General features: G+C 41.3%; 6 protein-coding genes, 2 long non-coding RNA genes and 3 pseudogenes across 14 annotated transcripts; 5 read left to right on the top strand and 6 right to left on the bottom strand.

The window, feature by feature from the left end:
* Positions 1-17470: 17470 nt before the first annotated feature.
* Positions 17471-23360, bottom strand: LOC131488747 (uncharacterized). Its single transcript, XR_009250280.1, has 4 exons — positions 21278-23360; positions 21045-21105; positions 18663-18769; positions 17471-17828 (listed from the first exon to the last, which is right to left on the bottom strand). It is a non-coding gene; the product is annotated as an uncharacterized LOC131488747 (long non-coding RNA).
* Positions 23361-23445: 85 nt separating this feature from the next.
* FBXO3 (F-box protein 3) lies at positions 23446-56423 on the top strand. The gene is made up of 11 exons (XM_058688592.1): positions 23446-23585; positions 28301-28390; positions 30493-30656; positions 40278-40392; positions 42167-42371; positions 43497-43542; positions 46264-46348; positions 47190-47312; positions 48849-48964; positions 49824-50014; positions 55226-56423. The coding sequence occupies exons 1-11, from the start codon at positions 23482-23484 to the stop codon at positions 55397-55399; spliced, it is 1413 nt and encodes a 470-aa protein (XP_058544575.1). The 5' UTR covers positions 23446-23481; the 3' UTR covers positions 55400-56423.
* Positions 56424-59384: 2961 nt separating this feature from the next.
* Positions 59385-79755, top strand: CD59 (CD59 molecule (CD59 blood group)). Of its 2 annotated transcripts, none has more exons than XM_058688593.1 (4): positions 59385-59527; positions 69920-70001; positions 71539-71643; positions 78235-79755. In XM_058688593.1, exons 2-4 carry the CDS (start codon positions 69929-69931, stop codon positions 78435-78437), a joined length of 381 nt encoding a protein of 126 aa, XP_058544576.1. In that variant the 5' UTR covers positions 59385-59527; positions 69920-69928; the 3' UTR covers positions 78438-79755. The 2 variants fall into 2 exon arrangements, with proteins under 2 accessions (XP_058544576.1, XP_058544577.1); XM_058688594.1 differs by lacking the exon at positions 59385-59527 and adding an exon at positions 62392-62558.
* Positions 79756-93945: 14190 nt separating this feature from the next.
* Positions 93946-96017, top strand: C10H11orf91 (chromosome 10 C11orf91 homolog). Its single transcript, XM_058688591.1, has 2 exons — positions 93946-94515; positions 95761-96017. Exons 1-2 carry the CDS (start codon positions 94050-94052, stop codon positions 95844-95846), a joined length of 552 nt encoding a protein of 183 aa, XP_058544574.1. The 5' UTR covers positions 93946-94049; the 3' UTR covers positions 95847-96017.
* A 14992-nt stretch (positions 96018-111009) lies between these two features.
* KIAA1549L (KIAA1549 like) lies at positions 111010-380444 on the bottom strand. 2 transcript variants are annotated; one of them, XM_058688590.1, is made up of 21 exons: positions 379573-380444; positions 230279-230623; positions 226290-226889; positions 224142-224257; positions 221011-221230; positions 220043-220176; positions 212282-212444; positions 210679-210738; positions 204156-204307; positions 198653-198824; positions 188399-188562; positions 181558-181748; positions 174132-174259; positions 168732-168910; positions 162471-162688; positions 155672-155801; positions 134869-135219; positions 123934-124031; positions 121368-121516; positions 119829-119980; positions 111010-114226 (listed from the first exon to the last, which is right to left on the bottom strand). In XM_058688590.1, exons 1-21 carry the CDS (start codon positions 379811-379813, stop codon positions 113945-113947), a joined length of 4245 nt encoding a protein of 1414 aa, XP_058544573.1. In that variant the 5' UTR covers positions 379814-380444; the 3' UTR covers positions 111010-113944. The 2 variants fall into 2 exon arrangements, with proteins under 2 accessions (XP_058544573.1, XP_058544572.1); XM_058688589.1 differs by having other exon boundaries at positions 226290-226892; positions 379573-380443.
* On the top strand, positions 174184-177125 carry LOC131487673 (uncharacterized). The gene is made up of 3 exons (XR_009249877.1): positions 174184-174288; positions 176359-176479; positions 176962-177125. It is a non-coding gene; the product is annotated as an uncharacterized LOC131487673 (long non-coding RNA).
* On the top strand, positions 325198-331799 carry LOC131488472 (small ribosomal subunit protein uS3-like; annotated as a pseudogene).
* Positions 380445-399641: 19197 nt separating the features above from the next.
* On the bottom strand, positions 399642-491967 carry HIPK3 (homeodomain interacting protein kinase 3). Of its 5 annotated transcripts, none has more exons than XM_058688583.1 (17): positions 491787-491967; positions 461216-462314; positions 424033-424156; positions 416814-416933; positions 416098-416184; positions 415411-415595; positions 413588-413747; positions 413075-413198; positions 408701-408822; positions 408320-408447; positions 408067-408228; positions 407848-407910; positions 407266-407562; positions 406838-406978; positions 404871-405106; positions 404443-404570; positions 399642-403616 (listed from the first exon to the last, which is right to left on the bottom strand). In XM_058688583.1, exons 2-17 carry the CDS (start codon positions 462310-462312, stop codon positions 403140-403142), a joined length of 3651 nt encoding a protein of 1216 aa, XP_058544566.1. In that variant the 5' UTR covers positions 462313-462314; positions 491787-491967; the 3' UTR covers positions 399642-403139. The 5 variants fall into 5 exon arrangements, with proteins under 5 accessions (XP_058544566.1, XP_058544568.1, XP_058544567.1 ...); XM_058688585.1 differs by having other exon boundaries at positions 408320-408444; XM_058688584.1 differs by lacking the exon at positions 491787-491967 and adding an exon at positions 490998-491190.
* A 40533-nt stretch (positions 491968-532500) lies between these two features.
* On the bottom strand, positions 532501-532593 carry LOC131489004 (U2 spliceosomal RNA; annotated as a pseudogene).
* A 26461-nt stretch (positions 532594-559054) lies between these two features.
* Positions 559055-559716, bottom strand: LOC131488746 (ATP synthase membrane subunit K, mitochondrial-like). Its single transcript, XM_058690586.1, has one exon. The coding sequence runs from the start codon at positions 559714-559716 to the stop codon at positions 559444-559446; it is 273 nt and encodes a 90-aa protein (XP_058546569.1). The 3' UTR covers positions 559055-559443.
* A 14561-nt stretch (positions 559717-574277) lies between these two features.
* LOC131488745 (protein BEX1-like) lies at positions 574278-575743 on the bottom strand (annotated as a pseudogene).
* Positions 575744-576716: the final 973 nt, after the last annotated feature.

The following is a 576716-nucleotide window of genomic DNA, read 5'->3' as shown; positions in this document are numbered from 1 at the left end:
CCACTTCAATTACAGTGCCAAAGTAGCACTACAAAATGATCTCTAGTCAATGTAGAGGCCAAGGGCAGCAATTAACCTCATACCATCCAATGCCTGGCAATAGGCATTCCTGGTCAGGATCGCAGGTAAGAATTGTGCTCATCTGCTTTCCACAGGTGGGGTAACTATCAGGACCATGCTGCTCAAAATATGGTCCCAAGACCAGCAATATTGGCATCACCTCAGAGCTTGTCAGAAATGCAGAGTCTCAGGGGCGCCTGGGTGGCTCAGTTGGTTAAGCATCTGACTTCGGCTCAGGTCATGATCTCGCAGTTCACCAGTTCAAGCCCGCGTGGGGCTCTGTGCTGATAGCTCAGAGCCTGGAGCCTGCTTCGGATTCTGTGTCTCCCTTTCACTGCCCCTCCTCTGCTCATATACTCTGTCTCTCTCTCTCTCTCTCTCAAAAATAAACATTAAAAAAAAATTTTTTTTAAAGAAATGCAGAATCTGTTTTCTCCCCAAACCAAAGAATAGAATATGTGTTTTAATAAGCTACCCTGATAATACACTCACATAAAAGTTTGAGAACTGCTCTTGTTGGCTGCAGGATTACCAAACTTCAAAGTTCATGGATCCTCTGAATAACACTGATTACTCGCAGATCTGGGTGTCGAAACACTTTCTCCCACAATTCTTCAAGAAATTAAATCTTAATTAAATCTGAAGAGGCTAAAAAAATTTGTCAATAATTTTCCAAGCTATTTTGACCAACAAAAGCGTACTGCTTACAAATCTTGCATTGGCCTTATTCTTCTGATGATACTCACTTCGCTTTATCTGCTTCGTGTTTACATCGCCTCAGCAAAGAGACACTGGGTCGGTCAGTGTCCCTGAGCTGTGGCCATGTTTAGAGGCTCATTCCTAGAAAAATCAATTAACTATCTATTGAAATTTAACTTTCACAGCAAAAAATACCTTTAAGCCTTGATGTGTCTGGCTAACACATGACATGAAGCCGTGGGAAACTAGATGGAGGATAAGGATGGGTAAGCACGAACATACTCTCCAGGTCCACGAAAATGAGTATTCATTCCTTACATGGCCAGTCAGCTCACAAGAGATTCTCATGTGATGAGAGCTGCTGGCTGAAATCAGCCCACTTTTGACGTTCTGATTCCTTCCTCCACAAGAAGCCATGTGAATTTTTTTAAAACATTTTTATTATTTTTTTAATGTTTATTTATTTTTGAGAGAGAGAGAAGGAGGGAGACAGAGGATCCAAAGTGGGCTCTGCTCAGACAGCAGAGAGCCCGATGCAGGGCTCGAACTCATGAACCATGAGATCATAACCGGAGCAGAAGTTGGACACTTAACCGACTGAGACACCCAGGCACCACACCTGCCCCCCTCTCCCTGCCCCCTGCCCCCTGCCCCGGCCATGTGAATTTTTTACGGTTGTTGTTAATGGTTTCCTCTTCTAGAGAAAAAGATAAATAACTAAACTGGGTTTCTTTTAATTAACAGTTTCAGGAGCACCTGGCTGGCTCAGCTGGTAGAGCATGCAACTCTTGATCTCAGGGTTGTAGGTTCGAGCCCCATATTGGGTGTAGAGATTTCTTAAAAAAAAGAAAATATCTTAAAAACAAACAACCACCACCACAAAACATTTTCAGATGAGCTTAGGTGTCAAAAGCCAGGTTTCTGAAGATCTGACCACTACTAAAGAAGGTGAAAAAGACTTTGTAGACGGATCCTGGAACGTAGACTTATAGGCAGAACATGAAGGCTACCCTTTCATACCCAGTCAAGCTAATTGTCCTCTGAACACCAAACAAGGCTCTACGGTTGGCAGAACTCTTTAAAGTATAAAAATCGAGTTTGACTATCATATTCGTTCAGATGATACTAAGACATTTGAATGACTTCTCTGAGATCACGGGAACATCTTGTTCCTAGCAAAGCAACAATTAGCATCTGGGTCTTCCGATTTGGAATCGAGTGCTATTACCATCTATACCAGCCTGCTTGTGAAACATAATGCCTCTCTTTATGGCACAAGAAGAGCAATGACAACAAAACAGAAAACTAAAACCACCTAAGGGCAGGGACTGTCTGCTTATCGCTTTACCCAGTATCTCATAACATCACGTATTCACTAGTACTCACTAAGTATTTGTTGAACGATTTGCAACAGATTATAACGTAATAAATATTTCTGAGTGACCTACAATTAACTAGGCAGCATAGAGGCAAATTTACATCATTCCCTTCATCTTGCACTACTCTTACCGCCACCATTAGTGTTATTACTAGAGTTGTATACAGTTAATACATAAGGTAAAGACATAAAAATATGGAGGATCACCATTTTCTCTCACTTGGAAGAGAAGAAAAGAAGGGTGTCATGGACGCCTGGGTGGCTTAGTTGATTAAGCGACCGACTTCAGCTCGGGGGTCATGATCTCCGGGGTTGTGAGTTTGAGTCCTGAGCTCTATGCTGACAGCTCAGAGTCTGGAGCCTGCCTCAGATTCTTGGCTCCCTCTCTCTTTGCCCCTCCCCCGTTTGCACTGTATCTCTCTCTCTCTCTCAAAAATAAATAAACATTAGGGGCGCCTGGGTGGCGCAGTCGGTTAAGCGTCCGACTTCAGCCAGGTCACGATCTCGCGGTCCGTGAGTTCGAGCCCCGTGTCAGGCTCTGGGCTGATGGCTCGGAGCCTGGAGCCCGTTTCAGATTCTGTGTCTCCCTCTCTCTCTGCCCCTCCCCCGTTCATGCTCTGTCTCTCTCTGTCCCAAAAATAAATAAAAAACGTTGAAAAAAAATTTTTTTAAATAAATAAACATTAAAAAACTTAAAAAAAAAAAAAGAAAGGTGGCAGAAATGGGTGAATAGTATTTCTTGGAACCTGTAGAAAGAAGGGAAAGAAGGGTTACCTTAGACATAACTTGAAAATTGGCAACGTCTAGAATTTATACATAATTGTCTTTTTTCACCAAACATATTTTCAGAAGGAATGCTATCCTTGAATTTTGCCCCAGTTTATGCAATTCCCAGAGAAATGTCACTATCACAGGCAAAAAGCAAAGGGACACAGTCCACGAATACTTTGATGGCTAGCGTTTCAGTCTTCGCCAGGAGCTCGTGCTTTGTAGTTCCTTTTCTCCCCCCTCCCTCTTTGCGTTGGACAATGTAGAAATATGTAAACATAGGAATCAATGATTTAGAAGACATAAAAAAAGAATAGCAATTATGTCTAAGGATCTGTGCTAAAGCTACCTGATCAACATCCTTCAAAAATAGCCTCTTTGGGAGAGGATGGTCTTTCATTGTAGCTCAGGCCTGTCCTAGGGAAGAAATCTAGAAAAAACTCCTACCATGTAAATTGCTTGATTTCTCGTGATATTTCATTTTTACCATCGAAGCCTTCTACCTGCCAAAACCCTAAGTGAAAGAGTGTGTAATACAGAGTGAGACAGAACTCCAGGGCAATTGTGGCCCCGCCCCCTACTGCTGGTTCAGTGGCCCCTGGCAGGTGGCCAACGGTACCTAAAGGCCAGCAATTATCATCACCACTGCTATTATCTCCACGTTACCATTGTGGTTGGTGTTCCAAGCCTCCTGCTCCATTTTTGAGGATTTTCCCAGTATCCACGTAGGTCCTCATGGATCTACCATACCAATTGCTTCTCCTGAGGTGCGGAAAAAGTCACTTCTGAACTTCTGCCCTCCAGCACTGAACTTTATCTAGATGATAAAGTAGCTGCTTGGTCTTCTCACTTCTAGTCGGATTACCAAGAATGATTTTCAAATTTTTCTCCTGAAAAAAAAATCAATACAAATACAACGCTAATAAATACTACAACTAACAATACAATAATACAATATTAATACATCAACACGGATGTTGGAGGTAAGGGCAAGAGACAGACATGGAGGGAGACAACGAGTGTTCCCAAGTGTGGGATACCGAATAGGGCTGCACTGATATTGACTCCAGTAGGGACCTAAAAGCGAGCCAAACTGGCGCCTGGGTGGCTCAGTCAGTTGAGCGTCCAACTTTGGCTCAGGTCATGCTCTCGCAGTTTGTGGGTTCGATCCCCGCACCGGCCTCTGTGCTGACAGCTGGGAGTCTGGAGCCTGCTTTGGATTCTGTGTCTCCCTCTCTCTCTGCTCCTCCCCTGCTTGCATTCTGTCCCTCTTTGTCGCTTAAAATAATAAAATAAAACGTTAAAAAAAATTTTTTTTTAACCAGCAAAACCAACCTTTTCAGAGGAACATTCCTCACTGAGTCTTTTTTTTTTTTTTTTTAAGTGTATTTACTTGTTTTGAGAGAGAAAGGGAGAGCACGAGCAGGGGTGGGGCAGAGAGAGAAGGAGGGAGAGAGAATCCCAAGAAGGCTCTGAGCTATCTGCACAGACCGGACCAACCCAAGATCATGACATGAGCAGAAGTGAAGAGTCAGACGCTTAACCGATTGAGCCACCCAGGCACTCCCCTCCACCCTTTTTTTTAAAAAGTTTATTTACTTATTTGGAGAGAGAGAGAGACTCAGTTACTGAGTCTAAGCTTGTGGACCATTTTGAGATAATCTTTGAAAGTTATTGACCCTCTCCACAGAGAAACATTCACAGACACACTACATTTTGAATGAATACTAGTGCTTGATGCATAAGGGTGATAACTGGACCTTCTTTGATTCCCTGAGCCTCATTTTAAGAAAGCCTAGTCTAAGATTAGCCCCTACCTTTGAAAATAAGAAGACAAAAGTGGGCATTCAGTCTCCTGGGATGGAAGAGGAAAACAAGAAGATCCCTGCGCTATCAAGAGATAAGAGCAAACCCTGCACTGAGGTACGGACAGTTGTAATACAAAAATTAAGGGGCCAGATCTTCCCGGGGAAAGGAAGAAATTATAATGCCCCTAAGAGAAGATGGTGTTGCCATGCACTGCAGAACTTTCCTAATACAGGATTCCTACAAATTGAGGGGTTTTTTTTTCCTTTAATAAGATGGGAAAAAATTAATGATTCATCCTAGCCAAGTTTTAGGAATACAGGTCATTCTTGGTGGTACCCTTGGCTCACTTCTTTTAGAAGTCACCTACAGTGGTCAACAAAAGAAAGCCAGAGTAGCCATACTTATATCAGACAATCTAGACTTTAAAATGAGGACTGTATCAAGAGATGCAGAAGGGCATTATATCATAATCAAGGGGTCTATCCACCAAGAAGACATGACAATTGTAAACATTTACGCACCAAATGTTGAAAGCACCCAAATATATAAATCAATTAATCACAAACATAAAGAAACTCATTAATAGTAATACCATAATAGGAGACTTCAACACCCCACTCACAGCAATGGACAGACCATCTAATCAAAAAATCAACAAGGCAATAATAGCTTTGAATGACACTCTGGACCAGATGGACTTAACACATATATTCAGAACATTTTATCCTAAAGCAGTGGAATATACATTTTTCTCCAGTGCACATGGAACGTTCTCCAGAATAGACCACACACTAGGACACAAAACAGCCCTCAACAAGTACAAAAAGATCAAGATCATACCGTGCATATTTTCAGATCACAGAGCTATGAAACTTGAAATCACAAGAAAAAATTTGGAAAGGTAACAAATACTTGGAGACTAAATAAAATCCTACTAAAGAATGAATGGGCTAAACAAGAAGTTAAAGAGGAAATTAAAAATTTCTTGGAAGCCAGTGAAAATGATAACACCACAACCCAAAACCTCTGGGACACAGGAAAGGCAGTCATAAGAGGAAAGTATATAGCAATCCAGGCCTTCCTAAAGAAGGAAGAAAGATCTCAGATACACAACCTGACCTTACACCTTAAAGAGCTGGAAAGAGAACAGCAAATAAAACCCCAAAACAGCAGAAGACAGGAAATAATAAAGACTAGAGGAGAAATTAATGCTATGGAAACCAAAAAAAAGAAAAAAAAAAAAAAAGAAACCAGTAGAACAGATCAATAAAACCAGAAGCCGGTTCTTTGAAAGAATTAACCAAATTGATAAACCACTAGCCAGTTTGATCAAAAAGAAAAAGGAAAGGACCCAAATAAATAAAATCAAGAATGAAAGAGGAGAGATCACAACCAATACAGAAGAAATAAAAACAATAATAAGAGAATATTATGAGCAATTATACGCCAATAAAATGGGCAATCTGGAAGAAATGGACAAATTCCTAGAAACATATACACTACCAAAACTAAAACAGGAAGAAATAGAAAATTTGAACAGACCCATAATCAGTAAAGAAATCGAATTAGTAATCAAAAAATCTCCCAAAAAACAAGAGTCCAGGGCCAGGTGGCTTTCCAGGGGAATTCTACCAAACATTTAAGGAAGAGTTAACACCTATTCTCTTGAAGCTGTTCCAAAAAATAGAAATGGAAGGAAAACTTCCAAACTCTTTCTATGAAGCCAGCATTACTTTGATTCCAAAACCAGAGACCCCACTAAAAAGGAGAACTATAGACCAATTTCCCTTGATGAACATGGATGCAAAAATCCTCAACAAGATATTAGCCAACTGGATCCAACAATACATTAAAAAAATTATTCACCATAACCAAGTGGGATTTATACCTGGGATGCAGGGCTGGTTCAATATCTGCAAAACAATCAATGTGATTCATCACATCAATAAAAGAAAGGGCAAGAACCATATGATCCTCTCAATAGATGCCGAGACAGCATTTGACAAAATACGGCATCTTTTCTTGATAAAAACCCTCAAGAAAGTAGGGACAGTAGAATCATACCTCGAGATCATAAAAGCCATATACAAAAGACCCAACGCTAATATCATCCTCAACGGGGAAAAACTGAGAGCTTTCCCCCTAAGGTCAGGAACAAGACAGGGATGTCCACTCTCACCACTGTTATTCAACATAGTATTGGAAGTCTTAGCCTCTGCAACCAGAGAAATAAAAGGCATCCAAATCAGCCAGGAGGAGGTCAAACTTTCACTCTTCGCAGATGACATGATACTCTACATGGAAAGCCCATAAGATTCCACCAAAAAACTGCTAGAACTGATTCATGAATTCAGCAAAGTTCAGGTTATAAAATCAGCGGACAGAAAGCGGTTGCATTCCTATACACCAACAATGAAGCCACAGAAACAGAAATCATGGAATTGATCCCATTTACAATTGCACCAAAACCCATAAAATACCTAGGAATAAATCTAACCAAAGAGGTGAAAAATCTACACACTGAAAACTATAGAAAGCTTATGAAATAAATTGAAGAAGACACACAAAAAAATATATAAAAAGATTCCATGCTCCAGGATAGGAAGAAAAATATTGTTAAAATGTCGATACTACCCAAAGCAATCTACATATTCAGTGCAATCCCTATCAAAATAACACCAGCATTCTTCACAGAGCTAGAACAAATAATCCTAAAATTTGTATGGAATCAGAAAAGACCCTGAATAGCCAAAGCAATTTTGAAAATAATACCAAAGCAGGAGGCATCACAATCCCGGACTTCAAGCTATATTACAAAGCTGTAATCATCAAGACAGTATGCTACTGCCATAAGAACAGACACTCAGATCAATGGAACAGAATAGAGAACTCAGAAATGGACCCACAAACGTATGACCAACTAATCTTTGACAAAGCAGGAAAGAATATCCAATGGAAAAAAAAGACAGTCTCTTCAGCAAGCGGTGCTGGGAAAACTGGACAGCAACATGCAGAAGAATGAGCCTGGACCACTTTCTTACACCATACACAAAAATAAACTCAAAATGGATGAAAGACCTAAACGTAAGACAGGAAGCCGTCAAAGTCCTCGAGGAGAAAGCAGGCAAAAACCTCTTTGATCTTGGCTGCAGCAACTTCTTACTCAACACGTCTCCGGAGGCAAGGGAAACAAAAGCAAAAATGAACTACTGGGATCCCATCAAAATAAAAACCTTCTGCACAGAGATGGAAACAAGCAGCAAAACTAAAAGGCAAGCAACAGAATGGAAGAAGATATTTGCAAACGACATATCAGATAAAGGGTTGGTATCCAAAATCTATAAAGAACTTATCAAACTCAACACCCAAAAAACAAATAATCCACTGAAGAAATAGATAAAAGACATAAATAGACACTTCTCCAAAGAAGATATCCAGATGGCCAACTGACACATGAAAAATGCTCAACATCACTCATCATCAGGGAAATACAAACCAAAACCACAATGAGATACCACCTCACATCTGTCAGAATGGCTAACATTAACAACTCAGGCAAAAACAGATACTGGCCAGGATGCAAAGAAAGAGGATCTCTTTTGCATTGTTGGTGGCAATGCAAGCTGGTGCAGCCACTCTGGAAAACAGTATGGAGGTTCCTCAAAAAATTTAAAATAGAACTACCCTACGACCCAGCAACTGCACTACTAGGCATTTATCCACGGGATACAGGTGTGCTGTTCCGAAGGGACGCTTGCACCCCCATGTTTATAGCAGCACTATCAACAATAGCCAAAGTATGGAAAGAGCCCAAATGTCCATCAATGGATGAATGGATAAAGAAAATGTGGTGTATATATACAATGGAGTATTACTCGGCAATCAAAAAGAATGAAATCTTGCCATTTGCAACTATGTGGATGGAACTAGAGGGTATTATGTTAAGCAAAATTAGTCAGAGAAAGACAAATATCATATGACTTCACTCATATGAGGACTTTAAGACACAGAACAGATGAACATAAGGGAAGGGAAGCAAAAATAATAATTAAAAAAAAAAACAGGGAAGGGGACAAAACATAGGAGACTCTTAAATATAGAGACCAAACAGAGGGTTACTGGAGGGGTTGTGGGGGGGGGGGGGAATGGGCTAAATGGGTAAGGGACATTAAGGAATCTACTCCTGAAATCAGTGTTGCACTATATGCTAATTAATTTGGATGTAAATTTAAAAAATAAAATAAAATAAAAAGATTTTAAGAACTTGGAAATATGAAAAAAAAGAAGTCACCTACAGGAGTCACTATCAGGGACATTCAAGGTCACAAGATCACACATAACAATTATACAAAGAACAGATCACTATTATTACCACTATTATTAGCCTCATAAGTTCTGGTCTCTACAAAATTCAGGAAATTTGGAGCCCTCTCTTGAGAGAAAGAGAGAGAGAGAGAGGTCAGGGAGTCAATCTCAGACCTAGCCCTGGTTCCTGCTGGTGTCATCTCTGTAATTTTCCTAGAGCCATTCCAGGTTTTCCCATTGACCCGGAAGTCTGGGAAGGGGGGGTGGTTTGCAGAGGAGGAGTGAAATCCACACCAGGTTTTTCTATCAGTCCATCTGCCTGGCTGCAGGTCTGACCGCCCCCTCAGTCTGTCCCCTCCAACCTCACTGTGTTTCTATCCTCTGCTTCAATAACCACCTCCTTTTTTTTTCTAGCAATAAGCAGCCTCACTACTGGGGTTTTGCCTCTGTAGTCAATCTATCTCTCTTTTAAATGGCACGCTTGCTTTTGAGCTTCAGGGACTGGCAGAGTCCCTGCTACCCTCCACTTCCCTCCCAAACCTCAGAGCACACCCCATGCAGTCTAGATTTTTAAACTGAGGCCACCTCACCCACTCCTGGGTTTGCAGACACCTGAGGCCCCGGTGCCTAGTCTTCAGCCCTTCCTAAGACCCGGCACAACCCCTAAGAAGCAATATTTCCCACCCCTAAGGTGGCACCGCTTGAAATGACCACTTCCAAAAATTAGAGACAAAGTGTGCCTTTGTGGTCAGAATAGTCATGCAAGAGGACAAGGATCCACATGTCACTGGGGCCAGTCACAAGTACAAATATGGTTCCCAGGACACCTAGGAGCAGTGGAGGCAGGACCTCCTCCCCGCCCCTCAGCTCATAACAGCGCATGTGTCTAAGCTGGGCACAGCTGGCCTGGCCATGGCAGTGGGAGATTGGCGGTGCTGTGCTCTCCCTAAGGGACGTGCAGTAGGCCAATGACAGCACAGTTTCTTGCCTGGAGAAATGGCCTTGTTAGAAAAGAGGCACCCCTAGACTCCAGCCTGTCCTTCCTCTGAGCTAACTCAGACCTGCTGAACCAGGGCCCCAATAAGCAATAAAGGCAGAGGACATGAACCTTCAGGTCAACCTGGTTGGTTCCTCCTTAATTAAAGTGTTGCCTTTCTTACCTCTAGGGACTTAAGAGCACAAGCAGCATTGTGTCAATCCTTGTAACCCCCTCAGTGCTGAGGAAGTAAAACACCAGACCTGCCATTCATCGGACTGGGGTAACAGACACAGGCAAAGACAGCTACAAAGTTCACAGCAAACATTACTTCTCCCAGGGACACACTGCAGCTGAAAAGTACCACAGGACCGCCTTCTAAGAGTGACTACCGCTTTCTTGCTCTCAGAAGACTTGTCTTCTAAAATCAGACTATCAGTAACGTCGCTATTTGAAATTATTTCCATAAGAACGAAATATCCCAGTCTTGCCTGAAGGAACTAAGACACTCCGAAGCAGAGAAGAAAACTTCACATAGAACCCAGGTGCAGAGGTTCAGATAAAGGTGTCTGGACACAAGAATCTACATTTACCTTAACTTAGTGGTTTCTGAGGAAATAGGACCTTGTGCCCATTTCACAGTCCAGACCTGGTGATGAGCCTTTTACACTCACCCTGCATTGTCTAAAGTGCATTGAAACACTACTTCATTTGAATTTCACCCAGATTCCATTCTTCCCCCAAACTCTACAATAACTCTACTTTTCCCTATTTGGAGAAGGTCCAGAGTAACTCTACTGTGTGGTTTTTCTCATTGCAATGAACCAATAAACCTGACTTTGGTCAGACTACAGGTTTATCCCTGGTAGTCCTAGCCTGACCGAGCCGTGACAGTAGCAAGTACAGAAACTTACGGACAATGGGAGACACTTCTGAAGAACCACTGAGCAGTCGCTGTGGACTGTAAAACAGACGAAGATATTGTGTAATTATCCAGAGGTAGGCAGTTTTCATTATACTGAGTGGCAGCATATTATCTCTCAAGCATTATCCAACTGTTTTCTCAAGACAATTATGTGAGAAAATGATGACTTTGTTTTTAAAGTGCACAGTTCAGTGGTTTTTAGTATAGTTACAGAATTGTATAATTATAATTCGTTTGCAAGCGTAAGAAAGTATAAGTCCAAAATACTTTCATCAACCCCAAAGAAACCTACTTGTTAGCAATTGGTCTCCACTCCCTCCCTCCCCACATTGTCTGGCAATCACTAATCTGCTTTCTGCCTCCGTGGAAGCAGTGGCCTATAGTGGACATTGTAGTATGTGGTCTTTTGTGATTGGCATCTTTCACTTAGCATATTGTTTTAAAGGTTCATCCACCTTACAGAACAGTCCTTCATTTCATTTTTTTTTCTTTTTCTCTTTTCTTTCTCTCTCTCTTTTTTTTTCTTGCTAAGTAATATTCCATTGTATGGATGTGCCACATTTTATTATCCAACAGTTGATGGAAATTTAGGTTGTTTCTACCTTTTGGCTATTATGCATAATGGCACTATGAACATCCAGGTGTACGTTTTCGTGTGAACATAGATTTTCAATTCTCTTGGGTATATACTTAGGAGTGGAATCGCTGGGTCACACCAAGATGATAACTCCATATTTAACTTTTGGAGGAATTGCCAAACTGTTTGAGAGGTCTTACAATGGAAGTTGGATCCACTTTTTTTGTTTTTGTTTTTTTTCCTGCAGTGAACTCTTGCTACTATGTCATATAAACCAGTGATTATCTGCTTGGTCCTTAACACTATTTTAATTTGGACAGATTTATTCTAGTTAAGCCTTAAGTGTCAACACGTGTTTTGGTTAAATAATTTCTTTCATCACAAAAAAGTGACTAACAATTTTACATTCCCACTAGCAATATATGGGGTTTTCAATTTCTTCACATATTCATCAACACTTGTGATTATCTATCTTTTTGATCATAGGCATCCTAGTGGACGGAAAGTGATATTATGTTTTGGGTTTTTTTAAGTCATCTCTACATCCAATGTGGAATTTGAACTCACAATCCTGAAATCAAGAATTGCATGATCTTCCAAATGAGCCAGATAACCCGTGACATTGTTTTTGATTTGCATTTTCCTAATGCCTAATGATGTTAAACACCTTTTAATGTGCTAATTGACCACTTATATATCTTCTTTGGAAAAATGTCTATTTACATATTTTACTCAGTTTTTACTTGGGCTGTCTTTTTATTATTGGCTAAGTGATAGATACATAGATGATAGACAGATAGATAGATAGATAACATATTTTGCAAATACTTTCTCCCATTATATGGGTTGTCTTTTCACTTTCTGGATAGAATCCATTAAAACACAAAAGCTTTTAATTTTGATGAACTCCAATTTATCTATGTTTTCTTTTGTTGTCCATGGGTTTGATTTCATCTCTGAGAATCCATTGCCAAAGTCATGATGATTTACCTGTACATTTTCTTCTAAAAGTTTTATGGTTTTAGCTCTAATATTTAAGTCATTGACCCATTCGGAATTAATTTTTATATAGGGTGTGAAGTAAGGATCCAACTTCTTCTTTTTTTTTTTTTTTTGCATTTTTTTTGCATCCGTCCCAGCACTGTTTGTTGAAAACATTATTCTTTCTTCATTGAACTGTCTTAACATCCTTGTCAAAACTCAATTGAATTAAATGTATGAGTTTATTTCTAGACTCCCAATTTTATTCCACTGATCTATATAATTCTCTTGCTAATACTGCACTTTCTTTTTTGCTGTAACTTTCTAGTAAATTTTGAAATCAGGGTATGGGAGTCCTCCAACTTTATTCTCCTTTTTCAAGATTGTGTTGGTATTCTGGATCCCTTTCATTTCATATGAATTTTAGGATCATCCTGCCAATTGCTCCAAAAAGCACTATCCAGGCTTTTGACAGAAATTGAATTGAATCTGTAGATCAGCTTGGGAAATGTTGTCATCTTAACAACAAATCTTCCAATTCATGAATATGGCATGCCTTTCCATTTATAACATCTTTAAAAATATCTATCAATGATGTTTTATAGTTTTCAAGGTACCTATCATGCCCTACTTCTGTTAAATTTATTCCTAAGTGTTTTTATTATTTTTGATGCTCTTTAAATGGAACTATTTTGTTATTTTTCACTTTTTGGGTTGTCCATCGCTAATGCATAGGAATACAGTAGATTTTTGTATATTGTCGTATCCCACCACTTCACTGAACATGTTTATTAGCTCTAATTTTGGGGTGTTTGGATTCCTTAGGATTTTCTCTATATAAGAGCATGTCATGTGCAAATATAGTTTTGCTTCTTCTTCTCCAATCCAGATGTCTTTTACTCCTTTTCTTGTTTAATTTCCCTGACTGGAGTCCCCACTGTAATATTGAAGAGCAGTGATAAGAGTAGTTATCTTTGTCTTGTTCCTGATCCTAGAGATGAAAACTTCCAGTCATTCACTATTAAGTGTGATTTTAGCTGTGGGATTTTCATTGATACCCCAGTCTAGTGGTTCAAATGTTAATCTTATCCAGAAACACACTGAACAGACACATTCAGAATAATAGCCAAATGTCCGGGCACTTCATGGTCTAGTCAAGTTTATACATACAATTAACCAGCACACGAGTTGTCGCTGTAACAAAACAATACAAATGTATAAATAAAAAGGAACAAACTAATCATCTCCTTTCATTCTTTCCCCTCACTCACCTTTTCCACAATATTCCCCTCTCCATCCCCAAAGAAACTTTATATATATCTATATATCTATATCTATATCTATATCTATATCTATATCTATATCTATATCTGTATCTATCTTTCCGCATCTTTCTCTATGCTTTAACAAACACTCATCACACACACACACACACACACACACACACACACACACACACGTTAACATTCTTTCCCTCCCAAAAGGAATAATACTAAATTCAGAAGTTTGCATTTTGAAAATACTCATAATAACAAGGACAATAAAAAGTTTCTGGAAATAACCTTTCTGGAAAAAGAAGTTCTGCATGCCTCATTCTTCCTATTACATACTTAGTAAATAAGATTCTATAACTGAGTCACGGGACATCCAACAGATACACTTCTAAAAATTTAAAATTAATGAAAAGATTTTCATATGGTTTTACAGACTCTCCTTTCCTTGAACACACATAGATCCATGCCACATATCCTTTCAATAGGATAAAGTAGATTTGGAATTTATCTTTGCATACTAACATCATTAGCTAATTACAGAAAAGAAATAAGACATTTAATTTCTATGAAGTTCATTTTCTGCCATAATTATTAATAATATAAGGCGGGATCTAAAAATAATCTACCTGAATCAAAAGAATCCTGCTCTAAAAGAAAACACACAATTAAAAATGATAAGACTGTATAGTTAATAGTCCCGTAGATGTCTAGAACTGATTAGGCATAGAAAAAAAAATACTAGTGCCTTGAAAACAATCCCCTATACCTAAATTTCACTTTCTCTCTACGAGCATTTTACTTGGCAAAATCCTACCCATTGCAAGATGCTCAATTCAGCTGTCACATTCTGTGGGATGCTTTCCTTCACTGACCCGCCCACCACTAAATTAGTCATTTCCACATTTGTGCTTTCATGGCACTCTACTGACTCTGACATTATCCCAGTTAATCCTACTGTGAATGTTGGTTGGGTTTGAGTTTGTCTTTTCTCCCAACCGTCAGCAAAATGTGGGAAGGTTCCATGTGGTCCCTGCTCCTTTGAGCACACATGAATACACACACATACACAAATGCAGACTTACACACACACAGAAAGCAAGACAGGGAACTTATTTGTCAATTCTATTTTCTATTTTCTATCCCCTATTCTTTCCATTGTCTTCCCTTAATTTATATATATCTGGCATCCCCTAAGTGTATTTGTTCTTTAGAACTTGAGCAGAATGTTTGATATGTCTTTTGGCTTCCTCGTTTAATACAGAAAATGTTTAAGGTTTTAAATTTGCTTCTTGGTAAAGTTTTCGCAGAAAAATAAAACACTTTTTTTGTAAGCCATTCTGACTGGTATTACTGTCAAACAATTCCATAATATCATTGTTCATTTCTTCTTTGACCAAACAGGTTTTTAGACAACACTTTTATTTATTTGCTTTTTGAGGTCAGGCTTTTGAGATGATTATTCATTTGTGATTTTACCGTATTTGGGTCAGAGAATGTGGTCTGTACTACTTCTATACCTAGAACTCAATGTTTTATCTGTAGCCTATTTTGAGAGCCATTTAGAAATAGGGGACAAGCTAAAAAAAAGTTTGCAAATTTGACCCAGCAGTTCCACACCTAAAATTTGTTCTATCAATGTGACTGAAACAATTCACAAAAATGAATGTACATGGGTATTTATCACACTGCTGTTTATTGTGATAAAATTGGAAATTTTCTAAATATCACACAATAGGAGACTGATTACCTAAAATATGGATGTATTCCTATTAAGGAACACACATGCAGTCATCAATAATGATGATGTAGTTGAGTATTTGCTAAGAAGAAAAAGAGTTTACAAATTCTTTAAAAAGTACCAGTTATACAACAATATAAGCATAACCTTTTAAAAATATTTATACATTTCTTTTTAAGTTGTATTAGCATTTTATTTATTTTTATTCTCTCTCTGATTTTAGTTTAATTATTTTATTTTTAAAGTAAGCTTCACGCCCAGCGCACAGCCCAATGTGGGGCTTGAACTCACGATCCTGAGATCAAGACCTGGGCTAAGATCAAGAATTGGACTCTTAATCGATTGAGCCACCCATGTGCCCCAATTTTTTTTTCAGCTTTATTGAGCTATAATTGACAAATAGAATTGTAATATATTTAAAGTGTCCAACATGACAATTTAATGTACATATACATTGTGCAAAGATTCTCACAATCAAGTTCATTAACACATCTGTCACCTCACATATTTGTCTTTTTGTGGGGGCTGAGACCACTTAAGTGGGGGCCGTCTTAGTAAATTCCAAGTATATAATGCAGAATTATCAGTTATAGTTATCATGTTATACATTGGATCCTCAGACCCATTCATTTTATAATTGAAAGTTTGTACTCTTTTGCCAGGCTCTTCCCATCCCCCCATCCCCAGGCAGCCACTATTCTACTCTGGTTCTATGAATTCAGCTTTTTTTTTTTTTTTTTTTTTTTTAAGATTCCACATGCGAGTGATACCATGCAGTACTTGTTTTTCTCTGTCTGGATTATTTCATTTAGCACAATTCCCTCAAGGCTGATCCATGTCTGGTACATATTTATACTAAAAAATTATTCATTCTTTATCTGAAATAAATTATAACTACATAAATTACCTACCTGTTTCTTTAATTATATTTCCTTGGTGATTTGGCCCTGCCTAATGTTTTCTTGTTTTGCAGAATTTGCTTACAAAAGTCCTTGCATTAAAGAAAGAAAGAAAGAAAGAAAGAAAGAAAGAAAGAAAGAAAGAAAAAGGCCTTGCATTTGCAATCTGTTTCATTTACATTGCAACAGTTTCTATAGTGGTCACACCCAACTTGTTTTGTTCTTTTGTCCAATGAACATTTATTAAAAAGAAAACATGCTCGGGGCGCCTGGGTGGCGCAGTCGGTTAAGCGTCCGACTTCAGCCAGGTCACGATCTCGCGGTCCGTGAGTTCGAGCCCCGCGTCAGGCTCTGGGCTGATGGCTCGGAGCCTGGAGCCTGTTTCCGATTCTGTGTCTCCCTCTCTCTCTGCCCCTCCCCCGTTCATGCTCTGTCTCTCTCTGTCCCAAAAATAAATAAAAAACGTTGAAAAAAAAATTAAAAAAAAAAGAAAACATGCTCAACAATTACATTGTGAGCTAGTATCCTGATTTGTACTGCCTGTCACTAACTGGCTCAATTTCAGAAGCTTGGGGCTATCAGACAGTTGAGGACTCAGTGCAAGATGGGACTGACAGGTGGCAGTCATTCAAAAAGAAAAGTCACTTCCTTTCAGTGACATTCTCTTTTCCCAGAACAGGCTAGGTTCAGGCTTGGCCACAGAAGGAAGTCCTTGTAGGCTTAGCTGACAAGAAAATCTCGTTTCCAAATTCTCCAATCTGCTGTGAGACTGAACACTGATGATACCTGTAATTCCGTGAGTCTGAAGGGGATAGGAATTTCCAGGACGAGGTTCGCTTTCCTGTATGACTGGATTGCTGTCAAGGCTTCTTGCCTTAGAAGGTGGTCCCTTTTCAAATGTGGATGCTTAGCTTGTATATAAAGGCTGTAGTAAAATTCCTAGGAATGAAGAGTCTTATTTCCAAAATAGGCCAACCAGAGGTTGGACCTCCATTACTATCAGTAGCTGGTAGCTGCACAGGAAGCCCCCAAGGGGTCCCATGAATAACGGAAGCATTTCTTCTCTTATTTTTCTCTTTTACAGCTTTATTGAGGCATAACTGGTACACAAAAATTGCATGTATTTAATGTATATGTTTTGATGAATTTGGATATATACACACACTCTTGTGATACCATCCCCACAATCAAGGTAGCAAACATATCTATACAGCCTTCAAAAGTTTCCAAGCCCATCCATCTTTGGTCAGCTTCTCCAAGATGGGACACAACAGAATGCACGTAGTATGTGCAGTGCTGTGCCATCAGTATATTGGCATGTTCGGCCCCAAGCAGCAGATCTCATTGTTCTGGCACCGTTCAGCTCACTGATAAGGTTCTCCTGGGGAGCTTATTACAGTACTCTTGCTGGGGTAAGTCAAATGACGTTAGGCAGGGTCCTATAAGGAAACAGACTTTTCAAAATGAAATAACTGAACAGAACTCAATGAGATTACTTGCGGAGATATGAGCAGGATGGAGGAATAAATATAGGGTGGTGAGGTGCCCAGAGATTAGTAAATGGAGGAGAGCTGTTTCCAACCCTGAAAGAACGATGGGAGGGACCAGGGGTACTGGACAGTATGAAGAGTTGAGAGAGGGCACCACAAGGAGTGTTCTTCACAGAGAAACACAGCTACTGCTAAAACCCCAGCTGGTGGACATTAAATAGCCCTACCTTCTCTTTTCTCCCCTCTTCCCCAGTCTCCTACCAATGCCTCCCAATGGCTGAACCCAACCAGAAGCCAGATGACAAGGGAGCCCAGGTGAAGAAGTTCATAGAGATCAGTCTCCAGGAACATAGAACAGAGCTTAGGTCAGAGGCTGATTTTTCCCTTCTTCCTGGGGAACATCCTCCCGCCACCAAAAAAAATTAAAAATTTAAAAAATTTAAAAAAATAAAATAATAAAAAAAAAAAGCACTAGCCCATCTAAGCCTGCCCACCAAGTGCATACTGGTTCAGCCTCTCTTATAATGTCTGTCAGGCACTACAGGAACAACAGTGGATAAACTGACCTGGTTAAGCCTCAAAAGGTCACAGTAAGACTCAAATTCTAGTGGCTACTAGTGGCTTCCCCAGCCCCACAAGCTATTAAATTGGTGGATGGTATTATTTGGCACCCTGGCCCATACTGTGTGAGAATACTGCATTTTCTTCGCCCCTGATAGGAGACATTGTTTCAATGATGCACTCTGGGCAAGCTTTGGGATTACAAACCATTCTTGGTCGCACCTTCAGTGTTCACTAGTTTAGAGTCCAGTGTTGGGGGCACTTCAAATGTATCCAGTCTGCAGGGTTCAGTCACCATGCATCCAGAAGGTTCCTATCAAGTACACAGGCTGCAGGAAAACAAGAAGCATGTACCAGACAAAACAAAAGACATTTATTGAGCAAATTCAGGGACACTTAAAATCTCACCTAAGGGAGGAGGAAGGGTGACCAGTCCCAGAACAAATTTATATGACTTCTGGAATTGTGCCTTTAAATCTCTTACAACCATTCCGGACTTCTCATTAGCCATCGGTTTGCGTTTTTGCTCCAGAGGAGCAGAGAAATCCATTCCAGATTTTTGCATCAACGCATCAGGCAGGTTGCCTTTCCGAGCTGCAGTGGTGGCCTCTCATTTCCACACATATCTGTAATTTTATCCTTCTCCCTGCTTTCAGCCGTAAAGCATAAGCATATTCCTGAATTTTTCTGGGCTCTGCAGAGGCAGGCCTCCTTTTGACCAATCACCAGCTGTCTTTTGGTCCAAGGTTTTTCTTTCAGGTGACGCACTTGTTTCAGGTGAGGCAGTAGGGGTCTGGCAGTTCCAACCCGGTCCTCCCGCCTCATCATCCCCTATACTCCCAGATGCCCAGGCTGCCTCACTACAACTAAGAGCGCTGACCCCAGAGGTGGCGGGGTCCACTCCCAGGCCTTCTCTGCTACCTGACAAGACCCCCTGAGAATCACCTGAGAATGTTTCCTGCCCCAGGAGGCCATTCCCAAAAACACTTAGCAAGGGACAAAGTGGAGTGTGACCTTCATGCAGCCGTCTTTCAAGGGCCCAGGACACACACACCCCCCAATGCCAGGCAGCATAAATGCAAAATGTTGGGGGGAGGGGTACAAGCAGAGAGGGAGGAGAGAGCACAGGATCCCTCTCCCTGTCTCAGCTCTCAGCTTTCATTATCCCACTGAGAGGTACATGAGGCTGGGCAAAGGAAGACTAGACACATCCCAGAAAGTGTTCGATAGAGAGCTAATAGAGACCCTAAACTATGGTGTTTTATATATGGGGGGCAGGGTACGGGTAAGGCCCCGTTTACCAGGAGCCTCTAGAACTCAGTATCTGGTGACTGCGGTCCTGCCTCTCAGCAAACTCACATCTGCTGAGGCAGCTAGTTGCTAAACCATGACAATAAGGGACTATGTGGATTGTCCCCCAAACAGGAGGGGGTGTATCTCTCACCTTCTGAAGAGTAGTGGCATCAAAGCTGGAACAGCACTGTGCTCATCTTAATTCCTTGCAGGCCAGAGCCCAGACCCTTGATCGTGATAAGATATGAATGAACGTCTGAGGGACTTACTGGAATAGCGGATGGGAACCTGGAAGCTGATGATACTACAACGTAATTATCTACAGGTAAGGCGTTGTGCTCTAAAAACCATACACCATAGGCCAAAGTGACACTGGGGTTCTCAAGAGAACACGTAAGCGTATTTATTTCTCAAGCATTATCACTCCCTGAGAGAGCAGAGAAACCTTTTTTAAAAACTTCCACATATGAACTCTTTTTTCAGAACCTTGTGCTTTCTGTGATTTACCACAGGAATATTAATGGCAAGCAAATACTATTTTAGTGAAATCCTTCTGTGCCCTTTAAAGAATAGCATCCAAAACAATTAGCAGACTTGGAAGAACTGTTTCTCCCACCCAGGCACACAGGCTCTGGAGCCCTTGCCCTCAGTCTTAGTCCACGGGACCCAAATAGTCAAGTCCTGCCTCCCTATTCCTACCCCTTCTCCAACCATTATTGTAGGTATTTGGGAGGGAGGTGGTAACAGAAAGCCACAGCCCAGGAACAGGCTCTCCTGGCCTCGCGCACCTCCACTGCTCCCCCAACCTCCTCTGACTTCATACCATGCCAGGGAGGAAATTGGGGCCCGGGTTGAAACCACCTCCCCAGAAGGCATAGGCTGTTGGACAAGAGGGCCGGCAACCTGATGGCAGTCTCCAAGATGCGACAGTGGCACAGCTCTGCAGCCTGAGATAGAGGGTCTAGGGGAGATAGCAGGAGTTCTGAACCCCACCACCTGGGAGAAGCTGGTCCTCCACCTAAGCGCCCCTTCTGACCTTCTGGGGGAAAAATAATCATTTAAAAAAGACATGAAAACATGTATTTAGCTGTACATTTTTTCCTTGCCTTTCGCTCCAACAGCACTGTGGGAATCCAGTTTTTACTTAAAATTTTGCTGTTTTGTTCATTATAGAGTTTTGCATTCATTTTGGGTTTTTTTAAAAAAAAATACTGCATTAAAATATGACTTATTTTGATTATTGAGGTTTTGGGGTTTTTTTTGGCACTCCCTTAAATTTTGTCTCCCAGGTGAGTACCTGTCTCATCTCACCTTCATCCCGACCATGGTAGTAAGGTAACATCATACTTCTGGTCTTCTCATTTGGTCATAACTGGAGCAAGTCCAAAGGAAAGGAAAGGAAAATACAATAGGGTAGCAGAAGCAAATGCATTGCACTTAAAACTCCCCACCCCAGCTTTTGGACTTAAAACAAGTTAAATTGCTTATCCGAGGGAGAAATAGAGACAAGCATGAATTAGAATCCAATCAAAATAAGCATGTACCTGTATCCACACGTAGGTATGGTTCCATGGCAAATAGCAATGATTGCTGTCTTCATCTGCTCAACCTAAATTTAAACTTTCTGCTTGTTGAATGTCATGCTAGGCCCTGGAGTTACAAGGATGAGAAAGACTGAGAGCTTACAGTCTGGTAAGAGAGACAAATAGGAAACAGCCGGCCTGAATCCAACTCTCGAAATGCCCTAAATGTGTGCATAAATAGTTTGAAAGTACAGAGAGGTGAGCAGAGTTTCCTTTGTTTTAGTTTTTGTGTTTTCTTCCTAAGTGAGGGTCTCATTTGTATCAGTGGGATTTTAATGTATGGAGGTGAGTGCCAACATGGCAAGGCCAATGCCATTGAAAGATTTTTACTACATCTCACTGGAGAAGGGGGCATACCACATCATGTAGGGCCACAGTGGAAGCATCTGGTTTACTCGGGATGCAGAAGCAGGAGCAAGGGGAAAGGTTAGGCCAGGGACTTTATTGGGGTTTCCAGGAAAGGCAGGGCAAGGAAGAGTAAGCAGCTTAGGACCGGCTAGTCTGAACAATACATGGTGGGCCTGGGCTCTAGTTGCCTGGTACCTGGCCCTCGGATGATTTAGGGCAGGGGAAATATTGGCTTGGTGTGTGAGAGTTAGGTAAAAGAGGGGTTGGTTTGCATATGAGAGGTGTGCTCCCAACGAAGTTATTTGCTCCCTGTAAGAACTAGCTAGCCCTAGGAGGACAGTCTGTCCTCTGACAGCAAGATTTTTAGGATCAAAACATCATAACATACAGAAAATTCAAAAACATGATTAATACACTGTGGATGGGGGAGAGGAGTTATAAATATTAGAAAAATCACAAATATAAAACATTAATGGTATGGTGAATTGAGGAAATGGAGTGGTTTGGGTTGAATGGTGGACTTATTTCTACTTTTCCATACAGCTAGGAGGAAACCTTCTCCAGGATATGGAAGAGTTTGGAAAACTTAGTAATGGATGTATGCATAGGCTTCGGAAATTAACATTTACTGACTATCTAGTCAGGCACTTAACACAAACAAAACTTCATTTCCATCCATAAACCACTTTAGGGGAGGGATAGATTTTAGAGATGAGTCCAGAAGCTCACAGAATTTAGGCATGGTTAGCTAGTCCACCAGCTCAATTCTAGTAAAGTAAATGACAGATTCGTGATCCCCAGGTCTCACTGGACTCCTCGAAGTCCCTTACACCATACTGCCTTTGGAAAAGCAAGGGAAAAGGAGGATTCAGGTAAGTGTATATTCACTTCTCCCCCCAGCACTTTTGTACCACTTTGGCCAAGCTAACAATGGGCAACCGCCATGCCTCAGTTACGCCCACTAGCGGTTTTGGCTCATCCCTTCACACCCAGGATACTTAACATTGCTGAGATTAAACCTTGGGGGGGGGAATCCATTTAGCACACACTTTGCATTGCCCTAATAGGCTGAATAACCTTGACGACCAAATTAAGTGAAAGCGTCTGACCTTTAGATCCAGTACCTGTGCATCTTTAACTTGGGGAGGTGGTTAAAATAATTCCTTCAAAAATCATTTCCCCAATTCGGGAGGAGCCTGGCACCTCTGGCTAATTTCTCAACTCTGCGCCTACTGAATGGACAAGGCTCAGAGCCGCCCTGTTGTGTGCTAAGGACACGCGGGGCGAGGGAGGCTGACCGGAAAAACAAGGTTTCTAGGTTGGAAGACTAAGAGGAGCGAAGGCTTTGGGGGTCAAGGGCGGAGAGGACTTAGGGTGAGATTTGGGGCCTGTCTCCGAGGATACCGGGTGTAAAATTTCACATACGGGGGCGGGAGGGCTAGAGAGAGCCAGGCAGACAAAAGTCTTTGGGAACAAAGGCTGAAAGGGGTCCGGGGTGGGCAAGTTTAGGGACTGGAGTGGGAGGAGAGAGTGCGGGAGATGTCACGGGGAATAGGAGACAGCCTGCAGAGCTCGCGCACGGTAGCGGAGCCGGGATCCGCGAAGCAGCGGGTCCTACTGCACTGGCCTGGGGCCCACGGGGCGGGGGTGGAGCCTTGCCGGAAGCCGCCCCTTCGATCCGCCCTGTGGGCGGGGCCGTCCTGGCGGTTACATAACAAACCTGTACCAGCGGCTGGGGAGCGGCTCGGGCGGTGGCGGCGGGGGGCGGGGCCTGGGCGGGACCGGGGCGGGGCCAGGCCTGCACCGGGCCAGGCAAGATGGCGGCGATGGAGACCCAGTCGGCACCGCTGACCCTAGAATCGCTGCCGACCGATCCCCTGCTCCTCATCTTATCCTTCTTGGACTACCGGGACCTAATCAAGTAATGGGACGACGCGCATGGCAGGGGTGGGGTCACGGGGCGGGGGAAGGCAGTGAGGCAGGAGGGACGGAGGCCCGGCCAGCCGACCGGACCTGGACTCCCGCGTCAGCCAGAAGGTGACGCCAGGGCAGCCCTGATCCTGCAGAGCCACCCCAGGGCCTGGGCGAGACGGGGGCGGAAAGGGCCCCGCCTTTAGATCTTCCTCCCGTCCAGGGCCCAGGCCTGAGGAGCGACGAGAGTCCTCTCTCCCAGGCCTCGGCGAGGCCCAGTTGTAAGATCGGAGAGGTATTTCTCCCCGCTGCTGCCCCGCCAACCCCAGTGCCCAGTACCCGCCTCCCGCCCCGCTGGTTTCGGCCCGATCTGGCCCAGCCCTGGATGCTTTGGAAAAGCCCCTGTCCAGGCCAAGTGCTCTTTTCTGCTTGGACCAGGGCCTGCGGACTGGGACGCAGTAGTGGGCAGGTGGGGCGCCGGAAAGAAGGAGCCAGGCGACCCTCTGACCCGCCCCCAGGTGCGACTTCCGTGGTACCATAATATCTAGCAGGGCTCACTTTCGGACATCTATGCTTGATAATTGTTTTGCTGCCAGCTTTCCTCCTCACGGTTGCATGTTGGATTTTGTGTTTTGGTAGTGACTTCCGGTGGTGCGATACAGGTGACCGTCTTCTCCCCTGTACGCTTTGGGTTTCCCACATTACCAGCATCCGTTCCAAAAATAAACACCGGTTGCTGGTAAGGGTGGTTAAGTGCCCAGTTCCTTCTGCGCTCGGGACTGTCTGGGATGGTGGAAGAAATGGCGTTGTTTACACCCTTGACAGCTGGTGGCATGGCTCTGGCTTTCTTGTGCCACCATATGTATTTGCAGAGGAGGCAAAATCGCCCTCTTAAGGATGGGTAGGCAAGATTCGTTTTGTTTTGTTTTGATTTGTTTTTTGTATTACCAACTGGATTATAACCATTTGATTATTGTGCCCTGTGTTAACAGAAATTCTTTTAGAAATACAGCATTCTTGGATTTATTAATAATTGTTGGCTTGCCTACCTATGTGGCGAGAGAGGGATAACTCCAGTTTCTGGCTGCTATCTATATTAGTGCCTGTAACTTTGTTTTTCAAGAAAATAAATTTTCTCTACCCAGGCTGGTACTTAAAGCAAAGAAATAACGTTTGTCTTTTCTTTGGAAAAGGCTGTTCCAGGAGCAAACTGTTTTCATCTGCAATATTTTGTTGCTATATAGCCTCTTAGAAATCTAAGACACACACACACACACACACACACACACACACACACACACACACATTGCTGCCAGAGTGATTTTTCTAAGACAGATCTGGCTGTCATTCTCCTTAACCTATGATACTTCTTGTTTATTTACAGACTATAACCTAAACTTCTGGGAGCATTTATGGTCCTTATCAATTTGGCACAGACCACTCTAGCCAAATCAGACCTCTGCCAGCATACTGCACACTTGTGTTTTTTTGTTCAGTGGCTTAAGCTCTTGACCCTGCCTGGAAGCCTTGCTTGCCTTTTCTCAACCTGGCAAGATGGAATTTCTTTAAGACCCTCTCTCCTGATTCCTCTACCTTCTTCTTTCTTTTGCAGAGTTTATTTGTCATACCAGATAGATTGTGTGCTTTTTTTTTTTTTAATTTAAATTTTATTTTTTTTAGAAAGAGGGAATGAGTGGGGGGAGGGCCAGAGGGGAAGAAAGAAAGAATCTCAAGCAGGCTCCATGCTCAGCATAGATCTAGCCTGTCGTGGGGCTCGATCCCACAACCCTGGGATCATGAGCATGACCCGAGCCGAAATCAAGAGTTGGACCCTCAACCCACTGAGCCCCCCAGGCACCCCTAGATCTGTGCACTTCTTAAAAGTAAAGACTGTCTTGGGGTGCCTGGGGAGCTCAGTCAGTTAAGCATCTGATTCTTGATTTCCACGCAGGTCATGATCTCACAGCCGTGAGTTCCAGTGGAGTTTGAGCCCAGGGTCAGGCTCTATGCTGACAGCTCCAAGCCCGCTTGGGATCCTCTCTGCCCCTCCCTCATGTTCTCTCTCTCTCTCTCACTGTCTCTCCTCAAAATAAATAAATAAACATTTTTAAAAATTCTCAAAAGGTAAAGACTGTTTGTTTATCTTAGTATTCTTCATTTATTCAGTAGATTCTTTTTCAGTGCCTGCTGTGTGCCAGCCAGTTAAATGTTGGGGATATAACAGTGAACAAGACAGAGAGGCCTCTCTTACGAAGTTTTACAGTTGTGTGGGCAAGATGGGAAAACAAAGTGCATAATTACAAGAGATGCTGTTTGCTATGAAGGAAATAAACCAGCTCCTCTGTAAAGGAATGGGAGGGAGGGATGATCAGTTCACATTGCAAGGAGTTGTCGTATATGAAGGATGGCATAGAGCAGTCCTGGCAGAGGGAACAGTGTGTTCAGAAGCTGATTGGACAATAACATAGCCTGTTGGAGGTGCTAGAATGGTGTTGTGGGAGTTAGGGAGTGACTCACAGGCAGAATGGCTTGAGAAGAGACTGGTGAGATCATGCAGGACCCTGTGAGCCAAGATGAGGGGATCAGATTTTATTTTAAATGCTTTAGAGAAGAACCTTTTTATTCTATTCAGGCCCTCAATGGATTAGATGATGCCCACCCACATTGTCCACCATTTCAAATGCTAATCCTTTCCAGAAACATCTATACACACACATACACACACACACAGAAATGTTTAACCAGCTATCTGGGTATCTATCCCTTGGCGCAGGCAAGTTGACACATAAAGTTAACTGTCACAAACATCACATTTTATTTACAAAAAAGTTTCCAGTGTACTACAACTTCTTTCCTGCACTATACAGCCCACTTTGCTAAGTGTCTTGCCTATTGCTGAGCTCCAAAGTTTTAGATACATATTTACTGAACTGGATGGTGTTGGATTGGGGTAGTCTGTTGGAATCATTGTGTAATATTAACTGCACAATGTGGATCTCTTCCCAATGATTTATTGTGTACTATTCATTCTTTTTTTTTTTTTTAATTTTTTTTTTAACGTTTATTTATTTTTGAGACAGAGAGAGACAGAGCATGAATGGGGGAGGGTCAGAGAGAGGGAGACACAGAATCCGAAACAGGCTCCAGGCTCTGAGCTGTCAGCACAGAGCCCGACGCGGGGCTCGAACTCACGGACTGCAAGATCATGACCTGAGCCGAAGTCGGCCGCTTAACCGACTGAGCCACCCAGGTGCCCCTGTGTACTATTCATTCTTAACCCTCACTGTGTCTCAGAATTATATGTGACACTTTTTTTTAAGTTTATTTATTTTGAGAGAGAGAGAGAGAGAGAGAGAGAGAGAGAGAACAAGCAGGGGAGGGGCAGAGAGATAGGGAGAGCGAGAATCCCAAGCAGGCTCCTATGCGGGCTTAATCTCACGTACTGTGAGATGATGAGCTGAGCCTAGATCAAGAGTCTGATGTTCAATGGACTAAGCCACCCAGGGGCCCCAACATGTGACACTTTTTAAACATACACATGCTTGAGATACAGATCTTACCCCAAGCCAACAGAGTCAGAATGTCTAGAACAGTATTTCTCATCCTTCACGTACATCAAAATCACCTTTGGTGCTTATTCCAGAGATTCTTTTATGTTGTTTACCTCTTGGGACAGTAGAGAGAGAAGGATCAAGAAAAGAAGGAATGAACTCCAAATTCACAAAACTGGAGGGATTCCTATGTTTGCAAATATTAGTTTGGGCACCTCCTGAGCTTGGAAGAAAAGGATCAGGATGATGTTTGTGTAAAATCTGAAAATTGAACAAAGGCTATTATATTATTTACCATCAGTTGGTTTCTCACATGCCCCAGTCATGGCTTTGACAAGCCCCATGTAATTTAAGATTCCCTTAATTGATTACCTATTGCGCAGCTGAGATCTTTGAATATCGGCTTTTCTACAACCTGTGATACATCTTCTGAAAGGACCGAAATCCATTTTCCTAATCCTAGGTTCATTCTTTTTGCAAATTAATTAAGTAGGGTAGGCTTTATAGGACTGGAGCACTATTGTATTAGAAGTCTCTATGTAATAAGAAAATTATTTATCTCTAATATTCCATGTTTTTGAGCAGCTGATACTAACTTGGATCACTATGGATACTGAATCAGAACTATAATGATTCTGACATATTTTAGAGATGGGCTTTCCAATAGTTGCTATAATTAAAATTGGTTTTGGCTGCAGTATTTCTTTCCTTTAAGAAAAAATTGGAACAAAAAAAGACAAAAGGCTTATGTATTTAATATCAAATGTCTTGCAGATCTTAACATTTCTTTTTTGTTTACATCTGAGTAACATTTCTTCCTGTATGTAGAAGTACTGTCCCAATAATAAGTGCATGAAAACTCTTTGATTTGAAATTAACAACTCCAAAAGTTTATGTGTCTTATAGACTTTCATACGAAAACTATAGTTGTAGAGGTTTGGGGGGTTTATTCGTGAACTCAAATAGTTAAGATTTCACCACTCACAAGGTAATTATAGTAGCTAACATGCTGAACAGGTTTTAGAAAATACTGTTTTGCAATTACAAGGGTGGAAAGTGGGAAATAAGAAACGTAAAAGGAATAAAATCAAACAACAATTGAGTATTTTTATCTTTATTTCTAAACTGTTTTCTTATTTTCTTTCATACTAACCTTGAATCTGGTTACTGCCAGTTGTTGCTATGTCAGTCGAAGGCTTAGCCAGCTATCAAGTCATGATCCGCTGTGGAGAAGACATTGCAAAAAATACTGGCTGATATCTGAGTGAGTATTCAGGAAATATGTATTTCTGAAATCCGTCCCTTGGCTTCTGTAACACTAGTCTGTCTGCATCCTCCTCTCTAACCCTTCTCTCTTTATCTCCTTTGATTGTTCTCCTTGTGCCTCCCAGTAAATGCTGGTGTTCTCTAAGCTTCTATCCTTGGGCCACTGTTCTTCTCCCTCTACGAATTCTGCACGCATGTTGCCGTTTGTAGTGGCTGCCTGTGTGCTCCTAACTCCCAAACCTGAATGTCCATCCCTGACATCCCCACAGAGATCACAACCGCCTGCTGGACCTTTTCCATTGGATGACCCACCAGGGTTTTCTGAGTTCAGTAAATGTTAATAAACTTGACAGAATGAAAGTGTAGTTGACAGTAGGTGGCGTTGGGAAAGACAAAAGAAAAGGTAGGGTTGTCAATATCTTTTTCTTAGATCGAGGGAATCAAGTCCTGGCAAGTTGGCAAAGCAAGAAGTAAAGGTCTAAGTATATTATTTAAAGCTGCAAGTTACTCAGTAGAACTAAAAATAATAGGCTATCAAACCCTGCGAGGAGGAAGAATGGGGAAGAGGAAATTTTAAGTATTGTCTGAACTGATCTTTTTCTTTGGGGTATCAGTAGATAGATATAAAATCGATAGATCAAGACTAGAGGCATAAATGTTTAGACTTATAACTTCCAGAAATAACTAAAGTTTCCTTTGAAGGGTTGGACTTAGAATAGGAGACTAGTTTTTCATAAGTTTGTTGGTACTGTATGGTTTTGATAATATGTATGTACATTATTTTCCTTCCAACCCCTGTCTCTCCCCACCCCCCAAACAACACCTGAATTGTTGTTTTCACCATCCCTAAACCCGATTCTCCTGCATTCCTCATCTTCATGGTGGTACCATCCACCTGGGCCTTCCAAGCCAGAAACAGGCATCATCCTAGATCTCCTCTCTTTCTGTCTCTACATTCATTCAATTACCAAGCCCTTTCTGATTTTAGCCTCTCTATATTTCTTGAATCTTTTTTCTCATTTCATCTAGCTACCCGTTTTAGGTCAGTTCATCATCTCTTACCAGAACTCCTCACAACCCTCCTGACTCATCTCTTGGGCCTCTAGTTTACACACCTCCCAAACCACAACCACAATTCTCTCTTTCAGCTCCCCTGTTAAAACCCTTCAGTAGCTCTCTGTTCCCTACAGGATAAGGTCCAACCTCGTTAGCATGATACCGGAAGGCCCTTTGTCGCTGCCTTATCCTGTGCCACTTCTGACTCTTAAGTTTACGCTTCATTCTTTCCCCCTGATTAGAATATACATTATTTGAGGGCAGAAAATAAGCCTCATTTTTTTTTTTTTTAAATTTTTTTTTCAACGTTTTTTATTTATTTTTGGGACAGAGAGAGACAGAGCATGAACGGGGGAGGGGCAGAGAGAGAGGGAGACACAGAATCGGAAACAGGCTCCAGGCTCCGAGCCATCAGCCCAGAGCCTGACGCGGGGCTCGAACTCACAGACCGCGAGATCGTGACCTGGCTGAAGTCGGATGCTTAACCGACTGCGCCACCCAGGCGCCCCAAGCCTCATTTTTTAATGTCCTCCATGGCTGAGTAGACACTCAATAAATGTATGTGGAATTGTACCAAATGAGAGATTGAATCATGTGATTACTTTGAATGCTACATGATTTTCTGGGTAACCCAGTGTAGATAAATTGTATTAGTATCGTTATATCATTAAATTCTAAATGTTTTCTAAAGTAAAACAACTACATATATGCTTTAAAACTTTATAATTGTGATGTTTTAAGGAGTAAGTTGAAATTCATACCTTATATACTATTCACATTGTGTTTCATTAAGGACATAGGGGAAAACTTAGGGGAAAGAATAAGTAGAAATAAGACAATAAGTGACTCATAATCCCACCCTGCCAGCAATAACTCCTGTAGAATTTTTGATGTATGTATCACTTTTGCCATCTAGTCTTCATTTGTAGCTAAAATAAATGAAAAGGAAGGGAGAGGTAAGCACAAATTCCCAATAAAGTATATTGGTAAGTGTTTAATTTCATTTCAAAAGATTTTTAATCTCATTTTTTAAAATCTGTTTAGGGAAGAGAAAACACAGAAGAATCAGTGTTGGAAATCTCTCTTCATAGATACTTACTCTGATGTAGGAAGATACATTGACCATTATGCTGCTATTAAAAAGGCCTGGGATGATCTCAAGAAATATTTGGAGCCCAGATGTCCTCGGATGGTTTTGTCTCTGAAAGGTACTGGGAATGCAGGGTCTCCCTTCTTCATCTAGTAACTGTAGTATAAATAGGTTAAATAACTTTGGTTTTCTTATCATCTATGCTACTCTGTAATTCACCAACATTATCTGTAATTCACCATTCATATTTGGCCAAGAAAATAGGAAGCCTATATTACTAAAAGGACTCTTGCTTTACTGCTTGTCCCATTTTTGAGTGCCTTGGGACCCATGTGATTATTTATTAGAAGGGAAAGCTGAACTCCTTGTATCCTTATATTTTATAATAAACTCACTAATAGGAAGAGTGCTTGAGGATAACTATTGTGATTTCTTTCAAAGGATTTGTTTTTTAATTGAAAAACTGCCTGCTGTATCAACCCTCTTTCTTATTTTTAGTGCAAGTAAATTGTTGTTTGATAGTCTAATGATTTAGAAAGATCAAGTATTAAAGACCTGGGTCTTTAAGAGTGTGAGAGGAGCATACTAAAATAAGGAAACCTTTCATCCCTATTTTGACATTTACAGAACAGTTAAAACTAAGATTTGAACTGAGGTCTATTTGACCCCAGAATTTGTGCTCTTTCTATTATTGTCCAACTCTGGGAAGAGATATTAACAAGCTCTTTCCCATTCATTTGATTTGCTAATTTATGCCCAGGAAAGTATATAAATAGGTTGCAGATATATTGCTACTTAGTCCCCAAGTTTTTTCAGATTTCTCCACTAAAAGGAATATAAAACATGTTTTGGCTTTGCTGAGCTGAGCTGTAATTGGAATCAGTTCTTCTCACATGTATTCCTTTTGAACCTAGGTCTCTTTGAAACAGCCTTCCTTTTACATTCCGTATTTTCACTGTAACTTCCCATGCAAACATGAATTTCGTACAAACCATGATTGTATGACCAGGTACTTCAAACTGAGTTGCTAGGAGCTAGAGGAAAGATTGATTTGGCAGGGAGAGTAGAGCTTTGAAGGAAAGTATCCTTGATTAATATCTTCAGTGGCTTTTTTGTCTTGGAAGAAAAGAACAATATGACCAATATCTACTTGGTATGTGGGGTTAAATAATTTCAAGAGGAAGGTCATTCTGAAAATAGGTATTTCAGAATATAAGTAAAATAGGTAAGGGTTTGTAATAGCTATTATTTTGTATTAAACACAAATCAAGGCACTAAGCTAATTGTTTTATATTATTCCATATTATCCAAATCTTATGAGATAGATAATTATTATATAGGTGAACTACCTAAGATATAAAAAGCCAAGTAAGTTGTTTGCTGTCACAAAACAAAAGGCCGCAGAGCCAGGATTTGAATATATAGAGCTGACCCCAGAGCCATGGTCTCAATAACTGATGGGAGAGAGGACCTATCCTATTTTGTCCAGAGTGTCTTAGGACTCTTAGAGAGCAAGTCCAATACTAGCATGTTCGGAACATGAGAATATAAGCATGGTTCTCCTTTTAGTCACAGAGCTACCAAGAAATGAAGAAACTAAAGATACAGAGCAGCTTCTTTTTTTGTTTTTCTTTTTTTTTCCTCCTTTTTTTGGGGGGTTGGGAGGACTCCCATTTGGCATTCCCAGGTTCGCTGCTCACTGTTCTGTACCTAATGGTTAGAGGTGAGGTTGTCAGAGACTTCCTTGATGGCCCCTGTTTCACTCCCAGGTGACAGTTGTCTGGGGTTTTGCCCTGAGGAATGGGGTAAAAGCTGTTTGATATCTGGAATGCTGGGGATTCTAGGGGTGCCAGGCCTATGAGTTGTAGGGCTGAATCGGGAACTAGCTACTCACCTCAGCAGCGACAGTCCCTGACTCAATCTCAAGGTTATGGAGATGGCAGATAGAAAGGAAACTTGGAAAGCAAATAGGCATCGGGCTTGGGGAAAGTTTTACAGAGTACCTTGAAATTATGGTATATTAATATATCTTGTACCAATCTATCTAATGGTATATAACATGTGTCTTCAGATTCCATATTTACCTTACATGTGGGCTTAGAACTTCAGATTTGAAAGCGGCCTTTGAGACCATTTAGACCAGAGGTTGGCAAACTTTTTCTTTAAATGACCAGATAGTAAATATTTTAGTCTTTGAGAGATAGATGGTCTCTGTCACAACTATTCAACTCTACTGTTATTGTGGGGAAGCAGCCATAGATAATACATAGACAAAGGGGCGAGGCAGTGTTCCAAGAAAACTTCATTTACAGAAACAGGCTGCAGGCTGGGATTTGGGCTGCAGGTTGTAATTTGTCAGTCCCCGATTTATACCAGTTCCCTTGTTTTACAGGTGCAGGGACAGGCTCAGAGAGTTTAGGTGATTTACACAAGGTCCCATAACTAGTAAGTGACAGAGGTAGAATTTCAGTGGAGGTTTCTTGGCTTCCAGTAACCTTTTCCCTGCTTTTTCACACAAGTAGTCTAAGGAGCAACGGAAGTACATGAACATTTATTGAGTGCCAGGAAAGCACTATATTAAACACAGGAAGCTTATTTAATCCTCACTATAATTCTCTCAGGCAGGTAGTATTATTCCCCATTTGGCAGATGAAATGGATTAAAGAGGTGAAATTACTTGCCAGAGATCACACAGCTCGTGGGTGGTAGAGCTGAGATTTGAGCCTGGTCTGGTTGTGGCCCAAATTCTACCATAGGAAGATGTCCCTCTCAACCTTGATTTTACTATATTGTAAACATGTATTTCCTTATTTTTCTCTCTTGTTGTCATTGTTTTACTTTTTTCCGTCCAGCTATCTCTTCTTCAAGAAATTCTTATTTTCTTAAGGTTATATGTTAAATGTCCAACATGTAGCACTAACTATACCAATATTAGTTTCCTTCCTCTCAATTTCTGGTTCAGGCAACTATTCATGTTTTCTTTTGTACTAAACTTTTTTTTTTTTTTAATAAACTTTTTATTTTGGAATAATTGTAGATTGCAGTAAGTTGCAAAGCTAGTACAGAGAGTTCTTGTACACACTTCACCCAGTTTCAGTTTCCCCTAGTGTATCTCCCTACGGGACATTTGTCAAAACTAAAGTCTTCATTGGTATGTAACTATTAACTAAACTCCAGGTTTCATTCGGATTTCACCACAGTTTCCATTAATATGGAATTTGATTCTGGAATTCAATCCAGAATACCACATTGCCTCTAATTGTCATGTCTCCTTAGTGTCTTCTGGTCTGTGGCAATTTCTCTGTCTTTCCTTGTCTTTCATGATCTTGATAGTCTGAAGGAGTATTGGTCAGGTATTTTGTAGAATGTTTCTCAAAACAGCTTTGTCTGAAGAATTACTTATGATTAGATTGGGGTAATGGGTGTTTAGAAAGATTATCATCCACACGCCATCACTGGTAATGTTAACTAACATACAGAAATGCGTGTGGATCATAAGTGTACAACTTGATAAATTATCACAACATAAACATGACCATTGTAACACCTTCCAGGTCAAGAAGTAGAATGATTTTCTGTACCTAGAGCCCCGCCCCCACCCCATCTTTCTCAGAGGTAATTGCTATCCTGATTGCTAGCACCACTGAATAGTTTTCTCTTTTTGAACTTTATATAAATTGCATGATTAAGTCTATATTTTATGTGAGTTATTTCTATTTTGTCTGTGTGATTCAACTGTATTGTGTGTAACAGTAGCTTGTTCATTTTTGTTGCACTATAGTCTGCCATTACATGGGTAGGCTCTAATTTATAGATTCATTCTACTGTCGATGGATATTGGGTTATTTCTAGTATGTTGCTATTATAAATAATGTTACAGATAATTTTTGGTGTACATATGAGCATATTTCTATCAAGTAAATATCGAGGATTGAGTTTCATGGCTTGTGGAGTATGCTTATGTTAAACTTTAGAAGATACTATTAATTTTCCAAAGTGGTTCTAAAACTTTACAGTCCTACCAGCACTTTAACATTGTCATTCTTTTTTTTTTTTTTTTTTGCCTTTCTAGTGGGTATGTAGTGGTGATTTTAATTTACATTTCCCTAAGGATATTGAATAATGACACTTTTACTTCTAGCTTTCCAGTCTTCACGTCATTCATTTCTTTTTCCTGTTTTACTGCACTGGCTAAGGCCTTCGGTGTGATGTTGGATAGAAATGCTGAGAGTGAGCATCCTTATCTTTCTGATCACAGAGGGAAAGCTTTCAACATTTCTCCTTTAAAGATGATGTTTGCTGTAGGTTTTTTGTGGCTATTCTTTATCACATTGAAGAAAGTCTCTTCTGATCCTAGTTTGTGGAGAGATTTTTTTTTTTTTTTTACTTTTGTCTTTGTGTTTCATTTTAAAGTTTATTTGTTTTTGAGGGGTGCCTGGGTGGCTCAGTTGGTTAAGTGTCTGACTTCAGCTCAGGTCATGATCTCACGGTTTGTGAGTTCAAGCCCCACAATGGGCTCTGTGCTGACAGCTCAGAGCCTGGAGCCTGCTTGGGATTCTGTGTCTTCCTCTCTGTCTGTCCTTCCCCCACTCTCACTCTGTCTCTCTCTCCCTCTCAAAAATAAATAAACATTTTTAATGTTTATTTATTTTTGAGAGAAAGAAAGAGGGAGACAGAGAATCCCAAGCAGACTCCACACTGTCAGTGTAGATCCTGACATGGGGCTTGAACTCACAAATCTTGAGATCATGACTTGAACCAAAATGAAGGGTCAGATGCTTAACCAAATGAGCCACCTGGGCGCCCCTATTTTTGTCTTCCTGCTTAAAAATTTTTTTTAATGTTTATTCATTTTTGAGAGAGAGACAGACAGACAGACAGACAGAGGATGAGCGGGGGAGAGGCAGAGAGAGAGACACACACAGAATACCAAGCTGGCTGCAGGCTCTGAGCTCTCAGCACAGAGCCCCATGTGGGGCTCAAACCCACGAACTGTGAGATCATGACCTGAGCCAAAGGCAGCTGCTTAACCAACCCAGGCCCCCCTGTCTTTGTGTGGATACTTGAGTTTTTGTCAAATGACTTTCCAGCCTTCTGATTATCACATGATTTTCCTATTTCATTCTGTTAATATGCTGAATTATATTCATTGATTTTCTGAATATTAAACCAACTTTGTATTTCTGGAATAAACATACTTTGGCTGTAATATCCTTTTCATATGTTGGATTTGATTTGCTAGTATTTGATTGGGGTTTTTACATCCATGTTCAAGAGAGACTGTGGCCTGTAATTTTTCCTTCTTGCAATGTTCTTGTCAGGTTTTGGTATCAAGATGATGCTGGCCTTATAAAAGGCCAGCCAAGTTGGAAAGTGTTGCTTCTTTTTCTGTTCTCTGGAAAAGTTTATATAAGCTTGGTAGTCTGTCTTGCTTAAATTGTTAGTGGAATGTACCAGCGAAGCCATTCAGTCCTGGAGTTTTCACTGTGGGAAGGTTTTAAGTTACAGATGCAATTTCTTTATTAGATAGAGTACTATTCAGATTTTCTACTTATTCTTATGTCAGTTTTGTGTATATTTCTAGGAAATTGTCCACTTCATTTACATGTTCTAATTTACTGCTGTAAAGGTTTTTATAATATCCTTTTACCTGTATGATGCTTGCTGTTGTATCTGTAGTGATTTCACCTTTCCGTTTTCTGATATTATTTGTGCTTTTTCTGTTATTCTTTTTTTTTTTTTCAACGTTTTTTATTTATTTTTGGGACAGAGAGAGACAGAGCATGAACGGGGGAGGGGCAGAGAGAGAGGGAGACTCAGAATCGGAAACAGGCTCCAGGCTCCGAGCCATCAGCCCAGAGCCTGACGCAGGGCTCGAACTCACGGACCGTGAGATCGTGACCTGGCTGAAGTCGGACGCTTAACCGACTGCGCCACCCAGGCGCCCCTGTTATTCTTGATCAGAGTTAACCTTAATAGTTTTTTCAAAGAACTGACTTTAGCCTTTGTCAATCCTCTCTATATTCATTTTCTATTATTTCATTAATTTCTCTGATTTCTTTCTGAGTTTACTGTGGCTTTTTCCTTTACCTGAGGTGATTAGATCATAAATTTTTAGGCTTTCTTGTTTTCTTCAGATGCATTTGCTACAGATTTCCCTTTAAGCATGGCTTTAGCTTCATCTCATAAGTTTTAATATGTTGTATTTTAATTTACGTGAGATTCAAAATATTTTCTGATTTCTTTTGATTTCTTCTTTGAGCCACAGATTATATAGAAATGTATTGCTTGGTTTCCAGATGTTTGAGTTTTTTTTTAAAGTAATCTTCTTAATATAATTTATATTTTAATTCCACTGGATCAGAGAATATACTATGATTTCAGTCATTTGAAATTTGTTGTGCTTTGTTCTCTGGTCCAGCATATACTCTGTCTTGGTAAATGTTCCATGTACTCTTGAAAAGAATGTATATTTTGCGATTGTTGGATTCAGTACTGTATATATAATTAGGCAAAAATTGTTAATTTTGTTTAAATCTTTTGCACTCTTACTGATTTTATTTTCTTTTTTCTTTTTGTCTACTTGTTCTATTAGTTACTGAGAGGGGTATGTTAAAATTTCTCAGTGTGGTAGGCAGAATTCTGAGAGAGCTCCAAAGATTCACCCCTGCTGTACATGCCTGGTATGATAATAGCCTCCCTTTGAGTGTGAGTGGTGCTGGAGATAATTGATTTCAGTCCTGTTTTTAGGTAATATGTGACAAAGGTGAATGGGCTTTGCAGATTTAATTAAGGTCCCAAATTAGTTGAATTTGAGTTAATTGTTAATCAAAATTAAAATTATCCGGAGCAGGCCTTACCTAATCAGGTGAGCCCTTGAAAGGAACCGGGCCCTTCCAGAAGGCAGAGAGATTTGAAGCATGGGTATTTCGTATTGGCTTTGAATAAGTAAACCAGCATGTTGTGATGAGGGCCATGTAATAGGGAATGGCAGGTGGCTTCTGGGAGCTGAGGGCCACAGTCCTGCAACTGCAAGGAAATGAATTCTAACCATAACCAGTGAAGTTGGAAGAGGACTTCAAGCATAAGATGCATAACCTAAGATGCATAGCAGCCGGAGTTGACACAGTGATTTCAGCCAGTGGGACCTGTGCGGAGGATCCAATTCAGTCATGCCCAGACTTCTTACCTACAGAAATTGTGGGACAGTAAATGAATGCGGTTTCAGCTGCTAATAGCACAGCAATAGAAAACTAATAACTGTGGTTGTGGATGTATCTTTTTTCAATTTTAGTTCTGTTATTTTAAAAAATACATTTTGAGGGGCGCCTGGGTGGCTCAGTCGGTTAAGCGGCCGACTTCGGCTCAGTTCATGATCTCGCGGCCTGTGGGTTCGAGCCCCGCGTCGGGCTCTGTGCTGACGGCTCAGAGCCTGGAGCCTGTTTCAGATTCTGTGTCTCCCTCTCTCTCTGACCCTCCCCCATTCATGCTCTGTCTCTCTCTGTCTCAAAAATAAATAAACGTTAAAAAAAAAAAAACAAAACATTTTGAAGCTGTGTTATTAGTTACACAAAATTAGCATTATAATATTTGTGTAGTCAATTTAACCTTTTTGCCATTACAAAAAGCCTTCTTTACTTCTGATAATGCTGTGTGCCTGAAAGTCTATTTTGTGTGATTTTGGTAGAGTTATTTTAACTTTCTTTTCTGTATCTACATCTCTTAAGATGTTTCTCTTGTATATGATTGTGTTTTGTTTTGTTTCTGTCATTCTTTTATTTATTAGGTTATTTAGTTTATTTATATTTAATGTAATTATTACTGTATTTGGATTTATATATATGCCATGTTCCTAATTGTTTTTTATTTGTGCTCCTGAACAGATGTTCCTTTTTTTCTATTCTTCTTAATTGTGTTTTATTCTGTACCTCCTTTTCTTATATAACTTTTTTAGCAATTACCCTAGAGATTAAAGTATGCACCTCTGATTTAATTAAAATCTATTGTAAATTAGTATTTTTACCTCTTCCTGGACAATACAAGAACCTTAGACTACTTTAACTCCAGTTATCTCCCTCCTGCCTCTTGTGTTACAGTTTTTGTGATTTTAATTTTGAACATATTTTCTATCCCTGGAAAGATTATTATTATTATTTTATATATTCAGTTCAATTTCATTTTAGACTTACCTCCATATCTACCTTTTCTCATTGCTCTTCATTTCTTCCTGCATCTTCATGCTTTCATTTGGGATCATTTTTCTTCTACCGGAAGAATTCCTTTAAGTGTTTTGTTTTAATTTTTAAAAATTTCTGTTTATTTATTTTAATATTTTTTTATTTTTGAGAGAGAGAGCCACGGAGCATGAATGGGGGAGGGGCAGAGAGAGAGGGAGGCACAGCTCTATGCTGAGCTATCAGCTCCAGGGCTCAAACTCATGAACTGACCAATTGTAAGATCGTGACCTGAGCCAAAGTCAGATGCCCAACGGACTGAGCCATTCAGGCACCCCATTTTTAGTAATTTTTTAAAGGAGAGACCCCTACTCCTGAATTTTTCAGATTGTTTTTCATCTAAAAATGTATTTCTCTCACCTACACATTTGAAATATATATATTCAGTGGGTATAGAATTTTAGTCAACAGTTATTTTTTTCAGCACTTTGAAGATACCATTCTTCTGGCTTCTATTGTTTCTGTTGAGAATGTAGCGGTCAGTCTGATTGTTATACCTTTGAAGGGGACTGCCTGACTTTCCCCCTTTGGCTGCTTTTTAAGATTTCTCTTTGTCTCTGATTTTCAGCAGTTTCCCAATAATGAGTCTAGATATGATTTTCTTTATAACTGTTCTCCACTGGCTAAAGTGCTTTTTGAATCTGTGGTTTGGTGTTTTCATCAATTTTGGAAAATTCTCTCAGTGTTGCTGCCAAAAGCCTTGCTCAGCTTCTCAGCCACATGTTTGCTTTTAGACTTGGCACTTGCCTCTAAGACAAGGTTGCTCCAACGGCCCTGCTGAGCTCTCAGTTTCCCTGTTCTTCTGATCTCCTCTCCCCCTGTCCTCACTGTCTTTGAGGTTCTGCAAAAGCCTTGAAACCAATTTTCGGTTGCATTTTCCTGGTTCTCAGCAAGAAGTTTGCTCCAACAACCTGGTGAGCCATTGCTGGAAGTGAATCCCTTCTCTTGGTATTTGTAATCACTTCCGGCTTTTTGAAGCTGGAATATATGGCAAGCTTACAAACATGCAATATTGGGTTTAAGTTAATGGCTTCCCCACAGCATGAACTTATACCCACCTATGCCCTGTATTTCTCATTGAGAGACTATGTTAAGACTCTTGAACAGCATCAGTTTGGAGAACTGGAGAGGCTTTTTTTAGTAGAGAAGTGTGAGTGTGTTAGATTAAGAAAAGTGAGATATATCCTAAAGTTTGCAGCATAATGCAAAAAAATTACTGTGGATCCCCCTGCTGCCTACCTTTCCATATTTTACTGAGCACCAGTGTTTTCCCTGTTGAGAGGAAACTGAGGAGTTTCTTTCTCAGTGCTTCAAATGTCAGAGTCAATCCAAAGTGTTATATTGTTGCTCTGAATTTTCCATCTAATTTCCCTATATTTCAGCAGTACAATTTGGACAGAATTCACTTGCTCTACGATTGTCCCACTGGCTAGCGGAAGGTTGTATTTGCCCTTAGATATAAGGATTATTGTTTCTTCATAATTTGCTTTTTTGTGTATTTGCAGAGGGCGCTCGAGAGGAAGACCTGGATGCAGTGGAAGCTCAGATTGGTTGCAAGCTTCCTGATGATTATCGATGTTCATATCGTATCCACAATGGTCAGAAGTTAGTGGTTCCTGGGTAAGATGTTTTCCATTTGGATTATTTTTAATGACACAAATGATTTCCCAGAATGAAAATAAAAACAATTTGTACTTACTCTTAACAGATTAAAGGTGTACAGGAATTCCCTCTTCTTTGTAAGAATCCAAAAGACAAAATCTCAGGGTGTCTGGGTGGCTCGGTCGGTTAAGCATCCGACTTCAGTTCAGGTCATGATCTCACAATTCGTGGGTTCGAGCCCCAAGTCCAGGTCTGTGCTGACAGCTCAGAGCCCAGAGCTTGCTTCAGATTCTGTGTCTCGCTCACAGACACATGCTCTCTCTCTCAAAAATAAATAAACCTTAAAAAAAATCTTAAAAAAAAAAACCCTATAGCTTGAATTTGATTTTACTAAAGTAAATATGTCTCATGCAAGCAATATTTCTATCAATGCATCTTTATGCTTCTAAAACAAAGTCTGATTGGGGTTGGGGTGGGTACTGTAGTACATAGGGTGGATGTGTGTGTGTGTGAGTATATTTTAACTAAAACTGTTCAGAACCCTTAAAGTCTTTGTCCCAGGTAAATTGTTTTGAAGAGCTTGATATAAATTCTGAGTACCATATATATAAAACGCAATAATTGGTTCAGAGCTACATACACCAAAGAAAGTATAGTTTTGTCCTATTTCAGGCATAGCCTATAATTAAACGGCCTATTTTTAAGAGGAAGTATTCATTATGGAACCTTTGGCAAAAGCAGGCCATGTAGTAGTAGCTGTCGAATTCATTCACAGTATTAAAAAGTATATACTTTGGGTCTAATCTTTTTGTTCTTTTGTGAAAATTAAGCTATTTGAGAGACGTTGCATTTAATGAAATGCTCCTAAGAGTTTAGGGAGAACTTTACATTGTTCTTAGTGGAAGGTGATGTGTCTTTGTGTATGAAGAATCATGAGACGCTGTTACCATTTTGATCAGGGTTGAGTGAGTACAGGGTGATCATACTGAGATTACAAGGTAGTATTCAGAAATCAAATATTGGGCAATTAGGACTAAATTAAGTGTAAATTACTGGCTGGTTTTTTCCTAGTCTTTTTTCCCTACTGAACCGAAACTTGACAAAAATTTAAAAATTGTCATAATTTAAGAGCAAATAGGAGAGAGCTTTAATAAAAGAGTTTCCCAGAATTGACACGACAAACAGGTCATAATTTCTACACAGGGATTTATATCTATCCTCAGTACAAATAGTGAAACTTAGGATAGGAATCCTATCATCAAGGATTCCTTCCATCAAGGTTCCATCAAGGACCAATACCTATGTTCTCATGTATATGCAGTGAGATCAGTTTAGACCCCATGCATCCAAAGTTTATGAAAATTTGGTCAAGGCTTAGGTTGGTTTACATTGATATTGTCTGGTAGGTTAGGGTAAGCTAAAGGTTGTAGTAAGATAAAACTATCAGAATTTACACCTTCAAACATTAAAATAGTCATACACGCATATATAGCAAAACACTAGCAAATCAGTATATTATGGCAAGATAGTCTTGAAAGCAATAAAATGATTTTTCTTTTAAAAAGGTCTTTAAGACGTTTTAGACACTTAAGCTTTTAATTTAGATCAGAATCTTTCCACTCAAGTGTTTGAATGTAAAGAAATTGCGGTGTTTTTGGTGTTCCCGCTTTAGAATGGACATATTCATCAGTTCTAATAAAGCTGTTGATGTAAACATCGTCCATCAAAAGGATGAAGCACAGCTGTTTGTTTGGCACTGCAATTGATTACATTTTTGAGTCTCTGTTCTTAGGTTGTTGGGAAGTATGGCGCTGTCCAATCACTATCGTTCTGAGGATTTGTTAGACGTCGATACGGCTGCTGGAGGCTTCCAGCAGAGACAGGGACTGAAATACTGTCTCCCTTTAACTTTTTGCATACATACTGGTTTGAGTCAGTACATAGCAGTGGAAGCTGCCGAGGGCCGAAACAAAAATGAAGTTTTCTACCAATGTCCAGTAAGTAGAGAGTGTTTTTAAATATGGCTGTAAGATGTGTTCTGATAAGTGTATAAATGTGTGCCTTAGGAATTTTCAGGACTGTAGAATGGTATAGAGCATTATACAACTTAATTATAGACCCATCTAATTAGAGGGCTAATATCTGGCTGTAATATTCTGACATAATGAAATGCCAGAAGACATTGGATAAACAATGCAAACCACTGTGCACACAGAGGGAGGGCTGTGATATGTGTTAAGGTAATTCAAATTTGAGGAAAACGAATGAGATTTTGTTGAAGTAATTGTAATATACATTTCCAACTTAAAAAATTTAGCTTTTGAACATCAATGGATTCAAGTTCTGAGTGCAATAGAAACTTTTTAAACACTTCATTAGATAGCTGAGTTGTTGAAAAATAATGACTTTTTTTGGGAGGCTTTTGTTATGATTTTAGTGTAAACACAGACAGTGTGGTATTTGGTTTCATTCTTACTTCTTCAGTTCTTTGTAATTTTGTAGTTGTAGATCTTCTGGCTTCATTTTTGCCAAGATGTGAACTTTTAACTTAAAAGAAGAATTTAAAGTAGAAAATCATAGGTATCTCAGAGACGTGACTCCATATAACATTTAAAATATTTAAAGAGCTTTCATAGCTTTTATTTCTTCCTAAGCATTTTCATGTCTTTTATCTCGTTTTTGACTTGCTACCTCTGTAAGGTTGTAGGATGATGGCTTGGTCTCTCCATTTACTGAGAGAAGTGACCAGTCTAGAATTGTTCAGGTCTCTTGACTCTGAATCCAGAGCCCCGTCTTAATAGGCTGTATATCTTCTTACCTTAACTTCTTAACTTAAAGGATAATTTTTTTAGTTCACTGTAACAGTAATAGCAGTACATAAGTGGTTTCACTGTTATTGAGAAGTGCCTGGCACTCTTTTAAGGACTTTCTAGAAAGGGCCTAAATATAGAAATCCTAATAAGAGCAGGACTGAAAAGTGTAAGGAATGTCCGAGTGTTGGTTAGAGCACTTGTTATTTTTATCAATTTTGCCTTGTCTCCAGGGAAAGATGCAGGTGACAAACAATGAGAAATTAAGTAAAATATATTTTTCTTGATTATAATATTCTTTTTCTTGCCTAGGACCAAATGGCTCGGAATCCAGCTGCTATTGACATGTTTATCATAGGTAGGACAAAAAACAGTCTTCCTTTTCCTTTCTCCTTCCTTGTCAAAAAAATGAAGTTGGTAAAAACTTTTCCAATTACTTGATCAGCTGACAGTTTACACTTGTCCTTCTTACAGCTTGCTGGTTTAGAAAGTACTGCATCTAGGCTCTCATTCGAGTAGCCCTTGTACTTTGAATTTCTTTTCTATTTGGGAAAAAGCCATGCCCTGTATAATCTTGTACTCCTGGGACTCTGCTGTAGTACAGTGAAATGAATAGAATTACTATGAGTATGTGTGTATGTATACACGCATGCACTTTCCATCAATCATATTAATACATAATTAGAGGTATCGATAGATAAAACAACTTTATACCTATAAAGTCTGTGGGGCCAATTACAGTAAAATACTGGTGAATCACACTAGAGATCTCCCAACAGCAGTCTTCAGAAACCAATGTAAACTCTGCTCGATGAACTCCTTGCCGCAACTAGTTTTTCTTGGCCTTCAAAGGTATTTCTCACAGGATTTTGAGAACAATACAGTTTGTATGCAGTTGCGGCTCACCTCTTTGCTATTCATCCAATCTTGTTTTGCTTAGATTTTCCTCCCTTAAGAGATGCTTCCTGACTATCCACTCTGCTTTTTAAAGGCACATATTACACATCCCCATATATTAATAGTAAAGGGGCCTTGGAGGCTAAGGTGTCTGCATTTAATTATATCTCCTAATTGGAACCTCAGACAGAGTATTAGTCTCCATTTGTTCCACACTGTGACACATTACGGATTTGTGGTATATGCTTCACAATATCAAGAAACTGTCACCCCTACGTGGTAAGTTACAAAAAAACTATTTAACTTAGCCTCTAGCTTTTAGTTCCCCCTGATTCCTGTAGTCGGTTGTTTCCAAGTTAAGTGCCCTCTGGGGAGTATGCCCCTTCTCACTGCCCTCTTTGGCATCTTTGCATAGCACATACCTTCAGAGGTGATCACCATGGCTCTAGGACAGTGGTGCTACTAATTTATAAACTAAAGGCTTCCTGAACTCTAAGGTAAGCTACCGGCTGAGCTCTGTGAGTTTCTTATTCTTAGTTTGGTGCTGGTCTGACATGGTGTGGAAGGCCCCACCGCTACAGCAGAGTACTAAGGTCTGATGAATAGTATTCTAGTAGCTGGGATGTCTCCCGGAATAAGAGAGCAGCAAAGCAAAAGATTTGAGATGAGGGAGGACAGATGGGGTGAGAAGTTAGTGCTGGGAGGAGAGATAAGAAAGTGGCTTCCTTTAAGCTGCCTTGATAAAACCCCAGTGCTATCAAAGAGATGCCAAGATATAGGCTTACTTTAAAAAGTAAACTACCTTGGAATATATAAATTACATCTTGATTCAACTAAGTTTGACTTTCTTGGAATTTTTGGTAAAACACAAGATGGAATCTCCTGGTGTTTGGTAAATTATTAACTGATATTTAAGAAAACGAGAAGCTGTTCAGATGAGTTGAGTAATGAAGACTACCTAGGAAATTTTGTCCTTATTTTAAAGAATACACTTGGGTGTGTATTGTAATAAATTAAGATATATTAAAGTACAACACCAATTTCTTTTTTAGGTAAACCATGAACAATTTGAGGTTTTCTCACCGTAACACTTTATTCCATGAATTATACAAAATGATGTTTTAAACTTTACAGGGAAATTACTAGTTCTAAAAACAAAATTGTAACTTCTTTGAATTTTAATGACATTATTCATGTGGCTCCTTAATATCTTGTTCAGAGTGGATAGATGGTAGGTGATCATTTGAATACAGTAACATTCAATAAATAAAGGGTCAGAATAGGTCATTCATTAGTAGACACTGAGAAAAGAGCCTACTATTGTGGTTTCCCTTCTCTCGGTTGATGCCCTTAAAATTTTAAAGCTAGACACAAGACCCAAGCTTAAATTGTATGTTCTATTATTCTCGGAATAGTAGAATAGTAAGTAAATGCTATAAATTTAGCTCCAGTGTTCAGCATGGCAGAATGTAAGAACTGGGTTACTAGAAACAAGATTACAGAGAAATAACAGAAAAACATTGATTAAGGGACTAATATTGCCAGGCACTGAGTTGTATTAATAATAGATAATGGGGGTCTTAGAAAGTTATGTTATATTACCTAGAAGGGGCAAACATAATTCATGTAAATACTTGTCATTGATCCGCTCAGTAGATCACGGATGTGTAGTCCGGTCTGGACAAGAAAATGGAGGTCGTTGAATATGGAGGACTGTAATGCAGTCCCTAGTCCCTAGGGTCTAGGGACGTGCATGAGTCAGGACGTACCTGGGCCAAGGGTATACCCTGATCATCTGAGGATAGGTGCTGATATTTTTCCTGTAGTTTCTTCTAAACATAGCTATATCTCTTTTGTTCCATATGTTCTAGAAATGATAGACAGAAGAAGGCTTTTTATTCTTGTACCAGCACAAAATAAAGTTTAAAAATTTATTATTGAATTATAAGCATAAAAATAGTTTGAAGGTAGATGGAAGATTCCCTAGCAGGGTAGTTGAGAATGAGATGAGAATTGAGAATGGAAATTGATCTATGAATGGTAAGTACAAGTGTATCTGTGTTTCTAGTTTTGACCTCATATCTTAAGCAGAGAGAAATTATCATTGTTTACTTGTTTCCTGTACAGATTTTGCAAAACTTATTTGTCCTTTTCTTCCTCCCCACCCCTTCCTGGTTTATAGGTGCTACTTTTACTGACTGGTTTACTTCTTATGTCAACAATGTTGTATCGGGTGGCTTCCCTATCATCAGAGACCAGATTTTCAGGTATTTCACTCAAGACTTTTCGAATAAAAATATTTGTAAATGAGAAGAAAACGTTAGTTACAGATCTTGAGATGAAGTTTGGAAGAAGGTTGATAATAGAACCTCTCGTTTTCTTAAACGCCACTACTTTATTCTCACTTTAAAGCCACATTCAGACACTTGGAGAGGCAATATTTTTCTTCTCTTGAAGGATCTAGAGAAAAAACTGATTTTGATTTAGAAGTTAGGGCTTTATAGTATAGTTTCTTTTTATACATAGTTTCCTTTGGGGTGGGGGAAGCTGTTTGCCAGTTAATGGATTTATTTTGAATAGGAAGTCAGTAACTACTAACTCCTGGCAAATACTATTTATTGTCTCTAAATGAACCCTCCAGGTGTGACAGATAGTGTAGAGGTAATATTGGTTCACAGTAGCCTGGTTGGCAGAAATGACAAATTAGTTAGAAATTAGAGGTCTCTAGAATAACTTGCTAACACATTTTATTGTCAGAGCCACTGTTGATAGGACTTTCAGGTGTCCCAAAAGTTTCCTGGCTCTGAAAACTGAGATAAGCTCTTTTCAGTTTCCAGTTTAATCAGTGAATCATTACTGGAACCACTGCTCATTGAGCCTTGGCTGCTGTCCTTACAGATCTAAAGTCTTCAAGGTTTTCTAGTTCATAATTTCTAGTTTTCTTCTCAGCTTAAAGGGACTATACCTTTACGTTCCCAAATATGGTTTAAATTTTTGATCCTAAAATGAAGTAAAAGCCATTTCACACAAGAAAGATCTTGAGATCTTTCATCTTAGAGACTTGAAGTTAGTTGATTAAAAAATGTTTAATGTTTTAAAATTATCTAGATATGTTCACGATCCAGAGTGTGTAGCAACAACTGGGGACATTACAGTGTCAGTTTCCACGTCGTTTCTGCCAGAACTTAGCTCTGTACATCCACCCCACTACTTCTTCACATACCGAATCAGGTGAGAACTGTAAGTGGGGTCGCCTTTCAGTTAATGGTGGGCTATATCCTGTGGTTGTGTTGTTCTCTCCCCTTTGACACGATACATGAAACGCATTTTGAAAGACAGCTTCTTGCTGAGGTGTGGAGGAACGTGGATAACAAAATTTTTTATAAGCTAGTGTCCGTAAGGGACTTGAGTTTACAGTAACCTCCAAGTTACTTAAGTTATTTCTTGCAGATGTACTGTGTTTAAAGAATTGTGCCAGGTTCCTTGAGGTGGACACTAAGTTGTAATCATCATGAAAGCTCTCTGGGAGAGTTGTAATGCATTCCAGAAGCTATCAAATTGCCCAGGATGAAACCGTGCATTTTAAATTTCAGTTAGCTTGCCTATATTCAGTTAAAAATCAAATATTTATTAGGTGCTGCCTAGTATCAGACACGGTGTTAAGCACTGGATTTGGTTAAATAAAAAACAAATATTAAATTCGCTTTAATTAGAAGTACTCTGTGCTGTGACATAAAGATAGCTCATTGCTTTAAGGGATTAAGGATACTTTGTTTATAGATTTATTTTTATATTTATTTTTTATGATGTGTTATATATATTTTAAAAGTACATATACGTGCATATATACACACTGGAAATATTTTTGCTGCCATATACTAACCAGGGAGCATCATAGGATTTTGGTATTATATGCAGCCTTTGATATATCCAGTTACATAGGTGCAGATGTTTGTGTTTTGGATTTTTTTTTAAGTTTATTTATCTTTGAGAGAGAGCCTGCACGTGTGAGGAAGAGAGGGGCAGAGAGAGAGGAGAGAGCATCCCAAGCAGGCTCCGCACTGTCAGCATAGAGTCCAATGTGGGGCTCAATCTCAAGGACTATGGGATCATGACCTGAGCTGAAATCAAAAGTTGGATGCTTAACTGACTGAGCCACCCAGGCGCCCTGATGTTTGTTATTTTAATTGTTTAATTCAAATCCTGCCTAGGCTTGAAACATGCTTAAAATAATAATACCGACACTTGCTTATAGGGTACTCAAAATAAGGGACAGCAGATTCCTAGAGAAAAGGGGGAAATAATAGTATTGGGAAACAGTCAAGGTATAATCCTAGTAACTGACTAGTGACATTTTGCTTTGAGCTTTCTAGAAGCAAAAGGGAAATGTCCTGTGAAAAAGAAACAGAAAGTTTTCATTGCACTAAATTCTAGTAAGCATTTCATACATTCATCTTTACTTGAACAGCAAAAGATTATTATCACCCAGTGTGTTTATAAATTTTTATGTTGCCCTTTCTATTGTTGATTCTTACGGAAAGTCAAGTGAGCAAATTGAGTGAAAGCATTTCTGTGGGAGAGTCAAGCTAATCAAGCCATTATCTTTGAGAGCTTATAGAAATAGATGGTTAACACAGACGTTGGGTTGGGTTTCTTAATTTCCTTTGGGAACTTTTTCATAGTCTTAGTCCAAATATTATAGCTCTTAAACAAAAGAAACAAAATCAGGCCAGATTTGTGTCTCTACCACCCCATTCCCTTCTCCAGGATTGAAATGTCAAAGGATGCACTTCCTGAGAAGGCTTGTCAGTTGGACAGTCGCTATTGGAGAATAACGAATGCTAAAGGTGATGTAGAAGAAGTTCAAGGACCTGGAGTAGTTGGTATGTAACTCAAGATTTGGGTTTACATATCAGTTGCCTCTAAGACATTTTGGAGAGCATCTATGTTGCATACAGCTTGGAAAATGCATGATGTAGTCAGTGGATAAGACTGATCTTTTAATAGCTGTGTTTACAATGTGAAAGATATCATAGATTTTGGGCTTTCTTTGACTCCAATATTTGCTTCATAAATATAATGTGTAAAGATCATTATTCTATTAGATTAGTACCTTAAACATGAACTTTTCTAAAATTATAGCAAACAATTATTCAGGGATTGATTTTCTGTTCTGTAGATCACCCGAGTTCTTTATTTGCTTCTTAAGTTCTTTATTTATTTTTTTTTCCGGTGGGATAATTATTTGTTATCATAGTCTGTGGTTACTGGGCATAGAGCAGAAGGAGAAAATAAATTTCATATTGGTCATCTCTTTGAAATTTGGGGGAAATGTTAAAATCAGTAACTCAGATTTTTGTTTGTGGATTTCAATCATCTTTAGCTCTGATTGTCATTGACATTCAGCTTTTTAAAAGATTATGATTATCATAAGTTTCTGAACCCTAATACCATCACTGTTAACATTTTGCTATGTTTCCTTTTAGTTGTTTTTTTTTTCCTAATCGTGCATTTACTTTAACATAGTTTGCATAATCCCACAGAGGGCATTATCTTATTTGCTGTGATGAAGAACTGAATTTTATACCTTGGTTTCTTTTTTTTTTTTTTTTTTTTTTTTCAACGTTTTTTATTTATTTTTGGGACAGAGAGAGACAGAGCATGAACGGGGGAGGGGCAGAGAGAGAGGGAGACACAGAATCGGAAACATACCTTGGTTTCTTATTACTGTCTTCTCTGCAGGTGAATTTCCAATCATCAGCCCAGGTCGGGTATATGAATACACAAGTTGTACCACATTTTCTACAACATCAGGATATATGGAAGGATATTATACCTTCCATTTTCTTTACTTTAAAGACAAGATCTTTAATGTTGCTATTCCCCGATTCCATATGGCTTGTCCAACATTCAGGGTGTCTATAGCCCGATTGGTGAGTTAAATTTTCCTCTGGGACTGATTTATGTGACTTTGTAGAATTAACTCCACAGAGGGATTTTGTTGATTAGCCAGACAAATGGTTTACAAATGGTGTTCCCAGAGAACCCTAGAGATTCTGAGGAAATATCATGGGGGGGCCATGTGAATATGTAGGGGTGGTGGATAATAAGTAAGCTAGACTGCATACACTTCAATCAGAGTAACTCTACTGTTAGCTGTTTGTTTGTTTTGTTTTTTGTTTTTCATAGACGTCACTTTTTTTGAGCAGTTTTAGATTCATAGAAAATTGAGCAGAAGGTACAGAAATTTCCCAAATACCCCCTGCCCCCATGCATGCACAGACTTCCCCATTATCAGTAGCTCCCACCAGAGTGGTATTTTTGTTAACAGTTGATGAACCTACATTAGCATATCAAAATCACCCAAAATCCATAGTCTACATTCGGGTTCACTCTTGGTGTTAGATATTCTGTGGGTTTGGACAAATGTATAATGACACGTATCCACCATCATAGTATCATGTAAAATAGTTACTGGTTTTAAAGGTTCAGTCTCTTTTCCACTGTTTCCAAAAACAATTCTGTGGCCTAATGAGAAGCACCACACTAGACCAGTTAGAACAGGCTTTATTTTATTTCATTAAGATTAGGAAAACAATTTCTTGCAGTGTTTTTGCTAAAAATCTCAATTTTGTAAAGTAATACAAATATCCTATAGAGAGACGACTAAAAGTACAAGTCTACCCATTAAACCCTCTTTGTAGTCGTCTCTCTTTGGGATCGTTTCCTAAATCAACTAGGTATAATTTTGAAATCTCATCTTTAGGATTACCTTATGATCGTGGCAGTACCCCAATCTTATGGGTTATAAAAGATTATGGATTAAAGAGAATTATGAGGCTCCAGCTATATAATAGGAATAAAATAAAATATAATATGACTTGTATACCCAGAATGTAACTGAGTCATAGGTGCTGAATGTTCAGAGAGGGCCCTCCGGCTCCTGGGATGACCCTGATGGGCGAGTCCAAGATAAGTGTGGGAAGATGGACATGATATTAATCAGGCCTAGAGCTGACACATTCCCCGTTTGGAAAGAGAAGGATAATGTTGAGACTGTAGGCCATTACGCTTGCATGTCTGGTGAAAAGGATCTACAGTCTGGGTTTGGAAGTGAAGTTTAGCTTCCCTCCCAGTGGAAGAATGCTTTCTACTGTATATTTCCAGCACCAGGAATTTGTTACTTCCTATAACATTCTCCTGTTTTTGACCAGTCCAGTTTCTGTATGAGATTGGTATCACCTATGAATGTTTGATACAGCTCATTAGTGAAGCCATCTGGCACTAGAGTTCTCTTGGTGGGAAAGTTTGAAATAGGAATTTAATTTCTATAATGTATTTTCTATTGCTTCTTGTTTCACTCTTGGTAATTTGTGTCTTTCAAGGAATTTGTCCGTTTTGTCTAAATGTTGAACTTACTGGCATAAAATTATTTACAATATTCCCTTGATATCCTTTTAATGGCCGCAAGAACTGTAGTCCTATGCCCTTTTTTGCTCTTAATATTGGTAATTTATATCTTTTGTTGATCAGTTCACCTAAGGGGTTATCCCTTTTACTGGTCATTTGAAAGAACAACTTTGGGTTTCACTGGTTTTCTCTATTGTTTGCTCATTTTCTATTTCATTGATTTCTGCAATTATATTTATTTATCTCCTCCTACCACTTTGGGGTTCGTTTGTTTTTTTACCAGCTTCTTAAGGTAGAAGTTTAGATTATTGACTTTAGGCCTTTCTTTTCGCTAAAGCACTGTTTTGGCTGTGTTTCATAAATTTCGATATTTTGTTTTCAATAACATTTAATTCGAAATATTCTCAAATTTCCCTTGTAATTTAATTTTGGTCTGTAACTTTTCTAAAAATGTGTTAATTTTCAAACATTTGGAGGTTTTCCAGTTAACTCTTGTTTAATAATTTCTAATTTTGTTATGGTTAGAGAACTCACTGTGTGTAGTTTCAACCCTTTTAAATGTTTTATGTCCCAGCATTATGGTCTATTTTGGTAACTAATCCCTGTGTATTTGAAAAGAATGTATATTCTGCTGTTCGTGGGAATATTATGCTATAAATGATAGTTTAGATTGGTTGACTGTTTTTCAAATATTCTATATATTAACTGATTTTTTTTTGTCCTTGTTCTCTGAAAGATGATTGTTGAAATCTCCAACCACAATTAGTTTCGTCCATTTCTCTTTTTAATTCTATCAGATATGCTTCACGTATTTTGAAGCTCTATAATTATATGCAAATATGCTTGGGATTCTTATGTTTTTTTAATGAAGTGCTTTCTTTTATTATTATGAAATCTCTCTCTCTGTCTCTGATAATATTTCTTGTCCTAAAGTTGCTAATATTCCAGACGTAAAGTGTAAAAGAATGTTGAGGTTTGTTTGGGCAGGCAGTTAAGTTACTGTGGGGTCAGCTTGCTCCTGTTGAGACTTGTTTTTAATGTTTGTTAGGGTGGGGTATAAAGTAGTCTTTAATTTAGGACAGTAGTTCTCAAACTTTTCGGTCTCATGGCTCCCTTAAACTTTTAAAAATTATTGAGGACTTCAAAGAACTCTTGTTTATATGGGTTATATCAATATTTATCATGTTAGAAATGAAAACTGAGAAGTTTTATAATATTTACATACTCTTTTTTTAAAGTTTACAATTTTTAAATTTCTAATTTTAAATTATAATAATAAACTCATTACATGTTCAACCCTCTTAACCATGTTCTTACTTATTTAGAGTTTTAATTTCCTCCCAACCACAAATAAGCATATAAAATTTTGACATGCCTTGTGGAAAATGTTTCTCTCTCTCAAGGATGAGAAATCAATAAAAGAAATGAGAATTCTGGACTTACTTCTAATCAACATGAAAGAGGCAGTGGGGATTGTATTTGTATTGTGTTGTACTTGTATTGTACCTTCCCTGTGGAAATACTTGTTTTCTTGATATGGAAATGAATGGAATTGTTCTCCTTTTTTGTGCCCTGACCGTATGATAATTATTGTACTTAATACTTGGCTTTTGCTTTATACTTTGAATGTCACTATAAAATATACTTTTGGTTGATCTTAAGCCTTTTCTTGCTCTAGGTGGGTTTGTTGTTTGCTTTTGGACACTTGAGAGGTTCCCGCTGCTTATTTATTTCCATCTTACCCCTGTGCGCCTCTTTCCGTCTGCTGCTTCTGTGTGTACACTTTTATCAGAGACCATCAGCAATCTCCCTCTTTAGCCGCGTTGATTTCTTTAACAGTTTTTTCTGTTCTCTTCTTCATTAAGATGACTGATGATCATGCTACCTGAATTTAATGTTTTAGAATTTCCTAAGCCTTCCCCGTCGCCCCTTTGGAACCTTCTACTGAATTTTAAAGTCTTCATTCCCTAGATTGAGAAAATAAAAAAAAATAAAAATAATGGAATATCATGTCATATTTATGTATATTTTCTCTGATTGCTGTTAATGTTGTTGTTATTAGTGTTATAATAAATCCTAAGTGACAATCCTTTGACAGCTCCTAAAGAACAATTTCTTTCTCCCACATTAATTAATTTGCTTGCTCAACAAATATTATTGAGTACCTGCTAGGTGCTGGGGGAAATGCGGTGAACAACACAGCCAAAATCTGCCTTCGGGGATGTAATGTACAGCACGGTGACCATAGTTAATACTGTATTGCCTATTTGAAAGTTGCTAAGAGAATAAATCTTAAAAGTTCTCATCACAAGAAAACATTCTGTAACTATGTATGGTGACGGATGTTAACTAGACTTACTGTGGTGATCATTTTGTAATATATACAAATATCAACTCATTATGTTGTACACCTGGAACTAATGTAATGTTGTATGTCAATTATACCTCAATAAAAAAAAAAAAGAAAGTTGAGGAAATTAAAAACAAAACAAAACAAAAAAAACCTCTGCCTTGGAATTTACATTCTAGCTGGAAGAGACAAGGGTAGCAAATAAACACTATCTAGTTATACCAAGTAGTAAAAAGTGCTCTGGAGAAAAATCAGAGTAAAGGATATAAGGAGTGTCTGTTGGGTTGTTCTCATATAAAGATATGTTGGGGAATGCCTCGGTGACATTTGATTTGAGACTTGAAAGAAGTAGAGGGAGAATGGTGTTCCACACAAAAGAACAGCAAGTGCAAAGGCCCTGAAGCACTCATGTTACATAAACATAATACTAATGCTTGGTATGTTTGAAGAATTGCAAGAAGGCCGATGTAGCTGGAGTGCAGTGACTGGGGGAGAGTGGTCAGAGATGAGATCAGAGGGGTAGTGAGTGCTGGATATGAAATGCCATAAAGGCCTCGGGGGAAGGGCTTTTGCTGACATCACATCTCACGTTTCCCAGTACTTCCTACATCACCACCTAGGTACTCCCTGCTGTTCAGAACTCTGTCCCATATAGCAACTCCTCTCATTGAGTCTTCAAATGTATGAAAGAGAAAAACTGACAGCAGAGTAAATCAAGACCTGATTAGAGACACGAAGTTTCCATGAGATGATCGGATATTGCGTGTTCAACCTCACTATTGCCCTATTCAGAGAGCCTTCAATGAGTTAATTTCAAAGTAGAGGCTACCCATGGTGGTTGGATTGAATCGATGTGTCTTTATAGTAGGAGCTCCATAGAAATCTAGTAAACCTCGTGACAGTACATAAAAGTTACCAGTAGAGGTCATACCTTATTAATATTTTTGCATCCTCTTTTCTACAAGCATATAGATTAATAAAGAATTGTTACTTAATCCACTGAAATAAATTCAGTAAAATTTTATCTTGGGTTGTTAGGAGTGGTCTGTTGGCTACCTTGTACAAATTATCAACTACCAGGTAAAAAATAAATACTGTATTAATGAAATATATCTACCATTAAAACCACATTGAGCATTCTAAAACGTGTGTGTTTGTATATATATATATAGATAGATATAGATATATAGATATATAGATATATAGATATATAGATAACATATATATTCTTGCATCAGCATATGCATTATGAAAATACATTGTTCAAGTCTATAGAAATTCATATATGGCGTGTCCAGTTGTTTATAGATAAGTGAGAACTTACATAAAATAAGTATAAAAAACTGATGGAAGTTCTTATCAAAAGATTGTCTTCTCTTTCAAGGAAATGGGTCCTGACGAATATGAAGAGATGGAAGAGGAAGAAGAAGAGGAGGAGGAGGAAGACGATGACGATTCGGCAGATATGGACGAATCTGATGAAGATGACGAGGAAGAGAGACGAAGGAGAGTCTTTGATGTTCCCATTCGCAGGCGCCGCTGCTCTCGCCTTTTCTAGCAAGGCTCTGCAGGCGGGAAGCACTGGCATGAATCCAGTTTGTTAAGTAGATTTCTCAATAATGTAAATAACTAAATTGTTCTCAGCACATAGCAGGAAAACTAGCATGAAATGTTGTTCCAGGCCCTGGGTTCTCTGCGACACTGCATTAGGAATTGGATTGTTTTGGTTTGCTTTGTGTTTCTGAGGTAGAGGAGGAAATGGGAATCTTTTTTTTTTCTTCTTTTTTTCCCCCTCTTCTAGAAGTCCATGGGTGAATAGTTCTCTAGCTAAAGAACCGACATTGCTTTGCTTTAAAAGATTTTATACTTCTACAGATAGGGAAATGAGAGGGAACTGTTTTGAATGAGGATTTTTAAATGTAGCAGAAATACCTACACAGGGATAGAGAGAAACTATGTGACTGAATGATTCTGTGAAAAGACTTCTTGCAGTTGTGAATTATTTAGAAATGAACAGAATTTGTAATTAGGCTAATCCATTTAGTGATTCCTATATATTTTGTACTCCCGGGGAACTAATTGACCTAATAGTTTGAATGCTAGTTGTTTGTCCTTTCTTAGACAATCTGTCCTTGAATTTAAAGTTTTCATCACTACAACCTCGAACTTAAAGTCTTTATCACTATGACCTTGGCCTTGCATTCAGTCTTAAACTCTACCAACCTTGAATTTAATTTAAAACCTTCAACATGACAACCTTGAATTTAATTTAAAGTCTTTAGTGCAATGACCTTTTTTCATAGTGTTCACAGATGCATCGTTTTCGAAATGTGTGTAAAACTATGTGTTGTGTTGTTTATTAACAGACGAATCTTCACGATGTCTCATGTAGTCTAAATCTGTAAATACTGCTTCTGTTTTGTTTCTCCTTTATACACTTGACTGTCTAACTTTGTGATAAGTGACATGAATTTTATGTTAAGTATAAACATGAATTTTTTTGTAATTATACAATTAAGAGTTTGGAATGACATCCTCCAAGTGGCAAAAACTCACATTTTAAAAACAAATTTTGGTTCTGATCCCGTATTTTGTGTAATTGCCTATTTTCCATAAACTAATATTAATCAGCCTTTGCACCTTTCCATCTTAAGATGGGAAATGAAATTGAAATCCATTGTCCTGTTGCCAGAGGCCCATTCAAAGTCATTTCCTGGCTTTGACTATACCCTGTCATATGCTCTACTTTCTGTTTTCTGCAAGAATAGTTCTTTTGTAGGGAAAACTGTAGGAAGAGGGAAGTATATGCCGGGTTAAGCAGCTGCCCCCAGGGACTATGAAGACCCTTTCATATTGTCTCGTGTCAAAATGTTCTGAAATGGAGTAAGTAGTTTTTCCTGCTTATTTTTTAATTTTATCATCAGTCTACCAAATCCTTCTATTATGCCTATCTCTCCCTTAAAAAAAAAAAAAAAAAAAAAAAAAAAAAGCCAACCTACTGAGCTTTAAAAAGAGAAAGTTTCCTAGTAAAGCAATAATTTAAAACTAGTTAACGTGGAAAGTTAAAGCTGGTCCCAGCATCCCTTGCCATTTTTGCTTCTTTGTCTTTTCTGGCTGACCTCTCCCCTCTATTCACAGAATACTCAGGATGCCCCACATCTCCCCTGCAACCCCATTCAATTCTTGCTTCTCAGAATACTTCAGGCTTATTTATCCTCTCATTTAAATTCACTTTCTCTTAGCGTGTTGAATGAATGACCTCTCATTCATACCAAGGTATGATTGATTGGTTGACAACATGCTCAAGTGTTGTATTTCATTGGCAAGAATGTGTATTCACACATAAAAGGGATCTAATGGTTGGCCAGCCTAAGCTTTTGTAGAGCGAAGCCCAGGTATAGTGAAGGTGGAGGTCCCTTGAGACCACTATCTTTCACTCATTTGTCTAAAGCTTGATGTATCAATTAGGATGAGACAGATACCTAAATGAACAGCAGCAAATGGTTTAGGGGTTATTTTTCTTTTGTGAAAAGTCAAGGGTGACTAGTTGAGGACTGATACAGTGGCCCAGTGGTGTCATCATTTGCAGATTCCTTCCAGGTTTCTGTTCTGCCATCCTTTGCACAAGGCTTTAATCATAAAGGTCACCTCGTGGTTGCAAGATGGCAGCTGCAGTCCTATTATAACCCAGGAAGGATGATGAGAAAAGGGACCAATTAAATGGAAAGTAAAGTCAAACATAAGGCTGGAGAGGTAAGCCAACGAGGTTTCCAACAGTCCTGTGGAGAACAGGTAGAAAAGTGTGTGTGTGGGGGGGGGGGTACACGTAAGGACAGTGATGCAGAAATTAACATGGGCAGCATGGAGACCTAGTGTGAAGGACTTGTAATACTCCAAGTAAGACATGCTACCGGCTTAAATTAGAACATTAGCGGTGGGAGTGGACTGAAAAGACAAAACCGATATCTACATGATTATGTAGGAGTTGGTGATTAGATGTGAAAGAGTGGAAGAAATCAAAGTTGATTCCCAGGTTTCTGGCTTCATTTATGAAAAACAAAGTTTGCAGGAAATGCAGTTGGACACTGGAGATGAAATTTGGACACATTTTGAATTCAAGAAGCCTGTAGGACACACTAGTTTCAGCAGTCAGGTATGAATATGAAAACTGAGGGAGAGTGGTCAGGAATGGAGAATATAGATTTGCAAATTACCTGCAAACACACATCCCCAAGGTAAAACCAAGCAGATGCAGTGTTCTCGCCCAAGGAGCACAGAGCAGTGGTTCTCAGTCCAACCTGGCAACACCAGATTTATGAGAGGTAGTGGAAAAGGCTCAAGACTGAAAGGATGGGGTGCCTGGATGGCTCAATGGGTAAAGTTTCTGACTCTTGATTTCTGCTCAGGTCATGATGTCACAGTTTGTGAGACTGAGCCCCGCATTGGGCCCTGTGTGACAGTGAAGAGAAGAGCCTGCTTGGGATTCTCTCTCCCTGCCTCTCCCCCACTCATTCTCTCTCTCAAAATAAATAAATAAATGTTTGAAAAAAAAAAAAAAGCCTGGAAGATCGAGAAACTGGAAGCAAAACCAGGAGAGGGTGGGATCTCAGAATCCAAGAGTTACAAGGAGGCAATAGCTAATAGGATGCCTATGAGATAATGCATGTGAAAGAGTTTAGTAAACAAGGAAATACATGTATTTGCTGTTTTTTTTTTAAGTTATTTATTTATTTTGAAAGAGAGTGCAAGGGGGGGGGGGGAGGGGCAGAGAAAGAGAGAGACACAGAGAGAGACTCAGAATCCGAAGCAGGCTCCAGGTTCTGAGCTGTCAGCACAGAGCTGGACCGGGGCCCAAACTCACAAACCGCGAGATCAAACCCTAGCTGATGTCAGCCATTTGACTGAGCCACTCAGGCGCCCCTGTATTTGCTGTTTTCAGCAGACACATTTTAAATATCAAAGTAAGTCTTGGTTTGATACTCCCATTTCTAGAGAGGAAAACCAAGATTTGGGCACCACCAACTGAAACTCATTCCCTGACATCCAAAAGCCATCAGGATCGTGGTAGAAAGCACATGTCATAATCAGTTATATGATTTCCCTACTTAAATGGTATCTCATGCATTTACGAAAAAGAAGGAGACTCAGGCTGCAGCAGGGTTGGAGAACCTGACAGCCAGGCCAAGTGGGGGCTTGGCATGGGCCCAATAAAGTTTTTTGAAACATTTTATTTTTTTTTAACGAACGGAAAATCTGAAGTCATGGACTTTTCATATATTTGTTTCCTAAAACAAATCAGAGGAGGACATAAACTTTCCGTTTCTGGGGTTTTAAAGATCTTAATCTATTCGTGGCCACGGTCTTTTTTCTGAATCTGGGCGGGTAGCCTGAGTCACCCTGCGCGCAGTGGCTGCCCCGTTGCCTGGCCAGGGCTGGTTGCGCGGCCGTCGCTCAGGTGGTCTGGGCGCGCGCGGTGAGCTCCAAGGGTCTACAGATCGCTCTAGGACCTGGGTGACCTTGGGCTCCCAGACTGCGGCGCGCGAGTGCCAGACCTAGCGGCCGCGGGGGTAGGGCCAGCGGCAGGGGGCGGAGCTTCCGGGCTTTCAGCGACCCAGGCTGAAAAGACCTGCGGGGCCAGAGCACACGGGCCGCGCGGCGCTGGAACAGACACCCTGGTTGCTGGCAGGTAAGGCCCGAGGCTGGGCTGGGCTGGGTCCGAGCCGCACCCGGAACCTGAGGCCGCAGTGAGCTAGATTCGGCGCGTGCCCTCACCTGCGGCGGGATCGGGGCGGGCGGAGACCCCAGGAGGAGTGGCGACTCTCGGCATCCTCCCCAGGCCCTTCTGCCCGCGGCCCGAGGCTTCCCGGCACCGGAGGCCCCTGGTGGCCTGCCTGGGGCTGCCCAGGAGAGCCCTGCACAACTCCTGCCCCCCCTTCTCTTCTTTTTGTTAACAAAAAGAAGAGAAGGGGGGGAGGAGTGGGCGCCCTTTCTGAAACAGCCCAAATCCTGCGCGCTGTGCCCTCCGTTGCCTAGGGAATATCTTCCTGGAACCCCGACCACCTGCCCTCGCCTCGCTCTGAAGGGAAGCTCTTGCACCTTAGGGAAGAGAAATCATGCCTCGAAAGGAGGTTAAACCCGCTCCGTGCCAGGTGGTAACAGACCTTCTCTAGCTGTACAAATTTGGAATTGGAAAAAGGGCGGGGCCGAAACGTAGACGTTTTGTTTTGAGGGGGCTACCCCCTTCCTGGAGTCTGGCAGCGGACTTGCAAAGTAATGTTAAATCGAGGTTTGTGTTGTTATTTAACGAGAAGCAGGCTCTCCATGGATCCTGGAAATGCGCCGCGTCACATATGCCATCTCTCGGCTAGCTAACTAACACACGTGGGCGGCGGCCGGGCAATGGAAATGGCTTCTGGAAGCTAGCCTGGAACGCACCCACAATGAGAGGAGCTGGAGTTAGTGACTCACCTTGGCAGAGACTTCTGAGATCAGGTTTCCTGCTTCTGTCCTGGGCAGGCCCGGGTTGTGAAATAGTGCGTTCATCTTGCACCTTGTGAAGGCACTAGCCCAGAGACTTTCTCATGCTTTCCTTTTGACGGTGCTTTCCTACTCTCTATAACCGCCTGTGGCCATGGTACCTCCTGTTGTGACCAGCTGATGCCTTTTTTTTTTTTAATGTTATTTATTTTGAGAGCGAGAGAGCACGCGCATGAGCGGAGACAGGGCAGAGAGAAAGGGAGAGAGAGGACCCCTAGCAGGCTTAGCCAGGAGCCGATCTGGGACTCAGTCCACATGAGATCATGACCTGAGCCAAAATCAAATGCTTACCCACTGAGTCACCCAAGCACCCACCAGCTGGTGCTTTTAAAAATCATGTTCTTACTTGGTGGTGACTTTCTTCAAGAGGTTAAGGGGCCCCAGTGGAGACCTGGCTGCCCACCTCTCTCAACTGCAATACTTCTACTTAATTCTAAACAAATTAGCCCGTACATTTTATAGATTTAGAGACATAACCTACATAGGGCCCCTGTCAAGGTTAGCTTGTGATAATAAACAATTTGTGAAATGGAGGTAAAGTCTTCAAACGTAGGAGACTTAACCCAGAGATGACTCTGTGTTCAATTCTCAGGAAAACACCTCTTTTCTACCACTTTTGCCCTACCTTACCTAGCTTAATCTGTCTCTCGGTGACCATGGCTCTGGAATCCACCTGGAATCAGGTAGAGTTTGAAGCTTGGTGTGCATGAATAGAAATGGTGAATTCACAACCACCAAGTTCATGTGTCACGGTGTAGCGGTCAAGGGCCTGGGCAGCACACCCGGGTTTGAATCTTGGCTCTGCTGTTTACTGGCTGGGTAATCTTGAGCGAGCTGTTTAACCTCACATTATTATCAGTAAAATAATAGGCCTTACTTCATAGGGTGTTAAAAGGACTGAGGTAATTCGTGGAAATCAGTTTGGCACCTGTTTGTGAGGCACAAATGGTGGCTATTAGTATTTTGGGTGTCCCCACAGCAATTGTTCCTGTTCCCCATAAGGGCATTTTATACCCACTTCTCCAAGGAAGATACATACAGCTCAGAATGTTCATTGTTAGGGGTGTTAACATTTCTCAAAATGTGGTTATTTATGGGGCGCCTGGGTGGCTCAGTTGGCTAACGATCTGACATCAGCTCAGGTCATGATCTCATGGTTCCTGAGTTGGAGCCTCGAGCAGGCTCTCTGCTGATACCTTGGAGCCCGCTTTGGATTCTCTCTCTCCCATTCTCTCTGCCCCTCCCCTGCTCATATTCTCTCTCTTTCTCCCTCAAAAATAAACATTAAAAAACATTTTTTTTAATGTGGTTATTTACTCTGGCGGTAGATTTGTAACCCCAAGGAAGATAAAGACTTGCCTCACGGAGAACCAAAAATGCCTACAACTTGTCACTTCTGTATTTTTAAAGCAGAAACAGGAAACCTTTTGCTGAACCTTGATATAAGGAAAACAGCCCATTATTACTGAGTGATTTGGAAAACCAAAGCCCAAATAAAGTGGGTTTTACAATGAGGAGAGCAGCTGTGTAATGGAATTCACCTTGACAGCTGCAGGTACAAGCTCCTGAAAAGAAGCACATTAAAAATTCTGGGTCAGCTCTCAAACTTCGGCCAGAATGCCAAAAAACAAAACCAAGCCCAGAGGTGCTTGAGGTTTTCCTCAAGGGGAATATGTACTTTTTATCTAAGCGCTGTATCTTTGTGAAATATCTTCACTAAACCATTGGCTGTGCATGTATAACCTCAAAGGGCAGGGCCATGAGTTGGCTCTCTAATAAGAGGCCCTCTTCGGAGACCTCTAGCTCTTGCAGTCCTGGAACAAATGGCAGAGAAGGCCCTTGTAGGGAAAGCTGCAGATTTATGTGGTTTAGAGAGTTTTGGGATGGTTGTCCCTGGCAGTGGGACCTCCCAGGTGGCTGGGAGGGGCTGTTCATTATGATGGTGGCTTTCTGGTTGTCTCTACCTTCTGATGTAATTACTTCTGTGAACTGAGTAACTGATTTTTATCTAGGTGTCTCTGTATACGTGGTTGCAGCAGGCACTGTATGTGTCCCGAGGTGATAAGGAGGCAAAGCTCCAAGCCTCTGACACTAAGCCACTTGTGAGTTACCAGCCCCTGGTGAATGGAAGCAGGACCCACCCAGTGTGGCTCTGCAACTAACGTGTTGCCTCGGGACAGGTAACTTCATTCCCTGGGGTTCCAGTAATTTTCTAGAACATGAGAACCCTAGATTTCATTTTTGAGGACACTTCTGGCCTTAAAGTTCATCAGCCTCTGAGGTGCCACGCTCCCAGGGGCAGAAACTAAACTGATGGGTATCTGTGAATCTCTTGGAACCAGCATCGATATAAAAGTCTCTTCTCTGGTGGCCTCAGCTTAATAATTTACTTCAGAAGCTGAATTCACGAGAAGTCTCCTCTCCAGAGAGTTTAACTGTGGGTAAAAGCTCAGAGCTGAGTTTAAATGCTGCTTTAACTATTTACCAGTTCTGGGGTTGGTGCATCCGTTTTCTATTGCTGCTGAAACAGATCATCACAAGTTTAGGGGCTTAACACAACACAGATTAATTAAATCTGTGGTTCCGTATGTCAGAAATCTTGCTGTGGGCATCACCAGGTTCATGTCAATGTGTTGGTAGCACTGTGTTCCTTTCTGGAGGCTCTGTGGGAAAAGCCATTCCTTGCTCATTCAGGTTATTGGCACAATAGAGTCCATTTGGTTAGAGGACTGAGGTCCCGTTTCCTGGTCAAGTGTCAGTTGAGGACTATTCTGGAGGCCACCTGTATGCCTCATCTGTGGCCCCCCCACCCCGCTTCATCAGTTCACAAAATCAGCAGTAGTAAGAGAGCTCCATCATCCTCCTTGAATCTCTTGCCTCTTCTTCTTCCTGTTTTTTTTTTTTTTTTAAGATTTTATTTTTAAGTAGGTCTGTAACGTGGGGCTCAGACTTAGGACCCTGATATCAAGAGTCACATGCTCTACCAGCTGTCAATGAGGCTCCCCCACTTGCTTCATTTTCTTTTCTTTTTTTTTTATGTTTATTTATTTTTGAGGTGGGGGGAGAGAGAGAAGGAATGAGTGGGGGAAGGGCAGAAAGAAAGAGAGAGAGAAGATCCGAAGAGAGCCCGATGTGGGGCTCGAACTCCCGAACTGATATCAGGACCTGAGCTGAAGTTGGACACTTAACCAACTGAGCCACCCAGGCGTCCCGCTTCTGTTTTCACATCTCTGACAGATCCTACTGCCTTCCTGTCCTCTTCAGTGTAATCACCCACACGATTATGGATAATCCAGAACAGGTTGTAACCTTAATCTCATCTACAAAGTCACTTGCCATCTAAGGTTGCCAGTATTCACAGGTACTGGGAATTAGGACGCGGACACCTTTGGGGAAGAGAGGGTTATTTATTCTGCCTACCACAGTTGCCTAAATTCATTCCCCTCCTTGATCCAGGTTCCTCTTTTGATAAATGGAGGCAGATTGAATTTACTTTACAACATTGTGTGAGGATTAAATACAGTTAATGCATTCAGTGACATTGGACCCAGTGTAATCACACAGGCCCTTAAAAGGAGAAGAAGCCTTTAATTATTTAATTAGAACCAACAGCTTCTCTCACAACATTGTTGGGAGAGACGCTTCCAGCCCTATCTAAGCTAGCCTCACCCTTGTCCCTGGTCACCCTCTAACCCAGTGGTTTTCAGTGTGTTCCTGGTTAGAAGTGCAAATTCTTGTCCCCCACACCCCAGACCCAAGACCCAGAACCTCTAGAGATGGGGCTCTGCATCTGTGCTTAATGGCCTTCCAGGTGACTCTTATGCCACTTGTGTTTCAGAACTGGTGCTGTTTCCTTATTTTGTTTTCTTTCTAGTCTTTAGCACTAGGTGATGTCTACCTCCACTAGATTATAAAGTTCTAGGCGGGGCCTTGCCTGGTTCACTGGTCACTAACACAGCGCCTAGCACAGTACCTGCCCACAGGGGGCTCATAAATAATTGTTGTGGGATGAATGGGGTGTAGGTGTTGAGAGTGAACCTACTTAATGGCAGTAAATATGCCCACTCACCAGTGAATTCCTTTCATTTGCTTAAGCTGTGTCATTAAATAGCGATGTGTTAAATGCTTCATGTTCAAGTTCTATGGATTGTTTAGATAGTTATTTGGAAGGACTGGTTGGAGTTTCTGGATGGACAGTAACATCCCTTTGTTTTCCTTTTAAAATAATGGAATATGGGGGGGGGGTGGAATGTGGGCTCACACTATCCATAAATTTGCTACCTAAAGCATTTTCAGGAACTTGATCAGGGATGTCTGTATTTGTAAATCACCTTGCAGCGTTTCAGCTTCCTCTTCCATCTCAGGTGGATGCAAATGAATAAATAATTATCAGGTTGGTTTTATTGTAAAATGAATCTTTTGTACTTCTGAGAACTTTGGTTTTAACCCCTTGCTGCCTTCTGCAGGAACCTTTTCTGCAATGTCTGTGATCCTTGATCTCTGCTCTCTGCTTGAGCATTGTCAAGTGATGAGAGGTTTTTTTACATTTTACCAAGGGAATTGCTTTCCAGATGTGCTGATACTCTGCGCATTGCCTCACACACAGCAGGAAGGTAGGAGGGATGGGGTGGAGGCAAATAGTTGTTCCTTAGGAAGTCCTGATGCTGCTTTTGGAAATTACACAGGATAACCTCTCCCTCCCTTTCTCAGTGACCCTCAGCATATCTGAAGACAGTAATTGTCTCTGACTATATTTTTTCAAATAGAAGAGTCCTGGTTTCTTCCTTCAACTATTTCTCCTGGGTTCTACACCTGTTTATTTTACTATCCTGATAAATGGGAAAGAATTCAGAAATTGGCCGCTAAGAAGTAAAAATACTATTTCTAGGTCGGGTCTGACTGAGCCCAAGACAGAGTAACTCCAGGATTGCATGTACGTTTGTCTGCTTGTTTGTTCCTTAAACTGCTACTTTTTAGTCCATATTAAGCTTTAAAACCCTCACATATTAATCTTATATTTTTTTCATTATATAGAATAATCCTTACCCCTTCACAAATGGAGGAACATGTCAGTTCTCATTTGACTGCTTTAAGGTTCTATGAATCGGCAGCAAAGTGGGATTAGAATATAGCTCTCTCTTGCAGGACTGCAAGAGAATCACCCAAGCCTCATATTTTACCAATACAGAGTGTGACTAAAATAATTGTCACCAGATAGACATAGGAGAGGATATGTACACAAAACATTTTTTTACCTCAAGCCAATTTTGAAAAGTGGTATATATTTTTATACCTAATCAGGTTGAGTAGTAGAAAAAAAACTTAAGCTGCAAGTAAAATGATTTGTAAGTACATTAACATATCCTGCTATCACGTTCAGAACTCTTTCTATAAAAATGTTTATTGTTAAGAAAATATATTTAAGCATGAACAAGCTGCTCATAATTCTACTGTTCTATCAACCACATGTTCCAAAAATGTTCAGGAAAGTTGATATAGTATTCCAAGCGTCACTTTCAACAAAAAGTAATAAGATTATAGCTATTTTTAAACTGGCTTTTTCCTTAATACATTGTGAACAGCCTTCCCTGTTTGTCCCTCTTCATGGCTGTGCAGTTCCCCACCATAGAATTGTATCCTAATTTACTCATAGCCATGTATGTTGCCAAATGTTTACTGTTTTAGACAGTGCTTATCTATCTTCTAGTGTTTACTTATTCCTGCGGATGAAAAGCCTATTTGGAGCACCCCTGAAGGAATCAGGTTCAGAGTCATCCAGAAAAACCTGTCCATACTTCCTAAGACTGGCTTCAAGTGTGTATTACAGCTCCAAAATGGTATTTTCCAGGAGGCTCACCCATCTTTAGTCTTTGGACTTTATTCAGAATGACTTTAGTCTGTTTCCAATAATTAAATCCACGGTTTAAATTTTTTTTTTAATTTTTTAATTTGTTTTTTTATTTTTGAGAGAGAGAAAGACATACACACACACACACACACACACACACACACACACACAGAGCGTGAGTGGGGGAGAGGCAGGGAGAGAGGGAGACGCAGAATCTGAAGCAGGCTCTAGGCTCTGAGTTGTCAGCACAGAGTCTGACGTGGGGCTCAAACCCTGGAACCGTGAGATTGTGACCTGAGCCGAAGTTGGACGCTTAACCAACTGAGCCACCCAGGTGCCCCTTAAATCCACTGTTTAAATGAGTTAATGTGTTTAGCAAAGAAGAGTGTTGGGGCCCTCTGGGTGCATTTTGCATGGAAGTGTTTGGCTTGGGTGGAGTGGGAAAGTCATGGCAGAGCATCTGATGTACACTTAACTTATGGGCATCATTTTAAAGTTTAAAGCAGAGGGTGTTTTAGACTAGGGGGTAAGAGTTTGAAATTATGAGGTTCAGTTTGTTTGTTTTTGTTTTAAGTCTGAAGAAAGATTTGCCAAAAGATGGGTGATATGTGACCACCAAAAGGGAAACATTTGTTATGTGTGGATTTTCCCAATATCTCTGATTATAAAAGTAACACCTGGTCCATTATAGAATAGCTGGGGAAAGTATGGCAAAAAGTAAAGGGTCAGGAAGAGAAATAAGAAATCATAAATAATCCGTCTTAGCATTAACTACTGTCAACATGTTGGGGGCATTTATAAAATAGCTTTAAAGCAATCAGGTATTTTCTTTCCTCCCTCTCCTGCCATGACAACATTTTGCCCTTGGAAATTGATATTTTAGTAGTGGTTAATGAAGACTTGGTCTCATTTCGATTTGAACAGCTTAACCTTGGTATCAGCACACTGGCCACTTCTTCCTCTGCCGTCTTTGCCCTCCCCTCCCACAGCCATGTCACGGAAGCAGCCACAGTGACTACCAGCCAGCAAAGTGATGTGTGATGTGTCAAAACCAAGACTTGACACTCTCCAACCCCAAAATCTGGGGGCTGCCTTAACGTTTGGTGCCCTCGGTGCCCCCGGCTCATCCATTCCAGGGCATTTGTCTGGCTTCCTCACCTAGCGCTACCTTCTGTCTACCCTCCACACCCCTCCCTCCCACCACCCCCTCCCTCCCCCGTTTCTTCCTCCTGGTAACCTCACAACTCTTCAGTAATACTATAGTGGCAACTGCTTTTGGAGTGCCTTCTTGAGTGCTGGGTGTTGTACCATGCAGTATGTGTATTTATCCCCATGCTGATGAATGGAGAGAGGAGTTCAGAGGTTGAGTTCACAGCACGTAGGTGGCAGAGCCAGAACTGTTCAAGGCCTTGTTCAGACCCTCCAGACCAGACAGGAAAGCCTGTCCCTTAAGCAGCTCATTGTTTCTTCCCTGCTTTTGTTAAGAGATGAGTGTTTCTTAGTAGGCAGGTTCTTTCCAATGCACTTCATCAGGGGACACCTCTGTGTATGGCCCCGTTTGTCAGGATGCTGTTACCATTCCAGGGGAAGCCTGGAAGTTCCTGCCAGCCTGACATCTTCCCAGTTCCTGACCCTGGCCTGGAGCTCCCTCCCTCCTCCTCCTCCAGGGGGGACACCTGATGTGGCAGCCGTTCTTATTTTGTAGCCCCTGCCCTGCTGTGAGGGACCTCAGATTAATACCTTCCTCTCCTTGTTCTTCACAGACCTGAGCCCTGTCTAACTTGAACGTGTCAGCTATCCTTTCTGCCCAGAAACTGGTGAACGTGAGAAGCCAGGCGGGGAGCTGGCAGTGTGCCCAGGCCCAGGTCACTCACTAGCAAGGGGAGAGTAGAAGGGGTTCTCACTCTTCTGGCTCCAGGCAGAGGGCATTGCAGGGCAGTCAGGATGCCAGCAGGAGGGGCCGAGGCCTCTTCCTCATCGCTTAGAGTACGGAGCCCTCAGGGCCCCCACCTCTCAGGGGAGGGGCCAGGAAGAAAGATGCGCGGACTCAGGTACTCAGAACAGGAGGTGTAGTAGACAAGCCTGTCTGAGTTAGGGCAAGAGGTCTGTGTGCATCCACACATCCACCACTTGTGTGTGCCTGGCTGTGTCAAGCACATACTCATTTAACTTGTTTTACCTCCATAAATCCTCACGGTGTTGGATCGCACCTCTGTACCCGCTGCTTGTTGTAGATGAAGTGAGTGAGGCCTGGTTGCAGCCGCATAATCTGCCCTACATCCAGATCTCTGCCACTCCGATATCTGAGCTCTAACCTCTGCCCTTGGGCACCTCCAATCCTCACTGTATGGGGTTGCTGTGGGTAGCTAACCCCCAGGAGGCTCAGCATGGGGGGGGGGGGTGGCCATTAGTAGGTTGTTGCAGATTTTGAAGAGGCCAGAAGGAAGTAGAGGTTATTCAACTTGTAAAGAAAGGCCAGGCCCTGTTTGGTTTTCTTCCTAGTTCCCCACACATCAGGAAAGCAACGTGTCTCTTTGATCCAGGCATGACTTACTCAGTGTTTTCTTTGAGCAATGCCAGAATCTGTTCTTTCTGGTTCTCAACCCTCCCCTGACCATCTTCAGCCCATTCCTGAGCAGAGGATGACCTTCAGAGGTGTGGAGATGCTGTTCCTAACTTAAAGAGGGGTGGGGGCTCACCTACCAAGAGACCCTGGGCCTGTCAGGCAGAAGTCCTGACCTGTGGGGCTGAGGGGCCTAGATTGTGGGGCATCTTGGTTTAGAGGCACTGTTGCCTCCTTGTTTCAGGAGGGGGTCGGGAAGGTAGGAGTGGGATTGGGAGACTTCTTAGAGATGACTTATACTTACTCAGTTAGAAATTCTCTGTGCTTTGCCTTCCTTATCGGGTGAAAAGGGTTTGAGCTATCTCAACCCTTCCCTCTCCTCCCCTGATGCTCACTGTACCCACGTAGGCATTACTGTAGTGGGACTGGTCGTCAAAGTCACCCAGACCCCTCTTTACCTCCCCAGAGGGGAGGAGGTGAACAAGGCGGTGTCTCCATCACACTTGCTAAGGTGGGGAGCTTCTGTGCATGCTAAACCTTTGCCTCCTGTTCTGCCACAGGAGGCACCGGCATCTGGAGGGCACCAGTGTCACCTGTCTGGTCTGACACACTTAGTGGCATGGCCTGGAAAGGTGACCCTTGCTAGGCCCCGGCTCAGCCAGCAGTTTTGGGTGGGGCCAGCAGAGTGGGAATTGTAGTTGCTGAATTAAGTATTTTTCTCGTATTCCTGTTTGACTAAACACCACTTATGGGGAAGAGAGTGCTATCCCCACTGCATGATCATGACGACTGTGGCTTGGAGTGGACGTTTATTCACGGCCACTGTAGGTGAGAGCTGGGGTTGGGGCCCGGGCACTGCTGACTCTTGGCCAGGTGCACTTTGACTCCCACAGCCACCCTTCTCCCAGGACCGGCAGCGTTTTTTTAGTAACCTGAGGTTTGGGGGCAAGAGGAGGGACCAGGAGAGCACCTTGGTTCGCGGCACCCCAGACCATTTCTAGACCATTTCTCGATCCGCTAACTCCTTCCCCATGCTTCCTGAAGGCTCCGGGCCCTCCAGCTGTTGGTCTCTGAGATAACCAGCACCCATTTGTTGGTTTGTGACCACCCTTTGTGTCCCTTCCTTGCAGAGTCTGTGGATGATCACGATGGGAAGCCAAGTATTCATCCTGCTGGTGCTCCTGCTCATCCTGGCTGTCCTCTGCCATTCAGGTGAGCGGTCCCCGGGGACATGGATCTGAACTGTGAGGTCATGCGCTCACTTTTTCTTCGACCTCAGCAAGACTGACCCAATGCTTAGCATGTGGGTACGTGGATATTTGCACACTGAATGAACATGGTAGCTATGAATATTTCTGCCCAACAGAATTTCCAAAGGTGAACTTTGGTGAACTGTTTAAAGGTTTGTCAAGAAGCCACATGAAGGGGCCCGTGGGTGACGTGGTTGGGCATCTGACTCTGCCGCTCAGGTCAGGACCTCATGGTTCACGGGTTTGAGCCCTGTGTCGGGCTCCGCGCTGGGAGCGGGGAGTCTACTTGGGATTCTCTGTCTCCCCCCCCCCCCCGCCCCTCCCCTGCTCACTGCTTTATCTCTTCCTCTCTCAAAAATAAATAAATAAACATTTAAAAAAGAGAAGAAGAAGAAACCAAGTGAACTCTGGCTCTAGCCAGGAGAAGATTCAGTCCTAGGAACAACCTTTCAAACGGCCGTCTCCAGGATCCGAGCTAGAACACACCCTCCCTCTTACATTCTCCCCTCTCATACGTGTGTACACGCATCCGGAACAGGGAGGGGACTGCAGAAACATTGCGTCTCTGTCCCTTCCGATTGAGGCTCCCCTCCCACACAGGGGCAACCAACGCCCTCAGGAAGGAAGAGGCAGAGTGGGCTAACCACCCCCCCACCACCACCTTCACCCTATGGGGGGGCGCCTGGCTCCAGGCATCTGTCTCATCATCTGCAAACAAAGTGGTAGGAGGGAGTTATTTGGGCTGACCTTTCAAAGGTTAATCTGGAACCTTCACAGATGGAGAGTCGTCTGCTAGGTGGGATTTCACACCAGGGAAGGCGAACATGGCCATTTAAGATGCTCTAGAGAGCTTGGCTCCTATATGCTCAGATAGTGAGGAGCCACTTTCTTCTGGCCTTCTGGAAAATTCCCTCCCCCCCCCCCCCCCCCGGGGATGGATATTTGCTTTGGCCTTAGAACTGCAAGTTAGCTCTTGGGTTCTAAAACCCACACTTGGTCTGGGTTTCACCATGACATTCTTCTATGAGATTTTACATATTTCATTTTCAAAAATGTCCTTTCACACAGACAGATACTGCCACATAACTGATTATCGATCTATGAGAATGTGGTCAGAGAGTATTCGTTGCCTGGAAGGCATTTATAGAATTCTGTTAGTTTATTCTCTTGATAGTTACCTTTTAATACATCGCTGCAAATTAATCACTTTTTAAAAATCACTTCTAGTTGAGGGTAAGAGGAAGCTTCTCATTTGCACAGTTCTAGGGATTTTGACACATGGAAATTCTTTTTGTACTTGTATCAGGGTCCAAAAATTGCTGCTGGGACTGCAGTTTGAGGTTGGAAAAATAGATCTGCTACGGATCTGTGTGGGAATGGAAGCGCGCTGTGAGCTGCGAGCCCCCGTCCCATCGAGTGCAGATGGTGGGCCTCCTTCTGCCAGGATGGCAAGTTAGTGCTGCTCTAACAAGTCCTGACGGGTTTCTTTCTGATTCTAGGTCATAGCCTGACATGCTACAGCTGTGTGGCACCAGTGAGTGGTAACTGCACTAAGACCTCCGTTTGTTCATCGAATTTTGACTCGTGTCTCTACGTTGAAGCCGGTAAGAGCCTGCCCCTTCCCTGCCTCCTAACTGTAAGGGGATGAGGAGGGCCTGGGAGAAAATGAGCGTCACATTAATTCTCATCAGGCTTGTATTCAACAAGCAGTAACTGTCATCTAAGAGAGAAAAATAAAAACACCCTTCAAGGGGCGCCTGGGTGGCGCAGTCGGTTAAGCGTCCGACTTCAGCCAGGTCACGATCTCGTGGTCCGTGAGTTTGAGCCCCACGTCAGGCTCTGGGCTGATGGCTCGGAGCCTGGAGCCTGCTTCCGATTCTGTGTCTCCCTCTCTCTCTGCCCCTCCCCCGTTCATGCTCTGTCTCTCTCTGTCCCAAAAATAAAAAAAAAACAAAAAAAACCACCCTTCAAGGTTATTCTCTTCTTCTGTACTCTACCACAAAGCCTTTCCAGAGTCAGCAACAAAGAATACTGAACATATCAGGTGAACTCCTAAAAGGCTCGGGAGACCCACAGGTTCAGAAAAACGCAATAGAAAGGAGAAGAAGATTAATTTGCCTAGAAATAAGAAATCCTTCAATAAGTAAGCACAAATCAGAATTATCCTGTCTGACTGGAGTGTCTGATAATTTTGATATAAATTCCTGGAATGTGGCTAAAATTCCAAGCCCTACAATGCAAGGTCCTTGATTGTGTAGGACAGGTCCTCTACCTCGATAGAGAGGCCCATAATAATTCATTGTTAATGTAGAAAGCACAATAAGGCCCCTGGAGAGAACATAGCCACTCACTCCACGAATATTTGAACACAGTTATGTATGAGCACATGCATCAAGTTAACCTGGATCATCTGTGTCTCTTCAACCACATCTCTCCCACCTCCCTCCACAAAAAGTATCATTTCCAAATAAGAGAAGAGAGGCAATATTTTTTTTATATTTAATTTAATTTTTTATTTTTTAAAATTTGTATCCAAATTAGTTAGCATATAGTGAAACAATGATTTCAGGAGTAGATTCCTTAATTCCCTTTACCCATTTAGCCCATCCCCACCTCCCACAACCCCTCCAGTAACCCTCAGTTTGTTCTCCATATTTCTGAGTCTCTGTTGTTTTGTCCCCCTCTCTGTTTTTATATTATTTTTGTTTCCCTTTCCTTATGTTAATCTGTTTTGTCTCTTAAAGTCTTCATATGAGTGAAGTCATGATTTTTGTCTTTCTCTGACTAATTTCACTTAGCAGAATACCCTCCAGTTCCATCCACATAGTTGTAAATGGCAAGATTTCATTCTTTTTGATTGCCGAGTAATACTCCATTATATACATACATATATATATATATATATGTATATATATACATACATACACACCACATTTTCTTTATCCATTCATCTATCGATGGACATTTGGGCTCTTTCCATACTTTGGCTATTGTTGATAGTGCTGCTATAAACTTGGGGGTGCATGTGTCCCTTCAAAACAGCACACCTGTATCCCGTGGATAAATGCCTAGTAGTGCAATTGCTGGGTCGTAGGGTAGTTCTATTTTTAGTTTTTCCAGGAACCTCCATACTGTTTTCCAGAGTGGCTGCACCAGCTTGCATTGCCACCAACAATGCAAAAGGGTTCCTCTTTCTCCGCATCCTCGCCAACATCTGTTGTTGCCTGAGTTGTTAATGTAAGCCATTCTGACAGGTGTAAGGTGATATCTCCTTATGGTTTTGATTTGTATTTCAAATGATGATGAGTGATGTTGAGCATTTTTTCATGTGTCGGGTGGCCATCTGGATGTCTTCTTTGGAGAAGTGTCTATTCATGTCTTTTGCCCATTTCTTCAGTGGATTATTTGTTTTTTGGGTGTTGAGTTTGAGAAGTTCTTTATAGATTTTGGATACTAACAGAATAAAGGCAATATTATGTGTAGAGTAAGAATTAGATTAGCAGTTAGGAGCTCCCATCTCCCATCTCTGTCCTGCCTCCATCCAGTAAGCTCCTTCTGCCTGTGTTTTTTCATTTATGAAATGTAATATGTGTATTGGATGGTAGAGGTGAAGAGGAGAGGGAAGGAGGGAAGTAGAGCCATATCTTCTTTCCAGCTCTCAAATCCCATTGTTTAACACTTTACTGAACAATAATTGATAGAGAAAAATCGTGTATGCTTGAGGTACACAGTGTAATGATTTGATATTTGTATGCATTGTGAAATGATTACCACAGTGATCTAATTAACACATCCAGCACCTCACACAGTTGCCTTTTTTGTGTGTGATGAGAACACTAAGATCTATCCTCTTAGCAAATTTCAAGCATACAATACAGTATTAGTAACTATTCTCACCATGCTATACGTGAGACATCCAAAACTTATCTTATAATGGATTGTTCCACTTTTAAAAGTGGTTTGTGTAGGGGCGCCTGGGTGGTTCAGTGAGTTAAACATCCGACTCTCGACTTCAGCTTAGGTCATGATCTCACTGTTTGTGAGTTCGAGCCCCACATCCAGCTCTGCTCTGACAGGATGGAGCCTGCTTGGGATTCTGTCTCCTCCTCTCTCTGCCCCTCCCCCTCTTGCTCTCTCTCTCTGTCTGTCTCTCTCTTAAAATAAATAAAAATAAACTTTGGGGAAGAAAAAGTGGTTCATATAAATAACAAAACCCACCTATTAATAGTGGCCAAAATCCAAAATGCTGACAACACCAAATGCTGACAAGGGTTCAGAGCAAAAGGAACTGTCGTTCGCTGCTCGTGGGAATGCAAAATGGTGCGGCTTGGCAGTTTCTTAAATAAGCTAAATATGCTCTCACTGTGTGATTCAGCACTCACTGAATATATACCCAAAGGGGTTGAAAACTTCTGTCCACACAAAAACCTGCACACAGATGTTTCTAGCAGCTTTATTCATGGTTGCCAAGATTTGGAAGCAACCAGATGCCCTTCAGTAAGTGAATGGGTAAATGAACTGTGCATTGTAGTACATCCAGACAATGGACTAAAAAGAAATGAGCTATCAAGCCATGAAAAGACATGAAGGAAAATTAAATGCCTATTACTGAGGGAAACAAGCCAATACGAAAAGGCTACGTAATGTATCATTCCATGGTAGGACATTTTGGAAAAGGCAAAAGGAGACCATAAAGAGGTCATTGGTTGCCAGGGGTTAGCAAGAAGGAGGGAGGGATGAAAAGGTGGAGCACAGGATTTTAGGGCAACAAAACTACTCTGTGTGATACTATATTGGTGGACATGTGCCACGTGTATGTCAAACTGCATGCAACACCCAGAGCGAACCGAAACGTAAATGATGGATTTTGGATGGTAATGATAAATCCATGTGGGTTCCTCAGTTGTAACAAGTGTACCACTGGGGGGGGGGGGCCGTGGGGGAGATGCTGATAAAGGGGAGGTTCTTTAGGGTGGGCACAGAGGTGTCAGGGGGCTGAGAACTCTACATCTGCCCAATTTTGCTGTGAATCTAAAGGTCCTCTAAAGAATAAAATCTGTTTTTTAAAAAGGGATAACATGAATCTTAAATATTTTTCTTCTTATGTACAGAAGTCCCCAAATTCGGCCAGACATGTAATAGCAGTTCTTGAACTAGAGCTGTTTTGACCTTGCGGTAAGACAGATACTAACAGAGCACCTAAATCCCCCTGCAGCTCGGATTGACGTCTCCTGGGAGAGGCAGGGCACACTGTCAAAAACATGAGTCAAAGGTCAGGTACTCATTGGAGAGATCATTCAACTACTCTAGCCACATTTCCCCAACTAGAAAGTGGGCATACTTCTCTTCTGGGGTCAGGGGGGCAGTTTGAAGAGAAAACGCACATGATGGTGCTGCACAGAGTGAGTCTAGAAGAGAAGTAGGCGTTGAGTGTGAATTCAGCTGATACTTCCTGGCATCCTGGCCATGTTCCAGCATTACAAACCACGTGCTTAGACTCTGGCAGAAGCCTCGTGACTGCGCCAAGCCATCATTGCCGTTATGACCTTCTGAACAAGGGGCACACTTAGAGGTGCCGAGGACAATTAGGGACTGTTGCTTGGTGACGTTAGACGCAAACTAAATCTTCAAAGAGAGCTGGGATGATGCGTCAAGCAGAGAGAGAACCTCTAACATCCCAGTGACTCTGATATAATCCGCTTTATTTGGGTGGTTCTGACGGAGGCTTTGGTGAGCTCACCACATCAGAGGTTGTTATGCAAATAAGATCATTGAAGTAGAGGGGCGCCTGGGTGGTTCAGTTGGTTAAGCATCCGACCTCAGCTCAGGTCGTGATCTCACAGTTCATGAGTTTGAGCCTGGTGTCAGGCTCCGTACTGACGGCTCAGAGCCTGGAACCTGCTTCAGATTCTGTCTCCCTCTCTCTCCTTGCCCCTCCCCTGCTCATGCTCTGTCTCTCTTTCCTTCAAAAATAAACATTAAAAAAAATTAAAAAGATCATTGAAGCAGATGCTTGGCTCACTGCAGGACACATAGTAAATGATTAATTGGTAGCAATTATTAATAAATTGCTATCTGCTCTCTCCAGGCTGTTAGGTTCCCCTAATTAAAATTCTGGTAGCTTTAATGTTTTTCCAGTTCCACTGCCTGGTTAGTATTATGGAAAGCAGTAACTTGCCCTATTCTACAGCATCCTCTATTGGAGGCATCTTCTTAAATACCAATGACCAAGAAAGTAAAGTCACTAGAACACTCTGTCTGGCCTCTGCCACTTGACCAAACTTCATTAAAATTCAGTCCAAACACACATTCCCTCTGAGGGGGAGGTGGGACAGTTACATTTGCAATTATGAATGTAGTTTTGAGGGCGCCTGGGTGGCTGAGTCAGTTAAATGTCCGACTCTTGATTTTGGCTCAGGTCATGATCTCAAGGTCGTGAGATCAAGCCCCAAGTTGGGCTCTGCGCTGATGGTGCGGAGCCTGCATGGGATTCTCTCTCTCCCTTTCTCCCTGACCCTCCCCTGCTTCTGTGCGCCTGTTCTCCCTTTCTCTCTCAAAATAAATAAAACTTTTTAAAAAATGTAGTTTTGTTCCCAGCTACGAATGAAATTTAGTTACAAGCCTTTAATAAGGAAATAGGTATCTGCATTTTTTTTTTCTTTTTTCCCAGCACAGAAGATAAGAAAGTGATTCCAGGGCAAGGACCATACCTTCTATGTCTGTATATCCCCAGTTTGTAGCACACAGTCTTGGCACATAGACGGTTATTTTGGAGAGGAAAATCTACCATAATTCCTCTCAACTAACACATTGCTTTTCCCTTAATTTTTCTGAATATTAAAAAAACCATGGGATAGTTGGCATATATGCTTTTGGCTTTTCTTTTTCTATGTGTGCAAAGATTGGGACCATAGTGGCATGTTTTCTTGGAAACTCTTCCTATATTACTGAATAGTCTAATGATTTTTAAATGAAGTTTAAAATATTTTAAAAAGTATCCAATGACTTAAAAAAAAAAAATCTCAGGCCATAAGCGATATATAAATGAGGGATAGTCTTCCATGAAGGTAACACTGTTAAATTCCTTGGGGATTTTTCCAGAAAAAAATTAATGCATTTACCTCCACACATACACTTTATTTACACAGATGGCTCTCATTCTACATACTGTCCTGCATCCATTCTATTGAGATACAATTCACATACAATTTAAAATAATACAATGCAGTGACTTTTAGTGTATTCACAAGGTTGCACGTCTGTCATCACTAACTGCAGAATATTTTTATCCCGAAAAGAAAATCCTTACCCATTAAGTAGTCACTTCCCATTCCTCCCTGCCACATAACCCAGAAGTTACTAATCTACCTGCTGTCCCCCTGGATTTGCCTGTTATGGACATTTCATATAAACGGAATCCTACAGTATTTGTGGCCTTTGTGACTGGTTTCTTTCACCAAGCATAATGTGTTTAAGGTTCACCCGTGTTATCGCACGTTATCAATACTTCCATTCATTTTTATGGCTGAATAATATTCCAGTGTATGGATAGACCACATTTTGTTTATTCACCAATTAATGGACATGTGGGTTTCCACTTCTTAGGTATTTTTTTAAATGTTTATTTTTGAGAGAGACAAAGTACGAGCAGGGAAGGGGCAGAGAGGGAGACACAGAATCTGAAACAGGCTCCAGGCTCTGGGCTGTCAGCACAGAGCCCGACGCGGGGCTCGAACCCACGAACCGTGAGATCATGACCTGAGCTGAAGTCGGATGCTTAACCCACTGAGCCACCCAGGCGCCCCCTGCAGTAACCATTCTTGAGGATCTCTCCTAATCTTTTTCACAAGGAACTTCATAGAGCAAATTCTAGAAGTAAGGTTGTTGGATCAATGGGAGTATGTGTTTAAAATCTTAGTAAACCCCTAAAACCTCAGTACGATCCCCTGTGGGCTCCCACCACACACAGCTGTGCAGGTTCTCATGAGACTTTGGTTTTAGCGAAAAGTTCCTTTTCGAGCCGCATCATCAGTCGCTCAATCGTTCCCCTTTATAGCCCGACTAGGATACGTATTCTTGCCCGGATGTCTCTACTTCCCTTCGGAGCTAGGTTCTAAGAAGTAGGATGAGGAGTTCGAAGGCAGGCACAGAACATTGCCCACTTCCTCACCCTTGTGTGTGTGTCTCCCCCACAGAGCCCAAATCCTATTACTACCAGTGCTGGAAGTTGGCGGGCTGCAGTTTCGAGCACATCTCAGCTTCCTTCGGGTTTCAGAAGCTCCGGTACCGCTGCTGCCAGCAGGACCTGTGTAACAGGAGCTTTGGCACCACTGTCTCTGGGAAGATGGCTCTGCTGGTGACCCCGCTGCTGGCAGCAGCCTGGAACCTTTGTCTCTAACTCAACACTGGGAGGCCCTTCTCCTAAACTTTGTTTCTGTATATTCCTTGTTTCCTCTGCTGCTGCATTCCCAAGGCTATTTTCACCTGGATCCTATTGGGAAGGATTAAAAGTAGCTTGAGCCACTTGGTAAAAAGAGAGACTCAGCGCCTTTGAAGACCGGTCGTGTTGGCAGCAAAGACCCGTCGGAGGGAAGAAACTGAAGAGGGAGACGCGGGCGATTTGAGCTAGGTCACGTGCTTGTCCCTCTGCTTGTTGCAAGACCAGCTTTGCGGTGGCCGCTGGAGTACATTAGACTCTGCATGTCTCCGTTCTTTCCCCTCTCATTCCTTGAATGTAGTTAAAGAGTATCATGAGTGCTTTTGGGGGCAGACCGGGGCAGGGGGTTCTTTTCAGCAGTCTCTCGGGGAATGCTTTCATCCTCTCCCTTTACGTGCCCTGTGCTGCCACGCAGGCACAAAGAACCTTCCACGTGTGGGCTGTCAGGGGCAGTGAAATTCCTAATGCAGAGCAATGGGAATGACCTTGGTCTTCGCAACTAGCAGGTGTCTGGCAAGGAAGAAGGTAAGCCCTCCACATGGCGGGGCACGGAAACCCCAGGTCTTCCGAGATCTGAGTTTTCCTCTGTCCCTAGATTGTGTATGGGCTACTCTGTCTTCCCTAGAAAAACTTAATAGGACATATTAATGATATGTTAAAACTACCCCTCCCACTTTTTTATTGGAATGGTGGGATATCTTGGCTTTGTCACACATAGTTAAAAGTCTGAACATTTGGACATCCTGTGTTAAAAATGACTTGCGGTATTAAGTGTGCTTGTTTTGCATAGTACTGGTAGCAAGTCTCTTCATACGTGTACTTATACTGTATGAACACGATGGGAAGAGCCTCTGAGTTGCAGGTGGGGACCTCCAAGTGTCCTCACGAACAGCAGCAACAGCAAGGGTGTGATTTGCCTGCCAACTTCCGGCCTAGCTGACTTAGCACAGATTGCGTAACATGCATGTGTAAGGGTTATTAACATAATCACAATTGTTAAGGCTTTGGGAAGCTCTTCTGGTTTCCTGAAAAGTGATCCACCTTTTCAAGAGGGCAACGTTTTGCCTTTTTCTAGTGGGTGATGGTGAATAATTCTTAAGATCCGGTAGACTTAAGGACATTTGTGTTCTTATAATCTTGATTGTACTTAGCAGCATAGCCTGATTTTTGCAGATGATGCTAGGCTTTCATGATTAACATTTTTTTAAGACCCCTTGATTATGTAATCTCAACAAACTGGGAGGAATGCCCTTCCAAAAATAAAATTTAACCAAATGCACGAGCGTGGTTATTGGCCCGGAAGGAAAACAACATGCAGGACACCCAGTGGTAGCAACTGAAAGAGAAGAGCGTGACCAGTGTCAGCTGTCTCGTGTTGATGCCCTTACTTGAACAGAGACGACTAGGACCTTCCTCAACAAAACCTAGCATTGCCTTGGTGGTCTGGGTTACTTACTGGCTCAGTGTTTTTCCTTACAGCGTCTTTAATTCCCTTGTCCAAGACAAAATACTACGTGTACCTCTTTCCTCACTAGGATCTTTCCCGCCCAAAGAAGTACTGAAGTGCGCACAGCTGCTGGCTGAGCAAAAAGCAGTTCCTTTCACACAGGCCTTTAGGAAACAGAACCAATTTTGACTCACTTACGTAGAAAATTAATCTAGGGGAACTTTGGAGGGAGAATTCAACCAGACTACAAAAAGCCAGGATTTGGGCAGTTCCAAAATGTTCTCTCTAAAGATTCAGATTCTAGCGTGTGACTGTCTGACTGCTGTCTTGGGTCACGTGCCCACTTTGGGGCCAGAGTGCGTCGAGAAAGGGATAATTGTCTAAAGCAGACTCTGAGTGCTGCTAAATAGGGAGATGGGGAGAGGGCTCCTGGGAGTTGAAATGACCAAGGGCCATAATAAACGGCCTTAAGCTTTGGGGTTTTTTTCTGCAAAAAGTTCCGACTCACACCATGGACTGGAGCATGGGGCGTCTTGACCCAAAGGCAATAGGCCAGGTGAGTGGAGAGTCAATAGCCTTTGCATGGTTTTTATAGGAATTTCCATACTGGGTTTAATATTGGGGGGTGATAACCCCATTGGATCCTCTCTCTTGGGGAGTGAGCTATGGATGCAAGATATACCCATTGCGTAGATAGTGGAACTCCTAGTATATCCCAAAGGACGCTGACCCATTGTCCAACTTAGTCCTGAAAGTCCTGAGCCTCAAGATATGAGTATATTCCCCTTGGGCCCCATGACTTAACATGTAGGGTGTGTCCTGATAAGATAAGAGCCTGCCTCACCCACATTTTTGGACTTGGAACTCCCTGAGCATGAACCATGCTTTATATGTTTGAGTCCTCTGGGGCCAGATGATTCATCTTGCACATTGTAAGTTCCTCATCAGTGTTCAACATCTGCTAGCTTACATTGGGTTTCTTTTCCTTGCAAACAGTCTGAACTAATGCTAACATTTCTAAGAGATTCTTGTGCTGAGAAGGCACAGCACTGGCTGGAAGCAGTACTTACCTGATATCCCCTCTAATGAGGGGAACTTGATGGTGCGGGGTTCTGTGCTCTGTTTTACATGTATTTTTTTCTGTACTATCATCTCACTGGATTAAGAAGAAAACTACGTTTGAAGAAATTTGAATTGCTGACTGTCACCAAGGTTAATATATTGTCAAGTCTAGGGTTCACACTCAGCTGCCCAGTCGGCCACTGTGCTGCCTTATGTCCTTTGCACCTGCCTTTAATGCATGCCAATTTGACTTTGGGACAAAACCTGGAGGAGATCCGGGTGCTTTTTTGCTTTGAAGAAATTGATTCCTGCCTCTTTTTAGAAATAAAAACATTAAGTACAGTTGTTTTTTCACTGAAAGTTTAGGTTATCCAACCGGGTGAGCTTTGTAGAACCCACTTAGGACTTTTAGGAAACATGATATAATTTCAAAACACTGTTTGCCACAGTCTGTTTCCAAGGCCCACTGCCTCTCATAATTATTTCATTTCAGGATAACAGCAGTTGAGTGCATGGATTTGGTAGTTGGGGGCCTGGGTTCAGATCCTGTCTCTTCCACTAATTGGCTATGTCTCTAGACAAGTTTTCTGGCCCTGTCTGAACTCCAGCTTCCTGCACCTACCTCAAGAAAAATTGTATGAGGCTTGTGGCCTCACATTTGTAAAGTGTCTGGCAGATAAGAAGTGGGCTGTAATGAAGACGCAGGTTACACAGAGTCCAGGGTTGTTAAAACTAAAGGGATCAGAGAATCGACAGTGAAACACATTGTATTCACTCCATTGGCTTTGTAGAAATTGACCAGAGATCTCCTATTCATATTGCCTATTATGGGATTGTTCACCACAAGATTTTTACTTGGGCTAAAACTTCCTGTTTATATATGCATTATTTTGGAGTAGATGGGTGCCTGCAAGGCTCTGTCGTAAGTAAGGATGTCTGTCTGTCCTCCTTTTCCCCAGCAGTCATGTAGGTCCACAGCCTCTGGGAGGCGAAGTGGTGAGACACCACACACCCTGCAGGGGGCAAGGGCACTGAACTGGGAAACAAGTCCTACACTGTGGAGTGAGGACCTTCATTTCCGTGATGGGCTTCCCTAAGGGTGCTTCTCTCTCCAGCCTCACTATTGTTGGCTCCATGCAAACCAGCCAACCACACCGTGTCACTCCTATATACAATCCGTGCCCACGCTGGCTCAGTTAACACCACCCCGTCTGGCTGTCAGTTTTATAAAAATCAGGCAAAACTTTGATGCGGATAAGATGGAGGCCTTACGGGAATGTAAACAGCGTTGTTTACCTTCTCATGTGTTTTCGTGACATGGTGTTATGGCCAGAACTGGAACTTAGTGTTTCAGTTCATAAACTCTCCTGATGTAGACAAAATGGGGCCTGACCCTGAATGTTAAACCCTGGAGTATACTGGTCCCAACTTGAGGGCTTACCATGTGCCAGGCACTATTCCAAACACTATAAATGTAGGGGTCCACTTAATTTTTCTCAGTAATCATGAATAGTATTTATCATCTATACCCAAATCCATCAGAGTGCTTACAAATTAGTTTCCTGTCCATTTCTGCCCTTGGATTCAGTCAGGTCTAATCATACTGTAACTCCTCCTGCCCTTTCCTGGTGCTTGAATGAGTGAGAAAGGTTGTGTTCTTTGCAACCAAATATCTCTAACCAAGACATCTAGTGAAAAGGGTTAACTGACAGTTGCTAACTAAACCACCTCCTTCCCGAGCTATGGGAAGCAGTTAAAGAACACTCAAGATTGGGATGGAAATAACGTGTATATGATATGAATAATGTAGCTTTGAGAATTTTTTTTTAAGATTTGGGTTTACAATGAAATCCCACGCCAGCAATCCTTCACTTAAATGCAATACATTTGCAGCAAGGTAAAATGCCAGGCCCCGTACGTGCCCATGCCGCAGAGGCTTCGGGCATACTATGTCGCCACCCTGAGACTCTGCGTGAGCCTCACGGCTGTAACCGTGACACCCATCTTAACGGACATTTGACTCTCAGCCTCTTGGCCTCTGTTCCCCCCACCTCTGGCAACGAGAGCATACTCACCTTTTGAGGAACCCCCCCACCCCACCCTTTAAGTGCCATATCGGCGGAACCGTTAACGAAGGTGGCCTACCCTCCTCCAGCCGAGAAAGTTGGGCGTGTTCTTCCCCAGAATTTAAGTCTTCGGTGGAGTTCTGCAAGGACTGGGGGGGGGGAACGGTTTTGGTTGAAGGTGTGAGCCTCTCAGGAAGCCTGCAAGTAACAGACAACCCAACTCAGAGTAGCTTAATCAGACAAAGTCTGATTTTCTCGCATAAACACTCTGCAGGTATGCAGCCGCTGGCATTGGTTCAACTGCTCCACAATGTCTGGGCTGGTGTGTCTGTTGGTGATAGTCTTGGTCTTTCCCTCCTGATCACAAAGGGACTGCAGAAGTTCCAGCATTGCAAGTTTTAAGGCAGAAAGAGATGAAGGGAAAGCTTCAGTTTTCATCACTCTTATCAGGAAAGTATAATCTTTCCCAGAAATTCCCAGCTATCCTCTGGTCATATCTTCTGACCGCAACTGTGTCCCATGGCCACCCCTACCTTAAAGGGGGACTGGCAAAGCTAGTATTTAATTTTTCCAACATCTGTAAGGGGAAGGTGGCAAGGGTAAAAGGATAAGGGAATAGTCATTAAGAATAGCCAGCCAATGAGGCGCCTGGGTGGCTCAGTCGGTTGAGCGGCCGGCTTCGGCTCAGGTCATGATCTCACAGTTCATGGGTTCCAGCCCCACGTCAGGCTCTGTGCTGACAGCTCGGAGCCTGGAGCCTGTTTCAGATTCTGTGTCTCCCTCTCTCTCTGTCCCTCCCCCCTCATGCTCTGTCTCTGTCTCAAGAATAAATAAACATTAAAAAAAAAAAAAGAAAGAAAGAAAGAAAGAATAGCCGGCCAACCAACAGCTGGCTACCACCCCCGGGACGGAACTGAACAGGTTATTGACTCCTTCCTGCTACCTGGATCCTGAAGCTACTCCGGTTTTCGTACCTCCTCCACCTAACTCTTAAGCTTTCACACCTATGAGCTGTCTCCTAGCCCTCTGTGTAAATTCTCAGTATCAATTTCTGTTGCTTGTGCCCAGAAAATTCTGACAGATGTATACACTGTGAGCGTTGCTATCCAGATAACATGAGAATGCACAATCGTAAGCCGTCAGGAGGTGCTCGCTGCAATTATTTTTACCCAAAGGCCGTACAGCTGGCTGATGCCGGTGGATCTTCCAAGGCCTGTTCGCTCCATTGCGCTCAACTGCCTCTCAGGCTTCCATTTATTAAAGGATTTGCTGACCCTGCCAGTACAGAGGAACACCCACTGAGGGAAATGAGATAAGGACTGAACTGTACTTCTCAGAAACTTTTATAAATGGAGGGTGTTGTGAAGTGTGAACGTCCCCTGGATCTGGTCCCCTAGATCCAGACCAACACAATGGTTAATTCAGATGAGTGATCAAGAAAAAGGCTGTTCCCAGAATAGCTGGGCACAAACAACTTCCAAGTAGAGCCAGCCCCCTGCCGGGAAGAGGACAGGAGGCCAAGTGCCCAGCTGTGGGCCTGCCCTGAGGGATGGGGGGCCTGTGGGGGGGCCGGAGGAGGGGCGGTGGAGCTCATCCACCTGTTAGGAATGCCAGCTCTGACGCTAACCAGTCACAGGACCTCGGGCAATTGCTTCACTTCACGTGCCTCAGTTTTCTCATCTGGAAAATTTGGATAACACCACCCGAGACCAGGGTTGTTAGGAAGATTAGCGGAGTTAAGACAAGTGCGTGGCACACGGTAGGTAGCCTCTCTTCACGTGTTTACTATCACTGTCCTCAGCACTACAGCAAGGAAGCAGTTTCCAGGGTATAGGGCTTGCTAAATTATCTGGAGTGGGTTTGGTTTTCTAGAAGTGACACGCCCCCCCCCCTTCCCCACTCCATTTTCCTAGTCAACTCACTAGGGCTTCATGGTGGACTAAAGAATCCACCTAAGACTGTATAATCATCACAGTCACACTTTATTGAGCACCCACTGTGTGTCCCAGGTACTGCTTGTACATATTTTCATCAACTACATCAACCCTGTGAAGTAGATATTGTCTTCATTTTATAGAAGATTGAAGTTCAGAGAGGTGATGCGATTTTCCCCAAGTCGCAGACTCCTGGGTTCAAACGTGCATTCAGGCTACTATAACAAAATGCCACAGACTAGGTGGCTTAAGCAACAAACATTTATTTCTCACAGACGTGGAAGCTGGAAAGTACAAGAGCAAGACTCTGGCATATCTTGTGTCTGGTGAAAACCCCTTCCTGGCTCACAGGTATCCATCATCTGGCTGTTTCCTCACATGGTGGAAAGGGCAAAGGAGCTCTCTGACCTCTCTTTTCTTCTTCTTCTTCTATTAATGTTTATTTGTGAGAGAGAGAGAGAGACAGAGCATGAGCAGGGGAGGGGCAGAGAGAGAGGGAGACATAGAATCCAAAGCAGGCTCCAGGCTCCGAGTTGTCAGCATAGAGCCCAATGCGGGGCTGGAACTCAGGAACCCTGAGATCATGACTGTTAGGATGTCCTTGGAACCACAGTAGAGGGGATGGCCATCTTGCCAGTGCAACCCAACGAAAAGCCCCTAGTAGCGTGCCAGAACCAGTTGGAAGTCAACCAATCACCAAGCGACAGCACGACCTGATGCGAAAAAGGCCCACCTGGACCTAAACCCTGAACCACTGCAGCTTAAAAACCCCACCCCACCCCCACCACACGTGGGTGCGACTCTCCCTCTCCCTCCCTGAGTCACAGAACCTCGCCGGAGACCTTAGTTCCCAAATAAAGCCTTTGACTGCTAAAATTTTTTAGCCTCTGACTCCTATCTTTACCCTGCCTTACGCCTGACCCTAATATTTGGTGCCGAAACCCGGGGGAGGTAGTAGCTCGCCTCCCTTGGCTGAGCTCCCTCCTTGCCAAGCCAGAGGCCAACCACCTACTCAAAAGCGCCTACAGGAGCCGGTAAGTAGGACAGACCCCTCCTTCCCTCCTCCAACTACGGCTGACACCTACGAGAGACGTCTCGCAAGTCAGCCTCCTTTCCTCCACAAGCCGCAAGGCCCGCACGCCAATAGGCCCCTTATTGCAGCATGAGGGACGCCTCGCCCTGCCATGCCAATGGGGAGTACCGAGTCTAAACCGCCTCGATCTCTTACCCCCCTCCAATGTCTGTTAAAGCTTCCGGCTCCTGGGCTTACAAGGCGAACTTCGTGTAACCGACTCATCTGCCTTCGCGCTGTAGTCTGGCCTCAGTACAAATTAGATAATGATCCTCGGCCACCCGAGGGGTCTTTACAATACCAAATCTTAACCGATCTGGGCAATTTCTGCCATTGGCTGGGAAAACAGGGAGAAATACCCTACGTCATGGCCTTTTGGGACCTCAGGTCTCGCCCCAACCAATGTTCCTCCTGCCCCTCTGCATGTATGCTCCTTGCCTGCCCACAATCCCCCGACGACCCCACCTCACCAACTTCCCCCATCTCCGACCCGTTAGAGGATCTAGCCACGCCGCCCACCGGCTCTCACCCCCACTCCATACTCCCAACCCCCAGCCGTCCCGCCCTCACCTCCCATATCATCCCCAACTGTGCTCAGGCCCCTCCCAGCGAACAGAACCCAGTGGCCATCTTACCTCTCCATGAGGTGGCAGGACCTGAAGGCCTGGTTCGCGTTCACGTCCCCTTCTCCCTCCAAGACTTATCCGCCATTGAAAAGTGGCTAGGGTCATTCTCGGCTGACCCCCACCCAATACATTAAGGAATTCCAATACCTTGCCCAAGCCTACAGTCTCACATGGCATGACATCCATGTAATCCTCACCTCTACCCTCACCCCTGAGGAGAGGGAGCGCATCCAGGCCACAGCCAGGGAATATGCAGACCAAACCCACATGACCGACCCCACTATGCCTGTCTGTAGGGGCCGATGCTGTCCTGGCGGCCGACCCCAACTGGAACTACCAACATGCAGGCAATGGTCACCGGTGCCGGGACCAGATGATCCAGTGCCTACTAGCAGGCATGAGGGCAACCTCAAATCAGTAAATTTTAACAAACTTCAAGAAATAATACAGGACCCCAATGAAAACCCCGCAGCCTTCCTTAGCCAGCTCACAGAGGCACTTACCCAGTATACCAGACTAGACCCTACCAACCCCGCTGGGGCCACAGTATTGGCCACCTACTTTATTTCCCAATCAGCCCCTGATATTCAAAAAAAAACTAAAAAAGGCCGAAGATGGTCCTCAAACCCCTATGGCCAACCTGGGAAAGATGGCTTTTAAAGTTTTTAATGGCCGAGAGGAAGCTCAAGAACAACGGCGATAGGCCCGTCTCCAACAAACGGTACAATTACAGACCCCAGCCTTGGTAGCTGCCCTGAGGCTAGCCACAATAAAGCCCTCTGGGCCATGGCCCCCTCCGGGGCCATGCTTTAAATGTGGCCAAGAAGGCCATTGGTCTCGTCAGTGTCCCCATCCCAAAAAGCCTACCAGTCCATGCCCATTGTGCCAGCAAATGGGCCATTGGGAATCCGATTGTCCTAACCCAGGGGAGGACAGACTCGCAACGCCCCCACATGGCGAGGTTTCACCCCGATTGGACTCTGCCTTCCAACTGCTGGAGATGGAGGATGACGACTGACAAGGTCCAGACTCAGTAACTCCGGTGACCCACACTGAGCCCAGGGTAAAACTCCAGGTAGCGGGTACGTCCATCTCCTTTCTGTTGGACACGGAGGCTACCTATTCTGTCCTGCCGAGCTATTCCGGCCCTACCACGCCGTCCTCCGTTTCGGTCATGGGCATAAATGGCACCCCCTCCATTCCCCCATGCACACCGGTACTCACCTGCTGCCTGGATGGCTTCCACTTCTCCCACTCCTTCCTAGTCATCCCCTCCTGCCCCGTCCCCTTGTTGGGCCAAGACATCCTCAATAAACTAGAAGCCTCAGCAACCTCCCTATCCGCCTTACAGAGGCAGATCAACTCCCTAGCACAGGTCACTCTACAAAACCGACGAGCCCTACATCTCCTGACAGCAAAAAAGGGGGAACATGCCTGTTCCTGAGGGAAGAATGTTGCTACTACCTCAATGAGTCAGGCTTAGTTGAAACCAATATAGAACACCTAAAGGAAATCCAAAAAACTCTATCCGCCCGCCCAGGATCCTCACACCCCCTAACCTCCTGGTGGCAATCACCCCTCCTAACTTGGCTCCTCACCATAGTCACCCCACTAGTTGCTATCTGTATAATACTTATGCTCTTACCTTGTTTTCTCCGTTTCGTACAAAAACAAATTTATGAAGTTTCCCAGGTTGCATTTCGCCAGATGGTGGTCCGGCCATATTCCCGCATTCCAACCTCAGACCCCACATACCATGACGTCGCCCTTACACCTGCAGGAAGCAGCCAGATCAGATCTGTCGCCCATTATCACCAATAAGAGGTTGGAATGTTAGGATGTCCTTGGAACCACAGTAGAGGGGACGGCCATCCTGCCAGTGCAACCCAACGAAAAGCCCCTAGTAGGGTGCCAGAACCAGTTGGAGGTCAACCAATCACCAAGCCACAGCACGACCTGATGCGAAAAAGGCCCACCTGGACCTAAACCTGGAACCACTGCAGCTTAAAAACCCCACCCCACCACACCTGGGTGAGACTTCCCTGACTTCTCTCTCTCTCTCTCTCTCTCTCTCTCTCTCTCTCTCTCTCTCTCTCTCTCCCTGAGTCACGGAACCTCACCAGAGACCTTAGTTCCCAAATAAAGCCTTTGACTGCTAAAATTTTTTAGCCTCTGACTCCTATCTTTACCCTGCCTTACACCTGACCCTAACAATGACCTGAGCGGAAGTCGGATGCTTAACTGAGCCACCCAGGCCCCCTGAGCTCTCTTTTCTAAGGGCACTAATCCCATTCACAAGGGCTCCACCTCCTGACCTAATCGCTTCCCAAAGGCCCCACCTCCTAATGGCCTCATATTGGGGGTTAGGATTTTAACATATAAATTTGGTGGTGGGGGGGTGACCACAAACATTCACTCCACAACCTCTCTGTTATATTCCAAACCACAAGCACTACATGGCCCTAAAAGCCATCTGGAGCCAAGGCAGACATGGCAAATCACGATGTGCCCTTCACGAGCCTGGGAACCTGGGGAGGCTGTGATCACCAGCAGCGTGTCTAGATGCAGAGCTGAGGTGCTGAGCTGTCTTACTCCTCCGGCAGGCCATGGCTGAGGAAATGAGGCAAACAGTAACCCGCGTAGTCCCGGCAGCTCCTGGCTGAAGAGGGCTTTGGCGATGGGAAATCATAACCCCCGACTCGTTAGAGAGTTTAAATCAGAGTGTTGGGAGGAACCCTCACCCCACTGTGCCATGTGTGTGTGTGTGTTTTTTTTTTAAGTTTAAGAGAGAGAGAGAGAGATGGAGGGAGCAGGGGAGGGACAGAGAGAGAGGGAGACACAGAATCCAAAGCAGGTTCCAGGTTCTGAGCGGTCAGCACAGAGCCCGATGTGGGGCTCGAACTCACGAACCGTGAGGTCATGACCTGAGCTGAAACCAAGAGCCTTAACGGACTGAGCCACCCAGGCATCCTGTGTCACGTGTCTTAAGGGTGACACTCGTGTGCCTCCTTCTCCTGAGAGTGGAAGAAGAACTGCCCTTTTGGGTGAGTTTGGAGAACGGACCAGGTCTGTCTTTGGCCTGCTCTTCGCTGTGCCAGTAAAGGCTCTTTCTCTGCGGACAAGGCCCTTTCCCACAGGGCCTTGCACCGGGTAGGTGAGCTCAGCTGAGGGATATAGTTCTAGTAATCCCACCTGGCTTCCAGACCTCAAGCCGTGTCCTCCAAAAGACCTTTAGTAGCAAAGAGGAACCCGTGTGAGCATCTCTCTCACTGGTTCCAAGTGCAGGCAGGGAGCTTGGGTCTTAGCAATTGAATCCCTCAGGGGTACCTGGGTTGCTCAGTCAGTTAAGCATCTGATTCTTGATTTCGGCTCAGGTCATGATCTTACATTTCATGAATTCGAGCCCCACATCAGGCTCCACACTGCCAGCACAGAGCCTCCTTAGGACTCTTCTCCCTCTTTCTATGCCCCTTCCCCTCTCACTCTCTCAATCTCTCTCTCTCTCTCAAAAAATAAACAAATCCAAAAAGAAAAAAAAAAAAAAAAAGAAAGAGATGGAATCCCTCAAGCCCCAACAGGATGGTTCTTAATGGGGAATTTGAAAGGCAAGACAGGTGACACTAGAGCTTCAGAGCCCAGGGAGGGGAATGTTCTGTTTAAAATAGATGAGGTAACTAGGGGTATCTAGGGGCACCTGGGTGACTCAGTTAAGCATCTGACTTCAGCTCGGGTCAGGATCTCACAGTTCCTGGGTTTGAGCCCCATGCTGGGTTCTGTGCTGACAGCTCAAAGCCTGGAGCCTGCTTCAGATTGTGTCTCCCTCTCTCTCTGCCCCTCCCCCGCTCGCTCTCTCTCAAAAATAAACATAAAAAAATGTTTTTAAAATAAACATAAACCTGTTCTGTTTTTTCATCACCAACTTGACTTTCCCAGATGTTTGCAGGAACAATTTGTGGGGTTTTGCCGTAACTACTGAGGTTATTACCCCATATAGACTTCGCTGGGATTTATCTCAGTGTTTGTTCACTGTGGCATCTGAGTTTTCTTGTTGTGTGGTTGTTAGAGGAAACCACCTTTCTTTTAACCTACCATTTGTAATGTTATGATTTTCTTATAATTAAGCCACCCAGTATAAAATCTGTTTAGATTACCATGGAGTTAAAATCTGTAAGCTTTTTCTCTTTGAATGGATACATAGGAGTAAAAATGTGATTGCATTGCATCATTTAAAGAACATAATGCAAAATCTAAGGATCTTCAACATAGAATAAAAGAGTTAACATTACTGAACATGTTCTATGGCAGAGTACTTGGATTGTCTCATTTAATCTTACCAATTCAAGGAGTAGGTATTGATGAGGTTTTAGGGGTGATAGCGGGGCTCATGGGGTCCAGAGCCAAGGACATCTTTGGTGCAAAAACCGTGACTTTATTAAACCACGAGGACAGGAACCATGGGCAGAAAGAGTTGCCCAGGGACATGAGGAGAGACTGGTTATATACTATGGGGCTGGGGGAGGTAAAATCCAGGGGAAGTTTCCAGTGAGATTTTCATAGGTTAAAGAAGACTCCCAAGATAGTGGAGGCCTAGCTATTGTCAAACTAAGGTGGTTTTCCCTCTAGCAAAGCATTAGCATTAAGACCATAGGGAGTTCCTGGAGAAACATTTTACTCTGCCAGTTTCAAGTATTTGTCAATGGGCTGCAGGTTATAAGGTAATTTAGTTCTATCTGCCATTTCCTTCTGCCTTTGTCCCCCACATCAATAGGAGGGGTGATGGAGATTTAGGTCCTGCAGGATTATGATCTCTATCAGTTAACAATTTGTTTTCCCCCTTTCCTTGGTTTTTGGGCAGCCAGGAGTGCCCGAGAAATATCACACATATTCCACCTGGGGTGGGGGTCAGGGAAGGGGGTGTGGCGGTGTTAGTGGCTGTCAGCTTGCCTTATGCTCCTTCATCTGGTACCATTATTATTCCCATTACATAGATAAAAAACTGAGGTTCAGAAAAGTTCATCCACACAGCTGAGTACACAGTAGGTCCAGGGCTTGGTCCCAGGTCTGAGTCCAAAACTCTGGTTCTCACCACTACTATGGTTCTGTAGAGGTGGGGGGGGGGGGGGCGGGGAGGAAGTTTCCTCTATTCTCTTAGGTTCAGTAGTTGGACCGTGTGAATTAAACTGGGAAAAAACAGATTAACAGAAAAGATTTATTATGCATGCACATGGGGCCTCACAGAAAAGATGTGAAAACCCAAAGAAACATTTAGGCTTGAGAGCTTATAAGCCATTTTAACAAAGGGTGACAAATTGTGGACAAGAGACAAGACAAAGGAAAAGGGGATTGGGCTTCTAGAAGTCATAAATTGTAGGAAGGTAGATATATGGGGGAAGTTTATCAAAGGTAAGGGTTGTGTAGTAAGATTTGTTTATGCAGGCTCAAGTCCGTGCCATCTCCAGTGATAAGAATCATCTCTTCTTCCTGATATGGGAAAGGGGAGGAGGATACCTTCACAAAGGGAAATTTATACCCTGCTTTTAGGCAGAAAGGGAGAGTACAGAGCTTCCCCTGTGTCTGCTGTTCCTCAATTGTCTTCAGTTCACAATAATCCTTATGCCAAAGTGGCATGTTTTAGGGTGCTATATTCTGGTCCCCTTCAGTTTCCCAAACATATAACACTGTTTCAAAAGTTCTCAAGTATTTATTAAGTCTATTATATGTTCAGTATTATAAGGCTGGATTCTTGCCCTCAAGGAGTTTACACTAAGTATAGGAAGACAAAGCTTTCAGCTTCAGATAGGTCTCTCAGTGGGGACAGCTGCTCCTTACACTTGGACAGTTTCTAAGCTTACAAGTGCTTCACACACACCATTCTGTCTTCTGTCGGATTGCCACAAGCAAGTGAGGCAGCCTGGTTCTCTTATTTCTGTTTTACAGAAAACTGTCTTAGAAGTCAAGCAACTTACCCAAAGATCTCCAGCCTGGACATCTGTCTCCACTGTTCTGCTACACACACACACACACACACACACCACACACACACACACACACCTATATACAGCATCTGTATATAGCCATTTTTGCTAATGGAGCTGGTACTGACTAGCCAATCTAAACTGGCCTCTACATACCAATAATCATTAGGTGGAGGCTTTGAAGGAAATTTATCCCCCCCCCCCCCCCCCCCGCCCAGTCTATGGCTAATACAAGTTACTCATGTATGTAAATGAGCTGGACAAGTCCCTTGGACAGTACAGGTCACTTTTTTTTTTAATTATTATCTTTTTTAAATGTTTATTTATTTTTGAGAGAGGGAGACAGAGGGTGAATGGGGGAGGAGCAGAGAAAGAGGGAGACACAGAATCCGACGCAGGCTCCAGGCTCTGAACTGTCAGCACAGACCCTGACACGGACTCAAACTCAAGAACCGTGAGATAATGACCTGAGCTGAAGTCAGGCACTTAACCCACTCAGCCACTCAGGCACCCCTACAGGTCACTCTTAAAGAGAGTGAGCTATTTGAGGTGGGATTTCCTATGGGCAGTTTGCTTCCTGTTAGCGTCTGGTAATGTGTCTGGAAAAGAACTAAAGTAAACTGCATTTCATTGAAGACCTACTGCCACTCTATTACAAGTCCATACCAGAGTCCCCTTTTCCAGAATCTTCCACAACCCTGGGAAGTTTGGCAGAAACATCGGTTGGTTTTAACAGCCATTCCCAGTCAACCATCTTCTCCTTTGCCTCCCGTAGGATAGATGTCAACTCATTTCCCCAGATACTTTGCAGAGAGGGTGGTAAGGGAAGTCTGCTGTCGCAGCGGGCAGGTTTCTAGGAAATATTATTTTTCTCCCTATGAAAGGAGAAGACTGAAAAATGTATTCTCTTGCAGTTCTGGCCAGCTCCCTGCTTCCTGTTTTTGTCTGAGTTTCTGATGACATGTGAGATGGGAGCTGGAGCCAGGGCCGCAATAGCGGCAAAGCCAGGTTTGCGGAACGTAGGGGCAGTGGGAAGAGTCGAGGGGCGGAACCGGAGGGGGCGAAAAAATTGGCTGGCGTCTGGTGGCCGCGGGGCGCAGCGGAAACCAGGGGACGGTAGGGCGGCGGATTAAGGCGCGCCTGCCGGTCACCGCTGCTAGTCAACCCACTCCTGCTCCAGGGGCGAGGCCAGTCCTCAGTGGGCGGGGCACGTTCTGGGGCGTGGCCAGCCTTCCCGCAGAACCCCGCCTATTCGGGGGCGGGGCTGGTCGAAGGGGTGGGGCCGCGCTCCGCCGGGGCGTGGCCTGTGGAACCTCAGAACCCGACTACTCGGGGTTGGGGCGCGCGTCTCCAGGCGCGGGGTTCCTCCCACGCAGCCTCCCATTCAAAAGATGCCGAAGGGGCGGCGAGGCGGCGAGAGCCCCACCATGAGCCAGCGGCCTGCTCCGCCCCTCTACTTCCCGTCCCTCTACGATCGCGGCGTCTCCTCGTCTCCGCTCAGCGACTTCAACATCTGGAAGAAGCTTTTCGTGCCGCTGAAACCTGGCGGGGCGGCGCCGGGGGGACGGTCCCTCCCTCAGGCGCCCCTGCCGCCGCCACCCGGCCTGGGGCCCCCGGGCGAGCGCCCCTGGCCCCCGCCCTGGCCTTCCGGCCTGGCCTCCATACCCTACGAGCCTCTGCGCTTCTTCTACTCGCCACCGCCAGGGCCCGAGGTGGCTGCCTCGCCCCTTGCTCCCTGCCCCGCGACTCCCCGGCTCGCCTCCGCCTCCCACCCCGAGGAGTTATGCGAGCTGGAGATCCGGATTAAGGAGCTGGAACTACTCACCATCACTGGGGACGGCTTCGACTCCCAGCGCTGTGCGTGACCTCCTTGGCCGGCCTTGACTCGCTCCCCCCTTGGCTCCATGCCTCCCAAAATCCCCTCCCCGACAATGTGGCCACCGGCTAAGACTTCAGTCCAGATCCCAGATCGACAATCCCCGCCCCCAGCACCCAGATTCACTCCTCCTGGATTTCAACCGACGCCCTCCCTCATCACTGTCAGGATTTCGTGAACACTCTTGTCCCAAACTTCACCCTCCCTCCATCCTGAGCCCTTTTGGTAATCTGGACTCTCAGCCTCCAAACCTCCATCCACCACCACCCCATCCTGCACTTGACACCCCCTGCACCATGACTGTCCCGTCCCCTGTGGTAGTAATATTACCATCACCCGCCACACACAAACCCCTTCCTTTAGAGACCTGAGCTTTAGTGTTTACCTCCAACTGTGGTCCTCCATGTGAGGAGGGGGAAGCGAATAGCAGTTGGAGTGTCCGTAAGTAGAGGTGGGAATTGTGCAAGACCCAGAAAGCCCAAGGACAGTTCACTGAGGGCCTCTGGGGCCCTCCACTTCTTAATGCTGGAAGGTAACCTCCCTGTGAACCCTAGCCCTGGCTCTGGTAGTCCTCTCACCAGGGTTTTGGACTCTAGATGTTAGATCTAAAGTCTTAGGGCTCTGGACGAGGGCAGACCAGGTGTGCTCTGATGTGGGCAGGATTCCTCTAGCATGCAAGCTGACTGATTGTTCTCCTTGAAGGGTAAAGTTAAATTTGATTCTACTCGGCACGAGGACCTCTCACACTGTAGAATATTCATTAGCCATAGGCTGTTCTGCAGACTGTCTTTCTATCACGTGTTCCGGCTAAGGCTTGCAGTTCAACACTGGAGGAGGGAAGATTGTTCTAGAAGGACTATCCCCGCTATTATAAACAACCACACAGGTTAAGTTGGCTCCCCTGCCACACACGGAAGGGGAGTATGAAATAACCTAAATGTTTAGGTTAATGTGGCCATGAGAATGGTCCCCAACTCGTCAGGCACCCTGTAAGGTCCTCTTCCCCAAAGGCATGGAAAAAATCCCTAGAAAACAGGCTGAGTCTTGGACCTCTTTACTACATTTTCTCCACTTAAACATGTTTTGGCTGTTAGGGGTTTTTTCCTACCCATGTTGGGTTCTGGGTTCATGCAGGGAGCACACAATTGCGTCCCACAAGCTTACTTTGGAAGTGTTAGAAGAGCCCTTATCTTTACTACAGCCATGTGTGTTTTGCTCTCCTGCAGATAAATTCTTGAAGGCACTGAAAGATGAAAAGTTACAAGGACTGAAGACAAGGCAGCCTGGAAAGAAGTCAGCCTCTCTCTCCTGAGGATCTGCATCCCAGAGCTAGGGCAGCTGCCTCCTTAGGTGTTAGTGCTTAGATAATGTGTCCCATTTGTTGTCGTGTCAAAGATCATTATTTTCTGTTCTGTATTTACTGCTGTTCCCATTGCTCCCAGCATGTACTCCATATACAGTGCCCACTTGTGTGGTAAATCTCTTGGTTTGCTCTCTGTGCTGCTGCTGGGGGAGCTCTCTCACAGGGTCTGGAAGCTGCTGCCCAGCTGGCATTCAGGGGACCCCCACCCCAACACCTCCAAGTGGAGGGAATTGGGAAAGCCAAGGGCAATATATATTTGGTTGCGGTGCCCCTACTCAGAAAGGCTCTTTGAGGACTGGAACAGATAGTTGGTGTTCAAACAGCTTTAGTCCTGGGAAGTGTTTTGTTGGATAGCTTTTGGACCACAACACTCTTTGATGATCTGATCAAAGCCATGGTCCTTCCTAGAAATTCACGTGCTTATTATGTACCAGGTACCCTCCTAGACTCTTGGGATTGGGAGCTGGGGAGACACAGACAATAAATATCACAATATGGTATCACAGATAACCTGCTAAGGGGGAAACAAAAATAGTAGGGCAAGGTTGGTCAGGAGGGTCAGAAGAAAACAGGGTGGCATTTCAAATAAGGTTTCTAGAAGAGGTAACATTTAAATAAGGTGTGAAGGAAGTTGAGGGTGATAGCCATGTGGCACGTGGGGGAATGTTCCAGGCACAAGGGCCAGTGCAAAGGCTGAGGCTGGGGGCATACTGGGATGTTTTAGGGTCAGCAAAGAGCCCAGATGGCTGGAGCGGGAGGACTGAAGGGAGCATGGTAGGGTTGAGTGCAGAGGGTCCTTCCACATGGGACTTTGCAGCCATGGCAATGACTCTGGTTTTACTCCCAGTGGAGGATGCAGTAGAGGTTTTTCAGCCAAGTGATAGTGTCTGACTTGTGCTTGTAAGAGTAGACTAAGGAAAGAAGCAGGGAAAGCAGGAAGAAGGCTGTCATAATAATCCAACTAAGCAAGAAGTGATGGTGCAGCACAGTGTGGCCCCGCCCCACCTGTCCTTTCCCCGCTGCTAGGGCAGAGGTGTCTATGGCTTGTGGCACCACCCGTGAGGCCAGGTGCTGTCTTAAGGCAAGGAGGAGCGAGAGCTCAGCGACACAAGCCCACAAATAAAGAATATTTTAGGAAACAAGTCTTCATCGAGTGTAACATTTTGATGCTTGGCATCTGGATTTCCTTGTGCCCTCACTATGCCTGCAGCCGCCGTGGAACATAGCCAAATATTTGTGACGTTTGGGCTTTGCGCAAAGAAAGGCATCTTAGAATCAAGTGAAGGAAGTGTCGAGGAGGGGGCGTGGCCAGCTCTTGACCAATAGCCCTGAGCCTGAGATTCACTCTTGGACTTGGCAACAAGGATTTAGTGTTGGTGATCTTGTCAAGAGCAGTTTCCGTTGAGTGATAGGGGTTTAACGCCCGACTCGAGTTGGTTTAAGAGAGAAGCGGGGGAGATGAATTGGAGACCATAGGTAGAGGAGACTCTTCCGAGGTCGTTAGCTGCCATGGAGAGCAGAGAACTAGAGCAGAAACTGGCAGGGCAAGCGGAGTGGAGAAGGCTTTCTTTATAAAGACGGGAGAAGTGACTGCCTGTGGTCGGGAGGGAGAAAAAGTGATGATGGAGGAGACGAGGAATTGCTGGAATTGTGCCTGGAGTGGACAGATAGGTGGGACCTATTTCTGTACGTGGAGCAGAGATGGTTCATCGGGAATCACACCAGGTCCGGTCTGTGGTGTGAGGATGCAGATGCGGGGAGATGGGGAAATGGCTGGTAGGAGCCAGGAAGCTGCATACACAGGCCCAAATGTTCCAGCAGTGACCAAGTGTCTGAGGACGCAAATGCGCATGCCTGCAAGGCCCAGCTGGGAACCGTGGAAGAGCGTGCAGGGAGCCCCGTGGAGACAAGCCAGCCGCGGTGCGTGCCGGGCAGCCGATCCCGAGTTCCAGCGGCGTGTTGCCCAGGCAAGAGCTGAGCACCGTGTCAGGTGAAAGTTCCTGGCTTCTAAATCTTAACAGCGAATTGAAATGGTTCGAAAACGCAGTTGCAGCCGAACAAAGGCTGGTGGGTCCCGCAGTTTGTAAGCTCTGATCCACCGGTAGGAGTCCTCTTAACCCTGGGCAGGGATTCCAGGCCCTACTCCCCTCCCCGGGAAGAAGGCAGATTTCTATTGCCCCAAGCCGGTTGTTGCTGGAGAAGCTCCCTTGTTCACCCTGGAAAAATTCAGGCTGGCAAAGCCAGTGAGAAGGGCTGGAGAATTTTAATGAGAGGGTGGGGAAAACCAAGGGCAATGTATCTAGTGGGGGCCTGTTTCCCATCCCCTCCCCCATCCCAGTAGCTCTCGCCCCCTGAGGACCCCTAACCACTCACCTCCTTCCCCACCACGCTCATAAGATTGGCCACCTATTTATTAATTGCATACCATGTGCCAAGCACAGAGAGACAATTGACATGAACAATTCAATCCTCACCATCGCCTTGTGGAGTAGGCACGACACTTGGCCGTGTTTTATAAGTGAGGGAAGAGAGGCTCCTCCAGAATAAAATGGAATGGAAGAGACCGTTCGCCAAAGAAGAGGATATTGGCAGATGAAAAGGACAGGAGTCCTGATTGAGAGGACAGCATATGCAAGGAATAATAGACGAAGGCGGTGGCGTGCTGCAGCCAGCTTGAAAAGCTTGTGAGAGCCAATTGTTAAAATTCAGGAATTTTGTAAGCTGGTTGTTAAAGACATCCGTTATTAAAAAGTAAACTGCATCAGGGCGCCTGGGTGGCTCAGGCGGTTAAGCGTCCAGCTCTTGATTTCCAGTCAGGTCATGATCTCATGGTTCTTGAGATCGAGCCCCGTGTCGGGCTGTATGCTGACAGTGCGGAGCCTGCTTGGGATTCTGTCTCTCGCAAAATAAACAAATGAACATTAAAAAAATTAAACTGTTTCAACTCACAAACTATATTTACAACTAAGTTTAATAGAGATTCAAAATCCATCACTTCCTAATTATTTTGCTACATTTTACAACTAGCTATGTTCTTCAGGTTATATCTATTTGCACCACTATAGTTGGTGGAAATACTCTATAACGGTGTAATAATGTGCATTACTTCCTGATAATGTCATGTTGGTATTTTGATATTGGCCATCATGAGAGTTTTTACACTGTGGAAACTGGTGAATGTAGAAATCAGGTTTGTTCCTACCCATCTCCACTCCCCCAAAGTGTTGGTTGTTGAACATTTACTAGCACACCACCAGATAAGAAACAGAAGTACCACTTTGTTCATAACTGAGCTAAATAAAGAGAAAGCTGCTCTGAAGCATTTGAAGTTGGGCTGAAGGTATAAACGAGGCTTCCTTCTTCCTCTGGCCTGATTGGCCCACTCCGTTGTAAACATGACAGAGGCAGGAAAGAAGCTCCTGGTCAGGCCTGGCCACAAAGGCTGTACCCTGAAATAAATAGGCTTTCATGGAGCACGTATGTGCTGACCTAAGATCTAGTAAGCCTACCCTCTGGTAACATGGGGCCCAAGGAATGTTCTGGACTCTGGTCAATCAGATTAGTGACTTCTACTTTCTGGTAATTAGGGTACAGGGAATCTCGAGGTAAAATACCCTGCAGGTGGGGGACTGAAGTCCCTCCTCTCCAGTGGTAACTGTTTTGAGCAAGATAGAACATGGAACTTTATTGAACATGAAACCAGCTGTATATACCGCACCCCCTTCATCACAGATCTGTTAGTCCTGAGGGAAATACAAAATTTAAGTGTAATGGGAAAACCTCCCACTTCTTTATGCAAGTGATTTGTTCCCCACTCTACGGCCAAAGGAGTCAGGCAGGATCTGGGCCCGCAAGAGCCTGACTTCTAGGAAGAGAAGGAAGAGAGAGCCTATCACCGCTTTGTTTTCGCGGGAAGCGAACATGGGTGCCTCCTGGCACACCCGCCTTTTCAACAGTGTCTTGATTTTGTCGCCAACCAGATCTGTGGCCTTGAGAAAGTCACCCAACCCCTCTGAACCTGTTTCCTCATCTGTAAAATAGAGACGTTGCTCTCACAGGATAGTTGGTGGGGGTCAAGAAATAAGGTGACAGATGTGAAGCTGCCCCCAGTTGGGAGGAAGGTGAGTCTTTTTTCTTGAGAGGGCCGACCACATTTCTTCCAGGCAGCACCCCATCGCCCACAGTGGACAAGCCAAGGGCTCAGCCTCTCTGCAGGTGGGTCCTCTGAGGGAGGGCTGTGGCCACCCACCACCCGGCGCCTTCACCTTCCACACCAGGGAGTCAGCTCACACAAAAGAGGCGTGCGCAGCGCCTGGAGGAAACAGAACTAGAGGGCAACCCGAAAAATGAATCCCTGAGCTGAGAATCCACCTATCTCAGGGTTTCTTTTGGTTGTGGGGTAGGGGGTGTGGGGGGAACAGAGTGGCTCTAACTAGCTTAAGTAACAAGAGGGGCTGACAGGGAGGTTCTCTGGTTGCAAGCAATAGAAACTAACATGAGAGAAATGTTAAGAAAGGAGGCATCCAGGTCTCTAGAAGGAAAGGAATGCAGTGCTGCCAGTGGAAGGCTGCACTGAAACTTTCCATCCTCAGAGAGGAAATGTGGTTGGGGCTCCACCCCGGCTCCAAGTCCATCTCTGTCCATGTTGGGGAGGGAGGGGTGGCCAGGCTCCTGTGACGGCAGCCCCCTCAAGCACTCAGAGTGGGGGGACAAGCTGCGTTCAAAGACACCACATGTCCCTCATGGGCCTCATGCTGATTGGTGCGTGGCCTCTTATCTCTTGCTCCACATTCCTGCCTCCTCGTAAAGTAACTCCCCAGTGACTCACACAGCCACACTGGGGTTCCTATTCACAACCCACAGCAAACAGTTTCCTAGTCCCAGTTCCTAGGAGTTATGTCACAAGCTGGGGGAGAGGGGAGCCAGAGCGGCGAAGGTCACACAGTCAGCAGGGTCCGGAAGGAGGATTCCTCCGGAGGGAGGAATCAATCAGTATCAGCGATTCCATCTGTCCATTCACAGACTCACCGAGGATTATTAATCTCATCTCAGAGTTGATCTGAATGCAGCTGGTTCTGTAACTCTGAACACTGCATATAAATTAAGCCTGCATTCATTTTACTCCTTTGTTCATTTATTCATCCAAGCGTTCTTCCAATGAAGCAGGTTCTTCACTTTCTCTGAGCCTCTTTTCTCATCTGGAAAACGTGCATGATAATACCCCCTGCTTGGGGTTGTTTCAAATGAAGTGAGATAACGTGTGTAAAGCGCTCAGCTCACGACCTGACACCACCATTTTGCTTGGTAGGGTTTGCTGGGCACATTTTGCACCCGGGTTTCTGGTCCTTAACACAAAACCCTCCTGTTTCTCTCTTGGTGGGACCCACTAGGTGGCAGCCCGAACTTAGAAGTGGGAGGGAAAAGACCCCCCGCCCCCCACCCCCCTTTGCTTTCTAGTCCTCTCCCATCCAGAGCTGACATGTATCAGCTTGTTCATTAGTATACAGGAAAAAATCTAGTTTCGAAACCTGTGAGGAGGAGGAGACATTCGGCCATTCACTGCAAAAATAAACACAGGTGCAGGCCGGGGCCTTTCTGAGACGCTGCAGGCGGCTGTCGGCTGAGAGGCACATTTTACTCGTGTGGGGTGGGGGTGGGGGTGGGGATCTCTTTTCAGAACCAGTTGCAAGGTGAAAAGTCCGGTTCACATGAATAGAAGAAGCTAGACTGAAAACTCATTAACACTTATTGTCTGTGTTGGTCTGCCAGGGCTGCTATACCCAAATTCTGCAGACTGTGGGGCTTAAGCAAGAGATGTTTACTTCTCACAGTTCTGTAGGCTGGGAAGCCCAAGCCCAAGGTGCAGGCCAGTTCTTGTTCCTGGTGAGAGCTCTCGTCCTGGCTTGCCGTTGGCTGCCTTCTTGCTGTGTCCTTACATGGCAGAGAGAGTTCTGGTGTCTCGTCCCCTTCTTATAAGCACACTGATCCTATCTTGGGGACCCCACCCTCATGATCTCATCCAAATATAATTACCTCCCAAAGTCTCCCTCTCCATGTACCAGCACATCGGGGATTAACATACAGGTTTGGGACGATGGGGGGGCGGGAGGGGGGGGGGGTTGGCACAAGTCAGTCTGTAGCATCATCTACAGTGTATTCCTAGTTATTCCTCCCTCCTGTCATTTATCTACCTAGTTCCTATTAGTCATATATATACATATATATATATATATATACACCATCCAACCATTAATGGATGACAATAATAAATAAATAGGCAGATAGACAACAGTCCCTAAGTAAGTACATATCTCTCTCTCTACTTACATATAAATAAACAAACATAAATATATAAAAATACAGATATTTATCTCTTGGCTGTTGTCTATCTGTCTATTATCTGTTATTATTGTTATCCATGAATGGATGGATGGTCTAGACCTATGCTGTCTAATAGAACTTTCTGCAATGATAGAAATGTTCTGAGTCTGTGCTGTTTAATATAGAAGCCATTAGCCACATGTGGCTGTTGAGACTTGATATGTGGCTAACGCAATCGAGGAACTGGATTTTAAATTTTATTTCATTCTAATTATCATATTTCTGTATATTTTATTTTTTATTATTTTATTTCAGAGAGAGAATGAGCCGGGGAGAGGGGTAGAAGGAGAGAGAGAATCTTAAGCAGGCTCCATGCTCAGTGCTGAGTCCAATGAGGGGCTCGATCCGATGACCCTGGGATCATGACTTGACTGAAATCAAGAGTCGGACATTCAACCAACTGAGCCACCCAGGTGCCCCATTATATTTCAGTTTAAATAGCCACATGGGTTACTGGCTACTGTGTTGGACAGCTCAGATCTAGACAGAGATATATAAATAGATAATAATCCATCATGCTCGTAGGGTGTCATGCAGGTATAAGCCAGGCACTTTCTCCTTTCAGCTCTATAGTCACATCATAAACTAGATCTTCTCTTCATTTCACAGATAAGGCTCAAAGAGGGGACATGACTTGTCCAAAGTAACTAGAGTGAGGTAAAAGTGAGGTTCAAATCCAGGTCTGAATGATTGCAAATCCTAAAATGGGGATCCCTATACCCATGTGGTAACAATGGTCATGGCATAGATTCAGAGCTACAGTAAAACCTTTAAAAAAGCTTTTAGTGTCCTCTTACTCCATATGTAGCTTAAAATGAAGACAATTCCCCCACTTCCTCCCCATGGCGACTACATTACTTTTTTTGCCCTAAATATCAAATGATATTTTAACATTCTCCATCTTCCCCCCAACCTCCCATTCATTTCCCTCCCCCTCATTTTGAGTACCTGCCTTGCTGAAGCCCTAATTCTGCTTAATCTTTGGCCGGGTAAGCCAACATCATGTATACAAGGTATGAGGTTTATCCTGTATTGATTGCAGGGTACAGAGCCAGGTAATTTCCCCACTAAATTCTCTTCCAACTCAGTAAGTCTGGGATTGTATAATTTCAGAAAAAAAAACAAGATACATCCTTTCATCACACGGCGATTTCTAATATTCTGAGAATTTGCAAATGCTTGTTAAAATCTTTTTCTTATGGGGAATGGAGAAATTAATTTTAAGTGACAGAAAAGACAAGATGTGAGCAGAATCGCCTCTAACACCTTGGAAAGAAAGTTATCACTAAGACAACGTGCTTTATTTCAAATGCAAATTTTGCCAAGAAAAAAAACAAACTCAATTTCAACTAAGCTCAACAGACAAATGCAGCAAAGAAATGGTATCCTTGCAAAGCTCTACCTGATTCACCTAGATTCGCTCCATCGAGCACTATATTTCAGAGGCTGAATAAAAACCAAAACCCATTCATTAATAACCCGGTGCATTCTGAATGGCACTTTATTGACATGAACAATGTAAAATGAAAGTATTCGGCGTACTGTGGTTTCATTTGTAAAATATGCGGTTCCTGAAATTTTCATTTGGATTGCAATTGTCCCCAATCGGTCCAATTGTTCCCAATTGGATTGGATTGTCCCCACATCGGTTATTCCTTTTCTTACAATTTGGGTGCCTGATTTCATTTGACAGCTCTGAAATTTGGGTTTATAACATTTGTTGATTCTTGGAAGATGGCAATTTGCTCTCTGTCCCCAAGGAGATATCGTGGGCATCCTCCTCACTAGTTAAAGATCACTGATAAGGAAAACTGTGTAACATCATTAGAAGATGCAACTGTAGACTCTGTCCTTTCTAAACCTAAATGTTTCCAGAAGGAAGGGGACTTTGGCTTTCATTTGGATGCATTTGTTTTTTATTTCATCTACCTCTTACAAGCTGGAAAATGCACTGAATGAAAGGTGGTCCTTCACATGTTGGGCTCTGTGTCTCAAGGATCAATCTTTCTTGATCGTAAGCTCTGCGAGGGGCAGCGCTGTGTCCTGTTCACTGTTGAATCCTCATCACTTAGCGTGGAGTCTGCTGCAGAGTAGGTACTTAGGAAATGTTTGCTCAGCCAATGAAGAGCTGGCTGGATGGCTATGTGGAAGGTTCTATCAGTGCTTCCTGTATAGTTCCAATGAGATGAAAGATTAATGATCCATAGGATAAAACTGTGCCCATAATGCATGGTCCTGGCAGAAAGGCAGCCCTGGAGCCTTTCTTCAGCCCTCATTTCTGCTCAGTTGTGGCATCTGATTTCTGGTCCTAGTCTTTGGTTCTCTTACCTGGGCCCATTCTAAGGAATTGGTCCCCCAAACACTGAAGGCTAGTATAGGACCTACCAGTTTTGGTGACAAAATCTTAAGGAGAAGTAAACTCTTAGTTTCCAAAGCACCTGGATATTAATATATGAAGCAATTCATACAACTTGGCAGCTCTGTGTTTTCACAGTCTTAAGACTTTCCAGGCCCTTTCTTTTGACATTACCAATTTTAATCTAGAAAATGGGTCTTCTCCAGGAGGATGCAAATAGCTTTTGACTTTGCCATCACAAATCCTAGCAGCGTAAGGTGAAGCAGGAATAAGCTAATCCAACATCTGGCTTACTTGTAGACTCTGTGCCCCAAATCCAACTGTTTCCAAATATCCTGTGGGCAAGACAGATCTATCTGGGTGGTAGCCTGATTTTTCATTAGGTTGTGTTGGTGTCACTAGAGATATGGCCTCAAGAGGTGTGGCCTCCACAGGCCCTTTGGGTCTCCCAAAGGCTGTAGCTACCAACTGTGATGGAGTTGGCACCAGGGGCAAATGCAAACTCTTTTTTTTTTTTTTTTTTAATTTTTTTTTTTTCAACGTTTTTTTTTAATTTATTTTTGGGACAGAGAGAGACAGAGCATGAACGGGGGAGGGGCAGAGAGAGAGGGAGACACAGAATTGGAAACAGGCTCCAGGCTCCGAGCCATCAGCCCAGAGCGTGACGCGGGGCTCGAACTCACGGACCGCGAGATCGTGACCTGGCTGAAGTCGGACGCTTAACCGACTGCGCCACCCAGGCGCCCCAAATGCAAACTCTTTTATATGTTCAGTGAAAGTCCATCAGAGTCCAGAGCAAGCTCATATAGCCCATTTAGAGACCAGGCAACCTGGAGGGCCTTTACCTTCAAGACTTTGCTAGAATTCTTTGGTTTGGAGGAGGGGTTGGTGGTGAAACTGTTAGGCTAATAAAACTTTATTTCAGTTCTAAGGAGTCAGATGGACTCTCTTTAAATATGAGTTATATGTTTATGTGAAAACAGGAACACTGCAAGGTTAAAATGAAGCACCCAACTGTGCAAACCAGTATTTTGCCACAACCACACCTGCAAGACATCATAGAGAGACTCCAAGCAATTATGTTTCCTGCTAACTGTCTGTGTACATTTTACAGGTAATTGACCATTGACCACTCCCTCACTAATGTTTCCATTATGTGGTTCCACACCCTTCCTTAGGTGCATTCTTTCCAGCTTCCAGTGGCCAGCAGAGCTCACGAACTGGATGCATGACAGTGACTCACAGAAGTCTAGAGATCATCCTTTGGAATAAGTTTGCTCTCCTTTTTCTGATGGGACCGCAGTAGGGAAAGGCTGGGATTGCCATGTGTCTTTTCCAGCTCCCTGCGTCTGTGTCTGTCTGCCATTCCTGGGATGAATGGCACTTCCCTATATTTGATCATTCCATTTGTCCTGAAGGTTCAGAGCAGCCAGGGTCCAGGAGGGAAGAAAAAGAAAATGGAGGCAGAGGGAACCCCTCTGTTCCTGGGCACACTGGCCCTATTCTCTGCAATGGTGAGTGAGCACCATAAAATTTTGTGGAGGCTCCAGGTTTAGTCCCCATCACCACAGCAAGACAGTGGCTTTGGGAGTGTTTTTTGTGCACATGTGAGCCCTCTTTACAGAGGGGCAGAGAGAGGGGTAAAAGTTGCTTCTTCAGTCTCTAAGTACTTCTGAGTACTTGCAGAGAGCTTCAGACTAGGCTCCAGTGAGAAACAACATGCAGTTACTGTCCAAGCTGAGTCTGAATGGAGCCACAAAAGCCCCCGGGTTGTGGCTCTCCGTTAGGACATAGGGACTCCTCCAAAACACTCAGAGTTGGTTTTCATTTGTCTATTTTTGTTACAGGAGATAGTTTTACTTACCTATATTTTAAGTGTCCTTGGCCTCAAGGCTACTTCTTACTCAATATTCTGTTTTCTTAGACCTTTGCTCTGAATACAGCCCATCATGGCCTCTGAGGCTTGACCATTGAGTTTCAGCATCTGTTGCTAATAGACTCTGTGTCTTGGTATTTCCTACAGAGAGAATCCAGTTGGCTTGGCCCCATGTGCTGAGCTACATTTCTTGTGGCTGGTCAGCCTATGAATTTGTGGCTCCTGGGTCAGAAGGGTCTCCTGTTCAATCAGCTTACATCAGAGGGCAGGGCATTGATACAACACACAAATAGGGCTGAACGTAAGGCAGACATCATGATTGCTGGGACTAGCAAAGGCAGGGAAAGGTAGGTGGTCTTGGAAGTTTGTGTCCCACACCAATGTCATCCTGGACTCCTTGGGAGCCACTGACCTGGATGGGACTTCTTTATGCTCTGAGAAGGGCATATGACAAGACATTGGCTTATTCTGCCCTGGGTGCCCTGGGAAGTCATTGGCTCCAAGATCACAGTCATGGGTGTGTTGACTGGATGGCCAGGGGTGAGTTCTTTTTGGCCAAGGAGCTCATGCCTCAGGCTGGGATGGCTTCTGAGACCACAATAGGTGCTCTTGTCCGATAACTCACTGTGCAGTTGGATTGTGAAGGGGATTCCACCTCACCATATAGAGGAAATAGAATGAGAAAGTAGGCAGGTTTGGGGGAATAAAAGCTTATACCTTTTATTTTAAAATAAAAAATTCTACCAGCATATGAACACTCTGTTCCTGCACAGGCCAAAGATGTACGAAGTTAATCAGAAAGCAAAGCATGAAGTGACAACAGCTAGAGTCCAAGTTCCTGTTCAGTACTTATCTTTGCCTCATGTGTATCTAATGTGGTTGGTGGGAATCGCCAGCCTAGGTTTTCCACCCTGAGTGAAAGCACAGGTACAAGTGCTTGTATTGCCTCTGAAATGTAAACAGTGACAACAGCAACAGCAAAATACAGCTCCACATGAGGCTAGCTTTTGTGGGCAGTTCCAGAGTTGGGAACATTTTCATTTTTTTATTTTATAGAATATATATTATTTTATTTTATAGAATTTGTGACCAATTAGTTCAGTAGATAGAAGGAGCTAAAATATTTCACCACACAAGACAGAATTATGAAGCTAATACTTTAGTAAGAATGCCTTCAAATATACTTCTCAAATCATTTTCAGATACAATATGCCATATGCTCCTCACAAACATCATGGGAGGTAGGATGTGTTATACTTACTGTTTCAAAAAAATTTTTTATGTTTATTTATTTTTGAAAAAGAGGGAGACACAGTATGGGTTGGGCAGGGGCAGAGAAGGGGAGACACAGAATCAGAAGCAGGCCCCAGGCTCTGAGCTGTCAGCACAGAGCCCGATGCGGGGCTCAAACCCATGAACCGCAAGATCATGACCTGAGCCGAAGTCGGACACTTAACCGACTGAGCCACCCAGGCACCCCATTATACTCAATTTAGAGATAAGAAGTCAGAAAATGGTTTAGAGTGAGTTGTCTAAGGTCTTGACTATTCATGGCTTCTTCAAGATTTCCAGACCAATGAATGATATATTCTGATTCTGTTTGGTACAAACCTTCTCTCAGTTAGTATGTGGGTGGGGTGAATTTAAATATAAGCAAGAGATGGGGGAAATAAGGTGAGGTCACAGTTAATTTATGTAATATACATTGACAGCCTCCCTCCATAATTTATAAAAGTCTGGCCAAGGTCAGAGAATGAAAATAATCAATTTCTAGATTTCATTATGTAATGGCTTTCACTAAAGTATGGATTTGACATATGGAGACAAATTCTGCCACCTTACAAATGTCCCTGTTTTTGAAACCTGCATAGTCAAAGCAACTTAACATTGTCTAAAAGGATTTGTTTCTGGCACTATTCTATTTCCTAAATTTTCCTTCCAGAAGCCCCCTACATTTTAGTACTTACCACAGGCTAGGACTCTAATCTGTAACCATTCACCTTGCGAAATCAAGAGACCTTTCAATTCTCAGGACACTAACTTATTATCTTTGGAAGGGCAGAGCCACAATAATATCAATTCCACTTGACACTAACTTTGCTTCAAAAGACTCTATAAAGAGACTCATCAATTTCCTCATCCATGCAGGTGTGTGGTGGTGAGCTACATTTAATGGCACCTGAGCTAAGATCATGCAATTCAATTTACAAGTATTTATTATCTGCTGAGCAAGATGTGGTGCTACCTGGGGCTTGACCACAAATCATTCTTAGACCCAGAAGTCGTATCAGTAGCACTGCTGCTGGGATGGCACGTGGTTGGGGCAAGGCCGGCCAGTCCACCAGGGTTTCAAATGCATGCATTTCCACCTGATGCGCAAGTCAAGGGGGACAGTCCTCTCTGTGGCAGTTTCCACAGGGATCACTCACTTGCTGTCTGGAGTGCTGATCAATTCCAGTGCCGAGGAGGTTCCTTTTGAAGGTTCTGCCCACCCACGCTCCTCCTCTGGTCTGGGAACTAGCCCCCAACAAAGGCTCTTACTGAAAGAGTCAGTCCAGGAGGCCACGCTTGTCTTACAGGATTCTACCTCCTTGGTTATAGCTGATTGCATAGGCACAGGACCCAAGGGTGGCTCCTCCACAGGCCGATGGACTGGACCGCTCAGAGTCTCAATATTTGGGAAGAGATGGTACCAGAAAGGGGTGGGTACAGGAAAGAAAAGGTGGTGCAGAGTGGGTCCTGGGATGGATTCTCGGCTGTGTACACAGTAAAGAGAAAACAGAGAATGCTAGAAGGCCAAGGGAAGCAAGAGAACTGAGCAAATACACAGAATATACAGAGAGAAACAGAGATGAAAGCACATACAGAGAGAAGATGTGAGAGAACGCAAGAGTGTCCCATGTGGGAGCTGTGTTTTGTTTCTATGAAATGGCCCTGTGTTCTCTCGGTCAACCCCCACACTTCTGAGCAAGTGTGAACTGTCCCTGCAAAGGTCTTTGACTAGAATACCTTCAAGGTGGGACTGACTATAGGGGAGAATTTAATTTCTAAAGCATGGATCTGAGTCAGTTACTACTCTAAGCTGGATCACTATAGTTCCCTAAGAGTGTTTAGCTGTATTTTGTAAGCAAAGTCCAAACTATTTTCTGGTGTGTGGTAGAAGGAACAGATCAAGTTTAAATTATTTTCTCAAACTTTAGAAATAATATGTTATTTTACTCATTAAACATTGAATGCATAGAAAAAGGTGGCCTAGGTACAAAAAAGAAGCTTATTTATCTATAATCAATATTTCAGTCTTTTGATCCATTTTCTCTAATTTCCATCTCTTCTAATTTCTGTTAGAAGAATTTTCTTTTCTTTCTTTCTTTCTTCTTTTGGTCAGGTATTTAAATTCCTGTCTTTCTCCATCTGTTCTCTGATATATATTTTTCCTATCCGTTCTTCCATCAAGATTATTCAGAAATTATATGTTCTACTACTGAATTCTTTTTTAAAAAAAAATTTTTTTTAACGTTTATTTATTTTTGAGACAGAGAGAGACAAAGCATGAACGGGGGAGGGTCAGAGAGAGGGAGACACAGAATCTGAAACAGGCTCCAGGCTCTGAGCTGTCAGCACAGAGCCTGACGCGGGGCTCGAACTCACGGACTGCAAGATCATGACCTGGGCCGAAGTCGGCCGCTTAACCGGCTGAGCCACCCAGGTGCCCCCTCTACTGCTGAATTCTTAAATTAAGTGCACAACATAACTTCCAGGACCAGAGAACTGATGCTTATATAATCCACTCTGTCTCAGTCAGCCCAGGCTGCCATAACAAAGTATGACAGACTGAGTGGCTTTTAAACAACAGAAATTTATTTCTCACACTTTTGGAGGCTGGAAGTCCAAGATCAGGGTGCCAGCAGGATCAGGGTCTGGTGAGAACCCTCTTCAGAGTTGCAAGACCGTTGACTTCTTAGTGTATCCTCACATTGCAAAAAAGAAGGCAAGAGGGCTCTCTGAGATCCCTTTTACAAGGGCACTAATCCCATTCATGAGGACTCCACCTTTATGACCTATTCAACCCCAAGGCCCCCACCTCCTAATAGCATCACATCAGGATTAGGATTTCAACATATGAAGGTGGGGGTGGGGTGTGGGGTGGGGGTTGAGACACAACATTAAGTCCATAGCACAACAGCACACCCTGAAAGAGGAAACTTGCTGTTGCATAGGTAACCACTGCCCTCTCAGATCATAGGTACCAGGGCACACAATAGACTTTCATGTTCTTGCACCATGGGACTGCCTCTCCTAATGCATAGCATAGAATCTGCTACCTCATAATGACAAGCTGTCATGGCCTCACTGCCTGCTTGTTTGGATACATGGCACTGAGAGAGGACTGCTCCCCTGCAGTCTTGAACAGCAGTTGAGAACACCGTTTCCTCAATGGCACTCTCTGGAAAAAGCCCAAATGCATTTCTTTTCATGAAGGCAGAAAACTCACATCAAAACAAGTTCCAAAAAGTGTTTATTATGCCACAAATGCATCGTCCTCTATACACTTTATCTGAAGTCCTTCACATATCCAATCATCTTTTTTTTCTTCACAAGAACATAGGGCGTCCCTCACATGACCCTTGTCTACTTTTTAAACTTCCTAGCACAGTTCAAGAAACGCATCACAGACAAGCGTGCAGGCAGCATGGTGAAATGGAAAGCAAGTTGAATCATGAATCAGCAGGCTTGGGGTGGAATCCTCCAGGAGGTCACTCCACTTTTCTGGACTTCTGATTCCTTCTCCGAGATTGCCAAGGTCCTCCGTGGCTTCTTCAACTGTCTGGAGGGTCATGAGGAACATAGAGCCCCTGGGCTCTCACGGGACTCTATTTTTGCCTCCATGAGGCACTTCTGCCTTTCCTCAGAGGCAGCTGTCCAGGCGTCTGTCCCCTCCATGACACCAGGAGACTCTTCAGAGAAGGGACCACATATTAATCACAGAAAATCTAGCAATGGCAGCTGTCTCCCCATTGGTGGAAAAAAACACGAACAGATTGATTTCTTTTCAACTTAAGGTTTTCCTTCCATATACTTTTCTTAAACCTGTGGTGTCTAGTTTATCAGAGTGTCTGATTTAGCACGCTATATTTTTAGTCGTCTCAGTTGATGAACTCAATATTTCATGGGGTTCTGCAAAGACTGCAATGATTTGTTTCTCCATCCTCTTAGCAAGCTGGGGCCACACCACTGCAGACTGTAGGCTCATTCTCTGTAAGTCACTGGAACATCCAAAGCTCAGACATTGTCTTTGAAGCATATATTTTAATTACACTAAGGTCTTGAAACTTCATTGTCACATACAGGATTTCCAGGCATTTACCAAGTAGACAAAGTACTGGGTTGATATCATTGCACTGATGAAATATTAATATTATTGATAAGGCGGGACAATGTGGCTGACTTTATCAGACTCATACCATTTGCATGAAAAGGCTGAGTTTCTTTGGCTCTTTGTTCATTCAAGTGCTTTGAATACCTATTTGGATAGACTTAGGCATTGTGTTAATCTGTCAATAAAATCTTGCACCATCCACAGTGTTTTGCAAGCTGATTTAGGTTTTGGACTACAACAACTGGCCATTGGTAGAAATATACCATATATACACATGGAAATTACAAAAATACATTTTATTTATAGCTGATTTTTTTTTTAAGTAACAAAAAACTAACACTATGAAAGATCAACCAGCGTACCAAAAGGACACTACCTAATATCATCTGAACAAGAGACTTGTCTGGGGATACCATGACACATCATCTCCGGAACTTTCCAGAAAGGGCAATTTGCCATTGGGAAATAAAAACAGCTTCTTTGAAAAGTCTGTGCTTTGACAGTTTGAATCTCCCATTCTAATCAGTTCCACTCCTACTCTTCTCTCAACTTTTAAATTTCTACCTTCTCTCAGTAAAGACCAAAGAAACTCATGAGGGAAATGGAAAGATGGGCTCAAGAAGGCATGGACACAGCTGAAGCTAGATGGGTCATGGGTGAAGGCAGGACAGGACCTTGTTCTCCAACAGACACCAGGTAAGCCCCAGCAGAGTTGGTGAGGGAACCAGAGTGTTCCCTCTCCTGGGCTACCTGAAGTTTTACTTTTGCACTGACAGTCAGCAGCCGATGCCCCAGGGCTGTGAGGCAGTGTCCACCCAGAGCTCTAGAAGCTGACTCACCATGCCAGGGAATGTCATTTACCACATCACGGTCACAAGGTCAGCAGCCCTGTCCTTTCAGCAAATGTCCTCCTGCATCCATTAACTACAGGGGCGTGGAGGGAGGGAACTGGCAAACTCCATACACTTAAAAAAAATGTTATTTACATTTAAATGTAAGTCAACAGATTTTCTACATTCAGAAGCTCCTATAAACAGAGGCTGCAGCCTGGGGAGACCGAGGAGTCCACTCTTTCTGCTTCAAACAGGCATCAATTGCTACTTCCTTCTGTATCCCTCAGCAGCACATGCTGGACATCGCTGTTGAAGAGACAGAGGTTTTCCTGTCAAAGTCCATGTATCCATTATCTCAAAAAAGAGAGAAGCTTGTTCTCAGGCCACCTTCATTGCAAGGCAAAGAAAAACCTCCACAAATGACTGTTTTTCTTTTGTAGGATCTTAAAAGCTCTTAGCACCAATTCTCTTTCAGTGAGATCCCAATGTGCGGGGTGTTCAAGTTCCAAAACAACAACACCTCTTCAGAAACTTGTCAACACGAATCCGCCATTCCCTCTCATCTGCTCTCTTTCTCAGCCTTTGTTTAGTTAATGGAAAGACAAAAGAGTCAGGACTATTTATAGGTACAGTCATCGACAGTCCTGATTTTGATCCACTTCATCCGAATATGAACCTTTGAAAGAAAAGGACTGAAGTTTCTTGGCTGGAGTCCGTGCCTCCTTTACAGAGCGGAGGAGATTTTAACAATTACAGTCATGGCTGAATGAGAGAGAGTACAGTCTGGTGCTTAATCAGATGCCTGCATTGCCTTTAACACAGAAACAGAGTTAACATGCAGAACTCACCGAAGACAGAGCAATGTTCTCCCCCTTCTGGTGATTTATTAAAATGTGGCATTGGATAGGGATCTGCAGATTAGTTAGTGTCTCTTGTGACTAAGGCTCCAAAGGGAAATACACCCACAGTTCAAACATTTAACTTCACAGATTATCAAACATATGGTCCCACACAGGGACTTCTTGACATACAATCAGTTGAATAAGCCAAGAATCAAGTTGTTCAAGAGTCTCCTCTGTTGCCCAGAAGCCCCACTGTTCACCTGTTCAGAGACTGAGGGTGAGAAAGACTCACACATGGTCTATGCCTCAAGTCCCAACACGTTAGGCTGAGAAAGCAGAAGACGGCTTCCTCAGAGTCTGGAAGTCCCACGGGGCTAAGGCATTAGACCTGGAACTCAAACATGTCTGTCTGTTTCTTGGCCAGCTTGGCCACCTCTTCCCGGATGGCCTTCACGAGGGCCGCCGTGGAGATGTTGGTCAGGGGCGTGTCAGACGGGTCGTTCTCGGTGAGGCTCTGCTGCGAGGCCGCCGCGGATGGCACCGGGGCCTGCTCCAGGCTGGGGTGCATGCCTGCTGGCTGGCTGTACTGGCGAGGGAGCCTGGAGGGAGAGTTTTGCTGATAACGTGACCGGGGGTAAGCCTCGATGTACCCTGGGAGGGGGACCTGCAGAGGGTGTCGGGAGAGAAGACAAGGGCCCGGGATTAGGAAGGGGTTCAAGTCACAGGACACGCTTGATACTGGACGCAGGAGGGGACTGAAGGCAACGAAAGAGATCCAGAAGAAAATGGGAGACCACCGTGCACATAAAAAACCTGGAGTCTGTTTAGAAAATAGGTAATTTGGACTCGCTGGATATGCTGGTTGGATGAATTAAGTAGGTGTTTTGAAGGTTGCTATAAACAGCTGGAACATGCCCGAGTCTCCACCTGAATCTATCTGCCTACCTTTTTAACATAAGCACAATCCAGCAAACAGAAGTACTGTTCTTTATGGACCTCAAAGGACTCAGGGATTTATTCCCAACGATAACCGCTAACACTGAAGGAGTCCTATGCTTAGGGCTTTCCACACATTATCTCACTTAATTCTCAAAGCAACAACCTAGGAGGTAGATGTTGTTATCCTTGTTTTACAGAAGAGGACACTGAAGGAAAGAGTGTCACGGTCTCAGGTGACATGGTTAACAAGCCACTCAGACATGCTTTGAGCAGGTCTGTCTGATGCCAAGGGCTGGGAGTTAATCACTGTACTGTCTCGGGTCTGGGATATGATCTTGGTTTCTTGAAAAATTTCTTCTTTTCATTAAAAGTGGAAGACACAGGGGCACCTGGGCGGCTCAGTCGGTTAAGCGTCCGACTTCGGCTCAGGTCATGATCTCGCGGTCTGTGAGTTCGAGCCCTGCGTCGGGCTCTGTGCTGACTGCTCAGAGCCTGGAGCCTGTTTCAGATTCTGTGTCTCCCTCTCTCTCTGACCCTCCCCCGTTCATGCTCTGTCTCTCTCTGTCTCAAAAATAAAATAAACGTTAAAAAGAAAAATTAAAAAAAAAGTGGAAGACACATACTTCTGTGCTTAAATATATGGACATATCTAGTAATAAGGACAAGTCAGTGATCTGCAATTCAGGATCAACTTTCCCACAGAAACAGTGCCACACATGGGGATGCTGTTCAAGGGCAACCCACAAAAGGCCTTTATATCCCATAATGCTAGTTGGAAGCCTGTGGGATGAATGCCTGTGGACAACGTAGGCACAGGGTGCTGTGAGGAATGGACACGTGTGGGGAGTCAGACGGCTTTTGGGGAGCAGCAGCTTAGCTGTGTCTGGAAGATGAATAGGCCCTTGCCAGGAAAACAAGTTGGGAGGGGCTTCCTAGCAGAGGAAAAGCAAAGGCAAAGGTTGGGTGTGCACGGGGATGCAGGGATGCTTTGGGAGTTTCGTCTGACCAGAGAGGATGTACAGCGTATGGAAGGAGCTCAGGAAAGACAGATGGGCAGGGCCAGATCAGAAAGCCACCAAGTGCCAGGTTACAGAGTCTAGTTTTCTATGGCACACTTCTGAGGAATACAGCATGTTTCCATTCTTTACAGAGATACTTGTCTGGGCTCTGGTGAGGATGGAGTAGGATGGGTTGGGTGAAGAGTCAGAAATTTTGGATGGGTGAATATTTAGCAGGAAAGTGGCCTCCTTCTACTCCCCGCCTGGGATGTTCTGACAAGCCCTCCTGGGAAGGCAGCTTTCTGAGATGGATGCCTGACACCTGGCCAGGGAGCCACCAGTGCGCATCGGGCAGAGGAGGGGCCTGTATTCTAGAAAGGACACTCTTGAGGTAGACCCACTGGAGGTCAAGAGGAGAGATGTGAGGCTACGTCAATGGCCTAGGTGAGGGCCTATGGGGACCGGAGTGAGGGAAGAAGTAATAGGATGGATGTCCCAAAGTTTGGGGCTTTAATTTCCCAAGACCTGATAAGAAAGACAAAGTGGCAAATGCGTACTAATGGTGGGTGAGGGCTGTGCATATTTCCCTTACACCTTAGAGGAAAACCAGAGTTGAGCTGTCCATGTCCTTGGGCCACAAGCACTAGGAATGTGCAGGAGGTGACTGGAGGGAAGCAGATCCAAAGCCAGGATAGGGGACTTGCCCATCACGTCTCAGCGCAAACGTTCGTTCTTCCAGGACACCTTCCCCTGCCCTACGTTAGCCAAGGGCTCCCTGTAAGGTGCTTCCGTGCAGTTTCTCTAGAGTAACAGCCATCACCCAAGATGCCAACACCTGTCTCAGGCCACCAACTTCGTCAAGGCAAAACTGTGTCTTGCTTGCTTATCACTGTGTACCAGTGCCCAGAATTATGCATGGTACACAGCAGGGAGTCTCATAGAACTCGGGGTTGTGAGGAACACAGTTGGAAAATCACTGGAGGATGACCCGCTGGTGCCATATGTTTGTGAGGGAAGCTGTCATATCTCCTTTCTCTGCATTCCAAATTTAGCTGGAGCTTAGAGTGAGCGTCCAACTCTTGAGATCCCTCAGTTCTACAGCATCAAGCATCTTGGTACCAATGGCTGGGACAGGCAAGGGATACCTGACTCCACTGGAGTGCCCTCAGGGTAATAGCCAGAAGCAGAGAAGACGAAGAGACGAGAAGCTCTTCCTCTCTTACAGTAGATTCAGGCTGGAGCCATCACATCTTGCTGGCCAAAATTCAGGACTGGCAAAAACCGCCCCTTTCCTAGGCAGTGCCCATGGCAGGCATCACCTGTTGATCACAGCACACCCCTCCCAATCCTTCTCCATCCAGCTCCAAGGATGAAACCTATTTGTCAAGCCAGGTTGAGGTGATTTTATCTGAGCTTGCTCCTGAAGTCTGGAGACCTGGGATCGGGAAGGCCAGACACCCAAATGATGGTGGGACCTTTCTCCTTCTCAGATGGATGTGGAAGCGGACACCATCCCTGTCCCAATTTCTCAAGCTGACAAGCTCAGTCTCTCTGAGCTTCCTGCACTTTCTTTCACATGTGAGAAATCACTTGTTCTCCTCCCCGGTGTGGTTCCTGCATGGGCACAACCTCTCTGCTTAACTGCAGGTGGTAACTGGGTCCCAGCAAAGACCCATTTAGGTTGTGGTGATCACATTCCTCTTAAAAACAACTAATAGAAAACTAACTCTCCCTAACACTGAGAGGATGGGCCCAGAATGATCAGATCATCCCATTAGGAAGGTTAGGTTTTGATTTGCTGGGTTCCTGTTCCTTCATCTTTAAGGCAATATGAACCCAAAGGCATCTGGAAGTCACCATTAGCCCAGCTAAGCTATCATCTGTGTCTTGAGAGCAAGAGGTTTTGGAAAACACTTCTGTTGACTCCTCCAGAGTACCCACTGGAACTTTCCATACAGAGGGTGAAACGACAAAGCTGTAGATTTACTGTTTAATTAGCACAAGTTAAGTATCATCTACTTTCTGAAAAGCACACATTATGTTTAGACTGTAAGTGGAATTATGGAGTCAAGTAAGCTCTGAATTGATCAACTCATACCCAGTGATTTTAGCTATTTAAAACAGCTGAGCACGACAAAGGAAGAAAAAAAAGCCCACAAACAACCAAACCAGATGCCATAAAGTCTCACATTAAGATTTGTAGACTTGGGGCACCTGGGTGGTTCAGGTGGTTAAGCATCCGACTTCAGCTCAGCTCATGATCTCACGGTTCGTGAGTTCAAGCCCTGTTTTTGGCTCTGTGCTGACAGCTCAGAGCCTGGAGCCTGCTTTGGATTCTGTGTCTCCTTCTCTCTCTGCCCCTCCCCAACTCTCTCACTCTCTTTCTCAAATAAACATTAAAAAAAAATAAAAAAAGATTTGTAGACTTAACAATAGGGAATCCTTACAAGTTACTCTTAAAGCTTATTTACTCCAATTTGACAAATAATTCTAATGAGCTCAGACATGCCCCATTTGCAGAAAATAGCCCATTAGGAAAAGCATATTTAAGGTGAGTATATCTGTGGAAGTGGGGACACTGACAGCAATATAAGCTCTGGTTGGGAGCAAGGTCAAAGAAAGAAAAATCATATTGAATGTTGTAATAACTCCAAAAATTATAGTATTTTGGAGATGTCTGATGTAGGGGCGATAATCCTACCATCAGAGCTCATCTTGCAAATGTCATTTTAGTATAGTAAGGCATCCTAATGATGCTGAATCATTTTTTAAAGACAATTCAAATTACATTCCTCTTTTAAAGGAGGGGAGGGGAGATATAATTCATTCCAGAATTTTTTTTTTTTTTTTTTTTTTAACGTTTATTTATTTTTGAGACAGAGAGAGACACAGCATGAACGGGGGAGGGGCAGAGAGAGAGGGAGACACAGAATCAGAAGCAAGCTCCAGGCTCTGAGCCATCAGCCCAGAGCCCGACGTGGGGCTCGAACTCGCGGACCGCGAGATCGTGACCTGAGCTGAAGTCGGACGCTCAACCGACTGAGCCACCCAGGCGCCCCCAGAATTTTTTAATGCAAGATAGTATGCATTTTTAAATATTTTGAAAATTAAAGGGATAAGCTTTGATCATCAGGAAAATTAATATATGTAGGATAGTTTTACCCCAATGATGTTGTTTAGACGTGGCATCACTACCCTAAGAATAGACACCAATGCTGAGGCTGAGTTGAACCCGTAGGGGTAGAAGGTATGAACCTCAGGGTTTTAGACAGAGAGAAAAGATGACCCAGGCCTTGGGCTAGATGTTTGATAAATCTAGGATATATTTCAAATGTTGAGACCAAACCCTAAAATGACACTCATCCCCAGGTGGCCCTCAAGTTAAGTCTGGGAGACAGCCTGTCTTTCTTATCCATGATGGATGACAACACAGAGGGGTTGGGGCAACCCACACCAGAGGCCAGCATTGTGCTGTTTTCATTTGCTTGGTTTTCTCACTTAGCAGCCCTTGACAGGTGACTCCGAGACAGGTCTGGGTGTGACTATCCAGGTTCATCTGGCTGCTGCCCTCTTTGGTCTAGGCCGGGCCAGGTCCACTGTGTCATATGCTCCTACTTATGATAGAGCATGGAACCAGGGGGTCACAACAACACAACCCTTTGCTGGAAGTCAGGCAGGATGCCTTAGGATCTATGTGCAAAGTAATTCAATCTTGAGTTTCTAAAACTATATCTTCTGATACTCCATCTAAAATTTTTTACAGAATTTTAAAACTAAAAGGAACAAATTTAATAAAGGCTTTGGAGCCAGACCAATGAAGGTTTGAATTTTGGCCTTAGCACCTTATGAAAGCTGTGTGGCTTTATTTTTATTATTATTATTATTATTGGTTTAAAGCTGTGTGGCTTTAGACAGTCATGTCACCTGACTAGGCCTCAGTTTCTTCATTTGCAAAATGGGACACATCATGGGAATAATAATACCTACCGGATAGGATTGTTGTGAAGAATAAGATAATATAAATAAAACATCTAACATGATGTCTGGCACATAGAAAATACTCAAAAAATGATGGTTACAATGAAAATTTATTTGACTAAGAAAGCCCTGCTAGAATGAGGTGGAATCCAGACCGGAAGGTGGGTCTCAAGTTTTCTCTCAAAAGACATCCCACTTGACTACACTGTCTCCACTAAAATGCTTGATGTCAGCCATCTGGTTGGTGGGAAGGGGGCAGAGATAACAAAACGCTGTCTCAACCTCTCATCTGTTTTCTCCCTAAAGTGTGTCCAGCAGGTAAGGCTGTGAGGGAATCAGCGAGGCTCTCACCGAATCGGCCCACTGGCTTGGGAGCTCATTCTCTCCTGCATAGGACATCCAGGCCTGGTTTCTGTAGGACGAGGGAGGCGTTGGGATGAAATAGCCGGTGAAGCCAGGTCTGTTGGCAGCTGGGATGGCGAACACTGCCGGCACCGTATTACCTGGCATGGAGGAGATGGATGGGGAGGATTAGGCCAGCATCCCACCTACCCGGCTGACATTCGCACAAAGCTGGGGGAAGCTGGCAAACGGCGAACTCTGGCATGGGGGGAGGGGAAAATGAGGTGTGGAGCAGACCTCTACCTGCAGCCCTAGCCTTGCCCACCTGCCCAGTCATCTGCTATGACTCAGACCTGGTTTTCTAGAGAAATGATGGCCCAACTCCCCTCACTGAACCCTCACCAACTCCCCCATCCCCATCCCAACACCCCTGACCTACTGGCAAGAAGAAGGGACACCTTAGTGTCCAGACACGTTTCTCCAGGGAGAATGGGTGTTTTAAAAAAATCCCAGAAAAGGAACCAAAAGGAATGGATTCCACTGATGGAATTTCCGGACACGGTGAATTCTTTAGTTAAGTGTTGACGATTAAGTGTTCTCAGTTTTAGTCTAAAAGGCATGCTTTGAATAGACGAAAAAAGCAATCAGGGCATGAAAAAACCTTGGGGTTAATTTCAGCATTGTTTCTAATAGCAAAAGACTGGAAACAACCAATATGTCCCTCATTAGGGGAAAGGTTAAACTGGCATGTCATATCATTCAATACCATGTGGCAGTTTAAACAAATCAACTAGACCAACATGTACCCATCCTGAAAACAATGCTGAGTCAAGAAAACAAATGCAGAAGGAAATGTATGGTTTGATATCACTCGTATACATGTAAAATAACAAAAGCATTTAATATGCACTATTGGATATGCACACATATGTAGCAAAAAGCACCCTCAATTTAAGAACTGGGATTACGTCTGGGAAGACGGGGAATGAGATAGAGCTGGAGGGTTCTGTCTGCAATGCTTTAAAGATACATAATAATTTAAAAAGAAACCCTTGGGGCGCCTGGGTGGCGCAGTCGGTTAAGCGTCCGACTTCAGCCAGGTCACGATCTCGCGGTCCGTGAGTTCGAGCCCCGCGTCAGGCTCTGGGCTGATGGCTCGGAGCCTGGAACCTGTTTCCGATTCTGTGTCTCCCTCTCTCTCTGCCCCTCCCCCGTTCATGCTCTGTCTCTCTCTGTCCCAAAAATAAATAAAAAACGTTGAAAAAAAAATTTTAAAAAGAAACCCTGAAGTCTGGCAAATGTTAGCATATACCCTTACTGTAGCATACCTTAATATTTTGTCATATTTCAGATTTTTTAAAGAAATAGAACAGTAGCTCTTCCAACCAGAGCTACTGAAGTCAGACACACAGTTGCCTGGATTGCTAAGGATGACAGGGAGCAGATGGCTTGTGTGGATTTGGGGGGTGCGGGAGTGCAAAGAGCATGGCACCGGGGTGGGGCTGGGGTACAGCACTGGCCTTTTTCAGCGTTTCTCCTCTTGCCCACCTGAGTAATTTAAAGCCGACTGGTCCAACTGCGCCACGGACACGGGGCCTCTGGACACCTGCGCGAAGGAGGGGCTGTCGTGCAGCTGGGCCGGTTCGGGCCCTGCGGACTCGGCCATCCTGGTCTTGCTGCCCACGTCCGAGGTGGACCTGGGGGGTGCAGAGGGGCTGCGTTAGCCGCTCCCACCCAAGGCGAGGTTCCCACCGCTTGCACCTCTGGGGGTCGCCTCAGGGGACCTTGGCGGTCTCCAAGCCCCACGAGGGTGGGGGTCCTCAGGCCTGGATGTGCCGCCCCCCCTCCCCTGAATAACAAAGAAGGCCAAGCGCGTCTGGAGTTGGAGCAGCGGTTGTGGTGGCCCGAACTTAAGTCATTTTTAGATATTCAAGGTCAGTGCTCCCCCGAGGGTGGCTCTTGTGTCTCTGGGGAGTAGCACACTTAATTTCCACATAAAATAAGCCAGACAATTAGCGCTGGGTATTAGCTGGGGATGGTCGACCTGGGGGGATGACATCATCAGCAGCCAATGAGAAGGCTCCGTCTGGAGTGCCTGGTCGCTCCCCCTCCAGACACCAGGGCTGGTGACCTGCGAGGGCCAGAGGACCACAGTTTCCTGCTGCTGGTGGTAGCAAGAAGCCCAAGGCTCTGAGAAGCTTGGACTGCTCCCGGAAGCAGGAGCCTAGCACTTTCTAGGCGTTATGAATGACAGAACACTTTTTGTCCCCCGATCCCACAGGCGAGCAGAGAATCCGGCCCATTAAACACATCATATTTCCACTTAGTGCTCAGAATGCCAGTGAGAAGAGGGCTGCCTGGGCTCCACGGGTGCCAGCTTCTCCCCTCTAATAAAGGGTGCTTTAGCCAGTCTCTAACCTCCTCTTCACAGAGGGATTTCAGGCTCCTAAAATTAAAATGGAAGGAGGCAAAGACAGCCACAGCAGGTGGCAGGCTGCCAGCTCTGAGCAGCCAAGTGTCTGTCACTGTAATAGCAGAACAGAGCCACAGCACCGCAGCCAGACCAGGAGGCGGGGGTGTGGGTTCTAGCTACCTCCCCTCACTCAGCCTCAGTTTCCTGGTCTGTGAAACAAAAGGGGTGGATGACCCCCTCTCCGAGGCTCCTCCGTGGTCTAATCGTCTGGGTCTATATGGAAAGCAGTGACCTGCTGATATTTGGCAAGATGGTAGACAGGGTGGAAGGGCAGGGGAAGAGACTGGTGGGTAAGAAATAAGAAACAGATACTGGCCTTCAGCAAATGGGCCACAAATGACTGATGTGAAGTTCCTGGCATTCAGAACCATCAGGAGTAATTGAGGCTTCCCAGTATTGCCCAGGGAGGGTTAAACACAGAGGCTGTGATGATTTGACCCTACATCAGGGTGGCTGCTGGAGGCTCAGTAATGTGGGGTCTCCCTTCCTTTCTTGATCCCTCCATCTTTCTCTTGGTTGATCTCTCCCACAGCCCTGACTTCCCAGATACTATTCCAGGCATCTGCTACTAGTTTAGAAAACCCTTCCGAGGAAAACTCCCATGTTCTGCCCCATACACTTAGCCCCCTTGGAGGAATCCTAGAATCTCTGCGATCAGTTAGGTCGTCTCCCTCATTTTACAGTAAGGAAACAGGGGCCAGAGAGTTGAGGCAACTTGCCCAGGGTTTTATACAGGGTTAGGATAGAACCCTGGTGTGCTGCTTCCCAACCCACTCTGAGCTCGACTGGAGTCAAGGGCTGGTGTCTACCCACAGCCTGGCATTCTAAACTGCGGGAAATGAGGGCAGGGACATTTTGGAGGAAAAACTCATTTTTCTTCACCATTTTCACAAAGTTCAGACCTGTGGTCCACAGATAAGGTGTGGCTAGCATGTTGGGGGAGGCTAGGGTAGGAGGGCCAGGGCAGGGGATCATACCTATCCCAGGGCACAGTTGTTTCTTTAACCCTGGACCTGATGCCTATTCCAGCATCTCCCAGCACTCATGGATTTTGTGTTTCTTGCCTATCTTTATTTAAAACATGTGCTTTTTATAAGATCACAAAGACAATATCTTTATCATATCTGAGTTATATCTTTATATCTGAGTTAATACGTTTATACATATCTGAGTTCATGTGCTCTCAGCCTCCCATCTTGGAAGTCATGAGTTAGGCTGGGTGCCCAGACATGCTGCTCCCTGGCCTCTTAGCCACCACCCCTAAACTACAAAGGGACTTCTGGGTACACACACGTGCCAGGAGGGGCCCAGACTGGAGGCAACCGTTGGAGTGGCCTGAGCTGGAATAATTTTTAGATGTTGAAGATAAGGGTATGGGGCTTCTATGGTATGGGTTGGTTGACCTTGAGTTTCTTCAGTTGTGGGTTCTAAAGGACTTCCCGTGTCAAATGATAAGAAAGTTGGTGAACCCTCTCTGTGCTCCCACTTCCTTCATGGTACTTGGAGCACCCCAGGCACGAGGTTGTTTGTACAGGTGATTGCACCCTCAGTGGGACGGCCATGAAGGAGATGTGTCAGGTCAGGGTACACAGGAACAAATCTCCAAACATTCCAAGCAAAGCAAAGAAAGGAATGTGTTACCGCCTGAGAGAAGCAACAGCCACAGGGCCAGTCCGGGGAGGTACAGGTGGAGGGGGAGAGCCCATGACCATTTCAGGAAGCTGGGAAAACCTGTATGCCTGTGAAATAGATGAGCAGTAGAGGAAGATCTGTTAAAATGCAGTGTCCATCAACACACAGGTTCTTCTTACTGAAAAGAAAAGCAGACTCCCAGGTCAGGTTTTCCTGCCTTCCTCAAAATCTCCCCTAATCTTCCTTATGTTCCCCAGTCCCCTCTTCCATCTCATCTCCAGCCAGGCTCCCCTTTGCTTGGGCCATTGTAGTCATGGAGTCCTTCGATTGATCTTAGAATAAGCCAAGTTCTTTCCTGCCTCCAGCTTTTGTATGTGCTGCTTCTTCCCCCTGGGACGCTTTTCTCCTAATCCTTCCCATGGTTCCTTCCTTCATCTCATTCAGCCAGCCCCATGTTCCCCTAGAGCCCCATTTACTCTCTCTCCATATTCTGCTTTATTTTTTGCCATAGCAATTGTCACCCTGTGGTATTATATCATTGCTTGTTTAGGTATTTCCTGCCACCAGCTGGACTGTAATGTGGGAAGGGCTTTGCTGTCAGCTATATCCTCATGGCTGCAACAGTGCCTGGTAGATCATGTATGATCAATAAATAAATGAATAAATGAATGAATGAAGGAATGAATGAATCACTGCGTTTTACTTTGTCACTCATGGAAAGCAGATTTAGTTGGGGGGGAAGGGATGGCTTTAGAATCAGGAAGTATGGGTGGAGGTCCTAGTTTGCTGACAAATAGACTGTATGTCCCTAAGCAAGTTGGGTGACCTCTCTGGGCCTTGCTGTCCTCTTCCAAAGTGGGGACAAGGATGCCTTGCTCAGAGGGCTGCTAAGAAGATCAGGCAAGTCGGTGTATGTTTAAGTATTTCACAATCTATAAAGCACTATTCAAAGATAAAGGATTGGAACTGTCACGAAAGTGAAGACTTTAATCAACACGTGAGGGGATAAAATGAAAACAGTCAGAGGATAGACAGGATCAGAGAGCCAGGCCACAGCCTCCTTTAGCGAGAGAAAATCTAGAAATGCTCTCTGGCAAGACAAAGCTTAACTTGTGCTTCTCATTCATCTTTTTCTTTAGGTATCATGCCTGCTAGATCTCTTGAGGAACAAGCTGACAAGACTTTAAGCCTGAAGGCTTCAGGACAAAAAGCAGCAGCAGAGGGAATCCATAAATAGGGTTCTTTGAACTGAATGAGGTCTTCTTCCCAGCGTTATGGCAGACTACATACTTTTAAGGGCTTAGATCCTAGATGAAACATGCTTCTTGATGCACTGTGGGAATTGCAAGATGTAAGGGAAAGCTCAAGGACCCTACCCACTACCCGTACCCCTGCCCCAGCACACACCTCAGCCAACTAAAACAAAACCATGTGCTGAAACCAGAGGTAGAAATAGTGAGTAGTAAGCAAATATGAAAGGTGAGGGGTGTTGCCTGGAAGACAAGTGCATGTTGGCAAATGATTAAGAGAGCAAGCTTCAGGACAGGGCAAGGGATGGGACAGGTGGAACTGAGACACTCACAATCAACCTGGAAGGAGCTGACATTGGTCCCTTCCACAGAGGGAGGCTGGTAGCACTCAGGCAGGAGCAATTCTAAGTCCTGTTTGGAGGAGATTTCCCTAAACCAGGCTCTCAGGATCGGCATAGATTAAGATGAGCAAATAATAGCTCATCATCAAAGACCAGAAAACATAGTTGAGAGTCAGGAGAAAAACAAACAAACAAACAAACAAACAAACAAACAAACGACATATTTAGAGCTTTAAGGACTTAAGAGTTAAAAATTTCCAGATACAAAACAGAAAACAGAAAGGTAAAAAATGTAAAAAAAAAAAAAAAAAAAGACCAGACAGAGAAACTATCAGGAATGATCTGGCAGATTTGAGAAAGAACAATTAGAACTTTTAGGAGTGAAGTGTAATTACTGAAAGAAAACACTCAACATAGGGGAATTAAGTAATCATGTGCCACAGATGAAGAGAATATTAATAAACTAGAAAACGGAATTGAGGAAATTACTAAGAATGAAGCACAAAGACATAAGGAGATAGGATATATAAAAGAGAAGTAAAAAAAAATATATATGGAGGACAGAGTAAGAAGGTCTAAAAGTCCCAAAGTCCCAGAGAGGAAGAGAGGCAATATTCAAAGAAGCAATGACTAAGAATTTTCCAGAATGGATAAAATCAGTAGATTAATAAGTTCAGGAAGTACGATGATCCCAAGCAGGACAAATAAAACACATGTAGATACATCATAATGAAATTGTAGAGTACCAGAGACATAGAGAACATCTTTAAAGCAGCCAGAGAGAAAAGGCATATTATCTACAATATGGGGACTTCTCAATGTCATCCAAAAGACCATGGAATGAATGCAAAGTGCTCAAAGAAACTGTTAGCCTAGGAGTGTAATAGCAATAATAATTTTCTAGGACAAGAATGAAAGAAAACATTTGCCCAGGTTTAGAGGTACTGGCTGAGTCAATATGGAAAGCTACATTACCGTGTTGCATTTCCTTTTTTTCTTTAAAGCATCAATAAACTATGTACGCTAAGGTAGGATTCTGGGAACCAAAATCTGAAGCTCTACTAGATCCTAAGCTAGGATGGGGTTCAGCAACCATGCTACCCCTACCTTACAAAGCAAAATGCTTTGCACAGAATGGTGCTAAATAAGTATTTGCTCAATGAATGTTGAGTGAACCAAACCCAAGAGACCAAATTCTCATCTTGATTCAGCCATTCACTTTCTGTAGACAGTCTCTCTGCACCTCATTTTTGTTGATGTTTTTCATTTTCCTTGTGAAATAAGGCATTGGAGTAACTCACAGGCTTCCAAACAAACTCTTCTATAGCCATGAAATAGCTTTGACACAACTTGAATACATAACTAGATCAAAGCAGGGCTTCTCTGGTTGAAGTTGGGGAGAGGGGCGGTGCCCTGGTGAATTTGGCCCTTCACTTACCTGCATGATGATAACCTGGGACCTCCCTGAACTCTAAGGTTTTGCAGAGAGTTTGAAAATCATTGTCTTGGGACATCCTTCCAGCTTATACTCCATTATTATCAAGAAACCATCAAGTAAGAACATGCCTTTCCCAAAATAGAGAAAGGGGTTTAGAGCCCCTCCTCTCTCTTCTGGCCTCTCACAATACTCAGTAGAGAGACAGACAACTTATTTTTATCCCTGGTTCCTGGAAGGCTTATTCTTTGCTCAACATAGTTTTCCAGCCAAGAAAAAGCCCTTCTATGCCTGCGTCTGTCCTGTAGCCAAAGAACTGATTAAATTCTTGATTTAATCAATGGTAAATTGATTTACCAAAGAATTGATTAAAAATTCTGAACTTTTGATAAGTACCAAGGGAATTGTCTTCTTCGGAAGATTTTGCCAGTTACAAGCAAGACTGAGCAGGAGATCACACAGTCTCCTTTGGGCTGTATCTACAGGGCCCTGGGGTAGCCACAGGGGCCACATAAAAAAGCAGAACTTGTGCCCTGTGCTTGGGGGCTGAGAGAGTCCCCACCCACAGTGTCTTCCTACCTCCCCCCTCCCCCCTGTGCAGGTTTCCCATAGTTCTAAGCCCTCCTGGCTTCACATTCTGATTTCTCTTGATACGTATCTGGAACCTTGACTTCCTGATGACTGCTTTGTGATTAGGATTTCACTGGAAGCTATTCCTCAAAACTGTTGCCTGATTTCAAGTTTCCAGTTCCATGACAGTGGCCATAATGTGCCCAGCCTGGCACCATCTTTTGGGATCCCTGCCTCTGGCTAGAAAGGAGATCCAAGACTCAGAATTGAAGGTAGTTTTTGTAAACAGGTCTGAAGTCTCTGAGGTGGAAGGAGCCTGGGAGTAACTAGAGTAGGCTGGCCAGTCTTTGGGCTCAGAAGTTTGGTTGTAAAAGTAGAAGGGGAAAAGGGGACTACATAGTCTACTCAAAGGTTCAGTTGTAATGTTCTTGGGTGGGAGGTGATGGGGTTGGGTCAAGGTCATCCTCTCTAGTAACCCCAGTAGAGAGTGAACCCAGGTGAAACCCACTGGGTGCTGGTCCCTTCTTGTGCAGGTGCACCCATCCAGAAGGAGGAAGGTGATCAGGATCAACCTGAAGGGTAGCACTATAGGCATGATAGGTCCAAGAGGGCAGCTTGTGCCTACAGCAACAGGTCAGGGGTCTCAGGCTTTGCATGGGTGGTGGAAGGAGGACTGACAGGTCAAAGTCAACCCACCCTCATTGGAGGCCAGCCCCAGGTCAGAATGGATGCATGAGTCTTTCCATACCTGCTAACCATGCTGGGTTGCACTGAATGGTGTCCCTTCGAGTATATTCTGCTGATGCTGACAATACCACTTCCAGGCTAAATAGGTATCTACCTAAGTCTACATGTGGCTGTAACTTCTTATCCTGGTGGAGGAGGTAAAATCTTCCAGAAGGATAGTTCCTATTTAGTTGAAAACAGAGGACTTGGTAATTGAAGACTAACCCTGTAGTAAAAATCCAGTGCCTATCTTGATCTGTTAGTTTACCAGGAGCTACTGATAGAGCAATATCTAAGGCTTCCAAGGCCTCTGGAATCATAAAAGGTTTGAACTGGAAAGAGAGCAGGAGACATTGAGACCATATACTTTACCTTAACCAAGGAGGATACTAAAGGCCAGAGAGGTAAACTGACTTGTCTAAAAACACACAGCCAGTTAAGGGCACTGTCTTGCAATTCTGAGCTAGGGGTATCGTGGTACAGAGGGGATGGGTTTGAAATCAGACAAAACTGGGGTTGAATCCTGGCTTGATCCTTACCAGCTGCTTGATCTCAAGCAACTTACCTTGCCTGTGCCTGCTTTCTCACTAGTGATGGAGGTTAACAGTATTATACCCCCATTTTAAAGGCTGTTTGAAAAACTCATTTTATATGTTAATGTAACATCTGTCACACATTGGGTCCTCTATAGTAATACTCTCTTCCTTTGAGACAGGATAATATTTTGATACAATAACTGTAGTAATCAAGACTTTTTTCACCTCACAATTCCTGAAGTCCAGGGCCCTTCCCCTGCCCCAAGCAACAAGGGCATCCTACCTTCCTGCCCCAGGGAAGGAAGGTGATGGCCATGAAGAAGGCGTGAGAGCCAGTCCTCATTGGAGTTTTGATGGTCAAAACTATTGAATTGCAAAAGTTTAGGATTTTATTTTATTTTTTTAATTTAAATTTTATTTTATTATTTTAAAAGTAATCTCTACACCCAACATGGGGGTCTAACTCATGACCCCAAGATCAACAGTCATATGCTCAACCAATTGAACCAGTCAGGTGCCCCCCTAAGAGTTTAGGATTTTAAATATCAAAAACTTAAGCTCTAAAGCACTCAAGACCTAAAGTTGATGCCAAAAGAAGAGATTTGGAAGAAGTGAGGTATGTTTAGATTATTGCCCCTAGGTGAGGTAAACACCCTTGGGTTAAGAAAGGGAGGGAGTGGGAGGCAAGCCAGAGAGCTTGGATGCTGATGGGTCTGGAAAGGGGGCTCTATGTTCTACCTCACTCTGGGGGGAGACAGGGGGGAAAAGGATAATATGAGGAAGATGCTAGAAAGGGTGAAAGGATAGATGTGTGTGTGTGTGTGTGTGTGTGTGTGTGTGTCAGAGGGGGAGAGAGACAGAGACACCAGGGGAGAGACAAAGAGGGGGAATGAGTATACTGAAGCATGGAAGGAAGGGGGGGAGAGTCTGGAAGTTGCTTACAAGCAAGAGGACCAGGATACAGCTGTGCTCTACCTGGACCAACACCTGGAGACTAGATGGAATCAAGGACTTATCAGGGATGCCAGCCAGAGGAGTTAGATGAGGACAAACTGGAACCAGATTCTTCCCACCCCCTCGCCATGCTTTGCATCACGTAGGCCCCCTCAATAGCTTAACCCAGGAGGAGAGAAGGAGACCCTGAACTGAAATTGAGCTTTTGGCACATGGAGAAGATAAGCGAAAAATCAAAGTACATGTCTTGCACCTCTGAGTTTTGTGGGCTAAGTATTCTCTAGACTTCATCTCCTACCTCCCTTTCTCCCTTCCCCTGGAGCCTTTGCTGGATGTTGGGTACTCAGATGGTTTTCAAGGAGGCTTTCTCAGGGTAGTCCAGAGGCAAAGATCCCCAATGCCAAGGCTAGCCTAGGTATAACAGCATGACCTGCCTTCAAGGACTCCCAAGAGTTGGACAATGCCCCATCAACAGAGCCGGGATGGACCCTCTCCCTGTGGTCCAACTGCCTCAAACCGCCAGTGACTTTTGAGCAATGAGAGGTGGAGGGAACCCAATAAAAACATTGAATTTCTGACCCACCTGGCCAGATGGGAGCTCAGAACAGATTCAAATCAGGTTTACAGAAATAGAAGAAACATAATCATCTCTTGAACCCAAATGTTGTGGTGGATGTAAACTTATACCTGACATGTCTGCCTATCTCATCAACAAAGGTTTTTTGTTTTGTTTTTGAGGGGAGAGGAGGAAAAAAAGCTGTAAGATTCTCATTTTCATTTTAATAGAGTTGTCTCCTTCATAAGCGGCAATGATAGTGTTGGACAAAACCCTCTCAAACTGGGCCAGCTTCCTTATGAGACGATCACACTCTGAAGTTCTGGAGATTTGAGTCTCCTCAGGGTCTGCAGGACACCCCTGGGCTCACTGGGCCAAAGGGAGGAAAACATGTGGTCTTTGAAATCAGCTCTAGGTTCTCACTTTGTGTCTGCCCTTGATAGCTGTGTGACCTTGGGCATGTTTCTTTACTTCTCCGAGCCTCAGTTTCCTCACCGGGTACACGTGGATAATAATAACATTGACTGCACAGGATGCTTGTTAGATGAGAAGAGGTGATGTCTACACAGCACTTAGCTTTGTGTCCGGTATATGCAATGAGAGCTCAACAGATGGCAGCTGTTGACGTTGTTATAATTATTACCGTTCATTGCTCTGGAAAGCCTCTAGTGGGGAGGATGTTTTAACCCTGCTGCCTTTCTCCAGATCCCTTACTCTGACACCCACAGGAAGGCTTTAGGATGTTTTCATTCCACTTGGTGCAGACCCATTAGGGCTGCTGGCAAAACTGGATGGGACATTAGGTGTCAAGTCCAATCTCTTCACAGATTCAAGGGGTGAAATATGTTCAGGACTGCGGTGCAGGAGTCCCAAGCTGCCAGCAGTAACCTTTTCCATGACATAAATGACATCAGGCTGGCCCAGCACATTGAAAACCACCAGCTTCCAATTATCCTCCGGCCGAGCTCCCAGTGCTTCCTTTTGGGGAAGCTGAAAAGTAATCATAGTTATCATCCTAAATTGCCACCTTTTCTATTGATTTCCACATTATCATAGCACAAGGGGGCTCGGCAAGAACTTGGGTTGAGACTCATTATTTCTACTGTGTATTGTTAGTGATTTTCTCCTCTCATGAAAATAGGGACCATGTGTGTTGGCAAAAAAAAAAAAAAAAAGAAAGAAAGAAAAAAAAAAGGCGGAAGCCTTAATAACAAAAGAACTGCCTTTCATATTGTTCCAGTTTGATGGCCCATCTCTCTGCTGTGTTCTCAGTTCTTTTCCAGTTTTCGGTGGCCTGATTTTTCAAGAGTATAATGCTGATGTTTTTGCCCTTCTTGGCACAACTGCCAACCCCAAATCATAACAAACAGAACGATCTAGGTCTTCATATGTGCTAAAAATAAGAAATTTTTTGATGGTTTTGTTAAACTGAGGCATCATGGATGTGGATTCCGTCAGCAGTTGGAAGACTCATCCTGGATGTTTTTTCTCTCTGAAACCAGACCTCTTTATGGATCCCCAGAAGCTAGCCTCCAACCCAGAGCCAGATTCTCCAGCTGTTCTTGAGAATCGTCTTTAACCAGAAGTGGGGCTTCTCTGGGACCCTTGGGTGGGGCATCCGGAGCATGCTCTTAAAGGAATTTAATAGAGCAGGAGGAGGAAAAGAAGTAGTGTCAGCACAGTCAGGAAAAGGGATATAACTAGTGGAATTCTGTGAAAAGGACAGGATATTTTTATTATAATGACTACCATCTCTCAAGCAATTTGAGGTGCTAGGCATCATCTGAAAGCCCTCTGACAAACATCAGCAAACAAGCAGTGGGTGCTCACCAGGTGCAGGACCGTGCCAAGCATTTTACATGAATGCTCACTTCATCCTTACCGTGGCCCTCTCATCACCACTATTTCATGGCTGAGGCATCTGAGGCTCAGAGCTGTAGCCCCAGGCTAAGGTCATTTAGCTGGTGTGTGCCATTCTACTCTGGACTGAGGGAAAATCCAGGCACGGGGTCCGTGTATGGAGATCAAGAAGGATGAACCAACAAAACTGAGGTCAGTGTGAATCAATACAGAACAGAGACAGGTGATTTTCCCAGGGGACAGACACTGAAGAGCTGCTTATAAATGTGGTGAGATCAGGGTGTTTTCTCAATCTCAGTGAGAAAAATCTCTTCTTTCCCCCATAAGGGTGGGTACCAATTTAGTGGACAATCAGAAAGTTCTAATTGTGCAAACAGTAACATGATGGCCAAAGGGAAGTATTTATTTATTTTTTTTAATGTTTATTTATTTTTGAGAAAGAGAGAGAGACAGAACGTGAGTGTGGGAAGGCAGAGAGAGAAAGAGAGGGAGACATGGAATCCAAAGCAGCCTTCAGGCTCTAAGCTCTCAGCACAGAGCCCAACACAAGGCTCGTATCCACGGACTGCGAGATCATGACCTGAGCCAAAGTTGGACGCTTGACCAACTGAGCCATCCAGGCACCCCCAAAGGGAAGTGTTTTAAAGTTGATGGATTTGTAAGGCTCAGTGAGAATTATTCTGACTCTTTCTGGAAAAAAAAGGATGTTTGGACTTCAACTGAGGAGAGCATGTGGCTCCAGAGTTGTTGACACACTTCCGGAAGGCATACCCAGGAAACCTCCCTGACGGCGGAGGCTAACTCATATTCTTAAGATCTGGTCATTGCCCCAAAGTCTTCTATTTTAGCTTAAAAATTACTTGAAGAATTTTGCATCGTATTCTACCCATATCTCAGAAAATGGGATATAAAAAAGATGGCTGGTGTTTACCTATGTCCTTTATTGCCTGTACTCTCCAGATTTGTGTATCAGAGACTGAGAAGACGGCTCCAATAATAACCAACTCTCCTGACAATGTCTTACTTTCCTTAGACTGATTTTTACTTATCGAAAGACCACACTGACCAGCAAATGGAAGTATTCTGGCCTCTGTGGTCACCCAGCTTCTCACTGCAGGTTTGTAAGTTCGAATCCTTAATAACAAATCAGTTATTGTGAGTGTAATCGGCGTTTGAGTCAAATTCCCAGGGGCTGGTCACTGTGAAGTGAATAGAAACAGAAATTCTGCACTTCCCAACCTAAGGACAAAGCCTTGCAGTGATGATAGCCCCAAGCAAACACAGCTGCCCCACCCCAGATCTTCAGTCTGTCCTGTTCAACTCAGCCAACAGGAAAGGTAAGGCTAGACACAGACATTCAAGGACAGAAGGTATGAGGAGCAGTGTCAAGGGGAGACATCTCAGTGACTTGGAGGAGAGGAGAAATCTGGAGCAAAGGAGAACAATAAAGAAATTCACACTAGTGTGCAGGCTATGTAGTTATGTAGCGTAACAGCAATTTATTAAGTGCCTGTGTGGTGTGGACCGTGGAGGGTAAGGGTGTGAAATCATCACAAGGCTCCACAGGCCCACAGATGTCCCAAATAGTCTACTGCAAATGAAAGAGGCAATGCAACATAGCACAAGGGAGAACAGCATGCCGGTTAAGCACATGGGCTCTGGAGCCGGACACAGCTGGCTTTGGGTCCCAGCTGTGCCCCTTCCTGTCTGTGTGACTTGAGCAAGTGTGTAACCTCAGTTTCCTCATCTGTAAAATAGGGACAAAACAAGTACCCACCTCAGTGGCTTGTTGTAGTAAGGACTAAATAAATGAGCTAACATACATATGATCAATACCTAATGACTAAAACACTCAAAAAATGTTGGCTTTTGTTATGTAATTACATATCACAATGACAATTTATAAAGCTCTATTAATGAGTAACCCTTGGGGATGGGTCATGAACTATTACAAGGATGGAATCTGTACATGCACATTGCATTGTTTATTATGGTCTGTGGCTTATCCATCTTTTAAAAAAGATATCTGTAGATGCTATGGTAATGAATGAGACGCATCCTAATTAAAATTGTTGTTTAAATTATGGAAGCTTTTAGTCACTGGGTGCTTTCTCAGATACGGAAGTGCAGTTACCACTAAATGAAATAATCACGAGTGACACCGTTGCAGCATCTGTGCCTGGCATTCTTATAAGTGCCTCAGATATATCACCTCGCTTAATCTTTACAACAACCCTAGGAAGTTGGTTATCTTGTTCATTTCAGCGGTAGAGAATTTAAATGATGTCTCCAAGGCTAGTGAGTGGTCGGGCAGGGATTCGAAGTCAAACCACCTGCCCCCTGAGCCTCTGCTCCGAACCACCAGGCGCATGGCCCCTAACATGCAGCTTTGCAATGTGTTCTGACATTTCCTCACACTTGGAAATGCAGGAAACCACCAGTGCATGAAGAATGAGGTCAACCCATTACAGGAGGGACAGTAGAAAAGGAAATTCATTCTAAAATGTACTGTGGTTTGATGTAAGGGCTGTCTGTGTGCTTGTGCCCACAGGCTTAGGCTTGGATCATGGGTGAAGGATGGGATGAGGGTCCAGAAAAGTATGTCTCAAAATCCCAAGGTGATTTACCACTAGAAGCTCCCACTCTGAGACCGCTGTCATAACACCCTGGGCAGAGCTGACCCGATGGTGGCAGGCGGATGGGACGTAGGACTTACCGGTCGAGGCAGACTGTACTGGTACATTTCTGGGCGATAGGTGGGTACCCACTGCACCCCTGCCCTGGGCCGCGTCATGGTCCCTGGAGCGCTGGTTACAACCTCCGAGTAGGGCAGGTGCTGTGCTGAGCCGTAAGCCTCCTGGTGCCGGCTCTGGCCCGCGTGGCCTGCAGATGCCAGGCTGAAGGCCTCCTCCAGTAGCATGTGCATCTGCTGCCTGACCTCATCGATGGAGGGCTGGGAGCTCAGTGTGGAGGTCTCCGAGTGACCTTTCATCTGCCTTGATCGGGCATAGCCCCGGGGCTCATTCACTCTGTCGATGTTGGTTTCCTCTATGATCTCAGGCTCAGTCTGTGGGATCAAACACACGCCCGTGGATTTGTTAATGAACTGTCCTTCCCATTAATGTTGTCTGTACTTACTCTAAAATGTTCAGCTTGGACATGTGATATTAGGTGAAGTGTTCATTTATGTTATCTCCTAGCTGCCCATCTGGAACTCACACACAGGGTGGGTCAGCTAGCATTATGTTAGTGAGGTCACACTCCAGCTATCCATGCATACCTCACTTTCCCATAGCTCGAGCGATGCAGCAGGCTTTGCTAACTGTCATAAGGATGATGAGAAATGGCTTTTCATTGACAACATTAGTGATAATCTCTAAAACCTTGTAGAGAGATTCTCCACCCTCATGCATTTTAGGTAAAAGAATCTAGAGCGTCTGGCAGTCTAAGTGTTGGTGCTCTAGACTAAACTCTAAAGGGTCGCGTGTCCAGCCATGTAGGGGACTGCCGGTTGCCTGATACCGATTATCAGAGAAAGCAACAAAATCCTGCCTCTAGATCACTGATCTCAAAGTGTGGTGCACACTCTGGAGCAGGGTCCAGCAACCTGTGCTTTAGCAAGCCCTCTAGGAGATTCTCATGCCTCCTCAAGTTTGAGACCGACTGATCTGGAATGTTCCCCCACCTTCTTCCTGTGAACCTTCCATTTAGGGAGTGGCCGCAGTACCTAAGTGGGCAGAGGCTGGGGCGTCATGAGCTTCCAGAGCAGGCTGCATGGACTGTCTTATGCTCACCTGCAGATGAATGCTTATTCAATGAATCTGCCTGTGTCTTTGGTCTCTTGGTCTGAGACTTATTTTTGTGACACCCTGAAAGTAAGGCTGTAGGAGAGTAGTTAATCCACGTTCACTTCAAGCGTGTCCGTGGCTACTATTGTCTTCTAAAAGACTCGAGCGTTCTGGGAGAATAAATCAGCACAGATCAGTTTACCATTCTGCTGTCCATCCGCGACATAAGTGACACATTGTCACTTTAGCAAAATCAGACAATACAGATAAGTAAGAGGGGGAAAAAATCTAAAAATCCATTAACCTTTGGTGTACTTGTTCTACTCCTAAATCTATCCGGGTGTGCATGTGAACTTCTCCATACACACATACCCATTTAAAAAGATGTATGTATTTATACCCTAGTTCTGGGTATTTATTATTATTTTACGTGGAATGAACATTCTCCTACCTGCATGCCACAATTTAACAGCTGTGTGACCATTGGCAATGTCTTAGCTTAGGTTCCTCCAAAAGGCAGGACCTGAGACTTATTTTATATGCAGATTATTTATTTTGGAAAACAATTCCAGGAAATAGGAGTTGGGGCCTGGGATGAGTAAATTGAGGGAAGGAAAAAAAGCCAATTAAGGGTGGGCACTAAATTCATGATTGCTGTGGGCAATTGAAGCTTAATCCCACCAGGACGCTCCCAAGAACCAAGCAGAATATGCTTTAAGATTGTAGAACAAAATTTTGTCTACCAGTCCTCAGCCCCCATCAGTCAAGAGTTCCTCTAGAAAGTGTCCTTGTACTCTGAGATCTGTGCAGGTGCCAGATCGGTGCAATGGGCTCCCATGGGTGTCCCACGGAACAGAGATGGAGAAGCCTCAGGGCAGAAGCAAAAGCCAAGGGATCGCTAAGGTGACATGGTCAAGTTATTGCTGGGTAGGGTAGAGGCTGCAGCCAGGCCAGATCTAAACAGTGTGCTGAGAAGATAAAAGACAGGGCATGAAAGATTTTCCAACCTGCAAAGTTACTTAACTTCCTGTTGCTTCAATTTCCTCATCTGTAAAATGAGGATAATAGCGTCTACCTCCAGGGGTCTTACAAGGATTAAACACAATGATACACACAAAGTTTAGAACAGTAGCGTATGGTGAAACACAGGAATAGTAGCCACCGTCATCACCATAATTGTCATTATTATTACTTTTATATATTCACCTGCACCTGTTTCTCATGTAATTACTATGCATAAACTGGATACATGAGATAGAGCATAAGAAAAGGTCACCAGGGAACTTGTTCATAAAGGGAAGTCTTTCCCTCCTTAAAATCTACATATGGAAGGTCAGCAATTTGTTATTTTTCCTATTTATATATATTTTAATGTTTGTTTGTTTTTGAGAGAGAGAGAGAGACACACACACACACACACACACACACAGCACGAGTGGGGGAGGGGCAGAGAGAGAGGGAGACACAGAATCTGAAGCAGGCTCCAGGTTCCAAGCTGTCAGCACACAGCCCAACTCAGGGCTTGAACCCATGAACCATGAGATCATGACCTGAGCTGAAGTCGGATGCTTAACTGACTGAGCCACCCAGGCGTCCCTATTTTTCCTATTTTAAAAATGTTATTTACTTTCCTTTAGTCTTAAATTAATATAAGTGCATTAGAGAAAAAATAGAAATTACAGAAAACACAAAAAAGGAGACATTTCCTCTAATTGTATCACCCAGAGTTAAGGCTTAGCCCTAGTTCAAGATCAAAAGATGAGGTTCTCTGTCAACCTTCAATTCTAGATTTATCAACAACCATCTATAGTATGAATTGAGAATACTATTTTGATATGAACACAGGTCAAAATAGGTTCTGGAGTAGAAGGCAAAATTACTTTTGCCATAATAAACAAACTCCTAGACACTTCATACCTGGGTGCATGCCCCCGTGGGGCTCTTATAAATTGGGGATCTTTAGGAAGAGGTTTGAGATTGCTTTCCCGGAAATGTGCTCCCCGAAGGCTTGGGGATTCCTTCCAGGGTAGTGAATGCAACTTCTGACAAAAATTTTCTTCACAATGCATAGAACATTCTGGATAGAATTTCAGACCCTGGAAGGACTTGAGGAGACCATTTAAATCAAACCCTATTTTACAGATGAGGTAATCAAGGCCAGAGTGTTTAAGTGACTTATCCAAAGTCACCCAGGTGGGCAATGGCAGAGCCTTGTCCTCTCAGCTCCTGGCCCTTGCACATCCTGCTGTACCGCATTGTCTCTCACATTTCCCTGTCAATACTGGTTGCTACCCACACATTGCCCTTCCTCCCTGCATCCCCGTCTCCCTAATAAATAATGGATGCTTAATGCTAAACTACTCCCAGGTGGAAGATTAATGGCACTGGGGTGAGCTATGATTTTTCCCACCCCTGAGTTGTGCTATGCATTTTCAGTCATATTGGTAGATCTATTATGTGAATTTATAGTTGTGCCTTAAGTAGGACAAAAATACACTTCTTAGCAACAACTCTCCACTCTGAGGCTCTCCCAGGAGCCCCGGGGCGGGGGGGGGGGGGGGCGGGGGAGCTGTGCTGGCTTGGCAGGTTGGTTCTCTGAGTAATACTGTTGGGGAGAGATAACCTTGGCTGAGGAAGTGGAGACACTTTCTCCACGCTCCCACTGCATCCACCCCACAGTACTGCAACAGAAGTCAGCCTCTGCTTCCCACCCCAGGGTTTGCATTTCATATGGGACAGGGCTTCCCTTTAACGGGAGGGCCCACAGTTATAACCCAAGTAACTTCGACACGTTTGTTCCAGCCTCCTATTTTCCCACTCTTCTCACTTGGTTTTTCAGTCTCTTGACATCTACCAATGGAAACAAGACAAACTCTCATTATACCCTGGGATGCTCCCTCATCACACTTGTATTTGCTTATTTAATGTCTGTCTTGTCCAAGTCTGGACACTCCCTGAGCCCACTCACCTCTGTCTCTTAGGAGCTTAGCATCAGATACTTGGAGTACCCAAAAAAGCTTTGTGAAATTAAACCAATATGAAATCCTGTCTAACTGCCCATGGGGTATAACTTGAGGTTACGTTAAAGAGCCCACATTCCTAACACATTCATTCGAGTGCTGATGAGCTGTATGACCACAGGCAAGTCACATGAAATCCCTAAGCCTCAGTCTCCTCATCTATAAAATGGGGGAGTTGATCTTTAATCTGTGAAGGACCTTGTGGTTCTCACAGGCCTTGTGGAGGGCCTGGGTTCCTCCTACTGTCATCATTCTGGGGGGAATCCGATGTCTACTCATGAAGGGAATACCCTGCCAACCTCCTTCCCCACCTTGAAATATGTGAGCAGTGATAAATTTGCTCTTTTACTTAACAGACAATTATTATTTCACCTAGGTCCTGGGTTGAGAGTTGTGGATACAGCAATTAATAAGATAGTGACCTAGCCCTCAAGGAGTTCCCAGTGTATAGGAGGAGACAAATAACAAGGACAACGACAACAAAAATAGCAGCTAACAGTTATTCACAGCTTATGTGCCAGACACTGTTTTAAGTGCTTTATATATATTCATTTTTTCTTTCAGTAATCTATGAGGTAGCAACTGTGATTCTCCTTATTTTACAGATGAAGAAATAGATCATTCAATATGTTGCCTATAACTGGCAGATTACCCTTTGTACATATCTAAATAGATCCATTACCTTACCACAGAAATGGGCTCTGAGAGAGGGACAAACAGACTTCTGTGACCAGGAAGACAGACTATACAATAATTACCGAGACTACACAATAATTATCTCATAGATTACTAGAAAGATGGAAAACACCATTATATAGATATAAAGCTCTTCTAAGAGTGTCTGGCACATCAGCATTTCATAATTATTAGCTTCTATCATTATTGTTATTTCTTCATCCCATAGATTGGGAGTGCCTACAGGGTTGAGCCCACATCTCATCCTTATGTCCACAGCCTCCATCCCAGGGCCTACCCCAAAGCCGGAACCAGGAATTGCCTTCTGAGTGAAAGAACTTAACATAGCACGTGCTCAAATGTACTTGAGGACCAGTAATGGGCCAGTCTTGTACTGGGTTTTCCAAGCATGTTATCTCACCCATCCCTGAGGACCATATGGTTGTACCTATTTTCCAGATAAGGCATAATCATGTCTACTGGCTTAACTTGTCCCAAGCCATTCTCCCTGACTTGCACATTTCTGAAAATATCTTTTGCTTTTATTTGACAAAAAGGGGGATACAGGAGCAAAGACAAGCCTCCCAGTGTTGACAGATGCTTGGCTTGGGTACAATGTTGGGAGCTGCATCTGGGACAGATAATATATTTTTAAAGCTTTTTAACTTGAAGTTCACAGTACTTGCTTCTCCAACCTCACACTCTTGTGAAGCCCTGGGGAACTATTTTTCTTAAAAAAAACTATTTTATAAATGAATCAAGATGTACTTCAATAAAAATTCTAAGAAATTAATCAGGGAATGTCTGTTCATGACAGGAAATTAGAAAACACAGATAAGCAAGAAGAAGAAAATTAAAATCCACTCTAATCCTACCACCAGAAATAAGTACTGTTAACATTTTGGCCTTTGTGCATGTCCTTCTAGATGCTTCCTATGCATATGAAATGGGAGAAAGATTACCAGTGCGGGAGCATTGCCAACAACCCTCTCTCCCCAATTCTCACTACCCCATCCTGGGCAAGTAGGAAGAATGCTCAGTTTCTCCCCTCCCCCCTTCCAAGGAGGGCGCAGCATTGGACACACATATTCTCCAGCTTTCATGATGGAAAATATGAGGTGGAAAAGAAAGAACAGGCAGAAGGGGTGTGGGCTGCAGGATTTTTAAGTGGGATTTTGGAGAGAGGTGCAGAAGCAGCTATGACATGTGACTGGGAGAGGAACTGAGGAAATTTAAAAAGTATTGCTGGGCATGATATAATAGCCTTCATGTATATGAAAAATATGAGTGAAGGAGTAGAAGTATTTAAAAATTACTTTTGTTAACACAGACACTCTCTCAGACTGAGCCATCTGGGTCATGGTTTTATAAATAGAACACACACACACACACGTATATATACATATATAAGGTTTTTTATAAAATGGGATTATATATAACATTTTAAAACCTTTTTTATACAACAACATTGTGACATGTCTCTGCCAGTAAATATATGTATTATAGGGAATACCTTTAAATGATGTCATAGCATTCTGCTATATGGAGTTTTCAGCCTATATGCAATAGTCCACTATTTTAGATGGTGTCCTAACATCTTACTATAGAAACAAAGCTGAAATACGTATACTTGTGATTAACACTGTGCATAAACCATGGATTCAGCCCTGGGTTAAACCCCTAGAAGTAGAATTATGGGGTCAGAGCATATATACATATTGAAGATCTTGGATTCTTATGGCATATCATCACTCGGCAGCAAAGGCCATAGATATTTAGAAGAAATTAAGGCCATTTCTTCTCCACACCTGAATACATGAACCCCCTAGGCTTGACTCCTGGTGCCTACTGGAGAGAGTGAGAATCTGTGATCCTTTCAGTGTTGTCCTAGGACAGCCCACACAGGGGCTAAGTATCCATGTTACTTCAGCTTCTCTTTGAAATACCGTAGAACAAACTTGAAGGAAATGGCAGCCCTGCTGGGACCCCCGAGTACCTTCTTTCTAGAAAGTATTTCAACATGGGACACAGCTTAGGACACAGCTCAGTCCTACTGCCTGGTCCCAGAGCATATTCTATAGCTCGAAGACTTCATCAAAATTAAAAACTGGTTTTCTATCAGACACCTAATTAAAGGACTAGCCATGGACCAGGAGAAAATATTAGGATTTGTATCCAGAATATACATGGAATTCCTACAAATGAAGAACAAAAGGACAACTCAATTCAGAGATTTGGCAAAAGGCTGGAATAGACATGTCAGTTAAAGAAGATACATAACATGTCCAATAAACACATGAGGACATGCTCGACATCATTAGCAATTAGGAAATTCTATCATTTCACTTTCACTGGAATGGCTAAAATGAAGGAGATTAATAACGACAAATGTTGGTGAGGTTGAGGAGTAAAATTAGAACTGTCACATTGCTGGCAGATAAAATAGTACACGTGCTTTGTAAACATGTTTGTAGTTTCTTAAAAGTTGAACATATACCTTATGACTCAGAAATTCCACTCCTACATATATTTATCCAAGATAAAGGAAAAGGTTGTCTTGGTCCATTCGGGTTCCCAGAACAAAATACCACAGCCCAAGTAGCTTATAAACAATAGAAATGTATTTCTCACCGTTCTGGAGGCTGGAAGTCGGAGGATGCTAGCTTGGCTGGGTGAAGGTCCTCTTCCGGGTCTGTGACCCAGAAGGACTCACTATATCCTTACATGGAAGACTCCCCCTCACAAGGACTCACTCCTCACATGGAGCAAGGGGTAAGGGAGCTGTCTGGGGTCTTTTTTACAAGGGCACGAATCCTATTCATGAGGACTCCACACTCATGACCTCGTCACTTCCCAAAGACCCTGCCTCCTAATACCAACACACTGGAGATTAGGATTGGAACATACAAATTTTGGGGGGATGCAAACATTCAGACCATAGCACATATGTTCGCAAAATATGTACGTGAAAATATTTATGGCAGTGCTTTCTGGTAGCTCCAAACTGGAAACGACCCAAATGTCCAACAACAGAATGACAGACAAACAATTAGTGGTCTATTTATACGACACAATAAGTTCTCAGGAATAAAAAAAGTAAATAAATGACAGATGCATACCATAACATAGGTGAATTCTAAGCAAAAGAAGTCAGACACAAACAAGTACATGCTGAATGATGGGTGTCATTTATACGAAGTCCAAGAACAGGTAAAACAATGAAGGTAGATATCAGGAATGTGGTTGCCAGAGTGGGGTGTGGTGCAGACTGAATGCCATGAGGAATGGGGTAACTTTCAGGAGGTGATAAAAATGTCCTATATTTTGAGTGGACTGGTGGTTATAAGGGTACACACATGTGTCAATGCTCATCCACTTGTACTAAAGACCTATACATTTTATCATAAAATTTGCCTTAGTTACAACAAAACAAAAAGGCTTGGCCAACATCATTAATTCTATGGGGATGGTCAGGGAAGGCCTCTCTGAAGAGGTGACATTTTTGAAGACCTGAAGAAGGGGTTAGCCATGGGAAGATCATAGGGGAAGCTTATGAAAAAGTCCTGAGATGGGAAAGAGCTTGTAGTATTTGGGAAAAAGTAAGGTGGACTGTTATGGGCTAAATTGTGAACCCCCAAATTCATATGTTGAAGTCCTAATCTCAGGACCTGGGAATGAAACTGTATTTGGAGATAGGGTCTTTGCAGAGGTAATTAAGTTAAAATGAGGCCATTGTTCAAAATGCCTGGTGTTCTTATAAAAGAGGATATTTAGACGCAGGCATGTAAAGAGGGAAGACAGTATGAAGACAGGGAAAAGACAACCATCTAGAATCCAAGAAGAGAGGCCTCAAGATCCTTCCCCACACAACCCCCAGAAGGAACCGACCTTGCCAACACCTGGATCTTAGATGTCTAGCCCCCAGAACTGTGAGAAAATACATTGCAGTTGTTTCAAGTCACCAGGTCTGTGGTACTTAGGACTGCCTGAGCTGACCAATACATGGACCATGTGGCTGGAGCCCCAACTGTCAGAGGAGATGGGGCTAGAAAGGCAGGTAGGAGCCAGATCACGTAGAGTCTTGAAGGCCGTGGTAAGAAGGCTGGAGTGTTTTCAAAGGGCAATGGGAAACTCTTGAGGAATTTTAAGCAAGAGAGAAGCGTGATTGGAATTTATGGAAGGCAAGTTAGAAGGCTCTTGCAGAATCCAGGTAAGGAGAAATGGCAAGGGCTTGAATTAGGGTGGTCATGTACAAAGAAGACGTGGATGAGCTCGAGAAATGTTTTGAAAGAGAGCTGACAGGACTTGCTGGGGATGAGATCTGAGGATGAAATGAAGGAAGGAGTCGAAATTGAGACCTTTTATCAAGAAGGAGTACCCTGTTATATGAGTGTCCTTGATGTTGTCTGAGCTCCCCAAGCATGCATCTTCCTCTGTGCCCTCCCAGTTGCTATTCCTTCTGCCCAAATGCTCTTCCCCAAGGGGCCAACCTGGCTAGCTCCCTCATTTCAGGTCTCTGCTCAGAAGTCACTTCCCCAGACAGCCTCACCCCAGCCAACCTATAAAGAGTGCCTCCTGTTTTCCTCCATTGTGTTGCCCGGCTTTATGTTCCTCCACAGCATTTCTGACGTTGTGCTGAACATCTGTGTGATCAGATGTTTATTACCTGTCCTTCCTACTGGAACAGAAGCTCCGTGAGGGCAGGGACTTTGTGGTGTGTCCTGTTACATCCCAGAATGGCAAATAGTAGGACTTTAATACATACTTGTTGAATGAATAAGTGGAAATTCATCTTAAAAAGAGCCTGGAGGTTCTCTGCTCAAAAGCCTTTACCAGTAAAAGACATTTCCAAGTGTCTAAAATGAATTAGATATAGAGGCCACTTTTAGGCAAATGGGCTTGAGCAATGGAATGTAGAAAGGGCCCACAGCGACCACCTGGCTGACTACAGACAGGCCCATCAGGTGACCTCAAAATATCCATAGATGCTAACTAACCAATGGGCTACTTACAACGAGGCCCAGTTACCAAAAAAGGGAAAATTCCATAAGTTGCCATACTTGCTCATCTTCCCCCTTTAAAAACAGCTCCCATGGGCTGCCTCATGGCAGACAGGCTCTCCTTTGCTGCCCTGCCCACCACTCCCTTGCAGTGTATTCAGTAGACTTCCGTTTCTTTTGCTCTGCCTCAGGTGGATTCTTTCACCACCCACGCCATCAGCTTCTACCGGATTATTGATCATCCCCACACATTTGGGGGCCCCCATCGGATCAAGAGACACGTCATTTAGACACCACATGAGACATCCTTATCCAGAATAGAGTTGAAGAGGAGGGACGAAGGGCTCTTGAGGCCATTTATTCCAGAATTCCTTGAGTTTTGAGCCCCAAAGTGGATAGACGTCTTTAGAAGGCCATATTTCCTAGGACACACAAGTATGTGCAACATCGCTTTGCCTCACCCAGGCAAGAATTTGCCCCAAGGCTCTGATTTTCAGCTCAGTGCTAATCACAGCTCCACCCAGTAAGGAAAACAGACTGAACAAATTCTGCACCTTCACAGCAAGGTCCCAGAGACCAAGTGGAGCGTTCAGCAGGATCCATTTCTGGGCTAGGTGGCCATGATGACTTGATCTGGCTCCATGTCCGTTTTTCTCTCCACCAAACAGGGTCCCTTGGGCAACACAAAATACTGCTTCTCTCCATCTATTGCCTGCCCTGGCCAGAACGGCCCCATTGCAAGCGCTGCCTGCCACTGAGGAAGCAGACACATATTCACAATATTGCTTCTAGAAACCAGAGTCCAGGGGTTTTCACTTCACCTTGTGGGGACAAAAGCTAGAGGGCACAGGTGGAGGCAGCAGCTGCCTCCTGAGCCTGCCTTCTGCTGAAGGTGCAGAATTTGTTCAGTCTGTTCTCCTTACTGGGTGGAGCTGTGATTAGTGCTGAGCTGAAAATCAAAAACTTCTCTGACAATAAAGGGACATTGGTACCTTTCAGAACAGGTAGGAGGGCTCAGATTAAGGGTTTGGTGACTTCTTTTGCACAATAGGCATGCAAGTGGAATTTTTTTTTTGAAAGAGAGTGACAGAGAGAGAGAGAGAGAGAGAGTGCATGTGCACAAGCGTGTATGAGTGGGGAAAGGGTAGAGGGGGAGAGAGCGAATCTTAAGCAGGCTCCATGCTCAGTGCTGAGCCTCACGTGGGGCTTGATCCCATGACTCTGGAATCATGACCCAAGCTGAAATCAAGAGGCAGATGGGTAGCTCAGTCGGTTAAGTGTTCGACTCTTGATTTTGACTCAGGTCATGATCTCAATGTTTGCAGAATCAAGCCCCACACTGAGCTCTGTGCTGACAGAGTGAAGCCTGCTTGAGATTCTCTGTCCCTCTCTCTCTGCCCCTCCCCTGCTTCTCACTCTCTCTCTAAATAAATAATAAAAAAAATAAACATTAAAAAAAAAAAAGAGTTGGATGCTCAACCCACTGAGCCACCCAGGTGCCTACAAATGGAATTTTTAAAAGTCTCAGCAAAACTGCAAATTTCACTGAAAGTTCCAACCCCCTTAATCACAAGGTTGGCTCTGCAGACAACCAGCCCCCATCCTTAGGTGCTTTCCAAGTCGCATCATTAACATAACAAAAGACACCTTAATCTTCTCATCACTTGGGAAATCCCAAGGGTTTTTGGAGCTCTGTGCCAGGAATAGTGGACGAAAACCAAACATATATTTCTTATCATAAGTCACAATATCACAATGTGTGATAAAATTCATAGCAGTCCTGAGATGTCCAAAGTGCTAGAATGGAAAAGAACCAAAACATAGTCTCCGTCTCTCTCTCCTGGACTGTGTTAGCCATAGTTAGAACAGCCAATGTTCACTGTATGTTTTCTATGTGCTTTATCTGCATTAACTCATTTAATTCTTACAACAGCTCTGTAAGGCAGGTGCCATTCGTATCCCCGTTTTATTGATGAGAACACTTAAGAATGGCTTCTCTCATGGGAGCTATTTCACTGTGCACTTTTGAGGGGAGCCATCACCTGTTTTTCCTCATCTTCCTAGTGGAGCTGGTGCTGCAGGCAGCGAGGAGACAGTAGATCAGTTTTGAAAGTCCACACCATCCCATGACAAAACAGGCGCTCCCACCGCCCACACAGATCTGCTCTTTCTCCTTTCGGGTCTGTCTTGAAAAAGCCAGACAGGATCCAAAAAAATCCCCCTTTCTCCTTCTCTGCCCCTAAAACACAACTTCTTGCCATAGCTAAGACTTCCTGAGCCCATGAGGAACAGTGGCCATTGGCTTTTCACTGCTCTCATCTTTCTCTTTATGGAGGGCCTACCGAAGAAGAGAAGATTGAGACTAGAGGGACCGGTGATGTGGAGGGTGACACTGGTGTTGCTCCTTAAGAGGCCCAATTACCAATGTTCCTCAAGTAGCAGATACTGCGATGGCCTCAGCACCCATCCACTCCTCTCCCCATGTCTCAGCCAAGTGGTCTGGGGGAGGGGAGGACTAGCCTACCCCAGGTCCTATGGTAAGGTCTGACTGAGTTAAATCAATCAGCGTTAAGTCTCCCATGGATACGGGGGTGGGCACTTGACCTTCAGAGGCTCAGTTATAGTAAAACCCACCTTGTTTCATGGCTGGAAAAAAGAAATTCTCTCTTTCAATGGTCAACAGAGTATGTAGCTATGGGGCCAAGGCTGCTGTAGCCACTTTCTAGTAGAGCCAACCTATGGATGAATCCAACACATAAGGAGGACAGCGCAGCATAATGTGAAGAAATACAACTGGAGCCCCAATCAGACCAAGCCTGGATTTATTGTACTCAGTACATTCCCTTCATGATTTAACACCATTTGATTCAAGTCGGGTTTTCTGTCATTTTAGCCAAAGCATCCTAACTGATAACCACTATTTACACTGAACTTCAAACAGTAACATACATTCATCTACACTTTTGATAAGCCAGTCGAATCAAATGTTTATATGACTCAGAGTTATAAATCTGCCCCATATTTTCAAGTCTCAGCTCGGGAGTCACCACCTCGGGTTGACACAATTGTTTGTTCATTTGCTCAACAAATAGAGGCACTGCATTTACTATGAGCTTGTCCCTATTCTGAGTGCTGAGGTTTCCAGGATGAATAAAACATGATTCCTGTCCTTGAGGAGTCAAATGGAGGAAACAACACAAGTAAATCGACAGACGGAAGACAAGGAATAAGGGCTTTGATGAAGGTGAGTCCCAGGTGCTTCTGGAACACAGAGGACAGACACCTAAGTCAGACCTATAGGTATGGGGTCAAGGAAAAGATTTTGGGGGAGAAAATGTTCTAAGTTCTGCAAGCATTGCCCGAATCACTGGTTCTCAATCCTTAGTGGGTCTGCCCCGAGGGTACAATTTTTTGGAAACATTTTTGGTTGTCACAACTGGGAGGTGCTATGGTAACTAGTGGGTAGAGACCAGCGATGCCGTTAAACATCCCACAATGCACAGGACAGCCCTCCAGACAAAGAGTTACCCAGTCCCCAAATTCAGTAGGGCTGAGACTGTGAAACTTTGGCTGCATGAAGTAGGTGGGAAGAGATGTTTTGAGCAGAGAGATAATCACAGGCAAAGACACAGAGAAGTGAGTCCACATGACAAATGTGGGAAGGGTGTAGAGGGCCCGGAGCTAAGGATGGATTAGGGAGTGGAGAGCATCAGATAGAAGGGCATGCTCAGAGCAGATGAGTCCTGAGCCAGAAGCTGAGGGTCTAACCTTACCCCTAGAGCTGTGGGAAACTACTAAAGAACTTGAAATAAGGGTGTGTGTTTGGGGCACCCAGGTGGCTCAGTCAGTTAAGCGTCCGACTTTGGCTCAGGCCACGATCTCGAGGTTTGTGGGTTCAAGCCCCACGTCGGGCTCTGTGCTGACAGCTCGGAGCCTGGAGCCTGTTTCAGATTCTGTGTCTCCCTCTCTCTCTGCCACTCCCACGCTTATCTTCTGTCTCTGTCTCTCTCTCAAAATATAAACACTAAGAAAAACTTAAAAACAAATGAGAGCATGTGTTTTAGAAGGACTCTTCCGCCAGCTATTTGGTGGCTTAGGTACTGCTGTCTGGGTCTGGATCTGCAGAAGCCGTGGCACAGACAGAAACGGACCTCTTCCCATCCAAAGTCACAGCCACAGCCCTATTGCACGTGCTTCCACCTGTCTGCTCTGCTAGTGTGTGAAAGCACCTGGGGCAAAGGCTCGAGTTAATCCATCTTTCTCTTCTCCAGAGACCCCCACACGGGGAGTATGGTGGAATCACCTGTGGGGCTTACATGCTAATGCCAGCAGAGAAAGTAGAAATCAGAGAAGGTTAAAAAAAAAATCAGGGGCGCCTGGGTGGCTCAGTCAGTTGAGCGTCCGACTTCAGCTCAGGTCACGATCTCCCGGCCTGTGAGTTCGAGCCCCGCGTCGGGCTCTGGGCTGATGACACAGAGCCTGGAGCCTGCTTCCGATTCTGTGTCTCCCTCTCTCTCTGCCCCTCCCCTGTTCATGCTCTGTCTCTCTCTGTCTCAAAAATAAATAAATGTTAAAAAAAAATCAAAGAAAGTAAAACCTTTGAAAGGCCCTTTAATTGTCCACGTGGTACAGCACACATGGCCTGTGTATACAATACTATAGAGTTATGTGTGAAAAGAAATATATAATCTCTAATGTACAAACAGAATATATGCAAAAGCTAATTCGGGGCCAATGTTTAAATTTTCCCCTTTGTCTTTCAGGGTCTACATTGTTGAATTCACAACATGCTGCATTCACAACATGGAGTCTGCATTGGGCTCCATGCTGAGTGTGGAGCCTGCTTAAGATTTTCTCTCTCTCTCTCTCTCTCTCTCTCTCTCTCTCTCTCAATCTCTCCCTCTGCCCCTCTTCCCTGCCCATGCTCTCTCGTGCTCTCTCTCTCTCAAATTAAAAAAAAAGAAAAAGAAAATCAGTCTCCCTGATGTTCAATGCACGTACGATGCCATGGTTGCCACAGCACTTGGTAAATGTTTGCTAGAAGAACTGAACAGGATTCTCATTAGTCTGCTGGTCTCCAGCTCCTGGAAGGATTTGGGAGCACAGGTGAGCTGAGGAGCACACAGCGCTGGGAGGATCTGGGGTGGAGTGGTTGGTGTCCTATGCTGCTAGGACAGTAGGACTTTTCCTCCAGCTGCTGGGCCAGCCTTCAGCTGTCAACTCGGAACTGCCTTTGCTCTCCCTGGGCATCGGTGGGAATCAGCAAGGCCAATTCTCTCATTAGGAATTATCTTTGGCTAAAGAGAGCTGCCTCATCCACGGACACCCAATGGCTGGTCAGTGCCAGAGTACAAGAGCCCAGGTGCTTCATCCGCACTTGGAACAACTCTGCGGGGCCGTGTGAGGTTAGCTGAGGCCTTGTAGCATCTGTACCACAGCCCGACTTTTACCTCTGCCTAATCCTGCTTCATTCCTTTTCCTTACGGGTGTCCATACCTAGAGCACACTGGGGACCCTGGCCTGCCATAAGAGACTATGAGGTCTCAGAGTCCAGGAGCAGCGGGATGGGCAGGTGGGCATCAGGAGCAGCAGCAGTAGTGCTCGGAGCTCAGGGAATCAGAGACAATGAGCAAGCAGATGGCACCTGCGTGCTTACAACAGAGAGGAAGTTGCCTGTCTCCTGCCCAGCGGGAAACTGCCTGCATGGTAGGGAAGTCCTGGGCCTGGAGGGGGGCCTGGCTCCAAGTGAGGTCACAGGGCCATCCTGAAACCTGGCCCAGTCCTTTCCAAAGCTGCCAACGAGAATCTACTTCGTGCTCCCCACTTGCAAAGTGGCCTCCATTTTTGTGGGGTTAGCAAGTATCTGGACAGCCACCAGCCCGGTGAGATCTGGACTACAGCAAAACGCCCCCTTCACCACCAAACACCTCCACTACTTTGCCTTGGGCTCAATCAGGGAGACTGATTTTCTTTTTCTATTTTTTTAATTTGAGAGAGAGAGTGAGCACGAGACAGCGTGGGCAGGGAAGAGGGGCAGAAGGAGAGATTGAGAGAGAGAGAGAGAGAATATCTTAAGCACGTTCCACACTCAGCATGGAGCCCAATGCAGGCCTCGATCCCACAACCCTGGGATGGTGACCTGAGCCAAAATCAAGAGTCAGATGCGCAACCAATTGAGCTGCCTAAGCACCCTCTGGGGGACTGGTTTCTTATTATCCTTAGGATCAAAAGCCCCCCCCCCCCCCGATAAAATATAATATGGCATAAATTAACTTGAGACAATGTATCAAGCCAGGCTTATTAACAGCTTAAGCTAGCTGGCAGAGGTAGGAGAAAGAGATTAAAGGCTGATTTGGGAGGACACAGGTAAGACAGTCCCGGCTTGGATGCGGAGAGGGTGATGGCGGTGAGGGTGAGGTCGACACGAGAGCACCCGGTTCAGAGCATAACAAACAAAATGCTCAAATCCACCCATCTGCCTCCCGATGAAACCAAGAGTTGGCCACCCCTTAACTGGGAACACGAAACAGCACTAGTCTCCTTGGTTTCTGACCATGATCCCAAAGCCATAAGATGCTGGCAATGTGCTGGGGAGTGAGGAGGAGAGGCTTCCATTAATAATATAGGATTGACAAATTTCCCTAGAAGGCCTCAGACTTGCTACGAGCTGTTACAGGCAGTCGGGGCTTTCCAGATCATATTTCATTCCTCTGCAGATGGAACCCATCAAAACAACTGCTCTGATCCTTTGGCCTCCTTTCTTTCTAGTAACCACCGTTCACCTGACACAAAGAGAGCTGGTTGCCCTGTGAGCTGAGAGACGTAAGCAAATAAAAGCCCTATTACACCCAACACAGCACACCCACGCCTTCAGCCAGAGGCTGGGGACTAAGCTCTGAGTGATGCTTTCATCTTCCCCTTGGCCAAACGTGCCTCCACTAGTCTCCCCACCGCTCCCCAAATATTGCTCTGGCTGGTAATTCTCATTGCATCTCTCACTTGTGGGGATGGCGGCCAGCATTCCACAACCTCCTTGCCGCGGGTACTCCTCCAGTGCCAAGGCTGACAGGCCCATGCTCGCTTGGGGCCCTCTCCGCGGCGGTGGCTATGCAGGACACGGGGTTCTGTCAGTGAGGTGCACTGATGTGCAGGCTGGGCCCAGGAAATGAGCCAGAGCCCGTCTTTCTGCTCCCTGGTTGTCCCAGGGCAGACTACCTCCCCACCGTCCTGCTGGGGGCAGAGGCAGCTGGCCCTGGTCAGGGCCAGCCCTGGGGTTCTGTTCTCAGTCTCTCCCAGAACACACTACCAGCCCTCCAAAGGTTTTGTGAGCGCCTAACTCCACACAGTCATTTTTGGCCTATTCCAATGGCTTGATGTTTTCTGTTTTCTGCAGCAGAATCTTGCCTGATATTGTACCTCTTATTATAGATTTACATCTACTTCTCAATTGCAAAGCCATCTGGCTGTCACTAACATTTCCACACATTTCCTTGAAGAACACCCCTGGAATGACTGGTGGCTGTGCCCCGACAGCAGAACCTTCAACACCACCTCTTCTGAGAGGCATCAGTGGACCAGTCATCCTCAACATTTTCAAACCCTTCAGCCACATTTTAGGGTTTACCATGAAGGCTCTCTGAGGACCACCAGGGTGTGGAGCTTGGGCAAGGTGCTGGAGAGAAACCTGAGGAGAAGGAGCCTGTAAAGGTCTCTGCTTCTGAGAGGTGGGCATTCATTTTCAAAGTTATAGTTCAAACGTTCTGTTCCAGAGTCTCCCTCATTGCCAAGGCACATGTATACCTGACCCCATTTCTGTCACATTTTTTAAAACTCCAAACACAAATCAAGGTTGAGGATGTGTATTTTTATGCCAGGGGGAACAATATGATTATTCCTTGTCCTTTGGAAGCAAAGGTTGATTCCTCAACCACATAAAGGGATTGCTAATTTGGCTGACATAGGGAAAATCACTTGGGTCTTTATTCTACCTGATCATTCACATTTGGGGCATTTTCTTTTCCCTCCTCATCACCTTGTTATTTTCTCCATGACTTGCATTCAGAAAATAACATTTAGAAAAATACTTTGAAACAGATGCATTTTTGCTTTTAAATATTAAGGTGACATTTTTTTTCTACCTGCTTTATGCACTGGGAGGAATTCATTTCAATGCCAAAGTTAGTTTAAAGATATGGTCTGGCCTTTTAGCAGTGATCAGTTTGGGACATCTTTCTAAAATTATGCATTTTGTCTAATGGGGTTTAGAAAATTACTACCCAAGTGAGCCACAGTGACTGCCAGGAGTGTGTTGCATCCCTTAGCTGTTAGTGGGGACAAAGAGGTTAAGAATTGTTGCTGCAAAACATAGAGATTCCCAAAGCCCTCGGAGCTGATTGTCTCTTGTGCAGGCCCCAACACATCCTGCTCTATGGAAACATTTTGAAACAATCCAGGCTGCCATCAGTCCCAGGGCTCAGATTTGCCTGTGTTGCGAGTGTGTGTGTTTGCTTATTTATTTATTTACCAATTTATTTTTACACCCAGGCTTTCTTGTTGGGATTCTAATGTAGTCAGCTTTGGAAAAATTAAATCAATCTCCCACTGCTTCTGTTTCTATCATGTCAAGGAGCCAGTCCCCCTGGTGTTCCCTAATCTGGCAGAAATGACTGGAAATCTTGGCCTGGCTTCAAGATCCCCAGACCCAGTAGGAAGAAGGACATGCTTCCAACCGAATGACCTGTTCACTGCTGGGCTAATGGGTTCTTTTGTCAGGAGTGCCCTGGCAGTTTTGGAAAATCAAGTTGAGAAAAGCTATGACTGTCTTCTTTTCCTACTTTATCTGCCGGTCTATTGTTTGCTGGTATGAGTTATCCATGCAAAGATTCTTATGAAACCTGACATCCAGCCTCTTGGTGAGATCAGAGACACAGGATATGTATTACATCATGTGAAGGCAGATAGATAGTGTGGTGGGTTTATATGGAAGTCCTACTGCACAGTGGTTAAGAGGATGGGCTCTGGGAGTTGGGGAGACAAATGATGCAACTGTTCTGTGCCGGGGTTTCCTCATCTGTACAATGGGTGCAGGGAGGGTTCCTACCTCACTGGCGTCTGTGCAAATTCAATTAGATAATTCACATAAAAAGACTAGAATAGAGGCTGGTCTATTGTGTGCAGTCAATAAATGAGAGGTGCTTTTCATGTGATCAGAGCAAAAGGCACAGGAGGAGAAACAGGAAGCAAGCTGCATTCCTATAGACAACAGTCTAAATTCTTAAAATTGGTCCCTTGGTGATCGTTTTGTCTTAAGGAAACTTATCTTTGCTTATGCTTTTGAGATGATATGCAATTCTCAAGACATGTATATTTAAGAAAAATCGATGAGAATGAAGAGGGCTTCCCTGAAAGCAATCTATAATTGGAATATTTATACAAGTGTGAGGGGTGAGCAACCTCTTTTTAAATATCATCTCCCTCCTTCTGTCGTTGTAGGTCATGTACTAACGTGGCGGTCTAAAAGTATGAAGTCAGCACGGCAAGTCATGGCATATAGCAGTTAAACAACAACAACAACTGCACGGTCCTCTTTTCAAGACTAATAGGCAAATCTCTGCCCTATTTCCCCAAACTGTAAAAATGTCTGTGCCTAGACTCTCACAAGATGCCTATTTATTTCCAATCTTGAAATATGTTTAAGAATCCTATCATACCTCAGGAATGCCTGAGCAAAAGGAGTCCCTGAAACTATAAGCATGTAGGAAAGATATTCACTGTTCGTAGGGAGAGATTAGCTGGAAAACTCAAATACCTGATTTTTAACCACTGACTGATTATCAAATTGTTGGTCGAGTTTGGAATAAAAAATATTTTTATGAGGAGAAAAATCAATGTTGAAAATTTTCACCTGGAGGAAAAGAAAAGATTTGCCCAAAGCATCTGGAATTTTATAAAATTAACTATCAATTTGTTTTATACAAAAAAGAAAAACAGAAATAAAAGATTATTACCACTAACACAAATGTCAAGTTTGAATGTAAGGTAACCAGAAATTCATATTAGGCAGAATATTTGTTTTTAATGGAATCACTAAAATCCCACTTAAAGATTTTGTGGCAAACAATGGCCAAACCTGAGGGGGGAAAAATCTTTTGGTATTCAAATCAGCATGGTATATTTAAGAAATCGAGTGTCATTTGCAAATCACAATCTCACAGACGATAACAAAACTGTATCCAGACATTTTTGAATCATAACTCTTGATACAAAAAAAACCCTCATTTGTAATTAGAGAAATATTTTAGGAGAATGGGAAAGAAACCTTTTTCATAAAACCTAAGAGTAGATTTAAGGCCATCTGAAATCCTGGGGTAGGGTGAAGCATTCCGGAATGCCTCCACCAGAGTCGCATTCATGTATGCTCAGGGGTACAACTACGTTAACAGTATGTGAGCGACTGGATGTGAGGCACCACACTGTAACTCTCATCTGGGAAGTTCGATGGGGTTAGAACAATTTTTTCAGTTTGGAGACATCACTGAACATAAGCATGGGCTTCATCATATGAAATCACCAAATCACTCCGTTGGACATCTCATGGTTTCCATGGCATATTGAGGAGTTATGAAATCAGGAACCAATCCAACTTCTCAACACTGCTATGGATTAAAAGAAGCCTGTGTTCAAATGAATTCTAACTCACAGCCGTGGTTCCTACTGAGTTTTAAGGACAGAGGGGAAAAAATTAAGAACATTTAGAACATTTAGAAACACTATTGACTTAAGATCAATACTGTACTATTCATAAAATGGTTGGATTCAGAAATCAGAATCCTTTTAGCCATAATTTGTTACTCTGACACATTCCAAGTAGTCTTACTTGCAAAAGAGGTAGTAACGAATAATGAAAGAGAAAACATTTTAGTGCACTTTTAAATTCCACAAATATATAGTGAAGTGAAACATTTTGGGGTGTTCTATCTCCGCTGCTCTTATGGGAAAGCAAAGCCTATAATCACCTTGGCCCAGCAGACACTTACATCGTATCCGCTGTTACGGATTCCACGCCGGGGTCGCTCCCGAGTCACCAGAAGGTCCATCTCCGTTTCCCCAGGACTCGGGCTATTCAGAGACTGCCGGCTTCGGTAGACAGAGTTCTTCATCTGTTGCCTGAAGAAAATCCAACAACTGTTATGATGCAGCAAATGCCCTGACAGATGGAATTCTCCACTGATCCAAACTACAGGCAACCAATGAAGGGTTTGGATTTGCCTTGCAGATCTCAGAATTCATGCTATTTGCTCTCCGACCATCAGAGGCCATAGGAATAGTGGAATAAAAGATTGTTTCTGTTTTTGTTCCTGTTTTCCCAGATGCTATAAGCATTTGGCTGAATTGTAAATACTCTTCTAATGGAAACTCGGTAACTATAATCAATTGCAACACTACAACCTCATCTAAAATGCTGCTGATGGCAAGGCCGGGGACTCTCCCTTGACCTGACCCTCCAGGACAGCAAATGCTGGAGAACAAACTTGCTTTTGTTGACTGTTGACTCAGCTAGCCTGCTGTTCTTTTTAATCTTTCTGATTTCACAGGCAGGATTTCACGATGTGTTAGTAAATCCTGTGGCTAATGGGCCACTTAATACTGTAAATACTGATAGATTTTCTTTTCTACCTTCCCCCCAGTGGATTCCTTTCTGGCCTGAGGAGCCGTAAACCAAGAGGCAGTTTGGAGCTTATCCATCCATCCATCCATCCATCCATCCAATATTTACCAAATGCCTACCATGTGCCAGGCACTGTGGAAGATGATAAGGATCCACGGTGAGCAAGACAGACATGGCCCTGCTCTCCTGGAGCTTACATTCTAATGAGGGAGACAGACAATTCACAATATTTCAGAGGGTGGTAAGTGCTATTAAGAAAAATAATATGCAGGTGCCTGGGTGGCTCAGTCATTTAAGTGTCCAACTTTTGGTTTCAGCTCAAGTCATGATCTTGTGGTTTGTGAGTTCGAGCCCTGCATTGGGCTCTGCACTAATTACATAGCCTGCTTGGGATTCTCTCTCTCCCTCTCTCTCTCTGCCCCTCCCCCCATTCATGCTCTCTCTCTTTCTTTCTCTCAAAATAAATAAACTTAAGAAAATAAAAAAAGAAAAAGAAGATGTGACAGAGGATGGCTAAAACGGGGGCAACTTTAGATAGGATAGAGAGGGGGACAGTTCACCTGAGACCTAAATAGAGCCAGCCACATGCCAATCCTACACAGAACATTCCAGGCCCAGGGCATAGCATGTTGAGAGGCTCCCCTCAGCTCCCTCAGGAAATGCATACATTTGTCACCATTGTCTGCTTACACTTGCCATTTGAGGCATCTTTTTGAAGAGGAAGGAACAGGAACACCGTGAGGGTTGTGGCTGTGCTTTTCTTCCTGAAGAGGCAACTCTTACAAGTGGGGAGTGAGGCCCGATGGGGGTAGGCGGTTTCACATGACACTGCTGAGTGACAAAGGTGGCTACTGCCTGTCATCCAACAATTGGTTTCTCCCTGTGAATAACTGGCACTTCAGATCATCTATTTTCAGGGACTTCCCCAAACATCACCTATTTTATGTCTCCGTTCAAGATTCTATCCATTCATGAGTTAAAGGTGAAGAGGTCACATTCTTTATTCCCAGTGACTACGCGGGGAGCCAGAAACCTGGCAGGTATACATATATGTACCTCTTCATGATCACACACCCAGTTAGTGGTGGCATGAGAGTCGCATGCTATTATTAGTCTAGAATAGCCCTTAGAATTCCCAAGGTGAAACACTACCCTTGCAATTGGCCTAGGGGATAAAATAGACATTATTAGGCCTGCTCCCTCACTATGAGGAGCTTACATGTGTTGAGAGAGTCTCTGTGATCTCTGCTTGCCTGATACCCATGTTAACCTTCTTTTGGTGACAGCACTATGATGTTCTCTGGAGGCTATCCTTCCTATTGTGGTTAGCCTGTGATTCAGGCTGGACAATCAAGCATCACATCCCCATGGCCACAATGATCGGTTAGAGGGTGGTCATGTGAGTTGGTCTAATGAGACTGAGTCTCAGGGCTTTCACCAGAGCAACCAGGAAAGAGGCATTCTCTTGGCATTGAAGTTTCTAAGAGGACAGGATATAAGCCAAAAATTGCTGGCAGCCAGTTTGCCACTCTGAGGCAAGAGCCTGAAGAGGAACCATCTAAGAGTGATGAGAGGGCAAGCCAAAAAGGGGGGACGTTGTATGACCCCTTGGATCTGGTCATGCCTGAAGTCTTGACCTCTCACATTCACTGATGAATTCTCTTTGTATTTAACCAGTTGGTGCTGGGTTGCCATCATTTGCAACCAAAAGAATCCTGACTAATATAGGAGCTTAAACCTAATATTATAAACTGCCCTGTCGTTATCTGCAATTAGAAGCTTCCTTTAGGAATGGAACATGACCTTGTGATACAGAGTGATTCACACTTTAAGGCAGATCCCAAAGAATTCTCATCCTTGACCTAATTACAAATCACTTTTTAAAAAAGCAGACTTCACAACTGTACTGAGATTGCCAATTAGCCCATTTAGAAAAGATTTACTAATAAGGGTGTGCGTGTGTGGGGTGGGGGGGCAGTAAATACTAGGATTAGCAATTGACATTTAAGTAGGCTGTTTTAGAAGTATTAGAAATACAATAGCGAGACTGTGAGCTCTTTCAAGAACCATGAATGTGGGTGAGTACTTAGACACTGGGGTGCACTCCAGTCTCCTTTTCCATCAAAGACAGTGTTCCATTATGATACCCAGCCTAAAGGCTGCTATTTAACATGGATCTCAATTGAGGAGACCACTAATGTGTGCCTGGTGTGTAAGCAACTACTTAGAAATAAATTGGGCTCTTGGTAGAGGAATTACCTCTCTAATGGAGTTCCATTAGGTACATTCATTTCTTGTTTGTATTTTGCTATATTCTTTAAAAGTTAATGCATTTTGAAACTTGCAAAGTTTTTTACCTCTGAAAATACTGCTGCACAGATAGTGATAAATTTTATTTGCATTTTTAGGGGTTTTTTGATCCCACAATAAAGTTTAAGAAAGTAGTTCCCAAACTGTGTTCTGTGGAAACCTAGGGTTCCATAAGGATGGAACGTAAACCAGCGAGGAGGAGGAGGAGGCCGAGGCCCTGCTTCCATCAGAGCAGCTCTGTCTTTGTAAGTTATTGCCTTAGGTTGGGTATTCCTGGAAGCAGGCTCTGTGAGGATTTGAGTGCAAATGGTTTACTTGGGAAGAGATTCCAGGAAGCACAAGTTGGGAAGTGGGGAAATGAGACAGAGAATTCTCGGGAAGGAGGTTGATAAAGGGTATGATATACAGCAGATTAGTTTTTTGGGCAACTGGGGCTCAATCTAGACAATTCTTGGGAAGGAGGTTGATAAAGAGTATGATATACAGCAGATTAATATTTTGGGCAGCCGGGGCTCAACCTAGAGAATTCTCGGGAAGGAGGTTGATAAAGGGTATGATATACAGCAGATTAGTATTTTGGACAGCTAGGGCTCAATCTTCCTGGAGAAGCATGGGGCATAGTTGCATTAAAATGTAGGCTTTATTTTATTTAGATATGGCAAGACCAACAGATCAGGAGGTGACGGCCGTTGAAAAGATAGTTTGTTATACTTACAATTCCAAGGGGATGGGGCATGCCATGGGGCACCACATGGGGAGGCACCAGGATCAGTCACAAGGCAGTAGGAGGTAAAGGCAAGAGACTTTATTGTGGTTTCTTTGGGAAGGCAAGGCAGGGTAAATGGGCCGCAGATTGGATTTCTGGAATAATTTCAGCAGCCCCCTGGGACACAGGGGCTGTTCCTGGTTGTGAGGTACCCTGTCCTCAGGTGGTCAGGGCAGGGGGATTGGAGCCCAGAGTGTGACAGCCCTTGGTGAGGAGGAGGTTGGGGCATGGACACTGGCTTGTTTGGTTCACATATAAAAGGGGCACCTGCAGGCCAGCCCTTGACAGTCTCTAGGAATTGGCTAGACAGCCCTGGGAGGGGCAGTTTCTCTAAGAGTTGGCAAGATCCCAGAAGTCAAACGGTCAAACACAAAAGCTAGAAAATGTGGTTATTACAACAGTGTGGCTTACACCTCAGAGTTCTCCTGCTGGGGTGTTGACCCATCGGCTACCATCTGTCATTGACTGAAACTGCTCCAGAGTGCATCAGCTACGTGGCACTTCTGGCGGGGGCTGCTGAGAAAAAGCCCTCAAATCAGAGTCATAGATGCTCACAGGAAGGAGGATGCTGCTGGATGTAGGATGTACCAGAGCAGTGGGGGCCGTGGGAATCTGTAGCGGGGGGGACTCTGCCAGCATCTGCCTCAGTTACATTTCATTCTTTGTGCCTCCGGGTAAGAGTTTATAACATAAAAATGGGGGTGTTCTTCTGACTTTAAACAAAAAGCTGTGAGGACTCTTTTAAAAGAGGTGGGGATGAGTCAACGTTTGGAATCTAAACGCTGTCTCTGATTTGATGTAATTTAGGTCTCAGGGTAAAATCCTGGTTACCCCTGGACCGGACAATGATTCCCTCACGTGTGCCTTGCAGTGGTGACGTCACTGAGGGCAGAACCTCTGCGGAGCTGAACTGAGAGCACCAATGAACAGGTAACTCCAGCCTGTGACAACAGACACCACACGCGAGGAGCAGCCTCTCGAGTCAACGACAGAGTGTGACGAGAATACCACCTCAGGGGGGTGCCTGCGTGGCTCCGTTGGTTAAGTGTCCGACTCTTGATTTCAGCTCAGGTCGTGATCTCACGGTTCCCAAGATCAAGCCCCTGTGTGGGGCTCTGCCCTGACAGCGCGGAGCCTGTTTGGGATTCTCTCTCTCTCCCTCTCTCTCTCAAAATAAATAAACTTAAAAAAAAAAAAGAAGAAGAAGAGTAACACCTCAGAGCTTACCAAGTCACTGCCACTCTCTTTGTCTCTGTTAATCCTTCCCTTCCCATTCCCATTCCTTATTCGTCTCCTCTCCATTCCTAACCCACCTCACCCAATTTGGGATCTTCCACATTTCCCCTTCATAATGTTAAAAAAATTTTTTTAAACATTATTTTGAGAGTCGTTCAATCCCTTCTTCAACAGACAGTTATGGAGAATGGAATACACACTGACAGCATCAGCAGGCCATCGAAGGGCCTTGAGAATCTGGCCTGAGCTTTTGCTGAGCAGTGGGGATGCAGGTCTATGGCAATGAAGTTGTGTCCACTCTCCTTATAAAAAGCTTCAACTGAAATACTTTATGTATTTCCCAAATAACTTCCAAGCTAAGTTCCTTGTATTTGCACATGACTCTTGATTCTTTTCCCAAGTGGCAGCAGAAAACCCGGGAAAAGCAACTCTCTGCCCTGGTCTGTAGAAGACCCCTGACTAAAAAGTCCTCAAGTGCAGCTTAAAGCTGAAGAAGCCACCAGCCTTCCTATAAAATCCATATCCTTCTTCCCTCCTTTCTACGGTTATCAACACGGTGACACATACATGTTGTATCACAATACAGGTGAGCCCCGTCAAAGTGTGATTTTTACATCAACAGCTGATCAGACGCACCAAGTCTAATTAGAAGCATGGTAAATGAATTCTTTCTTTCCTTTACTATAAATAAATGATATCAATTCTGCTAATAAAATTGGGCCCCTCCTCCCACCTTGATCTTGTGATCCCATCTGAGCCTGTCACATAGTCATGTGTGCTTTTAACAAATACCCACTCAGGGCGGGAGCTGTCGTGTCTCACCCGGTTCGTGGAGGGTGGATCTGCCAAGGCTGTGTATGGCGTGGATCGGAGAGCTGGCATGCCCAAAGCCAAGGGGCTGTTGCCAAGGAGAATGTATATTTGAAAGGGATGGTCTCAAACCATGAAAATGCTTCCGAGGAGGTGCTTTAGGATGGGGAGGAAAGAAGAAAGATGTTTAGCTTTGCTAAACCAGTAGGTGAGGTCGCTCACTCTCTGCTTAGTGAGCAAAAAAGCTTGGGATGATGTCAATCCAAACCGCTGGGCCTCACCCTCCCTCTGAGGCCAGGCCCCCATTTTAGGCTGTTATGTCACCTCACGTTGCAAACACCCTCTGCACTTATGAGTAACAGACTTCTGGGGGTAGCTATCTCTTTGTCCCATCAGACCTTAAGTTCTACAAAAGCAATGACTGGGCTGTCTTGTCTACCATAAAATGCTAAATGAGTGGAATGAACGAACGAATGAATGAGAAAAAGCCTACATGGCCACGAGAGTATTCAGCAGCTTGCAGGGTGCCCAGTACAGAGTAGGTAATGATAAATGTCAAATAAATGAACAAATCTATGAATTAAAGAGAGGAACTCAGCACAGAGCTCTGAGTAGGTATGTGGTAAGTATTTACTGATGCTGAATGAAAAGGTGGGGCACAAAATTTGCTTTTCTTACACAAGAGCCAATAATTAATTGAAAAATACAATGTCCTTTGATCTGGAAGTTGCATAACCAGGAGTGTGATAATTATATCTTTACCCATCTCTGAAACAGCTACTGGTTTGGAAATATTATTAAGCTAAAGGACAATTACGGTTGTTTGCCCAAGTATTTTTTTTTTTTAATGGCTTCAATTTTATTCTTTTCTAAATTCATTATGGAGTACTGGCTTGCACAGACTAGCATGGTCCAGATCAGCAGCCAGCAATGATCACAGTCCTAAGGACAGATCAAGAGACCAGAGCTGTATTACCCAAGGCACCCTCTGCCCTCATCCCACTAACGGTCCTGAGACCATCAGAGAAGCCCTTAGACACTGCACCTGTTTTTAGACTCAGCGAATGGAGCACACAGTTCTGGGTCTGGATCCAAAACGTGCTCGATTTCCTTTGGGGTTTTCTCATACATCTTTTTTCTTTCTGTCTGAGCCTTGTTTGTCTCCACCGGTGGAAAGTCGTAATATCCCTTCCTCTTGGCTTTGAGGCGTAGCTTGTTCCGATAGTGCTCGATGTCTGACTTCTGCTTCAGGGCTTTGTTTACCTGGGGAGAGAGAGTATGTCTCAGGCCCACAGCTGACCAGGCATGGCCAACAGGTGGGAGGTTTTCACCAGGTCACAACTCCTGCAAAAGCTGTCCTAGGCTTCACCTCAGGTCCTTGAGCCAGCTAGACCCACCTGTGTCCCATTCCAAGACCAGCCCCCAACAGTGGGCCACAAACAGTGTGGAGCCCAACAGTCACCTAAGTCACTTGGACCTTCCATCGGGGGCTTCTTCTCCCTAGTCTACCCAAACCTCCTCAGGTCTTTGTGGTGTAAGGCTGATCCCACCTAAACTCCTTTGGTTCTCCTGTGCGGGAGCTTCCGAGTTGGTTCTCTACTTCTAGCTCCAGCCCTGAGGAACCCAATGACCTCCCCTAGTCATTTAGCTGGTGCCCAGATGGATACAATAGCCAGTTCCTGGAAGAGGCTGAGTTAGGATGAACTTAGGGTGAAGGGAGAGCAGACATGCTGTTCCCAAGGTCCTTCCACTCTGCCAACCTGCATGTGAGAGCTTATTTTTGTCAATCTGTATCTTTCTTGAGAGATAGGTAGTTCTGAAGCCTTGTATGGCCACTAATGCCAGCCAATTTCTGCTCTATGGGGCAAGTCAGTCTGGTCACATCAAGAGGAACATGGCCAACACACCTTCTGACTTGTCAAAGATACCAACAGATGGCTATGTTAAATAAATAACAAATGATGAGGAAGTCACACCCACGAATGAAGCTGAATGATGAAGTCAGCCTGACACCTACTGGATTACATGGAGGACCATCAGTGCTCTTTGTAACCGGACTTGACTATATTAATATAACCATGTATAGTGGTGTCATTATGTTTGCTTTAAAATAATCTTTAAAAGAGTTTTCTGTAATGCATAAAGAGATAATTCATCTAGTGGTAAGATACGTATCAACCTACAGGATGAGGCCGAAGGTTCATCAACACACAGCTCCATTTAGATGTTTTGTTTTTACAGCATACTTTTCCTAACTTTTGCAAAGATCTCCCCAACCTGAGCCCTAATGATATTTTTAGGCTGGTAGCATTTCACAGGTCTTAATTGTTCCCTTATTCTGCCTGCCACCAAGAAAACTAAAAGGGACAAGAAGCTAGTATGACATCCTCTGAGGCAGGAATCCCATTTCTGGAATCTGTCCTTAAGCAACATTCCAAGAGAGCTTCAAAGTCAGTGATGAAAGTTAACATCACCAGTAATCAGTCATGTCAGTATCAAATATTTCCCGATATGATGCTGACAAAAGGGACTATCACCCCCGTGGTTATGCCAAAAATGCATAACTTCAATCCAATCATTAGAAAACACTGGACAAACCCAGACCGAGAGATATTGTACCTGATAACTGCCCAGCACTCTTCAAAAGAGTAATGGTCATGAGACAAAGAATGGTCACAAGGAATGACTGAGGAACCATTCAGACTGGAGGAGACTAAGGACACAACTAAATGCTATGTGGGATCTTGGACTGGATCCTGGGAACAGGAAAGAGACATTAGCTGGAAAACCAGTGAAATTCAAATTAAGTCTTAGATTAGTCAATCACAGAGTACAAATGTTAATTTTCTGGGTTTGATAATTATTCTGTGGTTATGTAAGATGTTCACACTCGGGGTAGGTAAAGAGCCGGTGGGGCTCTCTGTACTATCACTGTAACTCTTAGGTAAATCTAAAATTATGTCAGAATAAAGAGATTTTCAAAGTCAAGCATGAAATTGCTCACATATAATAACCGGAACTAAAACTAAAACCAAAAAAAAAAAAAAAAAATACCTGGAAGCTTTGAACAATGGGAGATCACTTTTCCAATCAATGGTATACCTACTTAACTAAGTCATTAACAGCAACCATCCCAGAGACCATAGCAACACCGCAAATGTTTAAGATACAAGATATAAAGTTGTCTGTATGAGATTCTAAAATATACACGAGTTTGATCAAAAGTTTGAGGAGGAGGTAGAGAAAATGAAAACAGGATATGGTAGGGTAGTGAGATTACAGTGATTTTTCTTTTTTCTTCTGAACATTCTGTGTGGTTGTTATGTTTTCTTTAAAATAATGTTTAAAAGAATTACCTATAATTCATAAAAGGAAAATTTATGGCTTTGGAGTTGTGGTTTCTTCACTGAAACATGCCAACCATAAGAGAAAAAGGGAGAAAATTATAAGACCATCTGCCTTAAATGCCACAAGGCAGCAAATTACAGGGATCAGTTCAGGCCTCTTTTCCAGTCCAAATGCCAGCAAGGTCCATTCCTTTAGCTACCACAATGTAACAAGTATCCATTTCTGGATAGGCAAAATGCTCATCTGTTCTCCTACTGGGATGGGGTGATGAGCCTGGCAGAAAAAGGGAGTGAAATGTTGAATTTAGCTGAGATCCAGAATGTGTCCCCATGACATTCACATCACCAAGCTGGGGTTTAAAGATCCAGGCATGGCGGCCACTCTCTGGGTCCTTACTGGGCAGAACATGCTGATCAAGAGCAGTTAGCAGTGCATTAGTGACAACCTCAGAGGCCTTTATCACTGGGCTTGTGTGTCTGGTGGCAGAAGTGTGCCTAACAGAAGATTTGGAGGGCATGATCGGCTTTGAGAAGACACACAGGTCCCCAAGGTATAGAAGCGGGCAATATAAAATGATAAATGATCAACAAATCCTTGCTCATTGGCTGACTAATTAATAATACCAATGATAATGTACTTACTGTGTGCTAAGTGCTGTTCTAAGGATTTTACTTATATTAACTCATCTGATTTTCCCAATAGCCCCATTTTACAAATGGAAATACCGAGGCACAAAGAAACGAACTAACCTGCCTAAGGTCACAAGAAGAGTAAGTAGAAGAGATGAATTCAAATTGTTGAAGCATAGTTTGAGAGTCTGTGCTCTTTTAAGCACAATGCTAGTTTTCACTAATGGGCTACAGTGAGTTAAAGAGAGGGAAGGAGCACTGGACAGGGATTCAGGGCGCCCGAACATCATATCATGGCTATCATAATAACTACCGTGTGACTCTGAGCAAGCCACTTGACCCTCTGGCCTCAGTTTCTTTGTCTAAAAAATGAGGAAGTTAGCACAGAAGTGCTCTGTAAGCCTATAACCAGTGAAGTTCCTTCTAAAAATGGAGGAAACTTGGGCCTCAGGCCCCCAGCCCTGCCTCACCACACTGCCACGCTGCCTTGCACCCTCCACTGGGCCAGGCCCCTGTCCACACCGCTTGCCTCCCCTGTATGGGGACCTGCAGCGACCCAGGCCTGGGGCTTCCCAGGTTGGAGTTGTCTTCCCAGCCCCCATGGGGAGGAAACAGAGATACCTGTGGCATAACAAGCCCCCCTACACCTACTTGGCCATGGTTGCCTGGGTGGTCCAGGCTGCACCCTCCCACAGGTTGAAGCTGGTCCAGATCATCCATCAGGTCCGGGCCACATTCCCCTTCTTCAGGGACGACCGTAGGGCTAGAAGGATTCCATCTGCCACAACCTCTCCTCAAACTGATGCTCCTGCAAGGTGCCTAAAGATCCTGGGAAGCTCCAGGTCAAGGGCAACTTCTGGGCAGTCGTCATGAGCCTGATCCTAGCTGAGGGGCTAGGGCTGCACAACATGGCCCTTTGTTGGGGCTGGCAGAGCAGGGGCTTGTGGGGAGCCTTTGCCAAGGACTTGGGCCCCTACATGCTGCACAGCTGGTGATACCGACTCCCCACTTCCCAGCCACCGCCCAGTGAGGGCGTTAGCATAAAGTCTTTGCTAGGGGACACCAGGGAGGGGGCACCATGGAGCACCCCAGGTCCAGCTGGCTCTGGGCACAGTGGGAAGGAGGTGGTGCCCACTCCAGTGCTGCCCTCTGAGAGGCCTCTGTGGCCCCTTCATCCCCTCCCTGGGCTCAGTAGAGCAGAGGGAGAGACTTCCCAGAGGGGAACCAGGAGGCCTGCACCCTCTCCCCTGAGCACAGAGTCTGCTCCCTCCACTTACTGCAGAGTACCCCAGACCCTGGGGGGCTGTCCAGTGGGAGTCACAGGCCTTCACTTTGGGGACAGCTGCCCACCTCCTACTTGCCCATCTACACTCCCAATGTGATAATGCTCTTGGTTCCAGTACTACCCATATCCTGTCCCCATGCCCACCTTCAATTGGTGCAGCCTACTAGGGGTTGACCCCTGAAACCCATGGCCCCTCAGGGTTGTTCTGGGATCTAGATGCCCTTTTCCAGGGGATGCCACTCAACAAGAGCATCTATGATATGTGGGTTAGCCATGTCTGGGATCCACCTGCCTCCAATCCAGGGGGTTGCTCTCCTGATACAGCCTGTGAGGCTCCCGGGACAGGGATGCTTTTCTCCCCTACCCCTTCCTGCCACCATCGGTTTGTTGGGAAACCAAGGCCAAGAGGACCAAGAGGTGTCTGTGGCCACAGAAGCCTGGAAACACTAGGCACCAGTGGTGCTGAGAATCCACGATGTTTATTGGACTATCCCACAAAGGGTTGTGACCCAGCTGGGCACCACCCTGGCCTCAATGGTCAGTCATGCCTCTCCTACCCCCAGAGGCAAGACTGGAAGGAATGGGGCTTTGCTTGGAGTAGCGCCTTCCTGATCCTACTTTCTCTGGTCCTCTCTATCCATCCATTCCTTTCTTCCATCCATCATCCCTATGTGTCACTTCAGTTCCCTGGCTCTGGGCTAGGGGAAGGAGAACCAAATGGTGGCTCCAGCATAAAGTCTTGTCCTCCCTCATCTGCTTGGGAATGAGGAAGCACCTTTTTGGGGAAAAGATAACAGTAAAGGAGTAAACAAACAAACAAAAAACCCCAAAATTGATGAACCTCAACCTATCACACCTTTATGCCAGCTCAGTCTTCCTGTCCAGAAAGCAAGAGGCACTTCCTGAATCATGTGGCCCGGATCGGGGAATGAGGATGAGCCCCTGATATGGTTTCAACACCCAGGTATACAGGGGCCTGGCATGTTCCTTAAGGTGCGATGGGGAAAAGACTTTAAAACCTTGGAAATCTCCCACCTGTTGTACGTAACAACAGCAGAGTATAAACAAATGGAATGAACAATCAACACAACAGCTGGACAAGAGAGAAAAAACGAAGTATGTGTGTATGCACCTGTAAGGTTAATGGTCACATGCAGGTTCCACATTGCATGTTCTTAAAAATTCATAAACATTTTCAGCGCACTGACCATTCTGGGGCAGGAGATACTCTTTCCCTGACTTTCCCTTTTGCTCTTCTCTAACCTGCCCACACCTACTATCCATCCATCCATCTGTTTTTTTTTTTTTTTTTTTTTTTTTTTTGGTCAAATCATCATTCTCTGGAGTATGTTACAACGTTTTTCCAGACTCTTAGGAAAATTGATTAACATCATGATATACATTGATATCCTCCTGGGAGCAGGCAGGGGCTTGTTTCCAGCTTGCTAAAAGGAGTAAAAGTCATTTCAAAGCCTATGTGGTAGACCACATTCCTGCCTGTATAACATTATCTCCACTGGTTCTTTATCAACTCAAGCCCCTTTTATGCTACTACAACTGGCACCCCGTAAAGAACAGTTTAGGAGTGTTACCAAAGAAGGCAGACGGTTGTGTGTGTGTGCTTACAGTGGGGAAGAATTTCTGATGATTCTCTTCATAACTACTGTTTTTAAAAACCCACAATTTTTAAATAAACTCCGCCCTCAATGTGGGGCTTGAACTCACAACCCCAAGATCAAGTGTCACATGCTCTATTGACTGAGTCACCCAGGTGCCCCCATAACTACAGTTTTTAAAAAGTCCCCTCGGGCTTCTTAAGAAAGGCAAAAACTCCTCAAAAACATCACCCAACAATTTTTTTGGGTGACTCGTGTCCTGATTCATCCCGTCGAGGCCGGTGCACACGGAGGTAAACATGACCGACAGAGTCCCGTACACCTGGACGCAACCTGCACCCAGCATTCCCAGGTGGTGTCTCTTAGTCTGAATTCCCAGAGGCCTGGCTGCACTAGTTGTCCCCCGCTCTGGGTCGCCAAGTGCTCACCTCACCGTTGAGGACTGCTGACTCCTGGCTCCGGTCCGATGTGGGATGCACCACGGGGAGGGCTGTGGGTTTTATCGCGATGAGCTGCACAGATCCAGAAGATGTGTCAAAGGGATCAGCAGCCGCCTTGCCAGAGTTGTCAAAAAGCACAGCTCCTTCCTCTTCGTCACTCGCAGGCACTGAAGCACAACATAAACACCCTGATTTTTATGGTGTAGGGGAGCTGCATGATCCTGGGGGAAATCTGTGTAAGGCTCAACGCCTAAGGACATTACTTTATTCAAAGTGACCTCAGCAACAAGAGCACCTGGTTCTTTGCCAAGGGCTCACTATTGTTCAAGGGTTTCTCTTAAGATCTATACTAGTCACTCTCCCACTGCATGATCAATGGGTAGGAAAGAACTGTAAAGGTTTGAATATAAACAGTAACAATCATTCTTTCAAAATTGTGACAAAATGTTTTTGGGGAAAAAAAGTAAATTTTTTTTCTCTATGTTTGAGTTGGAGATGAAAAAAGTACAATTTGGCCAAACCTGGCAACTATTCTTAAATATGACAGTCAAAAGAGTAACAGCATTCAGTTCAGTCTGTGCCACCAAAGCCATCCCGTTTTGCAAGATGTAAGGGTAGTAAGTCTTCCCTGGTCAACCAGCCATGGGAACTGCTGCTAACATTTGGTTTATTTTTTTCTTTCTCAAGGCTGCTTCTCCAATGATTCGGGTTAGGGTTTTTTCATTTGTCGAAACAAAAGAAAGCTAAGAAATAACTGCCAGAGAAACTAATTTAAAACTGTACACAACTTCCCTAATTAAATAGAGTGAATTCTGCCCACACTCTGTTAAAGTAATTCTCCCTGCTGACAGATAATTCTGCCCTGATTGCTGAAAGACACCAGTCTGCCTCGTGCTTCCACAACTAAGCTGGCAGAAGAAGTTCCAGGGCCAGTAGTACCTTGCTGATTGACTTGTGCTTAAAGCACACTCCCATTAGGTAACTCTAAGAATGACAGTTTATGGAGCATGGCTGGGCAAGAGATAAATTAAGCCTGTTCAAACAACTAAACCAGTAGGCAATTTAGGAGCAAAATCGGTGTTCTATAAAATATGAACGTAATAGAAGTGTATTCATCTTTCCAAGAGATCAGGACGTCATTTAAATTACCCAGAAACACATAGTTTGTATCATATTGTCACTCTATCATAATCATAGATTTGTCAAATTAAGCTGAGTAAATTGTTATTTTACGATGGGGCCAAAACACCTCATGGTCTAACAATAGGCTATAATTGGAGTATTTCCTGCTTCTGTGGACTTATTTGCAAATAGGCCACCAAACAGCCAATGACAGAAGAAAATCTCTACTCATACATCTTCTAAAGTAGAGTTTTGCTGGTCAATTCTTGCCTGGCCACCATTATGTCAGACCTGGACAACTACTATGAAAGCCACCTATGGCAGCCAGCCTCCAAGATGGCACCCAAGATGGAACTAGCCTCCTGATATTCACAGTCACGATGAATAGGACCGATCCATGTAACCAATAGGAAATAGCAGAAATGACAGTGTGTTACTTCCAAGGCTAGGTCATAAAAAAACAAAACAAAACAAAACAAAAAAACCCTTGTGGCTTCCACCTTGCTCTCTCGTGGATCACTTACTCTGGGGAAAGTCAACTACCATGTTATGAGGACACTCAAACAGCCCTATGAAGCAACCCACGCAGCACGAAACTGAGACTCCTTCCAATAACTATGTGAGCAAGCCATCTTGTAAGTGGACTGAAGTCCCAGTCAAGCCTTTAGATGACTACAACCCAGGTCAACATCTTGACTATGACCTCCTGAGGTACTCTGAGCCAGAACCACCCAACTAAGCCACTCCTTAATTCCTGATCTGCAGACATTACATGAGATAATAAACATAGATTGTCATTTTTGGTTGCCAGGTGTTGGGATAGTTTGTTATGCAGTGATACATACATAATCCACCTAAACAACCTCTCTCCTGTGAGCTTCCACCCTTGTTGTCCTACTTAAGATACATAGTCACAGCAGCCAGGATGATTATCTCTTCAAAAGGTAACCAGATCACAGGACTCCTATGATCATAACCCTCCAAAGCCTCATCTCTCTCAGAATAAAACCCTGAGTCTTTGTGAGTTGGCTCTGACCACCTGGCCAAGCACATGTCCTACCTCTCCCTTTATCCACTTTGCTCCAGCTACAATGGCCTGCTTGAACAGCCTACATCAGGCTTGTTCGCACCTCTGGGATTCTGTATTAGGTGTTCGTTCAGAATGCTCTTTCCCTAGGTCTTTACATGTCTAGTTCCTTCTTATTTTTCAACTGCAGTTTGAAAAAAAACTTCCTTATTCATGAATCTAAAATAACTTGCCCATTAGCTTGTTATGTTATACTTTCTGCATAGTACTTCTCTCTGCTGCCTTGTACTGATTTAACCTGTGCCCATCCCTGCCCCTAGAATATAAGCTCCATTCTTGCCTACCCTTTAAAAGGCAGATGTCTATTGCCTTTAGTGGTGTCTCAGGTATAGCTGGCTTTTAATAAGGATTTTCTGCATCAATGAAGGAAGGAAGGAATGAATGACTACAATTTCCTGACTTTGGAAAGGAGATTGTTGTTAGTTGTTAGTACTTGCAAAACAGGTGAACATGTAGAAGTTCAAGTTCTGTGATCACTAAACCATGCAGAGGGTGAAGAGACGGCACACAGCAGTTTTACTGATTCTGGGTTGTGACACCCTCACTTCCCACCCCGTGTGGACAGGGTAAGGAAAGAGCATAACTATAATGGGATGGGAAAAGGATACCCTGGAAGTTGGACAAACTACAGTTCTTGCCCATCCTTATTCTCAAATAAGATTCAGATGTGTACAATAACCCCTCCAGGTTTATGAGAAAAATAATTAGTTATCCTGCTCCCTGCCAAAAGACTGATGTAAAAAGAGAATATGTTAAATATTCATTTATTAAAGTGTGGGAGTACAGCAGGTTCGTGGGAATATTTGATGCATAATTAGTCCCTAAAAGAAAAAATGTGGGAGAATGCTGAAGGAAAGGCCACAGCTAAACTGTAGAAGTGTCCTAGACACCATCACATCAGCATCATCATAAATGTCACTGTCCCCAATCTAGTTTTATCTTATTTTCACTGTTGGTTTTAACTTCCATAAATCAGGAATTCCTTCCTTCCTTCCTCCCTCCCTCCCTTCGGCTTGTCTTCCATTCCAATAAAACACACTACTGATATTTTGGTGAGCTCTAACCTCACGGATATATGAGAATGTGGAGCCCTGTGATGAAGAAAAGGACAGGTTCTATGGAAGGTCCACCCCAGAATTCTGATGGGCTTCAGCATTTGCTGGATTTTACCTTAAACAAATCGGTCCCATCATTTCTGTGTGAAAATTTCAAGCTGAACCTCACTGAATGGGAACCTGAGGCACAAGAGAAGTGGCCAACCCTGAAAACTCACTTTCTGTTTCTTTCTGACAAAAATAAAATGCAGTGAAGTACCATAAACCTGGAGAAAGGATGGCTTTTTGATAGAACAAACGTATTAAAACCTCAACATAGCACAGTAATTGGGTTTCATTCATGCAGGCTGCTCTTCTTATTTCTGAGACTGAGATTTAAATAATAAAGTGACCTAAACAATAAGGAGGCAGGTAGAGTGGTGGAAAAACAAGAACGGAAGGTCAGCAGGAACATTTGGGGCAGGTCAGTATCTCCCCAGCCAGGGTAGGGAGTGATGGGGTCTGAAACAGGCTCTGCTCCCTCCTCCCCTGTGGATTAAATGCAAGGGAGAGGGAAGGGCGTCATCTTATAAATGTGATTTACTGACAGAGGAGTCTGTACGTTGTACGTTTTTAAGCAAGCAAAAGGGCACAGAACAGTATGTACATTGATTCACTTTATTAACAAAGCAATACAACAAAAAAGATTGTGTGTGTTGTCATGTGCATAGTAAGAAGGTCTGAGAAAGACACATGCGGAGTTACTCAAGGTCATCTGAGGACCCGGGTGGGTGATGGGACATGTGTGGGAGGACAGACTTTGACTTGACTTTATATATTTCTGGGAAGCCTTCTGTGAGCTGGCTTGGCAGAGAGGTGATAGGTAGGATTTCCGGTGGTCTCACGTAGGGTAGCTGTTCCAGGAAAACCCCACGTGCCAGACCCTGATTCTGGTGTAGAAAGCACAGCCTCTGTGTTACAGGCCATGGGGAATTCAGGAGAAGAAAAAATTCAAGAATCAAACCAGTATGACAATTTAAACCAGTGCTTTATATCATGGCTGGAAATGGGAATGGAGACCACATTTTCCCTGCAGAAGACAAATCTATTGTGCAACATTCATTATTCCTTGTTTTTCTTTTTTAGGCCAGAAAAAAGAAACAAAGGAATATTCTGGAACTACCTCCAAGAGAGAGTCCCTGAACCACACTCCATCAAATTCCTTTAAAAGGGAAGCACACCTAACCCCAGTGCCAGATTGTTTGGCTTTTCATGTGGCATTTCTGTAGGATGCCACCTAACAACCCACTGAAACCTGAAAGGAATTTCTTCTAATATGAGTGGCAGCACCAGGTAGTTGAACCTGGGCTCCTGTCAGCCAGCATCAAACATGGAAGGGGCGCATGGAGATGATGGCCAGGACAAAGGTGGGGCCAGGAGGAGGGGACACACAAGGATGTCCAACAGACACAACGTATAGATAGTGCAGCTATCTATCTGCAGAACACAGCCTTACAGTGTAAGGCTGTGTTCTGATGACTTTGAAATAAACTCCAATGCCCATCCTTTATAGGGAGGGAAAAGATCTGTGTGAGAGAGAAACCAAACAGATACGTTTCCCTGGAGAATAAAGGCAGAAGCACAGGCTGAGTTTTATGATGACGGATTTATTACTGTGCTGTTTTTCCTGGGAGAGGTGGATTGGTGGCATCTGGATTCACTGGCAGAGACTGAACCCCTAAGACTTATCAAGGGAGTCAGGGCAAGAAAATGAGGGGAATCTCCACGACCAGCAGTGAGTCAGAGATCTGCTGCCCAAGTGGACCTGTGGCTAGGAATCCTGTCAATTCAGCCAAGAATTAGAAACATTCAAGGCAAACACCAGCTCACTCTGCACAGGGCTTTTCTAAGGCACTGCTCAATTCCATAAGAACAGGGAGCAGAGGGCATGAGACACAATAATTCAGAAAAGGGGAGAGGTGATACCCCAGGAGGTAGTTAGCAGACTCCTGACCTTTCTGGGGCACACCAGAGAGAAGAAGGTAGGGTTACAGTGCATGGGTCTGTGTGAACGTGGGCGCACACGTGTGTGCAAGTGTGTGTGGGACGGGCCCAGGGGTGGTGATGGCAAGGAGGGCTTCTCACCATTTCTCTTCCGTGCCTCCTCCTTTGTCACTTTCTGCTGTGCCATTACATTCTGGGGCGAGCGCCTCCCTGAGCTGGGCTTCCCTGATTCCTTGCTGATGACAGAGCCATTCTCACTGGGCGACCTGCTGGAAGTAACCATAGCAACAGGGAGATGGTAAGTTTCAACTCCAGCAGCCTCCTCTCAAGGTTATTTTATTTGCACAGTTTATGTCTGTCGCCTTTCGTTCTGGTTTTATCCACAAAGAAGAAATGATACAGGAAAAGAAAACACAGCAAGCGCCACACTACCACGTGGGTTAAGCAGCTGGTCGCTGTGGAGTGCATTGTTTACGTGGAGCGCTTAGCTCCAAAGAGAAGTTCAGTGAGCGCGGCGCGGCCCTCAGGTCCCATCTCTGTTCCATTAACCCCCAGTGACTATGGAAACGGCGGTGATGGCGTTTGTAAGCATGCCCTCTTTTTAAAACACGGCACTTTGGATAGTGTTGCAGAGCATTTGATTCACGTGACATCCACAGGGACGTGCATTAGACACGGTTCTCTTTGCCTATTCCCTTTACAGAATATACTTTGACCACTAAAGCTTAAGTCACTCCACCACTGAGTTATTCTGTCTTACACATATCCGCACGTGCACACACGCACATTCTTTCACTGTGCTAACTGGTAACCACTTACACTTGAAACTACCAATTTCAGCTATTCATTTCTTCAGGAAATATGTCATGTGCACCAGCTTTGTGCTGGGCATTATGCCAGGTACACTGGTATATAGAGATACTAGGACACCACCCATGCTGTCCAAGGGCTCCCCATCACAAGCACCAAGTAGGTGCCAAAGACTATGCAGAATGCTTTCAAAACTGTTAGTGGATCATTACACTGGTTTGGTGACTGTCACCCTTGTTTAGCAAGTGAGGAATGTGAAGGCGAGTGGCAAATCAGTCCTGGAAACCAGCGCTCCCCCTGCAGGTAGGGGCTCTCCTCCACACCAGAGCGCCTACAGAGTCCTACAATGTCCTCAGATGAGGCAGGCATTACATAGGGCAAGCCACAGGGCCTTCTCCACTTCCCTTAGGTGGGGGGTGATTCTGATCTTCTGAAACTCTGTGGGAAACGGACTCTTAGAGACCCTGCTGAGGTTCGTGCTCCCTCAGGTCTCGGATCATCATAAAGTCCAACTGCCTTCCCTTCTGTGGAGACAATCAGGAGGCAGATATCCAGAGGCCTCATCAAACTTCTTATTCTTCTCTGTCAATTGTCCAAATTTGGAACCTAAAGGCCCCTACAATGGAAAATTGGCTGCAATAACACGTAGTACTTGACCAGTAAGTAAGCAGCTTTTTAAGTGGAAGCTATGTATCTTTGTAGATGTTCTTTTTCCTTCCCCTCCCTTTTCCCTTTTCATCCTATGGGAATGGAGAATTCTCGGTCCTGTACTCTTTAGTACACTTCAGCACCCTAAAACCGTGACCAATGACAGTGCCCAATCACATCCATGGGATAATGCAAAATCTGCCCAGAGGGTTCCACAGAACAACAGAACCAAATGAGACATTCCTTGCCAAAGTTCCACAGACAAGTGTAAGTTTAGGAAATGTTGTCTATTATATTCCTTCTTTGGGTGCTCCTAATGCACATTAACATATCAAAGGCTCCATCAGTCCTATCATAAACAGTCCTATCATCTCCTTTTGTTTAATCCACCATTTCCCAGTTTATTTGGCCCCAAATCTCCTTCACCATAAGATAGAAATACAAAGAATGCAGCTTGAGAAAATATAGATAAGGCATTCATTTTTTTAAAAGATTTTACTTTTTATAATTTCTAACCCCCAACATGGGGTTCAGACCCACAACCCTGAGATCAAGAGTCACATGCTCCACTGACTGAGCCAGCCAGGTGTCCCAGATAATTTATTAAGTGTATATAATTTACCCAACATCTATTTGAGCACTGAGTGCTGGCTATACAAATATACATACAAAGAGAAGACATAAAGCCCTTGGATGGTTTTCAGAACCTCACAGTTAATGGCACCTACTTTTCCAACTGGCTTTGTTAGGACAACAGGCTTTCATTGAGGTCCAGAAAGGAAGAAAGGAGAAAGGCTTCTTGTAATCCATTTTCACGTTCATGATATACTTAACAGTGTTTGTATCATTTGCAGGGCCTTTCCTTCATTTGATCCTGAAGCAATTTTCTGGCTGTTCCTCTCAACTCCAGGGAAAGGTATGAATGAACACATTTCTGGAGAGAAACTCCAACTCTGCTTTACTCTTTCATCCACTTATGAACTTATGTTTACATGGAGCCATCAACCCAAACTTCTGGTCAAAAACATAAGGTGAGATTTGTGTATGTGTCCACTCACATGACAGTAACAAAACTGTTTCTGAGAGCAAGAAAGTGCCCCTTGTGAGGCCATAGTTTTAGGCTACTGAACTCCACAGTCCCCCTCCCCCCCTTCTGGGGATATGGGTGTACATGGAGTCCGTGTACATGAAGAGTCATGGAGGTGGGGATTAATCAATTGCTGAACAATTATGGCCAACCACTGAATTAAAGTACCCATTGCCCATGGCTGTCCCTATGAGGTTGATTCTCTATCTTTGCCCATTAGTCCCAGTCACAGGCCAACGAAAGAGTATCCCCAGGAGCCTTAGTGAGAGGAAAAGGACCTGTAACACCTATCTGATTATCTGCGAGTGGCTGAATCCTCAGATTTCAGTTTGAAAACCATTTTTAAAAACTGAGATACCTTAATGACCATCAAATCACTGGTTTCTCCTATTTTTCACTTGCAAAGCTTTTCGGATCACCTAACAGACCCATTCTGAGAGGTTATGCAGGCCACAACCAGCAGGAATGAGGAGACTGATGTGGCAAGATGGAAAAGCCAGAAAAATAAATGCAACATGGGTTTGGTTTTGGTTTCAGCATCTTAATATCTTCCCAAATGAATTGGACTCCCGTGGTCAGCTGAACTAGAACAGAGGTGAGGTTTCTCGCATAGCTTTGGCAATGATACAGCCCTTAGTAAATTTCTGTTTTTATGGTAACATTATGAAGCAAATGTAGAAATCATTCAGCTGCATAGACACTGTTTTCTTTATCTATATTTGTTTCATAAGTCCATATTTCCTAATAAAATTCTGGGGGTAAGTAATTGAGTTTGTTTACCAAAAGTAGATTCCTTGCTAATTCAAGAAGAAATGCTTGTTCTAAAAAAGAAAAGATCATTTTTAAAGAAATCCTTACATAATTTAAATCATTCAACTAGAATGGGTAGAAAATAATTTTTATTCTTCCCAGCAGTGTTATGTTAATATTCTCATTTTAGTAATTCTATTTACCTCTTTTCAGTGTCCTCTAATAGGTGATAAATATGTTTTTAACATGCCTGTATTGTATTTGGCAAAGACCATAATGAGAATAATTACTGCAGGTAATCCTACTTGCCAGTCAACTCAGATAAATAATCTATTGCTTCATATGTTTCAACTCTTCATGCTGAGGCAGACTCTTGCAGTTCTGATCCCAATTTATTCTCACCTCCCTGTAACCAAGCTTTGGTAGCCTCCTCCCACACTGACTCTGGACTAGACCATGTGTCTTATTTTGGCCAACAGGACAGAAGTGATCTTGACACGAGCAAAGATTTGAGAAGTGTTGCCCCTGGGGGCTTGTTTTCTTGCGGTACGTGGAACACCCTGTGAGACAACCTGCGAGAAAGCCAGAGCTGGCCTGCTGGAGGATGAGAGACCATGCAGCCCCAGTTACCTGGCCACCCCAGACAAGGTTATCACCAACAAGCCAGCCTGGCCAACCTACCACCTGACTACAGACACATGAGTGAGCCCAGCTGAGATTAGCCAAGCCCATCTCAGCCCAGAACCACCACCTTCCTGAGCTGAGCCCAAACTTCTGACCCACCAAAAATCAGGAGCTAAATAAAAGGCTGCTATTTTAAGCTGCTAAGCTGTGGAGTACCTTATTGTGGAGCAATAGATAACTCATCCACATCCCCTCAACCTTCTTTCTTACCCAGGCTGAAATTCAACCCTCTGTTTCTCTGTACCTCTGAGGTACAAAGAGCTCCTGGAGGGAAAACAGAGACTTGTTGCACGACTCCAGCACAAACTTTGTGTATTTGACACAGACAATCCTTCTTTCCCCTTCACACTACTCCCTTCTCTTGGCTTCCTGGATTCTATTCTTGCTTTGTCCTCCCCAGGGCTTTTTTCCTGATGCTTTTTGGTCTCCTGTGCTGATTCCCCTTCATCACCTGGACCTCTAATAATTGTAGTGTTCCAGGGGTCAGGTCGTGGGTCTCTTTTCTATCTATACTCTCCCAGGTGACCCCATCCAGTGTCACAGCTTAACTAAATACTGACAACTCCTCATTTATATTTCTACTCTGGACCTCTCCTCTGAACCCCAGACTTCTACAGTTAGCTGAGTTCTGAACACTTCCACTTGAATGTCTAAGTGACACCTCAAACTTAACATGCCCACATCCAAACTCATGATCATCCCCTACAAATTTCTTCTCTTCTAGTCCTCTCCCATACAACCAATGGCAAATCCATCCCTCTCTATTTCTACTCCTCCCAACAATCTATCAGCAAATCAAGGCTAACTACAGCTTTTCCTTCAAAACATGTCTAGAACCCTATCACTTCTCACACCACCATGCCTTGGCCTACACCACCATCTACGTCACCTGGACTACTGTTATAATCTCCTAACTGTCTCTCTGCTTCCATTCCACTTCTACACCATCTGTTTTCCATACAGCAGCCAGAGTGATCCTTTAAAATGGCAAGTCACATCATGTCACTGTTCTTCTCAAAACCCTCCAATGACTTCCAATCTTTACTCATGATGAAATTCCAAGTCCCTTGGGGCACCTGGGTGGCTCAGTCGGTTGAGCGGCTGACTTCGGCTCGGGTCATGATCTCGCGGTTGGTGAGTTCAAGCCCCGTGTCGGGCTCTGTGCTGACAGCTCGGAGCCTGGAGCCTGTTTCAGATTCTGTGTCTCCCTCTCTCTCTCTGACACTCCCCCATTCATGCTCTGTCTCTCTCTGTCTCAAAAGTAAATAAACGTTAAAAAAATTAAAAAAAAAAAAAAAAAGAAATTCCAAGTCCCGACTTTGATTGATAAAAGCCTAATATGATCAAATTCAGGCAACTTCTCTGATTCATCCGCCACTACTTCCTCCCTAGTTCACATCGGTCTCTTTGGCCTTCTTGCTCTTCTTTAAATATTTTAAGAGATTCCCTCCTCTGGGCTTTGCACACACTGTTCCATCTGCTTGGAACATTCTTCTCCAAGATAGCTTTGAGGCTTACACGTCTTTCTCAAGTGTCACTTTATCAGAAAGGCCGTCCCTGACTTCCTAGCTAAAATAGCAGCATGTCTCCCTTTCCATTGCTCTATCTTATCATGCTTTGGTTTTCTTCTTCATAATGCATCACCACCTGACTTACTATGTATCTATTTCTCAGTTTATTGCCTATCTCTCCCCACCAGATTGTGAGCACAGTGAGAATAGGAACTTTGTCTTGTTCCCTGCAGTATCCCCAGTGCCTGGTAAACAGCAATCAGTTAGTATCTATTAGGTGAAAGGAGGGAGAGAAAAAAGGAGGCAGAGATGATGTAGCTTTTCTAGCATCCATTGTGGTCTCAGGCAATGGAGAAGGGACTTGGCAATGGCAGTTGGTTTGGCCAGCCAACAAGCCTTGCCATAGAATTCATTACCTCTTTATAAGACTATTGTAAAGTCCTTACAACAAGTCTCCTGGCCTCTAGCCTAACCTCTTCCATCTATCATCCACACTGCCACTGGAGCAGTCTTTCTAAAATTCAGACTGGACATCACTGTCTTCCCAAAGAACTTTTAGTGGCTTCCCACTACCCAGAGAATAAAGGTCAAACTCCATAGCCTGGCGGTTAAGACCCTCCACAATTTTCACTTATCTTCTGGTTTCATCCTTACTGCATCCCAACCACTGTGAACTCTAAACCCTAGGGAAATTTGCCATTATGTGAATTATCTCTCCACAACTACTGACGCTCTACTCACCCTCCGAGGCCCAGTTAAAACATAAGCTCCTCCCCAATCCTTTCCCTCATCAGATTTAAGTTCTTCCTTTCTTTTCCATAGTACTTCGTTCAGACTCCTCTATGAGCACCTGCACATCATGCTTGGTTTCCAGGTATTTATCTCTCGGTGTCTCCATCATGAGATTCTTGGGGGTCAGGAACCAATCATAAACCTTTCTGTAGGCCTCCCAATGCCTATCAAAGTGCTCTGTTCACGGTAAAAGCTCCTAAAAATGGTTTTTGAACTAAAACCATACATTACTGAAAAACTGCCAGATAAAATACAACTCTACTGAATCAAAGGCAGTGCTTTTAAAATAAGTTAAAAAATCTAAGTGTGATGCCAGTGCCAAATTTGTTCTAATAAATATGAAAGCAAAATTTCTACTGTTGTGGCTGATCAGTGATGTAAAACCTTACGAGTTACGGCTCATGAGAAGCAAGTATTGTGATTCTTGTCACCTACTTTAGTCTCCTCAAAAACTCAAAACAAGCATGAAGGGGATTTTGTTTTTAATGTTCATTTATTTTTGAGAGAGAGAGACAGACAGAGGTGAGCGGGGGTGAGGCAGAGAGAGGGAGACACAGAATCCAAAGCAGGCTCCAGGTTCTGAGCTATCACTACAGAGCCTGATGTAGGGCTCAAACTCATGAACCGTGAGATCATGACCTGAGCTGAAGTCAGATGCTTGACTGACTGAGCCACCCAGGCACCCCAAGGGGAGTTTTTTTTTTTAAGTTTATTTATTTATTTGGAGAGAGAGTGGGCATGAGCTGGGGAGGGGCAGAGAGAGAGAGAGAGAGAGAGAGAGAGAGAGAGAATCCTAAGCAGGCTCCACACTGTCAGCAGAGAGCCTGAGGTGGGGCTCAGAGCCACAAACTATGAGATCATGATCTGAGCCGAGATTGAGAGTTGGATCCTCGACCGACTGACCCACCCCGGCACCCCTGAAGGGGAGAATTTATTTATTTATTTATTTATTTATTTATTTATTTATTTATTTATTTATTTTTAAATGTTTATTTTATTTTTTCAGAGAGTGGAAGCAGGGGAGGGGCAGAGAAAGAGGAGGGCAGAGGATCCAAAGCAGGCTCTGCCCTCACAGCAGCAAGTCCTATGTGGGGCTTGAACTAACGAACTGTGAGATCATGACCTGAGCCGAAGTAGGATGCTCAACCAACTGAGCCACCCAAGGTGCCCCGGAAGGCGGGAATTTTTAAAGAGAAAAGTGGTATTAACTTGAGGCTTCCACTGCTCTCACCATCAATGATTTCCCTTTTTGATCTGGAGAGGCAGAAGTTGATCCCATGCCTACCTCTTTCTGGTTTCGGTGGACTTGGCCGTCTTGATGGTGCTTCCGTCCTGGGTGATGTCTCTTTCCTGAGAGGCAGGAGCATCTCTAACAGGGAGCGGTAGGACCACCGTTTCCTGAGTCACAGGGACAACCTCCTCATCCGCCCCTTGCTGGCCCAAATGCTGCTTGGCATAGTCAAAGCCTTGCACAGGCTGCAAAGAGGAAACAGATTTGTGGTCACGTTTTTGGCAAAGTGTGACTCTAATGACGGCTTTAAGAGAAGATGGGCAGGAGAGTGCATGTGACAGGACCATACTTAGCTTTCTGATGAACGAGAGTTAACCCAAATCTCCCTCATAATTTCTATCTGTGAAATCAGAATCTGTGCTAATTCCACTTAGCTTTAGAATCTCTAAGGGGAAGACTTACTTGGAAAAATGAATAGTGTAAACAAGATGCAAATATGTGTGTGAGAACAAACTTCTTCCAGGAATTAAAAAAAATTTTTTTATACATTTATTTATTTTTGAGAGACAGAGTCAGAGCACAAGTGGGGGAAGGGCAGAGAGAGGAGACACAGGATCCGAAGCAGGCTCCAGGCTCCGAGCTGTCAGCACAGAGCCCGACGCAGGGCTCGAACCCACAAACCGTGAGATCATGACCTGAGCCAAAGTCAGAGGCTTAACCAACTGAGCCACCCAGGCACCCCAAAGAATTTTAAATGACCAATTTTAAGTTACTGGATACTGCTAATTAGAGACTCTTAATTGTTATATGAAATAGGTCCTGTATCATCTCCTGCCTAGGAACATCTCATCATCCCTGAACCCTATTTTCACATGGTCTTATGCATAGTAAGGGGTGTGTGACTTTGCCAAGTCGCTGGAATTCTGAACCTCAATTTTCTCATCTGAGAAATGAAGATAATCAGATCTGCGGTACCTAGGCCACACCTGAGTATTAAAGGGGAATCACAGCTCTGAAAACAGAGGGAAAGAAACATGCTTCCACATGTGAAGCAGTACAATCATTAATAATAAAATGGAATTTATGGAATCACTCAAATCCAGACCTATGGCTCTCCTATGATTCATTAGTGGGTAATTAGCAAGGCTTTTATTGCACAATGTCTGAAATCCCAAGTGAGTAGGGCAGCTGTGAACAAAGCCCAGTAGACATCTATTAGTGGGGCAATAAAAAACCGAGAGGTGTATTTTAACAACTCCTGGGAGTGTCTCTATTCTCTTTACACACCAGAGCAGCACAACACAGATTTAAGGCAGGACAGTGGGGTGGTGGAGAGCACCAGCTCCAAAAGCAGACTGCCTGGGTTCCAATCCTGGTTCTCCCACGTATTAGCTAGGTGACCTTGGGTAAGACACTGAAATTCTTGGCACATCAGTTTCCTCACCTATAAAATGGAGATCATAGCAGGGTAAACAGGATCAAATGTGTAAGTATGTGGAAGTGATTTAACCACCCTCAAAGAGATGCTGCGTGGATTAAGTAGGTAAATGTTCAGCATTTAGTGAAGTGCTTGGTACGTTGTAAGTGCTCAATCGATAATAGTTAATATTGTTAGCCTCCCATTAAATCATAGACCAGGTGAAATAGAAATCAGTGATTCTTTTCAGGAAAATTTGGAGATGAGGGGTGCCTGGGTGGCTCGGTCCGTTAAACATCCCACAGTCTCACCTCAGGTCTTAATCTCAGAGTCATGCGTTTAAGCCCTGCATTGGGCTCCATGTTGGGCATGGAGCCTACTTAAAAAAGAAGAGAAAAGAAAAGAAAATTTGGGGAGGAAACTCCACCTCCACCATGTGTGTTTCATTGGAACTTGACATGGAGAGAAGCCCCTCCTTCAGCAGTGAATTTAGCTAAGAAATGTAACAGAGAGGCTCCAGCCAAATGGAATGGTCTAGGACTGTGGTCCAGCCTATCAAATCTTACTACCACATCTCAGGACAAGACGGAGTTTTATTGCTAAATCCAGCAAAGCTTCCTTATTTCAAGCTGTCTGTAGTTCTGCCATGGACAGTTCCCCCAATTCCCAGGAAAACTCACTCTGGAAAGTGTGCTCAGCCCTTCCTCTTCACTGAGACACACACTCTGACCCAAATGGTGACCATGGACATTCCGTGCCAGGATCCGGGAACGTGCTTCTGAAACAGTGTTTGTCTGTTCAATTCCTCCCTCCTGTGGTGCCACATGAAACAGAATGGAGCCTGCGAACAACCTGGTCATGTTCCTAGACTACTGAATTGCCAGCTCCTCCAACCAATGGTCACCAATTGGATTCACCTGAAATGTTTCTAGAAGCTGAGCTTTTCTCCCCAGGTCCACTGTTTCATTGTCTTCTGCTTGGTCTTGTGGCTTCCATTCAGTTCCTTTGACCAGCTTCCAAAGTTATCTTCCTGAAAACCACATCAAGTCATGTACTCCGCCATTAAAAGTCTCTCATCGGGAGCGCCTGAGTGGCCCAGTTAGTTAAGCATCTGACTCTCGATCTCAGCCCAGGTCTTGATCTCAGCATATTGAGTTTAAGCCCTGCATTCGGCTCTGTGCTGGGTGCAAAGTCTACTTAAAAAAATGGTTTGGGGCACCTGGGTGGCTCAGTTGGTCAAGCATCTGACTTCGGCTCAGATCACGATCTCGCAGTTCATGGGTTCTAGTCCCACATCAGGATCTGTGCTGATGGCTCAGAGCCTGGAGATTGCTTCAGATTCTGTCTCTCTCTCTGCCCCCTCCCCTGCTCACACTCTGTCTTTCAAAAATAAATAAACATTAAGAAAAAAATTTTAACAAGTGTTTCACGGCACTCAAACTCTTCAGCAAGGCATTTAAGGCCCTTTGCAGTCTGGCTGGACCCACCTGCTCAGCCACGCTTTCTGTTGATACCTTTTCCATAATCCTCCCATGCCCCCATTAGCCTATTCAGCATAGTGCCAACTATAGTTACTGAGCACTGGCTTGTGCCTCGGACTGTGCCTGGTGCTGGATATATGAGGATGAATAATAGCCAGTCCATGCCCTCAAGGCATTCACAGTTTCAGCCTTATTTGGTATGACTGGTACAGTGCTGAATGCATGATGCCAATTATGATACTTCATCCGCACTGCAGTTCAAGGGGGTGGCATTATTATGATTCTCCATTTTAAAGATAAATAAACTGAGGGTTGGAGAGGTTAAGCAACTTCCTCAGGCTCACCCAGCTGGTCAGGGGTGGGGTCGGGATTTGCACCCAGGTCCGAGTGATGCAGAACCAGGACATCTGAGCACTGCCTGATGATTCCTCCCATGGCCTTTCCCCTCATCCTGCAGCCTACCATCTTGGTTGGGCATCTGCTACCGTACTTGGCCTGGCTCCCATGTTGAGACTACTGGCCTGTCTGTGAGGAAATGAGAGTCTCCGATGGCAGCTAAGGCTTCCCAAGAACCTAGTAAGGACAGCAAGCTGGCTCTGGTCCTCTCCCTCTTGCCCCCACTCGGCCTGGATTTGGCACCTCACCCTTCACACTGTGTTGAAGTTACCTGCTAGATACTTCAGGGGACTGGGTTGATGATGAGTGAGCAGAAACAGAGATATTAAGGAAGGACAGGCTTCAAGGGTGGCTACTGTTATTAGGTTAATAATAACAGTTCTCCCATATGCTTAGTCCTGACAGCCTTCAAAACACTGACACCTCATTTTGTGCTCACAAACACCCTCTGAGGAAGCAGGGCAAACATCACAGTCTTCGTTTAACAGGCAAGAACACAAAAGCTCAGAGAAGTCCAGTGACTTGCCCAAGATCACACAGCTAAGTGGTGAAAGACTCAAGACCAGTCCCTCACTCTTCCGACTGATGGGTAGTGGTCTTTCAGTCTTCAGTTTGAAAATCACCTGAAATTAATTAATTGCCATTGGACACACCCTCGTGACCCCTGATACTATTAAGACATAATGAAGTATCTATAGCTGCTTCAACGAGTTTTGTAAAATTAGAAAATCAAAATAATCCTCAACAATTTCAAAGGTAGACATGCTATCCAGACCTTTTAAGAAAAAAAGGACCTTTATACTAATGAAGGCCAACTTGTATGTAATATTTATGTGCCAGGCACAGCTCAAAGTAACTTACAAAAATCAATCCTCACAACAACCTATAAGTAAACACTGTTATTATCCCCATTTCACAGATGGGAAAACTGAGGCACAAAGAGGTTAAATACAGGCCACACGGTCTGTGAAAAAGAGGAAACAGCTGGGCACCTTCAGGGGGTGACTGACCTGTCCCGGGCAGATGGTCATGCCAACCATTGTGGGCCCTCCATGCTCCATCCTGCATCTGGATGTGGCCCTACCTACTGTCCTGTAAGGCTGCCTGCTCCAGGAAGCTGTGTTCTCATCAATTATATGAAGGGAAACACTGGGCAAAGGCTGTGAATCCAATGACAAAGAGTAAAGAGAAATGAACCAGGAAGAAAGAAGCTCGCGAGCGCCCTGACACCTGGCCCTCCTGCGTTTATCATTTTCTCAACACTACCTACAGAAGCCTAGCTGACAACCATGGTAACAGGGTCACGTCTATGGTACCTTGTCTCCGAAGAAGGGTACGGCCGTGCACGCCCTGGCCTCGGCTCCCAGGACGGCTGCACTCGGCTCCTCTTAGCCTGTCAAGTCTATTACTGAGACTCAGCAGGGATCCCCGGGAATGTCCTGTGGCACTGCTGTCTGCATTCTAAAGACGGTGATGTCCCTGGAGACTAGGAGACCATCCTCCCACGCTATGGAGTGGTCACGAAGGCTAACTTTTTCATTCCGCCTCTTTCCTTGGCATTAAATGAATTCTGGTCACACACACACACACACACACACACACACACACACACACACGGTGTGAGATGCGACGCGGGCAGCTCTCTCCTCTCTCCAACACTGCAGTGTCCCTGGGTTGCGAGGGCAGAAGGACTGCGGTAACAAAGAGGCAGTTCCACCCCGCTGGCTTCCTGTGATAAAGGAGCTTTGCAAATCAAAGTGCGGAGCTCAGCCTCATTGAGGGAGAAAACAACCAGAGCTACCACACACAAGTGAATTCAGTCTTCTCCTGGAACATAAATTGGCTTGATTTTCAACATCGGCCACGTATCTCTTCAAGCACAATTCACCAGGTAGGAACATAAAAGGGGCTATGACAACCCACAAACATGAATCTCTTTCAGCTCCAAACAGCTTTCAAGCCAGAAGGTACACTGAAATCGTGTGCTGCCCAACTCACCTTAGCAAATCAATAAAATTTTGGCTTAATCTGTAACACAGAGTTGCCATTTACAACCTCAGTATGGCATGTTTTGCATTCCTGGACTCGGCTGCAGTTAGATTCTGGTAATTACTGTTATGTCTGGAAGGCTCAGGTTGTAACTAAGCTAAGATGGAAATGAAAGACCCCCTTCTTGGAACAGTTTTATTTGTCACTGCTTGGGCGATGGCCAACACTGTGCTGCATCTGGAAAGCGGGTGCCCTTTGTGTCAACAGAAACAGAACAACATTCTTTGGAGTTTGGCTCTTTGGTAGACAGAGCGTCTAATCAAACTGCAGCTTTGCAACAGGTGAATTAGTTTAACAAACGATAAAATTCAATTGATTTCTTTTGCTGAAGCAAGGTGTGATCGTCCAGAAAGAACCAGGCATGCATGACTGCTGGCAAGGACTATCTCCATGACCTGCATTCCAATGGAATGAAAATTCCTTTTGCTGTTTCATTCCTGCACAGGTAGACAAAGCTCAGAAGTTCAGTGATGGAGGAAGAGTCTACCTGCCAAATCTCAGGGCTCAGGAACGGGTATAATGTGGAAAGAGCCCAAAGACACAGCTATGGGCCCGAGTCGCTCCTTTTGCTGCTAGTTATGTGACTTTGGACAAATCTCCACAGCCTCTCTTTCCTTAGCCTTCTCAACAGTAATGTGAAAATAATAAAACCTGCCCTGACTATGATCTACCTTATAGGGCTGCTGTGATGAGCAGACGAGGTCACAGACCCAGAAGAACCCAGCAAATTGTAAGGCATTATTTAAAGATCAGGTATTACAGATTACTGTATTTCCCTCGAGGGGATATCATGAAGGGAGCCATGTGACTGGAAAATTAGCGCTGGGAGTTTCCTCAGTTCACTCCCCTCCCCGTCACCAGAGGTGTGGAGGCTGTGCAGGGTGCACGGGCTCCCGGCCAGCCTCCAGCTGAGCCACCGAACCAGCGTGTGATGACTGCCCGGCCAAGACTCTGCAGCTTGCCCATCATGGCAGCCTTCGAAGATAAGTCACTCTGGTCAATGGAAGAAGGAAAATTTTGAGAGTCTCATGTGCCCAGAAGAGCCCTGCATTAGGAGCCAAAAGCCCTGGTTCTACCATCAGTTCTGCTACTTACAAACTGTGTGATCTTAGAGCTACTTCTCTGGAAAAGGACGATGTCAGATTAGATGGCCTCCACAGCCCCTTTCAGGTCTATCCAGCTCCTAATTTTCTGTGTCTCAGTTTCCTCACCTGCCAAACAATGGCTCTTCCTTAAAGCATTGCTGTGAGGGTGGAGCTGCTGTATGTAAAGCCGTCAGAAGTACTTACGGCTCAGAGAGAGAGCGTTATTAGGTAAGCATTAGCTATCGTGGCCTGACGATAAACATAAATGGTGCACAATGATGGGAGTATACTGAAAAACACTGAATTGTACACTTAAAAATGGTTACGGCGGTAGATTTTATGTTATGTATTATTTGCTATAATTTTTTAAAAAATCTGAATAAATAAAGGGTCTCCTTCAAGATAGGGCTTGTCAGAATGTTTCTGAAGGTACTTGCAATGACCTCAAAAGCTACCACTTCCTGCACCTTTGCTCTCTGAGGCAGGTTCATCATGGTGTCCGGCTTGAAGTCGTTCTTGTTCTTCCGGCAGAGCACAGCAGTGATGATGATGATGATGACCGTGACCACAGCAATGGGTGCCAGCACTGCCGCGATGATCCACAGGTTGTTGGGTGGATTCTTCACCACGGCTGTGGGAAAAGCAGAAGGAGGCACGTGACAAGGGGCACCAGAAGGGGGAAAGCAGCCCCCACACCCTTGGTCCCCAAGTCATGAGATGGTGAAGAGGGTTTGGGATCAGAAAGGCCCTTGCCTTGGGCAAGTTATTCAAGGTCTCTGAGTCTCAATTTTCCTCGTATGTAAAACGGGATTATCACTTTGTAAGGCACCAGAGAGACGGGGGTGTATGTGGGGCTTTGGTGTGGTCCCTACTAGGTGCTCAATAAATGCTAGCCTTCACTATTCTTAAGAGAAAGAGGAAGATGGATTGGTATCAATTTTCCCCAAAAGTAATGTCTATGAATCCAAAGAGAAGAGAGAAAGTCTAAGGGTCAGAGTTGGATTAGAGGCAGGAGGCAAGGCTACAGAGAAATAACTCTAAATACTGTAGTGAAGCCACCCTCCAAATGAGTAATGAATAAACATAGCTGAGTGGGTGGATCTAACCCCCCATGGGCTGGCTGGGGAAGCTTGGAAATGCCTTGGTCTAATCATAAGGATCAGGCTGCTCTCAAAGCCAGAGTAAAAAGTAACCAAAGCTATTGTCAGCAGGAAGAATGTGTTATTAGAAGAGTAGGTGCCTCTGTGGGAGTGGGGTTGGAATTAATTAACCTGCAAAGGGCAACAGGGTAATGGTCATGCTCTATATCAGGATAGGGGTTAGGGTCACACAGGTGTATACATTTGTCAAAACTCATCAAACAGTATACTTAAGATATGTACATTTTATTCTGTGTAAATTTTACCTAAAACATCATAAACAAATATTGAATTCTAGGCAACAATACGCATGTTGAAGTGTTTACAGTTGAAGTCTGCTGATGTTTGTAACTTACTCTGATATGCATCAAGAAAAAACAAGTTGGATTAATGGCTGGATGGAAGGACAGGGAGATAAATATGTGATAATGAAAGCATAGTAAAATGCTAATTGTGGACTCTAGGTGGTGGGGACACAGGTGTTCACCATACAGTTCTTTCAGCTTTTTGTTATGTTGGGTTAGGAAGATGTAAGAAAAAAGAAAAAGCCCTTGACATGAAATGGATGAGTCTCCCCTATGCTCACTGGCGGGGAAGCCTGGAAGATACTTCTGTCCAATCAAAAAGATTAATATGTTCTTAGAACTAGAGTAAAGAAAACAGTAACCAAAACAATTGTCTAGGAAAATAATTACTGGAAGGGAGTGGGTTTATAGGAAATCTGGAAAAGAGAGCCAAAGGGCAGGCAAGAACTTGTCCATGTCAGAGGAATGTGCCCCAACTGGCAGACGCAGGTAATCCAGCCGGGACAGGTCTATCGTGGTGAACAAGATGGCTGCAACTGGCTGTTTCGGTTTAGTGATACTGTCCATCAATCCTACCCAAGTTCTCTGTTCTCCTATACCCTAGATGATCCCATAGACTCATGGCTTTAAATACCATCTGTGTTCATGTATAGCTCTCCAACCAGGACCACTACCCTGAACTCTAGATTCCTATTTCCAACTACCATGGATGCCATTTGAGATTCGCCAACTCAAATTTCCAACTGGGTACTTAAGAGATATCTCAAATTTATCATGTTCAGAATCCAACTCTCAATTTTCCCCCAAACCTGCTCTTGTGATAGTCCAATAAATTGCAACTCCTTCCTTCCAGTTGCTCAAGGCAATAACTTTGCCACTGATGCTGACCCTTCTCTTTTATTCTTATCCAACTTCCTATTCATTGGCAAACCCTGTCATCTCCATCTTCCAAATAAATCCACAATCTGTTCACTTCTTTCTATTGCTACACCCACTGTGGTCCAACCTACCAACATCTCTCATTTGAATTACCGCAATGGCTTCCTACCTTGTCCCTTGTCCTCTATAGACCATTTGCAACACAACAGCTGGAGTGATCCTTTAGAAACTCAGATCACAACACTCCTCTGCTCAAAACCTTCCAGAGGCCCCCACTCCCCTCAGAGTAAGGGCCAGAGTCCTTATAATTTCTAGAAGACCGTAAGTAATCTGCTTTTCCAACCACCATGGTTACTTCTCTGGCCTTACTGCCCACTGCTCTTCCCTTAACTCACTCTCTTCCAGCCTACCAGCCTCCTACTGTTCCTCAAACGCACTGGACGTGCTCCTCTCTCAGGGCCTTTGCACCAGCTCATTCTTACAGTTAGAATGCTCTTCACCTAGATATACATGGCTCCCTCCCTTACTTCTTTCAGGGCTCTAAACAAATGTCACTATATCTACTCTCTATCAGATAGCAATCCCTGACCCTGGCATTCTCCATCCCCCTTGTCCCCTACTTAATTTTTCTCTAAAGCAGTGCCTCTCAAACTTGAATGTGCATGCTAATTGCCTGGGAATCTTGTTCAAATGTAAGATTCTGTTTCTGTGAATTGGGGTGAGGCCTGAGATTTTGCCTTTCTAACAAGCTCTGGGTGGTGCTCATGCAGCAGGCCCCCAGGCCACACATGGAATGGTAAGGCTCCAAAGCAGGCATTACCATCTGACATGATACATACGTATTTGTTTCATCATCTGTCTCAGCTCCTCCACGAAAAGGTACACTCCAAGAGGGCAGGGAGGTTTTTTGTCTCTTGTTCACTGCTATGCTCCCAGGGCCTAGAACAGGGCTTTGTACACAGTAGGTGCTCAATTAAAAGTCAAATGAAGGTACAAATGAACTACCATTTTCCCTGTTGCAACTCAGCTCCCCATATAGGTTTTCATATGGCAAAAAGGAATGGCCAGTTAAAGAAGTCCCATCTCTTTGGTAGTTCTAGCCTATATTTTAAATTAATATGCTACTAGTCTGGTTTACATATCAATCCCTTATAAGTCCGGTTAACATAAGTTGGTCTTCCTGATGCTGCTGAACTCTGAGGGCTACTAGACCCACAAAGCTGAGGACAAGGCTCTGGAATAATTTAGAGACCCCACTGGTAAGTGCCACACGGTGAGTAAACTGGTCTTTTCTCTCTGACTTTAACCACCCTTTCTGACTTCAGTTGGTAACTTATTAGCCAAGATCTGCCTCTCATCAAGCAGCACTTGGATTTGGAGTTCTATTAGGACAAAAAAGGCTTCTTTTCCGTAGTTTTTATCAATCGGTGATTAATCACATTATTAACTTCTGAAAACAGCTCATTAGATAATGTGCCTCTGGTGACATCAAACATTTAATTGCTACTGCTTTTAGCGATTTAGTATTTATATGTGAGTTTTATGCCACTAATATTCTTTAAAACTTAAGGGTTTCTATGAAAAAAAATAATATGCCTCTTTTGCCTATGCTATTCTATCCTGATGAAGAAAAATGTATAGTGTATCAGAACATGATACCCTAAATAAATATCTCATTAGCAAGACTTAATATTTACATGTGTTCTGCTTTTACTTTGTTTTATTGTTTTGGTGTATATATATGTTCCTTCCTGGTGCAGGATATAAAATCCTTTCACCTCTATTTAAATGGAAAGAATATATTTATCTTAGGTATATTAATAAATTCCTTTAATGGTCAAAGAGATACTAAAGTTAGGTCAACTGAAATCACTCAAATCTAATGTATTCACTGGCATAGTGATCTAAAACTGCAAGTCATGTACAGAAGAGGCATGAATGGTTATTTAATTTGCAAGAACTTCAATACAGAAAGGATAAGAAAGGGGGGGACAACATGTTCTGACCTTCTGCTGTGCCTTAGGCACTGGGATAGGTTCTTTGCCCAGGTGCTATTCTTACCCTCAATTTGCAGGTGAAGAAACTGAGTCATGGGGAGGTTAGACATTTTTATGAAAAGTCACCACTCTGAAATACAGTTTGTCAGTTCTAAGTTAACACACATGCCTGGAGGTGTTGTGTGTGTGTGTGTGTGTGTGTGTGTGTGTGTGTGTGTGTGTATGCAGGGGATGGGCTGGCTCAGGGCCCAGGCACTGGGGAGCACTCAGTCCATGTCAATCTCCTGCCCAACATTCCTGTAGCTCCCATTCCACTCAGGGTGCAGCCCTTGGGGCTCTAGTAACTGTGACCCCTCACCTGCACCCTGACCTCCTGGCTGCTACTCTCTTCCATCAGTGACACCCTTGCTGGGTCTCAAACCCTCCCCCTCTGCCTGGAACCTTGTCTGTCCCTAGGTGGCCTCAGGCAGTCACTCACTGATCTTCTTAACCCCCAGACATTTAAAATCATGGCCATTAAGGGCACTGGGTGGCTCAGTTGGCTGAGTGTCCAACTCTTGGTTTCAGCTCAGGTCATGATCATAAAATTCATGAGACTGAGCCCTGCATTGGGCTCTGTGCTGGCAGCACGGAGCCTGCTTGGGATTCTTGCTCTCCCTCTCTTCCTGCCCCTCCCCCACTTGTGCGTGCTCTCTCTCTCTCTCTCTCTCTGTCTCACTCAAAATAGATAAATAAACTTTAATAAAATAAAATAAAATCATGACCATTATTTCTTTGATACTCCCTGGCCTTCCCTGCTACTCAGGAATGTAAGCTCTGTGAGGGCAGGGGGTTTGTCTCCAGTGCCAGGAGAGCACCAGGCACATAACAGGTGCTCAAAAATATTTGTCGGAAGAATGAATGAACACAAATTTCCTTTGCCAAAGGATCAGTCTCTCACTTTCTTAAAGTGACATTTTTTGAAATAATGTCTGACGGCCATGTAAGGTATACCACTCCGGTCAGCTTCAGTGTGGGGAGAATTTTCCCTACTCCACCAGCTGGGTCACTGCTCTGAAGGGCCCCTCACTCCAGATCCTGCAAACGGAGCAGACGAAAACCTCTGTCGGACATGCGGCCACTTCTGTAGCAGTCATTTCTGTCCCGTTACTCAGAGGGCATGTGAGTCAAGGGGGCAGTGCATGCAGGGCACTGCAAGGTGGCCCCAGTGATTTAGAAAACACTGGAACCCACAGAACGTTAACACTCTCCCTTCAGAGGGACAAGCTGTTCGTTCAACACCGTGACTCTCCATTTAAGGTGCTGACCTCAGATTCACATTGCAGGCTGATTTCAAAACTATTAAGGGAAAGTGAGATTTAAGACATCTTTGCTTCTCTTCTTCTTCATTGGTCTTCGCTTCCTCCTCATTTGATCCTGAGCATGGAGGCATTTCCCAGGGTCTGTCCTCCAGCTCTGCACTCTCCTTGAATGTTCTCTGGGAATTTATTTCTAACCTGTATATACAACATTCTCAAAACCTATCATGTAACTTTAACCTCTCTCCTGAGATCTAGCCTTGACCTCCCAAAACGTTCCTGAACTCCACCCTGAGTCCCAACAACACCCCCTTCATAACCCGTAACACCTCCTCAGTATCTGAATAGCGGCCCTTAATATCTCATCACTTTAACTTCAACATGGCCCAAAGTGAATCAATTACCTTCTCCCTTCCAGAAATGCTTTCCCCTCCAATCCCCTTCCTATTTTCATCACTAGCACACTTTTCTCTGAATTATAGGGGTTCCTAATCTTCAAGTCACCTTTCCTCCTTCAGTCTCTCTCCCCTTCAGTCCTTCTACCTTATAGATGACTTATAAGACATTCAGTGGATCATTTACGAAGCACTCAGTAGGTGCTCCAGGAGTGTACAAAGCCCCTTACATGCAATACTTATTTTGTTTCACCCGCTAAGTAGCTCTGTGAGGTCAGGGCTTTTTTATATTCTCATTTTACAGATGAGGAAAATGAAGGTTAGAGAGGGTCTTTTTTTTTTTTTTTTTTTTTTTTTTCCTGGAGCTCCAAAGTCAGACAGTGGAAGAGCTGGGGTATGAATCCAGGTCTGCCATGTTGCAAAGACTCTGCTCTCAAGTGCTCACCTGTGGTGTCTTCCACCACATGCCTCGCCCAGGGCCTGGCAGAGACATTTAGCAAAGGTCAGTCCTTCGCTCTCACAAGAACAGAGCCAGGCAGTAGCTGGAGCTGGATATTCAAAGATGAATGAGATGTGGTACCTGCTTTCAGGGAGTTTATGAGGGACAGAGAGCAAAAACAACTCGTTGGCCCCACGTGATAAAGGCAGTGGAAGCATCTGGCACTAAGGGAGATGGGGACAGGGATGGCTTCAGAGGACCAGGGAATGTGAAGAATGAATCCTCCTGTATGGCTGAAGCATGAAGTAGGAAGGAGAGCAAAATGGGCAGTATGATTGGAACAGTAGCCCGGAGAGCAGGTTGTGAAGAGACCTGAACATTTGTTAAGTACCTGTTGTGAAGGGCTCGGAAGATCCACTTTGAGAAGTTCAGATTTTATTCTGTGAATAATGGAGAGCCACCAATTTTTTTTTTTTAATGGAGTAGATGTGAGATCAGAATCTGTGTATTAGGATAACCCTAATTACAGTACGGACAGGACATTAACAGCAGAGTGTCTGAGGTTGAGTCATTTGGAAAGAACCAGCAAAGCCCAGGAAGAGATAACAGTGAAATGGAGAAAAGGAAACACATTTATTTGTGAGTTATTAGACAGGAATGGAGAGGACCAAGTGGCCATGAAGGCAACAGAGAAGTGCCATTGAGGGATAGCCACTTTGCAGGCAGGCATAGTCGCCTCCCAACTCTCATTTCCAGAAAGCTCTATGCACCTTCTAGTCTGATACAATCTGTCTCTCCTGCCCACGCTCTCAAACTTTCCACTGTTTCCCATCAACCACCATTGGCAAAGCCCCCAGAGCCTCAACCCTTCCTCCTGATGCTCCATTCATTTTTTTGCTGTAAATAAAACCAGCTCCCCTTTCCTGCCCCTTCCCAAGTACTACAAGGCCTGTATTAGAAGTGAGGAGGTCAAAGAACCAAATGGTTAGCACTGAGGATGGATTGGGGACAGGAAAGGCGATGGAGAGGAAAAGACAATGAATCGGGTTTAAGTCTCCAGTGAATTATGGGGAACAGCAGGGTGTTTGGAGGAGACTGCAGTGAGGGGGGAGGCAGTTTCGAAGGATCGGGATTTTGAGAGACTAGAAGAAATGGTTTGCACACAGCAGTGAAGCCTGAGGAGGGAAGACGTGCCAATCTTTTTTTTTTTTTTAATTTTTTTTTTTAACGTTTATTTATTTTTGAGACAGAGAGAGACAGAGCATGAACGGGGGAGGGGCAGAGAGAGAGGGAGACACAGAATCAGAAGCAGGCTCCAGGCTCCGAGCCATCAGCCCAGAGCCCGATGCGGGGCTCGAACTCATGGACCGCGAGATCGTGACCCGAGCTGAAGTCAGACGCCCAACCGACTGAGCCACCCAGGCGCCCCAAGACATGCCAATCTTAAGGTATTTCTGTAATCAGTTGGCAGATTCTCAGTGGATACTGTTGCACCCTTGCTCAAACACCCCCCACACACAACCTCAGCCTCACCTGCCAACCTCACCTCATTCTGTCCCAAGAGAGCAGAAACAATCACAGAAAATGTCCTCAGGCTTCCATAACTGAATGGCTACCTGACCAGCACCCACACCCCTGGACTCTGCTTAACCTCCCAGTGCAAAAGGATGAGCTGCCCCTGCTCCTCACTGGGTCTGAACCCTCCGCTTCTGCCACCCACCTTGTCCACTTAAGGACTTCACTCCAAGACAGTTCGTGTCTCTCTCTTCTGCATCGTCTATTTCTCCCTATTACAGTAACACAACAATATTCAGCTGTGCCCCAGTATCTCCCATGTGCCTCTCCAGTAACTGCACCATTAATTTCTCCCCTTTGCTGTCACTACTTCCCCGGCCCCATCCTCCCCTCAATCCACGCTAGCTAAGCATCGCCACCAACTCTGCCTGGAAACCACTCCTACGAAAGTCACCAACAATCTCTACCTTACCAAATCCAGTTAATCTCTGCCCTTATAGCACAGCAGAAGTTGACACAGCAGCTCACTTCCTTCCAGTACATTCCCTTCTTTGCTTATTTCCGGACCCCACTCTCCTGGGCTTCCTCCCATCCTCCTGGCCACTCCTTCTCAGTGTCCTTTGCTGGCCCCAGCTCTTTCCTCATATGGATTACCCAGCTATACTCATGGCTAATCTGGTTAATTTCACCTGCTCCCTTAGTTCCATCACCTGTGTTGATGAATCTGGGGTCCTAGCTCCTGAGCCCTACATAGATGTCTTTTAGACATCTCAAACCTAACATGTCCCAACCAAACTCTCAATTCCACCTCCCCACTCTTGCTCTCGCCCCAGTAAACCTCTTTCTTTCCTGCATCTTCTGCATTTCAACAAATGACACTACAACCAGCACTCAAGCAAACACGTAGGAGTCACCCTTGATTCCTCTGACCCTCACCTCCTCCTGCCACACACAGAATCCATTATCTTGCCCCATCAACTCTGTCCCTCAAAATACGCCAAATCCATACACTTGGATTTGTATCCCTCTACCCCTACCACCTTCACCTCTCACCTGGGCACCTGCCATGCTTTTCACTCCTTCCTCTATAATTTATTCTCTACCTGGAGAGGGAGAAAGAGCTGAGAATGGAAACCTGGGGGACTCACATAAAGAGGATGCAGCAAAACCAATGGAGGAAGTAGCTGACCTGACCAGAGATGGGGACAGAGCCCACAGGGAGGGAAGGAGAGAGGAACAAAAGACGAGAATCTGGCTTTAAAATATCATTTCGAAGACAAGATTGCACAGGATGACCATGGTTTCTAGGCAAAGGTGTGTCTGTGAGAATCTGTTGGCCAAGGAGGAGTGAATCTGCATCAACATGGAAGCCACACTCACCGCAGATGGAAGGCAAGAGATGAGCAGAAGAGGAAAACCATGAACCAGGCATCGGGTTCTTAAGGAGCATGGACGCCAACTAGGAAATCAATGGGAGATGACCTTCCATCCCCTGATGCTCAGCGGGCTACCAAATCTAAAATGTCTACCACATGATCTCTTATCTTCATCACCGCCCCCATCCTTGTTTTCTTTACAGACCTCGTTTGGGTCCCCAATGCCGGGGCCACTGCAGAGCCTCCTCACTAGTCCTGCAGCTCTTACCCTGGACACTGCTGACAGGTTATCCTCCCTGAATACTGGGTAGTTCTAATGACACTACTCCTGCATACAGAAGTCTTCAGTAGCTCCCCACAGCCCACTGTATTATGTATGATCTCCTTCTCCCACCATCCAAGGCCCTAGTCTCCCAAGCAAAACCCTTTCTGAGCTCATCAACTCTTCCTCATGTGTCTGTTCTCCAGGCAACTCAAACCCCTTGTTTTTCAAGCATGTCTGGCACTTTTTGCCTCCCTTCCTTTTCTCGTGTTTCTCCCTCTTTCTGGAATATATACCTTTCCTCTCCTCCTGCTGAAATCTTAGCATGTGATACAGTTGAGAACACACACTTGAAGGCAGATAGATCCAGATTCAAATCCTGGTGATCCAAGTACCAGTTCTGTGATATTGAGCAAGTTAGTTAACTTTCCTGAACCTAGGTTTCCTCATCTGGAATTTGGAGCTGAATAAAGATGCTCCAAAGAGAGGAGAAAAGTGAGAAAATCCATGTAAGGCAACAAGCATAGTACCTGCCACAGAGGAGGCAACTATTGTTTTTAATACCTTTTCTCTGTTCTTTTTTTCTTGATGGCCCTTCAGAGCAAACTGTCCCTCTGCTGAGCACTGGATCATTCTGTCTCCTCACTGCACTTACCCGCTTTCTGCTCCTTTATATCCTCATTAATTCCTTCTCTGCTCCTTAAAGGCAGTGACCAGGTCTAACCACTTCTGTATGTCCGCCAGCACCGAGAACAGTTCATGCAGGACTCTATAAATGCTTATTGAATCAAATTATCTTTAATTCCCCAGAAGACAATATAATCTCAGCCGTGGCGATTTTTCTAGCTGTGCACAGGACTATGGTGAGGAGGAAGAGTGGGTAGGATTAGGGACAAAGCAATATCATTATCATCATCCTAGTAACCAAAACATATCCCTTACCCAAAACCTACTGCTTCAAACAACACAGGAAATAGCTGACTGATTTAAGAACCTTCTAGAACACAAAATATGTTTAGGTCTGGGTCCATTAACGTGAGTTTGGGGAATCACTTTAATTTGCAGGAAACATTTAATGGCATTAAAAAATAATGAATGGAAAGACTATCCCCTTACGGTCAGCTTGCAGAAGGACAACATGATGCAGGGTCAAGGCCATCCTTTGGGAGTCAATGGTGCTCAGGATCTTGGCAGCTGCGGTCCCCAGCAATGGCTTCCCGTTGTACAGGGTGTAGTAAGTCAGCTCCGCCGGGTCCTTGGGTCCCGGCACCCGTTGCATCTTTACCATCTTTCAGAAAAAGAGAGGCCATGTTTACAGGGCATCTTGTACCGACCCTGCAATCACCTGGGCGATCAGCAGGCTCTCTCCTGATTGCTGAAGCCTTCGGTGCCTAATTGGACCCACAACGTATTTTTTAGAGCTCAACCTTTGTGTACCTCCCCATCACCAGCATCCCAAGAAGCGCTGCTATTGCTGGAAAGGGAGACAGGGAGGAGAAAAAGGTTCTGAAAATATGAACATCTGGAAAGAACAGCTTGAGACTGGAGAAGAAACGCTGAAATGGTGATGTCTTCCAGCCTCCAGAGAACTCTGGCCTCATTTGAAAATAGGCCTGCACATTAATTCAGGGCATGTTAGGTTATTCTCAAACAAGATTTCTAATTTCAAACTCCTGCAATTGCCAGAGAGGGAAAAAAAAAAAATGAACTTATATGTCTGCAATTCAAAAGATCTCTGATAAAAGCAGTACTTGGAGACTCAAAGTTCTTTTTTCTAAAATAACCTTTGTTGCTTTTTCTCCCTGGACAAGTTATACATGTTCACTACAGAAAGTGTGAGAATACAGAAAGCCATCAAGAAATGAAATAAAATAAAAACAATTTCCAACCCCTCTACCACAAGCTAATTACTATTATCTTGGAGCATTTGCTTCTGTTCATTGCTGGTTTTCCACACAAACCTTTTATTTAGTATTTTACAAAGCTATTTATCACACTCTCTATCTAGAATCATACACTGCTATTTTTACTTACATCCTTAAATGACCTTAAATATAACAAAAGCATAAATGGTAATTTCTACACAGCATTCTGATGCACACCTCATAAACTTATTTAGCAAATCACTTATTTTTTTTTTTTTTTTTTTTTTTTTTTTTTTTTTTAAAATTTTTTTTTCAACGTTTTTTATTTATTTTTGGGACAGAGAGAGACAGAGCATGAACGGGGGAGGGGCAGAGAGAGAGGGAGACACAGAATCGGAAACAGGCTCCAGGCTCCGAGCCATCAGCCCAGAGCCTGACGCGGGGCTCGAACTCACGGACCGCGAGATCGTGACCTGGCTGAAGTCGGACGCCTAACCGACTGCGCCACCCAGGCGCCCCAGCAAATCACTTATTGTTAAACAAATTGTTACTCATTTTTCAGTACTGTAACTAATTGATTGTTATTATAAATACACAAAACATAAATTTTTATACATAATGTTCTGTCCTATGCATGACTCACAAACTCAACAAACACTTCATTTTTGAATGGTTACTTTGTTATCAAGTTTTCACTACTATAATTAACAACTGATAAACATTAGAGTATAGTATTTTCCAAAGTGTATATTACAGATTATGAGCTTCATAGGATATTAAAAGGTATGGCAGAAATGTTTACAGCAATATTGGTCACAAGAGCAAAAACTCTGAAAATTCAAAAGTCACTAACAGTAGGATGGATTAATGAGTTAATGATATAGTCACACAATGAAATATTATAGAGTAGTATAAATAAACTATGTCTATTTGTATCAATATGGGTGAATAAAAAAGCCTGATAAGAAACAAATCACTGAATATAAAATTCAAAAACAGGCAAAACCAAATGATGTACTCTTTAGGGATACATACACACATGGATGGTAAAATCTATACAGAAAATTTAGGCATGACTTAAAACAAAATTCAGAAGCACACTCAACTCTGATAGAAAGGAAGGGAGTAGGTATAATCAGAGAAGACACATAAAAGGCTTCTGGGGTAAGGTAAGGGTAATTTACTTTGGCTTGTGATTTCTTTTTATTGGTGTTCTTTGAAGTCTACATGTCTTTATACTCCTTTGTACATATGCTATACATAACAATTAAAAATAGGTATTACTACAGCCCAATAAAAAATGGGTTTAAAAAAAATCTGACCACATACTATCTGAAAGGCCAATAAGCATATACAAAATGCTCAATGGAGAAAAAAGGCACTGCTATCACCCAGCAGAATGACTGAAATAAGGGCTGACAATACCAAGTGTTGATGAGGGTGTGGAGTGACTGGAACTCTACATCTGGATGGTGGGAGTGTAAAATGGTAAACTTTGGGAAAAGGTCTAGCAGTTTGTCACAGAGCTAACATACACCAACGCTATGAACCAGCAACTCCACTCCCACATACTCAAGAGAAATGAAAATATATGGCTACAGAAAGATTTGTAGAAGAATGGGCATAAGCAGCTTTGTTTAAAGTAGCTGAAAACTGGAAAAAGTCTGGGTGTCCATCAACAGAAGAGTGGTTAAATAAACTGTAGTCTATTCATACAATGGAATATTATTCAGCAATAAAAAGGAATAAGCTCCTGCATAACACAATGTGATGAACCCAAAAAACACTACATGGAGTCAAAAAAGCTTTATACGAAAGAGAATATACTTCCATTTATATGAAGCTCTAGAACAGACCAAACTGATCTGTGCTACGGAAATGAATATGTTACCAAATATAAAATAGTAACATAGCACACTGTTAATTTTAGAACCTAGATGGTGAATTTGTTGGTGTTCACTATAAAACTTCTTTCTGTGGGCTTAAAAATGTTCATAATAAAATGTCGGAGAAATATATTACTAAAAACAAGGGTCTTATCGGCATTTAAATTTCCAAACTAGTATGTTGGCCAAAATTAAGGAATTTCTTTACTACAGGTCTTTTTAGAGCCTTTGGTATGCCAACAGGCCTTGGGAATCTTCAAGAAGGGGCTACAGGATGAATCCTTGCCAAACTGATATGGCCACAGAGCCTCTTTGCCCCAAGGCACCTCATAAGACCATTTTTCTGGACACTCTCTGAAAGACACTGCTCTCACTTTCTGGTCTTTGTGTTCACCTCTATTCTCCTCAAAACGTATTTCCAGGAGTAAGTTTGTGACCATCCCAGAGGTACTTGTCTAAATTGCTCACTGGTTCTCCACAAAGGTCATACCCACTTACGGTGTTTGAAAGTACCCATTTCACTTCATGCTCACCAACCCTGGATAGTACCATCATAAATCTTTGGTAGGTGAAAAGGATATCTTGTGGTAGTTAAAACTTGCATTATTTTGATGACAAGTGGAGTTAAACATTAAAAATTGTTTATTGGTCATATGTATTTCTTCTTCAGACTCAATTTTTCAGATACATTCACTAGAGAAACATCTTTAAATTCCAGACATACAAGTTTCCATCTTCATGAAGGTGGCTCATCTTTTAAAATTATTTGAGCCCAGAAGAAAGGCCTCTGGGTGGAAGGATGATGTAAGCTATGTAAGAGCAAATTTTATTTGGGAAACTTGGCCACGGCATTCCTGTCCCACAAAGGAGAGGAGGTAAGGACAGTGTTAGTACAACCAGGCGGAAGATGAATGCGCATTCAAATATTTAATACCTTCACTCAATTTCAATTTCAATTCGTCTTACGAAGATTCCTCCAAGGGTTATGTTACCACCTCTATAAATTAGGATTTGCAGAAATAAATCCCTACTCACTTCACTCAGACTTCCCAGGCAGCTATGGAGCCAATCACATTGACTACACACAAGAAACGAGGAAAGAATACCTTGGTGGGCTGTTTTATACATGTAGAATGGATTAGGTTTCTTAGGTTTACAAAAACACCAGGATTATATGGTCGTTCTTTCTCTCCCTTCAGCTGAGGCAAATCCCATTTCACTGTCTGAGTCTCAACGACTTCCTTTCTCTTATTTGGAGAAGTGTGAATTATAGGGCTCACATGGACCCTAGAGAGGGTAAACCATAAACCTGGCACAAGAAATAAACCATCACTTCACCTGGTCACAGGCTGTCACAGACCACAAAGACTTAGAATGAAAGCAGCATCTAAGAGGACAAGGGGCCAAATTCACCAACTGTGAATGGAGGACCTAGAATCTCCCTCAAGGGATGATGCTTGTCTCAGGCAAGGAAGTGTGGTCCAGAAAATGAGTTGTTTGTACTTCCAAACTCCCGAGGACACAATCTGCAGACAGATTGGAGTAATGCCTATAATTTTCTATAAAACGCTTCCTCTCTTAGACATGGTAATATCAAGCATGTGTGTTTGCATTAAGTTACACCCTAGATGTGGCAATTGCCAATCACGAGTTCACACTCTAGGGGCAGTTTGCTCAATTCCAATTAGGAAGCCCACACTCCGGAGGCAGCCGCCAGGAGTGCTTCTATACTTTGACATCTTGCTCAACAGAGCTTTGTTAATTAGCATAACAAATGTTAGCAATGGGTTCCCAGTTTTGGTGAAATTACTGGTATTCAAGATACAGGGTTTGGCTAGAATGTTAGAGATGGTTCCCACTCTTGCTCGAATTGAATAAAGAATCAAGAAAGAAGCTTGGAGCCTCTAACCTTGGGGATGGTCATTGTGTCTGTAGAGTTCCCTCTGAAGCAGACTGAGAAGAGCTGAATCCTTGTAGATGGATTATTTGGGAGGTGCATGGAACTGACAGGAGGGTGAAGAGGTGATTCAGGGGGTGGAAGGGAACTAGCGAGAGGTACATTATTAATCTGGTTACCACTGTGGGCAGCTAAAAAAGCTTAATTCTATGGGAAATATCTGGCAATTACTGAAAACATACGTTTCAGAATTCTCATAGCCACAAAGCAAGAGAGTTGCTGTATTCACACCCCCACCGCTAGTTAATTCCCAGGCACTTCCAGCCAGCCATGGCATCGCCAAAGTGGGTTCTGGCATCTCAAGAATGGCCCTTCAATAAAGGTTCAGCAGTGGCTGTTGGAAGCCCAGTAGCATTCAGTAGAAATGGGAAGGGGATTTGGGCAATGCATCAATAGTGTCTGCTACAGCTCTCTCGCCTGAATCCCCGTGTGGTCACCTGACCATTATAAACATGGAGGGCTCTGTTTGTTGAGACTGACTAAATAAGGATAACAGACTCCTGCAGCTGGAATATTGATTGGTGCATCTGCCATCCATAGGAGTTGTGGCAAGAGATCTGAAGGTCCCGAGCTCTGGGACTCCATCTAGTCTCCAGAACAGGTTGGGGAGTAGAAAGTCTATGCTTGCTTACTAATCACTTTTGTCTAATAAATACGTGCACGTGTGCAGAATTTGTTCTGAAACCTTACAGTCTAGCAGTAATACAGAAGAGTAGCTAACTCTCACCCTCCTCCACGACTTTGATGCTTAGGACCATGAACCCCCCAAACCTAAGAGTAGTGTTGATTACGTGGCTTAGTCAGTGTGCAGGGCAGGCGCTCGTCTGCACACAGCATGGTTTACTGAGTCTCAGCACACTCCCGTACATTTATTACAAGACCCCAGTGGTTTAGTACACATACACACCCACCTGCACGGTGTAGCTTCCCAAGGTAGTGGCCCGTTTAAACCGTCGGCCTTGCTGCTGGGACATCATGAATAGCTGGGCCAGGCGCTGCTCCATGACCCGGGCGAAGCTCTGGTTGTGCAGGCCCACCAGCGAATTGTCCACGCCCTGTAGCACTGTGGATGCAGAAGGCAGAGGGGCTGCTCAGGGGACAGGCTCCCCGTGGATCAAGAAACCACAACCACCACCGCCCCTGCACCAGCCACTAAGGGCCATGGGCCCTATCTCATGTTAGGACTTGGCCTTCCTTACTTCAGTCTACCTTCACAAGATCCCCAGGAGTTAGGGATCACTGTCCACACGTTATAGATGCTGAAAGGTTATATGACTTGCCTAAGGGCACACAGCTAGTAACAAGCAAAGTCAGGGTTCAGACCCATGCTTATGTAACTCCAATGCCTGGGCTCTCTCCTCCACAAGCTGTGACATGTTTAATGTTGCTGCATTTAATCCAAACCTCATTTAAGATGTTATGTGTTGTTAGAGACCATATGGGAATACAGCATAGCTGCAGGTATGACTAATTGGATTTTTTTTTTTTTTTACTGGTTCCCACTCAGAAGCCCTGGCTCAGGGCTATCTTTATTATATCTTCCCTTCTCAGCAGCTTTGATAGGGAAGCTGAGCTCCATCCTGCAACCCAGCCCCTTATACATAGAAAAGCCACCCTGTTCAGTGTCCTTGTCTCTCTCTCCTCTATGGGGTCCTTTTGGGACCCACCTCTAAAGTGGCCCAGGGCCTCTCAGGTACCATCCCATTCGAGAGCGGAACTGTGTAATAAAAAGAGTGGGTTCTGTTTCTGTGCTGGTGCTTGCCAGTTTGACTTCCGGCAAGCCTCTGGCCCTTTCTGAGTCCAAGTCCTTCTCTGCAAAAAGGGAGTAAGAAAGTCGGTATCACAGCACATCTATCCTTATGGGCTGTAAGGTTGAAATGAGACAAGATGTATAAAACAGCTTATTACAGTGCCTGGTGCGTAGAAGGGAAATGAAGCCCCTCTTTCCATCCTTCCTCCACTGCTCTTTCATCTATACCCAGGGCTATTTGGGTAGCTGAGGCGTTAATGATAGAATTCCAGGCTACTGCGAGGAGGAGGACCACAAGGAACACCAGGGCCATCCTGGGCCTGAAACAGTCACCTACCACGGGAACAACTTCCTTTGACCCTCTCTCCCCGAAGAAAGCCCAGTCCTTCTTCCAAGTCCCTTGGGAAACACACTTAACCCCAAACACACAAATACTGCCTCCAAACACAGTCACCTCTGAAATCAAAAATGTTTAAAAAACTTCTCATCTTTTCAAAGAGATGAAAACTTATCATGGGCTGGGAATGTAATACAAGACTTTTCATGTAACAGAGTTTGTACTACCATAGTCCAGCCAAGGGCCATTAAGACCACCCATCTACAGGGATATGGAAATAGTCTGAATATAAAGAATGAGCTGTTGTTATGAGTACATTCGGTATGGGGCCAGAACAAGTGACTGATGACAACACGATACAGAGAATGATGTTGAAACCGATCAAGAGAAACATAAAACCCACAGCTGAGTCTCAGAAATTACTTCTTTGAAGCCACAAATGCTAAATAATCCCTACGGAGGGTATAGAGCAGCTCTCTTTCCAGGGCCCTTGTGAGGGACTCTCAGCTCATCTGTCAGCAGAATTCCTGCAAAGATAAAACACGCCTGCACTGCTCCTTCTGCGGCAGGTCCCCAAGAGGCCCCTTGGAATCCCTCCTGACGAGCTGTCAGGCTGAGGAAGGGCCGCCTACCTCCTGGCCCCAGATAGCAGAACCCTCGTTCTTACTGCTTCAAAGATGCTCCTCTAGTAAAATTATAAAACCACTGCTGAAAAACTACTTCTAAGTTGGCCTCTCCTGACTACCAGACACGGGTAAGAGTGGGCACACAGGACAGTCAAAGGGCATCATCACGGATTACTTTAAGGGAAGCCCAGTGATGATGCAAGGACAGACATCAAAGAAAGGGATGGTCAAAGCCTCCAGGTGATGAAAAAGCTCCAGAAATAGATAGTGGTGATGGCTACATCAACACTGTGAACGTACTTAATACCACTGAATTGTGCACTTAAAAATGGTGAAAATAGTACATTGCATGTTATGTTTATTTTACCCCAATTTTGTTAATTGAGGGAGAATAAAAACAAACCACAATCTTCAGGGCACTGCAGGTGGCTGTGGGAACCTCCCAAAGAGTTACATGGAACCCACAACTGGACAGTTCCCATGTGCCTCACTGCTCTGTTTGCAAAGAGAATGTGTCCCTCCCTGGCAGCTGTTGAAGAATTGGGGGTTGAAAGGGGGGGTCCGGGTTTGCATCCTGGCGCCCCCTTACTGAGTGCTCTTGGGCAAGTCCCTTAGTTCCTCTGGACCCTTGTCCCTCATCTGAATACATAGGGATCATAATCTACTCCTGATTGTGTCATTACGGGGAACAACACTTTCTAAGAGACATGCTTCGAGGGGCGTGCTAAAAGGTACGAGAGAGGAGGCCCATAAATGCTGGCTGTTGTTGTTGCTCAAATGTGCCCCTTTCTTGCTAGACACATCCTTCCCAGAGGAAGAAATAACTATGTTCCAGGACTGCGGCTCCTTTCCTTCCCCCTGAGAACTATGGCAGGCCCCAGGCTCTCAGTCTTCTTCACCTGCCCGAAGGGCCTGGAAAGGGGCGTGAGACCACATCTCCCACAGTGAGCCGGAAGCAGTAGGGGGTCTTGGACCCCGGCACACGTACCCACGAGGACAGCAGCCCATCACACCAGCCAGGGCCCCGGCCACCCACCCTTAGCCACCACTGACTCAGCTCAGAGGATGCGAGCAAGTCCCCAGCTGTGTTCAAAGGAGCTGGTCCAGAAGATTCGGGGGCTGTTACATCACTGGTCTCTTAATCCTTCTTTATTTACAACTGCACCGGGCTCTAAAATTCCAGCAATCAGGTCGGCCTGATTCAGCTTCCTATATTGAATTGTTTTATGTGTAACTGAATCCCATACATTCAGAGCCAAAAGAACCAGACAGCTCAGCTCCTATCTTCCCCTCATTCCACAGGTGAGAGTGAGACGCCCACAGGGCCTGAGTGACGTGCTCAAGGACATGCTATGGTTAGCAGCAGCTGGGCTAAGACCAGAAGAAATCATAAGCCTTCTGGGTCTGGGATATTTTGACTAGTGGGTTCCACAGAGACAAGTGGATAAACCTAAGATGGGCTCTGACCCCTGTGAGGCAGCAATATGAAGTCTGTGCATCTCTGTCCTGCCTCATATACACAATCCTGGCCACAAGATCCACGGACGACAGAGGCGCTGCAGGAATCACCCTAACGGAGCCACGAGGGACCTGTGCTCAGGGAAAGGAGAAGTGAACAGCGTGTAAAAATATATTTAATATAAATTTAGTGGGGAAGCAGATGGAAACATGTCAGGGTTTTATAATACCAACTATGGAAAGGAAAGTTGTTCCCCATCCTCTGAGCTGCTGCAAATGAGGAAAGAAGACGCAGTACCCTTGACGGACATCTGGGAGCAAAGGGCAGAGTGGTTATTCAAGGGGATGTGACTCGGAGCACGATGAACAAAGCTATCTTCATCCTAGTTCCCATAAATGATGGTCAAAGGCTGGTGGGAGCTGGTGGGAAGGAAGGAAGGCCATCCTGAAGCTGGTTCTCTCCCCTCCCATGGGCACTAACTGGGCCAACCAGCCCCAAACACAGTGACAGAGGCCACTGTGTATTCCGATTAGCAGCAGCAACAGCAACAACATAAATAAATGAAGGTTACACAGCTGAGCGGGGAAGAGGTGAAGTCCCAGGATGGTTTTGTGAAGGTTATGCCACTCAGACAGAGTCAGGGCAGGATCCGGGTACATAAGGAAAGGGCGAGACAGGAAGCTGTCCAGGGCAGCTGGTGTTTAAGGGCAGATATGTTACCATTTAGCATAAAGCTTACAGTTACTAGGAGAGATGTCTGCAAGGTAAAGAGCAGCATTCCTGCTGGAGTAAACATGCTTCTGGAAGTGTTTCATAACCTGCTGGTTCAAAATGGCACTGCTGGGTTAATATCATCTCCCTCTCGTGTACAAACTCCATTTTTATTCTTTTAAAACAGATTTCTTGGGACACCTGGGTGGTTCAGTCGGTTAAGCACCTGACTTTTTTTTTTAAATTTTTTAAAATGTTTTTTTTATTTATTATTGAGAGACAGAGAGACAGAGCATGAGCAGGGGAGGGGCAGAGAGAGGAGGAGACACAGAATCCGAAGCAGGCTCCAGGCTCTGAGCTGTCAGCACAGAGCCCAACGCAGGGCTCGAACTCACAAACCGCGAGATCATGACCTGAGCCGAAGTAGGATGCTCCACCGACTGAGCCACCTAGGCGCCCCAAGCACCTGACTCTTGGTTTCAGCTCAGGTCATGATCTCACAGCTTCGTGTGTTCGGGCCCCACGTCTGGTTCTGTGCTGGCAGCGTGGAGCCTGCTTGGGATTCTCTCTCTCCTTCTCTAACTACCCCCCCTCCATGCTGTCTCTGTCTTTCTCAAAATAAATAAAAATTTTTGAATAACAGATTTCTTCAGTTTGTCTTCTTAGCAGGTAAAATAATGTCTGCATATCCATGGCTCTACCAGGGAGAAAGCAATGTGATTTTCTGCCATTTTGGAGAGGTCTGGAGCGGGCCTCATTGAGCAGGGCAGTGTGCTCCTTTGTCAGGATTCTAGGCAGCAACCTGTCTACTGCTGGTTTGGGACAGCAGGTGAGGGAGGGAATAGGGCAGGGGAGAAGGGAGGGAGGTTTTAGACCGGCTTGCCCAGGCACAACTTCCACAACTTGTAGGATCTTCCTCTCTCTGTGTTAGGGGCTGAATTATGTCCTCCCAAAGTTCATATGTTGAAGTCTTAACCCCCAGTACCTCAGAATGGGATTGTATTTGGAGATGAGGCCCTTAAAGAGGTGAGTAAGGTAAAATAAGGTCATATGGGTGTGCCCTCATCCAGTATGATGGGTGTCCTTATAAGAAGAGGAGTTTAGGGGGCGCCTGGGTGGCTCAGTCAGTTGAGCATCTGACTCTTGGTTTTGGCTCAGGTCACGATCTCATGGTTCACAGGTTGGAGCCCCACATCGGGCTTTGTGCTGGTTGGTGGTAGGGAGTCTGCTTGGGATTCTCTCTCTCTCTCCCTCTCCCTGCCCTTCCCCAACCTGTACTCTTGTGCTCTCTCTTGCTCTCTCTCTCTCAAAATAAATAAATAAATAAACTTAAAAAAAAAAAAAGAGGAGGAGGAGTTTAGGACACAGACACACACAGAGGGAAGATGCCAAGTAAAGATGGCCATCTACAAGCCAAGGAGAGAGGCCTCAGAAGAAACCAAGCCTGGTGACACTCTGATGTCAGGCTTCCAGCCTCTGGAATTATGAGAAAATAAATTGCTGCTGCTGAAGCCCCAAAAGTCTGTGGTACTTTGCTATGGTGTCCCTACCAAGTTAATACCTTCCCCTTCCCCTCCCCACTCCATGTACAGCTGGGCTGGTCACTTTCTCCCACAAATATCTGTCTTCTCTCTTTGCTCCCAATCCTTGCTTTCTGTAAGATTTTCAGAGTGACTGTCCAGCCTTGGAAAAACACAAACAAGTTTTTTGCTGTTTCATAAAGCTCAGCTGGGAAATGTCAAGGAAAAAAAGAAAATGTCACCCAAACTCCCTTCTACTTTCATTCGCCCTCACTGTCAGGACACGACTGGGTTCCACCAGGATCAGTGTAGGTGTGGGGCGTGTGCCGAGGAAAGAGAAAAATGCATGCCTAGCATTCCTCAGCCTTTCACTGGGGTTTTGTAGGGCACTGCAGAAAGGCCTACCATCTTTAAATAAACAACCATTCCCAGGGACAGTCCCTAAACATCCACAGGTTACTGTCATACCTTCTGATTGTCTACTTTTTGCAAAGAGGAGGCAGTGGATGGGACTTTACAATTTGCTGTTTTGAATGGTTACCTAATATTCACCTTCATATGATATTTTTTCTTAGCTTACTTTACCCATTTCTGGCCCTATGGAAGTAACTCCTTGACTTATAAGACAGGACCAAAGAGGGACCCCTGGGTGGCTCAGTCGGTTAAGCACCCAACTCTAGACTTCGGCTCATGTCATGATCTCATGGCTGGTGAGATCGAGCACCGTGTCAGGCTCTATGCTGGCAGTGCACAGCCTGCTTGGGATTCTCTCTCTCTCCCTGTCTCGGCCCCTCCCCCCTTACTGTCTCTCAAAATAAATAAAAATAAACTTTAAAAACTATTAAAAAAAAAAAAAGACAGGACCAAAGAAAAGATGCTGATTCTATCACTGAATGGCATGCAGTTTTTATTATTATTATTATTATTATTATTATATTATTATTTCATTTTGGGGACTTCTTTTGACATGTAGTTTAAAAACACACACAGCAACCTGATAAGAGGAAAGGGGGAGTAAAATAAGAGATTACCTGTTATTACCCAATAGTCTCTGGTTGTTTCCGATATATCAAGGTTGGGATATTCCAGTGCTAAAACAAATAAGAAACACACCAAGTTACTTTCACAGTTTTTATATGTAAATATTACTTAGGAAAATGGACATACATAATAAAATATCAAACAGCTAAATTCAGCTTCATCATTCTTAGGAACTCCAGGATATATGGGCCAAAACTATTTCGCTGTTCTGAAAAGTAAAATGCTTAGTAAAGGGCTAACTTTCAGATGAAGCGGTTTTTAGGGTTTGTAAATTTCTGCTCTTCTGATTTTTTCATCAGAACCTTCCTAAGTGGAACATCTTCACTATCAAAACTCACAGCTAGAACCTGTCTTAACTATAACACTCTTTGTAAAAACTATCCAACCATCACTAATATTTTTAGGAATGATCCTCTCTTGAATGGATTTTTCCAGTGTCAAGGACTAAGTTTATTATTAGCCAAATGTTTGTGACATAGTCCTGGTTCTTTTGAAGGTATGGTGGCCATAAGCGCTAATTCACGTAAAGGGTTTAGCACAGAGCCTGGCACATGGTAAGTGCTCAATAAATCTTAGTTGTTGTTATTATCAGAATATCAAGAGGAAAGAAAATAAATTCTTCACATGCTGCCATGTGACATAATGCCATCTTTCATGACATTGTCCTTTCCACAAAATTCAGAGTCATCTTTCCTTACTATGTGCAAATTCGCAAAAGCTTGCCATTTAAACACTCAAAACAATTCTGAGTGGCTACTGTGTGCTAAGTACATCCACACACACAATTTCATTTATTTACAGTATTAAATGCAACCACAGAAGGAAACAGAAAGCTAAAAAAAAAAAAAAAAACAACTTGACCAATGACCTTGAGAAATGTATTAACAATTACATTTAAGAGCACAAATCTTGACTTCCTTTGGCTACCAAGTAAGTGTTTGGGTACAAAATGTAGGCTGCACTGTCTTTGGAGTCTATGCCTTCTGCATGGTAATGAGGATTATATAACTGAAACATTAGAGGAAGAGGAGGCTACAAGACTGACTATGGGGACTTCATCCAGTAAAGTCACGATGCTGATTGCAAATGAGTCGCATTATGTTAACTATAGCCAGGGCAAGGGCTGAAGGCCCGGGAACATTTGCTGATGGCACAAATGGGTGGAAACCATAGCAACCCAGAATGCCACAAGGACAGACGCCCCACAGGGCAGTTACTGTAAGCTCAAAGGCAGACCGTTTGGGTTCAAGCCCTAGGTTCCATGTCTCATTAGCTGTGACAGTGAGCATCTTGTTACACCTCCTGGAACTTCAGTTTTCTCCTTTGCAAAGTGGGGCGCATTCTGTACTACTATAGGGTGCTTTGTGAGGATTCGATGACATAAGATATGTGAACTGTAAAGGCACCTAACCAACGCTTTTGTTCAGTGTGCAATATACTTGTTATCAATTCAATCCCCGTTTATCACCGATTTCAGTTGTTTCACGATAAAAGAGTTAGTATGTGCCTGGCACAAGAGACATTTGTTAAATGGGGAAGGGACCTGAGAGGAAGGGAAAAGGCAGTGGCCCTGTGAGGGGTGAACATACTCACGTTCAGCAATGGTGAGCGGCGGGTAGGTGAGGTAGAACCCAACCAGCTCAGCTGAGAGCTGGCGGAGGAGGCTGCTGGCGACCGTGCCGTTGAGGAAGGAGCTCCGATTGCCCACCACGTACACCAAGGTGACTGTCTGGGAGGCATTGGATGTGCTCACAATCTGAATCGACACAGGAGGAAAGGGGAGGGAGACATGCCAAATAAGATGGAAGCCCTGGGAGGAGAAGTTTAAGCAGAAGTTGAGGGTAGAGATGAGAGGGACGTGAAGAAAAGCAAGGAAGAGACAAGAACAACAAATACCCGTCATTTATGGATTGCTGGCTGAGTGCCAGGCACTGTGCTGAGGACACGTGATCTCATTCGGTTCTCACCACAACCCCATGAAGTGTATCCAGCTATGGCTCCATTTTACAGAGGAGCAAACTGAGGCCTGGAATGATCAAGAGACTTGCCCATGATCACATAGATAATAGATAATAAGTTATGTAGCCAGGATTCTAACCCAGATAGTCTGACTTCGGGTTTTAACCAGGTATGTGTATCTCTTCCAGGGGCTAAATTGTCTCAGGTTACATTTATGGTTCTGAAAATACAAGATAGAGCGTGGAAATGTTAAATCGAAGAGGCCTCAACTGCTCAGAGAAAGCTTGTGTTAAATGTGGGGGGAACCTTGAAGTTTCTACACAACTGATCATCACCCTAGCGAATGGGCAGGTGATTAAACCTGATTACAAAAGGAATTCAGAAATATAAAACAGCCTCTTTTGAGAGTGATTACATTTCCTTGTGACCTATTAATTCAATATGGAATATGCAAATATTACTATGAGATCATGTGGTTTTCTTCTTGAATTTTGTCTAGGTCCGTTTTCTCATTACTGGAAAATGCGGTTTTCTGGGTCATTGTATGGACGAAAATATCCCACAGATGAGATTTGAAAAACAGATGCAGTAGGAAGTTATTTAATTTGGTGAGATAGTTGGGGTTCTGTGCTGGGTTCTGTTCTGTGCCCTCTCCCCTTCCGGATTCACTTGCCACCCACCCACCCACATTTTGCTCAGTGCCCCGAAATGCAGACACTGTGGACCACCTCAGTGGGCTCCTTTCCCTCTGGCTTCGGCTGAAAGGAGCTCGGGAGGATGTGAGAGACTGGTATGTCGGGGACTCCTTTCCCACAGTGGGGCTCTTATGGGGGCAGCTTTGGCCTCTGCCTCCTGTAACTGCTCTTTCCTCTTGCCCCATCAGGCCCCAATACTTACAGCCTTGGCTATAAGTGGTTTTCCTAGAGCCTGCCCATGCTTCTGCAAAGAGTCCCTTTTATTAGACTTTCTTCAAATTACCTTTATCTGAGTGTGACCTCTCTTCCTGCAGGGAGCCAACTGATAATCCTGTCTTTCCCAGACCTTTGTGTGTTCAGACATAAATATCCCTGCAACTTTCCTTTTAGACATTATTTTTAAAAAGATTGTCAAGAATACCTTCTTGTTATTTCTCACTTTTCCCATAAGTGGAAGTTGCTATATAATTTTCTTTTTAAAATTTTTTCAATGTTTATTTATTTTTGAGAGAGAGAGAGAGAGAAAGAGAGACTGAGAGTAGGGGAGGGGCAGAGAGAGAGGGAGACACAGAATCCAAAGCAGGCTCCAGGCTCCGAGCCATCAGCACAGAGTCCGACGTGGGGCTCAAACTCATGGACCACAAGATCATGACCCAAGCTGAAGTCAGATGCTCAACCTGACTGAGCCACCCAGGCACCCCTGGAAGTTGCTATATAATTTTCTAACACAGGGCCTGTAGTCCCATGATTAATGATACACTCAATCAACGTTTCTAGTCAACTCTTTCTCTCTTTTCTGAAAGTATTTTTGGACAGTGGTTGAGGCACAGGTATTCATGCCACCTTCCCAGGGTACCAAAAATAAAGGTGCTTCTTTCTGAACAACTCAAAAGACTCAACTGTACTGGCACCTAAAAGAATAATAACGAAAATAACTTTTTGACCATTATCTCCAGTGTGAACATTCTATTTTTTGCTTTTCAACTAAACTAAATCTCACTGGATCCCAAAGATGCCTATAGAACTTACAGTTTCTTCTACAGAAACTACACTGGATCTGGTAAGTTAACTTTAAAAAAAAATGTGGCAAAATACACATAAAGTTATCTTGTTAACCATTTTAAGGGTACAGTTCAGCGGCCTTAAGTACATTCACACTGTTGTGTGGCCATCACCACCATCCATCTCCACAACTTTTTCATCTTCCCAAACTGAAACTCTGTACCTATTAAACAACTCTCCATTTCTTCCTCTCCTCAGCCCCTGAAAACCAACATTCTACTCTATTCATGTGACAAAACTGAACACCTTTTGTAAGAGGAATCACATAGTATTTGTCTTATTGTGACTAGCTTATTTCACTTAGCATAATGTCCTCAAGCTTCGTCCATGTTGTAGCATATGTCAGCATTTCCTTCCTTTTAAAAGATGAATAACAGTCCATCGGATGTATATACTACATTTCTTGTCCATTCTTCTGTGGATTGACACTTGGGCTGCTACCACATTTTGCCTGCTGTGAATAATGTTATGAACATGGGTATACATATATCTCTTCAAGTCCCCACTTTCTTTTGGGTATAGACCCAGAAGTAGAATTGCTGGATCATATGGTAATTCTATGTTTAATTTTTTAAGGAACCACCATAGCATTTTCCACAGAGCTATGCCGTTTGAGAAGCTCACCAGCAATGCAGAAGGATTCCAATTCCTCCATATTCTTACCAACACTTGCTATTTTTTATCTTTTAAAAAAATTTTTAATGTTTATTTGTTTTTAAGAGAGAGAGAGAGAGGCAGAGGGAAGGAGACACAAAATCCAAAGCAGGTTCCAGGTTCCGAGCTATCAGCACAGAGCCCAACACGGAGCTCCAACTCATGAACCGCAAGATCATGACCTGAGCTGAAAGTGGACTCTCAACCTACTGAGACACCCAGGAACGCTTTTCTTTTTTCTAAATAGCCACCCTAATAGGTATGAAGCGTATAGGTGTGAAGTGGTATATTGTGGTTTCGATTTTCATTTCCCTCATGATTAGTCATGTAGAACATTTTTTCATGTGCTTATTGATCTATGTATCTTATTTGGAGAAATGTGTATTCAAGCTGTTTGCCCATTTCTTTATCAGATTGTTTTTATGTTTTTGAGTTGGAGAAGTTCTTTATATATTCTAGATATTTACTCCTTATCCAATATATGATTTGCAATTATTGTCTTCCATTCTGTGGGTTGCCTTTTGATCAACTGTGCCCTTTGATCTACAAAAGTGTTCTTTTTAATTTTAAACATTTTTTTATTTTTGAAAGACAGAGAGAGACAGAGCATGAGTGGGGGAGGGGCAAAGAGAGGAGACACAGAGTCTGAAGCAGGCTCCAGGCTCTGAGCTGTCAGCACAGAGCCCAACACGGGCCTCAAACCCACAAACTGTGAGATCATGACCTGAGCCGATGTCAGAAGCTTAACTGACTGAGCCACCGAGATGCCCCAAAAGTGTTTAATTCTGTACAATTTAACTACTTTTTCTTTTGTTGCCATACTTTTGGTGTCATATCCAGGAAATCATTGCCAAATTCAATACCATGAAGTTTTCTCCTCTGTTTTCTTCTAAGAGTCCTATAGTTTTGGCTCTCATGTTTAGGTCTTTGATCCACTTAAGTTAATTTTTGTATATGGTGTTAGATAAGGGTCCAACTTCATTCTTTTGTTTGTGGATGTCCAGTTCTCCCGATACCATTGGTTGAAAAGACTGTCTTTTCCCCATTGAATGGATGAGGCCCTTGTCAAAAATCATTTGACCATATATGCAAAGATTTTTTTTTTTTTGCAATCTTGTTTGTGTTCCATTTGTCTATATGTCTGTCTTTATGCCAGTACCACACTGTTCTGATTATTGTAGCCCTGTAGTAAGTTTTGAAATCAGAAAGCATGAGAATTCCAACTATGTTTTTCTTTTTCAAGATTGTTTTGGCTATTCATGGTCCTTTGAGATACCAAATGAATCATATGAATTCTAGGATGGGTTTTTCTATTTCTGAAAAAAAAAAGTCACTGGGATTTTAATAGGGATTGCACAGAATCTATAGATCGCTCTTAGCAGTACTGATATCTTAACAATATCAAGTCTTCCAATTCATAAGCACAAATTGTCCTTCTTTTTTTGTCTTCTTTAATAACCTCATTTTTATAGTTAAGAAAAGTGTAACCATTCTTGGTGGCTGCTTAAAACTAGCTTCATAAATAAGAAGAGGTTCACAGGCCTGAGCTAAGGTCATGTCAATGTTCCCTGAAAGTCATGCCTTGTCCCTAGTACAAGCAGCCCCTACAGGGGGCACTTTCCCATTATCCCTTTACTTTTAGACTCCTGTGACTTCTGGCCTTATCTCTTACTTCCCACTCACTCCTGCCACAATCCATTTAGCTAATCAGACCTAAAAAAATGCTAGTGGAATGGAATGCTGTTGTTTTGCCCACCCAGCATCCATTCTCCCTTCTTCTATGGCAGCACCATAATTTCCTCAGGCAAACACCTCTTCTCTCCAGTTGGATTCGTGTGCTCAAGCTCTAGGAGTGGGCATAGCCAGGCCTACTTGATTGGGACATTTTATCTCCTTGGTCACAGTTACTGCTCCAGAAATGGGCACATAGTCCATCTGGGTCCAATTAGAGCTAATCCCAGGATTTTTCCTGGAATGCCACAAAAAAAGGCACCGTGGTTCCATAAGACCGTGAGCAGTAAGGATGAGGCAAACCTGGAGGTGCCAGGGACCACCCTACTGGTCCTGAAGATGATGCGAGCCCAGGGCAAGACCAAGGTATAAAGAGAGAACTTCATGAAGAAATCATATAAGCACCTGAATCAAATTGGGCCTGAAGGAAATATGCTGTGAACCTTTCAGTTATATGAGCCAATCACCTCTTTTTGTTTAAGCCTTATATGCTTCAATTCACAACCAAAAAGGTCCTAATTGAGTATACTGTAATCTAGCCCCTAATACCAATGCTATACAAGTAAAAAAAAAAAAGTCACTTTTCAATGACTCTGTGAACAAATTAATTAAATATTTATGTGGTCTTATTCCAGAAAGAATCTAAGCTGCCCTCTAAATTACATTTAATACCATAAAATGGAAAGTTATTAATTACAAAACCATGTCAGGGTACAAGCCCAGGGGGATTAAAGACAACCCCAGGGGGATGGTTAGCATGTAGCTAATATATGCATGATATAGGGGCCTTTTGCATATAGGGTTCCAAAATCCAGGCAACAAATTGGTTCTGGAATTCCTGTCAGCCATGGCAAAAAGCGAAATAGGGTTAACAAAACAACTCACCCAATTATCCATTCATTTCAAGAGTTGCTGAAATGTTCAAGAGCATCTAAAATGCATATAGATGCAGGGGCACCTGGGTGGCTCAGTTGGTTAAACATCTGACTCTTGATTTCGGCTCAGGTCATGACTGCAGGGTCATGAGACTGAGCCCCACATTGGGCATGGAGCCTACTTAAGATTCTCTCTCTCTTTCCTTCTGCCCTTCCCCATGCCCCCACTCACATGTTCTCTCTTTCTCTAAAAAAATTAAATAAAAATACAATACAATAAGTAAAATAAAATAAAATTAAATTAAATTAAAATGTATGTAGATGCAGTTTTCAAATTGTCTGTTATAGTCTTTTCTAAGGGAAGTTTGCTACTTGCTTTACAAAGTTCATGGCCCATTACTACCATACAACAACACAAGTGAGGCTTCTTAAGGACAAAGTCAGCTTATTTATCTTGATGTCTCTCCCAGTGCCTGATAAATACCAGGCACTCATTGGGTCTGTGCTTCCTGAATACAATCAGAGTATATGTTTGCTGCTGAGCCCTAACTAGAATCATGCACCTGTGAGGATCACAATCCAATCAGAAAGAAAAAGATCTCCCACAAGGGAGCTGAGTCATACTTCTTACATAAATCTTGTGTTTGTGACACGTTTTTAGATCTTAATCTAATATGAACCAAATCATAATGAGATACTTCCATATACACTTTGGATAAATCTAGAAAAGGAAAGCTGCTCGTTCAAATTAAATTGTATGCTTTCTACATCGTATTGGCTTTGCTGATAATTCACTTATGCTAAATGTCAATTTCAAAACCACTGGGTTTAATTGCAAAGGATTTAGTTCAGTAAAAATAGAGACATTGGGTTGTACAGTTAATCAGAGAAATCTGGGGGCTGCATGAATATCATTAAGAAGCATCTGACTTTAGAGGGATGTTAACTATATAATTGCAAAAGGTGGGTCTGAGAAAAGCTTTAGTGGCATGTCTACTGTAAATCCAGTAAACTGAAGTATAGTAGACTAGGAGTAGGATTTTCCTGGGAAAGAATTCATGTGTTTGCCAAAAGTTTCATAGTATAGCATAGTGAATAAGATTATGGGCTTTGACTCAAATCTTTGTTCCATTCTTTACCAACCATGCGACCTTCTGGAAGTTTCTTAGCCTCTCTCTCAGTTCCCTCTTTTGTGAAATGGTGATAATAATACTTCAGGGGGATATCTTGAGTATTATTTAGCAAGATATTTTTATTTTTTTATTTTTTATTTTATTTATTTATTTATTTATTTATTTATTTATTTATTTTTAACCTTTATTTATTTTTGAGACAGAGAGAGACAGAGCATGAATGGGGGAGGGCCAGAGAGAGGGAGACACAGAATCTGAAACAGGCTCCAGGCTCTGAGCTGTCAGCACAGAGCCCGACGCGGGGCTCGAACTCATGGACCGTGAGATCATGACCCGAGCCAAAGTCGGCCGCTCAACCGACTGAGCCACCCAGGCGCCCCTAGCAAGATATTTTTAAAACACCTAGCACAGTCCTGGCATATGGTAAGCCCCAAATATAAAATATGTGTGTGTGTGTGTGTGTGTGTGTGTGTGTGTGTGTGTGTGTGTGTAAACTAGGGTGACTGTGCATGTGGATGTCTAGAAAATAACTCAATGCAGGGGTGCCTCGGTGGCTCAACTGGTTAAGCATCCAACTCTTGACTTCGGCTCAGGTCATGATCTCAAGGTTTGTGAGTTTGAGCCCTGAGTGTGGAGACTGCTTGGGATTCTCTCTCTCCCCCTCTCTCTCTGCTCCTGCTTGCGTGCTCTCTCTCTCTCTCTCTCTGTCTCTCTCTCTCTCTCTCTCTTTCACACACACACACACACACACACACACACACACACACACAATGAACAAATAAATAAACTCTAAAAGAAGAAAATAATGCAATGCAAATCACAAGATAGGCAAATCTTGATGAGTTAGCTATTTAGAATGGATTCATTTCACAAGATATTTGATTCATTTTATGAGACTATATCTTATACAGCATAGCTAGTTTCATTTTTAAAATAGTAAATGTATTGGGAAGGCCCGAGGAAGCTTCACATGGGAAAATAAATACAAAATCCCAAACCATACCAGGTAGATAGCAAAGCAGCACCCCTGCTGTCATGGCCATACTCCATACATTCTCATCAATGCCAGGACCAACTCGACTCCGTGGCCCAGAGTGGCATCTCCTCCTGTCTACATCACATGCCCAAAGTACAAAGTTACATTTACACCAGACAGTTTTGAAATAGGGGAGCAAGTCCCCTTGCCAGCATTTGCATCATGGCTGGCCTCTGTCAACTACATGGTGGAAGTGCCCTCCTCCTTACCTGAATTGTCAGATTGCTCTTGGTATTCAGGACTTTCCTCTCTGCATCCTGAAAGGCCTTCTGCAGTCTCTGTTCCATCGTCTGAGCAAACTTGCAGGACTGGATGTTGTCGGACTGGCTCACAAACTGCAGCACTGGAATGGGAGTAATCAATCCGCTCTCACCAAAGTTGTGTGTCTTAGTTCCTTGGACTTAACAATCACCATATAAAACAGCATGATTTGACATCAGAGACATCAGGCAAGTAAGGACTGACAGGGGTTAGTTGTAGTGCTGGAAGTGACTCTTAAAATGATTTATAATAGAGAAGAGTTAAAAGCATGATCGAACCTGAGGTTCCTTGTAATGCAAAGGGCTTAGTGATCATTTGGTTGGATTATGCAGACATCTGCTCCAAGAATGATTTAAAAAAAAAAAAAAAACGATCAAAGAAAGATCATGTCTTCTCTTTCTTTGGAAGGGGAAAAAGAGTCAGTTGGCCTGCATCACTAAGTTGATGGAGTCTTTCAATTTTGATGGTTTTTCCACTCTTGTGGTTCACCAACCACATGATCAGAATCACGAGGGAGCTTGAGAGAAAGACTCTAAGGCCTAAACTCGGAGATTCAGATTCAGTGGCACCTAGAACGTATTGCTCCAAAGCACAGGTTTTATGGATGCTTAGTTAGCTCTTATCAGTATCCACTGGAAATACGGGGGAAAAAAAGTAAAAATACAGTATTTGTTGCTCATAAAGTACTAATTATATAAATTGGGAAGGAAGGCTCCAGCGAAGGACCATTTCTAATAAATCCAGGGTTGGGAACTTTAGGCTCATGTGCAGGGAACTGGACAGTTGATTAGCAGGGCCCTTTGAGAAAGTGCACAAGGGCTTTAAGAGATGATGGAGCAGCTGGCACTGACCTTTTTAAACAGGGTGTCATCTTGGTACTGCCCCCAATCCCAGAACGGATAGGATAGGTACTTGCCTGTTCTCAGCTGGAAGTAGCCTGCAGGCTGGGGATTCCACGGGGAGGCAAGTACTGCCACTGACTGTAAGTGTGGGGTATGTTGCTTCAGATCTGCAGTGACGTTGCTGACCCCATAAACACCCAGCATTTCAATCACTACAGCAGGCAAGTATACCAGTCTCCCTTTGGTAGCATAATAACCAACTGTGACGTTATGAGAATGTTCCAGAATGTCCACCTACAAAACAAACGGACCCAGAACTCAGTGTTTATTTCCATGGTGCTTTAAGTTCTTGTTGGTATTTCTTAGAACCACAACTGTTATTTAGCAAGGCTGTGGAATACGATGTTCTCATTCAACAAATATTCTAACAGTTCTATACAGCACACATGGATTGGCAAGTCTCAAAATATCAGAATACAAAACAATACGAAAATACAATTTATATCACACCTACATGGAATAGAATTAAATCTGTGGGGGTTTTCTTTTCTTTCTTTTTTTTTTTTTTTTTTTAATGTTTGTTTATTTTTGAGACAGCGAGCAGGGAAGGGGCAGAAAGAGAGGGGGGCGGGACAGAAGATCTGAAGTGGGCTCTGAGCTGACAGCAGCGAGCCTAATGTGGGGCTCGAACTCACAGACCATGAGATCATGACCTGAGCCAAAGTCGGATGCTCAACTGACTGAGCCACTCAGGTGCCCCAGGTTTTCTTGATTCCTTAAATACCTGAGTATAATCTTGTGAGCACCAATGGTCAATCAAGAAGGCAGACAGGAGACAGTCAGTAAAAGAGATTTCCAGAGATGAAATGCTGGGAAGAATAGCTTTATTATAGTTCTTATCGTTTATGAAAATTAAAAGGCAGAAATGATAGATAAGGTGGAGGCTCCTTCAGGACAGGGAGTCAGATAATAAATGAGGTGAATTCCTCTCTTTAAAAGCTGGCTTGTAGGTTGGTTCAAGGCCAAGGTTAGGATGGGGATGGGCTATACAGAGTCTCTCTTAAAATTGAGTTCTAAGGGATACTAATGTGCTGAACTCTTTATGACCCAACTGGAAGATTTTTGAGGCTTTACATTTTATTTTTGTTTTCTTTTGCCTTCTTAGTGTTTTATAACAGTTCAGGGTGGAGGGCTTTTTTTTGTTTTTTTGTTTTTTGGTTTGTTTCGTTTTTTGGGTTTTAAAAAGTATTTATTTTTGAGAAAATTTGTGTCAGCACAGAGCTGGATGCCGGGATCAAACTCACGAACCATGAGATCATGACCTGAGCTGAAACCGAGAATTGGGCACTCAACTGACTGAGCCCCCCAGGCACCCCCCAGGGTGTTTTAAACACACGCTTCCCTCCCACACACACACTCCGACTCTTGCATTTCCATTAGTAATGTCACGTGTATTTGTCAGAGAAACCAAGAAAACTGATTTTGCAACAGACGGCTATGCTTTTGCCTCCTCCACACTGTGTGCTCTCTGCCACTTTGTGACCTAAAGGTGGTGTTCAAGATGACTGTAGGTGGAACAAGAGATACTTCTGCATGTAACACAGACACAGCATTAAACAATACCAGATCGCCCAGTGAGAAAGTGACTCAAATCCCAATTACCCCACGGAGGAAGTCTCAGTTTGGGGATTATTTATTTTTAACACCTCTCTAATGCTTGCTAATCATATTTTTAAACAAAGGGACACAAGGGACATCATCAGCCTTAGAGCCTTCTGCAAGTAACAATGTCTAGCTTGAATGTAATAAGCTGTTACCATTATACTCATTTTTATGATTACCTTATATTTGTGGCAGATGATCTTCATTTCCACTTACGGCACTAATATCAAACATCCTTTCAAAAGAAAGGTATTTAAGTTTTTAAAAATGAGCCTATTTTTAAAAACCAAATTCACAGGGTGCCTGGGTGGCTCAGTTGTTTAGGCGTCCAACTTTGGCTCAGGTCATGATCTCACAGTTCGTGAGATCAAGCCCCGTGTCGGGCTCTGTGCTAACAGCATGGAGACTGCTGTTAGCAGGAGGAGCGCCCCCCCCGCCCCTCCCCTACTCGTGCTCATGCTTGCACACTGTCTCTCTCTCAAAGTAAATAAACTTAAAAAAAACAAACAAACCCTGAATTCATAACTAATTGTCACAGTGGTCTGGGATGGTATACAGAAAAGGCAAAATGACTGAAGTTTAGGGAACTTCACATGGGAAGTTTACAAATGACTGAAGTTTAGTGAAAATTACAAGTCAGGTGACCAAATAGAAATACTCACATTTTCAACTTTCAAATAAAGTTTCTGGTGCAGAAACCACAGATGCCTCTCATGAAATGCATTCTTTCTTTCTTTATTTCTTTCTTTCTTTTTTTCTTTCTTTCTTTTTCCTTTTTTACCCCTCTCAGAATTATATAAAAGAGATTGACAATGACCGATAAACTACATACCAAACCTCATTCCTAGTCCTTGGTGTGGTCATGGAGACCACGAAGCTGAATGCAGCTGTAGAACAAAACATCAAAGGAAAAAGCCAGAGCAATATTTTTTAGTGGTGAAAAGGGTTGTCTCCCGACTGCCAATCACATTTAGGACTTTAAAACTTGGAATCAATCCAAAAGAGTGTAAAGCAAGGCTTCCATCACTTGGATATACCATCAAAATCAGCTTGCAGTTGTTAAATAGTACTTGGCATTAAAGTTCTTGGAGGAAAAAAAACTGTTCATTTCCCTGTCTGCTGCTGGCTATTTAAGCAAAGTTGGACTCAATTTACAATAATTTTTAAATGTCCAGAAATAAATCACCAACTATTTACAATGCTGAGGGAGATAAAGGGAAAAGCAATGGATGGTTTCTTAAAAATTACACTAACAATATTAGATTTCCCTGAACAACTGGATAATGGGACAATTCAAAATAGTATATCCAGGCTTGAAAAAAAAAAAAGATTAGACATAAGGCAATTAACCTCAATTTTCCATCTCAAAATCTGACCTTTTTCTCTAGTCACCACACATTAGCTACTTGCCAAAATGAAGAAAGATTCTACTTCTGACAAGTATGGTTACGATACCCAGGGAGGAGGAAAACAGTCTAGCATCCTCTGGGCCCAAGAGGAAGATGTGGACGGCTTAGTCTAATCACAAAAACAAGAGGCTTACGTGAGCCGAGACGTCATTCTGGTGGAAAGCCTTCCGCAATGCCTGCGTGAGCCCTTTGGCTACATTGAACCTCAAGGTTTCACTGATCTGCACTCTCCTCTGGGTCAGAAAGAGAACTGTGGGATCAAACAGAAGCACAGTAATCAGGGTAAGTAATGATCCTCCTCTCCTCTCCACCCTCTACCTCCTGCAAGTTCTGAGTAAAGCTGGTGAGCACAGGTCCAACCAATGAGAGCGGTGGGCCGGGGTAATAGCTGTGTTGGTCCCATTCAAGTCCAAAGAAGGAAGGACCTAGTAATTGTCTGACCCTAGTGGGGAGAGCTAATAGGCTGGCTGCACTTCATGTCTGACTAACGCTGACTCTGACTTTGAAAATTAGGTTCAGCAGCACCTGGTCCTTGATGCGTCTGCATGCAAGAAAACTCCTGTAACAGTGTTCCCTGATAGCCTGCTTAAGGGCAGGCCCTGAGCTGGGTCCTACAGCCTAAAACACCCCTGAATCAGGAAGATACAGTCCCCACCTCATAAGTGGGACAGAGACGGGGATGGAGAGCTGGGGTGGAAGGTAGGCACCTGTGACTGAATGTGACAGGTGCTATTTGAAGGGAAGCCTACAATGCCATTGGAAGCCCGAGGAGGATCCAGCTCAGACTTGGGCAAGGGGGTGGGGATCAGGTAAGGTTTCCTGATGCTCCCACTGAGTCCTGAAGGATAAGGGAAGTATGCTAGGCCCGGGGGAGAGGGACCACCCTCTCCCCCCCCCCCCCCAAAAAAAACCACACACACACACTCCCAGCAAAGAAAAGACCAAGTGCAAAGACATAGGGATGAGAAGTGAAGCCTCAGGATACCTGTTTAGGCTTGGTCCTGAGGGTGATGGGAAGTGAAGGGTTTTCAGCCAAGGCATATATTTTAGAAAGTTCCATTGGCTGCAAACTGAAGAACAGATTGGAGGGGGGGATAGTCTAAGGCAGAGAGATAAATTTGGTTGTTGTTGCAGAAATTGAGTGATGACGACAGTGTCAACTAGGGAAGAGGCAGTTGGGGAGGAGGAAGGGGGATTCAAGGAGGTAAGACTGAGGGCACTGGTGGTTGACCAGGTGTGGGGTGAAAGGGATGGTGATGAAGGAGGGGGGAGAACGTTCCAGACTTCTGCATCTAGGTAGTTGGGGTTGCCTGCCTCTCAGTGAAGGGGAAGTGGAAAACCAGATGGTATAATTTCTGGAGAAATAGAAAGAGATACTGTACTTTGTGCTTTGCCTAGTTTCACAATTTCCCACTTTCAAATAGGGTATGTCTCCAGATATAATTTCATTTAATCCTTTGTAGGGTGAAGAGGAAGGCGGGATGCGAGCATTCAGCACTGGCATGCTCTTTCAAATGCTGTGTCTAATGCTTTTTATAGCAAACACTACCACACTATTAAAAGCACCCTGTGCCTTCCTGGCCTGCTTTGCTGCAACTGGGCGGTGGGGGCTAAAGAGAAAGCATATACCACCCAATTTTTTCAAGGCCTCTTTTTCAAGATCAAAAGAAATCCTGGGCACCCACATCGTGTGGCTGTACTTTTACTATCGGCCGACTGAGAGAATACATCACAAAAGCCTCTCTGAATTCTGTAGTGCTTCCAAGATTTGATATTTTACTAATCATTTCATTCATTCATGTGAGACATTACTGATTTGCTCCACAGGCAAAAATTGCTACAGGTTTGTTTTCTCAGACTCGCTGGCAGAACCAGTTTCCCTGGGGCCTCTGATATCAGGACTGATCCCAGGCCTAGAATCTGTATCTCCTAAACCTCCCCCTATCCTCTGCCACTTGATAAGGATCAGGGTTCTGGGCCTCATCACTGTGACATTTGGGGCTGGATTATTCTTTGCTGTAGGACCATCCAGTGTGCTGTAGGGTTTTTAGCAGCATCCTGGTCTCTGCCTCATTACGTGCCTGTAGCACCCTCCCTACCCTCCAGCCTGTAAACACCCAAAAATGTCTCCAGACATGGCCAAATGTCTTCTGGGGGGAGAAGGAGCCAACTGTCCCTGGTTGAGAACCACCGATCTCAAAGAAATCAAAGAATTCTGCTACATCTCTGAGACCAGCACGTGCTTGCCGCTTTCAAATAAAATCAGGACACTGGACTCTTACCTGTCTTCACCAGGAGCTTACTGGACATTTGACACTCTAGGTTGGATGCCATTTTGCCGGTTGTGACCACAGCAGTCGATGCAGCATCTATATTTTCTGCCGGCAAAGGTGGCAACCGGGTGGCCCTTACTGGGGCAGTAACGGATGTCAAGGCTGCTGTGATTGTCAGTGGGCGTGTGGTGGATGCCTTCGGCATGTCTGGGTTGGTGGGGTTTGGGAGGCCTGTGTGCATGGCTTGTGGTTTCCTGGGGAGGTGTGTTGTGGACAACAGGCCAGAGGCGGTGCCCGTGGTCCCTTGCATGGCTGTGTGAGCACTCCCGGTGTGTGCCGTTCTTGAAAACATGTAGGTTGGTGTGAATGAGAAGGCCGGAGGCACTGCCCCCGGTGTCGTCCTTGGGCCAGGTGCTGCGTTGTTTGTGACATTTTTAGCTAGGGCAGTGGTCCAACTGCTCTTGACTAATCCCGAGGCCATGGCCGAAGCCCTGCTGCCAGTGCCCTTGGCAACCAGGGCTGCAGACAGCGCCGGTGGACTTGATTTCCCCAGTAACAATGTAGCTGCTGATGCTGCTGTTGGTTCAGCCTTGGACGACACCGAGGGGTCTACTGCAAAGAGAAAAAACAAAGTCTGTCATTGGCCCACAGTACACATGTCACTTGGTGTGGTGATGAATGGATGTAACATATGAGTTTGCTGAGGTGAAAAGTCTCTGCTCTGGGATTTAGGCAAAACAGCTCTAGGGGCGCCTGGGTGGCGCAGTCGGTTAAGCGTCCGACTTCAGCCAGGTCACGATCTCGCAGTCCGTGAGTTCGAGCCCCACGTCAGGCTCTGGGCTGATGGCTCGGAGCCTGGAGCCTGTTTCCGATTCTGTGTCTCCCTCTCTCTCTCCCTCTCTCTCTGCCCCTCTCCTGCCCGTTCATGCTCTGTCTCTCTCTGTCCCAAAAATAAATAAAAAACATTAAAAAAAAAATTAAAAAAAAAAAAACAACAAAAAAAAAAAAAAACAAAACAAAACAGCTCTAGGTTCATTAAGTCAATTACCCATAATGAGAATGCCACTGACAGAAACCTGTGATTGGTGGGGGGAAGGATGGTGTGGAAAGAAATTTGTGGTTGGTAATAAGGACATTTAAGTTCTTAATACAGATTTTCCTCACCTTACAATGGGATTATGTCTCAATAAACCCATCATAAGTTGAAAATATCATAAATCAAAAATGCACATAATATACGTAACCTCCCAAACATCCTAGCTTAGCCCAGCCCACCTTAACCATGCTCACAACACTTACTTTAGCCTACAGTTGGGGAAAATCATCTAACACAAGCCTATTTTATAATAAAGTGTTGACTCACTTGGGTAATTTATTGAATACTGTGCTAAAAGACAGAATAGTTGTATGGGTGTAGGATGGTTGTAATTGTATCATTGTTGACCATGATCTCGTGGCTCACTGGGAGGTCTGACTCACTGCCCTGCCCATCAACACCAGAGAGGATTGTACCACTTATTGTTAGCCTGGGAAAAGATCCAAATTCAAAATTCAAAGTATGATTTTTACCGAATGCTTTTGCACCATTATAAAGTTGCAAAATGGTAAGTCAAACCATTGTAAGTTGGAGACTGTACTTTCAAAAGAATCAAGTCAGCAGAGGATCAAGGGCACGACTATCTGGGACTGCTAACTCATTCATCATCCCAATAGTGTGTGTCTGCTCCTTCTAAGCAAAACTGGGTATCTGTGTTGAACTTGAAGATGCTTGTCCACAGAAACAGTCATACCAATTTTGGGAGTACGGGGAAACAAACTACCTGCATGAGTGGCTGCACCTGTCCATTTCTCAGGGTGCTGAGAAGCCAGCAGCACTGTGGATGGGGCCCTGGTCGATAGAGGAGGAGATTCAGCAGAAGAATGGTATCTCAAGATACTCTGGAATGGTGTGGAAACACTTATCACAGGAGATGGGTAGATGCCACCGGAAATTGGGAGAACTGAATCCATTTTATCTGAAAGTATTTCCTGCAAGCTAGCTGTGGAAGTCAGACTTGGAGAAGCTGGTGAAAGAGCATGTGTTAAATGCGCAGGCAGCTGTAGATGGGGATGAGACACAGCATGTTGGCTTGTGGATGGGTAATCTTCAATCTCAGCTGTTTGAAAATCTCTGGAATAGTTGCTATTGGTTATTGACAAGAAGTCTGTATGGTTTCCAACCATGGTGACCTCTGACTGTTGAATAGGTTGGTTGGTGCTTATGCCAAGGACTGGACGCTGAATGTTAGAGCCTTCTGCAGTCACTAAATGCCCAGCAGTTTCTCTGAAATCTGAAGATCTTATTGTACTGGCAGCTGAAGTTGAACCACTGGGAGGAGTAGCTGAAGCTGAATGAGTTTCCCAACTGGTGGAGTTAATTGTGTGCCCATTTAAATAATAATTTGTTTGCTGCAGCAAGCCAGATATCATCGGCTCTGTGGAGAGAGATCCAGTTTCTGCTGAAAGAGAACTCCAGAAAACATCTGTGGTTGCTGGCTTTTTCACATGTCTCGTTGTTGAGAAATCATAGACCTCAGTGGATGAGGGAAATGCTGTCACCTGTTGGGAAGTTGAAACTGGCAACTGAGAATGGTCCATCACAGCCGCATAAGTCTCTGGCTTGATGTCAGACAAGCTAGGGGACGGGGACATAGTCTGGGTGCTTTGTGCAGAGGGGATGGAAGGTAGAGGTAATTCTGAAGGAAGGAGGTTTGTTCTTAGAGTTGTGATCAAAAAAGATGAAATATGATCCAGGCTAGAATCAGAGGTGAACCCATTTACAGTGTGATGACCTGGAATCTCTTTACTTGGAAGGATCTGGAGATCAACTGTCAAATTTGCCTTTTCGTTTTTCTTTAAAACAGCTGTCACACTATCTTCTTTCTGCAGGGGAAATGCCCGGGTTGTGGAAAGAAGATTGGGAAATTTGCTGGAGAAGGGGAAGTCTGTAGCCACTGTCGGAGGGGATCCACCGCTGCCCTCTTTTTGAGGAGTTGGCATTTTGGGCATGGTGGAAGGAGAGGCATGGTTCTGTGCCAACTGGAGAAAGGTGGGTGCAGAAGGAAAGTCTGCTGCTGTGCTGTTGGATGTCCCAGAAAGGATGGCTTGCCCTCTGCGGGCTGTAGTGAGAGGCAGAGGAGAAGGCACCAAAGAGGATGATGTGTGTTCTGCTACAAGGAGGAGCCCTTCAGAATTCTCTGGAGCCCCTGACAAATGCAGTGGGTTAGCGGTGTCATTTGTGGTAGCAAGGGCTATCTTTCTGCTGGTTGTTTCCACTGCCACTGATTCTGCAGTCTGTAAAAGTGAAAACACAGCCTCCTGGGTCATTGCTGCGGCCACCACACTCTTAGAAATTGGCAAAGACACCCCACCATGCACTCCTTCAGCCACCTCAGCTTCAACCAGCTGTGTGGATGTACGACTTGAAGCCACTTCCGACACTGACCATGAGGGAGTTCCATCTGGAAGCTGAAGAAGACTTCCAGGCACTAGGGGTGGAGGAGACAGATGGGACAGTTCTGCCACAGAGCTCAAAAACTCAGGTGTGGGGGAGCCTGCTGTGTGAGGACCCTCTGTGGGGGGCAGCTCAGGATGCCGCATTGTTGAGTATCCAAAAAGACCTAGATGAGGGATGCCTATCAAATCCTGGGCATTTTTGGACAGAGTGTGGTTCATTTCCCCAGCAAATGGGTGTGGGGAATTAGCTATGCTCTCACTTGAAAAGGAGCCAGTTGGAGCTGTTTGGGGAAACAAAGGCACTTTGGTGGGTCGTTCGGCTGGCTTGGAAAAGATGATGGAATGAGGTGGGTCAGGAGCCAATGAAGAGGATGGATGTGGAGGGAGAAATGAAAGAATGTCTGGTCTTGGGGAATGTTGTGGTGAAATGGAAGGAGTCCCTACCCCAACTGGCTGAGATGGGATAGTGGACAATGAGGGGAGCATGCTGGTGTGAGGCAAACCTGACACGGAGGCTGCATCTTTTCCCCCTTGAGGTCTTGGTGGGACGAGAGACTCGGTGGAATCCTTGGAAGGCTCAAGGGAGGCGCTATGTCCACTTCCTTGGTAAAGGGAAGAAGAGAAGTCCCCGTGAGCCCTGGCTCTGCGGTGTGTCTTGGGCGGAGGCGTTCGGGCAAACTGCAGCACACTAGTGTTGTCAGGGGAGGGTGCCAGCACATTCTTGATTCTGGCCACTGCCGAGGAAGACGGGACTTCTGAGAAAGGCCATGTTGGTGAAATCGGTAACAATTTCCCATGAGGAAATGACTCCGAGGTTGGGCTGACTGTTATCTGCAGATTGTCTGTTCCTGTCAAACAAAATACCACACAGTCAGGCATCAGATGATCATCTAAGTGCCTGCTGTGGTAGGTCCTGGAGAGAAGGGGTGGGCAAGACAGGCACCACTGGGATCTCACAGAGCTTCCACCCCAGCACAGAAGACTCATTAAACATATTTAGACAATAAGGTTAAGTAATGACACATATGCAAATACTACAGCTAACCTACAGGGCTGGGCTGAGAGCCACAGTCTCTGATGAAATGATACCTAAGCAAAGATGCCGAAGACACCTATGTATCTTAAATCTTTTTTTTCTGTACCACCAATGAGGGCTGGACTGGGAAACTCACAATCTAGAAAATCAAAGATGAATGTAACTACCTGCCAAGGCCAATGACACCAAAATAAACCTCATCAGAGAACCCAAAAGGCAAAATGAAAGGACCGTGAATCTTGATGCAAATGTGTGTTCAGGACCCTAAGTCATCTCCAGCAGAATAACGAGGTTGCTTGTGTTTGGGAAGGATGGCAGCAGTGGCATCTTTCTTTCTGAAAGTAAAACTACTCACATTCACCCTAGAACTAGAGACACCTCACAAGACCCAGTGTCACTACAAGCACCTACAGAGAAAGCAGACTATTAGCACCCACATTTCCTGTGTTAACCTGCAAGCAGAAAGGCAAGGAGAGAGGGCACAAGATAGTGAGCTTCACAGGAAAGGAGGCAAGGACACAACTGATCAGAAAGCTGGAAATATCATGCTAGGGAAGAGAAACAACATCCTGCTTGACGATGCTCTGATCCCCTTTTCCATGGTTCTGCAGTACTGATGGTGCTGATGACCCCAGAGATGGCTAAGCACCCTTAAGTCGTATTTTAAGTTAAAAATAAAAAAAGAAAGAACAGGTACTTCTAGAGTTTTCTCCATTATTGACTAAAAAACGTTAGCCAAAACATTTGACAGAAACAAACGAGCCCAGGGGAGCTGAAGTTAGAAAATCTGATTTGTAGTAGAGCGGGGTGAGGTGGGGAGGTGAGGGTGGATGATGTACAGGAGCAAATCTGTGTTTCAGAACAAGCATTCTGGCTACAGAATAAAGAATAGAACAGACTGGAAAGGAGTGGGAACAGATGACAACAGAGACCAGAAGAAAACTCCCCGAAGTAGTGTAGGCATGGGGTGACTGGACAGTTGTAAAAAGGAGTTGAGCCATAGTGGAAGACTGAAATAGATCATCCTCTATGATCCCTTTCAATTCTCATAGTTCAGGATAATGTAGTCCTTTAAATATGTTTGTGTTTGCATATGTGTTTTTTAAAGCATTTACTCTTTTTATTTTTTAATATTTATTCTTGACAGGGAGATAGAGGATAAGTTGGGGAGGGGCAGAAAGGGAGGGAGACACAGAAACCAAAGCAAGTTCCAGGTTCTGAGCTGCCAGCACAGAGCCTGACACAGGGCTTGAACCCATGAACTGTCAGATCATGACCTGAGCCAAAGTCAGACGCTTAACCGACTGAGCCACCCAGGTGCCCCTGTATATGTGTTTTTTTAATGGCTGCAAATTCTCCTATATGCCTCCCATTGAGAGGTGAGGTCTATGTCCCCACCTGAAGCTGAGTGGGCTTGAGACTGTTCAACCAAGGCAGAAGCATTGCCATATGACTTCCAAGGCTACCATTACAAAAGGCCAGGCAGCTTTCACTTGGCCTCTTGGAAGGCTTGCTCTCCATATGCTCCCTCACTCTCCCTCCTAGAACCAGTCACCACTCTGTGAACAGCCCAAAACCACATGGAAAGGCCATGTGTAAGTACTCCAGTCAATAGTCTTAGGTGAGCTAAGCTTCCCAGTCATCCCTGCCCAGGCACAAGACATGTGAATGAAGAAGCCTCCAGATAATGCTAGTCCCTAAACACTTGAGTCACCCTGTTTCAGTCTTCCCTACTGAGTCCCCAGGAATCATGAACAGAGACAAGACATCCTCAGTTTGCTCTGTCTGGATTCCTGAAACCATGAGCATTACAAAATGGTTGTTATTTTACAACATGAAGCTAGGGGTGGTTTGCTGTGCAGCAATAATAACTGAAACAATACAGGATTGTGTCCCTCATTCCTGGGAAGTGAATCTCTACAGCTTTAATTAGCTAAGGATTCAGAAGCCAAAACACAGTTAAGCACTCTTTATTTCAATGAAAGTTGCTTTTGCTTTATACACAAGATTTTAAAATTATGTCTATGCTAATAAAATATGTCTGTATTAATTAATGTTGTATCAGGAAGGAATGGAAAGGGAAGAGAAAATTTTGAGGGGCAAATGAGAGGTAGATTTATAAGAAGGGAAAAGTAAATTAGGAGAAGTAGGGCAAAACCAAATTTTAAAAAAGGCAGTGAAGTAGAAGTTTGATATAGGTTAGATATAAGAGTGTGTTGGACACACTCTACAGTATTCCCATGATCCCTGTCTCTTGGTGGTCATGCCTTTGTGTAACTCATCTTGAGTATGAGCAGAGCAGAGCCTGTGAGTTACTTCTAACCAATATAATATGGCAAAGGTGATGGGATACCCACTTGTGTTTATATAATCTAAGACTCAGTCTTGCTGGCAGACTTGCTGTCCTTGATGGCCTGATGAATTAAGAGGTCATACTGGGAAAACCCATGTGGCAAAGGATTGTGGGTAGCTTCTAGAACTGCAGGCAGTCTCCAGGAACTCTGAGCAGCCTTTTGGAACTGAGGATGGCCTCCCACTGATGACCAGCAAGAAGCCAGGGCCTTCCAGATGGAAGCCACAAGGAAACTAATTCTGCCAGCAACCTGAGCGAACTTGGAAGTAGATCGTTCTCCAGTCAAGCCTCCAGATGAGAACACAGCCCTGCTGATACCACAATGGCGGCCTTATAAGACCTTGTGTAGAGGATCCAAAGAAGCTGTGCCCATGGGAAATGGGAAATAATAAATTCATGTTGTTTTGGGCCAGGAAGTTTGTGGTAATCTGTTACACAGAAATAAAAAAACTAACAGAGGTAGAGAGTAGGGGGCTGTGGAATGGGCATATAAGAAGAGATGCAGCATGAGGTACCATGACTAAAGAGTAGCAGAAAGGATGGTGAGAGGGTACCATCAAGACAGTAAAAAAGAAGCCCAAGTCAGTATGTTTGTTTGGAATTTCACAGAGAAGCTGTGAAATAAAAATTCAAACATAGTACCTGGGACTCAGAGGAAGTTATTTGAAGAGAATACTGGGCTTTGCAAGAGTAGAAACAAAGCCACATCAGCAAATAGCAGCAGACACAGTGGAATGTTGCTATGAAACAGGTTGGACTCTTCTGTTTAAATCCCATTTTTCAAGGAAAAAAAAAAAAAAGAAGGCACGTTTCAATCAAATTACTGAATTCTTTTTTTTCTCAATGAAATCCTACTAACTCTCTAATCCACCCCTCTCTGTATTCCAAAACTGTTAACTTTTTCTACTTAGAATGATATGAACTATTCTTTGCTGACAAATACAGTAATGATCTTCAAAAAAATGCACAAAAAGCAATCATATATCCCACATACAAGAGGGGGAGATGAAAGATAGTGGTGTTTCCCTGCACAAGTTCCTGAATAGCTATCCTTTGTGAATATCATAAGCATCACTCATTCTTCTTTTTTCATTTTTTAATGCTTATTTTTATTTTTGAGAGAGAGAAAAAGCATGAGTGGGGGAGGGGCAGAGAGAGAGGGAGACACAGAATTCAAAGCAGGCTCCAGGCTCTGAGCTGTTAGCAAAGAGCCCGACATAGGGCTTGAACCCATGAACCGTGAGATCATGACCTGAGCCAAAGTCAGACACTCAACCGACTGAGCCATCCAGGTGCCCCCAAATATCACTCGTTCTAGGGACAAGCCAACAATTACCTTCTCTTTGGATAGTGTATCCCACCAAGGGACTAGTAGCCTAAAGAAATTTAAAGGGAAGTAGCTTAAATGACAAGAGATTTAAGGAGGCTCTGGCTGAAGATAGATGGGAACAGAGATGGATTTAAGTTGGAAATAAGTGAAAGCAAGCTAAAGACCCTCAAAATAAAGACCCTGAAAAGTTAAAATGAGTCATTTCTTCCCTTCCCAAGGAGACATGAACCCCATTCCATAGACAATTGACACACACATTTTAAACTAGGTTGGTTTGTGCCATGCTTAGATAAAAGCATGGTTTTCAAAGCTTCAGGAAAGCAAACAGTCATTCCTGTAAGAATATCAGACTGAATAATAATTGGCACAGGGGCACCTGGGTGGCTCAGCTGGTTAAGCGTCTGACTCTTAGTTTTGGCTCAGGTCATGATCTCACACTTCGTGGGATCAAGCCCCACTTCAGGCTCTGCAGACTATGAAGAGCCTACTTGGGATTCTCTCTCCCCCTCTCTCTGACCTTCCTTCACGTTCTTTATATTTATATTTATATTTATATTTATATTTATATTTATATAAAGAAATATTCTCCAGTCAAATTCAAAGGGTCTCCCAATGCGGCCCTGAATCGCTTCCTAGTTTCCTCAAACTACTCCTGTAACACAGTCATAATCAGTCTTTTTCCATTCAGCACTTCCTTCCTTTGACTGCTGGAGACACTGAGAAGGAAGCCTTCCCACAGGTGGCCTAGCTATAGGCATGACCCATTTCCAACCAGGGTCATGAAGCCATCCACTTTGTCCTGCTCACTGCCTGCCAGCCCATGTTCTTAATTGCAACACTCAACGAAAAGCAAACCTGATCAACAGCAGCTCTTGAATAGAAGAAACTAAGACAACCAGCTAATAAACATCAGTAAGTATCCCAAACCCTTCCTCTTTATATTTCAGAGAGAAATACCTGCAGCTTTCTATTGGGCCCAGAGTCAGATGGCTTGGATTCAAATCCTACTGCTCCATTTGCTAGCTGTGTGACCCTGGACAAGCTACTTAACCTTATTGTGCCTCTCCCTCATTTGTAAAATGGGGACTATTACGGTACCTATGTCAAGGTACCTACATTACCATGAAATTGTTTTAGGTGTTAAAATGAGGTGATACATGTAAAGTCTTTAGAACAGTGCCTGGCACACAGTACTATTATTGGTATTGCTGTCGTTGTCAATATTGGTATTGCTGTCATTGTCAATACTTTGGATGCACTCAGAGGCTTCCTCAGAGGCCCCGAATGCTAGTCAAAACTCAGAAATGTCTTGCTGATCACATACTGCCACAATCCCACACATCTGTGGAACCCCTTACAGTTTACAGCATCTTTTCATTCCCTCATCCCACCTTGTTCCTCACAGTACCTGTGAGGTAGAGGATAAAGGTCATCATCCCCATTTTACAGGTGAGCAAACCATTGCCCAGGGAGGTTAAATGCCGGCTTGGCCAAGGTCACACGGAGAGTTACCCCATGGCTGAGTGTGACTCAACTCCTCTGATTTCAGATCCAAGGCTCTCTGCTCCTCCATCTCCAGGTCCAGGGTGGGCTACATCTTCCTAGAGGGACCCCAGCAGACGGGAGCCCACATGGTCATTGCCCCTGTGAGTTTGACGATGAGTCTCTCTTTGGTGCTGCTTCAGCAGACATTATTGAACACAGCTCTAAATCACTGAGACCTCGATTCCCAGAAGGTCAAAAGAGATGAACCAAGCATCATTTCCATGTTGAAGCATCCACCTCAAATCCACACTTCTGAAGTTGGGTGCCTAGGACATTCTTCCTAATGTGATTTCTCCTGGGGCTTTTTCAATATGCCAGTTAAACAGAATCAAATTGCCTCTCCTTGAAGTGATGCCAGCAAATAGAAGGTTCTGTTTACTGCCTCAACAGAAGCTTTTTAACTTTCAAAGCTGTTTCACAGCTATTTTCTTAAAAAAAAAAAAAGTTTATTGCTTTCGAATCTTTTGTGAAACAGATTTAAAAATAAAACTGATTCCCCCCATCACAATACATTTGCTCTTTCATTTTCTAAAACCTCACTTTGTGTAACCAGTACAGAAAATTTGGAAAAGATGGAAAAGTTGAAGGAAAAGAATCCCATGTGTCCCTCAGCCACCTCCCCATGCATGTCCCGCCACATCAAGGAAACCACAATTCACACTGTGGTGAATAGTTCTTTCAGGTTTCATTCTTGGAAGAGCTTTGGTTTATGTGCTTTTCAGACCTGTGGTTGCACTTCACATCCAACTTTTTTTTTTTTTTTTTGCACCTCTGGTCTTTTAACATTGTTTTAAAGCATTTTTTCATACTGGATAAGGCTGAAAATTGTTCCCACTAAGACATGGTATTATAATTTGTTTAACTGCCCTCCAACTATTAAGATACAGGTTATTCATACCTTTTCAGTTTTATAAATAATAGCCTCATCCCCTTCCAATTCTGTCATCACCAACCCTGTGTGGCAGGTGGGACAGACACAATGACCTCCTCTTATGGATAAGATCACCACACACATCTAAAACCATCTGAATCAGAAATAAATCAACGGGACTTGGAGTCTCTCTCCTCTCCTTCTGCTCCTTCAATCCTTCTGATGGGGTCACTTATAAGTTTAAAAGCCTCACCCCCTAGTCAGCCTAAGCTCAACTATAGAAAACGCAATTAACCACCAATAAGTCATCCTCCAAAACAGGACAATCCTATCAGTCAACTTTGCCAAACCTTCCTATTTTTTTACTATTTCATTCTAGCCCTAAGGAGAGTTGAGACCATTTTAATCCATCAGGCAAGAAAAACTAAAGATGTAGGAAAGTATGAACTAAATGAAAAGCAGTAATAGGGGCTTAGAAATTTGGGCAAAAGGCCTATTACTGGGCTTCATGCCATGTTGAAAAGTGTAAACGTAAACCACTTCTAAGTGACAGTCCCATAGTTAAGATGTCATTGTTCCTACAACTCTCCATTTTTAACTCTTTTGGAGTACTTTTCCCTTTCTGCTTAAAATTCTAGCCAATTATCGCCCTTATTTGCTCAATCACTTAGCCATTTATGCCTCCAAATCCTTTCTTGGACAGTCACTCCCTTATAAAGACTAACAAGCTGTAATCCTTATTGGGAAGGAGGTCAAGTGTTCCAGTGAAGGCTGTGAGATCTGGGTTCACAGCCCCCCTGCCTTGCTCCAGCTGTGTTAACTTAGGCAAGTTACAGACCTCTCTGTGCCAGTTTCTCCATTTCACAATGTGGACAGTATTAATCTCTGTCTCACAGGTTGTCTTGAGCCCTAATGGCATTAACCCGTGGAAAATATTTGGAACACATCCTGGTACAATATATGTTACTTATCATGATTGTCAGCAAGGAACACAAAATCTGACTAAGAGATTTCAGAGTCATGTCTTTTTTCTAAACTATGATGACAGTATGTTATACCCCCAATTTGTGGTAAACTTATTCTAACTTCTCAGTACTAGTTCACATTTCTTACAGTGAGTCCTTCGTCTCCAACTATAATTCCCCACTACCTGGTTAATCCACCTGGCTTTCTTAGCATTCGTAAGACTTACCGAGTTTCTGCATTAGATTTCTCCCCCGAAGTCTGCTTACTTCCACAAGCATTCATGTGGTTTTGGAAATGACTTACTTGGCATAGTGGCAAAGAGAACACTTTCCCATTAGGATTCCTTACAAATCAGACACACAAATCTTACAGCTATGGCTGAACTGCTGAGAGAAGGCAGAGACAGAGCTTCTCTTCTCATGTACACATATCTTCTCATAATAAATACACATACATAAATGAATAACCTTCGTAATAAAAATCAATCCAGAAATGAGAAACCTAAACAAGTTAACATAGGAAAAAGGAGGACTATTGAAAACGGCACCAGGACCAGATATATTCAGCTGAGTTCTACTTAACTGAAAAAAAAACAAGGCAATGCTAACTTCAGCAAACTAATTTGGGCCTTTTAAATATATGAAAATGTTTCCAATATATTTTATGAAACCAGTACTGTTTTAATATCAAAATCAAATAAAGATATATTAACTAAATAACTAATCATCAAAATATGTAAGTGAATGCAGGCAGCACACTAAAAATGTGTGCTAGGGGAGGGAAAGGCTGCGATAAAAAGGAGAAACCCATGTATATTCCAGGATCATATTTGTGCAATTCTATAAAAATTATGTACGTGTATATATAATAATAAATCATTTAATGCATAAACTATCAATTAATAAATTTAAAAAAAATTTTTTTAATTTTTTTTTAACGTTTATTTTACTTTTGAGACAGAGAGAGACAGAGCATGAACGGGGGAGGGTCAGAGAGAGAGAGGGAGACACAATCTGAAACAGGCTCCAGGCTCTGAGCTGTCAGCACAGGGCCTGATGCGGAGCTCGAACTCACGAGCTGTGAGATCATGACCTGAGCTGCAGTCGGACGCTTAAGCGACTGAGCCACCCAGGTGCCCCAATAAATTAAAAATTTATAAAGTCTGTGATAGTCAACAAAACACATAAGTGCCTGCACAAAACATACACGGACACAAAAAGAGAAGGTTAAGACTTTGCACCACACTTAAAGTCCAAATGGTATGATCATAGGCCAAACTCTGTACTCTTAAATGTTTTTAAATTGCAGTCCCATTCTTGTATCATCTACAATGTTGTTCATGACAGGCAGAGACCTTCCCATTCATTTTGCATCTCACAGAGTATTTTGTTAGATTGAAAAGAAAATAATCCTGTATTAGAGACATCTACACAAACTGACAGTCTCTAAAACCAAGAATAAGCAAAGGTACCATGTCCCAACAACTGTTCCCATCAATATTGGTTCCATGAGACAATCTGGGGGGAAAATGGTTTTATATTCAGAATAGCTTAGGAAACCTCTTACCAGGGAGTCACCATGCAAACAAGTACATAAAGTCTCCAAAAGTCTTAGGGTAAACAAAAGTTATGTTTAATCTAGAAAATCCCCAAACTAATTGACTGTGGAACTCTTTGTTCTGTTTCTTTTTTGCATGATACTAGCTAATATCCCAAGGAGCCACTGCTCTGAACACCTTGAGGGGATTTTAACGGAAGATCATTTCAGAGTTTAAAGTCATTGCCCTTGAGCAATTTCAGATACAGAAAAACCAAAGAACTGGTAAGTGGACTAAATCCATCATAGAATCTGAAAACATGTTCTTTGAAAATTAAATAGCTGGCAGATTCTGCTCTGGTAGGCTCCTTTCACGGTGTATTTTAGCAGACTTATTCATGACCTCCTCTACTGACATTCATCGCTTGGGATAGCATAAGGGTGAGCGCTAGGAAATCTGTAAAGTTCTGTATAACAAACGGAAAGGACCATCATTATTCTCACTGGCTCTAGTGCCTTCTTGGGGCATTAAGTTAATTTAGGTAAAATGATAATATCAATAACTTGGTTGTTTCCCCCACTAAATGGAGACATAAGAAAAATGGGAAGGCTGTGTGATGCTTCATGGATACTGATGTCCTTCTTACAACTAAACACCAAACATCTGCAAAATCTGTGTGGGGGCCAAGAAGCAGAATATGCTCCCCATATTAATAAAAAATATTATTATTAATCCTTAATTCATGTTCATTGATGACTGGGTCAGGCATTAGTTTTACTATAGAAGTCTAACCTCATTAATAATGAATATCACTACTTCAGGATTTGTTAATTCAGATGCTTAGAAAAAGAAATTATCAGCCAACTCTTTTAGGACTGAATAACAAACTAATTGCCTTTAAGGTGAAAGAAAGAGAAAGAGAGAGAGAGAGAGAGAGAGAGAGAGAGAGAGAGAGAAAGAAAGAAAGAAAGAAAGAAAGAAAGAAAGAAAGAAAGAAAGAAAGAAAGAAAGAAAGAAAGAAAGAAAGAAAGAGAAATACTTATTCTGAGTAAATGATTTGCAAACTTTTTAGAAGCACCGAAACTCAAAAAGATAGCCAGTATGTTCATAGCAAATAATTTTCGTTAGCAGTTTATTTGCTTTAGTGTTTACATAGATGCTCATATCAAGATAGCATTTATTTTTAAAAATTCTATAATTTAGATAAGACCACGTTTTCTCTCATTTGGTATAAAGCAGTAAGATCTATTTATGTTAAGCTTAAATCTATTCTACTGACAAAATTTCCATTTCTATCTCCCAATGCCTTGGTTTATCTAATAATAATAAAAATCATTAGACACAATTTTCAGCACTGGCAATGGATTTTCCTTTATCCTTCTAGTCACGAGGACAATCTGTAACTAGCAACAGAGTCTTGAGATGTCTGGCCAGAAGTAGGAGTGCCCAAAAGAGGGGCCCAGAATGCTGTGCTCTCTCCACCTGGGAGAGCCTACTCAGCACAGTCTCCACAGGAATCTGGATAGAAGAGCCTAGGACAGACTGTACACCATTTGGTGGGAGTCAGAGGGAGATGCCATGTGTGTCTGCCTAACTGCCTGTACTTGAAAGACAAGAGACCACAGTAAAAGCATCCTACCATAGACATGAAACTTATCCTTCCCACACTCATTCAGTTAATTTGAGTACCTACCGTGTGCCAGACACTAACGCTTACTGAATGTTCCCCGTAGTCCACTACTTTCCTATCTGCTTACAAATATAAACCCATTTCATCCTCACAACGCTACTATCAGGAAGATACAGGTGATAGTTAATTGTATGTGCCAATTTGTTGGGCCATGGGGTAGCCAGATTAAACATCATTTCTGTGTGGGTCTGTGAGGCTGTTTCTAGATGAAATTGGCATTTGCACTGATGCACTCAGTAAAGTCAGTGGCCCTTCCCAGTGTGGGTGGGCCCGAACAGAACAAAAATCAGAGTTCTGTTTTAAGGGAGGATTTGCTCCCCTCCTGCTAATTTGTGTAAGGATAATTTTTCTGCCCTTGGACTGGGATTTACTCCACCGATTTCCCTGGTTCTTAAATCTTCAGTTTTGGCTGGAATTACAGCATGGGCTTTGCTGGGTCTCCAGCTTGGCCCCTGCAGATGGTGGAACTTCTCAGCCCCCATAATTACATGAGCCAAATCCTCATAATAAATCTCTTACACGATATATAATATCATACACATTTAGGCATTCTGGATTCAGGGTTGATGTCCTTAATCACAAATGTATCCTGCCTCAACATAGGGGAGGACATAAGGTGAGGCCCCTACCCAAGATGTTTAACATTGTTGAACAAACTTGAAAAGGTCCACCTTTTAAAGATGTCATGTTTTTTAAATCACTCAACACAAGGTTTCCAATGCTCGTCCACACTCCAATCTAATGCAGTTTTCACCTAACCAAGACAAAGCAAGATATATAACTATAATTGTGTGCATGTATGTGTATTTTCATCAATTGCTTTTCTGGGTCTAATGGACAATCCTCCATTTTTGGTGTCAACATTTCCTTGCTTTTCTAAATGCTAATGGCAGCATGGTGTAGCGATGCCCTCAGTTGACAAGATTAAAAGTTTGAGAATCTAAATTGGGCTTCCAAAATTCTTCATTTTACTAGTCCATGAGCTGTCCAAATCTGAATATCAATGATCAACCTTTTTTGAAGGAGACCCGAAGTTTCCTTTCACAGGTGAGTACAAGGAAGGCATTTTCCACTTATCACTGATGGAGTTGGGGAGGGAGGAAGGAAATGAGAGGAGGGCCTGACTTGGAGCAGCAGTCTCCACAAAACACTGTGACACTAAGAGTTGGGAGGGGCTCGTCTGGATGACCAAGGGAAAACTGAGAACGTAATGATATTTTAAGCGGTGGAAACCTCTCTCCTTCTCTGATGGTCCCTAAAGAAAGAACAGCTTTCTCGAAGTCAAGAGTTTATCTAGCTTGTAATTTTCCACACCTCTTGCTCCAGTATAATTATAAATGCACAGCTTCTTGAAGTTAAAAACATGCATTATTACCCTCAAGATAAATAACATTCAATTCTGTCTTCCACCCTGAATTGTTAATGCTATTATTTTCACAGTAAATAATTGTTAGAACCATTACCAGTGAACTAGTGGCATGTATTGTTAACTTCTTAACAAATATCAAGAGAAATTAAGTGTTTCTTGTGGCACACTGGTTGGATTGTTAATTACTTGTAATTGAGCCTCAAATCCTGGTTCTTTTCAAAAGTACAAATAATCTATGACAAACATGTCACTGTAAAATATAGCATATTATATAGCCTTCATTAAAATCTATTTTCTCTCAAACTGGATTGAAATATTGAATAATTTAACCCAAAATGTATTTTAGTAAAGTGAATTTGTTGGCCAAATTGCTTGTATGGTAGTGATATACATGTCTTTATTCAGAAATTTGAGAATTTAACTGGTTATTTTTCATGCCAACCTACACCAAACAGTTCCCCTTTTCAAAACATCTAGTCTATTTAAGAATGAATTCTCCAAGAAAAAGTGCTACACATGTGAAAATAAGTAACTTAAATCAGTGCCAGAACTATTGGGGAAAAATGAAATTTAATAACAAAGGTAAAGATTATTTTATAGCTTTAATTGCAACTCTAGAGCATTTTAATAGTGCTGAACAATAAAACTAACTTCATAATGTCAAAGCAACTAAAAAGCAAAAGACTAACTTTATTCTGTGAATCCATAAGTCAGAGAATGTAACAGCTCCTGGGCTTACAGCCATTATACACAGGACAAAGCCAGAGCCAATCTGCTTGAAAAGCAATTAACAGAGCAGATTAACACAAAGAATCTCCAATATGTAGTCAACTCTACTGTGATTTTATCTATGTCAGTGAACTCAAGATAAAATTAATGTATGATAAAGATCATACTCAGGGGAGGTAGTTGAAGCCTCACACATGAGCCAGGAGATCTGGATTCTGACCATGGTTCTCTCACCTGCTCCCTTTTAGACATGAAATAAATTGCTTTGCCTGCATGGGCTCCATGTTCCTTCTCTGTAACACATGAGGGCAAAATCAAGTCATCTATAAGATCCCATTAAAAATGGTTTGGCTTAAGCCAAGAAATCATTTTTAAATAGTTTTATCCCCCTTGTCATAGATTAATCCTTTAGCCACCATGTCTTTTAAGTGTCTTTTAATCTCCAAATTGTCCCCTCCATTCCTTTTGTTTCCTTAAAACATATCTGATGAATAAGCTATGGAGTTTCCATAGTCTGGACTGGGCCAATGCATGCTCATGATGCAATTCAACATGTTCCTCTGTTCTCTACATTTCCTGCAAATGGACAGTTAGCTCCAGAAATGAAAGTATATAAGTCCTCACTTTTATAATATTGTATTTTTTTTAATTTTTAAAGTTTATTTATTTATTTAGAGAGAGACAGTGCAAATGGGGGAGGGGCAGAGAGAGAGAGGGAGAGAGAGAATGCCAAGCAGGCTCCACACTGTCAGTACAGAGCCCAATGCAGGGCTCGAACTCATGAACCATGAGATCATGACCTGAGCTGAAACCAAAAGTCAAATGTTTAACCGACTGAGTCACCCAGGCGTCCCTTTATTATCATATTTTAATACGGAAATAAATAACAACAAGAGGAAAGCATTTAAATGCAGTCTGTATGAACCATACCCCCACTCTTCCTCACTCATCTAGAGCACTACCCTTTTCCAAGGAGGAATAAAATGGGATGGCCATGTTCTCTACCAACACCAAGGATTATTTTGACTAGAAAGCCAGCACTGGGTGCCTATGCATTAGAGATACAGATTTTATCCCAGGTGTGATCTTTGCAAAGGTTTTACATTTGTCTCCTTTAGTTCTAGACCTGTAGCTTTTCTACCTACAGAGCTGTTATATAAGGTGGCCCTGCCACAGGGAGACTGCCTTCAGTAACTATCAGGAAGAAGCCTTTCGGCAGAAAAAAAAAAAAAATTCTGCATTAGAAGTTTAGGCCCATGTCTCCTGGAGAAACGAACTCCAGAAGGCAACTTAAAAAACAGCATCCAGCAGGAAAGGCAGAAAGGAAGAGATGTTTCCTAGCATTGTCGTCGAGGAAACAATTGTGCCACCAGCCATTACAGCTGCATCATCTGCAAAAATGAGTGCTCTGTAGGCAGAGCAGATGTTCCAAAGCTGTGTCATTTGTAAATATAGATAAGAAATGTAAACTGAAGATGTGACCTCACTCACTATCATATTTGAGGGTAATAGCAATTAGGAACATTGAATATCATTTGAGCTGAGACTGCAAGGATCTTTTTTCCAGTCCAAATATAACTGCAGAAAACATACTTTCAAAAAGTAAAATAACTCTCACTGTTGCCTGCCACCACACAGTTGCAAAGTGAGCCATTCTAATTCTGAGGCTCCCAGACAAACATGGCTGATTCATCTTTGCTGAAAGAACTGTCGATTCTTCAGCCACGGGAGAAATTAAAGGCTGGATTGGATAGAGGTTAGAAAGCAAACAGTTTCTGTAAAAGAATGAATAATTGGGAAGAAAAGGGCAGAAGAGGGCATTTATTTATTTTTCCCTTCAAAATTCCAGGGAATCAGGAACAATGGCTTCACATATCCCATCTCTCTAAGGAAAGTTAGAGGAAGAAAAAATGGTAGCTATCTGGCCTCCAGTTCTTGCTTAGAGATGGCTAATTAGTTACATCTCACAGGTGGGTTGCCTCCAAGTGATTGCAGTGGCTGCCTGGACTGTTGTGGAGGATTCTAAACACAGTCCTGGATCAGCAGGGAAGCATGGTGGAATCAATTAATAACGTCTGCCATGGGTGCCATGCTTGTGGAACGACATTAGGAGTAGAAAGATCTTTAGCATCCAGGAAAAGGTGATCCCTAAGGTTTCTCTCAGCATCTAGCCTAGCTCCATTCATTTTCAGAAAATGAAACCAGGGCCAAAGGCGACTAAGTGACTTGCCCAAGGTCTAGCACTGGGCAAGTCTGAATGAGAGACTGATCTTGGATTCCGACACTGCTTCTTCCACCATCAGATGTATCATGTTCCTTTTTAAAGCATCAGCTGAGAGAGGAGAGAAAATGAAATGAGGAGAAGGAAAGGGAGGAGGTGAAAGAATGATTCAGAGACAAAGTGAAAAACAGAAAAAAAAGTCGGCAGGATTAATAGAGATGGGCCAGGAAACAGATGTCATCTCCAGGCTGCAAGTGGTATGCAAATAAGCTGTTTTCACACCTGGCAAGTCAAAGATACTGATGATTTTCTCCTTACCACCCACCTGACAGTCCCATTTTGTATCATCTATTCCCCTCTATCCCTGAGCATCAGCTCTCATAGCCCCAGCTGACCAGACTGGTAATCACATGACCATGGTTTCCTGGCCACAGATGCTTGACAGGAATGGATAACTGGTCTGAGCTGTTCTCCTTGAACTTTTCCCCAAGAATTTAAAACTGGGACCTGGAGACCGTGTCACTCCATATTGGGCCTTTGACTAGGGAAGTGATAGAAAACAGGAAGCCATGTTTGGTGCACATATATGCCGAAACAAAGAATGCTGATTTGGAAAGAGAGAAGAATGGAAAAATGCAATGACCTGAAAGTGTGACCTTAAAAAGAGAAGTTAGATTAGTTGCTCCAGTTCCACATTTTATTTATTTATTAAATGTTTATTTATTTTGTGACAGAGAGAGAGGGAGAGAGAGAACCCCAAGCAGGCTCTGTGCTGCTAGTGCAGAGCCCAATGCAGGGCTTGATCTCACAAACCATGAAATCATGATCTGAGCCGAAATCAAGAGTCGATGCTCAACCGACCGAGCCACCCATGCACCCCCAGTTCCACATTTTAGGCGAACTCAGCCATATACTCCAAACCACTGGGTTCCATAAGATACCCTTACATGCTTTTCAAAATATAAGCCTTTTTGGCTTCAGCTGGTTCAGGTGCATTCTGCTCCTTGCAAGCAAATATAACCCCTGATTAAGTCAATTAAACCTTGTTTGGTTTCCATTTTCTGAACATAGTAACACTGCTGTGGGAGAGGGAAAGATAAGAAAGGGTTTCTTATTAGGGGTCAAATGTTCTCAGGAAATCCAAATTAATACACTAACCTTTGCAATAACATACTGCCTCCTATCTACTAACTTAGGCATTCAGGCAACAAATCAAATTAAACAAGGTATCAGCTATTAAAATCTATGTTGATCATTAGCTCCATAAACAAATGTGAAACAAATTTATGCTATTTATTTATTACTAGGCATTTCCTGCACGACCACCCTAGAGTTTGGGCTACAAAATCCTGAAAACACGGCATCCATTTGCTATTCACATGTTACTAAAAATCCCAGATGGTAAAGCCTTTAAAATCAACTGCAGGCAAAATCAGTGTCTGTCTCCTGAGCAAGATTCTGGGACTGTAAAATTGGCTGGTGGTGTACAAAGAGTTCATAAATCTGTGATTAAATAAAGCACCAGCAAGTGCTCAGGCAAAGCTTATTGAAAGATTACTCCATAGGCTCCTTGTATCGAAGCAAACTGATAGGAAATCAAGAGAAATCAATTTCCCTAGAAGACAGCTCACTTTTGTAGGGATTGGGTTTTCGGTGAAATCCTCCATATTTGGCACAGAAAATGAGAACACTGAGGGAAAACCCTCTGGAGATGTCACCAAGGCCAGCATTGTCAAGGGTGACCTGTAAAAATAACATGGTTTGCAAAGGGTGATCATCAGTGGCTTCCACCACACATTCTGGGAAACGAATTCTCCAGACTCAATTTTTCATAGTTTCAGATTTTTTCAGTGATTTGGCATAAAATATCACTCTAGTTTTGCTGAGTTTATTCTTTCTCCAGCTTACTCCAAAACCATGTTTAATGTTTAACCTCTATGGAGATAAACCTCTGGTATTTTCCAGGTTGTCAACCTTCCAGTAAACCAGATGCCTCAAAAGAGATATCTGGAACAGTGAGGAACAGTTGGGTAGCTCACACTGCAACACAACTCCACTATCTAAGAAAGATGCCCTTGTCACTGGTGCAAAGAGAGCTGTAGCTTCCTTTGTTATTTACGTCCTTGGACACCTGTCTGTCCAGATGTCTCAGACTAGGATATGAATAAATTAAATGGAATAGTTGGGACAGTCTTTATTTCCATTTTTAGACAGTAGAGGGTCTTGTACAAGGTAAATGACCAACAAATGGTCATTTTGTGCAGCGGTGGAAGACACCGTTAGAACGTCTATCCAGCACACAGTCCCTTCTCTACAAAATACCCACTCCTGAAAACATTAAGTTGGTTCACTACCATCCCCTATTGCCAACTGACCCAAGCATGAACACCTGCCCCGGGGAAAGTCAATCACTTCTGGCCTCACTGCGGTCAGCTGTCTCTGGACCACAGAAGATTTCAGTTAGTTGTGTGGGGGACACCGGGCTCCATGCTTCCCTTTCAAGTTGGCTATTTGTACCAGAGCAAATACCAGGAACCCAGAGAAACATAAAGGAGAGGACAGAAAGAAGCAAAAATGAGAGCATGTGTGGGGCAAATAAAGGGGGACAGAAGGGCAGAGACAGATTAGGAAATTGGGCAGCCTTTGATCTGATGATTCCTGTCTCATCAAGCCCAGCTGTACTCTCTCTTCTGGGATGTGCCCTCTGCAAATAAAATGTAACTTTCAATAAAATTCCCATCTCTGATTCAGCCTGTATCTAGCAACCAGAGACTTGACCATCCATCCAAACTTTATACACAATTGCACACCACTCCCATCCCCACCTCTGTGAGGAAAAACAGTATAAGATTCCACTTCTCCACCAAAGGATCTTCTATTGAGTTGGAAGATACTTGATTTATTTGCATTTTACTCATTTTTGTAGCCTATTTGTGAACAGTTCAGTATAGTCCCAAATACCTCATAACACCTGAAACTCACTTTTTCTGAATATGCTTGATAAGATTTTATTATAAATCTACAAACTAAAAGGAAAGCTTCTTGGCTGACAATTCTGACCACTGTGTGGGGAGTGCCTGGGAGAAGGCACTGCTGATGTCCTCTGTCCCTCATGTCCTGAGGTCAACTGCACCACATCATCAATGGAACACTGCAGGAAGGGAGCCAGAGCCAATGTGTGACACAGATGAAGGACACATGCTCAGGTGTCTCTACTCTGTGCAATGTTCTTTTAGCTTTCTTTTCTGTCTTCAGTCTCAGTGGGTATGAACATGAGCCCTGGAATCTGACAGACCCAGATGAAAACCCCAGTTCTACACTTACTTGCTGTGTGACCTTGGGCAAGTCACTTTACCTCTCTCTGTGCCTCAGTTTTCTTACCTATGAACTACCTTCCTTGCATAGTTGATGTAAGGAGACAAGGCATTAAAAGGGTTTAGAATAGAGCCTATTACAGAGTAGATAAAGAAGATATGAGATAGATACACACACACACACACACACACACACACACACACACACACAGTGGAATATTAGTCAGCCATAAAAAAGAATGAAATCTTGCCATTTGCAAAAGCATGGATGGATCTAGAGGATATGATGCTAAGTGAAATAAGTTAGTCAGAGAAAGACAAATGCCATATGATTTTATTCATATGTGGAATTTAAGAAACAAAGCAAACAAACAAAGGAAAAAAGACACAAACAAAAAAACCAGACTCTTAAATATAGAGAACAAGTTGGTGGCTACCAGAGGGGAGATGGTGGGGGAATGGGTGAAAAGGGTGAAGGGGATTAAGAGTGCATTCACCATGATGAGCATGGAGTAATGTATAGAATCGATGAATCACTATATTGAATACCTGAAACTAATATAACACTGTATATTAATTATACTGGAATAAATACATTTTTTAAAAGATTAGCTATCTTTTGCAGATAGGTGTGACCATGTGACTAAGTTCTCACCAATGGAATGTGAACAAAAGTAATGCTCTTTCCCTACAAAGAAAATGCTGTCCCTGTACTCTTGCATACCCCTCCTGTGGGTTGGAACATAAGATATGTAACTGGTAAGCAAGTTTCTACTCTATAAACAAGGAACACGTCTTAGGAAATTGCTAAACAGTGAGAGAAAAGAACCTGGGTCTCTGGATGGCTTTATAAAGCAAAACCACCTCCTCACCTTGCACCTCCTTTCTTTGGAATAGTTATGAGACAGAAATAAACTAGATTGTCTGAAAAAAATGGCTATAATATTTATTAATCATTACTACCACTGCAGCATGGCAAGGTAAATATTTTAACAAAATGCTGGCCAAATTCAAGTGTCTAATTGCATTTATTAAAAAAAATAATGATTCCACTATAGCATGATTATTATCCCGCTCCATTAAATTGTTAAACATTCAATCACTCTGATAAAAATGCCATGATATCTACACTTCTTGTCTATTTTTAAACCTAAATCTGATCATCTTTTAATAAAGATTTCTTACAATAATATAATCAACTAAACAATCTAGCCACTTGAATCTTACCTAATCATTTACAGCGTTAAAATCAGAATATTCTGAGATAGGCCTATACCTACAGCAGTAAATTATCAAGATTATCCAGGAGAAATGGCTAACTACCTTGTGAAAAAGACCTGAGGCAAATTTCATACTCAGAAGAAGCTCTCTAGATAAATGATCATTCTCAACCTACTAATAGCTAACATTTATTATATACATACTGGCACCGTGCCTACCTAGGCTAAGTCTTTCAGATGCATTAATTCACTCAATCCTCACAGGTAAGATACTAAGGCAGATACTCTTAAAACCCCCATCTTACAGGTGGGAAATCTGAGTTCAGAGAGCCGAAAGCAGAGCAGCTAAGAGTTACTAATCTAAGCTAGAGTGGGGAAAGACATTTGAACTTGTTCAGTTGACTCCAGAGACTGTGTCCTTGACATGTGCTATCTGTGCAAAGAGATTCCACCTACAATCTCTACAGAACACCCCAACACCAGTGTATATTTGGGACTTAGATTTTACAGTCATCCATCTTGGGTGCCAAGGCTTTGGGTTCTGTGACACGAATGACCCTATAGCGTGGATTCACCATGAATTTCAATGTTGAGATGGAAGCGTATACAGATGCTCAGTAATACTGCGTGACTGATCCCCTGATTAGGATCGAATCCTCCAAAAGTCTCCTAAAATGTCTTTAAGTCGGGAGATTTTGTTCCCTTCTGAAGAGAATTTTATTTTACTGAGGGCCAGCTACTTACAGATATTTGACATATGTTATCTCATTACTTCTCCCAACAACACTTTGACTAAGATGTCATCATCCTCATGTATGAGTTAGACTTCCATTGCAGAGGAAACAATATAAGCAGGAAGGGGTTTACCAAGGATAATAAATGGCTTAAGGAATGGCTTATGCTCCCAGGAACATGTCCAAAGAATCAGGATACCACAGAAAAGAAGCCAACAGAGCAATGCCTTCGCTCTCCTGGAGAAAGCGCAGTAGCACAGGTGTGGCCTCTGATGCTGGTGGAGACCTCTGATTGGCTGGCCCTAATTCATATCTGGAACCCTTACCTGCATGAGAGCCACGGAAAAGTAATTTTTAGCTTTCCAGTTTCTGAGGCCTAGGAAAGCACACTTGGAAAGAGGGTAAGAGAAATGGAGTTTCCTGTGGTAATTTGCCTAAGTGGGACTTGAACTTGGTCCACGTGAATCCGGAGCCCATGCTCTTTCCACAGCATCATACTACTCCTACTTACTTTCCTGTCTGTTTCCTGTCTTGGTGGTTCCCAGAATCTGACTTAGCGTCTGGGGACAGCCATCTCACACTTATTGAGCCAGACTCTCCGGGGTCTAGGCTTATCCACACTCCACAGTTGACTCAGAAGAACAGCATTTACTTCAGCTTATTTCTTGCCCACCAGGAGCTCAGAGCCATCACACCCCCACGCTTTAGATGATTTTCATAAGCATCTGAGACTCGTTCTCCTCTCTGGCTGTGTCCACATCCTCTCCAGCATCAGCACACTTTTGCTTTCACGGCTGCCTGCCCCAGTTCTCAGAGCTCTTATCTTTCTGGTGAACATCTCAGAAGCCTGAGTCCAATATCAGGGTCCCTAAAATCTGGTTACTTTAGAGACACACAGTCCTCAGATTCTAGAAGTAAGCCACTCTATGCCATCCTAGCCAGTCCCTATGACACACACTCACGAAAGCTCCTTCTGCAGTTTCGTGGTCCAACTGTGACTGCTATGCACAGTCAATTTCCAAAGCTACTTCTTATTTGATGCTGCGCATAGATTTCTCCCCTGTATAAACATGGCACCAGCAGAGCAATTTCTGAAGCAGAGAAGTGAGTCCTCAGAGGTGCTAGGTGAAGAAACAGAACTTCCTGGCAGGGGGAGTCATTTCTACTCACTTCCAGTTTCTGTAAAGGGTCAGAGCAACATTACTGAGGGCAGCCAGGGATGGCAGAGATGGCTACGTTCATTCCAAACACAAATCACACTGTGTCCTGGCTATAAATTCCAACAGCAGCAGCAGCAGGTGTGTGCTGCAGAGGAATAGCTTCTGCAATTAAAAAAGTGACATTTTAATGGATTATGCAGATCAACGAAGGCTCTAAATCATATACCTCCTGCCTTAGACGGGATCAGGAACACAGGCCAACCAAGAGCAGACAGCATATAAACACTACGAACATTTTATCACTCCTTATGACCTTTTCATAGTTCACTGTGAAAATGAACATTAACCTTCACTTCCAGAGAGTGCCCTTTCTGCTGCCTAACAAAGGCAGTGGTTCTCTTTTGTGATGACATGTGAGCTTGCTTGACTTTGTATTTCTTTTCTTTTTTTAATCGAGTCTATTCCTTATGTTGTACTTTACATTCCTGCGACTTATTTTATAACTGGAAATGTGTACCTTTTAATCCCCTTCACCTATTTGTACTTCTCGAATGTCACAAATGTTATCTGATGTGGTCCCATTACCACTGGAAATAAAATAAAAACTGTTATTTTTGGCAATGGAGTGAGGGATGAAAATAAAGGGGGAGCAGGTGTGAGGCCCACGGGAGATAAAATGCACAAAAATTAAAGTGGAGCCTAGAATATGGCTTCGTTCTTTTCTTTGTTCTTTAATTTTTTAAATGTTTATTTATTTTTGAGAGAGATAAGGAGAAGGAGAGGGAGAAGCACAAGCAGGGGAGGGGCGGGGAGAGAGGGAGACACAGAATCCAAAGCAGGCTCCAGGATCTGAGCTGTCAGCCCATAGCCGGATGCAGGGCTCCAACTTGTGAACCACAAGATCGTGACCTGAGCCAAAGTCAGACGCTTAACCGACTGAGCCACACAGGTGACCATGGCTTTGGTATTTTCTATTTGCAAATCTTGCAGGGTAGGTTTGGCCTTTCTCCTCAAGCTAGGCAGGGTAAGGAAGGAGTCCTTGTCTGTAAAGACTGCGGGGAAGACAGATGTGCCAGCAAATCATTACAAATACAATGCAGTGAGTATGGAAAATGCTAGAAGAGCAATGGAAAATGCTAGAAGAGCAATGGAAACCGACTAGTTAGGAACTCCTCAGTGGACAGTCAAGGTCACAGAGAGGGTGACATAGCCCACTGGTCGCACTTCAGAAAACAAGTCACCCTCTCAATTATCATTTAAGAGCTGAACTCTCCCAAAGAGATGACAGAAGCAAACAGTGGAAAGGCAGCCATATGCCACAATCCTGTCATTTTATACATAAGGGAACTAAAGCCAGAGGTTAAATGACTTGTCCAAGATCACACTGTGTTATAGACCATATTGTGCTCCCTCAAATTCATGGTGAAGCTCTAATCCCCAATGTGACTGTATTTGGAGATTGTGTTATAGAGATAATAAATGAGATCGTAAGGTGTGGGGCCCTAATCCAATTGAACTGTTATCCTTATAAGAAGAGGAAGATAGCAGGGACACATACACAAGAAAGCAGTCATCAGCAAGTCAGCAAGTCAAAGAGAGGGGCCTCAGGAGAAATCAAACCTGCTAACACGTTGATTTTGGATTTCCACCTTCCAGTACTGTGAGAAAATCAATTTCTGTTGGTAAAGCCACCCAGCCTGTGGTATTTTATTATGGCAGCCCTAACAGACTAACACACAGGCAGGGAAACCAGCAATCCTAAAGCAAAAATCCTGGCTTTCACTTTCTTCAAACACCAGTCTTACCCTTCCTCATTCAGAGGACGTATCTCAAAAGGATTTGCGAGATGGTAGTGGGAAACGTCTGGGTGCACAATAGAGATACCTATTTCTCATGCAACTGTGTGATGCGTCATAATTAACAGATGACTAAATACTTAGCAAGCTACGTACAAGGTGTAGTAGGAGTGGAGGGATAGGTGGGAGGGAAAGGTTATGAGTTACATCTGGGTTACAGGGAAAAGCACCTTGCCCAAAACCTGGAGTAGGCAGAATGGAGACAGTGAACCTGGATAGACACTCGGGTGTAATTCTTCAACTTTGGTACTCTGTACATTATACCGGTAGCCACTGGTTTTTAACTTTTCCTCTTTCATCTGCAAGAAGCAAAGTATAGCAATTTACTTTTCCTTGCCTCTGCTCCCTTTGGAGATTAAGACTCTAATGGCCAGTGGATGATAAGGATGGGGAAAAGGCAGAGGCCAGTGCCTGAGGCCACTCACTCAGGAAGCCACCATGACTTGACAGTGAAGTTTTAGTAGCATACTGTGTTGTATAACGTGAACTGCCATGCTCAACACCCAGTCCAACCTGTTTCTAGCATATAGAGTCTGGAAAACCAAAAATTATACTTCCCAGATGCCCTTGCAGCTGGGGTTTTGAGTGTGAATTAGGTTCCATTAAGTAGATGCACTGCACAAGATTTTGATCTGGAGCTAAGTCATGTGCAGAGAAAGGGAGGGTGCAGCACACGTATTTTGGGACCATGGGCCTTGGCTACAGCAGCATCATTCTCCAACTATCAGCTATGGCAGCAGCTTCATGACTATGCAGAAGCCTAGTTCTTTAAGATAATTTTGGGAGCTATTTCTGAAAGCCCAGAAACTCACTAATAGTTGAATACACTTACTCCGTTCAAGTTATTTCATACATACCATATGATTCAATCATCAAAATGCCTTATTAAGTAGGTATGAATATCTCCATTTCACAGGTGATGACAGGTCACACAGCTGGGAAACAACTGCCGGGAGTTGGAATGAGACCTGAAAACTGTCTACACCCACACATCTCACAGTCTACACCAATGTGACTAGTTAGTTGACTTCACTGGGTGGGACTTTACTACTCCACTGCCTTCATCAACATGACTTTGCTCTTCCAGGAAACTCATGGCCAGAAAGACAAAAGTTGCAAATTACTCCCCAAAACCTACTTAAAGCTGTCTGATTTTTCAGTGTACAGCATCAAATGACCTGATATTCCAAGACTCTTTGAAACTCTTGCCTTGCTGTGTCCACTAATCCGAAACTATTATATCTTAATCCTCACCCAACCCTAATCCAGAACCCTCAAAACCTTATAAAGATCCCAACTGTACTTTCCTCACTCTGAGATGCTAAGACTCTGTCAAGGCAATGTTTGCCTGACTAAAGCAAGCAATAAACTCAACCTTGTCTTAGCTACAGGTAATTTGGTGGTATTTTGGGGAGCCAGCATTCAACAAGACCCAAATTTCCTTGTATTCTTTCCCCTATGCCTTGCTGTTATCCGCTTAAGGTACTGCCATACCAGCAATTAGGTGTTTTCCCTGGGAATCTAGCTGCTCAGGAGTTTGCCACAGAAAACTGAGCAGGGCGTGGGCACCTGGATAGCTCAGTCAGTTAAGCGTCTGACTTTGGCTCAGGTCATGATCTCACAGCTCTTGAGTTCGGGCTCTGTGCTGACAGCTCAGAGTCTGGAGCCTGCTTCAGATTCTGTGTCTCCCCCTCTCTCTGCCCCTCCCATGCTCATGCTCTGTCTCTCTCTCTCTCTAATAATAAATAAACATTAAAAAAATTTTTAATAAAAAAAAAAAAAGAAAACTGAGCAGGGCAGGACCTCATTTGGTCCAAGAGCCCCCAACCTTTGGGAGCCTCATCCCAGGCATCATGCCCTTGGTGCTCCATCTGCCCTACACTGGGGTCCTGGTTTAAGGGGGAGGTGGGGCTCCTGCAACAAACTGAACTTTGGGATCAGTAGATCTAAGAAAGCAGAACTCCAATATTAAGTGAAGTCCATTTTCAGAAACCATCCAAATATTTTTATGTTCTTCCAGTGGGCCCAAATCAAGGGATTTTCATAGTTTGAAATGTTGATGAAACAATCCATCAGCTCAACAAAGTATCAGATGGTTTTCTAACACCAGTGCGTTGTAGCCCCATCATGTGTTTTGAATCAAATCTCAATGAACTGAGGCTGCATCGCAAGGAGAGTAATACCAGGAGATAACACTCATAATGTTGCATCTAGCATTTATTTTCTAGCTCACGAAGCATTTTTACATGCAGCACTTTCATTGGACATCACATCACCCCAAGCTGTTCTTCATTCTACAGAAAGGGAAACTGAGTGCCCCCGCACCCCCCACTTTAAATGGCCTGCTAATAAATGGCAGAGACAGGACCCATCCCAGTTTCCTAACTTCAGAGATAGAGCTCTTTCCAGAACACATCCACCACTGGGCAGGGGAGCAGAATGAGTAAACACTATTAGAGTCAGACTGCCTGGGTTCAAATTCTGGTGCTGCCACTTTTAAACTGACAGCCATGGGTAAATTTCTTAACCCTCTCTGCCTCAATTTCCTCATCTATAAAATGGGGACAATAACTGACCTCTCAGGGTTGTTGTGTTGACAAATTAATATGTCATATGCTGTACAAAATTTACCCTGAATAATGCCTTACACATGGTAGGTGCTCAGTAGATATAAACAATTATTATAATGGAGGTCAAAGATTAGAATCTCTCACTTTGCCTCTGAAACGTTTGGTAGTCTTGGAATCATGCTCTCGGGCACCAAAATTCTGTCCATAAAAAACAACAACAGTGGCTACTTGTTGGAAGGATCCAAGAGAAGGCTCCTTTTCACTAATTGTTACAAACATTGCTACATTAACCTCCTAGAGAGCACAGATGGTGAAAGGAACTGTCCCCATTGCTTTGCTCAAACCTGAAACAACAGGAGGACCAGCAGACATTATAGATGAAGGCTCAATTTGACGACAGTGAGAACTACAGATAATTGGAGGAAATGGGGAGGGGGTTTAGCCGGGGTGGGAAGTAGCCTGGGTTTATACTTCTCTAGAAGTTTACCATTGATTTGGAACCCAATGCAAATCAAGCGTGGGAGTATCAAATGGCACGGATAGAAGAGAAAGGTTGTATTGGCAGTAGAATATTGAGCTGGTTGGCAAGGAGAGACAAGAGACAGAGTTCACAGTTGTAGTTTTCAACCTTCACTGACTAAAAGCACAGATAACAGGAGTTTGCTGCAGATTCTCCTGACATCTGACTCATGAACTTGAGTGAAGAGAACATTCATAAGATTCACTTCTAAGAGTTTTGTGCACGGGGTGTTTTGTACTTGTAATTGAAGTACTTATGAGGAAAGGACAGAGACCTGTGAGGATGTGTGACTGAGAGAAGGAGCTCTGACTTCAGAGTCCTGTGCCCTGAGGTTAGAACCTTTATTCCACCACTTGTGAGCTGTACTGGAGCAACTTACTTAACATCTCTGTGCCTTGGCTTCGATAATATGTAATCATTCCTACTCGGTGGGCTTGCAATGAAAATTAAATGAAATAATATGTAATGTAAAGTGATTCACTCTATTCTCTGTCCACAGTAGGCAGGCAAAATGATGATGGTGAAGATGCAGGATAGCGTAGAACTCCTTAAATCAGAAAGGAAAAACTTACATGATTAAGGAGACTTCAAATTACATTTCTTTTTTTAAAATATAATTTATTGTCAAATTGGCTTCCATACAACACCCAGTGCTCATCCCAACAAGTGCCCTCCTCCATGCCCATCACCCACTTTCCCCTCCCCCCGCCTCAGTTTATTCTCTGTATTTAAGAGTCTCTTATGGTTTGGGGCGCCTGGGTGGCTCGGTCAGTTAAGCCACCAACTTTGGCTCAGGTCATGATCTTACGGTCTGTGAGTTTGAGCACCACGTCAGGCCTGTGCTGACAGCTCAGAGCCTAGAGCCTGCTTCAGATTCTGTGTCTCCCTCTCTCTCTCTGCCCCTCCCCCACTCATGCTCTGTCTCTCTCACTCTCAAAAATAAATAAACATTTAAAAAAAAAAGAAAAGAAACATTAAAAAAAAGGTTTGTCTCCCTCCCTCTTTGTTTGTAAACATTTTTCCCCCTTCCCTTCCCCCACGGGCTTCTGTTAAGTTTTTCAGGATCCACATATAAGTGAAAATATATGATATCTGTCCTCCTCTGACTGACTTATTTCACTCAGCATAATACCTTCCAGTTCCATCCACATTGCTGCAAATGGCATGATTTCATTCTTTCTTATTGCCAAGTAGTATTCCACTGTATATATATACCACATCTTCTTTATCCATTCATCAGTTGATGGACATTTAGGCTCTTTCCATAATTTGGCCATTGTTGAAAGTGCTGCTATAGACACTGGGGTACAAGTGCCCCTATGCATCAGCACTCCTGTATCCCATTGGGTAAATTCCTAGTAGTGCTATTGCTGGGTTGTAGGGTACTGCTTCTTTTAAATTTTTTGACGAACCTCCACACTGTTTTCCAGAGTGGCTGCACCAGTTTGCATTCCCACCAACAGTGCAAGAGGGTTCCCGTTTCTCCACATCCTCGCCAGCATCTATTGTTTCTTGATTTGTTCATTTTAGCCACTCTGACCGGTGTGATCAAATTACCTGTCTTTAGGCAGTTTTGAAGGTAGAACTTTTATGAATGTTGTTTGAGTGCAATAATGGAAGTACCCACTCTGTACTTTTGACCATCCCTGCTGCAAGCCAAGATTCACCGAGGATAAGTGAATACTTGGACAGTTATATTCATATAATTGAGAGGTGAGAAAAGCTTGGACTAAACACTGAAACCACTATTGAAAATCAACCAGTTTAAGCTCTGCTATATTTGAAACTGTCAAAACACTTTTTGATGACTGAGAGAAGTCGTTCCAGGAAAAGGAGCTCTTAGGAATAAAGTTACAAACATATCGAGACATACTTCATTTTACATATGGGAATATTACTGAAGGTGTAGGTTACCAATATAATTTTGACAAATAGATTCATGTGATAAATGTACTAACTCACTTATTGAAAAGAACCATGGGGTGCCTGGGTGGCTCAGTCAGTTGAGTGTCTGACTTTGGCTTAGGTCATGATCTCACGGTTCATGAGTTCAAGCCCCACATCGGGCTCACTGTTGTCAGCATAGAGCCTGCTTTGGATCTTCTGTCCCCTTCTCTCTCTCCCCCTTCCCTGCTTGTGCTCTCTCTCAAAAATAAATAAATCTTAAAAAACAAAAAACAAAAAAAGAAAAAAAGAAAAGAATATATTCCTTTGTAAAAAGGAATCGGGGGGAAAAAGTAGGAAAAAAAGGAAAGAAATGAAAGAAGTGAAACCACTTTGTGAAACTATTTGACAGTGTCTATAAAAGCTGAGCATACAGACATATCCAATGACCCAGAAATTCCACTCCTAGAAATATGCTCAGTAAAAATACATACAGGGGCACCTGGGTGGCTCAGTCAGTTAAGTGACCAACTTCCGCTCGGGTCATGATCTTGTGGTCTGTGAGTTCGAGCCCCGCATGGGGCTCTGTGCTGACAGCTCAGAGCCTGGAGCCTGTTTCAGATTCTGTGTTGCGTATCTCTCTGCCCCTCCCCCACTCACATTCTGTTAAAACTTTAATGGATACGAGTTGCTTCTTATGAATGAGCAAAGAAAGTGGTATCTTGAGATGGAAATCTACTCCTGGGGAAGATGCTGTGAAGATTGTTGAAATGACAACAGAGGATTTAGACTATTACATAAACCTAATCGGTAAAATAGTGGCAGGGTTTGAGAGGACTGATCCCAATTCTGAAAGAAGTTTCACCATGGGTAAACTGCTATCAAACACCATTGCATACGACAGAGAAATCATTCATAAAAGGAAGAGTCAGTCGATGCAGCAAACTTGATTGCTGTCTCATTTCAAGAAATTGCCACAGCCATTCCAACTTTCGCAACCAGCACACTGATCAGTCAGCGGTCATAACATTGAAGCAAGACCCTTCACTAGCAAAAAGATTGCAACTCACTGAAAGTTCAGATGATGATTAGCGATTTTTAGCAATAGAGTATTTCTTAATTGAGATATGTACATCGTGTTTTTTTTAGACAATAATGCTATTTCACACTTAATAGACTACAGTATAGTGTACACATAACTTTTAACTCTTCTATGCCCTGGGAAACCAAAAAATTCACTTAACTCACTTTACTGTGATACTGGCTTTAGTCTGGTGTCTGGAATAGGACCTCCGGTATCTCTGAGGAAAGTCCATACATATACAATAGAAATGCCTACCTATGCTCACCAAAAGACAGGTACTAGAATGATAATATGCAGGAAAATTCATAATAGATAAAAAGGAAACCACCCAAATGGCCACTAACAGCAGGATGGATTAGTAACTGTGATCTATTCATACAGTGGAATATTATACAGAATGAAGGTGAACAAATCACAATTACACATACCAACATGGATGAATCTCATAAACATAATGTTAAGCAATCAAAGCCAGACACAAAAGATGTACTCTATAATTCTATTTATATAAATTTCAAAAACATTTAAAACTTAACTATGGTAAGGTGAGATAGTGATAGGAAAGAGACATAAGGGGGTATTCAGGTGGGCTGGTTTCTTGACCTAGGTGCTGCTTATATATATGTGTTCACTTGCAAAAATTCTGCAAGCTGTATACCTATAGTTTGTGCATTTTTCTATTGTGTATGTTATACTTCATGCAAAGTTTGCATTGAAAGAGGAGAGACTGACTAGCATTTACCATTGCTAGGCACCGTGCCAGGAACGTCCTCTGCATAATCTCATTTGACCTTGACAGACAATTGTATGAGATTCAGTGTTATCCCCATTTTAAGACATAAGACGACCAAGGTTATAAGATTATTATTTTCTCAAGGTCATGGAGCTCACAAGTGGTAGATCTGAGGCTTGAACCCAGGTCTCAGGAAGCTTATGTTCTTTCAATGAAACCACATTATACTCCAAGAAGCATGTTTTGGTAATAGATAATTATTTCTTTGATATTCCTGTATTTGGCATTTGTTTGTTAGGTTTCTTCAACATTTAAACTGGGAGATACCAATTTTCCCATTAGATATAATTTTTGTTTGGTATTGTAAATAAAATACTAAAACGGCATGACAAATGGCACCCAATGAAATAAACTCCATGGTCAACTTGAGAAACTGAAAAGGCCTACAAAGCAAGTGTGCCTGTGGACAGATTAGGAAGAATCAGGTCCATATATCACCAAATTTCCTTCAAACAAACAGAAAACGGATGATCTAGAGAGGTGTTCAAAGCGTTCAATGCAAAACTTTCCATACAGCAAACTGACACTTAGTCTCTTCCCCTGTCTCTGAAGCTCCTCTCAGAGATGGAAGGTAGTTACATAAAACCCTTGATTAAAACTGACTTCTCATGAGTGATGGGATGTAGCTCTATCCAGAAGCTAGCGGAGCAGAATCTCATTAGGAATCCGGTCTCAGCAACAGAATTACTGGTGTAACAAGAGGGGAAAATGAAGATTGATTCATGAAGACCAAAGTAAGCTCTGCAAAAGCAGGCTACAAAGTTCTGCATGAGCTTCTCTGAAAGCGCTCCCTCTCCTGAGGTTCTGAACACCTTGTCTGCCTGTGCGCTTGAGGTTGCTTCTCTTATCCTTCCGTCCCATATAATCTTCCTCTCTCCCTCACCACCAGCTTCTGAAGATCTCCAACACTGGGGTGGGTCCTGAAATCAGACTATCTGGATTCAAATCTCAGCCCTAACACAGACTTATCACATGACCTTGGGCAAGTACTTAACTTTCCTGTGCCTCAGCCACGTCACCCATAAAATGGGAATAATAATAGTAGCCACCTCACAGAATTGTTGGAATTACTAAATGAGTTAATACAGGTAAGATATTCAGAATGCCTCGCATATAGCACTAAGTAGCTGTTAGTATTATCACTTATATACAATGTTCTCCACATATATAATTCCCAAGGAAAAAAAAATAATTTTCTTTCTTGAAAATTATTATTATTTTCTTCATAATATTTACTAGTATCTCAAATTATTTGTATTTATTTATCTTCAGTCTCCCACAAAAAAGCTATCTCCAGGACAATGGTGACCTTATCCTTTTTGTTCACTACTCTATGTCTGGTTGCTAAATATGGTTCTTGGAACATAGAAGGCTCAACAAATATACCCAAAATAAATGAACTGCAATTATAACTGTCCTAGATTATTTAAATGACTTCAATTTCTGAGATTGTATAGAAAAGTTTGTACAGTGAGAGATACTGTGTTGTACAAATTTGTTTGATTTCTGATTTTCTGATAACATGGGTTGCAAGAGCTTGGAGAGCAGGGGATTTATCTGAAAATATATTTGCAGCTATTCGATTTCCTGAGTTTGAATGAAAAAGGATGCCTGTATTTGAAAAGAAAAGCAAATAAAAGCCTCTCTTTTTTCTCTCTGGAAATTTCTGTAAGCAAATAGGTCCTTCCAACAGTTCCATCTACTTTGTTGCTGTGTTTCTACTCCCTCTGTTACTTCTCCTGATCCTGACTTATTTATTTATTTATTTATTTATTTATTTATTTATTTATTTATTTATTTATGAGAGAGAGAGGGAGAGGGAGAGGGAGAGGGAGAGGGAGAGGGAGAATGAGCCAGGGTGGGGCAGAGGGAGAGGGAGAAAGAGAATCCCAAGCAGGCTCCACGCCCAGAATGGAGCCCAACGCAGGGCTTGATCTCACAATGATGAGATCATGACCTCAGCCAGTATCTAGAGTCAGACCTGAGCCAAAATCTAGAGTCAGATGCTTAAATGACTGAGCCACCCAGGCACCTCTGATCCTGACATTTAGAGCAAAAATTCCTGGCAGAGATCAAACAGAATGTGTCAGCAGCATGACAGCAACATGTAGGGTGGAGCTATACACAAGCAACCCATTTTATAGTTCAGAAAATGAATATTGCAGATATTCCAAGTTAAGAAAAACCTCATATAAATCCTTTATTTTGCTATAAGTTGCACTGAGTTTTAAAGCAGAATAATTAACGTGTGTTTCTGGTTTGCTTGCTTTACTAATGGGGAATGAATTTGACTTCTCTACAAAGAAACTAAGTTTTAAGTGACCTGATGACCCAGTCACTGTGTTAGGGGGCTTTATATATACTTTATCTCATTTAATTCTCCTGTCAACACTATGATAGCACTGGATTTAGAACCATAAAACTCTAGATTTAAATCCTGACTCCACCTTGTTAAGTTATTTAACCCCTCTAAGTTTCTTTTCTAATCTACAAAACAGAGACAGTATCCCATTAGCCTGGAAACTCCAGTCTAAAACTCCTCTTTATAATAAATCTCAGTATTCCTATCTGTAAAACTGGGTCGATAACTGCATGCTGTAGGTTGAGTGGGAGATAGGAGGTAACACAGCACTAAGGTAAAAGTGAATGTGCCAAATCTGAAATAGTGAGAGAACAACCCTGATACCAGTGAAGGGAGAAGAGACAGGACACAAGTGGTTTAATATGTGGGTAGATAAGGACAAGAGCCAAATTTCAGAGGACTTGAAACCCAAACCAAAAAATTCAGACATGTTAATAGCCTTGAAGAACTTCTCTAATGACCAGGACTGTGTTTTCCATTTCTTTCTTGCCACCCGCCCCCTCTCCACACACAGCCTGGCACATAGTAAGTGCTTAACATATGCATATTCATCAAGTGAAGGGTTTTGAAGAAGCTTAGAAAGTAGCTAATAACCTAGGTGGCATTCAAAAAGATTACAACCACCTGCAGTTATGGGCTAGATCTAATAAGTGGAAATAAGATAACTCTGAGGCCTTAGGAGTTTGTCCAAAAACTGCACAAAACCAAAATGGAGAGATAGGGATGTTCACTCTGGTTTCAGGAAACAGTAAGCCTCTGCACATAACATTCTCTTCACTCATTCCATCAACAACTACTCACTGAGCACCTATTATGTGCCAGGCCTATGCTAAATAAACCACGGGGCTAGGACACAGACCTTGCTTTCAATAAAGCTCACATTCTAGAATGAAAATATAGACCCCCCCCAACCCCGCCAAAACACCCAAATATATACACTATAAGCATACCACATTACTTAAACCCATGAGAGTTTGGATACAAGTCTGGATAATAAGGGCTGCTACCCAATGCATTAGCTACTCTCCGAGCTTCATCCAAAAAGCAACCAAAGTTCTCTTGAGTAATCAAAGTTCAGATCGTATGGATTTATTTAATAAGCAAATGTATCTACTCAGTTCCTGAGTTTGGATAGAGACGTCTATTTGCTGAAGTAAGCTGGATAGAGAAGACAATCAAGAGGCTAACATGGGAGGAAAGAGCAGGATCTTTTCTAAGCAGCAGAATGTCAAGTTTGTCTTTTAATTGCTCAGTGCAGTGGTTCAGAGGAGGGAAATCAAGCAAAAAAGGCTGTAAGTGTTCATATTTAAGTTTAAAGAGCTACTAGCTTTCAGGTCAACCAACCACATATCTTCACAGGGTTCTTTGAGAGTCACCACAGTGAAGAATCAGCCCTCCTACCTCCCTACCCTCTCAGGTTAATGTAAGAAAAGGTTTAGGGCCTCTGAGTGGTGGTCTTGTAGGGAGTGCACTGTGCATGAAGCGTCTATCCCCTCCCATCATTCCTTTGCAGGAACGAAATGGGCACTTTCCTTCCTGACATATCACCTCCAAAGACACTGCCAGCAATTCCTTTCTTCTCCTATGCACATTCTCCATCAAGTTATGGGGTCTCTTTCCCCTACCTTTGAATCTGGGCTGGACTTAGAATCACTTTGACTAACAGAATAGGACTTCTGAGCCTAGACTCTAAAATCCTGGCAGTGTCTTCTTCTCTAGAGGAAGCCAACTGCCATATAAAAGTACAGCAACTCTGAGACCTCCATGCTATGAGGAAGCTTAAGCTAGCAACATGGAAAGACTATGTAGAGGAAAAACCCATGTATATTGTCCCAGTTGAGCTATTCAACCTTGCCCTTAGCTATTTAAGCCATCCCAGACATGATGAAGCATATACAAGCCATCTCCACTGAGCCCTGAGGAATAGGATACATCAGAAGGGTATAAAAGACCTAGCCAGCTGGATCCTGAGTAAAAAAAACTACACTTCATGTTCCAATTAGGGCACAAGGCGCTGCTGCAGATTCTCCTCTCAATGTAGCCATCAAGTGCAGACTGACAGAAAGATTATAAAGAGGAAGGTGAGCAGAGTGAGCCCTGGGTAGGCCCTGTGGGATGGTGGTAGAGACAGAAGGTTTGGGAAAGATTCCTAGGGAGTCCTTAGATAATGTTAACATGTTCTGATATCATACCCAGTCCCATTAACAAGTCCCATAAATCAACAATTTATGGTGTTGAAATTAACTCTTACTGAGAATTTGCCAAAAGTCCAGAACTGTGCTAAATGCTTTCCATGCTTTTCACATGATCTCATTTAATCCTCACAAAGGATGAAATAACATCACCACTAGTAGTATCTCTGTTTCATAGGTGAGGAGACCAAGGCTCAGAGAATTTACATGACCTGTCCAAGATCACACTGACAGCAAATGCCCAAACTGGGATTTGAATCCACGTCCATCTGGCACTGCAGTTCAAGTAAACACCAAATCTGGCAACTACAGTGCAACAGCTGTTACTTTAATTACATATTTAAGTTCTAATGGACTTTTATTTTGTGTGCACATATTTATTCAACACAAACTTCACTGGTAATTTTGAAGAAAGGTTAAGTAAATATAAAATGTGTCTGTACAGAAAGAACACCATCTTATTATGTTGTGTTCTTTTTTATATTTTCATTTTCAAAGTTTGTTGTTGTAATATAAATGGAAAGAAGGGAAAGTATTAATAAATAGGTTGCAGGGGCACCTGGGTGGCTCAGTCAGTTAAGTGTCTGACTTCACCTCAGGTCATGATCTCACAGTTTGTGAGTTTGAGCCCCATATCAGACTCTGTACTGACAGTGCAGAGCCTGCGTGGGATTCTCTCTCTCTCCCTCTCTCTCTCTCTGCCTCTTCCCCACTTGCACATACTCTCTCTCTCTCTCTCTCTCTCAAAATAAGTGAATAAACTTTAAATAAATACATACATACATACATACATACATACATACATACATACATAAAGTTGTAATCCTCCACTCCTTACAGACACTAAGAAAGAACAAAGTGAGGAAAAAGGATGTTTAAAAAGTTTTAGAATACTTTGAAGTTTTTACTTTAGACTTCAGTTAAGATTCTAATTCCTTTTGATGACTTTGGAGGAAGAAGTGATAGGTTTTTGAAAGTGACAACATACCTAAATGTGGCCCCACTGGGCTTTAGATAGGCTGTAGTAATGACTTTTTAGTTTTCTCAGAAAGAATGTCACTGGCTTATTAATAAAGGTACATATTTAGGTGTGGCAATTTACTTGTTTAATGTTGGGTCTGCAAATTAGGCTTTACTTCACGGTTTCCTGTTACCCACTTTTTGCTGGGCAATATTCCAAGTACTAAAGATACAATTATGAGTTTTTTCAAAAATTCCTGCTCTTGTGGCATTTAGGCTCTAGTGGGGAAAAAAGCAGTTCATCAGGACACAAAGGTGGTAAAGTTCTATGAAGAAGAAAAAGTAGGATGATGTGCTGGAGAGCTCCAGGCTACCTTAGAATGGGTGGGTAGTCAAGGAAAGCTTCTCAGAAGAGGTAACACCAGAACTAAGATCTGAGTGATAAGAAGGAGTAGTCATGGAAAGATTTTAGGAAGAGATTCTAGGCAATGAGAAAAGTAATTACAGGGGTTCTGGGGTAGGAATTAGGTCTCTGTTTAAAGGACCAGGGGTCCTTTAAGGACCAGTAGGGGTGAGGGGAGGGAAGCCACTGTGTCCAGAACATAATATGCAAAGGGAAGAAATATATAAAGTAGGACTGAAAAGGAGGCAGGTCGTTAAATCACAGGCCCTTATGTTTACCACAAAGAGTTTAGGTTTTGTTTTACTGAGATGGGTTATTAGAGGCTTTTAAATGAGAGTGATATAATCTGAATTGTGTATTTAAAAGATCACTTTGTCTGTCTTGTAAAGAAAGAATTGCAGTGTTGGGGGCAAGGAAAGGCAAGAGTGGAAGCAAGACAACCTTTTAGGAAGTTATTACAATGGCTTGGTAAAGTTTATGGTAATTGAACATGAGGAGTGGCAGTGGAGATGCTGAGAAGGGGGTGGGTTTGCAAGCCACCCAAACTAAGATGCAAAGAACATGTCTGGGAGTAGAATTCAAAAGCTGTGCCTTGGGGTGCCTGGGTGGCTCAGCTGGTTAAGCAGCCAACTCTTGGTTTGGGCTCAGATCATGATCTCACAGTTTGTGGGTTTGAGCCCCGCATGGAGCTCTGCACTGACAGTGTGGAGCCTACTTGGGATTCTCTCTCTCCCTCTCCCTCTCTCCCTCTCTCTCTCTGCCCCTCTCCTGCTCATGCTCTCTCGGTCTCTCTCAAAATACATAAATAAACTTAAAAAAAAAAAAGCTGGGCCTTGGGCATGTTAAACCAAGATATGTATTAGCCTAGAAAGCAATGTTGCAGAAGAGATGTTGGCACCACACATCAGCTGCCACCAATGACCCTTATGGTACTGTCCAACCCAAAGTTCCCGGGATCCTAAGCCCCTCCTTCACAGATGTTATAAGGAAGTACAGTGACTTCGGGGTTATTTGTCCATGAATGAAAGAAGCCCTGACAATTTTAAAGTGACAACTGCCTTCTAACTTCTTATCTCTGAAAGTGGCCTAAGAAGATTATTAATACACTTGACAATAATCCCCAATGACTAAGCCGTGTGTGACTCTCTTTACAACAATGCAGAGTTCTTCTTTCTTTGCACTTAGTAAAGAATGCATTTATTTCCTATCAAGATCATTCTGCTTCAATATTTGGCTATGATTAAAAGCGATGTGACTATAAATGCAGATAAATTATTCACAGTACGGCCCACCAAATTACAAATTCTTTCTTCTCACAGGAGAGCTGCAGAAGATGCCTCTGTACCTTCCTTCAGAAAACTGAAACTCAGCAGTGCACCTGGGGAGAAGCATCAAACCGAAGTGGCTCTTGTCCGGATATGCAACACAATCAAAATGAAATCTGGCTTTTGGAAAAATTTCCATTTTCACTGGCCACTTGTCACCCTCATTCACTAAAATACAATTTCCTCTTCTGTAATGCCAACTGGAAAATCTAAGGCACTTAGAAACTCTCTGAAGGTCCAGAAATCCCTGCTGTTGCCAACTACCTTTGAAGAGTGTCTGCAAAGTCCCTGATTTACACATGTTTGCTGCCAGTAAGTAGCTATTTGACTACCTGTTAATTTATCTCCAGTGGGCCTAGAGAAGGAAAAGAGAGCATGTTGGTTCTTAAGAGTGTCCTTTTACTTAAGCCTTCTAAGGATTCTTAAAAAGTTTTTCCCTAATACCATGGAAATTCCCAGTCTTTATGTTGGTGGAAAAATGGGTTGATTTTCCATGAGCAGATTTGGCTTTTCCATTAAGAAAGGGAGGGTATTTGTTGGCTCTAAGCTGTCAGATCCATTAGTTTGGGGTTTCTTGGCAAGGTGGTTTACTTGCATTGGGTTCAGAGTAAAACATATCCATACAATTATTTTTTATTTTAATATCAGGGCTCATCTACTACAAGAAACAAAATCAACTCCTATTAATTTAAATATTCTGAGGATTTCAAGATAGGCTTTTAGGTCACAGACTGAATGAGAAGGGTATCAAGGAAGCAGGCAGGTCTGGAGGCTCCAGAAGCAGCCTCTTTGGCAGTGGCTCTTATCCCGCTGGACACTGGAATCATCTGGGAATATTTCAAAGCTTTTAAAGAATATTGATGTCTTGACCCCATCCTTTGAGATTCTGATTTAATTGGCCTGGGATGAGACTAGTCTTATTGAAGACGTGCTGTTAGAAATGACTGTTCTTCAGCCGTCTTTAGTCCCCTAATCACATTGTTTGAAACTGCAATCCCAGGGGAGGGAGGAGCTACTGGCTCAGTTTGATTCACAAGCCTGCCCCTTGGCCAGGGGAAGACAGGGAACCTGGTTACCAGACCCGCCAGACTGGAGAAGAGGTGATTCCCCAAAAGGAGACCACGGTACTATTTGGAGAGCAAATGGAGGTTAGGGAGCCAAAACGTCAAAATGACAATTTTCCATCCTTTTCCCCAGACATAAAGGCACAATTTAATTGCTACACAAACCCATGGGAAACAGTACCCGTGATGCTGGAATTTTGTGTTTTACTAGTACCATCCTTTCCAACAGAGCAGGAACTCAGAGAAATAGATATAAGATGCCCCCTAGCATCGCATTCATATGCATAGTCAAGTTCACCATCCCAGATGCAGCTCAAATCAAAAACTCACCGTTGCTGCAATGAGCCAAGCCCCAGGGGAGGGACCAAGACCTTCTGTCATCACTTTCACGAACTGAAGGTACAGGTCAGACAATGAAGAACCCTGTTCTTTCTCTCTTTACATTAGAAATCGTGACAACTACACGGACTCCCACTAAAAGAAAACACTATGTTCTCGTGATGATGAACATAAGCTGCATCTCCTTTCCCCCACCCTTTGCATTATTACTGCAAATACTAATGTTAACTAACCTGAAAAATAGTTACTCCAAACAGCACTGAGAACTATCCACCAGAATGATTGGTATTCATCTGATGACAGTACTGCAGGCAAAGAGAAAAATGGATAGAGTATGTGGGACTGCTTTTGATAGGAAACACTGTACCCGTGCCTGGGACAATAAAACCTAATCTTGCTAAAGAAGCAGAACTAACACAGTGACCTATGCGGCACAGTTATCATGGCTGTTGACATCTCTGGTCACCTCTAAGATTGTTTCCGTGTTTGAAAAGAAGCCAAGCTTTCTCCAAGAAGCATAAATAACAAAAGGTAGAACCCTGCCCGTGACAAGTACCTGTGTGCAATTCCACTTGAGAACAGATGAGAGAGAGAAAGAGAACCTCTTTAAATCCTTCCCACTTTACACATACCCTAATCTTCATGTTTCTTCACTCCAGGGCTTCTTAATCTGGGGTCCAAAGACAGCCTGAAATCAGTGAAATCAAATGCAAAATTTTGCATGTATGTGTTCCCCTGGGCAGAGGCACCATAAATCTCTTCAGATTTTTGAGAGGTTTCATGATCCAATAAAAAGGCTTAGCCTCACAGCTGTATGGAAACTTGACCTGCTTCTTTCCCGTGCCTTTTCTAGACCTCACCCTCTACAAATAGGTCTTGTCTCCAAGCCACTGGAACTCCTGACAGAAACTAGATCTCTCCTGAAGCACTTGATGGCTGTGTTCTCTTTTCCTGGTTGGTGGTCTGTCACTTGTCAGAATCAGTGGACCTGTGGCCTCAGAGGACCTCAAGGGCACCCACCACCGGGGGGAGAAGTGTCTTTATAAAATAGCTTGACACTATCCCATTTCAGACAACTGTGGTCCTCAGAGATTCCAATTCCTTAACAATAAGGAAAATAAAAAGAAGAAGAAGAAGAAAAACAAAATGTGAAAGGGTTTTGTTGGGGAAGGATGTATAGGTTAGGGTCATGTGTTGTTTTGTTTTGTTTTGTTTTGTTTTGTTTTGTTTTGTTTTGCTTCGTTAGTGTGGGCTGCAAAAGTATTCCCAGATTCAAAACCTAGTGCATATGAGAAAACAGCCAAAAAGGAACTGCAATTCCTCAATGTTGGCTGGATGAAACCGTATGGATTGTATATTCCAGATCTTTCTTCCCACACCCCCAAATTAACATAAGCCTGGCAATTTCCTATGTATCCCTTTAATCTTTGGTCTTGCATCACACTGCAATGCCATATGAACAGTGAAGGAACCAAAGGATCAAAAGCTCCACGGGACTTGCTGATGGCCAGCTAGCAGTTTTCACACAGCACCCTACAGGGTGAGAAGTAATACCCTGGACAGTTCCTCAAGAGCAGGACTCCCAAAGCCTTTCTTCATACTTGTAGTTGCAGTCATCAGTCATCCATTCAGAAGACAGGGATTTAGCAATGATTATGAATCAGGCATTAAGCCAGACATAAAAGTTTCAAGTATCAATGGTCTCAGGCCTCAAGAAATTCAGAATCTAGTTGAGAAGGCAGACATCTATCCCATTAGCTACAGTGCATGATAGTGAGTGAGATGACAGATAGGAACAAAGTGCTAAAACAAACTGAGAAGGGAGCAGGCTGATTCCATCTGTTATACAAGCACCAGATTCTTACTCTTCTAAGTGTAGTTGAGAGATCAGCAGGGTGGGCATTACCTGAGGGCTTGATAGAAATATAGCATCTCAGGCCTTGCCCTAGACTTGTGGAAGCAGAATCTTCATATTAATAGGATCCCAAGTGATTTATGGGCATGCTAGAGTTTAAAAGGCTCTGTGTTAAATGTCAACGAAAAGGCAGGCACCTGGATCCCTGCTAATGTACCTGACTGCAGCTGCAAGTAGATGTGCTGGGAACAATCAGGAGAAAACCTTTTACATCTGTTTGAACATATGTGGATGCAGGATTTAGAAAAGGCTAGCTAATTAGAAGTAAATTAAGCGGTTCTACCAACTCAGAGACCAGACTCAGACCCTTCATGCCTAGGTCTTGGGTAGGAGAGAGGGACGATAACTAGTGCTCCCCACACTCCTAGGTGCCTCATTACTCAAGTCCTGTATTGTACTATTCATGGCAAAAATGGGACTGGAACCCCACTCTCCTGACTTACCTGCTCCGAGAAGATGTAAAACATATGGAAAGGTTATGACTCCAAAATCAGACAGACATAGGTTTGAATTCAAGTGTTGCTATCAATCATCTATCTGTATGACCTTGGGAAAGTCACTTGATTTCTCTTAATATCTCTCAAATTGGCATTTGTAAGAAGTAGTACTTATCTCAAAGACTGTCAGCAGAATTTACTGAGATAATGTCTATAAACTGTCTAGATCACTAAGTGCCTGGCATACAGCAAGAATCAGCAGTGTTTGATATTTTCATTATTTTTAGCTGTTGCAGCAGAATCTGGCTAGCTGTTCACCTAACCCACTTTCCTTCACTCCTGAGCACACACCTAGACTACATTTTCCAGACCTCCATTCTGTTTGGAGTGGCTGGTGGGGTGTGGTTGGAAGAGACAGGTGCTACTTCCAGCCCTGGCTCATCACAACTGCTTGTGTGACCCTCCACTCTCTTTCTTCCATGTGCTGCTGGATGGAGTGGCTTTGGAAACCATGGGCTGAAAACAGCAGTCTATCAGTCAGCCTGGGCCCCTGAATGGCTTATATGGAGCAAAGCTTGCACCACCACCACTATAATCACCTTCACTGCCAACTGGACCAAGTTCAAAAAGCACTGTTGCACACAGACTGGATGACCTTGCATAAATTATATACACTCTCTGAGCCAATCTAGAAAATGAAGGTAAAAAACAACACCTCACAGAAGCTCTTAGGCAGGTAAGATGGGCTCTTCTAAGTAAATGCATCATAGAAATAAAGGCTGTTATTCTAGAGGCAATTTGCCTTAATGGTTAGGAAGTAGTCTTCCTAAATTCAAACCTCTGATCTTCTACTTCCTGGTTAGTAACCTTAGGCAAGTTAACATTTATATGCTTCAATTTCCTTAACCATAACATTGGAAAAATAATAGAATCTACCTCATATGGCTGTTGGGAGTACTAAGTGAATATGCATAGAGCCCCTAAAATAGCATCTAATACATGACACAATTAATAAACATTGATGGTGTATTACTATTAAACAAGACATCATATTAAATCAATACCCAAAACTTCCTGCTTTGCCCATTTGGCCTCCCTTCCTATTAAAATACACAATATTTGATAAATACAAATATTTTTGACAACTAAAATAAGTAAACTTAGTCCTTTTGTCATCTTTTGGTATTTGTTCAAGAAAACTGAGGGAAACATTTGTAGATGAACAGTCTCACATTTAGGAATTACCCAGAGACTGGAGCAGAGGTCTGTAAATAATTATGACATTAGTGTAACTCATTTTCCTAATGCTCTCTCTGGGTTTCAACACTACAAACATCATAGACTCATGACTGCAGGAGTGGGACAGCACAGAAATGCACATTTTCCAAACCATATTTGAAACTGAAAAGATTCTAAAATTCCAAGTCTTTGTTCGACCAATGAGAAAACCGAGATTCTGAGATGTCAGGTACTTTGGCCAAGAACACAGCTAGTTAGAAGATGATGGATCAGAATCTAAGTCTCTCAATGCCCCTGTTCCTGGACTATTATACCATCCTGCTCCCCAAGGGGTAGTAAAGAAAAAACAAGAAGCAGTGGAAATGAAAAGGAAGAAAGACTCTGAAAGATCATTCTAGATTTAATTTCTAAGATTTCAACTACTCATAAGACATAGAGTTCTTACTCATCAGCAGGCTCCCACCCAGCCCTGATCAAGTGTGGATTCTAATACACCTAATCTTGGGTTTTCAACTTCAGACTACTACAGAAGTCTTCCAATTAGTCCAGAGGTCCTCGACTTTGGCTGTACATTAGTGGTACATGAGAAAACTTTGGAAAAACACTTATGCCTGAGTCCCACCACAGATTAATTAAATCAGAACCTCAGGATAGGGCTCAAGTGTCACTTTTTTTTAAGTTCCCAAGTGATTTAAAAATGCATTCACACTTACAAACCAATGCTTCAACTCAAGGATATTGAGGGCTAGCAGGGGGGAGAAATGCTCCCAAAACTGAAATGCCAGGGTTTTTCTAAAACATCCTATCTCCCCAAAACTCCATGGCATTCACTCAATAAATATTCAAGAACCTCTTTGTGCTAGCTGGTAAGGATATAAAAGCAATAGACCACAGTTCCTTGTCTCTAGTGCTCACCATCTAGCAAACTGCCTCAATCAAGTGGACTGGACATCTTGGTCAATACATAGCTCCTCCCCACAGTGCAGCCCTGCCCCCTCCAAACTAGTCTCTGTGGTCCTAAATGATGATCTATAGTCACAGCTGAGAAAAAGAGATGGTTAATAACCTTCTCAAATGACTCTGTCCTTGCTGGAACCTGACCTCAAAACTTTGACATCTAAAAAAACAACCAGCCTTTTCATTATTGGATGTTATCTTTTCCCAATTAATGGGCCTCCTAGAGGTCAAGGCAGAGAGAAGACATACAATTTATTTATGACTGGGTGAATAATCAATTACTATGGAGATCCATGTAATACTTCTTGATATTCATCATGTGCAGACTCTGTTGAAAACGCTTAAAGCCACTTGCTTTCGTAGGTCCACAAAGTGTTCGATGGCAATGTAGTGGTTCCAATAAATGAAACTGTTAGGAATTGATGGGTTACAGTAAGTCTTAGCTAGAACAAGGCTGAGAATACCTGCCCTATCATCAGTAATCAGGTTTATGTGACATACTTAATCACCATCAGAAATTGAGTTTTACAGGCAGCTCTGTGGTTGAGTTATTCACAGATTCTTTTTTTTTTTTTTTAAATCTGGAAAGACTTTGACATTTGAAAGATGTTAAAAGAATTTCTACACATAGGCAACAATTCAAAGGATAATTTGTCCTTCGTGAGATGATAAAGTAGAAAGCTGTTATGGTGTCTCTCCTATCAAAGATCATTAGCCTTTAATAAAACATTGTTCTGAGTACAATATCACTTATTACAGAGACTTAATTAAATCAATTATACAAACTATCATTTCATAAATTAAATGTTTAAGTACTTTTTTTTCAACAAGGTGAGTAGCAGCATCTCCAAAGGATTCCCTTTAGACAAAATTTGCCAAAATAAAAATACATCAAATGTCTTACACCAACAGAAACAATAATAAAACCAAGTAAGGATGACCCCAAACCCATCCTTAAAAACATAGATCCTCAAAAGCTTTGTTAACTGCAAAGGGCAAACTGGCAAGATGACCACATGCTCCTCCTTTTGTCCAAGTTTTCCAGTGGACAGGGTGCATCAGGACAAGAGACTTTTCCCTGAGGATGGGAAGCACCATGGCTTCAGTAAAAAATTAGGCCCCAACTTGGGTCATAAGGTTCAAGAATGCTGGGCTATGAATGGCCAAGAAAGAAGCCATATCTGTGCTGGGCCATTAGCATCAAAGTCAGGGGATAAGGGAAGTCTTCTGACTCAGGGAGATGAAAAAGAAACTCAAGCATATTGGGATTAAGTAGAAAAGGGAAGCTGATCCTAAACAATGGCTCTGATTTTCTGAAGGCCAGCAGGAGCATAGCACATGACTAGTACACATTTTAAAGATGCAGGAAGAAATAAATTATCAAAAGCATTATTGGGCAGTGAAGTTAGGATACTGCAGTAAACTTATAAACTGCAGAGTGGGGGGGCACCTGGGTGGCTCAGTCGGTTAAGCCTCCGACTTCAGCCAGGTCACGATCTCGCGGTCCGTGAGTTCGAGCCCCGCGTCAGGCTCTGGGCCGATGGCTCGGAGCCTGGAGCCTGTTTCCGATTCTGTGTCTCCCTCTCTCTCTGCCCCTCCCCCGTTCATGCTCTGTCTCTCTCTGTCCCAAAAATAAATAAAAAACGTTGAAAAAAAAAATAAAAAAATAAAAAAATATAAAAAAATAAATAAACTTAAAAAAAAATTTAAACTGCAGAGTGGGACTGAATAATAGGGTTGGGGTAAGTAACCCCAACAGTTACAGCAGTGTGATATTGTGATTTATAATACGAACTCTATGCTTGATCTTCATCCACTCTTCCTGGCACAGAGTTCCCGAAACTCTTGGAACTTCCTAAGTCATGAGAGCTATAAAGGTGCCTTGTTATGTTAACGAGGTGACTCTGAACATCTCCTAAGGATGGGGCCATTGCCAGGAAAACCAACCATGTGATTTAAAGATTAGGACTTTCAGTCCCACCTCCTGACCTCTGGGAGGGAGAGAGACTGGAGGTTGAAACAATTGCCAATGGCCAATGATTTAATCATTCGTGCCTATCTAATAAAGCCTCCATAAAAGCCCAAAAGGATGGGGTTCAGAGAGCTTCCAGGTTGGTGAAACAGAACATTTTCAACATGTCACCATGCCAGCCCTAAGCTCCACAAGGACAGAAACTTCTTTGTTCAGGACTTTGCCCTATGTATCCCTTCATCTGGCTGTTGATTTCTATTTTTGATATCCTTTGTAATAAACTGGTAATCTAGTGAGTCAATGGGTTTCCTGAGTTGTGTGAGCTGGTCTAGCAAATTAACTGAACCCAAGGAGGGGGTCATGGGAACCTTTGATTTATAGCCAGTTGGTTGGAAGCACAGGTGACAACCTGGACTTGTGACTGGTGTCTCAACTGGGGGCAGTCTGGTGAGACTGAGCCTTTAACTGGTGGAATTGGGTGCTCTCTGCAGGTACTGTATCAGAATTGAGTTGAACTATAGGACACCCAGCTGGTGTCAGAATTGCTTGGTGGTGTGTGGAAAAAACACACACATTATAATTGGAGCCAGAATGTTTAAATGGAGAACACACAGAATCACAGGAAACCTAATTTACAGCTTTATCATACCAAGGGACTATAACAATGTAGCTACAGCTAGTATTTATAGAGTACTCACCTCTCTCAGGCACTGTATAAAGCCTGATATAGGGATAGTCTCATTCTTACAACTGTGTGGACAGAGTGGTCATGATTCTCATCATAGAGTTGGAGAAGCCAAGTTATACAGGACTTAAATAACTGGCCAAGGTCATTCCGACTTTAAGTGGTGGAGCTGGCAGCCCTGCTCATAATAACATACCATACTGCCTCCGCTACAGAAGAAATAGCCATAACTGGAAACAGTGAAGATCCACACCATGTGACATTGGCACCAGGAGAAAAAAGGAAAACAAAGGCAGCAATACGGAGATCATAAGAGGCTGGTGGCTAAAGACCACTGGTCCTTGCTGAAAGACAGTCTCCACGTTATCAGTCAACATGCTACAGAGTTAGGTGCAGGAGTGAAGTCAAAGAGAAGTCTGGAGACTTGCACTTAACAGTGTTCTAAACTTGAAATTCAAAGAGAAGCTCCACAAGCTCCCCACACCCCCAAAACTAGAGTTAAGGTTGAAATAATAAGAATAACCTTAAGATTCCACCTTTCGCACTTAGGAAGAGTGTCTGGTAAGGACCTACCCAAAATGAAGCCATTTGCAACCCTCACGGTATGGACAGTACCTCATTAAGAAGAATATTTTCTAGACCCAAAAGACCAAGAGCAAATGGCCAAGCTAATGCCTTGGTTAGAAAGATACCTACCACAGACAAAGGATCCCCAAGAGCAAAAAAGAGCCTACCTATCCTGCTTCCTTGCTTGTCCTGCCCAGTTGAATGCCAGGTGGGACCCATGCCACCTCACTGGTCCCTTTCCTGCTCTCTGTCATCCCCACCATTCTAGATAAGTTGTTTAAATGTATCCAACTCCTGAATAGCTGGCCCACCCATATCACCCCCAAAGTCATCTACTCAAGGCAGACATATTTGTCTTCCCAAAGTGTAGGATTCTCCTGCACAACAACTTCCAATTCCCTTGTCCACTCCTCAGATAAGACCATCGTTACTACTGAACTCACAGGAGAATTTCTCCAAGCCACTTATTAGAGAATGAATCCTCTGTTCTAGAATAATGACATTATTAACTAGGTTAGTTTATAAAGTAATGGCCTTGACTCCCAAACCCGACAAAGATACCACCAGAAGCAAGGGATGGAGAGGGGAGAGAAGATAGAGAAAGGAAGAGGAAGGAAGAGGAGGGGGAATAAAAGGGAAGGAGGGGAAGGGGAAAGAGGGGAGGGGAAGAGACAGAAAAAATAAAGGAGGATGAGGGAAGAAGGAACAAAGGCAGGAGATGAGGAAAAGGTGGCTGGATAGTGGTTTATTTCCCTAATGAAAATATCAGGAAAATACTGAACATTTAATATCATTAGTAATCAAGTACAGTTTGTCTCAGTAATGTATATCTAGTACAAATTTTAAAAATATATATATTTACAATGTAGCATACTCAAAGAAAAAAGTTCTTAGATAACATATTATTATTAACTATGTGCCAACAAGGAACTCAGCAAAATGGAGCATTAATTTTTAATTAATTCTTTTTATTTTTTTAAATTTTTTTTAATGTTTTATTTATTTTTAAGACAGAGACAGAGAGAGCATGAGTGGGGATGGGGCAGAGAGAGAGGGAGACACAGAATCCGAAGCAGGCTCCAGGCTCTGAGCTGTCAGCCCAGAGCCTGACGCGGGGCTCAAACTCACAAACTGTGAGGTCATGACCTGGGCCAAAGTTGGACGCTCAACTGACTGAGCCACCCGGGTGCCCCTATTATTTTATTTTTAAATACGGTACAGAATTTGTCTTAGCCCAGTGGAAAGGATAAGCATACTCATCGTGAAGCACTAGTTTTAGCCCTATTGGAAGCAAAACAGCAAAGGTCCCTTGCCACCATCCCTATCTGACCTAAATCTAGAAATATTAACAGTAAACTATTGAAGAAAAAAATGAAGCACAAAGATGGTGAAGGGGAAAAAAATACAAGTATCACCATTTCCAGAAAACATGTGTGTAGTTCTAGAAAGATAACAAGAAAATGACTTGCTCAAAATTGAGTATATAAAATAAATCCACAAAAATCAATGACTTTTGCGTATACTAGTATCAGACAGCTCAAAAGTGAAAAGTCGGGTGAAATAAATGATATTTGCAACAGCAATACAAAACATTGAATATTCATTTAATTTGAGACACACAGGACTTGAAGAAAACTGTAAAAGTCTATTAAGAGAAATAAAGAAAACCTGAATAAATGGAGTAATGCTCCCTGCTCCCGAAGGGAGGAAATTTCCAACTTCCTCTGAGAAGAGGAGGAGGAAGCAGGGAAACCGGGCATTATAGAGGACATAGGATGAGCCCCTGGGCTTGAAAGGAACAGTTAAGGGCATAGAGCTGGTTCAGGCGATGAAACTATGTCCTACATTGACTTATACATTAATCCAATATCTATTAAGATCTACTGGAACACTTTCTAGAACCAGACAAGTACATAGTAAAACTCATCTGGAGGAATAAGGAATAACAAAGACTTTTTTTCCTTAAAAAAAAAAAAAAGTGAAGTTGGATCATCCCACTGGATTATAAACCATAAAGCTTCAGTTACTGAAACTATATGGAGCTGTATTAAAACAAATATCGCTTCAGAAACAGAATTCAAACTAGTAAAGGAATGTAATAAATGACATATTAGAAGCAACACAAAAGTAGAAAAAAAGACAAGAGACACATGAAAAGATGCTCAACATCTGATCATCAGGGAAATGCAAATCAAAATCACGAGATACCACCTCACACCTGTCAGAATGGCTGGTATCAAAGACACAAGCAATAACAAGTATTGGCAACGATGTGGAGAAAAGGGAACTCTTGTGTACTGTCGGTGGGAGTGTAAATTGGTGTGGCCACTGTGGAAAACAGGATGGAGTTCCTAAAGAATTAAAAACAGAAATACCTTATGATCCAGTAATTCCACTATTGGGTATTTACCCAAAGAAAACAAAAACACTAATTTGAAAAAATACATGCAGTGCTGTTTATTGCAGCAATATTTACTATAGCTGAGATATGGAAGCAACCTAAGTGTCCATCAATAGATCAATGGATAAGGACGATGTGGTGTATGTATACCCAATGGAATATTACTCAACCATAATGAGAATGAGATTTTTCCATTTGTGACAAATGGATGGACCTAGAGGGTATTATACTAAGTGAAGTAAGTCAGAAACAGTAAGACACATACCATGTGACAAACAAAATGAACAAATAAGCAAAAAAAGCAGACCCATAAATACAGAGAACAAACCGATGCTTTCCAAAGTAGAGGGAATGAGGGGGGGTGGGCAAAATGGGGAAAGGGGAGTGGGAGGTCCAGGCTCCCAGTTATGGAGTGAATCATGAGGATGAAAAGTACAGTACAGGGAATACAATGAATGGTTTTGTAATAGCATTGTATGGTGGTGACAGATGGAATCTTCACTTGTGAGCACAGCATAACACACAGACTTGTCAAATCACTAAGTTGCATACCTGAAATGAATATAACACTGTGTGTCAACTATCCTTCAATAAAAAAAAGTGGGAAAAGGAACTATTGTTAAATGCCAACTTAAAAATGATTTATTGTGCCTTGCATACTGGTGAGACAAAATAACAAATCTCAAACAGGGCAGCAAATTGTGTACTCAAACTGATTTAAACTAAGGTTGACCCTTGAACAGCATGAATTTGAACTCCACGAGTCCATTTCCGCATGGATCTTTTCCATTAATACCGTACAGGACTGTAAATGTATTTTCTCTTCCTTGTGATTTTCTTAATAACATTTTTTCTCTAGCTTACTGTATTATGAGAATATATAATACATAGGACATAACAAAATATGTGTAAATTGACTATTTACGTTCTCAGTAAGGCTTCTAGCCAACAACAGACTATTAGTAGTTAAGCTTTGGGGAAGTCAAAAGTTATATGTGGAGTTTTAGCTGTGCTGGGGTTGGTGCCCCTAACCCCTGTCTGAGAAAGATGAGAGAACAGTCTTACTACTAAAAAAATAAAATAGAAAAGATCAATGGGCTTGGGAAATTAATTAATTAGTTAAATAAAAGTAAGGTGGAAATATGACAGACACAAGTAATAAAACTTTCACTATTCAAGACAGTATATATAAAGAACGGATGTAAATATATACAAAAAAAATCCAGATTCTATTCATTAAGGGAGCCAGCGAAGATGGTCCACTTAACTCAAAGGAAATCTAAAGAGGAAAAAAAGAGGGAGAGAGAGAGAGATGTAACAGCTTTAGCCATTAAAGCAAAATAAACTAAAACAACTTTAAGATATCCCTGAATAGGGGCGCCTGGGTGGCTCAGTCGGTTGAGCATCCGACTTTGGCTCAGGTCATGATCTCACAGCCTGTGGGTTCGAGCCCCGCATCGGGCTCGAATTGCTGACAGCTCAGAGCCTGGAGCCTGTTTCAGATTCTGTGTCTCCCTCTTTCTCTGACCCTCCCCTGTTCATGGTCTCTCTCTGTCTCAAAAATAAATAAAAGTTAAAAAAAATAATAAAAAAAAAGATATCCCTGAATAAATAGCTACAAATGGGAAAACTCAATGCTGGTACAGTTATATGGGGAAAGAAGTATGTTGCTGATAGTAGATTTAGTGGAGGATGGTAATGGTGCCATGTCCTTCAGTAGCAGCTAAGACAGATTCCTCTTTCCATGTGATATACTAGGAGGTGGCTGGGCTTCTGATGGCGGTAGCACACGACTGCCCAGGAAGAAAACTGGAAGTATGTCAGCCTTGGCAAATAGTAGCCATCCCATTGCAGAGTTTGGCACAGAGGGACTAAGAGTTCCCGGAAAACAGCAGAACCCTTCATTTTCAAATGCACCACATGACTTGGACAATGAGCATCTTGTAGTGTTCATGTGGACTGAAGTACAGAGATCCTTCCCCAAAATGTACACATAGCCCCTTGTAACTCTGTTACAACCTTACGGCTAAAAACAACACCCCAAACATAGAGTTCCCATATGACCAAAGAATTACACTTCTAGGAATACCAAAGAGAAATTAAAACATCAATCCACACAATAACTTGTACACAAATGTTCCTAGCAGTATTATAGCAGTATTATGAATAATAGCCAAAAGTTGGAAACAACCCAAATATCCATCAACTGGTGAATGGGTAAATACAGTGTGGCATAGCCACACAAGTGAATAGTGTTCAGCCATAAAAAGGAATGAAGTTCTGGTACATTCTACAACATGGATGAAGCCTGCAAACATTATGCTAAGTGAAAGAAGCTAGTCCCAAAGGACTACATATTATACAGTTCCATTTAGAGCCTAAATGTCCATGAATTGCTGAATGGATAAAGAAGATGTGGTTTATATATACAATGGAATACTACTTGGCAGTGAGAAAGAATGAAATCTGGCCATTTGCAGCAATGTGGATGAACTGGAGGGTATTGTGCTGAGTGAAATAAGTCAGTCAGAGAAGACAGACACCATATGTTTTCACTCACATGTGGATCTTGAGAAACTTAACAGAAGACCATGGGGGAGGGGAAGGAGGAAAAAAAAGTTACAGAGAGGGAGGGAGGCAAACCATAAGAGACTCTTAAATTTACGGTGAACAAACTGAGGGTTGATGGGGTGTGGGAGAGAGAGGAAAGTGGGTGATGGGCATTGAGGAGGGCACTTGTTGGGATGAGCACTGGGTGTTGTATGGAAACCAAATTGACAATAAATTATATTAAAATAAATAAATAAATAAATAAGATGTCCAGAATCAGCAAATCCACAGAGACAGAAAAAAAACTGGTGGTTGCTTAGCACTGGGAGGATTGGGGTACTGGTAATGAGTACAGGGTTCTTTTTAGATTAATGAAGTGTTCATAAATTGGGATAGTTGTATAACTGTGCGTATGCTAAAGAGGCACTGAATTATACACTTTCAAGGGCGAATTGCATGGTATGTGAATTACATCTCAATAAAGCTGTTTTTAAAAAACCCATATAACACACCATTAATGGAGGTTTGCAGCCAAATTTAACTTGATTTAGGAAAATAAGCTAAAAGGATGTTTCTGGTAGCTCAGTCTTTCAGAACAAGTTCCTGCTTACTACACAGCACATTACAACTTTTCAATGGGACCTCAGTAGAATTCTCAGCGTCTCTTGGTCCTAACAGTCCTATCTTTCCTTCTTTTTTTTTTTTTGTCGTTTAAAATCCGTTTAAATTCTCTATCAAAATGGAACCAGTGTTAGCTCCTGTTTTCCCTCCCAACAAAATCACACACCTTGATTCAATTTCCACACCTAGCTCTTAACAACAGGAGATAAGGCTTGAGAATCACAAGATCTCTCTTCTATGCCAGTACAACTAAAAGTTTTCTCTTATCCCCCCAACGCCGCTTTCATTTCAGATTTTCTAATTCAACTTTTATATTTCCCACTGATTTCCCATTCTATTCCTGGCACTTCCTCCCCTTTCTCTTTGTCTCAGCCACTTCAAAGACCAGCTTGTCTTCTGTGCAGCCCAGACCTCCTGCCCACTGCTCCCTTACATTTTGGTCAAATATTTATTCTCATTCTTTGCCAACCTCTCTCAACCTGGATGTCCCCCAATCTCATCCCTCAACAAGCCATCTGTAAATTCCGCGTTCTGGCTTTTCTTCCTAACACTAGCCAATCGCAGACCCTCAAGGAAAGACCAGGTGGTGGCTCCCAGGTGGTCTGTGTGTGGCTTGAATGCCCTCTGGCCTTGCCTCAGAGCCTCCTCATTCCTGCCCCAAGCCCTCCCAACACTTCCAAACTCCAGTTGACAAATCCACAGAAGTTCCATGCCCTTGGCTATGCTATTTCTCCACTCAAACAAAGGCAAAGAGGACAAAGACATCATAGTGATCTCTGTTGAAAAAGAAATATCTTAAGTTTTGCAAATTTGTATGTATCCCATTCACATCTTTAACTGCCTTGGGTTCAAATACCGACTCTGTATTTACTAAGTGAGTGACTGTTGGCAACATGCTTCACCTCTCCAAGTCTAAGCCTCCTCATTTGTGAAAATGGGATAATCAATTGTAAGGATTGAATGAGATAGTTAAAGTAAAGGGCTTGGGACTGTGGTCATTCTATCAGTTCATATAAAGCAAAATCATAGATTACTCTTTACATGAAGGACAATATAAAAATCAGATGAGAAAATGCCATTACTGTCTGTGACCAGCTCTTTACAAGGACAGAAATGGAGAACTCCCCATCCACCCTCCCTTGTTGCTATGCAGCCTTCTGCAGGCAGAGCCTGTGAGCTCGGAAAATCTGCTCCATGTGGTTGTAACAGCTCTGCAAAGCCCGAGAAACCTCTTTCTCTCTGTTCCTCCCCTCAACCAGTTCAGGCCAATCTGTGTTTTTCCCAAGACAAAACTGCAGTCTCTGCAAGACACAGCTTTGCAGAAATCCTTGCCCATTCTGGGGGCTGCAAAGCCATCCAAGCCTGTTGGGCTGGAGCAAAGCTCGCCTCTCTCAGAACCCTGTTAGCTTGGTTTCTGTTGGCAGCTGCTGCCATAGGACTGCAGGTGGTGGTACAATGATACCATGTCATCAGTGAGTTCAAGGTCAGGGGAACTTGCATGCCTTTGAAGACAATGACTTTAATGTTGTTGGAGTTATTTTACCCTCTGTTCCCTTTTAATTTAGGGAAGTAAATCCCAGAGAAAACTTCAAGCCTTGTCCTTCTGTGTGACAAGCCAACACCTCCTCTGGCTGAACCCTGGCCTGCTGTCCAGACGTGGCCCATTCATCTTACCTATAATTCGTTCACAGGTTTCCACACAACACGCTGCTTCAGTAGAGCAGGTGCCCTGTGCCCCTGAGGCTGTTTCCTGATTCCGTGAACTTAGACAAAGCCAAAATATGTTCCTGCACACAAATATGTGTGCATTCATTTGTGCATTCAGCAAACATATATTATATACCGACTGTGGGTCGGGCAGTGTGCTGGGGGAAAGGGATATAAAAACAATAACACAGTCCTTTGAGAAACTCATAATTCAGGGGCGGGGGTTGAAGGGGTAATTAACTGACAAGCTCATGCCCAGAGCAATCTAAATGAGAGACCCTCACCCTGGTGTCCAATGGTTCCCAAAGCAAGCAGCACCTCAATGCGGCTCAAAAAGGGAAGTGTTAGCCAAAGAGAATTGTGTGCAAACAGATGTGCATGCGTGCATGTGTCTTTCTGGGTACTCCACACAGGCTCACTCCACCACAAACTGTTTATCATGGTGTCTTTCTAAAAATCCCACATTACACATCTTACATCTTGAAATTTATTATGTTCCATCCCATTGGGCAGAAGGTCAGAGGGAACATTTCTGAGTCATACTTCACTGGATTTCTACATTTGTTAAAGGCACATTCATGTTCTCAAAGATGTCAAAAACAGACTGCTCAGCTCCCCTTTCCTGTGCATCTAATGTGAGAGTGGCCATTCTACCCTGTGGACACACTCCTTCCTTTTGGGCTCAGGTCCCAGCCAGGAGGCTGTAGGGAGACTTCTCCAGAGGAGCTGACTTTGCTCTCTTCTTAGCTGATGGAGTTCTGATGCATTACAGCCCTTGACCTGGTTGCTGACCTTGAGCTGCCAGAGTTTTATTCTGGGTCCCCAGGCCCCTGGGCTCCAGTTTCCTGGCTTGAGATCTAGAATCTGTATTCATTCATTCATTCATTCATTCATTCAAGCACTTATTTATTGAGCTCCCACTCTGTGGCTAGTACCGTTCCAGATGTCAGGGATACATAATTGAGTGAGGCACACAGGTCTGCTCTCATGAAACTTGAATTCTAATGGAAGAGACAGCTAATAGGTAAGCAGATAAGTAAATAAATGAGAAATTTTTACATAGTGATAAGTTCTACAAGAAAACACAAATAAAACATGGTAATGTATTTCAAAGTAACACTGGAGGAAGTTATTTTTAATAGGGTATACAAGAAAGGCTTCACTAAGGTGACATCTGAGCTTAGACTTGAGCCATGAAAAGGGGTGGGGGGAGGTTCGGGGGGAGAGGACAGGTAGGTGCCAACAGCCCCTGTACAGAGTGTGGATTTCATTCCAAGTACAAGGGGAACCCACTGGAGAGTTTCAAGCAGAAGGGTGACATGATCTGATTCAGTGCATCCAAAGGGCTCTGGATTCTGGCCCCATAGCATCTACCTGTTCCTCCTTTCCTTAGATAGCCTCTCTTTGGTTTACTACACTTGAATTTCCCTCTAGTCCAATATCTGGTCCCAGCCTCTCTACTGTCCATAGTGAGAGAGGAAGGTGAGTCATCTCAATGAGCACATCACCCCCTTTCATTCACCTAAACACCTTATTCCCTAGTCAGCATGGTCTGTGTGTTGATTAGCTCAGTCCCCTGATTGCAGAGTAAACTTCTCCTTCAACAAAACTGCAAATTCTCATTCCCTTTAAAGCCACCAGCTTGGCAGCTTGCCAAGTTCAGCACAGTAATAGATTTCCTGAATGGCATTCAAACTTGCCATCTCTCATTCTGTCACCAGTCAGGCGAGATACTTCACTTAGAATGCAAGAAACCTTCCGAAACACCTGGGGTTACCACGGACACCTGAACAAACCACTGCACCACAGTGAAGCAGTACTGTACTCATTCACTATCTCTTCTGTCAGCCACCACCATACCTCCTTCTTCCCGCAGCCAGCATCTTCAATGGAAGTGGTGTTCTGGCATTAAAAACTCCACCAGGAACCCAGAATAGCCAAAACAGTCTTTGAAAAAATGTCAGAGCACTCACACTTCTTGATTTCAAAACTTACTACAAAGCTACAGTAATCCATCAAGACTGTGGCACTGGTATTAAGAACAGACATACAAATCAATGGAATAGAACTGAGAATCCAGAAATAAACTTTTATATTTATGATCAACTGATTTTTGGCAAGGGTGCCAAGACCACCAATTGGGAAATAATCGTCATTTCAATAAATGATGCTGGAATAACTGGATATGCACATTTAAAAGAATGAAGTTGGACCCCTACCTCATTCCATATACAAAAATCAACTCAAAATGTATTATCAATCTAAATGTAAGATCTAAAACCATGACACTCTTAGAAGAAAACATAGGAGTAAGTCTTTATGACCTTGGGTTAGGCAATGGCTTATTAGATATGACGGCAGAAACACAAGTGACAGAAAAAAAAAAGATAAATCAGACTTGATCAAAATGTAAACCACTTGTGCTTCAAAGGACACCATCAAGAAAATGAAAAGACAGCACATAGAATAGGAGAAAATATGTGCAAACCATCTGATAAGGGACTTGTATCCAGAATGTATAAAGAACTTAGAGTTCAATAATAAAAAGACAAACCAATTTTCAAACGAACAAAAGGAAACAAGATACCATGATACACCTATTAGAATGGCAAAAATCTAAACACCAACAACACCAAATGCTGGCAAGGATGTGGAGGATCCTTGGAGCTCTCATTCACTGCTGGCTGGACTGCAAAATGGTGCAGCCACTGAGGAAGACAGTTTGGAAGTTTCTGACAAAGGTAAACTTACTCTTACCCTATGATTCATCAATTGTACTATGTTATATTTACCCAAATGAGGCTTATGACTGCCTACAAAAACTTATATACAGATGTTTATTGCAGTGTTGTTTGTATTTACCAAAACTTGGAAGCAACCAGTAACATCCTTCAGTAGGTGAATGGAAAACTGGGGCACATCCAATGGAATATCATGTAGCACTAAAAAGAAATGAGCTCTCAAGTCACAAAAATACATGGGGACACTTGAATGTATATTAATTACTAAGTCAAATAAGCCAATCTGAAAAGTCTACATACTATATTATTCCAACTATATGACATTCTCAAAAAGGCAAAACTAAGGAAACAATAAGATCAGTGGCTGCCAGGAGTTAGAAGGACAAAAAGGACGAACAGATGGAGCGTGAAGGCCTTTTAGGGCATATCATACTATATGATAGATATTATAATGGTGGATACATGTCATTATACATTTGTCAACACCCATAGAATGTACAACACCAAGAGTAAACCCTAATATAAACCATGGACTTTGGGTGATAGTGATGTTCAGTGTTCATCAATTGTAACAAATGCACCATTCTGGTGCGGGATATTGATGGAAGTGGGGCTATGCATGTGAGAGAGCAGGGGGGTTCAGTTCAATTTTGCTGTGAACCTAAAAATGCTCTAAAAAATAAAAATTGTTTTTCAAAACATAGTATTAGTGGCCAAAAGATTTGAACAGACAGTGCTCCAAAGATGACATACAAATAGACAATAAGTACATGAAAAGATGTTCTACATCATTAGCTACCAGGGAAAGGCAAACCAAAACCACAATGAGATACCACTTCACATCCACTGGGATGGTTAAAATCAAAAAGACAAACAACAGCAAGTATCGATGAGGATGTGGAGACACTAGAACCCTCACATACTGCTGGTAGGATTGTAAACGGTGCTTTTAGAAACTCTGGGAAAACACTGGCAGTTCCTTCAATGGGTAAACACAGAGTTACCATATTACCCGGCCATTCTGCTCCTAGAGAGAACCGAAGACATGTCCACACAAAAACTTGTATGTGAATGTTAATGGTAGCATTGTTCACAATACCCAAAAAGTGGAAACAACCCATGTATCCATAAACTGATGAACAAAATGTGTTATATACACAACACACAATATTATTCGGCAATCAAAAAGGAACAAAGTACTGATATTTGCTAAAACATGGGTGAACCCTGACAAAGCCATGCTAAGTAAAAAAAAAATAAGTTACACACAAAAGGCCACGTATTGTACCATCCCATTCACATGAAATGTTCAGAATAGACAAATTCACAGAAACAGAAGGTAGGTTAGTGTTGCCTAGGGACAGGAGGAAGAGGTGATGCAGGGACCACTAATGGGCATATTTTGGGGGTGATGAAAATATTTAAACATGAAATGGTGTTGATGGTTTGGACAATTCTGAACAGATAAAAACCATCGAGTTGTCCACTCTAAATGAATTTTACAACATACAATTTGTATCTCAACAAAGCTGTTTAAGAAACAGAAACAAACACAAAACCCCCATTAGAGGCCCACTGCTGCCCAGACCCAACACAGCCTGCTGCACTTTCTTGCTCCCTCTTCCAACACTTGTACCTTCTTGAGGACATTTTACAAACTATTTGTTGATATCCCCACAACATTTAAAAAGAAAAATAAGCTCGATCTCTTCATTCCACCCAGGACTAGGGAGCAATAAAGTATACTCACAAAATTACGATGGCACAGAAGCCAGAATTATGATTCCGTAATGCCATATTTTAGCTGAGAAGAGTTCATTACAATATATATTTTTAAAGCAGTGCTGAGAATGATAATCAACACTCACAAAATTTAATCTTCTCACTGCATACATGGTGTTTTCTCCCAAGTTTTATTAATAACACACATCACTCACCAGTACACAAAAGAGGAATGATGGACAGGGGGGAATAGAGGGGCAGAACAACAGATCATGTGACAGCGATAGACCTGAGGCCACGGGTGTGTCCCAGGTCTGGGATGATGACAGTCTCCGACAGGTGTTACTTGGTGCTAGCTGGGTGACTCTGGAATGTTCTTTGCCAGGGTTTGGGATTCCCCATAACTGCAGTGAATTGGAACTGATTTCTTTTTGATAATTTGTTCAAAATTTATCACACCCTTAGAGATAATTGGAGCTGCCCTGGAGTGTCGACTGCTGCACAAAAATTTTGGTGCCACGGAAACTACTGACAGGAGAAAAATATGAAAATGTGTACCCTTGTAAAACTTCCTAACATGCTAAAATCAGCAGTTCCCTTTGAAGAGCCAAGTGTAATACTTGCCAATCGATCTGTTTTAGGACCCAAATGGCTTTGCTCAAACCGCTATGGCCCCACTGGGCGAAAAAAGCTTTGGCACTTAAAAAATGATTAAAAACTCCCTGCTATTTATAATGATGGAGAAATGTCACTGAGAATTAAACGTTTTGTCAGTGGAAAAATGTGGCTATCTGGAAAAAGGCTGTAGATACATGAAGAGAAATTAATGACAGGGTGGCTGTAGGCATCCACTGCTCTACTCCAAGGGAACTCAAGGGAGTTTGTTTGTTTTCTTTTTCTTTCTTTTCTTTCTTTCTTTTTTTTTTTTAAGTACAGGGTTTCTCACCTTCTCATTCACCTGAACCGTCAGACTCCAGTGTTACATGTTTCTCACCACAGAGTGTCACCATTTTTTTTCTCTTCACTCTCAAAATAAAGCCAGCATCTCTCACCCCATAGTAGATATTCATTAAAGCTGATCTAGAGACAAAAAATTGGATCTAGCTACACCGCGCAGAGAAAGCAATGAAGAAAATAAACACACAGCAGTACTGCTCTCAGGATCTGATGTTCAGGATTCTGCTATGGAATCAGATAACCAGGCTACTTATGGCAAACTACTCAACCAGCATGCCAAGCAAGATCCTCTGCTAAGGTCTCTACCAGCCTCTCCTTCTCCCACAGGGAACTTCAATCCCAACCAGGCAAACTTACTAAGCTCCCACGTCCCATGTCTTATTAAGCCTATAAGTAGCTGTCCCATGTTCCCTGGAGCCCTCCCACTTTGTCCCTACCACTGATTTAATGTCACGTGCAACACTGCTATGTTTATTCCTCCTTCAAAGTCTGAGATGAAACCTTCCTTTTGCTCCACAGTCACTCTCTCTGCTGGACATGCTTTTTTTTTTTTTTTTTTTTTTTTTTTTTTTTTTTTTTAAACTTTTGTGTTTTTTTTTTTTTTTTTCAACGTTTTTTATTTATTTTTGGGACAGAGAGAGACAGAGCATGAACGGGGGAGGGGCAGAGAGAGAGGGAGACACAGAATCGGAAACAGGCTCCAGGCTCCGAGCCATCAGCCCCAGAGCCTGACGCGGGGCTCGAACTCACGGACCGCGAGATCGTGACCTGGCTGAAGTCGGACGCTTAACCGACTGCGCCACCCAGGCGCCCCTGGACATGCTTTTTATATAGAAATGTTTCCGTTGATTCATTAGCATGGATGTGCTTGTGTGTTGTTTCCTATTTGTTAATCACATGCTCCATTAGAGAACAAAATATTCTAGTATTCTCATCTCAATAAATTGTAGACTGCCTTTCTTACTCCTCTCTTCCTCTGACTGCTGCTGCTTTTCAAAATTTTCAACTTGTACTCTTTCTTATTTGTGCTTCCCAGATGTAGGTCAATCAACTTAGCCATGTGTACTAGGGTTCTCTAGAGAAACAGAACCAATAGGAAATATACATTTATATATGTATAACACTTATTATATAATATATAATATTATAACAATATATATTAGATATTAGATTTATTATAAGGAACTGGCTCAGGTGAATATGAAAGTTGAAAAGTCCCACAATCTGCTGCCTGCAAGTTGCAGATTCAGGAAAGCTGGTGGTGCAGTTTCAAGGCCCAAGAGCCAGAGAATTGATGGTGTAGATTCTAGCCCAAGTCTGAGGCTTGAGAACCAGGAGCACAAAGAGCTGGAAAAGATCAATGTCCCAGCCCAACAGTCAGGCATATGGCCAACCCTCTGTTCCTCCATCTTTTTGTTCAATCCAGGCTCTCAACAGGTGGGATGATGCCCACCCACACTGGGGAGGTTTCACCCAGTCTACCAAATCAAATGTTAATCTCTTCCAGAAGCACCCTCACATACACACCCAGAAATAATATTTAACCAGCTATCTGGGCATCCCATGATCCAGGCAAGTTAACACAATAAATTAACTGTCAGACTAAGAAAACATACAAGAGAAAAGCTAACCATTTTTTTAAAAATTTTTAAATGTTTATTTTTCACACACACACACACACACACACACACACACACACACACACACAGAGTGTGAGTGGGGGAGGGGCAGAGAGGGAGGGAGACACAAAATCTGAAGGAGGCTCCAGGCTCTGAGCTGTCAGCACAGAGTCCGATGCAGGGCTTGAACTCACAAACTGTGAGATCATGACCTGAGCCAAAGTCAGATGCTTAACCAACTGAGCCACCCAGGCACCTCCAAAACTGCTAACCATTTTTTAATGCTTATTTGTAAAAAGTCATAAACAGTTTTTATTGTCTTCCTATCGGCATATAAATTTATGATCCACTCACTCAACAATATGTATTAAGCTCCTACTATGTGCCAGTCAGGGTGCCAGCTGCTGAAGACTCAGCAGAGGACAAGATCAAGTCCTGGCACTTACAGGCCAATAAAGGAGACAGACAAGTCTACAGAAGGTTGTAAAACTATATGTAAATGCCTTACCTGGGCAGAGGTCAGGGGCCCCTGACCAAGATGCTGGGGTCAGGGAATGTTCCCACAGGAAGTGACAGTGAAAGAAGATAAGGTCTAGCAGAAGTTGGGGGATGAAGGATGGGGGATGTTCCAGGCAGGGAGAACACCCAGAGCAAAGGGCCAGAGCTCAGAGACACATGGCATGTTTTTAGGTTTCTTAGATCTGCAAGAGGTTCAGTATAGCTGAATCAAAGACTTGGCGGGGGAGGAAGATGTGGGGCTCAGGAGCCTGGATTGTAACATGATAGCATCACAGAAATCCCAGATAGCTGAATCAAGCACACTGCAGTGGAGGGAGATGCAGGGCTGATCAACAAGGTGCTGGTAAGCCTTGCTAAGAAGCCTGGACTTTATCCTGGGGCCATTTAGAGCCATCAAGGAGTTTCAAGCAGGAAAGTGATTTAAGGAGATATGCATCTGGAAACATCACTTTGACTGCAGCATAGAGAATGAATTTAAAGAGACATGGTAGGAATAGGGAATGGTAATGCTAACTTCTTTGAGCAGGTAAATGTTAATGTTATTCAGGGGGAAAAGTGCAGGGGCCCCAACTAGCTTGTACACACACACACACACACACACACACACACACGCACACACACGCACACCGGGCCTTGTAGTCATGCACGGCTATAATGTGTCATTGTTGTTTGTGTCCTCCACTGTGATATAACAGGGGAGATGGCGTCTTATTAATCTTTGTATCTTCAGGTCCCTGCTCAGTGCCTGACACAGAGCAGGCAATTAATAAATGTTGGTTAGTTGAATGAATGCCTACATGCCTGAATGAAAGTATGAATGAACCAACAAATGACAGAGGACAAGGACCTCAGGAAGTATTCATGGAAAGATTATGGGCTTTGAACCAGGCAAGACTTCGTTTAAATCACAGATCTACCATTTATTGGTTGTGTGAGCTTGAACAAATTTACCCACTCTGAGATTGTTTCTTCATTTGTAAGAAGCAATAATAATATCTGCTCACAATATTATCATGAGGATCAAATGAGATGGTGTGGGATACTCTGGTTTCTCTTCAGATCACAAAAATCTTTCGCCTTTTACAAATGAGATGGTGTGTGTAAACTGCCAAGCAGAGGTCTGGCATGGTGTAGGCACTGAAAAAACTTATCTCTCTGCCCCTTCCAGTTTTATTTGCCCCCTCCCACCTGGCACCAGCACAGTGTTCTGGAAACATAGCATACGGAGAGAACTTCTAAGAAACAGAGATTCTAGACCAGCATCTGAAGCAACGTGGAAGACAACATTCAAAAACTTCCTTCTTAATAATAATGGGCAGAACTGAGCCACTAAATAGCAGGAGTTCAATTATTTAGAGAGCAAAGAAGTTAAAGCATTAGGAAAGGTGTCTTAGAAAGTAATACAAAAGAACATTAAACAGTCTTTCCCAAACGTCCTGCTGAGGAGAAAGAGGTTCAGACTACCTGTGACCAATAATTATCAGCCAGAAAAATAATCACTGATGTCATCTGAGCTACTTTTTCAGTGGTGTCCCTGAGATCAGCCTGACCACACATAGTCATTGTTTCCTTTCCTCTGGTACAAGAACATGTGGGTATAGACTTGACTGTTCTCTTGCCCAAGAGGTTGCTCTTTGTTCTGAGTGGTTTCAACTGGTGGTACTTAAAATTAATGCATCTTATAACACTATTTTTTTTTGGCAATTCATTTATACAGGCTTTCAAAAGGGACTAGCAAATGAAACAAGTAAAACTGAAATGAAAGGAAGAGAACAGTTAAGAGGAGGCAAGCAGATAAGGCAACAAGAAGGTCAATTGTAGCTCCTGGGACTAAGTATGAAAAAAAGGTCATAACATTCATGATATTCATGTGCTAAGCGATATGCATGTGTTATTTTCTGTAGTTCTTATAATAACCCATTGAGAGAGCCACCATATTTCAATAAATACAAGGCATCATTAAGAAAGAAAAGTCTGCTAATTAAATTCTGACAAAACACTTTGATTTCAAAGATGTTAAAATATAAAAAAAAAATTATGGCTGAGAATCAAGGAAACATGGCATTACCATTTCCATTTTGTTGGAAAGGAAACATAAAAAAAAGAGGGAAGTTAAGAAACTTGTTCAAGGTCCCTGGTCCATAAATGGAAGGATTAGGTTTTGAACCCAGGTCCTCAGGTCCCTATTAACTGAATACATGTCTCTCTACTTCCATGGCTGGCAGCCATACAGTGAATTATATAATTCTTATTATTTGGGAAGAAACACACCAGCTTCTCGGGGAAGCCAAAGCTTTTCTCAGTACAAAACTCAAAGAAAACTCTCTTAGAGATATTACATAAGGAATATATCACAGATTATTTTATTGAAACCATCAAAAACAATTAGAAGGCTAATATAAAACATAGCTAAATGAAAACTGTTTTTCATGGATAAGGTCATGTCCAAGAATGTGACCTTCTCACAGTCTACTACCAGCCACAGTTCAGAATTAAATGTTTCCAAAGAAATAGAGAATATGCTCCTTAAGTTATCTTCTCAAATATCATTGCTCTCCATCCAGTTTTTACTGAAAACCTGTTCATTAGACAGTTCAAGATATTCTCCAGCAAAGGTCTGTGGGAAGAACTCTGCTGATTGATAAAGTCTGTCCAGGTAGTGATCCACTTATGAATTAGGAATTGGCTAGCCACTCAATGACTCAGACACTCTTTGGGATTCAGCATCCACCATCATCTCTTCCAGAAAGCTCCCATAGCCATGGCCTCGGCACAGAAGAGGCTTAGCAATTGTAAACCAGCAAGAAGGAAGTCAAGATTTTCTTCAGCATCTTGTCCTAATGAAGCAGGTGGCTCTGGAGTTGACTGCCTAGATCCTAAAACCAGCTCAAATACTCAGTAGCTGGGTGATCCTGCAGAAGTTGAGATATCTTGATGCCTCAATTTCTACATTTGCAAAATGAAGATCAAAATGCTACATCTACCTCCCAGGGCTGTTGTAAAAACATGAGACAAATCATATAAAAGACAGTATGTCTGGCACATGGTGAGCACTCTATAAATGTTAGCTTATGTTGGGTGCTTTTATTATTTGGATAGGTTTTTCTTAAAAACAGATAATTAATTTAGCATTAGTAGCATGCCCTTTGGGAGAAAAGGGGCCACAGGTGTGAACTATTTTGTTATTCGGGCATGAGGTAGAACGAAATGCCTCGGGACGAATAGCAATCATGAGGTACAGCAAACTCCTATGGGGGAGACAGCAGGGCATATGGGAAGAACCAAAGTTTAGAGTCAGACATTTGCTCAAACCCCAGCTCAGCACTCACCTGCAGCCTCAGGCAGGCTGGTTAACCTCTTTGTACCCTACTAATAGAACACCGAGGACACAACTACCACAGAGTGTTGTTAGAACAATTGGAAGTAACATGTGTGAAGTGTCTGGCACACCGTAGATGCCCAGTACACAGTAGATAGGATGATTAGAGCAGCCTATCAAATTTTATTTTTAAGTAGCAATTTTTCTCTTTATTGAAAGAGTGGTCTATAGAAGAATGCTCTGTTTTCTTTTCTACTAACCAAAATAAATCCATTTCTTATGAAGATGTGAAATAAAACTGATTACTCTTTAGTGATAGGGAATTATGTATGTATATATAGGAAAAAAATCAATTCCCCAACTGAATTTTAATTACCTTCTTTTTTTAACCTGTCTTTAAATACCCCAGCAAAGCAATTTCACTGAGGAAAATGAGAAAATAGAGATGGAATAAGAAGAAAATCAGTTTCCTATAATCCCATTGGACAGAGATAAACTACACATGGCATGTTGGTGTCTATTCTTCCAGACTGTTTTTCTCTACATACAAACATATAAAAAGAAAGGGAGAAAGAAACATATACATGCAAATCCACTTGTAATAATCCCACACAGCTAAGACCAGGAATTCCAATTCTCTCAGGACCATCTCCGCCTGCACCATCTCTGCAAGGAACAAAATGCAAATCCTTAAGAGCAATTTTTGTTTATTAAGCAGAAGCACATAGGTAAGGGAATTGTTTTTAATTAAACATCCTATCCCAGGCCTACAACTTTCCCAATACATATAAACCTCACTGTGACCAACAATATGTAACTGAATATCAGGCACACAAAAACACATACATTCATGATAGATGCTGAATATTCAGTACTCCTGTACAAAAGCAAGCTAAAGACGTGATTGGCTGTGTCAGCACTCAAATGCCACTCCATGTTTTTAAGCCAATAGATGGCTCTGATACCCCAGGAACCCATTAACTCACCCCTCAGATACATACACACAACTGTGTGAGTCCAACAAATAGAATTTCTTTCCCATCACACATCTCCATCCTCACAGGGCCAGGCAGCTAACTTGGGCTGTTGTGTGTGTAGTGATGGGTTCTGGAGCACTTCCAAGTCAGGTATGTGCGTGCCTACCCACCTCCCTTTGCCCCCCACCTCATCTCAATCTCTGCACTCCCACCCCTCCCATCAAAAGGTACAACTAAAAAGCCAATTTTCTAATTCCACTCCAGTGGAGCTGAGCTGAGGTTCCTCCCTGAGGCCGGTGAGCACTTAGGATTAATTGTTCCTTGCTATGTTGGAGCAAATACAGGTAGCCTTGTCCAAGGTACCTGTGGTCAGTGAGTGCTCATACATTTTAATCACCTTCTGTGAAAGGAAGTGCTCTCATGAAGAGCAGGGAGTTTAGTGAGGGAGCATAAAAGATATGCTGTGGGTTGCTAAAGGAGAGAACAAACAAAGAGAAAAGGAGCAGGTGGGACAAAGGCTATTTCTACAAGCCAAACAAAGGAAGAGACGGATGGAAGGTTCTGATGGAGCCCGTGAATCAGAAGCGGTTTTCCATATCCTCCAGGACACTGGATTTTCACCTCCTCACCCCTTCTATAGTGACAAATAAAAAGCAGTATGTTATGCAGCTAATAGAACATTGCTGCACCAAGAATACCCTCGTGGGCTGAGCCTGATGAGACAGGACTTACGTGAGACACAGCACAGCCAAGTGGCCATAACCAATGTGACATTAGATGGCAGATCTGTCAGGCAATGGCTGCAAATGTCTAAGATCATTGCCAAAGGACTTGAAAGAAACCACCTTTCAGAAAGACATGCCTGCCCACCTCCTCTCCCCAACACACACACACACACACACACACACACACACACACACACACACGTGCACATGTACGCACAGGGGAAACAGACCTCTGAAGCAGTGGAGTCAGAGTATATGTCCAAATGAATGCAGACGTGACTCTCCCTGCTGCCCCCAACAAGATTAAACATAGCTGTGTTTGAGCTAAATGGGTGAAGCCCAGCATCCTTTAACACTATTATCAATTCAGGCTGCTGTAAAGTTGAAATAAACTCTCCACTAGCACCCAAATGCCCAGATTTATAAATGCAGTCCATTTAAAAAGCCCATCTCATAGCAGCTGGTAATTGCAATAAAAACTGGGGGGCTTAGGATTGTAAAAAGCAATGTAAGTAATAAACATGTTGTTTAAAAGCTTGAAACTCCTCATTGTGCCACTCCTACCATCCCAGCTGTCACTTTCAGACGCCACCATTTCCCAAATCCTAAGTCTTGGGCTCTCAAGTTTAACACTGTTAATTCTACACTTTCCCTAACTCTGTGCTGAGCTTCCCATGGGGAACAAAGCACAAGCCCAGGGGCACCTAGAGCTCTCATCCCAACCACAGGAGGACAGGGACACTGTCACTTGATCAGCACAATCATTGGTAAAAAGCACACCTGGGTAGGGGCCACCTGCCCTTTCTCTCCTTTTTCAGAGGTCTGCATTCTGAATATGACAGATCCTACAAACAGAGCCAACCATCAAGTTGCCAACCAGCAACATTCTCATGTCCTTCTCTGTGCCAGGCACCATCTGCAAGCATCTGCAACAGGCCTACTCTGACACAGCTCCCTTTGGACAGCCACACCCCCCGACTTGCAGCTGGTCTGACCTCACCAAACTGAGACTTCCTATAATTGCAGGTTTCACCTAAAATTCATCTGATTCTTGGATCTCTTCCTAATTGGGATTCTTTTCTAATTAATCGAGGGCTAGCTTCTATCCCTGAGGACCTGCGGCTATTCAATCACCCAAATTAATGTGCTTACCTGTAGTCCCACTTCTAGCATTTGTAGAACCTGGGGAGGAGCACAAATGGAGGCCCAGAGGCCATAAATATGTATATTTCAAAGTTATAAATCAAGCTGACAAATTACTAAAATATGTTCTATCCTATCTTGATATTGATTCCTTCATAATGACCTAGAAGGTCAGCTTCAAATACAGAATTCTCACTCTAGACCTTGGTCTGTGGTCCTCTGCTGGCCCCACCAGCTTTTCTCACACCCAGCTCCAATTCACACCACTGAAGACCTTGTAGAAATGGAAATCCTATATAAAGGATATAAATCTGTATATAAATCTTTCTGTCTCAGCCACCTGGAACAGTCACTTCTTTGTCATCCCTTGGGCCTAGAGGTGTACACACTGATGTCACAGTCTGCCCCTGGGAGGAGCAAATGAGGCCCATGAAGGCCATGGAGGCAGATGTGGACAGGGAATCCAAAGTCCTGAATACCCACACCAGGACACTGATTCTACACTCTAGAAGGGAGGACATAGGCTCTGGGTGGCCCTCAGCCCTGCATATCCCCAGTCCCACAAAGAAGTGCAGCCCAAGGAAGGCCAGAGTGGGCTGGGCCTCATCTTCGTAGGCATATGCTGTTCCTCTCTCAAAACCCAGTTCAGAAGACATCACCACCTTCAGAAAGTCTTCCTTGACCACCCCACCACCCAAATCCAGCAGACTCAATGAATGCTTATTAAACGAATGCTGTGGAAACACCAAGATAAGCATGGATTACCTATAATGCAAACTGAACTTGTGTTTGTCTTTTTCCTAGTAGAGACTTAAATCCTTGTGGGCAGAGGCCACATTAAACTAAAATGTCATGAAGCGCTGGATTCACTACCAAGTATGTAGGAATCAGGGTTCCCAGCTGAGAAGCCTATTGAACTAGGCCTCCTCCTGGCTGAGATATCGAGATACTTTTGTAACAGGATGTTAAAGGCTACTTCTTCCGTGGTCTCAGAGATGTTGTTCCACAAGGCAAAACCACTCAATGGATACCAAGAACCATCTTGGCAAGACCTACCAAGAAACTGAGTTGCCCAATCTCTTTGACCTCGGCCATAGTAACCTCTTACTCAACAGGTCTCCAAAAGCAAGGCAAATAAAAGCAAAAACGAATTATTGAGACCTCATCAAAATAAAAGGCTTATGCTCAGCAAAGGAAATAATCAACAAAACTAAAAGGCAACGAATGGTATGGGAGAAGATATTTGCAAATGACATATCAGATAAAGGGTTAGTATCCAAAATCTATAAAGAATTTACCAAACTCAACATGTGAAAAACAAATAATCCAGTGAAGAAATGGGCAGAAGGCACAAATAGGCACTTCCAAAGAAGACACCCAGATGGCCAACAGACACATGAAAAGATGCTCAACATTGCTCATCATCAGGGAAATACAAATCAAAACCACAGTGAGATACCACCTCACACTGGTCGGAGTTGCTAAAATTAACAACTCAGGAAACAACAAATGTTGGTGAGGATGTGGAAAAAAGGGAACCCTCTTGCACTGTTGGTGGGAATGCAAACAGATGCAGCCACTCTGGAAAACAGTATGGAGGTTCCTCAAAAATTAAAAAGAGGATTACCCTATGACCCAGCAATAGCACTAGTAGGTATTTATCCAAAGGATAGAGGAGTACTGATTCAAAGGGACACACGTAGCCCAATGTTTATAGCAGTGCCACCAACAGTAGCTAAATTATGGAAAGAGCCCAAATGTCTATCAATGAATGAATGGATAAAAAAAGATGTGGTACACTGTATACACTCTATACACTGTACAAGAGTATATTGTATACACTTTAGGTTAGCTAAGGTGACAATAAATTATATTAAATAAATAAAATATATATAAATAAAATATAAAATATAAAATAAATAAATTACATATATTATATATAAATAATATAAATTTATATTATATGTAATAATATAAATATAATATATAATAATGTTTATATTATATATAAATAATATAAAATAAATTATATACACGCACACACACACACACACACACATATATGAAACTGAGTTGCCAATTCTGCCAGCTTGAGCCCACCACCCACCTCTAAGCTCTAAAAGAGAGAGGGGAGAAGTCACAGGTGGGGTGGTAGGGGGAGAGATTTTCTATGGAAAGCTATCAGTGTGATGCATGTTTCAACATATCTCACCCAGCTCGAGGGGACTGAAGTTCTTCCCTCGCTAGGAAAAGTGAGAAGCCTCAGCAACAGAGGTTCCAGAGAACCCTCAAAAGCACCTCGTGATGAGCCATCATGTGATCTGCCAAGCCAGAAGGTCCTATATCAAACTACAGTATCAGGTGAGATCGCTCCTCATCCTTGATCCTTGACCTTCCTCTCCACCATCCCCAATTCTCTTCACTACAGCAGCCAAGGGATGGATGAAGGGAGGAAGAAGTAGAGATGACAACCATTCCACGATGAGATACCACCTCACACCTGTTAGAATGGCTAACATTAACAACTCAGTGGGAATGCAAACTGGTGCAGCCATTCTGGAAAACAGTATGGAGGTTCCTCAAAAAATTAAAAATAGAACTACCCTACAACCCAGCAATTGCACTACTAGGTATTTATCCAAGGGATACAGGTGTGCTGTTTCAAAAGGACACATGCACCACAATGTTTACAGCAGCGTTATTGACAATAGCCAAAGTATGGAAAGAGCCCAAATGTCCATCGATGGATGAATGGATAAAGAAATGTGGTGTGTGTGTGTGTGTGTGTGTGTGTGTGTGTGTGTGTGTATACACACACACACACACACACACAATGGAGTGTTACTCCGCAATCAAAAAAGAATGAAATCTTGACATTTGCAACAACATGGATGGAACTAGAGGGTATTATGCTAAGCGAAAGTAATCAATCAGAGAAAGACAAATATCATATAACTTCACTTATATGATGAATCTACGATACCAAATGGATGAACATAAGGGAAGGGAAACAAAAAGAATATAAAAACAGGGAGGGGGACAAAACATAAGAGACTCTTAAATATAGAGAACAAACAGAGGGTTGCTGGAGGGGTTGTGGGAGGGGGGATGGGCTAAGTGGGTAACGGGCATTAAAGAATCTACTCCTGAAATCATTGTTGCACTATGCTAACTAACTTGGATGTAAATTTTGAATAACAAAAACAATAAACATTACACATCTCTCCTCCTCAGACCAAGGGAGGCCTGCTCTGGGGATGGGGAGAAGTTTTAAATTAGATGTTTTATACTGGATTTTTGAAAATATCTTTTAAATTGGGTCTTGGACCAACTTTTTTAATACATGGGAAAAGAGACTATTTGCTTATTATCTGAGAGAGGCTAAAAAAGTGAAGGAATTAAAAGGGAAGGACATAAGAAAGAACAAAGTTGTTTCCTACATGCAACCTAACAAGTTCAACACTCTCTATAAACCAGTGTGTTTTCATCACTCACGTATATGAAATACCTAAGTTGCTAGAGACACACATGGACCATTATGACATTCTCATGACCCCCACCTCCCACAGAGCACTGGCTGCCCTTGGGAGAAAAATTAATTAGGCCATCGATCCGAGTTTTATAAGATTGAAAAAGTCATTTTGTTCCCTGCTCAAATTATAAGTTAGCTATTAAACTGACTTTGGTTTCTCTTCTTTTCATCTTAAATCCACATATATCATGAAGACTATCAGCCAGCTAAAAGGGGAGTCCTCTTGGTCAGTAATTGAATGCCTTTATCTTCCTTGTAATTCACTGGTCTTCCTCTTTTCCTAAGAGATGTCTTCTTAATATGACCATCATTCACAAATCGGACCACTAGTGAGATGGTGAACATTTTCTCCTCAGATAATTTAAAACATAATGGTGTTCCAGTTGAACATATCTGTGAAGAAGAAACATTTTTGTTCCCTAAAATCTGTTCGGAGGGGCTCCAAAGTGGCTCAGTTGGTTAAGCAGCCTACTTCAGCTCAGGTCTTGATCTCATGGTTTATGAGTTGTAGCCCCACACTGGACTCACTGCTGTCAGCATGGAGCCCACTTTGGATTCTCTGTCCCCTACTCTGTCTGTCTCTCTCTTTACCAAAAATATTAAAAAATATGTAAAATCTGTTTGAAGACCCGGTTGATATTTTTTCCCCTACTGCTTCCAATGTATATCTTGCAGAATTAACTCTGAAAAAATGAAGTTAAGTATACCAATTAGTTCACATGGAATTAACCAAGAGCCTGGTGACCTCTGTGATTTTTCCAGAAACCTCTGTACATTTGGGGAAAAGGCTCTCGGAAGCATCACATTTTCAAATAAATCCTCTTGCCGCTCCTAAATTATGCAGAAACATTACACTCATGAAATCATTTTAGATACAGCATTTTTCAGACTATGACCCTAATAGAACTAAACCAACTGGAATGCCACTAGGAAGTTAATTCAAATACTCAAACACCATAAACCAACTAAGAAACTAATACTGACATGAAGCCTTGCTTCTTCCTGACTTTCTATGGTGGTGATGTCCAAAACAACTCTGTGATGATGGAAATACTTTATATGTGTGCTATCCAATACAGTAGCTATATAAGCCACAAGTAACTAACTAGTGGACACCAGTACAGCTAAGGCACTTAATTCTTAAGTTTAAATAGTCCTATATGACTGGTAGTCATATGGCTATCATTTTGGACAGCACAGTTATAGCATATATTATTGTTGGCAATCTAGAGAATTCCTTTGGAGAATGAGTCCTTGTGGCTAACCATGCTTTCCAGAAAACCAAGTAGCAATCACTACACTTATGTTTTGCCAAATGGTTTTCAAACTCTTTTCAAATCAGCAATTCCTTTTCATCTTATTTCTCTATTCTTCTCAAAAGAAATTCTATGGTGACGTCACTGCTTTAGACATTTGGAAGGATGTCTTTCTAAAATAGTTTAAGAAAAAAATGCAATATACTCATATACCTTCTTAAACAGCAACCACTGAACATAATTTAATTTTTCCTGTGGGGCCTCAGGATCATCTTTATGAACACAGGCTATCAGACTCAGAAGAAACCCATCAATTACTATAATGCACCTTAATGCAATGAAGCCCTCAGGGTCACTGGGCTCAGTGGGGCTATTTAAACTTACCCCAGGCACAGATTTTTATAGCTTGCTGTCACATCTGTTGCCTAGCTATTAATGTCAACCCCTATTACTGTCAGGGTATCTGCCCGTATTTATTTATTGCCTACCATGTTTTAAAAAGGTAGTGGCCTGTGTCAGTGATATCCTCTTTTCCATCTCATTCATTGCCTCTGACTTGCTGACATTCCAAGGATGCTAGAACTGGAGTTAGTTAGAAACAGTTGTAAAGTGAGGATAGTTAGGGCATAAACAAGGGTTTGAAGAGTTCTCAGTAAGCTTCAGTTCTGAGGCCAGGGCCTCTTGATATTTAATTCATCAGCTCAGAGTCTCTTCTGCTTACTTCTTGGTTCCAGGCAGAGAGTTTCTATAATAGCTGCTTGCTTAGTTTTCTGCTACCGGAAGGGATCTTACTTTTGCCTTTAATTTTATTTACTTTTTTATTCAGTATTACTGATTTCTCCAAAAAAGAATATAAACAGTTTTGTAACAGAGGAATCAAAACCTGGGGGAATTAAGGAAGGACAGAAATTTCTGTTATTCTTATTTGTATTCCCTATAATATTTTCCCCAGCATTATTCACCTAGGAAGGATCAACTGGATGATGAATGATGAAATAATGTGTTCTGCTTTTGAGTTTATTTTCATATAGCTTAAGCATAATAAAAATGGTTTTCAAAAATAAACATTAATGCAGAAACTACAGATGTTCAACAATTACTAAGTATTAATTTTTCTTTGCTGTTTTTATCTGATTTGTTGGGAATTTAAGTTGAAACTTAATATCATCCACCTGGTCTTAGTCAATTATATTCATGATATGATTAGACGTCAGACACCTCTGACCACTCCTGCTTTGTGAGCTCAGGAAAGTGACCCAGAAAGATTCTAGAATTCCTTAAACAAACATAACTGAACCAGTGAAATTCCAGAAATGAACCCACTGCTCTAGGAGTATCTCCCCAGCATCCCTGAGAATGGGGGAACAATTACACCTCCGATTCTAGATACCATATTTCTATTAACATGGCCCAGGAGGGAATCAGCCTTTAACCAGCCTTATCACACTGCTGACTCATACTAGAACGTAGCATCAACTAGAGGCTCCCCCTTAAACAGTCTTACTTTAATAGCTCTAGTCCTCCACTCCCTACCTTTGCCAGTCATCCTAAGATTTGGAGGAAGCTGAAACTAAAACCTTCTCCAGAAAAAATTTAGAGAACATCCCGGCAGATGTTCTTTCCAGAAATAATATGACTCCTCCATGAAACCTCAAAATTTTCACAGCCTCTGCAACTCACTGACACTCTCAGCAATTAATTCGTTTGCTCATCTATCCCGTGACATTTGCAAGGATCCAGCTTCCACCTGAAAGAGCAATGCTATACTATGTGAGCCACTCTGAGGACGCATGTAGCTTCCCAGGAACTAATCAGATTCATCAAAAGAATCTTAAAGGTGCCAGTCCAGCTGGAAAGATTCCTTGTTTAAGCTTGAGCATGAGTATATCCTGGCCAGGTCTGAGTCACCAGAATGGGCAGTAAGAAGCATGAAGGAAAAACTCTTGCTTCATAAAAAAGACCAGACATGATTCCAAAACCAGACAAAGACTCCACTAAAAAGGAGAACTACAGACCAATTTCCCTGATGAACATGGATGCAAAAATTCTCAACAAGATACCAGACAACCAGACCCAACAATATATTAAAAGAATTATTCACCCTGAACAAGGGGCATTTATACCTGGGATGCAGGGTTGGTCCAATATCCACAAATCAATCAATGTAATACATCACATTAATAAAAGAAAGGACAAGAACCTCACGATCCTCTCAATAGATGCAGAGAAAGCATTTGACAAAATATAGCATCCTTTTTCAATAAAAACTCTCAAGAAAGCATGGATAGAAAGATGATACCTCCAGATCATAAAAGCCATATAGGAGAGACCCACCGCTAATATCATCCTCAATGGGGAAAAACTGAGAGCTTTTCCTCTAAGGTCAGGAACATGACAGGGATGTCCACTCTCACCGCTGTTATTCAACATAGTATTAGAAGTCCTAGCCTCATCAATCAAACAGCACAAAGGAATAAAACGCATCCAAATCAGCAAAGAGGGAGACAAACTTTCACTCCTTGCAGATGACATGATACTCTATATGGAAAATGCAAAAGATTCCACCAAAAAACCACTAGAACTGATCCATAAATTCAGCAAAGTCACAGGATATAAAATCAATGCACAGAAGTAAGTTGCATTTCTATACTGAAGCAACAGAAAGAGAAATCAAAGAAGTCAATTCCATTTACAATTATACCCAAAACCATAAAATACCTAGGAATAAACCTAACCAAAGAGGTGAAAAATCGATACACCAGAAACTATAGAAAGCTTAAGAAATTGAAGAAGACACAAAAAAATGGAAAAAGATTCCATGCTCATGGATTGGAAGAACAAATGCTATTACAATGTCGATACTGCCCAAAGCAATCCATGCATTTAATGCAATCCCTATCAAATTATCACCAGCATTTTTCACAGAGCTAGAACAAACAATCCTAAAATTTGTATGGAACCAGAAAAGACCCTGAATAGCCAAAGCAATCCTGAAAAAGAAAACCAAAGCTGGAGGCATCAGAATTCCGGAATTCAAGCTGTATTACAAAGCTGTAATCATCAAGACAGTATGGTACTGGCACAAAACAAACACTTAGATCAATGGAACAGAATAGAGAACTCAGAAATGGACCCACAAACATTTGGCCAACTAATCTTGGACAAAGGAAAGAATATCCAATGGAATAAAGACAGTCTCTTCAACAAATGGTGTTGGGAAAACTGGACAGCGGCATGCAGAAGAATGAACCTGGACCACTTTCTTACACCATACATAAAAATAAACTCAAAATGGATGAAAGATCTAAACATTAAGACAGGAAGCCATCAAAATCCGAAAGGTAAAAGCAGGCAAAAATCTCTTTGACCTCGGCCACAGCAACTTCTTACTCAACAGGTCTCCAGAAGCAAGGGAAACAAAGGCAAAAATGAACTACTGGGACCTCATTAAGATAAAAAGCTTCTGCACAGTGAAGGAAACAATCAGCAAAACTAAAAGGCAACCAATGAAATCGGAGAAGATACTTGCAAATGACATATCAGATAAAGGGTTAGTATCCAAAATCTATTAAGTTATCAAACTCAACACCCAAAAAACAAATAACCAAGTGAAGAAATGTGCAAAAGACATGAATGGACACTTTTCCAAAGAAGACATCCAGATGGCAAACAGACACATGAAAAAATACTCAACATCACTCATCATCAGGGAAATACAAATCAAAACCACATTGAGATACCACCTCATACCTGTCAGAATGGCTAAAATTAACAACTCCAGCAACAACAGATGTTGGTGAGGATGCAGAGAAAAGGGAACTCTTGTGCACTGCTTGTGGGAATGCAAACTGGCGCAGCTACTCTGGAAAACAGTGTGGAGGTGCCTCAAAAAATTAAAAATAGAACTACCCTACAATCCAGTAATTGCACTACTAGGTATTTATCCAAAGGATACAGGTGTGTTGTTTCAAAGGGACACATGTACCCCAATGTTTATAGCAGTGCTATCGACAATAGCCAAATTATGGAAAGAGCCCAAATGTCCATCAACAGATGAATGGATAAAGAAGATGTGGTATATAGGGGCACCTGGGTGGCTCAGTTGGTTAAGCATCCAACTTCAGCTCAAGTCATGATCTCACAGTTTGTGGATTCGAGCCCCGCATCGGGCTCTGTGCTGACAGCTCAGAGCCTGGAGCCTACTTCAGATTCTGTGTCTCCCTCACTTTGCCCCTTCCCCACTCATGTTCTGTCTCTCTCTGTCTGTCTGTCTCTCTCTCTCAAAAATAAATAAATATGAAAAAAGTTTAAAAAAAAAAGATGTGTTATATATATATATATATATATATATATATATATATATATATATACAATGGAATGCTACTCAGTGACGAAAAAGAATGAAATCTTGCCATTTGCAACAACATGGATGGAACTAGAGGGTATTATGTTAAGCGAAATTAGTCAGAGAAAGACAAATGTTATATGATTTCACTCGTATGTGGAATTTAAGATACAAAACAGATGAACATAGGTGAAGGGAAGCAAAAAGAATATAAAAACAGGAAGGGGAGCAAAACATAAGAGACTCTTAAATATAGAGAACAAACTAAGGGTTGCTGGAGGGGTTGTGGGTGGAGGAATGGCTAAATGGGCAAGAGGCATTAAGGAAGACACTTGCTGGGATGAACACTGGGTGTTATATGTAGGGGATGAATCACTGGATTCTACTCTTGAAATCATTATTGCACTATATGCTAACTTGGATGTAAATTTATAAATAAATAAATAATAAATAAATACATAAATAAAATAAAATAAAATAAAATAAAATAAAATAAAATAAAATAAAAAGACTAGACAGAGGCATTGACACCACAACCTACCACACTTACCCCAGCCTCCAGGTTCCCTGCAAAGCAGTAAGATCCACAGTTGGGAGAAGACAGAGAGGAGTGAGTGGTCCTCAGAGAAGTGCCCAACAGGCTGAAGTATGGGTCAAGAGACAAAGCTGGCTCATCAACAGCCAATCACCACGGGCTCTGAGAGCAAGAAAAAAATGGAACAACCTTCCTTCCACAGTGGGGGTGGCTATGATGGGCAGCTCCCTTTTTGTACTGTTTCTCCCAGCTTTTGCCAACCTCCTAGATATGATAAGAAAGGCAGGACAATGAGGGGATTATCAGTGTGAGAAAACTGGTAAATGAAGACTATTTTAAAGTCTGATGGTTTGGAACTTACTATTTTTTCTTTCATTGGGATCTTGTTTTAGAAGTAGCATAGCACAATGCAAAAAACACTAGTTTCTGGAGTCAGGCAGACCGGTATCCAAATTCTAGCTATGTGATTTTGGCCAAATTACTTGACTTCTTGGCCTCAGTTTCTTCATCTGATAATGTGAGAGAATTCGAGGTGAATATATGTAAAATGCCTAAGATGCAGAAGGCACTCAATAAATGATAGCTCATTGCTCTTGACCTCTTGTCCCAGAAAAGCCTGAAAGAGTGGAAAGGAAGCAGGGGTTGGCTCTTTGGAGACTTGTCCAAGGAAAAGGAAGATCCTTGCTTTTGAGGTTTTCTTCAGATTGTCCAACTCAGTCCTCTAAGCTGGGGTACGTTCTGGAGAGAAACTTAGTTTACTTTTGTTAAAACGTGGCTAGTGAGTAGAGGGAGGAGAATAAGGGGATCTCACTCACAGAAGTAAGGCACTTCTGTTCTCTTCCAGACAAGAGCAGAACAACAGTTCTTCAAACAACCTTTTGGCTACAAAGCAAACAAATTAACTCAGAATGGAGAGTAAGTGGAATTTAATGATGATTATGAAGGATGATAAACTTGCCACTGTGTGCAATAAATAGAAATAATGTAGGGAGAAATGGCCATATGTTAGAGAAACTTCAGGAAAATAAACACATTTCTTCAGGTGCCTGTGGATGCTTAGAAACATATCAACGTTGATTGTTTATGTTGTCCTCTCATAAACAGTTAAAGAGCTGAGCTCTTAACACTTTACACTTTCTCTGAGGCAATTTCCACTTTCAACTTTGTAAAATCTGTTTGCTTGTGGGTCCCATATGCCCATGTAAGGCTATCAATTCCATGCCTTCTTCCTTTTTGAATCTTTGCTGAATTGCACACTGTAGCCCCTCACAGACAACTGCTGGAAAGAAACTTAGAAGCTCATCTACCTACAAGCTGAGTGTACGTGTGTGTGTGTGTGTGTGTGTGTGTGTGCGCATGCGTATGCACACATGCATGTGTATGTGTGTATTTAAAAGCTATATTGTTTTAGGAGCACCTGGGTAGCTCAGTCAGTTGAGCGTCCGGTGTTTGATTTTGACTTGACACAGGTCATAATCCCAGGGTCACAGGATCGAGCCCCGCATCAGGCTCTGTACTGAGCATGGAACCTGCTTAAGATTCTCTCTCTCTCCCTCTGCCACTCTTCCCAACTTGTGTACACTCTCTCTCTCTAATTAAAAAACAAACAAACAACTATATTGTTTTATTACTACCATCAGGAGTGGCCTGCATGGGGTGGTGGGTGCACCGGCCTAGGGTTTGTGTGGGCTGTGAAGAATAAATGGAAATTAGGAGGCTGAAAGAGAATGGGATGGGTTTAGTGGCCAGGCCCTAGGGCTCCTCAGATTTGCTTGTGGGTATGCAACTGTGGTCAGAGGGGATGGTCAGGAGATAACACCTCAAAAGCACCAGCCAAAAGGCATGTTGGAAGACACTGCCCATGCAAAATTGGTCTTAGTAGCTTCACATTCCCAATTATCAATAACAGAGAGTTACAGAAAAATGTTGTTTCTGGTCCTTCTTGATAGGAACTGCGAGTTGTGAGGTGGAAACAACTGTTTCCTCTTTGGCAGCCTGACCCTGCCTCGGAAAACCCCAGTGGTCTCGCTTGGTTGGCTCTGCCTTGCCCCACTAACCTTCTCCAGCAACTTTTAGTTAATAAATGAGAATCCTCTTCTGACATTTGAAGCCATCACTCAATCTGCCATTGCTGACTTTGAAAAATGAGCTCTGAAGAAGAAAAAGAGTGAGGAATCAAAATCTATTTTGCAAAAAAGAATGCCTAGAAATTACATATTATAGTTGAAAAGCAAATTTTCCAAAAAGTTTCTTGGTTTTAAACTCACTATAAAATAATAATACATGTCCATTACTGACAGGGAAATGAAAAGTAGAAGGAAGACAAAATACCCACAGTCCCACTGTCCACAGACAATTACTGTTACCTTTTTATTCCAATTTAAGATCAAATTTAAATTCCACTTTTTTAGTAGAACCCAAATTAATTGCCTTTCCAACATATGAAGGTTTACTCTTTGGTACTGCACATTTACGTTGCTAAGTGTGAGTAGATGTGGATTTAAAAAAAAATCAAAATGAGTTACTAAGAAAAAAGCGGGGCCCAAGGGAAATTCTTGGAGCCAAGTTGTTTCTTTCAAACTGTTTTTCAAAGGTGTTAATAGTTCCAGATTATGTAAACATGGCCACCACTGAGGAGAATTTCCTAAATACACTACCTGCAAATCTATGAAGGTTTTTCTTTTTTCCTGAAGTTCAGGGACAAGGGACACACAGAGGTGTGAAGAAAGCACCTTCAGGTGTGCCAACATTCCTGCACTGGAAAAGAGAACTGGGAAAATAATAATCTACAAAGACCTGAAGCTGGTCCTAGAGTACAGTATATACAGTATGGGATTCAACCTTCCCTTATCACAGACCTGCAACCTGCTTTACTATAAAATAACCTGAACTATAGCTCTGTCTCATACCCGTGTGACATAAAAACACCTTCAAGTCAACAGAGATGCCAACAAACACATCTCATGTCAAGTCTATTGGAAAAACTAAAATGTATTGCCACTGCAGCAAGGAACTGTATTTAAAAGATGAATGCATGCAATATTGAGGAAAAAGCTCAATAATGGGAAGGACACACAACTCTGCTCTTTGTGTTTCATATACAGCCACAGCACATGGACACTTATCAACTAGTGAAGTTTTAAGTTCAGAAATAACTGCAAAGGATGCTTCCTCTAATGCAGAGTTTTAACTGAATTATTACAGAATGGCAACTGCTGGAAGATGCTTTTCTTATCTTGCAATTATACTTTTCGTTTCACAAACTACGTAGAGAGACAAGCATCATCTAGAACTGTGGCCATACTCTCATACGTCTCCATTCCTTTGCTTACAAGATCTCCTCTGTCTTGAACGCTCAGCTCATCTACCCGGCCAGCTCAGTTCAGACAGCAAGGACTCTACAAAGTCCTCCCTAAACACCTCCTTTCCCCACTTCAGAAAGACCTGGACATTTCCTCCCAAGTTCCCACAGCATCTTCTGCACACTTCTGTCACCTCACTTCACTCTTACTCAACCACATCTTTACTAAGCCCCCACATGTGCCAAGCATTATTCTAGGCACTGGGGATACAATGACGTCAACTCAGGCAAAATTTCTGGAGTCTATATTCTTGGGGTTTATATTCTGGAGATGAACACAAGCGATAAGCATAAAATACAATATAATGCCAAGTAGTAAGTAGCGCTATGAAGAAAAAGTAGAGCAAAATATACTCAAATTGTGTGTGCACAAAATAGAAAGTGTGCATCATCTTAAGAGACTATCTGTTATACAGTCCAAATGTAATTAGTAAATACTGCTTAGTCAGAGGATGGTTGGGTAGACAGATGGATGGATGCAGGGATGAATATCTTAAATACCACAAAGGTATTTCAGAAAGCAAATCCTTAAAGAATGTGACGTCATTCTCTTTCATGTGTGTAAGTACAACTGTCACAATCTGTCATGACTACTATCACATCAGTTACATGTACTGACATCATCACCACATTCTTGTCCCTGCCCTACCAGAGACTCCGCTGCAATCCAACAGATGTGTTCAAACTTCCAGGGTATGTTATGCTTATTCTGGCCTCTGTGCCTTTCTCCTTTAACTGCCTTCTGCCCAGGACACTCCCTTTCCTCAGTTCTTTTCCTTCAAAACCGAACTCAAGCTTTGCCTCCTCCTTTCCTGACAAGAAGCTCCCTGTGGCATATCTACATCACAGCACTTTCCCCATGATTATATGTGTTCCTCCCCAGCTGTCTTTGCCAGCCTCCAAGACAGTCCCCAAGGATCCCACCTCCTCCTATACACAAGCTTGTGTATATTCCCCTCCCATATTGAATCAGGGCTGTGAGACAGATAGAATAGAGCAGAGGTGATGGTGTTTGGTTTCTGAGGCTAGGTCATAAAAGGCATTGAAGTTTCTGGTTTGGGCTCTCAGATCACTTACTCTGAGGAAAGCCAGATACCATATTGTGAGGACACTCAAGCAGTGCCCATGTGAAAAAGACCCAACTTGCCAAACATATAAGTGAGACACCTTAGAAATACATCCTCCAGCCCCAGTCAAGCCTTCAGATGACTGCAATTCCGGCAAACATTTTGGCTGTAAGTTCATGAGACACCCTAAGCAGAAACAGTCAAGCTGATCCTGAATTCCTGATCCACAGAAACTGTGAGACGTAAGTCATGTCTGTCAGGGTTTTGGGCCACTGAACTGGGTAATTTGTTACAAGGGAAGGAAGAAAGAACTAATACACCAACAAACAGCTGAGTTCTTTGAAGATAGGAATTATGTCTCTGTTTAGTGCCTACAGCAGTACCTAACACAGAACAGGAGCTCCAAAAGTGTTCAGTGGATCAATGAATATTTTTTAAAAAACCCATAAAACTGACATTTATTGAATCCTGATTATGCCTGGCACTGCCTAGGCACTTTACATGGGCACTTTTCTCATATTAGCAATGAGATGTTGAAGCACAAAGAAATTAAACAACTAGCTCAAGGTCACATAGGTGACAAGGAATAGAGCCAGGATTTGAATCCAAGAATCTGAATTCAACATATCATTCTTAACCACTGTGCTAAATTAATTTCTGATGATGAGCTACTTAGGAAGACGACCTATCTAATTCATCTGTGGATCCCTCACAGGACACACAAGACCTCAACAATAAATATGGAGTAAATGAATGAATGAATAAATGAATGAGTGTGACCAGACATTCCATTCACGCTTGATTACAAATCCTTTCAATAACTGACACAAATTATTTCTTACAGAGTCTTGATATTAACCAGCTTGTGTGTTCCTTCTGGATTCAAATCAAATTCTAAATATAAATTGAATTTCATTCTTGAAAGGCACTGTGAAATTTCACTGAACAACTGCTGTTACCCAATTTCTCTCTGATTCTCTCCCACCCACGGCCCCCACTGTTCTGCCGGCCTTGTCTCCTCCACCAGCAACCACCCCCAACACAGAGGTTTGGGGACAAAACCAAGGACACCAAGGGATGGTGCCCTCATCAGACAATAGTCCTCCTTGGTTTCCTTTCATCACCTCCACCCTTTCCTTTGCCCCCAACCCAACTGGGAACCACCAAGACATGGGGTCTGTCTCCCCAGGCTGCTCTGCTGTGGGATTCGGCACCCACTACTTATCTCTGTATCTCCAGACTTCACTCCTGGAAGGATCAGGAGTGACTCACTCTTCCATCATTTATCGTGGGTCTGTTCTGCGCCAGGCACTGTGTGAGACACATTCCTCCAGGAGTTCACAGACCAAGGAGAGTAGGAGGAGGAGAACACAGACAGCTGCAAAGCAGTGTGTGTGCATGGAAGGAAGACACCAGGTCCCAGGAGGACATTCAGGAGACGTGGGGGAACATCCCTAACCGTAAGCCTTGCCATCTACACCCTGAACTCTTATTTGGAGCAGGCCTAAGTGTTGAGAATTTCTTCTTCATGCACTGAGTAGTGTATTAATTAGTGAAATATGTTATTTGACAGGCATAATTAGTACATATTCTTTATATGCTTCCATTTCATTTCAATATCAATAGCTGCTAGAAGCAAGGGCAATTCATTTTTTAATGAATTAGTTAGAACCACTAATACGTGCATATGGCAAAACATTCAAGCAGTACAAATAGATATACAATGAGAAGTCAGTCTCCTCATCAGCCTCCAGACCTCAAGTTCCCCTCCCAGAAATAATCATTGTTACCAATTACTGGTGCCTTTTTCCAGAAATATCATGTTTTATTAATAGACACATTTTTATAAGTGAGAATACATGGTACACTCTTCTACACCTTTCCTTTTCCATGTAATGACATATCTTACAGTTCATTCTAGAAGAGCACATACATCTCTATCCTGTTAATGGCTGTATAGGATTTTGTTATAGGAATATAACGTAATGGATCAATCCTCTAAGGATGTTCAGTTTAGACTGTCTCCAATGATTTGAAGCAGTTCAACGTTTTCTTTCATATTTAAAAGAACAATAAATAACCAGTATTCCATTCTATTGTGACATTGTAAATAAATCACAGCATTCCAAAATAAATTGATTCTGTTTATATTCCCTCCTTTTTGTTTATTTTCTGAGGTCATGTTTCACGTATAAGGTCAATACTCCAGGGAGCACTGATCTTGTCTAAGTTCATATGTTACTAGAAACCCCGTAGGTACAAAACTGAGAATTTAGAAAGCTCCTTTCCAAAGTACCATGTTTTTTCCACAGCAGAAGTGCATTATGCATACATATGTGATAAGACCACTAACTTACGGCGCCTATCTATAGCTGACACCAATTCTATTTCCTCTTGAGAAATTCAGGAAATCAGTCATATCATAAACTACTTTTCCTGTTCAAGAATAGAGATGTAGGACACCTGGGTGGTTCAGTCAGTTAAGCGTCTGACTTCAGCTCAGGTCATGATCTCGCAGTTTGTGAGTTCAAGCCCCGTATCAGGCTCTGTGCTGACAGCTCAGAGCCTGGAGCCTGCTTCGGATTCTGTGTCTCCCTCTCTCTCTGCCCCTCCCCCACTCATGCTCGCTCTCTCTCTCTCTCTCTCTCTCTCTCAAAAATAAACATTAAACAATTTTTTTAAAAAGAATAGAGATGTAATTGAAACAGGTCATAGAGGTTAATAATCTAGGGGGTCTTATACACTCTTCAGGGTCTGTGAATAATGCTGCATTTCAATGTAATTGGCGTTCTTTTCAATTCTATGGATTTTGTTGAAACCGCCATTCTGAGAAGAATCCATAAATTTTACCAGGCTGCCAAAAGTTACCAAAAAAGAGTGAGACTCTCTGACTACTAGTGAATTCAAGTCAATTGGGGGTGGCAAGCAAAATCAACTACTTAAGAAATGCAGCATCTTACCCATTCACTGTTCACACCTCTGAAAATTTCCTGACATATTTCATTAGCAGGAGCTGTTTCTAAATCAGGTGAAAGAGGCTCAACAAACCATTCTCATTTACTGGGTTCTTGACTCGATATTTTCAGACATTTCTTATAAAAACAGCTTTCTTTCAAGTAGCATATGATTCCTAAACAGACCACTAGATGATCAGAATCTCCTGCATCAATTTTATTATCAGATGTATTAATCATTTCTTTAAGGAAGAAAACATTTTTAGCTTTTCTTTTCTCTCCATGCTTCCAATTTTTAAAGGTATGGATTTATTTGAACACTTGAAAATAACTAATTATTTGTTACTCCTTGACCTTTCTATATCACTGATAAAAATGAGGCAAAATACTCTGTTAATAAAATAACATGGCTTTAAAATGAGTTTAACTGCAGAGAAGAGTTGTATGCATGCCTTATATGATTGCTCTCAGCTTGTCACTAAGTCATTTTCAATCTCACACATATCTTAAAAAATCACGTGAGGACAACTGCTTTAGGTGGATGTAGATGCTGTCTAACTCTGAGCCCAAATTCAAGGGCTTTTCTACCATGTTGTCCTCACCACTGAATTAACCGATCACTTAATAATGAGGCGGTTTCATTCAACTAATGGTAGCTTCATCTTACAACACAGGGGTGGAATGATTAAAAGATACAGGATCTGGGGCGCCTGGGTGGCGCAGTCGGTTAAGCGTCCGACTTCAGCCAGGTCACGATCTCGCGATCCGTGAGTTCGAGCCCCGCGTCAGGCTCTGGGCTGATGGCTCAGAGCCTGGAGCCTGTTTCCGATTCTGTGTCTCCCTCTCTCTCTGCCCCTCCCCCGTTCATGCTCTGTCTCTCTCTGTCCCAAAAATAAATAAAAAAAAAAAAAAAAAAAAAAAAACGTTGAAAAAATAAAAGATACAGGATCTTTTGCAGGATCAAGTCCCTTGCATGGGTCACTATGAATATTTTAAAAGATGATAGTATTGGGGCACCTGAGTCAGACAGCTAAGTGCCAACTCTTGATTTCAGCTCAGGTCATGATCTCACCTGAGATCTCAGCCCATGATCATGAGTTCAAGCCCCATATCGGGCTCTGTGCTGACAGCATGGAGCTTGCTTGGGATTCTCTCTCTCCCTTTCTCTCTGCCCCTCCTCTGCTTATACTGTCTCTCAAAAATAAATAAACCTAAAAAAATAAATTAAAAATATAAAAGATGATAGTATTCACCACCATTGAAATTATCTTAGGTATTTATTTACTTGTTTCCTTTCTCTACCCCCACTGAACTGTAAGCTCTGTGAGAGATGGGATCTTACTGTCTTGTTCATTCACAGTGCACTGTATTGCAAACATCTAAAATACTGCCTAGCACCTTTGTTTCTGCAACTATGTGGGTGAAGAAGCCTCTTTTTTTTTTTAATTTTTTTAACATTTATTTATTTTTGAGACAGAGAGAGACAGAGCATGAACGGGGGAGGGGCAGAGAGAGAGGGGGACACAGAATCGGAAGCAGGCTCCAGGCTCTGAGCCATCAGCCCAGAGCCTGACGCGGGGCTCGAACTCACAGACTGCAAGATCGTGACCTGAGCCGAAGTCGGAGGCTCAACCGACTGAGCCACCCAGGCGCCCCAAGAAGCCTCTTTTAAGAAGATCACTTAAAGAAAGGGATAAAATATGTTTTTTAAAAATCTGGTTTAAAACATGATTGAGGTTGCAATAAAGGGAAACAGTTGGAAGCCATCAACTAGAAAGTGTAATTTTACTGGGTAATGCAAAGCTAGCATTTGCCCTCAAGGACATCAGCTGACCCACGAGCCTGGGTTCTTACACTGTGTTTTGGTATGTGTACCTGGGGACAAAGCCTGGGGCTTGATCATAGTGAGAGACCAGATTAAGTACTTTTTTTCCAAAATGCCACAATGCTCAAATGGAAACAATCTCAGAGAATGAGGCTGTTGTTTAGAAGGAGACTTATCTATCCTGGCCTTGGTGAGGCAAAAAAAAAAGAAAAAATAAACATCTCCTAAGAGTCCCTAACCAAAAGCCCACATTCATACAGGTGTAGGGCTAGAATTCACACGACATCTTGGCTTGGAAGTACTGAAAATGTGATTAAAGTAGCCCTTGGCTGTCATTATCCCATGGCTGGGACAAATGCAAATCCTTTCCCTCTGGAGAAAGACTCTTCAAACACAGAGCTCTAACAATTCCCATAGAAAAAGTTTCAAAGAACATGAGTGAGCTCACAATAAAAAGACAAAATATCACTAGGGGCACCTGGGTGGCTCAGTTGGTTAAGCATTCGACTTCAGCTCAGGTCATGATCTCACCACTTGTGAGTTTGAGCCCCGCATCAGGCTTTGTGCTGACAGCTCAGAGCCTGGAGCCTACTTCAGATTCCGGATCTCCCTCTTTCTGTGTCCCTCTCCCGCTCATACTCTGTCTCTTTCTCTCAAAAATAAATAAATGTTGAAAACAAAACTTTTTTTAAAAAATTTAAAAATCACTAAAAATAAGAGTAAGCAAGTCACTATGAGTGACAGCTATCAAACTGGAGACATTGCAATGATCAGACACAAAATAAAAAATAATTAAGTTTAACATGTATAAAGAAATAATAGAGGGGACTAAAGACACGATGAAGTCAGTTGAGTAAGCAATTTTTAAAAAGAGCCAAACAGAATTTCTAAAATAGAAAATATAATAATGAAAACCAAAAAAACAGGTAAGTAGCATATTAGACACAGCCTAAGACAGGATGTATAAAGCTTAAGATAGATTAGAGGAAATTATCCAGAATGCAGCACAGAAAGACTTGTTAAAATGCATTTTATTTTTTTAGAACACTTTATTCTTCACTTGTTTTCAATTTATTTATTTTGAGAGAGAGAGAGAAGGGGAGGGGCAGAGAGGGAGAAAGAATCTCAAGAAGGCCCCACACTGCCAGCACAGAGCCCCACGCAGGGCTCAAACCCATGAACCATGAGATCATGACCTGAGCCCAAACCAAGAGCCAGTCACTCAACTGACTGAACCACCCATCCCATTAAGATGCATTTTAAGGGGCGCCTGGGTGGCTCAGTCGGTTAAGCGTCCGACTGCAGCTCAGGTCACGATCTCACAGTCCGTGAGTTCGAGCCCCGCGTCGGGCTCTGGGCTGATGGCTCAGAGTCTGGAGCCTGTTTCCGATTCTGTGTCTCCCTCTCTCTCTGGCCCTCCCCCATTCATGCTGTCTCTGTCTCAAAAATAAATTAAAAAAATGTTAAAAAAAAAGATGCATTTTAAAAGCTAAGTTATATGAGGGACAAAGTAAGAAGGTTTAACATATGTCTAATCAGATTTCTGGAAAGGAGAGGGGCATCTGGAAGGCTCAGTCAGTTGAGCTTCCAACTCTTGATTTCATTTCAGGTCACAATCCTAGGTCCATGGGATCAATCCCCCTGTCAGGCTCCATGCTGAGCATGAAGCCTGCTTAGGATTCTCTCTCTCTGCCTCTGCCCCACCTCTGCTCTCTCTTTCTCTATCTCTCTCTAAAATTAAAAAAAAATGTACAGTTCCAGAAAGGAGAAAAATAAGGAGATTGAGGTAGAAGTAATATTCAAATAAATAAGGGCTGACAATTCAAAAAAAATTTTTTTAGTGTTTATTTATTTTTGAGAGAGACAGAGACAGAGCATGAGGGGGGAAGGGGAAGATAGAGAGGGAGACACAAAATCCAAAGCAGGCTCCAGGCTCTGAGCTGTCAGCACAGAACCCAATGCAGGGCTCAAACTCACCGACTCTGAGATTATGACCTGAGCCAAAGTCGGACCCTTAACCGACTGAGCCACCCAGGCGCCGCAGGGCTGACAATTTTTAAAATTAATTGAAGATATGAATTCTCAGATTGAAGACATACAGTAAATCCCAAGCCAGAATAAATGAAAAGTAATCAATATCTAGACATCAAAAATTTCAACACTTAGTGAAACTGAAGAAACCAAAATCAAGGAGAAGAGAATGACGGCTGTCAGAGACAAGACAGATCATTGACAAAGACTGAGCTGACTTCTCAGCATCAAGCATGAAAGCAAAATGACATCTTCAAAGAGTTGAAAGAAAACAACTATCAATCCAGAGCAAGCAAAACTATCTTTCAAAACATTTTCAGGCCAACAAAAATGGATACAGGTAATTACTAACATATCCTCACTAAAGTAATTTTAAAAGAATGTCCAGTTTAACCCTTGAACAACATGAGAGTTTTAGGGATTCTGACCCTCCACATCATCAAAAATCTGCGTATAACTTTTGACTTCCCCAACACTTGACTACTGAGAGCCAGAAGCCTTACCAATAACAGAAACAGTCGGGTTAACCCATAGTTTGAATGTTATATGTATTACATACTGAATTCTTACAATGAAGTTAGCTAAAGAAAATGTTATTAGGGAGATCATAAGGAAGAGGAAATACACTTACAGTACTGTACTGTATTTATTGAAGAAAACCCATGTGTAAGCAGGCCTGACCAGTTCAAATCCATATTGTTCAAGGGTCAACTGGACTCAGAAAAGAGGGAAAGTGATTCAGAAGGAAGATCTGAAATGTCCGAAGGAATATTCAAACAGGTAAGTGTAAAGACTTACAGTTAGACAAGTCCTCTTTGACTCCATCTATTGAGTTTAAGACTGATCCAAACACTCACGCTAGCTAGAAAGAGGAGGCTAGCTGGGGCTTATTACTCACAGATGGGATACCCTGGACAAGACTAACCATGAATTTGCTCAACTAAGAGATGTTGGACATAACTCGTTCTTTCATTTTCACGCAAGCCATAATTGCTGTAATTTCTACAACCCCACAATATAAGAGAATTCTCCATGCAAATGAAATCAAACTCTTCAGGGCACAGCAAAATTCAAATTTTGAAAGGAATGGTTATTTCACCAAACTGTGAGAGATTATTATTATTATTATTATTATTAGGCCCTTTTTTGTTCAATAATTTCCACCTTCTCTCTGGGACTTGTTCCTTCACAAATGAAGGACACGTGATGATTTGCAAACTAAGTCACGAAGATTTCCCTTCTCAGGATTAGGATCCACTTCAGATAGTAGGGAGAGAAACTGGAAGAGTCAGAAATGTAGCCAGTTCAGAGAGAAAGACTGTGTGGAGATTCTTTTTTTTTTTTTTTTTAAGTTCTAAATCACTAACTGACCAGAACATGTTCAGAAATGACCAAAGTTACCAGCATATGACAGATCTGATGGGCCTATGCAAAATAAGAACACCATTTCTAAGAGCCCCAAGGTTACGTCTTAAGGCATCTTCAAATCCCTGCACTTTGATCACACGGATGCCGAAAGGGGCAAAGGCAATAGAACACTTCTCACCCCGGAAATGGTGCTTTCAGGAGCTACAGCAAAGTGATGAGTGCTGTCCTTCTAAAAGTGGCAGTTCACACACCTGGGTCTCTGAGCGGTGTTTCTGGAACTGAATCCAGATAAGGTAAGGAGACAAGATAAGATGGGATAAGAACCAGGAATGGGACCTAAGTCTGTGCCTAAACTGGCAGCCAGCTTGACTGTTGCCAGTTTAGTGAAGCCAATGGAATCGGTAAACCATCAGCTTCACTGACTTTCCCCCAGAAATGAACAGGAATTTGACTCAAATTATACTATCTCTGCTGAAATAATGCAGCTCCTGCTAAAATGACCCATTGTAGGGGCACCTGGGTGGCTCAGTCGGTTGAGCATCCACCTTTGGCTCAGGTCATGATCTTGCAGTTCGTGGGTTCGAGCCCCGCATCAGGGTCTGTGCTGACAGCTCAGACCCCGGACCCTGCTTCAGATTCTGTGTCTCCCTCTCTCTCTGCCCCTCCCCCACTCACGCTTTGTCTCACTCTGTTTCTCAAAAATAAATAAATGTAAAATTTAAAAAAATTTAATAGGGGCGCCTGGGTGGCGCAGTCGGTTAGGCGTCCGACTTCAGCCAGGTCACGATCTCGCGGTCCGTGAGTTCGAGCCCCGCGTCAGGCTCTGGGCTGATGGCTCGGAGCCTGGAGCCTGTTTCCGATTCTGTGTCTCCCTCTCTCTCTGCCCCTCCCCCGTTCATGCTCTGTCTCTCTCTGTCCCAAAAATAAAATAAAAAACATTGAAAAAAAAAATTAAAAAAAAAAAATAATAAAAAAATTTAATAAAATGACCCATTTTATTTTTTTTTAGTTTCTTAATGTTTATTTATATTTGAGAGAAAGAGAGAGAGAAAGAGAGAGAGAGAGAGACAGTGCACGAGTGGGGGAGGGGCAGAGAGAGACAGAGACAGAATCCAAAGCGGGCTCCAGGCTCTGAACTATCAGCACAGCGCCTCCATGGGGCTTGAACTCACAAGCTGTGAGATCATGACCTGAGCCGAAGTCGAATGCTTAACTGAGTGAGCCATCCAGGTGCCCGATAAAATGATCCATTTTAGATAAAGAAGATGTGGTATCTGTGTGTATGTGTGTGTGTGTATTGTGTGTGTATACACATACACACACACAATGGATATTACTCAGCCCAAAAAAAGAATGAGAGCTTGTCATTTGCAATGACATGGATGGAATTAGAGTTATTATACTAAGTGAAATAAGTCAGTCAGAGAAAGACAAATACCATATGATTTCACCCATATGTGGAATTTAAGAAACAAAGCAGATGAGCATAGGGGAACTAAAAAAAAGAGAGGGAAGCAAACCATAAGAGATTCTTACCTGTAGAGAACAAACCACAGATTGATGGAGGGAGGTGGGCAGGGGATGAGTAAACGGGTAATGGGCATTAAGGAGGGCACTTATGATGGGCGCTGGGTGTTGTACATAAGTGATAAATCACTGAATTCTACTCCTGAAACCAATATTACACTATATGTTAACTAACTAGAATTTAAAGAAAAAATTGGGGGGAAAATGATCCATGTGAACCAAATCTCTGCCCCCTCCCCCCAAAAAAACCATTAAAAAAGGAAAAAAGATGTACATAGTTTGACATCAACAGTTAGCCAAAGATGGGAAATCAGGGACAGCACAGGGCTGAAAAGGGGTAAGCAGGTGGTAATGGGCCAGCCAGGCAGGCTGGGTTCAGACAAGGAATCCACAAGGCAAAGTAGGAACAAGGCCAGAGGCCGCTTTATCCAGTTTGGGCATATACAGCGAAGGTAGGGGACAGGAGTGCTGTAATCCAGTCAGATCTGGTCACTACAGGTACAGGAGCAAGGTGGGAAAGAGCAGACAGGGTGAAGGTCTTTACAACAAGCGGCTCAAGGCTGGCAAATGCAGGCCTGACTATCGGAGGTGGGGGAGGGGGGCTGTAAGTTATCTATCAAGGGCTTATTATGTGGCATGCACCGACAAGCACTTCTCATCCTTACAACCCTCCTGTGAGGTACACAGTCCTGTTTTACAAAGCAGGAAAGGTTCAGAGGTGACACGATGTGTCTCTTTGGGAAGTAGCAGGGTCACGATTCAAACCCAGCACTGTCTGGTTTCAATGACAGCAGTTGCTATGACCCCTCACGTCCTGGTCCAGGGCTCTTCAGTCTCCTTCAGAGCTGCATCCCAGTGATCATGCTGCTTGGATAAACACCCTTTTGTCTTCCATCATCTTCTCTTAACTCATTTATTCCTTTTTAATCTTGGCTAAGAGGAGGTAAAAGCCTTTTTTCCATTCATACCCACAGAAGACCATCACCCAAGAGTAAACCCACTTTGTCAAGCTAATCCATTTTTTAAATAATGTGTATATATGAGAGTGCTCTAAAAAGTCTGAAGTGCTTTAGAAATGGAAGGTAGAGTTATTTTAAAAATTACCATACTCATCCATACAGCCCAACTCATCTGAGAATCTTCTAGGACTGAAATACTATGGTCACAAATTATAATGCTGATAAGGTGAGACAGCTAGAATTACTGCCCGGAGTGCTTAAGTCAACAATTCAAGTGTAGAACTGAAAGTTAACTTTTTCCCTTTCATAAGCGAAATGTCCATTATGCAGAGGATACCTCATGCTGGAGCTGAAGGACTCCAGGGGGCTGGGCCAAGTGTCAGGAGACGGGGTTCAAATCCCAGCTCTGGCTCTAACTGGGTGGCTGAGGCATGACACTGGACCCCTCTGCTTCCCTTCTCTCCCACCCTTCCTCCCCCATCTCAGGCGCCTCCTCTGCAAGGTGGTTTGCTGTACCAATTAAGAGTGAGGATTTGGGGGAGCCAGATTGCCTGCATTTTTGTTCTGTCTCCATGATTACCAGTTGTAACGCTAGACAACTTACCCAACCATTCTCTACATACGTGTCCTCATCTCTACAGAGGATAACAACAGTACCTACCTGTGACATTTAATTTTATGTGTCAACTTGACTGGACCACGGAGTGCCCAGATATCTGACTAAACATTATTCTGGATGTTCTTGTGAGTGTGGTCCTGGATGAGACTACCATTTGACTCACTAGACAGAATAAAGCAGATTGCCCTCCCCAAGGTGGGTGGGCCTCAGCCTCTCTGCTGAAGGCTTGAATAAAATAAAAGGCTGAGTAAGAAGGAATTCACTCTCTCCCTGACTGTATCCGATCTGGGACACTAGTCTCTTGCCTTCAAACTCAGACTTGGATTGGACCTAAAACCATTAGCTCTCCTGTGTCTCCAGCTTGCCGACTGCAGATCTTGGACTTTTCAGTCTCCATAAGCATATGAGCCACTTCCTTATAATAAATCTCTAGATATGCAAGCACCTGGGTGGCTAAGTCAGTTAAGCGTCTGGCTCTTGATTTCAGTTCAGGTCATGATCCCAGGGTCGTGGGATCAAGTTCTGTGTTGGGCTCTGTGTTGAGCCTGGAGCCTGCTTAAGATTCTCTCTCCCTCTGCCCCTCTCCCCAGCTCATGCTCTCTTCCTCTAAAATAAAATAATAACAATAATAATAATAATCTCTAGATATCAATATAGGTATAGGTACGTATATATACATATGCATCCTACTGGTCCTGCCTGCCTCTGGAGAGCCCAGACTACAAGACCTCAGAATTACTTAGAATTAAATTAGACAACACTCTTCGGACAAAACCCAGCACATCACACAACCTCAATAAATATTATAATGGACCACTAGACATTTAACATCCCAGTCCTATGAGTCTAATTAAAAGAACCATAAAATGTGTAGAAGCAAAACGATTTTTAAAAAACTACAGAACTATAAAAATTTAGGTCACTTCACCTGCAACCACAAGTCTCTTCATTTTCCTTTCTGGAGTATGTTTGTGATTTACAGAGACACTGTAACTATGGTGACATCTATAAAAAAACTACAAAAAAAAAAAAAAAAAAAAAACCCCGATGCCAGGATCTAAATTACATCCCCATTTGCTTCCTCACCTAAAGGGGTTTTACTACCTCTTTCCAAAGCAAATGTCTGTCCTATCCCTATTCAGGTGGCCTTTGAATCTGCTGAACTTAATTAGAGCAAGTCAAGACGCTACTCCTCAGACATTAGCACTCAGAGTTAATTGGCCAGATATAACGTAATTCTTCTTGCCGGGCAAATCAGAGAGCACCCTGGAAAAGCCAAAAGGAAAGGGAACAACATTCTGTGCTGAAGAAAGCAGGCTGAAATACACAAGTCTTAGGCTTTTCCCCAATTTCCAGAAATAACATTTCCCTTCTTTTGACCACTTCTAGGAAATAAAATATCAAACCACCATTCACATTGTAGGCTGACCATCATTCCTTCCATCTTTTCAAAATCAAAAGATGACACGGACAGTTCATCAGAACAACTTTCTTCTGAGAATGCCGATCACACAAGCTACTTTATCATACATTATGGTGGCTTTCAAATGAAAAGCCCAAATGGGATCTCTTTTTTGAAATTTATTTAACCACAAACTATTCAGACTAACTGCAGACTCTTTCCAAGAATACCCATATTATTGTTTGTAAGCTAAGATCATGGAAATAGGAGGGAAAGTGCTTTGATTTCCATTCAGGACATATTCAAACATGTTTTCAAAGAAAATTCATTGAAGCTGAACCCTAATTACAAGTCACCATGAGGTGGTGAAGTAGCTTTCCCCGGTGCTACTTCAAAGGTTCATCCAACAAATATTAATTGGCCACCTCTTATGTGCGCAGCATGGTGCAAGTGTTTGGGTCTACAATGGCAAACAAAACAGAAAGAGCCGCTGCCTTCTCAGAGCTGCTTCTGACAGGGTCAAGGTAAGCCTGGTCCTAGAACAGGACAGAGGCCGCCTAAGCAAACCTACAGGATGCTGACATCCCAAAGAGCCCAGTGGAGGTCATCTGGGGCATTGAGACAAAAGCAGAGAAAGGGCAGGCTTGAACTGTTTCAACAGCTCTAGGAGAAAGTACTTCTAAGTTACACCACACTTGGCTTATAAACATGAAACTATGCAGAAATACTCAAATGTAACACCACTTTTTAAAACCAAAGAAGAAATCATTGGCCAGATCTTACCTAAATGAGTTATCCAAGCATACCCTCAGGATAAGGTCAGGCCTTTTGGATGTACATTTTTCCTACATGCTGAAATGCTTTATTAGTCAAGGGGAAAAGACTCAGGTTACATAACATTCACCACCCCCATCACCCCAAATATGATTGACAAATAAAATACAAATGAAAGCCTATTCCAGCACTTCCCAAAAATATTTTGTGAAAAACAGGCCCTATGGGTTTAAAAAAAAAAAGAGCTAAAGGAATATTGCAAAAATATCTTTAGAGATTTACAATGGACATTTACATATTACAAAATAGGAAAAGCCCCAAGTATCCATGTTTTTATGTCAGGCATAGTTGTAAACAATGGGACTAAAGCAGTAAACAAACAACCAAACAAACAAACAAAATCCCTGTTTTTGCGGGGTTGATATTCCAACAGGGGAAACCAAGCAATATATAAGTACTAAGGGAAAAAATAAAGCAGAGGAAGGGAGATCAGAAGAGGGAAGATGATGTTGCTATTTTATATAAGATGATCAGCAGAGACTTCACTGGCGAAAGACATTTGGACAGAAATAGGAAGGGAGAAAGCCCTGTGGCTTTCAGGAGGAAGAGCATTCCAGGCAGATAAAGCAATATGTGCAAAGGCCCTGAGGCAGGAGTGTGTTTGGCAGGACTGTGGCACGGCAAAGATGCCAGCAGTGGCTGAAGTGGTATGAGCAAGGTGGAGAGTGATAGGAAACAAGATGGAAGAGGAAGCCAAGGCTAAATCCTACAGAGATTTTGGCTCAAACTTGAAGTAAAACGAGATGCAACTGGAGGCTTCAGAGCAGAGCTGTAATGTGAGATCTGACTCACAATTTAACAGGATCTCTCTGGCTGCTGTGTTTCACACAGTCTAGATCATGGCAGAGGGAGGGAGAGAAACTAGGAGGCCAATTTGTAGGGTACTTCAAAATTCCAGCTAACAAATGATGGTGGTTTAGAACAGAGTGACTGCAGTGGAGGTTGTGAGACATGATCAGAGTCTGGATATGTTGTGGAGGGAGAACCAGGGGGAGGAGGTAAAAGAGAGGTCAAGGACAGCTCCGAGATTGATGGCCTGAACAACTGGAAGGATGGGGTCATCCAGGAAGTGGAGATAGAAAGACAGGAGGTGTGAAAGCTGAGGCAAGAGGAAGTTTACGGCCAGAGGTAATGAGAAGGAACCAGCAAAGAACACTGAGGAGAACTAAGAAAGAATCGTTGTTATCTGGGAAGCCAAGTGAAGAAAGCACATCAGGAAGGAAGGAGTGATCGACACCCCCCCCCCTTAAATGTTGCTGTAAGGACAAGAAAATGAGGCCTGAGAATGGACCGCTGGGTTTGACAAAGAGGGAAGCCTTTGGCAACCTTGATAAGAGTCACTCTGTGGGATGATAAGGACTAAAGCAAAGCTGATTAAAGTGGATTCAAGATAGAATGGGAAACTCCACAACAACGACAAATAACCCAATGAAAAGAAGGGCAAAGGACTTGAATAGACATTTCTCCAAAGATACAGAAATGGCCAACAAGCACATGAAAAGATGTTCATTAGCCATTAGGGAAATGGGAATCAAAACCATAATGAGATACTGCTTCATATCTACTAGGGTGGCTATGTGGGGGCGGCGGGGGTGGGGGGAGCAGGAAGTATCAAATATGGATGAGGAGGTAAGGCAACTGAAACACCTGTGCATTGTAATGTAAGATGGTCCAGCCACTTGGCCCAAACCACCAAATACTTCAGTGGCTACTCAAAAAGTGAGATGTAGAATTACCATGTGACCCAGAAATTCCACTCCTAGGGATATGCCCAAAAGCACAGAAAACAGATACTCAAACAAATACTTGTACATGGATGTGCATAGCAGCACTACTCACAATAGCCAAAAGGTAAAAACAACCCAAATGTCCATCAATTAATGAGCAGATAAACAAAATGTGCCATATACATACAATGGGATACTACTACACAATAAAAGGTAATAGAATTCTGATGCATGCCACAACATGGATGAACGCTGAAAACATCATGTAAATGAAATGAGGTCAACATTTTGTATGACTCCATTTTATAAAGTATACAAAAGAAGTAAATCTGTAGAGACAGAAAATAGATTGGTGGTTGCCAGAGGCTAGCGGGAGGGGAGAATAGAGGATGACTGTGTAACAAGTAAGGGGGGGTACTTTGGGGATGAGGAAAAGGCTTTGGAACCAGATGAAGGCAGTAGTTACACAGCAATGTGAATGTACTAAATGCTACTGACTTGTACATCTTAACATATTAAAATGGTTTTATGTTAAGTGAATTTCACCTCAATTTTTAAAAAGAGCAATAATGGGAAGAAAGGAATTGGAGACAGTTGGTAAGAAAACTCTTCCAAGGAGGTTTGCAGAAAAGGGGAACAGAGGCACAGAGCAGCAGCTGAAGGGGGATGTGTGGTCAAGGTGGGGGCTCTTCTAAAACGGAAGATAGAGGACATGCCCGTCTGCAACTGGAGAGAGGGGACCGGAGGCAGAATTGCTGGCAGGAGGTCCTCAGTCTCATGCACAAGAATCAAAGATGCCTCATCCTTAACAGGAGAGGAGGCAGGATACGGGCAGCTTGGTTGAGGCAGCAGTGGAGGCTTGCAGAAATTCTCTTGGGCTAGTTTTTTCTTAGGAGATGTGGGGACGTTAGGAGTGGGGAGAAGGTGTGAAGCAGTTCTCCCAGAGAGTGGGTGGGCAACTAGACTAAGGCAATAGGGAAGCAGTGTTGGGCAGCTTGAACAGCCCACTCAAGGTTAATGGTAGCAAACTGATGAGACTAGTAAGCCCGGTTGTGTGGTTTTTTCCAACTGTATTCAGTTGCCTGGGTAAAGGTGGAGAGCTATTTAATTTATTTATCCCTAAGTTCCCCCGAAGATATCTGACCATAGAAACCTATTAACAGCCCCCAAAGAGTCTACATACAATTCTACTCTACGATTAGATAGATAATGGAGGATAGAAAAATACCAGTACCTCTTTCTAACCAGCAATAGATAGATAAATGATAAGGGAGGGGCCAGGTCTGGAGGCCCACAGGGGAACACAGGCATTAGACTGGCCAGGAGGGCACCCATTAAGAGGGAGTAAGAGGGAGAACAAAATGGCACAGCTGTCAGAGTCTGATCTTTGGAGTCAGATTTCCACTCCAGCTCAGTGATATTGGGCAAATGAATCTCTGTGAGATGTATCATAAAATGGGGGAACTATCAACTGCCTTTCAAGGATGTTATGAGGATTAATGATGATAAGCACTTAGCACTCAAGTTTCTAGCTTATAACGGGCATCCAATCTAAGGAGGGAACTGTCATTATTAACCAGTCAGATCTGCCAGATCAACCAGATATGAAAGATGATGCAACCAAAACACTGTCAACCCAGGTGCCCAACCACCTGTGCACTAGGATGGTCTCTGGGGAATCTCAAAGAGTTGACATGACTCCCTGTCAATCTACAGTGAGGAACTTCACCAGTCAAGATGCAACCTGCCTGCTTTAGCTCAAGAGTAAGTTGGTGTTTCTAGCTCTCAAGTTAATGTGCAAAAATGAAGCACCCTCCACTTCCTATAAAACAGTACATTTTGCAAAAGCTGCCATGCATCCCAGTATCGTGTGTTTAATGTTTGAGGTAATTTTAGACTTACAGAAAATTACAAAAACAGTACAGAGTTCAGTACCCTTCAGCCAGCTTCTTCCAATGTTAACATCTTACATAACCATAATACAACTGCCAAAATCAGGAAAATAACTCTGATAAATTACTATTAACTACTTGACAGACCTTATTTGAATGCTGCCAGCTTTGCCTCTGATGTTCTTTTTCTCATGCAGGATCCAATCCTGGATCCCACATTGGATTTAGTTCTCAAGTCTTTGCTAGCATCTGCCCACCTGTGACAGTTCCTCTCTGTCTTTGTCTTTCACAGCCTTGACATCTGCCAAGAGAACTGGTCAAGTATTTTACAAAATGTCCCTCAATTTGGGTTTGTCTGATGTTTTCTCATGATAGAGTCAGATTGTGCATTTTGAGTAAGAATCCTCCTGATGGGATGTTTTGCCCTTCTTGGTGCATCAAAAGGGGGCACATCACAGGGGCGCCTGGGTGGTTCAGTCGATTAAGGGTCCAACTTCGGCTCAGGTCATGATCTCACAGTTTGTGGGTTCGAGCCCTGTATCAGGTTCTGTGCTGACAGCTTGGAGCCCGGAGCCGGCCTCCGATTCTTTGTCACCCTCTCCTCTCTCTGCCCTCCCCTACTTGTGCTCTCTCTCTCTCAAAAATAAATAAACATTTAAAAAGGGGAGGCACATCACAAAAGAGTCACTACATCTCAGTCCTGGTGCTGGCACTCTAAGGTGGTGTTTGCTGGGTTTCTGCACCCATATCATATTTGATGCAGTGTAAAATAGAATCCCAGCCTTTCTCCTGGTCATAATGGAAAAAACTAGATATTTCCATTCACATCCCAACAGCTGCACACCAATAAATGTAATTGTGCTCAGCACTCAAAGGGTTTACTTTTATTTCTTTCTTTTGATTATACTGCAGGCTATTTTAACCCCAAATATGTTTAAAAGAGGAGAGAGAGAATTTTAGTGACACCCCCAGCCCATGGCACCGACTCAGCCATACCCAGAATCCCTTCTCAACCTAAGTGCCCCCAAGTCCCACATGAGAACTCAGGTATCAAAAGAAACAAGAACAAAAATCATCAACCCCATGATGAGTACCATATTCAAGGCTCTTTACATACATCATCTCTGTTTCTCAGAACTTTGAGGATATATGTTATGAGCTACATTTGAGGAAATGAGGAAAGCTCAGAGAATTTAACTAGTTTGACTCCTATCAAACCTAATATAGTAGAGCATGACCTCTAGACCACCTGATGCTCAGCCTCCTGACATGGCACCTGCTGAAATATTTAGTCTGACCAGTGTGGGAGGAACATATCTTTCCTAGGCTCAGCCCCACAAACGCTAACAAAATGTATAATCCAGTCATAATGACAACAACTCTTTATATGGTGTGATCCTTCCCTGGATATTCTCTTTTTTAATTTCATAACAGCTATAAGATATGTTTGTACCCCATTTCACAGAGGTCAGAAAGAGCAAATAACATGTCCAATGTCCAATATCCAAAACCAAAACCAAAACCCTAACCTAAGTCTGGCCATGCCTCTAATTTATAGGAAATATGCCACAAAGATACGATCAGCAAAATCCAAACTGATAAATTCCATAAGAAAACAACCTGGTTTTTTCCCCTTGCACTTTTATATGATAGAGAGAAGTGAGAGAGAACCCATAAATTAAAAGATACATAAAAGACACTTTTATAAATATCAGATGTGGAGCTTGTTTGGATCCTATTTCAAACAAAGTGTAAAAAGAAAAAGAAAATTTATGACATTGGATTCTATTGATATTAAGAATTATTGATTTGTTCAGACATGATAATGACATTTTAGTTCTGTTTTTAAAAGGCCCTTATCTGCTTTCCTTTTGGTGGCACACAGCGGCAAGATGGTGGTGCAAATCTCCAACGAAGAGGCAGTGTGTCACTGACGGCATCTTCAAAGTTGAACTGAACGAGCTTCTCACTTGGGAACTGACTCAAGATGGCTACTCTGGAGTTGAGGTCTGAATTACACCAACCAGGACAGAAATCATTATCCCGGCCACCAGGACGTAGAATGTCCTTGGTGAGATGGGCCAGCAGACCCGGGAATTGACTGCTGTGGTTCAGAAGAGATTTGGCTCCCCTGAGGGCAGTGTAGGGCTTCATGCTGAAAAGGTGGCCACAGAAGGTCTGTGTGCTATTGCCCAGGCAGAGTCTCTGGGTTACACACTCCTAGGAGGCCTTCCTGTGTGGAGGGCCTGCTAGGGTGTGCTATGGGTCATCAGGGAGAGTGGGGCCAAAGGCTGCAAAGTCATGGAGTCTGGGAAACTCTGAGGACAGAGGGCTAAATCCATGAAGTTTGTGGGTGGCCTGATGATTCACAGAGGGGACCCGTGAACTGCTCAGACAGAGTGTGCTGGGCATGAAAGTGAAGATCATGCTTCCCTGGAACCCAAGTGGCAAGAATGGTGCTAAGAAGCCCCTTCCTGATCAGGTGAGCACTGTGGACCCCAAAGACGGGGTACTTCCCACCACCCCCATCGAAACAGAAGGGTGGGAAGTCAGAGCACCTGCCACGCCACACCCAGTACCCACGGCATAACAGGGTCTCCTTGGCAGCTGGATCTGGAGTCTGGATATTGCTCTATAAGGACTTTTCATAAAATCTTTGAAAAAGAAAAAAAATCATAAAAATTAACAAAGGGTCCTTATCTTTTTAGAGATTCATATTGAAATATCTATGAATGAAAGAACATGACATCTTGCATTCTATTAAAAATTATATTGGGGGGAAGAGTAGACGTTGTTACCTTTGAAACAAATTGGCCATCAGTTAACAGCCATTGAAGCTGAGTGATGGGTAAATGGGGGGGGGGGGTTCACTATACTACTTTCTACATTTTTGTGTATATTTGAAATTCTCCCTAATAAAATCTTACAAAAGAAAAAAAAATGCCCAAGATCACACATATTGCAAATGAAGGGCAGAGTCAGGACCTGAACTCAGGAGACCCAAGTCCAAACACTGACTTCCTCTCATCCCTACTGTACCTAGATATCTCTCCTATGCATTTATCCTATTTCAAAGCTTCTGTCTCAAAAGGAAATGCCACAACAAATCATTCTTAGAAGCCCAGAGTTTCTTCAATGAAAGCTGCAATACAACATATAAAATACAGCTGTCAGAGAAACAAGTATTAGTGGGAAGATCCCGTGATACACCATGGTGATTCAGAAACTTTCAAAACCTACACTTCCTTTGCTGTGCATACAGAGCAAATCAGAGAATGAGCCAACCAAGAGAACTAAGAGTCCCCTAATTGAGAAATGTATAAAATAGGCTTTCAGAACCAAGAAGAGCTGTTTGTAATAAACACAGAAAAAGTTCTCTTATGATCTAAGTAATAATGCATATTTAACACTTTAAAAAGTGCTCTCAGGGGAACCTGGGTGGCTCAGTCGATTGAGGGTCTGACTTCAGCGCAGGTCATGATCTTGCAGTTCGTGGGTTCAAGCCCCACTGCTGTCAGTACGGAGCCTGCTTCAGACTCTGTATCTCCTTCTCTCTCTGCCCCTTCCCTGCTCATGCTCTCTCTCTCAAAAATGAAAAAACAGGGCACCTGAGTGGCTCAGTTGGTAAGTGTCTGACTTCGACTCAGGTCAGTTTGAGCCCCTCAAATGTCACGTCGGGCTCTGTGCTGAGAGCTCAGAGCCTGGAACCTGCTTCAGAGTCTGTGTCTCCCTCTCTCTCTGCCCCTCCCCCACTCATGCTCTGTCTCTCTCAAAAATAAAGCATTAAAAAATTTTTAATGAAAAAATAAACTTTAATTTTGAAAAAAAGAAAAGAAAAAGTGCTCTCAGATTAATTAATTCATCTTAGGCTCTCAAAAATTCCTTGAGATAATTTGGAGTACATAAGTAACATCCCTACCTTTAAAAATGAACCAAATGAGGGGCGCCTGGGTGGCGCAGTCGGTTAAGCGTCCGACTTCAGCCAGGTCACGATCTCGCGGTCCGGTCCGTGAGTTCAAGCCCCGCGTCAGGCTCTGGGCTGATGGCTCGGAGCCTGGAGCCTGTTTCCGATTCTGTGTCTCCCTCTCTCTCTGCCCCTCCCCCGTTCATGCTCTGTCTCTCTCTGTCCCAAAAATAAATTTAAAAAAAATAAAATTAAAAAAAAAAATGAACCAAATGAGACATAAAGAGGTCAAGATTTGATACCTGGATGGGGACTCAAAGTCAGGATTTCATTCATTCATTCATTCATTCAACAAGCACTGACACCCAGCCTGCTTTCTACTCTAAGTGCCTGGGATATAGAGATACTAGAGACCTAGGGTCTCTGGGCTAGAGGACTTTAGGATTTCCCCATACCTTTCTAACAGAGAGTCCAGGCAGGCAGCCCTTTCCCAAAGCCCATCTCCTGCCCACTCCCCATCCTGAGTCCCACATACATCCAGGATTCTGCAGAAACAGGTGGGCTCTCGGTGGTTCCTGGGGAGCCTTGTGCATTTAAAGCCTGAATGAAGATCATCATTTTCCTGGTTGAATCTCTTCTATTTGCCTTCTCATCAGTATCCAGAGCAGGGTATGTATTTCCACACGCAATAAATGACTCCAGAAAAGGAGTGGTGTCAACTTCACCCACAGAAAAATAAATCACATTTATATCATTCGACTAATATTTATTGAACACTTACTATCAGCCAGGTACATGAGGGACCAATACGATGAATATAAGACAGTCTCAGCCATTCAAGAGCCTATGATCAACAGGGGCTATGATCACATACTTAACAGCATTAGGGGCGATGTTATTTTGTGTAACATACGATTGACTTTTTAACACTTAAAACTTTGAGAAGTCATAAGCTTTTCTTATTCTTTTTCTTGTTTCTCATGGCAACGTCCACTGACCTACACCTCACAATAAGCCACATGTTGCCGTATATTATAAATTCAACTCAGAAAAGAGGAGAGGGCTTGGGGAGGGATGAAAGGGCTTCTTAGAATTGATTGAAATATAAGGACTGACATCTCATTTTAAAGAACTTATTTTAAAAGAAAAGCACAGTCTAGGGATCACATGCAGCTGGGGGGAATCAAGGAAGTCTCAAGGAGGATGTAGCTTCTGAGGAAGACCTGGAAGAACAGCAGAATCCTGTGAGTAGATGTGGGAGGGCACTCCCAGTGCAGCAGTGGCCCAAGCAAAGTGACAAAGGGTCAAGAAAAGGGCAAAACACACCCTAGCTACTAAGAATGTAATCCTTTAGGAAGGAGCACACATGTGCGTCTAAGAGTTGCCCTGGGATGCTTATGAACCGTCCTGTGTCCCACTACTAGGGATTCTGACTCAGACGGTCAAGAGAGTGGACTCTGGGAATCTGTAGGTATGGGTGGATTGTGGACAATACTATGAGAATCAGTTGTAAGGAGGTATGGGTGAGAGACAGAACACAGACTTCATGGGGCAGGGATCACACAGACAAGTGCCACGTGATTGCCACAATCAGAATTACACCTGTCAAAGTGAGGTCACCAGACCAGCAGTAGCATCACCCGGGAACTTGTTAGAAACACAAATTCTTGGGGCGCCTGGGTGGCTCAGTTGGTTAAGCTCCTGAGTCTTGGTTTCAGCCCAGGTCATCTCACAGTTTGTGAGTTCTAACTGCGAGCAGGGCTCCGCCCTTGGGATTCTCTCTCTCCCTCTCTCTCTGCCCCTCCCTGCCTCTCGAAAGAAAGAAAGAAAGAAAGAAAGAAAGAAAGAAAGAAAGAAAGAAAGATTGATTTTTTTAATTAAAAAAAAAAAAGAAATACAAATTCTCAGACCCTATCCCAAAATCTACTAAATCGGCAACTCTGGGGTGGGATCCAACAGTGTTTTAACAAGCCCTCTGGTGATTCTGATGCCTGCTCGAGCTGGAAAACACCACTCTGAGTTCACCCTGGCAATGGTGTGTTATGGCCAAAATTGCATTAAAATTCCCACTAACTGCAGTCCTGGCTAAACTCAAATTATTGTTGTTATTCCGTCTTTTCTTCCCTAAAAGGGGAGGGGCTGCAAACCAGCATGGTTTGAACGACTTACTAATCTGCTTTATAAGTCATTAATAATTTAATGCTTGACCAAGGGACTGCAAAAGTATTAAAATGAGAGTGCTTAGTCAGCACTTCCTAAACTTTCAGGTGCATACGAATCACCTGGAGATCTTGTCCAGGTAAAGATTATGAATCCATAAGACTGACTTAGGGCCTAGGCTTCTGCATTTCAAACAAGCTCCCTGGTGATGCTGTTGCTACCAGCCCACAGCCCATACTTGGAGTGGCAAGAAATTACCTAATTCTACAAGTCTAAAAGCCCCTGTAGCAGGACACCATCTCCCCATCAGCTGGGCTTTCCTCTCTGACCTGCCCCACCCCCACCCCATGATATGCTCCAGCGGCCCCTCTGCCCACTCTCCCCACACACTCCCTGTGCCTTCTTTCCCTTTTCTCCTCATCAGCCACTGCATGGAAACTTCCACTGGTACAGCCCCCTGCCTGAGAAGAGGGGCTTTCTGGGCCCACATGCCAGCGGAGGGAGTTAATGCGCTGCCCCAAGCACCTCCACCTTCCTCCAGAGAGACTCTGGCAAGAGGAAGGATCTGGCTCATTTGTTTGCAGAGCTAAGTATGCATTATTTAAAACACTAACTGTCAGCTTTAGCTTCATCTGAGGCTGTAAATCAACTGTCATTCCTCAGGGCCAGAGGGTCTCTTGTCACCCTCCCATGAGCTCCATCAGTGGAGAACAGTCAAAATCCCAGCTGGGACCACCGCATTAACTCAGTTTAAAAAAAAATGTGATGCAGGCAGACACACATCCCTAACAAGTGTAAGTGCAGTTTCATCCTGCTGGATACACTGCGTCAGTCGCCTGTCCCACACGCTCATCAAGTATTCTGTGGTTATGAAACGTTTATGCTAACAAAACTGCAGAGTTGCAGCTCAGGACGTCACTGTAAATATTTATTAACCACGGCCATCAAGACAACAGCTTCTCTTACTTCAAGGTCCATTTTCTGGTTTGACCCACCAGGTGGTTCAATCCCTACTCTCTGTCCCTCTCTTAAAAAAAAAAAAAAAAAAAAAAAAAGGTACTTCTTATATAAAACTGTTTTGTGAAAATCCACACGACCTCTTTAGAACAGCTCCACCAAAATTAATAAAAGGTTTCTGATATACAAACCAGGACAATAACATTTGAGCTCGATGAGTGGGGAGTAGCTTTGTGGATGCTCTTTCTGTGCATAAGATCATAAAATGATGATTTAATCACTGGGGAATATTTATCACAAATAGTGTCAGATGATGTACTGTAAAATTTATGCATCTAAAAGCTCGAGTGTACAATATAAAGAGATTGCTCAGATGTTTTGGACTTATTGGCCCAGCTCCACTGTTTATTACATGGAGGCTTAATACTATAATAGGCTCTCTTTGAAGACTTCCTGTTGAAAAAAAAAAAAAGAAAGCCATTCAACAAATTATATTTACTGTGTACACTCAACAAAGGAGAAAAAAATAGCACCATCCCGATGACTCTCTAATGAAGGACAGGGAAGAAGTCTGAGGAATCATAAATCTGGCTATAAGGAAAGATGAGGGAAAATACACCAAGAATAGAAACACTTTGTGCTTTCAAAATGGATTCAAGAACCACCAACATATCCGTAGTATAAGCAGAAACCATCAAATACAAAGACTGGCTGATAAAAATTTCAAGGTATAATTAGATAGCTATCCACAACTCCATTACTCAGTTCTCATAAAGCTTGCCACTCAGCACTGAAGCAATAATAACTTTTTTTTTTTTTTTTGGCTGGCCATTTTTATTCTAGGCTGAAAGGAAAATGTAGGAGAAAACCATAAAGAGATGCATGGAGAGCTTCTGGAATGGAAGGTAAGACCTGACTTCTAGTCTGAGACTCTCAGAGAGTATACAATATCAGCTAAGTGGGGGCACCTCATCAGAAACCCAGTGTTTCCATATCACATTCTGTTTGTGGTTACCTTCCTAGACCTCCCTGCACTGCTGGCCCCACCACCCGGCGGCTCTAGTAAGGGCTGCTTTTACTTTAGAAAAATACAAAATCTCCACCTGACTCCTCTAATTGTCTGGTGCGTATTCACAATGTTCCTGGACCTGTACACAGCAGAGTCCCAGGCACCAATTAAAATTTTCAAAAGGAGAAAGATGTGTCTACCTTCTTCTCTAGAATCTCTATTCCCAGTGACCAGAGCACAAGCCAGGCCACTGGGATGAATTCAGTACCTCCAAAGGAATGAAAGAAAGTTCCCACAAACTTTTTCCACAAGCATATAAAGCCATAACAAAGGGACACCTGGGTGGCTCAGTTGGTTGAGTATCTGACTTCGGCTCAGGTCATGATCTCGAGGTTCATGAGTTTGAGCCCCACACTGGGCTCACTGCTGTCAGCCTGTCCGCACAGAGCCTGCTTCAGATCTTCTGTCCCCCTCTCTCTGTCCCTCCCCCGCTTGCACTGTTCCCCCCCCCACCAAAAAAAAAAAAAAATTAAAGCCTTAAACAAAACTCTCAGTAAGATCATGGGGCCCTGTCTGTTCAATTATTCAACAAATATTTCTTGAAAGCCTGTTTTGGATGCTAGGACATACCAGCACACAAAACAGTCCCTGCCTTCATGGAACTGATACTCTAGTTGGGAAAGCAGATAACAAGCTAATGATACCTATGTCAGGTAATGAATGCTACCAAAAAAGTAAGCCAGGATAAGAGCTCCCCAGAGCATCCCAGTAGGGTGGTTACAGGAGAAGATCTTTGGTGAACAGTAAAGTAGAAATCTGAGGAGGTGAGAAATGTAGTCATGAGATGATACAGGGAAAAGCACACCAGGCAGAGGGAACAGCAAGTGCAAAGTCCCTGCAAGGGGGCCAGATGCAGAGACCAGAGATAAAAGGTAGAGGAAATGGCTGGAGGTGTGGGGAAGATAATGTACCGCAGTGTTCTTAAACCTGGAACTTATAACCCACTTGTGAGTCACAACCACCATTTTAAGTCAAAACCACCATTTTAAAAAATGGTCAAAACCACCATTTTAAAAAAGTTCGTGGGGTGTCTCAGTCGGTCAAGCGTCTGACTTCAGCACAGGTCATGATCTCACGGTTTGTGGGTTCGAGCCCCACATCAGACTCTGTGCTGACAGCTCGGAGCCTGGAGCCTGCTTCCGATTCTGTCTCCCTCTCTCTCTGGCCTCCCCTGCTCGTGCTCTGTCTCTCTCTGTCTCAAACAAACAAACATTAAAAAAAATTAATAAATTAATTAATTAATGAAATAGAACAGGGGCGCCTGGATGGCTCAGGTGGTTAAGCATTCGACTCATGATTTCAGCTCAGGTCATGATCTTACGGTTCATGGTATGAAGCCCCGTAACTGGATCTGCACCGACACTGTGGAGCCTGCCTGGGATTCTCTCTCCCTCTCTCCCTCTGTGTCCCTCCCCCGGTCTCTCTCAAAAATAAATAAACTTTTGGGGCGCCTGGGTGGCGCAGTCGGTTAAGCGTCCAACTTCAGCCAGGTCACGATCTCGCGGTCCGTGAGTTCGAGCCCCGCGTCAGGCTCTGGGCTGATGGCTCGGAGCCTGGAGCCTGTTTCCGATTCTGTGTCTCCCTCTCTCTCTGCCCCTCCCCCGTTCATGCTCTGTCTCTCTCTGTCCCAAAAATAAATTAAAAACGTTGAAAAAAAAATTTTTTTTTAATAAAATAAAATAAAATAAATAAACTTTTAAAAAAGCACTTTGATATGAACATAGATTTTTTTTTTACACAATTGTGCTTACATATTCACTAAATAGTTTCATGCTACAAAAATTCTCCTGAGGTGAGGTGCTGAAAAATCTCATATTTCAACTGCTAAATGAATAATAAAAACAACATTATTGCTGGTCTTCAAAGCTGTCAATCCCAAGCTTACAACTACACTCCTTTTAAAAAATAATAATAGGTGGGGTGCCTCGGTGGCTCAGTCAGTTAAGTGACCAACTCCTGATTTCGGCTCAGGTCGTGATCTCACGGTTGGTGAAATGGAGCCCCGCGTCAGACTCTGTGCTGACAGCATGCAGCCCCCTTGGGATTCTCTGTCTCTCCCTTTCTCTGCCTTTCTATCCCCCATAATACATACATACATACATACATACATACATACATACATACATAAAAATGTTAAAAAACGAAACAGAACAGAATGAAATAGAAATTACCACTGTGCACTGTCTGTAGTAAGTCTAAATACCATTTGGTGAAATTCGGGTGATGAGGGAGGGGGGCTTCCTCGGTCACATATGGTGCATCTGTGCTGCAGTACAATATAAAATGTGCTTCTCACAGTGAATTACAATAAAAACAAAATGAACACAGGGCTTTATAAATCTGTGCCATCCAACTAGCCACATGTGGCTATTTAAATTTAAATTAACCAAAATTAATGAAAATTTAAAATTCAGTTCCTCAGTCACACTAGCCACATTTCAAGTGTTCAATAGCCACATGTGGCTGGTGGCTACTGCATTAAACAGAGCAGATATAAAACATTTCCATTAGAATGCTGAAAGTTCTCTTGGAAAGCAGTTATACAGATTGTTCTGTCTCTGAGTCTGTGACCCTCTAATGTCACCTGATAGAATTACAAGTGTGTCTAGGATGATCAGATGAATGAGTTTTCTGAATAAAAGGCTCTGAATTTATATTGTCTCGTAATACAGCTGGCATCCAGCTGGAGATAAAACCAAAATATGCTGAAAATCACCCTGACGCCGAGCAGCCATATGCATGGGCTGGTGAGAGTCAGTCTGCCTCGATTTCCTTCTCCATAAAGTAACTATTAATAAATAATCACCCATTATTTGTTTCGAATTATAAGGATTTCCTAGGGGAAAAAACTACAAAATTTATAGAGTCCCAAAGTAGAACACTTCAGACATGGGCAGCTGACCAACTGTGGTACAACAGTGTGATTTTTAAAAATCCATTTCCTGGCCCTGAGCAAGGGCTGAAACCAAATCCAGTGAGCCATAATACTGCCACATGTGACCCTAATGATTATCAACCAGGATTCTCATCAGAAGTCCCGCAGCCCGAGAAGCAGTGATACCTCACATGGAGAGTTTTCAAGGCACCTAACTCAGGGGTGGTCGCCCTACCACAGGATAGGTCCTCATCCCGTGGTGTCTGGGGCTGGCTGCTGCTTGAAGGGGGTCTTTTACATGGTTGGGAATCATCGGTGTTTACAGCTCCTTCACTTTGGCCCTCTCTCCTGGCAATAATGTAAAGAAAGATGCCTATGGATGTGAGGGTCCCATCTCAGGCTCTGACTTCTGTGTAGCTTAGAAAGGAAATGAATGAGCCAGCATGAGCAATGTGGGCCAGGGAGTGACGACAGGGACTTGGCTGTTCCACTGGGCACCCCAAACAGATGCTGCTCCCTCTTAGAACAAGAAGGAGCAATGTTTACCTTGCATTCACACCTTCCATTGCAGCAGGACCTTGGTCCCCTTCCAGCTGCAGCCTGGAAAGTGTACCTGCCTTCTGGGTCCAGACGTAGGCATGCGAAGAAGGATCCCAAATGGGCATGTTACCCAAGGATATTACATCCATACATTCAGAAGCCAAATTCAGAACAGGTAATCTGACTCCTAAGACTGATAATAGGATGGAGTACATATTTGAAATTGAAACTGCCTGAAAATCCATAATGGACACCATTTTGTGCAACCCAGATGCATACTGTGCAATCCAGCATCTTCACACAGGTGCCTAGAACACCATGTGCACTTGATAAATGTTTTCGAATGAGTAAATGATTGAATATGAAATGTATAATGCCCTACATTAACCTAAAATGGCTACAATTTCATCTGTCTTTCTGAAGCAGGAAGCAGGGAAAAGTAGACTTGCTTTGCCTAATATTTCACCAGTCTTATCAATAATGCACTGAGGAAAGAAACCATAAAGGAAAAGATTCATTGATTTGGCTATATTAAATGTCAGGTGTCAAAAAGCAGCATAAAAATTAAAAGGAAAATGATAAACTGGGGAGAAAATACCTGCAACATATGATAAAATATAATATGATGACTCTATAAAGGGGTCTTCAAATCAATTGGAAAAACATACAGTGGCTTAATAGAAAAATGGGTGAAGTGGGGCGCCTGGGTGGCTCAGTTGGTTAAGCGTCCGACTTCAGCTCAGGTCACGATCTCACAGTCCGTGAGTTCGAGCCCCGCATCGGGCTCTGGGCTGACGGCTCAGAGCCTGGAGCCTGCTTCCGATTCTGTGTCTCCCTCTCTCTCTGCCCCTCCCCTGTTCATGCTCTGTCTCTCTCTGTCTCAAAAAAAGTAAATAAACGTTAAAAAAAAAAAAGAAAAGAAAAATGGGTGAAGAATATGAATAGAATCTTTAACACACACATACAACACACACACAGCTGACAGACAAAAAACACAAAGTTCAACCTCTCTGTGCTAATCAAAAAAACACACATTAAAACAACAATATGATCTATGATACCATTTTCAACTATCAAATTGGCAAAAGTCTTCCGTTGTTTTCCTTCTTAGTGACAACACCCAATACTGGCAAGGTTGTGGAGAAATCAGCTCCCTCCCGCACTTCATACATTCATATAGAAGACAATTTGATAGCATGTGCTAAAAGCCATAAAAATGTGCATCCCTTTTGATCCAGGAACTCCATTCCAGGAATTTATTCTAAGGAAATAATCAGAGATGTAATCAATGATTTATGTGAAAGACATTCATCAGATGTTTATGGTAGGGGAAACCATAAATGGCCTATAAATCCATCAGGAGAAGGTTGTTAAGTGAACTATATTACAAGCCTATGATAGAAACTATCCATCATTTTTAAGAAGTTCTTTACAATATCACAACAGCCAAAAGTTGGAAGCAACCCAAATGTCCACTGACTGATGAATGGATCAAGAAAATGTGTTATATACATACAATGGAATATTACTCAGCCTTTAAAAGGAAGGAAATCCTTTCACATGCTACAACATGGATGAGCCCTGAGGATACTCTAAGTGAAATTAGCCCATCACAAAAATACAAGTACTACAGGCCACTTATGTGAAGTATCGAAAGTAGTCAAATTCATAGGAACAGAAAGTAGAATAATGCTTATCAGGGGCTGGCAGGAGGGAGAAATCAGGAGGTGTTGCTTCATGAGTATTGAATTTCAAATTTGCAAAATGGGAAAGTTCTGGAGAACTGTTTCACAAAAGTGTGAATATATTTAACACTATTAAACTGTACACCTAGAAAATGGTTAAGAAGGTAAATTTTGTGTTCTTTATCACAATTTTTTAAAATGTTTATTTATTTATTTTTGAGGGAGACAGAGAGAGAGAGAGCACAAGTGGGGGAGGGAGGAGAGAGAGAGAGGGAGACACAGAATCTGAACACACTCCAGGCTCTGAGCTGTCAGCACAGAACCTGACATGGGGCTTGAACTCACAAACCTTGAGATCATGACTTGAGCCAAAGTCGGACACTTAACTGACCGAGCCCCCTTTATCAAAATGTTTTTTAAGTTCTTTTACGAGACTATCTAGTCATACATGGTTATTCATTTCATAAATTACCACACCATGGAATATACTTCAAGCTAAATCCATACTGCATATAGCTTAATTTTTGTGTGATTTCGAAGGCACTTAAGAATGTTGCAGAAACTCATTTATAATGATATTTCCAAAACTACTGACCGCAATATTAACAGATTTCTAAACTTTTGTACTCATTGAGAGTGGAAATTAATAAAAATGCTAGTTAGCAGATTTTCTGAATTAAGAAATTATAATGTCACCAATGTTTTGTCAATGGCTAGTTCAGGATTTTCAGGGAATTTCAAATATTCTGTAACCGTAAACATCCAGCTCCTAGAGACTGAAAGTCCTACATGTGTCACACACAAATCCTTTGTCAGACTCCTGCTCTGATTTACTTTTCGTAAATGTGAACACCTCAAGTAGAGGCACTGGACGTACTTCCATATTCTCACCCTCTCCAACAAGACAGCTCTGCAAAGCTACGTGCAGTGTCCGGATATCTGCGTGGCACACAAGTCCACACCAGTTCATGTAGACCTCTTAGACATTACATTTCTCATTATAATTGTCATCTTCATTGTCTCCCCAGTGCCTGAAACAGTGTTAATAAAGATAAAATACACCTTATACAATAAATAAGTGAAGACAATGACACAGGTTGTACTATAATATAAAAAGAGCATGGGGCGCCTGGGTGGATCCGTCGGTTAAGCACCTGACTTCAGCTCAGGTCATGATCTCACAGTTCGTGGGTTTGAGCCCCGCGTCCAGCTCTGTGCTGACAGCTCAGAGCCTGGAACCTGCTTCGGATTCTGTGTCTCCCTCTCTCACTGCTCCTGTCCCATTCTCTCTCTGTCTCTCTCTGTCTCTCAAAAATAACGATAAACATTGAAAAAACAATTTAAATTTTTTTTTAATGTTTATCGTTATTTTTGAGACAGAGAGAGATAGCATGAGCTAGGGAGAGGCAGAGAGAGAGAAGGAGACACAGAACCTGAAGCAGGCTCCACGCTCTGAGCTGTCAACACAGAGCCCAACGCGGGGCTCAAACTCGTTAACTGAGAGATCATGGCCTGAGCTGAAGTCAGACGCCCAACCGATTGAGCCACCCAGGCGCCCCAAAAAAACAAGTTAATAAAAAAAAAGACCAAAGTCATCAGAACTTTTAGATACAATTGACCCTTGAACAACAGGGGTTTGAACTGCACAGGTTCACTTATACATGGAATTTTTACAACACAGGATTATAAATGCATTTTCTCTTCCTTGTGACTTTCTTAACATTCTCTTTTCTCTAGCATATTCTATTTTAAGAATAGAATATATAATAACATACCAAATATGTGATAATCAACTATTTATGTCATTGGTAAGGCTTCCAGCCAACAGTAGGTTGCTAGTAATTAAGTTTTAGGGGAGTCAAAAGATATCTGCAGATTTTTGAATGCACAGGGATCAGCATCCCTAACCCTTGCCCCCTGGTTGTTCAAGGGTCAAGTGTATTTACATATTTTGCTAAGTGATAACATCACAATCCTAACTCAGCACTGTTAAGAGAAAACATCTTCTCCTAGAATTAATTATTCTAAATCCATGTCCAACAAAAGTCATGTTCCATGGACCACTCATTCTGTAGAATGGTAATAGGTATTTTTTATAAACGGATTCCATGTTCAAGTAAATTGGGGAAACTCTGGGGTAAATAAAGTTCTGCCTCCAAACTTTACTCATTACTATACACACTATGTACTTTAGTACTAATATTAGAGCAATGCAGTTCCCAGAAACACCATTTCTTGCCCCAATGTAGAACCTAGCCACTTTCCCTGCATAGTGCAGCCCACACAGTCTTATTTATAGCAAGTCTGTAAGGGTGTTGGTAATTCAGGGAATGCCTATATTAGCAAGATTTAGCCAATATACTTAGTCTGCAAAGCAAGCCTCAAAAACAATACGTGTAATTCTTTTTAAATTTGGATATATAACAGGAGTTATTCATATAATAACCCAAGAAGACAAGTTTCCAATAGCCACTGGACATAATGTTGGGTAAACATATAGACTTTTCTTCCTGGGTAGTTCATATAAAATATTCATGTAAGAAATAGAACACTAGCTGATTTAAACATCATCATTTTTATCGGCTATAACACAGGCTTAGAAACCTTTAACTCTAATGGAAATTAAACGCTTTGCATTTAAGATGTTTCCTACTCTGACCTTTAAACATTAAAATAACTAGAAGCGCCACAAAGCAGAAATGATAATGTTTCACTTACATGGTGCTACATTTCAGACCTGTAGTTGTAAGTAAAAAGAGGTTTCACCTTCAAGGTCAGAAAGGACAAGACGTCCCGTGTGTAGCTAGAATAAAAAGCATGGCTGGACCACGAGAACCCTCTTCTCCACAAAAGAGGCAAGAGATGGCCCAAATGGAGGATGCCCTGCATGCTTGACATCCAGCAACTCTGTCTCTGACTTGATTTCTCAATAGTCCTCCGTGACTCTGTGCTGGGGAACGCAAATGAGTTTTCCTCATACAAATGGACTGTTCCTGAAAATATGAATACATGGAATGTCATGGAGAGCACTAGAAGAGCTCACTCCTTAAAAAGAAAACTAAGAGAGCTCCCTCCATAATAAGAAAACTATAAAAAACACTCCCTTGTCATTTAAAATGTTACTAGCACTTGTGTCCCTCCCATCAGAGTTTTACAAATCAGAAAAACAAAAATTAAGTGTAAGTAAAAAATGAAAATAAAACAAAGCAAACAAGGCTAGGTATAATGAACCAGGAGTTTCCAGTTTTTAATTTTGACAAATAAAGGTGTCTAAACATTGAAACAAAATGACAACCACCACCACAAAATTCCTACCATGCACTAGCAGAGAGATTCACCACCCTGGCTGCACAACAGAGTCACCTGGAGAGCACCAAACCCACACCAGTGCCTGGTCTGTCCCAGGATTCAGATTCAGTTATCCGAGGGGCAGCCAGGACCCTATAGTTTCTAAAAGCTCCCCAAGTGGCTCTAATGTGCAGCTACAGTTGAGAAGCGTCATCATCTCATAACAGAAAAGGCATTTTGAAACCAAAAAAAAGGAAGAGTATAATCTCAAATTACAGGATGACTATTAAAAATAAATAAAATTAAACGTACAAAATACATTGTATTTCTCATTTCGCCTCTAACAACCTAAGCTAAAGAACCTGTGGGCCAGCAGTTGAAGATATCTGGTCTACACTAACAGACTGCCCTTCCCCACCTGTCACTCCACGTGTAACCCCTTAACAACGTGGCTTGTGTCCTCTCCGCTCCACCAAAGTGACCCTTGCAAAGCTCAAGAAGGAATCTTGTGTAGCCAAATCCATTCACCTCTCTTCATTTCTCCTAATTCCATACCTTTGCAGCACTTTCCAGAAGTACTAGTCCCGCCTCCCTGAAACTGTCTTCCTCCTGGCCTGCAACACAATTCACTACACCCCAAACACATCTTGCAAATCCTTGCTTCTGGTTTTGCTGATACTGCTTCCTTTTCCTGGAACTCCCTTCTGCCTTCTCCACAGACCCAAATCCTGTATCTTCTCCAAAGACAAGTCAAATGCTTCTACCCATCCCCTACGCCCATCTGTGTTCCGTGAGTGGGTCCACAGAGAACCTGGTAGAATTTAAAATGCAGTATAAATTTCAAAGAGGGAGATGAAGTCATAAACTGAAAAGCCAACCTCAAGGTCAAAAGCCATGAAGACTGAAAACCTTGGAAAGCAGAACACAAGATGGATCAAGGCAGGTATTTCAGATCCCAGGCGGTTAACATGGTCCATTATAGTAAGGAACCCATAACAAAAACTAGATACTATCTCCAACCAGCTTGTGATAACAGTTGCCATTTTCTGGAGTCACTTCCTAAGCACTGCCTAGCAACATGAAATTCATCATCTCACTTAACCCTCGTAACTCCACAAAGAATATTACTGTCCCCATCTACAAATGTGGTGTATACATATCAGCCATACCGTTAAGAGACTTGCCCAAAAGCACCCTGCTAGTAAATGGCTGGGCTGGCGTGTGAGCCTACCCCTTTGCAGACCCAAACCTTGTGAAAATCTCTCCTCTGCAAAGCACTGCCTCCTATCATGGTAACTTCTCTAAGCCTTAGTTGCCTTTTCCAAAAAGAAATGAGGGGGTTGGTCTTCACGATTCCCATGGCCCATGCTCCACATCTAATATACACAGTTCTGTGAAATGTGGAGGGCAGGAGCCCAGACACAGCAGAGGGCCATGAACAAAGAGAAATAAAAGACAGAAAGGCAGCGATAATAGAGGTGAATGAGAAAAAAACAAAATGGCCTTTGTGGCCCTCACCAGCTCAGACTCCCCTGGGTTTGTTCTTGGCTGTTTTAAGGGTTTATTTTTCCTACTCTGAAATGGGTGAAAGGTAACTCTATATGGTATTGAGCTTTCCTGCCAAATCGCATGCCAAAATGCCCTGAGGACTTACAGAAAACCACTATGGAAATAAAAGTACCAGGAAGAAAAAAAAAAAAAGGGGGGGGTGAGAATATATTGGAAAAGCAAGCTTTGGGGTTTTCAGTTTAAACTAAGAAAGAGCATTATGATAATGATCAAGTGAAGCCATTCAAAAGGGGTGTTTTCCACCGAAAGAATAAGTAAGGAATGAGAACAGAAAGGAAAAAGCCAGCAGAATGACCTTGATTTAGCAACTGATCTTTATTGATTTTCTTTCACCTTCTTACTGGATTCTGGGAAAAGTCACAATCCAAAGTGTGTGACATTAGAGCCTACCCTTAATGAAATTAGTGGATTAACAAAAATGTCAGGGAAGCCCAAAGGAGGGAAATGTCTTAGAAGAAATGCTACCTCCTTTAATCACCAGGAAAACCAGCAAGGGGGAAAAAAAAAGAGCACTCAGTGAAAACCCTCAGGGTGGTAAATGTCTTCTATTTTACTTTCCTACAAAAAGCCCTTTAGAGAACAATAAACTATGAACCACCATCTTTCTGACCCTGATGAAGAATTTTTGCAAAGCCATTAAACCAATACATCAGTACCAGGATCTTAAAGAGTCTGGAGTTTCACAAGTGTCAGTATTGACATGATTTGGTTTCAGTGTTGGAGGCATAGTTGTGAGATTCTTCCAAACCCCTCCAAAAAAATAAAGGACAACCAAACACAGATGCTATGACATCTGCCCCCGCCAACCCCCCAACATCTAACCTCTGACCACTGTATTATTTTACAGGAGAAATGGTTTTCCACACAAACGACCTTTGGCCTTTTTTAGAGTCCAGTTTAAGGGCAGGACACCTAATCTTAAGAACAGTGTCAGGAGATGAGGTCACCAACCCTTTAACAGGAAAATCTATTTCACATTGGACATAGAGAGCTGGGATGGAGAGATGCCAAAAAAATGGCACACACAAGGTATCTGTGTGTAGAAAGCCTTCCTAAAGGTTTAGGAAGCTCTAAAATCAGCTATATGACCTTGGCTTTGGACCAATCACTTTTGGGCTAGATTGGTCCAAAGCCAAGGTCAGCTAAGTGGCAAAGTCCCCTGCATTTCACTTCCAGCTTAGAGTTTAACTTTCTACTCCCCCGTGCCCACCCCCAGAACAGTTATTAGTTAAAAGAACTTCCCTCTTAGCTCCAGAACATATTAGCTACTGTGTGTTTTAGAAAAGAAGGTGCTACAAAAGGCACTTTCCAATCTTTATATTTTGTATACAACAACTATCCCTTATTTCAGAAAAGTCAAATTCACTGCATTTTTTTTCTCTAGAAGGTAGATAACAAAGTAAAGAGATGAAACTTCTATAATCTTAACAGCTCTTGAGAAGGGAGTTATCTTGGGATGCCTGGGTGGCTGAGTCATTTAAGTGTCCAACTCTTGATCTCAGCTCAGGTCTTAATCTCAGGGTCATGAGTTCAAATCCAGCATTGGGCTCCATGTTGGGTGTGAAGCCTACTTTTAAAAAGGAGAACGAGAAGGAGGAGGAGGAGGGGGAGAAGGAGGAGAAGAAAGAGAAGAAAGAAGGAGAAGGAGGAGGAGGAGGGGAAGGGGGGAAGGGGGGAAGGAGGGGAAGGAGGGGAAAGAGGAGAAGGAGGAGGAGGAAGAAACCATCAACAAAATGGAAAAGCTACCCACCAAATGGGAGAAAATATTTGCAAATCATATACTGCTAAGGGGTTAGTATCCAAAATATATAAAGAACTTATACAACTCAGTTGCAAAAAAACAATTTGATTTAAAAATGGGCAGAGGAACTGAACATTTTTCTGAATAGGACATACAAATAGCCAACAGGTACATGCAAAGGTAATCATCCATCATTAATCATCAGGGAAATATATGAAAACCACAATGAAACATCACCTCTTTCTAACACCTGTTAGAATGCCTAAAATCAAAAGACAAGAGATAACATGCATTGGTGAGGATGTGGAGAAAAGGGAACCCTTCCTTGTGCACTGTTGATGGGAATGTAAACTGATGCAGCCACTATGTAAAACAATATAGAGGTGTCTCAAATAATTAAAAATAAAACAACGATATGATCCAGCAATTTCACTTCTGGGTATTTATCAAAAGAAAACAAAATCACTATGTCAAAGAGATGTTTACACCCCCATGTTCATTGCAGCATTATTTACAATAGCCAAGACATGGAAACAATCTAACTGTCCATCAATGGATAAATGGATAAAGAAAATGTGAATGTATATATCATATGCTATATACTTATATAGTAGTGTGTGTGTGTGTGTGTGTGTGTGAGAGAGAGAGAGAGAGAGAGAGAGAGAGAGAGACAGAGACAGAGACAGAGAATATTATGTAGCCATAAAAAAGAAGGAAATCTTGCCATCTGCGACAACATGGATAAACCTTGAGGTCATTATGCTAAGTAAAATAAGTCAGACAAAGATAAATACTATGTAATCTCACTTATATGTGGAATCTAAAAAACTGAACTCATAGAACAGAGAAGAGATTTGTGGTCACCAGAGTCAGAATGGAGGTTAGGGATAGATGAAGTGGGTGGAGGTGATCAAAAGATACAAACTTCCAGGGGGGCCTGAGTGGCTCAACTGGTTGAGCATCCGACTCTTGATTTTGGCTTGGGTCATGATCTCACAGTTCATGGGTTCCAGCCCCATGTCCAGTTCTGAGCTGACAGTGTGGAGCCTACTTGGGATTCTCTCTCTCTCCCTTCTCTCTGCCCCTCCCCTGCTCTTTCTCTCTCAAAATAAATAAACTTATTTTTAAAAAGGTACAAACTTCCAGTTATGATATAAATAAGTTCTGGAGATGTAATACAAAAAAAAATTTTCTTAATTAAAAAATAATGTCTTCTGTGTACCTATAAATGCTTAGTTCCCACGGGGTTTTTGAAGAAATTAAGAAAAAGGACTCAACTGCCTATTATCTAGGCGGCCATGTGAAGAACAAGGACAGAGAGCCTCTAAACTGAGCTCATTCAGTGCAAGTGGAAGCTCAAAGGCAGAAGTGAGTGCAAGGACATAAGACGCTAAAAATTGGCAGGAATCTCAGAACCTTATGCTTCTATCTGCGGGCAACAGAGGCGTTCAAGCCAGTCTAAAAAGTAGAGTTTAAGGAGCAAGAAGACCTCATCTGGCATCTGGTATATGAAAGCGAAGGCTAACCAAAGAGTTCCAGGGGAAAAAAAGAACAAGAACCCAAAGAAGCGGCAGCAAACTAAATGCTCCCTGGAAGTTGCCCTGATCCTTTTCAATTCGATTTGCAAAGATGATGCAGTAGGAGGTAATCCCTTCAGTGCAGCGTGGGGTCAGGAGGCCTTAAGAAAGAAAAGTACAGAGCAGGGAGCAAATGTCAGGCCTCCCAGAATTCCAGGGCTCTGGGAGCTCTGCTAAGGCGGTCGAGATTTCTGCAGGATTACGACATGATGTTAGCAAGGATAAGTGTGTGCTGCAGCCCCCCATCTACATCCACCTGTCTGTGAGACATACGAGGTCATACGACTTGGACCAAAGATCATTCGAAAACAGAGATACCAAATGGAAAGCCTAGGGGTCCCGGCAGCCAACGCTCCCCCGCACGTGCACATTCATGGGGCCATATGGCCTGCGCACGTGTGAAGCATAAGTGGGAGCCTGCAGGAGCCCCCTCCCCTCCCAGCCATCCTGAAAGAGAGCCAAGCAAATTAAAGCAACACTCAGTAACTAACAGAAATGCGAACAGCGGGGGTGTTGGGGTTGTGGGATTCTGGATTATAATTTTTCCCTCTTCTCTGCATGCCAGTTTGGGGGGAGCAACATGGTTTTGTTATATTCACACACACAAAAATACAATAAAATTATATTTTTTTACTAAGCCCGCTCCCCCAAAAGACTCATCCCAATGGCCATCTTTCATTCTTTGACTCTTGTAGTAATGAGTTCGTTTTGCTCCAACTGCCAGAATCCCTCAAGGGGGTGGTACACACAGGTAATAATAAATCGCCCTACTTGGAGGAATCACGAAACTTCCCTGTAGCAGACCACGTCCATAAGCCTACAGATATATAGCCTTCCTCTTCTGAAAACAGGGCTAAAGACTACCTACTACATGGATAAGATACAATTCTCAGTACAGATTTCGGTTCTTTTGGAAACAAAAAAGGTAGTGCCTGGGTGGCTCAGTCGGTAAAGCATCCAACTCTTGATTTCAGATCAGGTCATGAGCTCACAGTTCGTGGGATCAAGTCCCACGTAGGGCTCTGTGCTGACAGCGTGGAGATTTTCTCTGTCTCTCTCTCTCTGCGCCCCTCCTCTGCTTGTGCTCACCCTGTCTCTCAAAATAAATGAATAAACATTTTTAAAAAAAAAAAGAAAACGGGCACCTGGGTGGCTCAGTCAGTTAAACTTCCAACTTCGGCTCAGGTCATGATCTCACAGTTTGTGAGTTCGAGCCCCGCATTGGGCTCTGTGCTGACAGCTCAGAGCCTGAAGCCTGCTTCGGATTCTGTGTCTCCCTCTCTCTCTCTGCCTGCCTCTGCTCAGGCTCTGTGTCTGTCTCTCTCTTATAAATATATAATAAACATTTTTTAAAATTTTTTTTAAGAAAACAAAATGTATAGGGAGATAATAGAAAAGATATTACCAGAGGATATTTAATCTGAAAATTTTTTGTTAATTTACTATGACAATTTTATTTGAATTGTCTGTTACTCAAAACCACTTTAAATCATTTTGCAACTCAAAATAATATTGCTCATCTTATAATGTCTTTTCTGTTACTCCCTATACAGCCCCTTCCACAAGCTTAACCTAAGTTTTTCTATTATAGATTTCAGCATCATACATTTATGATATTTATTATATTTACATCAATGCTCTATTTACACTTTATTTCTATTTCTCATTCTTCTTTTCTGGATTGAAAGATTCATGAGGGCAAGAATATTTATTCTGTTCACCACTATTTTCTTCATTCCTATTACCAACGACAGTTGTTGAATAAATGACCTGAGATAAGCCAAAAACTTTTTTTTCTTGATTGTTATTTTATTTGACTTCAAGTGAAGGTTTTATTAAACCTCCTTCACCAAGTAAATCCTTTTTATGGTGTCTCACCCAGCTTTTCCCTCCCGCATGTACAAGAGATTTAAAGGATCCATTTCACTCTCACTGAGAGTCTGCAAGTATTAACTTCATTTAACAACAAACAATACAGGACATGTCAGAGAGCTGACACGAAGGGCCCACATTCAAAATAATTATCACTAATTTCTATGCTTGGATTCACCAAACTGGCGATGTCAAATCCCATTGAAAATAAATTATCTAAATCGGTAGTTATGAAATCTGTTTTCATCAGGTCCCTTGGAAAGCTGAAAGCTAACGAAATTCCTCTCTCACAGAAAAATCAGGTATGCTACATACTATATTTAAGCACATAATCTTTTTTTTTCAATACATGAAGTTTATTGTCAAATTGGTTTCCATACTAAACACATAATCTTTTTAAAAATATTTTTAATGTTTATTTTTGAGAGAGAGAGATAGAGACAGAGTGTGAGTAGGGGACAGGCAGAGAGAGAGGGAGACACAGAATCTGAAGCAGGCTCCAGTCTCTGAGCTGTCAGCACAGAGCTCGACACAAGGCTTGAACTCACGAACTATGAGATCATGACCTGAACTAAAGTCAGACATTTAACAGACTGAACCATCCAGGCACCCCTAAATACATAATCTTAAGGATTTATAGACACACACACACACACACCCCAGGACAGTGTTTTTTAAATTATGGATTGTGGTCCATTACTAGATCATGAAATCAACTTAGTGACCAGCTGAAGCAAAAGGAAGAAAAGGAGGAATGGAGGAAGAAGAAAGAAAGTGGGGAAAAGAAGGGAAGGAGGAAGAGAGAAGTAATGCTAAGTATTATTTCCCAGTACTTTATTTTCAGTTGTGGGTACATGTGTGCTCGTGTTTGTGTGTGTGTGTGTGTGTGTGTGTGTGTGTGTGCATGTGCACACGTGTGTGTATGTAAGTGCTGAGCCAAAATATAAAATGTAGTTCTTATTATATATTGCCATCAAAATAAGTTAGGAAAGAATATTCTAGGGGTTCATGCACTCCTGATCCAAATGATGAAGGATGAAACTGTCATCTTACTTGGTTGCCAAGATCCTCAGGAAAGAATATTCCCTCTTGTGTGAGTTTTAACCAGAAGAGGGAGATTGCCAAGGCAGAGGTGTGACACAGAATGCCAGCTTTGAGGTGCTCCCAGAAATTAAGCTTGATGGGCCCAGGACACAAGGGCTGCTGGGGTCGGGGGGCTAGCAGCCTGAGGAGGTCCAGCTTCATTCCACAAGCCAAAAGCCAGGTGGGTGACAGTGAGTAAATCACACCTGGGAAGGTTGGGTCTGTGACTAACTGGAGAGGGTGCACCCATCTAAGAGGCACAGCTGTCTTTCTATCCAGGCAGCTGCTGCCTTAGAGGAATGCAGAAGCCAGAGGTCCAGGGCTTCTGGTTTTCAAAGATAAGCAAGAAATCTGGAGTTGTCACGTGAAATGTTCTGATTTTCAATAGAGGCAAGTAAAGCCAAAAGAAAATTGTTTTTAAATATGGTACAGGCTAATGTTATGAGTCAAATAAACATATCTGTGGGCTGGATACAGTTTTCAGCCCTAGGCTAAGGAAGGAAATATAATTTGTTTTCTGATCTAGGAAGACCTAGGGAGCATGGACTGACAGAGGAGGGAGAAAAGAGACCAGAGAGGAGGTGACAGAAATCACCAGATGGGAGATCACAGGAGCCTGAGTAAAGGCCTTAGGAGGAAGGAAGAACACGGGAAATATTAAGGAGACAGAACTGAAAGGCCAATTAGATGTGCCGGCTGAAAGACAGCAAAGGCCCTTAGGATGATTCTGGTTTCTCGCTTGCATTGCCTCACAGACAGAGGCTCCATTCACCAAGACCAGGAATATAGCAGGAAGAACAGGTCAGGAGATCAGGTCCACAAACAGCTGAGTGCAAGGTGCTTGGAGAGCATCTAACTGGAAGTGTCCATAGCACAGAAGAACAGGGCTGGAGTGTAGCAGAAACTATGGTGGAGATGTAGCACTTTGAGTTGTCTGCACCTGGATGTTGGTAAAGCCAGAAGTAAGAAGGCTAAAACACCTTAGGGCACACCCATATTTAAGGGATAAGCAGGTGAAGAAGGTGCCATAAAGGACATCTATTGAGAAGAAAGGTGCACTGGAAGGCTGGAAGCAGGTTAGAAGGTTCAGAGAGAGTCGCCGTCGTTTGGAAGAGCCATTTGGGGAAATGGCACTAATGAGGAATCCATGAACAGATCACAAGTGGCCCCAAGGGCCCTGCGGAGATGAGCAGCATTGGACCCGCTGGCTACAGGGATGCTGGAAACAAGAATCATAAGGGCACAAATTACCAGTTGTATTGTCATATATTCAGCAGCCTGTGGGTTGAGGCAGAGACAGTGAATGGTGGGAGTATCACAGAGCTGAGGGTATGCAGGATGAGAGAGACAGAAGGGCAAGTAAGCTGAGACATGCGTGAGGCTTGGCTGGTTGGAGAAGAAAGCAGAAGCATGATGGGGGGAGATAGACTAAGATAAAAGTGAGAGGTGGAGGGGGCTGAAAGCTCAGAAAGGCCAAAAAGTAGACCAAGTGGGAAAAGGGGGGCAAATGCCAGAATGGTAAGAGGCTATCGACAGAGTGGAATACCAGAGTCCAAGATTTCAGAGGGGGTGCAAGCTCCTGCAGGTGGTCAAGGGTATGGGCACTGGGGAAATGCAGCGGAACTGAAGTGAAAATAAAGATGGCTCCAGTTAAAAAGCCAAGCAACTCTGAAGCTGGGGAAGGGGAAGGTAGGGTAGCCACATGGTTTCTGAGGTTGCTTGCACTGACAGCAGGACTTGGCAGGGGGACAAAGACTTTGAGAGTGTCAAATCCTCCATAAATGAAGCCACACCCCTATAACGTCAGAAGGTGACAGCAACAAGGAAAGGGGAGGCAGGAATCTCAACAGAAGAGAATACTTTGTATGAAGGTGAAGGAATGAAAGTAGCAGGGAGACTCAGAAAAATTCAAATCAGCTTCCCACCCACACATTGCAGGTAGTGCCAGAGAACAAGCAACCTCACGGCAGAACCCAAAATACCACATATCAAGCTCCAAAATATCATGCTTGTTCACCCTAGATCTTCCTTGCCTTCCACTTACAATCTGTTCTCCCCCTTTTCCTTCCCAATGATGCACAAGGGTACTGCTCCAGCCAGGCCATGGTGGACAAAGAGTCAGGACACTCTGGCGCTGGGTCTGATTCCATCATTAACCAACAGAGTGACCACAAGCCAATCATTTAATCTCTGTGTGCCTGAAATTACTCATCTAGACAATGAATCTTGTGATATTCAATTCTCTTTGCCACTGGTTGGCTATCTAGAAAACTGTAAGAAGCAAAGCAGGAAAATGTTTTAAAGAGGAATTTTAGGGGCACCTGGGTGGCTCAGTCGGTTGAGCGTCCGAATGCTCAGGTCATGATCTTGCATTCTGTGAGTTCGAGCCCCGCGTCGGGCTCTGTGCTGACAGCTCAGAGCCTGGAGCTTATTTCAGATTCTGTGTCTCCCTCTCTCTCTGCCCCTCCCCCACTCATGCCCTGTCTCTCTCTCTCTCTCTCTCTCTCTCTCTCTCTCTCTCTCTCTGTCAAAAATAAGCATTAAAAAAAAATTTTTTTTTTTTAAAAAAGAGGAATTTTATTCCTTAATCCTACTGGTAGAGGGACACCTGGGTGGCTCAGTCAGTTGAGCGTCCGACTTTGGCTCAGGTCATGATCTCGCAATCTGTGAGTTCGAGTCCCGTGTCAGGCTCTGTGCTGACAGCTCAGAGTCTGGAGCCTGTTTCAGATTCTGTCTCCCTCTCTCTCTGCCCCTCCCCCGCTCACGCTCTGTCTCTCTCTCTCTCTGTCAAAAATAAATAAACATTAAAAAAAAAATTTTTTTTTTAAATCCTACTGGTGGAACTTAAAACTCAAGAGGTTGCCAAATCCTAAAATGAAAGCTTCAATACTATTGGTTCCTTAATTTGACCAAATGATTCTTCTCGGAGCCTCAATGTCTTACCTGTAAAATGAGGGAGTTGGGTTAAATGATTGTTACCTGTCTACCCAGCATTTATTTATTTTGTTTGTCCCCGGTGCTCTGAAGCCTGGGAGTGTCTCTTTGACCAAGGTTCTCTGAGTCTGAGCCTAACGTATAGATACTTGTGACTACGCCCTAATACCGGGTAATCAATCAACATGGGCTTCCAGTAAATGTTTGGTAAACAGGTGAGCACCGATGAGGGTCACTCAGCGGTGGTTAGCGGCTGCCCTGAGAAATGGGCTGGACCAGAGTAATTGTGAGTCTTCAGGACAGCACAGCACCTGGCACACAGTAGGCACTCAATAATTACTGCTGAATAGATTAGTGACATAAGAAAGCTATTGGACATTTTTTAACTGAGCATATAGATGCAAGAAATTCTCAACACCCATCTCGGATCCAATTCTCTGGTATAAATTGATGTGAATTCCATAAAAGGTAGCTGTAAACCAAAACATTATTTTCAATATTACCAGCATGAGAAATGCAGCGGTCACTGAGGGCAGGGAAAATGACAAGTCCCCAGACAAAAATCATAATTCACCAAGCTCAAAGGGCAAATTCAGAACCATATCCCACGGCATCCACATTTTATTTAGATGTGGCCACAGTGTGATTCAGGCCTATGAGTTTTTTAAGGGCTGAAACAAGACCAAAGGCACAAATGAGTCAATCTGTATGTGTGAGCTGTGAAAAATTCCATAAAACTCTTTAGAATTCTTGCCAGTGTACTTGAATTTCAAGCACTATGGGGGTCAAAACCCCGTCTAGTCAGTTCTCATTATCCCAAATAATAAGAGCTTGGAAATACATACCATTTAGTGTGTATCTGAAATCTGAAATGTGGAGACAAGTGTGGACATTTTTGTGGCCACAGCCACCCTCATACCCGCTTTGTGGCCAGATCATACTATAGAGATGGTGGGTGTAAAAACTCTGTAGAGCATACAATATGCACCTATCAGGTAAAACTGCTTTATCTTATCCTCAGGCCTGGGACAGAGGAGGGGCAGATACAATCACAGAGAGCACTCAGCATAGCAGCGGGACAGAACACAGGCCCTGGGATCCAGGGACAGGTTCACCACCATTATGCTCTATGGTCCTGGCAAAGTTACACTGTCTCTCTCAGCCTCAGCTTCCCCATCTGTAAAATGAGAATCACTACAGCCACACCTCATTAAAACTGCCGTGAAGGTTAAGAGCTGGGGCGCCTGAATGGCTCGGTTGGTTAAGCATCCGACTCTTGTTTCGGCTTAGGTCGTGATCTCACGGTTCTTGAGTTCGGGCTCATGTCAGGCTCTGTGCTGACAGCGCGGAGCCTGCTTGAGAATTTGTCTTCTTCTCTCTCTGCCTCTCCCCTGCTGGCTCTCTATCTCTTTCTCAAAAATAAATAAATAAAATTTTTTTAAAAAAGGGTTAAAAGCTGTAATAAGCATATCAGGCACTCAGCACAGAGGCAGGAACACAGTAGGTGTTCAAAGAATAAGTGGAAACGATTGCTTTCACTATAACGTACATGTCACAGAGTTATTTAGTAAAGATATACTATAGTTTCAGGTAATTCAAATAAGAACTGTTTAAAGATAACTTTATTCCACAATTTCTACTGTGTCTTGCGGCAAGAATATATTTCAGGAGTAAAATGCCAAATTCTCTTTTTAAAGATTCTGTTGCTGGTGCCTGCCTGATTCTCTAAGACATGCTCTGGTAAAAGCAAACAATTTGAAAGCTCCCAGAGGACCTCTAGCCCCATCCCAGACTGTGGGGTCCCAGAACACAGACACTCAGCAATCCTTGCTCTTTCAGACACGTCCTCAGCGCTAGGGACCCACTAGTCCATTCCTATTGGAACCCAAAGCAAAGGAGATGTGAAACTTCACAGCCCAGGAATAAAAATGAGATTAAACTCTTTGACTTTCATTCTCTGTACCATATACTGCACACCTGGAAACTTTACCTTCCATGTTCAATTAACTACTTTCTTGCACCATGTCCTTGTGTATATTTCTTTTTTTTTTTTTCATTTTTTTAATGTTTATTTATTTTTGAGAGAGAGAGACAGTGTGAACAGGGGAGGAACAGAGAGATAGGGAGACACAGAATCAGAAGCAGTCTCCAGGCTCCGAGCTGTCAGCACACAGCCTGACGCAGGGCTCGAACTCATAAACAGATTAACAGATATCTGATTAACAGATAAACAGATAATGACCTTAGCTGAAGTCGGACACTGAACCAACTGAGCCACCCAGGTGCCCCTGTGTATATTTCTTAAAAGCACTATTGGTACCATTTTGGAAACTTCCCCTAGCACTAGTCTTACTTAGGATATCATGCACATCTGTAAATATTTGATTGGTTGATTCCACACATTTACAAATATCATTGACTCGTAAAGACGTGCTATGCCGAAAAGGCCAGAGGCCAGCAAGACTGTCAAAATTATTGTCAAAATATGACATGGTGTCAGAATAATAGAAATTATCTATTAGTTATTACTAAATTCAGAACAGATTATTAAACATCCTTCTTAAAGATGGCTTGAGATAAGCAATGAACTAGTGAGGAATCAAAAATCGGTTTCCTATGAGCATGAATGGGGTTAGCCCTTTCCAGCAAGGGCAGGCTTAATGATGCTGTAAGCCAAAAAGCTGAGCCCACAGGCAGATGAGCCACAACAAAGAGAAGCTGGGGTGCCAAAGCCTACAACAAAACATGGCGACATCCCCCTTCCTTCTTCATCTTTGTTATTCTGAGTTCATAAAACTGAGGGAGTACAATTTGGAACCATTTCCAAAGATGGAAAAGATTAAAAAAAAAAAAAAAAAAACCAAGGTGGGCACAGGTGACTCAGAAGAGATCTGATCATACATCAGCATGCAAAGCCAAAATAAACCCTGGGGTGGGGGAGAACAGATGGCTTGTGGGCAGTGGACAGAGCCAGGGGGATTCAGAACGATGGCCCTCGGGATGGCATTCCACCATGGGAGATGCCTATTTGTGGGAGGTGATGTCCATTTCACCAGATGGCCAGCTCACCGCCTGGTGTCTCAACCACCAGGTAAGCTTGGTGACTTGTAAGAATTTAACCTCACCTGAACAGAGAAAACAGAGGACAAAAACTGCATCTTCTGTAACCCTTGGGATTAATGAGAGTAGAATACTGAAAAGATGAACACAACATGCTTGAATTATTTCTTAGCAGTTCTTGCCTGCATGACAATAAACCAAAAACATTTAGAACCGAGAAGAAAAATACTCTCTTCTCCTCTCCCTCCCGCTCAAAAAACACAAAAATCTCGGGGTGTTATAAACACTAATTGGAGCTGAAAGATCTGAAAATTCCTTTAAAAAGAGACAATTAGGAGACTTAAGTGATTACTAAATCTTTAATTCAGACTATAGATGAATCGCAAAAATTTCCCCATAATGTCAACCGGAAGTCTGCATTTAAAGATTCAGAAACCACGATGGATTATGGTTACAATTATATTTGTAAAAGGCATTCGAATTAAAGGGATGTCAGGAAAGACAACAATCCTAAGAACAGTTCGATTGCTGGAGTTAATGGATGATTTTTCTTCTTCTTCTAACTTGGCTATGAATAGAAGAGTAAGTGATAACAGATGAGCAAGCAGTGTAGAGTACTATCCATGGCAAAGGACTAGTGCACTGTGTCTTTGTTAGCTGGTTCACTGGTTGGTTGGTTTTCACTTTCTAGTCCATCGCCTACAGCTCATCGCATCTGCAACTCACCATGTAGGTTCAATCCCACCCAAACTGGTCTAGTTCCCGATCTGTGGGGCAAATCCAGCAACCACACACACCTGATGTCCCACAGTGTCTAACTGCTATGTTTCTACACCTTTAGCCCCTATACTTATCTCACCGTAGACTGGTAAAAAGTCATCTGGTGTAGAGAGGATGCTGCCCTAACATTAGTATTTAATAGTCAACTATCAAATTGGAACTTTTAGTTTCCAACCAGATACGAATTGAGGCATTAATGCAGGGGATCTGTAAGTGATGTTTTCCTCCTTTCAAAACTTTCCTTTAATATTATTATTATTATTATTATTATTATTATTATTGAGAGAGAGAGAGCAAGTGAGCACAAGCGTGCAGAGGGGCAGAGACAGAGGGAGAGAGAGAATCCCAAGCAGGCTCCATGCTGTCAGTGCACAAACTGTGAGATCATAACCTGAACTGAAATCAAGGGTTGGACAATCAATGAACTAAGCCACCCAGATGCCCCTCATTGTTAAAAGGTTGTCTTGTAAAAAATAAATATATTTTTTAAGGTTGCCTTGTGATCACATTTTTTTTTTAATTTTTTTTAACGTTTATTTATTTTTTTGAGACAGAGAGAGACAGAGCATGAACAAGGGAGCAGCAGAGAGAGAGGAAGACCCAGAATCCGAAACAGGCTCCAGGCTCTGAGCTGTCAGCACAGAGCCCGACGCGGGGCTCGAACTCACGGACCGTGAGATCATGACCTGAGCTGAAGTCGGACGCTTAACCGACCAAGCCACCCAGGCGCCCCATGATCACGTTTTAAATAGGAAAAAAATGTTTCAACTTTTAAAGAAATTATGATGAAATTTAGAAAGGGGAGAGAAAGCCTAAAACTAAGCATTAATTCATTACTTAAAGCTTTTAAAAGAGAGAAAAAGAGAGAAAGTGAGTGCTTATTGGTGAGGCAAAGGGAGCAAAAAGAATTGAGTTTAACTGAGTCCCCTTCACTCTCCCTCACTCAGGCTTTCCTGAGTTTCCCACTGTGGCTGGAAAACACTCAAGTCAAACTCCTCCCTTTAAAGACTGATTCAAGGTCCTCCCCCAGATCAACCCAACTTCTCAGAAATCCTGCCAGCACCACCCCATTAACCCTTTTCTTCTCACAATACTTCTGTAAATACCTGAATGATCTACGCTTTGGGGTATGTGTTTACACATTTCTATTTTCCCTATGTTCCTCCATCTTCTTAGGGGCGGTTTTCCAGGAAAGGGGCTCCAGCAGAGTCTGAGAGATACAGACAGTGCAGGTGAGCTGCTAACCCCTCAGCAGCCCCTTTAAGAAATGGATCACGATCCATTTAGGTACAACTGAGTACAATACAATTGGAATTTGTTGCATATAGAAAGGAAAATCTTACTTTAAGTAGCAACCATCTGTCTACCAAAACTACAGAGTTGAAAATAACTGGTCTTGTCCCCTAACCATCAACCAATATATTAATTTTTTTCATCAGTATATTGATAGAGGGAATCCCAGAAAAACACTGAAAGTGGGAGACAAGAGAAAAAGAAATTCTCACATCCACCCTTCTTTCTAATCCTGTAGCTATCATTACTGACCAAATCTTAGCACTCTTTCCCTGAGGCAGCACCAGGCCTACTAACAGAATTAAGCATATAATAAGCACTAAGTAAATGGTAGCTATTATCATCTAGTTATATATCATTCTGCTCAGAGCAGAGGGGGATTCATTCATATAATCAACAAAGATTTGTTGAACACCTACTGTGTGCGAGGCACTGTATATACAGCAGTGACCAAGACAGATTAAGCCCCTGTCCTGCTGGAGCTTGACATTATAGTGACCTGACCCCAGATTTCTTTAATCTCTAGGGATTGCAAACTCAAATGCCTAAAGGAGCCAAGAAAGTTAAATAAATGAGTTGGATCAGATACTAGCTGGCTGTTCACCAAACCTGTTTTCTTTTCCTTCTGGACCCATTCTTATATTACATTTCCCAGCCTCTTTCTGCAGGTAGGTGTGGCCCAGTGATGGAGCCCTCACCCTTGAAAAGTGAACAGGATGATGCATAGCCCTTTTGGACCTGTTTCCCTTTCTCGTCCCCTTCCATCGGCTGGATGCAGACAAGCCCAGCAGCCTTGGAAGCCACAGACTGAAGATGGCAAAATCACAAAGGAAGGATCCTGGGTCGCCAAATCACTGCTTGGTAGAGAGCTCCCGCCAATCAGGTACACTCATTTGGTCTTTACGTGAGTGAATAATAAAACTCTATGGCTTTGAGCCATTACAGATTTGAATACTGGATTGTTACCAGAGTTAACCCACCTCGGTCAATATGTGATTTCAGTGGGACAGGATGGGGCTTGTGACAGATGCCCCATCTAAAGGAGATGCCACTATTCAACTTTAGCTAATTGTGGCCATGCAAGAATGTAATTTATTTTACCAGCGTGATCAACCTTCTAATCATTTCAAGAGAACCTAGGAATCCTATTTTTTATGGAAAAGCTCCCAAGTTTTAAGTGATTCTTATTTTTGTTTGACAAGTGTTTAATTTTTGAAAACACATCTATAGACAGAAGTCAGCCCTCTGGGCTGTGATCCCTGCACTCCATTCCACCACCAGGACCACCCCATCAGGTATTTTTTGGCAGAACAGTCAAGAAAGGTTTTAAGACCAGAAATAATAGAACAGGATTTTATGAGTATGGTGAGAATGTACTAGGAAATTCTCTTCCTTCCTTTATACACACCACAATTATCCTGTACGTATTATGTATGTGTAAGACCCTATGTTAAGACGAATAAGACGTGATCCCAGCCTTTGAAACTCAAGGGTTGTCTGCACACTTTCATCTTTTTTTTTTTTTTTTAATTTTTTTTTCAACATTTTTTATTTATTTTTGGGACAGAGAGAGACAGAGCATGAACGGGGGAGGGGCAGAGAGAGAGGGAGACACAGAATCGGAAACAGGCTCCAGGCTCCGAGCCATCAGCCCAGAGCCTGACGCGGGGCTCGAACTCACGGACCGCGAGATCGTGACCTGGCTGAAGTCGGACGCTTAACCGACTGCGCCACCCAGGCGCCCCCACACTTTCATCTTTAGAGCTGAAACTGATTCCACAGGCACATCACCTTTTAGCAATCAAGTGGCATTCCTTCCTGCCCTGATAGCTCTTACTGTTTCCTAAGCTCAGGAGCCCATATCTGGGCTGTCCCTTAGAACTGCCTTGACTTTGTAGTATATTCTTCCCTCTTCCTCTAGCAAGTTGTCTCACTAGCCAGTGAGCTCATTGTTTCTCCTTTCTTTTTTTTTTTTAAGGGGAGGGAGGGGCAGAAATGGAGGAAGGGAGCGAGGGAGTGGGGGAGAGAGTGACAGAGAGAGAGACAGAGAGAGAGAGAATGAATCTTAAGCAGGCTCTACATCTAGCACAGAGCCCAACGCGGCCATGAGATAGTGACCTGAGCCAAAGGCAAGAGTCAGACACTCAACCAACTGAACCACCCAGGCGCCCTTCATTGTTTCTTCTAACAGACATGGCTATAACAGTATGTATCCTCAGTTATCATGAAAACAGTTTTTGCACATGGATCATAGTTGTGAAAGAGTTTCTAGGACCCCAGTGAACCTGGGACTATCTTTAGAGAACTACTCTAAGGAGCTCACAGACTGATGAAGGAGGCAAACCAGTAGACCATTCAGACAGTACAGGGGGTAGGAATGGGAAGTATGGCTTCTAACTCCTGTGGATGAGAGCAGACTGTGTGCCAGGAATGGATACTTAAAGGACGCAGGACTTGGACTGAGCCCTGAAGGAAGTACAGCCACCAACCAAGCAGGCAGGGCTCAGAAGTGCTTCTCAGGCAGAAAGAAAAAAACCTAAGGGGCATAAATGGGCTTTAGGAGAACTGCGAGTCTAGCTATGGTGGCAGGTATGGGTTGAGGTGGCTCATTCATAAAGTACCCAGATCACTAAGCAATGGAGCTGAACTCCATTGAAGGGTTTAGGTAGATTCATGTTTTATAAAAATCTCTGGCTGAAGGATGAGACTGGTTAGCAGGGGCCAAGATTAGAAGGAGGGTGGTCAGTTAGGAGGCATGGCTCTGACAAGAACACACAGACCACAAAGAGGGAGGGTCTGAAATGAGGCAGCAGAGAGAGAAAAAGGACAGAATTACAAGAGCATTCAAAAATACAACTATCAAGATTTAGTGGCCAAGTAAATGAAGGGAAAGAGCAAAAGAAAACAATCTAGAATGATTCTCAGATTTCTGGCCCCAATGAAAAGGTAGTTGGTCACACTCACTGAAACTGCAAATACTGGCGAGGAGCAGGACTCCAAAGAAGATGAATTTCCTTTGAGGGAGAAATGTTGAAGTGTCGGTGGCCACGGGTAGAGGTATCCAATGAGACATAGGAGTCTCAACCTCAGGACAGAACAGAGAACCTTTTACATCATCGGTACAAAGGTGGTTGTTCAATCCGTAAGTTTGGGAAGAGGCTACGTTGGGAGGCTCTACAGAATAACAGAGCAAAGGGGATTAGACAACTGTCCCAGGATTCAAGTGATCAGGCGGTCACTGTGACTCTAGCAGGATCCCTTTCCAGGGAGGAGTGGGCAGAGGAGGGTATTTAGTTAAAGAGTGAAAGAGACCATGAAATGGAGGCAGGGAGAATGGAAGGAGTGGGCAGGCAAGAGCTGGAGGCACCAAAGATCTTTATTGAGCAGCTGTTACTGCCTGGGCAGGCAAACAGGTGAGGGAAAAAAATCATGAGGAATCTGAAGACCTGTGTAGGATTCATAACGTAAATGAGGGTTCTCCTAAAACTTTGAGGCTCCATGGGCCAGCTGGGTGGTTCAATCAGTTAAGCATCTGACTCTCGATTTTGGCTCAGGTCATGATCTCACAGTTCACAATTCAAGTCCCATGTCCAGGCTCTATGCTGACAGCTCAGAGCCTGCTTGGAACTCTCTCTCTCCCTCTCCCTCTGTCCCTCCCCCACTTTCACACACACACTCTCTCTCCCTATCAAAATAAATAAATAAGCTTAGAAAAATACTTGGAAGTTTCATGCCAAAACTATTAAATTTTAGCTATAATTCCAGAGCATACAGTCCATGTCTCCTCTTCATCCAACTGACTGGGCCGTTGAATGTCAAGGTCACACAATGGCTTCTCGTCCCTCTTAAGATAAAAGCTAGAGTTCATGGCCTGTCTCCTGTGTGATGTGCCCCTGCCACCTCTCCTGCCTAGTCCAGCAGTCACTATCCTCATGATTCCTGCCCAATAGCCATACCCTCCTCTCTGCTTCCAGAATAAACCACACTTCTTCCCACCACAGAAGACAGTGCCCACCTTTCCCTTTGCTCTAAATCTCTGCCTGGCTATCTCCTACTCATTCTTCTGATGTTGGCTCAAGTTTCACTTCCCCAGGAAAGCCTTCCCTGATCATCCTCCTCCTTACTCACTAAGCCTCCCTGGCATCCAGGGTTTCCCTTTCACAGCATTCACCTCTGTAGGTAATTGTATACTTACTCCTATGAGGAGCTGACCCATGTCTCTCTCTCCCCCATGAGCCAATGTCTGCTTCCTTCCAGCTATGTCCCTCACACCCAGCACAGTACTTGCCACATACCAGCTGCTCTATAAATAATGGCTCAATTAATACATATCAGGAAGAGTCCATTTAGAAACAACAGGCATCATTATTTAAGACTGCCTGGTATTAAAACTAAGCCGTGGTGTATGGAAACTAATTTGACAATAAATTTCATATATTAAAAAAAAAACAAAAAAAAAACTAAGCCGTGGTGAAAAAAATCAAACTGTGATGCCTGGGGTGGATAAAGGTGTTGAAGGAGGGGACTGCCTACAGGAGGGCAAGAGGGAACTTATTTCCCAGGGTGATGGTCATGTTCTAAGTCCTAACAAGAATTTGGGTTACACAGACGCATGCATTTGTCAAAATGTAGGAACGTACACTTAGGGTTTCTATATTTCCCTGTACATAAAATTACCTAAAAAAATAAAAAATAAATATTGAAGTTTAATCAATGGCACGTGTGCTGCAGTGTTTAGGGACAATATGTACTGATGTCTGCAACTTCGATAACTTTGAACATATCAAAAAAAGAGGAATTAATGGATGGAAAGAAGTACAGACAATAGGGGCGCCTGGGTGGCTCAGTCAGTTAAGCATCCTATTCTTGACGTCCAATTCATGACCTTATGATTCATGAGATCGAGCCCAGTGCAGAGCTCCATGCTGTCAGCATGGAGCCTGCTTGGGATTCTCTCTCTCCCTCTCTCTCTACCCCTCCTCTGCTCATGCTTGCTTGCTCTCTCTCTCTCTCTCTCTCTCAAAAATGAAATAAATTTTTAAAAATCAATTAAAAAGAAAAAGAAGTACAGACAAGACATATGATAAAAACATAGAGCAAAATGTTAATTGGATCATCCGGGTGGTAGGTAACAGCCATTCACTATACAGTACCTTCAACTCTTCTGTGTGCTTGAAAATGTAATAAGCTGAGGGGGGAAAGCCAGCATGGTGTAGAAGAAAATGTATTTACATTGTAGTCAGATTTGGTTTCAAATCCCATCCTCACCACTTACAAACAATGTGCCCTCAGGCAAGTCAATTTCTTAAATGTTCTCTCAGTCTTTGCTTCCTCCAAACAAAGTAGACAAGAATTACCTCACGGTGTCATCATGGGGGTTAAATAAGATGGAACTCTGATCCAGTGACTAACACAACAGTAGCCGTTTCATAAATGTTAGTCCTATTCAGAAGTCAACATAACCATAAACTAGGACAAATCTCCAGTGAAACATAAAAGAAGAATCTTGTCAAGTTTTTCTCTCGCTACAGCCCCTGGGAAATTAAAAGAATAAATTAACTGTGCTATTTTTATAGGTAAAGACACTGACCTTCCATCAGTAGGACACTTGGGACTCCATGTCTGAAGGAGATCTATGTTGCTAACACTTCCTCATTCCATCTCCCAGTGGCCAGCACCACCCTTTGTTAGGGCTGGCCAGAGTTAGTGACATAGTCCCATCACGAGGAAGGATCAGGAACGTCGGCAGAACCATCAGTAGCATACAGAAGCCAGGACTCCCAGTCCCCTCGCAGATGTGCAAGGGAAAAGAGCCAACCAGACGAGCCTTGAGATCTGTGACGGCATGTGACATGCTGTCAAGGGTGGTTGTCACAAGACTGTCTTGACTTTCAGCATAATTACATGAACTGAGAAATGGCCTTAAGATCATAAAGAAAAGCCTCCAATCAAGACTAACAGTGTTTATTCAACTGGAAGGTGTCTCATAGGCCACCACATGGCCTTCACCTCTCTAGGTTTATAAGGTGGAAGAAAGGAGCCCATTAATGACAACACCAAATGAGAAGGAACTGCTGACATCAGAAAGGAAAAATAACACTTTTGGTGCCAACAAAACCCATGCACCTCCAAGAAAACGAGGCCTGACATCTTAATATCAATGAAAACGGTTAATTCTATGTCACAAGTGAGACATCACAGGCAAGGGAATTGTAACTTTTTAGAAAGCATCTCTGTGTGCCTACTAGATTGCACACTCAGGACTACATACTTCAAGCTATTTTAGGCTCTGCATGCCCAATCTAACTTCCACCTTCTCTTCCTTGAAATAGTATTTCCTTTTACATAACTACAGACCCACCTAGTTAGTTAGCCTGTTAAGCCCAGACTTTAAACTTCTTGGAGACACCGTGCACTTACTGTGCATACTGCATGGGTAGTGTATGCAGCTTGCAGATGGACAGGATCACTTTGGCGCTGAGCCAACTGTGTGCATCTCTTCCCAACTCCACTGTCAACTGATAGCTTGAAATCAGCCATGGTGGGAGTATTTATACCATGGAAATCGGCCAACACTATAGATCAGGCCACTTGTCCTCAATGTTTTTCACAGAGCCAGCTTACCAGCACATGAACCTGGTTTTTCACCGCTATGAAAGAGACTGATTTGGGGAAGCTTGCCCTATCCACACCACCTTATTTAAAACTGCCCTCTACCATAGGCATGGCTGAAAGAGGGGGTCAGCCTAGGAAGTCATTTTTGTACCACCTGACCCTTCTTCTCTGGCCTCTGCTGATCAGATGAGGGGTAGACTCCTGACTCCATTGGCCAGATGACAGCAGCCTGATTTGCCCTCCTGGGAAATACAGAAATGGGACAGTGACTGGATGGTGGGCACTTAAACTGAAAATTCTTGCCAATCCTGGCTGCAGTGAGCACCACAGCGAGCAAAAGCACCCAGAAGATTTAGTTACAGGGGGATCAAGAAGCTTTGGATAAGCACAGAAAGCCAGTCTATAGGAAGAGGCAGAAGGACAGATCCAGCCTGCAGGAAAAGAGAGAGACAGAGGCCACTAGGTCCCTGAGACACAAATCCAGTAAACTCAGCTTCTTACTGTGGAGGAAGGCAATATAATGAAGCTGAGTGAGAGCTAAGGGATCAAACTGCCTGGGTTCCAATCCTGCCTCTGACACTTACCCATGTGATACTGGATGAGTAACTGTAAAGTTACTCTATGCCTCAGGCTCCTCATCTGAAACATGGGGATTCTAACGACCTACTTCATAGGGTTGTTGTGAAAATCAAATGAGCTGATACAAAGAGCAAATGCTCAAAAATGTTAGCTATTATTTCCATCAATTATATAGTCCACACGGCCCAATTATATTTTCATTCCTATTCTGAATATGTCACATGAGATTCCCCTGTGGCCAAAGGCCCCATATTTGAGGTAGTTTTAGTTAAGTAGCTAGGTAATGATAGAATAGTATAATCATACAATCAGAGAATAACACAGAATTCCTGAATCACAGAACAATGTAAAAATCCCTGGACAACTGGGTGACCTTTAGCAAATCACTTCCTCAACCCTCTCTTAGGAGTGACATGAGATTCAAATAAAAAAATAAAAACTTCAACAACTATGAGGTGCTATGCCAAACTCTGGGGACTATTATCCCTGTAGGGAAAAGTAAATATATCACACTAGCCATTGGAAAAACGCTTGTTTAAAATGCTGTTTTTATTGCTGGACTAAAGACAAGAAATTATTCTCCAACCCTTCCCCCCCCCCCCCCCCCCCCCGCCAACACACACACAGAAGGTTTCATTTCTGTAGGATTTACCAGGTTGATTCGTGTGTTCACTTCCAGTATTTGTAACATAAGAACAGGAAACCGCCAGAGACGGCTCTATGGCACTGATTTTTTTCATACACTTCAATCTAGTTTAATTATATTCAAAATAATGCTCATAATCCAGATCCTTCTATTCTTTTCAAAACAAAGACTCATTATTTGATAATGAAGTATGTAGGTTTAGAGATATTTTTGCTCAGCTCTTTTAGACAAGGACTTACAAGCTGCACGTTAATTTCAACACATTTTCTTCTCAGACTTCACATTTTTCTCCAGCCTTCCTTGGTTTGTTGTTGACATTTGGCAAATAAAAAGACAAGTGACAGAGAGGCAGCATTCATTACCAGAAACAGAAGTAGAGGGGTAGGTCCGGGAGTCCTGGTATCATTCTGGCACTTAATTCCGTATTTCACGTCACAAGAGTAAAGTTAGAAATATTCTAGACCTTCCTATTTACTGATACTGCACAAATAACAAAGCCATTTTTGTGTTTCTGACGTCAGAAGATTTTATTTCAAGCTAAGAGTAGATTTAACATATATAAATCAAAATCAAAATCAAATTCCCCTCTCGTGGTTAGGATGCATTAGGACAGAGGCTTGCCTGAGTGGACAGATGGCAGGTGCAGCGATGTCCTTGGGCTAAACACTTGAGGCAGCTACTTGGCCTTATTTACATCTACATTAGTTGGTGTAAACACAGTGTTTGTCCCTATTCTATTTGATGCTTAAGAGGGTTTGTGATTTTCCTTAACATCTGTGGAAGTTTTTTCCAAGGAAAGAAGCCAAGGAATAGACAAAATAGAAGAAATGGTGTAAGGAGAGGTTTTAACTCTGTAGGTTTGAATCCAATCTGTGATTTTTAAAAGTTCTCTTTTATAGTAAGGGCTTTTCTATGTTTCAGGGAGAAGTTCAAATTCTCTTGTGACAAATTTAAAATGGAAAAAGGGCCATGTGGGGTGCCTGGGTGGCTCCATTGGTTGAGCATCTGACTCTTGATTTCAGTTCAGGTCAGGATCTCACAGCTTATGGAATCAAACTCCACATGGGCTCCGCACTGACAGTATAGAGCCTGCTTGGGATTCTCTCTCTCTCTGTCTCTCTCTCTCTCTCTCTCTCTCTCTCTCTCTCTCTTTCTCTCTCTCGATTCTCTCTCTCTCTCTCTGCCCCTCCCCTGCTCATGCTCATGCACTCTCTCTCTCAAAATAAATAAACATTTTTTAAAAAAGACAATAAAAAGGGCCATGATACAGTGGTAAGTGAAAAATATTCTGAATATTATACCCTTAATCTCTTTAAAAAATTAAGTTAGGATATGTATATATATCCTTTGAAAAAAGATCTGGAAGGATCGATCATGTTTGCTTGACAGCACACAACTCTAGGAATAGCAATGGGGCCGACAGGGTCTTTTGCATTTTACTGCATAAACTTGCACATTATTTGAACTTAATAAAGTATATATTACTTTTACAATTTTTAAAAAGTCAACGAAAATTAAAGATAAGCCAATATTTATCTAGGCTTCACGTTGGAACCATGACTACAAAATATGGGAAAACTCTTCCCTTTGAGAATGAGAGTCCTTGACTGGACTTGCCACCAGTGAACGAAGAGGTAAGAAATACAAATAGTCTAACCCACCAAAACATTTGCTGAGGGCTCAGAAACACGCAGTCAGGGGAATGGAGGGAAAACGGTGGATCTTGAGGTCTTATTTACTGATGAGAAAACTAAAGCTCTGAGAAGTGAAGTGACTTGATAAATAGCCAACAGCCAGCTAGGAGCGAACGGTCTCCTGAGTGCATCCAACATGATTTCGCCTCACCCAGGCCATTCACCCTAGACCTTAAACCAAACCAATGTCCTAATGTCTAGAAAGTGTCCACTGTTAGCTTGAAGAATGAGGAGATGTACTAGAAGTATCTGATACTTCTTATTTTACTAAAGAAATCCTTAAGCAATCTTCAATCTCAACTATAAGACCATAGGCCTTAGGGGAGAAATAATACCAATTCTATCCAAACACTTTCATAAAACGGAAGAGATTGCTTTCAAACCATTTTAGAGACCAGCATTACCCTTATTCCAAAACCAGACAAAACATATCAGGAAAACAAAGCTACAAACCAATCAATATCCTTCATGAAGATAAGACTTTATAAATTCCCAACAAAAAGATCAGAAAATCAGGTCCAGCTGGAATATACATCATGACTAAGCTGGAGTTTATCCCAGGAATACAAGGTTGGCCCAACATTCTAAAATCAACTAATGCCTTTTCACAGACTGAAAAAGAAAAACCCTGTGGTGATTTCAACAGAGAAAAGCATTTGACAAAATTCAATACCCATTTATGATTAAAAAAATTTTTTTCACAGCAAACTAGGTATAGAAGGGAACTTCCTAAACCTGATAAAGGGCCTCTACAAAAAACAAAAACAAAAACAAAACTACAGCCAACATCATACTTAATAGTGAAAGGCTGAATGAGATCAAGGCAAGGATGTCCACTCTCCCCATTCCTATCCAACAGTGTACTTGAAGTTCTAACCAGTGCAGTGAGGCAAGAGAAAAAAATGAAAGGCATAAATATCTGAAATAAAGAAAAATCCCCAAGATTCTACAGAAAGCTACTAAAACTAAAGTGAGTTTAGAAAGGTCACATGATACAAGGCTAATATTTTAAAAATCATATGTCTATATATCAACAAAGATTTTTTAAAGTACTGCTTTCCAAACCAATGAAAAAAACATGAAAAACATATGTGCAGAATTTATATGCTGAAAACAACAAGACATTGATGAAAGAAGAGGAAGACTACCTAAATAAATGGAGAGAGATAGGTTCATGAATCAAAAAATTCAATATTGTTAAGATACCAGTCTTCTCCAATGAAATCCCAGTAGAAATTCCAGCAAGTCTTTTTTATACAGATTGGCAAAAATATACTAAGATCTATATGGAAAAACATAAGAACTAGAATATCCAAAAAGATTTCGAAAAAGAAAAAAAGATTTAGAGGATTCACAGTATCTAATTTCAGGACTTACTATACAGCACTGGAACTCTCATCTAGGGGCAATTTTACCCCCAGGGGCCACTTAGCAATGTCCGAAGACATTTTGGTTGTTACAACTGGGAAAGGAGAGGGAGCTACTGGCATCTACTGAGGCCAGAGATGGCACTAAACATCCTACAAGGCACAGGACAGTCCCCCACAACAAAGAATTATCCAGCCTAAAATGTCAGGAGTGCTGAGCTAGAAAGAAACCCTGAGCTAGATAAATCAAGAGAGTGTTTTATTGGCATAAGGAAAAAAGTATACATGAATAGAACAAACCAGACTCCAGAAATAAACCCGCACATGTAAAGTACCAAGGTAATTCAATGGAGCAAAGATAATCTCTTTAATAAATGGTGCTGGTACAATTAAACACCCAATGCAAAAAAACATTAACCTCAACTCTTTCCCTGCATTATATACAAAAATTAACATGAAATGAACCACAGATCTAAAGGTCAAAATAAAACTATAAAACTTCTAGAAGAAATCATAGCTGTTTGTGACCTTAAGTTAGGCAAGTATTTTTTTTTCCTTTGTTAAAAAATTTATTGATTTAAATTCAAGTTAGTTTACATAGAGTGTAGTACTGGTTTCAGGAATAGAACCCAGGGATTGATCACTTACATATAACACCCAGTGCTCATCCCAGCAAGTGTCCTCCTTAATGCCCATCACCCATTTAGCCCATCTCCCCACCCACCACCCCTCCAGCAACCTTCAAGTCTGTTCTCTGTATTTATGAGTCTTTTATGGTTTGGTTAGGCAAGTATGTCTGTCCTCAGATACAAAAACCACAAATCTTTTCTTTTTTTAATGAAGGCTCTTTAATTTCGTCTATTTTATTTCAATTCCAGCATAGTTAACTCACAGTGTTGTGTTAGTTTCAGGCGTATGATATAGCAATGCAGCAGTTCTATACAATACTCAGTGCTCATCAGGGTAAGTGAACTCTTAATCCCTTGCACCTACTTCACCCCAACAACCATAAATCTTAACTTTAAAAGTTGATAAACTAGAATTAATCAAAATTTAAAACTTCTCTTCTTGGAAAATACTGTCAATGAAACGAAAAGACAGGCCATAGACTGGGAGAAGATATTTGCAAAAAAACATACCTGATAAACGACTTGTATCCAGAATACATAAAAAAAAGTTCAAGACTCAATAATAATAAAATAAATAATCCAATTTTTTTTCATGGGCAAAAGACTCAACAGACACTTCAAAGTAGATAGCAAGTAAGAAAATGAAAAGACACACAACATCATTAGTAACTAGAGAATGCAAACTAACACTATAATAAGACACCACTAGAAACTACTGGAATAGCTGGAATTTAAATTAAAAAAAGAAAGGTGACAAAACCAAGTGCCAGTGAGGATACAGAGAAGCAACCAGAACACTCACGCATTGCTAATGGGAATACAAAACCGTACACCCACTTTGGAAAAGAATTTGGCAGTTTCTTATAAGTTTAAACACGTATCTAATGTTAAGACCCAGAAATCCCACTCCTAGGTAATTACCCAAGAGAATGAAAGCTGCCCACACAGAAACTTGTGTGCCCCAAATTGGAAACACCCCAAATGTCTATCAACTGGTAAATGGATAAGCCAACTGTGGTACATCACAATAAAAAAGTACAGAAATGGAGATACATATATGCAGTAACATATGTGATTCTCAAGAGCATTACGCTAAATCAGAGAAGCCAGACACAAAGTGTTACATACAGTATGATTCCATTTATGTGAGCCTCAGTTAAAAGCAAAATTATAGGGACAGAGAATAGATTGGTGCTTGTCAGGGACTGGATGTGTAGGGGGGAAAGGACTGACTACAAAGGAGCAGGAGGGAGTTTCTGGAGGTGACAGAAATGTTCTATATCTAAATTGTGGCTGTGGATCCATGATTATATACTTCTGTCAAAACTAATCATGCAGTACACCTAAAAAGGATGAATTCTACTGTATGTAAATTATACCTTAATAAACTTGACTTAAAAAAGAAAAAAAAAAGTGGCGGCTCATGGGTGTGTTTTCTTTGTACAGCATGACATTTCAAAAATCTGAATTAGTTGGTGACATTTGAAAACAAGATTTTGAATAACGATCCAGCTTTTCTTGAGAAGTCAGAACTTTGACACCCTGGGCCTCATTCCCTCACAGGGTGCAGCTGAGCAGAGACAGACTATTTGGACAAAGCTGATACTTTATGTCTTGCCACATCCCCCCACCTGAACCAATTCACAGAAGTATTTAATTGACCTGCCACCCCACCCACCGAGTAAGGCTTTCTTATCCTTAGCTATAGGCTGTTCGAGGGCAGGGGCCAGGCCTGGCCAGTTCTGCACTATACTTCCAGTATGTGCTGAAGAGTTTGGCCTCGTATATGTCAGGTGGTTGATAAACACTGTCACATCAATGTGACTCACTTGCTACTTTCCCTCCAGCTACAATAACTGATACTTACAATACCCAGAATGCTAACTGTTCCTTTGGTCCTGAAGTCCCCAAAGAGAGTCACCATCCAAGGCAGACATCTAGTGACCTAGAATAATGTGTCCCTCTGTGTGTTTACAAATCCTCTGTAATATGTTGTCAAGCAAAGAAATCACTTAGGATCATTCCAGCTATTCATTTTTGTCTGCAGAAGAGTAGAGTTGTTGTTTAAAAAAAAAAAAAAAGGAAAGGAAAGGAAAGGAAAGGAAAGGAAAGAAAGAAAGAAAGAAAGAAAGAAAGAAAGAAAGAAAGAAAGAAAGAAAGAAAGAAAGAAAGAAAACCACAATACAGGCTTGAAGGGTAATGAAAGTGAAAAAGAAAGCGTGCACATTCATGCTGAATATTCTCAGATCATATTCTAGTAATTTAAGACTGAAGTAGGCTTCTGAGAGATTCTCTGGTTGTCATCAGAATCCAGAATCCCAAAGTTTTCACAAGGATGCTCAGTTTTAGAGCAGGTGTGGAGACAGGGCAGGGATATCTGACTTCTGTTTGATGTCAATATTAAAAGTAGAGCATTACTGTTCCCCAAATCTTCTTTACTTATGTGTGGGATGGGGAAAGAAAAGGGGGCGAGGTTTAGGACATCTTGCAAGTATCTTTGAAGCACTAATAAATAACACTGACAGTAAAAAGCTCAAATATATTTTATTGGATTGTCTATATCTGGGGGAAAAAACACCAAACTCTTGCCATACACCTTTTAATGTTAAAAAATGAAAAAGTACAGGGGCACCTGGGTGGCTCAGTCGGTTAAGCGTCTGACTCATGGTTTGTGAGTTCAAGCCCCACGTGGGGCTCTGTGCTGACAGCTCAGAGGCTGGAGCCTGCTTTGGATTCTGTGTCTCCCTCTCTCTCTGCTCCTCCCCTGTTCATGCTCTCTCTCTCTCTCTCTCTCTCAAAAATAAACATTTAAAAAAATTTTTTAATGAAAAGTACAAATATAATGCAATTATATCCCATCTTAACCCTCTCTTGACCCACTTCCTCTCTTACTCTGCTTTCCTTGATAGACAAAACTTCAAAAGAGCTGTCTTTTTGGGGAGGGGGCCAAGATGGCATAACAGCATGGAAGTTTTGTTTTGGGGTTTTGTTTTGTTTTCTTTGCATCTCTCCTCCCTGAAATGCACCCAGATCAACACCAAACCATCCTGCACACCCAGAAAACTGATTTGAGGATTAACACAACAATCTGCACAACCTGAACCACAGATCTCAGCAGGTCTGTGGCGTGGAGAGGTGAACTTGGGGAGAGAGAAGCCACAAAGGGCAGGGAGCTGTTAAAAGAGTTGTCTTTCTTACAATCTCTGATTTATCCTCTTCCTTTCTCTCTTGAACCCACTGCAGTAAGACCTTCACCCCCTCTACTCTGAGGGCACCAAACACATCCACATCTCCAAATACCAACATTCATTGCTAGTCCTCATCTAACCTTTCTCAGTCTCTTTTGCTGGTCCCTCTTCTCCTGGACCCCCAAATGCTGCAGTTTTCCAGGCCTCATTGCTCAGGTCACTCCTCTTCTCTATACTTACTCTCTAGGTTTCTCATCCAATCCCATGCTAATGGCTTCCAAATTTATATCTGCCATTTTAGAAGAACACCTAGCATTCACTGAGCATTTACTGTGTATACCAAGCACTGTTTTAAATGCTTCAGATGTATTAACTCATTCGATCCTCATTAACTCACTGAGGTTAGAGCTATTATCCCCATTTTACAGATCAGAGAACTGAGGCCCAGAGAGGCAAGGTCCCATGAAGGAATGAGCACTGCACCTGCACCCAACTGGCACACAGGATCAGTAATTAAGAAGGTCGGGAAGTCAAGTCTGAACTTTACCATCCTGCCTGGAGCCCCTGAGGGCAGAAGAGGATAGAGGGTGTCAGCACTCACTGCTCTAAAGAAACTTCTTTCCCACATCCATCTTCCATATCCAAGACAGAAGTTACGGCCTGGGAGCAAGGGCTCCATGCAGATGGAGGTTAGGAGAGAGAGTCTGAGGGAGGACACCGGGGGCAACAGCCTTTCCTTTTACAGGACAAAGAGAAGGAGCCCTGATTCCTCAGGAATTTTAAAGCAAAAGCACTTGGGTGGAATGGGTGGAAACAGGCTGGAAACACACTACTGGGCCCCCAGAACACAAAGATTCTGAACAACTGCCACAGCATTTTCCTGAAACAAGTCTATTTACCCATTTTTCAACCTGGGTAAATGTCTGCCTTAGCCTTGCTTAGAAAACAAGGAACAGCAATGCCTTGACTGTAGCAAACTAGCACTTTTAATAGCCTCTTAATGTCATAGGTCTGGCTTCTCATGCAACTCGGCATCAGACACATTTGGCAGTGAGCAGCAGCACCAAACTGCAGCAGGTACCACTCCTGTTGTTGGAAGGTACCCCAACCAAGTTGTTGGAAATCAGAGGTCCCAGAAAAGTGCCATCCATTATCCCGCCTCCCTCCAAACACTGCTTCCTGACACAAACCCCTTGGGATGCCTGGAGTCGGTCCCAGCACTCACCCACCGTGCAGTGAAGCTGCCTCAACTGGAATCCAGAGAACAAATGAAGGCAGATAAGAGGCAGGACAGGGAGCCAGTGTTCAAGTCTTCCACTGAGAGAGAGACAAGTCATGGCACTGAATCAGTGGCAAACCCACAGGAACCCACGGAGCCCAGTGGTAGACTCTGGATCCACAGGTGATCTGGACCACGGGAAATTAGTCATCAAGGGTGACAGCAGAAAGGGCACCCAAAAAGCACAAAGGAAACAAGTCACTCCAATGAGAGAGGGAAAGACAGAGGGCTTAGGGGAACATCAATTTTAATGATTTTTACCATCATTTTAATCAAAGCACCTTTCCTAACTATCCCCATGATCAGCACACTAAAAGAGAAAAGAAAAAGGACATCAGGGCTGAAATGAAAAGATATGGATCAAAAGTTCCCTAAGTCAGGCTCTGGCAGTCTGAAAGAAGAGCCAAGTAAAGCCACAGAGGTTCAGAAGGGTCAATGTACAAAGGTCGGAAGGGAGAAGAGAAATTCAAAACCTATCAGAGGAAATCATGTGACATCAGGCTGAACGAGAACAATACCTAAAATCCAAATTTCACATATTACAGATGGTTGAACAGTTTTTGCTATATGCACTCAAATGAACAACATCCAGGAATTCACATCTCATAAACAGTTTACAAAACTACCAAAGATCTGATTTATTTTAAATAAAAACTCAAAGTGTGTTTCTGATCCAAGGAATACTAGGGTATTTGCATGTGTCTAACTCAGGACTTACCTTTTAACCATTATACCAAATACATTTCACTGAAAACTGCTAGAAGCATAAAAACTGGGGGCTAAAATTCTTCAAAGGCTTTTCTTGGGTCTCAGGCACACATCCAAAGATTACCAAACTTTGTCACCACTATAATCATAACACAAAAATTCCTGGACAGTATCTTGCAAACATAGATGCTTCATGTCAGGGACCCTTTAAGTGAATCAAAAGGGGGGCGGGGGGCTTTGAATTAAGCAGCTGAAGACAGGCAATATTTTAAACCTGAAACTCTCTTATCTAAATCCTTCAAAATCCTTCATAATTAGGAAATTTAATCTAATTTGGAGGAAGGAGTATGCTGAGAAAAAAGCAGTCTTCATTAGTCCTTGCTAAAAAGGACATAACTACAGGACCACATTAGCTGAAGTGAGAGCTATATTCCTTGATAAATTAAATGTACCAAGAGCACAGAATTTCATCGCAAACAAAAGCTTGACCTTTCCAAGTGCCATAGTAATCATTCTTATTTCACAGACAATTCCTGACTGCACAGTAAGTTTGGAAGCACATTAGCAGAATAATCCCCCCCCCCCCCGCAAAGAGTTACAAAAGATTTCTCAAAATCATCCAAGGAATTACAGAGATCTATTTCTTGGGGGTTCTTGGGAGTCTAAAAGACAAGCGTGATTATTTTTAACTGTCCTCCTGCAAACAGTGGGTTATATACTTGATCAGTGCCTGGATCCCTTTGCAAGATGCAAGCAATTATTTTAGGTACCTCTATCCCAAAAGAAAACGGGTCTCCTGTCAACATGTAGGGGGAAACGCTATTGGGAAGCCGACACGGGAATTGCCTAAAACTCTCTGGCCATTTCATGCAGTTAAAACAAAGTGGACACCCAACAGGGAGCCCAAAATACAGTGGATGTCTCCACCCTGAAATGTGTCCTACTAAAACACATCCCTTTTAAGGTGTCTTAACACACCATGTCTTTATCTAAATGAAGCGTGCCTGTGGGACCACTAGGAAGGATCTGCAACTTGTCCAGAAAGAAGATGCGAATGCACCTCTTTTTACTTCCCCGCCCAACGGTGCCTTCCCCGGAGACAGATTTCTGACAGTTCTCCCGCTGTTGCAGCAGCAAAGGGCGGAGAAAATCCTAGCGCCGGTGCTGCAAAGACCTCTCCATCCACCACCACCCCGCAGGTGCCGGCCCCGACGGGCGGCCCGGCTCCTCCAGAAACCTCCATAGGGGCAAAGCAGTCGGCAAGTGCTTACCCGGGTCGGCCAGGCAGTGCTCGGGGAGGGCCGCCAGCAGCAGGAGTCCCAGCAGCAGCGGCGGCAGCGGCGGCGGCGGCGGCGGCGCATCCTGGGACGCGGCGGCCCGGAGCCCGGGCGCCGGCCCGGAGCCCCTCACGCCCCGGCCGCCGGCGGCTCCCCCGCCCGCCCGGCCCCTGCGCCTCCGCGCCGCCTGCCCAGCTTCCCTGCGGCCCTGGGGCTTCGCCTCCTGCCGAGCCATGGGGACGCTTCACACATCCAGGCCGCTGCCTCGCTCCGCACCGCGCCGGGGAGCCCAGCCTTCGGCGCCCCGGTCCTCACCGGGCATCTCCGGCCATGGCCCGGGCGCCGGAGGGCGGGGGCGCCGGGAGGCGCGACTTGCTCGCTCGTCCTGCCGCGCCCGGGGCGGGCTCCGCGGAGCCGCGGCTTCACCCACTCAGGGCCCGGGGCCTCATGGAGCCGCGGCGGGAGCCGGCCGGGGTTCCCACGGTGCCTGTCGCCCCGCGCCGGCGCGCCCGGGTTGCGAGGGTGGGACGGGCGCCGCCCGGGCCCCCACCCCCGGGGCCGGCTCCCGCGGGATGAGGGGGCGAGGCTGCGAGGAGCGGGCACTGGCGGCCGCGGGGCGCGCTCGGGACCCTCCCTCCCGCCGCCGGCTGCTGCCTCTCCGCCCCGCTCCCCGCGCTGGCTCCGGCTTGGGTTCCAGCTCCGGCCCCGGCTCCCGGGCCGAGAGTGTTACTGCAGCTCAGAGCGGCGCCTCATTGACAAAGAAAGCACGTAGCTACAGGAGCGGGCGAGGGAGGCGAAGCAGGCGCGCGCGCGCATCCCCGCGCGGAGCCACCGCGCGCCCCCCGCTCCCGCGCACCCCGCTGGCCCGGGCCCGAAGAGGGACCCCTCGCGGCCGTTCCCGCGCGCCGAGGTCCAGACGTGGGTGTGGAGGTGGCGGAGGAGTTCCTTCTCTTCTCCCTCCTTTCCCTGCCAGTCTCCCGTCTAGAGGAGGGGAGATCGCCAGGAGGGGTCGTCTGCCCCAAAAAGAGGGTAGATGGTCATGGTCAACGTACTGAAGAGGCCAGTAAGCTCCTCAGCCTGAATTTGGAAAGCCCTTTGCAGATAGGTGGGCGCGCTTTGTGCTGTTTGTTCACTAGTTCTCTGAGGGGGCGGCAGACACCTGCATGCCCCGTTTACCCCCAAGGACCTGAAGCGACTATGGCCTAGTTGCAATAACACGCTGGACTAAAACATAGTATAAATATTTACTGCAGCCATACTACGTGCAAAGCAGTGCACATAGCGGAACGTCTTCCCATAAAAGCCTTCCTGCAGGTAGGAGAATTAAGCAGTCACTATCCAGCGGAACAAAAGGCGTCCGAGTCAGCTGAATTGGCCTCCTTGCTTTTCCCCTTGCCGAGCTAGATGACCTTAAGCAAATTACCTCGTTCATCGGTGCTTCATACGTCCCTCAGCCAATAAATATTTATTCAGAGGCCACTGCCTGCCAGCTACTGTGTTAGGCGTTGAGGATGTAAGTGGTGAGCAAAAAACACACGTCCCTGACCTCATGAAGCTCAAGCTCTATGCATTCGACAATACTTACTGACTGCCTGTTAAGTGTCAGGCACTGTTCTAGACACTGAGGGCAACAGCCACAAACAAAATCTCCGCCCTCCTATGACATTCTAGTGAAATGACTAGACTGGCAATAAGCAAGTAAGTGATAGATGCTATGGAGAAAAATCAGTATAAAAGAATGAAAAACAAGGGCGCCTGGGTGGCTCAGTCTGATAATCCGACTTCAGCTCAGGTGATGATCTCACGGTTCATGGTTGGTGGGTTCAAGCCCCAGGACCAGCTCTGCACTGACAGCTCAGAACCTGGAGTCTGCGCTGGATTCTGTGTCTCTCTCTCTCTCTCTCTCTCTCTGCCCCTCCCCCTGCTTGTGCTCTCACCCTCTCTCTCAAAAATAAACTTAAAAAAAAAAAAGAATGAAAAACAGGAAGGGAGTATTGCAGTGTTAAATAGGGTGAAGGAAGGCCTCACTGAGAAAGTGATATTTAAGCAAAGAGCTGAAGGTGGTGAGGGAATAAGCCTCACAGGGAGAACATTCCAGATAAAAGGACAGCAAGAGCCAAAACACAGAAGCAGAGCGTGCCTGGTGTGCTCAAAGCACAGCAAGCCAGCTAGTGGGTGTGGAAAAGTGTTATATCTCACTTATTGTGCTTCAGTAGGATAGAAATAACACCATATTTCATCTAAGACACATTTTCCCACATACTAACTTCTCAGAAGTCAGATGTGTTTCATACTGCATCTAAGGTTTGCTGAAACACAGTAATACCTTCTTCGGGTCATTATTACTTAAGATAGCTGTTCATTTAAGTGAGTTCTGCTGTTTTTAAGAAACTTGCAGTTTGGTTGACCCAAGAAAACAACTCAGAGAACGAGTTCGAGACACTAATGAGGAAGCCAGTCCATGGCCATGATTCAAGCAACATCACAAGGCAGCGGAAATAATGGTCCCAGCAGCAAGTGGTGACACCAGGGAGAGGTGGCAGGGCATTGCTGGCCTGAGGTAGAAAAGATCCAGAAGGGGAGAGGCTGTGAGGCAAGAGACAAGATCAAACCACAGCTGGGCTATCTATGAGCATTCAGAGAGAGACAGGAGGATTTGGGGGGCAAATTCCATGGGGTCGAGAGATAGCAAATGTGTACCTCAAAAGCATGTCCTCTACTGGGATTTTCCCTTCAGTTATTATTTGCCAGCCTTAGACAAGATACAAATCACTTTTTCTGTGATATTGTTAGACGGGTTTGGTTGAATTTCTCTGCCAGATGAGGCTGGTGTCCAGAGCAGAAAGGATCCTTGCCCTGAGGAAGCCTGTAGTCTACTGAGAGGGGCAGAGGTCACTTTAGGGAGCCTTCATTCTAGGGAACCTTCACTGTAGGGAGATGTGGAGAGTATCCAGTGGCAGAGGCATGCGCAGCTTGCCCATCATCACGGGAATGTGGGTGAGGGATGGCTATTTATGCCTGGATCAGGAGGGAAGGTGAAAGAAGGCAACATTTACAGTTTTGCCAGGCCCGGCAAATGGCAAGGTGGAAAGGCGGGAACACGTGTACGTTTTCAGAGGAAGAGTGAAGTATCTGGTGAGGGCCGCCCAGAGGGCACGTGGGGAGACCCGGCGTTAAGGCAGGAGATCCACACTGGCACAGATGTGAAGAGGTTGAGTTCGTACCCTATCCTCATCCAGCAGGAACAACTGCGGGTAAGTTTTCTGCTGGTGCAGGAAGCTTGATGAGATCCTAGTCCTCGACTGATGATCAGTCCGTGCGCAGACTCTGAAACTTGACTGCTTAGATATTTAAATTCAAGTTCTGCCATATAGTAACTATATAACTTTGGACAAATCACACTTGTCTATAACACTGGAAATGATGAGAACCTACCTCATTGGGTTGTTTTAAGGATTGAATTAATACATACCAAGCATTTAAAAATATACTTGACACACAGCGTTCAGTCTTATATAATAATTGCATTCCTGCTGAACCATAATCCCTTTTGTTAACTTTAGTCTGTTAAAACTGAGGCTCTGGGATTTTCCCTATGTGTGATTATTGCTACAGAGCGTTAGAAGTCTGCTTCTTTGGGGACACCTGGGTGACTTGGTCGGTTAATCCTCTGACCAGCTCAAGTCATGATCTCACAGTTTGTGAGTTCAAGCCCCACATTGGGCTCTGTGCTGACAGCTCAAAGCCTGGAGCCTGCTTCAGATTCTGTCTCCCTCTCTCTCTGCCACTCCTCCACTTGAACTCTCTCTCTCTCAAAAATAAACATTTAAAAAACTTTTTAAGAAAATAGACCGTATTTCACTGCACCAATTGGTTTCAAGTTGTCCCACTATTCTGTGTACCAGTAAGAAGGAAAACAATGCTGCCAATTAAACAGTAACCATGTTTAAAAAAAAAAAAAAAAAAAAAAAGTCTGTGTCTTTTTACAAAGAAAATTGTTAGGCCAGTGGCAAAGGTCAATCTCCAGGCAGTGGTTTCTAGCTCTCAACTGAAATTTCCAGACATTGCCTTACAGGGGAGATACCTGGGCCTCTGTTTCGTTCTTTTTGCAATAAGCAGATCTCCCTGCTCTAGCCCTAATCTCTATTACTGACAGTCCTTGCTTGTACAAAGCCCAAGTCTACACTGAAGTCTTTCTTTTGTGTGTCCAAGACTATGCTAAGGTCCTGTGGTTCCTACAGGGTGCAGTGCCCCTGCCCCACTGTTACTGTGCTTAGAGTCAAGGGAGGGAGACACACACTTATGCCACACGTGGCAAGTGCTGCCAGACATGGTGAAGAGTGCTGAGTGGAGCATTGCTGGCAAGGGGAAGTATGGGTCACCTGCCATGTTCAGGAACTAAAACATGTCTTTACAAACCATGAGGGCCTAAAGTGCCATGGTATATATTTCAGATTACTTTAAAGTTGGGGGGGGGGGGGGACAGAAATTTAAAATGCAATTCTAAACATGGTATCTGGTTTTCCCTGCTTTCGGCACCCTTGAGAAAACATAACAGGGTTATATGAAATGGAGCATTTACCAGCCCCCGCCTGCATCTCACTGTCTGGTCCTAGATGCTCATGGTGGGGGTCCCTGCAGACAAGAACTGCCCTGGAGGGCAAGGAGATGTGGTTGAATTAACAATGCTGAGGGCAGTAGGGAGCTGTGAGAATTTTCAAGCAGAGTGAGCGATCAGATGTGTGTTTGGGAAGATCACTCTCCACCTCACAGAATAGACTAGAAGAGGGATTCGGGAGCGGCGTGAGGAGGCCAACTAAAAGGCCATTGCAGAATGGTAGGTCATCTTGTTTCCCTTTCCCTCATCTCTCAACCTGCTTTTCTGAAAGAGGCTTTCACATCCCACTCCAGGAGCCAGCAGGGCAGTGCCCGCACCCACGAGGGCCAGCTCTGAGCGGCTAGGTGGGCGAGGCTGATCTCAGACCTAGAGTAGCCTCGCAACTCAGTGCTTCATTTGCACCCGTCTCCTGTCGATGACAAGTCAATGTCCCAGGTTCTGGCTAATTATTCTGCATATCCTCCAGTGGGAGAATGCAGTTTTTAACCGTGAAGGGATAATTTGTCTTGTTAATATTTCTGGTGCTCCTGGGGCTCATCTAATTGCAGAGCGGGGATATGGTCCAGGTTCTGGCACTATGGGACTAGCTCATTTTTACCGCATCTCTTTGCCTTCAAGCTCCAGCTTTGCTATGGGAAGCCCTTTTCTCAGGCCCTGTAGGGTGGCAACTAGGACTGACCATTGAAAATCTCAGTGATTTACAAGCTGGGTTCCAGTCCTCATCTACCACCTAATAACCGGTGACCCTTAGGGGAAAAAAAGTAAAAGTCAGTCTCCCTCCTTCAGAAAACTGGAGCTGTCTACCCAAGATATCAAGGCTATCTACCCAAGATAAATAAAACCATATGCCCACACAAATACTTGAACATAAATATTTGTATCAGCATTATTCGCCAAGAGCCAAAATGTGGAAACAACCCAAATTTCCAACAGCTGGTCGGTGGATAAACAAAATGTGCGATACTGGCATAGTATTCAGCAATAAACAGGAACGAAGTTTGGCCACATGCTGAGACACAGATGAACCTGGAGAGTATTATGCTAAGTGAAAGAAGCCAGTCACAAAAGGCCACATATCATATGATTCCATTCATACAAAATGTCCAGAGAAGGCAAACTCAAAGAGACAGAAAGTGGAATCGTGGTTGCCCGGGGCTGGGGGAGTAAAAATGAGGACTGACAGGGGGCACAAGGTTTCTTTTTATGCTGATAAAAATGTTCTAAGTTAGACTGTGGTTATGGATATATAACTCTGTAAATATACTAAGCATCACTTAAGTGAGTACTTAAAACTAGTGAGTTTTATGTTATGTACAGCATCTCCCAATAAAGGTGTTAAAAAAAAACTGAATCTGGCACCAAGTGCTCAATAAATCTTTGATGTTATTGTTATGTAAAGTGTTTTTCTTAAGCACGTAAGGGATATTTATATTTAAAATTTCAGTTTAGGGGCGCCTGTGTGGGTCAGTCGGTTAAGCATCTGACTTCAGGTCAGGTCATTATCTTGCAGTTCCCGAGTTTGAGCCCTGCGTCAGGCTCTATGCTGACAGTTCAGAGCCTGGAGTCTGCTTCGGATTCTGTGTCTTCCTCTCTCCCTCTCTCTCTTTCTCTCAAAAATAAAAACATTAAAATTTCATTTTAGATATCTATCACTTTTTGTAAAAAAGAAAACCCACAAAGACTCAACAAAATTAGACCACAAAATTTGCATTGTTCGTTGTAGTACTATTGGTAATACAAGAACAAATGTTTGCGCCTCTTAATTGGAAGATCCTTCTCGTATTTGATTTGGAAAGATGAGCAAAGTGTGGTTCCTTCGCTTTACTTCTTCCCCTTCTGGTTTTGAAAGGCAGTTTCGCCAAGCTTAACGCAAGAATATCTGACTGTTGGGGCGCCTGGGTGGCTCAGTCGGTTAAGCGGCCAACTTCAGCTCAGGTCACGATCTCGCGGTCCGTGAGTTCGAGCCCTGCATCGGGCTCTGGGCTGATGGCTCAGAGCCTGGAGCCTGCTTCGGATTCTGTGTCTCCCTCTCTCTCTGCCCCTCCCCCGTTCATGCTCTGTCTCTGTCTCAAAAATAAATAAAACGTTAAAAAAAAAATTAAAAAAAAAAAGAATATCTCACTGTTTAGCAGAGAGCCATTGTCACAATCTCTGGACGGTTTCCAGGGATGTGTTATTACTGAGTTTCATCTTTCCAGAATGGGCAAAACACTGTCCAGTCTTTGTTATGATTTTATAATAAATGTGTTCTTTAAAAAAAAAAAATTTGGACATGATATGAATAAAGGTATGTAGGTATATATCATATAGATGACCTCTATTTTGGAAAACGTTTCCCCGCTCTACCCCACTTTTAGGAGGTGGGCATGGATGCAATACATGGAAATGGGACTTTCTGGCACTGCTGGTCACAGGACTTTGTTGCCCTTGCACTAACGGGCCAGATTTTCAGGAGCCAAGGATATCCACACCAAGTAAATAGGACAGGACGTAGAGGAGTGAGCGGAGACAATTCACTCTGGCTCTTGGAGCAGCAGCGTTTCATAGGAAGAGAAAAAAAGGATCAATCCTGTATTTTCTGACCATATAAAAGCTTCTTTTTGTAATAAAGTAAAAAAGCTGTCCTCAAAAAAAAATAATTAAAAAATAAAGATCTATCATTTTTGAAAGGTCTGTAAGAAACGTAATATAAACAACGCACACTATCATAGATTTAGCCCACTAGCAATAAATGCCAACCCTCCCAACCAATCAATGCCCCTTTTTGTTTGAGAAAAACAACTTTATTCTATTATGAAGTCCGATCAAATGCATCTTTAGGCCAGATGAAACCATCATTCCTTTAGAGGCAACATGCACCATGATAAAAGCATCTTCCATTCTTAAGTACCTTATATGCCTGAGAGTAGACTTTTTTTTTTTTTGTATATTAACCCAGTCTGATCTATCATTTCTTCACAAGTCCGATTGAAGCCATTTTAATCTTTATTGTTTCAATTATCATAAACCTTTATTAAGCATCTACTATGTCCCCAACGCTGTGCTCACTGGGGCTATGGAGATGAGTAAGACAAAACCCATGTCCTCAAGGGCCTCAGGATACAGCCCTCCAGAGCTAAAACTATAAAACAATTACTTATGCCATGGGTGAAAATTACATAAGGAAGGAGAGCTTAAATCTCTTCCTGAGTCTGAGGACGCTGACAGAGGAGGTAACACTTGAGGTTTGACAGAACAAGCAGATAAGATGGGGCGAGAGAGGGCATTTGAGCCACGCAAAAGTGTGGAATTACAAATCAAAGGTACCTTCCGATATGGTTGCCAATATGGCTGTTTAGTATGAGGAGAAAAGCGATGAGAGATTCTGTTGGTGAGTCAGGCCACAGACATATAGAGAATTTAACATCCTCCTGGGAGATTTGGACTGTATCCGGAAAGTGATAGCCAAGATTTTAAAGCAGGCAAGCATCCATGGGCAATTCCAGGATTTCCACATGGGGAGCTTTCGGAAAACTGATCAAAGACTTGTCTTGAAACCGAATTTGCTAAGCAGAACTCTACTCATTTAGATTATGTGTTTACTTGTCCCAAGCATCCCCTTGTCACCTCCACTGCTACAATCTTAATTGGAATTGAATTCGGGTAAGACCATATGGCAAGTAATAAGAAGGTTGGTTGGAGTTGGGAGTGGGGGTGGATGGGAGGCAAGGAAGTCAGGCCAGAGCATTAGTTTAGACAAGTTCCTAAGCTGAACCAAGATAGCACAGTGGGGCTGGTGAGGAGGAGACAGGAATGACGTTGAAGTGGGTCTGACAGAGGTGACGTGACAGGAGGAGGAAGAATTGAGGACAACTTTCAGTTTGGGGCTTGGGGTGAATGAGGATGCCATTCTTCAAGATCTGGGAATAGAGAAAAGTTTGAGGGATAAGGCAAACAAAAGCTAGAAAGGGCATCTGGGTAGAGATGCCTACGAGGCCCAAGCTTCACAAATTGTGATGTGTAAGTGGATTTGTAGTCCTCGTCAAAATGAAGATTCTGATGAAATCTGAGGTCACCTGAGTCTGCTTTTCTAAAAAGCTCCTAAATGGGGCGCCTGGGTGGCTCAGTCGGTTGGGCGTCCAACTTTTGCTCAGGTCATGATCTCACGGTCCGTGAGTTTGAGCCCCGCGTCGGGCTCTGTGCTGACCGCTGGGAGCCTGGGGCCTGTTTCAGATTCTGTGTCTCCCTCTCTCTGACCCTCCCCCGTTCATGCTCTGTCTCTCTCTGTCTCAAAAATAAATAAACATTAAAAAAAAATTTTTTTAATAAACAAATAAATAAAAAGCTCCTAACTGATGCTGATCCTGATTGACAGGCCACACTTGAAGTAACAAGACATTAGGCCATTAAATATAAGGCTCTTTGGTGGCTTTTTTCTCATCTCAATAAGTGAATTTTTAAAAAAATCAAATATCTGAGCTTTGGTAGCTTTTTGAGAAGCTATTCCTGTTTTGTCACAAGGAGAGACAGAAACCAGGTTTGTGTCTCTTCTTCACTCCCCTGTCAGATTCTACTTCCCCACCCACTGCTACACGCGTTCCGGTATCTTTCTGTTTGGGTTCTTTTCCCCTCCCCATTGATATTGGACACGGCCATGTGACCTTTTTGGCTGATGGAATGTGACCATAGTGACAGTGTGCCAGTTCCATTCGTGAACTTTGAGAACCACTGCAAGGTCTAACTCTGCATCTTTTCCCCTCCTCCATTAGGACAGCATGTCCAATATTTACAATCCCTTCAGTCCAGATACAAAAATGAAGAAAACCCATGGACTACACGTGGCCCGTAGCCAGGAGCAAAGTTGCCACCAACCTGGGACCAATATACAGTGAGAGCAAGAGATAAGGCGGTGCTGTTTGTAGCTACTGAGATTTGGGGTCGTTTGTTACTGCAGTATAACCTACCAAAAACTCACTAATAGATTATCTCAGCTGTTAACGAAAGAAATAATGCTAGGAAGGAATTAGAAGAGCTAACATAAACGTTGCATTCTTTTAACATTATTAATATATATATATATATCCTCTTTCTGGATATGAAGAAGATGTAGAAGATGGCTGTAGGTTTATAGTAACCCTTCAGATTATTAGAAATAAAGTTATCGGGAGAGTTTAAAGATTATCAGCCTTGCAATGATAGCTCTGGCTATGCCATTGTTCCTGTGAGCGAACAAGTCACAGCCCTCTGGTGTTCGCATACATGAGGGAAGTGAAAGTACTGAACGCCTTATGGAGTTTAATAGCGATGCACAGGATCTGGCTTGCACCAGCTTATTAGAATCAACCGTTAGGGGGGCACCTGGGTGGCTCAGTCGGTTGGGCGTCCGGCTTCGACTCAGGTCATGACCTCGCGGTCCGTGACTTTGAGCCCCGCGTCAGGCTCTGGGCTGATGGCTCGGAGCCTGGAGCCTGCTTCCGATTCTGTGTCTCCCTTTCTCTCTGTCCCTCCCCCGTTCATGCTCTGTCTCTCTCTGTCTCAAAAATAAATAAACGTTAAAAAAAAAAAAAAAAAAAAAAAAAAAAAAGAATCAACCGTTAGGGGGCGCCCGGGTAGCTCAGTTGGTTAAGTGTCCAACTTCGGTTCAGGTCATGATCTCATGGTTTATGAGCTCGAGGCCCACGTGAGCTGGAGCCCCACGTGGGGCTCTGTGCTGACAGCTCAGAGCCTCGAGCCTGTTTCGGATTCTGTGTCTCCCTCTCTCTCTGCCCCTTCCCTGCTCACTCTTTCCCTCTCTCTAAAATAAATAAACATTAAAAAAAAATTTTTTTTTAAAGAATCAATTGTTAAATTTGCAGGAATTTTGTGAACCAGTTGTTTAAACACACTCATTATTAGGGGCGCCTGGGTGGCTCAGTTGGTTAAGTGTCCGACTTCGGCTCAGGTCATGATCTTGTGGTTTTTGGGTTCAAGCTCAGTCAGGCTCTGTGTTGACAGCTCAGAGCCTGGAGCCTGCTTCAGATTCTGTGTCTCCTTCTCTCTCTGCCTCTCCCCCGCTCGCTCTCCTCTCTCTCTCTCTCTCTCTCTCTCTCTCTCTCTCAAAAATAAGTAAATACACTAATTATTAAAAATTGAATTGCATATAGCTACAATTAAACTGTATTAAAAACAAAGGTAATAAATACAAGCAGCCCTTACTTTACGTGATTCCAATATGCATGAATTTCAGTTACTACAGTTTAAATAACACCAGTGTGCCACCAACATGATTCAGATTTTAGTAACCACAGTATATTTGCTATGAGTGACTGCATAGCATTTGCACTTGGCTGTTGGCTCTCCAGTCCATAAATCAACATGTAAATAATGGATGTGTTTCATGATCAGTGACCGGTCACATCATGTCTTTCAAAGACTGTTGGTGATTGATCACTGCTCATCTGTTAATCAGTTCACGCAGCCAACAAAGCATGTAGTTGTGTTATCTACTTGTCTTCTCGTGACTAACCCATGTGGCATTTTACAAACATGGATAATGAAGAAAGGGAACTTCCCAACAAAGATGTTAGTGCAGCAAAGAAATGAAAATTGATAATGCTGGGAGTCAAATTTGAATCAAAGGTGAAGGGACTCAGAAGAAATGGCTGGTTGTGGGAATACAGACAGGCTGTTGTTTGAAAGACTGTACAGATAAAGCCAGAGGCACTTGGTGAAGGCAAACTCATTGACCTAAATGAGCAAAGTGTTCATGACAAAAAGGACGAAGAGATCAGAGAAGAGATATTGGGGGAAAAAAATTCACATTAGAAGAATTTTCAGGGATATGTCTTCACGACACTCAGAGCACAAAGGATGACATGTGAAAAGCTGATCCAAAGTTAGAAAGGAGCAGGACAATTCACCACAGTGTAGAAAAGATGCATCGTAAGTTATACAATGAGAAGAATACAAGCACCATGAAGCCTTAATTCTCAATGTTTCTAATGTCTTAAATTAGTGTGCCATAGAAATATTAACCTTACTATTTTTTCATTTCCCCATATATATTTATAACCAATAGTACAAAAGTTTACTTTTATACTATTGAAGCAATTATTGAAGAAAATATTGAAGGTCATGGAACAATTCTAGTTTTTCCCATTGATTATTAAGACCACTTAACATGGTTTCAGCTTTCATAGTCATTTTTACGGTCCCACACTACTGTCCAAAGTGAGGACTGCTTGTTTGCAAAGCTTACCACTTCCTAATTATTTTAATACATTTTATTATTATCTGTGCTCTTGAAGTTATTTCTGTCTGTTGCATCTATACGGTGGAAATACTACCTAATGGCACACAAACCTTCCCAACTTCATGTTCAGTGACATCATGTAAGTAGCCTGAAATTGTCTATGATGGGACCATTTACACCATGGAAACTGGAAATACTACAAACCAGACTTTGGTTTATTGCTTTGATTTTCTAGACTTAAGTGATGGAGAAAATGTTAATGCAAGTTAAAAGTGTATCATGTCTGCAGCTGCCCACTGTAAACGGCACAAAAAACTGAGAGGAGGCGTTTTCCAATATTTGAAAACTATCATCAAATTAAGCAAAGAATTCATTTATGTCATTGGCAGCAAGTTCCAAGGTCTGTCTTTGCTGTTTCACTTAGTCTTAAATGTAACAGAAAGTAACAATGAACATTTAGCTCAGAACTACCTTTGTTCATCAATATATAAGCAACTTCTTTGCCAAATGACACAGTAATCAAGTATTTATTCATAGCCTGATCTTCTCAAGTTGTGATTTAACTAGAACCATAGGTTGGCTATAGATACAAAAATCTGGCAAAAGTCAATGAATGCATCCTGTGAGAATTGATTAGCTATGTGGAATATTCATTCATAAAAGTATATTTTATTATCATTTGTGTGCTACATTCTTTATATTAATGAGGTTTATAACCAACTTACAAACTTAGGTGGGTACATATGCACGCAACACTCATTTCCTGCCTCCTGCCTCAGCTAGTTGTCAAACATTCACCAGCACTGGGTTTAGAGAATGTGGTCAGGTAGAATTTCCACAATCTTTGGAGTCAAATGGGACCTTACATTTCAGCACTGTTTCTTTCTGTGTTATCTGAAGTAAATTATTAAGGCTCACTAAGCCTTTTCTTTCTTCCACAAAATAAAAAAGTCTAAAAATAATTTTGGCGCAGAAAGGGCTTATTGTGAGGAGGATGCCATTTCCCTCCCCTTCCAGCGGTCAAATTCTCTTAAATTTGATTTCCTTCGCTGGACATGAAAAGATCCACACATTTTTGGGCGACATGGCAGGTCCAAATGGCAGCAGAGGAACGTATGGATGAACATATGTCTTCCTTTGATTCCATGATAAACCAACTAGTTTGAGTAATTTAAGGATTCACTAGGACTTGGGATCCTCTCTTTTTCAAAATCTATCTATAAAAGTTAGAAACTTCTCACATTGTATTATCAATGTTCATAGGACAGAGCCAACCCTGCCCCTCTATTTCTGCTTTGTTATTTTCATTATAGTTATGGGACCAAACTTGAGAGAAAAATTAGGGAATGCTTTCTCCCCCTGCTGGCCATACCACAATATAGCAACATTGTAATGAGAATTACTCAACGTCAAAACAGAAAGGAAACTCAAAGAATATTCCAGCAGACTGGTTACACACAAACTCTGGCCTGCAGACCATTGGTATTTAAAATGAAAAAAAATTTTAACTTTTAATTAGTTGCCAGTATTTCATCAACATTCATCTGTTTTCTCAAAACGGTAAAGTTGGTACTCATTGGGTCTGCCATCGTGCATGCATTTCCCACTCCCTGTGGACAGGGCTTGACTCTCCACTGTGCCACAGTCTCCTCTCTGTCTAATTCATATACTAGGTCATCTGCCCAACCCTCGCTGTTTTAGTTTGTACCCCTCAACTCTCGCAATTTGTCAGTGAATAAACTGAAGCCCAAACTTGTTCAAATTCTTACCACCTAATTAGCACCAAGGCAGATGATAAAATTTGAGCCTCCTAAATTCTATTCAACAAATATTTGTTGATTTCATTCATTTATTTTGCAAATGTTTTAGTGCTTACTATGGCCAAGCACACACATCATAAGTACCAAAGATACAGAGTATACAAGATAAAAATGCGTTGAGTTTAGTTAGTGGGAAAAGCAGACAAGAAATCATAAGAAATATGATGACAAAAGCAAGCATAAGAAACTTTGGTGATGAGGCAGCACAATTCCTGCTCTCACTTTATCTCCTGGTTCAAGTCAAGTCAGCATGGTGAACACAATGCAAATATTACTAAGATTTACTAAATAATGCCCTCAAACCCTAGGGTCCACATTTATTCCACATTCATTGTCACAGGTGCTAACTATTGGGGAAACAGCTATAAACACAGCATTTATTAGATGAAATCTTCTTTCACACATGCCCTCTAAAATTGTCACTCATTCTTCTCATTTATGCAGGCTTTGAATTACCATCTGCAATCAATGCACAAGGCCAGGAGGGAGTCACAATCAGGAATAGTCACAAGATAGCTAAAGGAGGTGGGCATCTCTCCTCAGAAAGAAGACTCAGATTTGAGCTTGAGTGATGGAAATACAGGATGAAAGCTAAACTACGAGTAGGAACTGATCTTGGTCAGCAACACCCATGGCACCATATATGAACAGCACTCCAAAAAAGAAAGGAATTGCCTATGTGTAGGACATAAACATTATTCAGGCTGGGTTGTTTGAAACCTGGGCTCTTTGGAGAAATGGCCAATTCCAGATCCAAGGCAGGAAAAATACAAGGTGAGCCCAAGTCACCTTATTGGTCACCTTATTCCTTGGGAGAGAACAAGGAAACATGGAGACTGGTGCAGTGATGTCAAAGGGATTCAGCAAATTAATTTACTGAATAAAGCAAAATCCATGAATCCATAATGATGGGAGGGGGACAGGAGGATGCAAACAAGCTAATGGAGAAAGCCAGAAAGCCTTTCTTTACAGAATGATGAATGATGCCAGGTAATGAATGTAGGAGGAATGACAGAATTGAAACCCCCAATGTAATAACTGATTCAGACAACAAACATCAATGGACGCTAAAGCCAATGAGTCACGTGTTACTGATACTGCCATAGTACCAACCCACAGATAACAATGGAGAGGTGTGCTACCAACCTCTTTATCCCAGTGCCATTATTGATAATGGACAACCTGAAATTACGTGCTTCCTGACAAGATGCAATAAGGACACATCTCCTATAGTTCTTGCAAATGAACAAACATTGAAACTAATCAAGCCATTAGACCCAACTTGTACTTTATGAAAAATATAGAGAGAGGAACGAGTTAGCATGAAGAAACAGTCAGACAAATTCAGAATATAGGACATTCTAGGCTAAATTCTTCAAAGATGTCATTACAAAAGGTAACAGACTGTTCTGAATTAAAAGTAGTCAAAGACACGTCAAAACCAAATGCAATGGGTGAATCTCGATTGGTTTCTGGAGTTGGGGGGAGAGGGGAATAGCTATAAAAGACATTCTTGAAACAATTGTGCAAATCTGAATATGGAATAGAAATTAGATGCTATAAAATTGTTAATTTTGCTGGATGTCATAAACCTTTGTGGTTAGTTGAAAATCTGTTTTTCTGCATTTCCTGAGTATACTATAATAATGTATTAATTCCTCTTATGATGGAAAAATAAGAAACAGTAACATTACAGATGCATGCTTAAGTATTTAGGGGTCATGACTGTCCACAAAAGGTTCAATTTTAAAATTACATGTAAACAGGAGACTACAGATGCTGGAGAGGATGTGGAGAAACAGGAACCCTCTTGCACTGTTGGTGGGAATGCAAACTGGTGCAGCCGCTCTGGAAAACAGTGTGGAGGTTCCTCAAAAAATTAAAAATAGACCTACCCTATGACCCAGCAGTAGCACTGCTAGGAATTTACCCAAGGGATACAGGAGTTCTGATGCATAGGGGCACTTGTACCCCAATGTTTATAGCAGCACTTTCAACAATAGCCAAATTATGGAAAGAGCCTAAATGTCCATCAACTGATGAATGGATAAAGAAATTATGGTTTATATACACAATGGAATACTACGTGGCAATGAGAAAGAATGAAATATGGCCTTTTGTAGCAACGTGGATGGAACTGGAGAGTGTGATGCTAAGTGAAATAAGCCATACAGAGAAAGACAGATACCATATGGTTTCACTCTTATGTGGATCCTGAGAAACTTAACAGAAACCCATGGGGGAGGGGAAGGAAGAAAAAAAAAAAAAAGAGGTTAGAGTGGGAGAGAGCCAAAGCATAAGAGACTGTTAAAAACTGAGAACAAACTGAGGGTTGATGGGGGGTGGGAGGGAAGGGAGGGTGGGTGATGGGTATTGAGGAGGGCACCTTTTAGGATGAGCACTGGGTGTTGTATGGAAACCAATTTGACAATAAATTTCATATATTAAAAAAATAATAATAAAGAAAAAAATAAAATTACATGTAAATAGAGATGAAGCTAACACGGTAAATGTTAACAACTGGTGAATCCCGGTTAAGGTTATATGTGTGTTCCTTGCACTATTCTTTTTTTTTTTTCCTGTTTATATTTTCTTAAATTAAAAAACTTGCCGAAAATAGTATGAAAATTTGATATGCTAAGAAAAAAAAAGTGAATTCTTTGGATTCTCCTTAGTCACTGAGGAAACAAGCAATGATTAGAACACAGTTGATCAGGGGCGCCTGGGTGGCGCAGTCGGTTACGCGTCCGACTTCAGCCAGGTCACGATCTCGCGGTCCGTGAGTTCGAGCCCCGCGTCAGGCTCTGGGCTGATGGCTCAGAGCCTGGAGCCTGTTTCCGATTCTGTGTCTCCCTCTCTCTCTGCCCCTCCCCCGTTCATGCTCTGTCTCTCTCTGTCCCAAAAATAAATAAAAAACGTTGAAAAAAAAATTAAAAAAAAAAAAAAGAACACAGTTGATCACCTCTAAATTTCATGTTTTGGCATTCGAAATATTTCTGAAACTGTAAAACATGCAAAGTGCTCTTATTACAAGTTGAAATAGAAAAATCTAAAATTACTTACATTATTCTAACTGAACACTTACATTTCAATGAATTTTTAAAAATCTGCTTCTTCTGCATTTCCCAAGTATAATAATGTATTAGTTATTCTTGTGACGGAAAATATGAAACATTAACATCTTATTTTTTCTATTTCAAATGACCATACTTCTGGGGCACCTGGGTGGCTCAGTCGGCTGAGTGTCCAACTTCAGCTCAGGTCATGATCTCGCAGTTCGTGGGTTCGAGCCCCACGTCAGGCTCTGTGCTCACAGCTCAGAGCCTGGAGCCTGCTGCAGATTGTGTGTCTCCCTTGCTCTCGGCTCCTCCTCTGCTCACGCTCTGTCTCTCTCTCAAAAATAAAGATAAAAAAAATCAAATGACCATCTTTCTAATTAGAGAAATACATAGTCTCAAGAGGATAAAATAATGCCATTAAAATAAAAAGTTGACACAAAAATTAACATGAAATGAATCACAGACCTAATAAAACCTAAAACCATAAACCTTCTGGCAGAAACAAAGAAGAAAAGTCTTTGCAACTTTAGGACAGGTAAAAACTTAAGACACAAAAGCACAAACCATAAAAGAATATACTGATAAATGGGACTTTATCCAAATTCAAAACCTTTGCTCTTGCAAACATCCTGTGAAGAAAATGGAAGGACAAGTCACAACCTGGGAGAAAACATTTGTAATACAAATGTCTTGACAAAAGACTGGTATCTATTATCTCTCATCCGAACTATTTCAACAACCTCCTATCTGGTCTTCCAGCTTCCGCTCTGTCCCTGCACGGCTGCCTGCTTAAAATCCGCCCCCAAGGCATCTCATAATGCAGGACATTAAATCTAGATTCCTTCGTTTGGCAAAGGCCTCCATGCCCACCCTCTAGTTCGATCTTCTAGCTTCTGTTCACAACTGCACACTTACTCTCTAGCCTCACGGGCATGTTTTGGTTTGCCCATATTAAAAGCTCATTTCTGATTGAGGACCTTTGCACTTGCTGCTGCCTCCACCAGATACCCCTTCCCTGCATAGCTGACTAGCATCCTCCTTGTCACAACCCAAATGTCATTTTCTCACTGAGGCATTCCGATATCCCCCCCTCCAGTCACAGTATACTCTGTTTTCTTTATCCCACTTACCCGATTGGAACTTTTAAATCTTTCCCTCCCACAAAAGGGACGAGAGAGAGAAGCTTCTGTCTTGTCCACTGATACATGCCTAGTACATAGTGCTTGAAACATGGTAGATGCTTCATAAATATTGTTGAATGACTCTTATCTACTACATGTGAGGCACTGTGCTAAGCACTGACAATGTTTTACTCATGTTGCTCAAAGACCTTTCTTCATCTCTTCAGAAAACATTTTTTTTTTTAAATATCTTTTGGTCCATTTTAAATGGCTGAGTACTTTTAGTACAGGTATCTCCCATTGTTTAAATGTTTGCATTACACCACTGCACCTTTCAGGCTAACCAAAAGAAATGTGAGGAGGATTTCAATTTTCACAAAGAGGCAAAAAGCAAAAACAGCATTCAGCACGGTTTGTGTTACGGTGAACGGTGCGTTATAGGGGGCAGGCAGTGCGTCCCCAGCAGTGAGAGTGGCCCCACCAAGCTCCTTCCTGTGGAACTACACTCAGCACATCTCAGCATCAAGTAGCCATAGCTTTGGACTCGGTCTGGAAACATTCATGCTTTAGCTCTACTTACTTGGTATATGTGTGTCCTAGGGTATCAGAAAAAAACCTAAAGAGGTTGGTTTTTGGATCTGGGAAAGCTCAGATCCTTTTCCATAAAAATTGATGGCAACTGCTTCTTTACACCATTTTGGCTTATGAAATGCTCTACTTTCAGTGGGGAAACTTGTGTTCTCAAGAAGCCCCTAACTCTTTCACATAAATTGCAAACTCTGGATCTCATCTCTTTGTAGGATGAGTGCCTTGGGCTAAATGGAAATCTTTACGTTACTTTGAACAACTCACACCCCCAAGAATGACTAAAATGAAAGAAAAAAATATATAATGTGTGAGGACATGAAGTAACTGGGACTCTCATATTACTGCTATTGAACGTAAATTGAACTTAACCACTTTGGAATATTGTTTGCAGTATCTGATAATGTGGAACATATGTACACCCTATGACTCAGCGCCAAACCCACATATATACCCAAAGGAAATGCATACATGTGTTTTCCAAAAGATACGAACAAAAACATCATCAAATTGCTATATAAGCACACAAAAGAATACTATACAGCAATGGGAACAAAGGAGCCACTGCTATCCACGATATGGGTGTATCTGACTCTTGGTTTCGGGTCAGGTCATGATCTCCCAGTCCGTGAGTTTGAGCCCTGCGTCAGGCTCCACAAGGTCAGCTTGGGATTCTCTCTCTCTCCCTCTCTCTTTGCCCCTCCCCTGCTTGCTTTCTCTCTCAAACACACTTCAAAAAAAGAAAAAAATTTTTTTTAAATGCCAAGACAAAAAAAACCAGACACCAAAATGCATATATGTTATATGTCAATTAAAGATTTGTTGAAAGATTGAGAATATGAATTCTGGGTGTGCTCTGATAGAATGCTCCCCACAAACCTCTCCTACTGATGCTCCCCCGAAATTTAATCCTTACAGTATAAGGACAGTATTTGAGGACATAATGTAAAGTGGCCTACGACAACTACATTCTTTTGAAGTCTCATGTTGTACATCTTAGAAATCCATGTGAATTCCCTATTCTTCACCCACACATATTTTTATTTTTTTTTTAACGTTTATTTATTTTTGAGACAGAGAGAGACAGAGCATGAACGGGGGAGGGTCAGAGACAGAGGGAGACACAGAATCTGAAACAGGCTCCAGGCTCTGAGCTGTCAGCACAGAGCCCGACGCGGGGCTCGAAGTCACGGACCGCGAGATCGTGACCTGAGCCGAAGTCGTTCGCTCAACCGACTGAGCCACCCAGGCACCCCTCACCCACACATATTAAACACAAATATTTCCCTCATAAAATATTCAAAAAATAAGATTAATGGGAAGTGGGTCGTGGTTATACTGTGGGTGCGGTACTTCTGGCACACTGTCTCAGCCGTCAGTTTACAAAGAACTGGCAGAAAGTAGATTAGTTACAGTTAGACAGCCTGGCTCATGTATCAGTTTCACCACTCAGCAGTGGGGCCCTGGACAACTCCCCTAGATATTCTGAACCTATTTCTTCATTTATATAATGGTGAAGACAACAGTACCTATCGCACGGTGGTTCTGAGAATTAAATGCGATGATGTAGGTTAAATCCTGAGCACCACTAACCTTTTCCTTCCCTCCCCCGTAAAGCAGTACTGGGGTGGACAAAAAGTCAACATGCTGTTTGCTGCAATATATATATTTTAATTCAAAGTGAATCGACAGTAATACACCATAAATTCTTATTTTGACACTCACCAAAATAGTCACCTGGAAAACCCGCTTTTTGTGACAAAGTACAGAAGGCTTGGTCACATTTAAATCACTGAGAACTAGAGAGAAATACTAGCGCAAACCGTAATAGACATTACATCCATAAAAATTTTCCCAGTCCTTATTGTAATATTGCACAGTGCAATTGCTACATGGCAAACTAGTGTAGCATAGAAGTAAAAGCAAAAACAAAACCAAAGAAAGAAAGCCACAAGTCTAAAATTGTTAAACAGTTAACAGTTCAAACTTAGTAATCAAATCTGTATCATTGGGTTCATTAAAACAAATCTTCCTACACCTTGCAGTGTATGATTTAACTTTTACTCAACACAAACCAAGATTAAAATTAGTAGTAGAGATTTTAAAAAGTGAAAAGGCTTTGCTACTACAGTAACATATTTAAACACCCTGAAGGAAAAGAAAACTAAATTATCAGGGTATTGGGTAAAAAAAAACAAATAATAATAAATCTGCAAGTTAAAACAGTATGCAAATATGCAACTTGGAATCGTGCAGTGTTTTATTTAAGAAAGCAGTAAAACCAAAGAAAACTCGTCAAATGGTTTTAAAGAGGGTATACATCCAAATTCTTGTCAGTTTGTTGAATTTAGACGTTGGCAGGATTTTGAAATTTTTAATTCTTAAACACGTTAAAAAACCCGTGATTAGAATCAGTTAAGAGCAGAGTACTTAACTGGGGGTACGCCATTACCACACCTTACTGTTACATTACGAAAACATTTACTGTTTATTTAACAAGACTGTCAGAGTCTTGGAACTGAAATACAGAAAATCCGACATTTCAGGGTAGTAAACGTGGCCCTGAATGAAACTAAAACTGCGCCAGTTTTGTACCTACTGTACAAACATAAATCGATCCTTTGCACTCGGGGTTTCTGAAACATGCGCTGCCAGTGTGGATTCTGTTCCAAGAAGTGAGCAGACACCAGTGACCTGCTGGACCGTATAAATAAAATTAATAAGCTGTGGAGGGCAGCAAGTTTACTTAAATAGTGACTCCATAAATTTGCCATCTGTAAATAATCTTTTAAATTAATCTTAGGCTACTCCTCTTTTTTATGTGTAATATATATATGTATATATATTTCTATTTATATAAAATGCATAGAATTGATTACTAAAAACACTGAAACTTGTGGGGAAAATTAAGTCCTTCATTTTCAGTGTGACTAAAAATGTACTGCTGGTTTTTATTTTATGATCTAATACTGTAATTTTTAAAATCAATTTCAGGCACATTTATTTCATTGATGATTATTAAATAAAACACTGCTTGTGTTAATGGAGTAAAGAAAAGTTTATCCATTATTAGCTTATTGTCAACGCTGTATTAGAGCTGTACTAGTGGTATGCAATTCATTCATCAAAGAAATGCTGTAAATCCAAAACATTTGGAGAGTTTTTACACTCAAATGCTTTGTACTGTTTATTCCAGTAAATGCTGTAAGATTATATTCCAGATTTTTAAGGAAAAAAAAGTTAAGTCAAGCCTGCAAGATACAGCTTTCTCAAGTGTCTACAATGCCAGTATGAAAATAAAAAATTAAGTTACATTGATACATCCAAGTTTTTTATATGCAGTGATGAGCACAAACATTAATAGAGATAAAATACTGATGCAAATAACACACCCCAAAATAACATATGCAATTATTTTCCATCATTTACAATACAGTAGTTACAATGACACTCCAAACAGAAAAGCAAAGTAAAAAATCAAAACCCCAACTTCTATTTCATGTAATTAGACTTATACAGAAATTAGAAGGCTAAGTAACAACTAGTTAATCACCTAATTTCACAGCTATCTGAAGTGGCAATCGTTATATAGCAGCTTATCTATGATACATTCAAGATAAATGATACAATTTATTACTTGCCCATAAGCTAAAACACAGCCTGTTTAATACCTTTCCTTAAAGTCCACCTCTATACTACAATATACTTGAGGTCTATGCAAAAAAGTAGCTACCTTTTATATAGGAAATGGATGATTAAGTCTTTGGTGCTGTAAAAGCAACTTCATTTAAACATAACCACCACCACCACCAAAAAAGAAGAAAAAAGAAAAAAGAATAAGGGAAAAACCCAAGACACACTTCCTAGGGGAAAAAAAAAGCATGTAATTTCTGTCCCTGACGGAATGTATTAAATAAGCAAACACCACCAACAAGCAAAACAAGTACTACAATGTAAAAATATTAAAAAAAAAACAAAAACAAAAAACCCTCTCACATGCATAAATGAAAGATTGCACACAAAGAACTCACATCTTTTCAAGCTTCAATAGTAAATATTCTGCTACTATTTATTAAATACTGCATGGTTTGCCCAAGCTAGGATGAAACCACATCATGAATCAATAAGCATTTTGCATTTTCTTTCATTATCTACTCAAAGTCATGCCTACTTCACCTCTAAACATTTCATTAAATCCAATTATACAGCAAACACTCCCAAAATAAACTTAGATTGTATTGCAGTTTCACTTAACAGTATATAAAATGCTGTGTTGTGACAGATATCAACTATCCATTAGATACTGAATCAATTTTTCTTAAGCACTACTAACTGCTTGCTTTTCTTGAAGCTAGATCATTCTGAAAAATCAGACAGCAGAATTCAGCTATAGCAAACATGCTGCCCTCTTAGTAAGGAAAAAACAGCTACGACCTGAAATCATACCACACAAAACCAAAAATGAACATTACTCTATCAAAAGGAAACTAAAGAGTAGATCTGAATTTAAGTGCTGCAGTCCTCAACATTTATATATAGGTAATAACATCAACAACCTCAAATATTTAAGGCACTATGTGTGGGAACGGTTTACAATGCAGCTGAGATTATTAGAACAACATTTAAGAGCAAAGTCTAGGCAACATTTTGCCCATGCAAAGACACATGCAAATGTAAAGAACAATAGCTCAATTTCTTAGGTAAGTGACCCAACATTTATACACTAAGACACAGATAATACAATTCACTTGTATGCTGTAATTCTGACATATGTGCATCTGTTGCTCTAAGTCTGTACACAGAATGGCTTCCCAAATGTGGATGTGTCTTGCACTAGTTAGAAGGCAATTTTATAAAAAATAGCAGGAGCAAAACTGGACTTCTGCTCCCATAAGTCACCTGTCTAGAGTTACTACATAAGAAGATAACATGACCAAAGACAAGTTATACCAAATGTGCAAAACACATTAAAAGTGAGTTTTGTTTTTTTTTTTTTTTAAAGCTCAAAGTTGTTTAAATTGCACCCAAGTCTACATGATTCAAAAATAATTTTCTTGTGCCATGGCTAATATTTATTAAATACCATGTTTTTATTTTTAATCAAATGTTTATATCATTGAGCTTCCTCAATATACTCTTTTGGAGTTTTCACATATATGGATACTGGCTGAGTTTTGTTGGACTCAATGGAAATCCAGTATATGCAGGTGATGCTGCAATGTAAGAATGTGGTGGGAAGATTGGTTTGTACTGAGTCTGATGAATGGTTGGGGATGGTAACAGGCGGGGATTTATGCCCACTGGGACTTGGTGAACTATGCCACTGGGATGAGAGATACTGTAAGTTGGATGCTGTAACATAGGTCTTGAGGTACATGGAGAGGCTAAGAGGTGGGCCACCGGTGCAGCACTACTGAGGGTAGCTGATGATGGGTATGGAAGTAGAGTAGGCTGTCCTCCAAGATGTGCATTTCCAGCCAGATGGGCATGCACGGCTGTGTGATTGGGACTTCCATGAGAAAGAGTGAATGGATTACTGGTAACGCTAGTGGGGATATAAGCTTGCTGTCTTCGATGTCCGAAGTTTCCATTCCACTCCTGATGCCCAGAACCAAAGTGCTGAACCTATTCAAAAACACAGACAAAAAATGCTGAGTACGTACTCTATAAGTTAAAAAGAAAGGAACAAAGGGAAATTACAATATAGTCTGTAACTGATAATCCATAGAGGATCCCTCAGATCTCCACTTCTACTAAGCATAGAGAAAAGTAAAATATCAATGTTATACACATTAATATTAAACACTTTAATATGATAACATTATATTGCTACTAGTGTCACTATCCCCCCCCCCCCCGCATCGCTACTAATAGCTACTTATTTTATGTAAGGCTAACACCTTACGTATGAGACATTATTTCATTCCAAAACAACCCTACAAATATAGCTATTATGCCCATTAACTGTGGGCCAGATTTGTTGAAGAGACCTGGCCAAGGTAATATACGCAGTATTTGGCAAAGTCAGGATTTGAATGCAGGTCTGACTCCAATACCTGTTCTCTGTTCTTTCCCAAAATGAAACACTACTGCTGAGCACAGTACCGAAGAGATGTAAAGTACTCAGTAAGGCATCACTATTCCCAACGACTAACACAACAAATGCGGCCATCAATCCATCAGTGCACATTTTCAGTTGAAAGGTCTAAGACAACAAACACACTAAAAAATTATTTAAGAGAATCTAAAAGCCTAATCTTTCTGAAAAATTCAGGCTTATGGATAATCTGGTTCAATACCCTATTAGTAGGCCAATTACTCCTTAGTCACTTGGGATAATGAAAAGGGAAACATTTTTCAAGACTGCATATGGTTTCAGAATCTTTTTTCCTTCCAAATGAAAAACTGCTGAATTTGAATCCCAAAGACTCTTACAAATTCACAAACATACCTGACTGAAATTCAAATGCTGTTGCTGGAATGCGGATGTCAATTTCTGCTGGCGATTACCTGCTGTGGAAGGCTGGTTTAATCTTCCAGGAGCTGATCGTCCTTTTACTAATGGCTGGCAGGCAGAATCTGGCAATGAACAAAATATTAGACAGCTGATGCTTTCTCCTGCTCACATAAAAATGAGGAAGGTCTTTAGGTATTTTACGCAGTAGTGATTTTAAGGTCCGACAACCTTAAAATTAAAGAGAGACGTGGTCTCAGAATTTCCAGTACTGAATGATAGAAGGAAAGATTTCCTTTGTACAACAGGTTTGGCAGGATCAAGTTGGAAATTCAGAGACGATTTTTTGGCAATGTTGTTCTCTGACGTTCCCAAATTAAGACTTTTTAAAGGGATAATCGGGGAGAAGGGGAGATTCAGTTTACCTGTGTTTGCCATATGCTCATCAGCATTTAATCCATTCTCTAGTCCCATCGGTGGCACCACAACAGTACAAACAGCTGGTTTGGTTTCCGTATTGGCAGAGGTTACCAGTTCCGGGTTCTGACGAGCGTCCTCCACAAAGTTCCTCTCTGCAAATGGACTGTCATGTCCCGAAGAGTCTGATGTTGGAGAGCCATCCACAGTATCACAACCACTTTCCTGTTCTTCATCTGACATACTACAAGAAAGTCTTTTTATGAATAATATGTTTTTCAACATTAAATCTTAAGTTAAATACTATCCAGGCTCCAGGAAGTTGAGAATCTTATTCAGTTATTTCATATCTAATTACAACTTCTTCCTTGTCCAATACTATTTTTTTCATAGATTTTCTAGACTCTCACATTAATTCTCTACTCAGACTGTTAACCCTAATTCTATCCTGTTTAGGTACATCATTTTGGCACTTTATTTTCTCTCCTTTCCCTTCCCACTTGATTCTTAGTAGTGGTTCAAAAAATTCCACTTTATAAACTCCAGGAAATCTCATCCAAACACTACGAAAGAAGCAATGTTCTGGATAATTTAAATGAAATGTAAAAACATATATTCATGTGACCTGGATAGTTCAGATTAAATTCTAATGTTAGGATTCATGCCTTTAGTGGTAATTTGGGTCCTTTTAACCACATATCTGAGAGGTCTTCCCCACCTCTCCAAAGGCCTAGCCAGAGTCCTCCACACGACTCTGGACCTCTCCACATTTCTCTTCCTGGCCCCATCGGGCCATGACAATCTCTCTCCCTTTGGAATTCCTACAGCATTTATGGTCTATTTTAATCATTCATTTCACACTTAGCAATTTGAAGCATCTTTTTATATATATTTATGTATATTTATAGTTATTTGTACACTTATATAATTTTTATATGGATGTATATATTTACAGATATGTATGTATATATCAACTGCCAAACCCTATTATAAGCAATCCATAAGGTGTGATAAAACGTCTTTACGTCTTCTAAAGTATACACTATCATATTTCCCGACAAAGGAAAAAAGAGAAAACAAATGTATAAAATTAAGACTTAAAGATTTTTCATCTTTTGTTTCCACTAAAAAAAAAGAATTTCTAAAAGTTGAAATCAAATGTATTTCACAGAGATGTTTATGGCTTCTCTCTTAACGTGTTAGTACATCACGATGGCTAGGAGAAGCTCACTACTTTAGTGGCAGTACATGTCCCTGGCCAAAAAAAGAGTAGGAAAGGAAATGTGGATAAAGCCACACAGATTGATCACCAATGAGAAAAAAAAAAATCCTCCTGGATACTCTACTGACAGTGGGTTATTACTTTATTACACAAAAAATTCCTTGTTTACTTTGCTAAAATGTTAAAATGTTCATTTTGCTATCTTATTATTCCAAATTGAAGTAGTAACTGTCACCTATGGAGCTAAAGTTGAGGACATGGCTTTCTGCCCTTTCAGAAACAAATGATTCTTTAAAAATCACTTGTTAGTGGGGCGCCTGGGTGGCTCAGTCAGTTGAGTGTTCGACTTCAGCCCAGGTCATGATCTCACAGTCTGTGAGTTCGAGCCCCGTGTCGGGCTCTGTGCTGACAGCTCAGAGCCTGGAGCCTGCTTCAGATTCTGTGTCTCCCTCTCTCTCTCTGCCCCTCCCCTGCTCATGCTTTGTCTCTCTCTGTCTCAAAAAAAAAAAAAAAAAAAAAAAAAATTAAAAAAAAAATCTCTTATTAGAACCTCAGTTTTTCATTTAGATGTGTTCTACAACAATAAAAGAAAATTATCACTTAAAACCCAAGTGATCTGGTTAAAAAATTACGTCCAAGAAAGAAGCCACTGTGGTAAATCAATAGGTATGTATTAACATAAACAACAAAAGAAATCACAGGCTTTTTGGCAGTCCCAGTATCTATGGTATACGCCCCCTGGAATTCCTTTACCTGTTCGGTCTCTTGCACGGGGATGGGCTGGACTGCCCCGAGGAGCTGGTGCTCAGAGTACTATCAGGACTGCTTAGCGAACACATCCGATCGATATTCAAAGTGCTCTGGCAAGCTTCACAATCTAGACTATCTTTACATCTAGCGAAGAGGGATGGGAAAGACATGGGTCAAAAATGAGAAGTAGCCAAAATTTACATGAATTAAGGATATAAAGCAGTTAAATGTGACTTACAATGACAAAAATCTAAAGCTATGAATATGGGAGAAATGCTATAATAATCATGTTAGTTACTATTCAGGATGTACACTCCCAAGGACATTGACAGACAAGGGTTAAGTCCCAGAAAGTTTCTTTTTCACCACACCAGAGGGCGCCACCGCTACTTAAGGATGCAGTATAAACACAAACTGCTTTTGGCACTTACTCTCTGAGTGAGTGTCTCTGCGCTGTCTCCTCCTCATCAGTGTCACTGCTAATAGTAATCACACTCACTGCAGGACTTGGGGAGTCAGCAATGATGATGGTTTGCCGCTGCTTGTCAGAAACCGATGAATCAGACTCCTGCCTGACAGAGGTGTCACAACAATCTCTTGCTTCTCCTTCTGAGTTATGATTGTCCTGTGTTTCTATACAACGTACTTCTTCAATGTCTTTCCCATTTACTATCTTTGGAGAAATAAATGTTGAATGTGGGACATTCGTATTCTGCAATGAATTACTCCTGCAATCAAAGGAATAATGTGTCATTTCTATAATCAAAATATGTACATGACACTTTTCTAGGATATCTTGTTAAAATGAACAATGTTCAAGATCACATATATAACATACTAACATATATAGACTGTTTTGTAAATACAAAGTATTATCTCTAGAAATACCAGTGTAGATTGCATTTACATACATTAAAATGGTCATTTTTTGGTAAATGTGATATCTGAGTGTCTAAAATTGTCTAAAATTATATGTAGATAATAAATCAAAAGGGCAATAAAGACAATCTTACCAACTGAAAGCATTTATTTCCTCTCTTCCTGGCTCCCATTCCATTAGTTTTACCAAAATACCTCTGAGAAATTGAGAAGGGAGCTGGCTTAGTGTTTGTAACAAAGCTATCAAAGAGGTCATTTTGAATAAAACAGAGTGACCCTTTAGTGAACATGCAAAATTTACTTTAAAGATTAATTTTCAAAATGCAGAGGAAAGTTAAAATATCAATACCAACCTGTTCTGGCACAGTTTATTTTTCTTTACAGTGGCAGGCTGAGGCCAGACAACATGTGCAATGCCCACACTAATTGGCTGCGGGGCCGATAAAGTTATCTGGTTGGTTAGAAGAGGTTGTGGCATCACTGAGTTATAATGATTACTGTGTGAAATCATTTTCCTAGGGAGAAAGTTTAGAAAAATTGAATCCCTCCTATAGCCAGATCTATTTTACAAACTTCACGCAAAAAGTATTTTTGTTTTTAACTTACCCCCAGTCTCCAAGCCTCTGTGAGCCAGCCACACCCTCAGAAGTTAACGCAGTAGTAGCCGGAGCCATGGGTGTTACCTGCTGCCAGGCAGGTACCAGCATCTGCTGTGTTCTACCGGACCACGTCTGCTGTGCCACGCACAAAAGAAAAGCTAGTGAGTTACAAGTAATTCGTCATTACTACATCTTAGAATCAAAAGTATATTAAGGCAACAATTATTAGTAATTATGTAAAAGCCAGTAACTAAAAAAGATCAAATTCCCATCCGGATCATCTTTTCTGTTTCTCAACAGCACAGGCTGATATGTTACAAGTGGATCACTGCCCTTCTTGAGTATAAGGAGGACAGCACACATGCAAAAATAATAAATTATTACCGACCTGAGAAAGAACTCCTGGTCGGATCTGTAGTGGCTGTACAGCTGGGGCCTGAGTTACAAGTGGAACTGTATTATCTACTCTTATTGAATAACTAGTGGGTTTACCATGCGTTGCAGGAATACCTGTGAAAGAGGAAGAAAAAAAAAATAGTTCTCAAATCAAAAACGATTTCTCTTAACTTACAAAACTTTTTGAACTTCAAAGACTTACTAAAATTCTGATTAGGTTTATAAAATCATCCCCTACATAAAATATTCATAACACTAACAAAACCATCTTTTAGGAAAGTGAGGTACTTTCTATCTACGTTGTGGTACATCATTCCAGAAACTGACATAAAGCTACTCCTTCTACTGTTTTAAAATGCATACCACCAAGTTGCATCATTTACTTTTCTTGAAACTTCCCATTCCTTTTAAAGTTTGCTTATTATAGCTTTATTTCCTTTTCAAATAGTTCTGCCACTATGATAAAGGACATGGAAAGGTGAATCGAACTCAACATCCTGATCCTCTAGCAGGTAAACATTCATCTTTTCATACAAACTTAGCTCTGCCAAGTATTCTCTTCTTTAAAACCTGTAATAGGATCTCACACTTTTAGCACCAAAGGGGGAATGTATCACAACTTCACACTTCAAAGGCCATGATGGTTTACACGATTTAAGAAAATTCACGGAAGACACACTCATTCCAAGGTCCAAAGGAAAAAGCAAAAATAACCTTTCAGACCTAATACGATGATAGTGCTAAGCTTTGACCAATATGGCTTCATCTACTAGTAGCTGCTGGAACTCCAGGACAAACATCTTCCACTTTGCTTACCCACTAGGACAAGTAGAAAGCAAGATCACCAGCCACGTTAATCCTGTTAATGTTAATGTTAATGTTTCTGTGTCATATATTGCAAAAGGACCATGCAGATAGATACTGTCTTATATTAAACTTTGAGACAGTGAAGTAGTATCACCCCAACTGAGAACTTTGACTAACAAGATTTTAGGGACATCCCCCAAGCTCAGAAAGCTCAGTTACGAGAATAAATTCAGTGCTTGATTAATTCCAGCCTCTTGCAGCAGTTACTTTCAGTATAGGCTGGTGGAAAAAGCAGCCATCTTAGGTAAGAGAAAAATACTACAATTGTTTTTACTATTGAAAAATAACCCCATAATTTTATTGTGCAAATACACTGTAAGTGTTAATCCTGTTAATTTTGTTGCGCTTATTTTTCTTCACAGAGGCTTTTACCCTCCTCCCAGGGTGTTCTATCTCCTGAAATCCACTGAAAAGGCTAGGTAGGGATGAAGTTTAACAAAGATCTACAGATTTTTTTTTTTTTAACTGACCTTCTTAGCCCTTCCAAAAAGCATATCTTGATCAGCAAATTCTCCAAGAAATGGAATCTAAGTGCACCCAGGCAGTGTAGATGTATGGCAGCAAGACAGTCTCATCAGAGAAAAAAGCAGAATTCACTTTGACAAGGGGTAAAGGACAGAGCGAATTCTCAAATCCCAACAAAAGTCATGTTGCCCTTAAATTCTCCTCATAATTAATGCCTTATGATGAGAAGAATTCTATTATCTTCTCTCCTCATGAGGTCTAACTTATTTTTATCAAATTCAACAGTGATTAAGATCCCAATTTTCTACACAGTTCTTAGGCTAGCTAAAATTTTATCTTTGCTTGATTAGATTTGCTTTCATATCTGCACAGCAAGGCACGAAAGTTTACAAGATTGTTCTAGTACAACAGGAGAATTTTGTTGGAATGCATTTCATTCTAAAATAGCAGTTTTCATCCAAAGGGGATGAAAAACTAGTTTTTCAGATTGCCAAATAATGTGAAATGCTTGTCGAATACATACTCAAATTTGTTAAACAGAGGCTTGGCTAAGTCTTTGTTAACTTGAAAAAGGTAATAATATTATGGATATAGTACTTCTATATCTATACCTACATATTATATCTATAACATGGAGAATATATGAAATGCATGATGAACCTAGACACCACAGCCTCAAAGCAAAAAATGTAAAGTGAAGTAGAAAAGACATAAAATCTATTTAAAAATACAAACTATAATGGTGCCAGAACTACTACCCAACAGCTGCCCAATAACCATTTAAAATGTTTCTTCAAAATGGATTGGTGGCACATTATGAGGGAAAGTGGTAAAAAGACCAATACTGGGATTTTCTACAGAGATACTAAAGTGGATTAGACAAGGAAGCTTTCATTGCTAAGCAGACACTACACTAAGACAAAAAACAATGAAACAACATATTTATAGAGCCTGCCTGTCCTGCTACAACTGCACCTGTTACATAAGCTAACAAGTTATTTTGCTCTGTCTTACTGGTAATTCTAATTCAAAAATATTGTGCTTGACATTTAAAGGGTTTATGAGTCTGAGAGTGTCTCCTTTTCTTTGTTATCCTTCTTATGAACCACTCATACAGCTGTTAGCATATGTGTAGAAAGGTCACTAGTCTTTCATCAATCATAAGGCACAAAGAGAAAAGATTTATCGGACCTCATTGAATGTTTTAAAAATGACCCTTAACTGTGTTTAGAAATGTGCCTCACAAGCCTCCTAAATTTTTGCTACAAACAGAAGGTAGGCTCTGGGGAAAAAAAAAAGAAAAGAAAAAAAAAAAGCTGCTATTCTAAATCTTGATGAAATATGATTTTGGTACATGGGGGGAAATTATTAGAACTTAAAAATCTATTTGTTAGTATAGACTAAAACTCATCTAAGTGAAAATGCATTTGTGGAGACACAATGTGACACAAATGTCACTTACATGACAACTAATTAAAAAACAAAAAAGCGTCAATCTTCCATGCTCAAGTATTTAGAAGGAAGATGTCTACCTACCACTTACTATCAAATGGTAGTATATGTACGTTGAGATAGACTGATGGCAAATATGGCAAAACGTTAACACTTGTTGAATCTAGGGTAGAAGGCACTGTATTATTCTTTGACTTTTTCTTTAGGTTAGAAATTTTTATAATTAACAATCGAGGAAAAACAAAGAAATAAACACAACAGTGTCTTTAAGAGCACTGACATGATAATATGGGTATTTTACTATCCCCAGCCATGGGTCACTGTCACAGATACTTATAGACCATGTTGGTCCACAATTTCACCTTAAAAATCAACCATCTAAGTAGTTGTTTTTTATCTGTAGTGCTACCGATCTTTCTCTCGATGAAACCTTATACGAAAACCCAATATACATAAAAGATGAAAATAAAGTTCCCCTGGTAGAACAAAAATGGCTAAAGAGTTGAGATGTTTTCACATCTCTTATTACCAGTCAGTCCAGTCAACAAACATATCTTGGTGCTTTATTAGGCATTGTAGGAGATATTAAAACTTCAGAAACATCGTTTAAGTCCTTGAATCAAATAAAAAATTTAAATAACCTTCAGAATCCAGAAATATTAGAGCTAGAAGTGACCAGGACCGTATCTACTCAGTCTTTTCCTTTGACTAAGGCTGAAAACAGGTTAAACAGACTCATCTACAATGACAGCAAACAGAACAGGACTCTAGCCCAGGTGTCCTGACTGAGTACCAACTGCTTTCACAGATGCTATACAGTCCTACCATCACGCTTCAAAGAATCATTTAGGGCCTCATTTGTAATTAACCTCTTGCTTTAAGACAGAACTAGATGCCTAGCAAGGACGAAGTGCTATGAAAGGACCTAGAAAGTCACATTTTATTCTGGTTATTCCAGCTGTAACATTTGCTGCTGTTGCCCTCTAAGAACCACTAACAAATTCCCGCATGTGAGAATTTATGGCCTCTTCAAAGGTATTCTGCCACTCATCTCACCTGAGGTTTTATTCTGCTTTTTATCTAAGGAGCATAATCCAACTGAGCAAAAAACAATCTCTCTCTTTTTTTAAAACCTAAGGTATGGATAAAGAACAAGATTGTAACATTCTTGGATAGAATTATTTTGACCAAAATTTAATGAACTGAGTTCTCAGTTACTTTAATGTCTAGTAATAACAGACAGATAAAAGGTACTTACCTAAATATCTGGAGCTGTGATAACCAGTAAAGGACAACCCATAGCTTTCCAAGCCCATTAATTTCTACTAAGGTATTTTATCATGCAACTCTACAGGAAATATAATTATCAGATGACCCATTCTGTCAGTGATGATTACAGTGGAGCTCCAGTCACGAAAGAAGTGTCACTGGTCTAAAGGCTACTGACCAGCCTAAATTAAATTCAAATGTAGCAATGTGGCAAATGTGGCAAAAACTATGCAATATATTTTATTAAAATATAATTAAATTTGTTTAAAAATAACATACGCCTAAATTCAAAGTGTAATTTAAATCGGAGTACCTTGAATAGCTGGGGGACAGATAATCAGTGTCTGCTGAAAAGCGTCACCACAACCGAAATGAGCAGTTCCGGCCTGCAGAGGAACTCCATGGTGCCCAACGGAGTGAGCGGACGTGGTTAACGCCTGAAAGGATCAGCACAGGCGGCATTGTACTGAGTAGTCTACATGCACGCTTTACCAATACAATTTGAATGCACTTCTTAAAGTCGTAACTCTGATAAAAATGGGCCCAGAAACTGATTTTACTCAACTCTACTTTTCATGGAGCTGCTGCACAGAAAGGTAGGTAGGGGATATTAAGAGAGTGAAAGGTGAAAGGAAATAAAAGAGTTTAGGTAGACATGTTCTAATCATTGCCCTGAAATGGTAGAGATTTTACAGAATAACCATCGCGAGAACCTCCCCGGTACTGTGACTTCTAATTGCTGACATGAGACTTCTATATACTTCAAAAGCAAAATGAGCAATCATTAAAAAAGGAGTACAAATTGTTAAATATTATAAGTTCTTACCTGATTTCTTAATGTGCCAATTTTAGTAAAATTTGCTGTCAGGTTAGCAGTACTGCCTGAAGCAACTGGTCTTAAAAGTGAAGTTTTATTGTGATTATTTGTGTCACATGAATTTGGGTGGGACTTACAAATATCCATAATATGAAAACAGGACTTTACACTGCAAAAAAAAAACGGGGGGGGGGGGGGGGAAGGTAACTGTAATATTTTAACTGTTAAGGGTAGTTTAAAATTTATAAATTATTTCTAAAAGAAAAAATTATCTGACTTGCACTTAATCTGCTTATTTTCAATACTATTTCTACCAGAAAACCCCACAAAAGATTGAATTTTAAAGCTAGTGGAAATGTATCTTATATCTGAAATATTTTCTAAGACATCAAAGCAACAGTAAGCATTTTTTGACTAGCACAACTATAATTTCATGACCCTTGCTCTAAATAATTTTTCCAAAATTTCTAGATCTCCACATCCCTAAACTATCGATACAAAATATATAGTTATGTTATTTTCAAAGTGCTTATATATGGAAATGATTAGATATTTTCAACTGTTGGGGAGAAAAATAACAATTTTAAGGGGAATCCACAATAACGGATACTGGTTCAACCCTATAAACTTCTTCATTCAGTCATTTTTTTAATGTTTATTTATTTTTGAGGGAGAGTGCAAGCGCCTCACTAACAGCAGAGTGCCCGATGAGGGGCTCAAACTCACAAGCTGTGAGATCATGACCTCAGCCTAACTTGGGCACTTAACTAAAACCAAGCCACCCAGACACTCTCAGTCATTTTAAAATATAAAAAGTTGTTTTAAGTAGTCATTTACATTATCCCCTGCAGCCTTACAAAGAAGAGGTGTGGGGTTCAAAGAATGCATAAGCTTTACCTAAGGTAACTCTGATAAGACCTTCTCAATGTGAGCATACGTATATTCTTTACCATTAACCCATAAAAACCCTTCTTTCCTGGGGCACCCAGGTGGTTCAGTCTGTTAAGCATCTGACTTTGGCTCAGGTCATGATCTCACGGTTTGTGAGTTCGAGCCCCCCATTGGGCTCTGTGCTGACAGCTCGGAGCCTGCTTTGGATTCTGTGTCTCCCTCTCTCTCTCTGCTCCTCTCCCACTCAGGCTCTGTCTCTCAGAAATAAATGTTAAAAAAAAAAAAATTTTTTTTTTTTTAAACCCTCCTTTCCTTCCACAACACAGAGGAGAAGGTGTGGGCAAGGAAAGCAAACAATGTGAAAGGAAATTAAAGATGGAGTCTGTAGGACTCAAAAGAGGGAGGAAAACTGTTAATACTTCCTTTTATTACATATGCCTGGCTATTAAGTTAAGAATGTCATGTAAAAAAATCACAGTCATTTTCAGTATGGTACTTTGGAAAAAGAACATTGGAATGCAACTCAGATTCATATTCCAGTACTGTGCTGCCACTTACTAGTCTATATGAATTTGGTCGAGTTAGCTTAACCTCTCTTGACTCAGATTATTTACATTTAATAGATATATTGAATAATTTCTCTAAAACACTAATTTTCTAAGACTTAGTATTATTTCTCCATGCCATTTTAACAGACTTTAAATGGGGCACCTGGGTGGCTCAGTCGGTTAAGCGTCTCTTGATTTTGGCTCAGGTCATGATCTCATGGTGGGATCAAGCCCCACTGTGGGCTCCATGCTAACAGCACGGAGTCTGCTTGAGATTCTCTCTCTCCCCCTCTCTCTCTGTGCCTCCCCTACTCATGCTCAATCAATCAATCAATCAATCAATCAATAAATGTACTCTTTCAAAAAAATAATGAAGATTTTAAAATAACATACTGGTTGCTATGAGGGAAATCTAGAAGATGTTTCATATTAACAAAAGAATGGTTCAAAGTCTCAGCTGGAGTAATTCTTAAATCTGCATCAATTAGCAACATTTTCTTCAACAGACTAACAAATTCTCTTCTATCAGCTTTCTCAGCCAAAAGATCACTTCCTTCCAAATCCATCACTGTGTTCACCTACAATATCAAAATTTCAAGTCATCAAATACAAATAAGCCATAAAAGGTAATAGATGTTAAAGTTTCAGTTTTAAAAAAACACAACACAGGAAGGAACAGAGAACTACAACTGTTTTGAAACAAGAACAAATAATTGAGTTTCATAAATTCAGAAAATGTTTCAAAGTACCAAATAGTATTCAAAGTAAAAAAAATTAATGAATATTTTAACAAATATCCATTTCTAACAAATGCAAAGAAAAGAAATTTGTAGAGCTAGGATTTCCCCTTTTGAAGAAAATACTTTCTACTAAAGAACAGGATGGAATTAATAATATTTGATAAAGACAAATGCAGTTTAGTTCCTAAAGGGCTGAAACCTTAGAATCAGTTTTGTTTGAAAAGCTTAAAACCAACAGCACTCTATAGTCATTTAGAAGATGATGAACTTGTGGTATCCTTGGCATTCAGGTCTATCATCGTAAGCACAGAAGACGAACAAACATGACTGTGGTACTCACATGCACTATATCATCCAGACTGTTGAATATGTACTTTCTGGCTTCTTTAGACTTCATTCCTGTCTCTGCCTCATGCTCTTCTAGTGTCTTATTGGATACATCAAAGAGGGGAAATAATATATTATTATCCACCATTTGGAAATTCTTTATTTCTTTAGTTCTGGCACATTTAGTCTAAAACACTGAATATTCTAAGGCAAGGAATTTTAAAAGAGTAATTATCAAAAATGTGCTTTTTAAAAGTACCAAAAGAAAAATGAGAAGAGCTTGGTTCAGTTAAAAAATATATATACATATGAAAAAGTAACTGGTTATAAAGTTAATCACTGGGGATTTACTAAGCCCCCAAAAAGCCTAAGAATAAATGAGGTACTTGGGTTATGGAGTAAATGTTGAAATTCAGTCCCTGTCCTATAAAGCTTAATAATGGGAAACTGAGTAGAGAAGATGAAACACACAACACAAAAGTAATTACATACACAAAATTTAAAAAACCATTTAAGATGAGTTAATAATTATGTTGTCAGGTTAGAGAATGAGCTAAGTTACTCAGGGAGGGCTTTTTTCTCCCCCCATTAAAAAGGGAGGGGGTCAAAAATGAAAATTCAGAAGGAGGCCGAAATGCAGTAAAATAGAAATAGGCATGGAGGGTATTATCTACATGAAGCACCTTAGAAAAATTTTTTTCCAAATTTTTTTCTTTTTTAATGAATTACCTTTAATCTCCAACCAGAATGAGAAATATCTGTTTCTCTGCAAAAAAATCTTGTGGATTTCGTGCCCACATTTAACAGCTGTTCTCCTGGTAAACCTTGAGTCTGAGAAATATATCGAATCTGAAAAATAATATACAAAACAGAAGAGTTTATTCTTTCATGTAATAGATATTAATTGAACATGTATTCTGTATCAGACACTAAACTAGATGTTAGGTCAAGAATTAAATGATGTAGTCTATGCCCTCAAGAAATGCAGTCTAGTAGGGAGCATACAAGTAAACAATTATAATACAGAGTTGCAAGTACCATAGTAAATACATGCTTATGGAAAGACAGAGAAGGGACACCTAAAATAACCAAAGTCACATAAAGTTCCAAAAGAGGTGATGCTCAAGTTGAGTCTGAAAGGACAAGTAAGCGTTCTCTAGGAAACCTTATTATGATTTATGCTAAGGGTATAATATGAATAAATATGGACAACCAGGAGTAATACCACATACTCAGATACTGAAGTGCAGAGATTCACTACGTAGAAAATGACAAGGGGTGAAAGTGAACTAGCAGGCTGAGGGCTTTACCAGTAGGGTAGAAGTTTTATCTGTCCTTTCCCTCTATAAGCCCCAAGTGCCCACAATTTTATCTCTAAATCTGTATCTAAATATTTAGCTCTGGAGCTATAGATCCAACTGCTTATGGAAACTCTCCATCTGGTTGGACTTTAAGCACCTCAAAATGAACATATCCTCAACTCATTTTCCTGTTAATCCTCGTGTATTTCCCAGCAACACCAAACACCCAAATCAGAAATCTGAAATTTATACCGGACACATACCTCTCCATCATCACGGTCCCACATAACTGTCCCTTCTCTCCATCTCCATTTCAAGTCTTCTTCAATTCTGAGTTACACAATTTCACAAGCCTCCTAAGTAGTTTATCTGCCTCCCTAATGATGCCATTCATTCACCCCCAATTCAGTATTCACACTGCTAACAGCCATTTTTGGTAAAACACAAATCTGACTGTTACCCCCTTGTATAAAATTACTTTACCGCCTACAGGATCAATTCCAAACCTCCAATCATAGCATTCAGGCTTTGAGCTTTATCTCTTCCCTGCTCTTTACATGGTCCTTTAAAGCAGCAGCCCATCTAGCACCACACTAAATTTTGCATGGGCTGTTTCTCCTTCCTAAACTGCTAACTCCTACTTAACAATGTCCCTGTGCCCCTCCCCACCCAACTTCACCAAGTCCCACAACAACAAACTTTAGTACCGTTCCTTCTTCAAGACCCAGTTCAAGAACTTCTCCTCTATACAGCTTTACCTAACCTTCTCAAACAAAGATAATTCCTTTCCTCTGTGTTCCCATCAACCTAAAACAGAGCCATTTTAATACATTTATAATACTGTAATACAATTATTTTTTTACACGTCTGTTTTCCCTATTAGACTGTCGAGTCTCTAGACAACAGAGATAAGTTATCCATATTTGTATCCTCAATTTTACCTGAAATGACAACTAAAATATCCACCTTACAAATCCGTTTCATTTAATTTGAAGTGTGGTGCCTTCTCTCACCCCACATCCCCAGAGTGGCTGACTTCCTTGTTTTATGAAAACCAAAAGTGAAAAGTACTAAGGGTCCAGTACCTAGATGTTACATCAGAGTCTTTCAGATGGTGGGAAAGGCGTTCCACAATTCAACAAACATACACAGAGCATTTACTATGTGTCAAATGCTAAAGATATGCAGATGAGTAAAACATGGTGCCAACCTTCAAAAGCATATAGTTCAGTAAAATAGATAAATGTTTAAGCACGTAATCTGCAATTAAGCTAGGAAGTGCCATTATGAAGAAGAAAATAAAGTGTTAAAAGAACACAGAATAGGGCAATTGAAATGGCACTGGAAAAAAAAAATGGCAAGTGATCTTGTGAGTTTATTTTTGGTCATAATGCCTGCTCTGTCTTCTGGGGGGAGAAAAAAAACCCTGTTCCATCTATAACTCCTAATACATGAAAAGACTCAGCCTTTGCCTCCTCTGTCCCCAGTGAATGAAGGGTGAAAACCTGACTCAGAAGTGATTCATTCATAAATTCATGTTGTGAACTCAACTAGAAATAAGCTAATAAGCAAATTAGACTTATAATGTCAGGAATGTGAACTAAGAAATATCAATCACTGTTGAGGAATGAGCTGAATGCACCTGGAGTCTAATGGCCATGTTAACATAACCAAAGTTAACTGTAAGCAGAAACTCAGAGTAGCAAATTAAAATCAGAATAGATAAAAATACTTAAAGAGCATCTAATTCACACTTATCCAGTCCCAGAGCGAAGTTCTACTGAAGCGTATTAATTCCATTAAATGTCTCTTTGAATCCAAAAGCACCTCCAACTCTAGACTTCACAAAGTCCAGTCGTATTATAGCTCCATTCTTGGATTTTTGTGATAGTCTACACATGAAGAGCCAGCTACTTGAGAAGGTCTCTATGCAACCCAAATAGCCAGATAAAATAGAATTCTTCGAAGATTCCTACTCCCCCTAAACACTCAGGAGTTGAAATAGAGAACTTTTTCTTACTCAGGATATGACTTGAAATTACCAAGTAAGATAATTTGAATATAAATTTAGACTTTTAGCTGTTCTGGATGAGATTCTATCTAAACTCCAACAAACATTTTGCAAGAACAATCAACATTTACCAAGTTAATATTGTCTAGCCATCCATAAAATTTATTTAATTCCCTGGAATGTTTTTGATATTTCCCTCGTAAATACAGGTTAAAACCAATACACAGAACAGTAATAAGACAGTATACTGTCGTATTATAATTAAGACAGGAAGGGATTCAAGCACTAATTCACAGGACAGCCTTCTCTAAACACATACACCAAAACGCTGGTGTACAAATGGGAATGAAATGCAGAGATGAGAAAATATGACGTGAGGAATTCTCGACATGGTCAATGCCTAGCTGTAGAGTCCAAAATTCAAAGAGGAAATTGCCTTGGAAAAGCTTTAAGAAATAGATGATAAAGATGATTAAAGAGCTAGAACACAAACCCAATAATGCAGAATTAAAATAATCTATGAATTTTTTCCTGGTGACCCAAATGTGGCTTTTAAGTATATAATAATTATAGGTCTACTGTTAATTCTTTTTCACTTCCTTTGGGAAAAAAACAAAACTGTTATTCCATTAGAAGATTAAATAAAGGTTAGACATTAAGACAAGACCTAAGAGATAAGTTATATTTCATAGAAAGTCTTTATTTTTGTAAATGTTCCATGTGCACTTGAAAAGTATGTATTCTACAATTTGTGTGTAGTTTTGGATGTAGTACTACATGCCTATGTCATTAAATCAACTTATTCATGAGCTCAAATCTTCTGTATACTATTTTTTTTCTACTTTTGCTCTACCAATTATTAAAAGAAATGTGCTAAAAATTTCTAATTATGACTGTGGGTTTATCTATTTTCTTTTTTGGTTCTGTCAATTTTAGATTAAAGTTATTACTAGATGTATAAAATATAGAACTGCTCTGTGTTCGTGCTGAATTGAATTTTCCAAATTCATTGGCTAATATCCCTTCTTTATAAGTAATACTGATGGATTTGTAATAGAAGAACACTTCTGGTAATAAAAGCAATGCTATTAATAAAAGCAAACACTAAAAAGAGTATCTTGTACTCTCATACATTCTGAGAGATAAACATTTATACAAAATGTCGTCGTAGAACAAAATGATAAACTAAGCTCTTGGCTCCATCACTAAAACTCAGTCTGGAGACAGAATGCCAGTGGAGGTTGATGGATTTGAGAAACTAACATAAAGACCATGAAAATCCTCTTCAAGTGACAGCAGAGAGACAGTTGGGAAGGTGAAAGTGGACGTCTGGAAGTGGAAAGTCTGGAAGAGGGCTGGTGCCAGGGATTGAGCACAGACTGGTGCAGGGTTTGGTTGGGTCCTTTTAACTCTCTCCCCTACTGTAATGATCCTTATGGAAAGTATCATTATCCACAACGTAGTGTAGACGTGGTCCACTGCTAACAGGAAAGATTCTGGATTCTGATTTCCTGTGTTGGATTCTTGGGCAAGTTATTTAACTTCCCCACACCTTGGTTTCTTCAACTGTAAAACAGAGGCAATAGTAGAATGTACCTCACAGGGTTATTGTGAGCATTAAGTGAGTTAATGAAAGTCTAAGAACAGTTTCTGGCATATGAAAGAGCTCAGTAAGTATTAATTAGTAATATTACTATTACCCACTGCACTGCCACTGTAGGCAAAAAAATGAGTTAAAAAATAAAATAACAATAACACCCCAATTATGTGCCCAAGTACATGAGGGCAGCAGATGACTGGAACAAGGAACAGGTAATGGACAAAGGCATACCCTACTGATGGCCTCTTCACATCCTAATTGATGATCTTAATCTAGGAAGCTGGGGACAATCTACGAAATCAAACCACATTAATAAGTAGACTAAAGTAAAATACAACCCCTAGAAATACTTAGGTGAACATTTTAATGGATGCATAAAAGCATTTGAGGGGCACATGGGTGGCTCAGTCAGTTGAGCGTCCAACTCTGAATTTCGGCTCAAGTCATGATCCCAGGGTCATGGGATTAAGCCCCATGTAGGGCTCCATGCTGAGCGCTGAGCTTGCTTAAGATTCTCTTTCTCCCTCTGCCCCTGTCCCCCGCTTGCACTCTGAATGAATGAATAAAAATAGCATAGCATAGCATAGCATAGCATAGCACAGAATAGAATAGGCATTGAAAGTCCAAACCAATTTAGGATAAAAGAAAAAACTTAGAAAATTGGGAATAGAGGGAGCTCTATTTGACATCTGACCTTTATCAAAACCTATACAGCATACATCATATTTGGAAATATGTGTAAAGTCTAAGACTGAAACCAAACAAGAATGCTCACATCATCAATCCTATTCCCTTGCGTTATTGGAAAATAACCTGCGTTATTGGAAAAGTTATTGGAAAATAACTTTTTTTTTTTTTTTTAATTTTTTTTTCAACGTTTTTTATTTATTTTTGGGACAGAGAGAGACAGAGCATGAGCGGGGGAGGGTCAGAGAGAGAGGGAGACACAGAATCAGAAACAGGCTCCGAGCCATCAGCCCAGAGCCCGACGCGGGGCTCGAACTCACAGACCGCAAGATCGTGACCTGGCTGAAGTCGGACGCCTAACCGACTGCGCCACCCAGGCGCCCTGGAAAATAACTTTTAAAACATCAAATTGATAATATGCAACTACTGATGCTATGTGCTAATTATTTTTTAAATTATTATACCCTTTTGGAATTAAAGTAATATACATCCTGAAAGTACTGCTAATCTGAATCAGATTAACACCTGTTCTCTGTTTTAAAAGATATCTATTATGAAATTTAGAAAAACTGAGGTTTGATCAAGGCTTTGTCTTAAAGTACCACTGTGACTTTTAACAAGTCATTTCATTTTTCTGGACCTCAATTATCCTCTTTAAAAAACAGGAAAGAGTATAACTAGAAAATCTGTAGGGTCCTTCTCAGTATTAACAACAGGTGTCCAAGACTAGAACTGTAAAAATCCCAATCCAAAGTACAGCAGCAAATCTATCTGAAGTTGCCACAAGATGGTGTTCTGCTCCATAATACCATACATGTCATAACTTGTAACCCACAAAACCAGAAGTATACTTCTAGCATGTGACTGGTACCCTTGGTCCTTCAACAGCTAAGAGATTATTGGATTCTGCAACTAGATCACCAACTCGTTCAAAACTAGCCACAGTCTAGCCATCTGCAACAAAGTTAGTGGCTGGGTAAAAAGCTGAAGGAAGCCAAGATGTATGTATGGAAAAGGTTACAGAAACTACCTTCTAAGAGGAATGCTGAACACAGAGGGAGAAAAGCAGAGAATATAGGAAGCCCAGCCTAAAAGAGGAGACTTATGGGTAGAAAGTCTATGGAAGAAGAGATTAAAGTTAATGATAACATCTGATCTCATAATTACTATTAAATGACTTGTAGAATCACTTCAGCAACACTGAAGTCACCAAATTTACAACCTCTCAGACCCTTTTTGATATAGAAAGCTAAGCCCTGAAAGTCAGAAATAAGGCACATTTCATTGTTACAATTAGATTATGTGTGCATTGAAATGTTCTATTTTTTCATTAAAAGTTAAACACTATATTGTTTAAATAAAAATTATATTTATCCACTACAAACCAATTGAAGACAAAACTGATATAATCACTTTGTTAGTTTTGACTAATGTTTTCCACTAAAATATGATTTGAATATATATCTATTAACAAGGGGGATGCTATGAAACTTTTTCAAAAAATACTGATTAAGATTATAATTACTCCAAAAATAACCTTGGTATTAAAAACAAAAACAAAAAAATAAAACAGCAAACAATATGATCTAATAGCTTAGAGAAGCTAATGAACATAACTGAAACTATCATGAAAAGTGTTTCATGAAATAATTTGCTGGATTCTACTGAGAATCATTTATTTATTTTTTTTTAATTTATTTTTTAATGTTTATTATTTGAGAAAGAGACAGAGAGCAAGCAGGGGAGGGGCAGAAAGAGAGGGAGACACAGAATCAGAAGCAGGCTCCAGGCTCTGAGCTGCCAGCACAGAGCCTGATGGAGAATCATTTAAATAATGTTAAACAGATTTTCAGCACCGTTCAAAAACAACTTAAAATACTAAAGAGGGTTCAAGTGACTGAAGTACTCAAGTCCAATAATGGTTGTTGATTTAAGACCAATAGTTATGAGGCCTTTATTCCTTGGAAGTGGCTGACATTTCATCCACCATCAAAGTTGTCACCCAAGCATAGCTCTATTATTTAAATGGATACAGTCCAGCCCTTTATAGGTCTGTAGCATAAAAATGATACAAAAAATTCTCCCAAGTGTTTTTTTGCAGAACTGTTTTGGGACCTGTGGATTGTAACTTTGTTTATGAAAGCTTACTTCAATTGTTATAAAAGTTTTTAAACAACCAAATACAGTTTTGAGATCTTGAATTTAAATTCCCTAAGGTCTCAGATTTTGTTATTTTATTTTAAAAAGATTTTGACAGGTATTATATACTTGGGAAATGCATTCATATAAGTCTACTATTTTTCTTTACATTGTATAAATTCTACCTTGATGATCATGAAGTTTTGTTACCTGATCATACTCCAAGGCTCCTGGGTAGAGTGGCCATCCAAGGAATAATTCTGCAATCACACATCCCAATGACCACATGTCTATGGCTTCACAAAATGGCAACCCCAATATAATCTCTGGAGCTCTGAAATCAAAAGAAAAAAAAAAAAAAGAGTGATTTCCCTCTAAAATTATCTTAATTCATCTGACATTCTAAGAAAAGTTAATAAATGACAGAGAAGTCACCTTCTATTTATAGTAACTTCACTTTTCAGAACTCTTTGAAGCCTAGCCATTAAGCTTAAAAGGGTACAATGAATACAACCATTGCTAGGATAAAAATCTCTATACTTAATCTCATAGAGAATTTTATTAACATATTAAAAAGGGGAAAAAAGCACAGATCTTGACTTTGCAACTGTAACAAATTAGAAATAATACATTAGAAAGAGAACTGGAAAACTATGAAATACATACACTGTGACGACATCAACAGAATTGAAAACCAGACACTGAAAGATAAGAGCAAAACAAAACAACCCCAAAGGCTAAAAGTGGATCTAGTCCTAGATATTACTTCAGAACACAATAATAAATATTCACAAAACCAGGACCATTAGTCATCCAAATGGGACAAGACCAAGTACAATTTTAAGAGGCAGAAAATAAAGGACATCGGAACAGGTAGAAAGTATTTTATCAGTTGACAAGCTCTGATAACTTGGAAAATGTATTCCATGAAAAATATCATGCCCAGATAAATAAATATGTGCTACTTCACATGCCCTGCCATGATAAAATTAACATTCTGAGAGGCTTCACGTACAGCTATGTAATTCCCAAGTAAGCCATACAATCATGGCTACCCTGAACAGTCTCAAACTTACAGAGAAGTTATAAGAACAATACAATGAGTGGGGTTTTTTTCCTGAACCACTTGAGAGTAATTTGCTAAATAACTCTATACTTTGCATTTCCTACAAACAAAGATATTCTCCCATATAACCACAATACAATCATCAAAATCAGGAAATGCACACTGGTACATCTCTACTATCTAAGCCCCATACCCCAAGTTTGGTCAATTATACTAATAATGAATGTCCTTTATGGTAAAAGGATCCAATTCCGAACCATGCACTGCATTTAGTTGTAGTATCTCTTTTTTAGAATAATTTGGGTCTCTCCTTCATTTGTATGACCTTGGCATAAGATATTACAGGTCAGTTATTTGTAGAATGTCTCTCAGTGCAGGGTTGCCTGGTGTTTCCTCATAATTAGATCCAGGTTATACATCTTTGGGAAGAGTATTAGAGAAGTGATATTTTTTTTTTCTCATTATGTGCCATCAGGTGACATACAATTTTGATTTGTTCTAGTACTAATAATGTTCACTTTGTTCCTCCTTTTCCCTTTGTAATTAAATGTTTTGCAGGATTTCAGTTTGGGACTGTATATATAATCCTTTTCTTATCAAATTTTCAATTTACTCATTTATTTGCCTATGTGAGCCTAAATTAATGGAACCCTATTTTATCCAGTGCGTTATAATCCATTACTGTAGTTATCTATTTTGATACTCTAAATTTCCCGGACTTAACCAGTCAGAACTCTGTCAATGAGCTATGGGTCCTCATTAGTGCCAGGATGGCACTGTTCCCAGGTCCTCTCAGTATACATATTATATACAGTTAGACAAGATAAGTTAGACAAAATATACAGTTAAGCAAAATAAGGCTTCTGCTAATTTCTTTAACTGATACTGCTGTCATTATCTCCTAAGCCAGTGGTTCTCCATCTTGGCTGTACATTATAATCACTTGGTCCTGGCCACACTCCATACCAATTAAATCAGAAACTTGAGGAGAGGAGGGGTGGGGAGTGGGAGAGACTTAGGAATCAGTATTTTTTTAAAGCTCCCAGGTGATTCCAATACATGGCCAAAGTTGAGAACCAAAGCCCCAGGCTCAAGTAGTTAGACCAATGGGAAGACCGTTCCATCTTCTCCCTACAGCTCTTCTGATCACAGTAAGTTCGATAAGCAAGCTGTTTTCTCCATTGATTTAGAATCTGTCCAGTGACTCTTCCGCTCCTGGACATCTCTGCTGTAATTAATACTTAAGGTTCAACAGACTCTTAATCCACAAGCATTTATTAAAAACCACGCCATAAAAGATCTTTAGAACATAGTTATAAAATACTTTCATTCTTTTCACAAAATGCTTAGTCAGTAAGGGTTTGTGTAGATGCATACATGTGAATTATATTCAGATATAACCAAATGCTAAATTGTGTAGAAAGAGGGGAAAAAACAAGTTACACTAAGTTATCAATCTTACATATTCACGATATTGTACAAAAGACAGAGAAGATCTTACCCTTTTTTTGTTCATTGTGATATACACAGAACCTAGCAGAGAATATGCATTCAGTAAACATTTCTCAAATAAGTCATTCCTATAAAGGTTAGGTCACACACGAAAAAAGGATCAGACTGAAATGAGTTTGAACTGACCTTGAGGAATAGAAGCCTAGGCAGAAAGAAAAATGGCCACAAGAGTTAATAAAGACTAGGGACACCTGGGTAGCTCAGTCGGTTAAGCATCCACTTCGGCTAGGCCATGATCTCACAGTTCGTGGGTTCGAGCCCTGCTTCAGGCTCTGTGCAGACAGCTGAGAGCCTGGAGCCTGCTTTGGATTCTGTGTCTCCCTCTCTCTCTGCCCCTCCCCCGCTCATGCTCTGTCTCTCTCTGTCAAAAATAAATAAACATTAAAAAAAATTTTTTAAGGAGTTTTAGGATTATTTTGAAATATTTACTATGAAAACATAATGGGATTTGAAATTGGCTACTGGAAACTCCAACATCACATTTGGCAATGAAAGAAAAGTTAACAGAATGATAGTGCCTTGGATATACAACTTAAAGAGACTGAAATTATTTGATACCTGGTTAACAATAAGAAAGCAGTTTCTGTCAATCAGACAAAGAGCAATGAATTCCTTCTGCTGTTTGCTACCACTTAACAAATGAGCCAAATTTGTAATTGATGGTGACAAGAATGTGGAGCTATCTTTTCAAACTCTTGACCAGGAACTGTATAAAGCCACTTTAAGAATAAAACTTGAGGGGCGCCTGGGTGGTGCAGTCGGTTAAGCGTCCGACTTCAGCCAGGTCACGATCTCGCGGTCCATGAGTTCGAGCCCCGCGTCAGGCTCTGGGCTGATGGCTCGGAGCCTGGAGCCTGTTTCCGATTCTGTGTCTCCCTCTCTCTCTGCCCCTCCCCCGTTCATGCTCTGTCTCTCTCTGTCCCAAAAATAAATAATAAAAAAAATAAAAAATAAAACTTGAGATACAAAAGTTATACTTACAGAAGCAAACTTAAATTTCTCATTTTAAAATAAGAAAGAGAGGTGCATGGGTGGCTCAATAGGTTGAGCACCTGACTCTTGGTTTCAGCTCAGGTCGTAATCCCAGGGTCGTGGGATAGAGCCCCATGCTGGGCTCTATGCTGACCACAGAGTCTGCTTGGGATTTTTTCTCTCTCTCTTTCTCTCTTTCTCTCTTTCTCTCTTTCTCTCTTTCTTTCTTTCTTTCTTTCTTTCTCTCTTTCTCTCTTTCTTTCTTCCTCTCTCTCTCTCTCTCTCTCTCCCCTTCTCCCTCTCCCTCTCTAAAAAATAAAAATAAAAAATTAGAAAGAATTTTAACTGCAAGTTTTATACAAATTGTGTATTTGCGGTCTTCTGAAAGCAGGTTAGATGTACAAGAAATTTCTTGGGGGAAGGCAGGGAGAGGAGGCAGGAGTAGGAGAAGACAGCCCTCAGACCTTGAGCAGTTCTGACACCTGTGAAAGGAGAGAGGCAAAGGGAGAGTCGGACAGAGAGAACCCACCACTGCAGTGCTATTAAGAGAAAGTCTTGGCTGGGCCAATGCAGAGTCTCTAAGCAAAAAATTACCTGTGATAAGACCTCCCCACCAAGCAAGAATAGTCCAACTCTAATGCCCCTACTATGTTTGGTCCCTGGCTAGGTAGGAACAACCCAGATGCAAACCTGAAGTGCAACAGCTGGAGACTCTCAGTCAACTGTGCTCCCCCCTAAGAGGTTCTCTGAAAGCAGAATCTGAGAGACACAATTCCATGGTTGCCACAAGATTCCCCAAAACTTTTGCTATTTTATTTTCAAATACATATATATCATAAAGAAAATGCAACAAATTTCCTCACCAAGTCCCATTCAAATGTGCCCAAATTCTCTCCAGTCTACTGTAGCATGACATAAAATATTACCATTTTCTATGTAGATCAACGTAAAAGGCTGGGAGGCAATACCTTAAAAGCATTTACAATCTAGATGAAATGGCCAGAGATGTCAGAGTTCCACCACTCAGTCTTATAATACATTAAACTTTAAAAAGTAAATTATGCAGGGTGCCTGCGGGGGGGGGGGGGGGGGGGGGAGGAGGGGGAGGGCTCAGTCAATCAGCTCAGGTCATGATCTCTCACTGAGTTTGAGCCCCGTGTCAGGCTCTGCGCTGACAGCTTGGAGGAGCCTGCATCAGATTCTGTGTCTCCCTCTTGCTCTGCCCCTCCCCCACCTCTCAAAAATAAGTAAATAAATATATTTTTTTTTAATTTTTAATTATGAATGAAAGAACAATATATCCATCTGTCAGTAATGAATAAAGCTTAGTTTTCTGGTTATTTCTTAACTGGCTCTCAAATCCTTCCTCTGGGCTAACTATACTTTTGTATAAAAATGATCACAACAGGGATTCTAATATGTGGACCAGTCAAATTTTCTGTTCTCCTCCTAAAGGAAATTCTCCCACTCCTTTTTTCATCTACCCTAACTCCCTTCTGAGCAGCTATAATGTAGCAGTGCTAAGGATATAACAGGGAATGCACATCATTTGTACTTCTGGAGACCAAGCAAAGCACATATTAAACATGTCTAACTGAATGGAAAGTATAACTAAACCTCTTGTTTACCACTCTATAAATAATAACTCACAATTAGAAATGTCAAACCCACAAACTAAAAAAATTTAGGTCATATGGTAACAAAGGCAATATATACCTAAAATGCCATGTTTCTTCATTATTATTTTTTTTCTTGTCATGTGTTTTTAATCCAATTTATCAACATTAAGAATAAATTCTTTTGGGGCACCTGGGTGGCTCAGTCCGTTGAGCGTCTGACTTCGGCTCAGGTCATGATCTCGAGGTTCGTGGGTTCAAGCCCCACGTCGGGCTCTGTGCTGCTGGAGCCTGCTTTGGATTCTATGTGTGCCTCTCTCTCTGCCCCTCCCCCACTCATGCTCTGTCTCTCTCACTCGCTTGCTCTCAAAAATAAATAAAAACATTAAAAAAAATTTTTTTTAAGAATAAATTCTACTTTTCTAAAACCTTGAAACACTAATATAAAATATAGGGTAAAGTGGAGAAGCTGAAAACAGAAAATTTTTAACTATGTAAACTGAACTCTGGGGACTATTGCCAGAGTAGAGGAGAATTTGGCAGCAGATGCTTCAAATAAGAACACAGTGAAGTCCTGTCATTCAGAAAAGAAGATGACTATTAATGGAACATTTTATTTGCTTTACTTCATCTTTATTTACTTTTGTAAGTTGAAAATTCACTTACTAGCCCAAAAAACCAGCCCTGTTAGGAAAAAGGGTATCTCAGTTCAGGAGCTCAGGATACCCAGCTCAAAGAACAATTACATTCTTGTAACAGAGACAGATATCTTGGGTCATCACTGCAAACACCACTAAACTATGAACTCACATGATGATTTCATGGCCATCCAGCAAATGTTTATCATATTCCTAACTCACAGAGAGTAAGTTTTCTTTTCTACATATAGAGAATATAATGGTTAGACAAGTGTAAATATCTAGTCTGCCTAAGAGCTTCACTTCTCATTAAAATTAATAAATTAGCATAATGCTGATATACTTCAGATTCTGATGAGTCTAGTGACAGAACCACCCTGTTCTGGTCAAGTCCAGAACACTAATCAAATAATTTCTGAAATTTCAAGCTAAGGGCCAGAAGCTGACGGTAAGTAACATCCCTCAGTGAGACTGAAAGGTACAGTCATCCAGGCTCCTCATAATGATACTTCTACACAAGTATTTATCTACATGCTAAAAAGATACTAGAGAAATGCAACACCAACTTGGAAAAGGTAAATAAATGGTAAACTCAGTAAGGATGAAAATACTAAAATGAGAACAGCTTTCCTAAGGTAGAAGATGCAGCAGGCATTTTTTAAGATAACACTTTCATTAAGGTATGGTATGATTCAATGGTTTTTATATATTCACAGACTTGTGTAACCATCACCACAGTCAACTTTAGAACATTTTCATCATCCCAAAAAGAAATCCTACATCCATTAGCATTTACTCCCTATTCCTCCCAAACTCCTCCATCCCGAGGCCACCACGAAAGTAAATCTTTCGGTCTCTTTAGATCTGCCTATTCTGGAATCATCTAACATAATCTTTTGTGGCTTCTTTCACTGGCATGTTTTCAAGGTCGTAGCATGTGTCAGTACTTCACTAACTTTTATTGCTGAATAGTATTCCATTGTGTGGATATACCAGACTTACTTATCCACTTATCAAATGATGGACATTTGAATTTTTTTCTACCTTTTTTGGCTAGTATGAAAAATAAGTTAACCAAAAGAGGCCATATATCAGCTCCCAATGCTGTGGAGCAAGAATACTCCAGGGCTGAAGAAGGTCAGAGCATAAAGGCTATGCACCAAAGACAAGTGATGCCTCAGACAGAACTAGCCAGGACAGGAGGAAAATGCCTTTGATGGAATAGAAATCCAAAAGGGAAAAGAGTGTTGAAGGAACTACCAATTTTTCTGTTTTAATTTGATGCAGCAGTCTTTATGATCGAGTTAATCTTGTGCTACCCCTTTGTCAAACCTCTAGGGCACCAAAAGAACCTCTTGCCCATATACTGGCAATCCATTTTAAAAGAATGGGGATCATGTGGTGCAATTCCCTTCAGTAAGTTTCATAAGAACTTTATGCTATGGTGGTACTAAAAAATTGAGAATCAATGTGCAAAAGCTCTAGGAAGACAAATTTTGGAGTCTGGTAAGCAGCCACTAACTTCAAACAATGAAAACCATCTAAAGAGAGCTATGTTTCAAACGCTCAAGAGTAAGCACTTAGCTCTCCCTCCACTGGCAAGTAATTTACCAGAGCCTTCACGTTTTCATTTTTAAAGACGCAGTTCTACGGACCCTACATTCTCTGAAGATTATCTAAAGGACTAATCTTATGCTTTTACCTATAAAAGAATGTGTGTAAAATGTTAAACAGTATATACATTCCCATAATTTATTCATACTCCCACTGTCCAAATTCACACCTCCTCTCTTCTCAAGCCACCACCTCCTCCCCATCCTCATTCCGGACTGTTGTCCTTGCATCCTACTTTACTGAAAAAAAAAAAATAGAATTTGAAAGAAAGTTCCACCTTCTCATCATCACATCTACTAGCCCACTTGCATCTGTCAGTGCTTCTATCTAAGGCATCCAGGCTCACTTACTGAAGCATATCACTCCACCAATTTCTTCACCCATCCCTCTCCTCGTCTCTCTCTCCTCCCGCCCCCCCGAAACCATCTTCTTTATACACTCTCCATCAGCCATCACTCCTTTCTTTTTTTCCCCTTTATACAAGTCCTTTTTAAAAGCGCTATTTAGAAAAGCTGCCTCCAATTCTGCCCCCGTATTGAACTTACTCTCATCAGGCTTTCATTTCCCCACCATTCCACCAAAATAGCTCTCTTGTCAAGGTCACTATCAGCCACTGCACTGCCATATCCTTGACTTACTGGACTTGATGATTATGCTCTCCTGCTTTAAACACTGTCTGCATTTGGTCTTCTAGAACACCAGTCTTTGTTCTCCCCCTTATCTCACTAGCATTCCCTTCTCAGATTCCTTTCTGGTTCCATCTCATGTCCACAAGCTTTAAATTCTGGAGTATCGAAGGCTCAGTCCTTGGATGTCCAACTTCTCTCTCAACATTCACTCCCCTTAAGTGATCTCATCCAATCACAGAGTTTTAAATACCACCTCTATTCTTAACACTCTCAAATGTCTCTCTCCAACCCAGACCTTTCTCTTTACCTCCAGACCTATGTATCCAACTGTCCACTCAACATCTCTTCTTGAGTATCTATTACAGATCTCAAACTAAACACATTCAAAAAGAACTCCCAATTTCCCCCAAACCTCTCCTTCCCCAACCTTCTCCATCTCAGGAAATGACAACGCTATCCTAGTTTCTCAGATTCATAATCTGGGAGAATCAAATTTGACCCTTCTCCTTCTCTCACTTTCCACATCTATCATCAGATCCCATTGACTCCATCTTCAAAAAAGATCCAGAATTTGACCATTTTGCTCCACCTTTACTACCATCACCCTAATCCAAGCCACCATCATCTCTCATCTGGATTACTGCAAAAGCTTCCTAACTGTTCTTCTTGCTTCTGCCCCTGTCCTCTACCACCTATTCTCAAGTTAGCAGCTCCATTTAAAACACAAGTCAGACCACACCATTCTTCTCTTCAAAACCCCCAACAGCTTCTCATCTCAGAGTAAAGTCAATCCCTTACAAGTGGCCTACAAGGTCACACATGATTCAGCCCTTAACTACATCTAATATTTCCCATCACTATACCACTTACTTGCTCTGATCCACCCACACTGGCCTCCTTACTGTTTCTAATCAGAGTTCCTGTTTCAAAATCTGTTCCAGGTAGAGGGAATAGCAGGACATAATCTCTTTACCCTTACATTGTGTTTCTGCTCAAATATCACTTATTAGAAAGCCCCTCCCTGACCACTTTAAATATAGAAGGGTAAGCCCCTACCAACACATAAACTTACCTTTCCTCCTTTATCCTGCTTTATAGCTCCCTATAGCACTTCCAACCAACTAAATATGTTTATTACTTATTTTTCCCTCCCCCACTAGTATATAAGTTCCATGAGGACAGGAACATTTTTTTCTTTTAAAGTAATCTCTATACCCAACATGGGGCCCAAACTCACGACCCTGAGATCAAGAGTCACATGCCCTACCCTCTCAGCTAGGCAAGTGTCCCAAGGGCAGGAACTTTAATTCTCTCAATGCTATATTCCCAGCAGTGAGGAAACTGTGTGGCACATAGTAGGCACTCAGTCATCATTTATCATGAACTGATCTATCAAAGGGAGCTCTATAAGCATACATTCACTAAATCGAAAATGCTAAGAATAGTTTTGTTAAATCAAATACATAAGCCAAACAGGTAACAACCAAGACTTTTACATGCCAGCCACTTTGCATTTGGGAAAGCTAAATGTTTTGACTATATAAAAAACAAAAACAACTACAACAAAATACCATTTACTGAGCTTTAACAATGGGTCAAGCATCATGGAAATAACTTTTAATGTATTACCTCATTTAAAGAAGTGTTTTAAAAAGACAGATTTCTGCACTGTTCTTCTGCTCCAGGATAAAAAATGCTGGTAAACAAAATGTTCCACGTAAAACAGAAGAAGTCCTCAGTTGAGTACAGCCAGCCCACAGAATCATGAGAAATAATATATCATTGTTTTTGAAGCAACTAAGTTCGCAGTTGCTACACAACAACAGATAACTGATACAATACCCCAAGTTACCCAGAAAGTGATGGAACTAAAGATTTCAAATGCCTGATTCAAAAAGACTTTCTCTAAACCATACACAATCTCAAATTATTAAATCTTATGACTGAAAGAAACATAAGAAAGTCAAAAAGAAGACCTGGAAATTAACACCAAGGTAATTTTAGCAATGCAATTAAAATTATGCTCCTGTTTTATTTTCCACAGAATAGAAAAATACTAACTTATCTACGTTCTCTAACAGTTCCATAACATGAGAAAACATCTGTTACGTGCCTTTTCTGATTAACTGGTCCTTAGTTTTCTAGGATAATTTTTTATTTTTTTAATCTTTTTTAAGTAAGCTCTATACCCAATGTGGAGTTCAAACTCACAACCCCAAGATTAAGAGTCACATGCTCTACTGGCTGGGTCAGCCGGGCGCCACTAGGACAATTTTTTTTTTAAGTTTATTTGAGAGAGAGAGAGAGAGAGAGAGGGAGAGAGAGAGAGTGAGTGAGAGTATGCACGAGCATCAGTGGGGGAAGAGGCAGAGAGAGGGGGAGAGAGAGAATCTCAAGCAGGCTCTGCACTGACGGTGGGGCCTGAACCCACAAACCATGAGATCATGACCTGAGCTGAAGTCAGGACGCTTAACCGACTGAGCCATCAGGTGTTCCTAGGATAATTTTTGTTTGTTTTAAAGATTTTCCTGTCATTTTTTAAACCAACTTTTCATTCTGTATAAATCCTTTAGGAAATATATAATAACAGCAATAACATCAGTTACATAATGGCTTATGAAACAGGCAATGCTCTAAGTGCTTTTTAAGTATTAACCAATTTGATAGCTATGCTAATCCTTTTAATAGGTGAAGAAACAGATACAAGGATAAGTATCTTGCCTACGGGTCACACAGTTAGTACAAGGTACAGCTGGATTGAAAGCCAGGTTTTATGACTTCAAAATCCATACCTTTAACTCTTACATTTTAAAATAAATAATTCCTAGGATTACTGAAACTATCACACTTTTGTCTTACTGGAAGTTCTCCCACTTGGATGCTATACTTATCATTAAAAGTGTTCTTTTCTCTTTAAACATATCATCTTTGATTTTAGGACTAACAAGGAAATGTGAAATATAAATACACTTATGTAAAAGAACTTAGTTGACATTTTACTCCTTTCTCTGATCTTTAAGCATTTACTCATCTTAACCATAAATAATCTTTCACATTAAATACACAGTCATCTGCTAGATACATCTTAGTTAAAATAAGGCTCTTACTTTGGCAGATACCGTGTTCCCAAAGATGACTGTAATATCCTTTTACAGAAACAATTAGGAAATGAGCTCAGCAGTGGATTTGACCATCTATACTCATAAGTACCAATTTAACATCACACACTCAATAAATTCTTACATGTCAAAGCCCTGTACCTAGCAAAAGACAGCAAAGACCTAAAGTGGTTATAAAAGGCAGGCACCAGGAAACGTACATTTGTACAAGGACAGCCAATCTAAGAAAGGATACACACTCAAGTTTTATAGGTAATTAACTCTGCAGAATCAACCTGGCAAGGAGGGGAAAGTACACATTCCCACAATATTTGTCTCTAAAACAAGTATCTAATAAGATACAAAAAAAAAAAAAAAAAAAAAAAAAAAAAGTTAAAAAAATTGTCAGTCACCTGGACTTTATAGAAATTTCATGTTTTTTGGGGCGCCTGGGTGGCGCAGTCGGTTAAGCGTCCGACTTCAGCCAGGTCACGATCTCGCGGTCCGTGAGTTTGAGCCCCGCGTCAGGCTCTGGGCTGATGGCTCGGAGCCTGGAGCCTGTTTCTGATTCTGTGTCTCCCTCTCTCTGCACCTCCCCCGTTCATGCTCTGTCTCTCTCTGTCCCAAAAATAAATAAAAAACGTTGAAAAAAAAATTAAAAAAAAAAAAGAAATTTCATGTTTTCTTCTAATATTACTACCATCAAATTAGACCACATAATCAGTGTTAGGTGAATTTTGTTTCCTTTGCTATAAGGAATAACCTTCCAGCAAGAGTTTTTGAGGTAAGAATACACTGCCTCTGGAGAGAAAGGACATTGAATGTGCGTCGTAGAGCCTCTCTCACTGCAGGAAGACCGTGAAGGAGACTCTTCTAAGCACAACAGGGAACTAACACTGGAAGACCTCTAACAATCCTTCCAAATCAAAATGCTACTAAAACCTATGAAAATATCAAAGAACATTTCTACAACGGGAACTTTTACAGAAGGATGGCTGTTAAAATATACTAGTGAGTTAATTTCCAGTTTGATCACACCCTTGTCAATATTCTACAGTTTGGAGCTTTAAAAAAAAAAGTGTATTTATTTTGAGAGAGATAGTGCACATGTGCATATGTATAAGTGAGTGGGACAAAGACAGAAAGAGGGAAAAAGAGAGAACCCTAAGCAGGCTCCATGCCCTCAGTACACAGCCTGACACAGGGCTCGATCTCACAACTATGAGATCATGACCTGAGCTGAAATTGAGAGCCAGACGCTTAACCAACTGAGCCACCCAGGCGCCCCAGTATGGAGCTTTTTAAAAATAACCAACACAACCTCAACATTCTGAGAAAAGCAAATAAATTTCAAAAGAGACAATCAACCACTTCTAGAAGTATTTTTCTAAATTATGAACATTTTTAATATGGTAAGAAATGCATTACCAGAGGCAACAACATCCCTACAGAATACTGGATATTCACATAGACTGTTTTTATGACTGTAATCGCAGCTATTCAATAACATGTTGAAATGCAATCAAAGTGCACACACTCTTAGAATAGACACTCATTCAAATGCAGCTTAAGTCGCAAGCTAAAAATATCACAATTAAAAATATCCTTATTCCAAGGCCACTTAATCTTTTAAGTATGCAGGACAATGATACAGATCAAAGCACCAAGTACAAAGAACAGCAGTAATGATAAATAATTCCAAAACCTATTAAATGTTAAACCTGTGAGGTAGAAAAATGGGAGTTGGCAAAGATTTGATATTCATCACCAACATGCCAAATGTATGGCTTAGAGCCCAGTGTCCAAAAGGATGGATACATCAATTATTTGAACATCTAGGATCAACAGCTAGTATTTTGTAGAGGGGTCAGAAACATATCCCATTTATAGACAACACTACTTCTTTCATGTTTTAGCTACCAAAAACAGTTGGAAGATCACCAAGAATTCTCATGACACGAGAGAGAAGACTGAGAAAATTGTTAGTAATACATCAAGAGAGAGAGGCAAATGGGTTGAATTGGTAGGGGAATATGAAAGTATCCATAAATAATAAAGGACAAACATATCTGAGTTGAATGTGTCTGCTTTTTATTTTGTTTGGTCATATACTACTGGATGTTAAAAAAAAAAAATCAATGTGTAACTAACATATATACAAACTATATTATTAGTATCTTACGTTTTTATTGCATTTGTATTTTACAATCTGTTCAAATATTTTATTCTATGAGGTAATAAGATAAATGTTGTTATCCCTATTCTACAGGTGATTAGGAGGAAAGAACAAAACAATCCAGGATTTCCTAAATTTAACTATGAGATATATTTACAATTATAATGCATCATCAGTAGCTGCCAACAGAAGCTCATAATCTATAAATTGCATTTAAAAAACGCAATATTTAATTGCAATAAATGATTCAATTTTATAACTTCATAATAATTACTGAAAATAACAAAAAATGTTTATGAACTCTTAAGAGTCAAATTCTGTGCCAAATGTTTTACACATATTATCTCATTAAATCTTATCAAAATCCTCTGGGGAAGGTACTATATTATCCCATTCTAGACATGAAGAAACAAGCACAGAAGCAACTTTTCAAGGTCTCTGTGGATGGCAGAGCTTGTAAACAACCTGTGCAGTCTGAGTTGACAGTCCAAGCTCAACACCATGCAGATAAATCATCTTTATGAACTATTACAAATGCATTATTTAATCATAGGACCATATAACTTTGCATTAATAAGCTAGAAGATTAGGCATTGATTGATCAAGTAATCTTACATAATCTGGTGGCACTCTGGAGTATACCATTTCTTATAGGTCAATGATCTTAACAGGGAAATAGAGTAGTTCCTCCCTTACCCAGGGGGGTTATGTTCTAAGACCCTCAGTGGATGCCTGAAACTACGGATAGTACCAAACCCCCCCCCCCCCACACACACACACAGTTTTTCCTGTACATACATACCTATGATAAAGGTTAATTTATAAACTGGACACAATAAGAGATTAACAATAATAACAAATAATAAAACAGGATAATTATAACAATATACTGTAATAAAAACATGTCAGTGTACTCTCTTTCTCTAAATATCTTACTACACTATACCCACCCTTCTTGTGATGATATGAGATGATAAAATGCCTATGTGATAAGATAAAATGAGGGGAATGAGGCAGCAGGCATTGTGATGTATTGATCCTCTGACAGAAGTCAGGAGAATCATTCCCTTCTGGACCACAGAAACTGTGAAAAGCAAAATCCTGGATAAGGGGTGGACTACTGAATATTACTATTTTCTCATACTTTTTTTCCTTGTATGTTGACATACTGTTAGACCCATAGAAAAGCTGCAAAATAATACAAAGAATTCTTCAACCAGATTCCCCAAATGTTAACATTTTGCCACATTTGTATTATCCTCTTTTATGTACATACACAAATATAATTTTTCTGAATCATCTGAAAGTTGCAAACACTGTAACCCTTTACCCCTATATGCTTGATTTAGTGTGTACTTCATAAAAACAAGGACAATCTCTTACACAGCCACAGTGTATTTGTCAAAATCAGAAAATTAATATTAATACAATACTATTACTCAGATTTTGCCAATATTCCCAAGAAATGCCTTCCTTTATATCAAACAAAATTTTTAAAACTAAGTAAACCCCAAACCCATGTCTCTTTAGTTTCATTTATCTGAAATAGCTCCTCAACATCTTTGTGGTTTTCCTGATACTGTCATCTTTGAAGAATACGGACCAGTTATTTTCTAGAATGGACCTCAATTTGTGTTCATTTCATGTTTCCTCACAAGGTTATCTATTTTCAGCAGGAATACTACAGGAGTGATGCTATCTTACACTTTTTAAAAGCATATTTTGGGAGGGGGGGGAAGCATATATTAAAAAACATATTACTTAGGGGCGCCTGGGTGGCGCAGTCGGTTAAGCGTCCGACTTCAGCCAGGTCACGATCTCGCGGTCCGTGAGTTCGAGCCCCGCGTCAGGCTCTGGGCCGATGGCTCGGAGCCTGGAGCCTGTTTCCGATTCTGTGTCTCCCTCTCTCTCTGCCCCTCCCCCGTTCATGCTCTGTCTCTCTCTGTCCCAAAAATAAATAAAAAACGTTGAAAAAAAAATTTAAAAAACATATTACTACCATCAGTTTTTTCAAGGAATATTTATTGATACTTCTCAGATAGATTGTTATGTGCTGGTATAATCAAGTGACTATAAACTTTGGAGTAACAGAAGAGAATTCAAATCCCAGCTCTGGTAGTTACTTACAAAACTCTAGGCCTTAGGCATGTTATAAATGTCATTGCCACCTCAACTCATGCATTTGCAAATGAGGGATACACTTGCCTTTCCAGATTACTGTAACAATAAAATCAAGTACTTGGCACATAATTAATAACCCTTCCCCCAAAAAACATCTGAAGTTGACTGCTTGAGTGATTTTCCCAAGGTCACAGGGTCAGTGAATGGTGATGCCAAAACAGAACTTGGGTTTAACCAATAAATCTCATAAGAAATAAAATGTGCCTTCTACAAGCAGTAGTGTTAATATTTATGCATGTGTCTTATCTTCTCTATTAAGAAGAATATAAGGTTCTTAATTATCAGGAGCTGCCTCTCACTGGGTTTGATACTTTATATAGCCCCTGGCAGACAGAGTATTTTATAAACAGAAGTCACTTCTTAAAGATGTATGCAATGAACACAAAATACTCCATTAGACACCATGCCCCCAAATACATGCCATTTTAATATACATTTTAAATTAAATTATCCGGTGTTTGATAACCTACAAAATGTCCAACTACGTTCAGCAACTTCTGTACCTAGAACAACAGAATTTAAGTGAATGTGAAAATATGAAACACCCACATACACATATTTTCCTCTACATACTTTCCTACCAGAACCATATATCCCAACAAATAACCATCCCAAAGAATTGCCAGAACTCAGTAAGACGCCTTCAAATATATTGAATTATATTCCACCTAATAAAAGAAAATGGAAGGGTACTAATTAGCTGCTATCAGATTAATACCCTCAGCAAGACCAACTACAAAAACTGGATCAAACACACACACACAACAACTGTGTCAGTGGCTTTTGGGTGACAGTGATATGTCACTTTAGGTTCATCAAATGTAACAAATTTGGGGTGCCGAGGTGGCTCAGTCGGGTAAGCCTCTGACTCCTCATTTCAGCTCAGGTCATGATCTCATGGTTCGTGGGATCAAGCACTGTGGAGGCTGCCTGCTTGGGGATTCTCACTCTTTCTCTCTCTGCCCCTCCCAGCTTGCACTTGCACGTGTGCTCTTACTAAATAAATAAACAAACAAACAAACAAACTTTAAAAAGAAATTACAACAAAATTGTAACAAATGTACTGATGTGGCTGAGGGGGCAGGGGAGTCAGAGCGGGAGAGGTTGTATTAAGGGGTATGGAAACTGTCTCTTCTGCTCAATTTTGCTGTCAACGTAAAACAGTTCTAAGAAATAAAGTCTACTGTTAAAAAAAAATTGTGTGAAGTCATCAGAGAGCAAACAAAACAGCTAGGACTTGAGGGAACAAAAATCCCAGAGCAAAGAGAAACTGATTATTAAAGTTGGCCTTACATTTCCTTAAGGTAGTCACCAACTGACAGTCAAACATAGAGGCTGAACAGAAAAGAGTGGCCTAAATTTAGCCTACAGCTATTCCACTGAGCTGGGAAAACAAAATCTGGAATTCAGAATCAGCCAAGGAAGAGGGGCCATGGTGGATACTCCAGGCTTTTCAAATGAAACCATAAAGGGCTATATCCTAGGAACAAGGACAAACTGAAATAGACAAGCCTCATTTGGAATAACATGAGTTACCTACTCTACCTGGTTTCCAGAATAAAAAAGAACTACCTCTGGAGGAAGATCTTATCATCAAGAGTTACTAACATAACAATGTCCAACAGAACTTTCCACAATGACAGGACCGTTCTCTGTAGTAGTCACACGTAGTTACTGCGCGCTTGAGGTGTGGCTAACGTGACTGAGGAAAAGAATTTTTAAGTTTATTTAATATTAATTAATTTAAATTTAAGCCTAAACAGCCATGAGTGATTAGAGCTACCATAATGAACAGCACAGCTCAAGAATTTTTCATACCCAAGATCAAGTACTAAAGAAACAAACAAAAAACGTTACCAGCCAAATAGGAAATAAAATCAGATGTAAAGAAAGAAAAGGAGAAAAAATTCAATAGAAGCCTTATAGTTATATAGCCAATGAAATTATATTTTTAATTTTTTTTTTTTTTTTTAGTTTTTTCATTTTTGAGAGACAGAGACAATGCAAGCAGGGCTGGGGCAGAGACAGAAGGAGACACAGAATCTGAAGCAGGCTCCCCGGCTCTGAGCTGACAGCATAGAGCCTGACATGGGACTTGAACTCAAGAGCCATGAAATTATGACCTGAGCCGAAGTCGGTCACTTAACCAACTGAGCCACCCAGGCACCCCTTATAGCCAGTGAAATTATTACAGGGACTTTTTTTTTTTTTTAATTTTTTTTTTTTTAACGTTTATTTATTTTTGAGACAGAGAGAGACAGAGCATGAACAGGGGAGGGCAGAGAGAGAGGGAGACACAGAATCTGAAACGGGCTCCAGGCTCTGAGCTGTCAGCACAGAGCCCGACGCGGGGCTTGAACTCATGGACCGTGAGATCATGACCTGAGCTGAAGTTGGACGCTAAACCGATCAAGCCACCCAGGCGCCCCTACAGGGACTTTAAAATAACAATAGAAATGTTCAAGAAAATTTCACCATAAAACTGGAATTTACTTTTTAAAATAGCAAATTCTTGATTTCTAAATACAATTCCCCCACTAAAAAGAACTAAGTCTCCCAAGAGAAATGACTGGTTAAATGTGGGGAAAGTATAAGGTGGGCATGGAAATCTTCTGGTGCCAGAAAATCACTCAGCAACAAAAGAAATTATCTACTAATATAAAATATCAACAAATCACAAAATCATTATATTGAAATATAACCTTAGATAAAAAGGAGTACATGCTGTATTGTTTCATTTTTATTAAGTTCTAGAACAGAAAAAAGTAATCTGTAGTGAAAAAACTCAGATCAGTAGTTACATATGGAAGGGGCAAGAGTGAGAGACAAGACCAAATGGGAAGGGACATGAGGGAAATTTTTGGGGTGATGGTAGTATTCTATTATTTTGATAGGAATTTGGGTTACACAGGTGTACGTATGCATTTGTCAAAACTCACTAAATGGTATACTTAAGATTTGTGCAGTTTCCTATATAAAAAACTTACTTCAAAAAAAAGAATCATAGGGGTGCCTGGGTGGATCAGTTGGTTAAGCATCTGACTCTTGATTTCAGCTCAGGTCATGACCTCATGACAGTTCATGGGATTGAGCCCCACGTCAGGCTCTGCACTGACCACATGGAGCCTGCTTGGGACTCTCTCCCTCTCTGCCCCTCCCCCACTCATGCTCACTCTCTCTCTCTCTCTCTCAAAATAAATAAACTTTAAAAAAAAAACCATAAATATTGAGCTATTTTAATTTTTTTTAACTTTTTAATGTTTATTTTGACAGAGAGACAGAGAGAGAGCAGGGGAAAGGCAGAGAGAGAGGGAGACACAGAATCTGAAGCAGGCTCCAGACTCTGAGCTGTCAGCACAAAGCCCAACACAGGGCTCAAACTCACAAACTGTGAGATCATGACCTGAGCCGAAGTTGGATGCTCAACTGATTGAACCACCCAGGCGTGCCTCAAGCTATTTTATGATTGACATGCTTCAGTGTTCAGTGGTACAATGTGCTAATGTCTACAACTTACTTTGAATTACCTTATTAAATAAAGATGGAATAATGAGTAGAAAAATACCTATGATAAAGACAATGTAGCAAAATGTTAATTGTAGAATCTAGGTGGTCAGGTATATGCATGTTCACTATATAATCCTTTTAACCTATTTGTAAGTTTGAAAAGTTTCACATTAAAATATTAAGGGCAGGATTTCAACATAGGCCAAGCAGAATTCAACACACACACCTCAGAGTCAACTGCTTAAACCAAAAACAAAAAAACAAAAAACAAAAACAAAAACAAACAAACCTTAAATGTAGCCACAGAGGGAAAAAAGGACTTGTCATCCACAAAAGAGCCAATCTGCTATGGAAATAATGGAAAGCCAAAATATAACAGGATAACATCTTTAAAGTGCTTTAAGAAAATAACACCCAAACATACCTGGGGAAAATATACTTCAGAAATTAAAATATTTTTTGCATAACTCACATATTCTAAAATTCATCTAGAAATGCAAAGGAGCAGAAACAAGGCTTTGAAGAACAAGCAGGAGGACTATCAGTTATGGTAATGACACTGTGGTGGTGCAAGAAGAGACAAAATAAGGACAGGGCATCATGGAGAGTCCAAAAACACCCACACATATAAACCCACAGCTGGTTTATGACGAGGTTGTCACTGCTATGCAGTAGAATAATAAATGGTGCTCCGTTTAAGGGATATCCACGTGGGGGAAAATGTACCTTAATTGTTACCTCATACGATACACAAAAATCAATTCCAGATGGATGGCAGATCTAACTAAATGTGATGGTAAACCAATAAAGCTTTTGAGGCACCTGGGTGGCTCAATGGGTTGGGCACCCGACTTCGGCTTAGGTCATGATCTCACAGTCTGTGAGTTCAAGCCCCATGTCGTGCTCTGTGCTGACAGCTCAGAGCCTGGAACCTGCTTCAAATTCTGTCTCCCTCTCTTTCTGCCTGTCCCCTGCTCGCACTTGGTCTCTTTCTCTCTCTCAAAAATAAAAAATTAAAATTAAAATTAAAAAAAATAGTAAATCTTTTAAAAGAAAATATAGGAGGGGTGCCTGAGTGGCTCAGTCGGTTAAGCATACAACTCCGGCTCAGGTCATGATCTCTCGGTTCACAAGTTCAAGTTCGAGCCCTGCATGGGGTGTGTGCCGACAGATCTGGGGCCTGGAGCCTGCTTCAGACTCTGTGTCTCCCTCTGTCTCTCTGCCTCTCCCCCACTCATGCTGAGAATTTCTTAAATAGGACAAAAATTCTACTAATCTGAAGGAGAATTTTGAAAAATAAAGCAATACTGAGGAGTTTGGGGTACCAACACCCATGCAGTCAAAATAACTTTTGACTTCCCAAGAACTTAACAACTAATAATAACAACTAATAAAGCTTTTACGATAATATAGTTCATAAATAGGTATTTTGTGTTATACACACACACACACACACACAATATTCTCCTAATAAAGTAAACTACAGAAAGATAAAATGTTATTAAGAAAATCATAAGGAAGATGGGGTGCCTGGCTGGCTCAATTGGTAGAACATGCAACTCTTGATCTCAGGGTTGTAAGTTCGAGCCCTACACTGGGTGTAGAGATGACTTAAAAATAAAATATTTTTAAAAAATCATAAGGAAGAGAAAACACATTTACAGTACTGTACCGTGTTCATCAAAAAAAATCCGCAAAAGTGGACTCGTGCAGTTCAAACCCATGTTGTTCAAGGGCCAACTATATATTAAAATAAGATCATGTATTAAATTGGTCCATGTATTCACCTAAGTCAGCTCTAAGAAAGTGAAAAAGAAAGCCACAGAATGGAAGAAGACATTTCTCCAAAAGATTTCATATTGAGAATAAACACTTTAAAAACCACATATGAGGGGTGCTTGGGTGGCTCAGCTGGTTAAGCCTACAACTCTTGACTTCAGCTCAGGTCATGATCTCACAGTTCTTAGGATCAAGCACCGCGTTGGGCTCTACACAGAACCTTCTTGGGATTCTCTCTCTTCCTCTCTCTCTGCTCCTCCCCCACTCTGTCCCAAAATAAATAAACATTAAAAAAAAGAAGAAGAAGAATGAGACAGTCAAGCAAATAGAAAATCAGACAAAAGAAACTTCACAAAATAGAACATCCAAATAGTCAATAACCTTGACTTGGGTAGTGGTTATAAGGGTTAGTTCACATTGCAATTATGAAACTGTAAATTTTAAATTTATACACTTTATACTATCTTCTACTTTAATAAAAGTTCACAAGAAATGACAGATTAGCCATTATTAACACAAAGTCAATTACTTCACATAAGCTTTCAAAGGTTCTGCTCTGCGGGGTAACAGCAGGACATACACACAGTGTAAGCCATCACGGAACAACTGGGAGACTCCCTACCATCTTGTTACCATTGCGTAATTTTCCTTTAAACCATACACCCTTTTATTTTTAATAGCTTCTACTTATAGGGTGTATACAATCTCCCAAGACTATATTGAGTGCTTCACATGCATTGTGGAGTTGAACCTTCACAAGAACCTTTGAGGTAGCTATTAGCATCATTATTTTACAGATGAGTAAACTGAAGCTCAGAAAGGTTAAACAATTTGCTCTAGTTGACATATTAAGTGGCAGAACAGGAATTATGAACCTGTGAATAAATACAGTAGCATAATTTGTTACTTGGCATTATTTAGCACCAAACATTAAGTACACTGTTTATTTTTTTAAATTCTACCCGTCTTTGAAAATACTTTAGGGGTGCCAGGGTGGCTCAGCCGGTTGAGTGTCCGACTTCAGCTCAGGTCATGATCCCGTGGTCTGTGAGTTCGAGCCCTAACGGCTTGGAGCCTGGAGCCTGGAGCCTGCTTCGGATTCTGTGTCTTTCTAACTGTTCCTCCCCCACTCGCTCTCTGTCTCTCTGTCTCTCTCAAAAACAAACATTAAAAAAAATTTTTTTAAAAAGAAAATACTTTATATTCAATGCCTCATATGAACTACTGAAAAGTCTCAGGTTTTCCTGTAATCCCTAAAAAGGAACACCATCATATCAAAAATACTATATAGTGCGTAAAGGCCTGTTACTCATTCAACGACATTCTCCTAGCAGTTACATGTTAATGAGAAGCAATTCAGAGCAAACAAAACCTTCAAAAGATTCACACACATACTTCTTTCATGTTACACAGTTCCCCACCAAACTACGCAAATATAAATTCTCTCAATGAGTTTATCCCCTCTAAACACTTCTAAAAGTATTTTGTTTTTAAAAGGTTTTCCTGTTTTCAGATGACTTTCACCAATTGACTGACTGATTTCACCGACCAAATGCCAAATTCTACAATTACATTTTACCATTTATAAAGAAGCTATATCCTTAGATTTAAAGAAGCGAGCAGGGGAGAGGGGGAAGGAATCTCAAACAGGCTCCACACTCAGTGCGGAGCCCAATATGTGGCTTGATCCCATGACCCTGGGATCGTGACCTGAGCCCAAACTAAGAGTTGGTCACTCAACTAACTAAACCACCCAAGCACTCCAAAGAATAATTTTATTATTACTTTGCTATTACTAAAAATCAAATATACCCATATTAATACATGTAAAAATTAAGAGTTACTTATAAACGCTGATATACCAATTCTCATTTAGGTATACTGGATTTCAGTTGCCTCTTCTATAATAAGTTAGACTAAATGTCTATGTAAATGTTTCCAGCTCTAAAATTATTTGCTTCTGGGGCACCTGAGTGGCTCAGTTGGTTAAGCATCCGACTTGGGCTCAAGTCATGATCTCGAAGTCTGTGAGTTCGAGCCCCATGTTGGGCTCTGTGCTAACAGCTCAAAGCCTGGAGCCTGCTTTGGATTCTGTGTCTCTTCCTCTCTCTGCCCCTCCCATGCTCATGCTCCATCTCTGTCTGTTAATAATAAACATTAAAAAAAAATTTTTAATAAAATTATTTGCTTCCACATCACAGTAACTTTAATACAACTATTTTATTTTTAGAACTGTTGATCATTAGTTTAGCCTTTAGAAAGGAAAGAGGGAAAAAATACACATTTACAATGCCGGGGAGCATTCTGCTACAATATGAAATGGCTCCACACCACAGAAGAGAGTGGACAGAGACTCCTGATACAGGAAAAGAGATATAGGGCTTGTGTTATCAAGGTGCATACTAGAAAATCTACTGAAAAGTTACCAAATGCTTCCTAAGCATACATTTTTAAAGTATTTGAGTCACTTTTTTGATTACTCTGTCAGCTTTTTCCAGTTGTACAGGGCTATTTCAAGGCCAAAGGCACACCATAATCTCGATACCACTGCCATTAGGTTTCCAAGAGGTCGTTAGTTTGTGACATTTGCTGGTAAGTACACCCTCATATTAGGAACTTGGGGGTAAGAAAGAGCAAAGTAGTAAAAAAAAAAAAAAAAAAAAAAATCTTCCAAGTACACATCTGTGTGCACTTCTGTCATCTCTTAAACCAACCCGTAACACATGTCCAACAACGCAGGATAAACTGCAAAAGGCAGAGACTATAGGTCAAAAAATTACTTTCTAATCTAGCACAGAAGTCCAGACCAGACAAGGCACATGAAGTGTGGCAAATTGACACGTGAGGACATTTCAAAAGTAAAGTCAATAGGATTTGGTCACACAGTGACTAGACATTGAGCAGGAAACCTAAACAAACCAAAAAACCCAAAGTTTCCAACAATGAGGAGCAGGGAAAATGATTCTTTTTTTTTTTTTTTTTTTTAACATTTATTTATTTTTGAGACAGAGAGAGACAGAGCATGAACAGGGGAGGGGCAGAGAGAGAGGGAGACACAGAATCTGAAACAGGCTCCAGGCTCTGAGCTGTCAGCACAGAGCCCGACGCAGGGCTCGAACTCACGGACCGTGAGATCATGACCTGAGCCGAAGTCGGACGCTTAACCGACCAAGCCACCCAGGCACCCCGAAAATGATTCTTTAATAATCTTGTTATGGTAATATGAGAAGATGAGAAGACTCTGGGAGAAAGATGAATCTTTGAACATGAGTTAGAAACATCCAGAGACTGTCCAAGGAAATAACTAAAAACAGAAATTAGGTGTTCAAAGGGGGGCCAGGTACCTAACTGACCTGAAAGGTAGGTATCTACCTCCTACCTTCAGGAAGGTATCTGAACGCTTACCATATTAAACAAACTGAAGTCATGGAGGAGAGTTAAGATCTCCAAGAGGGGAATATATTAAATGAGAAGAGAGTACAGGACTGAACCCAATAGAATGTATTCATTTAAGAGGTTAAAAAAAAAAAAAAAAAAAGAACAAGAAAGTTTGTCAGAGAAGTGAAAGAAGAATCTGAGGGTACAGTGTTTAGGAACCAACAAAGAAAGTTTCAGTAAAAAAAAAGACTAACAGCACTGAATGACAGAGGTCCAGCCAGATGTGGACTTAAAAAAAAAAAATCAAATTTGGTGATTAACAAATAAATCACCAGTGTCCTTCAAGAGAGGAGTTTCAGGAATATGAGGGAAAATCCCTGGAGAAAGAGCATGGAAAAGTGGAGAGGCAGGACTGAGTTCAAATCACAGCTCTGCCACTTATTAGCTGTGTAAGCAAGTTGCTTACCATATCTGAATCTCAAATTCCCTCTTTGTAAAATGTAAGTATTACCATTTGTCATGGTTGTCGTATGGGTAAGGGGTAGTTAAGAAAAGTTTCTAGCACAGTGGCTGGTACTAAGCAGCCAATAAATGTGGTGATTATTATACAAAACCTGTTTATCTTTACATTTTCATTGCCCATATAAAAGAGTGTCTACCAGTGTAATATTAAGACAGAAAACTTTTTTTTTCATGTAGTGCAGGTGATAAAAAAATTAAAACTTGATTTTAATTTTAAGCCAACAATTTGAAACACCAGAAATATCCTTATAATGACAAGAATTTGAAAAAAGGGGGGTGGGGCATTTTTCACACACTACTGGGTGAGATTATAAACTCAAGTAGTATGTTTCTGGAAGAAACTATGGCAGCGCCCACCAGCAAAATGTAAGATAACCTTTTTGACCCAACAAATCTTCTAGAAATGTTGTGGAAATGTACCTAACAAGTGTCCCAGGACATACAAGAAAGATCCCTGTGGCATTATCAGAAAACAAAATGACATCAGAGAGAACTGCTTGAAGGATACAATACATTATAAAAATTATAATACAGAAACACAACACTAAGGGGGTGAATGCTCCTGCTTTGCTTCACAGCCTTCTCGGTTATGGAATTTTTTTCCGATAGTAAGCATCCATTACTTTGTAATTAAAAATTAAATCAAATAATTTTTAATTTAGTACACTGGCTTTTAGATCAGTATATTCAAAATTTTTTTATAATTCAGTGTTTTCTCACAAAAGAAACGTTTGTTCTTTTTAATGTCAAAGTTTAACTCATTAGATCTCTCTCCTAAGTAATACAATCTCACTACACCAGCTGATACCTAAATTATTCACTGGCCACCAAACTTGTACTCTTCTGTGGCAGCAGGTACTCTGTTAATAATATCCACGGTGATGAATTCCATTCACAGGAAAATACTGAAGACTCCGAAACAAACAAGCACATACATTCTGAGGTGTGTGTGAGGTTGGGACTGATACCATTACATTACACTCTATTACAGTACATTCATCAGACAGACAATGTGTACCTTTAACACAAAGCTATACAGCACAAGGGGGGAGAAAGCTGATAACCTCTGAAATTAAAGGCTTTTCAACATAAAAAAAAAAAAAACACACACAAAAATATAACTACCACATGATGCAGCCATCCCCCCCCCCCGGGTCCATAGAGAAAAGAACTGAAAGTTGGGTCTTGAAGAGCTATTTGTACACTCGTGTTGATAGCAGCTCTTTTCAAGATAGCCAAGAGGTGGAAGCAACCCAAATGTCCGGTGATAAAAGAATGGATGAACAAAATGTGGAATATACATACAATAGAATTTTTCAGCCTTAGAAAGAAAGGAAATCCTGACACATGCTACCACATGGATGAACACTGAGGACATTATGCTAAGTGAGATATGCTAGTCACAAAAAGGCAAGGACTATATGATTCTCCTTCTAGGAGATAATTAAAGTAAGTAGTCAAATTCATAAAAACAGAAAGTAGAATGGTGGTGACCAGGGGCTGAGGAGAGGGGGGAAAAGGGAGGTATTTAGTGGGTATAGATCTTCAAAATGTACAAGATGAAGTTCTAGAGCTCTGTTTTACAACAATGTGAACAGACTTAATACTAATGAACTACCTGCTTAAAAATGTTCAAGATGAAAAAAATGCTTAAGATGACAAAGATTACTTTATGTGTTTTTTCACAATAAAAAAATGAAAAAATTTTCCATTTTAAAAATAATTTTGGCCAACAAACTGTTAGGTCAAGATGACAGTACAGTTTACAAATTAGTTCAATTTGTTTTTTTTTTTAATATAGGGAGCTATATGAACAAATGTTTCAGAGTGAAATATGCAAAGGAAGGGATTACCTAAGTATAAATATTCTAATATTATACAGCAATTTTTAGAAAGGCAATATTCCTTTCTAAATATTAACAAAATAGTAACATATCTAAAATTATAATTTGATGAAATATTTTCAAAACAAAATATTTTTCTTGATTCTCATTATCAGGATTTCCATTTTTCACCTATCAGAAATAAAAGATTGCCTAAAACTAAGTAAAAAACAAAAGAGGAGTTAATTAAAATTTGGAAAGCCTTTAAGCTAGACACCTTGATCTGAAAGTATTTGAGTGACTTATACCACTCAATCCATGAAACTAAAGGAAGTCAGTCACGGCTGCAAGTAGATATATTAATATCAAAAGGCTTCATGAAAGCTTAGTACATACAAGATCAAATTTCAATTCTACTTACTTAAATATTTTGAATCTTACACTTTGAGAGTTACACACCAAAAACCTCCTGCTTTTGATAAAAGCACTCTAGAAAACTACCAGCATATTCCTTGGATTTTCTGATTCGTAAAATATTAAGAACTATAATTATTTTGGGCATTTAGTGTTTTTTTGTTTGTTTGGTTTTGTCAGCACTCATCACAGTAAGTACTCTTAATCTTTTTCACTTATTCCACCCATCCCCCTCCCACCCACCCTTTGGCATCTAGTTTTAAAGTATTTAAGACTTAACTGTATTTATTTACTTTTACTACAGAAAAAATCAAATACAGCTTATGTGTGAACCACCATCTACCAATAACCTAGCTTCAAAAATTACCAATGCATCAACAAAGACTGTCTAAAATTATAATTAATGGTTATCCACTAGGTGGTAGTAAGCAAACCCCAGATATATAATTTCACTTATAAACTTCAACATATAACTCTAAGGGATACTTAAAAATAATAACCACAATGCTATTATCACACATAAAAAAATCAGTAATTCCCTATATCATCTGACATCCAAATTTTCTCTATTGCCTTATAACCGTCTCTTTCACAGTTAATCTGTTCAATTAATATCTAAATGAGTTCACACATGAAGATTCTATTTAACAGTTTCATAGAATAATCTAGGGAAACATACACGGGGTGGGGGGGGGGGGGACCAAAGTATACAGTTAAACAAAAGCAAACTGCAAAACTATGTAATCTGTGAGTCTATTTTTATAAAAATGTTTATCTTCATACATGATAACAAAATGTAGTCATTTTAGTAGTCACACTAGCCATGATTTGGGGTTATTATAAAACAAATCAGCCTGAAATAAACCACTTTTTTTTTTTTTTTTAAAGAGAGAGAGCACACATGCACAAGCAGGGGAGAGAGAGAGAATCACAATCTCCACTCTTAGCACAGAGCCTGACGTGGGGCTCAATCCCACAACCCTGGGATCATGGCCTAAGTCAAAATCAAGAGTTGGACACTTAACTGAGCCACCGAGGCACCCCTGAAATCATTCAACTTTAAAAACAAAATGTGATTTAGCTTAAGAAAATTTCAAACGTTGTATTTCACTTCCTGAGATTCAGGTAGTCATGTCTAAAATACTGCTAATGGAGAGTTTTCCAGGTTACTTTGTTTTCCTTATTTGTTTTTACTCGTTTTTAATGAGGAGGTTTAACACATGGTGTTAAATATACATTTATATATAGAAATCCCCAGGAGTCAGGTGCATGTCTAAATTCACACACAATTTCAGTCAACAAATATCATCAACCATACCAAAGCATTTTTCCCCCAGGTAGGTATAGGGAGTATCCTACTAAAGGCAAAATAACCGCACTAATACCAAAAGGTATCTTAAATCTATCCATTTCTTTGCACTGCCACCACATCCTCTCTATGGATTACTTTAATGCCTCTTTCCTAATGGTTTTCCTACTCCTCCTCTCATTCTGGTCCTCCTCCTCCTCCTCCTCCAAATAGCAATTAAAGTGATTAAAACATAAACCATAGTGGCTACCCTACATCCTCAAATCACCCCTACTTTATCCACTCTACTACACTTGTCTCATTGGCAAGCTTTCAGATTCTCTACTTTATCAAACTCTTACCAATCTCAAGAGCTTCACACAGCTCTTTCTTTGCCCAAGGCTCTCAATTCCACTCACTCTGGTTGGTGGTCTCCCTTCAGGCCTCAGTTGAATATATCATGTCCTTAGAAATTTACCCTGTCCACCCAACCTAAAGTCCTTACAACTAACTAGCTGTCTGAAACAAAAAACAAAAAACATTAGATCCATACCTCAACAAATTATAAGAATAAACTTATAATATATTAGAGATCTAAATACTTAAAATGTAATTCAGTAAGTACTAGAAGAGGGCAAATGTCTGGGGTTTTTTTAATGTTTATTTAATTTTGAGAGAGAGAGACAGAGAGAGAGAGAGACAGACAGAGCATGAGTGGGGGAAGGGTAGACAGACAGACAGACACACACACACACACACACACACACACACACACACACACACACACACACGGAACCTGAAGCAGGCTCCAGGCTCTGAGCTGTCAGCACAGAGCCTAAGGGCTCAAACCCACAAACCATGACATCATGACCTGAGCTGAAGTCAGACGCTTAACTAACTGAGCCACCCAGGCACCCTGGTAAATGTCTCCCTGAATTAGCATGGGAAAAGGTTTTCTAACCACGACTTAAAATCCACAAGCAATAAAAGGGAAGATAAAATTGACTACACACAAAAAAATTTTTACAAGGCAAATAAACAAAAAGACATCAAAAAGTCAAAATGAAAAAAAAAATGCAACATATATGACAAATAAAGGACTAATATTCCATATATGTAAGAGACCTTTAAAACTGGTAGACAAAGGGCCATGGTCAACTCTTAATACAAAAATAGGCAAAAGACATGAACAGAAAATCCACACTCACACAATTTTAAAATGACCCTTAAACACTCATTATGTCTCACTCATAATGAGAAATGAAAATTAAAACTACATAGATCTACCATTAGATTTGCAAAATTGTTAAATAGCATATTCTGCTGGCAATGCTGTAGAGAAACAGGCACTATCATATAATGCTGATGGGAATGCAAACTGGTACAGTTCTTACTGACAAAAATTTGGCAATATTTAACAAAACTATATATGCATTTACCTTTTGATTAAATAATCCCACTTCTGAAAATTTACCTTGAAGATACAACCTGAACAATACAAAATTATATATGCACAAAGCTATTCTTTTTTTTTTTTTAATTTTTTTTTTTAACATTTATTCATCTTTGAAAGGCAGAGAGAGACAGAGCGTGAATGGGGGAGGGGCAGAGAGAAAGGAAGACACAGAAACAGAAGCAGGCTCCAAGTTCCGAGCTATCAGCACAGAGCCCGACACGGGGCTCAAACTCACCGACCGTGAGATCATGACCTGAGTCGAAGTCGGCCATTCATCCGACTGAGCCACCCAGGCACCCCACAAAGCTATTCTTTGTAATTGTAATTGGGAAACAACTAGGAAAGTGTCTGAATAAACTATGGTAATCCACAATAAAATAGAAAGATCTCTATGAACTGACATGAAGTGATTTCCAGGAAATACTGTTAAGGGAAAACAGCCAAGTGCAAACAGGTAGCTATAGTATGTTACCTTTCCTGTAAGAAAGGAAACAAAAAAATAGACATTTATCTGCTCACATAACCCCCTGCCAAACACAAACACACAAACCCACATGCAAAGAATAAATTGAAAACTAATGATAATGGTTACCAAAAGGGGTTAGGTAGGAATGAGGTGGGAAGGACAGAAAAGATGGAGTGACACTTCTGATGGTTTTAGTATGGTTCTGAGTTTTAGAACATTAACTAATGTTTCACATAGTCAAATAAACAAAAAAGGACATGGGTGGATCCAAAATGAAATACAAAGAAATGAACTTAAATATATTTCAAGTAAACAATAATCACACACTGAAAGCAGAGGTTTGAAGAAGAAGCTAAGTAACTTAAAACACACTATTTTGACTACATGCTCCAAGTCTGTGGCTAAAGAATAAAAGAACTGTAAATAAATGTTGTACTCTGGTTAGTAAATTAGCAATGGTAGGGGTAGCAATACCAAAACTATGTTAAGTGTATTCTAGAACTGAACTAATAAGTAACATATTGTGGATAATGAGATCCAAATTTCCTGGAATTATAAAAGGGATTATAAATAAAGGAGGAAGAAGGATAGAATGAACTCTGGAGGTATTAGAACTGGACATATCAGTATGAATTCATGGTTTTAATATATAGACAGACACAGAATTACACTAACACACACACACACACACACACACACATTTTCTAGCTTCGCCACTCAAAGGGTCTAAAAGCAAGAACACCTTAGCACTAACGAACACATCTGACACTAGCATCCAGATTTTGGTTTTTAAATACCATTCTCCAATAAAAGGAACCAAAGTTCCTTAGAGAAATGGCCAATACCAGGGTTGGGGAAGGAAAGATACAAAGTCAGTATGGATCATCTTGTGGTACCGGAAAGTAAGCACTCAAATGGGGCCATGGCAAAGAGACACAGAAGCAAGCTTAAAGTGGCCCCTGCTGGACAGTTTAGGACAATTATTCACTAAAAAAATAAGTAACAGATTATAACCCTTTGAATATGAATCCATGAATCCATGCAGAAACAAACTTAAAAACAAGTAAAGCTCTTCCTTATAAAAGAATTCCTTACAAAGGAAGGACAGAATTAGAAAATCATCATCTCACAGCCCCATACTAAAAAATATTTAAGGCCAAATTCACCAATGGATGGATGCTAAAACTGGTTCGTGAAAATTAGATGAGAAAACAGTATAGTTTTAAAGTATCTCTCCCCAAGATACTTATTAATTACAAAGAAAAAACACCTTATAGTGGAAAAATCTGGCAGTCACCACCTCAACAAAGTAACCATAGTTAACCAGTTGAGACAAAATGACATCATATGCCTCCCAATATGTGAGATCACAACATCATTTCTGTGTAGGCTAAAAATGCATAAATTGAAAACATCAGACAAACCAAAATTAAGGAGCATTCTACAAAACAACTATCCAGTGCTCAGGGTTATGGGGCGACTGGGTGGCTCAGCTGGTTAAACGTCCGACTTCGGCTCAGGTCATGATCTCGCAGTTTCTGAGTTCGAGCCCTGCATCAGGCTCTGTGCTAACAGCTGGCAGCCTGAAGCCTGCTTCAGATTCTGTCTCCCTCTCTCTCTGCCCCTCCCCAACTCACACTCTGTCTCTCTCAAAAATAAAATAAAAGGCAGGGAAGAGGGCACTTGTTGGGATGAGCACTGGATGTTATATGGACACCAATTTGACAATAAATTATATTAAGGGGGGAAAAATAAATTAAATTTAAAAAGAATTTTTTTTAAACAAACATTAAAAAAAATTTTAAGTGTCAGGGTTATGAAAGGCAAAGAAATAAACGAAGGAACTACTCCAGATGAGAGGACATTAAAGGGGCATACATGGCAAATGATGCATTGTGTGATCTTGTATTGAATTCTGGGCAGGAAAAAGGTCGTAAGTGAGAAAATTGGTAAAACCTGAATAAAGTCTATAACTAAGCTATACTAGTATTAAATAGATTTTAATTTCCTCAAATCAAATAGTATTTTGAGTGGTTCAAATAGTTCATCAAATCAAGAATACTGAATTGATGTTAACTGATGATGATTTTAATCATCATACTGGGGTTATGTAAGAGAATATCCTTATGTTTAGGAAACACACATGGAAGTATTTAGAGGTAAAGGGGCCCATTGTCTGAAACTTACTCTCAAAAACAATGCAAGAAGAAAATATGTGTTACAGTGTACATAGAACCAAGAATGAGTGATAAAACTACAGTGGTAAAATTTTTAAATTTGAAACACTTAATATGCCCTAATTATCTTGGATTAAAGACTTAACTGTGTGCCATTTTACAGTTTTCTACTCATGAATCTTTCTGCTGATAACATTTTAAGAGGTCTCAATCAAATGATGGACATAAAATGTAGGGTATCTTGGGGCGCCTGGGTGGCTCAGTCAGTTGGGCATCCGACTTCAGCTCAGGTCATGATCTCGCAGTCTGTGAGTTCGAGCCCCATGTTGCAGCTCGGAGCCTGGAGCCTGCTTCCCATTCTGTGTCTCCCTCTCTCTCTGCCCCTCCCCTGCTCATATTCTCTCTCTCTCTCTCTCTCTCTCTCTCTCTCTCTCAAAAATAAACATTAAAAAAAAATGTAGTGTATCTACACAATGGAATATTATGTAACAAAAAGAAATGAATTACTAATAACATGCTACAGCATGGATGAACCTTGAAAATGTTATGCTAAGTGAAAAAAAAAAGTCAAAAAGGACCACATGAATACATTCATATAAAATGCTAAGAATGTGCAAATCTACAGAGACAAAAAGTAGATTTGGGGCACCTAGATAGCTCAGTCAGTTAAGCATTCAACTCTTGATTTCAACTCAGATCCTGATCTCTCAGTTCGTTGAGATCCAGCCCTGCATAGGGATCTGTGCTGACAGCGTGGAGCCTACTTGGGATTCTCTCTCTCCTTCTCTCTGCCCCTACCCTGCACATGCACGCTCTCTCAATATAAATTTTTTTTAAAAGTAGATTTTTTTGTTGCCTAGGGCTTAGAGAATAGGGAGATTGGAGAAAGATGGCTAGGGGGTATGGGAAAGGGAGTTCTGCTGGGGGTAAAGACAATATTCTAAAATTGATCATGATGATGCACAACCACAAATATACTAAAAACCACTGAATTGTACACTTCAAATGGGTAAAGTTCATGGTACATGAAATATATCTCAATAAAGCTGTTTAAAGAAAAACAACTTTAAGAGTCCTACCAAAATTTCTGGGGCACCTGGATGGCTCAGTCGGTTAAGTGCCTGACTCTTGATTTCAGTTCAGGTCATGATCCCATGACTCACGGGATCAAGCTCCATGTTGGGCTCTGCGCTAACAGTGTGGAGCTTGCTTCAGATTCTCTCTCTCCTTCTCTCTCTGCCCCTCCCCTTATGTTTTCTCTCTCAGAATAAATAAACATTAAAAAAAAAAAGAGCCCTACCAAAATTTTTATTTGGAAAGAGAGAGAGAGAGAGAGAGAAATCTATGTCTATGGCCACCATGTATGGCACTGAAAACTACTTCATTATAGACTTTTGGAAATTTCAATTAAAACTTCTGTTAAAATTAAACCCCACGACAACCTTTTATTCGGATTTCCAAATAAAAATAACTGTTTCATGATACAGAGAAGAAATTGCCAGGAATTTTAGCCAATACTGAGTTTTTTTAGGTAAGGGTGGTTTAGGGAAAGAGAACACTTTAATGCTAGTCAATCTAACTCCTTCTCTACTCTCAAAGCTCACACAAGGGGTCATTTCTCCCTGGAAGCCTCTTTGAATGCTCAAATTAGGTTAAGTGCTCTCCTCTGTACTCCCACAGCTCCCTGTACACCCCTGTACCTTAGGACTTCTTGAGACAAACTATTTTTCTCCTCTATCAAATTATGAAATCATGTTTAATCACATCTGTATTCCTAGCACAGTGCCAGCACATAAAAAGGACTCAACAAAAATTGAGTTAAACTTGGAGTGTGAATTTGGACCTATTTGACTTCTATGAGCCTCAGTTTTAACCTATTCAAATAGGAATTCTACCAGTTGTCTTACCTAACTCATAGGGATGAGTCATGAGAAACAAACTAGGAAATACAAATAAAAGCACCTGAAAAAAATGTAGTATACATACACAGTCTTCTATTATCATAGGAGCAACCTACATCAAGTATTAGTTATTACTGTATGGGTCATTCTCTGTACTTAATTTTGTTATAGGAACTTTGTCTTTGATACTTCTGGGTCTAAAAAGGCATAAGGGGATGGGGATACCCTAAACAAAAACTGATAAGCCTAAATTAATTGTTTCTCATTCATTACATACCTTTCTGTCAACTATTACAGGCAAAATAGAAAGCATTCTGTACCACAACAACAATGAATGAATGCTAAATTACTCAGTAAACTACAACTGAGTTGTATACAACTCAGTATACAACTGCTTTTCAGGTTACTTTACAGCACACTTTCCAGTCTGTATGTTCTGAAATGACTCAAACCACAGGCTAGAATTCTATATTTAAGAGAAAAAGATTCATGACCCGAATGCTACCACCGCACCTCAGAAACACAGCACCTTCTGCTGCTAAAACCTTTTATGCGTTCAAGAGCCCTGTGTGTTCTTGACAGAAACCATACTCATGCAGCTGAATTTAGAACATGCTGACCTTGAGCAAATCAATGCCCTTAGCATGTACTTCTGGCTTATATCACTGCAAGAGGTAGACAGCCTCACCATCTATAGTAGTCAACAATTTCTGGCCACTGTCCCCTGGCTATTTTAAGATATCCCAACACATTTCTGTGTTGCCCAGTTCAAAGAAACAGAATAACACATGAACCTATGTTTAAACACAAATCGTTTACCTTGGAACTTGGGGTATGTGTGTTCATACTGTGATTAGCTCAAAAATATTTAATTTGGTAAGTTTCCACTTCCTGCTTTCATTTTTTAAATACAACATATTTTTAACAAAAAGTTAAAAATCAAGTATAAGACACTTTTGCTTACTGTCTACTCAAATTTATAAGTAAACTTGGTAAAAAACTAAGCCAAAATTGGTGAAAAAATATTGAAAAAGATTAATGGTTTACCTGCTATTTTCATGCAAAATTACACTAGATATTAAAACATCACATGATTAAGGACTATGTGACACTTTCACCAGTCTACCTTAGTATTAACTCTTCTAACTCTTGGATCTAATTAGCATAAAGTCCTTTTAAAAGGTTTTTGTCCAAGCAACATAAATCAAAATGCTACTAGCAGAGTCCTTGTTTACAAATTAGAACCTCATTTTTTTTTTAACTCTAAACAAAGAATCTGCAATTTAGCAACTGTATGTATACCTTCTAAAATTCAGGTAAATTATCCACTTGAAATTTATATATAAAAACAAATTCAAAACTTAGTAATTGTACTTAGCAATTATTCATAGCTTTTTTTTTCTCATTCCCAACAGAAGCTAATATTTGTGCAAAGGCCCAATGCTAGAAATCAACATCATAAAATATTTAGCATTTCAGATTGCTTTTTAAAGGATTTCCTTTACTCCCTTGAAACATTTAATAAACGTTTAATAAATGTTCTCAAGTGTAAAAAATAAAGTTTTTTTTTTTTCTCTCATCCAAAAGATTTCAATAAAGAAAAGGAGTATAGGTATCACACGGAGCTAAATCTGATATGCAGTTAAATGCAAGACCCAAATAAAATGAAGTCATTTACTAACAAGTGAACTAAATATAGAGCCCAAGCAGCTGGAGCCTAGAGTTTATATAATATGCTAGCTGACAACTAAAAGCTCTTAAGACAGAACCCATAGAGTACAAAGGGAAGGGGAAATAACACTACTCTTCTCATGCTGTTAAATAAGATTTTAAAATAATTATTCCAGCAAAAAAAAAATGAACTAAAAACTAATCCTGTATTCCATTACATTAAAAAAAAATCTGTCAGAAATACAGAGGCTCAAATAAATGTAATTATATATTAAATAAGACTTATTACTGTAATACAACTACAAAGCTTTTAAATCATGTAAAAGGTTTTAAGAATAGTATCTAGCACTCTAATACCAAAAATCTTACAACCAGGAATATACTAAAGAATTAGACTATATTCCTAATTTCTAATATATATTTTAATAAACTGTCACTAAGTGATATATATGGGACTCCTTCTAATAACCTACTAATGGTAGGGCATATATCCGGAGTTCATTTTTTGTAGTAGCTAATTAATTTCTCCTATATAGTGTCCTGGGTACTAAAGTATGTATTTGTAAGACACTAATCAGAATGAGAGGTATAGTAAAAAGGTAGATACAAAACCAGAAAAAAAACAACCCTTGCTGGGCCTAAATTTATAATCCTCATGTTCTAACAATCTTCAACAACAAACTGCATGTATCTGTCTATTCACTAACTTATAAAATGGCCAATATTGGCAAGCTCCTGTATTTGCCCACTGTTTTGGGGCTCTAGAGTATATTTCATTCTAGCTGAAATGAAAACAGTATCTCAAAATTATAAAACCATGAATCCAAAACCATTTTACATACTCAAGAAGATATTTTGAATCCTGGTAATCATTAGCCCTTAAGACTACATATTGACACTCCAAGCTAGCATTGTATTAATCATGACACTATACACTTTATCAATATTTACATGGAAATTATTTTCTTTTTTAAATTCCACCCATAGCACCAACACCAAAATAACATTATCCATAACATATAGATGGAAGCATAATCAAACCTGTTATGGAAAAGTCGCCTAAACATTCAAGGCAGCCATGAAGTGTGTCTGAATCTCAGTATCACTAATCAAAATAACTTTTTGAATTCTTATCTAAGTATTCAGTCACATCTAATTACCTTTAATAAACTAGTTCTCTTAAGTGCCAAAATACTCAAAGATATATACAAAAATTACTATGAACCCTTTCCCAACATTTGAAGACTTCTGTTTGATCATCATTAATAACCTATCATTCCTTCAGGTCATGGAACTTTGGCATGGAACTGCTGGGGAGATTTCTACTCTGTTTAGGCAGATTTTATGCCTGAATTTTAAAAATCTTCTTAACACCTCAAACCTAAACCAATCTTGTCTGGATTTATTTATTTACCCAAGCCATCTTTTTTACCATCTACACACAAAAAATTATTTCATTTAGCCAAAATTCAACATTTATTAAAGAGCCAAAAGGTAGTTGTCACCTACCTGTAGTACCGAGATTGTAGATATGTTGAACAAACAGTCTTTGATACATGACTGGCCGACCCAAAGTCTATCACCTTAACCCTGTATGGCTGCCGAACAGGATCCACCAGCATAATATTTTCTGGTTTGAGGTCAGCATGAATTAAACCAAGACTTTTCAATTTTTTCAGTGCAGTGGCCACTTGTTGAAGAATGGGTCGAATTACTTTTAGTGGCAGGGGGCTGAACTTATTTTGTTTCAAAAAGTCATACAAGTTTTGTTCCAGCATCTCAAAAACTAAACAAGTATGGTTACGGTGCTGAAAGCATTCATAAGCTCGTACAAAGTTATATTCATCAGCATTTTCAGTACTGAGTCTTGCTAATATGCTCACTTCTATTTGACCTTGACGTGCATAAGAAGGGTGATTCTTCAAAATTTTGATTGCTACAATTTCATTTGTCCCTCTTTTCCAGCATTTGACTACCTGGCCAAAAGTGCCTCGACCAAGAAAATCAAGGACTTCGTAAGTATTTTTCATGGAGCATAAGACTTCATGCTGTACTAACTGATAGTCACCTTCTCCAGTGGTACAATTCTGTTTTGTTCCTGTGGTAGTTGTCACAACTGTCACTGGATTTCCCATGTTGGTTTGCAACATTGCAGGAAGTATGGACAATTCATCAACAATCTGCATTGCGCTGCTATGATTATCCAACTCCTCACTCTTGCGCTTCAATCCACATCGCTGGGGGCCTTCTAGGAAATTGAACCTGTGTCGCCACGCCCCAATCTGAGGTGCCTCCACTTGAGCTTGCTGTGCCCGAGCTGCTATGACCTTTGTAGCACCCGCAGTGTTTTTTAAAACAACAGCACTTGTCTGCAACGAAAAGTTGTGTCCTCGAGGTCTGTTAAATGGTATCTTTGTCTGAAAAACACTACCCTTCGTGGGAGGATGAGAATTTCCAATATTTTTACCATTCACATAGGTCCGTGGATAGTTTCTTTCCTGGAATACACAACTGCTTGGCTCTACTTTGAGTTTCTTCACACTACAAAAGGCACTTGACTGAGTTTGATAAACATACGGTGGGTAGACCAAGACTTGTGAGGCCATACCTGGGGGGGGGGGGGGGGGGGGTGGAGGGAGGAAAGAAAAAGACATTATTAACTACAAAAAAAAAATTGCTTTTAATTTTAAGTCTCAAAGAAACTCTCAAGGGTCAAGTCCATAATTTATAAAAATAATTAAACTTTTTTTCCCTTAGAGAAGATTAGCATTTCAGTATCTCCATCTTAGCTAATTAATCCTTCAGCTATTTTGAGTATTGCATACAAGCCTGGGAATAAAAAACTGAGTGCATTTAGTTAACCAAAAAATATCTACCAAGCAGCTGTAATCGCCAAGATATACCCTAGGAACTATGCCAACCATTTTTCTCCCAAAAGGGAAAAATACAGATCCCTTAACTATATACATTTGGCAAAGGTAAAGCATTCTATCACCAAATTATCATTTATGAACCAATGACAAGGAAAGAAAACATACACTGCATAAACAGAGTCACATTCCTTATAGCTAAAGTTCAAGAAATGCCCCAGAAAAAATAATCAATTGTAAAAATTGTAAATAAGATATAGGTCCTTTGCATGACGTTCTCCTTACTCAATATCTTTTTCCACATCCACCCTTGTACACTTAAGTGGACTTCTTTACATTCAGATCAAAGTGATGCAATACCTTCTTGTTGGAAGATTTACTTGGAACACACACTCGCCACTCACTCCCTAGGCCACAGTTGGGCATTCAGTGCTCAATAAAAGCTTCTATGTTCTTCTAATTAGCATTCATGACATGATATTACATTACACTCCAATTGTGAGTGTATCCATCAGTCTTTCACACTAGATCTGAAACAAGGTGCCCAGGATATAGAGTTGGTGCTCAATAAATATGAGTTGGTCAAATTAATTTTAAAATATTTCCACTCCCCACAATTTAAAAATCTATATTGTATTAACTGGGCAGTCTCATACTGTTTTAACAAATCAAACATCAATTCCTTAATTCAAAAACAACAGATTGCCATCACAGTATGTAATATATGTAAAATCTTTAAAATATTAAGAGTTACCACCTATGGAAGGAATTACTATGCAGAGGTTTAATACATGCTTTATTTGCAATATTTTATTTAACCATATTAATATCTTCCCAATTTGCTGTTAAGAAAACTAAAACTCAAGAGGAATTAGGTAATTGGCCAAGGTCACATAGCTAGGGTGTAGTAAAAGAACAGGAAAATACATTGCCCTCTTGGGGCATAAATTTATGCCTCCTTCAACTTCCTTTTTTTTTTTTTTTTTTTAAGATATTATTTCTGGGGCACCTGGGTGGCTCAGTTGGTTAAGCATCCAACTCTTGGTTTCAGCTCAGGTCATGATCTCCTGGTTCCACTGTTTGAGCCCCGCGCTGGGGTCTGCACTGACAGTGCAGAGCCTGCTTGGGATTTTCTCTTCCTCTCTCTCTGCCCCTCCCCTGCTCCTGCTCTCTCTCAAAATAAATAAATAAACACTTCTTAATAACTACCTACCACATTCCTAAACTGACCTGGCTCTAGTAAGAAATGAGCAATAAAACCTTATTAGACAAATTAAGATTTGATGTTCAATGTGTAAGAAAAAATTGTAAATTGAAATTCTGGGTTCCAAACCATTTCATCCAGCATCAGAAGAAGTTTCAAAATTCCACCAATTTTTCTCCTTTTAATGAGGCGAAGCCACAGGGAAAACTCCTTCTAAACATATTGAACCCATCATCTAATTCACTTAATGTTTGTGAGGGCCACCAACCTTATCTTCAACAATTTAGCATTACCGTGATTCCCATTTCAAACCACTTCTGTGATCTACACCCACAGAAATAGACTGAGAGAAACAGATGATGAAACTGACACAAAAAAATTTCTAAAACATCTATTATAAATATACTTGTGGATTTAAAGAAACGCATGAACATAAATAGGAGAGACATGAAAAGCATCTTTAAAAGGGAACCGGTGAGCCTAGAAAACCATGTATTATCATACAGACAAAGGAAAAGTAATTTGACAATACCTAACAAAGCTGACATAGAATCAGGCACCTCAGATATAGTAAAAGAATATTCATGCAGTATAACCTAAACACTCATTCAAAAAGCACTGGGTAAATACAAGACCAACTACAATCTTGCCATTTGCAACTACGTGGATGTAACTGGAGGGTATTATGCTACATGAAAATTAGTCAGAGAAAGACAAAAATCATATAACTTCACTCATAAGGGAAGAGAAACAAAAATAATATAAAAACAGGGAGTGGGACAAAACAGAAGAGACTCATAAATACGGAGAACAAACTGAGGGTTGCTGGAGGGGTTGTGGGAGGGGGGATGGGCTAAACAGGTAAGTGGCATTAGGAATCTACTCCTGAAATCATTGCTTCACTATAGGCTAATTTGGATGTAAATTTTAAAAAATAAAAAATAAAGTTAAAAAAATTAAAAAAAAAAAAAGAATGAAAATAATCTACCCTGTTATGGACTGATTCCCATATTGTTGTATGAAAAAAGCAAGATTCAGAAAAATGTGTACTTTACAATAGAATTATTAGGGTGCCTGAGTGGCTCAGTTGGTTGAATGCCCAACTTCAGCTCAGGTCATGATCTCGCAGCTCAGGAGTTCAAGCCTGGCATCGGGCTCTCTGCTGTCAGCATGGAAGCCACTTTGGATCCTCTGCTCCCCCCTTTCTCTGCTCCTCCCCTACTCACTCTCTCTCTCAAAATAAATACACTTTAAAAAAAAAAAGAATTACATATGTATATATTTGCATATACACTGAATATCTGTATACATATAAAGTGTGGGTTTCTTTGCCTCAGAGGAGAGTAACAAGAATTCTGGAGGCAAATGACAAAGATTTACTTTTCATTGTATACCCTTTTTACCACTTTAATTTTCACTATGTATGTATATTGCTCAGTCAGTTGGGCGTCTGACTTCAGCTTAGGTTATGATCTCATGACTTGTGAGTTCAAGCCCCATGTCAGGCTCTGTGCTGACAGCTCGGAGCCTGGAGCCTGGAGCCTGCTTCGGATTCTGTGTCTCCCTTTCTCTCTCTCTGCCCCTTCCTGCTCACGCTCTCTCACCTTCAAAAATAAACATTAAAAAAAATTATAGAATATATAGATTTCATATTTAGAGATGAAATAATATACTGGGATTTGCTTCAAAATAATAGAGAAAATAGATGAGGATATGAATAAAATGAAATTAGCCATATACTGTACTTCATAGGATCTTGATGATCAAGTAAAAAGCGTTTCTACTTTTGAATGTTTACACTTTTCCTTAATAAAGAGTTAAGTGAAAATATTTAAAACTCCACCCAGAAAGATTCTGATTCAGTAGGTCTGTAGTGAGGTCCAGGCATCTGCATGTGTACAAGCTCCAAAGGCCATTTAGATTCACACTAACATCTGAGAAAAAATGATCTAGTTTATACAAAAACCGTAGCAAATTTAAGCCCTACCAATTCAAGGTCCTCAAGTCTCAAAAGACAAGGATGAAATCCTAGGGAATAGAATGCATATCACTCTTGGCCAATCCATGCCATTAAAAAAATTTTTTTTAACATTTATTCATTTTTGAGAGACAGAGCATGAGTGGGGGGGGGGGGGGGGGCACAGAGAGAGGGAGCTGTCAGCACAGGGCCCAAGGCAGGGCCCAAACTCACGAAGCATGATATCATGACCTGAGCTGAAGTCAGACGCTTAACCAACTGAGCCACTCAGGCACCCTATGCCAATCCCATGCCATTTGAAAGCGAAGTGTTACATGAACAGCTGAGATCCAGGTAACTGACATAGTGATATTTAAGAATCTACTACAATTTCTGAACTCTGGGGGCGCCTGGGTGGCCCAGTCGGTTGAACTTCTGACTTCGGCTCAGGTCTTGACCTGGCAGTCCGTGGGTTCAAGCCCCATGTCAGGCTCTGTGCTGACCACTCAGAGCCTGGAGCCTGCTTGGGATTTCTGTCTCCCTCTCTCTCTGCCCCTCCCCCATTCACTCTCTGTTTCTCAAAACTAAATAAATGTTAAACAAAATATATTAAAAGAAATTTTTTTTCTGAACTCTGCTATTCCTACCTTTTCTTCCCCAGCATGCCAAGCTAGAAGGCAAACAAGCCAAGAGCCCCAACCAAGGTTAACTAAAGGAAACTCAGAAAATTACCCCTCACCAAGCACTGTGCTGTGTAGGGCCAATCTCAAAGGAGACTTTAGAAAATAAACACAGATAGGAATGTCCCATCATATACATAACACATAAGAAAGGGTGAGGGTAGTGCTGGAGACAGCTATCATAAAGGACCACAAGCAAAGAACTCTAAATTACTAATTAACTTGGCCACTGTGACTCCCTGCCATATCCAGGTATTAAGTCTTTTCTTCTCCCAATCCTCCATCAGATAAAACTCATGGTCTGATAAGAGTATCTTATACTTGAAGTTTATGGATTTTATACAGTACAGTAAGTAAGGAGAGTACAGGAGCTGCTTAAGTCCATGGAGTCTAAAACACAAACTCAGTACAATACTATTATTACCTATTATTTTCACTGCAATTCAAATTACATTATACCTCTGTAGCTTTATTATTTATGACTTTGTCATTTGTTCTTATCAACTGACTAAGAAATGAAGTTTTGAAACACTACCCCTTTGTGAGCTGGGGCTGCCTATAATATATCACTCAGAGAATGGTGAAGACTCCTGTGAGAGCAACCATTAAGCTTCCATTCCTCAAGCTTAATAATCTCAGGTACTTTAATAGGGCCTTATTTTTCCAACCCTCTAAAAGACTTTAAGACCCATCTGAATTGTATCCAAATTTTTCACATCCTTTTACAATTACCAAAACAGCAATGTAACCAACATTGACACCCACAAACCTGAGTCTGTCTGACCACCACTACTAACCAGGTTTTCTACTTTTTTCCCTTTTCAGGCTTTCTGAAAAGGGAGGAAGCAAAAACAGAAATACTTTACTATCTTACATTCAATTTATTAGCCAATATTAAAATTCTGAACAATTCTGCCAAACTTATACAAAGCCCATAGGTAACTGGGTTCTTCTTCAAAATGTATGTGACAGCACAAATAGATTTGAGTAAACGCAATGATGCCTTTACATTCTCTTCACTCAACTTTCTCTTACTTGTGCAAATCTCAATTTTTAAATGTACTTCTTTTTAAAAAAAATTATGATAAAATATGCAAAACACAAAATTTATCATTTTTAAGTGTGCAGTTCAATGGCATTAAATATATTCACACTGTTGTGCAACAATCATTAGCATCCATCTCCAGAACTTTTCTCCTCTTCCAAAACTGAAACTCTACCCATTAAACAACTGTCCAATGTCCCCTGCCCCAGCCCCTGGCAACCACCATTCTATGTTCTGTATGAATTTAACTACTCTAGGTACCATATATATGAAATTGTACAGTATTTGCTCTTACGACTGACTTACTTCACTTAGCATAATGTATTCAAGGTTCATCCACGTAGCAGTGTCAGAATTCCCCTCCTTTTTAAGACTAAGTAATATTCCATTGTATGTATATGTCATATTTTGTTTATTCATTCAGCCATCGAAAGATATTGGGGGGTGGGTGCCTGCCTGGCTCAGCCAGTGGAGCATGCAACACTTGATCTTGGGGTTGTGAGTTCAAGTCCCACATTGGGTGTAGAGATTACTTAAAAATAAAATCTTAAAAAAAAAAGATATTTGGGTTGCTTCCTCCTTTTGACTATCGTGAATAATGCTACTATGAACATGGATGTACAAATTTCAAGACTCTACTTTCAAATCTTCTGTGTATATACCCACAAGTGGAATTCCTGATTATATAATAATTCTATTTTTAATTTGAGGAATCACTATATTTTCCAGAGCAGCTGTACCATTCAAATTCCAACCAGTAGTGCACAAAGGTTCCAACTTCTCTATATCCTCAACAACACCTATTTTTTTTTCTTTTTTATAATAGCCATCTTAATGGGTGTGAGGTGGTATTTCATTGTGGTTTTCAAATCTCTATTTTTAAATCTAATTCATCAGGCCTAGCTGTACTAACACCTAGAGCTTGATGTCATCCATAGCTATAACAAATGAGCTTTCTATTTTTTCATTTGAGTTCTTGACAAATATTAAACATTACACTTAAAACTCTATAGAAACCCACATTATTAGCTGGGCATTCCCAAATGACTACTGAATAATCCCCAGGTCTTTCAGACCATCAGTGGAAAGTACAGAAATTATTACATTACTAAAAGCATCAAGTTTCAATTTAAAACATAAGTATGCAAAAGAACAGTATTTCTAAAGATGAACAACAATAAATGAAAATAACAAATAAAATGAAAGTCTTTTAAGAAGAATTTCTTTTTTTTTTTTTTTTTTTACTTAAAGAGAAGCTCAGGGCACTAAAAAATTATCTCATAATAAACAGGGATAAGAGACCAAAGCATTAAATTTGTAGCTACTATTCCACAATCAAAAAAAAAAAAAAAAACAACCAACAAAAAAGAAGTCACCTCAATGCAAGTTACCTTAGGGAATATTTTCACTGAACTGGAAATAAGCAAATAGTACACTAGATCAAAGTAAACCTTTGATTCTGTTTACATAAAAACCCTGCTTTCAGAGTTCTTTTCTGAACATACCTATCAACTCTTTCTAGGATATGTATTAAAATAAGGTAGATACAAGTGAAGTTCACTTTCAAAATTGAACTTATTACCAAACTCTTTAAAAGGAGACAAATGGAACAGGAAATGAAAAATACAGTTAAGACTGTTTTGTCAGTAAAATGTACCAAAGCACCTTTAACCTAATGGCATCAAAGCTAACAGAGTCGGGAGGATTATCCTACATGAAAACAGTAATGGTATGTTCTACACTGTTAGAGTAGTACCTAGTTCACTAAGAGAATGATGTTTTCAGTCAAATTACCAAACATACATTACAGATTATAACTGCCTTCCAGCAGCTATGATCAGCACCAGAGGCAAAAAGACTGAAAAGCGCTATGTAAAAATCATTGCGCATGCTAAAAACCAAAGAAAACACCACCACTACCACCATCCCCCCACCCCACACAAGCAGTCCCTACTACACCAGATCGCCAGCCTATTCTGGTCTTTACTGGGATCCAAACGTTTCTTCTGGCCCTCTTTCTCTCCCTCATCTCCATTAAGCCTCAAGATCTGACCTGGGTACATCAAAACGGCACTTCACATTCTGTCCTCAAAATACTATCGATCTCTTCCTCTGACCTACCATCTCTTTCTGATTATCTATCTCCCACCACACAAATCCCCAATATCCTTTGCTAAATTCTAGTTCCTCTCCTTCTAGTGCAATACATTCAAAATTAACACTTCTCTTATGTAACACAAAAGGCATTTTTAAAGATGCTTAGCAGTAAAAGAATCCAAAATTCTAAATCTGAATAGTGGCTCTCAATCCTTTTCCTGACACACTTTCAGGTATGATGAAGTTAGAAGAAGTGAAACACTTTAGAGGAGGTAGTATTCAAAAGCAAAACTTTTTCAGAGAAGTAAAAGCACTTTAGGGAAGGCGGTCTTTACCAAAACATTTTTATGTGCAAATCAGAAAGTAAGCCATTCCAAGAAAGGAGCTTTGTGCATCAATATAATGACTTTCAACCCTGCAGAATGCCTTTTTGAAAATAACAGGTCAACCTAATTCACTCAGCTAGTGGGCCAAAGAGGAATTACGCTGTTCGTAAACGACTTTTGCATTCCTCACAAAGTCTAGAAAAGAGTTAAATGAATAAAACCTAAAGCTGTGTTAGCGCCACACATCTTTTCAAACTTACTTTTTTCTAAGATACAGCAAACGTAAGTTGTATTATAACTCAAAGTTTTGTACAAATGTCTGTGCCTTGAGTTCACAAGGTCTGACAAAGAGATCAAAGGAGATAGAATGAAGTCTTCATGTAGCAATATTGTCTATAATCTAGTTTCATGTAAATAATAGATTTTTCCAACTTGGTTTACCCATAAAGATTTTGCTTTCATGAATATACCTAGAAAATAGGTATACCTAGAAAATATGCTTCAACTGAAAATCTGTCAACATTTCATAGAGGGGATTAAGGGACATTTTTCTTAAGAGCTTTAAAACTGAAAGATAAGGTATTAAATACAGAAAAGAATACTAAAAACAAGGATTACACTATTTTAATGACACAGTGATTGATTAAAGCCATGAATTAAACAATTTGTTACTGCAATGGCATTTTGACCACTTTATTTTGAAACCTCTCATAACCACAATATTTTATTATATTAACATGAATTTGTTGTATGTCCTCTCAAAAAAATCATGTAACAGCCCATGAAATACTTATGGTGATACCACGAATGAAAACCTTTAAATAAAAGCTGTACAATTTGAGCTGAAGTTTAAATTTCTACTAACTGGCCTAATTTCAACTTATTTTTCAAATGATAAATGAGTTGGTAATCTATGAAAGTTGTATCAAATTCACTCTTTAAACATCTTACAACTAAATCCACTGTGAATACTATCAAATAATGTTTTAATATTATTTTAATTCTACCTTTACCATACTTTTACTACAATTAGCCTATTCTCAGTTACAAGTTTGAAGTTTAAAGATTCAATTACTTGAAGCAAAAGAAAAAAAGTTTAGCTTCCTTCATTAGTACCTAAACTTTAGTTTGTGACAATAAAATATAGATGAATCTATCAGTGTTTTTTAGGACAGCTTCAAAGAAATACATCATATTTTGTGGAAGAAAAAGAAAAAAACTACTAATTTAATCCAACGGAAAACTCTTTTATAAATTATTTGCACTTGTAAGTTCAAATTTTGGGTGCTATTTTTTAAAAAATTAAGTTAATTTACCTGAATTTAATCACTCCTGCCTTTTTAAAAGATTTTTTTCTTTAAGTAATGTCTCTACACCCAAAGTAGGGCTTGAACTCACAAACCCAAGATCAAGAGCCACATACTCCACTGACTGAGCAAGCCAGGCGCCCCACACTCCGGCCTTTTTTTCTTTAATATGTACAAACTTCAAAGGTAAAAGAGTTTATAAACTCCTTTATATTTTGTATGGACTGAATAGGTAACCCATATGCTTCATTTTGGAATGGCTACCCACCTCACCCTACCCCATCCAAAAACAAAGAGGATCTTCACTGCTTTATTATTTTTAAAAAAAACCTCCAGTTAGTTATTTTCCAAGTTTTTAACATATAATGACCCCTGTGAACTTATTATGAGAAGTTTACATTGCTGTGTTTGTCCCTCATTACATTTAAACAGTTTCACACCCACATGCTCTAACTATTCTCCAACTGAAGTGCTAGAATTTTCAAGAGGATAAATGTAAAGAGGGGGAAAACCTCCACCAACTATAGATATTTCTACCTTTCAATTCTAAAGAACATTAAAGGGGGAAGAAAAAAAAAAAAAACCTCTGCATCTATAAATGTCTTACAACACAAAACACACCATGGTCAGCCTAGATGTTTGTATTTTTATACCTTTCAGTTTAAAATTAATGTTATGTTTTTAACAAATCACAAACCTCTGAAAAGGTTTTTTTTTTAAACAAAGAAAAGACACAACGAGGAAAAGATGGGAAAAGCTGACTTTACTAAAATTTAAAATTTGTATGTATTTATTCAATGATAACACAAACAAAGATAAGCCATAGAAACAGAGAAGATACTGTCAACACATGTAACTAACAAAAGATCTGAAGAAATCATATTGTGTTTGGCAAAATTCAGTAGAAAAGTGGATAAAAAATATATACAAGCAATTCACAGGTAAGGAAATGCATGCCAAAAGACTTATTAAAAAATTTTCAGCCCCATTAGTAATAAGGAAAACACTCATTAGAACTACAGTAAGATGCCATTTTATACCCATCAGACTGACAAAAAGGAGGACAATACCCAATGTTAAAAAGTTGTAGGTCAACAGAAGGTAAAGAAGTACAATCACTTTAGGGAGCAAAGCTGAAAATGGACATAGTCCATAATCTAGCAATTCTTCCAGGTATACATCCTGCCTACAGAAACTCACATAGGTACAAAAAAATTTTAAATTTAAAATTTAAAAAATTTTTAAAAACCCACAGGTAAATTAATGTTCACTGCTGTTCTGTATATTTATAGCAAACTTTTGAAAAAACCCGATTGTCAGAAAAGAATAAAGTGTGGCTTTTTCCTAAAATGCACAAAATACAATAGTGGCCTATACCACAATAATCATATATTTATATACCACAAATAAAGAGAAAACAACAATTATAAGAATGTGACATCACTGATTTTAAGATGTATCACAATTTTGAAGATGTTAAAATGTGGGAGAAATCGTGTATGTTAGAATTAATGATGCGCAGCAAAATGAATTCACTGAAAATACATATATGAACATGGATAAATCTCCACAAAAAACAAGTTGCAGAAGTACACTATCATATGTGAAAAAACTAATAACAGACAAATCTATACTGTATTTAGATATATTAATTTCGTGGGACACTTGGGTGGCTTAGTCAGTTGAGTGTCTGATTTCGGCTCAGGTCATGATCTCACGGCTCATGAGTTCAAGCCCTGCATCAAGCTCGCTGCTGTCAGCACAGAGCCTGCTTCAGATCTTTTGTCTCCCTCTCTCTCTCTCTGCCCCTTCCCCACTGGCACTCTCTCTCAAAAATAAATAAATCTTTAGATATATTAATTATGTGGTCAAAGTATAAAAACACCCACGGAAATGATAAACGTGCCAGAAAGAAAGGAAAAAGGAGAGACTTCAACTATGTGACTTTTATTTTGCACCCCGGATGGCAACTGTATAGAGTTGATTATGTTACTCCCTATACTTTCACAGCCTAAATTTACATTAATGTTTAAATGAAGAGGGAAAAAAATCTACCAGAGAATAGAATAATCTCTTCAACTGAATGTATTTTTTTTATTTTTTAAAAAAAAATTTTTTTTTAACATTTTATTTATATTTAAGACAGAGAGAGACAGAGCATGAACAGGGGAGGGTCAGAGAGAGGGAGACACAGAATCCGAAACAGGCTCCGGGCTCCGAGCTGTCAGCACAGAGCCTGACGCGGGGCTCGAACTCACGGACCGCGAGATCATGACCTGAGCCAAAGTCGGCCGCTTAACCGACTGAGCCACCCAGGCGCCCCTGAATGTATTTTTTAAAGAAAAAATATAAATAACCATTTTAGATATATTGTATTAGCATATTCAATAGCCATATCCGATTTCAGTCCTTTTTTTTTTTTTTTCCAATTTTTCTTTCAATTCAAATCAAGTAAAGCCATTTAGGAGCAGAAAGACATAGCAATGAAGAAAACATGTTTTCTCATTGATGAGCTGCTTCTAGCAAAAGGGAAACACATGTATCCACATAACTATGTCACTAACAAGGGCAGTGACCTAAGATGTACAAGATATGCAGGTAGCAAAGAAAATAGAAATGATTGAAGAATGCCCTGAAAGAGCACAAAAGGATTCACTACATTAACCTATGAACTAATTTTTTTAAGTTTATTTATTTATTTTGAGAGAAAGAGAAAACATATTGTGAAAGCAAGAACAGGGAGGAACAGAGGTGGGGGGCTGGGGGGAAAGAATCCCAAGCAGGCTCCTGGCTGTGAGCACTGAGCCAGACACAGGGCTCAATCTCAGATCTCACAAACCGTGATCTCATGACCTGAGCAGAAATCAAGAGTTGGATGCTTAATCAACTGAGCCACCCAGGCGCCCCCCACTCCCACATTAGCTAAAATTTGAAGTATCATGGGAAGAAGTCTCCTATGTATAAAAGAATATTCCATGAGATAGAAATCAAGAGCATATACCAAGTCAAAGACTAATGAAAATATGACATATTAGCTTTACTTGGCTAGAGAAAAGGACCACAAATTATGCTTGGCCAAATCCAACCCAGCCTGTTTTGTATGGTCCACGTAGTAAGAATGGTTTTTACTTGGGGCGCCTGGGTGGCGCAGTCGGTTAAGCGTCCGACTTCAGCCAGGTCACGATCTCGCGGTCCGTGAGTTCGAGCCCCGCGTCAGGCTCTGGGCTGATGGCTCGGAGCCTGGAGCCTGTTTCCGATTCTGTGTCTCCCTCTCTCTCTGCCCCTCCCCCGTTCATGCTCTGTCTCTCTCTGTCCAAAAATAAATTAAAAACGTTGAAAAAAAAAAAAATTTAAAATTTAAAAAAAAAAAAAAAAAAAGAATGGTTTTTACTTTTTAAAGGTTGTTTGAAAAAAAAAAAAAATTGTAGCAGAGACCATACACAGCTTGAAAAACTAAACTATTTGCCATCTAGCCCTTTAAAAAAGTTCACTAACCTCCACACTAGAACATAACTTGCCAGGGGAGTAGGTTGCTGGAGAAAACAATGATCCTTGAGAAGAAAGACAACTATAAAAAAAAAAAGAGCACCGATCATGAAGAACCTTGTGTTCCTTGTTAAGGAGCTATAGGGGATGGGATGCCTCTAAAGGGTTTTAAATAGAAAAGCGACATAATCATATTTGTATTTTAGAAAGATCACTCAGGCAAAGTTCTAAAGGATGAAGTGGACAGAAACAAACAACGGAAACAACAGTTGAAAGACTACTTAATAGTCCAGATAACAGCTGATCAGAGTCCCAGCAAAGACAGTACCAAGGAATGAAACGGAGTATGGATTACCAATAGGTAGCCAGGAGGAAGAACCACAAAGCTCAGTGAGGAGTGGGGAGAAACACAACCATGTTTCTGGCTTGAAAAACTGATAGCCGGGGTACCTGGTTGGCTCAGTTGGTTAAGCATCCCACTCTTGATTTTGGCTCAGGTCATGATCTCATGGTTTCATGAGTTCGAGACCCACATCAGCCTCCACCAGCAGCACAGAGCCTGCTTGGGATTTTCTCTCTCCCTCTCTCTGCCCCTCCCCCACTCACGCTGTCTCTGTCTCTCTCAAATAAATAAAACAAACTTATTTAAAAAAAAAAGATAGCCAAGTGATAACAGAAAATATTAAAAAAAAAAAAACAACACAAGAAAATTGAGAGAAAAAGTTGGATTTTAGACATGATGATTTTGAGGTGCCTTGTGATGTAGCCCAATTCCCCTAAATGCATATTCTTAAAGAAAGGCCTGCAAGTAGGTAGTTTACTTAGGAAGTTCCCACCCCAGGAGGCAGGAGTGAAGAACCCGGGAATAAGTCAGGAAAGAGAGGAAAGTAATTCATAAAATTCCCCATTTGGCAACAATCATAATTACTGATTGAAACAACAGATGCAACAGACGCAAAGATGCAAAAACTAGTGGGAGAAGGCTTTAAAGGTAACAGAATATTACTGTTGGGAGACAATTCACTGTGGTCTCTCATGTTTCTCCTGGGCTTGCAAGCAACACCACTGCCTATGTTCCAGAGTATCTTTTCAAAGGATATTTCTATATCCCTGAACATCCCTGGAAGGTAGAGATAGTATAGTGTCTTCCTCCAGGGCAAAGGGCAGGTTGCTTAATGTTCAGTATAATAAAGATAATAACTCCCTCTTGGTCAAATGTCAGGCAGGCTTCCTGCCCCTTATGAAAGATTCAAGTTTCCTAAGCCTAGAGTTCCTCTCCTGTAATGCAACTGCTTTTGTGCAGGAGTTACCTGGCTGCCCTGTTCACATCACCCTGTAGGGAATTCAGTTGAGGAAGCAGGGCAAATACTGACACAGTGACTACTGCTACTGCTATGAGTAAGAAGGTCCTTTAACTCTGACCGAACAGTCTATCTTCTGCCAGCTTCCATGGCATACTAATAATCAAAGGAAAGCTTCGATGGCATACATACTAATCAAAGGAAAGAAATCAGCAGGTGCCACCTTAATTAAGTGATCAATGTTAAAATCTGTAGTAATGGCACCTATCATGTGCCTCCTGATATGAATGTTCTAAGAGGAATACATTTTACTATGATATTTCTAAGCACAAGAAAACAAATCCAAACAGGGCCATTCTTCAAAATAACTGGCAGCATTCTACAAAAATGTCGATGTCAGAAAATAACACGAAGACTAAGAAACTTTTCAGATTACAGAAAACTAAAGAGACATAAAAACTGAATAGTCGGGGCACCTGGGTGGCTCAGTTGGTTAAGTATCTGACTTTGGCTTAGGTCATGATCTCACAGCTTGTGAGTTTGAGCCCCGCTTCCGGTTCTGTGCTGACAGTTCAGAACCTGAAGCCAGCTTTGGATTCTATGTCCCCCTCTCTCTTTGTCCCTCCCCTACTCTCTCTCAAAAAATAAATAAACATTAAAAAAAAAATGAATAGTCTTTGCTTTTAGGAAAAACATTAGGGGCGAAAAATATACATATATTAGGGGTAACGAGATATCATGACTACAACTCACAAAGTTCAGGAAAAAATACAGATAGAGAGAAAAAAGTAAATACAAATGGAATAAAATATTAATATCTGAAGAATCTAGGCGAAAGATACGTAAGAATTCTTTGTACTATTGTAATTTTTTTGTAGGTCTGAATTTTTGTTAAGTGGTAAGTTAAACAGAAAAAAAAGAATATGAATGACAGGCATAAAATAAATGTTCTTCTTGCACAAGGCTGCTCTTCAAGGGTTACTCATTTGGGAATGTACTTTTGAGTATTTTAGACATGACCCAGATCACCTAAAATCTAGAATCATCAGATACACAATGAGTCCCTGGGATCATCAGCCAACATTAAAAAAAAAAAAAGTATTCATAAGCAATGAGAAGAAATCTTTTCATTTAAAAGTATTACTTAATTCACAGTAGTTTCTGGAGCTCTTGGTCATTATGTAATTTCTTCAATGGAGACTAAAAGTAGAATTTCACTATGTGCTCCAATTAATTTGACAAAAAGGGCTTCTTATTCTTGAAAAGACAGAGAATCCTAGTACTAGTCTATACAAGGCTCTACAATAGGAATTAGAAAATAGAACCACATTAACTAGCAATATTCAGACAATAAAAAGTAGTTTCTAGTCACACGGTTTCATTTCTCAATTACTGTTTAAAGAGTGTATTTATAAAAGACAAAATAACATGTCCAACTGGAAAACAATAGATAAATACACCAGAAATTAAGTGTTCAATGTGAATAGTAAATGAGTTTAACTCTCTTCATTGGTCATTTAATAAATATCAGTATTTTAAATACCTGTATCATTAACAGGTTATTTTACCAGTATTCTGCCCAGGAAATTACTTACGCTAAAACATTTCACATAAGAAATATGTTCACATAAATGAACTTCCCCTAATGTAAAGCTTCATAAAATAAACTTGCTATCTGAGGTGCCTACAAAACATTTATCTGAAAACACTAAAGTCTTGGGTATTTTCCAGCAGTATTGTGAACAAAGCATCTAGAGAATGTGTTGACTATAACACAAATCAGCATGTTAAATAACAAGCTTCATCTGACTTAGCAAAACATTCCAACTTTTGGAACAGAAAATGACCTGTTGGACATTTCAAAGCTGCTAGAAATCACCCTGCAATACACGCCCCCCCGCCAACCTTTACTTTAGAAAAGCTGAAAAAGAGTTAATTAAAAGAATACTTAAGGACAATGCTTACTAAAGCATATAATTCTCTAGATTTTTTTAAGCTATCTAAAATCAGACCCTGGAGGTGCTTGGCTGGTTCAGTCAGCAGAGCACGGGACTCTTGATCTCGCGGTCTTGAGTTCAAGCCCCACATTAGGTATAAAACTTACTTTAAAAAAACTTTTTAAGTTAAATTTTAAGAAATAAAACAACATAAAAACACAGAAATGAAATACTGATAGAAAAATGGACCAAAGTGGGGCACCTGTGTGGCTCAGTCGGTTAAGCGTCAGACTTTGGCTCAGGTCATGATCTCACGGTTTGTGAGTTCAAGCCCCGCGTCCGGCTCTGTGCTGACAGCTCAGAGCCTGGATCCTGCTTCGGATTCTGTGTCTCCTCCTCTCTCTCTCTGTGCCTCCCATGCTCATGCTCTGTCTCTGTCTGTCAATAATAAACATTTAAAAATTTTTTCAAAAAAAGAAAAATTGACCAAAGATAAAAAGTTCACCTGAAGCACTCCCTTCCTTGAAGAAAACTTTAAGACTAACAATGCAAATCTAGTTTATAAAACTTTAGTACAAAGAAAATTTTTATTTATTTTATTTTAACATTTCTTTTTTTTTTTTTTTTTCCTTTAACTGAGAGGGTGTGAGCAGAGGAGGGGCAAAAAGAGAGGGAGAGAATCCAAAGCAGGCTCTGCACTGTCAGCATACACCCTGATGCAGGGCTCAAACCCACGAACTGGGAGACCCTGACCTGAGCCAAAGGCTGACACTCAATCAACTGAGCCACCCAGGCACCCTGAAAACTTTTATTCAAATTGGTCATTCAATATGTATCAATACCTGCATGATGGATTGCTAGAAAAAGTAAACAGCTCTATAACTTTGGGTTATGAACAACTCCCTCAATAGAAAGCCAAATGAATTATTATTTTTTTTAATGTTTATTCATTTTGAGAAAGAGAGAGATAGAACACGAGCGGGGGAGGGACAGACAAAGAGGGAGACACAGAATCTGAAGCAGGCTCAAGGCTCCTGGCTGTCAGCACAGCACCCCACACAGGGCTTGAACCCACGAACCATGAGACCATGACCTGAGCTGAAGTCAGATGCTTAACTGAATGAACCACCCAAGTGCCCCCTTTATATTTTATAGGAAATCTGTCCAAAAGAACTACCACAAAATTTTATGTTTTGTATAAAAAAGAAAAAAAATCTATGTAACTAACTTTTAGGCAAAGAGGAGTATGAAATATTAAAGACTAAAAAAAACAAAAGTCCAATGATCCTTACCAGAATACCTCCTAACCTAATGTATCTCTAAAACAACTCAAATCAACAGAGGAAGCTGAATCCTAGATTAATAATTTGATCAAATGTCCATTGCTGACAAAGCATTATAAAGGAAAAATTCAGGTGATAAAATTTTTGTAAGAAATGATGATTCAAAGTTCTAAATGAACATTTATAGAATCAGAGGACCTGTTCTACAAAACTTCTCAAAATTACAGGCTATCCTAAATAAACAACTTTGACATTTTCATTTTGTACTCATAACTGAAAGAGAACTATCACTCCAGAGTAACATATATCACAAGAATTAAAATCTAAACACCCGCGAAGAGAGAATTGTAGCTGCTCCCCCCACCACCCACACAAAAAACAGTTTTGTATTTGTAAAAGCTGAAAAGACAAATATTTACAGCAGCATAAGCTTGATTATAGTACTTTTAGTTTTGAAAAATATTTATGAACGTTTTAGGGCTTGAAACAATAAACTGGGACAAAAAAGTCAACTACTTGTTCTTTCCATATTCCTTTAAGATCCTACATGGCCCTAAGGTGACCTACACTCCTAAATTCAAAGTTGTTAGGTTTTTTTCCCTACAATTATGTTCTCTCCGTACTCATATTTTAATGGCCCGATATGCCACTTTATATGTCCTTTTTTAGAAATTTTGTGAAGTACCTTCAAAACCTTTCTAATATGGAAACACTATTTTTTAAGTTTCAAATTTTAACTGTCATATATATCTTGTGAACTGGGGTGTCTCACAATGGCTTCAGGAAATCCTGGGCTTCAGGAAACTATGGTATCTCATCAGAAACAATAGAAGGAACAGAAATGAAAATATGTTAAGAAAAATAAATACCTCTTCATTCTCATGACAAATGTGAGGAAGGGGACAAGGCAGAGATTTATAACAAGTCTCCCCAAGAACCTCAGAAAGAAACTAAAGAACAATGTAAATTCATAAAGACCTAAGGAGGAAAGAAAACAAGCTGCTGCTCAAAAGAGTACTCTCAAAGAAAGGACACTGAATTCTTAGAAATCTATTAGAACTGCTTATGTTTGGTTCTAACTCTAATCATTAACTTTTTTAAATGACACACACACTGCTGGGGCACGTGGCTGGCTCAGTTGGTAAAGCATGTGACTCTTGATCTCAGGGTTGTGAGTTCGAGCCCTATATTGAGCACAGAGATTCCTAAAAATAAAATTGGCAGGGGGTGGGGGGTACGGGCTAGGGAGCTCAGTTGGGTAAGTATCCAACTCCAGCTAAGGTCATGATCTCATGGTTCATGGTTTCAAGCCCCACATCAGACTCTGCTGATACTACAGAGCCTGCTTAGGATCCTCTCTCCCCTCTCTCTCTTCCTCCCCACTCTCTGCTCGAACAGGTGCACAATCAAAAAAAATAAAAAATAGGGGCGCCTGGGTGGCTCAGTTGGTTAAGCATCCGACTGCGGCTCAGGTCATGATCTTGCAGTTCATGGGTTCGAGCCCCACGTCAGGCTCTGTGCTGACAGCTCAGAGCCTGGAGCCTGCTTCAGATTCTGTGTCTCCCTCTCTCTCTGCCCCTCCCCCACACTTACTGTGTCTGTCTCTCTCTTTCAAAAATAAAAACATTTAAAAAATTAAAAATAAACTAAAAATAAATAAAATGACACATTATCAGGTTGCTTGTAATAAGCTTTGCACTGAAACTGTAGATTTATATGGAATTAACAAGGGTGACAAAAATATTTGTCTACTACAAGCCCCACATAAACACTGAAAAAAAAAATTTTCACATTAGTGTAAAAAGCCACACTACCATACATGATATTACAAAATTTATGTATCGGAATTACAAATATAAGAAAAATATATTCAGATCTAGCTGAAGAAACTTTTTAAATGCCATCAACATATTAGAAAGATAAAAAAGGTGATTACAAAACTTTAATTCCATTTGAAGATGCCTAAGTAAGTGACAGCTAACACATTTTAAGTTCAGAATTAAGGCCAACTATTGATATCATGGGATAAAATAAAGAAAAAGTATGTTAAATCATGACTAAAAATGGCCACACAACAGTTAACAGTTTACGATGAGAAATTTATTTTTAGATAATAACTATAAATCTCTTACTGGCCAAAAGTGACTTTGTATCATTTTTCAGGCTTTTGCATAAGAAGTTAGATAGAATCTCAAACATAAAAGTAATGATCACATATCAACTATACATGATGAATTTGCCAAAACAGTTATTTTATAACAATGTTAAAACTTAAGAGGTGCCAAGAGTGGCTCAGTCGGTTAAGCGACCGACTCTTGATTTGGCTCAGGTCATGATCTCACAGCCATGAAATGGAGCCCCATGTCAGGCTCTGCCTTTCTGTGCTGATAGCGCTGAGCTTGCTTGGGGTTCTCTCTCTCCCTATCTCTCTGCCCCTCCCCAGCCCATGTATGCACACACCTGTGCAAGCGCTCTCGCGCTCTCTCAAAGTAAACAAAAAACATCTAAAAAATGTTATTGGTTCATAGAGACCCTGCAAATTGAAAGGGTAAAAATGATCACTACACCATTACCATTACCTGGAATAAGACTGCTAGAATATGGGTAGACAAGACTAATACATGAAATTTAATATATTTTGCCTTAAAATCATGAAAACATACACACTGTTCACTCCAGGAAGAGGTGAAATTTCTGTATAAAAATCATTTTTAAATTATTCAGTTACTACAAATTACAAAATATTCAGTAAAACGAACCTATTTCCTTCTAGTCATTCCAGGGTATGTTTTATCATATGTTTCCAATCATGGTACATGTATAACTTGGTATGCCAATTTGTTCTATCTAGGATATTCTGAATAGCAGCATAATATTCTGCCATGTGTGCATACTATAATTTGTTGAACTGCTTTTCTTCCCAATTTGTTCACTATATTATATAAAGTTGTGATGAATATTTTCATATAAATAGTTTTTTTACATTCCCAATTTTCTTAGTATGGATTTCCAAAAAGGAAACTTGATAACTACTACTAAATTTTGTTTTACAACGTGCAGATTTTGTTAGGTTTTTTTAATGTATCCACCAGAAATAAATATTTTAAGATTTAAAGTTTCAACATAAACTGCAATAGAAATGAGTGAAGATAACAAAGAGGAAATACAGAAAAAGAAACAAATTTTGAAATAAGATAATTCAATCTGAGCTAGCTGTGGGGGGAAATATGGACCTCACTAGTTCAAAAGATGAGCTGAAAGCTCGGAATTAAGTAGGGTATACTATGGATGCAATCACCTGGAGGAATACATAGATTGTGAATAAAAGAAACTAGTGGAGAGCTTAGCAGAAGTAATTTCACTAGAGTGGCATGGATAGAACTATACTGCCCAGGGCTAAGAAATGAATACAAAAGCAAACAGAGGGTAAAGTACACATTTAAGAAGTTTGGAAGAAATAAAAAGGAAGCCAGGTCCACATCTGAGGAGGCACAATTGAAAGATGGCTGCTTTATGGGGCACCTTGGTGGCTCAGTTGGTTAAGTGTCTGACTTGGGGTCAAGTCATGATCTTGCAGTTCATGAGTTTGAGCCCCTCATCAGGCTATCTGCTGTCAGTGCAGAAACCGCTTCTGATCCTCTGTCCTCCCTCTCTCTATGCCACTCCCCCACCCGTTCTTTCTTTCAAAATAAATAAGTAAACTTAAAAAAAAAAAGTGCAAAATAAAAGATGGCTGCTTTAGATCTCAGGTATCTGAGAGATGCCTGGGTAGCCCAGTCGGCTGATCATCCAACTCTTAATGTCAGCTCAGGTCTTGATCTCACAGTTCGTGAAATCAAGCCCTCACGTCGGGCTCTGCATTGACAGCTCAGAGGCTGCTTGGGATTCTCTCTCTCCCTCCTTCTCTGCCCCCCCTCTCCAAAATAAATAAATAAACATTAAAAAAAAAAAAAAAAGATCTCAGATATCTGAACATTTTTAAAGGCTGAAGAAAAAAGGCCCAAGAAAGGGGGGAAGGGGAGGCTTGAAGTTATTGGACAGGCTCAAGATGCTGAAAAAAAAACATTTCCAGATGAAATCCACAATAGACAACAGGCAGGAATATTGGAGAGAAGCAGATGTTTCAGTCCTTCAGAGAGTGGTGAAAATCTATAGGGTGTACTAGTAGAAATTATATCCAGAGGTAGAGGGTTGGAAATCTGGAGGAAGTTCATACCTATTGACCTCTATGCAGGAAATAGACTCATCTGCTAGAATTAAAGAAGTGAGGGGTTGGGGCACCTGGGTGGCTCAGTCAGTTAAGCATCCAACTTCAGCTCAGGTCATGATTTGGAGGTTTGTGGGTTGGAGCCCCATGTCAGGCTCTGTGCCGACAGCTCGGAGCCTGGAGCCTGCTTCAGATTCTGTGTCTCCCTCTCTCTCTGCCCCTCCCCTGCTCACTGTGTGTGTGTGTGTGTGTGTGTGTGTCTCAAAATTAAATATTTTTTAAAATTAAAAAAAAAAAAAAAGTGAGGGGTAGAGTAGGGTTTTGAGAAGCCAAGTGTGTGGGCAGGTACCTGTAAAGCTGTTCAGTAAAGATGCTACCTTGATTAAAGGATATAGGTAAAGCAGCACATGCCTGTATTTGATTACTTTTATAATAATTATATGTTTGATTCCCCAATGTCTATTATGCAGTTTAAGGGATATAAAAACTTTTAAGACATGGTCTCTGACCTGAAGAAACAGTTCAGATACTATTTCATATTTTGAAATGTAAAAATTTCCCAAAATGTAACGTATTAGGTTACCTCCTAAGTTATAAATTGAGGCATTTTCTTCCAGTCAGATTATGAGAAACAATTTCAAGCTAGATATACCCTCAGATGTGAGATACTTAAGAGAGATTTCAGAAGTAACAGAGTAGCAACTGGATATACTTTCAGAAATGCCACACTGGGCTTAGGGCAACTCAGAAGGCAAACATTCCAACTGTTTTCTACTCAAAAGTATTGGCAAACCAATTATGTTATAGTCCCTAACAACCTAAGTGAGTTTCCACACAGAGTTCAATTTTAAATTCACAGGTATAAAATATCAAGATCGCACAAAATTGTCAAATTTCATTAAGACTATATCATATACGGGGCGCCTGGGTGGCGCAGTCGGTTAAGCGTCCGACTTCAGCCAGGTCACGATCTCGCGGTCCGTGAGTTCGAGCCCCGCGTCGGGCTCTGGGCTGATGGCTCGGAGCCTGGAGCCTGTTTCCGATTCTGTGTCTCCCTCTCTCTCTGCCCCTCCCCCGTTCATGCTCTGTCTCTCTCTGTCCCAAAAATAAAAAAAAAAAAAAAAAAAAAGACTATATCATATACAATTATAATGGGGCAATGTAATAAAATACTTGTCCTTTTTGCATGACTTGGCTTCAAGGACCCCAAGTTATATATACTTTTGATTTACATAAATTAAGAACAAGCAATAGCCCTTCTGCATAGTGACTTCAAATAAGTTACAACTAGCAACTTCAATATTCTTAAAAGTACCTTAAAATGGAATTCTATCTATACCCTGGTTTTCACCTTCTATTTTCTTTCCAATTGGCATAGGAATGAGGTTTGGAGAGCTCTGCATTCCAAATTTAGAAGGTAATAATACAGTTAGCAAAGCAAACCTATTAGAATTTTCTCAAGCAATGCAAGAACTGTGCATGTCCAAAAGGAAAAACCATGAGAAAAAGAGAACTGAATTAACCATATCTAAGAAATATGAATTTCCACTTGATTTAAATTAACATACAACCTATTTCTATAAAACCGTGAGACTACTAAACTTGTTAGACTTGACAGAAAAGCTTGTAACAAAAATTAAATTCATAGAATCTTTTTCCTATGTTCAAGTGACTTTTTCAGCTTTCAACACTACAAGGATGGCAAGTATTAATATGCAACTTTCAGAAGCTAAACCATCCCTGATTTTAAATATCATTTATTTATTAAATAAACAGGCTTAAAAAAAAAACAAAAACTTGAACATGCTATACGTGTATCATTTTTCTCAGGCAGTGTTCTCCAGCTCACATACATACGCACAAATATAAAAGAACATGTACAGTAGTAGGCTAATTTCGCCTACTATTTGCTCAAAGCAGGAACCATGTCTCCCTCTCTTCATTCATAGCACAGTATCCTGCACTTAGTGGACACCCAAATATATATCAGATAAAACAGTTTTCACTCACATATTTTATCACTGTTTTACCTGACACAAAATTTCATTTATTTGTGGTATCTGTGATCCAGCTACAAAAAAATATTTTAAGCATAGTAACCAGATTAAAAACCTAATATTTTTGAACCCAATACTATTCTTATCTAACTTAAAACACAAAACTACAGTTAATATACTGCAGAGATACTGGTACTGCCTCCACTGAAACTGATTACGAATTGGTCCAAAACATGGATTTGAGAAGGTAGTGAAATGTAACATCATAGCTATAAACTATATAGCACATAACCAGCAGTTTTCATTATGATTTTGCCACTTTATGCTATTTAATCTTAATATAAGTTATCACAAATAACATATTTAAAGCCCTCCAAAGTATTAATTTAAATCATACCTTAGAAGAAATGTCTCTAGAAAGTCAGGTTCAATTTTCAATATGTTATCACTCTATCTAACTTATTAACTATTTAAAACCGTACATTATATATCTAAAGTCGTATAGTTTACCAAACCTACAAGGCTCTTGTTGTATTATTAAACAGATAGCACTCAGTCAAAATATACGCAAATGATATCTTCAAGCCCTTTAAATAACCACTTTACAGGGTATGAAACATTTTCTAACCAAGTTTTTTCTGCAAATGTTTCAAAGCTTACTATTTCATATTTTTTAAAAATGCTAAGATATTGTATTTAATTTATGAATAATACACAACAAAGTAGAGGGAAGCTAAAGAACTGACATTAACATAAACATTTTTAGTAAGTCATATGCTTTTATTTTTCAATTTCTAAAATGGAATACAGATCTCCAACTTAAAACGGGATCACATCCTGATAAACCCATCATAAACTGAAAATACCAAATAGAAAATGCATTTAATACACCTAACCTACCAAACATCATAGCTTAGCCTCGTCCACCTTAAACATACTCAAACACATTAGCCTACACTTGGGCAAAATCATCTAACACAAAGCCTATTTTATAATAAAGTGTTGAATATCTCAAGTAATGTACTGAATAGTGAAAGTGAAAAACAGAATAGTTGTCGTGGTACAGAATGGTTTTAAGTATATCACTGTTGACCCTCATGATTGTCAGCTGTCTGGGAGCTGTGACTGCCTCTGCCCAGCATTACAGGAAGAGTATCAGACCCCATGTTGCTAGCTTGGAAAAAGATCAAAATTCAAAATTCCAAGTACACAAATGTGTATACACATGTGTTTACACCATAGTAAAGTCAAGAAATCATAAGTCAAACCATGGTAAACAGTAACTGGGTAGTCATATGCAGCCAAGTTTTATAGTTTCTATCAAATTTTAAAGGCAACGTTCTTGGTAAGCCATATGCAATCAAATGTAATTTATAAAAACTACACAATTCTAAAGGTGGAGGTAATGACTCATTCTGCTCATCTAATTACTTCAAAAATCTATCAAATCTAAACATTTTTTTCAAATTAGAAAAGATGCTCCAGCATGAATGATTACGTAAAATAAAAAAAAATTAAAAAATTATCTGACTACCTCTGACAATCCTTTATTTACAATGTGACCAAGAATTAGCCTTTCACAATTTCGATCCTTACCTAAAGTACAGCTCAAAGGTACAAACTACTGTATTTCTCTTTATTATTCTTCTCTAAATCTTTTAGATTTCTTTTAGGTATGATCTTTTTAAGGGAAAAAAAAGACACTGCAACAAAAAAAAAATGAAAAGTACATCTGGAAATCTAATCTTTAAAAGAAGAGATGTTAATCTCAGAAAGTAAACATGGACTGAGTGACAGCAGAGAAGTCGGGTTTTAATTCAACTTGAAAAACCTCCATTCATTTATTATATGCACCTTAGTTTTATTTTCAAGTATCTCTAAAAACTAAAAAAAAAAAAAAAAAAGGTTATTCCTATAAATCAAACTCATTTTAATAGCAATTAATATGTTCTATGCTCTTCACACTTCTGGTTTCAAATTAGGCATATAATGTAAAATTTTTGTAACTGTACAGAACGTTTATCTTTCCTAAATTCTACATTAAGCAAAGTTCTTTGGATTGAAAAGACAAAAGACAAAAAGAAAGGAAGGTAAGGGCAGGGAGTGGGTTTTAAAAACCAGTCAAGGATGATAAACAGGGATTATTTCATAAATCCGATCTTTTAACAGGTGCCACCGTATATTCCTAATCTTTCCCCCAAGCTACCCCATATTTCACTGATTTCATAACTAAGTGAACTCTGATCTCTAGCAACTTGAACATTTAAGTCAAAACAGATTTCTAAGTTTCAGAAATTTAATTAAATGAGCCTCTTCCTCCAACTAGGGCCCAGCTTCCCCTACCTTACCTGCCCACTACCTTCCCTCCCATTCACTCTTCCCCAGCAAGGAAAGATTCTGTCTTAGAAAACTGAAGATATTGTTTGGGTCAAAGTAACAAAATACACTGAAGGTAAAACATAGTGTCCTTGGCTTGTTTCAGTTCAAAGATTTTCTGTTGGAAAAAAGATAGCTTTCTAAAGTACAAACTTGGCATTCAATACAAAATACAAAAGATAAAATAAATCAGTTTACTGACTTAACTGTCATCAAACCACAAATACCACCCTAAAAATACAGTATTTCCAATACTCGACCAGTTATTTTTTTTTTTAATTTCCACACAAACCCAAGTCCTAAGAGCCTCCAGCTCCCCGGCATAACAATGTGTGCTCAGAATCCAGACAATATGTTGCCTTTTGTGTAATGACATATGGCCCAAGTATCAACAGAGGCGAGCAGCCTGATCTGCCAAATAGGTCAAGGTCTAATATGACAAACATTTAGGTAAAATTTGTAACACATACCTTCCAAATATCTATTCTAGCTTGGTCCTAACAGTGATTAAGATAAGATCCAAAAAAACAGTTATGACAAAGCTACAGAAGCAGCATACTAATATCGTTTCTCTCTAAATCACTTTTTTTTTTCCTTCCCCAAATCACTCTTAATTCAACCAAAAAAAGTAGGCTGTATTTCCGTAGGTCAGCCACATAAGTCCTCTGGCTACCCTGAAAATCGACATGGATTCAAAACTTCCACTCCAAACATGTATCACTATTCAACTTCTGTTAAGTGCTTGAAGATACTAATCAAGTTGTTTTTTAAGCAGCTGGACCCAGAACTAGTAACGACATTTAAAATAATTCCTTTAGACTTACATTTGTATTATATAGAAAGGACTACCTAAACAAAGTTTTCAGCAAGTTGTCTGAGCGGGGTGTGGGTCAGGGACACCTTTAAAAAGTAATAAAACTTACTGACAGACTCCTCCACGTTAACGAAATTCTAGCAGTTTGTCTCACAAATAACTTCCAAGTTAAACATACCACACTTTAAGTCTCAACTTCAGACATTAGAAAATTAGGACAGCAGCAAACCCAGAAATTTTTACATGAACATTTCTTTTGGCAGCAACAATATAATCATATAGCAAGTTACTCTGTGTCCTCTAATAGTTGAGAGACAAGAATAACTCTGGAGGGATATTTTAAATACCGAAAACTTTAAAGTTCTTTAGAACACACTTAAATCCAAATATTGCAAAGACATCTTTATCTCTAAACTCAAACATAAATGGAATGCAATGGAAACTACATTATTCATGCCTTTTAACTACCAATGACACAATTCTAACGTACCATATGACCACCTTCGGCGAACTGCCGCAGAGAACATAGAAATCTAACTTCAAGTTACCAAAATAAGTCATTCTAACACTCAAATGGAAAATAACATGCAACCCAGTATTCCATTCAATGCATGTGAAACAGGTTTAGGAAACAGTTTTTCAGCATTCTGAAATTTATATTTTTCCCCTACCTATACATACCTTCAGTGTTCATTTATCAAATATTTAAAACAAAAGCTCAATCAAAAAGCTCATTTGACAGCTGTTGCTATTTTAAGTTGCAAGGGGGAAAAAAAAAGGCTTTCAAAATTTTGCAATAAACAAATACTTAAGTGCCCTGCCATACTGGCTACAGCAGCCTAACCTCTGTAATTTGCACCTTATTTTATGGTGCTCCATGACAGCACATCCAAAAAATTAAAACAGTATGATCTGAAGCTTCTTTTCAAGCATGTTTACAAGAAGAATTATCTCATAAAAACTGTCCACTTTTATGTGACTCTAAAACTCCATGCCCAGAAGCCAATGACTGGTTTATAAGCAAGATAATGACTAGTTCAATGGAAAAGGTATTATGACAATAAACTAAGACTGGCTCACCATGTTATGATCTGCTTGCCTAATATGTGTTTAGCTACTGTAGTCAGCAATGTCCAAATATAAATTTGAAACATTTAATGACTGGTTCTGTTCTAGATTTCAAGCTCATCTTACCTTTTTAAAACATAGTTTTAATCTAAGGCTCTCCACAAAAAAAAAAAAAAAAAAAAGTCTTTTTTAGAAAATATATTCCCTAAAGTAGAAAAAAAAAAAAATTCAGGTCCAAATTAAATTATTTAATTTTATGATAAGTGCAAAAAAAAAAAAAAAAAAAAACCCGCAATGAAATGTCCAAATTCTAAAATATTTCAGCACCCCTCCACCTTAACACAAATTAAAAGCAAGTAGTTTCAAAAATAAAAGAAAAATAAACCTCAAACAGGTTGAGCATTATATTTTGTAAATAAGAGTTGTCTACACTTCATGAATGGGCCCCTAAATATACCAAGAAAACCTTATTTTAAAAAGTACTTTATTTGGTTGGTTACACTTCAATTACTGTTCAGTGGCATGTAACCAATAAAACTATAAAAACTACTTTTTAAAGGTCAGCCTTATTTTGTTTACTTAAATACTAAGTTTAATCATGACCTATCAAAACCTTATCATGGCTCACTGTATAAAATTAGCACTGCACTTGCAAACATAAGCAGAATCTAGACTTATCAAACATATGGTGAGGCCTGCCCAGCTTCTGAAAAATTAAATGAGAATGTAGGATTAAAATGTTTTAGCTGGGTAACAAAGCCCACCGATCCAGCTCAAAAGTTTTCATCAAAAATTTTATCAAAAGGGGTACCTCTTCAAAATTAAGGCACCAAGAAATTAAAACTTTGAAATAAAGTGAAATGATGTGAACATTAAGTAATTCCACGCCACAGAAGCACTTCCAAGCAAATACCTAAAACGGGAGGGACGGGGGAGGCGGGGGAGAATCAACTGATCTCCAAACTACTAGAAGGTACACAGAAGCACAAGCAACCCCAGGCTGGTGAACCAGCTAACTTTCCCGGCCCGGTACCAGGGAGACAATCTAACAAAGTCGACAATAGAACCAACCACGAGCTTTCCCTGTAAACTGGACCGATAATCTGAAAAACTTCACTCTTGCTAATAGAAGCTCCTTATAATTAGAAGCAGCGACCTGACAGGTGGAAAAATCAATTCTAACAGGGCAGCAAGAGGTTGTGAAAACACAGTTCAAGGACTGAACGTGTTATGACTACTCTGTAACAGGTCCAAGGTAATTTACGCACACACCCTTTCGCGCAATTCCTCAAGCCGAGATAAGATTGGGCAACAGGCTTAGCTGAGAGCCACATACCATTTTAAAACAGCCGTCTCTCTTCCGACAGGAAAACAGACATTCCCATCCGAAGTCTTTCCGCGAGTTCGCGAAGGGAAGCGGGCGGCCGCCACCGTAACGAGAGAAGCGTGCAACAGCCCCGTCGCGCGGCCGCCACGCCTTCCTCCGGCCGCGGCAGGGGACGCGGAGCGGCGGGTCACATTTCTCCTCCCCAACAATCACACGCACTCACGTCTCCTGAGTTGACACCCTCTAAACCGGCCGCTCGGCGACGCTGGTGACTGGGCCACAAAGCCAGGGACGCAGCCATCGGCTGGGGCGCTCAAGTTGCGTGCGTGCGTGCGCGTGTTTGTGTTTGTTCCCCTTAATGAAAGACAAGAGGTCTCCGTAGTTACGGCCTAGGGTTGCGGTGGGGAAAGAGGCCCCCTGTGGGACTAAACAAAACTTCGGTTGCTGGGAACAGCGGTTGCGCAACCCTGGCAGAGGAAAGGCCGGGGCCGCCCAGCCCGGCCCCAGCGCGGCTTCCCGGAGGCTGCGCCACCGCGCGCACCAGGCACGCGCGGCCCCCGCGTCCGGCGGCCTCGAGCCGCAGGCGGCCCCCGGACTCGCCGCTCGGCGGGGGCCGGGGCGGAAACGCAGAGCACCGGAGCGCAGGGGAGGCGGTCGGGGATGCAGGGCGCGCGACGGCTGCGGGCCTCTGCAGCGGTGTAGGGCCCGGCCGGAGTCCAGCCGGGTGCCCGGAGGCCCCGCGAGAGGAGCTACTCCCCCCACCCTGGGGTGGGGGCGCCCCTCGCCCTGTTCCCTTACCTTCCTAGAGGCCTGCGCTCTCCCCTCTTCGGGCGGCCGCAGCCCTGAGCATGTCCGGGGTGGGGTGCGGGGCCGTGCCGGGGACAGGGAGCCAGGCGCTTCAGCAGGCGGCACCACCCAGCCCGGGCTCAGCCCCTCTCCGCGGCCGCTGCCATCTTGTCCTGGCGGCTGAGAGGAAACGGCGAAACACCCTCCCCCGACCGCTGCCGCTGCTGCTGCTACTGCTGCTCTGACTGCTGAGCGCCGGGCCCGTCTCCCTCATCTTCCTTCCCGGGGATTTGGGGTGGGGACCGCAGGGCTGGGGCGAGGGGTGGCGAGAGGCCGGCCGGCCGGCCTCCGACTGCTGGGGCCTACGGGCGGCGCGGGGTGCGGGGCCCGCGGCGGCGGGGGCCCATTCCTGACGCCCCTGCCGCGAGAGGAGGAGAAGGAGACAGCCAGGAGACGCGGCGACGCCGGGGCCCGCGGCTCGGTCTCGTCAGGCCGCCGCGCTGCCGACAGTCGTCACGGAGGCAGCTGCCGCTGGCCGCCCCAGTCTCGGGCCCCTCCTCCGCGCCCGCCGGCCTCGGCCGCCGCCTCCGCAGCGCCACCGCCCGCCGGGCCGCGCTGCGCGCCGAGCCCGGGCGGCCCCGCTAGCCTCCGGCCCCGGCGCCTCCGCGAAGCCCCTCCCCGGGGCCCGCCCGCAGCCGCGCCCTTGTAGCTCCGAGCCCGCCTGGCGGCCGGCGTGGACCGGACCCGGGGCTCCCTCCCGCCAGCCCGCCCGCCCGCCGCCGCCGCAGCATCCGTCAGCGCCCCCTCTGCCGTTCTGAACCTCGCACTAGGCCCGCTTTGACAAAAATACACAGTTAAAAAAAGATCCTAACCCCCACCCACCCACCCGAAGAAAGGATTAAAATGAGGAAGCAGGATTTTACAGGCCTTTCGAGATGCCGTAATCACAGTTTCCCCTTCCTCCAATTTAGGATCTGTTTCTTGGTGGCTTGGTTTTTGTTTGTTTGTTTGTTTGTTTGTTTGTTTGTTTGTTTGTTCTTAAGGGTTCCAAAAATAAGGAAAGGGGAAATGCTTGATCGAGTGAACAGTCCCAATCTAAAACAGGTCTCTCCGTCTCCCCCTTCCCAAAGAGTCAAGAGAATTGTAAAGTCGGATTGAAGTAAAGGCCTTCCTGCAAATGTTCCAAGAGCATCTCTCAGGCCCCAACCGCTGTCATCGTGAAGTATACCCACCTCTGTGTTGATAACTCCATCAAGTTAGTTCCTCTCCCAGAGACTAGTTACCTCCCTCCTGGAGACTAGGAAATCAACAGAATGGCCCATCTCAAGCAACGTAATCATAGAATTAAAGAATTTTAGAGATGAAAGAAACTTAGAGATCCTTGGTCCAAACTCTTAAGCTAGGACAGGGCTTCAAAGAAGCTGAAGAGACCTGCCCAAGGTTATACAGCAAAGCCTCGGTCTGCACGCCGTCTCTCCCCTTCTTTGCGCGAAGGAACAACTGACTTTCTAGTACCTATCATTCAGAGTTAATTTTGCTTAATACTTCTTTCCTTTTGTTCTTAATTTTTGATTTTTTTGGAAACTGAACACCTTTCTCCAAGAAAGCGTCCTTTGTTCCTTTCGTAAGTCCCTCACTAGGAGGTTTGACTGTACCATCCATGTATTTTTACTCAGACATTTTCTATTGCAGTAACTGGGACAGGCAGGGCAAAGGGAGTGGCAAATTGCTGCATATTTAATACTACACATTTATCCCCTGCTGCTTTTCAAACTGGGAGAGGAGTATTTTTGAGGATTCCTTTTAAAAAGAGAAAAGGATAGTATGCCTGAGGCAGTTGGAAGTTATTTTCAAATGAGGGTTGTTTTCTTCAAGTTAGGGAGGATAACCAGTGAGGCTTCCAAAACAGAAAAACAAAACAATGACTGTCTCTCAGAGAGATAGCAACATATTAGCCATTCCTTTTTACTTAGTATTTAGTTACTTTTGACTTTAAAAAAAAAAAAAGCAATAGTTAAAAGAACCAAAAAAGGATAAAAACACTGCTGGCAGGAGAAAGTTACAATAATAAAAATCTCAGTGAAAGAAGGGAACTATTCCACTAGAACTTCAAATTTCCAGAATTTTTGCAAAACATTTCTCTGGATGACTTCTAATAGGAGGTTTCAATTCTCCCTACTTGTGGCATTACTACCTTTATGGACAAGCGGGGAAAAAGGAGGATTTTGTTTGGGCTTTTTTTCCCCTTTCTATCCCTGACATTGGTATTCACCACACTGCAAGTTCCAGGAGAGAATTCTATTTTTTCTTTTTTAACAATTGCATTGCCAGTACTTACAGTGCCTGATTTATAGTTGTCTTTAGTAAATGCTGCTAAATAAGTCAATGAACACTGTTCATTCAAGTACTCCTCCACTTTATACCTACTGTCTCCTAACTTAATCCCTTTACTTGCAATCTCTTCCCTCTCCAATCCATTCTGAACACCATCTAGATAATTTTTCAAAGCCCCTGACTTAGCCACTTTATGAAGTTTGTAAGAAAAAAATGGAAAATTTCCAGTGTTCTTTTCAAAAATGAAGACTACTGGGGCACCTGGGTAGTTCAGTGGTAAGTGGTCTGACTTTGTTCAGGTCATGATCTCACAGTTCGTGGGTTTGAGCCCCACCTCACGTTGGGCTCTGCACTGACAATGGAGAGCCTTCTTGGATTGTCTCTCTCACTCTCTCTCTCTCTCTTCCCCTGCCTAGCTTGTGCTCTCTCTCTCTCTCTCAAAATAAATATACTTTTTTAAAAAACGCAGACTACTAAATTATATGTGAAAAACTTAACTGTGTGTAAAAAGATGGTACCAAATAATTCAATAATATTTGCATTCAGAAATACGACTTGAATACTATGTACTGGGCACTGTGCTATCATCTGAGGATACAATGAAAAGGTAGACACCCTGTGAGTTTATACTCTCTCTAGAAAGTTGGCTATTATACAAATAACTAATTTAATATTAATAAACATTATTTAAAAAAAGTATACATCCTGCAATGAGAGGATAGACCCTAATCAATTTTTTTTTAATGTTTATTTTTGAAAGAGAGAGAGACAGAGCATGGGCAGGGGAGGGGCAGAGAGAGAGGGAGACACAGAATCCGAAACAGGCTCCAAGCTCTGAGCATCAGCACAGAGCTCGACTTGGGGCTTGAACTCACAAACTGTGAGATCATGACCTGAGCCAAAGTCAGACGCGTAACCCACTGAGCCACCCAGGTGCCTCTAGACACCTGAGAGGGTAGGGAAACCATAAAAAAAAAAACCTCATTCGTTTCTTTCTCTCCTACTAAACACTTCCTGAGGAAGAATCTCCTGACCTCTCTAAGCCAAATCCTGATACATCCTTCATGTGTAGCATTTTTCTCATTTGCCATTTTATGTTTATTTTCTGTTTGATTGATGTCTACCTCTTCCGCCAATCTGAAAGCTCTGCAAAAGTAGAAAGCCCGTCTTTTTGTACACCATTTTTTCCCAGCTCCAACACAGTGGTGCATAGCAGATGGTCCACAGGACCAGCTAGATTCAGGGCTGCAAAAGGAAAAGGTGGGGCACCTTGTTTAAAATCATGAAGGATTTCAAGATGGTAAGAGCAGAGCATTGAGCCCATCGTGGAGACCCCTGAAACACTGGGCTGTGTGCAACTACTCGAGATGAATGAGTGAATGAAAGTAGAGATCTGACAGATGTGGTGAAAGTAGCCCAGAACACACTTAAGACCAGAGAAAAGACATATGCAAAAGTCACATAGAAAAAGGCAATAGAGAGTGGAAATTTTGAGAAACCGTTTTGAGTGAGAGTGAGAGGATAAATCCAAGCAGATGAGGGTAGAGGAAGAAAGAAACCTAGTCTACCTGCAAAGAATAAGAATAAAAGGAATAAATAAGAGTACAAATAAAAAATAAGAATAAAAAGAATAAGAGGACCTTATTCTAAGGAGGGCCACAACATGATACAAAAAACAAACCAACCAACCAAAAAAACAGCTATTGGCTTCAGGTGTGGGAACCATCTATTTTTCTTCTTTGCACTTTTCTGTGTTTTTAAATTTTTCCTTCTAGTAACTTCCAGTTTCATTCAGAGTAGAAGCTAAAAACCTGACAAAAGACCTAAAATGGTCTCTAAGACCCTAGGTAGACCTGGTCCACAAAAGGCCTTCTACTTTTTTGTGTCCTTACTGTACATTCTTCTTCAAAGACTCCAGTCATTTTTCCTCCTCAGGACCTTACTCAAATGTTACCTTGTCAGTGAAGACTTCCTTGGTGATAACCACCTATACATATACAAACTCCCTGGGTTGGTTTGTTTCTTTAAGTTTTTTAATTTGTTTTTTTAGTAATCTCTACACCCAATGTGAGGCTCAAACTCACAACCCTGAGATCAAGAGTCACATGCTCTTCTGACTGAGCCAGCCAAGTGCCCCAAACTCCCTGTTTTTATTTTTATCCTTAGTACTTACCACCATCCATGGTGTAGATTTTTCTGTCCCCTTCTCACCATTTCTTCCTCAAAGGTAAGCTCCCTGGCAGCAGAATTTTTGGTCTATTTTGTTGGCTGCTCCATACCCAGAGGGTGGATCACTCATTGCCTGGTGTACAAAGGAACTCAATAAATACTTTGAACAACTCAGAGGTTAGGGGTGCTAACCCCCCCAATCCGTGCAATCAAAAATCTGCATATAATTTTTGATTCACCCAAAACTTAATTACTAACAGCCTACTGTTGACCAGAAGCCTTACTGATAACACCCTCAATTAACACATATTTTGTATGTTATACGTATTGCATAGTATGTTTCTACAATAAAGTAAGCTAGAGAAAAGAAAATGCTATTAAGATGGGGCGCCTGGGTGGCTCAGTAGATTGAGCGGCCTACTTCAGCTCAGGTCATGATCTCACACTCCATGAGTTGGAGCCCCATGTCGGGCTCTGTGCTGACAGCTCAGAGCCTGGAGCCTGGAGCCTTCAGATTCTGTGTCTCCCTCTCTCTCTGCCCCTCCCCCGCTAGTGCTCTGTCTCAAAAATAAATAAAAACATTAAAAAAAAAAAAGAAAAAGAAAATGCTATTAAGAAAATCACAGGGGTGCTTGGGGTACCTGGGTAGCTCAGTCGGTTAAGTGTCTGACTTCAGTTCAGGTCATGACCTCCCAGTCAATGGGTTGGAGCACCACATTGGGCTCTGTGCTGACAGCTCAGAGCCTGGAGCCTGTTTCAGATTCTGTGTCTCCCTCTCTCTCTGCCCCTCCCCTGCTCACGTTCTGTCTCTTTCTCTCTCTCAAAAATAAATATTAAAAAAAAATTTTTTTAATTAAAAAAAAAGAACAAAAGAAAATCACAGGGGTGCTTGACCGGCTCAATCAGTAAAGCATGTGGCTCTTGATCTCAGGGTCATGAGTTCAAACCCCACACTGGGTGTAGAGATTACTTTAAATAAATAGAATTTTTTTTTTTCAACGTTTTTTTTTTTTTTTTTTTTTTAATTTATTTTTGGGACAGAGAGAGACAGAGCATGAATGGGGGAGGGGCAGAGAGAGAGGGAGACACAGAATCGGAAACAAGCTCCAGGCTCCGAGCCATCAGCCCAGAGCCCGACGCGGGGCTCGAACTCACAGACCGCGAGATCGTGACCTGGCTGAAGTCGGACGCTTAACCGACTGCGCCACCCAGGCGCCCCGTATAGAATTTTTTAAAAATTTTAAAATAAATAAATAGAAAATCCAAACAAGAGAAACACATTTACAGTACTGCACTGTATTTACTGGGAAAAAAATCTACGTATAAATAGACTTGTGCAGTTGAAACCCATGTTCTTCAAGGATCAACTTGTATTTGTAAAATAAAAAAACAAATTTTCTGTGTAAGCAGTATGAAACTCTGCAAACTCATAGTGCAGTCACAATTGCTTGAGATCATCTGGACATGAAAGCTAAGACCTCTTTCTCTCTCTTTTAGGTCTTTCCCCAACCCCCAAACCCAACAATTACTCCCTCCAAAGAAGACCAGTCCTCCTTCCACTTACCTTGTGTTCATCACTGCCCTTGTTCCTCACTGTACCACATGTAGATGTCACTATAGAGAAATGGCCCTTCCACAGCCTAAGCAGAGGATGGGGATACTTCTGCAAAGAAAAATCTTGGGATTTGTCACAGAGCCCGGGTCATCCACATGCACTCTCCTTCCTCAGGAAGTTAGGGGTTTATTGGTTTGTTTGTTTGTTTTTCTCCAGACCCTAGGTATCCTTTCCTGCCACTGGGGGTTTGGGAAGCTGTGAGGAGGACCTAGTCAACCAAAAAGAGCTCCCTAACTACAGGTCTGAGGCAGGAGAGTTTCAGCAGGGGGCTTCTAGGGTTTCCTCTCTCCCAAAGGTCCTGGCCTCCTTATGCAAATAATTTACCTCCTGCTAGAGATCAGTTTTGTATACCTGGGCCTCAGGGAGGGGCAGCTGGAATGGAAAAAACATTCAGGAGTGTCTCACTCCTACCTACATTTGCATAGCTGACTGGCCCACACAAGTAACTCTTTGCAGCCCAAAGACCTGTTTCTCTTCCAAGAAGAAGAAGAAGAAGAAGAAGAAGAAGAAGAAGAAGAAAGAAAGAGAGAAAGAAAGAGAGAAAGAAAGGAAGAAAGAAAGAGAGAAAGAAAGGAAGAAAGAATAATCTCATCTTAATCTGGAAGCTCACAAACCTTATCTGAATCTGAGGGTTCCGTGTTACAGTCAGCAGAAAGTAAAAATCTCATATAGTAAAATTCATCCTTGTAAAGTATCCAAATTGCCCATAAAGTGCAGTATACATTGTTTCGTGTACATAACCTTGTACAAATATTATGTACCTCTAAATGGTCTGCTACTTGTAATTAGTTACAAAGTCTATTTTCCACAGGTTCCACTTCTTAGAGCACTTCAAAAATTTTATGAAGATTGTAACTTGTTGGCTTTTCCAGTTTCACCCTCGTCTTAAGATAGAATCTATAGGGGTGCCTGGGTGGCTCAGTCAGTTAAGCGTCTGACTTTGGCTCAGGTCATAATCTCACAGTTCGTGGTTTCAAGCCCTGAGTCAGGTTCTCTGCTGACAGCACAGACCCTGCTTTGGATTCTCTTTCTCACTCTCTCTCTCTCTGCCCCTTCCCCACTTGTATTCTTTCTCTCCCTCAAAAATAAAAATATAAACATTAAAAAAAATAGAATCTACCAATCACTCCCTTTAGTAAAGTTTTTCTAAAGCCTTCAGTTGAATCTTTAATTTCTTTCTCCAAGAGTGAAAACACTAACACACCCACTCGTCTGCAACCTAAATGATGTCTCCATGGTTGGAGAATCCTTATAATTCTTGGCACATTATTTCTATAGGGTTTACCCAAATGTAAGACTTTTTTTCAGGACTGATTGAATCCATTGTCTAACAGACACCAGCTCATGGAGTGAAAAGGTCTGCCCACACCACACTCTTTACCTTGTTCTCTCTCTCCAGAGCTTCTGGACTTTCATTCTTGGAAGTTAAACGTACTTATAATGCAATATAATAGACTAGTATAGGTTCCATATTAGAAAAAAAAAATGTTACAACCAAGGAAATTGAAAATGGGCAAATAAAATAAATCATACACCTTGTTTTTCTCTTCTCTTTTCCTTAACTTTTTTTAAATTGAAGTATAGTTGATATACAGTATTATATTAGTGTCAGGTGTAACATGTAATGATTCAACATTTATAGACATTGCTAAGTGATAAATCTAGCTACCATCTGTCACCATATAAAGTTGTTACTCCATTATTAACTATATTCCCTGTGCTACACATTGTATCCTGGTGTCTTAGTCCATCCATGTTGTTTTGATCTTTACATTTCCCAGCTCACAAACATTCAGACTGTTTCAGCTACTAAAAATGTTCATATTTCTTAGTTTGGCTATTGAGGCACATTACAGTTGGACTCTATAAAACCTTTATAGCCATTTTCCTATAGGCTCTATGACTGCACAGAAGTTTGCTTTTCTCTCTTCCCAATGACACTTTTTATTTCTCCATGCACATGACATTTCTGTCATCAATATTGCCCTCTGTCATTGAAATCCCACCTGTCTTTCAAAGTCAAGTCAAATGTTCACTCCTCTAAAAAGCTTTTTTTTTTTTTTAATTTTTTTTAACATTTATTTATTTTTGAGACAGAGAGAGACAGAGCATGAACGGGGGAGGGTCAGAGAGAGAGGGAGACACAGAATCTGAAACAGGCTCCACGCTCTGCACTGTCAGCACAGAGCCCGACGCAGGGCTCGAACTCACGGACCGTGAGATCATGACCTGAGCCGAAGTCGGACGCTTAACTGACCAAGCCACCCAGGCACCCCTCCTCTAAAAAGCTTTGAGTGAGCAGACCACTCCTAAGTGATATTCTTGCATCCCACAGATACTTTGTAGGTCCTACCATATGCCAGGCACCGTTATGAAAGTTTTTGCTGAGTAACTCAAGGGTAACTATTACTATTTTCATTTTATAGATGAGGGAATTGAAGCACAGAGATTAAGAAACTTGTCCAAGTTTGCGCAGTAAATGATGGAGCTGGATTTGTGCCCAAGTTGTGTGGTCTTAAGCATCTACCCCAAATCAAAGATCCTTTAAAATGTTTTTGTAAAACATGTAGTCATAAAAGAGATTATAATTCCCCTTGAGAAGAGTTTAAATTAAAGAATGTATTCCTGGGGCACCCGGGTAGCTCAGTTGGTTAAGCGTCGACTTGGTTTCCGCTCAGGTCATGATCTCATGATTTGTGAGATCGAGCCCTGAGTCAGGCTCCATGCTGAAAGCTCAGAGCCTGCTTGGGATTCTCTCCTTCCCTCTCTCTACCCCTCATCTACTCACATGCATGCGTGGTCTCTCTTTTCTCTCTCAAAATAAATAAACATTAAAAAAAAAAAAAAAGAATGTGTTCCTATAGCTCCTGGCTGGCTCAGTCAGTAGACCATGTGACTCTTGATCTTGGGGTCTTGAGTTCAAGCCTCGTGTTGTACAGGGAGCCTACTTAAATATATATACATATACATATACATATACATATACATATACATATGTATATGTATATGTATATGTATATGTATATGTATATATATATCGTGTTCCTGACAGTTCTTACCATAAAATCATGGATATAACAAACATTAGGCTCTAAAAGGAAAGTAGATGTTTACAGTCGTCTAAAATGGTACATGGAGAAAAGTCAACCAAGCTCGTCCGGTCCCACCTTCTCCTTTTACAGATGAGGAAACAGAAATTCCAGCAAGTGAGAACAGAGACTCAGGCAGGCCTCATTCTTTACCCAAGACCATACACACCCAGTCCTCCTGCCTCAGTCATCCCACCTGATTCATCAGAACGTCCCAAAATTGGAACTCCCTGATTTGTCCCCAGATTCCTTCCTCCCTCACTTTATACCTGAACTAGGGAAACAGCCAGTCCCTTCCATGTTCAACATTGACTGCTTGACTCCAGGCAGTATATTGCCCTTCCCTATTTTCTGAAGTCATGTACCAATAGTGGAATATATGAGGAAGTATGCAAGGATCATCCAGAAAAAACTGTGCCCGCCTAACAAAAGTGGGGTGTTCAGCCATGCATTGCAAGAACTATGACCAGTTATAACTACAACAAAAATTCTGCCTACTAATACAGTCCCCTTGGGTTAGTGAAACTTCAGGCATTTAAGGAGAAATTCTCTGTGATATGAGGGTCTGTCCTCATATCACCACAACCTACTCTGCATCTATGTCACACCGGCTCTTCTGGGGGACAGGACATAGGGAGCTGCTCCCAGATTTGCTAGTGTGGGTGAGGCGGGGGAACAACCTGAGACTAAGTATGTCTTTAAGACTTTCAGAACACACAATGAGTGGGCCTAGGTAAAGTTGTGAGATTTAGATTGGTAATCTCCTTGCTCTTTCCTGGTGCTTTTGTCCTATTTGCTTCTGATGCTCCTTATATTACATTCCCCCTACATACATGGTTTTCTCCCTCCTCTGATCAAAGACACTCTCTTCCAACTGCTTCAGATTATGTTCTGGAAGCCCAAAGTGCCCCCCCTGTGACACTCCTATCCCCACCTTGCATCCAGATATCCTTAGCACCAAAATTACTTTCTTTGATCAAAATACGATTCCTCAAGTAAATTCAACTTTAATATTAGGAAAGGTGGAGTAATCCCCCCTCATCCACCATCTTGCTTTCCATGGTTTCTGTTACCCGGTCAACTGTGATCTGGAAGGAGATGGTCTTCCTTCTGAGGTATTCTCAGAAGGTCAGGGGTAGCCCGGTGCCACATCACACTTACATCATGCTTACATCACTCATCTCACTTCATCCCTTCAGGTAAGTATTTTTACCATCTCAAATCATCACAGGAAGAAGAAGGGTGAGTACAGTGCACTAAAATATTTTGAGAGACCATATTCATATAACTTTTATTATAGTGTGTTGTTATAATTTTTTTACTTTATTAATAGTTATTGTCATTAATCTTTTTACTGTGCTTAACTTATAAATTAAACTTTATCAAGGGGTGTGTGTATATAGGAAAAAAACATAATGGGGGCACCCGGGTGGCTCAGTTGGTTAAGCGGCCGACTTCTGCTCAAGTCATGATCTCTCAGTTCGTGGGTTCAAGCCCCGCATCAGGGTCTGTGCTGACAGCTCAGAGCCTGGAGCCTGCTTCAAATTCTGTGTCTCTCTCTGCCCCTCCTTTGCTTGTGCTCTGTCTCTCAAAAATAAATAAACGTTTAAAACATTTTTTTTTTTAAAGAAAAAACATAATGCATATAGGGTTCAGTACTATCTGCCATTTCAGGCATCCACCGGGAGTCTTGGAATGTAGCCTTGCGGATAAGGGAGGACTATTGTGTGCTATTTAAAACATACTTTAAAAATTTTACTTTTAAAAATAGCCAAAGCAGCCAATAGCCCAAACACTTCGTTGGGATTGGAAAAGGCGCTTTACATGATGTTTTGCTTCCATCTGTCATAAAATTGTCCTAATGTATCAATTTTGTGAAGGCAACACACTTTCCTGCCATATGTCTGAAAAGTGTCATAATAAAAACACAAATCTGTGATGTCTGCAGTGTGAATCTCACCCTCCCATCCCCCGCACATCACAACAGCCCTGCTGATACAAACTTCCTTTTTTGTCCTTTGACCCTGCCAGGAAGTGGTGGAAGGAGACTGGACAAAGAGGAATCAGGAGACTCTTCAGTCAATGTGTGACTTCGAGGACATTTCATACCTTCCTTAGTCGTTTTTCTTATCTTTGAATTCCTTGAATGCCTATCTTGCAAAGAAGCTGAGGATTAAGTGAGACCACTTATGCCAACCTGATATATGTAGGCTCACTGTAAAGGTTAACTGAATCGAAATGTTTAATAAGTCTAATTAGTAAAATTTCAGGCTAATTGGAGAAGATATTCAGGGTCACCCCTTTGAGGGGTCCATGTCCCTTTTGAGATCAGCCCCAGAAGTCAGAGAGAGAAGAAAGTTTAAGCTACAAAAGGAAACATTTGACTTTCCTCATGATTTCCCTTCTCTGTTCTTCCTTCTCTTCTCTTCCCCTTAAAGGAAGAATCAGTCACTCTCAAGCTTAAACCTCTCTTCTTACCTTTACTACATTCAGCTTTGTGTCTGGACCACCTTTTTAGCTTTTGTTGCACTTTGAAAGGGGCAATTTCCCTCGAGAGAAGAGAATTAATCGTCTTGCCATAAATTCCAATGTCTATCCTGTGGCTATGCCCCAACCAGAAAATTTAGAGTCCCAACTGTCTGGAGTCCTCTCAGTTAATAACCAATTATCTACTGAAATTTCTTCTCAGACTATTTCCCCTATCCCCAACTGACCCCCCAAAATGCCTGATTTGCCTTCAGTAAATAGAAGTATAGCTATCTGAGTCACCTGCTTGTGACCCATACATCTAAATTACTATGGAGCACGATAATTATGTATGTTCTTAGATATGCGTGAGATTAATGCTGTGGTACATCTTGCTTGTTTCTTAAAACACTGAACCTTGTTCAAGCATTGTCAGTCTTCACAGTTTATTTTTTGGAGAGCATGGAAACCTGCTCACACCTTTGAAATAACAGGGGAAACATTATTCCTCAAATTGCTATTGGGATTAATGCAGCAATACATTTTCTTTTCTAGTAGGGAGAAAGCATATTTTCAGGAAAAAATGCAAAGGAAAAAAAGAATGAAGGGGTATCATTAAAGAGCCTATGAGATTATGGGAGAAGTAATCAAATATGAAAGCAAAAATAAAAGTGACATATTTTCCTGTGTACAGTATAATTAGTTCACACTGCAGTAAAATAAAATGAAATGTGCAAGGTCTGCTGGGTGGCTTAGTCAGATAAGCGTCGCACTTCAACTTAGGTCCTATCTCACAATCCGTGGGTTCCAGCCCCGCATCGGGTTCTGTGCTCAGAGCCTGCTTTGGACTGTGTGTCTCCCTCTCTCTCTGTCCCTCCCCCACTCATGCTCTCTCTCTTTCTCTCAAAAATAAATAAAAAGATTTAAAAATTTTTTTTAATGAAATGTGCAACAAAATCTTTTTTCTTTAAGTTGATTTATTTATTTTGAGAGAGAGAAAGCACACCTGGGGAAGGGGCAGAGAGAGGGAGAGAAAGAGAATCCCAAGCAGGCTCCACACCACCAGCACAGAGCCCATGCGATACTTGAACTCATGAACCATACATCATGGCCTGAGCAGAAGTCGCTTAACCGACTAAGATACATGATGCCCCGAAATGTGCGACAAAATCTAAACGTTTTCTTTAATCAACACACTGAGGATTGCAATGTAAAGATCATGTCTGATCTGCAGACTACAGAATTTCATTTAAAATGAGGAAGACCATTCATTCTCTGCATGACAAGCAATGGAATATTTAAAAACTGTGTAAGGTAAATCTAATTTGTTTATATATAGCTTTTTTAATTTTTTTTATGTTTATTTATTTATTTTTGAGAGAGAGGGAGCAGAAGTGGGGGAGGGACAGAGAGAGAGAGAGAGGGAGACACTGAATCTGAAGCAGGCTCCAGGCGCTGAGCTGTCAGCACAGAGCCCAACACAGGGCTTGAACCCACAAACTGTGAGATCATGACCTGAGCCGAAGTTGGACACTTATCCGACTGAGCGACCCAGGTGCCCCACTTATTTTATTTAAAATATAAATTATACAATGAGCTAAAATAATGGTATATTAATGTGGGTGTTATATAATTGATATAATAGTATTTCTTATGTACACCATCTAGATTCAGAAAAAACAATTCTGTTGTGTGACAATTACAGATTAAGTTCTGAGGCTGAAGATATACTTATTCAAATATTTGAAAACACAAAATAAATTTGTTTTATAAAATCTGCAAAAGGATAAACTCATGACCGTCATTGTGTTTGTAAATTTGTTATTTATTGCCCCAGAAACATGTAAAATAAAAATTTTAAACCCCACAGTTTTACTCTTATCTTTAACTATGTACTTCTATTACTGAAAAAAAGAGACCATGGACTACCCTGGAATCACTGGCAGAAATTTAAAATCTATGGTACATATTTATGAGTATATGATCTTGCATAGTTTTAGTATTATCTTCAATTAATTTAGAGATTCCTGTAACACTTTGTGCTAAGGGGTTTGATGAATTGGGATTATAAATTAAAGAACATAAAGGCATTTGAAATATTCCCGGTTGGAGTTGTATCAGATCATCTTTCACCTATACTGCTGGTTTTTTAATGTCTCTGTGCCTCAGTTTCCTTGTCTACAAAATGCAGACAGTAAAATGATGCATACTTCGTAAGGTTGTTCTGAGGATTAAGTGAGTTAATAGCCATCAGGTGCGTTGACCAGTTCCTGGCACAGAAAATGAATTAATAAATGTGTTGGCTGCCATCATCCTCTTCCTCGTCAGTCTCATTGTTTCTGTTTTGCAACCCCCCTTCACCCGTAAGCCTTTCTCCACATAGCAGCCAACGTGATTGTTTAAAGATATAACCCAACTTACACATCCCTGTGATAGTTTTTAAAATATGTCCACAAATTCTGTAATAGTCATTTCATTAAGAAATGGGCTTCAGTTCCCCTCCCTTTGAGTGTGGGCTGCTTAGGGACTTGGTTTTAGCAAATAGAATGATGAGGATATAGCAAATAGAATGAAAGGATAGTGTACAACTTCAGACACTAGGTCATAATAATGGACTGTGGCTTTCACCTTGATCAATTGCACGCTCTTTCTCTCTCTGTCTCTGTCGTTACTTTCTTTTTTTTTTTAATTTTTTTTTTTAACGTTTATTTATTTTTGAGACAGAGAGACACAGAGCATGAACGGGGGAGGGGCAGAGAGAGAGGGAGACACAGAATCGGAAGCAGGCTCCAGGCTCTGAGCCATCAGCCCAGAGCCCGACGCAGGGCTCGAACTCACAGACCGCGAGATCGTGACCTGAGCCGAAGTCGGATGCTCAACCGACTGAGCCACCCAGGTGCCCCTCTGTCGTTACTTTCTAACTGGCTATGTTGAGAGCAGCCCCGTGGAAAAACCAAGGAACTGAGGCCTCTGGCCAACAACCATATGAAGGACCTTAGAAGCAGACCCTCCAGCCTCAGTCAGCTTTTAGATGACTACAGCCTGGGCCAACACTGACACAACCCCTTAAGACCCTGAGTCACAACCACCCAGCTTAGCCCAGCTCCTGATCCATAGAAACTGTGAGATAACTGCTTATTGTTTTAAACCACTAAGTTTTGTGTAATGTGTTCCACAGAATAGATAACTAATAATATCACCCACTATGTGCCAGACAATGTTCCAGACACTGGGGACACAATGATATGCAGAGCAGACAGAATCCATGCCCTTATGTGGCTTTTACACTTTAGTAGAGCTGACAGAATTTAAACAAGTAAAGAATTAAGGTCAGGTAGCAGTAAATGCACCAAAGAAAAATTAAGCAAGAGAAAGATATAGAGAGTGCCCAGGGATTTGAATGGAGACATCATGGTGGGAGTGGGGGTGGGGGTGAAGCAATCTTAGATAGGATGTACAAGGAGATAGCTTTAAGCAGAGACCTAAGTGGTATGAATTCCTTCATTATGTGAAGGAATAGCGGTTTGGTTTGTTGTTGTTGTTGTTGTTGTTGTTGTTGTTGTTTTTCTAGGCTGATCAAATAAGAAATGTAAAGACCCAAAAGCAGAAAAGAGCCTGGCATATTCCAGGAAGAGTCAGAAGTCCAGTGTGACTGGGGAGGAGAGACCAGGGAAAGAGTGGGATGAGAAGGCAGATGAGAAACCAGGGATACCCTGAAGCTTTCCCTGCCTGAACCCTCCCAAAGCCAACCATTGAAATGTAAATGACGCTCATGACTCTTCGCCTGGACCACCAGGCATACCTGACTTCCATCAATTACACCGGCCTTTGGCTAGCATTTATCATCCCCTAAAAAAATCTTGTTCATTTGTTTACATGCTTGTTTATTTTGTCTCTTCCTATTAGAGTGTAAGCTCCACTGAAGCAGTACTCTCATAAAACTTTGTTGAATGGATGAAAGGAGTGTTTTCCTTGAACACATTGGCAACAAAATTACAGCTTAACATACTCTATCACAACTCTCACAGGGAGTTTGGATAAGTCACCATGGGTACAGCCATACATTGGAGTACACTGCAGGATTAAAAAGTATACAATCTGGGGCGCCTGGGTGGCGCAGTCGGTTAAGCGTCCGACTTCAGCCAGGTCACGATCTCGCGGTCCGTGGGTTCGAGCCCTGTGTCGGGCTCTGGGCTGATGGCTCAGAGCCTGGAGCCTGTTTCCGATTCTGTGTCTCCCTCTCTCTCTGCCCCTCCCCTGTTCATGCTATGTCTCTCTCTGTCCCAAAAATAAATAAAAAACGTTGAAAAAAAAAATTTAAAAAGTATACAATCTAAAAAAAAAAAAAAAAAGCCTGAAACCTATTTTTTTTTTAATTCGAGTGTAGTTAACATACAGTGTTACTTTAGTTTCAGGAGCACAATGCAGTGATTCAACAATTCTCAGTGTGCATCATGATAAGTATATTACTCAGTGTGCATCATAATAAGTGTATTCTTAATCCCCTTTACCTATTTCACCCCAAATCTATTTTTATTTACAAAGATATCTAAGATACATTGTTTAAAAATTTAAGTTACATGATGTATTTCTGTGGAACAAAAATATATTAATGTTTATATATGTTCAAATATACGTATATACTTAATTATAATATATATACACCCACACACACCTAACTGTTAATAGTGACTATTTCTGAAAGGTAAGATTATAATTCACTTTAACTTTGTTTTGTTTGGATACATAAAAAGGAACATGTTTTATTCACATAACCAGTAAAATATATGAACAACCAGGAGAAAAAGAACCTTATGGTAAATCTTTGAATGAAGTTAATGATTACCAACTGGCAAAATTTCTCCATTTAAAAAATGTTTGTGGGGCACCTGGGTGTCTCAGTCGGTTGAACGTCCGACTTTGGCTCAGGTCACGATCTCGCGGTCTGTGAGTTCGAGCCCCGTGTGGGGCTCTGTGCTGACAGCTCAGAGCCTGGAGCCTGCTTCTGATTCTTTGTCTCCCTCTCTCTCTGTTCCTCCCCCACTCATGCTCTGTCTCTCTCTCTCTGTCAAAAATAAATAAAACATTAGAAAAATAAAATTAAAAATAAAAATAAAAAAATTAATAAAAAATGTTTGTAAGCACAAAAGTGAATTGTACCAGGAACAATTCTAGATGCTTCCCATACATTCTTTTAACCAAAAACAACAACAAAAAAAGCTGATTAACCATTTATCACAGATATTATAAGGGAAATTTCCACACAGAATAGAATTTTGAACTAGATCTATACAATTATTTTTAGTACAGTTATATAAATGTTGATAGGCAACTATTAGTGTCTAAAAGACTGTACTAATGTCTAACTCATCTTAAAACACCTTAGGAGGGGCACCTGGGTGTCTCAGTTGGTTAAGTATCCGACTTCAGCTCAGGTCATGATCTCATGGTCCATGAGTTCAAGCCCCACGTCAGGCTCTGTGCTGACAGCTCAGAGCCAGGAGTCTGCTTCAGATTCTGTCTCCCTCTCTCTTTGCCCCTCCCCTGCTCACACTCTGTCTCTCCCTCTCAAACATAAATAAACAGCAAAAAAAAAAAAAATTTTTTTTTAAACCCATTTTAGGAAATACTATGCTCCTATAAAAAATATACTTACTAATGAATCCTAACTCAAGGATTTAAAGGTTAGAAAAATACTTATGCAGGGAAATAATTAATGAAAGAGAGGAAATGCCTTAGTAGAACCAGGGGTATTCACCTCAGTTCAGTCTTCCTGTTGGTAACAAATGTTTAAAAAATGAATTGACATTCAGGGGCACCTGGCTGGCTTAGTCAGTAAAGCATATTGTATATTTGAGGCCCATGTTGGATGTAGAGATTACTTTTAAAAATAATAAAAAAATCTTTTAAAAAATTTATTGATTTTCCTACTGAGTTCCTAAAATCTTCTATCACATTACTTATATACATTCACACCACAGACACACATAGACATCCACGTGTATACACACATTCAACCTGTTAATTCCTCTTATTACAATAGTACTTATCTGGAGCTGAGATAATTTCAAATTATGTGGGCGCCAATCTAAGGAAATTAGGAAGTGTTGCTTTTCCTGTATTGGCAAAACAAACCCAACATTTTAAAAATGAAGCCTAACACTGTTTTAACTTTTGAAGTAAGGAAACAGATGACAAGCTCAAGGAAATCCTTGACTAGATATTTATAAGTTCCAAAGATATCACAGTTGTGATTCTCTTTAAAATGAAACTCTTCTAAAGAAGAATTATGTCTAATTAAGTGTGAGTGCACGAGCATAAGCAGGCGATTTGACAAACATCCCAAAAATTAGGGAAGAGTCCAGAAAATCTCTTGGGGGTTATGTTCCTTGCAAGTAGATACACGTCTTTCTAAAGGTTCTTTAAAGAATTCTCCCAAACTGGCATCATAGGAAGATAGGACCATTTAATATGCCATTCCTTTCTTGTCAAAATGAAAAATATTCTGAAAAGTAAAAGAAATTCATTTGTGAACACTGAGTGTAGAAGGGTTTAATTTTTTTTTTCAATCCTGAGTCACAAGATCAAAAATAAATGAACTCAAAAACTAAAACTAAAAATAAATGCACTCCTTAGATGTTATTTAGTTTGATACAACAAAACTAGTTGGGCACAACAAAAGTTGGCTGTAAGATTTTGCAGATCACTACCGCTGAATGCCAACAAAAGTATCTACAGCACAGTAAGCCTTAACTTCTTATCAAATGTTACAGAATAGTTCTATTTACTCCTGAAATACTAGGTTGTATTACAGCTTTGCATCTGTCTCTAGGAATTATGTTACAAAAAGCCCAACTTTGCTTAGGTTTCACTTTCTTGATAGGTCTTCAAGTTCATACCGTAACAGGCTGTTAAGACTGGCATTCAGAAAAAATGACAAAGTAACAAGTAGAAAAGAACTTTGCTGGTGTGATGGACTAATTATTTCATAGGATAATTACCATAAAAAATGTAACATGTCCTTACAGATAATAATTTACATTAGTGTAAAGTAAAATATCCTATTAAATAAGGAAACTTCGATGGACAATCCTCACCTGAGATCTCCACGATCCCTCTGTCCCTTGTGTAATGTACATTCCTAAGAAATTGAAAACTTAATATAGAAAGATTCTAACCCACGTTTAACATGAAATTTTAAAAATTAGAGACTTATATATCAAAGGTTAACTTCCCTGTATATGAATATACAGCTCTAAAAATCATTAAGAAAAAGACCAATTTGGTACAAAAAAGACAAAGGTATTTATCCTATAGATATGGTCATATATTTGTGAAATGCTGTATATAAAAATATATTATTTGCACCATTGTTTATAGTAGCAAAAGATTAGGAACAATCCAAATGCTCATCAATAGGAACCCAGTTAGGTAAATTATGGCATATCCATACAATGGAATACTGTGCAGCTATTAAAATTAAAATGAAGCAGGGACGCTCAGCCAGTTAAGCTTGACTCTTGGTTTCAGCTCAGGTCATGATCTCAGGATTCCTGAGATAGAGCCCTGTGTCTGGCTCTGCGATGACAGCAAGGAGCCTGCTGGGGATTCTCTTCCTCTCCTTCCCTGCCTCTCCCCTGCTTGTGCTCTCTCTCTCTCTCCCTCAAAAATAAATAAATAAATTTAAAAATAAATAAAAATTAAAATGAAGCAGATTTCTATGTGCTGATATGGAACAACCACTAAGCTATATTGTGATAAAAGCAAGGCCTAGAACACTGTGGAAAACATGCTCCCATTAGTGTGGCACATAAAGCTTTATGGATAAATGCATATATGCAAATACATAGAATATCTCTGAAAGAATAAACAAGCAACTAATAACTGTGCTGTCTCCAGGAAACGACCTGGGTAAGTAGGGACTAGGGGAAGAAGGGAAATCTACTTTTCACTGTATATTCTTTTCCATCTTCTGAAGCAATTGCTAAGAAGGATATGTCTTTGCTTTCCCAAAGGTTTGGTGGCATTGATTTGAGGATTGTGGGACTGCCAGCCACAGTTCTCACTCACATGAACATTCCAATTCCACTGAGTTACAAAGATGGAGTGTGGCAGCAGCTGACGGCTTGAACATAACCAGGTAAGTCTTCAAGAAACCGGTCAGTGTACATTTCACATTTGTGGAATTTTATTTTTCAGTATTTTTTATTTCCTAAAGAAGCTCCTACCTTCTATCACATCCCAAGAAATGAATTCCTTTAATCTATAGTGTAAAAGAGGGGTTCTCCAAATTTAAAAATTGTAAAATCCATTTTAAGTCAACATTGTATGCAGAATACATTTAATTTTGACATACATCTATTTTATAAGTTCTTCTCATTTATATTTACTTTTATCAAGTCAATCAAAAGAACAACGAAGTTGTTAACATTTGATGAATGTTAAAAATGGAAATCAGAAATTAGGTAAAATCATTTGTCTTGTATCTACCTCTGCCTCCAATTCACTTTTATATTTTGTTTTGGTTGTACAGTATCATTAACACTCTTCATCACACAAATATATAGTTATAAGGAGTAATAGTTGTTTTTTATTTTTTTGAACATTGTGCCTTGGAACTTCAAGTTGCTGTCGAATTAAACTCATTCAGAAATGCAAAGATTTGTAGTAAGATATTTGTTTCAGAATTCATCACTAGGAGCATCTGGGTGGCTCAGTCAGTTAAGTGTCTAACTCTTGATCTCAGCTCAGGTCATGATCTCACGGTTTGTGAGTTCAAGCCCCGTGTCAGGCTTTGTGATGACAGCACAGAGCCTGCTTGGGATTCTGTCTCTGACTCTCCCCTGCTACTCTGTGTGTGTGTGTGTGTGTGTGTGTCTCAAAATAAATAAACTTAAAAAATTGCATCACTAAGAACACCTAACAATTGCCCAACAATAATCATGGAATCTATCTATAGTAAGATATTATTATGAAATGACAAATCATACTCTGCATTACCAATTAATTTTTACCCAAAGCAAACGAAAACCCAAAATTGACTTCAGAAAGCATGAAGCAAGATATCTGAATCCAAGGGTAGTGTATTGGATTATAAGCCATACATCTCTTGGCAAAGAAAAATTGCAAATTTATCAAAATAATATTGGTGTCTTACAAATCAAGGCAGAAAAAATTTGACCCAGATGGAATTCTATTTTCTTCATCATAATGATGAAGATATGCAAGATATAATGCATACTGTCATTATTGATGGAGTTGCTCTGCTCAGAGACCCTTTGAAGAGAGAAATTGCTGAAGAATGGGATCAGTCAGTAGTCTTCAGCTGCAGTTCACTTAGGATTTGTCTCAGCATCCAAACCCAGGGCAGTCTCCCTAGGCAGCTCTAAGCCAATGAGTGAGTGGTGTTTGGGGCCTATGGTCTGGACATTCCTGCCAACAGAGAACTCTTCTATTGGCAATCTGTGCTGCAGCTCTCTGTAGGAAGGGCCAAGACTTTCTCAATGTCACAACATAACCCAGAGCTCTTCCTGCTCAATTCTCAGTTCTTCCCTTGCTCCTCCCACAGGTGCCAGACTTTCCTCACAGACTGACTTCTGCTCTCCCCCCTTTATCTCTCACAGGCCTTCCTTATCCCTAATACATCTCTTACACTTCTAATTCCATCTTGATGTCTGTTTCCCAGAGGACATGAAGTGACATGTGTATATTAAAAATATATTCACCATCTTTACAATACACTTTAATTCACCAATAGCAGACACGCGATCACCATTCATCTCTCTTTCATTTTGTTTGGCCCTTGTAAAAATGCAACTTATACAGCCATGGTGACACATTTGTTCTCCTTTGGCAGCTTAATTTATTTAACAAATGCTACCTGTAAGCACTTGCAGTTTGAAGAATCATTTCCCAAATAGCCCATTCCAATCTTAGCATTACTCTGTAGTTGTTTTCTTGGCAAAGGATACCTAAAACACTATACCATTTTTCATCGTTTTAGGGGCTTGAAAATCGTTTCACCATTTTTCAAAGCCAAGACATCCAATTAGCAAAAAGCTTCTTCCTATTTGAGACAACAGCCCAATTTGTTGAAACAAGTGCTTTCTGTAAGTTCAAAGTATTCCTTACTGTTTTTTTAAATGGTGAGGAAATTTGCAAAGATACCTTTTTTTATTTGTTGCTTGTGAAACCCATGTGCTAAAACTGTCAAATATTGGAGATTCAACTCAAAAGCAAAATGTGAAAATCAGCAGCAATTAAACCAATTTAATAAATATGTATCAGGACTGCTTACCAAGCCTCCATTTAGAATAGAAATTTCCAGCTCTTCTCGGAAACTGCAGATTTTCAGACACTGAAGCATCTCTGTGAGATCTATCTGCCTGTCACGTTCATTATAACCAAAGGACATAACTCCCAAAAAATGTCCTCCTAGAGCTTTAAAAACCCAAGAAAGGGAAAGTGACACCATCCCTTCCGTTTTACCCTACCAAAAATTCAGAGATAAGTTTTATTTGAGTTTGTTTTCCTGACTGTTGAAAATAGGCTGATTGCAACAGGGGTGTCAGATTGCTTCTCTTTATGTCAACTTCAAGTTCAAATTTAGGAAGTCATTCTGCCATCAGAACATGTTGTGCAAATTAACAATAGATTTCTAAGCCACAAATACATTTGAACAGATCTAAATTTTGCCAAGGCTGTTCTTTTTTCCATCTCATTATACGTGGTTTGTAAGAGACTGTTACTCCCATGATTCACTGGAGGTGAAATACTTTATCAGAGTCGACATTTGGAAGATAATTTCTCAAGAATAACACAGTGTTCTTGGTGTTCAATGTTCTGAATACTCCAAGCCATAGATAGTCTTTTCAGTAAAATACTGAAGGGAGGCAGGGAGGCAAGTTTCCCTAGTAGAATAATTTTATTGAAGTAAGTGACTGTTGTATAGCAAGCCCCTAAAAGAAGGGCACCAGGGTTTTTGATCAGCTAAAAGTGTGAAACATGGAGCACTGTTTGGAGAGGCCTGGAGTCAGAAGAGTGACTACCACCCACATTGGTAGAAAGGCTTAGTAACGGGATGGTTCTGGAACCTGTATGAACTCACTGAGGACCTTAAACAGGGCAAAATGTGTTCTTTAAAAGTTAGAGCTTTTTGACAGAGGTTGTGGCAATATGCTTTCCCTGTTTCTCAACTTTCATAAGCCTAATCCTAAGAATCACATTTGGGGACATATGTTATTTTCCCACTTTGTAGGCAATTTGGTGATTAAGAAGGCAACAGCATAGAGTGGTATCCCAGAGGTGCCTGGAAAAATTAATGCATCTCCTTGTTTACTTACATCCTTGGGAGAATCTGACTTAGTTTCCTAATGTAAATACAGAAAAGAGAGGCCTGGTTGGCTCAGTCAGTGGAGCACATGACTCTTGATCTCACAGTTGTGAGTTCGAGCCCCATGATTACTTAAAAAAAATTTTTTTTTAACCTTAACACACACACACACACACACACACACACACACAAGGCTGAAGTCAGCCTAAGTGGTTGTACAGGGTCTTTTTCAGATTTGGGTTCCTATGTCTCTTTTTTAAATTACAGTGTATGATGAAGGTTCATGGTATGTTCACAGTATGTTACTACCTACTGAACACTAAACAGAACTCTCTAACAATATCTTCATGGGCTGTGAACACCTCTAATTCCAATGTGAAGCCTGTTACCAGCAGATCAATTACACTTTCTTAGGGTGTATAACAGATACAAGTTTTCCATAAGGAGGAATGAAGAAAGGCATATCCATACTGGGAACTTAGTAGTAGTTAGTAAATTAGTTTGTTCTTTAGATCTGAATGAACCGTAATTAAGTACTTACTATTTAATTGGATTTTCTCTAATTAGATTATGAGTGTTATCATTTATATAGAAATTAAGCCTTTTAAACAAATATAAATATTTCATAAAAACAAAATAATCAAAATGGTTATATATGAATGATTCCCAATAAATCTTCAAATAAAAAATGTTTGGCCAAAGTTGCTTCTATTTTACAAAAGGTTCTAAGTTCTTATTATTTCTCATTTTCAAAGCTCAGTGCAGATTCTACTCCCCCATAAAATCCCCTGCAAGGACTTCAGTCACAAAAATCTCCTCCTACTGTGAATTCATTCTGGCCATAGAGATGTTAGCTCTTAGCTTAGCACTTATCCTAGTGCAAGTTGGTTTAAGATTTCAAACTCTTAGAAATCTGGATCCATTTTTCCTTGCATCGTTAGTAAAAGCTTACTACAATGTTGAGAATATTTTCATAGGATTAATTTGTGTCCGAGACGCTGTGCTAAGCATTGTATAAATAGGATCTGCACAATCCCTTCATAAGGATAGATTTAACTATCGTTTTTCTAGAAATAAGGAATCTGAGGCACAGCTGAGGAGGCTGAATTCACAAGTGAATGAGTAGTGAGGCGAGGCCCTCAAGGCAGTCAGAAGGCAAAGCCCAGTCTCAACCAACTTGCTATGGAAATAAAAACACTGGTGGCTTAGAAACAAAAAATAATAATAATAAATGGTGCTTTGCTCCATTCTGAAGAAAATGATGTTCAACTCAAACCTTTAAAGAATCAGAGTTTTGAGTAATAAATACAGTCTCTAAATCAGTGCATGACTATTACATAGGATTTTATTGGAGAGAATGTAGAAAACTATGCTTTAAAGTTTTTTTGAAAACTTGTATTTATTAATATTAGTAGACATTAAAATCAAATCATGGACCCTGTAGAGTATTTTTTTTTTTTTTTGCATGAGAAAGCACTACTAACTGAAAGAGAAGTAACTCTTACATTCGAATGCTGTAAAACCAAGTGCATACACTGATCTTTGTTTCCAGGATGTTAGTAAAACTTAAATGAGGTAAAATTGCAATTCCATGTGCATAGTTGTACTGTTGTTACTGGTAGAAAGGGTAAAAAAGCATGACCCAGTATTGCATATTTCCAGAAGTTTGTTTCTGCAACGCATTTTGGTCATGTTCTATTTTTACACCGACCTCAGGGAATCAAGACAGGGAAATAAGTCTCTAAGGACACATGTCAGAGTAAGTTTTTCTAAAGTCAACAAGTACTTTTGTGAGCCAAACGCAGTACTAGGTACTCTGGGCATTGCAAAAGAAGCCTAAAACCTAATTTTGTGTTTAAAAACAAAACAAAACAAAACAAAACTCTGAAACTTAATGGTTCCCAAAACCCAAATTCTCTTTGTCCTCAGGTACCTCCCATGTTGTGGAGTTTCCCTAAACATATATATTTGTTGCTGTGTTTATTAATGTTAAATGTTATATGGCAGTCCCTGCAGGCTAGTGAAAAAACAGGGCTAGGAATGAGGTCCTGAGATGGTTTCGAGTGCTATATTCTAACTAGTAGGGTGAGTCATCAGAAATTCACATATATGCAGCATATAACTTTAAAACACTTCTGAGGGGCACCTGGGTGACTCAGTGGGTTAAGTGGCTGACTTCAGCTCAGGTCATAATCTCACGGCTTGTGAGTTCAAGCCCCACGTGGGGCTCTGTGCTGATAGCTCAGAGCCTGGAACCTGCTTCAGATTCTGTGTCTCCCTGTCTCTCTGCCCCTCCCCTACTCACGCTCTGTCTCTCTCTCTCAAAAATAAATAAACATTAAAAAATTTTTTAAAAATTAAAAAATAAGACAAATAAAACGCTTCTGAGAACAAATTTCTCTACATATGTTATCCAAGAACTTTAACTGACCCTGCCTGCACACTTATCTTTGAGTTCTCAACACTTCTTAAAAAAAAGCAAAAACAAAAACAGAACAAATGGTAATTGCACAACTTTGTGGTTTGATAGAAAACACTGCACTATGGCTTTAAAATTCTCTCTTCCTCTTCTCTTCCTTTTTTTCTTCCTTTACATTTATAGTAAAACACAGGGCAACTTAAATTCTAGCCTAGCGTTAATGTAAAGTTCAGTGTAGAACCCTTACCTCAAACAGTTATTAAATTCTTATGAACTCATCAGGAGTTAAGAAACGAGTTCAGGCTTTTATTTAAACTTAGTGTATACGCCCCTCACAACACTGTACTCATTCATTTTTGTTTCTTTGTTAAATGTGTACTGATCGCTTTACGCCTCTGGTTATATGAACACAATACAAGCAAGTTCTGTTGAATCAAGTACTTAAAATTTCCCAAACATCTGTGAAGGACCGGTTAGAGAAAGTAAACAAAAAGCAAATTGGTGGCTACATTTAGCTACAATAAGGCTGGCTGACTCTTTCAAAACAGACTCTATAGATAGAAGCAATATTGCAATATAGTTGACCTTTGAACAATGCAGGGGTTACAACCGCCATGCAGTCAAAAATCTACATACAATACAATCCCCCCAAACTTGACTACTTATAGCCCACTGTTGACCAATATCCTTACCAATAACATAAACAGTAGATTAACACATACTTTTGTCTGTTACATGTATTACATACTGTATTCTCCCAATAAAGTAAACTAGAGAAAAGAAAATGTCATTAAGAAAATCATAAGAAGGAGAAAATAGAGGAGCACCTGGGTAGCTCAAGTTGAATAATCATCCAACTCGGCTCAGGTCATGATCTCACAGTCCGAGAGTTCAAGCCCCGTGTCAGGCTCTGCGCTGACTGTTCAGAGCCTGGAGCCTGCTTGGGATTCTGTTTCCTCTCCCTCTGTCCCTCCCCCACTCATGCTCTGTCTTTCTCTCTCTCTCTCAACAATGAATAAACATTAAAACAATTTTTTTTAATTTTTTAAAAAGGAGAAAATAGATTTACAGTACCATACTGTATTTATTGAAAAAAAATCCGTGTTTAAGTGGACCCATGCAGGGGCGCCTGGGTGGCTCAGTTGGTTAAGCGTCTGACTTTGGCTCAGGTCATGATCTTGTGGTTTGTGAGTTCCAGCCCCCCCACCCCCCACCCCCGTCGGGCTCTGTGCTGACAGCTCAGAGCCTGGAGCCTGCTTCCAATTCTGTGTCTCCCTCTCTCTCTGCCCCTCCCTTGCTCACACTCTCTTAATAATAAATAAACATTAAAAAAAAAATTTTTTTTTTAAGTGGACCCATGCAGTTCAAACCCGTGGTGTTTGAGGGTCAAATGTATCTAGTTCTACAGTGGGAGCTAGTATAAAATCTTTTAAAACCATCAGTCTGGATACCTCAGAGTACCAGAAGTATTGTTTATGACTTGTAACTCTTCAAAGTTTAGTCATTTCAAGTGAGGTCCTTTTTCTTTAGAAGTACAGCTTGACTTTTTGTTGTTGTTGAGAGTTTCAAATACAGAAAATTAGAGAGTAACATCTTACAGTCTCTTTTCACTCCTATTCCAGCTCATAATTCCCTCCCCAAATTAACAACAGTTAATAGCTTAATGTGTATCTTTTAGTTCTTTCTCTACATATACATATGGATAAATATAAAAGTTTACTTTTTTCTTCCCATAGATTATTTTATTTTTAAATAATTTGAAACTTGAACTTGCAAGTGCAGTACAAAGAATTACCCCCTGAATCATTAGAGTCAGATGCTAATGTAATGCCCCATCATTGGCCCCTTAATACTTAAGTGTGTATTTCTTACAGAGAAGAATATTCTACATAATCACAATACAGCTATCAAGATGAGGAAATTACATTGATACGTTACTACCATCTAATCCTTAGACACCATTCAAGTTCATCAGTTGTCCTAATAATGGTGTTTATTGTCAAAGGATCCATTCCACAGTGTTTTCATTTAGTTGTTATGTCACTTTAGTCTCCTTTAGCCCCAAACAGTTCCTTAGTCTTTCTTGGATTTTCATAATTGTGACACTTTTGAAAATCACAGGACAGTTATTTTTTTAAGTCTATTTATTTATTTTGAGAGAAAGAGAGAGAGCGAGAGAGCATGCGCACAGAGGAGGGGCAGAGAGAGGGAGTCTCTGTTATCACAGAGCCTGACGTGGGGCTGGATCCCACGAACTGTGAGATCATTACGTGAGCCCAAATCAAGAGTTGGACAGGTAACTGACTGCACCACCCAGGCCCTCCCAAGAGAGTCATTTTGTAGAATGTCCCTCGTACTATGTTTTTCTGATGTTTCCTCATGAGTAGGTTCAGATTATACATCTTTGGCAGGAATATGTCTGACGTAATGCTGTATTCTTATTGCAACCTATTAGGTGGCACACAATTTTCTCATTATTGATGATATTTGCTTTGGTCACTTGACAAAAAGCGGGGTCCACTAGATTTTTCCACTGTGAAGTTTCTCTTTCCCTCCTTTGTAATAATCACTTTGTAGGAGTTTTTAAAAACTATCTACATTTCCCATTCCTTGTCAAATTCTCAATTTCTTCATTTATTTATAATACAAACTCATGGTTCCCATTTTATTCAAGGGTTTCTAACCTGCTGCTATTATTATTTTGCATGAATGTTTAACTTTTTCCATTTGGCCTATGGGAGCCCATTCATGCTGGCTTCTGTATCTTTTTTGACATGACTCCATTCTTTGAACACTTCCTTACATTCTAATATAGTACAGTCCAGGCTCATCTTTTATTTCCTTTGCACCAACCATGCAATCAACCATTTCTTTAAGGAACTCTCTGGTTCTTTTAGTGGAGAATAGTATTTAGAACCCAATATCTGTCAATTCTAGAACTTTCATCTTAGTTTTCTCCCTTTCCATATTTGTAATTTCCTTTCTGACACTGAGAAACCTGGCTCACATTATCCTTAATTATATTTATATAATTATATCCTTAATATATTTACTTAATAAAAACTTAATGAAGTTTCTCTTTACACAGTTAACCTTCCATCACTGCTGCTGATCCTCTCCCTGTGTGGGTACCTTCCACACCCTGCTTTACCTCCAAAACGCTGTTCTAAGTCACCCTCATGCATGGATGCCCTCTTCACTTGGCTTAATCTCTGATACCTCGTCAGATGTCCTGTTCCTCTTATGTTATCATTTTCTATTTGTTGTATTTGTTTTTTCTTTTTCTGCTTTCTGTGGTTCTAATTGAACATTTTATATGATTTCATTTTATCTTCTGTCACGGTATATCAATTTACTCTTCAGAAAAAAAAAAAAAGTTAGTGGTTGCCCTAAAGTTTACAACGTACATTTTTAACTAATATAAGTACACTTCCAAATTACACTACTTGTTTTCACATATAGTACAGATGTCTTACAACAGAATATTCCCAAATCTTCCTTTCTTGTCCCTTGTGAAATTTCTGTCATTCATTTCACTTGTCCATGTGTTCTAACCACTCTGTACATGGTTACTATCATTGTATTAAATGAGTAGTTATCTTTTAAAATCAATTAAGGCTAAGAAAAATAAAACATTTTATTTTACTGTCATTTATTCCTTCTCCAATGCTCTTCTCTTCTTTATAGAAATCTAAATTTTTGATCTATATAATTTTCCTTTTGCCTGAAATTTTTCTTTTAACATTTCTTGTAGAGTAGTTGTGCTTGCAGTAAATTCCCTGAGTTTTTGTTTGTTTGTGGAAATCTTCATGTCTCCATCACTTTTCAAGGATAATCTCACTGGAAACTATCACTATATTATTCACTCTATTCACTAGGTTGGTGGGGTTTTTTCTTAACATGTAAATATTTCACTCCACTCTAATCTTGCTTAAACGGCTTCTGATGAATTTTATTTCTGTAATATGATAGGTAAGGTGATTTTTTTGCCCTCTGGCTTCTTCCAGATTTTCTCTTTGTCTTTGGGTTTCTGTAGTTTGAATATAAAATGCTTAGGCATAATTGATGCTCCTCCTGTTTAGTTCTGATTCCCCACACGGGGCCTCCTGTCCATGTAGACACTTTGCGTGGGTTCTGACACCTTGGTCAAGGCCACTCCTAAACAGAGAAGTCCTCCTCACCCATCCGGATCCCGTTTCCCTGCATGAACAATCACTTCAGCCCACTTGGGCTCCAACATCCCCTTTCAGGCCACTTCTCTGTACCTTTCTTGGGCTCTGGTGCCCCAAACCAGACCACCCCCATAAGTGGATGCTCTCCTTGCCTAGTTAGGGCATCAGGCCTTCCTCTGTGGAGATGCATTCTTCACCACACTTGGGTTTTCATACTCCCTACTAGGCTCACTTCCTTATGTATGCCTTCCTCCCCTTCTGGAAGGAATCACAGAAGTGATGCTGTTTTTTTCCTACCTCATCTTGTACAGTGGCACCTGATTTCAATTACCAATGATGTTCACTTAATACTTGATTAAAGTGGTGTCTGCGAGTCTTCTCCACTATAAACGTTTCCATTTCCCCAAATAATCAGTAAATATTTTGTGGATGCTATGTAAATGGCCTATTCCTCATCAAACTTTTAGTTTAACCAATGATTTATAGCAGTGTGGACTTACGGTTTTGTATTTTATTCAAAAGATTGTAACCTGTTACTTTCATCATTTATACTGATGCTCAGATTCCTTCAGAGTTGGCCAATGGGGGCCCCTTCTAGCTGGTGTCTGCATCTTCTGACATGTCCCCAGCATTCTTTGACTACTTCCTTACTTTCTGACACAATAAGATATCCCAAGATCATCTTGTCCTTTTCCTGTGTCAGACCTAGAAACTACCATTCTTTTAAATAGTCCTGATTCTTATTTTTTTAAGATTTATTCTTTTAAAAATTATGTATTTATTTTGAGAGAGAGAGTGTGTGTGTGTCCACATATGAGTGAAGGAGGGGCAGAGAGACAGGGAGAGAGAATCTTAAGCAGGCTCCACACCATCAGCACAGGAGCCCAATGTGGGGCCCCATTTCCTGAACCATGAGATCATGACCTGAGCTGAAATCAAGAGTCAGATAGTTAACCAACTGAGCCCCCCAGGCACCCCTAAACAGTCCTGATTCTTTTTAATAGAGAATGATATTTAAAAATCAAAATCTTGTCACTGGGCATGCTCATTGGTATTAGGGTGTCACGGCTTAGGTTCCTTCAGTGGACAGACCTGGGAAATGGGCGTACAACTATATTTCTCTCCCTCATTTATCTAATAATCTATACACATACATTTTTTATTGAGATATAATACATATAACATGAAATTCACCATTTTGAAGTATACAATTCAGTGACTTTTAGTATATTCGTATGTCGTGCAACCATTACTACTATCTAATCTAATTCTAGAATATATGTGTATATAATAGCATTATTCAATATAATACATATAACATATGCAACTGAATATGATTCATTTCAATATATAATATATACAATATACTGGAAACCATGAGTTCCACTTGGTACTTCCTACTACAACCCAGTAGCACAGGAATAATTCTAGCTCTTTTTTCCTTTTTATATTTTGTGTCCTTTATTTCCAATAGCAAGAAACCATTCTCCCATTCTCCTCCATATAATTATTTTATGAACCCCTCTACATGTAGCCAATCCCCATCTCTGCCACCCCACCTTCCCCATCCAGATGTTCTCTTACCCTACGCAGGCTTTGGCTCCTCAATAAGGCCATACCCCAAGCTGACACCTTCTTTAGCCTATTCAGGCTCCAGCACTCACTGTGTTCAGAGCCTGCTTTGGCCACCATAGTTTCCCCCCTACTCAACCAGGCGTAGATGATAGCTTGTTCGGCCATACCTAATAGCTTCAGGACCAAATTGTTCAGGGAAGGAAGAAAGGGAAAATAAGAGAAAGGAAGAGGAATAACAATGATTGGAGATTTAACCACTGAGTTTTGGGGTAGTTTGTTGAGCAACATTATTGTGGCCTGAAAAAAGTGATATACTATCTTTTACTGCTCCTGCCCTTATAGTGTTACCTTGGTTGGCATAACCAACCCAGTCTGAACCAGCTTGCCTGGTTTTTACTTCAGTGTCCCCCACCTGCTTCTCTTTACCCTTTAAGAGGAAGGGCATTAGCTATTCAGCTAATCACCAAGGCCAGTTAATTCTGCCTCTTAAATGTCTTTGAATAGCTAACCTAAGCCAGGGCAGTGGGGGTGGGGCCAGATTAAATCATTGATTATCCCCTGGTGCATTAAAAGAGCTGGAGTCAGACATAAAACTAGAACATCTGAATAAGACAGTAAGGATATAAAAGGGAATGTATGAGTCTTTAATTATAAAATGATTTTTAAAGTCAATTCTCAGTATAAGTAACAAAAAGACTGTATCAGATCATTCCCCATATCTAGCAACAAGCAAGTCCGAATTCAGGCTACAATCTAAGTGTAACATAGAGATCAAGTAGACTAGAAAAATGAGCCAAGGCTGTGTGGCTTACCTGAAAACATGTATGGGTAGATTTTCATTAAAATGGAATTAGGAAATCTGTTTTATAAATGTCTCTGGTTTCATGTGTTTGATTTTAGGGTTTTTTTTTTTTCTTATGAAAAAACTCCAACCTTTGCCATTGTAAATTGGTACAACCCTTTCACAATTTGGCATTGTATATTGAGAGTTATAAAAATGTTCATACCCTTTGACCCAGTAATTCTGCTCTTGGCAATATATCCTAGGAGGAAAAAAATTGTAAATGCATGAGATTTCAGTCCTAGTTATAAGACTGCTAGATTGACAAATAGTCTAATGAACAACAATAGCAAAAGCACAAGTAAATATGGATTATTTTGCAACCACTAAAGATTGTAAATATTGAAACTATGTAGCAACTTGAAAAATAACTTATGGGATAATATTACTAGAACTAACCAGGATACGTATGTACATATACACTATGATTCAACTATTTTAAATTGTTTTCAAAATGAGACAAAAGAGAAACATGTAGAAAAATAAAAACAGTATAGTTAGTAAGATTATGAGATATTCTTTTTAAATTTTGCTCTAATGTTGGACTATATTGTTTGTGCTATAAATAGAAATCAAGATGGAGCAGTGGAAAACCCAACTTTATTTTCGCTGAATTAAAGGGATAGGATGGCTAAATTGGGAGTCAGAGCGCCCTCAGAGGTGAGTGATGAAGATTATCATCATCTTTGTAGTTAACATTATTGAACATTTATCACTTTATAGGCATTGAATTAAAGGCTTTGACATGCAATGATCAGGGTGTCTGGGTGGCTTAGTCGGTTGAACATCCGTCTCTTGATCAACTCATGATCCAAGCTCAGGTCATGGTCTCATGGTTCATGGGATCAAGCCCTGAGATGGGCTCTCTGCTGACAGTGCAGAGCCTGCTTGGCAGACTCTCTTTCTTTGCCCCCTCAAAATAAATACATAAACACTTTAAAAAATTAAAACATAAAACTGTAAGACAATATAGCAAAGATCTAGTTGATATCTCTTCTTAAATGTCTTATAAGCATTTCAAACTTGACACATCCAAAATAAAACTTCTGACATTCTTTCCCAAACCTGCTTTACCCACAGTCTCACTCAGTTGATGGCAACTCCAAACCAGTCATATATCCAGTCTATCATTACACTCTGCCAATTCTACCTTCAAAATATGTCCAGAGTTTTGCCACTTCTTACTTCCTCCACTGCTAGCACACGAGTCCAAACCCCCTTGTGATGCCCAGGTGCCTACAGTAGCTACCTAACTGACCTGCCTACTTCCACCCTTCCCCCTCCTCCATTCTCAGCACATGAAAAACAATCAAGGGGGTCTTTTAAAAATCTGTCAGAGAATGTCCGACTTCTACTCAAAACCCTCCATGTCTCCCCATTATACTCAGAATAAGGTCCTAACAACAACCAACAAGGCTCTATGTCGTCTGTGCTCTCCTTGCTTCCATGACCCTATCTCCTACTATTCCCTCTTTCAATCACTTCACCCAGCCACCATTAACATCCCTGATGTCATAGAATACTGGTCATTCTCTTATCCTAGTACTTTCACCTTAGGACCTAGCTCTTCCTCTGTTCACCCATACTCTTCACCCATACAACCACATGGCTCATTCTTTCACTTTCTTCAAGTCTTTTCTCACAGATCATCTTCTCAATAAGACTACCCCTGACCATCCTGCAATACTGCAGCCTGCCCTCATCATCCCAATATACCAGGTGTCCCTTACTCGATTTTTTTCTATAGCAATCATTGCCTAACATCCTACATACTTTAAATCTGTTATATAGTGTTATTTGTGTCCCTGTGTTAAAATGTAAACTCTATGAGGGCCGAGATTTTTTTTTCAGTGCCTATAGATGAAGAGACTTAATCATATTGCTGCCATTTGGCAGAGCTAGGAATATACCAGAAGGCATAATCCAGAACTACTGTGCTATCCTACAATACCTACTCCAGTTCAGCCCCCTGAGAGGGAAAAGTGAAGCTAGGGTAGATACAATAAGCATGAACTGCAGACATTAAAACTTCTTGCCTCCTAGAGCCCAAGTGATTTAGTTCCCATGCTGTCTCCTTCTGAAGTTCTTTTTGAATCTAGTTGATTATAAAAACCATAAAAAATGAAAGTGGAGCATGATGAAGTAAGAGTATAAAAAGCACCAAGTCATTGGAACTTTTGTCTTTTCCAGAACAAAAAGTGGTACTATGTATTCATTGGAACATTAAGTCTTTTCTTGACTAGAAGACAATCTCTCACTTCAGTCAAATCTGAAGACATTAGAATATCAACAGCTATTCACTAAGACCACCAAGCTTGCCCCCCCCCCCCTTATAAAAGCTGCAGGTACCAGATATTACTCTCTTCATCTCCTCTCTAGGTAGGAAGAGCAAAGCCAAGTACCCAATCCTTGTTAGGAGACTGACTGGGAAGTCTATTGAGGGATCTCTAAAAAAGATTTATTCTCCTTTTAAAATGGTACCCTAGGGAACCCTCTTGCACTGTTTGTGGGAATGCAAATTGGTGCAGCCACTCTGGAAAGCAGTGTGGAGGTTCCTCAGAAAATTAAAAATAGACCTACCCTATGACCCAGCAATAGCACTGCTAGGAATTTATCCAAGGGATACAGGAGTACTGATGCATAGGGGCACTTGTACCCCAATGTTTATAGCAGCACTCTCAACAATAGCCAAATTATGGAAAGAGCCTAAATGTCCATCAACTGATGAATGGATAAAGAAATTGTGGTTTATATACACAATGGAATACTACGTGGCAATGAGAAAGAATGAAATATGGCCTTTTGTAGCAACGTGGATGGAACTGGAGAGTGGGATGCTAAGTGAAATAAGCCATACAGAGAAAGACAGATACCATATTGTTTCACTCTTATGTGGATCCTGAGAAACTTAACAGAAACCCATGGGGGAGGGGAAGGGGAAAAAAAAAAAAAAGAGGTTAGAGTGGGAGAGAGCCAAAGCATAAGAGACTGTTAAAAACTGAGAACAAACTGAGGGTTGATGGGGGGTGGGAGGGAGGGCAGGGTGGGTGATGGGTATTGAGGAGGGCACCTTTTGGGATGAGCACTGGGTGTTGTATGGAAACCAATTTGACAATAAATTTCATATATTTAAAAAAAAAGAAATAACAAATTAAAACAACAATGAAAAAAAATAATAAAATAAAATACAATGGTACCCTAGGGGGTGCCTGAGTGGCTCAGTCGGTTAAGCATCCAACTCTTGATTTCAGCTCAGATCATGATCTCAAGGCGAGTGAGATCAAGCCCCAAGTGGGAGCCTGCTTGGGATTCTCTCTCTCTCTCTCTCTCTCTCTCTCTCTCTCTGCCTCTCTCCTGCTCACAGGTGCATGTGCTCTCTCTCTCAAAATAAATAAACATTTAAAAAGTAAAAATTAAATTAAAATTAAATTAAATTAAATTAAATTAAATGGGACCCATGAAGAAAAATTGCCCTTTTCTTGCCTGTGGACACAGTTGTTTGAGAGCATTAGTCCTGGAGCTGAGGCAACCATCTTGTTACCATCAGCAGCTAGACTGAGGGTGAGAAAACAACATATTACAGATAGTAGAATTCAAACAGATGGAAAGATCCTGGGTTCTTCATAACATTTGTAAGCTACTGCATCAACCGTGGAACTACCAGGTCTCAAGCTTCTTGTTTAACAACAATAGTAAATGTCCTCACTACTGAAGCTCGTAGTCCTAAATCAGAAACCGTACTGCACAACTATTTGGAAACGTGGGGTTGAGGAGGGTGGGCAATTTTGATTTATTCAATGACTGGGTGGAGGTAGTAGCATTTGGTGCCTGGAAATAAAGGATGCTAAACATCCTCCCATGGATGCTACCATTAAAACTTTAGCATATTTTTATAAAACAACATGTATTTTGAGTACTAAATATTAGGTGGCTGGTATTTAGTGTCATCAACTCCATGATCACTAAAAAGTTTCCTATGTTGAGATGACCAAGAAAACAGTATGGACTGATGAAAATTATAATAAGTGGGGCACCTGGGTGGGTCTGTCGGTTGAGTGTCCGACTTCGGCTCAGGTCATGATCTCATGGTTCGTGAGTTTGATCCCTGTGTCAGGCTCTGTGCAGACAGCTTGGAGCCTGGAGCCTGGAGCCTGCTTCGGATTCTGTGTCTCCCTCTCTCTCTCTGCCCCTCCCCAGCTTACACTCTGTCTCTCCCTCTCTCAAAAATAAATAAACATTAAAAAAAAATTTTTTTTAGAAAATTATAATAAGTAAATTATCATATTATCAGATGTTATCATCCTCACAACTCTGACTTTCAAAAGATTATTGCTCTAGGGGCACCTGGCTGGCTCAGTTGGAAATGCATGCAGCTCTTGATCTTGGGGTTGTGAGTTCCAGCCCCACATTGAGTGTGTAGATTACTTAAATAAATAAATAAACGTTAAAAAAAAAGATTATTGCTTTAAAAAATCCAATCTTCCCTCCTAAAACCAATCAATTGATGTCTTTGGTTTTAAAAATATCTTTTATTACTGAAACCAATATTGCACTCTATGTTAACTAACTAAAATTTAAATTTAAAAAATCTTTATTACCTAAAATATTTTTGTTTTTATTTATTGATAAAAATACCTTTTCATAGTATTACATGAACACATTCTCATTATAAATGCAAACAATAGAGAAATATACAGAACAAAATATAAAAATCACTCTTCATCTACCTTCAAATTTTCTATCCAGAGAAAACCTCTTTCAACAGTTTGGTTTGAATGCTATATATGTACTTGTACACATATACACATTAAAACGTTTTTTTCTTTCATAATAATTTTCCTTGTCTTCTTTTCTATGTCTTCAAAATTCTTTGCAAGTTAATACATAGAGGCCTCATAGATTCTTTTGAACTACAAGATACTATTACATAGTACAAATTATCATAATTTATTTACCCATTGGTAGACATTTAGATTATTTCTAGTTTTTTTGTTATTTCAAAATGGTAAAGTAATAAGTACACACACTTCTTTGTGAATGTAAGAGTATTCCTTTAGAATGGATTCTTAGAAATAAAACTATTTGGTCAAAGTACATGTGAATTTTAAAATTTAATACATAAATGCCTCTTTGATTTCCAAAATGCTTGGCCATTGTGAAGACCCACCAATAGAGTCGAACAGTGTCCTTATCTCTGAATAGTCATTAAGAGTTGATGTTATCCATTATTTTAATTTCTGTCGATTAGATTGTTTAAGATATTTTATTGCTACAGTTTATATCTCCTCGGTTGCTAATGACAATAAACCTCTATTTATTGGCTATTTTTATTTATTTTCCTCTGTGAAGTGATTATTTGTAGGTAAGAGGCCTGTATTTGTTCGGGGAAGTTGATTTCTTTTTATTGATTTGTAGTAACTTTCTATGTTTTGTGGAGATTAATCTTATTATGAATGTTTCTAATATTTTTTCCTGATCTTTACTAGTCTCATCTGTTTAAAAAATTTATCATGAGTTTTACCAAACAAGTAATTTTTAAGAGTACTACTTCTATTTTTAAAAAATTTTCTGATTTAAAAGATATATTGGATATATTCATTGTTAGACATTGAAAAATACAGAGCAAGTATAATGAGGGAAATAGAAATCATTCTTAATTCAACTGACCCACAGAGAATCATTGCTAACATTTGGTGTATTTCTTTCCAGTTTTTTTCCTCTGCATCTCTCTATACAGTAACATATAAGTTCTCTCTCTCTATTCATATATATGTTCACCTATATTTTAACCTATTTTTAAATTGAAATTATTCCATACAGGGGCGCCTGGGTGGCTTAGTTAAGTGTCCGACTTCGGTTCAGGTCATGATCTCGCAGTCCCTGAGTTCGAGCCCCATGTTGGGCTCTGTGCTGACAGCTCAGAGCCTGGAGACTGCTTCAGATTCTGTCTCCCTCTCTCTCTGCCCCTCCCCTGCTGGTGCTTTATCTCTCTCTCAAAAATAAATAAACATTAAAAAAAAATTTTAAGGGGCGCCTGGGTGGCGCAGTCGGTTAAGCGTCCGACTTCAGCCAGGTCACGATCTCGCGGTCCGTGAGTTCGAGCCCCGCGTCAGGCTCTGGGCTGATGGCTCGGAGCCTGGAGCCTGTTTCCGATTCTGTGTCTCCCTCTCTCTCTGCCCCTCCCCGTTCATGCTCTCTCTCTGTCCCAAAAATAAATAAAAAAAACGTTGAAAAAAAAAATTAAAAAAAAAATTTTTAATAAAAATGAAATAATTCCATATATATACAATTTATCTTTTTATTTTTATGTTTAAATTTTCATAAAAATGTATCTTAATTGTGTCAAAATACATATTCATAGAATTTACCATCTTAATTATTTTTAGATGTATAGTTCAGTAATGATAAACATACTCACATTGCTGTGCAACCAACCTCCAGAACTCTTTTCAAATTGCAAATCTGATTAATTGAAAAATAATTTCCCATACTCTTCTCTCCTCGGGCCCTGGAAACCACCATTCTACTCTATGAATTTGAGTACTCTGGGTGCATTTGTATGTGGACTCATACAGTATTTGTCCTTTTTGTGACTGGCATATCTCACTTATTATAATGTCTTCAAGATTCATCTGTGTTGCAGCATGTGTCAGAATTGTCTTCCTTTTAAGACTGAACAATATTTCATTGTATGTATATACCACATTTACTTTATCCATCATCCATTAATAGACATTTGGATTGCTTCCATCTTTTGGCTATTGTGAATAATGCTTCCATGGACAGGAGCATAATATCTCTTCAAGATCCTGCTTTCAATTCTCTTGTGTATATATCCAGAAGTGGAATTGCTGGATCAGATAGTAATTCCATTTTTAATTTTTCAAGGATTCATCATTTTGTTTTTTATAGCAGCTGCACCGTATTACATTCCCACCAACAATGCATAAGGGTTCCAATTTTTCCACATCATACGAGCACTTGTGATTTTTCTTTCCCTTTATTTCTTCCTTTTTTCTTCTTTCTTTCTTTCTCTCTTTCTCCCATCCCAGTAGGTGTGAGGTACTATCTCATTGGGGCATTGATCTGCATTTCCCTAAAGATCAGTGACATTCACTTGTGCTTTTCATGTACTTGTTGGCTGTCTGTATATCTTCTTTGGAGAAATGTCTATTGAAGTCTTTTGTCCATTTTTAAATTGGGTTATCTGTTTAGTTGTTGCATTTTAGGAGATATAGGTGATACAGATATAGATATAGATAGATGTAGATATATGGATACAGATATATAGATATATATAGACAGATATAGATAAATGATATAGATATATAGATATAGATATAGATATAGATATAGATATAGATATACATACCAGATACTCTGTTGATCATGCCCTATGATGCATGGATGTTTTAAATTTTGATTTAGGCCAACTTACCCATTTTTACTTTTGTTGCCTTTGCTTTTGGTTCCATTATCTGCCAGTTCCAATATCATGAAGCTTTCCCTCTACATTTTCTCATAAAAGTTTATTCGTTTTGGCTCTTCATTCAGGTCTTTGGTCTATTTCTAGTTGATTTTTTTAATATGTTGCAGGGTATGGATCCAACTTCATTCCTTTGCCTGTGAATATTCAGTTTTCCCATCACCATTTGTTGAAAAGATTGTCTTTTCCTCATTTAATAGTGTTGGCACCCTTGTTGAAAATCATATGACCATATATCATAGGGTTTATTTATAGGTTCTCTATACTATTCCATTGGTCTACATGTCTGCCTTTATGCCAGTACCACCCTGTTTTGATTAATGTAGATTTGTAATAAGTTTTGAAATCAGGAAGTGTGAAATCTCCAGCTTTGTTCTTTGTTCAAACTGTGTTAGCTATTTGGTGTCCCTTAAGATTTTGTTTGAATTTTATGGCGATTTTTCTATTTCTGCAAAAAAATGCCCCTGACATTTTCATAAGGATTGTATTATATCTCTATCAATTTTGATAATATTGACATTTCAACAATATTACATCTTCCAATCCTGAACACAAGATGTTTTTCTGTTTATTTGTGTCTTTTGAAATTTCTTTCAGCAGGGCCACCTGGGTGACTCAGTCGGTTGAGTGTCGGATTTCGGCTCAGGTTATGATCTCATGGTTCATGAGTTTGAGCCCCACGCTGGACTCCAGCTAACTGCTGTCAGTCTCTCAGTGCAGAACCCACTTTGGATCCTCTGTTCCCGCCCCCCCCCCCCCCCGCCCCCCACCGTCTCTTTCTCTCTGCCCCTCACCTGCTTCCACTCTCTCCAAAATAAATATATTTTTTTAAAAAAAAAATTTTTTTTTTTAACATTTATTTATTTTTGAGACAGAGAGAGACAGAGCATGAACGGGGGAGGGGCAGAGAGAGAGGGAAACACAGAATTGGAAGCAGGCTCCAGGCTCTGAGCCATCAGCCCAGAGCCTGACGCGGGGCTCAAACTCACAGACCGCGAGATCGTGACCTGAGCCGAAGTGGGACGCTCAACCGACTGAGCCACCCAGGCGCCTCCAAAATAAATATTTTTTAAAAAATGTTTTCAACAATGTTTTATAGCTACTATATTTTTTTCACACATTATGGAATCTTTTCCTATGTCATTAAATATTCTTTGTGTGGATGTGCTATAGTTAATTTAATCAGTACCATATTTTGTATGCTCGTTTCCAAGTTTTCTGATTATAAATAATGTTTCCATCAACAATTTTTTGGAAATATATACCTCATCATTTCCCTAGGACACTACACTTGATCTTAGCCAAAAGGCCGAGAAGCGATCATCGTTTCCCTAGGATAAATTGTTGAGTCAAGAACATGAAAACATTATTGGCACATGTTGCCAAATCACTCCTCAGCAGGTCAGTACCAATGCATGGTCTTACTGTGAATGTCAGCCAGCTGTTCCTTCTCCCCTATCCAGGGCTGCTGAGTGCTGTAGAGTGCCTACAGAGTACTTCTTCTGGCAGAGCTGCCTCTACTATACTAACACTGTATTTTACCCTCTCCAAATTATTTGCCTATCCAAATGGTGGTAATAGGCATCCCTTATTTTAATTTGTGTTTGATTAATGGTGAGGTAGAGCTTTTCATTTCAGACCTCAAAAGAGTGAGAATTTTATTTATTCATTTATTCATGCATTTGTTTAACTAGTGCTTATTGAACACTTACTAAATGCCAGTACTGTATTTGGTTCCAGCATGATACAAATATGAAATAAGGTCAGACCCTGCCCTGGGGTTCATAGCAAGTCACCCTAGAATGAATGGCAAAGCAAGGCCTCATCTGAGAATACATGTCTGGGGTGGGAATGAAGGTGTTGGGGGAGATCAGGGAGTTGTTACCATAAACACCTAATTAACAAATAGAAGATATGCTGCTCTTTTATCCCTATAACAGGGAAGTGAATATATAGTTCTGATATCTGAGGGTGGGATGGAGAAGGGAAGGGGAAGGGGAAAGGGTAGAGAACATAAAGAATATCTAGGAGCTAAGAGTCTTCCTAAGTCACAAGCTTTATCCCAAACATTCATGAGTATTTTGTACTCTATTCCACATGAGGCTAATATGAGGTCCCCTCAAGGAGCTGCTGAATAACGGCCCCCTTTTTAAGTTCCCATATAAACAATTGGAACAAAGGCTCACCTGGAGGGGAAAGAGAAACAGAGTATACTAGCATGACTGGAACATGGAAGGGAAGGACACAATTGAGGGTTGACAGAGAGACTTCCAGGCCAGTCTCAACCACCCACATCAGACTCCCAGGGAGAGTGACCTGGAATAAAGACCCAATCAAACAAAACAGTTGCTGCCCCCTTGAAACTCTCCAGGAAACTGAAACTAGAGTCCATCCTGCTTTATGACCTAGTAACAGAGGGTGGGGAAGGGGTACACACTTGTGCCACCTCAGCCAGGCTACCCTGGGAAAGCCAGAGGCCATGGAAATGAGGCACGGAAGGTGGCAGGGGAAAATACTTTCAGAGAGAGGTTGAGGAAAGGCAAATTGCCTTCACCAGCAAGGCAGCTCAGTAGAGTTCCTGGAACCAGAATTTAGGGGATTTCCAGGGGATGGAGGTAAGGGTAGGGGCTGAAGTTCTAGCATATCATTGTTGAGCCCCAAGCCAGGAGCCATAGTTTTCCGATGCATTCCCAATGGGGGGGGGGGGGGGGTGTAGTGAACAGGGAGGGGTAAGACCAAGCATTGGAACTGTTTACATCTGCCACTTGATGGCTGCATGACCAGGGACAAGTGGCTTAATCTCTATGAGCTTGTTTCCTTATTTGTAAAATAGTGATAGATTTTGTAAAATAATTATTATATTGAAGAAAAAATTTATGGGAAGTTTTGAGTGCCACTGCCTTGATATAATAAAACCATACATAAGGGGCACCTGGGTGGCTCAATCAATTAATCTTCTGACTCTTGATTTCAGCTCAGGCCATGATCTCACAGTGAGATTGAGACCCCATTGGGCTCTCCACTGAGTGTGGAGCCTGCTTGGGATTCTCTCTCTCTCTGCCCCTCCCCACTTGTGCTCATTCTCTCTCTCTCAAAATAAATAAATATTTTTAAAATAAATAAATACATACATACATACATACATAATAATGACATTTTCTTTAAAGCTCTGGTTCTCAAAGCAGGTGAAACTTCTCCAGGAGCATTTTGGCTTCTGAGGGAGAATCTTCAGATACCATACCGATTAGAAGCACTGCTGGGATTTAATGGACAGTTGTCAGGGATGCTATCCACTCCAAAGAATTATTCTGGGTCCCTCACAACTGTGATGTCTCTCCAGATATATCAGTGAAAAACCTGTTCATAATTACCTGAGCCTACAACCTACCTTCATTTTTTTCATATAAATACCATTTCCCCCAAATTCCAACATACTGAATTTTCTAGAAATACACCTTGTATTTCTAGAATGAAGGAAAGCTGTATTTTGGTTTGTTTGGAATTTTGCAGAGTATTTTTCATCATTTCAGAAAAGAACCACTGATAGCCACAGTTCTCTCAATATTCAAGTCACCGGTTCAATGCAACTCTAGAAGTCTGCATTTATAGCTATTAATTACTTGCAAGATTCTAGGCACGGGTGCAAACATCCAACTGCCTCCACATCCCATAATGTAGTCAAGCCTGAGCACTGATATATTGAAATACATATTTTATTATAAAATGCATTCCCTTCATTTCTCTTTTATATTAAAGTTAGCACCTTCATTGTTTATTATATGTGTAAATGATTTATTATATTAATGAATTTTATTTCAGGATAATAAAGGAGGTGTTATAAAGGATTTGTTTCTGTAACAGAAGGATAACCCTATTAGACCCACTACCTTCAAAGAAAAACTGTTTTCTTCCTGATTGCATGGTGAAATGATACTTGAGGCACAAATGAATGGTCCTCCATTTTATGTAATCATGTATACAACTGCTGTCTATACATATTGAACAACTATGAGACTCAAGGAAATCCCTATGTGGTATCAATACCAAGGCAAATCACAGTGCTCTTTCAATTTGCTAGTCAATGTTTTGAGCTTGAGTAATCAGGTTAAAATGAACTTCTCAGGAATCAAATTTCCCCACTCTGAATGGGAAACCAAAACAGAGCATAAAGTGAGGCAAAGAAAGAGGGAAACTCCTTAGATCTCCAGAAGCCAGGCAGAAATAATGATGCCAGTTAACATTATTAAAGCTTATGTCCTAGAGTTTTGTCTTCCATAATACATATTTTATTATTTAATCTTTACATCAGCTGACATGGATACTACTGTTATTATTCCTATTACATGTGTAGAAACCAAAACTCAAAGAATGTAATATGCTCAATGACACACTGCTGAGAAGTGGCAGAGACTCAGGTCTGTCTGACACCATAGCCCAAGCTCTTAACCACTACATCAGATAGAGAACACAACCTTAACTGGAGAATAGGAAAAACTTACCCATCACTAGAGAAATGGAGAGAGGATGAATGAAAAGAGCACTAACTTGGCATTCAGGAAACCCAAGACTCAGGCTGTTTTTGCCACTGACTTGACCTTGGATTTGGAGAGGCAATATCACATAATGATTTAAGAGTGTGAGTTCTGGGGCATCTGGGTGGCTCAGTTGGTTGAGCGTCTGACTTCAGCTCAGGTCGTGATCTCACAGTCGCGCATTGAGATCTGTGCTGACAGCTCAGAGCCTGGAGCCTGCTTTGGGTTCTGTGTCTCCCTCTCTCTGCCCCTTCCTCTCTCTCTCAAAAATAAACAACTAAAAAAAAGAAAAAAAAAAGCGTGAGTTCTGGGAAGCAGAATGTGAGGGTTTAAAACCCAGCTCTGTCACTTGCTGGAGAACCTCAGAAAAGTTATCAACTGTTGTGTACCTTAGTGTCCTCCTTTGCAGTATTATAGGAAAAGAATTATAAAAAAGTAAGCATTCAATGGACATTACTAGGATATTAGTTAGGGTTGACGGACCTGCTACAACAAGAGGGAGGCTCCATATCATTTGTCAGGTAACTTGGAATTATATTCTCAAATGGAGTCCTGTCTTTTATGCTAGAGGGATGGTTTCAGCATAACCAAGTAGCTAGGCTACTTGGACCCAGAATACTTTATATGGCCAGACCTTGAATCTTTGTAGGGTCAATTTCCCACACTCTGGAAGGCATGTGTCTTGCCAAAACCCCCAATGTCCTTGCCACTTCTTCCTCTTCCAGTTGAATTAACATGATGTCATCAGTAAAATGGACTAATGTGATACTTTAATGACCCCTTCAGAATACACTGTGATAGAAGATGGGAAAGAGTTAACACAACCCTGGGGCAAGTCTAAAAATATATGCAAGCTTATCTTGATAGGCTTGGAAAACAAATTATTCTTCAGAGCAATGGCTGTATCATATATCTGAAATCATTTAATTTGCTCTAGCAAAGATACCATATCTTGCACAATTCCAGTTGAGACCACTATTTGTTTGCATTTGTGGTAGTCTAGTGTTCTCCAGAATATATCTGGCTTTTGAAGAGACTAAACTGAAAAATTAAATGGAGATATAGTTAACATTGTATTGGAAACACTAGCTAGTACATTAAGACAAGGAAACAAAATAAAAGGGATACAGATTGGGAAAAGAGAAATAAAAGAGTCTTTGTTCACAGATGACAGTATCATCTATATAGACTATCCCAAAGAATCAACCCAAAAAGTGCTGGAAGCAAGTACCACATCAAGTTCAAAGGATGGGAAGTTAACATAAAAAGTCAATTGTTTTCCTGTATACAAACAATGCACATGGGTATTTGCAATTCAAAACAACAGTATCACTGAAAATAACATGAAAATTGAAATACTTAAATATAAATCTAACAAAATATATGCAGTATCTATATCAAAAACTACAAATAGTTTGATATATCTATATCAAAAAACTATAAAACTCTAAGGAAAGAAATAAAAATGACCTAAAACATGTGGAGAGATATTCTGTTTGGGATTGGAAGATGTAATATTGTTAAGGTTCAATTCTTCCTAACCGGATCCATAGATTCAAAATTATCCCAATCAAAATCCCAATAAGCTATTTTGTAGATATTGACAAAGTGATTCTAAAGTTTATATGGAAAGGCAAAAGAGGGGCACCTGGTTGGCTCAGTTGGTAGAGTATATGACTCTTGATCTTGAGGTTGTGAGTTCGAGACCCATGTTGGATATAGAAATTACTAAAAAATGAAAAATAAATAAAAATTAGAAAAGAAAGGCAAAAGACCTAAAATAGCCAACATACTGCTAAAGAAGAAAAAAAAATTGGACGACTCACATCATCTAACAATGATTATTATTAAGATCAACTATAAAAAATTATCAAGATCTACTATAAAGCTATAGTAGTCAAGACAGTATGGTATTGGTGCAAGAATAGACACATAGATCAATAGAACAGAATACAGAGCAAAGAAATAGGTTTACAAAAATATAGACAATTGATCATTGGCAAAGGAGTAAAAGCAATTTGATAGAGAAAGAAAAGTCTTTTCAACAAATTGTGTTACAACAATTACGTGTTCATATACTTAAAAAATTAATGTGGATTGCCTGGGTGGCTAAGTCAGTTAAGTGTCTAACTCTTGATTTCAGCTCAGGTCGTGATCTCATAGTCATGAGATTGAGCCCTGCATTGGGCTCCATGCTGAGTGTGGAGCCTGCTTGGGATTTTCTCTCTCTTTGCCTCTTCCCCACTTGCTCTCTCTCTCTCTCTCTCTCTCTCAAAATAAATAAATACACCTAAAATAAAATTAAAAAATGAATATAGACACATACCTTACATTTTTCATAAAAATTATTTCAAAATGAATCATAGAACCAGATGTAAAATGAAAAATATAAAACTCCTAGAAGAAAACATTCCTGTTTTCTAGGTGACCTTGGGTTTGGCAATGTATCTTTAGATAAAACACCAAAACCATGATCCAAGAAAGAAAAAATTGTTAAATTGGATCTTATTCAGATTGAAAAATTCTGCTCTGCAAAACACACTGTTTAAGAATGAAAAGACAGGCCATAAATTTGGAGAAAATATTTGCAAAACACATATCTGATAAAGGACTTGTACCCTAAATACATAGAGGTCTCTTAAAACTTAACAATTAGAAAAACAAATAATCCAATTTAAAGATAGGCAGAAAAGTTGAACAGACACTATACTGAAGAAGATATACAGATGAAAAATAAACATCTAGGGCCAGATGGCTTCACGGGCAAATTCTACCAAACATTTAAAGAAGAGTTAATATCTATTCTTCTCAAACTATTCCAAAAAATAGAAAAGGAAGGAAAACTTCCAAATTCATTCTAAAATTCAGGCCAGCATTACCCTGATACCTAAATCAGATAAAAACTCCACTAAAAAAGAGAACTACAGGCCAAATCCTTGATGAACATGGATGCAAAAATTGTCAATAAAGTAATAGTGAACTGAATCCAACAATATGTTAAAAGAATCATTGACCATAATCAAATGGGATTTATTCCATGGGGCACCTGGGTGGCTCAGTCGGTTAAAGCGTCCGACTTCGGCTCAGGTCATGATCTCACAGTTTGTGAGTTCGAGCCCCATATCAGGCTGTGCACTGATAGCTTGTGCCTGGAGCCTGCTTTGGATTCTGTGTCTCCCTCTCTTTCTGCCCCTACCCTGCTCATACTCTGTCTCTCTCTGTCTCTTAAAAATAAATAAATGTTAAAAAAATTAAAAAAAAAATTGGATTTATTCCTGAGTTGCAAGGGTGATTTAATATTTGCAAATCAATCAAAGTGATATACCACATTAATAAAAGAAAGGACGAGAACCATATGATTATGTCAATAGACGCAGAAAAAGCATTTGACAAAGTACAACATCCATCCATGATAAAAAAAAAAAAACAAAAAACAAAAAACTCAACAAAGTAGGTTTAGAGGGAACATACCTCAAAATAATAAAGGCCATATACAAAACCCACAGCTAATATCATCCTCAATGGGGAAAAACTGAGTGCTTTTTCCTCTATGGTCAGGAACAAGACAGGAATGTCCACCCTCAACAATCAGACAACAAAAAGAAATAAGAGGCATCCAAATTGGCAAGGAAGTAGTGAAAATTTCACTATTTGCAGATGACATGATACTCTATATAGAAAACTCAAAGACTCAAAAAAGTTGCTGGAACTGATACAGGAATTCAACAAAGTCACAGGATATGAAATTAACATACAGAAATTTGTTGCATTTCTATACACCAATAATGAAGCAGCAGAAAGAGAAATCAAGGAATCAACCTCATTTACAATTGCACCAAAAAGCACAAGATACCTAGGAATACAGCTAACCAAAGAGGTAAAAGATCTGTACTCTGAAAACTATAAAACACCGATGAAAGAAATTCAAGAGGACACAGAGAAATGGAAAGGCATTCCATGCTCATGGATCAGAAGAACAAATATTGTTAAAATGTCTATACTACCCAAAGCAATCTACGTATTTAATGCAATCCCTATCAAAATACCAACAGCATTTATCACAGAGCTAAAAGAAACAATCCTAAAATTTGTATGGAACCACAAAAGGCCGTAAATAGCCAAAGCAACCTTGAAAAACAAAGCAAAGCTGGAGGCATCATGATTCCAGACTTCAAGTTATGTTACAAAGCTGTAGTGATCAGGGTGCCTGGGTGGCTCAATTTGTTAAGTGTCTATCTGACTTCTGCTCAGGTCATGATCTCATGGTTCATGAGTTTGAGCCTCGCGTCAGGTGCTATGCTGACAGCTCAGAGCCTGGAGCTTGCTTTGGATTCTGTGTCTCCCTCTCTGCCCCACTCCCTCTCTCTCTCTCTCTCAAAAACAAACTTTGAATTTTTTTTTTAAAGCTGTAGTGATCAAAACTGTATGGTACTGGCATAAAAATAGACACATAAATCAGTGAAACAAAATAAACCCACAACTCTATGGTCAATTAATCTTTGACAAAGCAGGAAAGAATATGCAATGGGAAAAAGTTTCTTCAACAAATGGTGTTGGGAAAACCAAGTGGCAACATGCAAAAGAATGAAACTGGACCACTTTCTTACACCATACACAAAAATAAATTCAAAATGGATGAAAGACCTGGGGCACCTAGGTGGCTCAGTCAGTTAAGCGTCCAACTTCAGTTCAGGTCGTGATCTCATGGTTCGAGTTTGAGCCCCCCCCCCCCCATTGGATTCTGTGCTGACAGTTCAGAGCCTGAAGCCTGCTTCTGAATCTGTGTCCCTCTCTTTCTGCCCCTCCCCCACTCATGCTCTGTCTCTGTCTCTCTCTGTCTCTCAAAAATAAACATTAAAAAAATTTTTTTTAATGAATGAAAAGACCTAAATGTGAGACAGGAAACCATCAAAATCCTACAGGAGAACACAGGCAGCAACCTCTTTGACCCTCAGCTGTAGCAACTTCTTACTAGACACATCTCCAGAGGTAAGGGAAGCAGAAGCAAAAATCAAGTATTGGGACTTCATCAAGATAAAAACTTCTGTATAGTGAAGGAAACAATCACCAAAACGAAAAGCAGCCTACAGAGTGGGAGAAGATATTTACAAATGACATATCTGATAAAGTATTAGTATCCAAAATATATAAGGAACTTATAAAACTCAATATCCCCAAAACAAATAATCCAGTTAAGGAATGGGCTGAAGACATGAATAGACATTTTTCCAAAGAATGTATCCAGATGGCCAACAGACACATGAAAAGATGCTCAACATCACTCATTATCAGAGAAATACAAATCAAAACCATAATGAGATAACTACCTCACACTTTGTCAGGATGGCTAAAATTACCAACACAGGAAACACCAAGTATTGGCAAGGATGTGGGGAAAGGGAACCCTCCTGCAGTATTGGTGGGAATGCAAACTGGTGCCGTCACTCTAGAAAACAGTATGATAGTTCCTCAAAAAGTTAAAAATAGAAGTACCCTACCATCCAGCAATTGCATTCATAAGTATTTACCCAATTAGTACAAAAACACTATTTCAAAGGGGTACATGCACCCCTATCTAGATAACTAGATAGATATAGATACAGATACAGATATATAGATATAGATAATGGCATATTACTCAGCCATAAGAACAAATGAAATCTTGCCATTTGCAATGACATAGATGGAGCTAGAGGATATTATGCTAAGCAAAATAAGTCAGTCAGAGAAAGACAAATACCATATGACTTCACTCATACGTGGAATTTAAGAAACAAAACAGATGAACATAAGGGAAGGGGAAAAAAGAAAGAGAGGGAAGCAAACCATAAGAGACTCTCAAACCATAAGAGAACAAACTGAGGGTTGGTGGAGGGAGAGGGGTGGGGGATGAGTTAAATGGGTGACAGCCATTAAGGAGGGCACTTGTTGTGTTGAGCACTGGGTGTTATACATAAGTGATGAACCACTAAATTCTACTCCTGAAACCAACATTACACTATATGTTAACTAACTAAAATTTAAATAAAAATTTGGGGGAAAAAAAGGAAAAATGTCTATTCAGGTCCTCTGCCCATTTTTTAATTGGGTGGTTTTGTGGGGTTTTTTTTGGTTTAGTTTTGGTGTTGAGCTGTATAAATTCTTTTTTTTTTAAGTTTATTTATTTATTTTGAGAGAGAGAGGGAGAGAGCATGAGCAAGCGTAAGCAGGGAGGGGAAGAGAGAGAAAATCCCAAGCAGGCTCCCCACTGCCAACTCAGAGCCCAACACAGGGCCCAAACTCACAAACCATGAGGTAACGACCTGAGACGAAATCAAGAGTCCTATGCTCAACTGACAGAGCCATCCAGGCACCTTGACGTATATAAGTTCTTTATATATTTTGGATATTAACCCCTTTTTGCATAATCATTTACAAATATCTTTCCCCATTCAGTAGGTTGTCCTTTTGTTTTATTGATGGTTTTCTTTCCCATAGTTTATTTTTGATTTTGTTTCCTTTGCCTTAGGAGACATATCTAGAAAAATGTTGCTAAGGCTGATGTCAGATAAATTATTGCCTGTGTTTTTTTTCTGGATTTTTATAGTTTCAGGTTTCACATTTAGATCTTTAATCCATGTTTAGTTTATTTTTGTGTGTGGTGTTATAAAGTGGTCTAGTTTCTTTTTTTTTTAATTTTATTTTTTATTTTTTAAAATTTACATCAAAGTTAGTTAGCATATAGTGCAACAATGATTTCAGGAGTAGATTCCTTAGTGCCCCTTACCCATTTAGCCCATCCCACCTCCCACAAGCCCTCCAGTAACCCTCATTTCTCCATATTTATGAGTCTCTTCTGTTTTGTCTCCCTCCCTGGTTTTATATTATTTTTGTTTCCCTTCCTTTATGTTCATCTGTTTTGTCTCTTAAAGTCCTCATATGAGTGAAGTCATATGATTTTTGTCTTTCTCTGACTGACTAATTTCACTCAGCATAATACCCTCTAGTTCCATCTACATAGTTGCAAATAGCAAGATTTCATTTTTTTTTTGATTGCCGAGTAATACTCCATTGTATATATATACCACATCTTCTTTATCCATTCATCCATCAATGGACATTTGGGCTCTTTCCATACTTTGGCTATTGTTGATAGTGCTGCTATAAACATTGGGGTGCATGTGTCCCTTTGAAACAGCACACCTGTATCCTGTGGATAAATGCCTAGTAGTGCAATTGGAGGGTCATAGGGTAGCCAGGAATGAGGAACCTCCATACTGTTTTCCAGAGTGGCTGCACCAGCTTGTATTCCCATAGTTTCATTTTTTATATGTAGCTGTCCAGTTTTCCCAGCACCATTTGTTGAATAGACTGTCTTTTCCCCATTGTATATATTTTTTTAATTAAAAATTTTTTAAATATTTATTTATTTTTGAGAGAGAGAGAGAGAGAGTCAGAGTGTGAACCAGGGAGGGGCAGAGAGAGAGAGGGAGACATAGAATCTGAAGCAGGTTTCAGGCTCTGAGCTATCAGCACAGAGCCCGACATGGGGCTTGAGCTCACGATCTGGGAGATCATGACCTGAGCCTAAGTCGGATGCTTAACTGACTGAGCCACCCAGGCACCCCATCCCCATTGTATATTTTTGTCCCCTTCATCACAGATTACACATAAAATCATGGGTTTATTTCTGGGGTCTCTATTCTGTTCTATTGATCTATGTGTCTATTTTTGTGCCAATATCATACCACTTTGATTACTCAGCTTTGTGGTATATCTTGAAATCTGGGATAGTGTTTCCTCCAGCCTTGTTCTTTCTCAAGATTGTGTTGGCTATTGTGGATCTTTTGTGGCTCCATACAAATTTTAATATTGTTTGCTTTAGTTCTAGTCAAAATGTTGGCATTTTGATAGAAATTACATTAAATCTTTGATTGCTTTGGGTAGTATGGACATGTTAATAATATTCTTCCAACTCATAAGTATAGAATATCTTTCCACTTGTTTGCGTCATCTCCAATTTCTTTCATCAATGTTTTATAGTCTTCAGAGTACAGATCTTTCACTTCCTTGGTTAAGTTTATTCCTACGTATTTTATTTTGTATGTGTGCAATCGTAAATGGAATTGTTTCCTTAATTTCTCTTTCTGCTACTTTATTGTTTGTTAATGGAAATGCAGCAGATTTCTGTATATTAATTTTTTTATCCTGCAACTTTACTGAATTCACTTATTAGTTCTAGTAGTTTTTTGGGGGTGAGTCTTTTGGGTTTTCTATATATAGTATCATATCATCTACAAATAGTGAAAGTTTTACTTCTTCCTTACCAATTTGGATGCCTTTTATTTCTTTTTCTTGTCTGATTTCTGTGGCAATCAGACCTGAGCTGAAATCAAGAGTTGGTTGCTCAACAGACTCAGCCTACCGGGTGACCTGCTGTTTATTTTATAGCTTCTTTAGGTGTAAGGTTTGGTTGCATATTTTGAGATTTGTCCTGCTTCTTGAGGAATTACTGTATTACTATATATTTCCCTCTTATGGCTGTCTTTGCTGCATCCCAAAAGTTCTGGACTATTGTGTTTTCATTTTTATTTTCTTCCATGTATTTTTTTATTTCTTCTTTGATTTCCTGATTAACCCACTCATTCTTTTGTAGGACGTACTTTAACCTCCATTTATTTGTGGTCTTTCCAAATTTTTTCTTGTGGCTGAATTCAAGTTTCATAGCATTGTGGTCTGAAAATATCCATGGTAGGATCTCAACCTTTTTTATACTTCAGGCCTGATTTGTGCCCCAGTATGTGATCTATTCTGGAGAATGTTCCATGTACACTTGAAAAGAATGTTTCTTCTGCTGCTTTAGGATGAAATGCTCTAAATATATCTATTAAGTCCAACTGGTCTGGTGTGTCATTCAAAATCATTGTTCCCTTGTTGATTTTCTGTTTAGATGATCTGTCCATTGTTGTGAGTGGGGTGTTAAAGTCTCCTACTACTCTGTATTATCAATGAGTTTCTTTATGTTTGTTATTAATTGATTTACATTTTTGGGTGCTTTCAAGTTGGGGGAATAAATATTTACAATTGTTAGATCTTGCTCGGTAGACCCCTTTATTATGATATAATGCCCTTCTTCATCTCTTATTATAGTGTTTGGTTTAAAATCTAGTTTATCTGATGTAAATATGGCTTCTCCAGTTTTCTTTTGATGTCCATTAGCATGATAGATGGTTCTCCTTCACTTTTAGTCTGGAGGTGTTTTGGGGTCTAAAATGAGTCTTTGGTAGGCAGCAAATGGATGAGTCTTATGTGTGTGTGTGCGTGTTTTAATACATTCTGATTCCCTATGTCTTTTGATTGGAATACTTAGTCCATTTAAATTCAGATTGATTAGGGGCGCCTGGGTGGCGCAGTCGGTTAAGCGTCCGACTTCAGCCAGGTCACGATTTCGCGGTCCGTGAGTTCGAGCCCCGCGTCAGGCTCTGGGCTGATGGCTCGGAGCCTGGAGCCTGTTTCCGATTCTGTGTCTCCCTCTCTCTCTCTGTTCTAGTTCATGCTCTGTCTCTCTCTGTCCCAAAAATAAATAAAAAACGTTGAAAAAAAATTTTTTTAAATAAATAAATAAAAAATAAATAAATAAAAAATAAATTCAGATTGATTATTGATAGATATGAATTTAGTGCCTTCATATTATTTGTAAAGTCATTTCTAGAGATTTTTCTTTCTTCCTTTCTAGTCTATGTTGCTTCCCCCCCCCCCCCCCCCACTCAAAGAACCCCCTTTAATATTTCTTGCAGGGGCCGATTTAGTGGTCATGAACTCCTTTAGTTTTTGTTGTCTGGGAAAGTCCTCATCTCTCCTATTCTGAATGACAGCCTTGCTGGATAAAATATTCTTGCTGCATATTTTTTCTGCTGAATAGACATTTTTCCAAAGAAGACATGCAGATAGGCAATAGACACATGAAATGATGATCAACATCACTAATCACCAGGGAAGTGCAAATCAAAACCATAATGAGATATTACCTTATATGTTAGAACAGCTAAAAATCAAAAACACAAGAAGTAACAAGTGTTGGTGAGGATGTGAAGAAAAAGGAACCCTCTTGTACTGTTAGTGACAGTACAAGTTGGTAAAGTCACTGTGGAAAACAGTATAGAGGCTCCTCAAAAAATTAAAAATCAGGGTGCCTGGCTGACTCAGTCAGAGGAGCATACAACTCTTGATCCCGGGGTTGTGAATTCAAGCCCCATGTGGAGTGTAGAAATTACTTAAATAAATAAAACTTTAATGCACCCCTATGTTTATTGCAGCATTTTTTGTAATAGCAAAGACATGGAAGTGATGCATGCTGGCTGGTTCTGAGGACCCAGAGGAGTGTCCTGCAGAACCAGCCAAGAGGGTTCTTGGCTTTGTGCAGGATAGAAATCAAATGCAAACAGAGAGGAAGTGAGAGCAGAACTTACTGAAGATATAGAGAGAGTACATATGAAAATAGAGCCTCAGAAGACTTGGAAAGGAAAGAAGAGTGAGTCTCCTCTTTGCTTGGATTGGAGTCTGAGGTTTTTATTGAGGATTGTGGTCCAGTGCAAGTGTCTTCTCAGGCAGCAAGAAACAAAGACAAGTGTTTGTCCTTCATAAGTCACTTATACCGTGGAGCTACGGATCTTGGTGAGTCAGTGGTTTTGGAAAACACTTGGAAAGTGTTCATGACGATGCTTCCCGGTCACTGCTTAGATATTTGTATTTGATATTGTGCTGGAAGTTTCCAAAGAAATAATTAACTCCTTGACCTTTACAAGGAGGATATACAGTGTCTGTTCTATAAGGCATGTGTAGGTCCTAGCAAGAACAGAAGCAGGGAAAGGAATGAGAAAAAAGCAATTTCTTATGGGGTCCCTTTAGTTCTCCTGTCTCAGAAGCAACCCAAATATTCATCCATAGATAAATGGATAAATAAGATATGGTATATACACACAATGGAATATTACTTAGCCATAAAAAAGAATACAATCTTGCCATTTGCAACAACATGGATGGACCTAGAGAGTATAATGCTAAGTGATTAAGTCAGTCAGAGAAAGACAAATACCGTATGACTTTACTCATATGTGGAATTTAACAAACGAAACTAATTAACAAAGGAACAAAGAGACAAACAAAAAAATCAGACTCTTAAATACAGAAAATAAACAGGTAGTTGCCAGAGGGGAGGTAAGTTGGGCGGGGGGGGGGAGATGAGTGAAATAGATAAAAAAGATTAAGAGTACATTTATCTTGATGAGTACTGAATGATGTATAGAATTGTTGAATCTTTATATTGCATACCTGAAACCAATATAACACTGTATATTAATTATACTTCCATTTTTAAAAAGGGAAAAACAAGTGGCCTTATAAAACCAACAATCTCTATCATTACCCCTAGAATATGATATTTTTTTATGTTATCCTATTTTTTTTAATATATGAAATTTATTGTCAAATTGGTTTCCAGAATATGATATTTTTTATTTATTACTTTGGTAGTTTTAGAGGTATGGCCTTCCCCATTATGATAGCTCTTATCTTTAGGCCAAGGATACCAAATTTATTTATATACCAGATTTATTGGAGAGTAGTCCTGAGATCAACCCTTGGCAGGGGCAGGGGGAATAGAGGAAGCAGAATTAGGCAAAGGGAAAGGTATAACTGTGATGTAATCACAATAACCCCAGGGAAGCTTTGTAGTTGGAATGACTTTTCTGAGTTATCTGAAATTGGGGCAGGGGCTTGTATTGCTTTGACTCCTGAATCCACTGGATATAGAACACCTGACCCTAGAATGACTTTGGGTAAGTTATGTCACCCAAATTCTCACCCACAAATTGCCAAGGCAGTTTCTGGATAGGGACTGAGCTAAGGCTGCTATATGCAAATACTCTTTTTTTTTTTTTTAACGTTTATTTATTTTTGAGAGAGACAGAGACAGAGCATGAGTGGGTTAGGGGCAGAGTGAGAGGGAGAAAAAGAATCCAGAGCAGGCTCCAGGCTCTGAGCTGTCAGCACAGAGCCCGATGTGGGGTTCGAACTCACGAGCTGTGAGATCATGACCTGAGCCGAAGTCGGACGCTCAACCAACTGAGCCACCCAGGCGCCCTACTCTATGCAAATACTCTTAACAGCTGAAAAAAATAGGTGTTTCAATCCTATAGCAGGAGAATCTGAGCAGTATGCACCAAAACATAGTGGTTTCAATTAATTAGAAGTTTCTCTCTCTCTCTCTCTCTCTTTCTTAACAGCCCCAAAGTAGGTGGGTCCAGAAGAAAGTAGAATGGCAGTTCCCAGGAGCTAGGGGAAGTAGAAAATAGGGAGGTGTTGTTTAATGGGTACAGAGTTTCAGTTTTGCAAGATCAAAAATGTTCCAGGGATGGGTGATGGTGACAGTTGTACAACAATACAAATGTACTTAATAGCACCGCACTGTACACTTAAAAATAGTTAAGATAGTAAATTTTATGTTGTGTATTTTACCACACACACACACACACACACACACACACACACACAGCGTGGGGGTTGGGGGAACATAGATGGCTTTCAGGGTATTTCAGCTTCTCACAATCAGGGACCCTGATTCCTTCCATCTTATGGGTCCTCTATCTTCTAAGTAGTTCTTTCAAAACTTTAATATAAATGTGAGTCACCTGGGCATCTTGTTAAACTGCACACCCTGATTAAGTCCATCTGGAGTTGGGCCTATTCTAACAAGCTGATGCTGATGCTACTAGCCCACGGACCACTCTTAAAGGAGCAAGATGTTAGGGCATTGGTTTTATGTGGATGGTCTGAGTTGTGTTACTGTCAAGTCTGATTTCCAGCTCAACAGACAAGGAAAGAGAAGAAGTGAAGAACAAGCAAATTCTTTTTAAGCATGCGGTTTGGAAGCTGCACAAGGCACCTCTGTTTCCATTCCACTGATGACAGTTTAGTCATGGGGTCACACCAAGCTATAAATCTATCACGATGGAAAAGGGGGAAACAGATTTTGGAGGATAATTAACAAACTTCCACGGATCTTGTTCTAGGTATCAGCTTCTTCATCTTTTAAATCGAAGTCTTTACGTCTAATTTTCTGGGGATCTGTGACACCAAATGTCCTTAATGATACAAAGCTGGATTCAATGTGTACTTTTTGTTGCTTTCCTTAACAGGAGAGGAAGAAATTCTGTTTTGAGACAAAGTAAATGTCATTTACTGGGGCGCCTGGGTGGCTCAGTCTGTTGAGCATCCTACTTCGACTCAGGTCATGATCTCACAGTTCATGAGTTTGAGCCCCATGTCGGGCTCTGTGCTGACAGCTCAGAGTCCGGAGCCTGTTTCTGATTCTGTCTCCCTCTCTCTCTGCTTCTCCCCCACTCACACTCTGTCTCTCTCTCAAAAATAAATAAGCATAAAACATATTTTGAAAAATAAATAAAATAAAAAAATAAAATAAAAATGTCATTTACTACTTGCTTTCTTCTAATGAAAGTGCATTATTAGCTCAACAGGATTTCAGGTGTGAAGACACAAAATTGAAGAAACCAGAAAAGAGCTGAATTGCTCTGTGGGAGAAAAAGGAAAGATTTGGGAGTTGACAGGGAAGATCGCAGAGGCTGTGAAGGTGATAGTAACCAGGTACGGCCTGACAAGTCTGCCTGATAAAAGGGCTACAAGGGAGAGAAGATACCTGGTGTCTGGCGATGAACTTGGGGAGAGAACAGAGCTGGTTAATGGGGATTTTTATTAAATTTTATTGTGTGCTACATGATGTAATCCTCCAATCCATCTTCTCTACAAAATTTTCCCTCTAGTGCCCTGTAGATTGGATTTTATTTTGAGATATGATGAGAAGTACTGAGTCCTGCCTTAAGGGTAACACTAGGCAGGAACAACGGCTGTCACTGGGTTATATAATGCAGTAAATACTCTCATTTATCTTCAACACTGGCTTTAAAATAAAAGAGAAGAAAAAAAAAAAACCACACACACATACATACATACACACACACACACACACACGCACGACAAAAAACAGGCAGGATTCATTGCATTCCAGGAGGTTTCCTGGAGTATGTTTTTGCTGTGATGACATAATATGAGGGCCTCAGTTTCTTCATCCAACACCTGAGGAACATTCAAATAATACTTTTTAAGCTTCCTTTCAACGCGACTCTTCCGTGACTCAAAATGAAATGTTAAACAGAATTTAGGTAAAACTGAATCGACCATAATTTATCAGTTCGGTGTTACCAAGAAGGCAGACATAAGCAATGAAGAATTGAGACAATATAATTTAGTCCACAGAAACCAAAACAGAACAAGGAACTAAAATACACAGAGAAGTAAAGATAAAGTGCCTTTCTTGACTTGGAAACCTTTATAATTACATCAACTCTTCACTTTGTGCCTTGAGTTGTAATTTTATTTTATTTTATTTTATTTTATTTTATTTTATTTTATTTTATTTATTTTTTTTAACGTTTATTTATTTTTGAGACAGAGAGAGACAAAGCATGAACGGGGGAGGGTCAGAGAGAGGGAGACACAGAATCTGAAACAGGCTCCAGGCTCTGAGCTGTCAGCACAGAGCCCGACGCGGGGCTCAAACTCACGGACCGCGAGATCATGACCTGAGCCGAAGTCGGCCGCCCAACCGACTGAGCCACCCAGGTGCCCCTATTTTATTTTATTTTTTAAAAAAACCATCATTCTTCAGTATGTTCTTGCTCTGACTTTACAAGAGAAAGCATCTTGGGATATTATTACACATACAGAACAGGTAACAAAGGCACATGGTATAAAATTTAAAAGGCACAGAGGTTACACAGCGAAATGTCTCCCACTGTCTCCCTCTCTTCCACCCCTTCATTCCCCTGGAGGCAAGCACCTGTTTCTTAGGTATTCTTGAAGAAAGATGTTCTCCAGACACATAAGTTAAGTAGGATGCTATAATGAGACACTTTCTGTCTTAGTTTTGGCTGTATCCTCAAAGGTTGAGAGAAAACAGTAGCTGACACAGGCATTCACATTCCAAGCACTGTGACTGTCTTCCAAACAGGACTTACAATGATGGCAAGAATAAAAAACTGGCTTTGCAAACCTTGGCCAGTCTTGAGGATAAAGAAGACTTGAAGTTGAAGTGGACAGAGAGGCCGATTTCTTTGGAGAGGACTGTGTTATTCTTGTGTGTGTTTCCTTTATGCTCGCGAGGATCAGCAAAATGATGTTTCCTCTTACCTTAAACCAAAAAGAAGCCTTCAAAGAGATCGCTTCTGGGGCTGGGCTGGATAGCAGCCCTCAGAGTTTGGAGGGCGTGGTGGAATGGTATCTGACGCCCAGCTGGGAAATCTAACGTGAGAAGCTACGGATTTAGGCCCGAAGAAGCAGAGAATGGAGAGGCCAAGCTTCCCTGGAAGTGAGCTGCGTTGACGTGAGGATCCAGTGGATTTATGGGCAAAAACAGGTTGAAACAGGCTTAAAAACAACATTATCCAATTGGGCTGCCCAGAGGGACATAAGACCCTGGGAGAGGCAGACAGACAGACAGGCAGACAGAGAGCGTGCCATCATCAGACATGCAAGGGCTGAGGGTCAGAGGTTGAAATGGCCTGCCACAGCAAAGCATGAACCACATCTCAGGAATTACAATTGGAGGTTCCTAGTTGGGGGGGGGGGGGGGTCCTCTGAGAAAACCACAGAAGAGATCAAGAATCAGAACCAGGAGCTGCTACTCCTAAAAGGTCCCAACTAGAATTACCTGTTTGTCAGTCAGATACGACCTTTCCTGTCCTTTACTTTTCCCACTTCTCTCAAACCTGGAGGAGCTACAGGAGTTTAGAGAAGCAGGGGAGAGGCTGCGGAAGAGCAAGGCTGAGAAGGTAAGAAGTTGCCCAGCTTGGCCTTTGCCCAGGGCTCAAAGCAGAGCTGAGCTCTAATTTATATAGAGGTTTATTAGAGTTTCAGTCATTTCATTGGAGTGGCCAACTTAATGACAGAAATGAAACTACTCTGGGAAATTCAAGTGCTTGGGGGACTTTTAATTTTTTTTTTTTTTCTAAGAGTGATCAGAAAGGTTAAAATCTTCCACAAACTTTCCTCTAAGGTTTAACGGGATAGGGAAGGGAAAGAATGAAGTTGCTTTTTATTTATACCTTATTTTGAGTGTTGCCATGTATGTGCATACCATACATACTGTTCTATACTTTCCTTTTTTATTGTAATATAGCTGCGTGGCTGTTCCATATTAGTATATACAGATTTGCTGCATTCTTCTAAACAGCTGCATAGTAGACCATTTAAAGGATGTACAGTGATTTGTTTTAACCATTCCCTTTTAGGGTGCTGGCAATATATGAGTAAGTCTTAATCCATAAAGAAAAATGTAGAAGAAAATGTAAAACACTTTGTTTCAACTATATATTTTTTTTAATTTTTAAATGTTTTTTTTTTTTTAAATTTTTTTTTTTTACATTTATTTATTTTTGAGAAACAGAGTGAGACAAAGCATGAGCGGGGGAGGGGCAGAGAGAGAAGGAAACACAGAATCTGAAGCAGGCTCCAGGCTCTGAGCAAGCGGTCAGCACAGAGCCCGATGCGGGGCTCAAACCCACGAACTGTGAGATCATGACCTGAGCCGAAGTTGGACGCTCAACCGACTGAGCCACCCAGGTGCCCCATAAGTGTTTTTATTTATTATTTTTGAGAGAGAGACAGAGTGCAAGTTGGGGAGGAGCAGAGAGAGAGGGTGAGACAGAATCAGAGACAGGCTCCAGGCTCTAGGCTGTCTGCACAGAGCCACATGCAGGGTTCGAATCTACGAACCGTGAGATCATGACCTGAGGTGAAGTCAGACGCTTAACTAACTGAGCCACCCAGGCACCCCTCAACTATATTTAAATAAACACACACATTTTTAAGTATCTATTTTATGTGAAAGATATTTCCGCTTTAGAGACAATTTGTAGAAAAATAAAACAAAACAAAAAAACCTTATCATAAAGCTTTAGAGTTATCCACTAGGTTATCCACCTAGTTATCTACTAGGTGATTGGCATTAGTGATTGAAAGCTGAGTTGAAAGCATTCAATATTAAGCAAAGCGATTATAATTAAATTAAAATGCATTCTGGAACTTGGCTGAACCACATAAAAACATTTTCCACCTGTTCCACATTATAACATTTTAGTATTACCTGGGAGGGTAGAAGTAGATTGGTTATTTATTTTAAAAATCTTTTTTTTGTCTGATTAACAGTTTTGTGCTTGTAATGTGTTGGACACTGTTCTAAGTTCATTAGTAATGCTAACTCAGGTAACTGTCATAAGAACCCCAGGAATACCTAGGGTATTCCACCCAGGTTACAGATGACGAACAGGTTACAAACTGAGGCCTAGAGAAGCTAAGTAACTTGACCAAGGTTGCATGGCTAGAAAGTGACAGAGCAAGTGTTTGAACAGAGGAAGTCGGGCTCCAGAGTTCATGGTCATGGACACTATACCATGTTGTGCCCCTGTAGGCTGATTCTAAGTCTGTCACATCACTGCAAGCATAAAGACCTAGGGAGTGCTTTTTTTTTTTTTTTTTTTTAAATTTTGTTTAAAGAATTCGAGTATAATTAACATACAACATCATATTAGTTTTAGATGCTATTTTAGTGCTATGTAATGATTCAACAATTCTATACATTTCTCAGTGCTCATCATACAGAATGTTTTCTTAAAGCAGAACGTGTTGTCAAAGCCATAATCTTCAATACTATCATCATTAAAAACACTTTGGGGGCGCCTGGGTGGCTCAGTCGGTTAAGCGTCCGACTTCAGCCAGGTCACGATCTCGCGGTCCGTGAGTTCGAGCCCCGCGTCAGGCTCTGGGCTGATGGCTCGGAGCCTGGAGCCTGTTTCTGATTCTGTGTCTCCCTCTCTCTCTGCCCCTCCCCCATTCATGCTCTGTCTCTCTCTGTCCCAAAAATAAATTAAAAACGTTGAAAAAAAATTTAAAAAAATAAAAATAAAAATAAAAACACTTTGATGATGAGTGCACACTACCCAAAGGAGACCATTGTGGATAAGATAGATACAACATGCCCTGTGCTCTTGAAGGGATTTAATCTAATTTCCCTGTTGAGTCCAAAGAAATTGCCAGAGGCAGTATTCTATGGAGATACCAGGTCAGTTCCAAGGGGGAAAAAAAGGAAACCTGATCATTAAATCTAAATGAGGAAAGATAAGAAAAAGCCAGAAAGCAAATTCAATCAGCTTGGGACTGGAGGAGAGCTAACATGTGATGTGGTGCAAAGCAGACTAAAAGAAAGAGATCTTGAATCCTTACTTGAGTAAGAGTCCGGGTGGTGGCCATGGATTGTTACCAGTGGCCTCTGGTGTGGGTGTGGGTGTGGGTGTGATGAGAAGAGTCAAAGAGTTAAAGAGTTAAACCTGGAGAAGGTCACGCTGACCCATCTTATATATGGGAAATCAAGGGTCCAACATACTCCAGATAGTACTTTTTTAATAGTACACACTAGAAATTTTAGACATGATTGGCTGATCTTGATAAGCATTCAGCCAAGAGAAACCTAAGGTAGGAAGGTAAGACTCAGATGCCTCCAGAGGCCAGGCTGGTGACCGCAAATGGCTGTAATGGGTCCAGGGGTGCCAGGTGAAGGGTGCTTATTCCCTTTTGATGCCACAGGAGTTTAATTCTTAACTATTTCATGCCAACAATCCTTGTGTATGTAGTAAGCAGCCACTAGTGGCAAAATGGTACTAGCTGAAAGGCAAATAGCTGAAAGAGAAGTTGAATAAACATGTTGGTTTTATTCCTTATAGATTCTAAAGGGAAGTCGGCCACGTGAGAGTTGATGGGTCTCCCACAGAGGATATGTTTATGACAAAGGCAGAGACAGCTAGATTGTAAGTTCCTCCACGTACTTTGTTCCTTTAGTGTGTAAACAGGCTTCATACTTATTTTCAGAGGCAGAAAGGAAGGGGGGTAGCTAAAGAAAGTGGGTCAGACCACAACCAGTTTTAGGTGGGATGGGGTGGGGGAGGAACCCCAGGAAATAGAGCAGGCGGTGACAGCTGTGAGGAGTAGAGGAATGAGGGCTGAATCCCTAGGGAGCCTGCTGAAAGCAAGAAAGAGACTCTGAGGGAGGTGGCCTAGAAATGGGAACAGAGCTGGCACTTCTTGACAGACTTGCCCATGGGGTTCTGGGATAGTGCCCAATGATAACATTTTTAAAGCAACCGCATGGGAGAGAATATGAAGCTTTGCCTGGCTGAATAAAATTAGTTAAATAAAAATCATGATAATGTGGCTGGTGTAAATGTTTTGGTCATTTAGTTTGACTGGCCCAAGTTGACTCTCCAAAGTCTGGCACCATTGAGCATGAAATCACATTCCACTCTTCTTTAAGGGTCATGCTTGCAGCCAAGTAAGAAATTGCACTAGAATAGCTTTATTTATTTTCTCTGTTTAAGAGGCAGTTTGTCCTAAATGGATTTTCTTCCTCTGCCACATATCTAAATTTTTGCTTTCATCTTATTCATGCCCAAAATAAGCTTCTAAAAATAAAGTAATGAAAAGTTCTAAAGAAGAAAAGGAAGAAGTTGATGAAATGTGTTAGCTTCACAAGTAAGAGATCTCAAGACCTGTAATCTGAAAATTTGAGACTTTTACATTCAATACTTTATCGCTATTTCATTGGGTGGTGTTTGTTTCAAAAATTCTATACACAAAATTCAGGCAGATAAAAGTATATGTCCACAGGGGTGCCTGGGTGGCTCAGTCGGTTGAGCGTCCAACTCTTGATTTCCACTGTGTCATGATTCGTGGGGTCAGGCTCCGTGTAGCCAGTGCAGAGTTGGCTTGGGATTCTCTCTCTCCCTCTCTCTTTGCCCCTCCCAAATGCTCTCCCTCTCTCTCTCAAAAATAGAGAAATAAACTAAAAAAAAAAAAAAAAAAAAAAAAAAAGAGCATCTGTCCACCATAGTTCCATGTCTAGCAATTTGGAAAAATAACAGTTTTATTATTTTAATGTTTACTTATTTTTGACAGAGAGACAGAGTGTGAGCAGGGGAGGGGCAGACACAGAATCCGAAGCAGGCTCCAGGCTCTGACCTGTCAGCACAGAACCCAATGCGGGGCTCAAACCCAAGATCATGGCCGCAAGATCATGACCTGAGCTGAAGTCTGACACTCAACAACTGAACCACCCAGGTGCCCCAACAGTTTATTTATTATAGAGGCAGCCAAGAAAGAACTTCAGACAAGTGAATGATGTCAGAAACATAGTTCTTTGTTTTGGACATGTATTAATCTAATCTATCATGCCTTTAGCAAATTATAGAGACCCAAACTAGAATAAAAATTTCTATTTTTATACAAAATAGTAGGAAAGAAGATACTTGTAGGTTTCATGAGAGAAACCTGAGAAAAAAATCTCTGGAAAAAAAAATACAGAGAAAAAAATACACGGGGCCTCTAGGTAATGATTAATTACATATAGTTTGCCTGGTAAATCCTCTGCCTCAGAATTATCTGGAAGGTTTTATCCAAACTCCTTGTTAGGTCACTTCAAGGCACTGTGCAGTTATTAAGTAGTGCTAGTTTTCTAAACAAAATTAAATATATCGCAATGGGCTGCCATATCACTTAATATACATGGAGCTGCCTTTTAAAAACGATCCTGTTGAAAGGACCAATACATTGGTACCAAAAGCCCCTCTAACTATAATTAAAAATGGAGCTTTAAAAGATTGCTGTTGAAATAAGTCATTTGGTAATTCCCTTTTGAACATAAGTTTAAACAATAGCTTTTTAGTTGCTTAGCAAAATATTTATTACAAATAAATTATGCTCAAAATAAGCATAGTGTATTAAAATATAGATATTCCTTACAGATCATTCTTTCTCTTGGATAAATTTACCCTCTCTCACAAAAAGATTCCAGAATGTGGCAGGTGGGTGGTGCATGTAGTCTTACAGCCTGAGCAAAGCAAACTTAGGAACAGATTTTAAAAAATAGATTAAGTGTTTTCTAAGCTACTGCTTGCCTACACTAGCCAGCTGAAGGCTTTAAATAATTTAATCCCTACAACAACTGCCAGCTCCAACTGGAAGCCTTACACAAGGACTGGATTCACTGAGGACTCCAACAGGTGCAGTCTAATAGTGCTTCCCTAAATCTGCTACTGATCTATGTCTGTGCATGTGCAGCACACTATATTCTTAAATTCAACAGGACACTAATTAAATTAATCCAATTGCCTCTTGTTTTGTCTCCTCTTCCACTATCATATTACCTAAGACATTCATCTGTTTTTTTCCAGAGAAACACTTAGCATATGAGTTTGCTTTTAATGTTGCTTTTCTAAGCAAAGCCCTCTTAATACAGTGTAAGTTTTGGAAAGCAAATTAACTAGCAAATTACATTCTTCCTATTGTTATTGTTCTTTCTAGCCAACTGACTTTTCTATATTAGCATTTACTGAGTACTGTTAGTTCTATTAGTACTATTATTAGAGTTGCTCAGACTTTTTCCTCTTTCACCTTTTTAAGATGTATAAGAATGTACTTGTTTATATATTCAAATCTATTTCAGAGAAAATTCACACATTCCTTTTATAAAATCAAGCTGGGGTGGGGCGCCTGGGTGGCGCAGTCGGTTAAGCCTCTGACTTAAGCTCAGGTCATGATCTCGCGGTCGGTGAGTTCGAGCCCTGCGTGGGGCTCCGTGCTGACCGCTCAGAGCCTGGAGCCCATTTCGGATTCTGTGTCTCCCTCTCTCTCTGACCCTCCCCCATTCATGCTCTGTCTCTCTCTGTCTCAAAAATAAATAAAAGTTAAAAAAAATTGAAAAAAATACATAACTTATTAAAAAAAATAAAATAAAATAAAATCAAGCTGGGGTAACTTTTTTAATCAAGTTAAATTGAAAAACCAAAAAAGAAAAGACCACTCTCATGCTCTCAGTAATCCATATATTATGATACTATAATAAGATTGTTGTCAACCATTCAGTAAAAAGAAGTTTATAAGCCAATAGCTATCTGGACGTCCATATGCAAGATAATGAAGTTGAATCCTATACGGACACCATATGCAAAAGTTAACTCAAAATTAAGACCTAAATGTAAGACCTGAAACATAAATCTTCTGGGAAAAAAACATAGGAGAAAAACTTCAGGACATTGGATTTGGCAATGATTTCTTGGATATGACACCAAAGCACAGGCAACAAAGCAAATATACCTAAATGAGACTACATCAAACTGTACAACTTCTGTGCACCAAAGGAAACAATAAACAGAGTGAAAAATCAACCTATATAGGAAGGGAGAAAATATTTGCAAATCAAATATATATAAGGAACTCTTACAACTCAACAACAATAAAAACAGATAATCCAAAAAAAATAGGCAAAGGAAGGAACCTGGGTGGCTCAGTTGGTTAAGCCTCCAAACACTCTTGATTTTGGCTCAGGTCATGATCTCAGTTCATGAGATCAAGTCCCACATCTTTGGCTCTGTACTAATAGCACAGAGCTTCTTTAGATTCTCTCTCTCTCTCCTCTCTCTCTCTCTCTCTGTCCCTCCCCCTTCTTGTGTGTACTCTCTCTCTCTCAAAATAAATAAGTAAGCTTAAAAAAAAATGAAACTAAAAATGGGCAAAGGACTTGAATAGACATTTTTCCAAAGAAGATAAACAAATGGCCAACAAATATATGAAAAAATATTTAACATTGCTAATCATAAGAGTCACGTAAATCGGCATCACAGTGAGATATGGCCACTATCAAAATAATAAAAAATAACAGGTGTTGGCGAGAATGTGGAGAAATTGGAACGCTTGTGTACTATTGATGGGAGTGTAAAATGGTGTAGCCATTATGGAAAACAGTATGGAGACTCCTCAAAAAATTAAAAATAGAATTACCATATGATCCAGCAATCCCACTTCTGGGAATTTAAAAGAATTAAAAGCAGGATCTCAAAGAGATACTTGCACCCTCACATTTACTGCAGCATTATTCATAGTAACCAAGAGGTGAAAGCAACCCAAATGTCCATCAATGGATAAATGGATAAAGAAAATGTGATGCATACATAGAATATTATGCAGCTTTAAAAAGAAGAAAGGAAATCCTATTATATACCACAATGCCAAGGACATTATACCAAGTGAAATAAGACAGCCATGAAAGAACAAATATTGTATGATTCCACTTATGAGAGGTACTTAAGGTACTCAAAATCTAGCAGCAATAAGTAGAAACATGGTTGTCAAAGGCTGGGGAAAAGGAAGGGAGAAATTAGGGTTTAGTGGGTATGAAGTTTCAGTTTTGCAAGACGAAAAGTTGTAGGAAAGATCTGTTGCACAACAAAGTGAATATATTTGACATTACTGAATTGAACACTTTGGTGTTGAGGTGGGAGTGCTTGGCTGGCTCAGTCGGTGGAGCGTGTGACTCTTGATCTCGAGGTTGTGCATTGGAGGCCTGCACTGGGTATAAAGATTACTTAAAATCTGTTGTTGTTGTTGTTGTTGTTGTTGTTGTTGTCTTCCAGGTTCATAATTTATTGTACAAATTGAGGATCACATGACGAGTTGACATTCGTTCCTCCAGGCATGGGAACTTAGAAGATAAGGTACACTTTAAAATCCATTTGTGTTGCTTTCACAGCTGGTGTTGTTTTAGACCTTAACTTGAAGTATATGACAATCAAAGCAATACCTCTGTATGTGGCCAGTACACAATTCATTCTCCCTGTGAGAGTATAAGACTTGTAATATTTTTTGATACCAGTGAAATGGAATTGGGCATCAGTTTCTGGACCTACCAGGATTTCAATCTGGCAAAAGAAACCAATTCTGCTGGTTGTGTCCTTTAGTGCATGCAGCAGCCCCATGGTCACCTGGAAGAAAAACAATTAAATCTTTTTTTTAAAAATGGTTGAGGTGGTAAATTTAATGTTATGTGTCTTTTACCATGATAAAATAAATAAATAAATGTCAACACAGGGAAACCCAATAGCTGTCTTCCTGGCAAAATTCTTCCTCTAATACTTTTCTCCCCCCCCCCCCCCTTACCGAATTATTTTTTCCAACTTTTTATTTTGTAAAATTAAAGAAAACCCAGATGAGTGTCTGGCTGGATCAGTCAGTAGAGCATGTAACTTTTGATCTTGGTGTTATAAGTTTGAATCCCATGTTGGGTGTAGAGATTACTTAAAAATAAAATCTTTAGGGGTATTTGGGTGGCTCAGTTGGTTGAGCATCTGGCTTTGGCTCAGGTCATGATCTCATAGTTCGTGGGTTCGAACCCTGTGTCGAGCTCTGTGCTGATGGCTCAGAGCCTGGAGCCTGCTTCAGATTCTGTGTCTCCCTCTCTCTCTGCCTCTCCTCGGCTTGTGTTCTGTCTCTCGCTCTCTCAAAAATAAACATTAAAAAAATAAACAAATTTTAAGTAAAATAAAATAAAATCTTAAAAAATTTAAAAACCATAAAACTCATAAGAATTGGATATTGAATACTCATCCTAGGTTCATTTAACTGTAAACATTTTGCCAAATATGCTTTCTCTCTCGCGCACTCTCTATGCCTCTCTTCCCACATATACACATATATACGTATACATATAACATATACACACATATCTATACATAGACACACACACACATATATATAGGTATTTGCTAAATTATTTGCAGGTTAGTGGCAGACTTCATAACAATTCTAAATATTTCAGCCTATGTATCCTAAAAATAAGGATATCTCCTTCATAATCATAATATTACACATATTATTACACTTGGTCAAGAAAAAATTATTCATGATAACTGTTCAAGATGATAAGGCAGAATGGCAGACTTTATTCAGGGAGAACTACTGCAATGGGGTTTTCTAATATGGGAGAGAGACTGAGCTCCACTCCAACTCTGACAATGACAAACAGGAATTTATAAGGAAGGAGCAGGGTGAATGTTAGTTGATGGAAAATTACTAAAACGAAACATCAGAGAGACTGTAGCTAAACTCAATGATGGGGGTGCATCGCTGGCTAAGTCAATAGAGTATGCAACCCTTGATCTCAGGGTTTTGAGTTCAAGGCCCACATTGGACATAGAGATTGCTTAAAAAAATAAAAAATAAAATAAATAAACTGGATGAGATCCTGCTGAAGGCAGGCCAGGGTGATAAGATATGCAGGATAAGAGATGAAGAATTTAATCAGATATCAAGAGTGGTCAGATACCAATGGTGGCAGATTTTCCATATATTGACCCAGCAGGATTCTTGCTAAAACTATACTTGATGGGCCAATGACAGAGTCCAAGGTCAGGGGCATAGTGAGAAACAGGACTCAGAGGAACCTGACTCAAGTTCGGTCAAAGAGAGAGTCTTTGTCATATCTGAGAAATTTAACCTGGATACAGTATTATTATCTGCAATGCAGTCCCTATTCAAATGCCCCAATAATGTCTTTTATATGTGTTATATTTTGTTTTGCTTTGACCAAGGACATCCAATGAAAGATCACACATTGTATTTAGTTGTGACATCTCTTTTCGTCTCTTTTAATCTAGAATAGCATCCCTTCTTTTTTTTTTTTGCTTCTTTTTTTTCTTTCATATCATTGACATTAGTTAAGAATCAGGACAATTGTTTGCCAAATGTCAATCAATCTGGATGTCTCTGATGGTTTCCTTACAATTAGATCTAAGTTAAAAATTTGGCAGGATGATGGGGCGCCTGGGTGGCGCAGTCGGTTAAGCGTCCGACTTCAGCCAGGTCATGATCTCGCGGTCCGTGAGTTCGAGCCCCGCGTCAGGCTCTGGGCTGATGGCTCGGAGCCTGGAGCCTGTTTCCGGTTCTGTGTCTCCCTCTCTCTCTGCCCCTCCCCCGTTCATGCTATGTCTCTCTCTGTCCCAAAAATAAATAAAAAACGTTGAAAAAAAAATTTTTTTAAAAATTAAAAAAAAAAAATTTGGCAGGATGATACATTGTTGATCTGTGCTCTTTTCCTATCTTGTGGTATGCCATAAAGGGTTAACCCAGCAGGCTTGGTTGCTTAAACTCTGCACATTCCAAAGAAAGGGTTAGACCTTGACCAGCTCCTGGGAGATAACCTCTCAGCCCTTAGAATCTGCCTGAAAAAAGTGTTTTTGTATGCCTTGGGCCTTGGGCCATCCTGTATCGGTTTGACCAGATAATTTATGCTAACAATTTGATTTATGGTGAATAGCTGTTTTCATATGCCTCAGGCCCTGGTCCATGCTGCTTGGGTTCAACCTCTGAATCTGGTAATTGGGTACCTAAGGTCAGTCATATGGTGATACATGCTTCTAAAACTGGCCCTGGACAGTTATTTAGTGGCCCCAGTAAAGCCCTGGACACCACAGCTTGAGTCAGCTTCTTTGGTTGTCAACACTTCACACATATAGTCACATACGGTTGCTGGGAGAATTGAGTGCTGTCCATGTGACCCCACTGAGAAACGACAACTAGTAGATTATTCCTAGTTTGTTCCAGACTTTGCCCCATGCTCCTTTTGCCCCATCCTTTTGCTGATGTTAATTCATATCCTTTTGCTATAAAAAACTGTAACTGTGAGGATAACAGCTTTTTAAAGTTTTCTGAGTCCTTCCAATAAATCATCAAACCTAAGGGAGTCTTACAGTTAGCTTGCTTCATCATTGATGTTAACTTTGTTCATTTCATTAAGTTCCTCCTGAATTTCTCTGAAAGACATCTTTTCCCTTTGTAATTAGGAAGTATTCTGCAGAGTGATAGTTTGAGACCATGAATATCATGCTCTCCCACAGTTTTTCACATAATAGTTTTAGTATTTATTGATGATTCTTATATGAGTCAATTATTACAAGGCCAATAAAATAGTGATTTTTTTTTCTGTAATAACATGGACTCATGGCTTCTTTCTTATTAATCAGTGAACAATAACCCATTCCTATTATTATTTATTTGTTTATTTAAACTGGCCAATATTTGACTGGTGGGACCCCCTTCAAGCTGGCTCCTATGTCCCCTTAGTTTTTCAGCACTTCCTTAATTTCTAATACTATAAGATGTTCCCAACTCATCTTGTCTTTTCCTGCCCCAGCCTTGGAATTGACCATTTCTCCAAGGAGCCCTTGCTCCTTTTACTGTCCTTGTATATAAATTCCAGAGTCATCTCTGTCCTCCAGGAGTGATGAATAGAAAACAGAGTTAAATTGTTTGTTAGGAAACTAGGAGAGAAATTCCAATCTGCTTACAACCTTAAGAGTCCTGGTTATAGATGAATCTTTGTATACTTCTTCAAGAAAACCTCAAGCATGCATACTTTCCCTATTCTCTCACTGGAATTAAATGTGTTTTATGTTGATACAATCCCCTCTCTATCCTATGATCTAACACTCTGAGAAGGTGGTCTAACATATAACAGGGTTCCAGAGAAGTCAAATTGTATTTTTTCTAAGTACTTTCTTTGTACTTTCTGACTTTCCAAATGTTACCAAATCTGGTCACAGCACACTACCAGGTCAGATTACCCCACATATGTCACAAATATTTCAGCTTAGTAGTTGAGGACCTATTGATCTCACCTCTTTATAGTAATGGGTGGCCCATGTTTGGAGTTTGGTTTAATTCTGAATTAAATGGGAAGTGATTGAAAGGTTTTGAGCAGTAGAGTTAAATGATCTGGCTACATTTTAGCAAGATCACTCTGACAACTGTGTAGAGAATGGACTGAAGGGGATGTGGTAGGTACTGGAAAACACTCTCAGTGGCTTACTGCAGAAAGCATAATTGATTGAGGGCCACAAATGTGGCATTTTAAGGGCATGCTTTGCACTGGCTGCTCTCAGCCAATGATTGAGCATAGCAACGATACTAAGGCAGGACCCTTCCCTAGAATCACAGGACTCCTTTGACAGATGACTTTGACACAAAGATTTTCTTAACTGGACAGCAGCCTAAGAGTGTCCCACCCAAACTTCCTTCACTTCATCTGCACCTAAACTCACATCACAGTCTGACAGCTTTTCTAGCCTCTCCTAACTCCCTCTTCGTTTTCTCTCACAGGGGCTTCTCATGAAAAATTTCTAGTTCATTTAATCATGTCTTGGCATCTGTTTCTTGGACAACTAATAGAGGGGTCAAAGGCAGAAGTGGGAGACCAATTAGAAGGCAATCACAATATTCCAAGTGAGACATGATGGTGGCCTGGAGCAGAGGGGGGCAGTAGATGTGGAGAGAAGTGATTAGATTTTGTTTGTTGTTGTTGTTTTGTTTTGTTTTTTGAAGATGGAATTTACTAGAATTGCTGCTAGGATAGGATGAGAGAAAAAGAGAGAGGTCAAGGGTGACTGCGTTGTTTTTGGCCTAAGCAATTGAACACATGTCGTTGCAATTTTCTGACATGGTAAAGCCTACGAGAGACAGGGTTTGGGGAATAAGATCAGAAGACTAGTTTTGGGGGCACCCGGGTGGCTAAGTCAGTTAAGCTTCTGACTTCAGCTCAGGTCATGATCTCATGGTTCATGAGTTTGAGCCCCACATCTGACTCTGCACTAACAGCTCAGAGCCTGGTGTGTGCTTCAGATTCTGTCTCCCTCTCTCTGCTCCTCCCCTGCTCACACTCTCTCTGTCTCTGTCTCTCTCAAAAATAAATAAACATGGGGTGCCCGGGTGGCTCAGTCGATTAAGCGTCCGACTTCGGCTCAGGTCATGATCTCACAGTTTGTGAGTTCAAGCCCCACATCAGACTCTGTGCTGACAGCTGAGAGCCTGGAGCCTGCTTCGGATTCTGTGTCTCCCTCTCTCTCTGCTCCTCCCCCACTCATGCTCTGTCTCTCTCTGTCTTAACAATAAATAAAACATTAAAAAATTAAAAAATAAATAAATAAACATTAATTTTTTTTAATTACATAAAAAAGAAGGCTTGTTTTAGATATGTCAAGTTTGAGATATTACTAGATTCCCAAGTGGAAATGTCAGGTAGGCTATGGGTTTAATAGGTCTGGAGGGCAGAATAGAGGTATTGCCTGAATTTGGTAGTTAGCATACAGTTGGTATTTGAGGCTATGGAATTGAATGTGATCACCAAAGAATACTGTGATAGAAAATCTCCAGTAACTAGTCCCAGAACATTCTAAATTTGGGAGATAAGGAGTATTCAGCAAAAGAGACAAAGGAAGATGCTACAAGTTTAGAATTGTCACAACTGCCTGGTGAAATTAACTGGCAATCACCGATCTGGTTTCCACCCATATAGTTTTTCCTTTTCAGAAAGTCATATAAATGGAATCAACTAATATGTGGTCTGAGTCTGGCTTCTTTCACTAAGCATAATGTGTTTGAGATTCATCCACACTATTCTGTATATCAGTAATATCAATAGTTGTTCCTTTTACTTGCTGGATTAGCATTTCTTTAGTATATATGTGCTACAGTTCATTTATTCAACACCAACTGATGGACATTTGGTTTGTTTCTAGTATTTTTATATGATGAATAAAGTTGCTATAAACATTTGTATGTGGTTTTCATGTGAGGACAATTTTTATTTGTCTTGGGGAAAACTTACCAGTGGGATTAATTGCTGGCTCATATGGTATTTATTTATTTATTTATTTATTTATTTATTTATTTATTTAATAAACTCGCCAAAGTGTTTCAGGAAGTGTCCGTACCATTTTACATTCCCACCAGCAATGTGAAGAGTTCCAGCTGCTTTTGGGCACCTGGATGGCTCAATCTGCTGAGCGACCAACTCTTAATTTCAGCACAGGTCGTGATCCCAGGGTCGTATGGAGTATGGCGCCTGTTAAAGATTCTCTCTCTCTCCTTGCCCCTCCCTACTCTGTCTCTCTAAAATACAAAGAAAGAAAGAAAGAAAGAAAGAAAGAAAGAAAGAAAGAAAGAAAGAAAGAAAGAAAGAGGGAGGGACAGAGGAAGGAAGGAAGGAAGGAAGGAAGGAAGGAAGGAAGGAAGGAAGGAAGGAAGGAAGGAAGGAAAAGAAAAGAGAGGGAAAAAAAAGGAATTCTAGCTGCTTTACATCCTCATCAGCACTTGGTATTATCAGGTATTGTTTTGCTATTCAGTAGGTTTGCAGCCAAAACCTATCATGGTTTTAATTTGCCTTTCCTTAATGACTAATGAAATTGAGCGTCTTTTCATGTGCTTATTTGCCATCTGTTTATGTTCTTTGGTCAAGTGGCTATTCAAATCTTTTGCTCATTTTCTAAATTGTGTTATTTCCTTATTGTTAAGTTTCAGGAGTTCTTTATAGGTTGTGTATACAACTGTTTTGTCAGATATATGATTTGTAAATATTTTCTCCCAGTTTGTGCTTGTCTTTTTATCCCCTTAATGGTGTCTTCCAAAAAGAAAATCTTTTTGATTTTGACAACGTCCAATTGATCAATATTTTCTTCTGTGGATTAAATGCACTTTGGGCATCATATCTAAATTCTTTGTCTAATCAAAGGTAAAAAAAAACAAATTCTCCTTTGTGTTTTCCAAAACTTTTATAGTTTTACTTAGAAGTCTGTGATCCATTCTGAGTTAATTTTGTATAAGGTATAGGTTGAGATTTAGTTTTAGATCATAGATATTCAATTGTTCTAATACCATATGCTAAAAAGTCTATCCTTTCCCCATTGAATGACCTTTGGTCACAAATTGTATGAATTCATTTCTGGATTCCGTTTTGTTCCATTGGCATGTGTCTGTGATTTTGTCAATATCAGACTGTCTTAATAGTCTTGAAATCAGGTAGTGTAAGACCTTCAAGTTTGTTCTTCTTTTTCTACATAAATTTTAGAATTGGCTCATCGTTATCCTAAAAAAATTTTGCTTATATTTTGACTATAACTGTCTTGATACTACAGATCAATTTGGGGATAACTGACAACTTCATATTTAATAAGTCTAATATTGCCAGCAAGGTCCCTGCCCTCATTTTCATAGTTGCATTTTAACACTTAGATACTTTTATTTAAAAAATTTTTTTTAATGTTTTATTTATTTTGAGAGAGAGAGAGAGAGACAGAGTGCAAGCAGGGGGAGGGGCAGAGAGAGAGGGAGACACAGAATCTGAAGCAGGCGCTAGACTCTGAGCTGTCAGCACAGAGCCCGACATGGGACTCTAACTCATGGACCATGAGAACAGGACCTGAGCTGAAATTGGACACTTGACTGACTGAGCTACCCAGCACCCCTGTTGTTTTTGTTTTTTTACCATCTTCAAAAATTTATTTATTTTTTAAGTAATCTTTACACCCAACATGGGACTTGAGCTCATGACCCCAAACTCACAACCCTGAGAGCAAGAGTCACATGCTCTACAGACCAAACCAGTTCAGTGTCCTCAAACAAATGAATTTGATGTAAAGCTAGAATACAAAGACTCTTAATCTTTTAAAATTTTCTGTTTCCTTCATTTTATTAAGACTCTTGGCAACAAAAGCAAAAATAAATGGGACTACATCAAACTAAAAAGCTTCCACACAGCAATGGAAACCATCAGCAAAATGAAAAGGCAACCCACAGAATGGGAGAAGATATTTGAAAATGATATATCTGATAAGGGGTTAATATCCAAAACATATAAAGAACTCATACAACTCAATAGCAAGAAAACAAACAACCTGATCTTAAAATGGGCAGAGGATCTGAACATTTTTCCAAAAAAAGGCATACAGATGGCCAACAGGTATGTGAAAAGGTGTCAAATGTCACTAATCACCAGGAAAATGAAAATCAAAGCTACAATGAGATATCACTTCATTCCTGTTAGAGTGGCTATTATCAAAAAGACAAGAAATAATAAGTATTGGCTGGGTGCCTGGGTGACTCAATCGGTTAAGCATCTGACTTTTGCTCAGGTCATGATCTCACAGTTGGTGAGTTTGAGCCCTGAGTTGGGCTCTGTGCTGACAGCTCAGAACCTGGTGCTTGCTTCAGATTTTTTTTAATGTTTATTTATTTTTGAGACAGAGACAGAGCATGAACAGGGGAGGGGCAGGGAGAGAGGGAACACAGAATCTGAAGCAGGCTACAGGCTCTGAGCAGTCAGCACAGAGCCCAACGTGGGGCTTGAACTCACAGACCATGAGATCATGACCTGAGCCAAAGTCAGATGCTTAAGGGACTGAGCCACCCAGGCACCCCTGCTTCAGATTCTGTGTCTCCCTCTCTCTCTGTCCCTCCCCTAGTCACACTCTGTCTCTCTTTCAAAAATAAATAAAAATTTTTGAAAGTAAGAATTGGCAAGGATGTGGAGAAAAAGAAAGTTTTATACACTGTTGATGGGAATGTAAATTGGTATGGCCACTATGAAAAACAGTATGGAGGTTCCAAAAAAAATAAAAAATGGAACAACCATATGATCCAGCAATCACTTCTGGGTATTTATTTGAAGCAAACAAAATACTAATTTGAAAATATATCTACACCCCCATGTACATTGCAGTAATATTTACAATATCCAGGACATGAAAACAACCTAAAACAACCTAAGTGTCCAATGACTGATGAATGCATAAAGAAGACATGAGATTATATATATATAATTCAGCCATAAAAAAGAAGGAAATCCTGATATTTGTGACAACATGGATGGAACTTGAGGGCATATACTAAGTGAAATAAGTCAGAAAGAGAAAGACAAATACCATGTCTTGATGGTCAAGAGGTACGAGCTTCCAATTATAATATCTAAAAAATAATAAATAAGGCTCTATCTGTATACTGAAATGCAATGAAACACATTTGGGAAATCTCAGCACTATTAAGATGGATCAATTAATTGTTCATCTAAAATCATTTAGGGGGATGCCTGGGTGGCTCAGTCAGTTGGGCGTCTGACTTTGGCTCAGGTCATGATCTCACAGTTTGTGGGCTCGAGCCCCGCATCAGGCTCTGTGCTGTTGGTTCAGAGCCTGGAGCCTGCTTTGGATTCTGTGCCTCCCTCTCTCTCCGTCCTGCCCCGCTCATGCTCTGTCTCTCTCTGTCTCTCAAAAAATGAATAAACGTTATGAAAAAAATTTTTTTTAATCATTTAGGAATTGCTTATGTATATATAGGCAGTGCCTTTCTATATGACTACTAACTAGTGTCTAGATGAAAATGATAACTATTAACCCATTGTCAACTGGCAAGCATTTTAAATTAGTTCTCCAATTATAGTGGTGGATTTGCACAGATTATTTTATTCTCTTAACAGGTTCCCCTTTGGACAAGAAGAGACATTGTCAAGCAGTTGGCCAGGGCTGGGGGTACACGCTAAGATTAAGGGTGCTAGGAAAGATAAATGAGCCACATTGGGATTAAAACTATGATCTCATTGATGAAGAGTTCCAACTAACCAGCACAGAGATAATAAATATATACTTCTTGGAACTTTGCTCTTTTCCACAAGTATTTTCTCTGTAGTCACTGAAGTATGAAGACATTTTATTCTCTCTAAACTTCCAGCAGAACTCTTTGTGCCAGGGATAGCACATTCCATCCTTCTGTGTACTATTACCAGTAAACAATGAAATGACCATCATAGAGTCTAAGTATGTGTTGCCTCATAAAAGGAATTTAGAAGAGTTTTTGGATGAAAAGCACCAGAGTATAGTGGCAGTATTGTACTATTGTGCAGAATATTATTACACCAAAGATTATGAGGCATACATATTTTACTGAGAGTCTTTTGTGGGCCAAATTCATGTCCTGAAAACAGACATGGAATTTTAGATTAACATAAATTTATGGAGATTGTGGATTTTTCTCCTAGAAAATGAATACATCTTTTATACAATTTTCAGGATGAAGAACAATAATGAAAGTGTGGAAGCAAAGTTATAAAATACTCTTTACTTTTATGCAACATCAAGTTGTTTTTAGAGATGGTAAAATCTGCTTTTAAAACTTATTTCTACTTCAAATGAACAAGCTCACATAAAAGGCAAGGAAACAGAATAAGAAGGGGAAACAGGACACAAACTGATAATTTATCGAAAGGTGGTTGTATCACATTCTAGGCTGCAAAGAACAGAAGAACAGAATTTCATTCAGTCTTAAGGGAAAAGGGGGTTAACTGAAAGGGCATGTGTGGTTTAAAATTATTAAGCCATTTCATAACTGAGACAATTCAAGGACTGGTTACACCAGAGTCCACATGGCTTTTCTTTCTCTCTCTCCTAGTGTCTCTCTGCTTTCTCCAACCTTTCAAGTAGGATATATGTGATTGGATTACTTAATTAATCAGTGTGGAGTCTATCTACAGGGTAGATTCTTAGGTGTCCATCCCTGACAAAAGTGTTTAGCTTCTCTTAAAAGGCAATTGGAGACAGGATGAAGTCTATGTCATACTAGTTAATATTGGCCCCACATTTTTTTAAAGTTTATTTTATTTTGAGAGAGAGAGTGCACGCATGAGCATGTTTGTTTGCTTATATGGTAGTGAGGGAGGGGCGAGGGAGAGAGGGAGAGAGAGAATCCCAAGCAGACTCCACACCTAGTGCAGAGTCTGACCTGGAGCTCAATCTCACAGCCATGAGATCATGACCTGAGCTGAAATCAAGAGCCAGACACTTATATGACTGAGTCACCTAGGTGCCCTGGCCCCACATTTTTAAAAACAGAAAAATGGCTCTTCACAGAAATCTAAATTGTATATATGAAATGTTTTCTAAAATGGGAAAAATGTATGCATGTGAGTGAATACAAAAAGGGACTGTATGAAATAAAAACTGTTTTTCAAAGAGATGAGATTATAATTGGCTTTCCTCCCCCCACCTCAGTTTTTGCCCATATTGTTGTTCTAGTTCTTGACTAATTTAAGAAAGTTTTTTAAATATTTAGAACAATTGGGGCAACTGGGTGGCTCAGTCACTTAAGCATCTGACTTGGGCTCAGGTCATGATCTCATGGTTCTTGAGCTCCGTGTCTGGCTCTGTGCTGACAGCTCAGATCCTAGAACCTGCTTCAGATTCTGTGTCTCCTCCTCTTTCTGACCCTCCCCTGAGCTCTCTCAATTGTAAAAATAAATAAACATTAAATTTTTTTAAAAAAATAAATATTTAGAATAAATAAAATTTAACAATGCCCAGAGGGTTTTTAACTGAGTACCTTTATTTTTTTTTAATTTTCAAATAATTTTAAATGCCAGCAGTAGAGTCAGATTACATTTAGAAAATGGGTAAGAGATGTGTTTCATTAACATTTTAATTTAAGATGAGTCAATAGTCTTTCCAGACTTTCCATGTACATAGAGAATTCATTACTTGGAAGTATCATACATACTTTAAAAAATAAAATCCCAGATATATTTGTGTCCTTCTCACACAAGCCTTTAAACTATTTGCCCATCCCTCTGCACAGCTGTGATCATGCTCCTTTTTTAAAGAAAGCATACTGAAACATTAGAAAAATATAGCTGTGAGTATGAGGAGGTAGAGACGCTTAATGTATTTATAGCAAGTGGGTAAATTATACCAAGTATAACAAACACCCAGACTTTTAGGACCAATTTTAACTGTCAAGAGTTTAAAATTGGGAGTAATGGTAGAAATCTCTAAAGAATTTTTTAAAAATGTTTTTATTTATTTTTGAGAGGAGAGAGAGAGAGATAGTGCTCATGGGAGAGGGGCAGAGAGAAAGGGAAAGAGGGTCCAAAGCAGGATTTGTGCTGACAGCAGAGGTCCTGATGTAGAGCTTGAACCCATGAACCATGAGACCATGACTCAAGCCAAAGTCAGATGCTTAGCCGACCGAGCCACCCAGGCGCCCCTCTAAAGATTTTTTAAAAACCCAATTAGTTGGGGGGCACCTGGGTGACTCAGTCAGTTAAGTGTCTGACTTCGGCTCAGGTCATGAACTTGCGGTTCCTGAGTTTGGGCCCTGGGTCAGACTCTGTGCTGACAGCTCAGAGGCTGGGGCCTGCTTTGGATTCTGTGTCTCCCTCTCTCTCTTTTGCTCCCCTGCTCTCTCTTTCTCTCTCTCAAAAATAAATAAAGATTAAAAAAAAAACAACAATTACTTGGTTAACAGAACTTTTGCTTTATTACCAGTGATGCTTAATTGATTTTTTCAGAGCCCAAAGGGCCAGTATTAACTTCCATCCCCAGTAGATACATTTCTAAGTGTTTATGATGGTGGATCAAGTGGAATATATATTTATCAAAGTGCCTAATTACAATGATTGCTCAGCAATTTAACAATGCCATTTATGTTCCTAATGAAATTCTAATGTAAGTTATAAGAAATTAATTCCATAATCATATGGGAAGTATACTTGGCCTGTACTCTAGAATTCTGATTAATATTTCCAATTGATTTGCAGTAAGTAACATTCTTACCAAGTTTGTTTAATCAAGTGGAAATTGTATTTGTCTGCCACCTGGGGGATTTATGGAAACACTGCAAGTGGCAAAATTCACAGTAATAAAATGTTACAAGATATGTGTTGATAGTAATTATTTTATGAATAATGTTGGCTTATGTGTGTTATATATATATGTATATATATATAAAACATACATATATGTATATATACATATGTATATATATGTATGCGTATGTGTATATATATGTATGTATGTATATGCGTATGTGTATATATATGTATAACATATATATACACATATAACACACATACGTGTGTGTGTGTGTGTGTGTGTGTGTGTGTGTGTATGTGTGTGTGTTTAAATTTGGCCAATGACATAGTGGCAAAACCAAGAAATATGTATTCTGGATGTAAAGTGACAAAAATGTTTCCAAAAGAAAGGAGTGATTGTGTTGTCAAATATTGCTGGTAGATCAAGTAAGACTGACCACAGCATTAGGTAATTGGGAGGTCATAGGTAACCAGCAGACGAACTGTTTCTGGATGTTTTATGGGTTTTTTGTTTTTCATTTTTTTGTAATGTTTTTATTTATTTTTGAGAGACAGAGATAGACAAAGCACGAATCGGAGAGGGGCAGAGAGAGAGGGAGACACAGAATCTGAAGCAAGCTCCAGGTTCTAAGCTGTCAGCACAGAGCCCAATGTGGGGCTTGAACTCATGAACCATGAGATCATGATCTGATCCAAAGTCAGACACTTGACTGACTGAGCCACCCAGGTGCCCCTGGATGTTTTATGGTTTCTATTGCTATCATGAGTATATTTTATCATTTATGACATTTTTCTAATCCATTACTGATGGAGTATAGGGAACTCTTAATTTTTATAAGTTGATCCTTTATTTGAACACCTTACTGGATTTTATTGTTATTTCTAATAGTTTATCAATTGATTTACTTCTGTCTTCTAGGTAGAAAGTCATATTGTTTGAAAATATTGCAAGATTTGTCTCACTTTTTCTAACATTAATATTTCATTTGGCATTAACTGGGACCTCCAGTGCAGTGTTAAGCAGTAGAAATGAAAGTGACCACCAAAGAAGACATCCAGATGGCCAACAACACACGAAAAAAATGCTCAACATCACTCATCATCAGGGAAATGCAAATCAAAACCACAATGAGATACTACCTCACACCTGTCAGAATGGCTAACATTAACAACTCAGGCAACAACAGATGTTGGCAAGGTTGCAGAGAGAGAGGATCTCTTTTGCACTGCTGGTGGGAATGCAAACTGGTGCAGCCACTCTGGAAAACAGTATGGAGGTTCCTCAAAAAATTAAAAATAGAACTACTCTATGACCCAGCAATTGCACTACTAGGTATTTATCCAAGGGACACAGGTATGCTGTTTCAAAGGGGCACATACACCCTAATGTTTATAGCAGCACTATCAACAATAGCCAAAGTATGGAAAGAGCCCAAGTGTCCATCCACGGATGAATGGATAAAGAAGATGTGGTAGATATATATACGATGGAGTATTACTTGGCAATCAAAAAGAATGAAATCTTGCCGTTTCCAACTATTATGCTAAGTGAAATTAGTCAGAGAAAGACAGGTATCATATGACTTCACTCATTTGAGGACTTTAAAACACAGAACAGATGAACACAAGGGAAGGGAAGCAAAAATAATATAAAAACAGGGAGGGGGACAGAACATAAGAGACTCTTAAATATGGAGAACAAACAGAGGGTTACTGGAAGGGTTGTGGAAGGGGGGATGGGCTAAACGGGTAAGGGGCATTAAGGACTCTACCCCTGAAATCATTGTTGCACTATATGCTAACTAACTTGGATGTAAATTAAAAAAATAAAGATTTTAAAAAGAGCATAAAAAAAAAAGAAAGTGACCATTACTATAATTTAAAATGGCCTACTGTAGATTTCTGGGAAACAGTCTTTATCAAACAGGGACGTTTCCTTCTGTTCCTACTTTGTTAGAGATTTCCTTTTCTTTCCTCCTTCCTTCCTTCCTTCCTTCCTTCCTTCCTTCCTTCCTTCCTTCCTTCCTTCCTTCCTTTCTTTCTTTCTTTCTTTCTTTCTTTCTTTCTTTCTTTCTTTCTTGGCTTTTTAAACTGCTTTGTTAACTTCACAATATATAATGAGCATTTTGCCATGCAATAGGGTAAAACTCCCCCGCTGACAGAATCTTACAGATTGGGTCAAAATACAACATTCATTTAGAAGTTGGTAATAGGAGACCCACAATGTTTACAACAAAGGTATACGGAGAACATGTAAGTTTAGGAAGCAGGTGTGTGTTATCACTAACTTCAGGGAAAACATCAGGATTGGAGGCATAAGGCAAAACTCATCATGATGGTCACGGTGCGGAGGATCAGGGCTAACTACCTGCAGACTATGACTGAATTGCTTTTCCCTCAGCTTTTCCATCAGCTCTCTCACCTTCCCAATCCTTCCCATCTTGTCTTCTTTCATCCTTGCCTGTGGCTCTGCAAGCCTCTGAATCATGTCCCACCTATACTGAAGGATGGGCTGACTAAACACGGAAGGGCCTATGATTTACTCTGGACACACAATATTCACCAGCTTCCAAAGGGAGGCTTAAGGGCTCTCCTTTATTAGCAACTTGCTCCTTTTCATTTTTTTTTTTTTTTAATCATTTTCCTGGCTGTCATTTTCCATGTTGAAATTTTTGACTGTTTGTGCCTCTTTGGATGCCATTGCTCCCAGGCCTAGCCTTGCAGTCTCTTGCTCCCAATTCTTGCCCAAAGTGCGCCCCTACAACAGACCAGGGCACCTGCTCCCCCTTCGCCTCCTACTCTTTGGGGCTGCCCCTGACCTGCCCTGCTCGGAGACTTCCGTCTCCTTAAATCATAACTTTGGGTGGAATTTTATCAAATAATTTTTTTAAATATTTATTTTTGAGAGTGAGAGATAGAGCGCAAGTGGGGGAGTGGCAGAGAGAGATGGAGACACAAAATCCAAAGCAGGCTCCAGGCTCTGAGCTGTACCCACAGATCAGGAGGCAGGACTTGCACTTACTAGCTGTGAGATCATGACCTGAGCCAAAGTCAGCCACTTAACCGACTGAGCCACCCAGATGCTCCAAGAATTACTTTCGAGTTGCAAGAATATAACAGAATCGGTCTGTCTCCACCCTAATCCAGTATTAAGTTTTATGTTACTTAATGGGCAGTGACCACACCTTTACAGGAAACTTACGGGATGACATCATGAGGAAACAATGAGACAAATCCATAACGTGGAACATGCATTCTAAAAGACAACTAACTGGCTTGGTCAGTCTCTTCAACACATCAGTGTTGTGAAAAAAGCAACTGTCTTAGATTAAAAGAGATATAAGAAACAGAAAAACCAAACATAATGTGTGGTCCTGGATTGGCTCTTGATTTAAGTACACCAGATGTGAAGAAAATTTGGGGACAATTGGAAAATTTGAATATGTAGTATATATTAGATAATATTAAAGAATGATTAATCTAATTAGGTATGATAGTATTATGTTGGCTAAGCAGAAAATATTCTTCATTCTTGAAAGTTGCAAAGCACAGCATTCAGAAGCAAAATGTCATATTGTCATTAATTTATTTTAGACTACTCTTTCATTAAAATTTATTTTTGAAAATGGAATTTGTATTTGGGAGAAGATAAAATTGGATCCATTCTGTGTAATATACACCAGATTAAACTCTAAATGGATCATAAATCCAAACGTAGGCTTACCAGTTAAAATGTACAGTTGCCTACATTAACCCCTTGGTACATAATTATAGAAAAAATTATTTGTATGAAATTCAATTAGCTGATTGTGCTGTATTTTTATTTGCCAATTCTAGCAACACTATCTCAATGGAAAAAATGAAACCAAGAAAGTACTAAAACCATGATTGAATTTATTATCTGGGAATGGAGAAAGCCCTTCTATCTTGGTCCCCAAATCCAGAGCAATAAGATTGATAGATTCTACTACATAACAATTCAAACAAATTTTTTTTGCATAACCAAAAATAACCCTACCCAACCTCCTGTCACCCCCACCAAGAAAACCCATAAAAGCACAATTAAAAGGAAAATGAGAAATAAGCCTTAGACACAATAGTAGATGGTGACAGTACAAATTATTGTGGGCTTGATCGGTTCCTCTCATCCGTAGGAAGCATAGAAAACATTAGCTGAGACCTCGATGTATTCCTTATCTCCAATACATAGAAGGCATTTAAACTTAGCATTGCTCCCTAAAATAGCCAGTTTGCCTGAACTGATTGGTAATCAGGCTTCAAAAGTGAAGAACCATGGGGGGTGGGAGGGAGGGGAAAGTGGGTGATGGGCATTGAGGAGGGCACATGTTGGGATGAGCACTGGGTGTTGTATGGAAACCAATTTGACAATAAATTTCATATAAAAATAAATAAATAAAATTTACTGTTAACGCCCAAAAATAAAATAAATTTTTCAGAAAAAAAAAGTGAAGAACCAGGTTTTAAAGCTTGACAATTAAATTCTGAAAGGCGCGC

This window comes from Neofelis nebulosa, chromosome 10 (genome assembly GCF_028018385.1).
Source record: "Neofelis nebulosa isolate mNeoNeb1 chromosome 10, mNeoNeb1.pri, whole genome shotgun sequence".
Taxonomy (NCBI): Eukaryota; Metazoa; Chordata; class Mammalia; order Carnivora; family Felidae; genus Neofelis; species Neofelis nebulosa.
The sequence above is the reverse complement of the archived record's forward strand: the minus strand, read 5'-3'. Positions and strand labels throughout refer to the sequence as shown.

Coding starts and splice junctions, on each gene's coding strand:
- FBXO3 (XM_058688592.1), top strand. CDS start 23,482: ATGGCGGCGATGGAGACCCAGTCGGCACCGCTGACCCTAGAATCGCTG. Junction 43,543..46,263: donor TATTGACATGTTTATCATAG/GTAGGACAAAAA, acceptor CCTGGTTTATAG/GTGCTACTTTTACTGACTGG. Junction 50,015..55,225: donor GGGTGTCTATAGCCCGATTG/GTGAGTTAAATT, acceptor TTCTCTTTCAAG/GAAATGGGTCCTGACGAATA.
- LOC131488746 (XM_058690586.1), bottom strand. CDS start 559,716: ATGGGGCTGCTGCATGCACTAAAGGACACAACCAGCAGAATTGGTTTC.
- CD59 (XM_058688593.1), top strand. CDS start 69,929: ATGATCACGATGGGAAGCCAAGTATTCATCCTGCTGGTGCTCCTGCTC. Junction 70,002..71,538: donor GGCTGTCCTCTGCCATTCAG/GTGAGCGGTCCC, acceptor TTCTGATTCTAG/GTCATAGCCTGACATGCTAC. Junction 71,644..78,234: donor GTGTCTCTACGTTGAAGCCG/GTAAGAGCCTGC, acceptor TCTCCCCCACAG/AGCCCAAATCCTATTACTAC.
- KIAA1549L (XM_058688589.1), bottom strand. CDS start 379,813: ATGGCTCGGCAGGAGGCGAAGCCCCAGGGCCGCAGGGAAGCTGGGCAG. Junction 124,032..134,868: donor AGTACAGTCTGCCTCGACCG/GTAAGTCCTACG, acceptor TCTATTTCACAG/GCATACAGGTTTTCCCAGCT. Junction 114,227..119,828: donor CAAGCCAGTGGGCCGATTCG/GTGAGAGCCTCG, acceptor CACCCTCTGCAG/GTCCCCCTCCCAGGGTACAT.
- HIPK3 (XM_058688583.1), bottom strand. CDS start 462,312: ATGGCCTCACAAGTCTTGGTCTACCCACCGTATGTTTATCAAACTCAG. Junction 408,229..408,319: donor CAGAGGCTTGGAGACTGGGG/GTAAGTTAAAAA, acceptor CTTTCTCCCTAG/GAAAATGATTTCACACAGTA. Junction 405,107..406,837: donor CCGTGCAAGAGACCGAACAG/GTAAAGGAATTC, acceptor ACTTTCTTGTAG/TATGTCAGATGAAGAACAGG.
- C10H11orf91 (XM_058688591.1), top strand. CDS start 94,050: ATGCCGAAGGGGCGGCGAGGCGGCGAGAGCCCCACCATGAGCCAGCGG. Junction 94,516..95,760: donor CGGCTTCGACTCCCAGCGCT/GTGCGTGACCTC, acceptor GCTCTCCTGCAG/ATAAATTCTTGAAGGCACTG.